The sequence below is a fragment of the Delphinapterus leucas genome, chromosome 2, assembly GCF_059928025.1.
Source record: "Delphinapterus leucas isolate spDelLeu-1000000601 "Yukka" chromosome 2, BTC_Dleu_Yukka2, whole genome shotgun sequence".
Lineage (NCBI taxonomy): Eukaryota > Metazoa > Chordata > Mammalia > Artiodactyla > Monodontidae > Delphinapterus > Delphinapterus leucas.
The window spans coordinates 128,450,335-129,027,050 of record NC_143130.1 but is presented as its reverse complement, the minus strand read 5'-3'; the positions used below and the strand labels follow the sequence as shown (position 1 = coordinate 129,027,050).

Below are 576,716 nucleotides of genomic sequence, written 5' to 3'. Positions count from 1 at the left end.
CCTTTATCCAAGGTCTGCCCCACAGCGTGGTAGGCCCTACAGCTCAAACTTTTCAGTGAACTTGGGAGGCTGACTCACGATGACAAAACCCACAATGATTTTAAGTTTACAAGCAGAATGATTATTTATTTATTTATGCATTCATTTAGAGAATTTCAACTGGTAAGGGTTTCATTCTTTGACTAGAATATTCTTTTCTTGTTAGAAAGCTGTAAGGAAAGCCAAATTTTAATCAAGAGAGTTAGGCTTATGGTTCAACATAAAATAACATTAGGTTTCAAAAATCTGTTCTGTTTGTCTCCATGAGGTGAAGTCCAAGATCCCAAGTCCTGTCAGGGCAAATATTAAAACCTTTGTGTCTTATTTTTCCTGGTCAGTGCTTGAACAGGGACTGCCATCTTTGTCTTTTGACTCTGCTTTATTCAAAACTTCCACATCTTTGTCTGTCTTTGTGTGTGTGTGCTGGGCCTTCGGGAGCCACACTTTATTTTTTTTATTTTTGGCCGTGCTGCACAGCATGTGGGATCTTAGTTCCCCAACCAGAGATGGAACCCACACCCCTTGCATTAGAAGCGTGGAGTCTTAACCACTGGACCACCAGAAAAGTCCCCTATCTTTGTCTTTTGACTCCACTTTATTCAAAATTTCTGTCTTTCAGATTGATGGGCTAGGTGGGGTTATGCAAGCAAATTCATGGAGCAAGGGAGGAAAATATCATTTTTATTTGTGCATATTTTCATTATTTTCTATTTTATATATATTTTATATTGCACATAATATATAATGTGAATATTAAACAGTATATAGTGCAGATTGTGTGTTGGTTGCTGTTCTAAGAGCTTTAAATGCATTAGCTCATTTGATGTTTAAAATAGCCTTGTGAGAAAAATACAGGTGAAGCCCAGATTAATCACATATTTGTCCAGAATAAAGGACCTGAGATTCACACCAGGTTGTCTGGCGCCAGAGTCTGTTCTCTTAACCATTACATCATGCCACTTCCCCAAGGTAATTTCTCAGTATAATTAATAGATGAATGAATCTACATACAATAATGAACAATATTTATTGATAGGGCCATGCAAGTGAATCCATCTGTAAATCTCATCCTGTTCTTTCTGATTTGGGAGAGACTTTCACATGTCTTTGACTATACCATACTACTTATTGTGTGCTTTTGTAGTTGAAATGTCTATGGGTAACTGTTTATACCCACTACCATGTATGGTCACATTTTTGAAGTCATTTCCTGGCATCACCTTTAATAATCTCAAGGTCACTCCAGCAAAATTTACTGTCATGAGTTAATGAGTGTTCTTTACTTAATAACTAATTCAAAGAGCAGAGAATTCTTCACTCTGCTTGTCACAAAAAGTTCTCTGCAAGAGTGTGCAGTATAGCACGTTCCTCCTAGGTTGCCTGTTTAGTTTACTCTGATTTGTCTATATCACACAGGTAGGCTTGTAAGACAAGGGCACCTCATTCAAGGAGAGAGGTTAGTTTCTTTCATCTGAGCATGGCAAGCACCCAGATGCTTAAACATATGCAACAGACCAAGAGTAATTCAGAAAATATCATCAAGTGTAAGGAGGAAAAACCTTTTTTTGCAGTGATATTCTTCCTCAAGGTATATTTGCTGCTGTACTTGGCATCTTGTTAATAAAAATATTACTTTGGCTATTTTAGTTCTAGTACCTGTACTTCTGTGATATAGCACTGTGACTTAGGCCATCTGTTTTAACATCGTATGATATATTGCTCTTTGCTGTTTTTAGCGATGAATCTTTCAAAGGGAAGTTCATGAAACTTGATCCTTTCTTCTTTATTGCATCACCTTTTTCTCTCTTAAAACTGTCTGGATATCTCAGAGCTAACTTTACATTCTACTCTTCACCATGTACTTGAGATGAAACAGGGAGCAGTAAGATCAAGGCCATGTAGTTGTAAAAGATTTTGGCTAAATTGGAATTTGTCCATTCCAATTTAACTTTTTTGTCTTGTTTTGTTTAAATCCTGAACTTGGAATTTTAAAAATCTTGAAGAACGTGATAGGGAGCAGGCATCAATAATGTGCTACAAGTTCTAACAGTTACTGATTGATTTGTCTTTTAAACTATGTTTCTCCAAACCCTCTGAACCCTCTCTTAAGCCTACATGGCTTTCACTGTCATTGCTATGTGATATGACATTGAAGTAATTTGCTTTTTCTCAACTTTATACCATTTTTATCTGTATTATTAACTCAGTGGGCTAGAATGCTAATAACTTTAAATAGCCCATTGGTTGTCATAGTAACTGATATTAAAGCTAAATATAAGTTTCTCTCTTGGATTTCACATTTAAATCATTGCTGGTATTTGCATTCTTTAGGAACTCTAGGGCTGACAGTGGACTTTGTATAAAAAGGGACCTTGAGAATTTAGGTTGATTGAGGAGTTGATTCAGTGGCATCTGTTTTTAGCCCAAGGTTATGATTTGTTCAGACTCAGTCCAATTCCATTAAATGTATGTTCAGAGAACCCAAGAAGGATGCCCATCTAAATATTACAGGGGTTATATGGACAAAGTTTTACTTTTAAAAATTGTGTTTATTCACTGTGGGTATTTTCTATGCTGCTTTTCTCTTTTATTTATCTTTGCAGTGATTCCTCTAATGCTTCTAAACTGTTTTTAAAATTACATTCTGAGGACTGAAATGAGAGAAGGCGCATTCAAGGAAGCTCTCTAAGAGAAGACTCCTAGATACATTCTTTCTGCTGTCTGTCTTGGGTGACTTCTGTTTCTCCTCTCTAGGGGCTCAGCAAAGATTTCACCTCTTGCTTAAAGCCTGACTGTCCCCTTTCATTTCTCTCTTGTCACTCTTTTCCAAAATATGTGCACTGCATTGAGCATGCAAAAATTTTAATTATAGTTCTAGACAGTCTCCAAGAGAAAACAGAATAAATCTCTCTCTCTCTCTCTCATATATGTATATATAAATTCTTCCTTATGTCAGATATTAATTCATGTTGCACTAATTTAAAGAACTCTCACCTGGAGTTTTTAATCTTTCTCTCCAGGTAGTTCAGTTTTCCACATAGCATTATATTTTGGACCATGCTATCCTTTTTATCCTTTTTCCTCCTTAAATCTCCATTTTTCCACGTAGCACCAATTTAAAGCTGAATGAATTTTCTCCCTTGATCCCTGGAGATGGAAAGTTATTTTCTTTCTAGGCTCCCACCCCCAGCCTCCAGAAGAAAGAACAGTCTATTATCAGCAGCAGCTTATTTGTTGAATATGTATGAAGTATCCTAGATGTTAAACAGTCTTGTCAATCTCTTATATAATAATTTGGTGGTGACACTGTGTCCTCTCCCTTCCCCCATATTTCTTGAACTAGTCCCTTTTCTGTTTTGAATATGCAGTATCCTGCTCAGCTCCTGGATCCCTCTCTACTCAGATTCCTTTGTTATCAGAATTCACTTTCCTGTGACATCAAGCCCTTATTTTTCTAAAGCCAGTTTTCTATTAAAAGAAGGAAAGAGGGGCTTCCCTGGTGGCGCAGTGGTTGAGAGTCCGCCTGCCGATGCAGGGCATACGAGTTCGTGCCCCGGTCCGGGAAGATCCCACATGCCACGGAGCACCTGGGCTTGTGAGCCATGGCCGCTGAGCCTGCGCGCCCGGGGCCTGTGCTCCGCAACGGGAGAGGCCACAACGGTGAGAGGCCAGCGTACCGCAAAAAAAAACAGAACGATAGATAGTTAGATAGATAATCTCTCCATGCCTCTCAGTGGCAGCATCTGGTTTTAGTGTTAAACATGTACCAATGGAATATTAGTTTTGTGGGTTGCCAAATAATGAATGTTACAAGGGAAAAAGGTTCTGTGTTCAAATATGATTTAGAAAGTATGAGTTAAATAAGCAAAACAGGTTTCCTCCCCAGAGAACAATGAATATTGTGAATCTCTTCAAAGGGGAAAAACAACGGCAGCATTTCTGAAACAGGTTTACCTTGTAAACGTGTTAAGACCCTCATTTATGGGGACTTATTTTTTTAAAAATTTAAGCAACAACTTTCAAACAAGGGTCAGTGGGTAGAGGGAGAGTGTTAAGGGGATTACCTTAATATTTTCAACCTCCATGTGTTCACTTTCCTAACACTGATGTACTTAATAAAAAGTTGGTGGGATTTAAATTCCTTTTCCCCACCCATGATAATCTCTCTTATCCCTTTCTACAAATAAAAAATATATATAGTTCACAAGCTTGGTCTTATTATTGGTACATTACCTCTGGAGGGTGAAAAAAACCTTCAGGGCACCAAACAAATAGAAATAAGTCTTGGCGTTGAAAAAGTGAGTAACTATGTTTGGGTAAGGGATTCTTCTGCAACTACGGTGGTTTCAAGAAAACTGAAGATGGACCTAATGGAGTTATCAGCTGACAAGTTACTGGAAGTAATTTTCGATGATGTAGCAAAGAACTAATGATATTCTTCCCAAAGCTTGGAAGAATTCCAAAGAATCAAAATTCTCATCTTCTAATTTATATGAACAAGTTTCTCAGTTTTAGGAAAATGAAAAGGAGAAATAAGAATGATGCACAGCCTCATTCTAGCAGTAAATGGTGATCATCCAATATATATGAATTAATTGGGGAAAAAATAGACCCACCCATCTGATTAAGAGATGTGTTTCCAATGAATATTTTTCAAAAAAAGTAACGTGTTTATATTGTTTAGGTCAATTATGTACTAATAGAATTTTAGTGATGACTCAAAGAAGAACTTCAATCTTAGCCTCAAAAAATATACTTATATTTCCCCCACAGATAATATAAAAAATTGATCAGTAAGTGACTTTCAAGTACATAAATGTATATCCTCAAGGTAAAATTCTGTGGAGAAAAAGTGGAATGAAAAGTGATTCAGGGAGAAAAAAATGCTATAAAATTTCTGACTATTAAAAAAGACCATGTTTTCATATTTTTTCAGCAGATGATATGGAGTATGAAATTGTATAACCTATGGATCCATTTAAAAGACTGATGTAATCATTTTATTTTCAAATCTCAGTAGCTACAATGCATCTGTGCAACTAATTAAAAATATGAGAATAATTTTTTTTTTTTTTTCGGTACGCGGGCCTCTCACTGTGGTGGCCTCTCCCGTAGCAGAGCAAAGGCTCTGGACACGCAGGCTCAGCGGCCATGGCTCACGGGCTTAGCTGCTCCGCGGCATGTGGGATCTTCCTGGACCGGGGCTTGAACCCGCGTCCCCTGCATCTGCAGGCAGACTCTCAACCACCGCGCTACCAGGGAAGCCCCAATGAGAATAATTTTAAACATTAACCTAAAAATATGTGAGGGATACCTGGTTTTTCAAAGGTCTTTTAGGAGAAATGTGGGCCAAAAAAATGTGTGAAAGTCACAATTCTACCTAACACTTTATGGGAAGCATTGTTCTAAGACGTAAGGTTCTTGTTCTGGTTCCCAGGTTCCCATGTCCTTCCCCTCTTCTCAGGCTAAGTGGCTCTATCTTGGTAGAGCCCTTGAAGCACTATATGTTTGATTAATTATGCAGTTAGTTTAGATAATTGGTAATATCTTTAGGGTTCAACCATTTCAAAAATTTTAGTGAGCAACATATGTGCCAGACACAGTTCTAGGCACCAGACAAACCAGCAGTGAATGAAATGACACAAACCCCTGTCCTCATGGATATTCTAATAAGGGGACACAGGCAGTGGACAAATATATAACTAAAATATGAGTAGTATATGAGGAGAGCTGGAAGGAGGTAGTCAGGGACAATTTCGAGTTTCAGTAAATTGTTTGAGAAAGCCTCAATGAGAAGCTGATATTTGAGCAAATATCTGAAGGGAAGTACAGGAGTGAAGCAAACATTTCCAGAAGAGGAAACAGCAAGCACAAGATCCCTGAGGTAAGATCACACTAATTATTAGTGAGGAAAAGAAAATATTCTATTTAAAATCACAAATAAGTAAAATCATTTCATCCACTAATGAAGTGCTAGAATATTTTTTTCCAGAGAAATGACCTTTTGTTTGGCATATCTTTTTTAAGATATGTAAGGTAAGCACTTGAGTGTGTGGTTTGGTTGGAAAGAAGGGAGCAAATAGATGAACTGTTCTAGTAGAGAAACGTGCTGAAATTAGATGGTAAGGGGAGCCAGAGAAAGGTAGCAGGGGAGTCAGGTGGTAAGGCAGAAGGAGAGAGAAAACAGAGACAAGCTCACTAATTATCGTGCTTTTGGTAAGTGTCAGCTGCTGATAAACTCCTGATTGGAACGGAGGGAAAGTGGCTGAAAGATTTTTAGAAGCTGCTTAATGGGTATGGAGTTTCAATTTTGCAAGGGGAAAAGTTCTGGAAATCTCTTGTACAGCAATGTGAATATGCTTAACACTACTGAACTGTACAATTAAAAATGGTCGAGATGGTTTAAAAAAAGCCATAGAAAAAAACAGTTGTTTTCTTCTTTTATTGAGACATTACTCTCACTTTTCTTTCACCTTACCCTTTTGCTAATTCCTCCCAATCTCTATTAGCAGTTGCACCATTGTATAATAATAATATTAATTGCCTCTGCACCTGTTTGTCTTTCCTGAGAGAATGTATGCTCCATGAAGGCAGAATCCAGGTCCTAGTCTCCCTTGCATCTCCATAGCTTGGTAATGAATGACCCATAACACATGTCTAACACATGTTGCTGACTGTGTGAGTGAATTAAGAATAAAAGCATCGAGCATTTCCTATATCACCCAGCGATTTCAACCCAGCCTAAAAAAAAAAAAGAAAGAAAGGAAAAAGAAAAAGAAAGAAAGAGCTAAATGGGGAACAAGACGCACCACAATCAAACCACCTCGAGATACTCAGACATCATATTCATTGGACAGCAGAGCCCTACCATTGCCAAAGTGAGTTTTCCATCCATTAATTGTTTGTAAATGGGAGAGACTTTAATTTTCACGAACATTACTCGCAGTTGGCTGAGCTTGAATAGCAAGTTATTTTCTCAATTTCAAAAAGTAAAGAAAGCTGCCAAAGAAGTATTGACTGAGATATTGACCATATGTTAGATTTTTCCTATTTCAGGCATTTCTGTTTTTCATAAGATATTACTGTTAGAAAAGTGTTTTTTTTTTTCTTGGCTTTCTTGCAAACTTAAAATATGTAGCGTGTCACACATAAATGTTATTTTCTTCCTTTGAGACATCACTCTCACCTTGTCCTTCTCCTCACCTTTTTGCTATCTCTGTCTATATTTTAACATGCAGATATGTTTAGCATTTCCATATGTATTGAGCTTTGAATTCAGGTTGTGACTTCCAAACAGTGCTCCTGTTAGCACTCATGTTTTATCACCAAAATGGAATAATAGTGTTATGTCTCAATTTGCAGGAAAAACACAATATGTTAACAGAATAAATTTTCTTAATTCTACATATTTCTTCCATAAATAATTTTAAATCTTTAGTGCTATCACTAGCCCACTAGATTTTGAATGATAACTAGCTAACCCATATTAATAGAAATGTACAAAATTGTGATTAAATATTTTTCTTGTTATTTTTTGAGATGGGATCCGTGTATGTGTATTATCGTTGTATTTTATTTGGAAACATAGATGCCTTCCAGAGTTAAATGTATCACAACCCTATTCTGTTCTGAAAGTGGCCTGCCTGAATAAGGTTGACAATTTATTTGTTGTTTATTATAAGAATAGCTTATTTTTCACAACGTTTCTATGCTTCATGAGATTCTTATATTTAAAAATCTATATTTTCTAAACTTTGTCTCTCCTTTTCATCAAAGTATGTTCCCTCTCCTCTTTACGTGTAAAAGGGCCTCGTAGTATGTAAAAAATGACACCATTTTCCCACCTTACATATTTAGATTAAGAATGAGGTCATGTGAGTCATGGTGGTGAATACCTAAGGAAGGGAACGGAGACAGGGCTAAGGCGTGGCTCTGGATGGGGGCTATCGGTGTTTCTCTTATTTCCAGTAGCCCCCTCACTCTCAACCAACATGGAATAAAATAATAATAATAACAACAACGACAGCAACAAAGGAAACCACTCTGCTCTAGGAGTCAGGTACTGTTATTTTCCCTATTTTTTAGGTGGAACTAACTCAAAGAGAGGTTAAGATGCTTGGTCAAGCACTTCTACTAACAAACGAAGAGAGCTAAAATTAAACCCGTGTAGTTTTTTCTTTATGCTGATTGTAGTTTTTAGCCTGAAGTTTTTTTTTTTTTTCTTAATAAGTAGATGTCCTTTTGTCTTGAGTGATATTGTTTTACTTCCAAACATCTTCAAACTGATTTCTACGCAATTGTGGAAGTCTTAGAGGTTCATGAGGAACCTAGACATCTTGGTGTGCTTTCTGTCTTGGTGTGCAGCAATGAACAAGTGATGTTTACTTGTAGTAACCATACTAAATTTTACTGACGGAAAATAACAATGTAAGACTCATGTGATAGTTTATTCATCTTCAGTAGAACAATGCCCAAGATATGGCATATGCGCTTCAGGGCTAGTGAGTCAGAGTTGGCAAAGTCCTATATTCCTTTCACTCATGTAATAAATATTATTGAGTACCTACATATGTGATGGGAGTGTTCTAACCTTTGGGAATGCAAAAGTGCACGAGACAGAAGCTTATATCTTAGTGGAGGAGACAATGAATAATGAATACAAACAATGGCATAACTTCTAATGGTGGCCAGTGTGGTGGAGTAAAAAAGCAGGGCCAATGAGATAGAGACTGAGTAGGGGACAGCAGTACTGCTCTAGAAGGGCTGGTCAAAGAAGGCTTTCAGGGATAGCAATATCTAGCTGAGGTCAAAATGATGAGAAAGAGCAAAGTGTGTGGTAATCTCAGTGGGTATATGAGGCAAGAGACTGAGGGGAAACTTTCCAGGTGTATAAATATATATATTTATACTTAACTATATAAATATATGAACTCTTCTGAAAGATGGAAATAGTGTCTCCATCTGGAATAACAGGAAGGCATGCTTACTATCCAGAATAAAAAATCTGGGTTCCCTAAGCTCAAGTTTCCCTTCCTGTGACACATGTGCAGGGTTCACCTGGGCCCTGTTTGAATAGAGACTCAGGGAACTGGGGCCAATGCTGGCCCTCTGGTGACTGCTAATGCTGTAATAGCAATATTGTAAAAGAAATTACTTTGTCTCTCACCCAGGAATAGTAAAGCCTTTTGTTTCTAACCCAGGAGGCTCTTGTCCTCTGCCAGCATTCTTTTACCCTGTGGCAGGCTACTAAAGCTTGTTAGTTTGCAAGTAGGGTAACAATCACAGCCCCTTCTGAGATCTTGACAGCCATTAATAATATTGAAAAGTTTTATCTACAAAAGAGAGTAAGGAAACTTAGGTTCAGGAAAGGCACTCTTGAGAGATAGTATTCAGACTGAGACATAAAGGATGAGGATTATAAGAATGATTTTACCAAAAGGATCTTGGTGGCATAGTGGTTTCAGGCAGAATAAAGAGCTCATGGGACAGCATAGAGTACAGAGAGCAAGCTCGGCATAACAGAGGACCTGAAAGCATTCAGTAGGATATATTCTGGACCATTTGTTTTTACTGTCTTACTTCTAAGTTATGTTATTTTATCCTATAATATATTTTTTTATAAATTTATTTATTTATTTTTGGCTGCATTGGATCTTCGTTGCTGCGCTCAGCCTTTCTCTAGTTGTGGTGAACGGGGGCTACTCTTCGTTGCAGTGCATGGGCTTCTCATTGTGGTGGCTTCTCTTGTTGCGGAGCAAGGGCTGTAGGCGTGCAAGTTTCAGTAGCTGTGGCTCACAGGCTCAGTAGTTGTGGCCTGTGGGCTCTAGAGCACAGGCTCAGTAGTTGTGGTGCACGGGCTTAGTTGCTCCGCAGCATGTGGAATCTTCCCGGACCAGGGCTCGAAACCGTGTCCCCTGCATTGGCAGGTGAATTCTTAACCACTGCACCACCAAGGAAGTCCTATCCTATAATATTTTATGTGTCTACATTTAATGTATCTTTTTTGTGTTCCTATTATTTATCATACAACAAACAACCTCAAAATTAGTAGCTTAACATCATTTTATTATAACTTATTTTTTTGTGAGTCAGGAATTTTGTTAGGGCTCAGGTGAATGATTCTTCTGGTTTTTTTAGGTTTTTTTTTTTTTTTTTTTGGTGTGTGTATGTGTGTGATTTTTGACCAAAGTTACTTGGTGGCATTTAGTTAGCAGTTAGGCTGTTTGAGATGATTCAGTAAGGCTTCACTGATATGTGTGTTGCATTGTCAGAAATGGCTGAAAGACTGAGCACAGCTGGTAAGGAAAACCACAGTCCCTACATATGGACTCACAGTGTGATGGCCATAGGGGAGTTGTACATCCTACAGGGTGGCTTGGGCTCCAAGAGTGGTGTTTCAGAAGATAAGGTAGGAGCTGATGGCCTTTTATGACCTCGCCTTGAAGTCACATGTCATCACTTTTGCCCTTTTGCTATTATTCAAAGCAATCACAAGTCTGTCCACATTCAAATGATAAGGACATAGATCCCAACTTTCAATGGGAGGAGGACCAAGGAATTTATGGCTGTGTTTTAAAATTACCACAATATCTTAAATTCTATTTTGTGCAATATACATATATGGTGTGAAGTGTGTATTAATTTAATAAATGATAGATAAGAAGACAAGTAACAAAACTTAAAAATACAGTGCTATCTAGAATTCACCAATGGCAATCCTGCTCCCAGAATTCAGCATGGCCTGCCCCACATCACCTGTTGCAGACTTTGAGTATTCTGCTCCCTAAAAGTCCAGAGAATTGTTCTGGCTTCAGCAATTAAGGATTCCCGTGAAAAGATCCATGTTAGTGTTGTATTCTTTGCCACAGTCTAAGGGTAGGAATACACTGACTCAGTGTTTAATCTAACGTAAAGCATTGTGATACAACAGATAAAACTGTAATGGAGACATTTCCCTTCTACCCCAGAATTTTCCTTCATAGCCCTGTGTCTCTAACACTGCTTCCTGAAGACTTTTTAAAGCATTCCTTAGTTCCTCTGGATATGACCGTAATAGACTGTGGGTGCTCTCTTAGAGCTTCTTCCACAGTGTGAAGGTCCATTTCCTTGCCATAGAAGTACCAGGTTACAGGTGCAAGGCTTCCCATTATGTTCTCTCGTTATCAATTTTTCAGGAATAAGATTTGTTACATAAAGGAAGATACAAAGAACAGACTTTTAAAAGCTTTTTCAGCTCTTGAGCTCATTTCTGTCCTACTTTTTATAGGAGTATCTAAATCTGTTTCTCTTAAAAAAAAAAAAGGTAGCCTATGATTAATCTCTGTCTTTTCTTAACAACAAATTCTGAAGAAGGTAGATTGACCATAAGGATTTTGGTAGAAAAGATGAATTGAAACATAAATTTAACTTCTGGGTTTTAGACAATGGTATTAACATCAAATACACTAATTTTTTCCTAAGTTCTCATAGCAGTGTTGAAATGGTTTTACTAGCGTTAATTGAAATTATTTACTTTGACAAGCCTAATACTGTGTTGCTCTTATACAAACTATTTTGTTTTAGAGCCACTAATAAGATTTATAATTATTCTGATGCTCAGGAATTATATATTTTTCCAAAAAGGAAAGCACAACAAAAATAACAAAACCAAGACACTATAGTTTGCCTGATGCCAACCATCTGCCAATTTTAAGGCTCATTTTATTTCTATAAAACTGTATAACAAGACATTAGGAATTTGTCATATATATTTTTGAATATAATTTTCCTTTTGGCTCTGAATACTATCGTCTGAATCACTTTCTTGTGGCTACTGTCTAGCTATGCTTTTCTGCACATTCATGGAGAAAATTATCTTCTCTCATTATCTTCCTAAACTTTTTTTAACATGAAATTTCCTCTATCACTTCTGTGAAAATTACGTAAGATATGGAAAGGGGTATGCTCTTTATATTACGTTTCATTATTGCTATTATCCATCTTATGATTCTCATGTTTTTTAAGAAGGATTCATCAGTATCTTCTCTCCTACTCTTTGCATAGTACATATTTATTCTTTCATGTACTTATTTATACTTTCTTGTATTTAACAAATTATATTGACTCTATCAATATGACACTATACTAGGCACTATGGAATATACAGGTGTTTAATTCTGTCCCCCCTCCCTTCCTGAGGAGCTCTACATCTGGCTCCTTTGATTAAAAGCTACCCTTGTCCTTCAGGTCTAAGGTATAGGGACTGAGAGCCTCTTGTCCTGCAAGGCTTTCATTTTCTTTGTGACCAAGATGGTTCTGGCACCAACAAACCAGTTAAGATATAGCCTGAAGAACAGTCTCAACATGAGAAATACAAAGTACTTTTAGTTAATAGGAAATGCATCAACAAAAAATCCGTACTGTGTATCTGTTAACTAAGGATCCCACAAAGTAGCAGTAACCTCTGCTAGTATTGCTGTCTGGCATCGGATAGAAGTCCTGTCTCCCAAACCCAGGACTGAGGCCCTGCCCTCTGCCAAGTATTACACTATCAGGGATCTTTGGCTTTTTTTTTTGGTATATTCAAGTGTTTTTTTTCTTTATCATCTACCCCCAGAATTCACGAGTTTCTGATTATTTCCTGTTGCCTTTCTTTTTGTTTCTCTTAGAAACCCTACTACACCTTGAAATTTAAAAAATAAAAGAAAAGGGAGATGTCCTGTTTGTGCATTTTGCTAACCATATTATTAGACCTCGTTCCTGGAGAAAGTGTTGTTCTTTCTAGGGCCACAGATATTGAGTAAGTGACTCATTCTACAATTATTTAGGAGTTATCTAGCTCAACTTTCCATACCTGTCAGCAGTTCCTGATATGTAGGTATATATACCGTATCTGCTCTAACATGTGAGCATCTTGAGTTGCATGAAGGAATTATGGGAAATGGTGGCCTCCTGGAATGTGTTGAGATGGGTTGTCTCTATATTTCTGAGTGGCCTTTGAATGCCTCTATTTTTCTGCTAATGATGATGGTGTTAGAAATAGGTGTGAAATGACTGGATCAGGACCTTGAGGAGGACTGATAAATTTGGGGCTAGCTGTTAAGAGGAGTGGACTGAAAAACTGGACTCATCAATAACTGGAAGCAGAGATTATCAAGCAGTGCTTTGCACATAATTGGTGCTCAGTGTATATTTGTAAAGTAAATGGGCACAAGGTAAATATAAAATCGTATTGCCAGTGAGCATGATCATCAAGTTAGGGTTTTGAATGGGCTGTGGAGGTAAGAGCATGGAGCAGCACAGTGTAGTAGGTGGGCCTGGATAGACCTGGCCTGTGAACCGAAGTGCCCCGGGTTTAAGCCCCACTCGACTGATCACTAGCTCTGTATGACCTTGAGCAAGGCACTTGATCTCTCCTTACCTCAGTTTTATCATCTGCAAAACAGGAGTAATAATGGCAACTACTTCATAGTGTTTTTATGAGTATTAAATGAGTTAATGTTTATAAAGCTCTTTAAAAAACACTCTTGGAGTTAGGCAATATAAATGATTGCTATTATTATTATCTTTAAGCAAATGGTTGCAAATAAGGGCAGGATGTTAAAATATTTGATAAACTTTTAACTAGGTAATGAACTATTTTAATGTTTTATAGAAGTATTTTCTTTTATATTGGAAATAAGAATAAATTTAAAATTTTATATATTTACAAAAAATATGACCACTCTGTACCTAAAGTTTTACAACTTGCTTTTTTCACTTAAAATATATTTTGGACATTTTTCCATGTCAGGATATATATAAAATTTTCTCTGCTTTCATAGTTGTTTAGAGTTAGGAAGGAACTTTGAAATCATTTATTCCACCCTTCTCCTTCCATATTATGGATAGATTGTACTTTTTGGGAGAACTGCAGTTTTTCAGATTCCTTCTTACAATATGCAGTTTGCAATTCTGTACAATGTGTCATATTTAGTATTTGGTTCTTTTGTTGTTGTTGTTTAGAGTGACTTCTCCCTCACCCCCCACAAAGAGAAAATAGCTCTTGCTATTAGTAAGACCTTGAGTTCTTTATAGTGGACAAAGTGTAAACCTGTGTAATCACCTGAAATATTGCACACAGAGCAGTGGCACAAGTAAATGTAGAGTAACATAATCTTTTAAAACCTAGTTAAAAATAATGGATTGAACACATGCTTTAGGACTGTTTTGTTTTAAAGTTGTAAAAATGACAATTAGAATGGAGAAGGAGACTTTAGCAAAAAATCATTGGAATAAAAACAGCAGCTGGTCAGCAGAAAAGGGAAAATAAAGCTGAATCCTAAGCCAGCATTGTTAAAACAGAGAAAAAATGTAATTTACATCACAGGATCCTTCCTTTCCAACATCAAAGCCTTATAAACTTGTAGTATCAGGTACCTGTAGAAGTGGAGGAGATGGCAAGACTGAAAAATTGGGGGAATTGGCTGAAAATCTGTTTGAAAAGCAATTAGACCCTGATCCTCTCTCCTCGACTCTGCATGGTTGAATGGTCCTTCCTCTCACATGCTGACAAAAGATGAAGGTTTTATATACTGGAAAGGGCAAATGAGAGGATCTCTGCTTGGGGAAATGAGAGGGGCACTAAATTATAACAGGGTGAGCAAGTGAGCATTGAGTGATAAAGTTGAGATGCCCAGGCCCTAGCTTCCTGTCACCTCACACCCAGGACTCTGGAAACATGGTGTACATCCTGCAGATATGCAAATGGAAGCTACTTGTACAGGTAATCTGACGTGGGTGGTCAGAGAATCCTGAAAATACCGACTGATATCACAGGTCCCCAAGCAAATGGCCCAGAAGATCATCATATTAAGAAGACCACAGTTAACAGAACCCACCCATGGGCATGGAATTTCCAATCAACTTTTTAATATTCTACTCTTAATGTGAGCAGAGAGCTATGGACCACTATGTATTTATGGAAGACACATGAGACAAAAGATAGAGGTAAAAAAAAAAAAAGGGAAAACCATATGGAAAGAAAGATGCTAACCAGGGAGTGAGGGTATCTTCAAAATTATTTATTAGTAATCTTAGAGTGATAAAACATATTATTACATCCATGAAACAAGAATAGCTTGTTATTTAAAATAGTTATCAAACATAAATGAGCTATTGGAAATTAAAGATCAGAGAGTTGTGAGGGAAATCTCAATAGGAGGTTTGGAAATTAAGAATATCAGAAAGTAAAACACAATGAAGTTGAAATTATGAGACAAAAAAAAAAAAGAGAATTATTCCAGGAGGTCCATCATTTGAATAGATTAGAGCTGCTGGAGAAATTGAGATGGCAACCTATCCAAACTGGAAAGGTAGAAGCTCTTGGCAGGGACTTCTTTAATAAGAGGAAGTGAATGAAATAGTTAATGTATTTGTATATACTGAGATAGATAAGCACTTCATTGAGAGTTGAGAGTGAATTAATAATAACTGTATTAAAAAGGGATGAGACAAACAATTATTTACTTCAAGGAAAACCAAAAGTGGTGTAAGAAAGGAAAAATTACATAGTATCCTCTGTGGTTCAGCAGTGAATAACATTCATACAGTCATGGTACTATACACATTGAGGAATGATTAAACTAAAACTAATGGTAGACTCTATCATACAGAGTGAAGCAAGTCAGAAAGAGAAAAACAAACACCGTATGCTAACACATATATATGGAATCTAAGAAAAAAAAAAAGTGGTTTTGAAGAACCTAGGGGCAGGACAGGAATAAAGACGCAGATGTAGAGAATGGACTTGAGGACATGGGGAGGGGGAAGGGTAAGCTGGGACGAAGTGAGAGAGTGGCATGGACATATATACACTACCAAATGTAAAATAGATAGCTAGTGGGAAGCAGCCACATAGCACAGGGAGATCATCTCGGTGCTTTGTGACCACCTAGAGGAGTGGGATAGAAAGGGTGGGAGGGAGACGCAAGAGGGAAGAGATATGGGGATATATGTATATGTATAGCTGATTCACTTTGTTATACAGCTGAAACTAACACACCATTGTAAAGCAGTTATACTCCAATAAAGATATTTTAAATAAATAAATAAATAAAACTAATGGTATAACTATATTTGGGAATATAGGGGGATAAGAAGTGTGTTGTGTGTCTGTGCATCTGTGTGTCTTTGTGGTGGAGGTAGGTGAGGTGGGCAATGGAGGAGAACTAAATCCCCATTTTCTACAATGGAAAGCCAATACAGAGTGCTCTAATCAGAAAGATAGAAGAAACAATATAAATATGTTTTTTAGATATGTGGAAGTAAATATCATAAAATATGCTAGAAGAGTTGAAAGTTATCCCCTCTGGTGAGCAGGAAATGAGTTCACAGGGTTTTGGGTAGCATTTGTATTTTAAAGACAAATTTCTTAAAATCATTTGATGCTAAATTATATATAGAATTTTGTTAAGTAAAATGATAGGGGGAAATTAGATGATTTTCTACACCTTTATAATACTTGCAGATTCCTCATAACTAGATTTTAAGAACAAAATCATAGGAAGAAAATCCTTCAAAAATCCTTTTTACTTGTGAAAAAAAGGGCCTTTGTTTTCTGCTGTTTTATTCAGGAATTTGAAGAAATGCCACAAGAAAAGTTACAAGAATTCTGTATTATCTCCTTTACCACTGTTTGTCCCAGAACTAATTTCTTTAGGAAGTGAGGGTGAGAAATTCAAATATCGTTTTATAATGAGTAGGAGAAGACCTGGCACCAGTGTGGGAGTAGTTTACCTGTCAACATATCTTTAAATTTGAGACTGCCAACCGCAAATCTCCATGTAAAAGTTAGCTGCAAAATACCTATCCATATCTTGCAGTCATTTTTTTCTCCATTCCCTATCCTTACCTCAGTGATGAGGAAACCATGCTTATTCTGTTTTTATCATTATACAATATTTCTTACAAGAGACTAAGGGAACCAGAGACTATTTTGGGTAGTGTATATAAAAATATACAGATACAAACCCCACATTTCAATTGCCTTTTCACTAGATAGCATCTTCTGTCCCTTTAATCAAGATGTTGTGCCACTGAAAAATGCCGCTTGGTCTGTGTGCTACAAACTAGACAACACGTTTTCCATGAAGGCTTGACTCTATTTTACAGAAGCTTTGAAAAGCAGTGTTGACATAGGTGCAAGAATCACATTGAAAGGATAGAAGGAAGATGATTTTAAGGAATTAAGACAATTATATTTATAAAGGTGTAAATATGATTCCTTTAATGAACATTTATTGAGTATCAGAATATATGTGACAAAAAAATATGTAGACACTGGAGGCCAGGGAGAGGCCTTCAAAGAGCTAAGAAAGTGTAGCAGAAAAGTTTGATATACAAATAAAAAAATTGCAAGAGTATAAAATTGCATACAAAGAGTCTTATTTAATTCTGTAGGGTGCATGACTTCTACTGAAAGTACATTGCTTTAGGGCAAATAGAAGATATATCACATTAAAATTAAGCTTGTATTATCTTTTCTACTTCAATACGTTAGGCATTTGCTGATTCATTAAATTAATTCACTGTAATTCCACGGGTAGTTTTTAAAAGCCTGCTATGTGTCAGGCATTCTGCTAGCTGATGAGGATAAAATAATTAAAGAGAGAGCTAAATTTTTGCCTTCAAAGGCAGGATGTTAGGGGAGATTCAGATAGAAGCAACTATCAAAGTGTGGTAAATGCCATCAAGGGAAAGTCAGCCGGACAGGAATGAGTAGAATTATAAAATTATAAAAGTAGAAAGAACTGCTTGGTCATCTAATTTTCTATAGATCAGTAAATTGAAACTGAGTAAAAATAACAGTGTAACTAGAGACAGAGGCAAAACATACGCATGTTCTGATACCACTGGGACATGGCTTCCAGTTACCACTTGAAATGGCTGGAGTGTTTGGCTCCACAAGGATTTAATATCCTCTATGCAAGGCAATATTTCATCAAGCTATTCAATAATTATGTAATTATTGAAAAATAGAAAATTGCAAGTGTGTGTGGTAGAGGGGGTGTAGTTTAAAATTATTCTAAATGACATATTAGCAATTGTTATAGGTTACTGGAATAAAACATTGGAGTAGGTTTTACTGGGTTTACTGCCAGGGAAGCAGTAAAGATACTAAAGTGAATAAAAACATTCTCTGTCCTCATTTTTCATAACCTGTCTCATTTTTTCTTCACAATGGACCTATGAGTTGAGTATAATTGTTTCTAATATACTGGAGAGGAATGTGAAGTTCTAGAAAAAAAGAGTAACTTTACCAGAGTTGAAGGTAAACAGACTGCCAGTTATTTCTCCAGCAAAAATGGGTTTATTTGGGATCACCAAAGAATTGCAATCCAGGGTCTGCAATCATGGTGAGCCACGTGCAAAAAGGAGAGGAAAACTCCTTTACTGTGGGGAAAAGGAAGTTGGGAGGGCTATAGTAAATAAAGAGTCCATTGGAGGAATTGAGAGTTTGAAGTATAGTGACTTTTCATTGGCTGAGTTGTAACAGCCTCTCATTGGCTGAGCTCTCTCCAGGCAAGAAGGGGAAGTCCTTCTTCTTCCTGTTGAGCTGGACTAACTTCCTAGGGAGTGAGAGCTCTCTTTTCTGGCCTCCTGCCTCTTTTAATTTCTGTTCATTAGTTTTTACACCAAGATCACAAAGCAATTTTGGAGTATAAAAGGGATCTCAATCTAGCATGCTAGATAAGCAACGTTTTACTGTTCCCTTGCCTAAAAAAATTCTTGGTAGGTAAACATCACTTTGTTCATTTGGATATTAAGCATTATTTCTACCCCAATGGAAAAATTTTAGAATGTAATATACTAGAGTTTTATGATACATTGAAATATTCTGGAAAGCAGGACAATTAATCAGATAAAAAGGTTGGAGAATGCAGGAGTTACGGGAATCCGTTATACTCTTTCCCCATAGGAATTCATACAAATATTTTAGGCCACAAGTAATTCACGGGGGACCTTATTCTTTGGTTCAAGGATGATGTTTAATTAAAGGAAACCCCCTTGCTAAGACAAACAACTAAGATCTTCTACATCATTTATCAGTATTAATACTTTAAAAAAAGAAACTTTTTTTTTCCTTTTGACTCCGAAAGGAATTGACATTTTAATGGAGAAGATGTTTCTGGAGCTGGGTGGGAGTGTCCCTGTGAAGACAGACTGAGGCAATATGAGGATGTGTGGATGTGTATCAAAAAGAGATTGGAACCTAAGTGAGACTACTAGTGGTTTCAACATTTTGCCTGTTGTAAGTCCGGCTTTAAAGCAAACACTTGACTTTTGTTATAATTACTTAATACACTATTCCTCCCTCAAGTCATGGTAAGATTCCTACAAGTTGAGTTACACCTGTTTTAGGGAAGCATTAAAGTAGCTTTTTAAATGCTCAACCTTGAAGCATCAAGTGAATCTGAATCCCCATCTCCTGGTTTGGGCATCTAATCATAAGAGTTAGTGAGTAGAATTTGAAAACCCAATAATTTCAGCAAATATATCTATGCCAGACTTCTTCCACATAACCCATTTTCCAAAATCACACACACATAGCCCTTTCATACTCTCTATATGTATAACATTTCCTAAATTCAGCTGAATTAGCTGAATGTTATGAAAAAAAGCATCTGATTAAAGTAATTGCAATAAGTATGAATAATTAACTGAGACCACCCTCCTTAGAGGTGCTTTCAAGAGGATAGGCTAAGTGCTCACTAACTGTTAGATTGGGAGAGCAGCAGCAATGTAGCTTGCTGTTCCCCCTCCACACTTTCCTTTCTGGGTAATGTATTTTTATCTAAAACCTCTCAGTTGTGTATACTCTGAAACATCTGCTACCTCTATAGCAATAATCATTAATTCATTTCTGTCCATTATTTCCATAATTTCTTTATAAATACTTTTTTTTCTCTCTACTACCACACTATGGTCCTTTTCATTTTCAATTTGTACCTTCTCACGTGTGGGATATCCACAGAGACAGGCACATTTGATGGTCCCTTCCTTGACATTGATGATGCACTGTGCTTCTTAAATCCTTCTAATTATCTAGTTACCCTTTATTATTATGATGGTTATTATATATATATATATATATGTAAAACTGAAATCACTCCTACAACCCAATTCAAGAAACAGAACATTGCCAGCACAATATTATTCCTCTTGAAAAATGTTTCTTACCAAGAAGAGTGTCTATCCTCATTATTTTTGATAAAATCACCTTGTTTTATCAGATACTTGAGTGATGAGGTTAGAATAACTTAATGTACCCAAGATGTTTCAAGGAGTGAAATGTTTAGAGAGAAAGATTGCCGCTATACTTCAGTAAAACATATACCTATACCATAGAAAAGGTGATGTAAAATTTTGATATAAAGTTTATTGTTTCAAAAAGTGAGAATGCCATAGCAAATGTGTAAGCAGAGGACAAAAAAACCCCTAATAAAATGTTAATTAAAATAGTGACTTTTTAAACAGGTAATTGAATTTATAGTGATCTCATTTGTCAAGCATTGAAGACATTGTTTCTAAGGAAGATACATTAGTATTTTATTGCAAAGGTAATAATAAAATAACCATTTGACTTACAGCTCCTTTTGGTACATGTTCCCTTGAAATGTTAAAAATTAACAAAAATCCTCCTTAATTAAAATTGAATGTCTCGAATCTTTTTTTTTTTTTTTTTTGCGGTACGCGGGCCTCTTACTGTTGTGGCCTCTCCCGTTGCGGAGCACAGGCTCCGGACACGCAGGCTCAGCGGCCATGGCTCACGGGCCCAGCCGTTCCACGGCATGTGGGATCCTCCCGGACCGGGGCACGAACCCGTGTCCCCTGCATCGGCAGGCGGACCCCCAACCACTGCGCCACCAGGGAAGCCCCTCGAATCTTTTTTATATGGGAGAAGCCTTTTATGTTTCATATTAAATTGATCAAAGCATATTGTTTGCCTTTTTCTATGTAAAAACATCTTTTTGAGGAGGCTGATTTGCTTATCTGTAAGAAAGTTTATAAATCATTTTATATAATGTATAGTAATTTACGTTAGACATGTTAAGGTAGAAGCTTATACTGAAGTATTTATGATTAAAATAATGATACTTTTCCTCAACTCAGTGATACTAGTCCATGAAAATAATGCTATATGGCAGAATTTGTCTATAACTTAATTAAGCACTTACAGCAATTTTCTTATAAATTTGGTTTTCCTCATAGATTGTGGTCTTCAGGATCACACAGAATATGCTTTGTTTCCCCAAGTCAGTGTAAATCTCATATTAGACTTTCAATAAAACTTCAAGTGATGGCAATAGTCAATAGCACTCAAATTTGTGGAAGATAATTCTTTGATAGTATTCCAGGAATAGTCCAACCCTGCTGTATAAATGCTGATTATGGGAATCTTCAGTGTAGAATAAACAGATAATTGAAGAGCTGAGCACAGATTACTTACGTCAATTTAAAAATTCTTTCCTATTTTGGGTTTTCTACCTCTTAGCTCAATTTTACTTTCCATTAATGGAAAAATATTCCTCTGTATTCCTCTGTATTATTTGGGGTCCTCTGGATTAGCCATATTTTACTAAAAAAAATCAGGATTTTTGTTTTTGTTAAGTTTTATTTTGTTTTTACATCGTTAGGTATAGAGAAGTTTCTGAAATATATTTCCTTTTCTGTTACTGAGCTTTCACTTTTTTTCTTCCTAAAACTGCTGAGCTTTAAAGTCTTTTCATAAAAATTCTGTGAATAAAATGTCCTTCTGGGAACACAGTGTTTTCACATTTATTTGGAGAGGTCTATAGTTAACTTAAAGCACAAACATTTTAATTAATAATGTTGATGTTTTTATTATTGCTGAATGGGTAACCTGTGTTTTGTGAGTTTATAAGAAATTGAGTCTCTTAAATAGAGTTCAGTTTTCCCTCAGAATTACATGGGGTGTTAATGAGGTCCTTAATATTTTCTAATGACTACCCAAGGAGTTGTGAAAAAGGCAGCTGGATGCCATATGTTAGGAAGTGAGCAATAAGCACCTACAAAGTGTGAGGCACTCTTTTGGTGGTGGGATACAGACCCCCCAAATCCCAGCCCTCATGGAACTTATATTTTTTAGGGGTAAACAGGTCATAAACAAATAAGCATATATTCTGATTTCTGATATTAAGTGTCCTGAAGAAAACTAAACTAGAAAAGGTGATTGAGAATAACAGAAACCACTATTTTATATAGGATGCTCAGGGAAAGCTACAATGGTGAAATGACATTTACGCAGAGCCTCAAGTGAAGTTAAGAGAAAGGAGGACAACAAAGTCACAGGCCCTGAAGCAGGAAGAATATTGGTGTGTTAGGAGGGAGGTCAGTATGGCTGGAGGCCACTGACTGAGGGATGATTCATAGAGATGAAGAAGGATAGAGGGCCTGATGAAAAGGAGTTGGATTCTATCCTACTTAAAAGGAGAAGCCAAAGGAGGGTTTAAGTAGAAGATGATACAATGTGACTTGTGTTTTAACAGGATGGCTTTGGCTACAACTTGGGGAATAAATTAGAAGGTTTGAGAGAGGAAGCTGGTGCTTTGTTCAGGGAGAGATGATGGTGACATTGGCAAGGGGGTTAATGTTTGGAGGTGGTGAAAAAGAGTAGATCAGATATATTTTGGGTGAAGCTTTTGTTGATGGATTTTTATATGAGGGTGAGAGAAGGAAAGTAGTCAAGGATGATTCAAGAATTTTGGATCTGAGGAACTGGGTGAATGGTGGGTGCCATATACACTGATAAGGAGTTTTGATATACTAATTTTTTAACAGTAAACTTCAAGGACACCTGCATCCTTTATCAACAGAAATATTTGCATAATGAACCTTTTGTTTCTAATATTTTTGTGCTACAGAGTGATAATCTGTGACTCATTCCGGAAAGATTATCTGGATTCTTGTTTCCATTTCATCCCAAATTTTAATGAACAAGGAGAAACATCATTTTTACCTATAAAATCATGTGTGCAAACCCTACTCTTTATCCAGAGTCATTTCTAGTACATCGTTTCATGTGAGTTTGGAGTTTAAGGCAAGGTCTGGGAGACCTGGGTGTAAAATGTAGGTAGTAAGTGTTGCAAGTCCATTGATTATGTCATAAATTAGTATTCATTTTGCTTAATTTGATTTTAATTTTTATCAGGGAACTAAGGTGTTTTAGATAGCACAACCTTACTTTCAGGCTCAAGAAATAAGTGACTTGTTTTTCTTTCTTTCTTTTTTTTTTTTGCAAAGCTCTCCTTTTTATGCACCAGATTCTCTGGCATTCTGAATTAATAATGCCTGTCTAAATTAGATTTAGGTTGTAGGAAAAGGAAAACTTGCCCTACTTGCCCTACTCAATAGCTATTTTTATAGGAACCTGAATATTGTACGTACTGCATATTCAGGGTGTTTGCACTAGTAAGTTATATTAAGAGGTAACTCGATAACAAATTTCTAAGAAGTGGGTCAAAGAGAAATATTAAGTTGGTACCTTGTAAGTTTTTCTAACAACCTGGCTTATTTTGCAAGCAAAGTTAAAGAGTGAATTTTCATGGGGACTCTCCTTTATATTTTATGGTCTGGCTCAGGAAAAAAGGAAAAAGTTTCTTGATTTTTTTTTTTTTCTTAAAGTTGATATTGCCTGTGATCTTGTTTTAAATATTTCAAACAAGTTGATTATTGGGCATTTTAACACTTTGCTAATGTAGAAAAAGTCACCATAAACTTTATCTCCTCCCTGAAGGCATTGAAGAGGTTATTCATTTATTTAACCATCATTGATCGTGTCCTGTAAGGCGCCAATAATCATTGCATCATCAATCCTTACCCAGCATCTAGGGAAGCATTTGGGAAAACATCATTATCCAAGTTAGTATTCATTGTGTTTTTATAAACCTGTGGGAAAGAACATATTGCCTACTTAACATTCCTTCATCCCAGAAATAGTATGTGACTCAGTCTACTTCCATCAATATTATCCATTTATGACTTTCCTCAACCACTATCTGCTCCTAAACATTTCCTACTAATGTTAATTGTATCCTTCAGCTTTGTTCTTTGGAACACTTATCTTGTAATAAAATTGTTGTCTTCCCACAGTGGAGTCTTCTCCTGTAACCCCATTTTCTCTGACATTGATTCACCCTCTTTTTTCTTGACTCTTGAACCCAGGCTTTGGCATTGGTAAAGTCCTTGATTCCCAGGACCATTTCTGGGTGTTCAGATCTAGCTTCTTGAGTAGCCACTGGGACCATGTGGGAGAGTCAGTTCTTGGCATGAAACTAGACAAATAGGAAGCAGGAGACAGGGGGAGATAAGACTGATAAATTCTCTTTCATCCCTCATAGAACTGCAATGAAAATATGTTTCCCATTTGAAAATCTTCTGAATAATCCTGCATGCAGAAACAGGCACATCAGGAGCAACATATCCTTTGAATTGCCCTACCTCTTTCTTTGCCTCAGTCACACCTCTCACTTTTTTTCCTTCTTCATATCCCTAGACTTGCATTTCCCAAAGAAACTGTCAGCACTCTAATTCTTGCTTTGGGCCCTGCTCTTTTTAAAAGATCTGGATTAAGTTAGATGGTATTATTATTCTATTCATTTAGCAAAGATTGTGGAAAATAGAAAGGTTTATAAAATCCTCTTCTGCCTACACTGAGTTGCTATCAGTTGTTCATATTATTCTATTATTAGTTCTGAAACAAAACAAAGCAAAAACTCATCTTTCAGAAGACATAAAACCTCTTTTTCTATGATCATTCCAGGAATTAAAAAAAAATTTATCCCTGGTCAAAACTTCCAAGTAATAAATGCATCATAAATGAATACATTGAATGAGTGAATCAAGGAATGGTGAGATTTCACTGTTAGGCATTTTGGCACATCATAGTATGTAATAATGCAAAAAAATATTCTGTGGCCTGATATGGATACGTAAGATTTATGCCACTGTCTTCTCTTTATTTCCCTCTAATATCTAAAAATAGTTAACTTTGGAAAGTAAGCAATTTGAAAGACAGTATCGTTAAGTGATGCTTGAAACTTTTCTCTTTCAGGTACTTAATAAATATCATTCACTCTTTTAAAACCAATAAGATAATGAAGATTTTGATCATTTCAGTATATCCTGTAATTGTATAATTAGATATCATAATTACATGTTCAAATGATTATACATGTGAACACTAATTTCTTAATTATAGACAATTATGTTAACTATGTAAATATACAGTAATTGACTGAAGTGACAAAAATGAAATAAGTACTTTCATCAAAAAAATGTCAGTGTAAAATAAAAGTACATATTTATTGAAAATATCTTTCAATGGACTCTAGCATTTTCTGTTTATTGGAAGTTTTATGTGAACTGTATTAATTTTACAGTGAGACATAACAAGATTGCATCTTACTTGAAGTAGTGAATGTATAAATTCATTAGAGGAGGCAAATATCCTTTCCAGGAAGTGTTATGATAGCATCTTAGGATGTATGTTGTCTCCAGTCATCTGATAAGTTCAACATACATTTATCTACTTTTGGTTTTGTATGCTCAACATGTGCCATTGCTAAAAAGTATTGACTATTTGAATATATTTGAAATCTTGGGGCTTCTTGGTATCAGGCATAGAAGTAGCATTGGTAGATGTACATTTGGAATAATGAGATCTTAGATACTTATAATTTTCTTTACTTAAGGAATACGTATATGAAAACCACTGATGATAAAACTAATGTGTCCAAACCTTAATTAGTAGTTGAGAAATGGTATCTACACCTCATGTTATTCTGTATCTTTTCACTATTATACTAGATGACTTATGATTGTAATCGTATAATTGCCTATATATAACATAAATGTAAATGTGAATTTATATAAAATATAAACATGTATAAATTGTATATATACTTATATATAAGTATTTATACACATATATATTATTGGGGCATTAGCCAGAATTATGAGAGGTGGGTTATTGTATCTCTGTCACTTGCTATGTGATTTTGGTTTGGGTATCTAAATGTATGCAATAAAGTTAGTAAAAAGAAACCAAGATATTTATATAAGATATTTTATAGTGCTATGTATACTGGTTTTATTATGAACCAACCAGGTAGATAAAAACATTTTAGGGGTTACTCTTTATTAGCTCAGGGGGCAATAAGCTGAACTAGTTACATCTGTTTCACTTATTTTCCTAAAGGACCTGACTTCAAAGTATGGGGCTGTTGGTGAAATCCATTGGTAGGGGCCCTACTTCATGATTTTAAAAAGGTTTAGATTCCCTTCAACTCTAGGGGTGAGAGCGAAATGTTCTCAGAAATTTCTTAATGTGAGTCTCAACTGAAAGTCATGTATTCTGATAAGTCAGTAGTCTGACTTTTAGATAAGGAACATTATATGGCTCTTTTAATGTGCTTTAAAGAAATGTACTTATCCTGTGGTTTGTATAAGATTTTCTAGAGCAGCCTCTCACTGTTTGTACTGTGTAGCCAACAGGCCCTCCTTTGTTTTCTCTGTCTGCCATCCTTGCTTTAATGCCCCACCTCATATCCTACACCTCAGATGAACTCATATCACATATCACATGAAGAGTATTGAAACTGTGAGATAAACTTAACAAATTCAGGACTAAAACTGCAAAGTCTGACTTTTCTCTTTAAAACTAATGACAATACACTGATACAAATTGAATATATTTCCTTACATTTTCTGGCTTGAAAACTAAGTTGGAGGTGGGGGATGAACAAACTTACTGTAATAATTGTATCTTTGACATACATTGTGATATATCCATTTTGTAATAAGTATTTCATTTATTTTTTTACCTGAAATATAGTTTAATTTTTCATATGCAGTTGATTCTAAATATTGTGAAATAAATCTTCATATAGGCCAGGATGAAACTAAATATTCATGACTTTTTGTGTAGATATTGGTGTTAACTTTACATGAATAAATGAACTTGAAACGTAATTTACTATCAGTTGAAGGCACACTAAAGTCTTTATGACTCATGCAGAGTAGCTTGTGCATATTTCATGCAGCTCCTAATAATGTTTCTGTTTAGCAGAATATGACTCTTGATTGTTTACACTCTGTTGAAGGTGCCACTTCTCTCTTTAGTTACCAGTGCTGACCTATTCTCCATCATTCCTTTTCCTCTCATTAAAATTATAAGATTGAAAAACATCATTTAAACTTGCATGTTGATAAACTCTTAGGCAGCCAAGAGTTTCTGTCAATATAGTAATCTCACTGGGCAGTTGGATTTCATGGTGCTCATTTATATTTGTGGAATAAATATTGTAGTCTCCAGAAAATACTAACATAGGTAATTCCAAGGAGATGAGCATGCTTTTGGAGGACGGAGGCCCCTGAGGTGACACAGTAGTGCTGACATGACTCTGCTAGGCCTGGCTTTGAAGGTGAACCTGATTGAGGGCAGGTGAGAGTGAGGAGAAAAAGGGTGTATCAGTCAAGGTTCAGTTGAAGATAAGAGAATCTATTCTAGCTAGTTTAAGCATAAATGGATTAATCGATGTAATTAATTCCTTACAAAAACTAATTTTAAGGGCTGCAAGAGGCCCTAAGGCTGGTTCTACAGGAATGACTTCAGAATAAGACCCCAACATTTGCCCACCATCGAACTGTTTTCTCTATTAGAATCACAAAGTAACTCTCCTAGCCAGTAGATTAAAAAACAAAAAAAATGTACCTTAGTTATGATTGATTCCTCACAAAATACCTTTCTTCCCACTTAATTTATTTCTGAATTGTCATTGATAAATCTGAAATTCTGTCTGCAACCGTAGTGTAAAGGAGTCTGGTAAATGTAGTTTTTAGCTTTCTGGCTTCTGAATTATAAGAAGGCATCCTAGTCAAAAGTTGGAAGAGATGGTAAGCAACAAATGAACTGTATCTTGTGGTCCTAGGGGAGAATTATACTGGATGATTTCCCATTCACCTATCCCCATAAACAATTTGGTCTTCACTATCTTTGGACAAAAGTCAAAATCTCTAACTTGCTATTAAAGCCTTAATTCTTGAAGTTACCAACATGTTGAAGATTATATTCTATCAATTTCCTGTTGTTTGTGGAAACCGCTCTGTCTTAGGACAGGCTTTTCTATAAACCTTTCTCTTTTAACGTTAAAATTCCTCATTTTTCTCTCTTTTTTGTTGGCCGACATACAGATTCAAGTTCCTTTTCTTATTTCTTTCCTGTCCCAGGAATATTCAGTCCCGAGAATCACAGGATAATTTTGTGCTTTATTCTTCATTTCCATTTCAATTGGAAAAAAACAGTCTGGTAGAAATATAAATATGTGCAAGAAATGTTAGAGTGGGTCAGTAAAGGTGAATGATGTGTTCTCTCTTTACTAAGAGTTAAGGTGCCATCCATTTTCATCTGTTCTTGGAGAAAGGTTCTTCGATCTACTTGCATTAAAGCCACTAGAATGAGTTTCCTGTTAGGAAGACCAGAGCAAGACTAAAACCAGACTGATTTCAGATAGAGTGGAACCATCCTAGCTTCCCCATCTACTCATTGTAGGACCTTGGACAATTCATTTTGCTGTCTTCAGCATCAGTTTCTCATCTGTAAAATGGGGCTATAGTACCTAATTGATATGATTGTGAGGATTAAATGACATCATAATAAAGCATTTACCAGAGTAAACCTTTAATAAATTATTGATTTTTTTTTAGTAGAAATTCAGAGTCATACAGATGCTTGTTAAAATTCTGGAACCACTAGTTACTGATTGTATGGTCATTGTATGGGATTGTATGGTCTTGAAAAAGTTAGTTAACCTTTCTGAATCTCAATTTAGTCATCTGCAAATTAAGAATAATAACATTTACTTGTAGGATTTGTATGAAGACTATTATGCAAAAGTGCATAGTATAGAATCTAACACAATATTAGTTCCCATATCTTCCCTTTCTAAGCTTTATCCAAAATTGAAACAAGTTAAATATAAATTCTTGCAATATTTTACCACAACACTAATCTAGTGGGCTGAAGTGTTTCAAATATGTTCGAGATGAACATACCATTAACACTCTCTGATTTGTAACTCCTGAAATTGGGCCATTTGCATGAACATTTAAAATGGTCCTCTTTCATTTATATTATTTTTGATGCTTCAGTTTAGTTTTGTATGTCTTCTTGTGATAGCTTTCAGTCACCTGGGTGTTGCGTCGAGTTTAACTTCCAAGTCAACAGCTGTGAGTAAAGATCATTTGCACCTCTGAGTGTTGCAAGGTGCCCATAAAATGTCTTATTGTTCTTATTCTTGTTTTCCTAAAAGTTGCTCAAATATTTAGGGGAAAAGTATGTGATAAAGATTTTTCCATAGATTGAAAATGTACCCATAGGAATTGGAGATGTTAATTTCTCTTTCTAGTTTCAGGTGCCCAGAAAAGTACAGAGGGACAGATAATTTACTCTCAGATATTTTCTTAGGCCAATTTAATATAACTTTCTTTTGGTATTTCAGATGAATTATTAGAAAACATGGAATAGAATTGTACTTTATTATTTATTTGGCACAATCTGGCTAAATTTATTTATTATGAGAAGATTAGAATACCATAATTACAAACATCTCTGTCAAGCCTACATACCAAAAGACATTCTCATTTTTCTGTAAGTGTGCTGGTGTTTTTTTCAGTATCTCGAATGGCAAAAGTTCATTTGGTTATCTTATGAATAAATTTAAATATGGCTTTAGTAGAATGCTATCTTGGAGTGAGTGAAGCAGAGCAAGTTATTTTTTATTACACTTCTAATACTCTGCAGTGTCTGAAATGCTGTTAATTTAGATTATATTCTATTATAAAAATCATTAAAGAAATTACTGCTTTGCTTTCAACGAGATTAAGAATGATGGTGAAAAAAGTCCCATAAGAAATCCATAGGGGACTTCCCTGGTGTTACAGTGGTTAGGGATCCGCCTGCCAATGCAGGGGACACAGGTTCGAGCCCTGATGTGGAAAGATCCCACATGACGCCGAGCAGCTAAGCCCGTGCGCCACAACTACTGAGCCTGCTCTCTAGAGCCTGCGAGCCACAACTACTGAGCCCTCGTGCCACAACTACTGAAGCCCCCTTGCCTAGAGCCCACGCTCCGCAACAAGAGAAGCCACTGCAATGAGAAGCCCGTGCACTGCAAAGAAGAGTAGCCCCTGCTTGCTGCAACTAGAGAAAGCCCGCGCAGAGCAACAAAGACCCAATGGAGGCAAAAATAAATAATAAAATAAATTAATTAATTAATTTTTTTTAAAAAAGAAGCGCATAGGGAAGAAGATGGAAAGCTCGCTGTTCAGTAGCAACACTTAAAAATCCTTAATTGTTAAAATTTGTGGTTAAATAAATATTGATTGTTAAGTATAAAAGTGCTAAATTTAAATCAGGGAAAACTTTTATTAAAGTTCTGGAAGAAACACTATAGTGAAATTTGACTGCCCTCCTGTATTTATTCTCAAGTTGTCAAAAAAAAAATGTGTTTGGAATACATCGTATGCCATTACAGAACCTTCCCCTTCACAAAAATGACATACCAATGATTAAGTTGTAAAAGCTCAGTTTAATGATTTATTTATTTTTTAACCAATGGTTTATTCTTTCCCTCATGAGCTGGCACTCAGCTCTTTTAGATGCTTTAAATATAGCACTTCCAATGCATACAGTTTATTTCTTTGAGTACTTCTAGTTGCTTCTTCAAGGGTATTATTTTGATTATTTTACATTTGGAAAAACAGAGCAGATCTTTTATTTGTAGGGTCTTCAAATGTTAAAAATGTATTTCTTATTTTTATTTAACTTTTTCACAAGTTGTGTTTGGCTGCTAATTACCAAATGCAGAAATAATAGTAGCTTAAACAAGATAAGTATCGATTCTGTCTAGAAAATAAATCTAGATGTCAAAAATATTGAAGTAGTATGATCCCTTCACAGTGTCATGAGGGATCCAATCTTAGCACATGACTTCTGCCTTGGAGTTGACCCACAATATAAGATGGGTCCTGGAGCCCCAGCTATCACAGTTGAATTTCAGGCAGCAAGGAAGAAAAGGGAAAAAGATAAATGGGTCCATGCCCTTCTCTTTTTTTTTTTCTGTACGTGGGCCTCTCACTGTTGTGGCCTCTCCCGTTGTGGAGCAACAGGCTCTGGACAGGCAGGCTCAGCGGCCATGGCTCACGGGCCAGCCGCTCTGTGACACGTGGGATCTTCCCGGACTGGGGCACGAACCTGTGTCCCCTGCATCGGCAGGCGGACTCTCAACACTGCGCCACCAAGGAAGCCCCCATGCCCTTCTCTTTTAAGGAGTTTCTTCAGAGGGCCCACACAACACTTCTGCTACAAGGTATACGTATGTGCAGAAAGAGTAAACCTAGCAGGCCTGAGAATACCATGCTTAGAAAGGCCTGCTTGATTGGCACCTGGAAATTTGGATTTCAGGAAGGGTCACTCCACTCCCTCTGATTAGATTGGTTCATTTTGCCTAAATTGTTTCTGCAAACCATATGATTGACATGGAACACTTGCTTTACTTTTGCAGAATGAATTTTGGTATATCCAAGGCAGATGGTACCTATGTGACTAGACCCCAGTAAAAGTGGAATCTCTAGTAAACTTCCCTGATAGAACATTTCATAAGTGTTGTCATAATTTAATGCTGGGGGCAATTAAGTACCTCTTTTGTGACAAAATGGGGAGGGGATTCTTGGAAGCTTGTTCCTGTTTTCCTTCAAACATCTTTCCCTTTTGTTAATCTTGCTTTGTATCCTTTCACTAATCACTTTGTATCCTTTCATAGTCATGAGTATGACTATTATCATGAGTCCTGTAAGTCTTCTGTGAGTCATTAAACCTAGATGTGGTCTAGGGGACCACCCCCCAAAAACACGAAAATTCAGTAGATGACTGTGTTACTACTTCTCAAGTTATAAAACACATTTTAAGGTCTAGCACAGATGTGGTATTTTGGGGCGCTAATGTTAATAATATGATTTTGTATTTTATTGGCCTTCCCGTTTCACCAAAGTGACTGCAAAGTTTTGGGTCTGAATGAGTGAAAGGGTGAAGTTGGAAATGGAAATGGAAAAGATGGTGAGAGCTGGTTTGGAGGGGAGATCAAGAGTTCATATCTTAATCAATTTTGGATGTGTTACATTGGAGATGGAGGGTAGATGGTGGTACCAGAAGACTGGGACTAGGTGAGAGGCCTTAACTACAAATACTAAATTAGGAGTTATCATCATGTAAATGGTATTTAAAGTACTTGAGGGGATGACCAAGGAAATGAGTGTAGATGGAAAGGACCAAACTTTAAGGCACTCAGTCATTCAGGGGTCAGGGAGATGAGTAGGAACCACCAAAGACCAGGAAGGACTGGACAGTGAGGAAGCAGCTAAACAAATCTCTTTCCAGTCACCTTGTGGAAAACTTGGAGAATATCTTTTACATTTTTTCCTATTTTTCTTTAGCCTATATGGAATGTTATAATCCTTAAATATTTCAGTTAGGATAAAAAATGAAGTCAACTCTTTACATATCAATCAAATTTGAATATATTTAGCACAGTGTTTGATATTTTTATACCAGCTGTATTGCAATGTTGATTCATTTAGCAGCCTATATTCTAAAACTTGGTTGGTTTTCTGATAAACTAATTCATAACTCACATCACGTATCCTTCTGTTTTTATTTTTATATTATTTTTCTCCGATATTACTAGCTCTTTTGAATGAATTTATCTTTATAAATTTACTTTTTTCCATTTATCAAATTTTATTCTTGTCCTGTGTAATACTTCTAATTGCTAATTCAATAACAATTTAAAATGTGACAGTAGAGAAGTATCATTTGATACTTTCCTCTAACTTCAGCCATCCATATTCAAAGTATAATCTTATGCTTATAAAAATGAATGGGAAAATATTTAGGTATATTAATATAACTTTATAAAAAATTATAGAATTTAAATAAAAATCCCTCTGTGTATATTCCAGAATGAAAGCAGATGAGTAGACTCAGCTTTCATTTGAGGAAATAATTTATTAAAAGATCAACACCTCAATTAACTGAAACTCATTATACTGTGGGTTCCTTGTAGAGTGGATTTTTCTGTAATTTATGTTTCATTGTCAGCAGAATTATACTGCTAGGAATCCATTCAAGCAACAGTGATTTTGTTAATTGCTACTATATCCTAGGCTCAGTGCTTTGGACTGGAGACACCAAGATCAAGAACAGTCCTTGCTGTAGTGACTTATAGTTTATTAAAAGGCAAAAAAGTTATGTCTTAGGTCTGGTTCTTTAGAAGTAGAACTTGAGAATTCAAATCTAAGTCATTTGTCAGGGAAATGCTCTTAGGAGAAACAGCTAATGGAGTAAGAAAGCAGAACAGGAAACGGAAGAAGCCAGGCAAGAGTGATTTTAGGAGATTAGCCTCCACATTATTCTGCAAAGGAGCTCTGGAGTATAAATTATGCTTCAGAATCTGTGCTAAGGGTGGCAAGGGAGCTGGGCTTTCATATCCACTAAAAAGCTGCTGGGTAGAGAGGAAACTTTCAAGCATTTCCCAGACTCTGCCTCCGAGAGCAAAGTGGCTCCACAGCCCCGAGACCTTTTTCCAAGAGAAAGAGGGCATCCTAGGGAGGTACACATGAGAAGCACAAAGGGACTCTGAGAGAATCAGGTGGAATAAATAGCTAATTTATATAGCATGTGATGATACTCTCGCAGAGGGAATTGCAAGGTGCTGTGGCAACAAAGAGGACGGGGTGAGGTAGAGCTTTACGAGAGAGGGAAGCCTTTCTCATATACTTCTGGAGGATCAGAGGGAGTTAACTAGGTAATAAGTGAAGGAAAAAAGGAGAACTTTCAGGTCAGAAGGAGCCCAGTGTACAAAGGCAGAGTCACATGGTCATGGAAGAACTGGAGCTGTAAAATGGGGAGAAAAAAATTCCTACCTTTCAAGCCTGTCATGGGATTAAAATCAGCCAATAAAATAAAAAAGCTTTTTGTGAGCTTTTAAAGAAGTAAAATCCTGTTACTGGTTGTTTGGAGTCCTTGATTAATAAATATCTTGGTTATGCTACAAAAGAAAACCCTTCAACAAGGCAACCTACAGTAACCCCCAACATTTTGTATTTATAAGCATTTGCACCAAGATGTACCCTCTGCTGTCACCTTTGGTTTGAAATAATGCTAGCAGGCCCTATTGTAGTTCTCCATATACGTGTAGGAAGCCTGACGTTCTTAAAGATAAGCACAAAATTTATTTAGATTCTTTCGCTGCTTATTCTCAGATGAATAAAGTCTTCAAAGTTTAAGTTCAAAAGAAAAGCCACAGGGCTTCCCTGGTGGCGCAGTGGTTGAGAGTCCGCCTGCCGATGCAGGGGACACGGGTTCGTGCCCCAGTCCGGGAAGATCCCACATGCCGCGGAGCGGCTGGGCCCGTGAGCCATGGCCGCTGAACCTGCGCGTCCGGATTCTGTGCTCCGCAACGGGAGAGGCCACAACAGTGAGAGGCCCGCGTACCGCAAAAAAAAAAAAAAAAGAAAGAAAAAGAAAAGCCACAGCCAAAACAAAGATGAGAAAACCTAAAGTCTTCTGTGCTTTAAGGCATATGTCATGTTCAGAAATACCCAGGTCCTCACCTCACGATTTTTCCTTCGTTTCCAATGCATTTACCATGATGATTCCCTCTCCTTCACCATTCTGTTTTCTGGCTAGTGAGAAGACCCCTGGTTGATGTTCAGACTCTCTTTTCTTTATTGCGTCCCTGAGCTTCTTATTTGCACTGCATACTCTAAGAAATTCTTCCTTATCACACTGTGGACATATTAACAGATAGTAACTCTAACTTGTAGAAATCTTTTAAAGCTGTAAATTATATTAGTAGTAGTAGTCATCATATTAGTAATAGTAGTAGTAGTGGTCTCCAATATTGGGGGCATACTAGAAAAATATGTTTCACGCACAGAGTATAGAAGTTTTCAGTTTAAAAATTTGTTGCTTTGTCAGACAATTTTTTAAATAAAACTATATTTAGAAGCAAGTGTGACATTTTGCTGTAATTTATGGTAGACTGATACAGTTTATTAGAAATTGGAACCTGTGTGATCTGAAGTCCTGTGCTACTCAATTCTATTTTTTGTATTAAGTAACTCAAAGAAAACATATTTTCTCTGTAATTTTCCCTGATATTAGTGCAGGATAAGAGGATAACCTTTATTTTCAAAACTGTAAAGAGCACTGTTTACTCATTATCATGCCTTTATGCCTTTTCAGGCTATCACTCCAAAAGCGACAAGAGCTGTGACTGGCTTTGTTTAGCTCCCAAAGGCTCTGGTGGCAAATCACCCCAATAATTATAGCAGATCGAATGATGTTTATCTTTCTTTTTCCCTGGCTTTTACAGATAAGGGATCTTCTTTTAGAATATGAACAAGGCTGGGACAAAGCTCAGATTTGTCTCCACAGATTGACCTGAGTATATAAAGCCTAACTCCTTGGCAGCTGATAGAAAGTATCTTTAATTCACAAATCCTCATTAACTAGACATTAATTAAAGGGGAGAACCTAGAAGTCTGAGCATTGTCAAGGGCTTAGTACTTATTGAGTTTGTAACATCTATGCAACATACTGTTTTGGATTCAGCTAGGTCTATCTGTGGTTTGCACTTGAGATTTTTAACATTTTCTTAAGTTATCTCAGTCAACACTGATTTTATTTGACTACATAAAAGCAATGATGTTTCCGAAATATCATTATTTGTAAAAAGCAAAGTAGAAAATTTTCTGTTGGGAGTTGGGTCACTCTAAGCTAAGTGTTATGATCTACAACCTAGGAGTATCTCCAAGTTGTTTTTTTAGATTATATAGTTACAATAAAAAAAAGTATCTCCTAAAGTCTAGTATCTTTCTTTTTTTGTTCATGTTATTTTTTATGGAAATTGTTTAATATTGTAACAGGATTTAAACACAATCATATTTAATAATGCAGCATATCTGAATATTCGATATATTTTATTCCCACTGTGGGACTAGCTGTTGTCCCAAATATCCCCTCTTCTCTTTTTCCTGGGAGGGAGGAGCTGTTTATGGTAAAGAGTAGATTTCCCAGCCTTTCTTGTAGCTAGGGGTGGGACTGTAACTATATGAGGTGAACCAGTGTCCCAAGGCAGTATCCTAGAGCCTTCTGTAAAAGATAACTAGTGGGCACTTTTTGTCTTTTCTTCTTTCCTTCTGCTAGGAATGGGATGCAAAAACTAGATTTGTAGCTGCTGTTTTGGACCTTGAGCTCAAGCAGCACATGGTAGGGAAGGCACCTCCAAAGAGCCTGAGTCCCTGAGCAGTGCCATTAAATTCACACTGGTCTGCCTTACTCCAGATTTTTTTTTTTTTTCACATGAGAGAATCTAACTTTTATATGCTATAAATCACTGTTAATATGCCTATCTTACAGCTGAGTCTAATCCTCACCATTATATCCGCCAACACCTCAAGTTTCAACTCAAGACCTATATTTTCATTCAATAGATACATGTAAATTATCTACTGAACTAATTGCTAGGTTCCAGAGTTGAATTATCCATAAAGTCTTCCTATGGTACTTCTTGTCTATTTTATTGTTTCCCTATGACGTTCTTCATACATATGTCAGGCTAGCCCAGGGTAGTCTCCAGAAGAAATTAAAAATGAAGATGGATTGGTTCTACTTGTATTGCTCATAGTTTAGGGTAGAGACCAGCAACCTACATTTAATTAAAATGAATTAAATAAGTACTTTATTTATTTATTCATTCATTCCTTAATATAGAAGGTATTGATGCTTAGGGTTTGTATTTTCCTCTTTGCACTCCTTTCACTGTATGCATAGATTATATATGAAATGGTTTTCTATTCATTGACTTTTAGATAGTTAGCAATTGTCCTCTTAATTTTCTCTTTGAACAATGTATTTTTCATCTTTTGATTATTTATTTATAACTATATATTGAATTAAAGTCCAGAGATAGCCTGTACTATCTTTGCTTTTTTAGTTAATTGAGGGTTTAAGGGTTGTTGTTGTTGTTTTTTGCTTCTAACTACATGATCATTTTTGTAAATGTTTAAATGGACATAAAAATATCCAGTATTCTGTGGATGGAAGATTTTCTGTATTTTTGTTAGTCATAGACATTAGTTATATTTTTTGATTCCTCCTTGTCTTACTTTTTAACTTAATAGAAAAAAACTGTCTAAAACTGCCTAGTTCTCAGAGATGTATTGGAATTTCCCACTGCAACTGCTGCATGTTTCTCAAATTCTGTTCCTAATTTTTTTTGTTTTATAATTTTAGCTGCTCTGTACTGCATACCAATTCATAACAATATACTTTTGCTATCAGTTGTAACTTTTAACATTACATAAATTAATGACCTTCTTTCCCTCTTGGTGTTGTAAATGGTAAATTTCTTCTCAATAATTTAATTGTATTGTATTTTCACTTCTGATCATTTACATATTCCTGTTATCACTCTGTCCATGCCTCTTTTCCAATCTTAACTTACAATCTTATTGACACCTTGTTTTAATATACATGATATACTATATATATGTGTGTGTATATATATAATATGTAATAAGTTATATATATTTGATAAACAGCACATAAACTTGTTACTTTTAAATGTGGTTACTGTATCCATATACTGTATAATATATAAATTCTATAACATAAATTCTATATCTTTATAACTATATGTTATATTATTATATAACTATATATATGTATAGTTATTTGGTAAACAGCATGTAAACTTGTTGTTACTTTTAAATCCAGTCTAACAGACTCTTGAAATGGGCAAATTCAGTCTATTCCCATTTAGTCTATGACTGATACAACTGGTACCATCTTACTCCGTATAATTTTATTTATTTAAAATTATATATTTCTCTTTTCTCTTTGCTCTATTTTTGCTAATTTTATCAAATTTCTATTCTTTCCACTCTTTACCCTTTATCTCATTTTCCCTCCCATTTTTCTGTTATTTTAAGCGGACTTTTATACTATTGTTATTTGTAAATAAAATACCTACTGTTTCTCCCATAGAGACATACTCTTCACCCTTCCAAGGTGCCAAAGTTGAAGATTTTAGATAACTTACTTCTTTCTTTCCCTTTCCTTTACTGAGCCATTAAGAGTTTTACCTCCTCTTTGTGTCCTACCCCTCCTCCAAACTCCTAGGTTTTGCAATGATATTACAAATCGCCTTATTCTATGTCCTTTCAGTTTTAATAACTTTATTTAGTGATTAAATTCTGTTTTACCCAGGTGAACCATACTTACCCTTAAATGCAAGTATATTAGTATTCACTGCTCACCACCACCTGGTTTCCTGTATCTTCTCCAAATCCAAGGCCTTAGATCTAGTTTATTTTTTGGGTAGTTGGAGTATTATCTCAAGTATTTTTAAAAAATATTTATTTATTTATTTGGTTGCGTGGGGTCTTAGTTGCAGCAGGCAGGCTCCTTAGTTGTAGCATGTGGGCTCCTTAGTTGTGGCAGGCGGGCTCCTTAGTTGAGGCTCCAGGGCTCCTTAGTTGCGGCTTGCCAGCTCCTTAGTTTTGACTCCTTAGTTGTGGCATGTGAACTCTTAGTTACAGCGTGCACGTGGGATCTACTTCCCTGACTAGGGATTGAACCCAGGCCCTCTGCATTGGGAGCATGGAGTCTTATCCACTGCACCACCAGGGAAGTCCCCTATCTCAAGGATTTTTGTCAGGTAGGGTTATGTTACTTGAACCCTGAGGTTACTGAAGTTTTGCATATCATTTTATATATTTTTTCACACTAAGATGAATCAGATCTTGGCTGTTGGGTATTGGGATATAGGCCCTCCTCCCACCTTTTTCAGTAAATGCAGATGCTGTTCTACTGTTTTCAAACTTTCAGGGTTGGAGATGAGAATCCTGAAGACAAGCTGTCCTTCCATACCACCCCAGGCTTATCAATTAGAGTTAAGTTTGGCTGTTAGTCATAGAATACCCCTTGCAAAAGTATGACATAAGATAGAATTTTATTTTTCTCCCGTAAAGAAGCCCAGAAGCTATAAACAGTTCAGGTTAGGGAGGTACAACTCAGTGTCAGAGATTTAGATTCTTCTGTTTTATTGCTTCTCTGTGCTTGACTTTCATTCCATATCAGCTCATGGTCCAAGACAAGAGCCAGAAGAAATGTGCTGAAATGACTGAAATACGGAGTGCTGCTTCCCTATAAGGACATTTCTACTTGAAACACACTTGCAAGAACATAGCTGAATGGATAGCAGGGAAATGTCTTTGTTTTGGGCAGGCTTGTACTGATGAATAATGTGGGATTCAGTTGCTGTGGAAGAAGGAGAGAGTCAACATCAGGGAATGAGCAGGTTCTGACACGTTGTAACAGTTTGTTCCTTCCACCTGGAAGCCTAATACAGTTTTCTTTGTAGACTTTGAGGTCACAACTTCTATCAGAGTATGTCTGGGGTTTCTTTTCTCATCAGTTAGACATATAAGCTCCCTCAGTGAGTAAACTTACGTCTTTCCAAAGCTCAGGAATATTTCCTTTCAGTATTTATTATTTATTTATTTATTTTAAAATTTTATTTCATTTTTAAAATTTATTTTTATACCTCAATGGCCAAAATGTCTTGATATTTCAGCTTATCTTTTTTTGTCTTTCTTTTTAGTATTTATTTTTTAAAAGTAGAGGGCAAAAACCCTTTCCATAAGTGATTATTTTTGCTTCTTTCTATTCTTTTCTAGTTCTTCTATTTCTTATGTTTCACTACTGAATTGTATTTTTTCTTTTAAGTTTATTTATAATAAATACAATATTTGCTCATAGTAAAATAAACTGTAAATAAGAATTTTAAATAAGAAGTTTTTGGGTTTTTGTTTTTTTGGGGGTTTTTTTGCGGTATGCAGGCCCCTCACTGCTGTGGCCTCTCCCGTTGTGGAGCACAGGCTCCAGACGTGCAGGCTCAGTGGCCATGGCTCACGGGCCCAGCCGCTTCGCAGCATGTGGGATCCTCCCGGACTGGGGCACGAACCCGTGTCCCCTGCATCGGCAGGTGGACTCCAAACCACTGCACCACCAGGGAAGCCCTAAATAAGAAGTTTTTAAAAAGTATGTTTTCACTATTCTTTTGCCAGTCCCACTCATAGAATTAATCAATGTTAAATTTCGTGTGTATTCCGTGTATTCCATGTATAAACATATTAACATATAAGAATACACACATGAACACAAACATATACCCTTTTTACACAGATGAGAATATTCTCTTTGGTTTCTTTTTTTTAACTGAATAATACACTTTGTATTTTAATTCTTTCAATGACTGCATTCAATTCAACTTTAGAGTCAATCAGTTTATCACCATTTCCCTATCATTTGACATTGTATTGTTTCCAGTGTTGTACTATCATACATACATTCTTCTGCATTCTTGTGCAGATGTTAGTTATATTAACTAGATAATACAGCCACTATGGAGAACAGTATGGAGGTTCCTTAAAAAACTAAAAATAGAATTACCATATGACCCAGCAGTCCCACTGCTGGGCATATACCCAGAGAAAACCGTAATTCAAAAAGACACATGCACCCCAGTGTTTATTGCAGCACTATTTACAATAGCCAGGTCATGGAAGAAAACTAAATGCCCATTGACAGACGAATGGATAAAGAAGATGTGGTACATATATACAATGGAATATTACTCAGCCATGAAAAGAAACGAAATTGGGTCATTTATAGAGACGTAGATGAATCTAGAGACTGTCATTCAGAGTGAAGTCAGAAAGAGAAAAACAAATATCGCATATTAATGCATATATGTGGAACCTAGAAAAATGGTACATATGAACCAGTTTGCATGGCAGAAATTGAGACACAGATGTAGAGAACAAATGTATGGACACCAAGGGGGGAAAGCAGTGGGGGGTGGGGGTGGGGGTGTGATGGGAGATTGTGATTGACATGTATACGCTGATGTGTGTAAAAAGGATAACTAATAAGAACCTGCTGTATAAAAAAATAAATAAAAGAAAATTCAAAACAAAGTCAGCTTTTTTTTTTTCATTATGGATATATAGTCAGTTGCCCCAACACCACTTACTGCACAATTTTCCTTTCCCCTTTTCATTCATTTAAAATACCTCCTGGATGAAATCCTAAATTATATATATATATGTATATATATACACTATATATATACGTATATATATATACACATATATATATATGTTTTTGTACTCTTAACAGTATTCTCTTGTGTGGTGCATAGATCTCTATGGGGACCCTGTGGTCTTTACAGGGAATTTATGAAGAAAAATGTGGTTTCTCACTGTGCTGCATTTACTGAGATGGTGTAAAGCAGTGGAAAATAAAATAGGAGGTACCATAGCACAGAACAAAGCTGAGGCATCAAATTGTATCAGCAGTCTTTGTATTCTTCACTAATTCACTTCCATGTACTCACAGCAAAAAAAAAAAAAAAAAAAAATCAATGTCACTAAGAATATTTTTGATAAATCAGTAAAAATCAATACTAATTTTTAACATCTTGAAAATTACTCTATTTTTAATATTTTAAGTGACAAAATGGAAAATTCCTATAAAACATTTCTGATGCTTATGAAAGAACGGTGGTTGTCTCAAGGTAAAGGACTTGTATGGTTGAGTTTTGTGGTGTATTTGCCACTTTTTTTTATAACATCTTTATTGGAGTATAATTGCTTTACAATGTTGTGTTAGTTGCTGCTGTATAACAAAGTAAATCAGTTATATGTATACATATATCCCCATATCCCTTCTGTCTTGAGCCTCCCTCCCACCCTCCCTGTCCCACCCCTCTAGGTGGTCACAAAGCATAGAGCTGATCTCCCTGTGCTATGAAGCTGCTTCCCACTAGCTATCTGTTTTACATTTGGTAGTGTATATATGTCAGTGCTGCTCTCTCACTTCATCCCAGCTTGCCCTTCCCCCTCCCATGTCCTCAAGTCCATTCTCTAGGTCTCTGTCTTTATTCCTGTCCTGCCCCTAGGTTCATCAGAACCAGTTTTTTTCTTTTTTAGATTCCATATATATGTGTTAGTATATGGTATTTGTTTTTCTGTTTCTGACTTACTTCACTCTGTGTGACAGACACTAGGTCCATCCACCTCACTACAAATAACTCAATTTCGTTCCTTTTTAGGGCTCAGTAATATTCCATTGTATATATGTGCCACATCTTCTTTATCCATTCATCTGTCAATGGAGACGTAGGTGGCTTCCATGTCCTGGCTATTGTAAATAGTGCTGCAGTGAATATGGTGGTACATGTCTCTTTTTGAATTATGGTTTTCTCAAGGAATATGCCCATTAGTGGGATTGCTGGATCATATGGTAGTTCTATTTTTAGATTCTTAAGGAACCTCCATACTGCTCTTCATAGTGGCTGTATCAATTTACATTCCCACCAACACTGCAAGAGGGTTTCCTTTTCTCCACACCCTCTCAGGCATTTATTATTTGTAGATTTTTTGATGATCGCCATTCTGACTGGTGTGAAGTGATACCAAACTGTGATTTTGATTTGCATATCTATAATAATTAGTGATGTTGACCATCTTTTCATATGCCTCTTGGCCATCTCTATGTCTTCTTTGGAGAAATGTCTATTTAGGTCTTGTTCCAATTTTTTTTTTAACACCTTTTTTAGAGTATAATTGCTTTACAATGGTGTGCTAGTTTCTGCTCTGTAATAAAGTGAATCAGCTATACGTATACATATATCCCCATATCTCCTCCCTCTTGTGTCTCCCTCCAATCCTCCCTATCCCACTCCTCTAGGTGGTCAAAAAACACCAAGCTGATCTCCCTGTGCTATGCGGCTGTTCTCACTAGCAATCTGTTTTACATTTGGTGGTATATATAAGTCCATGCCACTCTTGCACTTTGTCCCAGCTTACCCTTCCCCCCTCCCTGTGTCCTCAAGTCCATTCTCTAGGTCTGGGTCTTTATTCCTGTCCTGCCCCTAGGTTCATCAGAACCAGTTTTCTTTTCAGATTCCATATATATGTGTTAGCATACGGTATTTGTTTTTCTCTTTCTGACTTAGCTCTGTATGACAGACTCTAGGTCCATCCACTTCACTACAAATAACTCAATTGCATTTCTTTTTATGGCTCAGTAATATCCCATTGTATATATATGCCACATCTTCTTTATACATTCATCTGTCGATGGGCACTTAGGTTGATTCCATGTCCTGGCTATTGTAAATAGAGCTGCAATGAACATTGTGGTACATGACTCTTTTTGAATTATGGTTTTCTCAGGGTATATGCCCAGTAGTGGGATTGCTGGGTCATATGGTAGTTCTGTTTGTAGTTTGGAGGAACCTCCATACTCTTCTCCATAGTGGCTGTATCAATTGACATTCCTACCAGCAGTGCAAGAAGGTTCCCTTTTCTCCACACCCTCTCCAGCATTTATTGTTTGGAGAGTTTTTAATAATGGCCATTTTGACTGGTGTGAGGTGATACCTCATTGTAGTTTTGATTTGCATTTCTCTGTGTTTAGTGATGGTGTACATCCTTTCTTGCGTTTGTTGGCAATCTGTATATCTTCATTGGAGAAATGTCTCTTTAGGTCTTCTGTCCATTTTTTGGTTTGGGTAGTTTGTTTTTTTGATATTGAGCTGCATGAGCTGCTTGTAAATTTTGGAGATTAATCCTTTGTCAGTTGCTTCATTTGCAAATATTTTCTCCCATTCTGAGGGTTGTCTTTTCATCTTATTTATGGTTTCCTTTGCTTTGCAAAAGCTTTTAAGTTCCATTTGTTTATTTTTGTTTTTATTTCCATTTCTCTAGTAGGGGCTCAAAAAGGATCTTGCTGTGATTTATGTCATAGAGTGTTATGCCTATGTGTTCCTTTAAGAGTTTTATAGTGTCCAGTCTTACATTTAGGTTTATAATCCATTATGAGTTTATTTTTGTGTATGGTGTTAGAAACTGTTCTACTTTCATTCTTTTACACATAGCTGTCCAGTTTTCCCAGTACCACTTATTGAAGAGGCTGTCTTCTCTCCATTGTATATTCTTGCCTCCTTTATCAAAGATAAGGTGACCATATGTGCATGGGTTTATTTCTGGCCTTTGTATCCTGTACCATTGACCTGTATTTCTGTTTTAGTGCCAGTACCATGCTGTCTTGATTACTGTAGTTTTGTAGTGTACTCTGAAGTCAGGGAGCCTGATTCCTCCAGCTCTGTTTTTCTTTCTCAAGATTGCTCTGGGTATTCAAGGTCTTCTGTGTTTCCATACAAATTGTGAAAATTTTTGTTCTAGTTCTGTGAAAAATGCCATTGGTAGTTTGATAGGGATTGCACTGAATCTGTAGATTACTTTGCATAGTATAATCATTTTCACAATGTTGATTCTTCCAATCCAAGAAGATGGTATATCTCTCTGTGTGTTTATATCATCTTTAATTTCTTTCATCAGTGTCTTATAGTTTTCTTCATACAGGTCTTTTTTCTCCTTTGGTAGGTTTAGTCCTATGTAATTTATTCTTTTTGTTTCATTGGTAAATGAAAATTTTTCCTTAATTTCTCTTTCAGATATTTCATTGTTAGTGTTTAGGAATGCAAGAGATTTCTGTGCATTAATTTTGTATCCTGCTACTTTACCAAATTCATTGATTAGCTCTAGTAGTTTTCTGGTAGCATCTCTATTGTATCATGTCATCTGCAAACAGTGACAGTTTAACTTCTTCTTTTCCAATTTGGATTCCTTTTATTTCTTTTTCTTCTCTGATTTCTGTGGCTGAAACGTCCAAAACTATGTTGAATAATTGTGTTGAGAATGGGCAACCATGTGATGTTCCTGATCTTAGAAGAAATGGTTTCAGTTTTCCACCGTTGAGAAAGATGTTGGCTGTGGGTTTGTCATATATGGCCTTTATTATGTTGAGGTAGGTTCCCTCTATGCCTACTTTCTGGAGAGTTTTTATCATAAATGGGTGTTTAATTTTGTAGAAAGATTTTTCTGCATCTGTTGAGATTATCATATGGCTTTTATCCTTCAGTTTGTTAATATGGTGTATCACATTGATAGATTTGCATATATTGAAGAATCCTTGCATTTGTGGGAAAAAACCCACTTGATCATGGTGTATGTATGATCCTTTTAATGTGCTGTTGGATTCTATTTGCTAGTATTTTGTTGAGGATTTTTGTATTTGTGTTGATCAGTGATATGTCCTGTAATTATCTTTTTTTGTGACATCTTTGTCTGATTTTAGTATCACGGTGGTAGTGGCCTCATAGAATGAGTTTGGGAGTTTTCCTCCCTCTGCTATATTTTAGAAGTGTTTGAGAAGGATAGGTGTTAGCACTTCTCTAAGTGTCTGATAGATTTCACCTGTGAAGCCATCTGGCCCTGGGCTTTTTTGTGTTGGAAGATTTTTAATCACAGTTTCAATTTCAGTGCTTGTGATTGTTCTGTTCATATTTTCTATTGCTTTCTGGCTGGGTCTTGGAAGGTTGTACTTTTCTAAGAATTTGTCCATTTCCTCCAGGTTGTGCATTTTACTGGCATATAGTTGCTTATTATAATCTCTCATGATCCTTTGTATTTCTTCAGTGTCAGTTGTTACTTCTAATTCTATTGATTTGAGTCTTCTCCCTTTTTTTCTTGATGAGTCTGGCAAATGGTTTATCAATTTTTTTTTTTCTTATCAAAGAACCAGCTTTTAGTTTTATTATTGTTTGCTATTGTTTTCTTCATTTTTTTTTCGTTTATTTCTGGCCTGATCTTTATGATTTCTTTCCTTCTGCTCACTATGGGTTTTTTTGTTCTTCTTTGTCTAATTGCTTTATGTGTAAGATTAGGTTGTTTATTTGAGGTTTTTCTTGTTTCTTGAGGTAGCCTTGCATTGGTATAAATTTCCCTTTTAGAACTGCTTTTGCTGACTCCCATATTTTGGATTGTTGTGTTTTCATTGTCATTTGTTTCTAGGTATTTTTTGATTTCCTCTTTGATTTCTTCATTGAGCTCTTGCTTCTTTAGTAACGTATTGTTTAGCCTCCATGTTTTTGTATTTTATACAGTTTTTTTTCCTTTAATTGATATCAAGTCTCATAGTGTTGTGGTCAGAAAAGACACTTGATACGACTTCACTTTTCTTAGATTTACCGAGGTTTGATTAGTGACCCAAGGTATGATATATCCTGGAAAATACTCCATGAGCACTTGAGAAGAAAGTGTATTCTGTTGTTTTTGGATGGGGCATCCTATAAATATCAATTAAGTCCATCTGGAGTAATGTGTCATTCAAAGTTTGTGTTTCTTTATTTATTTTCATCTTGGATGATCTGTCCAGTGGTGAAATTGGGGCGTTAAAGTCCCCTACTATTATTGTGTTACTCGATTTTCCCTTTTATGATTGTTAGAATTTGCCTTGGGTATTGAGGTGCTCCTATGTTGGGTGCATAAATATTTATAATTGTTATATTTTCTTCTTGGATTGATCCCTTGATCATTATGTACTGTCCTTCTTTGTCTCTTGTAACAGTCTTTATTTTAAAGTCTATTTTGTCTGATATGAGTATTGCTACTCCTGCTTTCTTTTGATTTCCATTTGTGTGGAATATTTTTTTCCATCCCCTTACTTTCAGTCTGTATGTGTCCCTAAGTCTGAAGTGGGTCTCTTGTAGACAGCATATACATAAGGTCATTTTTGTATACATTCAGCTAGTCTGTGTCTTTTGATTGAAGCATTTACATTTAAGATAATTATCAATAAATATGTTCCTATTACCATTTTCTTAATTGTTTGGGTTTGTTTTTTAGGTCTTTTTCTTCTTTTGTGGTTGCTGCCTAGAGAAGTTCCTTTAGCATTTATTGTAAATCTGGTTTGGTGGTGCTGAATTCTCTTAGCTTTTGCTTGTAAGTCTTTTTATTTCTCCGTCAAATCTGAATAGATCCTTGCTGGCCAGAGTAATCTCGATTGTAGGTTTTTCCCTTTCATCACTTTAAATATGTCCTGCCACTCTCTTCCGGCTTGCAGTGTTTCTCCTGACAGATCAGCTGTTAACCTTATAGGGATTCCCTTGTATGTTATTTGTTGCTTTTCCCTTGCTGCTTTTAATATTTTTTGTTTGTATTTAATTTTTGCTAGTTTGATTATTATGTGTCTTGACATGTTTCTCTTTGGGTTTATCCTGTATGGGGCTCTCTGTGCCTCTTGGACTTGATTGACTATTTCTTTTCCCATGTTAGGGAAGTTTTCAACTGTAATCCCTTCAAGTATTTCCTCAGACCCTTTCTTTTTCTGTTGTTTTTCTGGGACCCCTATAATTCGAACGTTTGTATGTTTTATTTTGTCCCAGAGCTCTCAGACTGTCCTCAATTCTTTTCATTCTTTTTTCTTTATTCTGCTCTGTGTTAGTTATTTCCACTCTTTTATCTTCCAGATCAGTTATCCATTCTTCTACCTCAGTTTTTCCGTTATTGATTCCTTCTAGAGAATTTTTAATTTCATTTATTGTGGTGTTCTTCATTGTTTGTTTGCTCTTCAGTTCTTCTAGGTCTTTGGTAAACGTTTCTTGTATTTTCTCCATTTTGTTTCCAAGATTTTGGATCATCTTAATACCATTACTGTGAATTCTTTTTCAGGTAGACTGCCTATTTCCTTTTCATTTGTTTTGTCTGGTGGGTTTTTGCTTTTCTCCTTCATCTGCTGCATATTTCTCTGTCTTCTCATTTTGTTTAACTTACTGTGCTTGGGGTCTCCTTTTCGCAGCTTGCAGTTTTGTAGTTCCCATTGTTTTTGGTCTCTGCCCTCAGTGGGTGAGGTTAGTTCAGTGGCTTTTGTAGCCTTCTTGATGGAGGAGACTGGTACCTGTGTTTTCGTGGGTGGGGCTGGATCTTGTCCTTCTGGTGGGCAGGGCCACGTCCGGTGGTGTATTTTGGTGTGTCTGTGAACTTAGTATGAGATTAGGCAGCCTCTCTGCTAATGCAGGGGTGGGGGGGTTGTGTTCCTGTCTTGCTAGTTGTTTGGCATGGGGTGTCCATCACTGGAGTTTGCTGGCCATTAGGTGGAATTGATTCTTAGTGTTGATACGGAGATCTCTGGGAGAGCTCTTGCTGATTGATATTACGTGGGGCCAGGAAATCTCTTGTGGTCCAGTGACCTGGACTTGGCTCTCCCACCTCAGAGGCTCAGGCCTGACACCTGGCCAGAGCATCAAGACCCTGCCAGCCTCATGGCTTGGAAGAAAAGGAAGAAAAAAAAGGGAAAAAAAACCCAAAATAATGAACAGTCAGAGCCATAGGACAAATTGTAAAAGTAAAAATAAACAGGGAAAATCACACAAAGAAACATACACACACTCATAAACGGAAAACGAACAAATAACAAAAACAAACAAGTAAATGAACAGTCAGAACCCTAGGACAAATAGTAAAAGTAAACCTAAACAGTCAAAATCATACAAAGAAACATACACACTCACAAAAAGAGAAAAAAGGAAAAAAAAGTTTAATTAAAAAAATAAAAAATAAAATAAAAAGTAAAAAAAAAAAGAGAGCAACGAAACCAATAAGGAAATCCACCAATCATAACAAGCACTAAAAACTAAACTAAGCTAAACGTGAAAAGCACAAACAAATCAGGTGTGGAAAGCGAACCCCAAGTCTACAGTTGCTCACAAAGTCCACTGCCTCAATTTTGGGAATATTTGTTGTCTATTCAGGTATTCCACAGATGCAGGGTTCATCAAGTTGATTGTGGGGATTTAATCCACTGCCCCTGAGTTTGCATGGAGAAATTTCCCTTTCTCTTCTTTGTTTGCACAGCTCCTGTGGTTCAGCTTTGGTTTTGGCCCTGCCTCTGCATGTAGGCTGCCCTCAGGCATCTCTTCCCTGCCCAGACAGGAGGGGGTTAAAACAGCGACCAATTAGGGCTCTCTTGCTAACTCAGGCCAGGGATAGTGAGGGGTATGGTAGTCATAATTGGAATGCAGGGTGAGCCTGTAGTGACAGAGGCCAGCATGACATTGTAGCAGCCCGAGGCACGCTGTGTGTTCTCCCAAGGAAGTTGTCTCTAGATCTCAGGACCCTGGCAGTGGCGTGCTGAACAGGCTCCTGAGGGGGTGTGGGTAGTGACCTGTGCTTGTACACAGGATTCTTGGTGGCAGCAGTGGCAATGTTAGTGTTTCATGCCCGTCTCTGGGGTCCAAGCTGACTGCTGCGGCTTGCGCCTGTCTCTGGAGCTCGCTTAGGCAGTGCTCTGCCTTCTGTGGGTACACGGAGCAGAAATCACCTCTTCTCGCACATGCAGAAACAATGGTCTCTTGCCTCAGGCAGTTCCAGAGTTTTTCCCGGACTCCCTCCCAACTAGCTGTGGCGCACTAGCTAGACCCCTGCAGGCTGTGTTCACACAGCCAATCCCAGTCCTCTCCCTGGGATCTGACCTCTGAAGCCCGAGCCTCAGCTCCCAGGCCCAACCTGTCCCAGCAGGTGAGCAGAAAGCCTCTTGGGCTGGTGAGTGCCAGTCGGCACTGATCCTCTGTGCGGGAATCTCTCTGCTTTGCCCTCTGCACCTCTGTTGCTGCTCTTCTCTGTGGCTCCAAAGCTTCCCCCCTCCGCCACCCCCTGTCTCCGCCAGTGAAGGGGCTTCCTAGTGTGTGGAAACCTTTCCTCCTTCACAGCTCCCTCCCAGTGGTGCAGGTCCCGTCCCTATTTTTTTGTCTCAGTTTATTCTTTTTTCTTTTGCCCTACCCAGATACATGGGGGAGTTTCTTGCCTTTTGGGAAGTCTGAGGTCTTCTGCCAGCATTCAGTAGCTGTTCTGTAGCAGCTGTTCCACATGTAGTTGTATTTCTGTTGTATTTGTGGGGTGGAAGGTGATCTCCACGTCTTACTTGTTCACCCTCTTGAAGGTCTCCACCACTTATTTTCATAGAATAATGTTTTTACTTAAAAGGATGATTGTTATACAAATAATGGTTATTCAGACTTGGGTATTTGGCAAATATTTTCTCAAAAATGATTGAAGTGAATTTGCCATCCCAAATAAGATACCTTAGCTATATTTATTACTAATGATAAATTTTACCTTTTCAAGAGAAAAATTAGAAGTTTGGAAAATCTGCCAACATAAGTATCGCTGCTTCCCAGCACTTAAAGACTCTTCTGTTTGATGATATTAATATATGTGACTTGTATTATATAATGAAATATGACAACATCTGGAAGATCTGCATAACTCAGTGAATTCTTATTTTCCAGATGACTAATGTATGATGCTACAAAATCATGTATGAGTAAACAATCCATTAAAAGTGCAAGATAGACCAATGGATTTTAGTCTCACAGAGTGCCAGAAGGGCATTTATATGGTTTTTGATTCTACTTTGCCATCAAATGTTAGGAAACTAACACTTGTGGGGTTTTAGTTTAGTATTAAGGAAGGCTATCCACAATTGTTTGAAAAGGCTATTGAAACACTCCTGCCTTTATTACCAGATATCAGTGTGAGGCAAGATTTTCTTCACATATTTCAAACAAAGCAATATGTTGCCACAGATTGCATGCAGAAGGTGATATAATTATCGAGACAGCTCTTTTCCACTAAAGCAGATATTAAAGACATTTGCAAAGCTATAAAGCAATTCCATTCATTTTACTCAATTATTTTTGTTTTGAAAACTATAATTTTGTGATTAAAAATGTTCCTTATGTTAATGTCTTCAGTTTATTAATATGATTTAAAATGAGTTAATACATAATTTAACATTGTCTCAGTTTTAATTTGTACTACAATGATTATGAAAAGATATAATTCCAATAAACAAAAGCTATTTGGGGTCCTTAATAATTTTTAATAGTGTAAAAAGGTGTTCTAAGACCAAAAAGTTTGATAACTGCTAGTCTATATCATAATTTCTTCTCTCAAACTTACTTTTCTCTTTTACACACACACACTCTTGTTCTTTCCCCCACCTCCAATTCCTGGACAATTCCCAATACTGTAACAGTATTCTGTAACTAAATTATTGTATTAATATTATTTTTTAAAATTTTTTATTTTTTTTGCGGTACGCGGGCCTCCCACCGCAGTGGCCCCTCCCACTGCGGAGCACAGGCTCCGGACGTGCAGGCCCAGCGGCCATGGCTCACGGGCCCAGCTGCTCCATGGCACGCAGGATCCTCCCGGACCGGGGCACGAACCCACGTCCCCCGCATCGGCATGTGGACCCCCAACCATTGCGCCACCAGGGAAGCCGTAATATTATATTTTTAATATCTGAAACTGCTAGGCCATTTCCATAACTCTTTTTATCCTGAACTTTTTATGTTCTGAAATATTTATTTTTAAAAATCAATTTTGGTACCATATTGTGATACTCAAAGAAAACTCCGTATTTTACTTGGTAATTGGTATTTATTATATCTTAGGTTATATCTTAGAAATATCTATTACTTTAGAGAGAACATATCTCTATACAAGAACAAAATTATGTAATTTGCTTATTTATTTCAATTTTCTTTATTTGGTTACCTATAAAATTTGAAATTTAAATTAAAATAGAATCCTAGATTTCCCCATGGAAATAGTACTTATCAAACCAGTGCCCATGTTACCCTTCATCTTTTTATGAGCATATTAATAATCAGCTTATAAACTTCTTGAAATCAGGAATCATTCCATTTATTTATTTATTTATTTTTGGCTGTGTTGGGTCTTCGTTTCTGTGGGAGGGCTTTCTCTAGTCGTGGCAAGTGGGGGCCACACTTCATCACGGTGTGCGGGCCTCTCACTATCGTGGCCTTTCTTGTTGTGGAGCACAGGCTCCACAGGCACAGGCTCAGTAGTTGTGGCTCACGGGCCTAGTTCCTCCATGGCATGTGGAATCTTCCCAAACCAGGGCTTTAACCCGTGTCCCCTGCATTGGCAGGCAGCTTCTCAACCACTGCGCCACCAGGGAAGCCCATTCCATTTATTTTTGTGTATATTTTCTGCACAAAGTGTTGGATAAACATTTGAAATTTATTTTTATGAATTACTCAGTTTTTATTAATCTCTAGGTAACATTTTCATTTCATTCACAATTAAGGGCAAGCATGAATATATTTATACTGATATTATAATGATTTGGAGAACTTTTTAAAGATACTTAATGTCATTAGATCATAAATTTTAATTAACATTGTATGAAAATAGCATAAATAATGGCAGTATTAAAGAATTTAAATTTTTTTTTTTTTTTTTTTTTTTTTTTTGCGGTACGTGGGCCTCTCACTGTTGTGGCCTCTCCTGTTGCGGAGCACAGGCTCCGGATGCGCAGGCTCAGCAGCCATGGCTCACGGGCCCAGCCACTCCGCGGCATGTGGGATCTTCCCGGACCAGGGAACGAACCTGTGTCCCCTACATCGGCAGGCGGACTCTCAACCATTGCGACACCAGGGAAGCCCAACGATTTAAATTTTAATGACCCACTCCTTAGTTGCATTTTTCTATGTTTCTTCATTTGTGTTTGACCAGAGGATTTCTATCAGCAGTGTTTCAACCTAAACATAATAATAATAAAATATATATATATATATATATAAAATACAGCAGGGACAAGGAGAGAAATAAACTGAATCATTTTTACATCCTGTTTTATATCACTTTACAGTACTATCATGTGACTTTTATTCATGTTTTATAAGCTAAAATACACAAAATTTGAGTTGAATGCCAGTCTTTATTTCTGATAAAATCTAAAACTGTTGTGCACAGCTGTGTTTAAAAGAATGGTATTGTTTATAATGGAATGTTTTAGATATTCAAAGTGCTTGGCAGTTTAATAGGAATGTTCTCTTTGGAAAAGGTTACACATTTTTTGAAAATAATTATTGATGTAAAGTGAATTCTAATTATCATAACAGACAAGTCATTTGTGGGCTTATTAAAGCAAAAACATAAAAAAAAACATTTTTAACAACCAGGTGTATAAAATTACACATAATTTCAATAAGGTATTATGGTAATATGCTTAAATTATCCAAATCAAATAGAAAATTTTGACTAAAATACTGAAGCATGTCCAGAAAGAAAGTGAGAACCTACCTGTAGTACCTTTACTAAGTAAATAAAAAGTGCCTTACAGGGTTTCGAAAATATGAATGAGAATTTTAGAGTCTCAACAAAAAGAAACTAATCCATATTTTCAGTGTACTACTTATATTTAACTTCCTTTGTATTATATTTATATTGCCCTTTACACTGGTTAAACTTGGATGCACTCTATGCAACTGAATTAGAATTATACACACTATACAATGATGACATTGCATTTTAAACTTTTATAGTTGAATTACGTGTATAAACTTTTCTTCTTAATTTCCAATAACTTGCCAAAAATGGCACTGTAGCAGTTCTGAAAGCCAACTCTTCAAATGAATAATTGCTATTTAATTTTTCAGTGCGAAAACCAACCTGAAGTAACAATCTTTGTTGATGCTTGCTCAGATCAGGTGGACCAAAACAGCAGGAAGTGCCTCTGACAGATTCCAAGACTCAAGTGTCTTCAATGAGACTTTGAGGATTACAAATATTCAGCGGCACCAAGGAGGCCGGTATTACTGTAAAGCAGAGAATGGCCTGGGGTCCCCAGCGATAAAGTCAATCAGAGTGGATGTGTACTGTAAGTAAATTTCCCAGAAATCTATAATTAAGTCTATTACAGGTTTCTTCTGTCTTACAACTTAAGGTCTTTTTTTGTTTTATTATTGTTACATCTATTGAGAAAAACTAGGGTTTGTTCAAAAAAACAGAGTTCTATTTAGTTGAGAATGACAAGTGTATATGGTTGTGATAGCTCATTTAACATATTTCCAGAAGAAAGAATCTCCATTAGAAATTTTCATAGTTTTTATAATTAAATGATACATATTCATTATAGAACATTTAAGAACCAGATTAATAAGACAATAAATATCACTGAAAATCCAACCAATGACTGTTAGTGTTGAATGTATATACTTCTTATATTTATATATAAATATGTAAATGCATATTTATATTTGTATTAAAAAATCATGCTGTACATACTGTAATTGGTTTTGTTAACTTTACCTATGTGTAATTTCTGTTATTCTTATTTTTTAAAATGCACATCATGAGCAAAGCTATTTGAATTGACTTGTGAAAGACCAAAATCTCAGTGTAGAGTCTGTTTTTGATCCAATTCTGTTGAAAGTAATCAGTACGTAGGGCAATGCTGTGCCACCTGGAATTGTTTGTTGATTTATTTTTGTTCTTGGTCTCAGTTTTCTACTTTTTGCTGTTAGCAAATATATTTAAAGTCCTCTTGGTCTCCTTACTTTCTTCCCCACCAAGACAAATTAAGGACCTACATTCAGTTTGGTCTTTTGCATAGGTTTCTATCATTCCATTGTCTTTTTACAAGAACTTGCATTTTTTTGGTTAACTCTCTAGTGTTAGAATAAAAGGATTTTTTTAGTGATTCAGACATAAGTAACAAGTGAGGAGTTCCTGTTTTTCTACCCATCTTTCATTCTTTCCTTTTTTCTTTTCTTTCAATCAGGGTAAGTGTTGCATAGTTGGGAAAGTGATGGGAATTATATGTGATTTCTCAGATTCTGTTCTGTATCTCATGTAATTATTCAGGTGACTGAGAAGTGGGTGACAAGGCTGCGTTTATGATTCACCTTCCATATTCAGGTGCTTGCACCATTCCTGTAAAGGATGAGAGAGAAGAAGCCCATATCCAATCTTTCTAGCATTTCCTAGTCCCTTAGGCATCCCCTGGCATAACTAGGGCGTCTGTAGCCTATGTGCTGCTCTCTCCCTGTCCTTACAGGCCTTCAGGTTAGCCTTACCCCTATGCTTCCCAACAGTATAGCCTCTGGACACCCCTCCCCTGATCAAATATTTATAGTAACATACACTTTAAAAAAATACTATGTTTAGTGTTTTTCACATATAATTTTAAATGACACTAAATTTAATTTAAATGAATTAAACACTTCTATAATATGACTTTTTAAAGTACGCATCTGTGTTTTTTGTTATAGTTTTGGTCATGAAGTTTTAAAATACACAACTTCAATACCTTAGACACAATTCTAAAATCTAAAACATTCTGCAGATTGAATGGGTGTGTTTTGTTTAATTTTATTGGTGGCAACATCTAACCTGAAATGACTTGAATACAAAAATAGAAAAGATTTTCTGGTCTTTATTTACCCTACTTTGTCTGAATAATCATATGTTTTGCTCTGGAAATAATGTATTTGATTACACAGTGTTGCCACAGAGCCTGCTGGCTGTGTTATATTATACATGGTATATGTACTTTATCATCTTCCTAAAATCTGAAATATTCTGAAAAACATTCCCCTAAGGCTTTGAATAAGAGATTGTGACTTGCATTGTCACGCCAATAAGTTTGATAAAAACAATAAAATTGTATTGCTGTGTTAAAAATCTAATACAAGAGGGAAATGACATTTTTAAAGACTTTTAAAAAGAGGCTTCTCTTCTTACTGCAAAACCTTTTCAGTACTATTCTGCATTATACCCACTCTTTTCTGTTTGTTCATATTCCTTGCTGTCCAGACTCAGTTGTGCCTCAGGATCTTAGTTCACATTGCACACTTGGGTGGAACTGACAGCACGACTCCCTCCAGTTTTCCCAAGCCCTGTTAGTCTTTTAAGGCCTGTGTTACCTTCCAAGCAGCCATGCTTGAAGGCACTAGCTCTATTCCCTTCTTCTATGCCTCCTTTGGGATTTTTCCCACACAACCCAAACTTGACAAACATCTTGTTCTATGTAGTTTAAGTTAAATGTCATGGTGATGCATACCATAGTGAAGTACTACTTTCAGTAAGTTTCTGGTGACAAGGATTTATTAGAAAGCTGTCTAAAATTATATTATTTGAGAGAATAACATGTATTCAATTATGGACTGTATAAACAAATGTGACATCTCAATAATATAAATTTTCCTGGGAATACCTTACCTTCAGCTCCAGAGAAGATTTTTTTTTTTTTTGGCCATGGCTGTGCAGCATGTGGCATCTTAGTTCCCTGACCAGGGATAGAACCCACACCCCCTGAAGTTGAAGCGTGGAGTCTTAACCACTGGACCACCAGGGAAGTCCCAGAGAAGATCTTTCTTATGGGGATCTAGACATGCGTTTTAAGTAGTTATGCCTATTTTGAAAGTTTAAATAAATAAATTCCTTCACATAGTAAATTTTCAAACATGTTTTGACTGGTAAGAATACTTTACAATTGAGACAATTAGGCCTTTTTGGGAATCCATGTTGTCCAAATATAACCTTGATTGAAAAACACAGTTTTTAAGCAACACAGTTTTTAGGCTCAAGTATGTTTTCTCTACATGAATATTTATACTTTAAAACCTGTCCTATCATTGTCAGTAGCAACATGACTAGCATATCAGTGCTGAGTTTAAACTTGGCAACCTTGACATCTAGAATTGGATTATAGTCTTAAGATTCATCTGCTACTTGGATTTTGATTTGATGTTGGACTGGTCGATTGAATAGAAATTCATTTTTATAAACCATAAACAAGTGAGCAACTTTATTTCAGGTGCTGTTGCTGTAACTACTTTTTGAAATGCTAAAACAATAGGATTAATTATTATTATTTTTTTTATGCTTGAAGTCATGGTTTTAGAATCATCAACTACACTGTAGACTTCTATTTCTTTTTCTAAACTAATTCATCAACATTGGTAGAACTTGGAGCAGAGTATAGGCATAGAATACAAAATACAAAATAATCTGCAGGTAAGGATTATATTTGCAACAACAAGCTGAGGCAAACTATGGCTTAGATTTAACAAAAATTCTAATAAATGATATTAGAATTTATCCTTGAATCCCTTGTTATAGGTTGTCTTTTAAAAATCTTCCATAAAATATGAAGTTTATAGCCATCCTGGAGAGATTTCATAATAGTAAAAATGTGTATCTCTCATTAAACCCCATGTTCTGATCATAAGTTTCTAGACTTTAGAGCTAATACCTAAAATAAAATTTAGTGCTAACTCCTCATTATTTTGATAAGGAAATTTATTTTCAGAAGAGGAACCTGCTGCAATGCTGATTGATATAAAATGAGGTGATTTTATTAGATAGATATTTTGAAATATTTGTGACACTATATTAATATTTTGATCAATTTGGGAAGATTTATTAACTTAAATTAACAATTTCTTCCCACATAATTTTCTAAAATTTATTATAGTAGAAAAATTGGACCATGTAGGTTTTATAAAGCAACTACCCAAATGTATTTTTTTTGGTTTTCTCTGTGTTACTATTTTGAGAAGATATAGCTGTGTTTCTCAGTTCATCATGACCTATCATTTTGTTTCCTAAGAATTCTAAAAGCATTCCAAAATGAAGTATAATTCCTTTAAAAGTATATTTATAAACAGGCAGATTTCATAACCACATAACTTATTTTTTTGTAAAATCTGACCTAGTGGTTTATACAAATATTTCTGATCAAAAGCTCATCAATTACAATTCTTCTTTTGCTGGGAAATAACTTCTGAGGTTCTGAAAACTAACAGCTATATGTTTAAGAAAAACATGTAGGATTAGTTCTACTTAAACCTGCTGTTTTCAAACATATTCATTCTTCACATCTTCTCCCTAAAACTATGCTAAAACAATAATAAAGGAATAAAACAACAGTAACAACAGCAAAACACATATCAACAGTGATAGAGGGAATGGGAGAGAAGATGACAGGAAAACAATTTTGAAGGAAAAGAATCAGATCAGGGAATGGCCACTGCTCAGCATACTAAAGAAAACTTGAATCAAAGCTGTCAGTATGTAGGAGGACAGAACTAGGCATACTGAAATGTTATAGAATTCTTAAATAACTCAGGAATTGGAGACACCATTTAGCTCTTAGAGTGTAATTCAGTCTAAAAACAGAAGAAGTAGTTGAAGGTCTATATAAGAAGAGTTAAATACTCAGATCTCCTTTCACATTTCACACAATTCAGTGCCCAACTACCTCCCTTCTCCCACCAACTTCCTAGTCAAATCCCTGCAGAAGGCTAGAAATTTATTTTTGTGAGATGTTGAGCCTGAGAAACTTTGAACTAAGAAACATGGAATCATTGAAAACAAAAGGCAACATAGTCTTAAATCAGGGTTATTAAGTGAAAGTTTACATACTCATCACAATCCCTTTTGACACTTGGTTCTGAGAATTCCTTTCTGGTGGAATATTGGAGAATTCCTGTCTAGGAAAATTGATGATCTCTGGAGAAAAGGCTATAGCTCCTGACAAAAGGGTCCTTGTCGAAACAACCTCACTAATACACTCACAGTGAAGCCTACTGTTGATCAACAGAGCTACCAATAAGCTCTTTTATAACTGAGTCTTAGATATGAGTATACCAGATAACCAAACGTTTGAGACAATCTTCTAAAAAATAAAAGAGAGCAACTAAGAAAAATAAATGGGGAAAAGAATTCAGGAAACAAGGATACTTCAGGGAGCCCAACTACAAAATAAAACACAATTATTGATATTTTTAATTAGTATTCTCAGAAAAAAAGGGAAATGTTGCATTCACATAACAAGAATAGGAAAAGAGAAACAAGGAATTTTCAGAGAACATCAATGAACTCTTAGAATACTAAAAATGTTAACATAAAAATCAATAAAAGGGATGGAGATAAAGTTGATGAAATCTTACAGAGAACAAAACAAAATTTAACAATCAACGGGATGGAAGAAGAAGGAGAAGATAAGAAGATTAGAGAAATGGTCCAGCTAATCTAACGTTTGAATAGAATTCCAAAAAGAGAAATAGAGATGAAGAAATTATTTTCTAAAAAATTAATAAAAATTTCTATCATATTTAGACATACGTTTCTAATTAAAAAGCACCCACTAGGTGTCTAGCACATAGAGTAAGCAAGATCCACACCAAAACACATCCACATGCAATTCAAACACTAGGATAAAAATGAAGATCTTAAATGTTTCCAGTGAGATTTTCATTTTTTCCAAAATGATCACATATAAAGAATTAGGAATCAAAATGGCATAATAGAAATTGGAAAGCTAAAAGACAATTGAGTAAAGCTTTTGAAATTCTGAAGGAAAACTATTTTCAAACTAGAATTTTTCTACACAACCAGACATATTTTTTTCAGGTATTGAAGAAGAAAGAAGACATTTTTAGACCTATAAGATTTCCAAATTAGTTCTGCCACGTTCCCTTTCTCAGGACACTACTTTTATGTATGTTCCACCAAAACTGATTTAAAAAATAGGAGATTGTATATAGGAGAATATAGAAGGGAATCCCAAGATGATACCAAGCAAAATACCATGATGATAGCTGTGCCTTGGAAGTCAAGAGCAACCAAGACAGACTGAGTCTGGGAGAAGAGGCTTCATGAAGGATGTCTTCGGGAGAGAGATGCAACTAGCAGGCTATCTGATGGTTTAGAGAAGGATTTTACACTTCTCATGGAAAGCTTAATAATATGGTAATGATGGGTGTATACATGATTGAGGAAACAAAATGTGAGTGTTAATAACAGAACACAAAGAAAAAGTTGTATGAAATGAAATTAATTGAAATATATTACAAGGTTCAACTCTGAAGATATACTTGGATAATGATAACAATAGCAGTTGACTTGACCATAAGTATATAAATATAAGGAATATGGGGAAGGAGGAGAGTTAGTATAAGAGAACTAAAGGCTTCTCTTCAACAGGAAGAAATCAGTAAGACAACGTGAAAATGGGAAAAAAATCTATAAAGAGCAGTTAAACATTTAGAAATATGAAGGCAAAAGCAAGAATGGTTAAGAGATGCATTTGAAAGGTTGCCTCTGGGTATTAGAAATACTTGAGGTTGTGTTTTGTATAATCATTGGCTTTCTAAACTATGTGCATCTATAATTTGATAATTTTTAATTCATAAAATATAGATTTGAAGATTTTGCCTTGGAGGTCCTTGTTATTAAGCTCCTAGAAGTGAAAACTAATGCCATTCCAGATTTTATCAGAAGATTGTTGTCAATTCTAATTATATTTATACTTTTCTTTAATTCTCCATAAGAATTGATGTTCTTTGATATTTGACACCAAATCACCAAATAAAGTTGACTGAAAAGGTATCTTAAAAGAAAAGGACAGACAATAGCATAGGGAACATTGTTGCCACACTGACTAATTTTCCCCCCAACAGATAGAATAAAACTCTTTCACTACCATTTGTTTACTGGTGGTTTAGATGAAACATTTACAAAGTAAATTTTTACCCTTCTTCATGCCACAAATATTTGAGAGGCTATTCAAAATATAGTTGCATTAAATTTTGTGAGGCTAAAAAGGAATTTATTACATAATTTGTACCTTCATTGAGTTTGAACTACTTAAAGAGACAACATGAAATATATAATTTATTTAAATAGGACACAAATGTTAAGCAAGAAAGTAAATAACATAAATGATGCCACACAATATGAATGATGTGTCAGATGGCACAGAAAATGGAAGAGTGAGATGGTACTGTGGCCTCTTATCATTAAAGAAGTAGGATTGACATTGTAGTTTGAAGGATGAGATTTGACATGCATCTGAAAACTTTTGGTAGTTTTTTGTCCTGAACTCTCTTTTTCCAGGATGTTTGTATAGCAAACAGCCTTAGATATTAGAGTAAGTATCTGCCTCCACAGCAGAAGGAAGATTTGCTTCCTGACCAGGATAATAAAGGTAATGTCTCCCTCAGGGACAAAGATTAGGTAGGTTTGCTAGTAGGACCTTTTAAGATCAGAAGTTTCTTAAACTCCGGATTCCTTAGCTGTGTCACAAACTATGTACAACATTCACCTGGACTGCTCCCACATTGCTCCTATGGAAATTGAAGGAGGAGAACCTATGATGACATGAGGCTCATCTGAGACTTGGGTGATAAAGTCCTTTGTTTCTGACCCAGGAGTCTCATGTCTTCTGTGAGCTTCCATGAAGCTGTGGCAGGCTAACTTGTTAGCTAGTAAATAGGGAAAATACCCGACTCTTCAGCGTTCTTACACAGTAGGTTTAAATAAACAGAAGGGAAAGCCAAATGTATTCCATAATGAGTGAGTAGTTTGAAGACACAGAAGAGAGGTTAAGTGAACTGTGTTTGGGGAATAGTGACTCAAATGGTGGGTTTAGAGGAAGAATGAAAGCTTAATTTGAAAAGTGGGCTGTCATATTGTGTTGAGATTTTACTGCTAATGTTTTCAGACCATATGAATGATTATCTGCTATTTATGTGAAATATAAAATGAAGAAATTATAATTTTAGGACTTCAGAATTACTGATGAGAATCAGCATTCTCCTAATACTAATACTGCTTCATTTGACCTACGAAACAATGGCCACTCATAAGGAGCTCCAATATCTGTCTTTGGAGGAAGAGAGTATATTCTACAATATGTAAAAAAAAAAGTAGGTTCATAGAATTTTGAAGTCCTCGTACTAAAATATATTTGTTACCTTGAGATTCTTGAGGGCATATAAACAATTTTTTGAGAATGTGTTTCCATAATTCTTTCACTTATTCTCAGCCATGACTGTATTGCTCACAGGGTGATAGAGGTCATACAACTTTAAAGGTTAGGGTTTGATTAAAACTTATTCTTAATTCAAAAAGAAATTAGATTCAGAGATGTTAGCTTAATAAGTTTTCATCTGTGCAGACACTGTTCACACATGAGACAAATCTTTTCCAATATCCATTAAACATTTTGTAAGCCTTCTTATTTCTGACACATACTCCCCACTTTAATTTCACTTAGGTGGATTGTTGCATTTCATTATATTCAGAACAAGCAGTGAAATTTTTTGTCCTTGTCTGTTAGATTTTTTATTACATTTTCACCTGAGGAATTAATGGGAGATTAGGATGAAATGTTATCAGTTTATTCTCAGATGCAATTTACCTGTGTTAGAATTATAAACGTCACAGTTAAAAAATATTGGCAATGAGTTGTTTGAGTTTATTTTTATTAGACCCATCAACATGACTTCTGGACAACAAAGTTTAGGAAAAATGTCTACAACGACTAATGGAAATTCTGGTAGCAAGACTACTGCCTTAAATCAATCTCATGAAACATAATTTTCTCACCACCACCCCTCCTCCCTTGGGTTGGAAGGTCTTAATGATGCTTGATATGGTAATTACAATGCTTATTAAAAATGGGTTGCTGTCATGGTAATTATCCTGTTAATAAATTTCAAGACAGAATTTTGCAATTTTGTGTATCTGCAGATGAAGAATGCTTGCTTATCAGAGTTATTTACTCACGGGACACATGACCAATCTAATTCCCGAATAGTGTTAGCATTACTAATAAAAGAACTTAGTAACACACAAAAAAACCCTTTAGTGAAAACTACAGTGAGTGTATAGAGACTCCCACCAGGTCAAAGACCATGTTAGCATCATGCTAAGAATGCTTAAATTCCTGTAATCTTAGACATGAATAGGCAGATAAAGATGTATATTACATTCCTTTTAAACCCATCTAATTTCTTCTCCTCAGAGTCTTAGATAAAGTGTACTTAGCTTCTGTAATATATTTTCAGCTTACAAGTTCTTTACTATTCTTTAAGTTCTTGTTCAATATTTTGTGCAACGTTTGTAGATTTTTAAAAATTATGTTGCCTTTCCTAGGACTTTAAGTATGCAAACATATGTCTACTCTTTCTTTCACGTGACCATTTTGTATATATGAACAAAGGCAATCTGACTCCCTGCACCTTTTTTTACTGATTCATTACTCCTATGTAATTTATTGTTGTTTGTATGAGACAGCTTCCAAACATTTTACCTTCTAATGGACTCTCCTACCATGCTTAAGTTTGTCAGTATTTCCCCAAAAAAATTTAGTATAGATATGAGGTGATCCACACAGTCTAAATTGGAAGTATTATCCTTATAATCAAGAAATTTGTATTCTTGCTAATAAAATTATTTATTTTGGATTCTTTAAAAATTAAAGCAATAATATTTTTACTGTGTTGATTTGAATTGGCTTGTGGTAAGAATGTTTTTCACCTAGACATTTGAAAATTTACATTCTGTTAACATTTTTTGTGCAGTTGATTATATTGTAACCTGAAGGCAGAATCTTATATTCCTGGTTAATTTCGTTTTATTTTTATCTGTGCATAAGTATTTTAAGATTTTAAAATATTTTTGTTGTAGAATTATATTTCCTATTTATTCATTTTATATTTTTCTATTTTGTTTAAAATATTATTTGTTTCCTAAATTTCATCAAATTCATTGCTAAAATATATCCTAGGGGCAAGACCAAGATCAACGCACTTTAATATGCTGTACTAAACACACCTCCAATTTTAGGCTATCAGTTATGACCTGTGATAGACACTTTCCATATGTTTACCAAACCAGTGTTAATTTCCTTAATACACAGATGAACTCTATTTCCCAGTCTGTTTGTCTAGTGGGGTCATGAGACAAGTTTGGCAAGTGGAATGTGAGAGGAAGTGACATGTGCCATACTCAGGTTGAGTGTCTGAAACATCTCACACAGTTCTGTAGAGTGTCTTGATTTATCTATCTCTCCATACAGAGGCTCCTGTAAAGTGTCTGACGACCCATTGGTTTTTGGAGCCACACAATGGAAAGATTGTGAATAACAAAAATCATCATTTATTTATTTATTTTTGGCCATGCCATGGAGCGTGCGAGATCTTAGTTCCCTGACCAGGGATCAAACCCATGCCCCCTTCAGTGGAAGTGTGGACTCCTAACTACTGGACTTTCAGTGGATTCCCCAGAGTCACCATGTAGAGGAAAGCTACCCAGGAGACCTATAAGAGTAGGAGAAATTGCATTGCAATTTTCATGAAAGGAAGATTTTTTGTTGTTTTTTAAGCCACTGAGGTTTTAGGGATATCTGTTATACTTATTCTAATCACTATTTTCTTGATTACTACTTCCATCTATTCTCCATTTCTACAGTGTATTTATGAAATTATAGAGAGTCTTCAAAAAAGTATTGGTCATTTTGTTCTTTTTAGCACATTTTAAGGGTCAGAAGTAAATACACTTTAACAAAAACAACCACATGAAAGAAAAGAAATCCATTTATTGATTATGTGTACTAAATGGATAAAGTAGGAAAATTACTAATTTCTCAGATTCCAATTTTACAATCCCTGCCCACAGTGTAGGAAATACTCCTGGTCTAAGACTTCTCTCCCTTGGAACTCTACGTTAATATCTTCTGCAGCTGAACCATTTTCTAGTTTGTCATTTTTCCCATTCTTTCATGAAACAAGGGTAGGACTGTGTCTCAATGGAAGAATATAGTGCCAATTTGTCAACTTCATTCTATGACTTATTTTTAGTTTTTATAATGTCTCAAATTCTATTCATCAGAAAAGAATCCAATTTTTATTTGTCTAAAGTTGCAACAACTGAAGTATGAAGTAGTTGCTATTTACTTAAGCAGACCAGTTTAATAAATTGGGTTAATCCAGTTTTACACTTTGACCTGCAGTATGTTTTAGACGAACAAGATTTAGTTTCTAAACCTAAATATTAGTATAGATTTTTTAACAGGAAAAGAATATTCATCTGTGAAGGATGGTTCCTATAGCAAAACTGAAATCTGATTACCACTTTTATTCTAACCCCATGATTAATCACAGAGATAATATTTATAAAGAGTTCCTGCATGTGTAAAAGTGGAGAATGTAAAAAAAAAAAATATTTCTCTCAGTCATGATGTACCAAAAATACAGAATTTCCCTGATCAACTATTGCAATAGAAAATGTATTGGTGACCTCTGATACCTTCTTCTCATTCTTTATTTCTGGGCACACTGGAGTGACTTCCAAATGCATGTACCTGAAAATTCTTTTCCTAGAGATTTTTTTGGTTTCCAGAGTCTACTCTGCCCATATTCTCAGCAGGTAGAAGTTTTGAGAAATTAATGCTCACCCCTATATCTTTGAAAAAATTATTAGTGGGAGTTGGTGTACAAATACCTCAGCTACCATGGTCCTTGGATGGGATGACTCAGAGAGACTGTTTCACTGTTTCCCAGAGTTCCTCGGGAAAATTAAATTCTAATTCTTCACAATTGTCACCAGTTTAATAATGCATCATTTATATATATATATATTTTTTTTTTTTTCCCACACACACACTTTCCCAATACCTTATGGGTGTTTCTGGGAACACTTTTCAAATGCCCATTTTGCATTTGAGTCTTTGTCATAGAGCTTGCTTCTGGGGGAACTCAAAAAGACACATGTTGATAAAGGGAAGTATGATGATAAATTATTCTAGAATGTTAACAGTTTGATTTTAGCTTCAGGAGCCAGCTACACATCTGACTCATTTGTATTTTCATAACCTTTATCAAAAGTTATTTTGTACATAGTGAGTGTTAAAATATTGATTAGCACGTATTTTGACTCATCTAATTTGCAATATAATTTTCATGTAATTACCCGGTATCTTTTTAAATAATAAGTTCAGGATTTTGTCCAGCATCAATTTCAAGGTATAATTTTTTTTATTTCATCTCTAGAGAAGAGGAAATCTTGAATACTCTTTTATTCTCTTCTATTGGTGAGTTTCATTTACAGTTGTCAAATTTAGTGGAACAGATTCTGAAGCATATCGCTGGGTCTATAGAAGACTTAGCTCTTCTTAATTCCCCATAAACATTGCCTGTTTCATACCTGTTCACTGCTTCTTATTCAGAGAACATAATGGAAGAGTTTCTTTGAAACCAGTTTAGCCCTATCTTTCTCAAGCTGATTGTTTCTCATTCATTACTGATCAAACACACCCTCCTAAGAGCTATTCACAGAGCACGGACTGGAATCCTTTCCTGATTCCACAGGCACAGAACCAGAGTAGCTACCAACAGCTTTCTCTCAGTTGCTCTGCACCTGTTCCTACTGCCTTTAGGTCCTTGTGCTCATTCAACCTGATTCTGAAAATCCCAAGCATTCAGAGCCTTCTGGACTGGAGGTCCCCAAAGCCTACTTCCAGTTATAGTCAGTCAGTTTGCAATGTTATTTGAGGACCCACTATATGTAAAACATTCTAACTAGAAGATATGGTGAGAGATAAAACAAAAACACAAGGCCTTTGCCCTAAAGAAGTTTATAATTAGTTGGAGATTTGAAAAATAGACATAGAAAGGAACGTGTTTGAAAAATAGACTGGTGAGTAAAATGTATATGTGTATTAAAAGTACTAAGGGAAAAGTGATATGAAATATGACATCAATTAGAAAGTCTTTCCACTAGGTATATTAAAGAATTCAAGAAAATAGGTATAATTATTACATCAACATGCACTTAATTGCTAGGTTGTTAGGTAAAAACTATCAATTCTTGAACAAACTTATTTACTGAAAAGTAGCAATGTTTTTCACAAAAGTTGGTGACTATTCTAATGGGCAGCTATGTTGATATTTTTATGTTTATTTTTACCAACAAGTTGAAACAAAATGTTTGTGTCTAAATTCAGTAAATGTTCTTTCTCGTATCTAAAAAATTATTTAAAAGTTTTATCTGTCATTTAAAAATGGTAAATTCATTGATTAAACCAAGTAAAAGGACCTTTAGAAAACAGACCATTGGCTATGTGAGATTCCTTAGCCTAAAGTTAAATGACAGGCAGATGTTCCTGCTGAGTCAACCAGACTCAAGATTGCTATTCAGTGTTCTGATTTCCAGTTCATGGACTCTCTGAGTCTAGTTTTCTCCCTGAGATAAAGTCTACTACTATCAAATCTATATTGCATACATATTTCATTTAAAAAAGTTAGAAGCAATATAATTTGTACAAATAAAGTAGCAAATAAAATGATTTGAATCTGAAAAACATGTATGAGGATGTTAATTAGATTTATTTCACATGTTTTTAAATCTAGCAAATTCTGAGTCTCACCAAGAGGTTAAAGTAAAAGTTTGAGTAGTAAAGTATTACAGTTGAGGCTATTATGTGACTAATACTTTCTCTGAATTTATTCAGAATGTATTACAGTCTCAAATTTATAACAGTTCCAAGAAAACCTAGTAAACTTTGCTCTGCAGCTCTGTCTATACCATGAGTCAGATGAAATAATTTGGAATATTAATTCTTGGCTAGCTTTATAAGACAAGGTAGAAAGATACTCATAGACAGTAAAAAAGCAATTAGATTTTTACAAGATAAGAAGCTCTTTAAAATTAAAATGACTTCTACCTCCAAATTTAAATTAAGGCAAGATTTAAAAAAATTTTTTTTCCTTTGACAATTAAAGAAAATCGTTCTTGTCAGCCTGGCCAAGGATATGACATGTGACCTTGTTTTGATACTTCATATTTTGAAAAACTTAGCTCTCTTCTCTTGATACAGGGAGAAATTAACAGTTTTTAGCATCTGTCCCATACTGGTATGGCTGAACACCACATATTAAAGTATCTGAAAAGTACGCCTACTTTCAAGCTCTTAAATTGAAAATGAAATGAAAGCTTTTAAACTCTGCTAGAGTGCAGCAGTTTTGTTTGTTTGGTTTGGTTTCTGTTTTTAATTCATGGTCACTTGGGTTTGACACTAGACTTAGAATATAAAAATTCATGTTTTTTTATGAGGTAACTATGAGGCATATATGTATTCAAGACATCCAGATGGCTGTGAATGAAGTCAATTTCAGCCATTTTCAAGTGTCCAGCCCTAAGAGTTATATTCAAAATGTGGAGTGAACACATAAAGAAAGGCTTTTAGAAATCTTTTCCAATGTTCAGAATGAGCTAAATTAGAGAAAGGGTAACAGATGCTGTTTTGTAATCCCACCTCCAACTGTTTTATTCCAGTCCCTCAGCGGAACCCCACACCTGCTTCCTGCAGACCTTTCCTACAACTGTAGTACTCCTCTTGAATTTATCTGCATATCATTGCCAGATCCATCTCTCTTAATTCAGGGCTCATCATAATACTTGTCACTAAAAATTCTACATTCATTCTGTACTTTTTTACTAATAAAACTCCAAATTCCTTGTTCTTGTTTTTTTTTCCTACTTTTGACATGTAATCCTTCATCCTCCCAAACCGATGTCCTCCTCACCTCGCCTCTCCTCTTTGTCTTGCTCTCTGTATTCTAGCTGACCGTGGCCCTCTCCTGCTGCTGAAGGGCCTGGGCTTACTTCTGTCTACGCACTGTGTTCCTGTTGTGCCTTCTGCATCCTCATCTCCTCTGTTTTGACCAATTTCCCAACTTGCCTACCCTTCAAGCTTCCTTGCTGACTTCTTGAATTCTTTCTTCATCTCTTCTCCTGGGAATTATAACTTTGTTTTTTTAACTTTATACCTCAAATATTTCATGGAATTACCTGCCTCTTTATGTTACATGTACAATATGCTTTGTGAATCCTCCAGGCCATTTTAAGATTCAGTTTTTAAGATTTTTAGAAAGGTTATGGTGAACATACAGTATTTTTTATAACATCACCTGTGACTCCATGATGAAAAATATTAATATTCTCCAGCCCTCTCTATACCCTGAGTTATATCAAACATGAAGTGGGAGAAATGAACTTTATAAATAGCCTCAAATCATTTGAAGGCAATTTTTGTCATCAAAAGAGCTCAGGCCATGTCAGATTTTGTTTTCAAATGGGTTGTGGAAAATCTCTCCTTTTTGAGAGTTTCTTATTCTTTAGAACTGTGTGGAAGAATTTGTTTAATTGTACATAAGGCACAAGGTCAATCTGTATCAATAGTTATTTTGTATGTTGACAGGTATTATATAATGATTCATGCCTATAAATTTTGTTTTTCTAAAGGCCTTGTAAACTCCTAGAGAGCAAGGATCACCTTATGTCATTATTTAGTATACTCCTGTCCAAATGACCAGCTCAATGCTGAACTTGCAGTAGGGTATAAGAAATGGGTGTTTGTGGAGGGATAGATTAATTTCAGAGATGCACCTAGAAGTAAAATCAAACAACTTGACCTGATCTCTTTCAGAATGTGTATCTGAATGTTTATCTTTCTTTAGACATGTGGCCCCTCTTTTATGACCTCCAAATTCTTAGAAATAGCCTATATAACTTAAATTCTGTGATTCCCCATTTCCTGTCATAAATAACTTGCCAAATAATAGTAATACTATTTAAACTCTTTATGGTTTTCTACTGCTTAAAAATTGGGTTCTGATAAATTTCCTGAGTCAAGATCCAGGCAAAGAAATGATGGCATGTGTCCATCCGTATGTCCATTGGGAACAGATAGCAAATGGCTTGTGATTTTAATGGCAATTCACTGAGAGAAGACAGTATGCTGTAGTTGGAAAACTCAGTTTCTTTCCTTTATTTTCTCTGTGAGTATGAAACAACGTTTCCAATGAGAGGGTGACATCTGGAAAAAAATGCCTTTGAATAGTGTGCTTTGTGAGAGTGAAATCCTACTTCATGTGGTATTATATATAGTGGCCCATTCAGTATTCATTCAACAAACAATTCTTAAATGATGTCTGTGTGGCAGATTCTGTATGACTCTGTGTTGGTGTTTTACAAAGTCAACACAGTTCATATCATCAGAGAGAATATGATCCAGAAGAGATAGTTAAGATACTTGCTGTAGTAGCTGAAATGCTGAGCTAAGATTGAGAAATCATGGTTCCATGTTTTCTTAATGCTGGCTGTGAGACTTGGTAAATTATGAATTCAATAAAGAGACAACTTTCCTGGGTTTCATGATTTTTTTTCTTTCTAAATGAACAGATTGGACTAAAATATCTTTAATCGCCACCAAAATTTTAAATTCCTTCATTCTGAATTTTTTATAGAAAAGATGCTTCAAATTAAACAAAACATCTAGAATGAAGATTTTGAGTGTGTGCTGGGGCATGGAAGAGATTAAAGCTCCAATAAACAAAAATTTACTTTTTTTTTCCTAAGAACAGTTCTGAATAATTATAATGATATTTCAGTAAACATTTTTTTAGGTACCTATTAGCCTTGGGGATATTAAAATGTATAAAGCATACTATCTGCCCACTAATAAGTTACAGCCTCTTTTGAAAGTATGAATAGATGTAAGCTCATAAACACAAAGATGTATTACAGAAGTCAGGGAAAGAAATAGTCACTAAATATTGGCATGATTAAAGGAAAGGCTTGAAAGAAAGTTACAAAGATAAGACTTAGATCAGTTGAGATGGAGAATATTTCTGATTGGGAGAATGGGACTGGCCAAGGGTGGATATGAAATTATGTATGGCATTCTTAGGAGAGCTTGACTGTATTACATTCGTGGGAGAGAATGATTTGGGTAAAGGTTACAGGCCAAATATTTTCTGAATATTTAGGCAGTGGCCTGGAATGTAAACTTAAATAGTTCGTTTATCATCTTGTGGGGAGTGAGGAGCCATATATGAATTGCTGAGCAAGGCCATGTGTATAGTTTGTAATGTGAAAAAAGAATTGCTGGTAGAAGTATGAAGGATGAAGAGAGAAAGCAAGAAAAGCCTCATTTCCTACACCTGTGACTTGGGTCACTCAATTTAAATAGCTTGTTCGAGTCTTCACAGCATGTTGGTGGCAGGAATTAGAAAGTAAATCTTTTAACTATGTGATTGGTATCATGGTGAAATTGTCTTAGAATGAAATAATATCGGTAATAAAGAAACTCTGGTAAGTTTTCCTCTTTATCATGTTATTTTTCACCAACTCAGCAAAACACTGTGAGCCTGAGCTGTTTTAAACTATTGTCAATAAGCTAATTTATTTAGTGAGAACACATTTTTGAGTTTCTACTCTTTATAAAACAATACTAAGTGTGGAGAAGGTGTTACAACTAATAGGAACTTAAAAAAGAATGAGAGAGTGTATTTTTTTAAAGAACTGAAAATATAGTCTCTGTGCTCTAGTTTGGAAGAGAATGGAAAATCTGCCTGAAATGAGGTAACAGATTATTATATGGTTTGTCAATGAGTACATTAGAAGATTTATTTTTTCTTTTGTATTTCATGATTTCCTTTCCCACTGAATTTTATTTTATTTGAAGCACATGTAGACACAGAACACATATCCTCCACATAATTTAATAATTTTATAAGGTCATTTTTAATGGATTGTTGCTACTGAATTTTCTCACTCACCATAGTAAGTTCATAACCATTCAGTTCTGTCTTTCATATAGTCTCTTCTTGCAAGGTAAACATGCAGTGTTGTGCTAAAACAGGAATGAATCACTATAATTGGTCATTTTCACTACACTTGATAGAAAAAAATGAGGTGGAATGAATCCATTCAATATGCATAAAAAGTTATTAATTAGTAAGCCTTTCAGTAAAGATTGTATAGCCTTTTCAAAATGTTCACTATGTATGAGTTCATTTCTAATTGCGGGGTTTTTTTAAGTATATCTTCATACTTTTCTTTTCCAAATATTATACTGTGCCAACTCTAATTTTTCCTGTTGACACCTCTCAGAACTCACCATCCTTCTAACCTTGCCAAAATGCCCCCACGTGTATTCATCTGCTTCCTTGCAACTAGACTGTGTCCTCAGGAAGTGTTGTTGGAGATGCTTCTTTCTTTCTCACAGCCCTGAAGCCACATTGTGCTTCTTATCTCAGGTTATATATCTTGATCTCTTGTGAACCTTTAAAAAAATTACAGATCCTTAGTCAATCTCCGGTTTCAAAAGTAGGTATCTGCCTCAAAGTTATGCCCTTTTCACACTCTGTCAAAATCCAAAGCTCTCCCTAAAGGTTTTTGAAAATTGCCCTAGTTTGTAGAGCTTTCTGCCTCCTGGGCTTCCGAACTTCTCTGTCTCTGTCACCATGCAGTCCTATTTTGCCCAAACAGGAAGCATGGTCCATTTGATTTCACACAAAACTCCACAACCACCAAGCCTCCAATGAACACAGTAAACTTTATTAAAACTTGCAAGCTATGATGGAGGCAGATTTGCATCCCAGCAATACAAACAACTTTACCTGGACCTGGTGGAATTATTGATCTTCTTGTGTTCTCTTGGTGTGTTCAGATGCTCTATGTCTTCCTGGTGCCTTTCTCCTGGTGCCTTTCTCTTTCTTTCAGGAACAGTACAATAATCTTACCCCCATCTGCCACCAACTCCTCCCTCATGAAAAACAATATAGCCTTCTTCTGAAGCCTAATAGGCTGTCCCTCCAGTCCTTCCAGTTTCACTTTCATCTTGAACACATAATTGTATTTTCAAAAGGATGATCTCCTTGGGGGAATTAGTGTGAGATAGTAGATTATAAAATTCCTCCACCTCATTAGAGTTACATAAAGAGTATCTAGAACTCTGTAACTGCACAGTGCCTAGGTAATATCTATGATTGACTCTACTTGCTTATACTTTTTATTAATATGTATAGGTATATGTTAAGACCATAAAGGCAAACCTTTACCTTCAAGTCAAACATGACAATTGATAACTCTTTTCAAGTGTTTTAAGCACCAGAACTGGAAAGAAAAGAGTTATTTTCCAGTATTTCAAAGATTTCTCTTAACATTGTATTTAGTTGATTATTGTTATAATAATTTTGTAGCAAGCATTTGTTCAACAATGCACTGAGAATCAATTATGTGCCACTAATCTGGGCACCACGGTCAGTAAAGTGTCATTCTTTTTTTTTTTTTTTTGCGGTACGCGGGCCTCTCACTGTTGTGGCCTCTCCCGTTGCGGAGCACAGGCTCCAGACGCGCAGACTCAGCCATGGCTCACAGGCCCAGCCGCTCTGCGGTATGTGGGATCTTCCCGGACCGGGTCACGAACCCGTGTCCCCTGCATTGGCAGGCAGACTCTCAACCACTGTGCCACCAGGGAAGCCCAGTAGAGTGTCATTCTTATGAGTACAGACATTGAACAAAGCTGCTGGGTTCCAATCCTGGATCTACCATTGTCAATTCTGTAATTTGTGTAACCATATAATCCATATACTTTCACTCTCTGAACATCATGCTACTAATTCTGCTCATTATTATTATACCAGATATATATGGTTGTTGTAAGGAGAAAATTATTTAGGACATTTAAAGTTCCTAGATCCATGGCTGACACAAAGTCAAAGCTCAGGAAGGTCATCTCTTAGTTGCGATTAACAAGTGACATGCTAGCAGTATAGAAGACTACAGAGTAGTTTCAAGAAGGGTGGTCATCACTGTCTCCATTTTAAACTTAATATGAATTGATGCTTCTAAAGAGGCACTTCAGTAAATTAGTGGACCACTTCCAAGGGTAGGAATTGTTCAGTGAGTTAATCTAATCACAAGAGACCATCTCCACAATTACTAGCTTTATAACCTTGGACAAATTGCTTAACCCCTTATTAAAGGGCAATAATGATATCTAGTCCATATAGCTGTTATTACCTAATTATTACAACTGCATTTACTAACATTAATCAAGTGCCTACTATTTGCTCGGCAAAGTGCTGAGCCCATTTTAAGGATTTTGCCATTTAATTCATACAACTATAATGGTTTAGTATGGTGACTGACATGGTAAGAACTCATTAAAGGACATCTAGAAGAAAAATTGTAGGAATGAAAAGAAGAGGGCTTCCCTGGTGGCAAAGTGGTTGAGAGTCCGCCTGCCGATGCAGGGGACACGGGTTCGTGCCCCAGTCCGGGAAGATCCCACATGCCGCAGAGCAGCGGGGCCTGTGAGCCATGGCCGCTGAGCCTGCACGTCCAGAGCCTGTGCTCCGCAATGGGAGAGGCCACAACAGTGAGAGGCCTGCGTACCGCAAAAAACGCCCCTCCCCCCCCCAAAAAAAGAAGAGGCAGTGGGATGTATCATATTGATATTATTTGTTTATGCATAGGTACAAGAGACTTAAGCATATAAAATCATTATATCACTGTTAATACTATTACTACTCAATAATAACAAAGATAACATTTCATAGCATTTAGTATGAATATACACTCTGTCAAGTTCATCACTTGTCAATTTATTAAATATACACACTTTTCATTTTATAGATAATGAAATTGAGTGTAAAGAAAGATAAATATAAGATATAAGACAGCAGGGGTATTTGATGGGAGTGAGATTCTGGAGGGAATAGAATAGAAAACTCAGATAGGTAACTTGAAGAAAGTCTAACTTTCTTGCTTTGTAATAACAAGGCAGGCAAGAAGGAAATAGAAAAAGTTACAGATAAAGTAGGATGGTAGTGGCTGGGAAGATGAAGTTTTGGTCTACTAAAATAAAAGGTAAGTCATTTGATGAGAATGTGGGCAGAGGCTGCGTTAGAGGTCTGAAGAAAATTCTGCATATTTGGAGCATTTGTGAGGCATGGAAATGCCATTTATTTCGAGGAGGGTGGCTTGTGAAACATCATGAAAGGCTCAGTTAGTTTGGCCTGTAGGTACACCAGGAAAGACAGAGGGAAAGAATAGGGGCCCCGTGTAGGAAAAGGAACAATCTGGGTTTACAATTGCAGGGATAGACTGCCTTTTTGTATATCTCAAAGTCCAGGTAATAATCTTGTTAGAGGGTGGCTAAGGTGGAATGAAAGTTACCATCCTTTTGGTAGAGAGTAGATAAGGAATTTAGAGTTAGTGAGGACTCATGCAGCACTGATGTGGATATTGAAATCACTGAGTTTGATGGCAGGAAACATTGTGGAGGAAGAGGTTGTAAACTAGGTATAAAAGAGTTCCTTAAGAAGTTGATGGAATGGATAGGTTAGCAGATGATGCAATATGAATAGGAAAAGAGAAGCTGCATATATATAGTCCCCTGTGCTACACAGTAGAACCTTGTTGTTTAACCATTGTATATATAACAGTTTACATCTGCTACTCCCAAACTCCCAATCCCTCCCTCCCCGACCCTCCCTGATTTTTCTATTTGTGTAGATTTTAACTTTATTTTAAATGCAATTTTTAATTCATTATATTCCTGTACTAGGCATAGTTTCTGGATGACTGTCTATAGCTGTTTGCTATAGGTCTCTGGCATTTTAGATATCCACAAATTGAAGAGAATATACAATTTACTTATAAGTTCCTTAGCTGTCTTCCTAACTTCCAACTGTCGGTTATGGACTGAAGCAAACTTTGAATCATTGTTACAATAATATTTTAAGGTTCTATCCAAGAACTTTGGAAAACTTTGTAGATATGTCTGTATTAATCATTTTCACGTGGCCCAATAAAACCAGTTCATTAAACACACCCCACAGTGAGATATAGTACAAATTCTGGTCCTTAATGTCTTCATATTTTGATAATAGGTGTTTTCAGAGACTGAAATTTTAAATTAATGTAAGGATTATAAGTGCTTCTAGGGGACATAAGAATATTTCCTCTGTTCCCTAGTTAAATTGCAGTATTATTATCCTTGGACTGTTAAGCCACAATTTTGTTGAAAAGAGGATGCTTCTTGTGGTGGTTCAATAAATGTAAAAACTATTGCCAACATTGATGGAAATTTGAAGAATTAAATACAGTCATCTAATCTCAAAACATAAGTAATGTGTACATGGAAAGAATACAATTTGAAGTTGAAAGAATGACAGTTTTCACCCCACTGGTTTTTTTTTTTTTTTGCGGTACGCGGGCCTCTCACTGCTGTGGCCTCTCCCGTTGTGGAGCACAGGCTCAGGACGTGCAGGCTCAGCGGCCATGGCTCACGGGCCCCACAGCTCTGCGGCATGTGGGATCTTCCCGGACCGGGGCACGAACCCATGTCCCCTGCATCGGCAGGCGGACTCTCAACCACTGCACCACCAGGGAAGCCCCACCCCACTGGTTTTAAATATAATATGTACTACCTTTATTTAACCATTATACTAAGGTTTGTACTAAAATACAGGGATTGTACTTTAATGCACAGGAGAGAAAATGTGAGAGTTTCTGTCTTATATCAAACACATTCATGTCACAGTCATTCCAGAATACATAAAATAAATAAGAAAGTGATAATATAAAGGAAACATGAGCAATGCATTTGGTCCCGTCTCTATTTTAATAGTAAATGGCTATGGGAAGGTCATAAATTGTCTTTAAAGTCAGGTTTTCTGATGCTAGAAAAGGAACAGTGGTAATAACCTTTGCAGAGCTGTTTTGAAAGGGGGAGGGGAGAAGGAGAGAGATTGATTGATTCATCTAATTACCTGATTGCAATACTAGGGTAACTTAAACCATCTTTACCTGTGTGCTATCCCTTTATCTGAATCTTCAGTTCAATACTATAGTTTTGTTGTGGTTTTCTGGTTTCTTATGAGCTGATTGCTTTACTTCATCAGACCCAAGTGTTATTTTGAAACTGTGCTTCCTAGAGAAGGCCAAGGGGCCAGTTGACCTAGTTGAACAAGAACTCTTTAATAATCCCTCTTAGACAAAGGAATGATCTCAAGATAAGTATTTTTAAAAGGAACAAGAACTTCTGTGTCTGAATACTATAAAAGGGTAAAAATACATCAAAACGGACAAATTAACTGAAATTTCATATCAAGAACCAACTGATGGTTAAATTTTTGATGATTAAACTGATGATGCAATAATACATAGAAAGTAAAGCTACTTTGAACACTTTTTGTAAAATTATTGGTTATTCAGCAAAAAAACGGAATATTAATGTTCTACATTCTCCTGAATAAACTTGAGCCTGGATCTTCTGAATCTGTTGTTATTCTATTAAATTAGCATTTCACGTCAGATATTTAAAAACATTGTTATGTGTGGAGATTCTTTCAATTCTTTCAACTCTATTAACAAAATATAATTTTGTTGTCCAGGATACAGTATAGTATAATGCAAATACAAATCTGATATGGGTTAAAAAAATATATTCTGCTCTTTATGTTAGTGGTTAATGAGCAAAATATTGCATCTAAGTCTAATTAAAATGACCAAATGATAAATATACTCTAAGACTAAATTAATGGAAGTCTACTATTTAGAAGTTCATCTTTTTACTATTGTCTTCTATTTTTATAGTATGTTTAAAGTAATTTTAGGCTGAAGGGGGTAAAGAGGTACAAAGTTCCACTTGTAAAATAAATAAGTCGTGGGGATATAATGTACAACATGGTGACTACAGTCAATCATATTGTATTGTGGGAGAGGAGTCAAGATGGCAGACTAGGAGGACGTGGAATTTGTCGCTCCTGACGAGTACATCAAGAATACATCTACAAATAGAACAGTTCTCATAGAGCACCTGCTGAACATTAGCAGAAGACTTTGAACACCTAAAAGGACAAGAAAAATCCCCTCACGACTGGGTAGGATGAAAGAAAGAATAAAAAAAGAACACAGGAATCAAAAAAGGGGCCAGCAACCCTAGCGGGAAGCTGAAGGTGAGGAAAGTCCCTGCACTCAGAAAAACTCCCTCACAGTGGGGAAATCAGGCTGGGACAGAAAAGGACCTTCTTGGGATCAAAGGAAAATGCAGTGGATGGTCTGTGGAAGGCAAGACAAAGTAAAAACTGCACGCATGGTCTACACCGCAGCTCTGCACATTCCAGCCTAGGTCCTGAGTCACCTGTTGCAAAGGGGGGCTGTGTGCCGGAAAGTGGGGTTTGGAGCACAGACCCAGGGAGGGGACAGCTGTTGGCTGTGAAAATACAGCCTGAAGGGACAGGAGTAAGGAGTTCCACAACCGGGAAAGTTTGTGGAAAAAGCCTGGGACACCATAGAAGCAAGGCATCATTGTTGAGTGGTATGCAAGGGGCGGAGCCACCATTACAACCCCTTTCCCACCCATCGGCTTCTTCAACCTCCACGGGCACTGGGAGAGGCTCCCATTGGAGTGGACCCACCTGCCCCTCGGGCCAGGGTCTCCTCAGCCCTCGTGGGCTCCAGAGGTCTGAGCGCTACCCATCCCAAAGCCTACTTGGGAATCAACCCTGGGTGGCCCTGCCTGGGACGAGAGTCCGCTGATGCTGGCTGGGGCTGAGTGCTAAAGCGTGGGAATGGGAGAACATATCCAGGGAGAGGAGCGCTGTTGGCTGCCTGGATACAGCAGAGGGGGCAGGATTGAGGGGATGCATGGCTAGGAATGCCCTAGAGGAAGTGTGGTCTCCCTAGAAAGCAAGGTGCCATTGTTGAGAGGCACGTGGGGGGCAGGGCCACCACCGCCCCCACACGCCAGTTCCTCCCTCTGCAGGCAGTTGGAGGGACTCCCACCAGAGCAAGCGTGCCAGTCTGTTGCAACTGCCTGCAGGTCCCCACCACTGCAGGCAACTTGCACACACCCCCATTTGTAGCCACCGTACCCCTCCCCAGCCTGAGTAAGTGTGCCCCAAGCAGCCACTGCTTTCTCTCCCTCTTGCCTGGGCAAGGAACAGACGCCTGAGGGTGGTGCACACGAAGAGATGAGGTCAAAGCCAACGCTGAGCCCCAGGGGTGGTGCAAATAGGGAAGAGGAATGGAAATCTTTCCATGCAGCTACACAGGCCTCGCATTAAATCCCCAAGATCAGCTCGGTAAATCCTGCATCTGTGGAATACCTGAATAGACAATGAGTATTCCCACAATTGAGACTGGTCTACCCTTCACAGCAGTGGACTTTGGGGGCAAGTACACAGGGGAGTCGGGATAGGTCAGAGTCTGAGCTGGGCCCACAGTACCCACAGCATGTCCAGAGATCTACTTAGAGGTATTGGAAGGCTTCCTGGGGAGGCAGAGATTGGCTCCACTCATTAGACGAGCAAGGACACTGACAGTGGAGGCTCCAGGAAAATATTCTTATTACCATCATTATTTTTTTGTTTCTTTCACTTTGTTCAGTTGTTGGTGTTGTTGCTTTTACTATTTTTTATCTTCTATTTTTAATTTTAATTTAAAAATTTTAAAAATATATATATTTTTATATTTCTATGTTTAGTTTTTGTTGTTTTGTGGGTTTTTCTTGTTTTTTCTTTCTTTTTTTGATTGCTTTTATGTGTATATTTTATATTTTCTTCACTTTTTTGTTCATTTGCTTTTTATTTTTGGTTTTTGTTAGTTTATTCCTTATTGACTGTTCTCATATTTTAATTCTTTGTTCTCTTGTTTTTTTTCTCTCTTCTTTTTTCTGTGTATCTGTTGTTGTTGCTGCTGTTTGTTGTTGTTTTTACTATTTGTCTTGGGTTTTGTTTGTTTTCTTTCTTTTCCTTTCTTTTCTTTCTTTTTTCTCTGGACACACTGTGTGGCTTGTGGGCTCATGGTTCCGTGGCCAGAGGTCAGGCCAGGACTTCTGGGGTGGGAGCACCAAGTCCATGATGCTGGACCTCCAGAGACTTCCCAGTCCCAGGGAATATTAATTGGTGTGTGTGCTCATGGAGGTATGCATAGCATATCAACACCAGGACCTGGCCCCACAAAACTGCCTGCAGGCTCCAGTGCTGGGCACCTCACACCAAACAACCAGAAAAAGAGAGGAACACAGTCCAACCCATCAGCAGACAGGCTGCCTAAAGTCATACTAAGCTCACAGACACCCCAAAACACACCACCTGATGCGTCCCTGCCATTCAGAGGGAAAAGACTCAGCTCCACCCACCAGCAAACATGCACCAGTCCCTCACACCAGGAAACCTACACAAGATCCTAGACCAACCTTACTCACCAGGAAGCAGACAACAGAATCAAGAGGGACTACGACCCTGCAGCCTGTGAAAAGGAGACCATAAACGCAGTGGCTTAGACAGAATGAGAGGCCAGAGAAATATGTTGCAGATGAAGGAATGAGGTAAAATCCCACAAGACAAAATAAATGAAGAAGAAATAGGCAATCTACCTGAAAAAGAATTCAGAGTAATGATAGTAAAGATGATCCAAGATCTTGGAAATAGAATGGAGGCACAGATCGAGAAGATACAAGAAATGTTTAACAAGGACCTAGAAGAACTAAAGACTGAACAATCAGTGATGAACAACACAATAACTGAAATAAAAAGTACACTAGACAGAATCGATAGCAGAATAACGGAGGCAAAAGAACAGATAAGTGAGCTGGAAGACAGAATGGTGGAAATAACTGCTGAGGGCCAGAATAAAGAGAAAAGAATGAAAATAAATGAGGACAGTCAGAGAGACCTCTGGGACAATATTAAACACACCAACATTTGAATTATAGGGGTCCTAGAAGAAGAAGAGAAAGAGAAAGGGCCTGAGAAAATATTTGAAAAGATTATAGTTGAAAACTTCCCTAACATGGTAAAGGAAATAGTCAATCAAGTCCAGGAAGCACAGAGAGTCCCATGCAGGCTAAAGCCAAGGAGAAACATACGGAGACACATATTAATCAAACTAACAAAAATTTAATACAAAGAAAAATGATTAAAAGCAGCAAGGGGGCTTCCCTGGTGGCACAGTGGTTGAGAGTCCACCTGCTGATGCAGGGGACACGGGTTCGTGCCCTGGTCCAGGAGGATCCTACATGCTGCGGAGTGGCTGGGCCCGTGAGCCATGGCCGCTGAGCCTGCGCGTCCGGAGCCTGTGCTCCGCAACGGGAGAGTCCGCGACAGTGAGAGGCCCGCATACCGCAAAAAAAAAAAAAAAAAAAAATGACTAATGAGAATATACTGTATAGCGCAGGGAACTCTACTTAATGCACTGTGGTGACCTAAATGGGAAGGAAATCCAAAAAAGAGGGGATATATGTATATGTTTAGCTGATTCGTTTTGCTGTACAGTAGAAACTAACACAACATTGTAAAGCAACTATACTCCAATAAAAATTAATTTAAAAATATTGTATTGCATTTTTAAAAGTTGCTAAGAAATTAAATCTTAAAAGTTCTAATCACAAGAAAAAAATTGTAACTTTGTATGGTGACAGATGGTAAATAGACTTACTGTGGTGATCATTTCACAGTGTACACAAGTAATGAATAATGTTGTATACCTGAAACTATTATAATGTTATATGTCAATGGTACCTGAATAAAAAAGTGTTTTTAAAAAAATAACAAGTGACAAGATACTACAATGCCATTTTCAGGGCAGGAGCCACCAAGATGCACTCAAAGAAAGACAGGCACAAATTTCTCTTAGTCTGTCTCACACTATGCACTGGAATAGTCACTGCCTCCCATTATTATTAACTACTAATTGCAAAAAGTTCTCAATGTCTGCCTTCTTGCACAGTTCAGATTTTAAATGAAGAGACCTCATTTATTGCACAGCTAAGGTGGTTGCTTTCTCCAATATGCTCAGTAAGATACAGGCAGTTACTCATTATCTGAGATGGCTTTTCATTTACATAAACTGTGGCACTCTGCTCCTTTGATTAACATCTAGGTTTCTCTGCCTCCTACATACTCACTGTGTTCTCCACAGGTGGGTCCATTTTACTGTGTTTTGGCTTTGAGAAGGAAAGCTAAAATGGGTGTGTGACATTATTAAGTATTTTCTGGCTGCAGTGCATTAGATTTACCATTTAACCATGGTGTGTTCATTAATTACAAAGGTTGAGCAGCAGAGGTAAAAACAAGTAGACAATTACCAACAAATCATTAGTGGGAAAATTTGGAAAGCAGTATAATTTTTAGTTTGGTAACCTCGTGTTTTCATGCACATAGAGTCATTTTCTAGTAAAGAGTTTTGGATGCAATTGAAGCAGTTAATTGACACCTTAATCAAATGAAGATGTTAACTATAGATGTGAGAATCCAAACTTTTGAAAAGATAAAATGGCCATAAGATAGCCTTTTCTAATAATGGATACCATAATTAAGAATTGATGGTAAAGTTTCTAGCATTTTCTCAGTTGTTTTTAGGGATCACAAATCAATGGTTTTATTTCATTCTTGAAATGAAATAAGTGGTACTAGTTTATTTAAGGGGAGGTCTGTAAAGGATGCTTTTAAATATTTTCATAAAAGGAAGAATATTATGGCAGGTTTCTAGGGTTTTCATATTATTTCCTAATTTCTGAAGGCTTAATATAAATAGATTTCTAGTCCTTGGGAAATAAAAATACATAAACACACACACAGATAGATATGTGTGTGTGTATATATATAAACACATACACATACATAATGTATATATAATATATATGAAATATAAAATGCATGTGTATATATAAATATATATGTGACACTAGCTAAATTCATACTAAGAATATTTTTTTAACTTTTGAAAATCATTTTTTAACATTTCAGCTGAAAAACTATCCACCTTCCCTAAATCTAATATCACAGATTGTAGGGCAAATCTCAACCTGATGCATTTTGAAACAGTTACCTGAATGAGTGCCTCCTGAAAAATGGGGGAAAAAACTACACTAACTCACCCCTAACTATATTGTTTCAAACAAGGTAGTGTAGTAAGATTGAAAACTCCAGTGTACATAGAAGTCTCCTACATTGGATTTTCTGCTATATTACTCCAGCAAGTCATAAGCTGTATTCTACTGTGGATGTGAAGAGAAAATTGATTTAGATAGTTCTGTACTGAGCCATTTTTTTCCACCACTGGAAAGATTTCTGTTGATAAATTTCATTTGTTTAAGGGGGAAAAGCAAAGAAAAATACTCCATGGTTTATATGCCATCATGATCTTCTGAACATTATGAGACTAAATGTTACATAATGTCATACAGATATGGCAGTCTTGTAGAGATGCATTTATTTTTCTTTCATAACCAAAGATAATATTTTAAGGATTGTGTCATGTCTGAGAACTTTGACCTTACATTCAAGTTGATCTGTGAAGCAGTTTATTGAATTTGCTGATGTTTATATATTTCCACCAGAGATTATGAGAAAAATTCCAAAGGACATCCGCCTTGAAAGCAGATGTGTTAATATAGTACATGTCTTGACTGCCTAATATTTCAGCCCAGAGGACAGGCAGGCCTTCCCACCCACATAATTGATTTTGACCTTGCTTGCTGTCCTGGGAAGCTGTGTATATTGCAGTCAGTGAGACTTGTTACACATTCATGCTATTTTACCACAGCAGCATTGCAAAGGGTCATTAGGTTCCAACTCCTAGGTCAGCAAAGTAGCCATTTCCAGGCGCTACATGGAAACAGAAAGAAGATGCTGTGCATTTCAGTTTGCTCGGGATCAACTCTAGCCTCATTTTGGATGTTATGGCAGGTCAAACTGATTTGAATTTATCATGGCCTGTTTGTTTAGTAAAGCCAGAAGCCTGAGCACTTCTGTAAGATGTTGCCACTACCGTATAGTGAAAGCTACAGATAAATGAGAGAAAGAGTTGGACTTGCTAGACAAGTGAAACTCTGGAGAAGTAATCGAAAGAGTGACATTTTACTAGGGTGTTAGAGCACAACCTCATTATTTCTTTTTATTGCTACACTGAGGTGCTTTTTAGGTGTTAATTATCACCATATCAATGAGAAAGAGCACCAAATATGATTTCAAACCTATTAAATCCATCTCCTACCTGACATGGTGATTGAAGGTTTAAATCCGTCGTCATTGAAAGCAATGTATCTGAGCTGTGCCTCTCAGAATCAGGGTTTAAATATAAACTGAAATTCAGTAGTTATTTTTATGATTTAGGAGACAAATTTGGGCTTAAAATTAAATGATGCTTGTTTGCCTAATGGCACAGGCGTGTTTTCAGACATCATTAAACTTGCAAATCAATGATGACATTTTTGTTTAAGAGGTGATGGGGAAGAGGAAAAGTGGATGAGTTCAGACTATCTCCATGTTATACTAGGAAGAATAGAAATGACAGCTGACTCAGCAGCTGTGGTTGCCAGGAGTAATGTTTTTTACCTATATCTAGTGATTTTGGTGAGTCTTAAAAAGAGGTAGTTGAGTCAACTATATTCCATGGCTCTGAGGCAATAATTCCCATGCTTTCTTGTCAAGTCACTCTGGCAAGAACATTTTTCACAAAGGAGCAACAAGATGGCTTCAAACTGCTCTTGCACCTTGGGGAGTGACAGTAGCAGCAACGGACAATTATTGCTAAGCTTTAGTGTGTATTTGTGAATGTGTGTGTGTGTGTGTGTGTGTGTGTGTGAGAGAGAGAGACAGAGACAAACAGAAAATATGCATGCCACAGGAGGATAGGGTTACAAACTCAGGATATCAGAGCTGTCGGCTCTCCTGTTCACTTGCCTATAAGTGAAAACATCTCAATCAAGTGAGCTATCTTTGGCGGCAGCAGCAGCAGAACTTCTCATTTCTGGGCTTCCCTGGTGGCGCAGTGGTTGAGAGTCAGCCTGCCGATGCAGGGGACGTGGGTTCGTGCCCCGGTCCGGGAGGATTCCACATGCCGCGGAGCGGCTGGGCCCGTGAGCCATGGCCGATGAGCCTGTGCGTCCGGAGCCTGTGCTCCACAACGGGAGAGGCCACAACAACAACAGTGAGAGGCCCGCGTACAGCAAAAAAAAAAAAAAAAAAAAAAAAGAACTTCTCATTTCTAAGGCTTGCTTAGACTACGATGAAGACAGAGCCTGGTTGGGGTAGAGGAGTAGCCACAAGCATAGGTACCACAGATTTGTGCTATTCTTACCTGAAGTTCAGTAATTTTGTGAGTAAATGTTTCTCAGTAGGTTGTATGTCCTAAGTCAATTTCCGGAGTGTTGGAGTGTTTGTTGCCTTCTTTGGGAGAGGATTTGTTGCTCTCCTTGCTCTGTCATGCTAGAAATTAATCTAATTATCTTTTAGAATATATCAAGAATACTTCATTTTTATTCTTTTTAACTTTACTGCTAGAAATATTTTTACATTCCCATGGTCCAGTTTATTTTCCTTTCCCAAGAATAGAGTGTTTATTTATTATTGCATAATAAATTACTCCAAACTTAGTGGCTAAAAGTAACAAACATTTATTATCTCACAGCTTATGTATGTCAGGAATTTGATCATGGCTTAGGTAGGTCTTTGGGCTCAGAGTCTGTCACAAGGCTGTAATCAGGTTGTCAGCCAGGAGGACTGTAGCCATCTCAAGGTTTGACTGGGGGAAGATTCACTTTCAAGCTTAAATCATATGATAGTTGGCAGGCTTCATGTCCCCACCAGCTTTTCCCCAGAGATAAAAGTCCCTTGCCACATGGCAGCTCACAGCATGATAACCAGTTTCCCATAGACCAAGCAAGAAAAAGAGCAGGAGTGGACACCCAAGAAGAAAACCGCTGTCCTTGTAATTTAATCTTTGAGGTAAAATCCTGTTACCTTTGCTATATTCTGTTTATTAGAAGTGACCCACACTCAAAGGGAGAAGCTTACACAGGTCATACATACCAAAAAGAGGGGTCTTCAGGGTTCATTTTAGGAGCTGCTTACCACAAATGGTAACTAGTAACCAGAGGCTTTAGTGAAAAAAATGACAGTTTACTTAGTCATTTTTACAAAATCTCAAATGGGAAATATATTTTACCTTTATATTTTCACCTAAAGGGATTAACTTTTTGTAATTTGATAGAGTATTTGGGAACATAAAAAATGTAGAGATAATAGAACAAACAACTACGTATCTACATCCTACTTTAGTAACAGCAAGGCCAATGTAGCTAAAATCCCCTATGTACCCCTGCTTTCTTAAGGATAATTGCTGGCCTGCCTTCAGTGTTCTTTTCAATATACATTTTTATAATTTTATAATATATATGCATTATTTAACAATATATTATTGTTTCATTTGTTTAAAATCCTCATATAAATGCTCCCCTTATTTTATCTATTCATATACTCCCAAGAATATATGTTAAAGGTTGCTGGAAAGAGCATTAATCATAACAGCAGAACAAGGAAAAAAAAAGGGAGACTACATATTCATTAACAGTAGAATGGGGGTGAAAACTGTGGTATATTTATAAAACTAAATATGATACACAGTGAAAATGAATAAACTGGAATCACATATTAACATGAATTCATCTCACAAGCCTTTAATCAAATATAGAATATCTTAAATAAATATTTTCACTCAACTAATTTTTAAGTGATTTAATGTTATTCTTAGTTACTTGTTTAAAATGTGTATAAAGAACTTTTTTATTAAATAACTAAAGGCATTATGTTATCTAATACTCTGTTGTTCTTCAGGTCACCAACTGGTTATGTGAGGTAATCAAACAGAATATTTCTGAAAATCCCAGGCAAGTGTAAACTTTAAATGACTAGTTTCAAACCTATCTTATGATTATGCTCATTGTATATGTTAGGTGTTGATAGGATCTATATGGGTACATTCGGTTTGAAGTTGGTTGCCCTGGAAACAAATCATTCTTTCTTGGTCTTTTTTCATATATTATTCTGAATGCTTAGACAGTTGATAGATGATGTATTTGTGCCCTCATCTCCTCACCTCATTTTTCTCTCTAATAGTTGGGAAAATTGCAGCAGCTGTGGCTAACTATTTACATTGAAAATAATAACATGCGTAAATAGGATCTTTCTAACTCTTCATTACTGGCAGCAGAAATAAGTGGGAATATTGGCCTTGTCTCATCATAGAAACAGAGCCACATCCAGAATGAGATAAAACAAATGATTATAAACTCAGAGCAAAACAAGAGAACAAATTAACAAAAGAAGGTGGTAATAATGTAATCAACAATACATGATCATCCCAGAAGAATCACAGGGATCCAGTAAATATATTTCTTTAGAGAAGATTGAGCTCCATCTGTTGATTTACAAATTCTAAGTAATTTGAGAAGGATTGAGTGACTGTTGGTCTCAATAACAATCAAAAGTCACCTTGTGTTTAAGGCACATCGAGATTCAGTAGAGTATTTGGTTAATAGCATGAGTTAGACCATACTATTCAAATCCATGTCTGGATTTGAAAATCATCTCAGTCACTTAAAAGTTATGCAATCATGAAAAGTTTCCTAAATGTTCCAGGACTGTTCCCTTACTTGTAATCCTCATAACCCTATAGGATTTCTGTTAGTATTAAGTGGGTTAGTATTTATAAAGCTTGTAGAACAGAAAGTAATCTATAAGCATTATATAAATATTAGCTTTTATTATCGTTAGATATACAGATTGTGTGATTTTCCAATTATTTGAAAATGGTTAATATATTACTTTTAATGAAAATAATTATATTTCTGTAATACTCTATGCTCTACCCATATTGGTTATCTATATATCTATAATATCTAGTAATATTAGAATTAACTTTCTAATTAACTATAATTACTAAACAGTTTCATCAAAATGTATTGCATTGGACTCACAGCACTGCATAGGATATGAAACAAAAATTTGTCATTCTTATCCAAGTTTTGACTGTTTGCATTTGTTACATGTTTTTGTATGCATAAATCATATGTAGTATTTTTTGTGTTTCAGTAGTTACAGAAATATTGTGAAATTATATGCATTCTTTTGCAACTTAATTTTTTTATTCCACATGAATTATTTTGGAGTTATCTAAGTTAATACATGAAGACTTAGCTCACTTATTAAACTATAGTACAATATTCTGAGTGGATAGTGATACTAAAACTTTTCTCTAAGTTTCTGCTAGGAACTAATTGAATATATGTGTAAATGTCTCTGTGTGCACATCTGTAATATTTTTTCAATGTATATATCAAGAAGTGGAATTACTTGGTCTGAGAGTGCATCTTCAACTTTACTCAGAATTGTAAAAATTTGTATCCATAATGTTGGCTGCTGTGAATAAGGCTGCAGTGACTTTGGAGGGCTGATATCTGTTTGATATACTGATTCCAATTCTTTTAGATAAATATCCAGAAGTTGGATTGCTGGATCATACGGTAGTTCTATATTTAATATTTTGAGGAGTCTCCATACTGTTTCCCATAGTGGTTGCACTATTTGGTATTTCCACCGATAGTTTACAAGGGCTTCCATTTCTCTATATCCTCAGGAATACTGTTTTCCTTTGTTGTTTGATAATAACCATCCTAACATGTGTGAGGCGATACCTCATTGTGATTTGCATTTCCCTAATGATTAGTTTTATTGAGCATCTTGTCATATACCTGTTGGCCATTTGTATGTATTCTTTGGACAAAAGTCTATTCAACTTGTTAGTCCATTTCTTAATAGAGTTTAGTTTCTTTGCTATTGAGTTGTATGAGTTGCTTACAACTGTTGGCCATTTTTATGTCTTCTTTGGACAAAAGTCTATTCAACTTGTTCATTTTTTAATAGAGTTTAGTTTCTTTGCTATTGAGTTGTATGAGTTCCTTACATATGTTGGAAATTCACTCCTTATCTAATATATAGTTTGCAAATATTTTCTCCCATTTCATAGGTTGCTTTTTCACTTTGTTCTTTGTTTCCTGTAGTGCAGATTTTTAGTTTGTTATAGTCACACTTGTTTATTTTTCCTTTTGTTGCCTGTGCTTTTGAGTCATATCAATGGAATAATTGCCAAGACCAATATCCAGGAGCATTTTCCCCATGTTTTCTTCCAGGATCTTTATAGTTTCAGGTTTTATATTGAAGGCTTTGATCCATTTTTAATTGATTTTTCTGTATGGTTTAAGTTCAGGATCCAATTTCATTTATTTGCATGTGGCTATACAGTTTTCTCAGCACCATTTGTTTAAGAGACTATCCCTTCCTTGTTGTGTATTCTTGGTACCCTTGTTGATCAATTGATTGTGTGTTCATGGATTGATTTCTGGTCCCTCTATTTTGTTTCATCCATCTATTTGTCTGTCTTTATGGCAGTAAAATACTGTTTTAATTACTATAGCTTTGAAATATATTTTTGAAATCAGGAATGTGATGCTGCCAGCTTTGTTTTTCTTTCTAAAGATTGTTTTGGCTATTCATAGTCTTTTATGATTCCATATTAATTTTAGAATTATTTTTCTGTTTCTGTAAAAAAATGCCATTGAGATATTGATAGGAGTTGTATTGAATGTGTATATCATTTGGGGTTGTATAGATAGTTAACAATATTAATTATTCCAATCTGTGAACATTGGATATTTTTCCATATTTTTGTGTCCTTTAAAATTTCTTCCAGTAATATTTTGTAGTTTTCAGTGTACAGTCTTTCATCTACTTAGTTTATTTCTAAGTATTTTATTCTTCTTTGTACTACTGTGAATGAGAATGTTTTCTTAATTTCCTTTTCAGATAGCTTGTTTTTAGTGTATAGAAATGCAACTGATTTTTGTATGTTGATTTTGTTTCCTGTAGCTTCATTGAATTCTGTTATTGGTTCTAAAAGTTTTTTCAATAAGTCTTTAGGGTTTTCTATATATTATGATCATGTAATCTGTAAAGAGGAACAGTTTTACTCTTTCTTTCTGAATTGTATATCTTTTATTTCTTTTCCTTGCCTAATTGCTCTGCCTGGGACTTCCAGTACTATGCTGAATAAAAGTTTTGAGAGAATGCATCCTTGCCTTGTTCCTGATCTTAGAGGAAAAGCTTCAGTTTTTGACCATTGCATATGATGTTAGCTGTGGGTTTTTAATATATATATATATATATAGAGAGAGAGAGAGAGAGAGAGAGATTTTTTATATTGAACTAGAGTTGATTTCCAATGTTTCAGGTATACAGCAAAGTGATTCAGTCATATATATATGTGTATATGTATACATATACACACACACATATATATACATATATATTCTTTTTCAGATTCTTTTCCGTTATAGATTATTACAAGATATTGAACATAGTTCCTTGTGCTATACGGTAGTTCCTTGTGCTACAGTAGGTTCCTTGTTTATCTGTTTTATATATAGTAGTATGTATCTGTTAATCCCAACTTCCCAGTTTATCCCCCACCCCTTCCCCTTTGGTAACCATAAGTTTGTTTTCTATGAGTCCATTTCTGTTTTGTAAATAAATTCATTTGTATCATTTTTTTAGATTCCACATGTAAGTGATATCATATGATATTTGTCTTTCTCTGTCTGACTTCACTTAGTATGATAATCTCTAGGTCCATCTGTGTTGCTGCAAATGGCATTATTTCATTCATTTTTATGGCTGAGTAATATTCATATATATATATATATATATATATATATATATATCTCACATCTTCTTTATCTGTTCATCTGTTAAGGGACACTTAGGTTGCTTCCATATCTTGGCTATTATAACTAGTGCTGCTATGCACATTTGGATGCATGTATCTTTTCAAATTAGAGTTTTCATCTTTTTTGGTTATATGCCCAAGAGTGGGATTGCTGGATCATATGGTAACTCTATTTTTAGTTTTTTAAGGAACTTCCATACTGTTCTCCATAGTGGCTGTACCAATTTACATTCCCACCAACAGTGTAGGAGGGTTCCCTTTCTTCACACCTGAGAGAGAGTGTTTTGTGGATTAGGATAATACATGTAAAATGTTTAAGAACACTATCTTGCATATAAATCTTTATTGTTTTGTTGAAAAATTATTCATAATTATAAAATAATAACACACTTTATCACTATCAATGATTTTGCCTTACTTTATTCATATTAATAATGCTGCCATAATATTATTCTGGTTAGTATTTGTCTTTTCCCATACACCCTTTATTATTAAAATATTTTATAACATTATGTTAACATTGTGTTTAGGTATGTCTTCTGTAAAGAGCATATCATTAGATTTTTTAAAAGCAAATTCTTGTCTTTTATTATCAACTTACATTAGTATTATTAACATATTTGGCATATTTCTAGGATGTTATTCATTAATTTCATTTTATAGGGTTTTTTGCTTTATTTTATTTCCTTTATACATTTTATTTGACTGTTCAAGTTTTACTTATTCTTTTAATGTATTTTAAAATTGCACATTCTATTTTTATATTTTAATAGATAAACCTAACTTTTGGTATGCATTTTCAACCTTCTAAGTTAAACATTAATCGGTATCTCTGTTCCTTTCATAATGCATGTGTTTTAGGTGTCTTTAACTCTGCAGCTCAGTCTTCTTTGTGCTACAGCTCACAATTTAAACTGTACAGGATGTAGTTTTTAAAACTACATATATAGTGTTGTTAGTACTGAGAATTAAACAATGAATAACATATTCTAGTTTTCATAAAACATGTCTTTTACCTCGAGTATTATCTAATTAATGGTATTTTCAAAGGAGGGGGAGGATAGAATGACATTTATTCTACAATGCTCAAATTGATATTAATTAGGTAAACTTCCTTAGAAAATGCAAATTTTGCTAATTTTATCTGTTTGAAAATATTGCAGCAACTTTGGAAGGAGGGAAAGAGGAAATGATAGAGAAACTGAGAGAGAGACTGAATAGAGAGCTGCATATGGACCACATGGCTATTTAATAAAGTAATCCAAATTTATACCAGTATCAATTTGTAAAATTTGTTGATTTCTAATTAACTACATGGACAAAAAATGTTCTAAAATATCTCAATAGAGGTCTAATTTGCAGCGGTTTGATTGTTTTTTCCCTACTATTATCTGCAAAGCAATTATGCATGAATAAAGACTGCCTGCCTAGCTTTCAAGGAAATATTGACTGCTAATACATTTTAATTAAGGAATATTGAAGTAGAGAATTTAAATCAACAAAATAAACAATGTTAAATGTGGGTGAAACTTCAACAGTAAGCAATTTTAATACCTACGAATAAATGTTTCTGTTTCACATTCAAAATAAGTATATACATAGATAGACCATCTATTTATTTAGATACACACACATATATACATGCACATGTATGTATATGCATATCATTTAAAATTAATTTATATATGATATATAATGAATGTATGAGGAATATAGTGTCTTTGCCCTAAATCAAATAGGGAGATTTAAGCCATTATTTGAGGAGAAGGGTCATTACATAGTAGATGTGTTCATAGAATTGATATCTGACACCTTAAATATCAAATAAGAATTAGAGATACAAAAAGGGGATGGATACCCTGAGAAAACCATAATTGAAAAATATACATGTACCACAGTGTTCATTGACGCACTATTGACAATAGCCAGGACATGGAAGCAACCTAAATGTCCACCAACAGATGAATGGATAAAGATGTGACACATATAGACAATGGAATATTACTCAGCCATAAAAAAGGAACAAAATTCAGTTATTTGTAATGAGGTGGATGGACCTAGGGTTTGTCATACAGAGTGAAGTAAGTCAGAAGGAGAAAAACAAATACCATATGCTAATGCATATATATGGAATCTAAGAAAATGATACTGATGAACCTAGTGGGAGGGTGGGAATAAAGACGCAGACGTAGAAAACAGACTTCAGGACACAGGTGGGGAAAGAGAAGCTGGGACAAAGTGCAAGAGTAGCGTTGACATATATACACTACCAAATGTAAAATGGATGGCTAGTGGGAAGCTGCTGCATAGTACAGGGAGATCAGCTCAATGCTTTGTGACCACCTAGAGGGGTGGGATAGGGAGGGTGGGAGGGAGGCTCAAGAGGGAGGGGATATGGGGATATATGTATACATATAGCTGATTTGCATTGTTGTACAGCAGAAACTAACACAACACTGTAAAGCAATTAGACTCCAATAAAGATGTAAAAAAAAGAAATTTTTTATAAAAGGGAAGGATGGAGATTTCCAGGTAGAGGGAACCATATAAGGCACAGAGGCAAAAGAATGCATGGGAGTCAGCATAGCCTCATACGTTTTGGTTTCTGGAAGACTTGGATTTGAATTCTGATGCTGAGGTATTTTGTAGAGGTCATTTAATTTCTAAAATTCTGGTGAATTTCAATGATAATGTTATTTATATCAAAATTAGGTTTCGGAGGTTTGATATGTTTATGTGTATATGTGTTTTGTGTAGTTATTAGCCCAAAGTAAGTGATCAATAAATATGCTCTATTATTATTATTATCTTTGCTGTAATCATTGTTGCCCATTTAAGACTCTGTAGTTATTTCAGCATAACTTGAGCACATCTAAAAATTTAGTAGCAAGAGTTAGGGTGGCAGAAAGAGGTCATCTAGGGCAAATTATGACCCACTTTATAATCCTCACCAAAACCTATGAACATTATTTTGTGGCATTTGGTAGTTATTGAAGTAGGTGTCTAGTTTGGAATATAGAAAGCTCTCTTTCACTATACTGTGAAGAATGGATGTAGGAGCAGGAGGAGGGAAACCGGAGGGAGAAATACTCATAATGTAAGCTAGAGATGGTGTGTGCCTAAACTGTGGTAGATGCAGTAGAGATTGACATGATAGAATTTAAGATGTACTTTGGGGATGGACCTTACTGGCTTAGAGATTTATTAAATTCAGCAGTTGAATCAAGGTTGATGAAGATATCTTGACCAGGGTAAATTAGGTATATGATGACTCTATTCCCTGGAAGGATAAACACAAAAGGATGTAAAGGGAAGATGATGAGTCCAATTTTACACATGTATAGATAACAAATGTTTAGAGAACAACAAAAAGTATATGTCTAGCAAGTGTTTTGCTAAACTGGATTTTACTTCAGGAGATATGTCAGCTGAAGATAAAGAATTAGAAATTATCAACATTTAGATTAAAGTTAAGTCATACTTGGGCAGCCATAGCACAATACCACAGACTGGGGGGCTTAAACAACAGAAAAATTTTTTTTTGAATTTTATTTTATTTTTTATACAGCAGATTCTTATTAGTTATCTATTTTATACATATTAGTGTATATATGTCAATCCCAATCTTCCAATTCATCCCACCAACACCACTCACCCTGCCACTTTCCCCCCTTGGTGTCCATACGTTTGTTCTCTACCTCTGTGTCTCTTTTTCTGCACTGCAAACCAGTTCATCTGTACCATTTTTCTAAGTTCCACATATATGCATTAATATACGATGTTTGTTTTTCTCTTTCTGACTTACTTCACTCTGTATGACAGTCTCTAGATCCATCCACGTCTCTACAAATGACCCAATTCTGTTCCTTTTTATGGCTGAGTAATATTCCATTGTCTATATGTACCACATCTTCTTTATCCATTCATCTGTCAGTGGGCATTTAGGTTGCTTCCATGTCCTGGCTATTCTAAATAGAGCTGCAATGAACATTTTAGTACATGACTCTTTTTGAATTATGATTTTCTCTGGGTATATGCCCAGCAGTGGCATTGCTGGGTCATATAGTAATTCTATTTTTACTTTTTTAAGGACACTCCATACTCTTCTCCATAGTGGCTGTATCAATTTCCATTCCCACCAACAGTGCAAGAGGGTTCCTTTTTCTCCACACCCTCTCCATCGTTGTTTGTAGATATTCTGAAGATGCCCATTCTAACTGGTGTGAGGTGATACCTCAGTGTAGTTTTGATTTGCATTTCTATAATAATTACTGACGTTGAGCACGTTTTCATGTGCTTCTTGTCCATCTGTATGTTTTCTTTGGAGAAATGTCTATTTAGATCTTCTGCCCATTTTTGGATTAGGTTGTTTGTTTTTTGATATTGAGCTGCATGAGCTGCTCATATATTTTGGAGATTAATCCTTTATCAGTTCCTTCATTTGCAAATATTTTCTCCCATTCTGAGAGTTGTCTTTTCATCTTGTTTATGGTTTCCTTTGCTGTGCAAAAGCTTTGAAGTTTCATTAGGTCCCATTTGTTTACTTTTGTTTTTATTTCCATTTCTCTAGGAGGTAGGTCAAAAAGAATCTTGCTGTGATTTATGTCATAGAGCATTCTGCCTATGTTTTCCTCAAAGGGTTTTATAGTGTCTGGCCTTACATTTAGGTCTTTAATCCATTTTGACTTTATTTTTGTGTATAGTGTTTGGGTGTGTTCTAATTTCATTCTTTTACATGTAGCTGTCCAGTTTTCCCAGCACCACTTATGGAAAAGGCTATCTTCTCTCCATTGTATATTCTTGCCTCCTTGATCAAAAATAAGGTGACCATAAGTGCCTGGGTTTATCTCTGCGCTTTCTATCCTGTTCCATTGATCTATATTTCTGTTTTTGTGCCAGTACCATACTTTCTTGATTACTCTGGCTTTGTTACACAGTCTGAAGTCAGGAAGCCTGCCTGATTCCTCCAGCTCCTTTTTTCTTTCTCAACATTGCTTTGGCTATTTGGGGTCTTTTGTGTCTCCATACAAATTTTAAGATTTTTTTGTTCTAGTTCTGTGAAAAATGCCCCTGATAATTTGATAGGGATTGCACTGAACCTGTAGATTGCTTTGGTTAGTATAGTCATTTTCACAATATTGATTCTTCCAATCCAAGAACATGGTATATCTCTCCATCTGTGTCATCTTTGATTTCTTTCCTCAGTGTCTTATAGTTTTCTGAGTACAAGTCTTTGACCTCTTTAGGTAGCTTTATTCCTAGGTATTTTATTCTTTTTGTTGCAGTGGTGAATGGGATTGTTTCCTTAATTTCTCTTTCTGATCTTTCATTGTTAGTGTATAGTAATACAAGAGATTGCCGGGCATTAATTTTGTATCCTGCAGCTTTACCGGATTCATTGCTTAGGTCTAGTAGTTTTCTGTTGGCATCTTTAGGATTCTTTATGTATAGTATCATGTCATCTGCAAACACTGACAGTTTTACTTCTTCTTTTCCAATTTGGATTCCTTTTATTTCTTTTTCTTCTCCGATAGCCATGGCTAGGATTTCCAAAACTATGTTGAATAAGAGTGGCGAGAGTGGACACCCTTGTCTTGTTCCTGATCTTAGAGGAAATAATTTCAGTTTTCACCGCTGAGAATGATGTTTTCTGTGGGTTTGTCATATATGGCCTTTATTATGTTGAGGTAGGTTCCCTCTATGCCCACTTTCTGGAGAGTTTTTATCATAAACGGTGTTGAATTTTGTCAAAAGCTTTTTCTGCATCTGTTGAGATGATCATATGGTTTTTATCCTTCAATTTGTTAGTATGGTGTATCACATTGATTGATTTGCATATATTGAAGAATCCTTGCATCCCTGAGATGAATCCCACGTGATCATGGTGTATGATCCTTTTAATGTGTTCTTGGATTCTGTTTGCTAGTATTTTGTTGAAGATTTTTTGCATCTCTATTCATCAGTGATATTGGCCTGTAATTTTCTTTTTTGTAGTATCTTTGTCTGGTTTTGGTATCAAGGTGAGGGTGGCCTCATAGAATTTGAGGCCACCAAATTTGGGAGTGTTCCTTCCTCTCCAATTTTTTGGAAGAGCTTGAGAAGGATGGGTTTTAGCTCTTCTGTAAATGTTTGAATTCACCTGTGAAGCCATCTGGTGCTGGACTTTTGTTTGTTGGAAGATTTTTAATCGCAGTTTCAATTTCATTACTTGTGATTGGTCTGTTCATATTTTCTATTTCTTCCTGGTTCAGTCTTTGAAGGTTATACCTTTCTAAGAATTTGTCCATTTCTTCCAGGTTGTCCATTTTTGGCATAGAGTTGCTTGTAGTAGTCTCTTAGGATGCTTTGTATTTCTGCGGTGTCTCTTGTAACTTCTCCTTTTTCATTTCTACTTTTATTGCTTTGAGTCCTCTCCTTTTTCTTGATTAGTCTGGCTAGAGGTTTATCAATTTTGTTTATCTTCTCAAAGAACCAGATTTTAGTTTTATTGATCTTTGCTATTGTTTTCTTTGTTTCTATTTCATTTATATCTGCTCTGATCTTTATGATTTCTTTCCTTCTACTGACTTTGGTTTTTCTTCTTCTTCTTTCTCTAGTTCCTTTAGATGTAAGGGTAGGTTGTTTATTTGAGATAGGCTTGTATTGCTATAAACTTCCCTCTTAGAACTGCTTATGCTGCATCCCATAGGTTTTGGATCATCGTGTTTTCATTGTAATTTCTCTCTAGGTATTTTTTGATTTCCTCTTTGATTTCTTCAGTGATATGTAGGTTATTTAGTAATGTATTGATTAGCCTCCAAGTGTTTTTGTTTTTTATGTTTTTTCCCTGTAATTGATTTCTAATCTCATAACGTTGTGGTCAGAAAAGATACTTGATATGGTTTCAATTTTCTTAACTTTACTGAGGCTTGATTTGTGATCCAAGATGTGATCTATCCTGGAGAATGTTCCGTGTGCACTTGAGAAGAAAGTGTAATCTGCTCTTTTAGGTTGGAATGTCCTGTAAATATCAATTAAATATATCTCATCTATTGTGTCATTTAAAGCTTGTGTTTCCTTATTAATTTTCTGTCTGGATGATCTGTCCATTGGTGTAAGAGAGGCATTAAAATCCCCCACTCTTATTGTATTACTGTCAATTTCCTCTTTAATAGATGTTAGCAGTTGCCTTATGTATTTAGGTGCTCCTATGTTGGGTATATATATTTATAATCGTTGTATTTATATTATATATATATACACATATATAATTATATATAATATATATGTATAATATATACATATATAATTATATATATATTATATAATATATACAATTATATATGTGTATATATATATAATAGTTATATAATTATATATGTATATAATTATATAATATATATAATTATATAATATATATTATATATAAATATATATGTAATTATATATGTATATATGTATATATATTACATATATATTACATATATAGTATATATAAATATATATTATTGTATATATGATTGTATATATGTATAATTATATATATGATTATATATGTATATATTATGTGTATATATAATTATATATATAATATATATATTATATATTGTATATATATAGTATATATAAATATATATTAAAAATAATATATATTTATAATCGCTCCTATGTTGGGCATATATGTTTATAATCGTTATATTTTCTTCTTGGATTGATCCCTTGATCATTATGTAGTGTCCTTCCTTGTCTCTTGTAGCATTCTTTATTTTAAGGTCTATTTTATCTGATATGAGAATTGCTACTCCGGCTTTCTTTTGATTTCCATTTGAATGGAATATATATTTCCATCCCCTCATTTTCAGTGTGTGTGTGTCCCTAGGTCTGAAGTGGGTCTCTTGTTGACAGCATATATTTGGGTCTTGTTTTTGTATCCATTCCACAATCCTGTGTCTTTTTGTTGGAGCATTTAATCCATTCACGTTTAAGGTAATTATCAATATGTATGTTCCTATTACCATTTGCTTAATTGTTATTGGTTTGTTTTTGTAGGTCCTTTTCTTCTGTTGTGTTTCCCACTTAGAGAATTTCCTTTAACATTTGTTGCAGAACTGGTTTGGTGATGCTGAATTCTCTTAGCTCTTGCGTGTCTGTAAAGCTTTTGATTTCTCTGTGAAATCTGAATGAGATCCTTGCTGGGTAGAGTAATCTTGGTTGTAGTTTCCTCCCTTTTATCACTTTAAATATAACATGCCACTGCCTTTTGGCTTGTAGAGTTTCTGCTGAGAAATCAGCTGTTAACCCTTTGGGAGTTCCCTTGTATGTTATTTGTCATTTTTCCCTTGTTGCTTTCCATAATTTTTCTTTTTCTTTCATTTTTGTCTATTTTATTACTGTATGTCTCAGTGTGTTTATCCTTGGGTTTATCCTGCCTGGGACTCTCTGCACTTCCTGGACTTAGGTGGCTATTTCCTTTCCCATGTTAGGGAAATTTTCGACTATAATCTCTTCAGATATTTTCTTGGGTCCTTTCTCTCTCTCTTCTCCTTCTGGGAGCCCTATAATGCGAATGTTGTTGCGTTTAATGTTGTCCCAGAGGTCTCTTAGTCTGTCTTCATTTCTTTTCATTCTTTTTTCTTTATTCTGTTCTGTGGCAATGAATTCCACCATTCTCTCTTCTTGGTCACATACCTGTTCTTTTGCCTCAGTTATTCTGCTGTTGATTCCTTCTAGTGTATTTTTCGTTACAGTTATTGTACTGTTCACCTCTGTTTGTTTGTTCTTTAATTCTTCTAGGTGTTTGTTAAACATTTTTTGCATCTTCTCGATCTTTGCCTCCATTCTTTTTCCGAGGTCCTGGATCATCTTCACTATCATTATTCTGAATTCTTTTTCTGCCAGGTTGCCTATCTCCACTTCATTTAGTTGTTTTTCTTGGGTTTTATCTTTATCCTTCTTCTGGGACAAAGTCCTCTGCCTTTTTATCTTGTCTATCTTTCTGTGAATGTGGTTTTCCTTCCACAGGCTGCAGAACTGTAGTTCTTCTTGCTTCTGCTGTCTGTCCTCTGGTAGATGAGGCTATTTAAGAGGCTTGTGCAAGCTTCCTTATGGGAGGGACTGGTGGTGGCTAGAGCTGGGTGTTGCTCTGGTGGGCAGAGCTCAGTTAAACTTTAATCTGTTTGTCTGCTGATGGGTGGGGCTGGGTTACCTCCCTGTTGGTTGGTTTGGCCTGAGGTGACCCAGCACTGGAGCCTACCTGGCTGTTTGGTGGGGCTTATGGTGTACTCTAAGAGGTCTCACACCAAGGAGTACTTCCCAGAACTTATGCTGCCAGTGTCATTGTCCCCACGGTGAGCCATAACCACCCCCCACCTCTGCAGGAGACCTTCCAACACTAGCAGGTAGGTCTGGTTCAATCTCCTATGGGGTCACTGCTCCTTCCCCTGGGTCCCGATGCGCACGCTACTTTGTGTGTGCCCTCCAAGAGTGGAGTCTCTATTTTCCCCATCCCTGTCAATGTCCTGCAATCAAATCCCTCTATCCTTCAAAGTCTGATTCTCTAGGAATTCCTCCTCTCGTTGCCGGACCCCCAAGTTGGAAAGCCTGACGTGGGGCCCAGGACCTTCACTCTAGTGCGTGGACTTCTGTGGTATAAGTGTTCTCCAGTTTGTGAGTCACCCCCCCCGCCGTTATGGAATTTGTTTTTTTTTTGTGATTGCGCCCCTCCTACCATCTCATTGCAGCTTCTCCTTTGTCTTTGGACAAAGTTTTTGGTGAGTTCCAGTGTCTTCCTGTTGATGATTGTTCAGCAGTTAGTTGTGATTCTGGCGCTCTAGCAAGAGAGAGTGAGTGCACATCCTTTTACTCCACTAATCTGCCAGTCACTTTCTATGCTCATTAATTTGTTTTACTTTTTTTCATTGTGTGTGTGTATAAAATATTATTTATTGTCCATCTTTCTGCACTAGAAAGTAAGCTTTATGAGAGTAGAAACTTCATTCACTACAGTTGTCCGGAGTGCCCCACTATGTGCCGCCTCCTCCCAGCTCTCCAAGAACAGAAATTTGTTATCTCACATTTCTGGAGGCTGGAATTCTAAACCAAGGTGTTGGTTTCTGGGGAGGCTTCTCTTCTTGGCTTGCAGATGGTTGCCTTCTCACTTTGTCCTCAACACAGCCTCTCCTCTACACACGCACTCATGATGTCTCTTCCTCTTTTTATAAGGACACCAGTCCATTTGGATTAGGGCCCCACTCTTATGACTTCATTTAACCTTAGTTAACTCCTTAAAGGTCCTGTCTCCAAATATAGTCACATTGGAGAATTAGGGCTTCAACATACATATTTTCTGGCAAACTAAATTTAGTCCATAATAGTTACAGTATCAAAATGAGGTAAAAATTCTGATAAGTTATGTGATGAAAACTGCCTCAATCAAAAAAAATTAATCATAAGAAAATATCCTTTAAGAGCACTCTATTTGAAGAGATAAAATAATCTGCAATACTATCCTCATGTCACAGTTAAACAAGAATCAAAATATTATGGGGAGTGCCCCCCACCCTGGCCCCAAAATGTACTAGGTACAATTCCTGGCATAGAATAAGATGTTGAATTATTAAGTTTTGAATTAATATTGAATGAAAAAGTGGCTGATTGGTTCAACAAAAAATAAATGTAGACAATTAGAGGTTTATATTAGGGAACTGAAAAATCAGTTACTTTCAACTTCTTAGTATAAATATGATGAAATTAAAATTCAGACAGGGTAAATGCCTTTTACAATGTCACACTTAATTAATAGAAAAAGTGGGTCTGGAATTAGTCCTGATTTTATTTCACCCACACTATTTAATGATATATGATGATGGATGTAATGTCATTTGCAAAGCAAAGTATAAAAATAGAAAATAAGAGAGAAAAGGAAGAGAAAAAGGAAGAAAAGGCAAATGATATTCACTTATTAAATAGGAAAGAAAATTAAATTATTGAAAACAGAAAATTTAAATTGTCTCAACTAAAATGGACTGCTACTTATGAATCTAAAATGATAAGCAGGGCTTTCCTGGTGGTGCAGTGGTTGAGAGTCTGCCTGCCAATGCAGGGGACATGGGTTCGTGCCCCGGTCTGGGAAGATCCCACATGCTGTGGAGCGGCTAGGCCTGTGAGCCATGGCCGCTGAGTCTGCGCGTCCAGAGCCTGTGCTCCGCAACGGGAGAGGCCACAACAGTGAGAGGCCCGCGTACTGAAAAAAAAAAAAGAAAAACAAATGATAAGCAGTAAGCTACAGTTATCTTATTAAGCTCACCAGTGAAGATTATCTTAATACATTTATGATTAAATAGAAAGCAAAATAAATAAATTAAAATAATGAAGAACAGAGTAATACAGTCACATTATGGATGAAAACAGAGGACTAATTCATTAGAATATAGTAAAACATTAATTTAACTGATTAAGGTGTGTCTCTTATTCCCAAGGTAGTCAGTAAGAAGATATTGCCAAATTTAGGAAATATCCAAATTAAATTATTAAAAAAGATGCCCTTCTGGTTAAGATGGAATAAAAATCGAATAATTCATTACCTTGAATTTGTGTGTAGCTACTAGAATATTTTGATAGGAAGAATTTATGAGTTTAAAATATTGATGTTTAACAATTAAGTATTTTTCATAACTGTAAATTTAAACTGCTTCCCCTCCCTTTGTGTTCCCATAGAACCTACAGTGCTGTGCTTTATTTGCTTTTTATATTAAAAATTCTATATATAAACAATAGTCTATTAGAATATATAATAAAAATTTCTGATTTTATAAAGAAAACTCCAAGCCTTTAATGATATGTAAATGGACTTGAATTGATGTGGATCTGTATTATAAACATGGTTTAGGAGTCTGAATAGTATGGAGATGGTCCAATAATTTGTTTGGAATAATAAAAGTTTTAAGTGACTATATAAGCCATAAAATGAAACCGTAAATGAAAATATTGATTTTTTAAAGTAGACATTTAAATTTTATGAGTCTTGTTGATTTGGTTCCTCCACATAACATTGTGTACTTGTAATCATTGCTTACTTATAATTATTTGTTTAATATTCATCTTCACGAGGACAGTCACTGTTCTATGGTCACAATTATTTCTCTATGACCTAGCAAAAAGCCACAGTAGATTCTCAATTAAAATTGCTTATCAAGCAACTTAACGTTCTAATATATAGACTTGTTTTCATCATCTACCAAAAGTGTCTGAAGACCTTCATTGCTTAAAAGAATACTCATATGTACTGCTCTAACAACTTGCAGTTTCTGGAGTATACCATGCTATCTTATACCTCCAAGTGCTTGCTCATTCCTTTTCCAGGAAAAGGTTAGCCTCTATTCACTTTTTTAACCTCAGCTCAAGTGTCCTTCTCTATATTCCCTCTTCTGGCAGAATGTTTTGCTATTTCTGCCTGGATCCCTATATAAATTCGGCTAGGTTGTTTAATCACATATCTGTAATATAGCTGTCTCCAATCATTCCCATATACCTTCCACATGAGTATGTTTATTTTTCTGTATTTTCTGCCTCACTGAGTTGAGAGATCTTCCCAGGTATAAATTTTCTTAGTTATTTTTATACTTCTGTGCTAGCTTAATGCCTGGTACACAAATGGTAGACATGCAACACTTTTATAGAGTAAATGAATTCACTGACCAATGCATTTTGTAAAATTTTCTTAAAGAATAGACTAGGAAGAAGATATTTTAAGTATCTCTAAGATACCAAAGTTAGAAACAAATAAAAGACAGAATAGTCAAAGGTTTACTAGCATAGTACCAGGTTTAAATATCCACTATGTACAGTGAAAAAAAGTCGAAGTCAGCCTGGTGGCTTTTGACCAAGCAGAGATGATTTTGAATGCTCTTTACTTATGAAAGGAAATAATAGCTCTAAAGAAGGCCTGGAATTCAAAGACTTGCCACATGTGCATTTTCTTTGTTAAAGCATAAAATGACAATACGGCAGTTACTTTGAAATGCCATAGTGGTTTTGTAATGAATTTTAATAGTATTTAATGCCTTTTTAAAAGTTTCTGTTAAGGAAAATGGAGCTCTTCTGGACTATGTTTTTGGATTACAGAGTCTTCAACACCTACTCCCCTCAACGTGTGTTTTATAAGTCATGTATCTCTGGGATGCATTCAAAGCGGAATCTTTTTTTTACACTGTTAGCCATAGAGCAGAATTGGTTATGATGAAATTTTAGTATGTGTAGTTATAGTTAATCTGCTAAGCATTTCTATTAACCTTTGTCCTTAAACAATTCACGAATGGAAAATTAGTAAAGAATGTTTTAAAAATATATGCATATATATCATAAATTGACATAAAATTTGACATAGATTCTGAAATGATTACAGCACCTGTCTAAAATGGATATTGTCAGTGATGAAATTATCTCCCTTTGAACAGTAAGAAATCACCTACTTTGCTTAGTATCATTTGTCAATTAGAAACAATAGAGGAAAATTCTAGAAAAGTAGTACCATTTTGCATGTAATCTGACCTTTGCCTCAGGCCAAGAACATAAGAGAAATGCTTAATTTTTCTTCCAGTTAAACATAAGGATTTCCTCAGTTATTTCAATGAAAATAATATGATATTTGATATATTTTATTATTTTCATTTTTTCCCTAGTATATGAAATTAAAAGGATTCATAACATTCATTAAGCTTTGGGCCATAGTATTATTAAAGTAAAGAAAACTGTCAGCCTTTTCAAATACCACTTCTTATTGCTGTTGCTGTCATTTTTCTTCTATCCTACTTTTGGTTAACTGAGAATTTAGTAATTAAACCCGGAAGCAATTTATTATTGTATCTAAAAGCTTGGATTGGAGGCCAAAGAAAAGTGGTGGGCCCTATCAGTAAAGGGCATGGACATCTTTTTGTTCCTTCAGAAGCCCTTTGTGTTTATGTGTAAGTGCTAGGATTGGTTCTGGTGGTTGCTGATATACATAAATTAAGTCAGGATAATTGAACTATTATTCTGTTTATCTACCATTTGATATTTATTTAATAATACACTGTACTGCTTTGGCCTGACTGGAGCAGTGTGAATGTGGAAAAGGGGGGAGGGAGGTTCTGTAACAATACATTTAATTTTTCAATTTCTGGATGACTTATTTAATGTATTTGCAATATAATGATTAATATTTTCTGAAAAACCATCATTCATAAGTTGTATAATCAAGAGAGAATCTACTTAAAGTTGAAGGGCAAAACTATGGAAATTTTTGGTTTTAATAAACTATAGAAAACCTTGACTATTATAATTAATGCCATTTTATCATAACTGTCAAGTAGAAAGACATTATGTTTTATCAGTAAATATAAAATATGTCAGTATTTTTAAAAATTATGTTTACTGTTTTTTCTAATTAGATCCATAGGTTTATATCTTAGTAACAAACTTTTTGTTCATATATTTAAGTAATAGCTTATTATTTGGAAATTCTTAGCAAAAATTGTTGGTTACCAATAAATATGAATCTTTTTATTTGTATTTATAGGTAGTTGAAGGCAGCAGAATAAATTTTAAAAACTGTAGATACATTTTGATTGTAGCTATATAAATATCTGTGGGCATTTTAAGAGCAAACAATGGAAGAAAATATTCTGAAAAGAAACTAGTTGTCATATGTTATTCTTGGTCATATTGTTGAACTCATTAGCTGAATTTCAATATGCTCAGCATGCCTGTTTTGAAATATGCAAATAAAACAAAGTAGCTTTTGAGTTGTTTCTTATCACCCTACTCTGCCCATTTGGAAGGGGAATGTTTTTCTTTTTTTTAACCCAGGCCCTCGGCATTGAGCGAACTGAGTCCTAACCACTGGACCACCAGGGAATTCCCTGGAAGGGGAATTTTAATGCCCAGAGAAGACTGACTAAATAAACACATAACATGAATTAATTAATCTTCCTTTAATGTGACTTTGAATGAGCCAAAATTAGACCAATTAGTTTTATAACTAATGAGACAATAAAAGACTAGTGTTTAAGTCTCATAGAACTTATATCCATAAACATCAGTCAGGTCTAAATGTTGCTAAGGTTTAACAAATTATATACTCTAGGAGAATCAGTTCTCAACCAAAGGGGAACTGTGCTGAGGTACATGTAACTTTCATTGAATTAGTGTCTTGAAGGCAGAATTTCTTCCATTAGCTTTATTAGCATTTTATTACTTTGCTGTGAAATTCCACCTTCTTAGATTTAATGTATAAATATAACTTAAGGTGAATTAATTAGAGTTTGAGGCAGTTCCTTAAAATTGAACTTGGTTGATAGCTTAATATCAGACTATAAAATTCACACACATTTATTAAACTTATCTCCTTTTATAGAACTCAGTTCATGCTGTTTAGTAGCATTATATTCTGAACTATGTAATATGTTACTTTAAAAATACTTTTTTGTATAGTTTCAATTAATATTTAGTATGGAGAGATCCCAGCCCAATTTACTAATTTATCGATCATTTTGATTGACAGCCTCTAGTTCTGCGGAAACAATAAATCTGACCAAAATCAATTATTTGATTCCTTGTGGTCACAAATCTGAGATTCTTTTATCATTCTCAACAGCAGAACACTAGTCCCTGACTTCCTTTTCTTATATTTTCACAGATAAAAGAAGGGAATGGTGTGAGGCATTGTAAATCAGTTCTGCTACCCTTGCCTCCTTTCTGCTCCTTTGGCCTTTGCTACTTTGTCTTGTGAGAAGAGTGCTCACCAATGCTGATTTTCTCCTCTTGGTTAATCTCCAGTGCTTTCTTCCCTCTCTACTCAATCAGAAAGTCCTTTTTGCTTTTCACCATCAGCTGGCTCAGAGGTGCTTCCCTTGGCAGAGCCTATATAAAGAGAAGACATGGGAGCAGAGAGAGGTTAAGTAAATTGCCTTAGATTGCAATATTAGTAAAGACTAGAGCAGAGATCTTGGAGATTACCCAGTTCTCCTTGTAACCAGAAAGTTAAATTCATTCCTATTCAACTTTAATTAGAATTAGTTTCACGTAGTTACTTTTTAAATAGGTATCAACTTCAGTAATAAGGGTGGGTGGATTCTCACAAGTGGAGCATGCCAGTGGTGACTAGTCAGAGTCTACATTGGCAGTACTGCTAATTTCCTCCAATTTTCAGAGAGCTAAATCCAGACCATTAGGAGATGGCAGCTGAAAGCAGAATCCTATGCTCTGCATACTGGGCTAGACTGCCTGGTATATTCTAGCTGACACAAATTGTCTTGTCTGCCTGTGTGGAGTCCCTGTTGATTAGTTTTTAAATTAGAATGAAGAGCATTTGGTAATCAGTAGGAGGTGCAAAGTCAGTTATTTTCTTTGTACCATCAGGCCAGCACTGGAGTCGTATGTAAAACACTCTTTATCTCAGGTGAGGTATTCGTTGAGCTGATACACATTTTTGCTTTTTTTTAATTTTAATTTTTTATTTTAATAATCATTGGTTTCCAGTTTTGTTCCTTCAGGCTTTGTAGTCTAGACCTAAGGTTGTGTCTCATTTTGAGGTATCTTTATTCTAAAGACCCATTCTTACACAATGTGCTATGAAAAATACCTTGCCAAATACCAGAAAGATGCTGAAGCATGTATTATGGATGAGATAACCAATGTTGTTAAAAGCAGGAAGATACATCTTGCATTTCTTTTGAGAAGATAGAAAAAATGATTATATAGAAATACATATTTTTGGACTGATGAAATAGTATATATGTATTAGCTATTATATCTTTTTTCAAAGTTTCTAAGGATGAATTAAAGATTAAAGTAGTAAATGGGGCTACTTATAAAACTGAAGAAATCAAAACTTCAGAAAGTATATATTGACCTACAAAAATTGAACTCTCTTAATAATTAGCCACCAGTGCTACTCTTAGGTATGAAATAAAGTAGGAAGTAGGACAAAAGTGTGTCTTTGTCTTACCTATCAATAAATAAGGGATTAGGTTTAGGAAAAAGGCTTATCAGAAGGCAAAAATGCTCTATGTGTCAGGGCTCATAGTTGCAAGAGTAGCAGAATACTTTGCCTTGAGTCTCTTTGTATACCAGTTTTGGCAGAGACTGGAAGGCTGAGATCAATTTAGAAGTTGCCAAATACCTCTCGCAAAGCGAGCTGCTAGACCATCTATGCTGCCATTGGAGACACACCGCTTCAGTTTTATAAGCAATTTAGATTGGGGCCTGGGGCTAGAAGACAAGGAATTCTTTGTTGAGAGTGCTTCATTGAACACTCTCAGGTGGATTAAGATGGTAATACTTCCTCCAGCCAAGTGAGAGGGATTTCAAGAGTTCTACCTTAAGATCTGCAGACTTTTTCATCTACAAAAGACAGGTCTCCATAGTTCCTACCTCTCCTTCCTCAGTCATCATCTCTACAGTCCTGAAGGGCCTAGCCCCTACGGCTAGTGAGAGGAGGAATGAAGAGTCAAAGAACAAAAATAAGCAAGGGGAGAAAAAGACACTAAGTAAAGGCCCATCACTTTCCATTTGTTCCCCTCAGACTTTCAGGATATCAAGCTTACATTAGTATACAGCTGGAGGCAATGGAGAAAGTCTAAATTAGAAGGTTTATAAGTGTTTTTTTTTTAAATTATTGAACTGGACATTTTAATTACAAAAAGGGGACTGTGCCTGTGACTGACTACAGGGAACTGGGAAAGCTGTGAAATATGCCCCAAATTTAACCAATAGCAGGAAAAGAAATAGCTTATCCAATGACAAGTGACAGAAGGAATAAAGTTAATTTATTCCTTCTGCCACTAATACTAATATTTATTAGTACTTACTGCTAATTCAATAAACCATTGCATACAAGCAGGAGACTTCAACTCTGGCAGATTTAAACTAACTGAATGAATGAACTTAAATTTTGTAGACTGGATTTCAGGCTTCAGAATGAAGTTTAAAAAACAATCAGGGATAAATGAGGCTAAACAGCATGGGGGAGCACACACCCAATCCCTCCACAAACCAGTGAGGTCAGGGCTACCACTTCTGCAGGCACAGTACCCTGAATTTCCCAAAGTGCCCTGCTGTGGCATGTATCAAATGCTGGCTGCTGTCACCAGCACAGTTCTCCCTGCTTCCCAGAAAACTCAATATTATTGCTGTTACCTCCACCACATGCCACTGGAATGGATTCTTCCATTCTGTCAATAGCTCCTTATTCAAAGTTCATGGTGGATGCATCCAGTTGGATGAGCTTGTGTCATGTGCCCACACTCTGGCTACAAAAGGAGGCTGGGAAAGAAAGTATTTATCATCTTCATCTTTTTTGGTGGGAGGTGGGTAATACTCAAAATATAGGGATGGAGTTCAAATGTTAGTCCTCGTACTTGATGAGAGCCAGACATTTACCTATTTTTTCCCCAAATCTTTACAGATCCCAAATATGAGAACCGTAATATAAGAAGTCCAATTTCCAAGACATTCTTTGACTCCTTCAAATTGTGTACTCTTCTAGTTAGCCTCATCTCAGCCCTCTTGACTGTCAGGATTTACATATTTGTCATTTGTAGAGCCTTTCTTTCATATTGATCACCACAAAGAATAAAGTCAAACTGTATTAGACCATATAGTTAAAACAACTGTCTCTTGATTTGATGATTTATATTATGAAATTAACTTCAAAATGTTCTTTGTGCATGGTGAACTCAATGTAATTGCTTCCGCAAAATTTGTGACTTATTTTACAATTTCATTGTGTTTACAATAATACTGTGGGTTATTATATAACCATTTGAAAACAACTACTCCATTTCTATTAGCACCACTCTAGTCTCTTGGACACTTGTAACAGTCATATGAACTGGTCTCCTCATATTCATTGTTGTCGCTTGCTTTTCAGTATCTTCTTGGCATTGCAGCTCAAGCAACTTTTTTTTTTTTAAATTTTTATTGGAGTATAGTTGCTTTACAATGTTGTGTGAATTTCTGCTGTACAGCAAAGTGAATCAGCCATACGTATATATATATCCCCTTCCCATTTAGGTCACCACAGAGCATTGAGTAGAGTTCCCTGTGCTATACGGTAGGTTCTCATTAGTTACCTATTTTATACATAGTAGTATAAAATACATCACACATCTCCCAACTTTTATAAGTCAAATTTGCTTCTGTAACACCTTTCTTAAAACTCTTCAAAAGTTTCCACTGCCTAATATGCTATATGACCTGGTTCCACTGAGCCCTGCCTACCTCTCAAGCTTCACCCCAGGTTTCCTTCCATTTCTCTGCCTTTGCTTCAGCCATGCCACTTTTGTTTCAGTTCCTGGAATTCACAAAGCTGCCCATTCCAGGGGCTCTGAATAATCCACCCTTTGCCTGAAATTCTCCTCAACCAGCTCTTACCGAATCCTCCCCTGATGCTACAGACTAATGTGTTCCCCCTTTACATGTTCTCATAGCATCCTATACCTTCCTCCTAGACCTTATCATAATTTATAATTCAGTGATTTTTACAAATTATTTAAGTAATTATTTAGTGCTTTGGACTTCCTTTCCTTTCCTCCCTCTCTCCCTTCCTCCTTTCTCTCTCTCTCTCTCTCTCTTTCTCTCCCTTCCTTCCTTTCTTCTTTCCTCCCTCCCTCTCTCCCTCCCTCCCTCTCTCTCCCTATTCCTTCCTTCCTTCCTTCCTTTCTTTCTTTCCTTCCTTCTTTTTCTTTTTTTCTTTCTTTCTTTTTCTTTCTTTTCTTTCTTTCTTTCTTTCCCTCCCTCCCTCCCTCCCTCTCTCTCTCTCTGTCTTTCTTTCTTTCTCTCTCTCTCTCTTTCCTATTGAAAACTCAGTACGTAGACTACTGCATGGAAAATGAGAGTAGGAGGGATACAGTGAATGTTTATGAAAAAAATATGATGTCATAATACACATGATATAAGCAAGAAATATAATATTTAAAATGATATTCAATCTGGTTTGGGGACTGAGAGACATACACCCAAATTAAATTTTCATCTAGATTATGGGTTGTTGTTTTTTTTAACATCCTTCCCTGTACTTTCCCGTTTTCCTATTATTTTGCTAGATAGCTGTTAAGGAACAAAAAACATGTTTAAGGGAATAGTTCATAATATCTCATCAGTGTTCATTATTACTTGAAAATAATTTTTTTACCAAAAAGTACACAATTTTGACTTGGATACACCGCCCCCTTTATCTACAATGGGTAAATTGAGACATTTCTTCATTGATACTGCTTATAAATATATATCTCTGGGAACAAGAATGCTATCTGCCCTCTATTTTGTTGTTAATTTATGCAATGTGTGTGGTCATATAGAAGGTACTTTTATGAAGCTTTTACTACATAGTTCACTAAATTATAATTAAAATTTTAATTCATTATTGAAATGTATATTTTCAAACTCAATTCTTGAAGTAACTAAATAATGGAGAAAAAGAGTTACATAATGCTATACATTGTAATTTTGTTTTCTGTAGACATTAGCTAATATTAGGAATAATGATTTTGTTAGCATAGATAATACACCTTGTTGAAAAGCATGCTTAGAACACAAAGCCATATTTATTAAGTAGAGATATTTTCTTATGTTCATGAAATTAAATTAGATATTCACTACAGATGTAAGAATGATGAATACAAGGGAGAATTATACATGAATTTTTATGGCAATGAATATAAAAAATTTAAGTAAAATTTAGCAAATTAATTAACCAATAGAATAAACGTGCAATAAATATTACAAAAAAAACCCTACTCAAGGAATACAATAGATTTCTCACTATATAAAAATGTATACACCCATCACCAATAGGTGTTTAAAAAGCATTTAATACAATTTTGCAGCCATCTTAATTTTAAAACAAACCTGTAAATAAATTAGAAGTAGGAAAAAAAAGTACTTAAATCAAGAATATTCAATTTAGAAATCCTAAATGACAAAAAGAGAAAACTAAAATAATTTCAGGTAAGATTAGGACCCAGATATGAATGCTTGTTTGCACTATTAGTTTTTATATTGTCTTAGGTTTCTAGCAAATGTTTTAAGAAAGGAAAATAAAATTATTGATGTAAATTTTTTAAAAATTAAATTTTGCTGATAAATTATAAGAAAAATTTTATATATAACTATATTTTAAATATATATATATAACATCAATATAAAATACATATTTATGTATAAAAACACAAAAGACTAACAAAAAGTTCTTGGATGTTTGAAGGACTATGAAAGTAATCAAATATGAGTTAAATATACAAAAATTAATAGTCCTATTTTAGTAATGAATAATGGCAATAAAAATATTTTACTCATTATTTCAAAAATTATGAAATATTTAGAAAAATTTTTCAAAACTGACATAGAACCTAAATGAAGAAAGTGTCACTTCATATCTAAGAACGTAATATATGTTCTGAATTACTGAGAAGACATACCATGTTTTTGAATGAGTACAGCTAACATAAGACGTAAAATATTCCAAATTAATAAATGAATTTAATGAAATTCCAAATTATTCCCAGAGTTTTGTGTTTATATAATTTTTAAATTTGAGTGAAATAAAATAATATAGACATTAATTAGAAGACAGAAGCCTAGGAATAACCTAGAAAGGTGAAATAGAATAGCAGTGAGGGGCTGGACAGAATAAAGTTGTCTTAATAGAATTCAGAAGATAAAAACTACTGTATCGTGCTAGTATGATTTTGCACAGGAACAGACAAAGTCATAGATCCTATTACACATGGGAATTTAATATATGATAAAGCTGATGTTCAATTCATTGTGAGGTAATAAAATATTAAATGGTGCTGCTGATACCGTACCTACATCAGAAAGAAAATAAAGCTAGACCTCTAAATTGCATGATATTCAAAATTAATTTCTTGATGGAGTAAAGACTTCATGTGCCATCGAGGAGAAAATGAGGCATACTTTACCATACGTTACCAACCAAAGCTATACAAAAATGATAAATGTACTTCATTACATTCATCTGTTGATGAACACTTAAGTTGCTTCCATATCTTGGCTGTTGTAAATAATGCTGCTATACAGTGGGGCGTATGTATCTTTTCAAATTAATGCTTTCCTTTTCTTTGGATATAAACCCAGGAGTGGAATTGCTGGATAACATGGTAGCTCTAATTTTAGTTTTTTGAGGAACTTCCGTACTGTTTTCCACAATTGCTGTACCAATTTACATTCTCACCTACAGTGTATAAGGACTCCCTTTTCTCCACATCCTCATCAACATTTGTTTGTGGTCTTTTAGATGATAGCCATTCTGACAGATGTGAGGTGATATCTCATTGTGGTTTTGATTTGCATTTCCCCTGATAATTAGCGATGTTGAGCAACTTTTCATGCGCCTATTGGCCATCTGTATGCCTTCTTTGGAAAAATGTCTATTCAGGTCTTCTGCCAATTTTTTAATAGGGTTGTTTGTTTTTTGATATTGTTATGTGAGCTGTTAATATATTTTGGATATTAACCCCATATTGGACATAGCATTTGCACATATTTTCTCCCATTTAGCAGGTTATCTTTTTGTCTTGTCAGTAACTTCCTTTGCTGTTCAAAAGCTTTTAAGTTTAATTTGGCACCATTTAAAACATGGGGTTACATTTTTTTAATTATCAAAGATACGGTGTATTCTACCCAGTGTAAGTACATGAGTAAGGACAAAATTTAAAATAAGAATGAGTCTAAATCTTACAGATAGCTTCACTCTTATAAATGTCCCATGTTAAGAATTTGGCTGTAAGTACTCATTGTGTCTGTTTTCTTTTGTGGGTTATCAAATAAAATTAGTCATTGTTTAAAAATCACTACGCAGGAAAATATATGAAACATTTCTTGTTTCCAAACTTGCACAAAATTTCTCATTGATTTATCTAAAAGCACAGTGCTTTTGTATTGGTATCTGCAGAAAGTACTACACATCATTGACACAGAAGCTTTGTTTACAATAAAGTACCTTATTCTTGGTTACTGATATGTCTAACAATAATTTAATTAGTTTCTCTTGTATAACTTCAAGGCAACTTAATTTTATTCAAGTTAGTTACTCAGCATTATCTATTGTTATGTACATCCATCCCATAGTTAAAATAGTAACATAAATTTTTACCCATAAAATGAAAAAGTAGTATACTTTGCTAATTTAGTGCCTCCAAGTATATAGAGTGGTTATTTTCCTTAAGGAAACACATTTGGATTTCTTTTGCATAGGATTTTTAAGATTTCTGGAACTTCCCAGAGGGAAAGACTACATCCAGTACAGTATTTAGTGTGTCTTTGCTATCTGGGTTTTTAGATTCATTTGGTTTAATTCAAAGATTAAAGAAAGAAAAATTGGACCAAATGGTGGAATAACCCCTGTGGAAAACATGCTTCTGCTGTGGTTATTTTTGAGACTAATTGATTCATTAACTCGTAACTACACCCACGACTTCAGCTGAAGTTAATAACTGATTAACCATAAGCACGTAGATTAATTGTGCCAGTGCATGCTGGGAGATGAGTTAGCTCTTCATGTCACTAGAGTATCCCGGTTTAAGTGCAGAGTAGACTAAACAACTGCTTCCATGACTTAGTGAACCTTTACTCAAACAGGTATCTAATGTATAAGAACTGATTTTGGATTTTTTTTTTTAAGGTGAACTATCTTGCCTAGATAAAAAGATAGGGAAGGATTAAAATAATTCAAAGTTTTCTAGCCTAAAAGACTGGAAGCTTGGAAGAAGACCCCTAAAATAGGGCCATACTACTGATAAAGGAAATCTTAAATAATGTTGAGTTGTAAAAATTCATACCATAATTATACCATTAAAATGATTATTTGTTAAAGTAGCTAGTTCAGGAGGAGCTTCAAGATGGCAGAGGAGTGAGATGTGGAGATCGCCTTCCTTCCCACAGATACATCAGAAATACATCTACATGTGGAACAGCTCCTACAGAACACCAACTGAAACACTGGCAGAAGACCTCAAACTTCCCAAAAGAGTCTTGGTAATCCAGCCAGGTATCAGGCCTGTGCCTCTGAGGTGGGAGAGGTGAGTTCAGGACATTGGTCCAACAGAGACCTCCCAGCTCCACGTAATATCAAACGGCGAAATCTCTCCCAGAGATCTCCATCTCAATGCTAAGACACAGCTCCACTCAACGACCAGCAAGCTACAGTGCTGGACACCCTAGGCCAAACAACTGGTAAGACAGGAACACAAACCCACCAATTAGCAGAGAGCCTACTTAAAATAGGTCACAGACACCCCAAAACACACCACCAGAGGTGGTCCTGCCCACCAGAAAGAGAAGATCCAGCCTCATCCACCAGAACACAGGCACTAGTCCCCTCCACCAGGAAGCCTGTACAACCCACTGAACCAACATTAGCCACTGGGGGAGACACCAGAAACAATGGGAACTACGAACCTGCAGCCTGCAAAAAAGGAGACCCAAACACAGTAAGTTAAGCAAAATGAGAAGACAGAGAAATACACAGCACATGAAGTAGCAAGGTAAAAACCAACCAGACCAAACAAATGAAGAGGAAATAGGCAGTCTAGCTGAAAAATGAATTCACAGTAATGATAGTAAAGGGGATCCAAAATCTTGGAAATAGAATGGAGAAAATACAAGAAACGTTTAACAAGCACCTAGAAGAACTAAAGAGCAAACAAACTGATAAACAACAAAATAAATGAAATTATACATTCTCTAGAAGGAATCAATAGCAAAATAACAGGGACAGAAGTACAGATAAGTGACCTGGAAGATGAAATAGTGGAAATAACTAACACAGAGTGGAATAAAGAAAAAAGAATGAAAAGAATTGAGGACAGTCTCAGAGATCTTGGGAAAACATTAAATGCACCAACATTCGAATTATAGGGCTCCTAGAAGAAGAAGAGAAAAAGAAAGGGACTGAGAAAACATTTGAAGAGATTATAGTTGAAAACTTCCCTAATATGGGAAAGGAAATAGTCAAATCCAAGAACTGCAGAGAGTCCCATACAGGATAAATCCAAGTAGAAACACGCCAAGACACATATTAATCAAACTATCAAAAATTAAATACAAAGAAAAATATTAAAAGCAGCAAGGGAAAAACAACAAATAACATACGAGGGAATTCGCATAAGGTGAACAGCTGAAACTTTGCAAGGCAGAACAGAGTGGCAACACATATTTAAAGTGATGAAAAGGAAAAACCTACAACCAAGATTGCTCTACCCAGCAAGGATCTCATTGACATTCGACGGAGAAGTTAAAACCTTTACAGACAAGCAAAATCTAAGAGAATTCAGCACCACCAAACCATCTTTACAACAAATGCTAAATGAACTTCTCTAGCCAGGAAACACAAGAGAAGGAAAAGACCTACAATAACAAACCCAACACAATTTAAAAAATGGTAATAAGAACATACATATCAATAACTACCTTAAATGTAAATGGATTAAATGCTCCAACCAAAGACATAGACTGGCTCTATGGGTACAAAAACAAGACTCATATATATGCTGTATACAAGAGACCCACTTCACACCTAGGGACACATACAGACTAAAAGTGAGGGGATGGAAAAAGATATTCCATGCAAATAGAAATCGAAAGAAAGCTGGAGTAGCAATTCTCATATCAGACAAAATAGACTTTAAAATAAAGACTATTACAAGAGACAAAGAAGGACACTACATAATGATCAAGGGATCAATGCAAGAAGAAGATATAACAATTGTAAGTATTTATGCACCCAACATAGGAGCACCTCAATACATAAGGCAGATGCTAACAGCCATAAAAGGGGAAATTGACAGTAACACAATCATAGTAGGAGACTTTAACACCCCACTTTCACTAATGCATAGATCACCCAAAATGAAAATAAATAAGGAAACAGAAGCTTTAAATGATACATTAAACAATATGCACTTAATCGATATTTATAGGACATTCCATCCAAAAACAACAGAATACACTTTCTTCTCAAGTGTTCATGGAACATTCTCCAGGGTAGATCATATCTTGGGTCACAAATCAAGCCCTGGTAAACTTAAGAAAATTGAAATCGTATCAAGTATCTTTTCCAACCACAACACTATGAGAGTAGATATCAATTACAAGAAAAAAAATCTGTAAAAAATACAAATACATGGAGACTAAACAATACACTACTTAATAACCAAGAGATCACTGAAGAAATCAAAGAGAAATCAAAAAATACCTAGAAACAAATGACAATGAAAAAACGACAACCCAAAACCTATGGGATGCAGCAGAAGCAGTTCTAAGAGGGAAGTTTATAGCAATACAATCCTACCTCAAGAAACAAGAAACATCTCAAACAACCTAACCTGACACCTAAAGCAATTAGAGAACGAAGAATAAAAAAACCCTAGATTTAGCAGAAGGAAAGAAATCATGAAGATCAGATCAGAAATAAACGAAAAAAAATGAAGGAAACAGGGGAAAAGATGAATAAAACTAAAAACTGTTCCTTGAGAAGATAAATAAAATTGATAAACCACTAGCCTGACTCATCAAGAAAAAAAGGGAGAAGAATCAAATCAATAGAATTAGAAATGAAAAAGGAGAGGTAACAACTGACACTGCAGAAATACAAAGGATCATGAGAGATTGCTACAAGTAACTATAAGCAAATAAAATGGACAACCTGGAAGAAATTGACACATTCTTAGAAAACCACAACTTCCCAGACTGAACAAGGAAGAAATAGAAAATATAAACAGACCAATCACAAGCACTGAAATTGAGACTGTGATTAAAAATCTTCCAACAAACAAAAAGCCCAGGACCAGATGGCTTCACAGGCGAATTCTATCAAACATTTAGAGAAGAGCTAACACCTATCCTTTTCAAACTCTTCCGAAATATAACAGAGGGTGGAACACTCCCAAACTCATTCTACGAGGCCACCATCACCCTGATACCAAAACCAGACAAAGATGTCACAAAGAAAGAAAACTACAGGCCAATATCACTGATGAACTTAGATGCAAAAATCCTCAACAAAATACTAGCAAGCAGAATCCAACAGCACATTAAAAGTATCATACACCATGATGAAGTGGGGTTTATCTCAGGAATGCAAGGATTCTTCAATACAGGAAAATAAATCTATGTGATACACCATATTAAAAAACTGAAGGTTAAAAAGCATATGATCATCTCAATAGATGCAGAAAAAGCTTTTGACAAAATCCAACACTGCTTTATGATAAAAACCCTCCAGAAAGTAGGCATAGAGAGAACTTTCCTCAACATAATAAAGGCCATATATGACAAACCCACAGCCAACATTGTCCTCAATGGTGAAAAACTGAAACCATTTCCATTACAATAAGGAACAAGACAAGGTTGCTGACTATCCCCACTGTTATTCAACATTGTTTTGGAAGTTTTAGCCACAGCAATCAGAGAAGAAAAAGAAATAAAAGGAATCCAAATCGGAATAGAAGAAGTAAAGCTGTCACTGTTTGCAGATGACATGATACTATATATAGAGAATTCTAAAGACGCTACCAGAAAAATACTAGAGCTAATCAATGAATTTGGTAAAGTAGCAGGATACAAAATTAATGCACAGAAATCTCTTGCATTCCTATACACTAATGATGAACAATTGGAAAGAGAAATTAATGAAACACTCCCATTTACCATTGCAATAAAAAGAATAAAATATCTAGGAATAAACCTACCTAAGGGGACAAAAGACCTATATACAGAAAATAATAAGACACTGATGAAAGAAATTAAAGATGATACCAACAGATGGAGAGATATACCATGTTCTTGGATTGGAAGAATCAACATTGTGAAAAATGACTATACTACCCAAAGCAATCTACAGATTCAGTGCAATCCCTATCAAACTACTAATGGCATTTTTCACAGAACTAGAACAAACAATTTCACAATTTGTATGGAAACTCAAAAGACCCCGAATAGCCAAAGCAATCTTGAGAAAGAAAAGCAGAGCTGGAGGAATTACGCTCCCTGACTTCACACTCTGCTACAAAGCTACAGTAATGAAGACAGTATGGTACTGGCACAAAAACAGAAATATATATCAATGGAACAGGATAGAAAGCCTGGAGATAAACCTACACAAATATAATCACCTTCTCATTGATAAAGGAGGCAAGAATATACAATGGAGAAATGGCAGCCTCTTCAATAAGTGGTGCTGGGAAAACTGCACAGCTACATGTAAAAGAATGAAATTAGAACACTCCCTAACACCATACACAAAAATAAACTCAAAATAGATTAAAGACCTAAATGTAAGACCAGGCACTATAAAAGTCTTAGAAGAAAACATAGGCAGAACACTCTACGACATAAATCACAGTAAGATCCTTTTTGACCCACCTCCTAGAGAAATGGAAATAAAAACAAAAATAAACAAATGGGACCTAATGAAACTTAAAAGCTTTTTTACAGCAAAGGAAACCATAAACAAGATGAGAAGACAACCCTCAAAATGGGAGAAAATATGTGCAAATGAAGCAACTGATGAAGGATTAATCTCCAAAATTTACAAGCAGCTCATGCAGCTCAATATCAGAAAAACAAATGACCCAGTCCAAAGATGGACAGAAGACCTAAATAGACATTTTTTCAACAAGATATACAGATAGCCCACAAATACATTAAAGAATGTTCAACATCACTGATCATTAGAGAAATGCAAATCAAAACTACAATGAGGTATCACCTCACACCAGTCAGAATGGCCATCATCAAAAAATCTCCAAACAGTAAATGCTGGAGAGGGTGTGGAGAAAAGTGAACCCTCTTGCACTGTTGGTGGGAATGTATATTGATACAGCCACTATGGAGAACAGAATGGAGCTTCCTTACAAAACTAAAAATATGGCTTCCCTGGTGGCGCTGTGGTTGAGCCTGCCTGCCGACACAGGGGACACAGGTTCGTGCCCCAGTTTGGGAAGATCCCTCATGCCACGGAGTGGCTAGGCCAGTGAGCCATGGCCACTGAGTCTGCGCGTCTGGAGCTTGTGCTCCACAATGGGAGAGGCCACAACAGTGAGAGGCCCGCGTACCGCAAAAAAAAAAAAACAAAACTAAAATTAGAACTACCATACAACCCAGTAATCCCACTACTGGGTGTATACCCTGAGAAAACCATAATTCAAAAAAAGTCATTCATTTACTACAATGTACATTGCAGCTCTCTCTACAATAGCCAGGACATGGAAGCAACCTAGGTGTCCATTGACAGGTGAATGGATAAACAAGATGTGGCACATATATACAATGGAATATTACTCAGCCATAAAAAGAAACAAAATTGAGTTATTTGTAGTGAGGTGGATGGACCTAGAGTCTGTCATACAGAGTGAAGTAAGTCAGAAAGAGAAAAACAAATACTGTATGCTAACTCGTATATATGGAATCTAAAAAAAAAAAAAAAGTTATGAAGAACCTAGGGGCAGGACAGGAATAAAGACGCAGATGTAGAGAATGGACTTGAGGACACGGAGAGGGGGAAGGGTAAGCTGGGGCAAAGTGAGAGAGTGGCATGGACATATATACTACCAAATGTAAAATAGATAGCCAGTGGGAAGCAGCCACATAGCACAGGGATATCATCTCGGTGCTTTTTGACCACCTAGAGGGGTGGGATGTGGAGGGTGGGAGGCAGATGCAAGAGGGAGCAGATATGGGGATATATGTATATATATAGCTGATTCACTTTGTTATAAAGCAGAAACTAACACACCATTGTAAAGCAATTGTACTTCCATAAAGATGTTAAAAAAAATTGGCTGGTTCAAGCATCTGCTGTTCTCCTAGAGCTCCCTATTATTTTATTTTTTTCCTTATAAACTCCTTGGTCTTCCCTATTTGGATTTAAATATGTATCTGTCACGTTAGAGGAAAAGAAAACAGTGAAAACAAAGCAAGACTCCTATGATCACATGTTGTCCTCTAGCTACTTCCCTAACTCTTTCTTGTCAGAACCAAGTCTCTTGAAAGGATTATATCCATTCATTATTCCGTGTTTTCATCTTTTACCTCTTAAGGTGCAGAAAAATGACTACTGTTTCCATGATTCCACTGGCACAGCTCTGATGAAGCTCACCAGTAACTTATTTCTTGCCAAATGTAAAGTCCTTTTCCAGTTCTGTTTTTACCTTGATTTCTTTTCACCATTTATTCTGCTCTCCAACCCCTCCAAGGGCGTGGAATTACTTTTAAAATTCATTTTGTTTCCCACTAATTTGTTTTGTCTCCACTTCTCTCATCACTTTTCCCTCAGTCTTTTTCAGGTATTTCCCTTCTTTTTTGCCTCCACTTGATGTTGACCAGGGCTCTCTCCTTGGTCCTTTCCTCTTTTCATTCTGCATTCCTCTTGAGTGGTTTCATTCCCTCAGAGATACTCATGTCTCCTGATCCACATCTGTAGCCCAGACTTCTCATTCTGGCTCTAGCTTATAAATATTGTGATTAAGAGAGCAACAGGTGCTTGACATTGAGCACGGTCCAAATAAAAATAACTCCTTTCCCTTTCACATTTTCCTTCGCCCACTCCCATGGCCAGGTATAGGTCTCACTCTACATTTCCTATTTCAGTTAGTGCATTGTCTACCTGACTGCCAAACCAGGTCCTTCCTAAACTCCCACCTTTTCCTCAGCCCTATATCTAATCAGTTACCCAGTTCAGTTCCTGTAAGTTTCTAGGGTTAAGAAAGGTAGCTTACATCATTTTATATATATAAATGACTTTAATTTGTCAGTTTATGGCATATTTAATCAACCAAAGAAAAAGTTTACAGAAAATTATTTCAGTTAGAAAGGGGTAGGTAGCTATTGCATTTATGGGGAAAAAATGAATTTTCCTTAGTCTTATTATTGTAGTATGTATAGATAGCCTTGTTGAAAATTGACATTGAACATATTAGTTACAGATTAATCTTCCTTTATATTAATTTATTAGATCATTATTGACTACTTTTGCCCTTTATGTCAGGTTCTAGGAATACAACAAGCCTAAGGTATAGATCTTATCCACGTAGGGGTATATTTTATAGAAAATCATTTTAGTTTCATTATTTAAAAATATATAAAGCAGATATTCAGGTATCAAATAATATATTCAATGATTTACATTATCGTATAAATAGGAGTTTTGGCCTCCATTAAATGATAAAAATCAGTCTCTGTTTCAAATAACATTTTGCATTTGCCAATGAATATCATCTCTAGGTGTTTGAATTTTACATACTTAGCCTATAAAACTGAAAGAAATTTATTTTAAAAGAAGAAATAAATGCAGATAAAATGTCAGCAATAACATAAAATATCCCAGTGTTGTTTTGTAATAGTATCTAAGCCACTTAGTGTGAAAATTGATGATTGAATAAATATAGGAAATTATCTTATGGTCCCTGAACTGTAAATAAAGACTGAAGAAAATTAGAAATGAACTTCAAAGCCCTCAGGTGGAACAGCATAGCAAGTATTCTGTCTATATCCTGGGAGTTTTGGAAGATGTTGACTCTCAAGTGAATCCCTCTCATGAAATTACCTTCAGCTGGAAGGAGCCGCCTAACCCAAGTTCAAGCTGCCTCCTCACCAGGCCTAATCTAGTGACTGATCATTGTCTTTCGTAGGACAACTCTGAAAGACGATCTCCACTCTAGAGCTCCTTCTGGATCACATGGAGACTTTGTAGTGATGCATTACAGTTTAATTCCCCTCACTACCTAATCTTGCCTCCTTTTTTCTTTTTTTTTGTCTGCACACCATCACAAGAATTGATCCTGCGAGCACTCCCCAGTAAATTTCCTGAATGCATCTCTTCATGAGAGAATCATATTTTCAAGGAAACATTCTAGATGGTCTGAGGAAGTAGAGTCTAAAATAGAATGTTAGATCACCCATCAGTGCACTAACTGGCTGGCAATGAGGACCCCGTTGCTGGTGGTAGGTGGACTATGGATAGTCCTTGAATGCTATAGTGGTAAAATTGTTAAAACCTTCACAGATGGTGAACAAGGATAGGTACCAATGGAAGGTAACACTGTGAATTCAATATCTCAGGCTTTTGAGGAATTCAGTGGAAAGTAATAATTATAAGAACAATGGAATCAGTTTCTATTAAGTGCTATTTATACAGTGTAGAGAAAGAATAAAAGACTGAGTGTGATTAATCATGAGTTTAAGGTGATGTGTGAGGATAAGAAAGCCTCTGTAGCAGAATATAAAGAAAGTCTTATCTTCTTTAGCCAGAGGTTATAAAAGCTGATAATAAGGCTTAGAATTTATTTAAAAGTATAGCAGAGTTCCAGAGACTCTTGAATCCTCAGTCCCAGCGTATCAGCCAAGCCAAGATCTGAACCCCAGCTAGGAACAAGTAGAACCCTCACTTGGGGAGGTGGGGTATATCTGGGTTTGTGATCTTAAAAACCTTGAAAACCTATATATTCCTAAACCTTCTGGGCCTACAGAAGTGGACCGTTTCTTCCAATTAGGGGCTATCACTTCTATCTTTCTTAAATATGATGCAGAATCTTCTTCCTTTTGTGGTAGTACATACCCCTCTTAAGATATACCCTCACCTCCATTCCTTGCCACCAGATTAGTATATAGGGTCAATAGATGACATGATTTGACCGTAGAAATGCTTTGTCTCTAAGGGTGGAAATATCCTATGCTATGCTTCAAATGAGCTGCACACCCTAGCCAATATTTATGGGTAGGAGTCAGGAGAGTATGTAGGGAGTAGGATCCTGAGGCTGCTGGACCAGGTGGGATTGACAATAAGATTGAGTAAGATTGGAGATGAAGAATAAGATCAGATGGAGATAAAGAATAAGAGTTTAGGGGCTTCCCTGGTGGCGCAGTGGTTAAGAGTCTGCCTGCCGATGCAGGGGACACGGGTTTGTGCCCCGGTCCGGGAAGATCCCACATGCCGCGGAGCGGCTAGGCCTGTCAGCCATGGCCGCTGGGCCTGCGCGTCCGGAGCCTGTGCTCCACAACGGGAGAGGCCATAGCAGTGAGAGGCCCGCACACCGCAAAAACAAAACAAAAAAAAGAATAAGAGTTTATTGATATGGGAGCATTCTCCCATGATGTACGATCCAGACCCTGGCCAGGATAGCAGGACATAGTTGCTGCTGTTAGGATGGTTCTTAGAAGCTTGAGGAAAGCAGTGGTCCCCATAAAAAGAAGTATACATGCCACAACTGCTGTGCAGATAGTAGAAAAAGGGATCAAAAGGCTCAGATATGTAAGCATGCTAGAGTGAATTTACCAGTTAGAGCCACAAAAGTCATCAACTCAGTATATTCTGTGTAAAGGCTTAGAAGACACCACATTTATTAAAGCAATAGGAATGTGCTGACAACTGAGATACAAGCATTATTGATTCTCAGAGGTGACTGTTCTTTGTAGGCAAATGTTCATAGCAGGAGATGCTATTACAGAATTGGTCTTCCTGATAACGATGGGATGGTAGGATCTCAAAGTAATAGAGGCTAGGTGGCAGTACGTAGTTGTCACAAGCAAGATGGACACAGCTCTCTTAATGAGCAGCTAGTTTAAATGTATCCAGTGCTCTAGACTCACAGAGAGCTATGGAGATGGTTAATAGAACACAGTATCCCTTGAGGCAAAATAAAAGGATAGTCAACAAGTGTATTGCCCCATATACACAATTAAAGAAATCATGGCATAGATGATCTTATTTGCAAAGCAGAAATAGAGACACAGACATAGAGAACAAATGTATGGACACCAAGGGGGGAAAGGGAGTGGGGTGGGATGAACTGGGAGATTGGGACTGACATATATACACTATTGATACTATGTATAAAATAGATAACTAATGAGAACCTACTGTATAGCTTAGGGAACTCTACTCAATGCTCTATGGTGACCTAAATGGGAAGGAAATCCAAAAAAAGGGGATATATGTATACGTACAGCTGATTCACTTTGCTGTACAGTAGAAACTAACACAACATTGTAAAGCAACTACAATAAAAATTAATTAATTTAAAAAAAAGAAATCAGATGGATGATCAGGAGGCTGAATATGGTCATATAATAAAAAGTCAGGACTCCTTGTTAAATTGTTGAGCCTGGTAATTTTCAGACCACATGGCCTGAAGTGCCAATCATGCATTGGGTTTTGTCATATCTACCAACACTCTGTCATAAAATAGGGCAGACCTATCAGGAGTCCATCATAAGATGGAAGTGGTACATCTAAGATGAGGCATGATCAGGGCCAAAGCACCTAGGTAAAATGTACAAGCAAGTGCCCAGACCCCTACGGCATCTATCAGTGTTTTACCAGTGTCTCTATCTGAGTTCATACCTGGCCACATAGACGGTCTCTTTTGAGCTAATGGTGGAGAAAGAAGGCTAAGCTGCTTTAATAATGAGTCAGCCCAGTGCATGTATGCAAGCCCAAAACTGGACTGCTGCTTCACTAAAACCCCACTCTGTGATGTCCTTGATAGACAGGAATAAGGGGAAAATCTTCCCAGTGAACAGAACTTTGACTTGGGTGGTGTACCTGGCCAACCACTTTGTGTGGAAAGGGGAGATCTGTTCAAGTATTTGGATGGACCTATGGGCGTGGCATGAAGTGTGATAATATTTGTATTGCATGTTAATGAGCACCAATAAGTATCTACCACAGAAGCAGCACAAAACATGAAATAGACAGAGTAATGCAGACAGTTGATATCAACCAACTTCTGTCACTGACCACCCATAGCTGGGATAACAGGCTCGTGAAAAGAATAGCTATAATGGTAGGGATAGAGGCTATGCATAAGTTTGAAATATGGGTTATATTCATGAAGGTTAGTCTGTGTACTGCCACTACTGAATATCTAACCTGGCGGCAACAGACACCAACAGTTGCCTCTTTATAAAGCATTATCCTTCAAGAATACCAACCAGTCCCTTGGTAGCAAGTTAATCATATTAGAACTTTTTTACCCTGAAAGTGACAGTGCATCATTTTGATTAAATTTGACATGTATTCTGAATATGGACTTTTCTGCTGACCTCAGCTAGCATCAGCCCTATCCAAAGGCTTTTAGAGTGTTTTATTCTTAATACATGATCCTACCTAATCACTCATGGGACCAGAAGCATATTTTATAGCAGTGAAGATAGAGCAGTGGGAGCATTGCCATGGTAATCTCTAGTCATATCATATTCTATACCACCTAAAAAAATTAACTTACTAGAGTGATAGAGTGGCCTTTGGAGGAGGCAGCTGAGTCTTGGAGAGATAATATCCAGTAAGGAGGGAGTGCCATCTTCTGTGATGCAGGATACATCCTAAATCAATGACCATTATTATATGATGCTTTTGTTCTTTTCTTTCCTTCTTTCTTTTCCTTTTTCTTTCTTTCTTCTTTTCTTTTCTTTTTTTTGGAGAATACATAGGTTCAAGAATCAAGTAGAGACCCTACTTACTACCATCACATTCAGTGATCCACTTGGGGAATCTGTGTTTCCCTCCCCACAACTCAGGTCTCTCTGCCAGTTTAGAAGTTCTAGTTCTCAGAAAGGGAAAAGCTTTTATTAAGTGACACAGCAAGAGTCCCATTAATCTTCAAGACATGGTTGCTACTCTGTTACCTTAGGCTTCCTGTGTCAGAAAATAGCAGAAAAGAGGAGTCACCATCCTAGCAGGAGTAACTGGCCCATATAGTCAGCTTGAAGGTAGTATTGTCGTTACATAGTGAGGCAGCAAGAATATATTCCATACCCAGTTGATCCACTGAGTCATTTCTTGCTATTCTTTTGTCCAGTTTTGGTGGTAAACAGACAAATGCATCAGTAATAGCTTGAGAAGAGCACGGTTACCAGGGGCTCAAAATCCTCAGTGACAAATATCTGGTAGCCTCACTAGGTAAGCTACTTATACCAAAAGATGTACTAGCCCAGGATGAGAGCAATCTAGAATGGTAATAGTAGAAGGAGATGATAACTATCATCCCACCACAGTTTCTTTTGAAAGATTTCCTAGGAAAGGTGACTACCCAAAATCCTGGAATAGCTTTTCTGAGATAGAGTGAATTTTCATACCTCACAGGTGGATCTGAGTGGATGCTGTAATACACCCCCAGACCCCTTCCTCAGGGCTGAAGCACTTATTCCTCCAGCCACTGAAACTTTTAGCAGCTGATGGCTATCAGCTAATTCCTTGTCTAGAAATTGCCATAAGCCAAAGAGAGCTGCCCCTCCCAAGGTCAAGGCCCCTGGTGGGGAGCAGCACACTTGCCAGGACTGGTTGATGGGAGAGAGGGTTGTAGTATAAAGGCTTAGCTTCCTTGTCTTAAGGCAGTACAGCTCTGAGGGGACCTCAGGACTCCAAAACTTCTCTAGAGTTAGAGACCTCAGTTGCAACTGCGCTGTCGTTCGGCTGTCCTTAACAAATCTATTTCCTTCACTCCCCCATGAGTCTTGAAGGTACTTTCCAATACACTTCCTGCACACATCTGTCTTACAGCCTCTTTTCCGAGAAACCTGACCTAAGGCATATATTCAGTAATATATAGAGTATATATTAAACATATCTTTTAAATGATACATTTCTATATATCACTTAAACTGTATATCATGTATGTATATATGTATGTGTACATACACACACAAACATATAATCTCATTTAAAATATATTTTTTAGCCATGCCATTATTTGACTTGTCTAAAAGAAGTCTTGTTTTTGGCTTGTTGGTTTTTTTGTTTCACTTTTAAATGTGTTTTTAATCTTTTAAAATAGTAATAAAAAGACAGAAATATTTTATGCTGTACAGAAAGGTAACCACTAATGGCATATTTGTTTTTAAGTGTGAAAAAAAATCATTTGGGAGTTTTATGAAATGGAAATTCCAAAACATGGGTGAGTCTAACAGATAATTCTGCCAATACAATGTTCAGTAAGCCATTGTCACAGGATTAGATCCTCAGAAGGCCAGTGACCCGAAACTCATCTAAGTCAGGGAAGAGCTTGTATAAAGGATTGTTTGGGTTTGGTCTATTCCTGACTGCGCCTATCAACACCACCACCTAACATGAAAAGAGCTAGGGATACATCAATAAATGGGTTTGAAAAATACCATATTAACTATTTGGAACCCAAAGAATGTCACCATTGTTACAATGTTTCCCATCCAAATCTGTTTTCTTCTGAAAGTTTCTGGCTTGAGAATTTTGTTTTTACAATATAACACAGCTCATATTTCTAAAAAGGAAACTGTGACTAAAAGAAATTATGTTTTGAACAAGAGAAAATAAGTTGTTTATAACTGACTCAGTACCTTTTTTTCAAGCCACTAAGACGGAGTTCAGCTAATCAGTCTCCTGTAGGATTTGATTTATATGTAAAAGCCTAATCATCAAATAAGAGACTATTTGATGGATTTTAAAGACCTTTAAACATTTCATGGTAATAATGCTGGTATCCCTAAGTACTCCAACTTATTAAAACCAGGCATATATCCCTGCACAGCTAATAGAATGAATTTAAACTGAAAGTTCCTACAACTTTACCAAAAAAGCAGCAGTTGTTCTGTAAATTGTCACTACTAAAATTAGAGGCCATTGAGATAGCTGTGAAAAGATTCTAATGTTGGGGGGAAAAAAAAAACTCAGAATGTTGCAAAGCTAGACATCTAAGTAGGACTGTCAAGCAATTCACATTGGAAAAAAGCTTTTTTTAAAACTGGGGAAATTTGGGATTCTGTTCTTTACTTTGATTCCTTAGGGAAGCTATTACTTCACTAATTTAGTTGTCTTTTTATTATTTTAACACATCTTTATAAAATATTTATTTGTATTTATTTTTTTATTGAGGTATAATTGACATAACAGTATATTAGTTTTAGGTATACAACATAATGATTCAATACTTGTATACATTGCAAAATGATCGCCATAATAACTCAAGTTGCCACCAGTCACCATACAAACTTACAAATTTGTTTTTCTTGTAATAAGAACTTTTAAGATTTATTCTCTTAGAAAGTTTCAAATACACAAAACAGTTGTTTTAAAGCAAATATGCTCCTTAATTTCTTTTTCTCTTAAGAGAAGAACCTGGGATATGGTATATAGGGGTTGGCAATCTATGGCAGACAATGTATGGCCCATGAGCCAAATCTGGCTGGGGCACCTGCATTTGTAAATAAAGTTTAATTGGAACTCAGCAACCCTCATCTTTTATTCATTTACCTATTGTCTTTGGATGCTTTCACACTACAATGGTAGAGTTGAGTAGTTGAGACAAAGACTGTGTGAACCACAAAGCCCAAGATATTCATGAATTGTTTCTTTCCAGAAAATGTTTGTTAAGCCCTGTAGTAAATATCCCTTCTTTAGAATGTATGTAAAATGGCAAAAATTTAGTTCCAATATTCAATAATAGAAATATTAATGCCTTTTAATAGTACCTTCTGTTAGCACATTTTTAACTAGCAAATATGATCTGGGATATAAAGTATGAGATGAAAGAAAAATTTAACCCAGTACAAGATCATATTTTCTTACTACAAAGATTATAATAATTTGTAAACATAAGTTATCTTAAAAATACATGTTATAAATAATTGGAAAAAGAAGTATGTTAAAGTTAAGAGCTAGTTGAGCTACTTGATTTTTTTGTCTATGACTGGTTCTTCGTTTTGGCTAACCTCTTAAGTTTTCTGATCTCCCTCATGGACCTCTGTTTTATGTGGCTGTTGATGATGTGTTGGAAATATGTAGTCATTTGTACTATTTCAGCAAATAGAGATCTTAAGAAGTAACTATTATTTGGCTTTACCTTCTATCACTGGAAATTTCTCTGCAAATGAGTTCAATAAACTCAATGAAAAAGAGTCTAGTTAAAAATAATACATTCACGGGGTTCCCTGGTGGCGCAGTGGTTGAGAGTCCACCTGCCGATGCAGGGGACACGGGTTCGTGCCCCGGTCCGGGAAGATCCCACATGCCGCGGAGCGTCTGGGCCCGTGAGCCATGGCCGCTGAGCCTGTGCGTCCGGAGCCTGTGCTCCGCAACGGGAGAGGCCACAACAGTGAGAGGCCCGCGTATCGCAAAAAAAAATAAAAATAAAATAATACATTCAATTAGGAAAATTCATCTTTGGTTAGGTTTTATATGTATAGTACTTTAAAACCCATGTAACTCATAACACTGTTTTTATGTTTTATAGATTTGGATGATCCAGTAGTAACTGTTCATCAAAGTATAGGTGAAGCTAAAGAACAGTTTTACTATGAGAGAACAGTGTTCCTCCGGTGTGTTGCCAATTCCAATCCACCTGTTCGGTACAGCTGGAGACGTGGCCAGGAGGTGTTACTACAAGGATCTGATAAAGGAGTTGAGATTTATGAACCCTTCTTTACCCAGGTAGGAATTGAGGTATAGTATTTCCACCCCACTCTGCTGGATACCTTTCTAATTCAGGCAGCATGCAATACTATATCAATTTGAAAAGATAATTTCTCCCAGTCTGACCTTTGAAAAAATAACATGTGCTTGAAAGATCAGAGGATTCAAATAATGAAGAACAATTTGTTTATTTTTCATGTGGTAGTTAAATTGATAATGTTAACTCTTGAAAACAATTTAATGTATCCTAACATATTTCTTTGTCTATAGGTTTGCCTAGGTTTCACTCTAAAGTACGTAATTATACATTTGCTGCCTGCTTTGATTTTTGTGGGAAATATTTCTTAAAGAAGAGTTTTTGATTTTCCCATTTGCAATGGTAAATACATTTTAAAAGAATGAAGAAATCTACTTGAAATTTATTTGGTTTTGGTTTTAGGGGAAAAGTCTGTCTAATTTTCCTTGTTCATTTTCAGTTTTGACTTAATTTAAGTATAGAACCGTAATTATGTAAAAGCTATAATATCTGAGTCATTAAAAACGTATTTAATAAAAAGAAAATTTGAATTAATTTTATATAGAGTGAATGTAATATGGAACATTCTTCTGTAATGTATTTTTTTAAATTTATTGAAGTATAGTTAATGAATTAATAATTCTTGAGGAGGACATTGAAGTTGTAGGAGTATTTAAATACTGTTATTATAAAGATTTTTTGATGACCAGAAAGGAACACAAACCTAACTAACAAAGAAAAAGTTTTAAATAAGAAAATGTACTTGGAAAAATTTTCAAAATAATTGTGACCATGAATTTTTTTTAAAAAATTATATGGGTAATAAGGTAAACAGGAATTTGACTACATTGTTAAAGTTTGGAACATCATATATCCATAACTAGGGACGTATATAACCAAATTTAAAATGTTGTAAATATTCTACTTCAGAATGTTAAAGATTATTAAAAGTTTCACATCTCAACTCTCTAATAACATAAGATTATCCTGAGTTTGTAAATTTCCCAGCATCCCATATTTTGTCATTAAATACGGCATTAAATAAATATGGCAATTCATTCTTTAATTTTTACTGAAATCCATTTTTTTTTATTTAGCAAAATAACTTAAAAAATTTGTCAACAGTATTTAGTTGCTTGGATGTCTCTAACGTTTAGAAATCCAAATAAATGATCACCTATCATTTATTTGATTCTTTTATTGTCAATTTCTTTTAAAATATAGACATTGTTAAAATTTAGAAAACATAATTTACTGTTTCACATGATGTTTACCATACCAAGGCAATTCTAGACACATATTCACTAGGTACATAATCACTGTAGGCAGTTTCTTACCTGCAGAAGGGTCTTATCACTTAGAAATGAACACATGGCCCTTGTCCAAATTGGGGAAAAACTTCTATACTTTCAAAATAATTAAGAATTTGTTTTAAAGTTATTAAATAAGCACAATCAAATTTTTCATTCATTTTGAATTTGTTGCCGTTTCTGTGTTAGCAACTCTTAAAAAATCTGTCTTATAAGAACTATAAACTAGTAGCTATTGATTCTACCTTTTAAAGGTAACTTTTATTTTCTCTTCCTTCTTTTTCTTCCCCCATTCTTTTGTGAGAAAAATAACTTTTTAATTTGAACATTCCAATACTGATACTTCCTTTGTTATGAATATTAGCTTATACTATGCTGCATAACACACACTTTTTCTTTTGCTATACTCGAAACTCTGCTGCTTGTACCCTCTGAGTTAATTCTCCTAAAAAGTATTTAAGAAACAAACTTTTCTTGAAATTCTGTGCTCTGGATTCACCTGCTGTAGCTGATAATTGCCAATAACATATAGTTATAGCTTCTATTTAAAAATGTCTTTCCTGCCTTTGGTTTCTTGATTATGTTGTTTATCTCTCCTTCTGAAATGGCTATGTATTTGGGGTTTTTTTGTTTTCTATATTTATTTATTTTTAACTTTTTATTTTATACTGGAGTATAGTTGATTAACAATGTTGTGATAGTTTCAGGTGTGCAAGAAAGTGATTCAGTTATACATATATATGTATCTATTCTTTTTCAAAATCTTTTCCCATTTAGGTTGTTACATAAGATTGAGCAGAGTTCCCATACAGTAGGTCCTTGTTGGTTGTCCGGTTTAAATATAGCAGTGTGTACATGTCAATCCCACACTCCCTAATGGTTATATATTTATATCTGTCCTAAAAATTATGTAGAAACAATACTTCAAATCTTTTATGTTATATACGTACTTAATTTGTTAACATTAAACATATTTTGTAGGCTGGATTGATAAAACTCTCAAACAGCAGTACATGGAAAGTTTAGTTCTTATAACCACAGAGAATGTTGGATTTCTCACAGACAAAATGTTGTCAGTGGTTTTTCTTCATACCACGTGTGTTGACATACTGAACATGGGCCTGATATACACAAGTCCAACCATATCACATGACTTCTATTATCTCTCGATGGAATATAGCAATAGGTTCCTAACTGGCTGTCATGTTTTATTACAGAAACCTCTAATCATCTGAGTGATCATTTTAAAATGTAAATATTTTTCCTGCTTTAATCTCTCCAGTGGCTTCCCAATGTTTACAATAAATCCAAATACGTTTCGTGACCTACAAGGCCATGTTTGACCTTGCTCTGTCTTGTTCTCTCTTACCTTCTGTACCTTATTCACTGTTTTGGTCACACCCGCCCTAGACATGTCTAGGGTGTGAATGTTCTCGATTCCTCCAAGTAGAATGTTATTTACCAGATAATATGGCAGGGATCTACTTAAAACCAAGCACTCATCACCTGAGAAAGGCTTTCCCTGACAGATCTATCTGAGGTAACATCTTTTCCCTTCCACAGTTACTCTTTTCTAATACCCAGTTTTTTGTTGTTGTTGTTTGTTTGTTTTTATTTGTTTTGTTTTTCCCTACAGCACTGAAATTATCAAATTATCTTATTTGTGTATTTGGACATAAACTCAATGATTATAGTGACTTTGTCTTTTCGACAGCTCAAATGGTGCCTGACACATGGAAGATTCTCAATAAATATATTGAGCCAATATTCCCATGGAGATGTCTGGATTTGTAACTAAGGAATAGTTAAAATTATTAGTAACTCCTGAATCACTCTCTGTAACTCCATTCCTCTTTACCCACTAAAGAAAGCTTAGTGAAATGTGAATGAGAATGATATTATAGTTAAATCAATTTTAAAGTATTTAATTTCCAAACTGTTGATGATTTTCTTGTTATAATTTTTAATTGATTTCTAGTCTAATGTCACTGGGTCAGAAAGCATACTCTCAACAATTTCAGTCTTTAGAAATTGAGACTTGCATGGTGTACTTGCCTGTGATGTACCTCCATGAATGATCCATGTGCACCCACAAAATGTGCATTCCAAAATTGTTGGGTTTCTGATAGGTCACATTTGTTAATTTTGTTGTTCAGATATTCTGTGTATTTCCTGATTTTTGTGTCTGCTGTCCTTAAAGCTATTGAGAGAAGTTAGTTAATGTCTATGACTATGGCTGTGGATTTGTCCCTTTCTTCTTTATTTTTATCAATTTTTGCTTTATATATTTTGAAGGTATATTATTAGCACATACAGAATTAGGATTTTTATATCTTCCTAGTGGATTATCTGAGCGTATTATCTTCCTGGTAAGTTATCATTCAGAAATATCCTTCTATACCACTGGCACTGTTTCTTGCCTTAAATCTGCATACCATATTTGCTTTAGATTTAAAATTAACTTTGTTTTGTATCCTTGAAATGCTTCCCAAGATAGCTTTTGTTTTGTTTTGTTTTGTTTTGCCTTCGTAATGGCTTTGCCATTTATAATGAGATAGGAATGGTGTTTACTTTTCCTTTTGCTTATCAGGTTAGTGTGTATGTATATGTATTCTTAGGTGTTATTGATTTCTTGGACTAGTTTCCCATCAACTGCCATGTGTACTTTATGAAGAAAAAGCTTTCCATTTTAGCTTTGTTTGTATTGGAGTACTTCAATAATATTTTAATTTATTTTCATAGATCTATCGCCTCTGTGGCTTCATAGTGTAAATAAGATCCAGTTAAAATGGCTGAGATCTGTTTTGTGCAAGATATGGGCAACTCTGTATTAGAGATATAGAGGCTGCTAGGTAAGGCTCCTCCTCTAACTTTGATAAACATGGGTAGAAGTCAAAATAAATAGTGATTATGATACAAAGTGAAAATTATTGTCAAAATAGTGGCACACAATAGCTCTATGGAGAGAACATTCAGGATGGAAAGCAATAGCATGTGTAATATACAGAAGGAAGACAAAATCTTCAGGGACTGGCCTTGTCTCTGGATGGCTGGAATGAGAATTGGTATATGTAGGGAACAGTGGACTGTAAATCTGGGAAGGTATACTGGGACTATATCATTGAAGGATTCAAATGACATATCATAAGTCTGCTTATTTTTAATATTAGAAAATTAAATTTCTTTTAAAGATATTATGTTTTGCTAATCAATAACAATGTCTTGTTTTAAATAAAACAGAATTTCAAAGATAATGAGATATATCTACCCCACGTGCACATTCATACTAAGTTAATATCTACATCAATTTGAAGTGAATATTTATTTCACCGTCCTGTAGAAATACAAAATCTTGATTATGCCTTTTTATAGATCATGTTTCCAGAATGAAATTGGTATGTGTTCCTGAGGCTGATATGAATTAAAAAGCATATACGTCTAAGAGGAATAATTATCCTTTTCATACTTCCACTCATTTAATATGGAAGATGTCAGCTAGCATATACTGTTATTTATTTAGAAGTTTATTATAAATTAGTCATTAGAGCTACAAAAAATGGGTGTAAATTGGAATGTTTGTTTTTTTTTTTCTTTTTACCGATATCTGAAAGTAAATATTAAAAGAAAGTTTCAATTCCTTTTCTAAGTAAAATAGAAATACTGCTTCAGGCTATGGGCATTTTTTCACTAGACAATGTCACCATTGGTAAGGGCCACTGACTAATGAATAGAATGCCTTCCCTTTATTGATTTTATTTAAAAAGTAGTTTGAAAAATTTAAATACAGGATTTTCAGATAATTTTGTTAATGTTAAAGAAATGTGTACTTAAATTTTACAAACTATATGTACTCTTGCTATTTCTCAAGAACTTTTATAAAGATGTTCATGACATCATCTTGTATATTGTAATTACACCATCTAATTACAAGACTGAACATATTTACATCAATTATGTACTTAGTTATAATTAGGCTAATTAGACTAATTATACAATTAGACAATAATCAACTGAAAATTCCTTTTTACAAATCATGGAAATTCACATGAAAAAAGACTTCCAATATCACAGAATATTAAATTTATATGTTCAACAAAATAAATTAATACTATGCAATAAAACAGTTATAAGTAGTAAAGTCTAAATCATTATAAATGTACTCATATGTACATGTACATGCCATTTGATAGCATATATATATGCACACACATGTATTATATATTCTCTATTTTGTTATATATACATTATGATATATTTTTTAAAAATATTCTGAGCTTTGGGAGTTGTTTGTTGAGAGGAAGAGAGTCAGCCTGAATGCTTTCCTCATTTCCTGAATGTGGTGAATTAATTGAGTGGGGTTCAAATTCTTCCTTAACTCTGCCTGTTATTTTCTACCTTCCTTTTACAGATTTTGTCTGTATTAGCCCCTCTCCCTCTTTGACATACTACATAGAGTAGTAATCTTACATATTAACTTAGATGACTGTCTCGTAAGTTCAGACACCTTGGTAACTTGTTTCCTGACTGCAAGATGTAAATCATCTTAGTTCACCCAAAACGATTCTCCAGTCAAATGAGAGCTGAACTTTGGGCAATTGTGGACCTAGAATTCACAGTAAAAGTTATTCCTCCATTTTGTCTGTCCTTCTCATGTGTCTACTTTGTTGCTCTGATCTGCATAAGAATTAACTAGGATATGCTGTGCACAAACCGTTATATTTATTGGACTATACTTTTTGGTCTTTTAAAGAGTGGGAATCATCTCAAAAGTAAGGCTGTTTAAGCCACTATGGAGAACAGTATGGAGGTTCCTTAAAAAACTACAAATAGAACTACCATATGACCCAGCAATCCCACTACTGGGCATATACCCTGAGAAAACCATAATTCAAAAACAGTCATGTACCAAAATGTTCATTGCAGCTCTATTTACAATAGCCCGGAGATGGAAACAACCTAAGTGTCCATCATCGGATGAATGAATAAAGAAGATGTGGCACATATATACAATGGAATATTACTCAGCCATAAAAAGAAACGAAATTGAGCTATTTGTAATGAGGTGGATGGACCTAGAGTCTGTCATACAGAGTGAAGTAAGTCAGAAAGAGAAAGACAAATACCGTATGCTAACACATATTTATGGAATTTAAGAAAAAAAAATGTCATGAAGAACCTAGGGGTAAGACAGGAATAAAGACACAGACCTACTAGAGAATGGACTTGAGGATATGGGGAGGGGGAAGGGTAAGCTGTGACAAAGCGAGAGAGAGGCATGGACATATATACACTACCAAACGTAAGGTAGATAGCTAGTGGGAAGCAGCCACATAGCACAGGGAGATCAGCTCCGTGCTTTGTGACCGCCTGGAGGGGTGGGATAGGGAGGGTGGGAGGGAGGGAGACGCAAGAGGGAAGAGATATGGGAACATATGTATATGTATAACTGATTCACTTTGTTATAAAGCAGAAACTAACACACCATTGTAAAGCAATTATACTCCAATAAAGATGTTAAAAAAAAAAAAAAAAAGGCTGTTTAAGCCTTAAAATCTCAATTACTACCCAATTTGTAGTCTTTACCTTTGGATAACATAAACACTAGCAGCATTCCTAATCATAAGAACTTAGGTATATAAAATATTTCCAGAATGCATCTACTACAAAAATGACCTCTGTATTTTAATGGTCATAGCTTCATTGCTGTTGGTTCAAATGTACTTGATTGTTTTATCAGTCCCTTGGGGCTTACTTTCCATTTACATGCTCTTGCTAATAATTGACTGTTCAGTTCTTCTGTGGGTGGCCCTAGCTCAGCTTCTTAAATCTGTCTTTCAGCTTACCCTAATATAAAGATTTTTTTAATTGTTATTACTACTATTAGAGTCAGTGTGGCTCAAAAAGGTTTACTGAAAACATTATGTGCAGAACAGTGAGTTGGCTCTATTCTTTTCTTGTCAGCAATCTTGACTGAGTTGATAGCATGCAAAGCACAGCACAAATGGCAGGAATGGAATTTAAAGTGGCCTTATCTTATATAATAGAAAAGGCAGTATTAATATAAATATATAATGTAAATGACAAAAAACGTATATAAACATATAAACAAATACAACTGGTATAGACAAAACATATTAACTCAGAAAATAGAAAGAATGTAGGAAAAATACTTTTAGAGACTGTCTCAAGGGTAAGAGCTTTTAGTTTGAAAACTCTTCCTTGAAATAATGGCTGTATGAAAATATTCAAAATAACTGTAGGGGCATTTGTTGTTTAATGGGTAGACAGCTATGGTGGGTGGAAATCATGTTTAAAATATTTTCCAACAAGAGAGGGCAAGTTTTGAAAAGAAATAATCGGGTAGACAAGTGGCATTCAACACAAAATAAGTAGTATTAGAATAAATTAAAACCTACTCTCACAGCCTATCTAGTCTGGCCTCTTCCAGGCTCTAAAATTTAATGTCAATCAATTGTCTTCATTTCTCTACATTCCAGCCACACTGATTTTCTATCTAACCCTCCAACAGGGCAACCTTACTACTGTGTTAGGTCTCCTCAGTTTTGGTTCCTACTATCTTTATTGTACTATTTGTGATAACTCATGTTTCAAACATCCTTCTAGTCATTCAAGTTTCAGTTCAAAAGCCTTAGAGATACCTCTCAGAATGTCCTATCCAGAATAGCTCACCACATCTCCATGTCTCTATCACATACCTTGTTTGATTTACTTGACAGCATTTAATACTTGTAAAAATCATTCTCCGTCTTTGTTTAGATATTTATTGTTTCAAATATGTAAAGTTCAATGTATTTTTCACTGTGTTCCCAGCATTTGGGAAGTACTTAGAGTAAGGCTATAGTTAATTTTGTCTAAACATTTTTTAATTCACATATATAGAAAAGTACCTGAAACATAAGTGTATAGCATGATGCGTTTTTTCACAGAGATCAGATTTCGCTTCGTAGAGTGAAGATCAAGAAACAGAACTTTCGAGCACCTCCTCTATGTTTGTAGTTAATTTAAGTCAAGAAACTGACTATCTCATAAAATTTGATAGACAGGAAGTGTGGCATAACATTTGAAAGGATTGACTTTCTGTGATACAATTTTTATTTTTTTACAAAGAATAGGGAGAAGCAAGAGAGTTGACGGTGTATTCTAGTAGTACAAGTAAAAATATTTAATTGTAGAAAAATTACAGAGAAAGCATCAGACAGTTTCCAATTGATTATTAATGTGGCAAGTACTATAGAAAGGGCAGAGAAATTACAAAGTAATAAGAATGATACAAGAAATATAGCATCATACACAAAGGACAGAATGCATAGTGGGAAAAATGAAGTCTAATTTTTATAGATTTTATATTTTTGTACCTTTTATTTTAAAAAGTCATTATGATTATATATTATAACTACATTACTTCTTATAGAATATTATGAGTGGGAAGACCAATTTTAAGTATATCCTGTCAACCAACAAATATTCCTGTTACTAAAGAAGAAAGCATAGATTTAGAGGAATAGACTTGAAGTCCATTTTTGCATATGTTGAGTTTTAGGTACCTATGAGACATCAGAATGGACATATTGAGGTAAAAAATTGGCATATACATCTAAAACTTGAGGGAGAATTTTGGAATAGGGATAAAGTCTTGAGGGGGGCCAGGAATAAATTCATCAGGCTTGTAGTATAAATTCATCAGCAAGGATAAAATCAGTTAAGGGAATTTTATAAAGTGTTATTAACTGTAGAACAAATAGAATTCCAGAGAATACCAACAGTGAATTAAGTGTTGAGAGGAGAAAGAAAAGTGAAGAAATCTAAGCAACAACAGTCACAGAGGTAGGAGGAGTAAGATGTATTATCTCATTCAAAAAATTATCTGAGTCAACAGGTTCTAGTATAACATTCTTTCAACTATGCTTTGTAACTAAGCACACTTTTATATGCATTGTATATAGTTAATATAAATGAGAACTCTGTAATACTTTGAGAGCATGTTTTAAAATTTTGGGTTGGCCAAAAAGTTCATTCAGATTTTTCCATAAGATGTTATGGAAAAACTCGAATGAACTTTTTGGCCAACCCAATATAAATTCTAGACTCTGACTCTGTGTATATTCCTGTGGGGCGTATTTGCGTCTGTTTATACATAAAAAAGGCAATGTCTTTCCTAAAGAAAAATTGAAAGAAGATTATTATTTATCCCACTGAGGAAAATGCTAAAGGTGTGACTGTTTTAAGACTGAATTTTGACAATGAATGAAAGGAATTATGGCCAAATACCCATGCACACTGAAGGAGAGACTCATTTGACATTTGGAAAACTCTGTGTGCCTGCATATGTGTGGGCAAGCTTTTTTTTCTGCAACTGAACAGGCAATGTCTTTATGTATTAAATCACTAAATATTCTGATTCTTCTGAATAGCGTATCAAAGTATTGCAATTTTTAGGACTTGAATGATGTTACTTAAGTAAAATAAAAGGAACACATGGTTCTGTACAGATGTTATCTGGAAAAAATTAACATTTTAAAAATGGCTCTACCAAATATGATGTCATTGGGAGACTTTTTACCATCTCCATAATTAAGTTACTTGTGAAAGGAACTATTTTGAGAGATGCATTAACAACTTTAGATGGTAAAGAAATCCCAGGAGACCTTATTTGAATTGGGCAGGTTTTTTCCTCTTCTTATTGTTGTTTGTTCTTTTTATCTTTTGAACAATTTCAGTGTTTTTGCATGGTCTTTTTTGGCTCATCAAGAGTGTGTAAGACATTTTTGACCACTTGCCTGATTTGAGTCTATCTGCAGTTTTGCAGATTTACCCAGGAGACTTAAACCTTGAATTCCTGAACATAAAGTAACACGAATAATAATAATATAGAAACACTCATGAATACTTTTTAAATGCAGTTTAAGATTTATCATGTTATTGCTCCATATACACAAAATATTTATGTATATACATTTAATTATCTATCATTAGATTGACCTCATTAACTTTGTTTTACCAACAGTGTTTCATTTATTGACTCTTCAGAATCCTTTTTTTTTCATAACATTTCATGTTGAAGTCTGCATAGGTTACAGTGTTTGTTGAATAAACTCCATTATTAAGTACACTGTTCTGATCTTTGCATAATAATTTGCATGACTACCACCAGAAATAGATTTCCCCCCTTAGGAAGCTAGTTTGCAAAAAAAAAAAACTATGAATTTTCATTGTAGTCAGTTAGTTTTTATCTCCAAGCACATTACAGTTTGATTTTTAAATGCAATAGTTTTTTTTGTTGTTTTTTGTTTTAGTTTAGGGCATTTTCCTTAAAAAATGACAATCTGCCATATTTTGATAATATAATTTTACGTACAATGCCATGATTCATCCATTTATTAATTTTGGTTACCATTGACTTTTTCTAATGACTTTTTCTACATTTTCAGGGTGAAACAAAGATATTAAAACTAAAGAATCTTCGACCTCAGGACTATGCTAATTATAGCTGCATTGCTTCAGTGAGGAATGTGTGTAATATTCCTGATAAGATGGTGTCATTTAGACTTTCCAATAAAACAGGTACGTAACTACCTCTGAATGTTTTATGTCTGTTATCCACAACAAATGTTTAAAAAGTCTCTTTAACTTTTTTATACACCAAATGATTTCTATAATATATGTAAGGAACAAGGCATGTTTTCTTTCCAGAAAATTCTGTAGTATCTAAAAAACTTTTAAGTGGACAGTGTAAAATTTAATTGCAATATGCTCCCATGTAATATGTTTGTTTATACAGCAAGCAAAATTATAGTTCCTTAAATAATGTATTCATAAATGTCACAAGCCAGCCTATATTCTGTTCAGAGAGATTGCTGAGAAGTATTAGATTTTTCATATGAAAATTTGTGCTCTAAATTGCTAAAAGTGTTTTGTGATCCCCAAACTGAGTAAAAGAACCTTTTTTTTACTCTGTTTCATGTCAAGAAAGCTAATTGGTAATTTCAGGTAGGTGCTTTTCTACAAAGTATTTTTGTAGAAAATGTCAAAACATTAGCAAGACTGCAACTTATGTTAGCCTGTGTTTAGTAATATGGACCTCAGATTAATTGCAAACATATTAAGAAGAAATGTCTAAATGAAAGAGCAAAGAGAGCATGTGAATGAACTATCTTTTGTAAGGTTGTATATAAAGAAACAATTAAAACTTAGAATTTGAACAGGTTTTGAGAAATTTTCATTGGCAATTAATATGAATTTTTACTCTTAAATCATTATATTAAAATATAGAGTTTTAAAGGTATTTTTCCCATTAACAAAAACCTTGAAAAGTATGGGCTTTGGTGTTCCTTGGTTTGGGTCCCAGTTCTGTCACTTATTAGCTCTTGGATCTTGTTGAGCAAGTCACTTCACTCTTTTTTGCCTCAGTTTCCTCATAAACTCATAAACTTATAGGAAGGAATTAATGAGTTGATGTATATAAAGCATGTAGAACATACTTTATTCATTCCTCTGACAATGAGCTAGTAGTTAGCAACCCCATCCAGCTCATTTGGTGGAAAGATTAAACCTAGGACTTTCTGCAAAGATGAAAACTTGTGTGCTCATACGTTGATTCATCAACATGTGTTCCACTGAGTTGTTCAAATTTTGAAAGGTCATTCTTTTATTTATTCATTCATTTATTCATGCATTTATTCATCAGAAACTCATTGTGTTCCTATTATGGGTCAGCAATGATAGGCATAGGGCTATTGGCTAAGATTTAAATTGCCTTAAACTAGAGAAATCCTCTATTAAGCACTGGATAAAAGTCATTAGAGGAAATTAAAAGAAGAATGTGGCAGACAAAAAGAAACTTTATCAAGAAAGATGAGAAGGACTTGATGAAAACTGTGTTGCAGGAAAAAACAGAATTATAAAATCTTGTTGGCCCTAAGACTTATAAAAGTTAATAATTTCATTTCACTTAAAAGAACAAATAGGATATTGAGAAATAAAAATCAGATATTAATATAAGAACTTGGTGTGATTACATTATTCTTCTTGGCATGAACTATTTTGTGAATTATTATAACTGATTTTGTTTTTCTTAGTTTCTTTAATGTATTTTTAGAATACACATGATTCAGAGAGAAAAATTAAAAATTAAATGGAAGTAGGCCCTATGGGATGGGTAAAGGCATTGCAGTGTGTCAATGGAGATAATCCATAAACAATCTATAATAGGACTATAGAAGAGTTTTATTTGAGCCAAAATGAGGACTATAGCCCGGGAGACACAGATTCAGGAAGCACCTGAATTGTATTCCACCAGGCTGCAAAATGGGGGATGCTTATAAAGGCAAAATTACGTAAGTTGTTTGTCAAGAATTAGAATTGGAGCTGGCAAGAAGTAAGGGTGCTTGTTAAGCAAATATTGGCTGGGGTCTGAAATGGTTGCACAGTTATAAGGGAAGACCTTGAGACCATAAGGTTGCAGCTGGCTGCTGCTTGCAGATGTCATTTTGAGAACAATTGATTGTGTGCTTGAGTCTGATACAGTTCATAAAATTCAAGTTCCCAATGATGCAGGAATGTGTCTGAAACCGCATCCACAATGGCCACCTGGCTCCATCCTGGATGCCTGAACCACAGTTACTCCATTTTGATTTTTTAATTCATTCTTTTCTTTAGTGGTTAAAGCAGACATACAATGCATGTTTAAACAAGTGTAAATAATTGCTTTGGAAAACAAATGTCTTTGTTATCAGTCATGTTTTCCATGAACCCATTACATTTTGTGAATAGGAATTTTTGTTAATAAAAATCAATTTCCTAGAACTGCTTAAAATAACAATGTCTAGGTGTCATTTTAAAAGTCAGTGTCATCTATAGATTTACCAATAATATGTTTTCTTAACTTTCTTACTCTTAATTGGCATCATAGTAGAGCTTATAACTGTATATCTGTCATGGAGTGTCCAATCATTTGTTGGCCCCTGTTGGTTACTTGCCATGCTATGAAAAATCTTCTGTTACATAAATGTCATTATTTATCATACTAATCTAATGATCTTAGACCTTATCAAGAACAATTCACAGAATTTTATAAAACATAAAATATTATTTTTATTTATTTATTGTCATGCACACCCCCTGACCAATTGGCATAATTTTGTAGCAGGGTCTAAAAGTTGTTTTGATTGTTTTTCTACTCCCATTTGGAAGAAAATGAATATTAGCTCTTAATTGGTAAATTCTTAATATAGTTGTATTTTTCATAGTTTATTAAAATAAACCTATTAAAATTTGTAAATTTAGAAAATTTAAAAATAAAGGTATATTTTAAATTATCATAATTATGGTAACTGTAAACTATTTGAAATTTCTCAGATTATATGTATTTCTAACATGAGGGCACCTACAAATTATGATTTAAAAAATTAATTTATTTTAATATATTTCAAGCAGTTATATGTTGATGACTCATGATTTCAAAGGCAAATAAGAATTAAGTATGTTATTTACATTAGGATGAAATACAAACTTTGTACCTGCTTGAGAGGTTATGATGAATTCGATAAAGAAATGGGGCAGGTGGGGCTAATTTTACTTAATTATATAGGTCCTTTGATTCAATCTGCTGAAATTTAGCATTTATAAAATTATCCAGTTAGGATGCTTTCCATAAATGTGCATTACATCTAGGAACCAAGTCATTGAAAAGTATTACTGGCTATAGAAATACAGAAAACTACACTTCTTTTCCTCCTGCTCTTCCATATTTTGATACTTTGATACTTGATACTCTCTTCCGTCTTCTTTTCCTCCTGCTCTCCTTTCTTTCTTTCTTTCTCTCTTTTTTCCCCTCCAATCTGTCTCAATAAATTTTACCACAGAAAAAGATAGAGGTTAGGAAACATCTCTGTTCCCTTTGTTAGACAACTATTATCTGTTCTTATTATTTTATATAACCTATAGGGAAGTTGTTAATGTAAATGTTCAGCAATTGCTGTGAGACTCAATATAAAACTTTTTGTATGCTGTGATCTATTCATGGTAGTACTCTTCTATGTTTAGAGGTATTTAAATTATATGTGTTATGAAAAATAAAATAATGTTTCAGTTATAGGAATTTCATAGAAATAATTGTCTGTAATAAGAATAGTATGGACATAAACACTTACTCTTGTAAAATAGTATGTCCATTGTCATAGATAGCCAGTTTAAGGGCAAATGGAAACGGCGGTAGAAACTTTGCTGTCATCATACCTGAGTACTAACTTCACGCATCTTTCTTGGCCATGTGGATATTTGAACTTCTTTCCTTTAGGCAAGCTCCACAGCATCTAGACAAACAGTAGCACCATTTATTAGACTCTAGGTGTAATTTTGTCACCAACAATCACAGCTTTAACGAAAGACTATGTTTGTGAGAGAGACTTAGTGTAAATACAATGACTTCCTGTATTAGTCTGCTTGGCTGCCATAACAATACCACAGACTGAGTGGCTTAAACAACAGAAATGTATTTTCTCACAGTCTGGAAGATAGAAGTTCATGATTAAGGTGCAGTCAGGGTTGATTTTTGGTGAGGCCTCCCTTTCCTGGCCTGTAGCTGTCACCTTCTGATTGTGGCCTTTCCTCTGTGGTTCTTGGAGGGAGAGAGTAATGAGCTCTGATGTTTCTTCTGACTCTAACAAGGACACCAGCTCTAGCAGATTAAAGTTCCACCCTTATCACCTCACTTAAATTTACTTAACCGCCCTAAAGGCCCTGTCTTCAAATACAGTCACATTGAAGGTTAGGGCTTCAACATACAAATTTGAGGGGGCCACAATTCAGTTCATAGCACTTTAAAATGACTGAAAATGGCCTCTGCATTTAGGATTCCTTTTCTTTTAAAATTTCAGATATAAGTTCATAATATATGTTACATCAAAGGAAGAAAATGAATCAGCCATTTAAAGAAAAGAGTCTACTCTTCAGTAGAATCTCAACCTAAAGAGGGAACTCTACTGAGAGTATGTGTGGTCCTGTATTCTTAGCTTTGGGGAAAGAGGAAGGAATAAATTGTAAAGGCAGAAGGTAAAATGAAACTTTAGTGAGGAACAAAGATCACTTTTGTAATAGTATCATAATAAAATTTTAAAAGACTGGACAAATATCAAAATATGGATACAAATGATGTGTCAGTGAGTCTGCACATTTTTTATTCTGATCTTCCTTTTTATGATGGAGAAGTTAGTATGTGAAACAGAAGAAACAGGAGGAAGAAAAGGGAAAAGAAGCAGAAAAAATGTTTTATCTTTTCATGTACTAAAATATTGGGAATATGAATGCCTTAGTAGATTTTTTTTATCATAGGTAATGCAGATTTTCTAAACAATAGTATTTATAACTACAGATACCAACAGAATACAAAAAATAGTATTAGAATATTGTTGATAGGCCATATCATTAGAGAATGAGATGTTTCCTATAACTCTCTTGCAAGAATTTTGACATTCAAAAACCTAAGGTTCAAATTTTGTTTTTCTCAAATTGGAGATGTAATTTAGCTTCTCTAAACTTTTCCCCTCCCCAAAATAGGCTTAACACAGAGATCCATATTATTTGGTTTTATAGGCTGTAAATGCTATTAAATGGAAAACTTTTAAAAGAGATTCCAACACATAACAAATACAATAAATAGTAGTCATCATTGAGTTGTTAACCTTGATAATGGAAAGAAAGAATAAAATTGGTATCATCAGTAATCATGGAGAAATGATGACAAGAACCTTAGACTTTTGCTAGGATATGGTGTATAGCTTCAACCATTGATGACTAATCTTAAAATGAGTTCTCCATCATTTTTTAATTATTTTCATCAGTGAGTAAATTAAATATTAATATTTTCCAGAAAAATATATAGAAATGAATACATATTCTGGCATATGTCTGTTTAAACTATGATTGGCAGAAATGTTTACATAAATATAAAATATTATTCTGTGAAATTAATAAGGGTACATAAGGAAAATTAAAGAAATTTGCAATTTTGTTGATATGTAATAGATTCTTCTTCTGAGTGCTCTTTCATTTCCTACAGTAATTGAACGTATATATGCTCTATCCTCACTAATGTAGTTTCATAAATGTGAAAATATAGGTGATGAATACACAGTGAATCTGGTGACAGAAGCAATGGTTATTATGGGGCTTCAGCTTTGGTCTTCCTGATACTATTTTCAGAGAAACAAGTTAGCCCAGATTTTTCAAAATTCTATTACCATAGTAACAGGAAGTATGCATGTTTCTGGGATCTCTCTAGGCCTGTGCATTTCATTGTCCTAGCAATGAATTTTTCAGGTTCACTATATCCAAGTTTATTCTTAGACTATGAGCTCTTATATAAAATATCCCTCATAAACTATTAACTTGCCCAGAAGACACCATAACCCAGATACAGTAGATAGCTAAGCAAAGAAGATTAAGAAAACTGTTAAACAAATGAAAGGCAATGCTATCATATTTATTAAAAAGGGTGTAAATTATTGAAATGCTGTCTCACAACTTAACCAAATACTTTGGAGCATGTCAAATAGTCTGTGTTTTAGCAAACATCTAGAATAATTTATTGATCAGATTTTCCCAGGTTTACGTAGTTATTCTTCAAACACTATTAGGCTATAATTAAAATTAGACAATTTAAAAGTTATTCGTAAGAATAAAGAAGTTCAAATCATGTGATATTCCTTTCAGTGAGTTGAGTGAGAATATGTTAAAATAAAGCAATAGAATTTTTATACACCTTAGAACACTTAATTTTTAATTTTAAACTGCTTCTGATTGAAGATTTGTAGACCTTGGCTTAGTACTTGATAAGGTTCTATTGTTCTAGTGAAACTGCTGAGAATTCTGTTATTATAGACAATTCAGTTACTAGAAATGCATTTTAGACTTCTTGTATGTTTTTTTGAGCTTGCACTTAGAACTTGTGGTTTAGAATATCTTTATGATCATTCACTGACAAATTTGATTTTATACATTACTGGGTCTCATGATGAAGATACAATAATATCCATAAGTGCATGTAGCTAATCCCATAATTTACTTACCCAAACTCCTAGAATAGATTATATCAAGGGATGGTCTTTAGGGTTCCCAACCATCCCAGTGTGTCCTGGACTCAGTGAAAGTCTCACATCCTATAATCTCAGGCAATCCAGTATAATTGGTCACTTAATGATCTAATCCACCATTCAGCCTACCCTCATATAGAATAGTCTTAATGTCAGTTGTTAATGCTGGTACATGTGCAGGCTTAAGCAGCTCTACATAAAGAAGCATTTGTAAGAAAAACCAGGGTGTAAATCCTGACTCTCCCCAGTGGTGGGACCAAGTCCTTCAACTCTTTGAACCTGCTTTTTTTGCTAATTCATGTTGATAATGGGCTCTAGATGGGCCACCGATTGATAGAAAGAGAATATTTACTCTCAGATTTCATTTTTATTTACCAAGTTAACATTAACAACAACAAAAACTTAGATTAAATGAGATGGCTGCAAAGAAGTAGATGCAGCCTCTATGTACACAGCTACTCTTGAGCCCCAGGATTCATGCAAGCAAGTTTCAGGCTTGCAGAATTTGACAAGATTAATACCTCATTGTGCTGTTGTCCTTTTATACGTAAGCCTTACATTACTATCTATTCAGGAAAAAGATTTAGCAAACAAAAACCTCTGGACCTGATGCACCCATTTGAAGAAATCTTTGCACATCTTGGGCTCTCGATATTTCTTTTACAAAAAGTCACTGTCAGGGAGGTTTTCATCTCATTCAAGAGAAGATGCATCACTGGCCGCTGTCCTGCCTCCAGCTATAAGACATTTAAGAGTACAAATTTCCCCACAGAACCTTACCTCATTACACATACTGTGAAGATTAAATGAGATTGTATTTAAATTGCCTGGCAAATGTTGGGCTCTTAGTTTTATGGTATTGTGATTGTTAGATTAAAAAAAAAATTACCTTTGTGAAGACACTAATGAGGATTTCCAAAATCTCATTTAACTCTTTGTCCTTTTTTATTTATTGAAAGTATCAGTGATACAATATACTACTTTGTACTTTTCAGCAGAAATATTAAATCACAGTTAAATTCCAATTTGTTTCAATGGTTAAAGAAATAAGTGAATATCAAATATTGTGTACTCATTAAATGTAAATGATCATATTACTAGTATGTACATTAGTAATGAGTAGATGTTTACATTAGGTCTGCAAGATTTTTGTAAAGCCTTTTTGTAATATACTTACTTCCATAATGAAGAAATAGATACAATTTATGTTCTTACCCTTTCTTAAAATCAAGTATACTAATCAGTACCAGGTAAATGTACATTTAAAATAATTTTTAGGAAAATAGGAATTGATTATTATATCATCAAAGAACGCTTATAGAATACATTTTCTAGTTTAAAGAAGAGGAAAAATGCAAACAGTTTTTTTTGGGGGGAGGGGTGAGCCATAAATAATCTGCTTTTATCTTTGACATTCTAATATGATGAAATGCACGTATTATTGTTAAAACTTCATGCTAAAATATTTGTGTTTTCAAGGAGTCCTCTGACCTTAGCCACACTACTCATAGGATTTAACATCCTGTGTTGTGGCTAAGATTAGCCCTGTGGTCACAGTTAATATAGATTCATAGAGTCATTTGAGTCACAACTAGACATAATTTAAAAGATCCACATTGGTTCATGGTGGCTTCGAATTAAATTTAAAAATTAAGAAAGTCCATGGGCTTTCCTAGTAGCGCAGTGGTTGAGAGTCTGCCTGCCGATGCAGGGGACACGAGTTCGTGTTCCGGTCCGGGAAGATCCCACATGCCACGGAGCGGCTGGGCCCGTGAGCCATGGCCGCTGAGCCTGCGCGTCCGGAGCCTGCGCTCCGCAACGGGAGAGGCCACAGCAGTGAGAGGCCCGCGTACCGCAAAAAAAAACAATTAAGAAAGTCCTTGTAGTAGTCCATATAGTGGGAGTAGGGTATCTCATGTATTCTTACAGGGACTAAAAGGAGAGAGGTGAGAGGTAGACTGGATCATAATGGACAGGCAGAGTATCAGAAATGCATTAACATCAACCTTTTGACTATAAGTCCAGATGCAGCATGTACTTTTGGTTTGCTGTTGTGGCGGTTATTTCCAAAGCATCACAAAGATTTTGGCTTTTCCCTCAATTTTCATTTTCTGCAACATCTGTTCTGAGACTTTTTTTTTCTGATAACAGCATATTCTTCTTGATTTACTTGCTACTGTTCTGTTGCTATAGAAAATAGATTTGCCCAATTGTTTAGTAATACGTTTTAGTTTATTTTTTTATTTTTATTTTTTTTTTAGTTTATGTTTTGAACAGCATTTCTTTCTGTCAGCTCCTTTTAGTCACTCTGCTTTAGTTGCTATATTGTACTACTTGAGCATTTTATTGACTACATCCTTCAATCACATACCATCCAGTGAATGTGCTGTAAAGTCAACAGTATTGATTTCTGATAGACATACTGTGTAATAGAAATTTATTGATGGCAACCTTGTCCTTTTGTTCTATTAATGGTACCTATTTCCCTGCTTTGACAAAAATGGAAATTATCAAGAAACCAGGTATAAAATTTTTGGCATAAATAGATGTGACAATTATACGAAGCTACTCTTTAAGTTTCACTTGGATTTGGCACTGCAACCCTGTGCACAGCCAAGCAAGAGGCAGAATTTTTAGTCAGTCAAGTATAAAACATTACCACGTGGTGTTCTGCCTCTAGCAGCATCTGGCAACGCCAGTTTGCTTTGTTTTACTGAAAAGAGTTTATAGTTCTAAAATGGTAAAATATTGGCAATTTCATATAGTTTGATTTAACAGGTAACAGTAGATAAGAAATTTCTTCAAAATGATTATTATGTATTGAGTGCAAATTAAAATATATATTTTCAAAGTGAAGAGAGAAAAAGACACAACAGGAAATAAATGAACAAAGCTATTGGAAAAACAAGCCGTATAATATGGGTTCTTATAAATTTCCTGGGATTGAATCCACTAAGACAATTGCCTGGGAGGAACAAAATAGGGGAAAAGAAGCAAAACTCCTTCTATTCTTACCATATCTTTCTAATTCTCTTGGTTTTGATCATGAATACTTAATAACTAAAGTCCTGCCTCATTACATTTTGTCTTTCAGCTTTAAAATTAGCTCAATCTGAAAAAATTGTAACGTTTATGTCTTTCTCATTTTGGAACCATAAGCAAAAAGCAATCAGATGTGATGTCCATATAGACTTAGGACACTATGGACTATACAAAAATATGATACTACATTTCAAAGACCCTGAAAATTCAGTGAATATGCAATGGTTTGCATACTAAACATTGTTTTGTGTGTTTAAGTAAAATGTTAAATATGAATACAGGTTTAGAAAAGCATTACTATATGTATACAGATCTACAGTCAAAGAATATGTAATATGGATTTAATTCTTAAGTCACTGGAGAGTTAAATAGGCAATTCAATACATACCAATATTAAAAACTTGAAGAAAAACAAAAAATAATTTCACATTTCAAACAAATGGTATTTGTTTCCTCTGCAAAGATATTTCATCAGTTCATATTAATCATGTAGAATGGGAAATATGGGTTTAACAAAATCTATATGGAAAACATCAGAACTAGAGTAGGAAAGTTATATTTTCAGTAGCTTTGTGAAATAAAATATTGGCAGGACATTTTTTGTGCATGCAGTTTCTCATGTGTAGAGAGGAATTGAATTTGGAGGTGATTCAGTCAGGGTTTTATCTTTCATATTAAAATAGTATTAAAAAGGTTTTATTGACTTTTAATCTTTCCTTAAGCAACATTCCATTTTGCGCAGCTTTTTAGTTCCTTCACATATGTTACACTACAGTATTATCTTACTCAAAAAAGAAACACCTCCCTTATCATATAGCAGCATTGTCCTAGAATATGGCAACAATACATTTAAATGTACTCTGAATGTCTGAAATCCCAAGATAAGAAATGTAGCTAGTTTAATAGTTAGGCTTGAATTGACTTGTGTTAGAATTAGATCTGTAATAACATTCTTAAACAGCAGTTAGTATTTACAGTATGTCAACCTGATACTGTACTGAAACCTACTACAAGGTCTATAGTTTAAAACTGTCGTTTTCTCCGGTGCAAACCACAATTTTATTGTTTTGTAATTTAGTCCAATATATTGGCTCCTAACCACACACAAAACTTGGAATCAAATCCCTCTGCTTTGGCATATTTATTTTTCACAAATTATGCTCTGATTCTGCCTCTCTTTTTCTTTCTTTTTCATTTAATTAGCCATGGGGAAGGAATATCGATGTAAGCCTAAAAGTAAATAATAGTTAATATATCTGTACTTGAAAGGAGAACACCTCCTGAAAACATATTTAGCCCTTTATAAAACAAAGTCTACACATTTCTCGGGTTTCCCAGGGCAGGCCTTAATTTGTTGAGGCACCCCTCAACTCCTAGAAATAGAGTCCTCATTCCAACGTTTTCAGATGCACATGTCAGTTGGAGGCTAGTGCAGAAATCCCGGTTAGGAGGTTGGTAACAGATACTTGGCAAGGGCTGAGGTACTCATGACACTGCACTTGTCTGGGTTGTGACCCAATTCAGCGATCAAGGTATGATATTCTTAATTTTATGAAACTACTTGTAGAGTCCAATGTAAATAATCATTATAATGCTTAAATGTGTTAAGTATGAATGTATGTATGATTTGTATGCTTTGATTTCTTTAATTTGACCTTTGGTCCAGTATTGTATTTAGCAAAATATGACTACTTTTGTCCTTTGCAAAGTAGTATTTTATAGCAAACTTTAGAAGCACCAGCAAAAGTCTCTCTCTCTTTTCCCCCCATCCCATGATTAATACCTAAATATATGGATATATTATTCTTTTCTTGCTTTTTAAAATTGTATCTGCCTAATCTGATATTTTGGGGTTGGCAGTTGAAATGTCAATAAATGAAGACTTGCTTAATAGTTTATGACCATGCTTACTGTTCCATGTAATAATACACTTGTTTTTCTTACTCTTTTCTTAGTGACATATTGTCAACTGCCACTGTTGTTCTCCATTGTTCTGTCTCAGGAAGTCTTTCCTTGTTTAAATTTTTCCTCCTTACCTTGTGAAGTCTGAGAACTTAAATAACTGAGCCCATTATAGTTTTGTATGAGTTAGGAGTGAAAACACTGTGAGCAATGGCCTAAGAGCCTTTTCCACAGTCACTTCAGAATTTAGGCTTTTAAATTATGCCCTAGGGGGTTCACAAGTCCCTTTTGCCTTCTATTCTAAGTGGTAGAGATTTCTGGAAGCCTGACTAGCAAACCATGTTTATTTTTGCCTTCCCTAGGCTTTTATTATAATAGATGATATTAATGTTATCCCTTTTTTCTATTAGAGCAGCAGCATTAATTCTTTCTCTGACATAAATATCATCAGGAATTTAATTAGAGCTTGAAAATTATCAACTTTATTTCACTCTGGAGTTTATCTACAATGCTTTAAATCCATCTCAAGTCAGACTGCCTAGATTAGAATCTCAGCTCCACCATTCACTATGTACGTGACCTTGGGAAAGTTATCTAAAGTCTCTCAGATTGGTAATAAGTAAAAGTTATCTAAACTGTTTCTCAGATTGGTAATAATAGTAGCTATCTCATAAAATTACATGAGAAATATATGAAAAGCTTTCTGAAGTGTGCCTGGAACATATTAAGGGCTATAGTTGTCTCCATCTAATTACAAACACCTCGAGGGCAGGATTTTTGTCTGTTTTGTTCTGTTGTCTCCAATGCCTAGAACAAAGTCTGACACACAGTTGGCACTTAATAAATATATGTTGAATTAACAGTTTTTCTTTAAATAAAACATAGGTTATTCCTTTGTTTGCTGTCAATTTATTTTGTTGCTATCAATGACCTGGCTAATTAAGCTCCTGATCTGATTTCTAATCTTTGCTGTATCTTGGAACCAATTTAGATATTTGAGTAACCTGAGTATAGATATGTGACAAGATTAGGAGACTATATGCCAAGGTGTTTTCCTAATCAAGGTAGACATTTGGCCTGGGCAGTCCTTTGGAAACTAATGGAATTCCCTTGGAGAGGCAAACAGAGGCCCAGCAGAGTTAAATCTGTTCAACATTACTCTTTAAGATTAGCTATGAACCACCTTAGCAATATTACTATAAAATGAAATTGTAGAATCATAAAAAGTTTCAAAATATAACATTATAATACAGTGTCACCAGGATGGGTAATAAAAAGAAAAAAAGAAAAGCACCTAGTTTTTATCAGACCGATAAGACAAGAGTAAGAGAGTAACTAATAAGAGAGTACCTTTTTGCACCATCCCTCTATGTTACAAATACTGGTTTTAGAAATACCAGCTGCCTCCATTTCAGCAGCTCTGATGGCCAGAGCAGAATTATTGTTTTGTTTTTTTTTGCTACTCTAATGAGGCCTCAAGAAGTATAGCTGGGAGATCAACACCAGATGGTCTTGGAGGTGATGTCTTTATCTGTTCTCCTACTGCTGTGTCACTCTTACAGAAGAGCCTTAAATCTTAACTGATCTTTTTAATTCTATATTGAATTACCCACATACTGGTCCTCTTATGACAAAGGCCATATGCCTTTAGTTTTGGTTTCAGGGACATAATTTGGTTTAATCAAATGGTTTACTGATAGTAATGTATGTGCTATAACTGAGCAAAGAATTAAGTACAAAGAAGTGTAAATAATATGCTGTAATTATTTTATGTGAGTGGTGCACTAAATTTTGAAAGAGAAATTCTTTGCTATCACCTTGTTAGTGATATAAAGCATGATTAAGTTTAGATGGGTTGAACAATGAGAGAACAGAAAGGTCTTCATAGCTAGTATTTTTCAATGAATGGTTCATGAAATCCTGAGTTTTTATGTTTTTTTTTTTTTTTGGTTAAGTTTATGACAAATAGGTCTTATGTGGAGTTTCTGTTCTCTAGTCTTTAAATTCAACATTCTTTTATTCAATAAGACTTTATTAAGCACATAATTCTTTGCCAAATCCTTTTATGCGTGCTGTTGGTACGAATATGAAAAACACCACCCTTTTCACAGATAATTCAATTCTTAAATATCGCACAGTGAAAGGCGAAGGTAAATGTTCTAATGGTGGCTAAGGTATGTGGGGAGGGGTGTGTGTGGGAAGCTATAATAAGCCACTATGCTTATACAAAAGAGGAAGGAATTCAATTGCCTTGTACAAAAACTAAGAATTTGGTAGAAAACTGATATTGACACTTGACCGTGGTAAAGTGGTTTACCAGGTGAATAAGCACTGGAAGAGAATCCCAGGCAGCAGGAATAGCAAGTTCATGCCTTGTTGATTTTGTGAGGAGGACATCTTTGCAAACTGGCACTATTCCTAAAAACCTGGTATCTTCCATGAAGAACAGGAAAATTCCACGGACAGCAAGTTTCTTGGTTGGAAGTACTTAGCTTGGATTTTCTCTCCACGAGTGATGACCCTCTGGGATTCTGCTGCAGCTGCAGATAATGCTCAGTTTCTGGTGAACTTGAATGAGACCTTGCTTTGCCAAGATTTCACCTGTTGGAAGGAACATTAAGGGATTGTTGGCCAAGGGAGGGAGATGTAAGTGATAATAAAGTTCTTCTTCATCATGTTTTAACAATATTTATGAAGAGTTTTTAGGCCATTAAGTACTAGTACCCCAACTATTGGCATAACTTATCGACTGAAATAAGCTTTTGACTTTATCTTTTGCTCACCTTGGAACACAAGTTCCAGTTCTAGTTTTTCTGTTTATCTTGTTTAATGACTAGATTCAAATGTAAATAACACTCATTATAACTTGTAAAGTCTGATTTCATTGAAGATATCTTTTGGCAATTTTTTTAAAAATATTTATTTATTTATTTGGCTGCACTGGGTGTGACCAGGGATCAAACCTGGGCCCCCTGCACTGGGAGCATGGAGTCTTAGCTACTGGGCCACAAGGGAGTCCCCAGATTTCTTTACTCATTATGCTGTGATGGCATAAATATTCTGGTCAGGGATCATAAATGCACATGACTTCAGAGAACAGGGAGGTGATGTAAATATGTGAAGTCACCCAAGACAATGGGAGTCATGGGGAGAAGGCTGGTTCTCATCCTATTAGGATGTAAGATTCTGAGTGCAGGAATTCTTGGGCTGTTTTGTTCACCATTATATCCCAAGTGCCTATCACAGGCCTTGATACATAGTAGGTGCTCAATAAATACTTATTAAATGAATATGTTGAAATGTGTTATACTGGGGAGACCAAACAATACCTAAGGACATTTATTCCTAATAATGATAACAACAACAAACAATAAATAATATTGTGCCAATCAAACAAAACCCATCTAGGGAAGCCATTTTTGGAACTCATGGCATTATGCAGTAGGTCTCTTCTAGGAAACTTTTATGCAATTTTCCATGAAGGAACATATTTACTCTGCCTCCTCAATCATTTGCAGAACTATCTGTCCTTTGAACATTAAAAAAATGAAAAATGCTTGTTAGCTTCAGTATCTATAGCAAAGGCTCTCTCTTGCATTAGAGACTATTTATGAATACTATTTCAAATATTGCCATATCCTGGAACATTGTTTTAAATAGAATTTCCTAATATTATATCATTCCTGGGCTTCATGAGAATCAATCAATTTGTCAATAATGATAATATTTGAATAATAACTTCAACTATATGCGTGGATTATTTTGAATTTTCAAATCAACTTCTAATATATTCTCTCATTTTTATCATGTGAAATGTCCATTGCTACCTGTATTTCAGTGAAACATCTGTTGAAAACGAATTCCAGTGAAATGCATGAAAATACAGTGATTCTTGTATCTTAGTGAAATGACTTCTTTTTGCAAGAGAAACTTTTTTCTATTCTTTGAATCTGTAAACATAGCATGTCCCTCCATATAGAAGCTGGACTTGGTTTGTCTATCATGTGTATATTTTAGTTTAAAAAATGTACGGCCATGGAAAAGAAGCAGAAAGTTAATTGTATATATTTTTACTTCCTCTTCCTTTTATTCATGGTGTGCTCTTACTTATTTTATTTTGTGTTTATATCCTGATGGGTAAAGGTGCCCCTACTCACCACTGATTTCTTCCTTATTCTTTCTTTAGCCTTTTCACCTTATCTCCATGTGGCCAACTACTGATCATTGAATTTACATGGAAAGGGTGTCCTAGCAGACACTGTGAGTGCCCTGTTTTCTCCTCTTAGCCTGTTCTGGAGGTTATTGTAGTTTCTTTTGACAGATTCGATTCAATATCCTTCTGTTTGAAAACTTTCGCTGGACTCAACAATGTGTTCAGCCAATGCAGAAGGCTGGTAAGTTAAGACCCATAGAATAATCCTTAACTAATGAAGGACAGGAGTTTGTAGGTAAATACCCCAGCCAGCCTCCTCACTTTTCAGAGGGAGAGTTCTGAGATGTGTTCTATCTAGTTTTCCAAAGGGTCCCCAGCAGCAGGGAGTCAGGTTTCTCACAGTGACAACCGCTCATTAGTGCTCCATTACTGGGTTTTCTCCCTTTGTTTGTCTCTTCCCTTCTCCTTCAGTATTCTTCCTGCGATCTCCACCCAAATGAACTATTTTCTTATATTAGGACCTGCTTTTGGGAGGATTCAAAATAAGACAAATACCATCCTAGCTGAGGATTTTTTATTGGAGTTCATTCTGGTGGGGTTTTTTTTATTGTTGTTTTATTGGTTTGGGTCGGGGTTTTGTTTGTTTTTTCATGTTCTTCCTTCCTTGTGATTTTTCTCTGTGACTCAGTATTCAAGTTCCTTCCAATCAAAGAATCATATGTCTCAGATTATCTCTAACTCAAGGCAACTGGCAGCTTTTACCGTAGTTAACTATTTCATATCAATTTAATCGAAGCGTCGGGGGTGAAAAACTAAGTTCCTTTTTAAAAATTAAAAGGCCCAGATCCATGGAGAGCCAAATCTCTAAAAATATAAAGATGATTAGCACTACATTGTTTTCAATTTTTTTAAACCATATTTATCTTCAGCTAGCTGTTATGTTAGGTAGTAGCCAAAACAAACCCACCAATACAATAGTATTTTCTTCCTACAGAATGTATTCTTAATTAACCCCAAACTAAATCTTCGTATTACATATCCAGAAGACCTCATGAGGAACTGACTTTAAAATTAATGGTCATGAATCCCAGTCTACAAACTCAGGTTTGAAAGAAATATATCTTTATTATTCTATAATTCAACTTCATTTTTATTTCAACTACCTATTCTGCCATAATTTCAGAAATTGTATCTCAGTCAACGTGGAGTTCCCATTTCCATGAGATTTTATTTAAATTCTAGGGGGTGCTATATTATACCAAGGTGTGGGGCATGAGATCTGGATCTTTTGACAGGCACGTATCATCTAAGATCTCCCTCACTCGTATTGTCTTGCCACATTCAGTTCTGGCCCATCTCTCTGCTTCTTCCATTCCATTGTGTGGGGCTGGGGCTGTTCCCCTGAGGCATGGAGCCTTTCCCATGAGACTCACTATGGCCTGTCTGTGTAGCCAGTCATACTTAGTGACCTCAAAGCAGAAAGGGACACACGCATCCCCTCTGCTCTTGAATATGCAGATGTTCAGGATTTGGTGTGGGAGTCAAGAAGCCAGTCCTCTCTGTCTCAGACCAACTGAAGTAACTGTTGCTTAGCCCAAGAAAACTTTCTTTTTGTTGGCCAGGAGGGGAGGAACTGAAGGGAACATGGGAAGAATTCTCTTCCTCAGAGATATTTCCTAAAATATACTTTCCGTGTTGTAGTTATTGAAGGTTTAGGATTTTGGAAAATAAAAACCACAGACTATTTGGTCTCTCCTCTCTTTCATTTCCCTTCCCTTCTTTTCCCTTTCTTTCTCTTTCTTTTTCTGTCATTCTACTTCATCACATCCCTCCCAGGACGAATAATTTATAGATCTATCTATCTCTCGTATTTCCACCACAGAGAACATCAAGCATGCTAGAATGTTGACATACTGATCTTAAAGTAGCCAAGTCTCCAAGATAACTGCTGTGGTGACGCATGCCTTCCATCGTTGAGTGCTGGCAAGATTCTCATTCGGATAGTCTGATGGACACTTTTTTTATGAGCACTGTATACATAGAGAATGTTTATAGCTGGTGGTGTATGTCTGTGCATGTGTCATATTAAAAGCAGAATTAGTTGGAATAATTTTTATGTAATTTGAGCCATGTTTTGGCAATAAGTATAAAACATGTTTACAATAATCTATGATTTTTAAAATATACTGTAGGGCTTCCCTGGTGGCGCAGTGGTTGAGAGTCCGCCTGCCGATGCAGGGGACACGGGTTCATGCTCCAGTCTGGGAAGATCCCACATGCCGCGGAGCGGCTGGGCCCGTGAGCCATGGCCGCTGAGCCTGTGCATCTGGAGCCTGTGCTCCACAACGGGAGAGGCCACAACAGTGAGAGGCCCGTGTACCGCAAAAAAAAATAATAATAATAAATAAATAAAATATACTATAGATGCTTCACTTGATAGATTTACTTTTTTACTTTATGTATTTCACCTTTTTCTACTTTTTACTTTGGTTCGATGAACATCCCAAATAAAAATTAACATACTGTCCACTCAGTGTTTCTCTTGTCCCTTTTCAACTTCTCTGTTTTATTTCATTATTACTTAAAATGAGCTTCAAATAGTAATCTGTCTCTGATATGTTGCTGTGAAGAATGACTGGCTATCTAGATCCTGCAGTATGTTTTAGAACAATGCTCTTGTCTCATGGTTATAAGGAAGCTGATGATCTCGATGGCTTTACATGTTTATTCTTACATAGTGATGGGATAATTCAACCAAAACATGCAATAGATATTTAATGAACACTCAACCACATACATGATTTACTGCAATGAGATTAATCTTTCTTAATTTCCTAATTACCTGTATAAGTGCAGGAAAAGAAACATAATGCATGGACTCAAGGTGGTGTTGGAGAGTTTAAGAGCAGTATAAAAAAACTAGCATTTACTTGCACTTCACTTTTGCCTATGAGCTTTTTTTTTTGTCTCTCTGTGTCTGATTTATCTATTTTTTTTAACACCTTTTTTGGAGTATAATTGCTTTACAATGGTGTGTTAGTTTCTGCTTTATAACAAAGTGAGTCAGCTATACGTATACATATATCCCCATATCTCTTCCCTCTTGCATCTCCCTCCCTCCCTCCCTCCCACCCTCCCTATCCCACCCCTCTAAGTGGTCACAAAGCACCGAGCTGATCTCCCTGTGCTATGCGGCTGCTTCCCACTAGCTATCGATTTTACATTTGGTAGTGTATAGATGTCCATGCCACTCTCTCACTTTGTCCCAGCTTAACCTTCATCTTCCGTGTGTCCTCAAGCCCATTCTCTAGTAGGTCTGCATCTATATTCCTGTCCTGCCCCTAGGTTCCTCATGACCTTTTTTTTTTTTTAGATACCATGTATATTTGTTAGCATACAGTTTTTGTTTTTCTCTTTCTGATTTACTTCACTCTCTATGACAAACTCTAGGTCCAACCACCTCACTATAAATAACTCCATTTCCTTTCTTTTTATGGCTGAGTAATATCCCATTGTATATATGTGCCACATCTTCTTTATCCATTCATCTATTGATGGCCACTTAGGTTGTTTCCATGTCCTGGCTATAATAAATAGAGCTGCAGTGAACATTGTGGTACATGACTCTTTTTGAATTATGGTTTTCTCAGGGTATATGCCCAAGGGTGGGATTGCTGGGTCATATGGTAGTTCTACTTTTAGGTTTTTAATCAATTTACATTCCCACCAACAGTGCAAAAGGGTTCCCTTTTCCCACACCCTCTCCAGCATTTATTGTTTGGAGATTTTTTGATGATGGCCATTCTGACTGGTGTGAGGTGACACCTCATTGTAGTTTTCATTTGCATTTCTCTAATGATAAATGATGTTTAGCATTCCTTCATGTGTTTGTTGGCAATCTGTATATCTTCATTGGAGAAATGTCTATTTAGGTCTTCTGCCCATTTTTGGATTGGGTTGTTTGTTTTTTTGATATTGAGCTGCACGAGCTGCTTGTAAATTTTGGAGATTAATCCTTTGTCAGTTGCTTCATTTGCACATATTTTCTCCCATTCTGAGGGTTGTTTTTTCATCTTGTTTATGGTTTCCTTTGCTGTACAGAAGCTTTTGAGTTTAGCTGGGTCCCATTTTATTTTTGTTTTTATTTCCATTTCTCTAGGAGGTGGGTCAAAAAGGACCTTGTTGTCATTTGTGTCATAGAGTATTCTGCCCATGTTTTCCTCTAAGACTTTTAGAGTGTCTGGCATTACATTTAGGTCTTTAATCGATTTTGAGTTTATTTTTGTGTATAGTGTTCAGGAGTGTTCTAATTTCATTCTTTTACATTTAGCTGTGCAGTTTTCCCAGCACCACTTATTGAAGAGGCTGTCTTTTCTCCATTGTTTATTCTTGCCTCCTTTATCAAAAATAAGGTGACGATATGTGCGTGGGTTTATCTCTGGGCATTCTATCCTGTTCCAGTGATCTATATTTCTGTTTTTGTGTGAGTACCATACTCTGTTAATTACTGTAGTTTTATAGTATAGTCTGAAGTCAGGGAGCCTGATTCCTCCAGCTCCGTGTTTCTTTCTCAAGATTGCTTTGGCTATTCGGGGTCTTTTGTGTTTCCATACAAATTGTGAAATTTTTTGTTCTAGTTCTGTGAAAAATGTCCGTGGTACTTTGATAGGGATTACTTTGACTCTGTAGATTCCTATGAGTAGCATGGTCATTTTCACCATGTTCGTTCTTCCAATCCAAAAACATGGTATATCTCTCCATCTGTTTGTATCATCTTTAATTTCTTTCATCAGTGTCTATAGTTTTCTTCATGCAGTTCTTTTGTCTCCTTAGGTAGGTTTATTCCAAGGTATTTTATTCTTTTTGTTGTAATGGTAAATGGGAGTGTTCCCTTAATTTCTCTTTCAGATTTTTCATTGTTAGTGTATAGGAATGCAAGAGATTTCTGCGCATTAATTTTGTATGCTGCTACTTTATGAAATTCATTGATTAATTCTGGTAGTTTCCTGGTAGCATCTTTGGGATTCTCTATGTATAGTATCATGTCATGTGCAAACAGTGACAGCTTTACTTCTTCTTTTCCAATTTGGATTCCTTTTATTTCTCTTTCTTCTCTGATTTCTGTGGCTAAAACTTCCAAAACAATGTTGAATAATAGTGGGTGACAGTGGGCAACCTTGTCTTGTTCCTGATCTTAGTGGAAATGGTTTCAGTTTTTCACATTGAGGATGATGTTGGCTGTGGGTTTGTCATATATGGCCTCTACTGTGTTGAGGTAAGTTCCCTCTGTGCCTACTTTCTGGAGGGTTTTTATCATAAATCGGTGTTGAATTTTATTGAAAGCTTTTTCTGCACCTATTGAGATAATTATATGGTTTTTCTCCTTCAATTTGTTAATATGGTGTATCACATTGATAAATTTGCATATACTGAAGAATCTTTGCATTCCTGGAATAAATTCCACTTGATCATGATGTATAATCCTTTTAATGTGCTGTTGGATTCTGTTTGCTAGTATTTTGTTGAGGATTTTGCCTCTATGTTCATCATGATATTGGCCTGTAGTTTCCGTTCTTTGTGACATCTTTGTCTGGTTTTGGTAACAGGGTGATTGTGGTCTCATAGAATGAGTTTGGAGGTGTTCCTCCCTCTGCTATATTTTGGAAGAGTTTCAGAAGGATAGGTGTTAGCTATTCTATAAATGTTTGATAGAGTTTGCCTGTGAAGCCATCTGGTCCTGGGCTTTTGTTTGTTGGAAGATTTTTCATCACAGTCTAAATTTCAGTGTTTGTGATTGGTCTGTTTATATTTTCTGTTTCTTCCTGGTTCAGTATTGGCACCTTGTGCTTTTCTAAGAATTAGTCCATTTCTTCCAAGTTGTCCATTTTACGGGCATATAGTTGCTGTAGTAATCTCATGATCCTTTGTATTTCTGCAGTGTCAGTTGTCAACTCTCCTTTTTGATTTCTAATTCTATTGATTTGAGTCTTCCTCCTTTTTTTTGTTGATGAGTCTGGCTAATGTATTATCAATTTTGTTTATCTTCTCAAAGAACCAGCTTTTAGTTTTACTGATCTTTGCTATTGGTTCCTTCATTTCTTTCTGATCTGATCTTTATGATTTTGTTATTTCTGCTAACTTTGGGAGTTTTTTGTTCTTCTTTATCTAATTGCTTTAGGTGTAAGGTTAGGTTGTTTATTTGGTATGTTTCTTGTTTCTTGAGGTAAGATTGTATTGCTATAAACTTCCCTCTTGGAACTGCTTTTGCTGTATCCCATAGGCTTTGGGTTATCATGTTTTCATTGTCATTTGTTTCTAGGTAGTTTTTGATTTCCTCTTTGATTTCTGCAGTGATCTCCTGGTTATTAATAAGTGTATTGTTTAGTCCCCCTGTGTTTGTATTCTTTATAGATTTTTTCCTGTAATTGATATCTAGTCTCAGAGCATTGTGGTCAGAAAAGATACTTGATATGATTTCAATTTTCTTAAATTTACCAAGGCTTGATTTGTGACCCAAGATATGATCTATCCTGGAGAATGTTCCATGGGCACTTGAGAAGAAAGTGTATTCTGTTGTTTGTGGATGGAATGGCCTATAAATATCACTTAAGTCCATCTTGTTTAATATATCATTTAAAGCTTGTGTTTCCTTATTTATTTTCAGTTGGATGATCTTTCCATGGTGAAAGTGGGGTGTTACCGTTCCCTACTATGATTGTGTTCCTGTCAATTTCCCCTTTTATGGCTGTTAGCATTTGCCTTATGTATTAAGGTGCTCTAAGTTGGGTGCATAAATACTTACAATTGTTATATCTTCTTCTTGGATTGATCCCTTGATCATTATGTAGTGCCCTTCTTTGTCTCTTGTAATAGTCTTTGTTTTAAAGTCTATTTTGTCTGATATGAGAATTGCTACTCCAGCTTTCTTTTGATTTCCATTTGCATGGAGTATCTTTTTCCATCCCCTCACTTTCAGTCTGTATACGTCCCTAGGTCTGAAGTGGGTCTCTTGTAGACAGCATATATACGGGTCTTTTGTTTGGATCCATTCAGCCAGTCTGTGTCTTTTGGTTGGAGCATTTAATCCATTTACATTTAAGGTAGTTATTGATATGTATGTTCCTATTCCCATTTTCTTAATTGTTTTGGGTTTGTTATTGTAGGTGTTTTCCTTCTCTTGTGTTTCCTGCCTAGAGAAGCCCCTTTAGCATTTGTTGTAAAGCTGGTTTGGTGGTGCTGAATTCTCTTAGGTTTTGCTTGTCTGTAAAGGTTTTAATTTCTCCATCATATCTGACTGAGATCCTTGTTGGGTAGAGTAATCTTGGTTGTAGATTTTTCTCCTTCATCACTTTAATTATGTCCTACCACTCCCTTCTGGCTTGCAGAGTTTCTGCTGAAAGATCAGCTGTTAAACTTATGGGGAATCCCTAATATGTTATTTGTTGTTTTTCCCTTGCTGCTTTTAATATTTTTTCTTTGTATTTAATTTTTGATAGTTTGATTAATATGTGTCTTGGCATGTTTCTCCTTGGATTTATCCTGTATGCGACTCTCTGCGCTTCCTGGACTTGATTAACTATTTCCTTTCCCATATTAGGGAAGTTTTCAAGTATAATCTCTTCAAATATCTCCTCAGTCCCTTTCTTTTTCTCTTCTTCTTCTGGGACCCTTATAATTTGAATGTTGGTGCATTTAATGTTACCCCAGGGGTCTCTGTGACTGTCCTCAATTCTTTTCATTCTTTTTTCTTTATTGTGCTCTGCAGTAGTTATTTCCACTGTTTTATCTTCCAGGTCACTTATCCGTTCTTCTGCCCAGGTATTCTGCTATTGATTTCTTCTAGAGAATGTTTAATTTCACTTATTGTGTTGTTCATCATTGTTTGTTTGCCCTTTAGTTCTTCTAGGTCCTTGTTAAACGTTTCTTGTATTTTCTCCATTCTATTTCCACAAATTTGGATCATCTTTACTATCATTACTCTGAATTCTTTTTCAGGTAGACTGCCTAGTTCCCCTTCAGTTGTTTGGTCTGGTGGGTTTTTACCTTGCTCCTTCATGTGCTGTGTGCTTCTCTGTCTTCTCATTCTGCTTAACTTACTGTGTTTGGGTCTCCTTTTTGCAGGCTGTGCTTTCATAGTTCCTGTTGTTTTTGGTGTCTGCCCTCAGTGGCTAAGGTTGGTTCAGTTCGTTGTGTAGGTTTCCTGATGGAGGGGACTAGCGCCTGTGTTCTGGTGGATGAGGCTGTATCTTTTCTTTCTGGTGGCCAGGTCCATGTCCAGTGGTTTGTTTTCTTGTGTCTGTGACCTTATTATAATTTTAGGCAGCCTCTCTGCTAATGGGTGAGGTTGTGTTCCTGTCTTGCTAGTGTTTGGCATACGGTGTCCAGCATTGTTGCCTGCTAGTCGTTGAGTGAAGCTGGGTGCTGGTGTTGAGATGGAGATCTCTGGGAGATTTTCGCTGTTTGATATTATGTGGAGCTGGGAGGTCTCTGGTGGACCAATGTCCTGAACTCGGCTGTCCCACCTCAGAGGCACAGGACTGACACCCGGCCAGAGCACCAAGACTCTGTCATCCACACGGCTCAGAAATAAAAGGGAGAAAAAAAGAAACAGAGAAACAAAATAAATAAATAAATAAAATAAAGTTATTAAAATAAAAAATAATTATTAAAAGTCAAAAAATTAAAAAGTAATTTAAACAAAAGAAAGAAAGAAGAGAGCAACCAAACCAAAAATCAAATCCACCAGTGATAACAATCGCTAAAAACTATACTTAAAAAAAAAAAAGGTCAGTCAGAACCCTAGGACAAATGGTAAAAGCAAAGCTATACAGGCAAAATCACACACAGAAGCATACACATACACACTCACAAAAAGAAACAAAGGAAAAAAATATATATATTGTTGCTCCCAGTGTCACTGCCTCAATTTGGGATAATTCGTTGTCTATTCACGTGTTCCACAGATGCAGGGTACATGAAGTTGATTGTGGAGATTTAATCCGCTGCTCCTGAGGCTGCTGGGAGAAATTTCCCTTTCTCTTCTTTGTTGGCACAGCTCCTGGGATTCCGCTTTGGATTTGGACCCGCCTCTGCGCGTAGGTCGCCTGAGGGCGTCTGTTTCTCGCCCAGACAGGAGGGGGTTAAAGGAGCAGCTGATTAGGGGGCTCTGGATCACTCAGGCCGGGTGGGGAGGGAGGGGCACGGAGTGCGGGTCGAGCCTGCAGCAGGCCGGTGTGATGTGGCAACAACCTGAGGTGTGCCGTGTGTTCTCCTGGGGAAGTTGTCCCTGGATCACGGGACCCTGGCAGCGGCGGGCTGCACAGTCTCCCGGGAGGGGAGGTGTGGATAGTGACCTGTGCTGGCACACAGGCTTCTTGGTGGCTGCAGCAGCAGCCTTAGCGTTTCATGCCTGTCTCTGCTGTCTGCACTGATAGCCGCGCTCGCGCCCATCTCTGGACCTCATTTAGTCTGTGCTCTGAATCCCCTCTCCTCGCGCACCCCAAAACAATGGTCCCTTGCCTCTTAGGCAGGTCCAGACGTTTTCCCGAACTCCCTCCCGGCTAGCTGTGGCGCACTAGCCCCGTTCAGGCTGTGTTCACGCAGCCAGCCCCAGTCCTCTCCCTGCGATCTGACCTCCAGAACTCGAGCCTCAGCTCCCAGCCCCAGCCTGTCCTGGCCGGGGTGAGCAGACAAGCCTCTCGGGCTGGTGAGTGCTGGTCGGCACTGATCCTCTGTGCAAGCATCTCTCCGCTTTGCCCTTTGCACCCCTGTTGCTGTGCTCTCCTCCGTGGCTCCAAAGCTTCCCCCCCGCCACCCGCCGTCTCCGCCAGTGGAGGGTCTTCCTACTGTGTGGAAACTTTTCCTTCTTCACAGCTCCCTCCCACTGGTGCAGGTCCCGTCCCTCTTCTCTTGTCTCTGTTTATTCTTTTTTCTTTTGCCCTACCCAGGTATGTGGGGAGCTTCTTCCCTTTTGGGAGGTCTGAGGTCTTTTGCCAGCATTCAGTAGGTGTTCTATAGGAGTTGTTCCACATGTAGATGTATTTCTGATGTATTTGTGGGGAGGAAGATGATCTCCACGTCTTACTCTTGTGCCATCTTGAAGGTTTCCCTGCCTATAAGATTTTAAAGGCACTACTAAAATTAATCTTGAAAAACAATAGTTTCAACTTACAAATTAAAATATATCAATAAAACAAAATTAATAAATGTTTTATTATGTGTCCTTAAAATGTATGGGTATATTTAAATATGTTTTTTGTGATATGGCGTAGGACCTCCAAAAATCAAAATGGTTTTAAAATATCTCTGTCAAATGCATCAGAGTCAAATATAAAAATTATATCGTTTAGTGACTACATTTTTTACACTAGTCATTCATTTATTCATTTGCCCACTTATTGATTTGCCTTACCAATATTTATTAAGCACAGTAACTGTACAAGCACAGGACGAGGCTATGGGGGTGGTAATGAAAATAATGACAAAATAAAATGCTTTTTCTGTGCATGTTTTGTACTAGGTACTATTGTAAGCACTTAATACGTGTTAAAATCATCTCACCTCTGTAAGACAGGTAATTATTTTCCTCCATTTCAACAGTGGAAAACTGAGGCACTCAGGAGTAGAAGAACTAGCCCAAGTGCACACAGTTATTAAATAATAGCAGAATCAAGAAAGCAGGTATTGTTCTCCAGAATTTGTGCTCTTACCATTCAACTATCAGGCCATATTTCAGAGAATGCAGTCATGATGCTTCTGTCTGAAGAGCCATAGTGGAAGCCTGGCTAATGTTATAAGATGTGATATGAAAGGGAAAATAAGGGGGCTATGGAAGCTTATAGCAAGGGACTTAACTAGCCTAGGATGAAATATCTTCTTAAAATATTTTTAATAATACACAAAAATTTTTTTTATGTTTTTCCTACTTCAATTTTTTTTCTCTATGGCATGATTTACACTTAAGCTTGATGAATCCAATGACCCTATGGTTCTTAAACATAGCCTCATAGTTTAAAAAAGCTGATATTTACAGAATCAAACATAAGATGCTAGAACAAAATGACAGTTTCACCTTTATCTCTTTAGAATTTAAAGCTATAAAATTTTGTTACTAAAATATGTATGAGCATTCTTAAAGTCTTGAAAGCATTAGCCCATTTGGGGGGGGTCTTTGTGGGATATTTTTAACATCAGGGATTATCAGAGAAATAATGCCATCTTTAATAAAACTAAGTTGGACAGTGCGCTGTTTTCAATTTAGATTTGGAAAAGAATTTTTAATAAGATTGTGAATACACTTCCGCAATGCACTATAGGTAAAACAGTGGTCTCTTGTTATTTATATATTATTTTATGAGCTTTGAAATTCTCTTGAACCTTTTTCTTTAAATATTGCCTATCTAATAGAAAAACAACTCATCCTTACACAAGTCAATTTCAGGGACAAATATTTCTTAATGTCACCACTGTGTGTTTCCATAATCTAAACATGGACTATTAATGGCCCTTAGGCCTTGGGACTTTTAATTTTACTAAAACATGATGTAAAACAAATGAGTTTTACTAATATAACTGTTGGACTGTCTACAATTCTATTTTAACTAAATAGCTTTGTAAGATTATATTATTTACCTCACACTAAGCTATAGGGATTTCTTTTACTTTTTCATAATGCTATGTCAATAATTAAGTATAATATCTATTTTTAAAATATTTAATTAGTAGTTTCTTTTTTATCAGTTTAACAATATTAAATAACTCTTTGAGATGCTTTCTTTTCTACCAAATTGCAATGCCTTTTGCCTCTTATTTTCATTTTGTGAATTCCCCAACAGGTTTATCATAGATATTCATAATTTCAAGTCAACATCTCACAAGGGCAATTAAGATACTTTGGAAACTTCTGTGTCCCTTAAGATGACGTTAGAAGGGCCAGCATGCAACAATGATGTTTAAAAAGGTCCTCCAGGCATTCCATACGTATTCCACAGAACCATAATTATAATATGGAGTTGTCTTCTTGCTCTCCTCTGGAGTCTTTTCAAATTTATTTTTTATTGAGGCAACATTGACTAATAATATTATATAAGTCTCATGTGTACAACATTATATTTCTACTTCTTTGTACCCTACAGCATGGTCACCGTCAAAAATTTAGTTTTCATCAGTCACCATAAAGTTGATCCCCTTTACTCATTTCACCCTCCCCCTGCTCCTTTCCCTCTGGTAACCACTACTCTGTTCTCTGTATCTACATGTTTGTTTTTGTTTAATTTGGTTTATACATATATTTTGGGTTTTTGTTTGTTTTTTATATTCCAAGTATGAGTGAGATCATATGGTATTTGTCTTTCTGACTTATCTCACTTAGCATCACTTACATAATACTCTCAAGGTCCATCCATGTCCCAAAAGGCAAGTTTTCATCTTTTTTATGGTTGAGTAGTATTCCATTGTATCCAAACAAGGCAGACAATATTGAATCACACAAGGAGTTTACCTTCTATTCTGAGAAAAGCACTCTCCAACTCTAAGCTGAAATTAATATCTAAAAAAAATGCACAGTACAATTGAACACTTTGTGTTCCCAATATGGATAGATTTCAGTTTTAACTTTGACATCAAATATTTCTGAATGTGTGAACTCAAACATTGGCCTAATGCATTCCCCCTGTTTTTATTTAGGAATGCATTATATAGGCTGGCACTGTGGTGTGAGCAGAAAAAAAAGTTCTGTATGTGAACAGAGTTTTTATGCAGTTTCTACTTTGAGTGTTTGATGAAAAGTCTGTAATACAGCATTTTTTATTGAATGGATATTTATCTACAATTTTTTTTACCTGAAAAGTTGCAAACAACTTATTTTCACAGGGGAGATTATTATAACCCAAACATTGGAGTGGTGGCTGTCATAGTTCGGTGACTGTGTTTGAACAGTGGTTTATTTGTTTCTAAGTTTTAAAGCAGTGGTTATGAAAACTCATTGCCTAAACTTTCTGAACAGAGAGGTTAGAGAGGAAATATGGGGGCTGCTTTAAGTTACATGATTTTGTTATTCCTTTCAAGATGAAAAACCAGGCCCACTGCTTAGTAAAAACCTCCATTGATCTTTTATCTTACTTGGTTGTGTTCAGGTTGCAAAATATGTATCATTTCACCTCAGAATGATCCAAAAATTAAATAAATGACAATCTTCACCATGAAAATACAAGGACTAAACAGCTGCAATATTTATACCTGGAAGGACAAAAGAGATTGTCAGCATTAAAAGAGAAAGGGATTTTTGTTTTAAAACTTTAATCCGTCTTGTCATTCTAATGTTGGATCAATAATCCAAGAATACATAAATTTTTTAATTCCCTTCTCCATGTGTAAGATCTTAAAACAATTCCATGGGTTTATAACATGTAATTAAAATGAGTAACCATTCTACATGATTTAAACTTGATTAATACAGTAAGATTTTGGCACAAGAGAACAATGTTTCATTTTAATTGTTTGAGGAAATATAAAGCATACTGTTACTCTAGTTGTAGTAGATCTAAATAGGTGCATGTTCTTTTGTTTATGTCTTTTAGCATCTCCGTCAATTAAACTCTTGGTGGATGACCCTATAGTTGTAAATCCTGGAGAGGCCATAACATTAGTATGTGTTACGACAGGAGGAGAACCTGTACCCTCTCTCACTTGGGTCAGGTCCTTTGGGACTCTGCCTGAAAAGACTGTTTTGACTGGAGGAACTTTAACCATACCTGCCATCACCTCAGAAGATGCTGGTACTTACAGCTGCATTGCCAATAATAATGTGGGAAACCCTGCAAAAAAGTCTACCAACATCATTGTGAGAGGTAAGTTTGCATAGAGAATGTTACAGCATAAATTTCTATATTTTCATTGAATAGTTTTCATAACATATTTTTAGTGATACTATGGAATAGTTTTATAATATGTTCTTAGTAAAACAAATGATTAAAATCCAAATGTGGCATAGGGCATTATGCATTGTTATACAGATTGTGTATTAGTTTAAGGATTTAACAAATGCACCAATTTAATGTTTAATAAATATTTATTGAATCCCTATTACATGCAGAGCTTTAAATTGTGGGATTACATAGAGATCTATAAAACATTATCTTGTACTCAAGGATTCTACTCTCAGATAGTGAAAAAATATATATATCAATTTATAGCCATATGATGCAGTGTTTGGCAAGCATGAGTAAAAGCTATAAACATAAAAATTATAGTAGTTTCTGGCTGAGGTTATTAGGGAATATCTAATGACATTTGCATCAGGTCATGTAGGCTGGGTAGAGTTTTAACAGACTGAGATTAGCTAAGGTCATGGAAAAGTCAGAGTTAGTAAAAGGTAAAGTTTATTTGAGGAATTTATATAAAAGGTGGTTCACTAAGTCAACAGCAGTGATGTTCTAGCTAGTGTGCTGGTGCTGCCTGTGGAAGAGATGCTAACCTTCCATTTCAGAGAAGGTGAAGTCACCGTGCAAGGAAAGCATATGCATCTTCATGTCTCACTTTACTTGGTGTGGTCCTGGGCTGGGGATGGAGGATGGTCACCAAGGCCTCTAAAGTTAAAATAGACATCCATATGCCCAAGAGGACTCTTCCAGTAGGCAAATGAAAATGTATCATTAATGAAGGATTATAATGGAAGCAAAGCATAATTGAGTATATTGAGATAAATGCTTGTGATTTTGTGAACCTAGACTGTGGTGGTTTTAGTGACCATAGTTATCTGTTACCACCCAAACTATCAGAAATATGCTACTTGGCCAAAAATATACTCTAGTCAAAATATTGTAAGATGTTACAGTGTAAATCAAGACACTGTGGATTTCATAGCTACTAATTTCATGTCTACTGCAAAGCTAAGGAGAAGGGGAGGCGAATAGAGTAAGTTAAAATGCCAGAAAGCTTTCTTTTCTTACCTAGTTTTAGCTGTTTTTCTTGAATAAATCCTTCTCGAATTTTATCAAGGCTTTGGTTAATTTCCAGAATTCTGAAAAAGTTGATTTTTGACATTTTTGCCTGTGTTTTTGTTGCTTTTATGGCAGACCAGATTTTCAGAGACCTTTATTATGCCATTCTGGAAGTGCTTCTGTCTGTATTCATTTTTTCACAAAAGGAAGGGATAAACCACGGGCTAATAAAAACATTATTGGGGAGTAATCCACAAACCATTTTGGATATATATTATAGGGTAGAACAAATGCACAAATACATATTGCTTTTATTGAGAACCAGGGTTCTCACTGTGGGAGAAGGAAGATACAAATATAGAAGGACAGAGATCTAGTGGTATGATACTCTAGTAGCAATGAACATATCTGACACCCAGTTCTTGGTTCTAAACACTATGCCCCCTTGGGAAAAAAAAAAAAAAAGAACATTTGGAGAAATAGATGATTCCAGGGCAGGGGCTGGGAAAGTAGAAGGTGAGCCTGGGACGTATTTTGTGCCAGAAAGCAAAGACTAAGAAGGCTAAAAAAAGGGTGGGGGAGGAAAGAAATAAGTGAGAGAGACTAAGAAGTACAAACTTCCAGTTGCAAAGTAAATGAGTCATGGGTGTGAGATGTACAGTGTGGGGAATGTGGTCAATAACTATGAAAAGTAAAAATAAAAATAATAAAGCATCTTGGAAAGCTCAAAGACTAAGGGAAATGTCAAAAGGACATAGGAGACAGCTTAAAGTGACTCCCGTTGGCCAAATTAGTGGCAATTTGAGCATTGAAATGCGTTAACGATGATAATGGTTTGTAATATGTTAAATTAAAATTTCATTAGTCCATAGTAATAGTAAAATGAAAAAGAAAAATAGAAATGAAAAGCTCTTCTTTACAGAAGGATCCCAGCTAAAAATCATAGAAGGAATGGTAGAATAAAAGAAAACAACCATTCTGCAATCCCCAGTGTAATGGTTGGTTCAAGGATTATCAATGGATGCTGAATTATTGGGTAAAATATTTGGAGGCAATAAAATATTCACAAGATCTCCAAGTATCACCCCAAACTACAAGCTACCCCTTTGTAGTTTTTACTAACTACAAAGCAGGAAAGGTAGCTTTTCAGTTGAGAGATTCAGCAGTCTCCACTCTAACCAAATGATCAGACTTAGGGACCACCAAAAGGGACAATTTGACAGGAAGAGCCTCCTGATGAGATTTACTAAAAAGCCACAATATCACCTATGTAGGTTTTCACCAAAAAAATGTCAAACCTGAACCTAATCATAAGTAAACAATCAGATAAATCTGAACCAGGGTTTCTCAACCTTGGCACTACTGACATTTTAGGATGGTAATCCTCTCTTGTGGGAACTGCTCTGTGCATTGTAGGATGTTTAGATGCATCCCTGGCCTCTACCCACCACATTCCAATAGCACCTTGCTATAGATTGAATGTTCCTGTCCCCCGCCGCAAAGTTCATATGTTTATATCCTAATCCCCAAGGTGATAGTATTAGGAGGTTGGACCTTTGGGAGGTGATTAGGTTGTGAGGGTAGAGCCCTCATGAATGGAATTAGTATCCTTAATAAAACAGGCCCAACCCAGGTTCAATCCAGGGAACTAAAATCCCACAAGCCACACAGATTTAAAAAAAAAAAAAAAAAGAAGCCCAAGAAATCTGCCTTTCTCCTTTCACCATTTGAAATTATAGCCAAAAAAAAGTCTATCAACAAGGAAGTGGGTTTTCACCAGACACTGAACCTGCTGGCACCTTGATCTTGGACTTCCCAGCCTCTAGAATTGTGATAAATAAATTGCTGTTGTTTATAAAAATTTTAAAAAAAAGTCGCTGCGGATACTGCACTATCTGCTACAAAATTGTAAGCCATACAATATTTAGTAATTGCAAGATATACCATTATTTTATGTATCATTATAAAATAAAACATCATGCCAATTGAGCTACTACAGTGTTTTCCTATGAGATCAAATGTTATTGAAAGAAGTCTTTCAGATTTGTTATACTTAGGTTTTCTTTTAAACTGTATATCACCCATTAGCATACATAAAAAGGAAAATAAAATAAAAATCAATTGATTAAATTATTCCTAAAACTTCACAATCAGAACCAACCCAACTTCTAAATCAGTTTTCATCCCAGTCTTTGATGACTATGGTTTTCTAAATCTAGTTTGATCGTAGGATCATCTGAAACTATATTGAATCCCGGTATAACTGGCAAAATGTCTAGCATAAAATGTTGGTGTTGCTCAGGTACCCTCCATAAGGAACTAACTCAGTTCACAGCAATAGATGCTCCCAAAATGATTTGCTCCTCCCCATCTCATCTAGAACTTTTCATCTGTGTTCTTACAAAAGGCAGTTTTCAGTTTTGACATGAATGGCCTAAAATAAATAGAGCCTTAAAAATGTACTTCTCCAATTTGTAATTTCTTTTTTATGCCTTAAATGTATCTGAAGTGTACATTTGCATAGTCATATTATATTACCAGTAGAACCTCTCAGCAGTGGCATTTACATAATTCATAAAATTGAGTTTGTATGTAATCTTACTGAATATAGAAGTAGCCTTGGTTAACGGGTCCTAGGTTAAACTGTGGGGAGAAAAACTACTACAATAATATGTGGCATTTGATTTCTGCCACAAAGGCCAAGAAATTCAGTTAAAGAAAAACGGTTTTCTTCTTATTATATCAAAGAAATTATTTTCAAGTCTTCTGAATTTGTAGACCTCTGCAGTGTCTTAGATTAACTGTGTCATGGACACAGCAAAAACAGAGCTCTAGGTTCATTTTCCCCCCATTCCTTTCTGTAATTAGATCAAGATCCACAGACCAGGTTTTCTGAACAAGCACGACAATATCCTGTGCATAGAATTCCCACTGCCATTTGAGAATATCCATGAACAAAATAAGATTGTAGGATGCAGACAGGAATAAAACTCTAGAAACATTTCTGAAGTGTCATTTGACTTTAAAAAAAAAAGAGAACACTAAATAACGTAGATAATCCTCCATGTAGATAACAAGCTCCAAAACTGAAGAAGAATCTCATATGTTTTAAAATTTTGTTAGGCATTCATAAATATAGCAGCAGTGCCTTTTCTTATGATCCTTTAAGAAGTTGCTGTGATTGAGCCACATTTCTCTCAAGTCAGGAGAGAAGCAGTTGCTTAATACATTTGATAAGAAAACTATGTTGATTTCCTAGGTACATGTGGGGTGGCCTGAGGTCAGGGCTTTCCAAACTTTCCCACCTAAAGTTCTCTGTTGTTGTGAGTCACTGTAATTAGAAATGCCCACATTTCTCTTCCGTCATGAATTGAATGAGCCGCTGTCTTGAGCAAACATGGTTCATAACATGACCAAGACATTACTGTATCTTAGTGTCCTGTGGTCTTTAAAAATTTTATTCAGTGGCTTAATCTTCCCCTGCTTCAGAAGAAAAGTTGGCAGACCCCATAACTCTTTTGTTCATTATTAGAAATAGAGTCCTACAGTGCATTCAGGTCACAATCATGCATTTAGTTCAGTGTTTTGGATACACGTTCCAAAATAGTAATGAAACTCCAAACCTGATTTAATGTAAAATTTTCTCCCCTGCCCCGCTTGGGTCCACTTTGGGCTGGAGACTTGCAGTGGGAAAGGGGACAGAGGCTGGTGTGGTTGGCTTCTTCCTGTTTGTCTGTCTATTCTCTACCCTCCTCTCCACCACCCTATCCCTGACCTGATAGCCAGATTCTGACCTTCCTGGCTTGGGGCAGGGTACGAAGGTCTTCTCTATATAAAACATTTTTTTTTCTTCCTTGGCACATTAATGGACTCTTGAGACATTCCTCTACCTAGAAGAGATGCACATCTGTGTGCACCAAGGAGAACTCTCTACTCATGGATTCTCCCAAGACCACTGATGTGCCACATTCCCTGAGCATCTCATGCCCTACCTCTACCACCTTTCTGCTGAGAGCTTCTCTGTCTCCTCCAGGTAGCCAACTCAACAGAGCCCAAGACAAGAAGCCCATACTACCTCTCCTTCTGTGTGTGACTCACAGCTGTAAGCAGAAGCTCTTACCAATAAATTCTGTGAGAGCACACAGATTCCAATGTAGCCACCTCTATCCTGTTTTCACACAGGTTTTGGTTTCCTCAGATATGTCAGGCATCATTTCAGGGAAAATATTTTAGAGCTTTGGCTGGTCCCATGAAAAGCCCCTCACTAGGACTGAGATGAAATAGACAGGCTCTCTTGCTGCCTTGGGCCTGGAAGAAGCTTCATCTCACAGTTTTATCCAAAGATATCCTTCCAAACAAATTTGGTCTCTGCCACTTTTTATGTGCTTAATTTCTATAAAGTCCAAGAATCAAAGAATGGAGTTTCTTTGAAAATTCTGCATAAGAAGGAGATTTGTCTTACACTCATTGTGGAATTCTGTGGATTTTGTTCTCAGTCAAAAGTGAATCAGGAAACGTCTATTCTGTTATCTGGTTTCACAAGAGTATTGAAGGATTATAAGAATTTTCAAAATTTCTAGCTGATATTCTTAAATGTGATCATCAGTAAGTCCTTTTGGTTCTATCTTCAAACTATACTCTGAATCTGACCATATCTTGCCAAGTTCACTGTTACCACCCTTGTGTCAACTATCAGTATATTTCCCCTAGTTGATTAAAATAGTCTTTTCATTAATCTTCTTTCCAGTCCAGCCCCTCTTTTAGAAGGGGCTGCTTAGCCACTGTATTAGGTGAGGTAGACTTGACTGAGTTAACAAATAGACCCATACATGTAATTACTCAAAACAAAATTACTTTAGCTTTTTTTCATGAAAAAGTTAGGGTGTTTCCTAGTTGATGATGCTGGCAGTGGTGTTGTATATGATTGGTTTTGGGGCGGGAGGGGTGGGAGCGGGTGTAGGAGTAAGAGAGTCTATTCCGTGCAGTCATTATGCACCTAGGGTGATGATGTTTCTGCCATCTTCAAACTGTGGCTGCTAAGGTTGTTCTGAGTATTACCTCCATCCCTGTCAGCTGGAAGTGGGAAAGAGCTTGAATGATCACACATGGGAGACTTTTTATGGGCCAGAAGCGTGTTAGTTCCAATCACATTCTGTTGGCTAGACCTTAGGCACATAGTCACACCACTGTGTGCCAGGTATAAGAGGGCATGGATTTTGGTCAACAGCTAGCCACCTCTGTTACATTCATACAAGAGCTAGAGTGATTGAAATCATCTCATTCCCCTGATCAGATTCCTCCCATAGCTTCCCATCTCACCTAAAATGGAATTCACATTTCTCATTGTCATCTCATGTCACTTTCCTCTTTACTCACTCTGCTTTAGACACATTATTCTTCTTGTTCTTTTTCACAACTCAGGACTTAAACATTTGCTGTTCTTTCAGCCTGGGGTGTTAATTTTCAAAAACCGTCTTCTGGGAAATATCTTCCCTGACTACCCTATCTTAGATAATCAACCCCTAATCCCTTGAACGATCTGTTGATCTGTTGTTTCTTCTTATCACATAACTACCTGGAGTTATTTTATATATTTTAAAAATGTATTGCCTGTCTCTTTCATGACACTGTATATAGTGACAAAGAATTTATCAGTTTGTTGTGTTTCTCAGTGACATCCCTGGAATCTAAAAAATTACTCAGCATATAGTAGATTCTCAATAAATATATGTTGAGTGAATGAATCACTTTTTATAAAAGTTTACTGGCTTACATTAGATATTTCTTTTGGACATCTATCATCCTTTGATACCCTGTGTATAATAAATGATATCAAGCAAAATATGGAAATTCTATATACATGTTAAATCATATTAAACATTTGTGTGATGTGACTAGCTCATGTGAAAGGCCACATTGTTCTAATCATTCATTGCTGTGTAACAAGCCACCCCAAAACAGTAGCTTAACATGATAGCATTTATTTATTTATTTATTTTTAATTTTTTTTGCGGTACGCGGGCCTCTCACTGTTGTGGCCTCTCCCGTTGCAGAGCACAGGCTGCAGACGCGCAGGCTCAGCGGCCATGGCTCACGGGCCCAGGCGCTCCGTGGCATGTGGGATCTTCCTGGACTGGGGCACGAACCCATGTCCTCTGCATCGGCAGGCGGACTCTCAACCACTGCGCCACCAGGGAAGCCCAGCATTTATTTATTTTACTCACAAATCTGGGGGTTGAGAGACTCAGCTAAAAAATCCAGGGTCTCATATAATTGCACTCAGAAGATGGCAGGGCTGGAATCATCTTCAAAGCTTTTCCAATCAAATTTCTGTCCTGGACTAAAAAGTTCAAACAGCTGGGCTCCTTAGGTTAGTCTCTCTCTGTCTCTGTCTATCTGCTTCTCATTCTCTCATTCATTCTCAATAGCCTCTTTATATGGTTTCTCTGCATGGCAGCCTCAAGGTAGCCAGACTTGTTACAGGCTCCCAGAACCAGGGTCCCAAGAGCTGCATGAGTTCTAGCCTTTGAAGTCATGCAGTGTCATTACTGCTATTGTCTATTCATCAAAGCAGTGCCAAAGGTTGGCCTAGTTCCAAGAGGAGATCAAGTATCTTCACCTTTTGAAGGGATGAGGGTCAGATAATCTGCAGATGTGTTTTAAAGCCACCACAATACGCAGTGTACTCCACAAGCCATATTCTTCACATCATACTCCCATGCTGCCTCAAGCCTCATTTATGCCCCTGTTTTTTCCCCTTTCCTCCTTAATTTCATCAGCCCCATCTTGAACACACAGCCTCTGCAAAAGTGATGTCCTAAACATATTTCCTCTTTGAATTCTAGAATTTCTCCAGCATATCTTTGTTGGATATGATCTCAGAATACTAATATGGAGAAAAATCACTTGTCAATATTGAAATAGATTTAACCTTTATGGAAGAAGTCAATATGTATTCAGTGAGCCATGAATTTACACTTTCCTAACTGTACAAAAATATATATTCTGTAACCTCCAGGAATATCATAACCCTCTGTTCTGAAAAGTGTTGATTTGCCTAACTCTAGTATATCCACATGAAAGGACTGAGATCTTTAAAAACCTGAATTTTTATATTAAACATATTTGTTCAGAACTCATTTAATGGAAATATATCAAATATTAGCACTGCTAACATTTCAAAATGATCTTTAGACTTATTACCAAAAAAAATCTTGTAATTCAAAAATTCTATGAAAAAAAATTTCGAACCTTTGAGTATGCCAGTTCTGTTTAGGTAATAGTGATAGTTATTATTGATTTGAGCACTTACCATGTACTGGGCTACCTGGCACACCATATACATGAACTTTTTAATCATTCCCAGATATTTATAAGGTAAAAAATATTATTGGTCCTATTTTAAAAATAGTAAAACTGAAGAGGGAGCAAGTTAAGTAACTTCCCCCCAAATATAAGCTTTATTTAAGCAGCAAAGCTGAGATTCAAAACCCACACACTATGGTTCCAGGGCCACTGTCTTAATCAAGCTACAATAGTGCCTTTCAAAATTTAGCCAAGTTTTTAAAAATGTATAACTCCTCCCCCTCTCCAAATTGAACTGACTAATGTCCTTTTCTATTTCCTCTACCCTTGCCTTGCCAAAAACTTACTAAGGATTCTTTCTGGGTTGTAAATTGAATACATTTTTATGTTTATTAAAAGAAAAATCTCCAACACTATACAGTCCTTCCCAATTACACCATTTCCCTCCCAAGTATAAAATCATTTTTGATTAGAGGAAATTCTGTATTTTTGCTAATCAGTACTTTTTTCTCCAGTAATGGTAGGCATACTTTAATTTCAAGTTCTAACCAACATACTCTTTGTAGTTTATGATTTTCTAAATAATATTACATTTGAAGGGTTGAGCATGACTCTGTTACTTTTACTGGTAGTCTTACAGATTATTGGACAAAAATTTTAAAGAATTTCTCTTAACCATAAGAGATCAGGGACTTCCCTGGCGGTCCAGTGGTTGGGACTTTGGCTTCCAATGCAGGGGGTGCAGGTTTGATCCCTGGTTGGGGAGCTAAGATCCCATGTGCCTCTCAGCCAAAAAGAAAAAAACCAAGACAGAAAACAGAAGTAATATTGTAACAAATTCAATAAAGACTTTAACAATGGTCCACATCAAAAAAACTTTTTTTAAAAAGAGATCAATTGAATAACAAACAACAAAGATACAAAATAACTGCACAAATAAGACAACTAGTATAAACAAGGAACAAAACAAGACCTATAAAGTGTGTTCATTGTTTTTGCTGAAAGGTATATACCTTCAAGCTATTGGTCAGAAAGTCAGTCAGAGTTAATTGTCAATTTTCCAGGAAGAATTGATCATATTTATCTTACAATGAATTTCTAAATGTAAATTATTTGTGAATTTCCAACTACAGGGTTGGTGTAGTTCCTCCCAAGCATTTAGATTAATCAAATTAAATTTCCAGTCATCAATAGTTTTCTTCCATGACCTTTCATTAGTAAAAACTATAATGATAATAGCTGAAATTGTAGAAAACTAATCCTTTAACATTCTCCAAGAGCAAAACTGTCTACTGTGTGCAGGTGTCCCTATTACACATGTAGATTAAGTGCTCTATTTCTGTTTTCCCAATTTAATATTCTGTAGTAATTACATCTCCCCAAAACACCAGAGAGAATTTTAGTATATTATGTTTTTTAGCTCTGAAATTGTTTCATTATTATCTTTTTAAAAATTAATCAGGGTGGGCTCCCCTGGTGGCGCAGTGGTTGAGAGTCCGGCTGCCGATGCAGGGGACACGGGTTCGTGCCCCAGTCCGGGAAGATCCCACATGCCGCCAAGCGGCTAGGCCCGTGAGCCATGGCTGATGAGCCTGCGCATCCGGAGCCTGTGCTCCGCAACGGGAGAGGCCAAAAACAGTGAGAGGCCCGTGTACCACCAAAAAAACAAACAAACAAAAAAATTAGGGCTGTACAAAATATAAAAATTACCAATTCAGTAGTTCTCATCTGAATATAGATAACTCACTTTTCTCTTTCAAATGAGATAAATCTAACATCTTTGTTCAGTGAAATAACATATGAGGAATTTTAAGATACAATTTCAAGTTAAAAAGTTTATCTAGATATTGTATAATCTTATAATTACTTTTATATAACTATATACATACAGCTTAGTCATACATTTTATTTTATTAAAGCTTAGGTTGTCCTGCTTGGTAGTTGGAATTTCTGTCATATTTACTCTAGTCAAAAGGAGATGTACCATTTGGTAGTAGGGCTTTAAAAGTCAATACCTGTTAACATCCAGAAAAGAAGAATCTTATTCAGTAACATTATTTTTAAATTTCTTTTGTCAGTTTCTTTGAAGGCATTTTATAGGTTTTTTGGTGGGAGGCAGGAGTGTTGTTTGGTTTTTAGATACCCTACAGTTGTAAAACAGGGCCAAAACAATGATACTAATTTGAAAACTCCTGATTCAGATTTTTTATCCTGTTATGGCAGGTACCTATTTCTCAAGCCTACTGGCTCACCACACTTAGTTTGTGTGGGTTAAGCAGTCTGTAGGCAGTAAGGTATAGGGAAAGAGATCTATGATATGGTTCTGGCTTCCTTTAAATTAGCTACCAGATCACAAGTATGTAAAGAGGCCCCTGCTTACTTTACTCTACACTAAGAAATTGGAGTGCATAATTTCTAAGATACTTTTGCTCTAACCATCTATGATTCTATACTATCAAAACGTACCTTGACCTATGCTCCTTTCTGGACTTAATCACTCTTTATTTTTGCTTACAAATTTACTCACACAAATACATGAGTACAAATACATGGCAGTATAGATATGATTACTAAAAAACACTGAACTTCCAAACAAAATTCTTTTTTAAAAAATTATTGTTTACTTACCTTAAGATATTAAACCAGGAAAGTAAATGTAAATGGTACTTTCAATAGGTATTTAGAAAATTTCTCTTCCATACTAGATCTGTGTCAGTTGCTGTAAGGGACAGAAAAGGAATGAGCACAATCCCTGAGCCCATGGAGTTCTTACACTTACACGGAGAAAATCATCAGGGCAACTCCCTCCGTAGATCGTAAGAAAGGTCATAACTTCACAACAGAAGCATAGACAATGTGCTGTTGGAAGCTCAGATGAAGAAACAATTAATTCTGATTAGGGAGATAGAAGAAAATTCCAAAGAAGTTGGCATTTGAGATGGTCTTTGAAAAATGAGAGTCCTTATATATTTAGAAATGAAGTGTCTCTTTCCTGTGCTGTCCAGAATGGTGGCATTAACTAGCTTTTTGAACTTTCTCCATTTTCTTATTTATTGAAATATTAGAAACTATTGATAGGCTTTAAAAGAAAACCGTATGTTCAACTTCCATATTTTATAGTAAATATTTTCAGAAACTAAGTAATTTATACATTTTATTTTGTGATTTTGAAATAATGCTTAAAGGTTAATATTTTAATATTTTGCAGTCTTGAGTTGCATAAGATCTTATATAAAATTTTTAATTGAATTAGTCAGGCTGCCAAATTTTCTGTTTACTGCGTTTTCTGTTTCCCTTTGAATTCTGTCCAGTATTCTTCCAACATCAGTGCTTTTTCTAAATGCTTCAGGAAATTTCTAGAGACCATCAACCTAATTCTTAAATTATTCCTCATCTAGACTCCGTAAGATGATTTCTTAATTTTAGCATTCAAAGAATCTTTTCTCTTTTTCTCTTTTTTTTTAACCTTATTGTCTCAGCAGATATATTTATCTGAAAATTGTGTGTGCATGGAAATCATCAACCCAGTCATTCAAATCCATCTTAATGAAAATGTACCTGTTAAAATCAATCAAGTATGAATGACTGGTAAGAGAAAATTTATCCATGGAAAGTCCATAAATTCATTCCAAAACTAACTAATTAATTTCCAAAATCCAAAAATTAGGAAAATACTTTTTAAACTTACTAAAAAAAATCAGTTACTTTTTTCTAATTAGAGAAGTTTTTTTTTAGTCATGCAAACATTAGGATTGGTCTTTCCATGGTTCTTTCTATGATTTATGCCCCACATAACCTTATTTAGTTAACATGAACAGGGATAATAAAATTCACATTCAAGTGTCAGCCATCATTGAGTAGATGATGGGAACCCATTGCAAACAAAAGAGATAGAAGAGAGAGGTGGCATTTTATTTATCTGCTTAGGTCAGTGGTCCTCAGTTGGGGGCAGTGTTTTCTTTTAGAGGACATTTGGCAGTGTATTGAGACATTTTTGACTGTCACGACTGGGGGTGCTGGTGTGTCACTGGCATCTAAAGGATAGAGGCCAAGGATGCTGCTAAACACCCTATGATACACTGGACAGCCTGCACACAAAAAATAACCTGGTCCAAAATGTAAATAGTGCTGCTGTTGAGAAACTCTGGCCTAGGTAAAGGTTTCCCTTATAGCCAAATTGAAAGATGGATAAAACTACACACTCATGCACGCACACACACGCACACACACACAATTCCAAAAAGCACTGTACGTTTTGATACAATATTGAGGTAGATTATAATCATTCTTGACATATTTCTTAGAGTTTAAAATGTCAGTAGTTCTTAACCTGACATGCATCTTTCTCTGTATCTTGGGAAAAGTCTATCATCTGGCCCTTCTTGGGAAGTACTTATTAGAAACTTAGAGCAATGCCTCTTTTTTGTGGTCCATATTTATGAGCTCTTGTCTCCTGGGCTGTAATGATCTCTCTCTCTGAATCTCAATTGCTCACCTAGTCAATATCTCAGACTCATTCCTGTGAACCTCCCGTACTCATTTTGCTAACAAAGCTCACTTTGTTTATTAAAGTTTTTCAACGTGCTTCCTAATTTTGAAATGTAATATTTACTCCAATAGTAAGAGCTCTTTTTTAGGCTTCTAAGATGTGCTCCCTTCCCCAAGTCATCGACTGAGCCTATGGAGTCAATGAACACAGTCAAATGAACACAATTTTGTCATGTATGGCCCTCTTGGTTCCTATTCAATCTCCATGTTTCCAGTAGCTCTAGAAGATACCCTGTCAGGTTGTCCAAGACATGAAACCAAGATGATGGAGAATGAAAAAATGGATATTTATGTTGCTGTTATCAGTCTTCCTAAACTTTCTCCTCATTATCCTGTGTGTGTGTGTGGGGGGGGTCTATAGAGCTTATAAAATGTCATATTATAGCTGCTTCTTGCACTATGGATTAAATGCTGACTTTCTTTATAGAAACTTATTTTGAAGGACTGTTTCTAGCATGGCACATTTCATTTCATTTTATACTGACTATTAATTTATTCTGAGAGAAATAGGAAAGCCTAAAAAGGGAGGCATGTAACTGATTGCAGTTGGCCTATTAATTTAGAAGTTTATTTGGTGTGAGAGCTCAGAGAAATAAATGATGTTCACTAGGATACAAAGTTTCTGGTTCAGTAATTTTTTCCTCTCACAATAATGGAAGTCTAGACTTGGTGACCCTGTGCATTTATTATTAGTTTTAATACATTATTGTCATACAGTACCCTTCTGCTTGCTGATTATATAATCTGGGTATATTAAGGCACTATCTTAAAAAATATAATGTAAGATATGACTTTATTTTAACTTACTAAAGTGTAACAGAAATTGTAGACCTTATAAGTATATACCTTAATGAACTTTTACAGAGTGGACACATCTGTGTCAGCAGCACCCAGATTGAGAAGCAGAGAATTAAGAGCTCTCAGGAAGCTTCTCTCTGCCCTTCTTTCACAGCCTCACTAAAATGTGACCTCTATTCTGACTTTAAACATCCTAGATTAGTTTTGGCAGTCACCTCTTCAAGTCTTTGACCTGTTTCCCCCTTTTTGGGTTGTATCTTTTCTTCTTTATGCGTAGAGTTCCTTATATATTTGATATGTCACTTATTGAATATATTTATTAAAAGTATTTTCTTCTGCTTTGTGGCTTGCCTTCTCACAATCTTAATGCCATACTATAATGAATAAAAGTCCTCCATTTTGATCCAGTCTGAACTATCAAAAAATTTTTAAGGAATTTAAGAAATCTTTTTTTATTCTATTTAAGAAATTGAATATTTCTTTTTCTATTTAAGAAAAATTTTCCTAACCCTAGATAATAAAAAATATACTCTTATGTTTTCTGCTAAAGTTTCATTGTGTTACCTAAATATCTGATGGGAATTCATTTGGAATTGACTTTTGTATGTGGCTTGAGGTAGGACTAAAGGTATTTTTTTTTTAATTTGAATATCTGGTTAAATCATTAACACCTATAGAATTGACCATTATTTCTCATTATACTGCCTTGTCACCTTTGTCATAAATCAAAGGATCAAATACATGTGGGTCTGTTTTTCAACCCATTTCTTTTCTATTTGTCTTTGTTTATCCCTATGCTAATACTACTATGTCTTAATTACTATAAAATTGTATTAAATCTGGTAATGCAAGGATTCTGGCTCTTTTCTTTTTCAAGATTGCCTTGCTTAGTCTTGGCCCCATGTGTTTCTATATATATTTTATAAGTAGTTTATCAATTTCTACTTCACCCCTTTCCCCTAAAAAAAAAAAACAAAAAAAAAAACCTGAAATTTTTATTTGGACTGAATTGAATCTGCAAATCTTCCAATTATTGACATTTTTTTATCCCTCCATTTATTTGTCTTCTTTAATTTCTTTCACTACAGTTTGTGTTTTTCAAAGGAGTGATCTTAAACATCTTTTGTTAGATTCATTCTGAGTAGTTGAGAATTTTGTCATTCTTTTTCTTGGCATTGTAAATAGTATCATTTTTAAAGTTTTATTTCCTATTTATTTTGTACTGATGTATGGCAATGCAAATGATTTTGTATACCAACCTTGTATTACTTAACCTTGCTAAATTCACTTATTGATTATAATAATTTGTCTTAGAGTCTTTTGAATTTTCTGTGTACACAATCATGTTGGCTTCAAATAATGAAAGATATACTTCTTTTTTTTACATATTTTATATCTGCTTCTTGATTTGTTTTATTGTCAAAGATGTCCAAATTACATGTTTAATAGATGTAGAATATCATGTATCCTTCTCCTTTTTCCAATCCCAAAGGGAAAGTTTTAAGTATTATACCATTAAATACAATGCTTACTGCTGGCATTTTAATGATACTCTTCTTTCATAACTAGCTAAGAACTGTTAATGAGTGCTAAATGCCATAACATAATGGAATTATGATTAAAAATGCAAGAAAAGAAGAATAGGGGAACAAGGACATGTGGAACATACAGAAATTAGACCTTAAGCAGGAGAAAGAAAATAATAAAAGAGACATGTCAATGAAATATACAAAAACAACAGAGATACTTAAGCCAAAAATGCGTTCTTTGATAACATTAGCAAAGTTGATAAATTCCTAAAAGGACTGATTAAAAAAAGCAATAGATAAAATACAAAATACTAACATCAGGAATGAAAGAACTATCATTACTACAGAATTTACAAACTTAAAAGGACAGTGAAGAGGTTTTATGAGCAACATCATGCAAATATATTTAATGAGTAAAATGGACACATTTATTGAAAAACACAATTCATCAAAACTAACATAAGAAGAAAATTTAAAGATGAATACCTTAATATTCATTAAAGAAATTGAATTCATCATTTCAGAATTTCCAAAAGAGACATGTTCAGATGACTTCACTAGTGAACTCTGTCAAACCTATAGGAATAAACAGTGACAATCCTACACACACAAGCAAAATTCATAAAATCAAAGAGAAGCAGAAACTCCAATTCATATTACTAAGTCACCATAACCTTAGTAGTAAAAGAATATGATAATATATTACAAGAAATGAAAATTTAATACCAATATCCTTCATAATCTTAGACACAAAAATCCTAACAAATGCTATCAGATCAATTCCACTAATATTTAAAGAGGATAATATAAAATTATCAAGTGGACTGTATCCAAAAAATGTGTTGGTTTAACACTCAAATAGCAATTAATGTAATCACTGCATTACCAGATTAAAAGAAAAATAATATTAATATTTCAATCAATACAGAGAAAAAAATAGTTAAAATTTAACATCACTTTTAGAAATAGAAGGGGATAGTCAGTCTGATAAAAACACAACTACAAAAGACCTACAGCTAAGATAATAATAGTAAAATACTGAATGCTTTCCTTCCCAAGACTGGCAATAAGAGAATGATGTCCTTTCTCACCACATCTATTCAGCATTATACCTCCTGCAATTTCCACCAGTGAAATAAGACAGGAAAAAGAAAACCCTGTGGATTATAAAGGAAGAAGTAAAACTCTAATTATTCTCTGATGACATATTCTTAATGAATCTATGAAAAACAAAACTTGCCATAAGATTTATACAGACACTGATAAACGAATGGCTAATAAGCACACAGAAAAATGCTCAACATCATTGTTCATCAGGGAAATGTAAATTAAAACCACAATTAAGTACCACAAGACCCCCACTAGAATGGATTCATGAAAATGATTTACTTCACCAAAAGTTGTAGGGGATGTGGGGCACCCAGCACTCATAAACTGCCAGTGGGAGCATAAAGGAGTCAATCCTTCTTGAATACTGTCTAGCAGTTTTTCACAAGTTAAACATAATTTACCTTATGACCAAGGAATTCTTTTCCTAGGTATTTTTCAAAGAGAAATTTAAATTATATACATAAAAATCCTTGTATAATACTGTATAACATCTTTTTCATATTAGCCAAAACATGGAAGCTGTCCCATCACCTTTAAGATAGATAGATAGATGTGATTGCTTCACATATCTTGCTGCTTGTTTTTTGTTTGTTTTTAGTGTATACACATTTAGAACTGCAATGTCTTTTTGGTGTCTTGACCCATTGTCAATATATAATGTCCCTCTCTGAATCTGGCAGTTTTCAGTTTCTTTGCTGTGAAGTCTATTTTATCTGATATTAATATAGCTCCTCTTTCTTACCTTTGATTGAAGTTTACATGATAAGGTTTTGTTTTTTTCTTTTTACTTTTAATCTACCTATATCATTATATTTGAAGTGACTTTCTTGTAGACAATGTATAGTTGAGTCATGGTTTCTTTTTAATTTCACTCTGTTTTAGTTGATGTTTTAGTTGATGTATTTTTATACCATTTACACTGAATGCAGTGATTGAAATATTAAGAGATTAAGTATGCCACTTATCTTCTGTTTTCTGTTTGTTCTCTGTTTTTTTATTTTTCTGTTTTCTTTCATCTGTCTTCCTGTGGATTATTTGAACATGAGGAACTTCTATGTCCTGGAATATGGAGTAGATGTACTTTTCCCTCTTTGTCCCACTAAATACAACTAAATTTTTAAAGTTTCCATTTTGATTTATCTGTAGTGTTTTTGAGTATGTCTCTTTATGTAGTTCCTCAGACGCACCTCATGGCTGCTTTCTAACAGTCTTTTTTTTTTTTTTAATTTTAGATATTTTAATAGTTTTCCTAATATGTGCTTTGATGGGATTTTCTTTGTGTTTATCCTATTTGAGTTTTTCTGAGATTTTTAAATCTATAGATTTTAGTCTGTTTTATTTGTTCCACTTCTTTTTCCTCTTCTTCATAGATTTCATTTATACTTATGTTAGACTTTTCACTGTTTCATGTGTCTTTTATGCTCTTTCCTATCTTTTCCTCCTTTTTCTCGTCCATCTGTGCTTCAGTATTTCTTATTGCCCCATCTTCTAGTTCACCAATGCTGTATTTTATTTCTTCTAATCTATAGTAAAACACTCTTACTGAATTCTCAATTTCATTTATTGTATTTTTCCATTGTAAAATTTATGTTTGATTTATGGATTCCAGTTATTTGGTGAAACTTGCCATCTTTTCATTTCACTTTCCCCAGTGTTTTATCTTATTTTGTTGAATGTTTCAATCATAACTATTCTAGTGTTTTTATCTGAGAACTCCAGTGTCTTGATCACCTGTGATTTGTTGTTATTCTTCTGTTTTACCTTGTCCTGTCTCTTGACAAGCCTTATTTTCTTATTGAATGCATATTATTCTATATTAAAAATTGGTTCAGGATTATGTTATGTTTCTTCAGAATATTTCTTTCTTTTCTTTTCAATTTTTTTCTAGGCAGAGAGAGTGTAGTTTTATTGTCTCAGTTCAGTCAGAGATTGAGCAGATTCAAAGCTGGGTTGATAATGCTATGTCTCCTATTTGCCCCACTCCTAGGGCATGGCTCTTCACAACTTCCAGCTGAGTATCCTGGGCTATTCACTGGAGATTTTGGCTTGGATCTTCAGCCTCCTGTTACAGGCAAATGACTTGAAAGAAAAGTGGCTGCAGTATGTTAGCTCACCTTTTTGTTTTTCCCTTCTCTGGGATTTTGACCCCTCAAATTCAGGTTGCCTGAACTGATGTTTGATGCTTTCAAAAAGGACTTTTAAGAATTTTTATTGGCTTTTCTAATTTTTCTCCATTGGAGTGACTGTCGGCTGCAAGTGACCCTAGTAAAATCAGAAATAGAAATCTGATTCAGTATACTTTTAACAGTAACATATTTGTAGCAATAGAGACTAAATTTGTATTTGAAGAGCAATGATGACAGAACACAGAAAACTCAAACATCGTGAGCAAGTAAAATAGAAAATAACCAAGTAGTTTAGGTTTGTTCATTTTTCCACCGTAAATGTGATGCTTTTTAAGTTCCTACAGTTAATTGAAGCTTTTGTTACCTCTTCATTTTTGAGGAGCAAAAAATGTAATAGAATATGATAGGATTTGCAATTTGATGTATTTACATGGTAAAGGTGCTAACAGTAGCATAATTTCACAATATAATGATCATCAGCACAGAAACAATAACTGGCAAATGGCTTAATCAGCAAATAATGAAAAATTTAAATTGAGCAATAAATTCACAGTTCTTTCTTCCCTAATTGGAAATGTCTTAAGTGTAGGCACTGTGCAATGAAAATAATATGTTAATGGATATGTATTTTTCCAGTGATAATTTAGGAACTGTTCATAGTTACTAGTCAATACGATATAGCAATTTGCCTAATTCAACCATTTTATTTAAGGAACACATCATTTCCAAAAATAAGCTTGCTATGATATTCCCTTGCCAAATAAACTCTAGTGTCTTTTCTTCAAAAACACTTTGCATCCAAATTTCCTGCCTGATTTTCCTGACCATATAGAAAAAGCCCAAATACACAAATGATATGTAAGCTTAGAGATTGCATTAATGTATGAGTAATATATTCTTTTGTTAACAAAAGTAAAATTGTTTTTGTTAAATAATATTTAAAATATTACTTGACTTAGAAATATTTCATTTTTATAGTTTTGATACTTACATCTTTTCAGTAAGTTCTTCTTTTTCAGTATCTATAGATTAAAGGCAATATAGTACACATGACCTAGACATGAACCTTTGGAAATGTATACATTTAAGGGATACAACAATTTTTAAAAATTGAGAGAGTTGTTTGCAAGGTAAAATGAGAAGCAGAGACTTAACGCTGTTCCAGAGGCAAAAAAAGAAAAGCACATTTCACAAATGAAGGTAGGGTCAACAGCATCTAGGTGTAAAATGCCCAAAAGAGTTAAGGTAGACAAGGACTGAAACTTGAAAATGATGCCACTGGAGTACTGTGACACTAGAAAGATGGATCAGAAGCCAGATATCAGCAGATTATGGGAGTAACTGGGGTTCGAGAAGTATAGATATATATTCAGTAAGGCTGGGAGAAAATAAATAATATAAAAGTAAGCCATATATCTCTCAAGATTTATAGAAAAATTATTTTTAAACCAATAGTCAAAAATTGTTTTCTCATTGAAGTAAAACTCATTCAAAGCCTTTGTGGAAGGAAATTAATCTGATCCTGTGTCCCAAATAAACTGGTAACTATGTAAATAGAACAGACGTCTCTTCAACCAGAAATCACTGAATTAAACATAAGCACAATATAAATTATTTTTACTACTCTTAGTTTCTAGCACATTCAGCTTTGTTTTAGAATCATAACAGGTCCCTCCAATGCCTGACTTATGTAACTGATATGCAGTAAGTATCTGTTTAATTTAATTATACAGAGTGTTAACCTTCACCTACCTATAGCTCCTTCTTTCTATTTTATTCAGTCAGGTGGGTTGCAAATAGAAATTAGGAGAAAAACCACAACTGACCCAAATAACGTAGTATATTGGTAGCATTTTTTTATCAACACTGCCTAAAACTACTTATTATCAGCATTAATACTGACATTTGAATTCAGTAAATATTTTCTATAGTAAAACTAAGGGACAGATAATTTGGCTGTCCTTATCACTAAGCTTTATTATCAAATTTAAAATACTGCTACCATAAATTATCTATATTTTTCATATTTGATTTGCCTGCATTCCAATATTATTTTGTGCCAGTTTCTACCTCAAGTAATGTTCAGAATGAAGGTATACTTAATAAAAACATAATTCCATGCTGAGCTTCTCTGCTTTCTAAAAGGTTGAGGTAATGAAATTTCATAATTGCTTAAATTTTTCTCTATTTAGCAAACAGAAACATTATAATCAAGGTGAGAATTAAATGTGGCTTAGTTCTTTGGAGCAATTAGTAGTTTGTGCATCTCTCAATCTATTAGTGACACATTATCAACACAATTTTTCCGTCACGTATTATCCTAATTAGTACCCTCCTTCAATGGCTAAAAAATCACCCAAACAATGTACAAGTTATAGAGAGTCCTTCATTAAGGAAGATTTATGTCAAGTCAAGATTAAGTTACTGTGTTGAAGTTCGGAAAGGTCTCTTTATGCGTACCAAATGCTGATCAAATATTAGTGACTGCCCGTAGTACAATGTCCTGAATGATTTTGATATGTTATGCAGCCTGGATAGGAAGGACTAATGTATGATAGGAAGGATTAATGTATGATAATGGCTATAGACCTATGAAGAAGTAGGAAAGCAAATGTCACATATTTGACATGCTGAGTAGTCAACATAATTTTTTTCAAAAATTTACTTTTAAAAGATTATTTCCATCATGAAAAATATGTGAGAGAAGTCATCTAAGGTTTTCTCTTAATAATTTCCCCTCAAATTTGTGAAGGAATAAACAGTTGTATAGGTTGGGCTGTACTAACATCTAAATTGGATTTATATTTTAAATATTTGATACAGATGTTTTATTTTATATGTTGTTATTCTAAGGAGTTTATGTCATCAAGACTCTGAGCTAGTTTAGGGTAAGCTTCTACTTAGCAGTGAGTTTTAAGCTCCACAGCTTTTATGGGAGGCTGTCTTGGCTTAGCTGATTGTTGAAACATCTGGCTCTGTAGTTGACTGTCAGTATAGATTGGTTGCCCTGTGGTTACTTGTCAGGGATTATGACCACAAATTTATTGCTGCTCAGTATCTTTCAGAATCTTGATTAAGAATATCAAATATATGGAGGAGTTCAGGTAGGCTGTTTTTCAGCTCTTCCTTTAGGTCAGTAGTTTTCATCTCGATGCCTGAATCAGAATCCGTGGTGTAGCCTACAAATGTAGATCCCCAAACTCTACCCTAACGTAGCTTACTTGGAATCACTGGGGTATGTGACTCAGACATTGTGATTCTGATGCTTACTTTTAGTTAAGAACCCACTGGCTCAGTGCTCTAAAATCAGTCCCTAAATTGACATATCATAGAGTATTGCCTCAACCCACACATACTAGAATCCTCCTTGCTGAATTCCCCTTGGTTTGATGTTTTAAGCCTATACTGAGCAATTTTTTAAAAAGAAGTAGGCTTCCAAAGTTGTTCCCTATTTGTCGTAAGAAACTGTTCAAAGATATTGTTCATTACTCTACCCTGTACTCTTTTTCTGAGGAGCATAGGAATGGTTGTACTTCTCTTGTACAGCTGTTTTGTTTTTATTCTAAAGATACTGTCAGTTTTATAATTGGCTATATTTTCCTCATTATTTTGGCTGCTATAATGTTTAGTATATAATCTCTGTCTTGCCGCGATTGAATAACTACATAGAGGTTTATTGTATTTATTTTTCATATCAACTTCACTCTGGCTCTGTCTCATTTTCCTAACTTGATTTAATCATTGCTTCCTTGTTTCTTGTTGTTTTTACTGCAAGATGCAGTATATTAACAATAAATATTGTAAGTCCCTTAGATCTTTCTTAGAATATGGCAAGGTATAAATAAGTAAGCAGCAACCTCTAAATTATGTTAAGTCCAACTATGTAGAGAGTGCAAAGTGATAATTACACATATACAGCAACCATACCAACTCAAAAGAACACAACTAAGAATTGAGATACAACAAAAGAAAACCCCAAAATAACAGAAAATATAACTATGGAAAGAAAGAGCACAACTGCCTGCGATAAACCTCATGTATATCTTTGGGAAAAGAGATGAAGTAACAAATTAGGAGAGGAATAAAAGTTGTTGCACTAACTCTATGCTGATAGTGGAAATAAGAGTTGATAGTCATCAATAAAGAAGATAACAGAGACCAAAAGGAAACTGACACAGACTAAAAATACATACCTGTCTGTAGCCTTTAGTAAAGAAAAAAAGTAATTCTGTCATAATTAGTAGTACTTAGTGTCTAACTATGAGTTAAGTAAATTGGTGATGATAGCCCTCAAATTTTCAAGAAAATGCAAAACTATGTTTCAACTCCTTTCCCAAAAAAAGCAGGGACGTATGTAATATATTTTAGAGTAAATGCTTTTAAAAAGCTTAATCTTTTAAAGTTGTGGCCCTAAGACGATATATTTTCAACAGAAAAACCTTTTTGTAAATCCAAAATGTTTTCTCTGAGTTTCCAACTGAATGAGTTTTAAATTTGCTGTAAGAAAACGTTTATTTTTAAAAACGGAAAGAAAAAAGAAAGTAGAATTGTGCCAGATGTTCAGGTAAGGAAATATTTTCCAGATCAGCTAAATTCAAATTAATCCTTTATTTTGTTATCATGTAATGAAACAAAACATATGAGGCTAATGTATTGCTCCATCACCTAGGTCAAAGGAGTGGATTCAGGAGAATAAATTTTGAGAGGATCTTTAGAATAACAGCTTCATAAAATTCTCATTGATTTGTTCCCAAATTTCATGTGGACCTCCAAATAAAGGTGCCTGGTCCATATAGTATGATCTCAAATATGTATTTCTTTTAATAGACTATATTTACAGAAAGCAAATAGTGTTAAAAAGGAGAGTCACACAGATATTCCTTAAAGTGGTGATAAAAGAAGTTTTAATTGAGGCCCATGGACTCTGAAGTGCTGCATCACATAGAAAGCTAGCAGGTGTTTGGAAATAAGCAAGTATAACTTAGTGAGGTGGGTGCAGAGGGTTTTACTAAGGTGGCATCTGTGCTGAGACAGAAACTGTGGATGGAAAAGCAAGTTGTGAAGTGATAGTGTAGACAGAGAAGAGAAAAGAGGAGCACAGATTCAGGACAAAGGAAGTGGAAATAGAGTCCGTCTGACAGCTAGAAACAAACGGTCAACCCTTAAAAGTTGTGCTACTGGTGGGAATCAGATCTAATTGGAAGAGATTAAAGGTGAGCGGTTTATATCTTAATGTTTTGACAGTGAGAAAACAAAAGAGAGTGAATAAGAAGTAACTCCCATGAGATAAAGAAGTTGAAGACAGGTTCTCTGCATTATTTAGTTGTTGCTTTGTTTTGTTGTAATTAACGAGGAGATTCTGATCATGTTTATAGATATAAGGGAAGGGCCTCAGGTGAGGGAGAATTTAAGAGAAAAAGAGAGCAGAAAATTGAAGGTGTGCGATATTCCATATAGAGCTGGGGCTGAGATCAGGAGCACAGTTTAAGACATTAGCCCTGAAAGGAGGACCAAACTTGTATCCTCAGAGACCGGAGGAGAATGGATGTGAATGGTTGAAATCACAGAGAAATACAATTTGTAGAATCATGAGGGGATTTGCTAGAGTTTGAGAAAGCTGAACTAGACCCAATTATTGGTACAGTAAAAATCTTTCTGAAATCACCTCTCTGCATCTTCAATCCCCTGTATTCCCTTTCCTCCCTAATTCTCAGGCTTTCCCTGCCTCCTTCATGGTAACTAACTTTTTTTTTTTTAAGTGTTCCCTTCCATAATACCTAGTACAATGAATCTTTGCCTTTTATTGCTCTGTATATAATATTATTTATTTCGATGCTTTTCTCCACCACTAGCCTCTTCATCTTTGCACTTTTTTGGCAGCAAGCAGAGCAATAGATGTGTTGTGAGTGCTCAGGTGACACTGAATAGAAAGCAGCTGACATCTACCATTTGCTTACTCAGTGGCGGTATCAGCATACTCAGAACTTCATGGATTAATTTTATTATCATCTCCATTTTACAGATTTGGGAGACTGAGTAAATTACACAAGGTCACACAGCTAATAAAAGATGAAATCATTTTGAAACCTAGACAGTCTGACCTCAGAATACTTACTCTTCACTGTTAGCTACATTGACTCTCTTTGAAGCCATTGACTCTCAGAAGAAAGTTGGTGGGCTATCAATCTCTCAGTCACAAATTATGAACATAATCATTTTTTAGATATTCCTACATGATATTTGGTTACAATTCAAGAGTTACAATTTCTTAGGTAAAGAAGAGGAAGGTACTTTATATTGGCCACTGTTAACATCTTTGTCATTTTGTGAAGAAACCTAAAAATAATAAGTGCTTTTGTGAACCTTTCCTCAGGCTTTGGCTATGTGGAAAGGACGTAGTTACATGTTAAGCTGTGTGAGGTCAATTTAGACCCTGTTGTTATTGATACTTGCAGGAGCTGTTCCTTAATAATATTTCACATGTTACAATCAGGGTAAACAATTTCTTGAGGGCCTTATAAAGAAAAATTATATGCTGTGGCCACTTTTAGCATGCTCTTTAATAACTCAGTAATCCTCTGGATGAGCTGATGGCCTGTCTCCTTCTCTTCTGGCTCTGCATTTCTGGAGGATGGATGGACAATTGTTTTCTTTGGGCGCACCACGTGTCTTGCAGTATCTTAGTTCTCCGACCAGAGATTGAACCCAGGGCCCTGGCAGTGAAAGTGCCGAGTCCTAACCACTGGACTGTCGGGAACACCCAAGGATAATTGTTTTCTAAGACAGTGGTCCTCAAACTTGAGAGTACATCGGAATCACCCAGTGAACCTTTTAGATATGGATGGCTGGGTCCTACCCCAAGAAGTATAGTTTTGCTGTGGAGGGGCACCCAACAGACCAGCTGCTGCTATTGGTCTAGGATCCACACTTCAAATACTAATGCTCTAAATTACAGATGTCATAATTTTAGTTTCAAATAGTAGGCTTACCTTTAATATATTACTAGCCTTATTATCTATCTAATCATTTCCTTGAAGAATGAGTTAAGAGCAATTCTTCCAACACAGAAGTCATTGTTTCTGGGTAAATGTGTCCTAACACTGAACTGGTTTATATCCAACAATTCTCTAAGTAATGCAAACAGTTGATTTGATCTGGGAGATATATTGTGAAACCATTTTTTTCTTACTCAGCATGTTTTACGTCTTAAAGTTGTATTTTCATTGGATTTCAGCACCATGTGGACCTTTGTCTTGTTCCTGTCCATAGGTATCCCACTATCCATCTCTTTACAGAACTTGCATCCTAGTTTGGCTTTTCTCCTTTCTAAGAGTATGTGAATCTTACATCTATGTCAGTTAATACTTAAAGCAGATATTTCCATATAACCCTCATTATATAATATCTGCAATACCACCCTCCCACCATGACCACCAATGATAACCTCCCTGGGTTATTCTCATAGACTATAAACCTGTATTGGCTACTGCTTAATACTCACTGAAACACTATCTTTCGATTTATCTTTGAATTGAGCCTGAACACCTGTGCACCTAGACCATACTCCTTTGTTCCAGTATAAATTGATGTAATTAACAGTCCTGTAATTGAGGGACAGATTGACAACTAGTTCTGTAAATTACATTGTTATGATCATCATAAGGATGTGGTTAAAATGCTGCTTGTTGTGTGTCTCATTTATGCAGGTTTAGGAGATAAATTCTAGTCAGATCTCTGGACCAAGAATATTTTTTGTCTGTTGTTTGTCTGTTAGGAGTTGGGATATTTTGAACTCACAGATACTATGAGACATGAAATTAGTATTTCCCTCTTTTTTATTCCTATAAAGATCAGAGCCAATTTATGGCCCAGCTACCAATTTTACAGGATATAAAAACATTTCTATACCACCATCATTTTGACCTTATCTCATCTGCTTATTTGCCAGAATTTTCTCATTAAAAAGAGAAAAGGAAAACTATAACATATATTTCTAAAATCTGCTTTAAAGACTTCTAGAGCAAGGGTAGGATGTACTTTTTAAAAGGGAAATATTACACATTCCTCTTTATAATATACATATTAAAGGTATTTAGTTTTAGAGTCAGTCTCTTCACACTGCATTTTAGCAGTCCTGTCATCTTTTGGTTAACCCACAAACCCAGAGTCTTGTCCTGTGGCCTATTATCAGAAATTCTAGACCCGCAGAGCATTAAAGATTAAATAGGGCTTACCACATTGGAGGAAACATAGCTTTATAAAGGGATTAAATTAACCTCCTTAACTCTCAAATACGCTTGTACTCATGTAACATTTCATCTTTGAACAACATGCTACAACGTGTGTGTGTGTTGTGACCGTAAGCGTTATTTTCTTTAGTATTTGAAACTTTGTAGCAGTGAATTTCCTAGAGTTATTCAGTTTTCATCTGTTTCAATAATGCACATTCTATAATGTAAAAGACCATAATGATGTAAAAGAAAAATTATATCAGACACTTTATAAAACAGCAAAGAAGACTGTATTCAAGACTGTTGCAAAAGGAGTCACAACTCTTGCACTAGAGGAGAGAGATTAAATGTAACTCTGCTGAAACAAAAGACGGAGGATTTTTAAATACTAGGATGAGCTAATGGAAAAGTACTGGAAGACATTAGGGGAGGTTGGTGAATGTGATTAAGCCATCTTTGCTTGCTAAGTGGTCTTTTCAAACTTAGGTTCCTACCCTCCTATAGAAACTGGGATTAGAAGTACTAGCTCTTCTGATGATTACAGGCATACCTCATTTTATTGCACTTCACTCTATTTTGCTTCACAGATATTGTGTGGTTTTTTTTACAAATTGAAGATTTGCGGCAATGCCGCCTTAAACGAGTCTATTGGGGCCATTTTTTCAACAGCATTTGCTCACTTTGTGTCTCTGTATCACATTTTTGTAATTCTCGTAATATTTCAAACTTTTTCATTATTGTTGTATTTGTTATGGTTATCCGTGACGTTACCATTGCATGGACTTGCTGAATGTTAGGACTTGCTGAAGGCTGGGGTGATGATTAGCATTTTTTAGCAATAAAGTATTCTTTAATTAAGGTAGTACGTTGCTTTTTTTAGACATAATGCTAAATTGCGCACTTAATAGACTACAGTATAGTGTAAACATAACTTTTATATGCACTGAGAAACTAAAAAATTTGTGTCAGTTTATTTGAATATTTGCTTTATTGTGGTGATGAGAAACTGAACCTGCAGTATCTCTGAGGTATGCCAGTACATTTTAGACGGATGGCTCCTGGGTCCTTAAGAAAACCAGTTCTGGCTTGTAGAAGATTTACATCTCAAAGGAGCAGAGAAGGAATCTACAATTGAAAGTTTTCTAAAGTTAAATGCTCTAAGAAAAGGGAGACCAGGGACCTAGAGCCAGGAAGAAACCTGTCTAATGTTTAGTCACACTGATGGGAATGTTTAGCTGGTTTTTGTCATTGGTATTGACACTTGAGCTCCTCTCAAAATATGATAAGATAGTTAAGATCATTTTTATAAATTCCTAGTGAGTACAGATATTTTTCATTTGGTTTTTCAACATACCTAGGTTATTTTCCTTGGTCTTTAATATTAAAAATGAAATAATATATTCAAATGATTAAATCATTATTTTAATTTAAATTGAATATGTTGCAATCTTTTGGTGTCAAGAAACAAAACAAACAATGACCACATGTCCCCAAACATGCGCAGCAAATTGCAAGGTAGAAGATTAAGTAAAAACTCTGTGATCTGCAATTATGACAAAATAATTTATAAAGATCCTTTCTCAACAAAGACTGACTTTACAACTACTGTTTGAATGATGAAATTCAAATGAAGTAAGGAACTAGGAAGTGTGTCATGACAATTGTGATGCAAATGTGCAAAGTCAAACTAATTTATTTCCTTAAATATTACATTTTCCTAGTCATAGAAGTCTGTAGAAAGAATTTTCAAGAAGGAAGAAAGAATCAGTAATGGAAAGTGATATGAAGTGCAAAATACATGTGATATAAACATGGAGAAGAACTGGAAAATATCTTTGTGTTAACTGAGTAAGAGGTTATTGCTAACCTTTGAGACTTCAGTGTCAGAATAGCACCGGTGAAAACCAAGGTGTGAACTGTCAAATTGAATGAGTGCATAATGACACAAGGAGGCAATTGGTGTTTCACTATTTTTTTTAAGAAAAATGCTGCAAATAATTTGTAGGATTATTAGGGTTAAGGAATGTCTTCTAAGTTTAGATGTGACCTAAACAACTTTCTACTCTGAAATTAAATGGCATATGAAAGAGAAAATATTGAAACTTCAAAAGGAAGTGGATAACCAAAAGAATGCATGTCATCAGGGTACAGGGAGAGAGGTTGCCAGATGGGCAGGATCATTTTGGAGAGGAGAAAGTCCACAGCTTTTGAGACAGAAAATAAGGAAAGCAAAAAAAGTAAAGAACGATTTTTAGTTTGTTAGGCTCGTTATTTTCATCCAGTTTTCACTACTACATGATCAATTCCATAAATATTAAGGATGTACTATTTTCAAAAAGACTTCAGAAGAACTATGTTTAGCACAGGCTTTTCTAAGCTGCAGTTCATGTTATAGCTGTTTCTAGTCCTAAGTCTAAAAACTAATAAAAAATATAACTCATCCTGGACTCGTTCTTCTTCTCATAGTGAAGGGACATATTTAATTTGATAGAAAAGGTGAGCTCAAAATACCTACTGATTTTTAATGACATAGGATACGTAAATTTACTGATTAATATTCTCCTATTCAGGTAACTAGTGCTAAGACATACTATGTTAAATACCATTTACATAGTAGCCATACTATGAAAATGTTTGTTTCTATTTATGACATTATATGGACACTTTGATAATTTATAGCTAATATATATTTACTCCTTAAGATAGGGCTGAAATAAGAATGGCAAAATAATAATGATGATAGTAATAATATGAATTTAGTCTACTTCTTTTTCACCTCTCAAAGAAGGGCTTACATCAAAAAGCAAAATTTATGCCCCCTAAAAGATTTTTTCTTCCTTTCATTTCTACTCAAAATACTTACCTGCGGTTATTCTATTGAGCAAGGACATTAAAAGACAAAAATTCAACCATACTTTGCTTGAACATTTTGAATGATTAACTGCAGTAATTAGCTTTGAGTAAATTCACAAAATAAATAGAGCCTTGATACTTCACAATTAAACAGAACCCCAACTTCTTTTAAGCATTTAATTCTGCATTCAAATTATCAGGGGTGCTATTTTAAACTACTTTTAGGAAATGGGTGTAATGAGTTTTTGGTTCTTGCATTATTAATGAACTTTCATTCAGACTATAGGTTGGCGATTGGTGTTGTTAGATAAAGGGAAGTGAATATAAGAATGCTGAACAGTATATAAGAAAAAACAAGAACTTCCTCCTCATATCCATCTTCTAGAAGTTTTAATACTTCTCATAGTAATACTTTAAATACGTTTTTATAACAATATAAAATATAAATAAATATTATTATTTCCTCAAGCAACTGAGCTAAAGTCTTTCTAGCTTATATCAATAATTGCAAATTATACAGATGCTAATACATTTAATTCCTTTTTCATGCTATTTGCATATTTCAAAATGTGCATTTCCAAGATAGGAACAAACTGTTAATTCAGTTTTAAGAAATCCTTGTTGTTTGGGAAAGGAAGGAGCCACACTGCTGTTAGTGCAGATAGCTTTATTAGATGGCTCTGAAGTATGTTTTATAAATTCATTGTGCCATTAGACATTTCCCCTGTCCTTTAGTTTTTTTAATTATAAATTTTATTTTCACAAGAGAGTTGTATCTTGTCTATCATTTTGTGATGCTCATAATGTAAATGACTAAAACATCAAGAATGGAGTCTAGGGGCTTCCCTGGTGGCACAGTGGTTGAGAATCTGCCTGCCAATGCAGGGGACACGGGTTCGAGCCCTGGTCTGGGAAGATGCCACATGCCGCGGAGCAACTGGGCCCGTGAGCCACAACTACTGAGCCTGCGCGTCTGGAGCCTGTGCTCCACAGCAAGAGAGGCTGCGATGAAGAGTGGCCCCCGCTTGCGGCAACTAGAGAAAACCCTCGCACAGAAACGAAGACCCAACACAGCCAAAAATAAATATAAAAATAAATTAATTAATTAAAAAAATAGTAAAGGTTCAGTGACTTGAATAGGGCTGGTTAAAAAAAAAAACAGCTTTCAATAAAAAAAAAGAATGGAATCTAATTTTAAAGTCATTTCAATGATTTTCATCAACTAATAGATTCTCTTTATTCTGTGAGATACTAGTCCTGAAAGATATTCCACAAATAAAGGGTTTTTTGTTAAGTATTGTTGGCCCCTCTAGGAATGTTACAATGTGCATATGAGCATGTTCAAAGCTCTGAAAAGTTCTGCAGAAAAACAAACTTTTACTTAAATAGTCAATCCTCAAACTCTGTTTGTTCTGCTTTCTTTTACCATGATTCCTATTAACATTTTTCTGAAACAGGTTTTAGCAAATGCTATTTTAGATAATATAACTATGTTTAGATGTCAGTTTTCTTCCTTCTTCCATATTTCCTTAGAAATAATTATCAACTGAGCTCTAAAGCATGCGAACAAGCCCTTTTGCATGAAATTCAGTCTCCTTTACAAAGGGATGAGTAACTGATATCTTGTTTGATAGCTGATGTCCCTGGCACATTATATAACTGGGACACAAAGCTAGCTAGTCAGTAGGTATGATGGAATGATGTCTTCTGAGTTTTTCTGTACAGAATTCCCTTCCTCACATATATCCCAATGTTTATACTGTTAGTTCATCAAATATATTTTGCTCCAAAAACAAAACCCTTAAATCCTTGAAGACATCATTTTTTTTCTTTTTTCTCTATCCTGTTTCCCCCCATGCATCTCAGAACATAAGACTACCAAACAGAAACAGAGTTAACATAGACATATCAGACTGAATGGAAACAATTAGAATCTGTAAAGTTAATGCTTTGTCAAGTTTAATTGATTTTAAAGAAAACCATTGAATACCAACTATAACAAGGAACCAGGTTCAGGATTAGGGACAAAAAAGAGAGTAAGGCATGGGCCCACTCCTCAGGTATTCACAGTCCCCTTGAGGAGAAAGGTAAGCATCTAATTATAATAGGACAGGTTATATCTATATACTATCATTTACTATCTCAGGTTGCTTTGCTGATGTAATATATTTCCAGCTCTTTATTCAGTTGGCGTCCAGTACGACTACCAAATACTTCTTTCACTCAGATATTTTTATTGTCTTTAACAGAGAATACATGAATAGAAAATCAATTTTTATTTTTCTGATTACACTATTAATTATTTCTAGATTCATTCTTCTTAGCAACATTTTGCCAGTGTTTCATGTTGACCAGAATCCTACCGAGATTGTAAGAAGTGATATATTTGGAGATTTTTAACTAATTTATCTACTTGGAATGGTGGTCAGTGGTCAGTTTGTGTCTCATCATCCTTCTGAAACACATTCTTAACAGAGTTTCAGAAGCTGACACCTGATATTTCTTCTCTCCAAAGAGATGCTTTGTCATTAAAATTTAAAACATTTAAAAAATGTCATTTAATTTAATGTTATTTTTGTTCCATCTACAAATTTTATTTTAATACAGACTATTATGTGTTGTATAATTCATGGAACATCTGACAATCAGTGCATTTTATCATTTTAAATCTATAGCTATAGGAAAGACACAATCTCACAGCCTCCTCTTTGTCTTTATCTGCATATTGTATTCCTGGAAGCCATGAGCCTAGACTTCTCCAAAGCCAGTGGTCTTTAGCTCGAGGATAAACTCAAGAAGTAATCTAATTTTAAATAATTGAACTATGCCTTAGAACTTTAGTCATTCATAGGCAAAAATCCACTTTTCTCTCTAGGGAAAGGTCCGTAGCAAGCCCTACCCAGGTCTTTGCAGTGGCCTTACATTTATACACCAGTTTCATTCTATTCGCAGAACACCTTTGTAAATCTCAAAGTAGAGGGACTTTAGTGAGTGCAGTTAGAATGTCCTGGCAAGTAACCTCTCAAAAGTGAATGTGAGCCAATTGCATTCAGTTCTCACAATATTATGAAAGGAGGCTATGGGTTATATTGCAGTGTTCCTAAGCTGATTATCCAGAACAGAGGCTCAGCTTGATGCCAGTTCTTTACATGCATTGCCAGACTAAACAAGTACCTTTTGAGGTTCATCCATCACAATTTATGATACATTAAGCTAAATCTAATGTTATCTCAGGCTGGTGTTACAGGATTTTCTATATTCAGGCTAAGAAATTGCATTTGGGGAAAGGGATTTCTCCTCTCTTTTTCCATAGAATTTCTTTAGTTCTATAAGAGTCTTGTTATGCCTGTTGGACCCCTGTTATACTCTGGTACTAATCGCAGATTGATTTTAAGTATTTGAAATCAACTGGTAGGAGGAAATGATTTTAACATTGCATGAACTACGATAAATTGTTCACTGAAAAGAGTGTTTAATTATAAACGAAGAAACCTGCTTCCCCGTTGATTAACTATATTAAACACTTCATATTTTCAAACCGCTACACTATTGTTAATAAGCTATTTCTCACAATGGGTCTCAGAGGGAGCATAATACAATCACCTCCTATTTTTATAAATGATGCACTTGACCCATAAAAATTAGATTGCCCATATCGGACCACATAAAAATGAAAAACTAGAATTGGCTTTCAAGTTCTTAATGCACCTGTGCCTAGTTAGCAGGGCTATGCTCTTAGTTTTCTGAGCAGCCAAAATAAATTAGAAAATTAAGTAAATTTAACTGTCAGATGGCTACACACACACACACACACACACACACACACACACACACTTTTTTTTTTCCTTAGAACATTTCTGTTCAGTATGCAAAACCAGATATTTTGTTATGGAGTAACATAAAACAAACTCAAAGAGATGGCTCTCCAATTGATCCATGCTACTTATTCTGATATTCCCTATCTTTAGCTCACTTGCCAGACTGACATGTCCCTCTTTTCCTTTTCAGAATATGTCATTTGAAAGACTAATATGATTGACTTTGGCCAAATCATAGAATTGTCTGATACTGAGATCAACAAATATTTGTGGCAATGAGTTCGTTCTTAAAAGCCCACTTGCTTATATTGCTTTCTATCAAAAATATAGTTACATATCATATTTAATTTTATTTCTGAATTGATTATTAGATTTATAATATTTAAAATATTTTTACTTTGGATTTTAAAAGTTATTTCTCATGAATAAAACAGTCCATGATATGTAACATAGATATTGATCTCTTGTTTTTTTATCAGTGGCTTTTGAATTGTTTAGTAGTTTAAATCTAATTTGTCTGATAAATTTGCAGTTCTCTCAACATCAGTATCACTTTAATATGTCACTGTACAGAAAACAAAGCTAGAAAACAAAAGCTGCCTAGCCAATAAATTTTAATCACTGAAACATCAGAGTTTTTTGTCATATTTGTATATGGCAACCAACATAAAACTTAGGAGTGGAATTTATCCTAAATGTACCCCCATATGAAACTATTACACATATATATACAAAATTTTTATCTTTGAGAAGTATGAATCGTCTGTTTAACTTTTTTTAGCTTTATTATTTCTCTATAGAAACAGGATAAGGAAAATACTTACCAAATGAAAGGAAACTTTCATTTAAATGTTATGAATGCTAACAAAAGTAAATGTTCCTTGACATACTGTTTTTTTAGGTCTGTTAAAAAAAAAGTAAAGGACATTCTATGATCTTATAATTTGCTATGTGCTACAGAAATTTAATTGCATTTGAATTATATGTGCACAGTATATTATACTAAATATAGTAGCCAGATATGGACATTTTCAGCACATTTCCTTTTCTAGATATAAAGTCATATATTTCAGCACCCTATTAAAATATAAATATATAACTGTACATAATAGAATGCCATAATTTCTCCTGATTTCATCCTAAAGTCATATACGGATAAAGTTATGGTTGGGAATAAATAAGTTTCATAAGTTGCATTTGGAAGATGTAACAAACAACAATATAAGAATGTGATTTAAATATTTGTCTTTCGGTATTTTCATTAAGACTGAAGCTTTGTGCATTTTCTAAACAATATTTTGGAGGATTCTCCTCTGAGATTCAGAATTCTTCAAACTTATAAAACATTTCATATCTTTTTTTAGACATAGGTGTCATATACATTGGGTAGATAAACTGGACTATAAGTTATGAGTACACAATTTGCCATACATGAGGGTCAAGTTTATGTCTGTTTTGTTCATCTCATGTTATAAGGTCCTTGCCTAGTGCCTAGTCCTGAACAGGAGCCCTATAAATATTTCTTGAATAAAAAGAATGATATAAATGTTGCTTTTGATACTCATTTCTCTCTCCTTATTAAGATGCAAACAAGAAAGCAGATGAAAATATTTGAGACTGAAAAGTAAAGAAAATTAAAATAATTTTTTTAAGATTTAAAAATGTATTAATCTCTAGTGCATTCTTAAATAGTTCTACAGATTTCCATGGTATTTCCTGGCCTTCATTGGACTGAGGAAAATCAAGTTAAATTGAGGAAATTTTACCCAGAATGCAGTTAGAAGGCCTCCAATATCTTCAGGTCTTCTAAGTTCACGTCACTTTTGCCAGTGTCATCATATATTTAGGTTTAATTGTAAAAGCGAATGGTAATTATGTTTCACTGCATATGCTATGTTTCATCATATAGGGATGGTGATGTTAAAGGAGAGGGGCATGAGTAGGATGTTGGAAAAGAGAAAGATGGGTATATGAGTATAACTGCCACAAAAAGGAACAAACTCTATTCCAAATTGAGTACATGGTATCATTCAGAGTTCAGAACTGGAGCCCTTAAGAAGCCAATAGATGCTCCCCCAGCAGTTTCTGGTAGTTATCATTACTGACACAGGTTGTGAGAACATCACTGACCTTAGACTTAGGATACAAACACAGCATGTTTTCCAAGCCATCTGCCAAGAGGTTCTTTTGGCCATCTGCATGAAATAGCCAGCAAACAGTTTCTACTGGAGACATCTATGAATGGTGGAATAGAGCCATCAAAGCAAATTTTTTGAAAAAAGTATTTCTTTCAATTCAGGTTATTTCACTACTATTGAAAATACCTCATGAATATGAACTGACTGAATTTTTACCAAACTAGTTTTGGTCAGCATGTAGATACAATCTTAGAAGAATTTTCTTTAATATGAAATTTGTGCAATATTTGAGTTATTTGGGAAATTGTGCCATAATTAAAGTATGACATGGGTAAGGAATTGGACTTAAGGATCCATATAATTATTTTTAACTCTAATACCTAATGACTTTATATAAACATGTTTTATCATTTGTTCAAAATTCAATGGCAACAATGTTTAAGTATCATATATAGATTTAAAGCATTTTTTATATTATTGGAAAATATTAACCAATTTATAAAAATCAGTTTTAGAGTGTCTAAGTGACTTAGGTCTTTAGATTATTTCTAAATTACCTAAATGAGGTTTATTAATATGCACACTACTTGTAAACTGAAGAAACATATGTACATTTTACTTTATTTTGTTTTACTTTATTTCAGCCCAGAGATGACTACCTAGAGTGAATGCATCCCTAACATTATGAAAGTAACACTAATAACTTACGAAATTTTTATGTTTTAGCATTAAAAAAAGGACGATTTTGGATCACACCAGATCCTTATCACAAAGATGACAACATCCAGATTGGGCGTGAGGTGAAAATATCTTGCCAAGTAGAAGCTGTTCCTTCTGAGGAGTTAACATTTAGTTGGTTTAAAAATGGTCGTCCATTAAGAAGTTCTGAACGGATGGTTATTACGCAGACTGATCCAGATGTCTCCCCGGGAACGACAAACTTGGACATCATTGATTTAAAATTCACGGATTTTGGGACATACACATGTGTAGCATCTCTGAAGGGAGGAGGAATATCTGATATCAGTATTGATGTTAATATATCCAGCAGCACAGGTAAGAAGCATATTTATGATTCAAAAGATGTTCACATTGAGAATAATTTTCTTTTTTTATGTAAAACAAAATAGTCTTCAGCCAAGCTAAGAACATTCTAATTTTCAAAAAGCTTCCTGAAACCAAAGTCCTAACATTCCGAATGCCCAATAAATATCATATTAAGAGACTTTGATTTTGATTAGATTTAGAATTACATTAGGTTTTGATTTAGACTTAGATTTGATTTAGATTTACATGAGGTTTTACAGAAATAGTGCAAATAAAGTTAATAGTGTTGTCTATGATAGGTATAGGCTCCTGGGTTAAATGGTACCAGTTTTTAAATTATTAACTAGGAACTCTCTGTAAAACCTAAAATTATGTTAATTAATAATGTTAAACACCAAATGGCTAAAGAATTAGGACAATTTTCAGAATTGTGAAGCAAGCAGAAGGTATTTAGTCCAAAGAAGAAAATACCGAGAGATAATTTGAGTATTCAAATATAAGGAATATAAGAAATGTATTTTCCACCAACAAAAACCAATGATAAACATGTTAAAATTGTAATCAGATGTGACTCTTTCAAGAACCTTACGATAGAATCTCTTCACAATGAGAATGGCTAAATATAAAAATAGATTGGAGTGAAATTTCTTCTATTAAGGTTAAAACCAAAAATATGTTATCAATTTTCTCTCAATTAAATGAATGTCTATGGATAAGGAAAATTACAGGGTAATTTTGGTATGGGAGGACATATTAACTTAATTCTTAGGATGTTTTAAAGCCCTGTGATTCTATGAACTGCAATCAGTATGCATCTGGAGAACTCCAACGTTGCTTTATTTGTTTTGCCAGCTTGTTACTAGATTGAATTTTAATTTAGGATTTTTATATAATCCTAGGGTGAATAACGTGTGTTGAAAACATAGAGCACAAATGTAGATAGCAGACATACTCTGTTTGTTTGCTTTTTTTAATTGGAGTATATTTGCTTTACAATGTTGTGTTAGTTTCTGCTGTACAATGAAGTGAATCAGCTCTATGTATACATATATCCCCTCCCTCTTGGACTTCCCTCCCACCCCCATCCCACCCATCTAAGTCATCACAGAGCTTTGAGGGAATTTAAATGGTTGGCTTCTCCTTTCCAGTCAGGCAGTATTTTGACTCTTGTATGTTAACAGATTGACCTGAGATTTTGTGTCTTTTCATGATTCCAAATTGCAATGCATGCTGGATTGATTTTACTCCTTAAGGGATATGGTCCATACCTCAGGCTGACCAAATGTGCTTACTTTTCACCGTTCTGCATTATTTCTAAAGGATATTCCATTCTAGGGTGATGAAAGGTACTTGTGTTTGGAAATATGTCCTTTTCTAGGTAACAAACAAACAAAACCACAATAACTATTTTTTATCTAACTTGTGTTAAAAATTAGTGCTATCCCTAGATGGACTCATTTGAGGATATCTAAGGAAAGCTGTTGATATGCTCAGTCAGTCATCATTCATTTATGTATTTATTCAATCAACAGATGTCCATTGAATGCCTCCATCAACATGCTAGGGACACCCATATATGATGTTTCCCATAAGAGTAAGAACAATTTTGTAAAATCCATGATCATTTTTCCTTATTTATGAGAGACAATTTTCCAGATGGTCTACACTGAATTATGACCATTGCTTTGTTTGGTTGTTTGCCTGGTTTTGTTTGCTTGTTTCGTTTTTGAAACCGATGACAAAAACTTATATGTAAAGAATCAGTGCTCCTATCTAAACAGACTTGTCTGATGGGAGTGCAGTTCATATACCATTAAACTTAGACAAAAGAGGGAGCAGAGAATGGAGAGGAGAAAGGAGCATTATATAATTATTCACAAAATGAGTCCTAACATTCATTTTTATATACACTAGTTAGTTACCTATTTGAAACTGTGTTGTAAATGACCAGCATTGATTCATGAAATTTCCAAAAATCTTAAAAGGAAAATTCCAAAAGATGATCAGAAAAGCAGAAAATCCTCAAGAAATGCCTCTTATTAATAAAAGTTTAGTTGTAATAATTAAGGTTTTTTAACCATTATTATTTGTCTGGTTACCAAAGGTGACAGTGCTCGAGATGAAGGAGATACATTAAATCCAAAACACTCCCTTTTTTGTTCCCTATCCACCACAGACAGACCTGGTTGTGGTCTGTCTCCTCCCTAGAGTGGAAGCTCCATGAAGGCTGGGACTTCCTCTGTATTGTTCATTGTTGTAATATCAGCATCTGGAACAATACATGGCACTTAGAAGATACTCAATAAATTATAATTAAATCAAAAAAAAATGAGCTAATTTGTGCATGTAGCTTTCCTTTTAGGTTTCTTTCCTCCTCCTATTATTACCTCTGCAAGGTAGACATTTGGTGTCTCTCTTCTTGATCTTGTAATTCCCTGCAGACTTTAAGAAAATCATTCATAGACCAATTTATACTATTATTTAATATGTTATCACTCTCAGGGGCAGGACTGGCTCCATAATTTGTGGCATACATTGAAAATTTTTAAGAATGTGTCCCTAGTTCAGAACTTGATAAGGATTCCATGATGGCAATATCAGAGCATTAAACCAAGTGTGGGACCCTTTTAAGCATGGCTGCACAGGTGACATGCTTGCAGGACTGGCCTGTACACGGGATTGTATTTTGATAGAGGGGTCTGCAGAAGATGGTGTTTAACCCAAAGGATAAGTCACGAATGTGGTTACATATTCTATTTTCATGCTGAAACTGGGTTTGATGTTTCATTTTGCTTACAGTAGAGTTGAATACCAGAGTGCAATATAAAGATCTGTAGATCAGAGATTGTGTGATTCAGTTGGTATCAATAAAAATTATTTTTATCCCCACAGAGTAGAAGACTACACTTAAAGCAGTGCTTTAATCTGAAATATAGAGATATTACTGGGGATAGAGTTTGAACAAGCTATAGCATGGAGGAAAATCTTAAACTATATTAATTCTATGAACCATATAGGATTCAGAGGAAATTCCCACAAATTCAGCAAAGTCAAAAAGAAGGAAACTACTGTTAAGACATAAGTAAATATATGTGGGGCCCTTTTACATTTTGGGTTTTGCTAGTTAGTACTATTTTAGGGAATTTAGAATTGACCAAGTGGTCAGTGGTTTTCTTATGTGTTAAGCATTGTGATTATGTTAAATGTAAGCAATTTTAGGATGACATTTTAAACTTAAAAAAAAATCTGAGCCTTTTGTTTTTCATACAAAATCTTACATTGAATCTTAGTTGTTACTGTGTTTTAAGAGACATATATGAAACTTACTAAGATGAGAATGAGGTACCATAAGGCACTTCTGCCTAACAGTTTGAAAACTGTTTCTTTAAATGACAGAACTGCATCTCTAGATATGTTTTTGAGGACTTTAAAATTGAAATATAAAATATCTCAGGAAAGTAAATCCTAGTTTACAGAATTATTCATATTTTTAAAAGGCAGTGATTTGATTTAAAAAAAAAACTTTGAAGAGAGAGGCTACATGCATTTTGGAGTTTTCCTCATACATCTGACTGAATAATAAAAACTATGATATATGTGATAGTAGATTATGTCTTCTTTTCACATTAATTCAACATTAGAAACATTTTTTTTCCTCCTGGTTCTGCAAACATGCAAACTGTTTTATTGTGAGTATTTGTTGTTCTGTCAAGTTAAAATCATGTCCCTTGCAGGTTCTTTTACTGTGTTACTGCTCTGTATCTGGCTGTATGTCTCATGGTGACAGGCAGTGGGCCTTGCCCTTAGGGAGCTTACAATCTAAGTTGTCAAATTACTTAGTTGTCAGATCATTTAAAAATAAGGCACGATATATAGTGGAATGGATGCTGTACTTAAAGTTTTATCAGACTTCTGTAGGACTCGTGAATGTTTTTGTCAATGTGAGCACAGGAAAATTCCACAGAAAAACAATATTTAAGTTAAATCTTGCTAGAAGGAGCATTATGACAGTGACAGTGAAGGGAGAAAACATTTGGCAAAATATACAGGATGAAGAAAGTCCCAGAAATATTATGGGATTCTTGCTTTTTACTGTAGAATTAATATTAACTGATATTAAGACAAGCAAGTTGTATTGGTTTATTTCAATTTTATTATTATCCTTAATGAAGCTATATTTTATGTGGCTAGACTGCAGGTAACTTACATTGTAGTAATTGTAAAGTTCTCAATTAAAAAATTAAATATACTGAAATATTAATTGTTGCAGTTAATCTTGTAAAATGAAAATCGTTCACATACTTGCTGGAAAATGCATGTAAATTTTAGCCTAAAATTTTGGCAACAGTTAAAATCAACCCTTAAAATATTGTTTCCTGTTTCTTATTCGGTTACATAAGTATAATTGTTACAGTAGATTTTTAATTTTCAGAGGGTTGCTGAAAAATATCCCATTGCTTCCTCCAGTATTGTTATGCATAAAGTCCTTTGGTGCTCTTCAGCTTGCATGTATTCCTTTGCATGACCTGAAAACTCGTAGGTTTATAGTAAACTCTGAAGCATCTGCATCATGCCTAGAAAATATAAACAGCGAGCCTGGTGATCTGTGGAATTCCATGGTGAGACATCTGGTAGGCACATATAGCAGAAGACTCAATACAAATTTGATGATTTTTTTTTTCTCCCCTGTTTGAGTACAGGGACATTTTATATAGCAGAAAATGGAGCAAGATTTAGAGGATTAAACCAGAGGCAGCAACATAAGCATAGGTACACAGAGAAGGTAACAAATTGAGAAAATTAGTTGGAAATTTTATCTTTGCTGCTGACTACCTGGCTAGTTACTATAATTATGATAGTTAATTGTCTGTACAAGTATTCACACCTGTGAAATAAAAGTTCTTGATAATAGAGGACTATGGTACACAACTAATAAGAATAGTTGATGAGCATGAGAGCAAAAGACAAATGATTGTCTTCTTAATTGGATTTGCTTCTTTGCCCTTTTCAAGTTAAGGAGGAGTAGAAACTCATGAAATTTTGCTGATCAGAACTGATAGAATGACTATAGTGGGTGACAGGTTGTTTTATGTAAGAGGAAGTCATAAGTAAGACTAACACATGTAAGAACTGACAATGAAGCTTCAGAGGAAGCTTCCATGTAGTCAAAAGTTATGTAATTGGTTCCTGAGTTACTGGACAAAGAAAAATTCATTTTCTTTCTTGACTCCAAAATTGTGAGGTTCAACCATCACATCCAAATTAATGATGGAGAACAGAGGTCAGCAATTTTTTTCTGTAAAGAGTCTGATAGTAAATATTTTAGTTTTTCAGGCTATATGGTTTCTGTTGCAACTGTTCTGCTCTGCTAATATAGTAGGAAAGCTGCCACAGACAATAAAATGAATGGGTACCGCTTTGTTCCAGTGAAACTTTATTTACAAAAACAAGTGGTGGACCATATTTTCCCATAGGCCATAGTGTGCTAACCTCTAACCTAGACTTCTGAAACCCTGTTAATTAAGAAATAAAATCATAACAAAGCTGAACTCTGTGAACTTACTAGGAAATTAAGTTAAATCCATGTATAACTTATTTGTTTGTACAAACATCAATATATTTTCTAATAGTTGAGGCAAAAATCTCAGTTATTCCTTATTTCTCATTTATGTGTATACAGTTGACCCTTGGACAGTGTGGGGGTTAGGGGCACTGACACCTGAGCTGTGAAAAATTCGAGTATACTATAGTCAGGCTCTCCATATTCGAGGTTCCACATCCTCATATTCAACCAGCCCGGGATCATGTAATGCTATAGTACATGTTTATTGAAAATCCACACAGTTCAAACCCATGTGGTTTTAGGGTCAACTATATTTTACTGGGCTCCTTGTTAAACATATTGTTCTCTGCTAGGGTGCCCATGTTCTAGAATTATGCTGCAAGGATTCCTGAGATTACTTTGCAATTGCTCATCTCATCCCTAGCATATAAGATTTTCTGCTACTGTCTCTATTCTGTTTGTGAACTCTTTCACCTATTTTTTTATCTGTTTCTATATACATATATTTAAATTTTGAATGGCTGAGGAAACAATGAAAAAAACCACAATTTTAAAACAGTGAGATTTACGCCAAACTTTAGAGTCTTCCTGGATATGGAGACAGTTTCCTTATTTCAGAATGGATGGCTGACTTTCACACTGGCCTTAGGCAGGACTAATTTCATACAGATTGAATTTACTCTTTAGGTGTTGAAAATTCCTCTCTCTCAGTTGACTCTTGTGTTTATTGGAAGGGGTATTATAACTGTCCCTGATAAGGGCCAGAAAGAATAGTGTTTTAATCAGCGTGTCAGTAGGGAAACTATCCCACTAAAAAAAATAGAATTATCTCTTCTGCAGCCTTTCCCACTTTCTTTTCCTAGGCATTGAAAATGCCTCTTCACCTATATAGCATTGGAACTGGAACTAAACGTGGCTAGCTGATATCTTTACTGTGGCTCTTAGACCCTTAAATTGCTATTGTGTTTAATGAACTTATCAGAGAAAAAAGGAACTGCATAATATTGTTTTTATTGACCATGTATACAGAACATTCCTCAGGAAATATTGGGCTTACAGCATGCTTGTAGAGATACCGAATTCCATTTATTTGTGCTTTTTCAGTAAAGGATGGTATTAATGTCAGCCTACATGGCAGGCGTAGTTATAAAATTCATATTTAGGTATATAGAATTTACCAAGAAGAATATTTTATGCTTAACATTGCCTATTAGAAAATAGGTTTTACTCATTATATTAAATGTTTATAAAAATTTATTTAATAATTTGGAATTGTTTCTTCTGCTCATTTATGTTAGCCTTAACATTGTTCTGTGGCTGATGCAGGTTTTCTATATAGGAGACATGCAAACACAACAATCTGGAAGTCTTGGGAGTGGTTAGGGGGCTTGTCTGGAAACTGAGTAATACAGTTGTTTTTTTTAACACCTTTATTGGAGTATAATTGCTTTACAGTGGTGTGTTAGTTTCTGCTTTATAACAAAGTGAATCAGCTATACATATACATATATCCCCGTAACTCCTCCCTCTTATGTCTCCCTCCCACCTTCCCTATCCCACCCCTCTAGGTGGTCACAAAGCACCAAGCTGATCTCTCTGTGCTATGTGGCTGCTTCCCACTAGCTATATATTTTACATTTGGTAGTGTATATATGTCTGTGACACTCTCCCACTTCATCCCAGCTTACCCTTCCCACCCCCCATGTCCTCAAGTCCATTCTCTACATCAGCGTCTTTATTCGTGTCCTGCCCCAGGTTCTTCAGAACCATTTTTTTTTACAGTTTTTATTCAGATTATATATTGAAAATAATGAAAGAAGGAAGGCAGACAGCAGAAGCAAGAAGAACTACAGTCCTGCAGCCTGTGGAACAAAAACCACATTCACAGAAAGGTAGACCAGATGAAAAGGCAGAGGGCTATGTACCAGATGAGTAACAAGATAAAACCCTAGAAAAAAATCGAAATGAAGTGCAGATAGGCAACCTTCCAGAAAAAGAATTCAGAATAATGATAGTGAAGATGATCCAGGACCTCGGAAAAAGAATGGAGTCAAAGATCGAGAAGATGAAAGAAATGTTTAACAAAGACCTAGAAGAATTAAAGAACAAACAAACAGAGATGAACAATACAATAACTGAAATGAAAACTACACTAGAAGGAACCAATAGCAGAATAACTGAGGCAGAAGAACGGATAAGTGACCTGGAAGACAGAATGGTGGAATTCACTGCTGCAGAACAGAATAAAGAAAAAAAATGAAAAGAAATGAAGACAGCCTACAAGACCTCTGGGACAACATTAAACACAACAACATTTGCATTATAGGAGCGCCAGAAGGAGAAGAGAGAGAGAAAGGACCAGAGAAAATATTTGCAGAGATTATAGTCAAAAACTTCCCTGACATGGGAAAGGAAATAGCCACCCAAGTCCAGGAAGCACAGCAAGTCCCATACAGGATAAACCCAAGGAGAAACATGCCAAGACACATAGTAATCAAATTGGCAAAAATTAAAGACAAAGAAAAAGTATTGAAAGCAGCAAGGGAAAAATGACAAATAACATACAAGGGAACTCCCATAAGGTTAACAGCTGATTTCTCAGCAGAAACTCTACAAGCCAGAAGGGAGTGGCATGATATACTTAAAGTGATGAAAAGGAAGAACATACAACCAAGATTACTCTACCCGGCAAGGATCTCATTCAGATTCGATGGAGAAATCAAAAGCTTTACAAACAGGCAAAAGCTAAGAGAATCAGCACCACCAAACCAGCTCTACAACAAATGCTCAAGGAACTTCTCTAAGTGGGAAACACAAGAGAAGAAAAGGACCTGCAAAAACAAACCCAAAACGAATAAGAAAATGGTCATAGGGACATACATATCGATAATTACCTTAAACGTGAATGGATTAAATGCTCCAACCAAAAGACACAGGCTTGCTGAATGGATACAAAAACAAGACCCATATATATGCTGTCTACAAGAGACCCACTTCAGACCTAGGGACACACACACACTGAAAATGAGGGGATGGAAATATATATTCCATTCAAATGGAAATCAAAAGAAAGCTGGAGTAGCTATACTCATATCAGATAAAATAGACTTTAAAGAATGTTACAAGAGACAAGGAAGGACACTACATAATGAACAAGGGATCAATCCAAGAAGAAGACATAACAATTATAAATATATATGCACGCAACATAGGAGTACCTCAATACATAAGGCAACTGCTAACAGCTGTAAAAGAGGAAATTGACAGTAACACAATAATAGTGGGGGACTTTAACACCTCACTTACACCAACGGACAGATCATCCAAAATGAAAATAAATAAGGAAACACAAGCTTTAAATGACACAATAGACCAGATAGATTTCATTGATATTTATAGGACATTCCATCCAAAAAGAGCAGATTACACTTTCTTCTCAAGTGCGCACAGAACATTCTCCAGGATAGATCACATCTTGGCTCACAAATCAAGCCTCAATAAATTTAAGAAAATTGAAATCATATCAAGCATCTTTTCTGAACACAATGCTATGAGATTAGAAGTGAATTACAGGGGAAAAAACATAAAGATCACAAACACATGGAGGCTAAACACTACGTAACTAAATGACCAAGAGATCACTGAAGAAATCAAAGAGGAAATCAAAATATACCTAGAAACAAATGACAATGCAAACATGACAATCCAAAACCTATGGGATGCAGCAAAAGCAATTCTAAGAGGGAACTTTATAGCTATACAAGCCTACCTCAAGAAACAAGAAAAATCTCAAATAAACACTCTACCCTGAAGGAACTAGAGAAACAAGAACAAACAAAACCCAAAGTCAGCAGAAGGAAAGAAATCATAAAGTTCAGGGCAGAAATAAATGAAATAGAAACAAAGAAAACAGTAGCAGAGATTAATAAAACTAAAAGCTGGTTCTTTGAGAAGATAAACAAAATCGATAAACCATTAGCAAGTCTCATCAAGAAAAAGAGGGAGAGGACTCAAATCAATAAAATTAGAAATGAAAAAAGAAGTTACAACAGACATAGCAGAAATACAAAGCATCCTAATAAACTACTACCAGCAACTCTATGCCAAAAATGGACAACCTGGAAGACATGGACAAATTCTTAGAAAGGTGTAACCTTCCAAGACTGAACCAGGAAGAAATAGAAAATATGAACAGACCAATCACAAGTAATGAAATTGAAACTGTGCTTAAAAATCTTCCAACAGGTCTTCCCTGGTGGCACAGTGGTTGAGAGTCCAACTGCCGATGTGGGGGGCATGGGTTCGTGTCCCGGTCCGGGAGGATCCCACGTGCCGTGGAGCAGCTGGGCCCGTGAGTCATGGCCGCTGGGCCTGCGCGACCAGAGCCTGTGCTCCACGGCAGGAGAGGCCACAGCAGTGAGAGGCCCACGTACCGCAAAAAAAAAAAAAAAAAAAAAAATCTTCCAACAAACAAAAGTCCAGGACCAGATGTCTTCACAGGTGAATCCTATCAAACATTTAGAGAAGAGCTAACACCCATCTTTCTCAAACTCTTCCAAAAAATTGCAGAGGGGGCTTCCCTGGTGGCACAGTGGTTGAGAGTCCGCCTGCCGATGCAGGGGACACGGGTTCGTGTCCTGTTCCAGGAAGATCCCACATGCCGCGGAGTGGCTAGGCCCATGAGCCATGGCCGCTGAGCCTGTGCATCTGGAGCCTGTGCTCTGCAACGGGAGAGGCCACAACAGTGAGAGGCCCGCGTACCAAAAAAAAAAAAAAAAAATTGCGGACGAAGGAACACTCCAAAACTCATTCTATGAGGCCACCATCACCCTGATACCAAAACGAGACAAAGATACTACAAAAAAAGAAAATTACAGACCAATATCACTGATGAATATAGATGCAAAAATCTTCAACAAAATACTAGCAAACGTAATTCAACAACATATTAAAAGGATCATACACCATGATCAAGTGGGATTTATCCCAGGGATGCAAGGATTCTTCAGTATATGCAAATCAATCAATGTGATACACCATATTAACAAATTGAAGAATAAAAACCATATGATCATCTCAATAGATGCAGAAAAAGCTTTTGACAAAATTCAGCACCCATTTATGTTAAAAACTCTCCAGAAAGTGGGCATAGAGGGAACCTACCTCAACATAATAAAGGCCATATACAACAAACCCACAGCAAACATCATTCTCAATGGTGAAAAATGGAAAGCATTTCCTCTAAGATCTGGAACAAGACAAGGATGTCCACTCTCACCGCTGTTATTCAACATAGTTTTGGAAGTCCTAGCCACGGCAATCAGAGAAGAAAAAGAAATAAAAGGAGCACAAATTGGAAAAGAAGTAAAACTGTCACTGTTTGCAGATGACATGATACTATACATAGAGATCCTAAAGATGCCACCAGAAAACTACTAGAGCTAATCAGTAAATTTGGTGAAGTAGAAGGATACAAAATTAATGCACAGAAATCTCTTGCATTCCTATACACTAATGATGAAAAATCTGAAAGAGAAATTAAGGAAACACTTCCATTTACCATAGCAACAAAAAGAGTAAAATACCTAGGGATAAACCTTCCAAGGGAGACAAAAGACCTGTATGCAAAAAACTATAAGACACCGATGAAAGAAATTAAAGATGATACAAATAGATGGAGAGATATACCATGTTCTTGGATTTGAAATCAATATTGTGAAAATGACTGTACTACCCAAAGCAATCTACAGATTCAGTGCAATCCCTATCAAATTACCAATGGCATTTTTTACAGAACTAGAACAAAAAATCTTAAAATTTGTATGGCGACACAAAAGACCCCGAATAGCCAAACCAGTCTTGAGGGAAAAAAACAGAGCTGGAGGAATCAGACTCCCTGACTTCAGACTATACTACAAAGCTGCAGTAATCAAGACAATATGGTACTGGCACAAAAACAGAAACCTAGATCAATGGAACGAGATAGAAAGCCCAGAGGTAAACCCACACACATATGGTCAACTAATGTATGACCAAGGAGGCAAGGGTATACAATGGGGAAAGACAGTCTCTTCAACAAGTGTTGCTGGGAAAACTGGACAGCTACATGTAAAAGAATGAAATTAGAACACTTCCTAACGCCATACACAAAAATAAACTCAAAATGGATTAGAGACCTAAATGTAAGACCGGACACTATAAAACTCTTAGAGGAAAACATAGGCAGAACACTCTTTGACATAAATCACAGCAAGATCTTTTTCGATCCACCTCATAGAGTAATGGAAATAAAAACAAAAATAAACAAATGGGACCTAATGAAACTTAAAAGCTTTTACACAGCAAAGGAAACCATAAATAAGACCAAAAGACAACCCTCAGGATGGGAGAAAATATTTGCAAATGAAGCAAGTGACAAAGATTTAATCTCCAAAATTTACAAGCAGCTCATGCAGCTCAATATCAAAAAAACAAACAACCCAATCCAAAACTGGGCAGAAGACCTAAATAGACATTTCTCCAAAGAAGACATACAGATGGCCAAGAAGCACATGAAAAGCTGCTCAACATCACTAATTATTAGAGAAATGTAAATCAAAACTACAATGAGGTATCACCTCACACCAGTTAGAATGGGCTTCATCAGAAAATCTGCAAACAGCAAATGCTGGAGAGGGTGTGGAGGAAAGGGAACCCTCTTGCACTGTTGGTGTGAATGTAAACTGATACAGCCACTTTGGAGAACAGTATGGAGGTTCCTTAAAACTAAAAATAGAATTACCATATGATCCAGCAGTCTCACTACTGGGCATATACCCAGAGAAAACCACAATTCAAAAAGACACATGCACCCCAATGTTCATTGCAGCACTCTTTACAACAGCCAGGTCATGGAAGCAACCTAAATGCCCATCGACAGACGAATGGACAAAGAAGATGTGGTACATATATACAATGGAATATTACTGAGCCATAAAAAGGAACGAAATTGGGTCATTTGTTGAGAGGGGGATGGATCTGTAGCCTGTCATACAGAGTGAAGTAAGTCAGAAAAAGAAAAACAAATATTGTGTATTAATGCATATATGTGGAACCTAGAAAAATAGTACAGATGAACCGGTTTGCAGGGCAGAAATTGAGACACAGATGTAGAGAACAAACATATGGACACCAAGGGGGGGAAGCCGCGGGGTGGTGAGGGGTGGTGGTGTGATGAATTGGGCGATTGGGATTGACATGTATACACTGATGTGTATAAAACTGATCACTAATTAGAACGTGCTGTATAAAAAAATAAAATTCAAAAATTCAAAAAAAAAAAAGGAACAAATGAAAAGCCAAAAAATATATATTATGAACGAAAAGTAGCAGAGTTTTCTAAAAATGGTTATACTCACACTAAATTAAGTTTGAGAAAATGTCAGTTGTCCACATCAGATATTATTGTTTGTATTATTATTGTTTTTATCAGTTAGCCTCAGGTAGCATTGATGAAGACTGTTTGAAGCTAAAGTCTAGTGTCCTATTGATATCAATCATTCAAACAGTCAAAAATCCATGGTTGAATATTTTCAGAATAAAGATACCTCCAGAAGGCTTACCAAATGCCCATTAGAATATGCTAAATGACCTTGGAGTGAAATTGCTAAAATTACACAAAATAGAGGTATGTTAAATCAAATGAGAGCAGTTTACAGAGACTTCCTAAAACGTCTAAGGTTTTCTTAATAAAAATAGGAAACCGGGCTTCCCTGGTGGCGCAGTGGTTGAGTCCGCCTGCCGATGCAGGGGACGTGGGTTCGTGCCTCGGTCCGGGAGGATCCCACGTGCCGCGGAGCGGCTGGGCCCGTGGGCCGTGGCCGCTGGGCCTGCGCGTCCAGAGCCTGTGCTCCGCAACGGGAGAGGCCATAGCACTGAGAGGCCTGCGTACCGCAAAAAAAAAAAAAAAAAAAAGGAAACCTACCACAAGAGATGAACACAGTATTTACAGCTTACGTCACTGGTAATTTTTTCCTTCCATTTGGTATATCTGACCTTTATTTCACAAGCCCTCAGCCTTAAATAATCTGTTCTTAGCGGAGGAAGACTGCGGTTGAAAATTTAAATTTGAGAGGCAAGGGTTAACTGACGATTCAAGTCGGAATAATGCCAAGTGTTCCAATATGGTAAAGAGAAGTTAGGTAGAGCTGTCTTCCACAATTCTGGGATTAACTCATGAAACGTAGTGCACATTCAACCTCCCAAAATATTTATTAAACAACCACTATAGGAAAGGGACTATAGGAAGAAATAAAAATGTATAGGGTCTAGTTCATGGATTTTATATCCCATACACTTGAAAATTTGTATTAACAGATAAAGTCAAGTATTTGCTTTATAAACTATCAGAGTGATATAGAAGCATACAAGATGAAGTTATTGAATCTATTCAGCAAGAGTTCCATAGAGCAGGCGGCATCTGAGCTGGATTAAGAATGGGGATTATTTGGCACTAGATCTTAGGAGGAAATGAATTAATTAGATCTCCTTCACACAGTCAAGGACGACCACGGAATTTTATCAAGGTAGCAGCATAATCAGATTGGTGTCAGGAGGGCCTATTCATTGGGTGAATCTGCAGTGTTCCAAAAAGAGACAGAGGAAAGACCGTGGAGAAATAGAAGAGAGTTTCAGAAGACATTTCAGAAGCTTCGCAATCAATCAGTTGGGCAAAGAAAACTTTTCCTCTGTTTTCCCAACATTGTAGACTACCTTTGCATTGTGAGGAGGTGTTCAGTGAGTCCGTTAGTGATAATGTGAGAGAGGAGGCAGAAAATTTTTATTAGGAAGTAAATTAAGGCCATGGAGATATGTATTACTTTATGGATGTGTCAGGTTAGAGAGGGAAAGATACAGAAGGCCTAGCTGGTAGAAGAAGCATGAGACTCGCTCATAAACTACATCTGAGAAGTCAGGTAACCTCTTTGCATCTTAGTTCCTTTTCTCTCCACCACGGCTTTAGGATACTTTTAAGAAAGAGTTTGAGGATATAGAGTGGAAAAAAAGGAATATAAGAAAAAAAGAGTTTGCCCATTAGAGTGTGTGTGTGGTGGTCAGGTTCGGGGGGAGACTATTTATTCAGCTGAAGAGGTTGATAGGAATCAGATGAAGTGCTGAGGGACCCTCACAACCTCTGTTAAGGGCAGTTAAGTCAGTGACCAATGCTCTCAAGTCAATTGGGAGAGTGCGTGATTGACATCAGGCAGCTTAGTGTGTGCAGAGCCCTGGACTTGGGTCCAGGCCCAAATTTACCACTTAATAGCATTGCAACCTTATGTCTGGCTGGACCCCAAAGCTTTCCGTCTGTAGAATAAAGGGATCAGCTGGGTAACTGATTTCTAAATGGTGTTCCAATCGCAACTAGAGATTTTTTAAAACTATTCTCAGGGTCTACTGAACTGTGCGGGGAAGGGAAGCAACCAGATGAGAATTTTACCCTTTTTTATTTCCCTTGCCATTTCACATAGAACAAAATATATCTCTCTTTTATATATAGAACTTCTATCTACAATTAAATTTGGACAGGGGATTCTGACTTAAGTTCACAAACACATACATGTGCATACGGTATGAAAAACATGTAGTTGAAAGCCATTTGCTTAGATGAGTTCTTCCAGTCCTCCCAAAGTATGTTACACTTCTATGATTCCAAAATGTTATACTTCAGTTCAGAATATGGTAATGCCACATTCTGAGGAATGTTAAGTCTGAATGAGGGACTTAAGGAAAGGTTTGAGAGGACAGATTGGTTTGGGATTAGGTGTACTTGAAAGGTTGGTAAGACATTCTCAAGTTTCTGGTGACCAATTAGAAAGTAGGGTTTGGGCTAAGGCTCAGACTTCCTGGCCTGGTGATGACACGATTTTTGGGAAGATCATTCACAAGGAAATTCCAGCCAGAATCATTTATGTGGATGACCAGTGTCTCGCTTTCCATGACATTTCCCCTCAAGCACCAACACATTTTCTGGTGATACCCAAGAAGCATATATCCCAGATTTCTGCAGCAGAAGATAATGGTGAAAGTCTTCTTGGACATTTAATGATTGTTGGCAAGAAATGTGCTGCTGATCTAGGCCTGAAGAAGGGTTATCAAATGGTGGTGAATGAAGGTTCAGATTGGGGACAGTCTGTCTACCGTGTTCATCTCCATGTTCTTGGAGGTGGGCAGATGAATTGGCCTCCTGGTAAAGCGTGTTGTAGGGATAATTTTCCCTTCTCTATTCAGTGATCAAGTTTGCAAGTTCCAATATGCTAAACAGTACTTTTATTTTTTTGCCTGTGTATGGAGAGATTGCAGAAATAATTTTAAAAACCCATACATAATAAAAGATTGTTGTATGGTCCCCCCCCCAAAAAAAGTAGGGTTTAATAATCGAGAGAAAGGTCAGAAGTAGAACATGGACTTCACAGGTAGTTGCCTTAATTAGAAGTGGATGAGCTTATCCAAGAAGAGAGTATGAAGCAAAAACAAACCAAATGTCCAAGGACATGGTGGAGAAAGCAGAAACCATGAAGAAAATGGAAAAAAAGTGGTCAGTGGAAACCAAATGAAAGAGGGGAATATCCAGTGGAAAACTTCCTGTATTTACAGCATCTTTAGAGCCTTCAATACCTTTTTATCAGCATGTGAAGATTATATTTGTTTCAAGTACTTTAATATTGATGCATGGAATTTGATAGTGGAAGTGAGCGCTTATATTTCTTCAAGTGAAAAGATTGGAAATTGAAGGAGGGAAGGTGGGTGGGAAGGAGAGAGAAAATAAGAGAGAGAGAATGAGAGAAAGAGATTTACAGACAGTAACAATTACACTAATTCTCTTTTCAATTAGATCATTTACAAAAGTGAGAAGAATATTGGAAACATTTTTAGTTGGCCTTGTCAGGAAGTTATAAGTTGTTTTGAGAAGCATAAATTATATCAATATTTCTACTGCTTATTTTTGGGGAGAGCATAAATGCAAAGATTGCCTGCATTAAATTAATTCTCTATTTTCTGTAGTAGTTGAATAAACATTAATCATGTTTTTATATTGCATTTTCTCATAAAACTGAATCTATCTAATTATGAAAATAACATCGGATTTATGATTTTCCTCCAATTATCATCTTAAAATATCCAGCACTTTCTTCCCCAAATATCAGAACCAAGATTTTACCTTACAAGCCATAGTTTAACAGTGGTTAATTAGCTGTTGTCTAATTACTGTGTCATGTGTTGAGGATTTCCTTCACTTGGCAGAATTAAACACTTTTTGAAATTCCCAGATTACATTGAGATAAGAGCAGGTCAATGAGAAATAGGAAAGAATGCCCAATTTATGTTTCCTATACCCTTCATCCACTTATAAATGCAAGCAATGGGGACATAGAAACTATTTGACTTTTAAATGAGATTCTTCTAATCCAGAGGACTGAACACAGTTAGTTCCATAATTTGCACTTAATATTGTAATAGCTAGCAATAACTTACACAAGTTAAAGAAAGAATTATGAAAATTATATTCATTAACTGATGAAGAATAAATGTCTCCATCAAACTCATAGTTGAGAATGGATGTAAATCAAGGTATATTATTTAAAGCTACAATACCAGGACTGACTCTGTGTCTCTTGACTAGAGGAGAAGATAGAGATGTGGGGAGTGGTATTAGATTCACTGCTGATATGATTATGATAACACTTGGAATTTTTATGTCATTTTTAGATGATACTACCAAGCTACCATTATCAATTGAAGAACAGAGAAATAAATAGAAGTAGCCATAGAGACTAGATCCATCGACTAACAGTTTGATCACCGTTTTGGTCTATGTGATAGCAAAAGATCTAGAATCCTAGATTTCTGGCATTAGATGGAACAATTATTATAGTGATATAATTTGTTTGTAGTGACTAGGTTTCATTTTACAGTTTGGAATGTCTTAAAGCTATTTCTTACAATAGCTCCAAAATAGAAGTTAGAACTACCATTAGTGCAAAGGAATTTCCCCTGAAAATCTGCTTACAAATGAATTCATTTTAATACATAAAAAGAACATCATTAGTTTTTACAGTCTTAATTTTTCATCCTTCATTGTGTGATATCAGTGAGCTTAGCAAAGAGATTAAATAAATTTAGAAAATCATTACAATTAGGATTTTGATGGCACAATTTGAGGATATTTATGAATTCTGAATATTTATTTTTAAATAAAAACAAAAGATTATTGGGGCAGGTTCCCATATACCTATTTTGTAAAACATTTTAAAAAGATTTCTAAATGTCTCAGTTATTGGCATCATTTTTAAATACTGAGGACATTTATAGATTACCTAGTGCCTTCCATTTATAGAGAGGAAAATGGGATCCCAAAGCTTAGGTACTTGTTCACTTCCTATAGCCATAACCTGATTCAAGTTTACAATCTCAGATTCCAAATTCAGTATAAGCTTGCAGCATCTTACGTTAAGTGGGTATGTCCCTTTACTATCGCAGGTGATTCTGATATTCAGTTATGGCCTTTGACAAGAGCCTTGCATCAAAAGATCACTGTAGGCAGGTATTAAAACATTCTAAAAGGAATTCAGGTAATATTCTAGTTGGTTCCTGTGACTATGTGTTGGGTTGATAGTGGGGCACAACACTCTCCCTTACTCTGAGAACACCGCTTCAAAGAGTGTTAGGATGTCAGGTCCCGTTTGCTCATCTCATATTCCTCTCACTAAAATGGGGCATGGCCTTACCCTGTTCTAACCTAGGTGCATAGATTGAGCAATATTCATTTCAACAAAGGAGACCACTTTCAGCGTTATGCTAGGTTAAAAATTCTCTAGGGCAACTCAACATGATGATACTTGTCTTGTTCTAGCTTCCTGAGAAGAGTGGACCCAGAGTTTGTGTCTTTAAAATGCTGCCTAACCACATCTAGGGCTGTGTACTCCTGAGTGGCATGAATTACATATTAAAGTAACCCTAGTCTATACGTTAAAACTTGCAGCACGCAAGTGCAGATCACATTGTCTATGGTGAAGTATTTTTGTTAACTTTTACAGCAACGTAACAAAAACATAGAAAAAGCATGAATTGTAAGCATAAAGCTTAAATAGTTTACATACATATATATCCACACCCAGTTTAAGAAGCAAAGTATTAGCATATGCTGAAGCATTTCAAAGTGTTAAACATAGTTCAATTCTGACTGCAAAACCCAGGGTCTTTACACAAAACACACAGCTTCTCAACGGAATAAGCACACATAATGAGATTTCAGACTCCAGGGATAAACTTTGAGAAATGTAAATATTTTTGTTGAGTGAATCCATTTCAGAAAACCCAAATCATGGCATGTCTGCCTTCTTACCTCTCTGACTAAGGAATTGGAGCCTTGGGTGGTCCTGTTGGGTGAAAATCAGCCTAAGAGACAGCCTAGGCTCAAACTGAAAGCTTTAGATAAGGAGACAAGACAATAGTTTGCAGGGGAAGGGAAGAACTGAGGACGCCATATTCCTCTGAGTACATAAATAAATCAGGTAAATACATCAGAATTTCCCAAATTTTAGGGATGTTCTACCATAATAATGATGAGATTAAAAAAGATGTGAAATTAAAAGCATATCATTGCACTTTAAAAAAAGGTTCTATGCACAGTATGAAATATATTGGTAATTTAAATACACGAAGTAGAAATAATAAAATGACAAGGAGTTCAAATGTCTGCACTCTAAAATGCACTTAGTATGAATTACAGTTCACTATAAATGAAACATAAGTAATCCCCTTTCACCAAGACTATATAAATAATACTTGTAAACAAAATGTATTTAGTTGACATTTAAACAGAAATATCCTTGCTTAGGAATAAAATGGAATGTAAAACTATATTAATAAAATGGTACTAAACTCTATTCACACACTTATTAGCTTAGAATGAGTTATATATCATTCCAATCAATGATGTTATATGAGTTTTTCTGTGGTTTTAAAATTAGACCCATATTTTTACTGTAGCATTCTATACTTCTACAGACTGGCAGAATGAATCATAAAATACAATCATGCATTTGTAGAATATTTGTTAATAAAGTGTCCATGTGTTATAAGAAAATGCTTCTCCTATGTTTTAACTGACCAGTTCTCTGCTAATGGATCTGTTAATTAAACCTCATTTGCTCTAAAGAACATGTGGTCCTAATCTGTTGATGGAACATTGTGTTCACTGGTTGTTTCACTTTGCTCTTGACAAAGCATGAAAGAGCCAGCTTCATTTTATGTCAAAATGTTTATTAAAATGGTGATAGTGTCTATTTCCACAGGATAAGGCATATTCAGTAGTACATAATCAGTGATATAATTAGGGAATTTGTAAACCACAGGCATTGTTCAGAGTGATCATGTATAAAAGGCCAAACAATGTCAGATGGATTCTACAAGGAGACAAATGACCTTTTTATTATAGAAGTAAATTGATTTTTCTAGCCATTAGGCACTGAAGAGTTTATCACTGTGAGCAACAGTTGCTCTAGAATAGCGGTCCCCAACATTTTTGGCACCAGGGACAGGTTTCGTGGAAGACAGTTACTCCACAGACTGGGCGTGGTGCGTGGAGGAGGGGGCCAGATGGTTCAGGCGGTAATGTGAGCGATGGGGGGCAGCAGATGAAGCTTCGCTGGCCCGCCCACCGCTCACCTCCTGCTGTGCAGCCCGGTTCCCCAATAGGCCACGGACCAGTACAGGTCCACGACTCAGGGATTGGGGACCCCTGCTCTAGAAAATAAAATAAATTGTGGATTTCTTTAAAGCATCTTTCTTTTGCTGTGCTTTCATTGCACTTTTGATATATAATTTATAGCTTATCCTTTTAATTTAGAATTCCTTCACCCACAGGAAAGCATTCACATAATTAACACGATCAGATAGTTCCTTTTTACTTATTGGTTCCCAGTTTTCATGGCAAGACCCTGACCTTTGTGAAAATGTACAGCAATGACATTTTGTCATCTTCATAAGAGAGAGATAGGTATATGGAGGAATGTCCAAACCTCATTACTTCATAGGAATAGAATGGGCGCTAGGATTTCTGTATTTTTTTTTTAACATCTTTATTGGAGTATAATTGCTTTACAATGGTGTGTTAGTTTCTGCTTTATAACAAAGTGAATCAGTTATACATATACATATACATATGTTCCCATATCTCTTCCCTCTTGCATCTCCCTCCCACCCACCCTCCCTATCCCACCCCTCTAGGTGGTCACAAACCACCAAGCTGATCTCCCTGTGCTATGCGGCTGCTTCCCACTAGCTATCTATTTTACGTTTTGTAGTGTATATATGTCCATGCCACTCTCTCACTTTGTCACAGCTTACCCTTCCCCCTCCCCATATCCTCAAGTCCATTCTCCAGTAGGTCTGTGTCTTTATTCTCGTTTTACCCCTAGGTTCTTCATGACATTTTTTTTTTCTTAGATTCCATATATATGTGTTAGCATACGGTATTTGTCTTTCTCTTTCTGACTTACTTCACTCTGTATGACAGACTCTAGGTCCATCCACCTCACTACAAATAACTCAATTTCTTTTCTTTTTATGGCTGAGTAATATTCCATTGTATATATGTGCCACATCTTCTTTATCCATTCATCCGATGATGGACACTTAGGTTGCTTCCATCTCCTGGCTATTGTAAATACAGTTGCAAGGACAGCCTCTTCAATAAGTGGTGCTGGGAAAACTGGACAGGTACATGTAAAAGTATGAGATTACAATACTCCCTAACACCATACACAAAAATAAGGTCAAAATGGATTAAAGACCTAAAGGTAAGACCAGACACTATCAAACTCTTAGAGGAAAACATAGGCAGAACACTCTATGACATAAATCACAGCAAGATCCTTTTTGACCCACCTCCTAGAGAAATGGAAATAAAAACAAAAATAAGCAAATGGGACCTAATGAAACTTCAAAACTTTTGCACAGCAAAGGAAACCATAAACAAGACCAAAAGACAACCCTCAGAATGGGAGAAAATATTTGCAAATGAAGCAACTGACAAAGGATATCTGTATTATGTGCCATTTTATAATACAGTCCAAACACACAGTTCAAATTATTATATCTAATAGCAGAAATCTGCACCTTCTTTCCTTGGATGGCTTTGGGGGTTGCCTCTGACTACTCAGATTAAGAAGGTTCACTCCTGTCCTCTCCAAAATATTATCTTCTTCAAATAGTGTCCTCATCTGAAATGAATGCATATTTTCAAGACAGCTGACAATGGTAATGATATATATATAAAAATTATAAAATATTTTGTTGACCCTATGTGTACCCATGTTCAGTACTTGAGACATCACAGGTATGAATAAAACAAAATATTTGCCCTCAATATAGAAATATATGCAGAACAATAAAATACAGTCATTGATATCACCATAATAAAAGGCATTGAGGAGAAAATATAATAACTAACTTATATTTACTGTATGAAAGACCTTGTGTTCAAGATTTTATGTGTATTATACTGCTTAATTCTAAAGAAAGAAAATTGAAGTAGGTAATATTATATTCACTTTACTTAAACTGAGAGATACTGGTTAGATAACTTTCCTGAGGTCATGCAGCTAATAGGTGGTAGAGCTAAGATCTGAATCTAGGCTGCCAGACCTGAGACTCGCTCTTTACAAGTATATTACACAACTTGAAATACTTTACACTTCAGAGGATGCTCTAATGTGCATTATGCCATTTTATCTTTAAATTCTCCTTTTCCTCAGCCTTATTTGCTGATGAGAAAACAGATTAAGACAGTCCAAGATTGCGCAGCTAGTAAGTGGTTAGGCCCTGTGTCCAAGTCCAATTTCTAATCTTGTACACTTACAACTCTTCCAGACTATACATGTCAATTAAAAAAGGCCTTCTGATTTAAAAATGATTGTGAGCAGTTATCAGTTACTGAGAATTCTCCCTATTTATCAGCTTCCATAATGCATACTGAAAGTTTTAAATGTAGTTAAAGGTCTAATTTATCTCTCTTGCCCCCAGTCTTAAGCATATTTACCTATTTGAGGGGCTCAAAAATGTGTATTAAGATGAATCGGTAATAGCTCCAGCCTAGGGCATAAGTTTTCATACATGTAGTTCTGCTTTTGTTACTCCCATAATGTTAATTTAAGGGATAGTGCATTTATACACGCATTTAAAAATATTTGGATAAATCATGGCACCATTTTCAAGAGTGAGTAGGCAAGAACACAAATGTGTAATGGAATATCAGAATTCCAGGAATTTGGGAATCTCTGGGCTAACTTTTAAGCTATAGGACTCTTTCCTGTTTGTTACCTTCAGTTTGTATAATACATGTATAGAATGTGGTATTCAACTTTTCAAGTTTAAATTCTTAATCAATTGTTTATACCCAATTAACTATAGTTTTCCACCTTTACTCTGCATTATTGAAAAAAATATATACCAAACATGAAATGGAACTTGATTAACAGTAGAGAGTTAAGTTGAGGAATTGGTCCCCTATTTCCCAGAAATGATTATAGATTGATTAGCTTTTCATCAAATGACCTGGTCATATCTTAGTAATTAAAGATCTTAGCACTTTATTTGAGGTTTTGACTATTATAATATCTCCTTTCTTATTACAGAAAAAAGCAAGTTCTTCTCAGTCTAGTTCAGATTCCTAGCTTGCTAAAATGTTAACATAATTCGAGTCACTAGCAAGCAGAATTATCTTGGTCCTGTTTTCTTATTTAGTTGTCTCAAAGAAAACAAGTTTTTCACATGCGAGACTTTACGTAATTAGTCAGTGACCGTCGTTCACATTTCTGTATTGCAGTACGTGAGAAACACAATAAGTCAGGAAAGGGAGGTTAAACTCAGAAAAAAGATATGCTTTCACGCCCTTTCCCAAAAATGTCAGTAAAAAATTGTCTTGTTGCTATAGATTTATATTAATGATTCTAGAAAATATTTTACTATAAGCTCAAGTTAGCAAACCAAATTATGTGAAGATCATAGCAATTCAAGATACCTGAAAACTAAACTTAAGCGAATACTACATAACCCCTTAAGCAACCCCAGCTTAAGGTTCCCTTCACTTATCTGTTTATGAGGCGGCAAGTATTTATTTGCAACTGGCCTTGTAGCTTGTGTAGCGGAGAAAATATGAATGCCACTCAAAGAATGATTTTCTCTTTTGCTCTTTCATCTTACACTTTGTGTTCCACTGAATCCCTCGGAGGCTATTCTTGTGCCATAGCAACACCTGCTGGGAGAGGGAAGTTGGAACAGCCATAACTGTTGCCTGCCAAACCTGTTTTCCTGATTGAATGACACTGCATGTCCTCCATCTTCTAATACTAAACTCTCCAGAGTTGCTTCGCTTCAGGATTCTGCATCTCCCCATATGTTTCAAATAACTAACAATACCATTGTAATAAGATTTTCTATAACTCTTTAAAAAATAAGCGTTGTGCATGTGTGTATGTATGGGTGTGTGTGTGCATGCACATTTCCCCTAAGAATTTCAAAATGCAAACACCGTGCTATTTTAACCTCATGTTTGTTTTTAATACATGCTTTCTTCTTTATAGCTAGATTTGTAAAACATTGTCAATCCTGTTTTATTAGCATCTCCTCATTTATTATAGGTGAGTCAGTAAAAAAAAGTGTATGTCAGTGCAGAAAAGGCAGTTTTTATTTACAGAGTATGATAAGAGATGTGTTTATGCTTATTCATATTATGGACAAAAACAGTAAGCTTACCATATGGTATGATGGCATGTTGAAAAATAAGTGCCTATTTCATATATGATTTACCCACAAGACTGTAAATAATACAAGTCTTAGAATATGGGTCCAAATGGACATTCTGTTGTAGAGCTAACTAGCCTTTCTTTAAAATTGATGATAGAGGAAAGCCATAGCATGGACAAATTACTCGATACTACCAAATACTTCCAATATTTTACCTCTCTGTTTCATTATTATGCCCAAATTAAAATCTAGTATACGTGCTAACTTTATGAACACCTATGGTTTTTGTGTTTTTTTAAACTAAAAATAGAGTTGATGTGTGAAAATGATCTTGAAATTTATATACTTTATAATTAAGCCTTTGATAATCAAGAGGTGATTATTCATCAATAGCTTTCTTACTTTGATTGCTTAGTAATCTTGATTGGTGCTCCATCAATTAATCATGAATTTATTAAGCACCTCTAAAATACTTTAAAATATCACATGGTGTGGGAGCTATTTTCTGAGGAACTAGATAAAGCCTAGCACTGACCTCAGAATGTTTTGGCTACATATGTAAAAGAGTAGACATTTTGTCGTGACATAGATAGAATAAATCAGATACACTATAATTCAGAGACATGGAGGATGAATAAAAGATACAGAAATCAGGAGACTTAAGAGAACAGGAAGTTTCAGTTGGGTCTTAGAAGAATGGGAAATCATTGGATGGGTATTATGACGGGAAAGTCATTCCTGGAGTGAAGGAAGGAAGGCAAGGAGTAGGAAATGAGCCAAGTGTTAAACAGACCAAGAGACCTATCAAAATTGAATAGCGAGCTTTTCACAGAAGCACTATGGCTTAATAAGGGTTGGCAGGTAAAATGGAAAATAAGCAATGGGCTTTAGACCTTCTAGAAAATGGGGAGCTACTAAAGCTATTTGAATGGTAGAATAATAGGATTTTTAAGAGAGATTAATTCAGAAATGGTAAGATTTTTTTAGGAGGAGGAAGAAGCATTTGTCAATTAGATTTTAGTGATCCATTTATATGGGGGAAGATAATTCAGAAGGAAGTGCAGCAATGCAATATATTATTATATTAACCTTTGGCTCAGGGAAGTTCTGCATATTTTAAAACGACAACAATTGCAAAAATACTCTATGTGCTGCATATCATATAAATCACCATATTGTCTTTGTGTTTTTACAAAACAGGAAGTATCCATTGGCAACCTTTATTTCTTTCATGAGAAATGAGCTCTAGAGTGTCTCTGTCTTTCATCAAATATTGTTACTCGTCATGGTCTCTAAAAGAAAGCAAATATGAGCAAATCCATTAGTAAATGAGGAGTCTTTAGCATGTTGGATTTCTTTTGTCACCTTGAATATTTTTCAAGCACATCTTACTATACATTTTAATTGACATATAATTATTAAGAAAATGGGTCAAGCTTATTAGTTTAAAAAGTATTTTGGGGATTTGGATTAGAATTATTTTTAAGTTGAAGGGAATTCTCAAATTTACCTTATATCATCATATGAATATTTCTTAATGACCACTTATTCTTAAAAATTCCATGTATTAAGGCAGTTATTCCAAATCTTAGTGTGTGCTCATCAAATCAGCTATGAGGTGCATGAGAATCAGAATAGTTCCACTATTAGTGTATGGAGGTTTTAAAATACAGATTACAGTATTGATATTATTCTCACTTACATTGAAGATACTTAATTGAATGGAAAAGAATTGAGTGGAGTTACAAGATGCTGACAATTTCACTTAACCAAAGGCTTATCTTACTTATCCCATAGTCCATTATGAGAAGGTATTACTGATGTGCCATTGATAGTGGTTGCAGTTGCAAACTATTCAGTTCTTTGCTTCCATGTAAAATTATTTTGTGATTTTTCAAAACCTCAAAATCTGACTATATCCATGTACAAGTCTCATGCTTACAAAGCTAATCTGTAATGTGTTGGAAAAAACAATTGAGAACTGCTGACTCGGACACTGAGAAAGCACTCAAGTGTGATAGAGGTATCTTTCCTTTAAAACTATGTGGTGTGCAATAAGGATATAGCTAAGCTTGGAGTTTCAATCAGTAGATCACCAAGGATGAAACTCACATCAAGTCTATAATAAATTTTTTTACCTCACCTGTTGTTTTTGAAGATTAAATAATACAATAAATTTGGTTCATTTGGATTAGTTGAGTCTATAAATTCACTATTTACTACTTTTTTACATGTGTGTATATATACATAGTCAGCATGAGAATTCTTGAATTCTGACTTCTGGGGTTCACTGTCATAAACACAATATTTTTGGTCTTATTTACTTATGCTTTAAATGTAGATTATATATTCTACTCTAGAACATACATATGTGCTATAAACTACTTCTCCCCCTAAATTCAAATATGATTGAATCAGTGCCATACTTATTTTAAGATTCTTGAAAATATGAGTCTAGTTGTCCTTCTGGAGACAATTCTACTTATTACTTAGTTTATTATAAAAAATTATAATGTATTAAAAGAAGTATATCTTTTGTTTAAACATCTACTATTAAAGTGCACTATGCGTATTTACATATTTAAACCAATAAGTTCATAATAAGCATATTCTTATGTCTTTGTTTCAAACAGCATGATATTTTCTCATGTAGTTGAGATGAACTAACCTTCCCCTGTATTCTTTTGAGTAGGAAAAATAAGCCAGCCATTTTCTGAGTAAAAACTGAAGATTAAATTTCCTCACCTTCCTTCCCAATGAAGAAATGGAAGCATTTTTATTTTCTATACTTACTTTATTTTACAGTCTGTGATACAGTGGAAAAGTTGACAGAGAACCAGTTTGTTCATATTACTTGTCTATTTTTTTTATGTTTGGAATGAGAAGTTTTGGTGCCATACCATGTTTTTTAAGTTTCTCCGATTATAGCATCTCCTACAGTAGCATTTCAGGTAAGAAAAATCAAAGCAAGGACAGTGTATAGACTATATGTCAAAGAATGTATCTTTGTGTTTTTATTAGGAGGGACTTTTTTCTAGCAAATGCATTATGAATAAATCTCACAAGTTGCAGACATTTCAAATTTTTCTACTTAATTTAACATTTTCAATGTGAGACAATATTTTAAGAAAAAATAATTTAGTTGATTAGAGAAAGAGCATAAAAACATCATGACAAAATTAAATGTCATGTCCTCAAATTGGCTCTTTTGTTTGTTTTCTGTTCGTTTGTTTTTTAAATTTACAACTTACCTATCCAAATCTTAAATGAAAGGAGAAAGAAAAGGAAAACTATACGAATCCTTTTTTTACTCTCTTATCTCTCACACACCTTCACAAATTTGAAGATCTACTGCATCTGAAATCTATACTAACAATATATTTTAGAGGAGATTCTGCTAGTTGTATGGATTACTAATTATATAGAATTATTACTTTACATTGTTATTTAATACTTTTTTAAAATGTTCATGATTTTTATCTATTACATTTATTTCTTTTATATTCACAGATTTTAATCTTTTTCCCTTCTTACCCTCTTGCCCTCTCTCCCCCTCTTCCTTCCTCAATTATTTCATGACTTCCTGGTCTGTGCCATCCAGGAAAGCAGGGCATCAGGCTTTAGAGATAGAGTTAGACACTCTGTGCCTTCAAGGAGCTATCTGGTCAGGGATATAGACATGGAAGAAGATACAGGGTGAAGCTTCGAGTACAGGTTAAATGGGTATACAACATAATATGTGGTCAAGAAGAGTGAGCAACAAACTCAGCCTAGGAGTAGGCAAAGTATCATCACATAAGTGGTAACTTTGAACTGAATCTCAACACACGGGGCAGGTAGGGGGTGCTAGAAGACAAGGGCCTGACTTGCCAAATACAGGAAAGAACTGCAAGGGCACTGAGGTTCACTAGTCAGTGAAATTGTAAGTGATGAGTGTTGTAGGAGTGAGTTATTCTAGAGAAGCACTTCTAAGACTATGTTTCTAGAATACCATGTCTAGAGTGATATACTTGTTGTTATTAAAAAGTGGAGTTTTCATCAAATGAGCTTTGGATAATAGATTGCATTAACATTTTAATTTTCTCTGGGCTTCTTGAAGACTATAATATGCTAATATGCATAGCACATATTATAGAAGAATGAAAAATGAACAATATACAAAAAAATTACCAATAATCCCACACTCAGGGAGAACCACTGTTAGTGTTTTGGTATAGTTCCTTCCGGGCTTTCTTTTCCTCTACATTTTTCCCCATGTAAATCTTGCTCTCTTCCATAAATCAGTGCTCAACTGCCTCACTGTCTTAATTTGTACATATGGTATAAACATTTTTACTGAGTTCCTATCATGTGTAAAATAGAGTGTGGGATGCTGCAAGTATAAAGATGAATTATGTATATTCTCCGTTTAAGAAACTCTGTTATCAGTCATTAGCATATGTCTTTTTTATATTAAAATGTGATACTGTACATACTTCTCAGTAACATGTTTTACTCACTTTTTAATAGTAGTTGTAGCTATTCATGCTATTCACTAGCATGTTTTTCTTGCTTAGCAATATAAATATCTTTGTCAATAAATGTGGGTCTGTTAAATCATCATTTAAAAAGGCTGCATCATAATCTGTTATGTGACTGTACCACGATTTTTTTTAGTTAATCTGTCAGGCTGTTTTCAGTTATTATTTTTTTTAATTAAAGCAGTATTATGATGAGCACACTCATTGAGGATTGAAGTTTTTCATAGTTACAGGAACATGATTTTATTTATGTTGATAAAGTTTATGACATAGAAGCAGGAGGCCTGGAAGAATTAAACTGGCGGCAGAAAGACCACTTAGGACACTGTCACAAGAAGAGATAAGGATGACTTATACTAAGAAAGCTACCTATAGCCATAAAAAGAAATAGGCTGATATGAGAGATATTTTTGATAGAGAAACCAAAGCTGCTGATTGGAAGTGGTGAGTTAGAAGATGGTGAAACAAAGAAAAGTCTATTGTTTTTAATTAACAGATCAAGTGTCCTGATAATTAACTAACAACTAAGTCAAGAAATAAATAGTGCTTAGGTTTGGGGATTTGCAAGACTTTTGGAAAATAGTAGTAGGCTGCAATCATCGACTGGAAGAACCTTGGGGTAAAGTTACAGTTCACATTATAAACATGCAAAACAGAGAGATATTCATGAGAACAAAATCTCCTGATGGAAAAATTATGATAATAATTTAGAGCATTCTAGAGAATGGAAAATTTAATGTGGAGAGAGAGAGAAGTCTATAAAAACTATGACAAGTTTTAAGACCTTCTTGTCCAAGAAAGTTGCAAAGAAAGGGTTAACTCTGAAATCAAGATTTAAAAAGCCTCATGGAAGAGATGGAAAATAAACTTCATTTTAATTAGGCTTCGGTGTTTATTTTAAAATGAGCAAATTTATTAAAAAATCAACTTGTAACTTACCTAGATTGAAACTGAGGTTTATATTTCTATAATTTTGATTACATCGGGAGAAAAGTTTATCTAACAAATGAATAACATACATTAACAAGGGAGTTTTTGAACTATCTAGCATGATAAACTTAAAAAAAATATAGCTAGTCAAGGATCTGTTTTTGTTAGACTGGCCTAATGTAATAAGACCTTTGAATATTCATCTTATTAAGTTAGAAAATAGATACTTATTATTAGCCCCACTCCTATCTTTAACTTTTTACTGTTTGTTCCTATAGTCAGAACATTAATAACCTTGGAGCTGGTAAAGTATAAATTCTTAGTTTCAAAAACGAAGAAATTCATACTCAGAGTGCTTAAGCTTGGCCAAGGTCATGTGGTTTGTTTTTGGAAGAGATGAAATCTTCCAATTTCAAATAATAACATTCTATTAAATAATCTTTTAATGTATAATTTCTTTTCATTTATTTCACATAAATGTATCATAATTTGGATATTTATTTAGAGTGGTATATCTTATAAGAAGTTTTGACTTGTATACAGGAATTATACAGGTAGATACAGATATTTAAAATAGACATATAAGATGTAAGACAGATAGATAAGGTAATTTGCAACATATGTGTTATTTACTCCCTCGCATTTCTACCTTGACTCTTTTTTATTGACCCTGAGACAGTAACCAAGAGATGGGCAGGTAAAACTGGTCCAGTTTGTCCATAAGAACAGACTAATTATGAGCAAGAGTCCAGTACTAACTCAAGTTATTCATTCCAGACACCATACATTACTGGAGCCTGCTTCAGGGTTCATATCTCTACATTGGCCACCTGCTATAAATTGGCCTCAATTTGAGTTCTGTTCAAAGTATTTATCCTCTCATTCTCAGTGTTCTCATTTGTTAAATTTTAATATTAAATATTTGATCCTATGATTGTCATGAGAATTAATGAAAATGTAAAATCCCTAACTATGCCTGGCACACAATAGGAGCATAATTAATGTTAAATGCTGAGGTTATTGCTGTTATTCTGTGTCCTTTCTAATGGACGGTGAATAAATACTGCAGCTTCTTTCAATCCTATTGTTACTAGATGATGCTTATTTAGAATTGCATCATTCCCTGCTGGTTCACTTCAAAAAGAACAAATTATTTAACTAAATTATTTAGTTGTTTATATTTGCAAGAGTAAATTATCTAATCATGGAGGTTTTAAAAATGCAGCCATTTTTAAACATGTTTTTCGTTAATGCCAGTTCCTAGAATATATATATATCTACTTCAAGAAGGTAGTGGTTAGTGTTTCATATTTTCTGATTTCTAAGATGCTAGCATTATTTACTTTGTCTTTTTTAATTAGAAGTAAATGAAGGAATTAAATGAAAAAGACATGAAGATATTTAAATAGCAAGATAACTAATTCTCATATCACTTTGTACTTAAATTTATTTTTCTCTATGTGTAATAAAGAGGAACAACATTTCAATATTAGTTGAAAAATACTTTAAAAATTAATTATATTTGTTTTTGTTCCTGGGCACTGGAGCACAGTAATGCTAGAAGGGAGAATAAAACCTTTGCCTTTTTTGTCCATATTCTGTATTAACTCCAAAGAGGGGAAGCATATGACATTTATCACAATGATAGAATTATTCATATATTTCTGGTTATTCTTATTCTGCCCTTCTAGTTTAGCCCATGCTTTTTTGATAGATGTCCTATTGCCTAAATACTTTTGAATTCATACACATTTGTATGAGAAGTAAAAGTCTTCCAGTGGAACAGGTGATATGGTTTGTAGGAAAACTCATTTAGTAGTACTCGCCTCTTATTAGTTCATTTTTCACCAAACCCTAACATAAATATATTCCAGCACAGTAAGGTAAGTTCCTGTAAAATCAATCTAATTTTCTCATAAATATCTTCAGTAAAATCAGAAATTAGCTTTACTTGAGAAAATTAAATTCTTAGATTATTGAAATATATTTTTGAAAACTCACTTAAAATTAATTTTACAGAAATAGTGGCAGCATCATGACAAACTATGTATAGTGATCTCAAAATCTTAAAGTGAAATCATTTGAAATTAAAATGTCAAAAACTATTAAAAGTCAAAAAGAACAATACACTGGATTGTCAGAGTGTGGCATTGTAGTCAGTTGTTCCATTTCATTTCCTCGAGGGAGAGAACGAATCCTAAACCTTAGCAGTTTGGCAACAGTTTCTAAACCAAATTTAGAACTTCTGGTTTTATATCAGAGGTTCTTCTTTTTCTCTTTCCTATTGCATTTACTGTGCCTGCTAAGTCTATAAAGTCTCTTATCCCTTTCTTATACCATCCTTGGATAAGAGATAACAGCATAGGAAGCAGAAGACTGAAAAGCTAAATCTTACCTCAGCAAGTAGGATCACTCTTCTGTGAAATGCAGATCTTAAAGACCCAGTTAATGGCTGATAATGACAAGTCATTGAGTAGATCGTTCTTATGTTGACCATTCACGTTCCAATGTAATGCTTTATTTTGCTAATGTTTGAAGACCTCATTTGAGAAAGTTCTACGAAAACAATTTAGAATTATTTTAAGTGAGGGTAAGTGCCACCCATCCCCAAGGTCTCTGTAATTTTTGTCATCTGAATTGTCACACATCTTCAACCAGCAGAAGTTGTTTCCTTATGATTTTCTGTGTTTGAATATGCTTTACCAGTACATACTAACCTTGAAAAATTTTCTTTTTCCCATTTCAAGTTCCACCCAATCTGACTGTTCCACAGGAAAAATCACCTTTGGTCACCAGAGAAGGAGACACAATAGAACTGCAGTGTCAAGTAACTGGAAAACCTAAACCCATCATCCTTTGGTCTAGAGCGGATAAAGAAGTTGCAATGCCTGATGGGTCAATGCAAATGGAGAGTTATGATGGAACACTGAGGATTGTGAATGTATCTAGGGAGATGTCAGGAATGTACCGATGTCAGACCAGCCAGTACAATGGATTTAATGTGAAACCAAGAGAAGCCTTGGTGCAGCTCATCGTGCAGTGTAAGTACATTTTTTTCTATGTATTTTGAGATTGGGGGGACAAGGGAAGAAAATGAGGTGATTTTTGGAATTGGATTAGTAAACAATATTTCTACATTATTGCTACCCAATTTAAACTATAATTTCCCTAAATCTGCCTATTATTTGAACTAATACACACTAATGGAAAAGAATTGTATTAGTATGTGTGTGATGATTATGATGGTGTTATATCATTGGTTAATGCCAAAGAATCAACAAGCCTAATGGTTAAATACTGGCCATGTGCAATGAAGCAAAATGGAGATTGGAAGTAATTGCTAATTCAGATTATAATACTCTTTTGTTTTCATAGTTTATGTTTCTGCTTCAGCAGTTGCGTGCCCTTTGCCCAAATTATCCACCTATTTCAAGGCATCCCTTTGCTTAAATTGTGGAGACATAATCATTGCAATGCTGTGTGCAATCTGAAGTTGTAAGAGTAGATTACATAATTATCTAGTAATATATAGATAATTCAGGCAGGTATTAGGAGCTAAAGTTTTGCTTGACTTTCTCCACAGATAATTGTTTAACTGTGAGAGCTGAATATGATAGATTTTTAACTATTTTCGATGAAATCACTGTTAGAGTTCTAATAAAAAAAATGCAGACATACTGCGCTTTGTATTTGCTTTGAGTATTAAAAATACCTAAATTCATGATATTAAGAAGTTTAACAATGTCACTGGTGTTGGGTTATTAGAGGATGATGCCCTGGTATTTTGGATAGCAGGTAGTGTGGATATTGTTAAAGAGAAGAAGCAAACTAAACACAATCTGTTCAAACTCCAGGAGTGTTGCTGAACAGTTTAGTTGATGTATTATTTGTTAACTACATGGTGGCAAAGCCTTCAAGAAAAAGAATGAAGTAGATGAAACTATACACTTCAATAAGCAATGATGTTGTTTTCTTTCTGTGGTTCTTCTGTAACTTGGAAAATAGCAATTAGTCCAAAATGTCTATTTTTATCTAAGACTTAAGGATGCTGGCAGATTAGAAGATCTGACTTTAAATTTGGAAGGATAATTGAGATATGGAAGGATTATGTTTGGGGCAGGTAACAACACATGGGCTTATGTATGAGGAATATGAGTGGTGAGAGGAGCAGTGTTCTGGGTGCTGCTTAACCATTCCCTGTCCCTGTTCTTTAGAAACTCAGATTTCAGTCTGCTATTTATCCTATAAATATGCAAACTTCTATTTGTCAAATATCTTGGCTGATTTCCAACTGATTACTAGTTTTATCTCTAAAGAATGCAGCTTTTAGGTGGCAAGTTCCATTCCACAGTTTAACATTACATTTTTTCCTCACTGGCCTTTATACTCATGATAATAAGCTCATGGGTAGGAGGTTCACGTGAAAACAGGTTTCAGAAAGAAAAAAACAATTTTTTTTTAACGAAACCTCTCCTTAATTCTCCAGAAAATAAGAGACATGCTCAGGTAACCACAGAGGAAATTGATACAGTTTGGAGCACCTCATTCGTATTGGTAATCACAGGATTGTGTGCTTCCTCCAGAGTTATGCACCAAGCTTCAGTGTTCCTAAAGCCACAGGGCAATTCATTTTCACCCTGCTCACACTCTCTGGGGAAGCTGTGAAACCCACTGGCTCTAGGGAATTTTAAATTGAAGGTTCAAGAACCAGGATCTCTTATCTCCATAGAATATACTAACTTCCAGGATTCTATTGACAACCTAAATTTCCTTTTTTTTTTTCTTCCTAATAAATTTCATAGATAATAAGTTCAGCACAAGATCTTAAAATTCAGTCCTATAATAGCACATGAAGATAAATAGACACAGTTGTCTCTAGTGTCACAAGGATGTAATTGACTGAAAGCCATCAACAGACATAGGCAAAGCCGAGTTCATTTAATGTAGAGAAAAAGATCTGCACCCCAAGGTGACTTTGCAGAGCAGCGGGTATAATCTAACAGCACTTCGTCTCAGAGGCAACTTCCCTGGCCTACCCAGAAAGGTGGCTGGATGCCAGCAGTCTTGACAGTTTCAGATAAGGATGCCATCATGTCTTTCAAAAAGCTTAATTTCATGTATTCCCAACTCTTCTGAAGAATCTAGTTATGTGTCTGAGCATTTGCCAGGTACAAAAACTGGTAAGAACTCCAGAATATTTCTGAGTCAAGCATTCATTTTCCAGGCCCTGCTAGCAGGTCCAGCTTGCAAGCCTACCTAAGACTTATTCCTGCAAAACTAGCCATGTTGGAATCCTGATACATTTTTAAAATCATAAATATTTTAACTTTTATGGTGACTTCTTAAAAGTATGAAAATAATATGGTATTTGTGCTTAACTGGGGTAGCCATGCTACAAGTGAGGATTCATATAGAATATAAAATACTAAGTTATTTTCATACACACATGCACACAAATATACATGTATATGTGCATGTGTTTATGTCATCCTCAGCAATTAGTTACATCGTTGCATAACAAGCTATGCTTTATGTATTTTGTATTCCCAGCATAATATATTTTACATTATAGCTATTCAGAAAATGTGTTGAGTAAATATGTTATGATAACAAATGTAATAAGAATATATATATATACACACACACATGCATCTTGCTTCTTGCATAACTAGTTCTCATTATTTAGGTTTCAAGAGTACCTGAGGACTTGTTGCATAACAGTTGTTTTTCTTTTTTTTTAATCTTTCCTGGAGTATAATCACTTTAAAATGGTGTGTTAGTTTCTGCTTTATAATAAAGTGTCAGCTATACATATACATATACACCCATATCTCCTCCCTCTTGAGTCTCCCTCCCACCCTCCCTATCCCACCCCTCTAGGTGGTCGCAAAGCACTGAGCTGATCTCCCTATACTATGAGGCTGCTTCCCACTAGCTATCTATTTTATATTTGGTAGTATATAATAAAGTCCATGCCACACTCTCACTTCGTCGCAGCTTACCCTTCCCCCTCCCCATGTCTTCAAGTCCATTCTTTACGTCTGCGTCTTTATTCCAGTCCAGCCCCTAGATTCTTCAGAACCTTTTTTTTTTTTTTAGATTCCACATATATGTGTTAGCATACAGTATTTGTTTTTCTCTTTCTAATTTACTTCCCTCTGTATGACAGACTCTAGGTCCATCCACCTCATTACATATAACTCAATTTTGTTTCATTTTATGTCTGAGTAATATTCCATTGTATATATGTGCCACATCTTCTTTACCCATTCATCTGTCAATGGACACTTAGGTTGCTTCCATGTCCTGGCTATTGTAAATAGAGCTGCAATGAACATTGTGGTACATGACTCTTTTTGAATTATAATTTTCCCAGGGTATATGCACAGTAGTGAGATTGCTGGGTTGCAAGATAGTTCTGTTCTTAGTTTTTTAAGGAAACTCCATACTGTTCTCTATAGTGGCTGTATCCATTTACATTACCACCAACAGTGAATGAGCGTTCCCTTTTCTACACACACTCTCCAGCATTTATTGTTTCTAGATTTTTTTGATGATGGCTCTTCTGACTGGTGTGAGATGATATCTCATTGTATTTTGATTTGCATTTCTCTAATGATTAGTGATGCTGAGCATTCTTTCACCTGTTTGTGGGCAATCTGTTTTTCTTCTTTAGAGAAATATATATGTAGGTCTTCTGCCCATTTTTGGATACTTTTTTTTTTTTGATATTGTGCTGCATGAGCTGCTTATAAGTTTTGGAGATTAAGCCTTTGTCAGTTGCTTCATTTGCAAATATTTTCTCCCATTCTGAGGGTTGTCTTTTCATCTTGTTATGTGCATCTTGTTGCTGTGCGAAAGCTTTTAAGTTTCATTAGGTCCCATTTGTTTATTTTTGTTTTTATTTCCATTTCTCTAGGAGGTGGGTCAAAAAGGCTCTGGCTGTGATTTATGTCATAGAGTGTTCTGCCTATGTTTTCCTCTAAGAGTTTATAGCATCTGGCCTTATATTTAGCTCTTTAATCCATTTTGAGTTTATTTTTGTGTATGGTGTTAGGGAGTGTTCTAATTTCATTCTTTACATGTAGCTGTGCAAAATCCCCAGCACCACTTATTGAAGAGGCTGTCTTTTCTCCATTGTATATTCTCGCCTCCTTTATCAAAAATAAGGTGACCATATGTCTGTGGGTTTATCTGTGGGCTTTCTGTCCTGTTCCATTGATCTGATCTATATTTCAGTTTTTGTGCCAGTACCATACTGTCTTGATTACTGTAGCTTTGTAGTATAGTCTGAAGTCAGGGAGCCTGATTCCTCCAGCTCGTTTTTCTTTCTCAAGATTGCTTTGCCTATTCGGAGCCTTTTGTGTTTCCATACAAATTGTGAAATTTTTGTTCTAGTTCTATGAAAAATGCCATTGGTACTTTGATAGGGATTGCACTGAATGTGTAGATTGCTTTGGGTAGTATAGTCATTTTCACAATGTTGATTCTTCCAATCCAAGAACATAGCATATCTCTCCATCTGTTTGTATCATCTTTAATTTCTTTCATCAGTGTCGTATAGTTTTCTGCATACAGTTCTTTTGTCTCCCTAGGAAGGTTTATTCCTAGGTATTTTATTCTTTTTGTTGCTATGGTAAATGGGAGTGTTTCCTTAATTTCTCTTACAGATTTTTTCATCATTAATGTATAGGAATGCAAGAGATTTCTGTGCATTAATTTTGTGTCCTGCAACTTTACCAAATTCATTGATTAGCTCTAGTAGTTTTCTGGTGGCATCTTTAGGATTCTCTATGTATAGTATGTCATCTGCAGACAGTGACAGTTTTACTTCTCCTTTTCTAATTTGTATTCCTTTTATTTCTTTTTCTTCTCTGATTGCCATGGCTAGGATTTCCAAAGCTGTGTTGAATAACAGCGGTGAGAGTGGACATCCTTGTCTTGTTCCTGATCTTAGAGGCAGTGCTTTCTCTTTTTCACCATTGAGAATGATATTTGCTGTGGGTTTGCTGTATATGGCCTTTATTATGTTGAGGTAGGTTCCCTCTATGCCCACTTTCTGGAGAGTTTTTATCATAAATGGGTGTTGAATTTTGTCAAAAGCTTTTTCTGCATCTATTGAGATGATCATATGGTTTTTATTCTTCAATTTGTTAATATGGTGTATGACATTGATTTGCGTATATTGAAGAATCCTCGCATCCCTGGGTTAAATCCCACTTGATCATGGTGTATGATCCTTTTAATATGTTGTTGGATTCTGTTTGCTAGTATTTTGTTGAGGATTCTTGCATCTATATTCATCAGTGATATTGGTCTGTAATTTTCTTTTTTTGTAGTATCTTTGTCTGGTTTTGGTATCAGGGTGTTGGTGGCCTCATAGAATGAGATTGGGAGTGTTCCTTCCTCTGCAATTTTTTGGAAGAGTTTGAGAAGGATAGGTGTTAGCTCTTCTCTAAATGTTTGACAGAATTTGCCTATGAAGCCATCTGGTCCTGGGCTTTTGTTTGTTGGATGATTTTTAATCACAGTTTCAATTTCAGTGCTTGTGATTGGTCTGTTTATATTTTCTATTTCTTCCTGGTTCAGTCTTGGAAGGTTGTGGTTTTCTAAGAATTTGTCCATTTCTTCCAGGTTGTCTATTTTATTGGCATAGACTTGCTTGTAGTAATCTCTCATGATCCTTTGTATTTCTGCAGTGTCAGTTGTTACTTCTCTTTTTTCATTTCTAATTGTTGATTTGAGTCTTCTCCCTTTTTTTCTTGATGAGTCTGGCTAATGGTTTATCAATATTCTTTATCTTATCAAAGAACCAGCCTTTGGTTTTATTGATCTTTGCTATTGTTTCCTTCATTTCTTTTTCATTTATTTCTGATCTGATTTTTATGATTTCTTTCCTTCTGCTAACTTTGGGGGTTTTTTGTTCTTTCTCTAATTGCTTTAGGTGTAAGGTTAGGTTGTTTATTTGAGATGTTTCTTGTTTCTTAAGGTAGGATTGTATTGCTATAAACTTCCCTCTTAGAACTGCTTTTGCTGCATCTCATAGGTTTTGGGTTGTCATTTTTTTATTGTCATTTGTTTCTAAGTATTTTTTGATTTCCTCTTTGATTTCTTCAGTGATCTCTTGGTTATTAAGTAATGTATTGTTTAGCCTCCATGTGTTTGTCTTTTTTACAGTTTTTTTCCTGTAATTGTTATCTAATGTCATAGCATGGTGGTCAGAAAAGATACTTGATACAATTTCCATTTTCTTACATTTACCAAAGCTTGATCTGTGACCCAAGATAGGATCTATCTTGGAGAATGTACCATGAGCACCTGAGAAGAAAGTGTATTCTGTTGTTTTTGGATGGAATGTCCTATAAATATCAATCAAGTCCATCTTGTTTAATGTATCATTTAAAGCTTGTGTTTCCTTACTTATTTTCATTTTGGATGACCTGTCCATGGGGAAAGTGGGGTGTTAACATCCCCTAATATGTTTGTGTTACTGTCGATTTCCCCTTTTATGGCTGTTAGCATTTGCCTTATGTACTGAGGTGCTCCTATGTGGGTGCATAAATATTTACAGTTCTTATATCTTCTTCTTGGATTGATCCCTTGATCATTAGGTACTTTCCTTCTTTGTCTCTTTGTAATAGTCTTTATTTTAAAGTCTATTTTGTTTGATATGAGAATTGCTACTCCAGCTCTCTTTTGATATCCATTTGCATGGAATATCTTTTTCCATCCCCTCACTTTCAGTCTGTATGTGTCCCTAGGTCTGAGGTGGGTCTCTTGCAGACAGCATATATATAGGTCTTGTTTTTGTATCCATTCAGCCAGTCTGTGTATTTGGAGCATTTAATCCATTCACATTTAAGGTAATTATCAATATGTATGTTCCTATTACCATTTTCTTAATTGTTTTGGGTTTGCTATTGTAGGTCTTTTCCTTCTCTTGTGTTTCCTGCCTAGAGAAGTTTCGTTAGCATTTGTTGTAAAGCTGGTTTTATGGTGCTGAATTCTCTTAGCTTTTGCTTGTCTGTAAAGGTTTTAATTTCTGTGTCAAATCTGAATGAGATCCTTGCTGGGTAGAGTAATCTTGGTTGTAGGTTTTTCCCTTTCATCACTTTAAATATGTCCTGCCACTCCCTTCTGGCTTGCAGAGTTTGTGCTGAACGAACAGCTGTTAACTTTATGGGGATTCGTATGTATGTTATTTGTTATTTTTCCCTTGCTGCTTTTAATATTTTTTCTTTGTGTTTAATTTTTGATAGTTTGATTAATATGAGTCTTGTCATGTTTTCCTTGGATTTATCCTGTATGGGACTCTCTGTGCTTCCTGGACTTAACTGTTTCCTTTCCCATATTAGGGAAGTTTTCAACTATAATCTCTTCAAATATTTTCTCAGTCCCTTTCTTTTTCTCTTCTTCTTCTGGGGCCCCTATAATTTGAATGTTGGTGCATTTAATATTGCCCCAGATGCCTCTGAGACTGTCCTCAACTCTTTTCATTCTTTTTATTCTGCTCTGCAGTAGTTATTTCCACTGTTTTATCTTCCAGGTCACTTATCCGTTCTTTTGCTTCAGTTATTCTGCTATTGATTTCTTCCAGAAAAGTTTTAATTTCATTTATTGTGCTGTTCATCATTGTTTGTTTGTTCTTCAGTTCTTCTAGGTCCTTGTTAAATGTTTCTTGTATATTCTCCATTCTGTTTCCAAGATTTTGGATCATCTTTACTATCATTAGTCTGAATTCTTTTTCAGATAGATTGCCTATTTCCTCTTCTTTTGTTTGGTCTGGTGGGTTTTTACCTTGCTCCTTCATCTGCTGTGTGTTTTTCTGTCTTCTCATTTTGCTTAACTTACTGTGTTTGGGGTCTCCTTTTCACAGGCTGCAGGTTCGTAGCTCCCATTGTTTTTGGTGTCTGCCCCCAGTCGCTAAGCTTGGTTCAGTGGGTTGTGTAGGCTTACTGGTGGAGGTTGCCTGTGTTCTGGATGATGAGGTTGGATCTTTTATTTCTGGTGTGAAGGACCACATCCGGTGTTGTGTTTTCTGGTGTTTCTGTGACCTTATTATGATTTTAGGCAGCCTCTCTGCTAATGGGTGGGGTTGTGTTTCTGTCTTGCTAGTTGTTTGGCATGGAGTGTCCAGCACTGTAGCTTGCTGGTCGTTGAGTGGAGCTGGGTCTTAGCATTGAGTTGGAGATCTCTTTGAGAGCTTTTGCTTTTTGATATTACGTGGAGCCGGGAGGTCTCTGGTGGACCAATGTCCTGAACTCGGATCTCCCACCTCAGAGGCACAGGCCTGACACCTGGCCGAAGCACCAATAATACCCTGTCAGCCACATGGCTTTGAAGAAAAGTGAGAAAGAGAAAGAAAGAAAGAAGAGAGCAACCAAACCAAAAAACAAATCCACCAAGGATAACAAGTGCTAAAAACTATACTTAGAAAAATAATAATAAAATAAAAATAATGGACAGACAGAACCCTAGGATAAATGGTAAAAGCAAAGCTATACAGACAAACTCACACACAGAAGTACACACATACACACTCACAAAAAGAGAAAAAGTAAAAAAATACATATATTGTTGCTCCCAGAGTCCAGCGCCTCAATTTTGGGATGATTCATTTTCTATTCAGGTATTCAATAGATACAGGGTACATCAAGTTGATTGTGGAGATTTAATCCGCTGCTCCTGAGGATGCTGGGAGAGATTTCCCTTATCTTCTTTGTTTGCACAGCTCCTGGGGTTCAGCTTTGGATTTGCCACACCTCTGCGTGTAGGTTGCCTGAGGGCATCTGTTCCGCACCCAGACAGGACAGGGTTAAAGGAGCAGCTGATTAGGGAGCTCCAGCCCACTCAGGCTGGGGGTAGGGAGCTTTGAGGAATGTGGGGTGAGCCTGCAGTGGCAGAGGCCAGCATGACGTTGCAACAGCCTGAGGCCTGGGGTGTTCTCCCAGGGAAGTTGTCCCTGGATCACGGTACCCTGGCAGTGGCAGGCTGCACAGGCTCCCAGAAGGGGAGGTGTGGATAGCGACCTGTGCTTGCACACGGGCTTCTTGGTGGCGGCAGCAGCAGTCTTAGCGTTTCATGCCTGTCTCTGGGGTCCACGCTGATAGCCGCGGCTTTTGCCTATCTCTGGAGCTGGTTTAGGTGGCGCTCTGAATCCCCTGTCCTAGCGCACCCTGAAACAATGTTCTCTTGCCTCTTAGGCAGTTCCAGACCTTTTCCTGGACTGCCTCCCAGCTAGCTGTGGCACACTAGCCCCCTTCAGGCTGTGTTCACGCAGCCAACCCCAGCCCTCTCCATGGGATCTGACTGCCGAAGCCCGAGCCTCAGCTCCCAGCCCCCACCTGTCCTGGCCGGGGTGAGCAGACAAGCCTCTTGGGCTGATAAATGCTGGTCGGCACTGATCCTCTGTGCAGGAATCTCTCCGCTTTACCCTCTGCACCCCTGTTGCTACACTGTCCTCTGTGGCTCTGAAGCTTACCCCCCACCACCCACTGTCTCCGCCAGTGAAGGGGCTTTCTAGTGTGTGGAATCTTTTCCTCCTTCACAGCTCCCTCCCAGTGGTGCAGGTCTCGTCCCTATTCTTTTGTCTTTTTCTTTTGCCCTACCCAGGTTCGTGAGGCGTTTCTTGCCTTTTGGAAAGTCTGAGGTCTTCTGCCAGCGTTCAGTAGGTGTTCTGTAGGAGTTGTCTCACACGTAGATGTATTTCTGATGTATTTGTGGGGAGGAATGTGATCTCCACGTCTTACTCTTCTGCCATCTTGAAGTTCTCTCACATAATAGTTTGATAGCTGAAAACATCCAAGTGTATGAAGGGAGAAGATGTCAGTTATTCTAACCCTTACAAGACACTTTTCAGCACTTGAACTCTACACTTTAGTTTATTAAGGTCTCCTTTCTTAAAATGGTTATTACACTGGTAAATTGTAGGACAGTCTATTCTAGGACAAAATATGTATATATATGCACACATAATATGCATACATAAACAGATATATATTTATATATAATTAATCAATTTTGAAATATAAAAGAATGAAACAGAGATGGTCATAATAAATAAGAAACAAAAACAAATGTGTCTCTAAGGCATTTTTTTTCTCATTAAGTTTTAGTTGTGTCCAATTAAACAATAACCAATCAAAAGAATTAAAGGACCAAAGAAGAAATTGTATTAGGCCTTTGATGAGCATAGGTTTAAGGACCTAAATATAAATAGTATAAATGCTTTCATATTACATAAAAAGGTTGAACAGTACATTTAATTTAATGTTCTGAATCTTCAAATGAGATTTATTCTTAGCCCATGTGTTAAAATAATAGAGCAATTCTTTTATTAAAACTTTTTCAATTATTTACTATCTCCAATTAATTTTCTTCTTAAAATGTGTGGATAAAGATTTAACAAGTGACAGAAGCCTAGAGGTATTTTACAGAATTTTATATCTTATTAAGGGTAGCTTAATCACCGTAATGAAATGGTTTAAATTATTAAATTTTTGTGCACATTGCTCGTTCCTTGAAAGCTGAAGGTTTATTTTATAATATTTTTAATTTCTACGATTGCCAATTACTACAAATGATATAGACCAGAATAGGAAGTTGCAAATATAAGATTTTGAAAAATAGTGGTTTAAAATTCATCTAAATTTTTTTAAATGCTAGATGAAATTGCAATGTATATTGTAGAGTTTTTAACAGACCTTTAAATATTCAGCCACTATTTAATTTAATTTCATTTACATGTTTTTGAAAATGTATAACAGTTCTTTTAACTTTCTTGCTTATATTTATGTGAAGCAGTATTAGGATAGAATCATTGAAAATAAAAATGTTGGATAGGTTAATTGATTAATATCATTTAAAAATTATAGTATGTATAGAGCTTATTGAACAAAACTAGAACAATTTCCTAAACAAAATAGCAGTAGTAAAAGTTATTTTTAAATTCATCAGTAGAGTACTGATCATTTGAATACTGATTAAGTAAAAATGCCATTGGAAGATTATATTCAAATATTAAATGAAGAAACTAAGATATGCCTATTGTCTTCCTAAAAGAAATTATTGCTCTTATATTTGTGTTATAGGTGTATACATATTACATACTGTGATTTTAATTTCATAAACTGTAACATTTTATTTTTAATAAAAGCTATACTTTAAATGATTTTATCTCAAAGCACTAGTAAAATCTTTTAGAGAAGTGAGTGTGTTTTGAAGTACATTTCCTTGAAAATCAGGTGAAGAAGATAAATACTGTATTGGTTGTTAGTTTTATATTAAAAGCTTTATTATCGATAGACACATTTATTGTACCTACAAGTAAAGATAAGATATTTCTGTTATAAAATACCCACTAAAAACCAAAAACTGACCATAATGTTAAAATGTATTAAGTAACCATCTTTCAGCTGCCTTCAAATGAGATTTCATGCACCCTTTACTTACAATTTCTATTTACCAAATGAAGAAAAATTATGAAAGAAAATAATCAGAGCTATTGAAAGACCCCATGTTCCTCATCTATTTCCAAAGCAAGACTGAATTTTGTAAAGAGGAGGGAGCCAGAGATCAGAGCTTTATCACTTATTGTTTTTCTCAAGTAATTTAGTGAAGTGTGTATGATTATTACTTTCAGTCAAAATGAATATTCAACCAAAGCAGAACACCATGGACCTTATAAAGAAAAAGAAAATTAAAGATAGATTGGAATGTAATGTAACAGATATGCTTACTATTGTTAGATGAATTACTGAGTAATTTTCTGTAGTGTTGAGATATACAGAATGACTGTGTTGAGCAAGTATAACTACTTTTTGGATTTTTTCAAAAGAAAAATTGCTCTACAAATATTGACTAGAGATTGACCTAAAGCTAATATAAGAGACTAATATAAGCTAATAATATAAGAGGTAAATATTGATTAAAGAGGAAACAAGGAAGCAGTTTGCCGTATTCACACAGGAAGATGTTAAAGGCTATCCAAAGGAATTTATAAGTGAATGGATAAGAATTTTAACTTAAAAGAACAATAAAATGCCTTCTAGCATAGCCTAGAATGCTCTACTTATTCAGATGTGTTCCTTTTTTTTTTTTGTATTAATTCAGCCCATCTCTTCTTAGCCTCATAGACATGGTAATTTGGTGTTGCCTCTGTAGTAGATTCCTATTCCTCCCTTCTCCTGTTCCCACCAACTCTTCAATTCTTTTTCACCACTTAAGTCTTGCCTCGGTCCTCCCTCTTTAGGAAGCCCCTTGGTGACTGAGAAGAGGGCCCTCCTTGATAGCCCTGTGGACACTGGCATTTAGTCTGCACAAGTTAGAACTTCAAAGCAAAACTTCATTTTGAACATACATATTAGATGATAAACTTCTTTCAAAATCATTGGTTATTATTTCACTGTTGGCCTTCATCAAAACTCTCCTTACTATTGCTTATAGAATTAGTTTGTTAATTTGATACTATATATGTGGCCCTTGTCCAATATCTTAATTTCTCTGAGCTTTAGTTTTCTATTTCCAAGAAAAGAAAAATGTTTTCCATTTTCAATTAACATTTATTTGAAATAATTTTGCAAAGCAACTAGAACATTGCTCACCATGCAGCACAAAGTGGAAATTATGATTATCATTTTAATATATCATTTCTGGTATATTTTAATGTAAAGAATCCATTTTCTTGTAAATTATTGCTCCTATACCCCATTTTACTGTTTACTATTTTCTTTTTTTTTTCTTTTTCTAAAGACTGTTGATCCATTCCTACTATAACTTAAATGCTTTGTGGGCCTAAGAAACTCTTACATTTCTAGCACCACAGCAGTTGTAAAATTGGTAGATTCTTGATTAACTGATCCATTTCCAGGGCCTCTGTACTTGGGAAAAGTTTAAAGCTAAACCTCTGCTAATAAGAAATTTAAAATTTTATCTTCTCAACTGAATGTAGGTTGGGGTAAGCTTTTACGTTTACTAAGAAAATACTTAATATTTTAAGCATTCATTTTTCATGTTTTAACATTAATGATTATTAAATAGAATTCAGCATTTATTACACACTGTTCCTTCATTTGAATTAAGTGGTCATATTTGTTCTTCTGATGTTTGCAGCAGTTATTAGAAACATTAATTAACTGAACCTTGAGGCAGTGTTAATATTTTGAAAACATTAACATCTGTGCTATTTTCTCCCATCCTACCTTCCCCACCCCAAGATAGTTAAGATCTTTTCTTTAAAAAGAAGAAACAATAGCTGTATACGATGGTGTATAATTTAAACTGTATAAAATAAACTCTAAAATTTTTATTTCAAGTCAATATGTCATATAAATATACTTCACCTCATTTCCCAGCAGATTTAATGAGAAATTATAATGGAGCTGCATTGAAAGCAGATTTGTTTAAACTTTTTATTTTTATGTTCCTCTTGAATATTTGAAATTTGAACTTCCCAAGTGAACATGATATTTTGCAGAGTCTTTATGATGAATATACTTTAGCTGAACTGCTCCTGCCTTCCTGGGCTATCCCCTTTCTCCCTGTTTCTCACTCTTTCAGAGAATACAGCAGGGTATTTAATCTAAGGAAATTGTCAAAGACAACAGAAACTCTCCCATTCTAAAGAACTTCTCAATGTAGAGCACAGACAAGATGTCTTTACTGAGCCATGGATCACAGATTACCTGGAAAGAGGATCAGTTAAGTATATGCACCTTGTAAAGAAAATACATGCATAATTTTTCCCGTGGTTCCATCTCTGCTTCTATCTTAATGTAGATACAACCATAGTTTAATATTTAGAAAAAAACCCTTTCATTAATAGTTTTATTTTCAGCATCTATGCAAAGAAGTGAGATAGGGACCAGCCAGCTTAAACAGAATGATTAAAAGTATTGACAACTTAACTCAGACAAGTTTTTGTTCATTGAGGTTTTCAGCTAAGTACTTCTGCCCGCCCCTGTTGTGCAGAAATGAATTTAAGATGATTGTAGTATTTCCATGATACTGAAAAGATCATTTTCTCCCTTGAAAGCCTTCAGATATGTGATTAGATTAAACGTATTTTGAATGAAGAAGGTTTACATTGCCTCTTTCCCTGGGTCTCCTCTCCTTCCCCCTTCCTCACTTTATGGAAATATATTCTCTAAGAGAGGTGAACATGAACACGTTTGTAAATATATATGTGTAACTACAAAAACCTGTGCCTTTTTAATCTTTCTTAGTTATGAAAGGATTTATCTCTCATCCAAAAATAAATGTATTCTTTCCAAATACAGAATTTATTGTCTATAAATTGTCTAAACACTGCTTTTCTCCCATGAAAATAAAAAGGTAATAATAATAAACCATTAAAATAAATCACACACAGAGGTTTACAATAATATATCCCATGAATGTGCTTATGACTTGATCAATTTATTTTATAAATATACCCTCCTATGAAATGTTTAGTGCAGAGGAAAACATAAGGTATGCAAAAGACATGACTCTCTGGTTAGGAAAAAAAGCACAAGCACTTCAGAAGTTAGGTAACAATGTAAGAAATTGAATGGCAAAAAGGCAGTCAGTCAGTGCATGATAAAATCATCGGGAAGTGAGAAATCAAAGGCCAGTATTGTGAAAGGAAGACATGACTTCCTGTCTCTCCAGCAAGAGAGACACAGTTACCAAAGTTTAATCCATTTACAAACATTGTTCATATAGAATTTTAGCTTACATGTTGTTGTTAGCAATTTTATCTTTATTTATTATCAATTGTTTGATCCAATATCATATTTTAATATTTAATACCAGCCAAAGATTTTTGCATATATTATATTATTTGGGGTTATATTATATTATACTATATTATATTATGTTAATAACTTTTAACCTAGTAGTGAACTCCTCTATTATATAACCTACCAGAGGGTCTTCTTGGTTCAACTATATTCAAACTCATGGGGTTACTGTAGACACATATGGAATCAAATTCACTTTGCAGATATAAGACAAGAACCACAGCTTGCCAGCATGTCCTCCCATCCCTACTTCTGGGGACACTTGAAAATTCTGAAAACATTTTTGATTGTCATAATTGGGGAAGGAGGGATACCACTGCTAAATGTCTCAAACGCATAGAACTCCCAACAGGGAATTATTCTGCCCAAAATGGAATTTTCTGTTGTGTGTGGGGGCTATCTTGTTAATGTTAGGATCTTTGGAGGTGTCCCTGGCCTCTAATCTTGAGATGCCAGTAGCACGCCCCTCCCTCATGTCATGACAATAAAAAATATCTCCAGACGTTGCTAAGAGTTTCTGATGGGCAAAATTATCCCAAGTTGGGAACCTCTGCCTAGATGATGGCTCATATATAAGGAGACAAGATCTATGTAATTTGGGGATTGGAACTCTGGCAAAATCCTCTTCCCCACAGGAACCAACGTCTCTATGTCTCTTGTAACAAACCTGTAGGTATAACTTCCAGAGTCCCTGAAGCTACAAGAGTCACTAACTACACTAAGCTTGAAGTTAATGTCTTCCTATCCAATATTAACATTCCTCTCGATCCAGAATCAATTTAATACAGAAATGTTGCCTGAAATCATAGCTGACATTCTTCCCTTTTCACGGAGAGCACAGCTAGAACCTTAAAAGGCCAGATTCTCATGCAGGAGGGAATTTTTTTTTTTCATTTTTTCAAATTCATCTACTCTCTTCATCTGCCATGTTAAATTTTCTTAGTAGTTCTTTCGCTCTAGTATTTTTCTTCATTTGGTTGTAATAATTACAGTTGTGTATATTACACAAGTATGTTTCTAGTATACCTTACTTTTTTTCTCTTAACTTGCTTTTTGACTCATTTTCTGTGTACTGCTGTGCTTATGTTCTCTCTTTGCTGGTCTTACAGCTTTGTATCTGGGTTTGGGAGGAAGTAGCTGTATTTTATTCATGGATCATTTTGATCATCTTTTGAATTCCTTTCTTCTGGCAAACGCGTATTTCCTTGAAGCCCTAAAGATTCTAGTAGGCAAAAGCAAAAGTTCTTCAAAAGGAAACTTTGAAACTTAGGCTGACCATGCACTGTGAATTTGAAAGAAATTCTCCATTGATTTCACTCTTATTAGACTTATTTTAAATGTGGAAATTACTTTCTTCTTAATTACAAACTATTTCCAAAGAGAAAAACGTCAAATAATGTTCTTGAAAATTAGTGTATACGTGGACTTTGTTCTTAATATTGTTTCTCAGTGAATTAAAATTATTGTTTTTCTTGACAAGAAAATTAGGTAGCTTGAGTACCTTTCTTAAATTTAAGAGGGATTTAAACATACAAAATTAATAAGGGGAAGAAAATGTTCAAAATTAAGCAGGAAGTTGAAAAATATTTAAGAAAAACGAGACACAATTTCTTAGCATTTAAATTATTTGCATTGAAATGTATGGATGAAATGGCAGAAGTAATCTGACATTTCTTCAATTGTTCTTAGTTTCTTTCTGCTTGTCAGTGTCAGTATTTTCCCTGGTGATCCTAGTGTTCAAATTATATGTTCTTAAACATAAACTAACTGCTTTGTGTACAATATAAGATGATAAATATAGTACTTTTTTATTCAGTTAAAAACATAAGTAATCTGAGTATATGAAGTTTTTGCTTTAAGTGCTGACTTCAAACCCTAAGGTACAAATGTATCAATCAATCACACGTATAAATAGATATAGATGCATATTATGCAAATATGTAGAGAGAGATAAATACATATGATGCATATCTATCTAACTCAATGTTGGCTCCATGAAGAGGGCATGTTTATGGAGTGAACACTCATTACTGTTAATGCATTCTTCTTCTTTGTCTTTTATGTTGCCGTGTGCTAGTTTTGTTTTTACCTTCCAGTCATGTCTTTATTGCTGTTTATCCTTCCTTTCTCCAAATCAGGCTTTGTTCCTATTGTTCTCTTACTCTGCACTTTCTCACTTGGCAATATAATGACTTAAGCCATCACTTAAACCATCTGTTGTGCAGATCTTCCCCACATTTATATGAGATATTCAGCCAGCTTCTGTGAAATTCCCACTTAGTTTCCTGATGAATTCTAAAATCTAATGTGACTGAAATTAAACTTTATAATTATTCCCCTTAATTATTTTTCTCCTCTTGAATTCCCGGTCCCACCTTAAAGGATCTCTCTCCTCTCTGTTACCAATATTAGAGTCACTATTCTATCTTCCCTTTTTCCTCATATGCATTTAAAAATTAGAATATTGGATTCTGAAATTAGACATGTGGTTTAAATTCCAGCTTGGCTGCTTTAACCATAATTTCTCTCAATGTTTGTTTTTTATATCTGTCATAATGGAGATTTATTTTCATTGTATCATAGATTTATCCGAGGATTAAATTAGATGATGCCTGAGACGTCTTTAGCCCAGTGTTTGACACATAGATAGTACTTCCTAAATATTAGCTGTTATTTCTCAAAACATTCTCTGAATTCATTCCTGCCTCTCTAGTCGAACTGTCATTTTCAAAGGGAGGCCCTTTTATCTCCTGCAAGAAATTCCTACTATTTTTCCCCACCTCTGATCTTCCCTTTCCTCTCAGAACATTGATGTTCGATGAATGTTTCTTTCTGAGCAGGAACACTGTCAGATGAACGTGACTGAAAATTCTTGTTTTTTATGGGCAAAAGTATAGTGGGTTTCAGGGGCTTAAATGTTGCCTTCTTCTCAACCATTAGCTCCATTCTCTGTTTGCTTTATTTAGTGGTTCTCATTATTTCCAGCTACACCTGAAACAAACAAACAAACAAACAAACAAACAAACTTGTCCTCTTTTACCTCTCATCAAGGATTAACTCCAATGGGACATGATTTACTTGGCTTGGATAACCAAGCCAAATTCATGAAAAGGCATGAATGCAAGCATTGATTGTTCTCTCTCTGTTCAAAGACTCTATATCTGTGATTCAGTGTTCAGACTCCTAAACTGGAGAACAAGATCCTTCACCCTTCTCTGAGATCATATACCATATTCCAGTCAAGGTGAACAGTTCATTATCCTGTGCACTTTTAAACTTGGTGCTTTTTGTAATTTCATTTCCTCTGTCATAAATATCCTTAGAGTCACCTCTATGAGCTCACTCTTTACCACCTTCAAAGCAACAGTCAAATGACTTTTCTCTAATGGTATCCTCCAAAACCTCCAGCTATGTGTAATCTTTTTATCCTGTAAATCTGACCCTTTTTTTGTTCTTAGTAATGTCAACCTTCCAACTACTAATTGATACAGGTATAAATATAGATATAGGTTTTATCTGTATCTATCATATCTATACATGCATGTCTCTGTTCTCTCTCCCTTTTTTTCTGTCTCTTTCTCATTAGAGTATAAGCTCTTCCCTTTATGAATCGTAATTACTTCTTCCAAAAGAGCCTAGATCAGTAAATGCATTAGTTAATGAATATTTGAAATACGTACTCCTGACTTTGGCCATGTTTTTCAGTTACAGTTTTGTTAATGAAAATATTACACTACACATAGTTTTTACCATAACTATGAATATGGGTACACTCTGGAATAGGGGAGAAATAGGAGACTATAAATTGTAGCATAGATTCTAAATCTGGCACTGGGTTCTAATTCTAGCAGTGACATTTTTAATTGTGTGACTTTTAATTGTCTCAGTCTCTACCACCAGTTTCTTTATGCAATTGAAGAACTTAGTAAGATGATCTCTTAGTATTCTTGAAGTTTCAAATTGTTACCAACAAACCATTACAGTTAATGCATATATCACAGAAAACACATATTCTAGTAACCATTTCAGGAATCTCCTAGAAACTACATACTTGAATTAAAAAGATACATGGATTAAAACATTTCATCACATAAATACCCAGGGTTAAAATAATTTGGATGTCTATTCTAAGTGAAAAACGAGAGTAAAAAATTTAAATAAAAGATAACTTGGAGACTAGAGGCACCTATAATTATATGTGCTTGGCCGTTTTGCATCTCTTGCATCTAGAGAGTACAGTGTGTTTGAAATCTTACTTAAAAAGCATTCTTGGTACATATAATTACAAGATTTCAGTGTCTGATAAATTAAAATTTAAAAAGTTTATTAAAGAAGTTGCCTTGTGAATTTTACCTGAACCTTTCCCCTTTTTTTAATAAATTATGATTAACTTCATTTTATAATAACAATGGTCACTAGGTACAGTACTGGATGCATATACTAGTCCAAACATCATGCATACAAATATGTGTTATTTTACAATTACTTATGTTTACAGACTTTGGATCTACTGTCTGGCTCCTTCTTGAAAAAAATAACACCAGAATACTTGGTAAATCAAATTAAATCATTTTATTTTTGTGTGTATGTCTGTTTCTATGTAGATATCCTTTGCTGCTTATCTGTAAAGAAGATAAATTTTACAAAGCAATGAAAAGGTATGGTAGCTTGAAAATTAGTACTTCTCTCTCAAAAGTGATTTTATGTCAAGTGCCTGATTTTAAAATTAGATTACCTGTTGGCTTTAGCAAGTGTATTTTTTTTTAAGAAGTTCCCAAGTCTTTTTTAATAGAACAATCTGTTAACAAGAAGTTCTGCTTCCAGTATTTTAAATATATGACTTCATTTGGGTTAAAAAAAAGAAAAAGAAAAACCAAATTTCTTCAGCATACACATTGTATTTTTCTGTATTTGAAAAATATTTTAATTGAAATAGTCATTTTGACCTTGGGCTACACCCAAAGTAGCATGTGATAAATCATGTGACAACACTACAAGAGGCATGTTAAGTTTCCTCCAATAGTCTTGGGAAAACACGATTATTTTCTTAGGTAGCTTTGGAAGAGTCTTACCTTCAGAAAGTCTGTCTGTTTGTCTGTCTTTTCCTCCCCCACCCCTTGTCATCTTCTCTCCCCTCCCCATATGTATATACACACACATACATACATACATACATATTTACTTTTAGGTGATTATAATTTGAGCCTATTGCTCCTTGTTTGAAGATGGAACATATCTTGCCACTCTCTGTTTTAAATAATCAGACTGGTTTTCTCTAGAATTCTACATGAAAAATTCTTGATCTTTTCCTTTCTTCATACTCCTGAAGATGAGCACCAAGCCATCCCATGTTATGGAATACACATGGTCCCAATTTGTAGCTTGGCCATAATTCTTGGGTTTTCACATTGATGACTAAATAAACCAGTGTTTCTTAAGAATCATATTTGATCTTATAACCCTCAACTATAGGCTCCAATAATTTAACATTTCATATTTTAATTAGTTCATCTACAAAATTACTTAACACTGATGTGTTTATTCATGTGATTGTTAGATAGATTCTCCTAAATGAAAAAAAAAATAGATTTGATTATCTGAATATGCATACTGTTTGTTGATACTTGATATCAAAATATCAGTGCCTTGAATTTTCAGCTTTAATGTTGAATGTGAGCCCGAAAAGTTGGGGTTAATATGTCTATAAAATTCAAATAAAGATTCTGTATTCACCTGAATATACTAAAACTAATAGGAATAGAAGTGTATGTTCTCTCCCTTTTAGCAATAGTAATGCTACATAAATTCAGTGTAGATAAGATGCTAGTTTTTGGAAGTGTTTCATCTCTTTTGCCAAATAAATAATTTGACTTTATTTCTCCATATAAAATATTCATTGTTCCAAATCCCTTTATACATTGTTAAAGCAAAAATTAAAAGATAACAATAACAAACAATGAACTGACATAAAAAAATAAAGCCAAATTACAGAAGAACATTTACTTGTAGTGTATCTTTTATGCCTCACCATGACTGTTTTGTATACTTCCTTTTTCCTGTGTTTTGCTCAAAACAATGACTGTTCTTCCTACATTATAAACTCAAACATTGGCATTGTTTTGACTCCTGGCTTATATATGTTTATTACTAAATGCTTCATTCTTTTCCAAGGTAATGAAACTGTTTCTCTTTTCCTTGTTTTCACTTTAATCAGTATTCAAATGGAGAAGCTTTAATCCAATTCAGTCAATAAATATTTACTGATAACCTATGAATTTTTGTGCTAGACTAAGGGAAGTTTTCAAATAAGAAAGAAAAGTAGTCTGTATGCCAACTAAGATAATAATGTAATGTAGAACCAGACAAAAACGTTTAATGTAAGTTATATAACAGGTACCATATGAGCACAGAAGAGGGGGTGGTTTTAGCTAATTATGCTTTGTCCTGACAGCTGTATGTTCAGTATATATTTTTACATTTGAATTCACCAATATTGATAGATATAAATATGAATGTATAAAAGTTTTAGTTCAATTCTCTCACTTCATTTTTATTCTCTCAACATAAACTTTATAAAGTGATTTGAGCCCTACAATTAATTATGGGATGTTTCCTAGCCTGCCTCCCTAATATTTCTAAGAATTTTGGGGGTTCTTAATTCTGTGAATCTCTCACTCTGACTTCCTCCTGTGTTCTCAGCATTCCCCTCACCATCATCCCTCCCTTAGCAAATCATAATTTTCCCCTCACATAATTTAATTTACTGGACATAATCCCTCTTCCTAATTTCCCTCAAACAGTATTAATCTAACGTTGAGAGGCAGAACAGATTACTGAAGCTTTCCAGGACTGGGGGACAGAGTAGAATGAATTATCAGAGTTCCCAGGTAATCATCATCAGCATTTCCCTCTGTAAGCAGTCACTCTCTGGTTGGTGTTTCCTTAATTCCCTCCTAGGTGACATCTTTACTTCCTACCCGTGAGCCACTAATAAAAGGCATAATTCATCTATATCTTACTTATAATGTATAGAAATTTAGTTTTTTTCATGGTGGTGCCCTCCTATTTAGACTGTTCTGTTTAGACTAGTAAAGATATTTCTTTAAAAAAGAAAAGAGAGACAATTACCCCAGAAAAAAAAAAAAGACATTTCCACGGAGTATAGTCATCTGGGGCTTTAAAGCAGTACATTTTTTACTTTCCTTCTCTGTGTGGTGTGTGACTATATGTTTCTGTGTGTACTGGTGTGTTTGCATATGTGTGTGCATGTGTGTGTGTGTGTGTGTGAGTGTGAGTCTGTATCTGCAGAGCACATATCAAAGATAGAGCAGGTAGTGTACACTGGGAAAAGAACAGAGAGTAATAAGTACCACAAGAATTGAAATGAAAATTCAACAAAGTGACAAAAAGGGATAATACCAAAGCAAATGTCCACATTTTGCTTGGGGGTCCTCTCTAACAGCTTGACAGAATATATGTCCTACTTCATGCATTTTGTCTTAAAAATCATTATGAACAATATTGAAATTTAAAGGAACACAAGATGGTAGTGTTAATCCATTTATGTATAATCTTTCCCTTAAAATTTGAGAACATGTATTTCCCACATATCAGAACATGAAAGCAGGGTTTGTCTCTCTAATAAATGAAAATAAAAGAAAAAAAATTAGTAATTATATTTTTCAGCTTCATATGGAATTTTAAAACTATTTTCTTAAGAAATCATGTTAGGGTTTTCTTGTCCCTTCTTTTGTCAAGATTCACCATTTCATATCCTCTGATTCCATTTTAGATTGAAATCCTTTTACACTTTTTTCCCCCTAAATGTTGAAGATTGCATGTATGCTAGAGCTCTCAATTTAGGGTTTGGTTAAATCCTGAGACTCTGTCACATTTCTTTCTCTGGTCTTTTCAAGTTCTCTCTTTTTGTGTTTGTATCTCTTTCACAGCTGGACATAATATAGAATTAGAATGCATTTTACTTCTTATTATATATTTTCCTACTTGATTTAAAATATTGATTAATGGAGTATTTTATATTTATCACTCAAAAACTTTGCAAAATATAAAAACTAGATTTGAATTTTATTTCTTTTCTTTATATGAGCCTAGATTAATTCTTTTTGACCCTTTGGGTGGTGGCTTTTAATGGAACTAGGTTTTCCTAACGCAGTCTAAGATAAAACCTGTCTCTATGGGCAGCAAGGGAACATGAAATCAGGAAAATGTTTTCCTTGATAAGCTTGAAAAGTCAATTTCAAGGATAAAGTACCTTGATAAAAGTGAATCAGACTAGATAAACACAAATGGAAAGGAGAAATAGAGACATAAATAGGTACATAATATCTCGTTTTCCTAAGTAAGAAAGGTGGTAAGACATAAAATGCTGGTACTTTGCAACATGGAAGCATTTTGTAAAAAAAGAAAATAGAAAAAAGGATAGAATATGGAAGAAAATAATAAAAACTACCAAGAATGAGAGATATGAAAATATTTTAAGCAAGTGTTTTAGAAGCATTTCTCTGTGAGTTATGTAAAATTTAAATAATTTCCTATTAATTTTGAACTTATCCTAGATGCATTAACAAATATATCAGAAATTTAGATTCATACGTTCATATTTACAAAAAAATAATGATAAAGCTACGTTTAAAAAGTACTCATGTTAGCTATATTCACTATGAATTTGTTTGGTAAGACAGTTTTCCCAGCTCCAAGGTGCATCATTGCAGATTCCAAATTAATGGAGTAGTAATGAGAGTTTCAGGCTCTTTTCCTTTTCCCAATGGAAATTTTAAAATATATTCAGGGTAGTCATTGAAATATATATACTGACATCTCCAGTATGTTTATTTTCTAATTTCATGTAAACTGATAAATCTATGTTCACTATGCAAAGTGAAATGTAAAGAATACATTTTGAATAACAGAGAAATTATCTAGCCTAGTGTGCTATGTAAACCTTGAAAATCTAACAGATTTAAGGAAGTTATAGAATGATGATTATTTGAGAAAATAATATTTTAGGTATTATTAATAATATACTTTGGATTGTATAAATAATTAATTGTAATTACTCACCGGATTAAATTGTCATAATTAAAACTAGTAATTGTTATTATCTATGTTTGGTTTTATTTTTTTCTTGTTTTCCTTAACAAAAATAAGAGTTATATACATGTTTATACTCCTTGCTCTTCTTCAGAGCTCACAATGTAGGTTGTTATAGTTGTTATACAGCATTAGAACTTTCAGTCCCACCGCAGTCCTCTGGGGAGGGGAGAGAAGCTGGAGATGGAGGTTTAGTCACCAATGGTCAATGATTTAATCAATCATACCCATATAATGAAGCTTCCACAAAAACCCAAAAGGATGGGGTTCAGAGCACTTTCATGTTGGTGAATCTGTGGAGGTGCTGGGAGAATGGCTCACCTGGAAGGGGCATGGCAGCTCCCTGCCCTTTCGCCATACCATACATTGTCCTATACATCTCTTCCATCTGATAGCTCTATTCCCAGAACAGGCCTTTTATCTAAATTCTTTTAAACAGTTAAGGGAGAGGTAACAAGAAAAACTTCCTGAACCTTCTTTTTCCAAAAAAAATAATCAGCCTGTATTAATCCTCATGTCAAAAAGAGATATTTTGTGGTGGTAAATTTCACTCCCCTAGAAGTGGTATGTATATTCTTAAGGCAGACCACAGATACATGTAATGTTCATTTCAAGACACCACGCTTAATTAACACAATATTTAGTTGGTTAACAAAAGGAAGTTGGACATTCTAAGCACTGAGTGAATTAAGTGAAGACATTTCTATGCAGTCTTTATATTAAATGACTAGAATCATTGACTGCTCATCCCCAGCTAATATTACAAGTACTGTAGGAGGCAAAACGGGGTTTTGAAGATATGAATTGAGGTAATCAGTTCCATAATATGCAGATTTTTAAAAAATTGATTTATTTATTGAGATATGTCAGAAAGGTGAATTCTACCCTTATTTTAAACAAGTAGGTGCCTCGATATTCAACCTCAGAGTGTATACATTCAGCTTTAATGTCCTGGAAATTTTGATTTTTTTATATCTAATTTACATTTCTTTTTAAGAAGATCTCAAAAGCTTCTCTGATTATCTCTAAACTATTTTTTCAGATAAGTTCAAAGAGCATATATTGAGCATCTGCATGTCAGCAATTGGACTAAGTACTGAGAGTACAAGAGTTATTAAGGTCTAATTCCTATCCTTAAGAATTTCCAGTGTGGCTGACTAGTCAGAATAGCCATGGATCATTTCTGTGCTAGTCATAAAGGGAAAGATTCTTCGGGGACTTGATAGTCAATGGAGAACATCAATAAATGGAGATTCAGTGTTGTCTAGTAGAAGCGGGAATCAGAAATCTTTCTTACGGTGATGTCTAAGCTAGGATTTGAAGGATGATCAGGACTTGGTTGGGAAGAGTGTACGGAGCACAGAAACCAGCATGAACAAAGGCTCAGAGGGCTAGAAATAGCATGTTGTTTATGGGTGACAAGAGGAAGTCAGTATTGCTAGAGTGAAAATTGAAGACAAAAAAAGGCACAGCTTTGGCTAGAGAGGTGTGAGGGGGTGGAGTCATGGTATGCTCCCTCTTGTGGCTGGCTGCAGAGTTGACTGTCTCTTACTACTGCTGTCCTCTTTCCCTGAGAGACTGAGTTCAAAATTCTTACCTACACTTAATAGGATTTAGTAAGTATGTCCAACAGGGGAAATTAAATGCACTATCTTACCAGGAAAGATGGAATCACAATTTAATGTACAAATAATGCTCACTCATTATATCACATTGATCATAGCAAATAATTCTGAAGTCCTAGTCACTGTAAGTCTGATTTTTTTTTTCTTTAACTTTGTATTTCTGACAGAACTTAAAACATTTGCTCTGTGCTAAAGAAAAGTGGATATTGATCAGGTTTTAAAGATTGGGAAGCAGAGGGCCAGAGAGGCCAGTTAACATGTCAAGATCCCATAATTTTCAAAGGAGGTAGAAAAGGGTCAGGTGATCTGATCCATAAGGCACACGTTTAAAGAGTAGTCAAATTGAAGTCACCTGTATTTACGATTATTTTCCCTCAGATAGTGACCTTAAGAAAAACCACAGTATATTAAAATAGCCAGCTTCATTAGGACATCTAATCATTTTATTTGAACATTTCCATAGTACAGTGTTCCCCCGTGCTTATTCCAGAAAAAGAATATTCCTATACATAAGTAAAAAAAATTGTTATGTGTCAACTTGATTAATGTGGGTAATGCAAACTAATTTGTAGGACTGTTTGAGTGCCATACTCTACTATTTTATTGTTCTATGAAATAAATATTGCATTAAATTGTATTGCCTGATTAAACACAGTTAACCTGGTGATATTTGCTAGGAAGTTTAATTTTGTGTTGGGTAATGGAAATATTTTCATGTAGTTCCATGTTATTAGCTTAAAAATAGAAATAGACATTAGCTTTATTTGCTGAATAACATTTAATGATTAAACAGCTAAGATGTGCTCAGGGAGAAATAAACATTTGAATGAATTCTTAATAAGGATCTTAGATATTTTTAAATAACAGGAATATTATTACAAAAAGAATAAAGACACTTTATTGAAGGGACTGTGAGATCTGATAGAATGATGTACAATTATAATTATGCAATGTTTTAATGTGTAAAAACTCCTTTAAGAATATTTTATTTCATCTTTACTTCCAGAGAAGATATTTTATAGATAATGACATTGTAACTTAAGAGGTTAAGTGACTTAACTAACTCATACACTGGATTAGTGGCAGATCTGGGGCCAGAATTTGTAGTCCAGTGTTATTTTTCACTTCATTACTGCCAAATTCTGTAAAATATTTAAATATTTAAGTCTGTGCTGGGCAGAAACATAAAATACACCATGCTTTTTAACTGTAGAGCTCAAAGGATATGATAGAAATAGTACACTCAGATCAGTCCTAGGAATTGGAGACTGATTAGCAAGGTGGCCCAGGGAATATTTGTATTCAAAGACTTACTTCCACATTCCAGATACAGATGGCAGTTATCACTTTAGCTGCTTGCATGAGCCAACTACAAGAACAATAACAATTAGACATTAGCTAATTTCTCCAACACTGTCTGTTAGGAATCTTTTGATCTACCTTTAGCTTTGAAATTTTTATTTAAGCTTTATGTTTTTGTTTTTTTCATAATCCTTCATTTTTATCCAGAGGACCTCTGAATTGTTTTTGTTCCTCTAATGCACATATGTCCAAAACTTACATCCTGCCCTAATAAAGTACATATAGAATGATACTTCAGTACATATATACATTATGGAATATTTAAAGGTGTGATTATCCAGTACTTGTTTCACATTTGCCATTTTATAATAAATAAACTTGAAATTTGAATTGTAGACACAAATAAAGGTCCCAAATAAAACACATTTGGAAATTGGATGTTTTCCAAAATAATTTTCATCATGGTAAAATTCACCCTGTGCTTATTTTATTTCCCTAAATCATAACTGGAAATGAATATAATTGAATATTTTAAAAATTTGCTTCACCTAAACTTAATTCCAGCAGAGAAAGCAACCCACAGCATGAAAATGAGCATGATTTACACAATAGACAAAACAATCTAGTACTTATATATACATATATATATATATCAGTAAAAGTTCTACCCAATCAGCATAATTGGGGAACAAGAGTAAAGATCTAGAGATCATTGAAAAATATCAGTGCTTTTAAACTGTATTACATTTCCCTACTTGTCTTCTTTCATTTTCTAATCATAGAGGAGAAACAGACTTTCTACCGTCAAGATGGTAACATTCTGAACAGTCTATGTAAAGTTCCTTAATTCTAAGAGTAGCTGTGTTGTTCACTGTAAATATCTCTAGTAAGTGGTCCACAGTGCCCTCACAACTAACAGGATACCATGTAATTCTAATGTTGACTAAAATAGCCTTTATGTTTATGTGTAAGTATATGATAAGCTCTTTCCAACTACCAAATTAATTTCTCTCACCTTCACTCACCAAACTCATCAAATCCTATAGCAAATACATCATAACATAGAGGAAATACAACATAAAATCTCAACCTTCGATTAATTAATTACAGTTCATCAGAAAAATTATAGGGCAGCAATAATTTTGACTGGAATTTTTTCCTAAGGCATCTGTGTTAGATGTGTATAATTCTGCTTGATGAATATATGTTGCTCTGCATCATCAGACACCTCTGTGCATTACTCCATCCTCTTTATAAATGTCTTGACTCAGGAGTTGAGTTTCACTCACAAGACCAGAATTTCTACTTTCATATGATACAAATCCTATAGGAACTCCTCACTGGTCTTTCATCCTGTTTTCTTTAATAAACTATCAGTTATCCAAAATGCTGAACTTTGTATAGAAAATGTTCCTTCCTGAAAATTTCTTGTATCTATATAAATTTGAAGAAAAATGGTTGCATTGAGAAAGAACATTGCCTAAATTACCCCCCAGAAAGCTTATCTAAGTCTCCAGCCTACTCCAGGCCAAATAACAGTCTGTTAGGCTATTCTCCCAGAATAATGCATACTTTCCTCCTTTACATCTACATAGCTGAAAGGAGCCACCCAGGTGATTATTTTCAGACATAGGAACTCTGCTTAAAGATGAGTTTGCATCTCCCTTTTTAAAGAAAGAAAAAAAATGGCAAATTTTAGATGGCAGTCTTCTAGCTTAAAAAAATAACAGAAAGGGCTTCCCTGGTGGTGCAGTGGTTGAGAGTCCGCCTGCCGATGCAGGGGACACAGGTTCCTTTCCCGGTCCGGGAAGATCCCACATGCCGTGGAGCGGCTAGGCCCATGAGCCATGGCCGCTGAGCCTGCGCGTCCGGAGCCTGTGCTCCGCAACGGGAGAGGCCACAACAGTGAGAGGCCCGCGTACCGCAAAAATATAAAATAAAAAAAAATAACAGAAAATAAAAAGTTCCATTCCCAGGTCATCATTAGGTGATACCCCAAGCAAGTCATTTCTGGGAAGGAGCAAAATATTAGACATCATCAGCTTCCCTGACAATGGAATAATAAAAACATTTCATTTTCCTTTTCTAAAGGAAAAAGTCTTTTTTTATAAAATATTATTTAAATTTTCTCATATGATAAACAGTTGATTGAGTACTCACAAATTCACATTTTATATTCAAACTGATATTCTATATTTTAAGCACATATATCATTATCTTTTATATATCAATATTATAATAAACCATTCTTACACTATCATTCTATTTTTTATAAAATGGGGATTGGAGATTATTTCATGTTTAGTTATTGTAAATTTATTAAAAATCTTGAAAATGGCTTGGAATGAATTGTCTCCTGATAGCTGAAACAAACCTGAGGTTTACTGACCAGAATAGTCCTTGCATTGCATGCTCAACCCTTAGGAATATAATGGTTATTAATAAAATAATATTTTTTGAAAACAGTTACTAATCTACATTTCAACTTGGGAAACATAAATGAAAATTTTGAATTTACTGTTAATCCCCAGAAACAATCATACTTGCTGATGACCATTTTAAAGGACTCAGAATAATTCGGTGATTCTCAGAAAACATGTTGAAAAACATGGTTCCCTAGTAATCAATGTAAAGTGCTGACAATATCCATTTATTTAATTACAGAATATAATTTTATAGATCTTTTAAGTCCCTCATAGCGTTTATAAAACACAATCGATGCATAAACATGTGAAAAATAGAAACAAATCACCTGAATTCCTAATACCCATCAATTAGTATCAATATCTTTAGATTGATATGTATTGAGAGATGAAAAGAGATAAATATATGTTCATAAATATTTAAATCAAAATTAGATCATATTTGCAAATATTTTCTCCCTTTCAGTAGGTTGTCTTTTTGTTTTTTCAGTGGTTTCTTTTGTGGTTTTTCCTGTGCAAAAACTTTTTTTTTTTTTTTTGCGGTACGTGGGCCTCTTACTGTTGTGGCCTCTCCCGTTGCGGAGCACAGGCTCTGGACGCGCAGGCTCAGCCGCCATGGCTCATGGGCCCAGCCGCTCCATGGCATGTGGGATCTTCCTGGACCGGGGCACAAACCCGTGTCCCCTGCATCGGCAGGCGGACTCTCAACCACTGGGCCACCAGGGAAGCCCCACAAAAACTTTTAAGTTTAATTAAGTCCCACTTGTTTATTTTTGCTTTTGTTTCCTTTGCCTTAGGAGACGAGTCCAAAAAAATGTTGCTAGATTTGTCAAACAGTGTTCTGCCTATGTTCTCTTCTAGGAGTTTTATGGTTTTGGTCTTATATTTAGGTTTTTAATCCACATTGAGTTTATTTTTGTATATGGTTTTAGAGAATTTCATTCTTTTACCTGTAGCTCTCCAGTTTTCCCAGAACCCCTTACTGAAGAGACTGTCTTTTCCCCAATGAGTATTCTTGCCTCCTTTGTCATAGATTAATTGACCATAAGGTGTGGGTTTATTTCTGGGCTCTCTATTCTGTTCCATTGATCTATGTGTCTGTTTTTGTGCCAGTACCATCCTGTTTTGATTACTTAGCTTTGTAGTATATTCTTAAGTCAGGGAGCATGTTACCTCCAGCTTTGTTCTTTTTTCTCAAGATTGCTTTGACAATTCAGGGTCTTTTGTGTTTCCATACTAATTTTAGAGATATTTGTTCTAGTTCTGTGAAAAATGCAATTGATATTTTGATAGGGATTGCATTGAATCTGTGGGATGCCTTGGGTACTGTGATTATTTTAACAATATTAATTCTTCCAATCCATAAACATGATGTATCTTTCCATCTGTTTGTGTTGTTTTCAATTCCTTTCATCACTGTCTAATAGTTTTCCTAGTACAGGTCTTTTATTTCCTTAGTTAGATTTATTCCTAGGTGTTTTATTATTTTTGATGTGATGGTAAATATTATTTTAATTTCTCTTTCTGTTAATTTGTTGTTAGTATATAGAAATGAAACAGATTTCTGTAAGACACATAAGGGATAATATCCAAAATATATAAACAGCTCATATAACTTAAACAACCCAATTAAAAAATGGGCAGAAGACCTGAATAGACATTTTTCCAAAAAAGACATACAGATGGCCAACAGGCACATGAAAAGTTGCTCAGTATTTCTAATCATCAGAGATATGCAGACCAAAACCACAATGAACTGTCACCTCACATCTGTCAGAATGGCTATCATCAAAAAGACCACAAAAAACAAATACTGGTGAGGATGTGGAGAACAAGGAACCTTTGTATACTGTTGGTGGGAATCTAAATTGGTGCAACCACTGTGGAAAGCAGTATGAAGGTTTCTCAAAAAACTAAAAATAGAACTATAATACCATATAGTCCAGCAAGTCCACTTGTGGATATATATCCAAAGAAAACAAAAATACTAATTAGAAAAGACAAACGCACCCTAGTGTTCATAGCAACATTATTTACAATTGTCAAGATATGAAAGCAACCTGTATCTATCCACTGATGAATGGATAAAGAAGATGTGGTGTATATATGTCTGTGTGTGTGTGTGTGTATATATATATATACATATATACACACACACATACATATATTGTATATATACACACACACATACACAATGGAATACTAATCAGCCATAAAAAGGATAAAATTTTGCCATTTGCAACAACATGCAAAGACCTGGAGGGTATTATGCTTGGTTAAATAAGTAAGACAGAGAAAGACAAATGCTGTATGTTTTCAGTTATATATGGAATCTAAGATATAAAACAAACAAATGAATATAACAAAACAAAAACAGAAACAGATATAGAGAACAAACTAGTGGTTATCAGTGGGAGAGGGAAGTGGGGAGGGGCATGATAGGGGTAGATAATTAAGAGGTACAAACTACTATGTATAAATTAAATAAGCTACAAGGATACATTGTACAGCACAGGGAATATAGCCAATATTTTATAGAACTTTAAATGGAGTATAATCTATAAAAATTTCGAATCACTAACTTGTACATCTGAAACTAATATAATATTGTAAATCAACTAAACCTCAGTAAAAAATTAGATCATGTTATACACAAGTTCTTTCAGAAAAATTAAAAGTAAGGGAATTATTTCCAAGTCATTGTACAATACCAGTATTACTCTGATACAGAAAACAGACTATATTTATTGTTTGTAGATTTTTTTTTTTTTTTTTTTTTTGCTGTACGCGGGCCTCTCACCGCTGTGGCCTCACCGCTGCAGAGCACAGGCTCTGGATGCGCAGGCCCAGCGGCCACGGCCCACAGGCCCAGCCGCTCCATGGCACATGGGATCCTCCCGGACCGGGGCATGAACCCGTGCCCCCTGCATCGGCAGGTGGACTCCCAACCACTGCGCCACCAGGGAACCCCTGTTTGTAGATTTTTTGATGATGGACATTCTGACCGGTGTGAGGTGATACCTCACTGTAGTTTTGATTTGCATTTCTCTAATAAGTAGTGATGTTGAGCACCTTTTCATGTGCCTCTTAGCTATCTGTATGTCTTCTTTGAAATGTCTATTTAGGTCTTCTGCCCATTTTTTAACAAGGTTGTTTTTTGTTTTTGATATTGAGCTCCATGAACTGTTTATATATTTTTGAGATTAATCCTTTGTCCATTGCTTCATTTGCAAATATTTTCTCCCACTCTGAGGGTTGTCTTTTCATCTTGTTTATGGTTTCCTTTGCTGTACAAAAACTTTTAAGTTTCATTAGGTCCCGTTTGTCTTTTTCTTTTTCTTTCCATTACTCTAGGAGGTGGGTCAAAAAAGATCTTGCTATGGTTTATGTCAAAGAGTGTTTTTCCTGTTTTCCTCTAAGAGTTTTATAGTGTCTGGTCTTACATTTAGGTCTTTAATCCATTTTGAGTTTATTTTTGTGTATGATGTTAGGTAGTGTTCTAATTTCATTGTTTTACATGTAGCTGTCAAGTTTTCCGAGCACCACTTACTGAAGAGGCTGTGTTTTCTCCATTGTATGTTCTTGCCTCCTTTGTCATAAATTAGGTGACCATATGTGCACGGGTTTATCTCTGGGCTTTCTATCCTGTCTCATTGATCTATATTTCTGTTTTTGTGCCAGTACCATACTGTCTTGATTACTGTAGCTTTGTAGTATAGTTTGAAGTCAGGGAGCCTGATTCCTTCAGTTCTGTTTTGATTGCTTTGGCTACTCAGGGTCTTTTGTGTTTCCATAAAAATTGTGAAATTTTTTATTCTAATTCTGTGAAGAATGCCATTGGTAGTTTGATAGGGATTGCATTGAATCTGTAGATTGCTTTGGGTAGTGTAGTCATTTTCACAATATTGATTCTTCCAGTCCAAGAACATGGTATATTTCTCCGTCTGTTTATGTCATCTTTAATTTCTTTCATCAGTTTTTATAGTTTTCTGAGTACAAATCTTTTGCCTCCTTAGGTAAGTTTATTCTTTTTATTGTGGTGGTAAATGGATTGTTTCCTTAATTTCCCTTCCTGATTGTTTGTTGTTAGTATATAGGAATGCAAGAGATTTCTGTGTATTTATTTGTATCCTGCACCCTTACTGAATTCATTGATGAGCTCTAGTAGTTTTCTGGTAGCATCTTTAGGATTTTCTATGTATAGTATCATGTCATCTGCAAACAGTGACAGTTTTTCATCTTCTTTTTCAATTTGGATTCCTTTTATTTCTTTTTCTTCTCTCATTGCCATGGCAAGGACTTCCAAAACTATGTTGAATAAGAGTGGTGAGAGTGGACATCCTTGTCTTGTTCCTGATCTTAATGGAAACGCTTTCAGTTTTTCACCATTGAGAATGATGTTTGCTGTGGTGATGTTTTTCACCATTGAGAAAGGTCACATATGGCCTTCATTATGTTGAGGTAGGTTCCCTGTATACCCATTTTCTGGAGAGTTTTTTATCATAAGTGAGTGTTGAATTTTGTCAAAAGCTTTTTCTGCATCTATTGAGATGATCGTATGGTTTTTATTCCTTAATTTTTTAATATGGTGTATCACATTGATTGATTTGCATATATTGAAGAATCCTTGCATTCCTGGGATAAATCCCATTTGATCATGGTGTATGATCCTTTTAATATGTTGTTAGATTTTGTTTGCTGGAGAGGGTGTGGAGAAAAGGGAACCCTCTTGCACTGTTGGTGGGAATGTAAATTGATACAGCCACTATGGAGAACGGTATGGAGGTTCCTTAAAAAGCTAAAAATAGAACTACCATATGACCCAGCAATCCCACTACTGGGCATATACCCTGAGAAAACCATAATTCAAAAGGACACATGTACACCAGTGTTCACTGCAACACTATTTAGAATAGCCAGGACATGAAAAAAACCTAAATGTCGAACAACTGATGAATGGATAAAGATGATGTGGTACATATATACAATGGAATATTACTCAGCCATAAAAAGGAACAAAACTGGGTCATTTGTAGAGATGTGGATGGACCTAGAGTCTGTCATACAGAGAGAAGTAAGCCAGAAAGAGAAAAACATATCATATATTAATGCACATATGTGGAATCTAGAAAAATCATACAGATCAACTAACTCATTTGCAGGGCAGGAATAGAGATATAGACATAGAGAACAGACACGTGGACACAGTGGGGGAATAGGAGGGTGGGACGAATTGGGAGATTAGACTTAACATAAATACACTACCATGTGTAAAATAGATAGCTAGTAGAAACCTGGGGTGCTCAGCTCAGTGCTCTGTGACAACCTAGATGGGTGGGATGGGGGACGGTTGGAGGGACATCCAAGAGGAAGGGGATATAGGTATGCATATAGTTGTTTCACTTCATTGTACAGCTGAAACTTACACAACATTGTAAAGCAATTATACTCCAATAAAAAAATTAAAAACTGAGGGAAAAAAGAAAAAAATGTAAAAACAAAAAACCCCCACAAAAAACAGACTATAATAGTACAAGAAAATAAAAACTACAGGCTGATATCCCTTGTGAACATGAACACAAATTCTAAAAAAAATTTTAGTAATTGAATCCAGCAATATATAAAAATCATATTACATTATGATGATGTGTGGCTTATCCTGAGAAGGCAAAGTTAGTTTCACACTCAAAAATCAATCAATATATTTACCATCTTAACAAATTAAAGAAGAAAAATCATATGCTTCTTTCAATAAATGCAGAAAAAGTATTTGTTGAAATCCAACAACTTTTCCTGAAAAAAAAAAAAGTAACAATAGAAGGGAACTTCCTATTCCTGGTAAAATAAAACTGAGTTAATGTCCTACTTAATGGGAAGAATGTCATAATTAATTGGAAAAAACTGTGCGATTTCTTTCTTAAGAAAGAGGCAAGGATGTCTTTTCTTGCAGGTCTGTTCATCATCATACTGGTGATTCTAGCTAATACAACAAGGCAAGGCAAAGAAGTAAATGGCATCTATGTTGGAAAGAAAGAAATCTAACGGCTTTATTCACAGATGATGTGATTGTCTATGTAAAGAATCTAACGGAGTCTGCTAATTGTACTAGAATAATTGAGTTTAGCAAGGTTGCAGGATAAAATGTCAATATACAAAATTAATTGTAACTCTATGTATGATCAACAAATACACAGAAGATGAAATTAGAAAAGAATCCCATTTACAATAGCATTTTAAAATGTGATGCTACTGTATGATATAGACGAAAATTTCACAAAAGAAGAGAAGGAACTACACAGCAAAAGTATAAAATATTGCTGAGAGAAATTAAAGATCTAAATAAATGGAAAGAGAAATGTGTTCATGAATTATGAGATTAAACATTGCTAAGATTTCAGTTGTCACCAATTGGATCTATAGATTCAAGTAAGTTCATTTGAAATTCTAGGTTTATTTTTGGTAAACAACAAGCTGATTCTAAAGTTTATATGGAAATACGAAGGAACTACAGTAGCCAGAACAACTTTGAAAAGGAAGAACAAAATTGGATGACTTAACAGTACCTGATCTCAAGGCTTATTGTAATGACAGGTATTCATGTAAAAATAGACTAATAGATTAGTGGAACAGAATATAGATAAATCCACATATATATGGGACAACTCATTATTGGCAAATGTGTAAAGGCAATTTAGTGGAGAAAGAATAATTTTTTCAATAAAATGTATCATAATAAGTGGATTTCCATTACCTAAGAAATGAACTTCAATGCATCCTTTGCTCCACAAACAAAAAATAACACAAAATTTATCATGAATTTGCATTTTTATTTTCCTTATGAGTAATAATGTTTAGTATCATTTCATATGATTGCTTGCTATGCATATATCTTTTTTGGTGAAGTGTTTATTCAAATCTTATGAAGTTCTTATTAGGTCATTTTCTTATTATTGGGGTTTTTTTTTGTTTTTTTTTTTTGCGGTACGCGGGCCTCTCACTGTTGTGGCCTCTCCCGTTGCGGAGCGCAGGCTCAGCAGCCATGGCTCACGGGCCCAGCTGCTCTGCGGCATGTGGGATCTTCCCGGACCGGGGCACGAACCCGTGTCCCCTGCCTCAACAGGCGGACTCTCAACCACTGCGCCACCAGGGAAACCCTTATTATTGGGTTTTGAAAATTCTTTACATATTCTGGATACACATCTTTTATCAAATATATGACTTGCAAATGTTTTGTCTCAGTCTTTGACTTGTCATTCTTTTATGTCTTTCAGCAGATTTTTAAAAAAATTTTGATAATGTCTATTTATTCTTTCTTTTTTTATGAGTTGTGTTTTGGGTGTTATGTTTAAGAAATTTTTGCCTAATCAATGGTTACAAAGATTTTCCTCTACAAGTTTTATAGTTTTATGATTTATTAGATTCAGCAACCAAAACACGATCCATTAATAAAAGATAAATTGGACATTATATTAAAAAAAATACACTTCTCTTCTTTAAAAGACACTGTTAAGGGGCTTCCCTGGTGGCCCAGTGGTTGGGGGTCCACCTGCCGGTGCGGGGGACATGGGTTTGTGCCCCGGTCTGGGGGGATCCCACGTGCCACGGAGCGGCTGGACCCATGGGCCGTGGCCGCTGGGCCTGTGCTTCCAGGGCCTTTGCTCCGTGGGGGGAGAGGCCACAGCAGTGAGAGGCCCGCATACCGCAAAAAAAAAAAAAAAGACACTGTTAAGAGAATGAAAAGACAAGCCACAGACTGGAAGAAAGTATTTGCAAATCCAGGGTGTGTGAAGAATTCTCAACTCAACAATGAGAAAACAACCTAATAAAATATGAGCACGATTTGAGTAGACACTTTCACCAGAGAAGATATATGGATGGCAAATAATCACATGAAAGTTTACTCAACATTATTACTCACCAGGGTAATACAAATTAAACCACAATGATATACCACTACACACTTGTTATCAGTGACTACTATTAAAATGACTGACCACACCAAGTGCTGGCAAATGTAAATAGGAGACGGAACTCTCATACTATGCTGTTGGGGATGTAAAAGGGTACAACATCTGTGGCTAACAGCTTGGTGGATTTTTTAAGCATTTAAAATTCACATATCATTATGATCCCATCATTCCACTCCTAGATGTTTACTAATGAGAAATGAAGCCTTTAGTCTATTCAAAGACTAATATACACATTCGCAGCACCTTTGGTTATTGTAGCCCAGAACTAGAAACAAGGCAAATGTCCACAAATAGGTGAATAGAGAAACACTATGGTATTCCGTAAAAGGAATGAACTATAGGCTAACAATAACATGTTTGAACGTCAAAATAATTATTCTTAGAGAGAGAAGCCAGACAGAGAAAAGAATGCATGATGCTTGATTTCATTTACACTGAGTTCTAGAAAATACAAGCTAATATATATTGACAGAGAGCAGATCACCTGAGGATGAGGAGCGTTGGGAGGAAGGAATCACCAAGCAGTGTGGAGAAACATAGGGTGATGGACATGTTCTCTATTTTGGTTCTGGTGATGGTTTTACAGGTTTGTCAAAATATATATTAACATATATCAAATAATACACTTTAAATATGTGCAGCTTATTTTTTATCAGTTAAACCTCAATAAAATTGGTAAGATAGGTTAACTGAAATAATACATATATTCATTTAAAAAAAGGTCTTATTAAATATGCTACATCAGATTTATTAAATTAAAATTTGATTAAATTAAAAATTTTAACGTAAAAATAAAAGTTAATGAATTGGTTTTCTTGACCACAATAGATATTTTTTCTCATAAAAGATTTCTCTGTTTAATAAAAAGAAATTGGGCTTCCCTGGTGGTGCAGTGGTTGAGAGTCCACCTGCCGATGCAGGGGACACAGGTTCGTGCCCTGGTCTGGGAAGATCCCACGTGCCGCAGAGCGGCTGGGCCCATGAGCCACGGCCGCTGAGCCTGCGCGTCCAGAGCCTGTGCTCTGCAACAGGAGAGGCCACAGCAGTGAGAGGCCCACGTACCGCAAAAAAAAAAAAGAAAAAAAAGGAAATTAATTAGTGCAATTAATGATATGGAAAATTAAAAGGCTGGAGACCTGTATTTTTTAACAATATATAAAAACTTCAGACATATTCAGGAATTTAAGCCTTCTTAATTTAAAATCTCCTTTCATTAACCTCATTTTTATAAGCATTATTATTATTATATATATATATTTTTTTGCGGTACGCAGGCTTCTCACTGTTGTGGCCTCTCCCATTGCGGAGCACAGGCTCCAGACACGCAGGCTCAGCGGCCATGGCTCACGAGCCTAGCTGCTCCACAGCATGCGGGATCCTCCCCGACCAGGGCACAAACCCATGTCCCCTGCATCGGCAGGCAGACTCTCAACCACTGCGCCACCAGGGAAGCCCAGCATTATTATTTTTACATTATGAAAGTCTATGTATTTTACATTCTGATTTATAATCATTATTTTTATATGTTTGTATCACATCAACTCTGTGCCCACCACCAATCCTTTTTCCTTAGCTTCTCTATTCCCAGTGTCTTCATTTTGATCCCTAAGTTGACTGAATTTTCTCATCAATTGCCACCACCCCACAATATAGAGATAATAGGTATTATATATCTTGATTTAAAACATATATATTTGGGAATCTTTTACTCTTGCTTTTATAGTCTAATGACATTTTGACTGGATATATTTCTCCATATATAGATATTACTCCATTGATTGTTACTGTGAAAATGTCTGGAATATATTTACCAGCACTGTTGCCGCCAACATGTTCCCCAGAAGCTGTATTCAGTCTTCCTGGTTTCCTGAAGAACTACATCTTTATCCTTGAAGTTCAATGACCTAACTGGGACGTGTACCAGTGATTGAGCATTCTACGTAACTTTTTTTTTTCTTGGAATATGGTGGGTTCTTTACATTAAGAAAAAAAATCTTTTAGTTTGGGTAATCTTCAATTTCATTTGTTCAGATTATTACTTCAGGAATGCTTTATTCATATATTGGATAGTGTTTGACCTCCCTATTTATTACTTCCTTTCTAATTTGTAAAGTCTCTTTCTTTTTCTATATACATGTACCTTAGTTATTTCTTTCCACTATGTTAGTAACTCAACTTTCAGCCACATATATTTTATTCCGTCTTGTTTCTGATTTTATTTATTTCTTTATTGGTTGTTTTGGGTCTCATTTTGTGTCTGTAGGTACAGTTTCTCTTTTCATCCTGTTTTGTTGTTTAGCTTCTCATCTAAAAACACTGATTTTTCAGAATTCAATTTCTTAATAAGCAATCTTATTTCATAGGGCACATATAAATTTTTCTCTTCCTGAGATTATGCTTTCTTACTCAGCTGAGATTTTTGTTCATGTTTACATATCACATTACTTTCATTTTTAAGTGTTCGATTGAGATTTTGTACTCCATTATAGTTGCATAACTGGATTGAAATTTTTTCCATTTTGTTCTGGATTTGACAGCTCACAATAAGCAATTTATTCTGGTATAGAGTGATTGACGTTTAGAGTATATATCCACTGTCTCCTCCCCTATGCTAGTGTTTGAAATCTGAGTATTTAATGTTCTGTCCACACCTTTAACAGCTGGGCTGATAAGATGATACTTTGTTCTCACTTAAACTACTTTGAGAAACTAACTTATTTTCTTTAGATGTCACATTGAAATAAAGTGTAGTATGCTTAGTTTAGAATCATCCGTATTTAGTTTAATAATAAAAGGATTCTTTAGGATTTAAATGTTGTTATTTTCTTCCCTCTGTGTATACTTGAAGGAAGATTATCAATGAAAAGTCAGATATCCAAAGTGCAGCATTCTTGGGGATGTTAAAAAACCATGAAATTAGGAATCTAAGAAATTCAGTTCACTTCCCTGATCTGCAGCTACCAACTGCATGATGTCAAACAATTCATGTAATGACCTTGCATTTATTATTTTTTTAACATCTTTATTGGAGTATAATTGCTTTACAATGGTGTGTTAGTTTCTGCTTTATAACAAAGTGAATCAGTTATACATATACATATGTTCCCATATCTCTTCCCTCTTGCATCTTCCTCCCTCCCACCCTCCCTATCCCACCCCTCTAGGCGGTCACAAACCACCAAGCTGATCTCCCTGTGCTATGCGGGTGCTTCCCACTAGCTATCATCTATTTTACGTTTGGTAGTGTATACATATCCATGCCACTCTCTCACTTTGTCACAGCTTACCCTTCCCCCTCCCCATACCCTCAAGTCCATTCCCCAGTAGGTCTCTGTCTTTATTCCCATCTTACCCCTAGGTTCTTCATGACATTTTTTTTCTTAAATTACATATATATGTGTTAGCATACGGTATTTGTCTTTCTCTTTCTGACTTACTTCACTCTGTATGACAGACTCTATGTCCATCCACCTCATTACAAATAGCTCAATTTCGTTTCTTTTTATGGCGGAGTAATATTCCATTGTATATATGTGCCACATCTTCTTTATCCATTCATCCGATGATGGACACTTAGGTTGTTTCCATCTCAGGGCTATTGTAAATAGAGCTTCAATGAATATTTTGGTACATGACTCTTTTTGAATTATGATTTTCTCAGGATATATGCCCAGTAGTGGGATTCCTGGGTCATATGGTAGTTCTATTTGTAGTTTTTTAAGGAACCTCCATATTGTTCTCCATAGTGGCTGTATCAATTTACATTCCCACCAATGCAAGAGGGTTCCCTTTTCTCCACACCCTCTCCAGCATTTGTTTGTAGATTTTTTGATGATGGCCATTCTGACCGGTGTGAGATGATATCTCATTGTAGTTTTGATTTGCATTCCTCTAATGATTAATGGTGTTGAGCATTCTTTCATGTATTTGTTGACAGTCTGTATATCTTCTTTGGAGAAATGTCTATTTATGTCTTCTGCCCATATTTGCATTGTGTTTTTTGTTTTTATGTTATTGAGCTGCTTATAAATTTCAGAGATTAATCCTTTGTCAGTTTCTTCATTTACAAATATTTTCTCCCATTCTGAGGGCTGTCTTTTGGTCTTGTTTATGGTTTCCTTTGCTGTGCAAAAGCTTTTAAGTTTCATTAGGTCCCATTTGTTTATTTTTTGTTTTTATTTCCATTCCTCTAGGAGGTGGGTCAAAAAGGAGCTTGCTGTGATTTATGTCCTAGAGGGTTCTGCCTATGTTTTCCTCTAAGAGTTTGATAGTTTCTGGCCTTACATTTAGGTCTTTAATCCACTTTGAGCTTATTTTTGTGTATGGTGTTAGGGAGTGATCCAGTCTCATACTTTTACATGTACCTGTCCAGTTTTCCCAGCACCACTTATTGAAGAGGCTGTCCTTTCTCCACTGTACATTCCTGCCTCCTTTATCAAAGATAAGGTGACCATATGTGCGTGGGTTTTCTGTGGGCTTTCTATCCTGTTCCATTGATCTATCTTTCTGTTTTTGTGCCAGTACCGTACTGTCTTGATTACTGTAGCTTTGTAGTATAGTCTGAAGTCAGGAAACCTGATTCCTCCAGCTCCGTTTATCGTTCTCAAGATTGCGTTGGCTATTCGGGGTCTTTTGTGTTTCCCTACAAATTGTGAAATTTTATGTTCTACTTCTGTGAAAAATGCCAGTGGTAGTTTGATAGGGATTGCATTGAACCTGTAGATTGCTTTGGGTAGTAGAGTCATTTTCACAATATGTATTCTTCCAATCCAAGAACATGGTATATCTCTCCATCTATTTGTATCATCTTTAATTTCTTTCATCAGTGTCTTATAATTTTCTGCATACAGGTCTTTTGTCTCCTTAGGTAGGTTTATTCTTAGATATTTTATTCTCTTTGTTGCAGTGGTAAAGGGGAGTGTTTTCTTGATTTCACTTTCAGATTTTTCATCATTAGTGTACAGGAATGCCAGAGATTTCTGTGCATTAATTTTGTATCCTGCAACTTTACCAAATTCATTGATTACCTCTAGTAGTTTTCTGGTAGCATCTTTAGGATTCTCTATGTATATTATCATGTCATCTGGAAACAGTGACAGCTTTACTTCTTCTTTTCCAATTTGGATTCCTTTTATTTCCTTTTCTTCTCTGATTGCTGTGCCTAAAACTTCCAAAACTATGTTGAATAACAGTGGGGATAGTGGGCAACCTTTTCTTGTTCTTGATCTTAGTGGAAATGCTTTCAGTTTTTCACCATTGAGGGCGATGTTGGCTGTGGGTTTGTCATATATGGCCTTTATTATGTTGAGGAAAGTTCCCTCTATGCCTACTTTCTGCAGGGTTTTTATCATAAATGGGTGTTGAATTTTGTCAAAAGCTTTCTCTGTATCTGTTGAGATGATCATATGGTTTTTCTCCTTCAATTTGTTAATATGGTTTATCACATTGATTGATTTGCGTATATTGAAGAATCCTTGCATTCCTGGAATAAACCCCACTTGATCATGGTGTATGATCCTTTTAATGTGTTGTTGGATTCTGTTTGCTAATACTTTGTTGAGGATTTTTGCATCTATGTTCATCAGTGATATTGGCCTGTAGTTTACTTTCTTTGTGACATCCTTGTCTGGTTTTGGTATCAAGGTGATGGTGGCCTTGTAGAATGAATTTGGGAGTGTTCCTCCCTCTGCTATATTTTGGAAGAGTTTGAGAAGTATTGGTGTTAGCTCTTCTCTAAATGTTTGATAGAATGTGCTTGTGAAGCCATCTGGTCCTGGGCTTTTGTTTGTTGGAAGATTTTTAATCACAGTTTCAATTTCAGTGCTTGTGATTGGTCTGTTCATATTTTCTATTTCTTCCTGATTCAGACTTGGCAGGTTGTGCATTTCTAAGAATTTGTCCATTTCTTCCAGGTTGTCCATTTTATTGGCGTAGAGTTCCTTGTAGTAATCTCTCATGATCTTTTGTATTTCTGCAGTTTCAGTTGTTACTTCTTTTTCATTTCTCGTTCTATTGATTTGAGTCTTCTCCCTTTTTTTCTTGATGAGTCTGGCTAATGGTTTATCTATTTTGTTTATCTTCTCAAAGAACCAGCTTTTAGTTTTATTGATCTTTGCTGTTGTTTCCTTCATTTCTTTTTCATTTATTTCTGATCTGATCTTTATGATTTCTTTCCTTCTGCTAACTTTGGGTTTTTTTTGTTCTTCTTTCTCTAATTGCTTTAGGTTCAAGGTTAGGTTATTTATTCGAGATGTTTCCTGTTTCTTAAGGTGGGCTTGTATTGCTATAAATTTCCCTCTTAGAATTGCTTTTGCTGCATCGTATAGGTTTGGGTTGTCGTGTCTCCATTGTCATTTGTTTCTAGGTATTTTTTAAATTTTCTCTTAGATTTCTTCAGTGATCACTTCGTTATTAAGTAGTGTATTGTTTAGCCTCCATGTGTTTGTATTTTTTACAGATCTTTTCGCATAATTAATATCTGGTCTCATGGCGTTGTGGTCATAAAAGATACTTGATACAATTTCAATTTTCTTAAATTTACCAAGGCTTGATTTGTGACCCAAGTAATGATCTATCCTGGAGAATGTTCCATGAGCACTTGAGAAAAATGTGTAGTCTCTTGTTTTTCGATGGAGTGTCCTATAAATATCAATTAAGTCCATCTTGTTTAATGTATCATTTAAAGCTTGTGTTTCCTTATTTATTTTCATTTTGGATGATCTTTCCATTGGTGAAAGTGAGGTGTTAAAGTCCCCTACTATGAATGTGTTACTGTCAATTTCCCCTTTTATGGCTGTTAGTATTTGCCTTATGTATTGAGGTGCTCCTATGTTGGGTGCATAAATATTTACAGTTGTTATATCTTCTTCTTGGATCGATCCCTTGATCATTATGTAGTGTCCTTCTTTGTCTCTTGTAATAGTCTTTATTTTAAAGTCTATTTTGTCTGATATGAGAATTGCTACTCCAGCTTTCTTTTGGTTTCCATTTGCATGGAATATTTTCTTCCATCCCCTTACTTTCAGTCTGTATGTGTCTCTAGGTTTGAAGTGGGCCTGTTGTAGACAGCATATATATGGGTCTTGTGTTTGTATCCATTCAGCCAATCTGTGTCTTTTGGTGGGACCATTTAGTCCATTTACATTTAAGGTATTTATCGATATGTATGTTCCTAATCCCATTTTCTTAATTGTTTTGGGTTCATTATTGTAGGTCTTTTCCTTCTCTTGTGTTTCTTGCCTGGAGAAGTTCCTTTAGCATTTGTTGTGAAGCTGGTTTGGTGGTGCTGAACTCTCTCAGCTTTTGCTTGTCTGTAAAGGTTTTAATTTCTCCATCAAATCTGAATGAGATCCTTGCTGGGTAGAGTAACCTTGGTTGCAGGTTTTTCTCCTTCATCACTTTAAATATGTCCTGCCAGTCCCTTCTGGCTTGCAGAGTTTCTGCTGAAAGATCAGCTTTTGACCTTATGGGGATTCCCTTGTGTGTTATTTGTTGTTTTTCCCTTGCTGCTTTTAATATGTTTTCTTTGTATTTAATTTTTGACAGTTTGATTAATATGTGTCTTGGCATATCCTGTATGGGACTCTCTGTGCTTCTTGGACTTGATGAACTATTTCCTTTCCCATATTAGGGAAGTTTTCAAGTATAATCTCTTCAAATATTTTCTCAGTCCCTTTCTTTTTCTCTTCTTCTTCTGGAACCCCTATAATTCGAATGTTGCTGCATTTAATCTTGTCCCAGAGGTCTTTGAGACTGTCCTCAGTTCTTTTAATTCTTTTTTCTTTATTCTGCTCTGCAGTAGTTGTTTCCACTATTTTATCTTCCAGGTCACTTATCTGTTCTTCTGCCTCCGTTATTCTGCTATTGATCCTATCTAGAGTATTTTTAATTTCATTTGTTGTGTTGTTCATTGTTGCTTGTTTCATCTTTAGTTCTTCTAGGTCCTTGTTAAATGTTTCTTGCATTTTGTCTATTCTATTTCCAAGATTTTGGATCATCTTTACTATCATTACTCTGAATTCTTTTTCAGGTAGACTGCCTATTTCCTCTTCATTTGTTAGGTCTGGTGGGTTTTTATCTTGCTCCTTCATCTGCTGTGTGTTTTTCTGTCTTCTCATTTTGCCTATCTTACTGTGTTTTGGGTCTCCTTTCTGCAGGCTGCAGGTTCATAGTTCCCAGTGTTTTTGGTGTCTGTCTCCAGTGGCTAAAGTTGGTTCAGTAGGTTGTGTAGGCTTCCTGTTGGAGGGGACTAGTGCCTGTGTTCTGGTAGATGAGGCTGGATCTTGTCTTTCTGGTGGGCAGGTCCACATCTGGTGGTGTGTTTTGAGGTGTGTGTGGACTTATTATGATTTTAGGCAACCTCTCTGCTAATGGGTGGGGTTGTGTTCCTGTCTTGCTAGTTGTTTGGCATAGGGTGTCAGCACTGTAGCTTGCTGGTCGTTGAGTGAAGCTGGGTGCTGGTGTTGAGATGGAGATCTCTGGGAGATTTTCGCTGTTTGTTATTATGTGGAGCTGGGAGGTCTCTTGTGGACCAGTGTCCTGAAGTTGGCTCTCCCACCTCAGAGGCATGGCACTGACCCCCGGCTGCAGCACCAAGAGCCTTTCATCCACACGGCTCAGAATAAAAGGGAGAAAAAGTAGAAAGAAAGGAAGGAAGGAAGGAGGGAGGGAGGGAGGGAGGGAGGAAGGAGGGAAGGAAGGAAAGAAAGAAAAAGATAAAATAAAGTAAGAAAAAATAAAATAAAGTTATTAAAATACAAAATAATTGTAAAGAAAAAAAAAAACAGAAAAGAAAATGGACAGATAGAACCCTAGGACAAATGGTGGAAGCAAAGCTATACAGGCAAAATCTCACACAGAAGCATACATATACACACTCACAAAAAGAGGAAAAGGGGAAAAAGTCATGAACCTTGCTCTCAAAGTCCACCTCCTCAATTTGGGATGATTCGTTGTCTATTAATGTATTCCACAGATGCAGGGTACATCAAGTTGATTGTGGAGCTTTAATCCGCTGCTTCTGAGGCTGCTGGAAGAGATTTCCCTTTCTCTTCTTTGTTCTCACATATCCTGGGGCTCAGGTTTGGATTTGGCCCTGCCTCTTCGTGTAGGTCCCTGGAGGGCGTCTGTTCTTCGCTCAGACAGGACGGGGTTAAAGGAGCAGCTGATTAGGGGGCTCTGGATCACTCAGGCCGGGGGGAGGGAGGGGTACAGAGTGTGGGGCGAGCCTGCTGCGGCAGAGGCCGGTGTGACGTTGAACCAGCCTGAGGCGCGCCGTGGAGGCCTTTCACTGTTGTGGCCTCTCCCGTTGCGGAGCACAGGCTCCGGACGTGCAGGCTCAGCGGCCATGGCTCACGGGCCCAGCTGCTCCGCAGCATGTGGGATCTTCCCGGACCAGGGTATGAACCCGTTTCCCCTGCATCGGCAGGCGGACTCTCAACCACTGCGCCACCAGGGAAGCCCTATTTTCTATTCTTATACAAATAATTGTAGTTATATTTAAGCAGTAAAACTAAACGTTGTAAAGAACAAATGACTTGTAAAGTTTGTGCTGCTAACAAAGGGCAATGCTAGAGTTTCCACCCAGATGTTTCACTTTAAATGTCACCATAATTAAATCCTATTCATTATATCTGATGAGCATATATCATTCTTATGAAACCCAACTACCTAGAAATGTGTGCAGGTAGATCGTGTAGATGATCTAGCATGTCCTAATTTGTTAGGTATTTGTGCCCTGCTAGGCTATGTCTTCATGAATTTAAATACACGTCATGGTGATTCAAAATTTCAGAAGTAGGAGGAGATGAATAAGGAGAGAGAGAATGAGAGATATTGCCATTTTTGTGGTTTCCAAGCTGGCAGAAGAGGAAATATATGTTTTCCCTTATTTCCTTCACATCCTTATTCCTTCTTACATAGTCAATATTTTAAATATTTAATGTTGGATTTATTGTTATTCAGTCATTCTTATGAGTACAAGTTTACCTCATTGTAAATATGTCTATCAATAGATTACAAAGTGTAATAGCAAAAAAACACATTTTTTAGACTTCAGTATACTGAAAAAACATACTTTTTGAGATGTTGCACCAGCTTTAGAATCAAGTAATTTTACGCCTATTTGTGCTATTTATGGCAAATCTGTAATTTTGAAAAAACTTTTTATTTTATTTTATTTTATTTTTTTGTGGTACACGGGCCTCTCACTGCTGTGGCCTCTCCCATCGCGGAGCACAGGCTGCGGACGCGCAGGCCCAGCGGCCATGGCTCACGAGCCCAGCCGCTCCGCGGCACGTGGGATCCTCCCGGACCGGGGCACGAACCCACGTCCCCTGCATCGGCAGACGGACCCCCAACCACTGTGCCACCAGGGAAGCCCTGAAAAACCTTTTAAACACTTGACCTTAATGATTTTTTTAAAAAATCAAACCACTTGTTATAACTACTGGTAAGTAGTGGTGTTCCACTAATGCTTATGATTTCAAATATCAAAAAATTTTTTATATTAAAGATATTGGCTATTACCTTTATTAGCACTATAGTGCAAAATAGTTGGACTGCTTTGCAGCTATATATATATATATATATTTTTTTTTTTTTGCTGAGATAATAATAGGATTTTGTCCCTCTGATTCTGCAATTTATACTTAAATCATATTTCAGGTTGCCATTATTTTAATTTGACAAAAAATTCAAGAGTTTGAGTTGGGGAATGAAAAGAGTAATGATAATTAGCTTATGCCTGAGATAGTATTTTTCATCTTCTACAATCCATTCTGCATTTCTATTCGACTTTATTATTTTACTGACAGATAACTTAATAAACAGTAGACTGTTTCCTACTGGGAGGGTTAGATTCCTGTAATTTTCCATTGTAGAACAATTTATAGTTGAACAAACTTAAAATTGCATGGGAAAAGTAGGACAAGGGAGATCAGGGTTATGAATGAAGGCATTAAACCTTTTCTCTGTTTTAAAAGCCTTGAAGTAATAAAAAATCAGTCCGCTAGTTAAAATCATATAAATGATATTACAGACATATTTAATTAGTAGTCATGGGTAGCGTATAATTAGTGCCCATTTATTATTCACAATTGATAAAATAAATTTCAAACTCTTTTCTGGGAACTTTGCAAAATTATTTTAATTATTTTTATTTTGCAGAAGATACCTATTTTTAAAGGAATTTTGAATGAGTATCTGATCTTCCATGAGGTTTTCTCATTTTATGACTTGCTGTTAATAGTTTCCAGCTTATGGTCTTATTGGGTTCAGAAATGAAGAAGAGCTTGGTCTTGCAGTTTTAAGACTGAACAAAGTTTAAGTAACCTTTATTTAGCCTACTCAGCTTTATTAAACTTGTTGAGCAATGTATTTGTAAACTTTTCTCCAATACATATGTTTATATAACCCCAGGTTTCCCAAGATAGCTTCATGAGTTTCACCCTTCTTACAAGTGGCTTAGTTTCCTCACTCCTCATCGAAACAGAGAAGTTGTTTTCTAAGCCTCATAATGCTTCACTTCATTTCCCTTTTTTTCCCAAAAGCTCTTTTAAAACAACTCTTTTCCTTCTTTGCCGTTCATTTCTCTTTGTCTAAATTTCTCACTCTTGGTTCTTATTTTTTCTGATGATATTTAATATAGATTATTAATAACCTTCAAATAACAAAACCATCATTCTCCTGATAAAGAAGAGATATACACAAAATATTTGCATTCATAGATCTTTGAATTTGGAGTATTCACAGCAAGATTGATTTTTTTATGATATTGATACTTGTCACACGTAGAACTTTTCCACCCTAATTCCTTCCCATTATTATGGAATTCCACAAGTCATACTTGTGAGCAAAACAAATATTTTAAATTCCCTTTGCATTTTGAATATGAATAATGTTGAGCCCACAGAGATTTAAAACAATAATTCAATAATGAAATAATTTTCTATAAGCAGAAATTTGGTGATTTTTGAAAGTAATGGTAAAACTTAGAGAATAAAAAGCTTTTCCTAAAACCTATAAAAATAATACTACTCTCACTCTCAGGATACCACTTAAATACTTCACAAAATTATTCACATATTCTATTTTCCTACTCCTATGACTAATGGTGCATATGGTTAAGACACTGACCACTGGTTTAAAAGTGAATAGATATTGGCTGTAGACCAGTCTTTTAATGTGAAAAAATGAAATGGCATTTCCAGTTTTTTCCAACCATGTTAAACACTTTACTTTTATAAGAAACGTGTTAGAAGAAAATTGCTCTTTAACTTGTTCTAATCTCAAATTCTTATTTCAAATTCTTATTATCCTATCATATGAATAATATAAGGGATAGTTTTATATTAATCAAATAAATATAAACTCATTGTTACATTAAAACCGTTTTATGACAGTTTCATTATACTTATCCTTGCATTATTTTAAAATATTTGAAGAAATAAATTTTCACATTCATACAATTATATTAAAGATGTTTCTGCTGAAAAAACATCTAATTTAAATATTGTCAAAAGAAACTTTAAAACATTCAGAACAACTAGCGAGAGCTTTTTCTGATAATGAATTCAGCAAAAGATACTGTCAAACAAAGCAATTGTCATAGAAATAAACACATATATTACCTGACAAAAATCACAAAAATTATGTAAACAATCATAGTTAATTAAATGGTACAATGCTGAAAATTTTAACTCCTAGAATACAATTAAATTCCATAAACGTTTATTTAGGGCAAAGCAATGTGCTAGGTCCAGTCTTCAAGAAACTTTATTTAGTTGATCAGTAAAGTAGTCCTTCAATTTTGATATTCAAGAGAATCATTTATAGAGCTTGTTAAAATATAAAAACTCGGGATCCTACCCAATCTGCCAATTCAGAATATCTTGGGTTAGGATCTGGGAACCAAAAACTCACCAGTGGTTGTAATGGACACTGATTTGATCAAAGTCACTGCGGTAGATGGTAATGCAAGAGAATATCAATGGAAACAGAGTAAATAGAATTTTTTTTGTTTTACTTTACTTTAAACTTCCAATTTTAATTCATCTGTTTTAATGCTGTCTCATACTTTTCATAAAATGACATTCATAACCATTTAATGGTGTACTTTCTCTTTCTGATTAGAGAAATATCATTCTACTCTGATCAGGTTTCAGAAATATTGCTTTATTCTGCACTATATGAGTTAAATTTGGAAATAAGAATTACAAATACTTCATTTTAATGTTGGTGTTGACAAATGTGGATGCATCTACAAGAATAATATTGTAATGAGGCAAGGTCTGAAAATGATGTCTTCAGAGAACTGATTAAAGAAACTATCCTTTGTGTTTTAAAAACATGAAAAGATTATAAGGAGTTACATTTAATTGCATTTTCTACACCTGCTATGTATTATTTCCTTTGCATCAGGACATGAAATTGATGGCTTAATACTTTCCATTATAGAGGCTTTATATTTAAGGGTTTTGCTGTTATATTTAAGATTGTTTTGCATGAACACTTGAATTAGCTATTAAAATCTATTTATAGTGTAAGAGGCTTGAGATCAAACACACATGGCACTGACAGTACGTTACTGAAATATATTTGTTGATCTGTAGTTTGTTATGATGTTCATTTTTATGTTGAGACTGAGTTTCTGTGTGGTCTTTTCCAGTGGGGTGTGTGTGTGTGTGTGTTTGCCTTTTAGTTAAGGTGTCATCTAAATACTTCTTCCTGGGAGTTAACCAAACTGCAAAGTTTGAGGACATAGTTCTCGGCAGACTGCCCTTACTTCTGACATCGACTGCAAGGATTAGTTCAGGTGGTCTCCTAAACCACCCATAGATTCCATAGTTTGCTGGAAGGATTTATAGAATTCATTGAAAGCTGTGTATTCAAAGTAACAGTTTATTACAAGCAAAGGAGACATTAAATAGGAAGACAGAGGAAGACACACAGAGGGTTCCAAATGTGAAGCTTCCTCTGACTTCCCCAAGAAGCCAGTATGTGTTACCCTCCCAGCACTGACGTGACAATATGCACGGAGTATTGCCAACCAGTGAAATTTATCCAGGCTTCAGTGTTTACAGATTTTATGTACCAAGCATGATTGATTGATTGATTGCCCACATGGTTGAACTCAGTCTCCAGGTCACCTAATACTGCATGATCCAAAGCTCCCACCCTAAATTACATGGCCTTTCTGGTGTGACAAACCCAAGACTGTCTGGTGTGGCCAGCTGCCGCCCTGAACAAAGACATCTCTGTCAGTTATGATATAGATATGTCCCAGAAACTGAGAGTGAAAGTCAGACCACTCTTTGGGCAAGGCTAAATTCTTTCCTTTTACTACACAGCTTCTTAAAGCAGAAAGATAAAAGGCTTGAATGAGTAAAATAGAGATAGTCAAATGGACCCTGGTATCAAAGAACAACATAGGAAAAAAAGTGATAATTGTATGAAATTCATTATAAATACTATTTATTAACAGTGATTTAAATGCACAGGATTTGGAATTGATGACTCAGTATGAAGTATTTTAGGATGAGAACCTAACTAGGTAGTGAAGGAACCTTCTGGAAATAAAATGTTGATAGAGGGAATAAATAGTTTTTAGGGTTTTTTTGAATAATTTATATCAATTTATGGTTAACTGGGATACAATTTGAAAAATATGCTTAATAAACTGCTATTTTATTAAAAACTGCTTCACGTCATCATATTGCCAGGAAAATAATTTTTAAAATTTTTTCCTAATAACCTGTTAACATCTTTTTCATCAGGGGTGACTGTTTCCTAGTGTATGAGAAATTGTGTGTGTGTGTATGTATAGATAGATACGTATATTTATATTATATATGTATTTCCACACTAAATAACTAAAGTGACAAGTAAAGCTCAAGGTATAGTAATTCAGTTTTGGGGGAAAGAGGTATACAATTTTGGGACATTTGGTTGAAAACATTTTCATATCACTCATTTTCTCTTGTCATTATTAAATATGTAAGTGATTAGGTTAGTCAAGGCATATTGCTGTGTCATTAATCAACTCCATGCATGGCTCAGGAATCATCGGGACAATTCTGGAAACTATTTTTGTCTCATAATTCATTTCTTAGAGCTGAGATCAAAATTTAATTCCTCTGACACATCAGAAGTGGCACAATTTACATAGGTATGCTTATTACATAGAAGCTTTTAGCAAAGTACAAATAAGTATATGGTTGCTGGAAAATTCAGGTGTCTGTCTAGCTACTATGAAAAATGTATCAGTAAATGTTAAGAATGATATGCCAGAATATTCTCTTCTAGAGTGAAAACTTGTACAAATGAAAATAACTGCACTGTAACATTTGTAGTGTGTAATAAATTTGAGCATTAATTTTTGTCACAAGCTACTGTAGTATATAAATTTTTAGTAAATTGTTCTGTAGCACTTAATTATAACAAACATGGAATTGTAAGCAGTTATCCCCTCATAGGAAGAAAACAACTGTAAGATTTTTAAAATATTATTTAAAATTCAAAGCTAATTGCTTAAATTTTGTAGAATTTGTCTATCATTTATCTATTTCTTTTGAATAAAAGTACGGATTTAGCTTCACAGTAGATATTTTAACTCAAATTACTTCCAAATATGAAATTTCAAGTTAGAGTTACCATTAAACTATTCTCCTTTCCTTTCTTTGCTTATGCCCACACCAAGGATTTGAACTGTGCAAGAATTTCTTAATCATTGTTACTGGAAGTAGTTTTGTTGTCAAGGTGTATACCTCAACTGCTGATAGCAACTGTTAGTTCTACTCTTTGACAAAAAGATTATAGTTAAAACTAGCTGTTCTCACCAAATCATGGAATAAGGGTTGAAGCAATTATTTTCCTCCTATTGAGATCACACAATTATGCGTTTTTCTGAGTCCATGACAAAAAGCCAACATACAACAAGGCTCTTTTTGTATTTCAACCTTTGAATGGGATCCAAGAGAGTCTTATACTAAACTCTATGGTATGATGGATCGTGATCTAGCAAAGTTCCAGGATTTTGAATGAACAAAGATATTAGAAAGTTTACTTTTAATTTTAGGAATTTATTATGAAACAGAGTTGCATTAACTCTTTCTTCTTGCAGTCATAGGGGGAAATAACTGCCTTTTAGTTTCAGTGGATGAATATTCTCTTAGAAACATTCAAGCCTGAGAGGATAAAAACTGATTAACTGTTGATAGGAGTTATATGTTTGGAAATGTCCTCACAGGCATCATTAGTTTTTTCATGAAAAGTATTGTATTTTCATTTAGTGGATATAAAATTGCCAAATAATTTAAATATTAAAGCCATCGATGACTAAACTTTCCTGCTTCAAATCTTAGGACATAAATTAAAAAAGAAAGGAGGCATTAGGAACTATTAAGGTAAATTATTGAGTGATGGCTAGTATTGCTGTTTGACAAGTGTTCTGTGTGATCAATAGTCTGGACAACTCAATACTTAAGAAAATAATTGTGTTCTAAGTACTGAGATGAGGATACTGTTTCTTTTCTTTCTGAAACCTATAAGATTTCCTTTATATTTCATGAAGGATTTAAATAATCCTCAGGAGATGACCTTTCTAAAGAAGAGGATGTCTTCCTTATTATTCTGTATCCTGAAGTTTCTTTTAAGTGTATGACATTTCCACAGAACTTTAAATAGAAATATTAAAGGACAGAACAGGAAGTACATTCATTATAATAAAAAGTATCTGGCTATATGACCCCAATAAGACAAGTTAAATATATTAACACTACTTATTCCATATTGAAGGGCCAGATAGTAGCCAGAAAAAAGTCACTGAACATAAAGCCTAATTCAATGTGCACTCTGACACTTACAGCCATTATCCCATAATCCTTTACAGAAGTGATCAACAACCGCTTGCTCCTGTATTTGCTGGCTCTGTCTTATGCATGTGCATAATTGATTCCATATATGAAGAGAAGTCAATAACTAGAAGCTTGATTTTTATACCTTTTCTAGCACTTAAATTATTAAGCATATTACTATATATAACAATGTAAAATTTGATATATTTTACAAATAAAATTTATATTTTATTACATATCCATATCTAGTATCCTTACTAGAAATTATTTTAAATCTTTGATCTTATTTTTTTTTAAATACAATATTTCAAAGACACCATTTTCCAATGTGCATTGCATACAACTCTAAATGTTAGCAGAAACTCAAAAATAAAAAGAGTAGTTAACATTTTTGGAAACTACTTAACAAATGTCAGCAGGTTTTGTTACCTGTACCTGTTTATAGTACTCCTCAACACCTTTTATTTGTTAAAGTATATCATGGATTCCCAAGAGAAGAATAGAACCTGCAGCATTTTCCAAACTAATTTTACTTTAAAACTTTGTATCTTTTAATTTATTCAGGAGATGTTTGATGACTATGTGAATCACCATAGTAAACAAACCTGAACAAGTCCCTACTCTCATGGAGCTTATGTTCTAATAAACTAGTCTCATAGGACTAGTGCGCTACAGAGCCTTTACAGTAGCTATCAGACTGGGAGCAAGGAACTACATTAAATGCTTCATATATATTATCTTATTTAATCTTCAGAACAAACCTGTAAGTTAAGCACTATTATCATTCTCATTTTACAGATGTGAAAACTGAAGCCTAAGAGAAATTTAGTTCACATATTTCAAGGTCATATGTCTAGCAAATGATAAAGTCTGGATTCAAACCTGAGCGCTCTTAACTACCCTATGTTATATAAAAGACTGATCCTTTATAATAGTCTGCCCTGCATAAGACATGACAAGGCAAATATTTTGTCATATATATTAAATTTGATGCTGTAATTTTAGTTTCATAGGATGAATAAACTGAATGGTAGAAGGTAGTAGCAGGAATTCGGGCACTAATGGGCTGTTGAACTTCTGACTTTTAATGTTTCTTCCAATGCTGAGAATTCTGTGATTTTATGAAATATTCATAATCCGCGTGATGAGTCACTCTTTGTGATTCCTGCCACCTTTCTCCTCTGCCAACTGGTGTGGTCCTACGTAGCTAATCATATAAAGCATGTATAGGTGCTTGTATGTAGTTCTATCTCTTATAAAATGCAATCTAAATGGAACCTATCTTGAAAGAAAAAGCAATCCATTATTTATATTATCTCTATCTTTTGCTCTCCCATTGGTACAGTCACTCAGGAGTTAACTGGATGTGTTTTGTGTAGCTCTTGCCAATAGACTGTTTAAGTTGATATTATATTTAGTCTCTCCCCTCATAGTACTAATATTATGTAATTCAGGCGATTTTGAAGAAGATTACTCACGTACTGTCAACTGCTAAGATTAAAAAGTGTAAGCTTGCCACCTTGTGTTTTTATTTACCTTTAGTTCATTTTCCAGTAAGAATTTTCTCCAGACATGTCTATTTTATTGTCTTTACATGTGTGCTTTTATTTCATTGTCCCAATATTTTAGGGAAGTTCCATTTCCCCATCACTTTCCTGTAAATATTTCTAACCCATACAGATGTAAAAGACCACTAAGAGCTGCTAGTGAAATTAGGGCAAACAGAACACAGAAGACACATAACACAGAAGTTTGTAATGACATTGGAATTTGGAGAATTTATTGCACAGATATGAAGAAAAGTGAACTGGGCAGAGAATTATAGGTGCATGTGATGAGTAATTCCCTATTAGTATAAGGAGCTAAAATTTGTGACTTGCTTTTTAAATATAAATTAAAAGAAATTAGAGCAAATCTCAGGTTATGCCTTGGATATGTTTTCTTTAAAATGAAGGGTGGAAGTAATGCTAGCATTCTAGGAATTGAATATATCATTTTAGTGTTTTAGCAATCCTTGCCCCTAATCTGAGGATACGTGGGATCGTATTGTGCCTGACAACACATTATCCAGGTGTCATGGTAGAGAAACAGTTGAAAATCACTCTTCTAAAGGGATCTGTTTTGCAATGCGTCTCATTCCCACTGGCAAATTCATAGAACGTGAACTTCAATTCTACTGAGAAGAGACAGGTAAATCAGATCTTCCTGAGATTTCTTTCTTAAAGCTCTTCTCCGTACATCCCTCTTTCCAGCTTACATATGGCATCCTTGATAGCATATATAAAGGCTGTACCTGTTCATTCTCTTTATTAGCATTTACTTTTCTATGAGTGCTTCTGCCACTCTTTAGCTTCTTCCTGTCCATAATATTCTTATCCTGGTATCAAACTGCTACACTGGGTCTTTTGAGAGCTGAGACACTGCTATCACCACACACAGCATCAGCAGCCTTTCTGTCAGCCAACAAGTCAGAATCTAACCTTTGCTTCCCTGGTGTCTCAGTTTCTATTAAGTTGTTTATGTCCAAATTTGACTTTGTGGCAGAAGCTGTCTGAGTTGTGGACTCAGAATTATGCTAATTTACTTGATTTTTTCCATCAACTCCTCCTTCCTAGACACTCCATAAGGTATATATAAATCCTCAATTATTCTGTGTATTTTTTTATTTGACCCTACTTTTTTATTCCTATTCTTTATAATTTATGGAATACTCAGCACAATTCTCCATTGTGAATCTGAGGACACAATAATCAACCCTATGGAAGGAGGACAAAAGACAACCCTTCTCCCTTATTCCTATATGGCATTGCTAACTAGTACCATCTTAAAAAGCTATCTTCACTATAATAGTAGTGAGAATATGTCCTAAAAACCTGAAATGTACTCTTTCTTGAAGAGAGTTAGTAAATATCATTTAGGACCACAGTTCTTACTGAGAGCGACCTCTTTAGATGGTCCTTCTGCGTATTCCTCCCTGTCCTTCTGTTTTCATGATTATGTTCAGAGGAAGGGAGAGGAAAGAGAAAACCAGTGTTTAGAGTAAGTGATGCCAAAGACAGGAGAATGGGAGTGTTCAAATGAATGAGCTTATTGATTGGAGGTATTGGGATACTCAACTTGCATCCTTATATCCCTTTGATGCCAATTTATGCTATAATTCCTATTTTAGAACTTTGAATATTCTATTTTTCCTTTCAAAATTAGTTTTGGACAAATATAATTTGTCTTTGTGGTTATCATAACCTCTTCACTTTTGTATTTTTAACTCTTGATAATTATCTTCTTATTGGCTATAATGTTGTGTTGATGATATTTTGCTTTTCTCTGAAGGGCTATGAAATGTATTCTTGGATAGACTTTTCCAGAGAGCTGATTGGAATGTTATGAAATGGCTTATTGGACAGATTCAGTCAGATTTCTACTTTTAAAGTAGAAACCTTCATCTTAGGCTTCTTCTCTTATCGATCTCCATCTCCGTGACTTACCCTCAGCTCCCACATAACATCAGAATTAAAACTTTCCAGTTTCTCTCTACTCTGGTCTCTACTTTGTTCTTTTTCAATGATGGATTCTACTCTCTATGACTTTTTAATATATATAAAATAATATTATGTTAATGATATTCATTTCAGCACTATTATTTATATTTCCTATCACCATCACATACTATAATCTCCACCCTAAATAACTGTAGCATACTTCTACAGTAAATTATTACACACACACACACACCCCCCAGAGTATTCTATATCAACATCCTTTTCCATACATATTTCCCTTACCTTATAAGACATAATAATTTATCAGTAAAGAAGTCCTTTTTTGAGGCCCTAATGGTCTATACTATATTTTGACTTCATTTAATCCAGGTTAAAACGCCTAGCATGTAGTAGGAACTTGGTAAATGTCACTAGCATTCATTTGCCTTGATTATCAAAGCAATATTCTAATATTTTTGTGAATCTTATGCATATTTAGGAGATTAATTAAACAAAAATTTTTATATACAGTAGTGTTGCTCCTTAAGGTGATTTTCTGTTTTCAACTCATCAAGGTAAGTTTCTTCTCAATTTATCAATATGGTGAGTATCATGTTGCTTCTGTGCGCTGGAACACTCAGAACATAGGCCTTATGCCCATCTGCATAGAAGAGAGAATCTCTTAAACTGCTCCATGGTTCCTGAGAAAGAATAGGTCTTGTGGATATTATGAATAAGTGGTAGATAATGACATTTTTTTTCTTGGACATTTTAATGTCAAGTTCTCTTGGCAGGGCAGATCACAAAAATATTTTGTGACATTGTCTCAGTATTAATGAGGAGGGTGACTCATCACATGGACTAACATATTAGCAATGAGAAATTCAGCCCTGTTTGCTCAGCCAGGCTTTTATCCAGAATTCACTTTGATCATATTAGTACTTTAATCATTTACTTGAGAGAACTGTCATTTTGAGAATGATAGTTCAGATAATGTTTCTGTGAATAAATTTCTTAAAATAAGTTGAGGGAAATGCAGATTCTGTCAGTTATCTTAGTGTTTTACTATCATGAATTACTAAAAGATAGATGACAGACTAGATAAATAGATAGGTAGGTAGGTAGGTAGATAGATAGGTAGATACATAGGTAGGTAGATAGGTAGATGACAGACAGACTGGGACAGAGTTGTAAGCATCACTGTAATAGCTTGAAATCAAACCAAGGCCACTTTGGGTAAATGGGAGAAGTTGCATTTAAGAGTCACAAAGTTCTTCCCCCAGAATGGTCCTGAAAATCAATATGCATTCTTAACCAAGGTTTCTAAGTAATTTCTGATAGAAAATCAGACACTCTCGACAGGCTATGCTAAGAAGTGTAGAACAAGTTAGTTCTACTGACTTCAATAATTAAGTCAGTCCTAGGCAATCAAATATAGCTCACTGCCAATGCTTAGGGACAAACAATGTGCCAGTGTGTTGGTAAGAAAACTAGGCATGGTAAACAGTTAGCTGTGCCTTTTGGGTAGATGATTTCTGTTAAACCTTTAATTTTCTTAGGAAGTTTCTCTTTTGGATATTTCCTCAATAGCCTGTTTCCTCAATAGTATCCCACAAAGTTAATCCTGAATTTAATCAGCCTGTAGATGAGAATCAGAAAGAAAATCTCACATCAGTATTTTCAGGGAAGGTGGTTGGGATATTCTGGGATCAGTGTTGGCAGATACTCAGGTTGTCCGCCTTCAATATTGTTCTTCCATTTTATGTGGTCATTAGTGTTGAGCAAAGCACCCCAGGGTTTTATAATTAAAGGGAGTAGCTTACCTCAGAAAGAATCCCTGAAGAGGTTTTGTTGGTACAAATAATAAAGGCACAGATGTAGAGGTAGCTGATAAAACTTTTTGTACAAAGGGCTTCTGTATCCATTTGTGCATAATTGAGTTCTGTCTATGACACTGCTCTTGAATGGAAAACAATTGATATCTCTGTGCCATCTGTTATCTTGTGTCTGTGCCAAGTGCTAGCACCACAAGGTAAAAACAGTGGTTTGTGAGCACTGCAGTGTTCTAATACTCACTTGGAACCTGATATTCCAGGAAGGGTTCCTCAGCCTGTCAAACTAATAAAATACAGTGATGCTTCTAAGTAGGCAAAGTTATTACTCAGAATGTTACCTTTTGGTGAATCACATTTATGGAGCAATCAGTAAAACCCGAGAAAGCTTAATTCTTTTTTTTTCCTGGAAAGATGTCTCAGTTGCAGATAGCTAATGGTGATTTGATAAGGTGGATGACACCAGTGTTGACGCTGTAGGATATGTTGATGAGATCTGTGATTCTTCTGTCAAATGTCTCCCTTTTCACTTGAATACCTGATTATTGAAATAATGTAGGATTTATGAAGATGTTCCTTGACTCTGTTATTTCATGATCAATCTATGATACCATCCCAGATCCACTGTTGGCCAACTCTTTGTTAGCTTCAGGGTAAAACATTCAAGTAAAGGTTTGCTTAGTTGTAGGAGAGATGCCATATTTCACTGCTTGACATTGAGAGTGGATTTTCCCACTGTGGTCTGATTTTCTTTATAAGTGCATAGTATGTTGTTGCCAGTGCATGCTATTTTGAGTAGCAGAACATCAGGGAGGGGATAAGTGTGCCTTCAAGAAAACTGACCTTTCTCTAAAACATTATCTGTCCTAACCATACTATAAATCACCAGAATTACAAAGAAGTGAAACATTAGCAGGAACTTTAATAGGATAAAGCAAGGTACTGACTTATCAATTTAGCATCCCGTGACATCTAAATACTTACATGTATAATAACATATAAATGCATACTCCTCTAAGGTCAGTTCAATTTTTGTCAACGTTTTCTCTAAGAGAAACACTTGTTTTCAAGAAACTGTACTGGCTTTCTCAAACAAATCAAATAAATTAGTAGAAAATAATGTTAATAAATAAATTACTGCCTGCCACTGTATTATCTTACATTTTTTTTTCAGTTTTCAAATAAAAATTTATTCTTTATTAAAACAGCTAAATTTGAATAATACAACTGAATTAACAGGAAAAAGTAAACTTTTATTGAACTACTACTATACGCATGGACATGAGGTAGATGCTCACTGCAATTTATTTATTTTTTAAATTTTTAAAATGTTTTATTGGAGTATAGTTGATTTACAATGTTGTGTTAGTTTCAGATGCACAGCAAAGTGAATCTGTTATAAATATACATATATCCACTCTTTTTTAGATTATTTTCTCATATAGGCCGTTACAGAGCATGGAGTAGAGTTCCCTGTGCTATGCAGTAGGTCCTTATTAGTTATCTGTTTTATATATAGTAATGTGTATATGTCAATCCCAATCTTCCAATTTATCCCTTCCTGCTTACCCATGGGTAACCATAAGTTTATTTTCTACTTCTGTAACCCTATTTCTGTTTTGTAGATAAGTTCATTTGTACCCTATTTTTTAGATTACACGTATAAGCGATACCATATGATATTTGTCTTTCTCTGTTTCCCTGCAATTTAAAGATAAACTAATAATAGCCTTTTTGGGTTAATATTGAATGATAACTATTACTAAACAAGGAAGAGAATGTGGTAAATACTAATTTTGCACAGTAACAATGGTCATCATTTGTTGAACATTTATTATGTCAACAATATCTAAGGTCAGAAAATAGCTAAATATTGGCTCTAATGCTTCCAACCAGTGATCTCTGTAGTTTTTCATTGAGTGTTTCTATCTATAAAATGTTTCTGAGTATGCATCTCCCATATGTGCTCATCTGTAGAGTATGTATATACTTTTATTTTTTATTACTTCTTTTTAACCACTTTCACATCTGTTTCATTCAGTCTTCACGAGAACTCATCGACAAAGATGAGTCTATACTTAAAATTCACAAAATAAAGACTAGAACATTGAATCCGATCAAAAGTATGTGGCTGGGTCCCAGTCACCTAGACCATCAGCTTCAGTAACAGGAAGGGACTTCTGGGTCCTTGTCTATAGCTCTTTGTACTTTATTCTCCCCTTATTCCTTTGTAATAATCTTCAGAAGGCCCTAAAGGAGAAAATGAATGAAAAAAGAAAGAAAATACACTACTGAATATTGAAGAACAATTCCTATTTAAAATAAAATTGGTGAGGGAAATTCAGCAAATGCCTACTTAGAGATTTCAGTACTAACTATAATTTAGGATGACTGTTACTATGTTTATTGCTAAAGTTTTCCTGGTGACTTGGATATTGGAGATGAAAGAGCAAAACAGAAACTTCAGTTGTATATACATGTTGGATTTTTGTTAACAGAAAATTAGAACACGAAAATAACTTCTAGTTCTTTTGCATGTTGGCAATTGCAACCATTTCTCTATTGCAGTATTTTGATATGGCTGCCAGAGCAGGTCCAGTTCAATAGTTAAGGAGAAACTATAGTGTCGTAAATCAGCTGTATAAGATTTTAACTGGTGAATGGATGGACTGTGTAAATATTCTTGACAAATGTGATGGAGATGACTGGATACAAGTATCCACTGGAAATCATTGTCCTGATTTGGACATAGTGGAACTGATCTGCTGATTATAGATGTGTGAGCAGGAATCATTTATTTTCTATGATGGAATTTTATGATTTTATTGATTATATTTTGCATATTTGTATAGTAAATAAACTTTTACTCAACATTCTTAAAGAATAGAATACATGTGGAAAAGGGAGAAAAATTAGTAGAAGGTATATCTCATGTTGCATCTACAAACCTTCATTGAGTCCTTTCCTTGTAGGATAATCCAAAACCCAGGGCAAAGTTATTTTTGGAAGATTATAGTTAGATAAAGGTGAGCAAAGGATCTTAAGGATACCATATAAAGTTATTTATAAAAATTCATTAAAAATAGAAAATACTTATACATTAAAAACGGAAATAGTATCATTAACTTCCCTAGAGACTACAATTCCTGATTAATTTCCCTACTACAGTTTGACGAATCAGAAATGCATGTCAAGTACTCTTTTGAAATACCAGGAAAATTAAGTAGTGGGTATAGTTTGTTGTTTTGGTAAGATAAATAAAGAAACAAGGCTCAGGATGTAAATGCTAGTAGCTGTGTCTGGAAGTTTAGAAGTCAAGGATCTAAGTTAAGATGTTCATTAGAACCATGCAAAATATTTTTGTGTATCCTTATTAGAATAATATATCTATATTGTTAGTATTATACTTATAGTCATATTTATACTAATGTTAGTGATTTATTAATTCTACATTAATAAATTAATAATCAAACTAATTTCATTGAGCACACAGTAGGTATTATGAGGTCGCATTTTGTTGGATGAAGAAGAGAATTAGTCAAAACTCTCCTCTGTGTTTTTTCAACTTTTATTGAAATATAATTGATTTCTCACAGTGCTTGACAAACTGATTTGCATTTGGTAGTATTATAAAGTATATGTAACTTATAATTTTTATTTCTTATCTACTAGTTCAGACTCAGAGTTTCTTAAAGGTAGAAAAAATGTCTTGCGTGGTGTTTCACATGACTCCTTATCTCAGTATATTTATTTACTGACTTTAGTGTGTACTATTTTCCAAGGAAAAATAATAAAGATACTTTAAAATCAGGGATGGTCAGAACTTTTCAAATTTTAAACATAGACATTTTTATGACGCGGAATACTAACCCAACTGTGTTTATGTTTCAGTCAATGCATCTATATAGAGAAAGTCTAGGAAAAGGGCCTATTTTGCAAACTCAGTATTTAATATAAATGTACAGTTTCCAAAATACATCCTAAAATGTGTGAATGGAGATACAAATATCATCTTGCATCTCTGAATCACTCTTCAGGAAAGATATAGCACTTTTTAATAGGGCTTCTGTAATATTTTCCCAGTGTTTGCAAATGTAGCAACTATGATTTGGCAGAGGTAATGAAAGCATTTCTTCCTCTGTTACCAACAATGACTCCCAGAAGCTGCAATTTCAGATTTATAGTTACATGATATACAAGGATTTGCAGCAGATTAAAAAGTGCTTTGCTTCGTCTGTCATTACCACTAAGTGAAACAATAGTGAAATGATACGTGGGTTTTTTTTCATAGTTGTTGGCTGCTTTGAAGTATATCCTGAAAGCTCCAATATAGGGCCCTATAATTAATGTAAATAGCATAACACATGGCTATCTAAATCACTACCTATATCCCTCGTTTCTACACAAATGTATTTAATGTACTTCTTGACTACTAGCATGTATGCTAAATGTTTTTGTTAAATTATGATAAATGGAGAAGCCATTTTTGATACCTAAATTAGCATAATATGTTAATTGAAATATTTTCTCCATATGAGTGGTTCCTAACAGTCTCTTCATCAGACTGTTTATCTTTGTTATAAGTCAAACAAGTAAAATAAAAGAATGTGATCACTATATTTGATGATACAATTTTGCAGCCACTGGTATTATAATCATTTCGGTGTTGTTTTCCTCTTTTTTTTCAGTTTTGTTTTCTTGCTTTGTTTTATTTGTTGTTTTTGTTGAAAATATCTTATGTATAAATAAATAGTACATGAAGAGTCTTTAACTTTTAAAGAAAATAAGATAACTAAAGCATCCACTAAATACAAAAAAAAAAATACTTTGAAGGAAATCATAAGCCAGGAGCAAAAACTAAAAAAACCATACAACTTCTACTTTGTAATATTTTTGGTGATGGAGTTCATTTTTTATAGCTGCTTGCTGCCAAGACTAAAGCAACACATCATCTACTACGATTGACATAAGATTAGGCTTCACAATTTCATAGAAAGATTTTCAAGGATAATACTTTTGCTGAGTTCCCCTCTATACTTCTGAAAATTTCTACACCTACTAAGTTTACTATTGTGTCAGTGATCCATAGTATCTAGATATACGAGTTGTAAAAGATGAATGAATTAATATTTCATTTGTCAAAGTAGGAATCTATTTTCTTAAATATATTCCTTTGACTTAGAGCAAACATGGCTATATATAACAGGCTTCTATATATAAAATGCAACATTTAAAATATATTTTTGGCAGATCTACATGGTTTCATGTTTTACCTAATTGGGGCTATTATCAAATAACCATTTCATATTTTGATGTAGAAGTATGGGCTGAGATAAAATAAATGGATTTTCTAATTATGATTTTTTACTTTGAACATAGAAAATGAGCAGTCTCTCTGTTTTTTATTATTAATATTTGTCTATCCATGTGAAAGGAAGAAAGTATTAAAAATTTAACTCATTCTCATTTCAAACACTTTCATTTAACGTTTTCAAAGCTACTTTACATTATCCTTAAAGAAAAAAGTGAGGGTCTTGGACTCTAAGCTGACTACTAAAAGTAAGCCATAAAAAGGATTTCTGAGGATGGAATTTGAAAATTGACATTCTTTTCTAATATAAAAGTTCTAGAGTTAATTTTTACTCTTTTTGAGCTTGATGATAAACATGGCATGGGGTCATGTTAATCCTAATATTCTACTTTATTAAATATAACTTATATAACACAGAATTGAGAATTTGGTCCCCTTGTCCTTAGTAGCATAATTTGGATTGAATTTGTCTCATCTTCTATCCTAAATTCCAAGGAAATTATGAAGTTTGAAAGATATAAAGCAATAGTTTGTGCATATTCTAAGACCTAAATTTATTAAAATTACAAACAATCTCGAACTAGCTATGCATTGTCTTCAGTAATGATGCATATAATCTTAAAGAGCAGATGAGTAAGAAAAGTATATTTACTTCCTAACTGTGAAGTTATTTGCCAGCATCTGCCATTGTAGAGACTTTTGGGGACCAACCTTGCTTATATTTTCAAAGGATTATTTGTAAATTTGTTTACATGTATTGCAGATTATATACATAAAGCAAACTTCTGCCTGGCCCTCTAACTAAATGTTAAGCTGCTTTTCTTACTCTCTGATTCAAATTATAAAGACACACCAAATGGAACCATTGGTTCCAGAGGAGCCAATTAAGTGACTGTTCTGTATTCGTGGGTGAAAAAAAACTTCGATGTAATCTTTGTTCAATTTCCACAGTGGTGGTACATTGATATTCTTAATAGACCCTATTCTCTTTTTTCCATACTCAAGGAAAATATTAGTCTCTCTTTACTGTGCCACATACCTTTCCTTCCTTAAAAATGCAGGATGTCTACTCTACTGAATACCTTAATTTTCCTGTTACCTTTATCTTTGCCAAAATACATTTTCATAAAACTTGTTCTCTTACTTTGCGTTTTGCTTACTTCACATTCCTGTTTCCAATGTCTCATCTTTTTTTCTAAACATCTCCAATAGGAATTGCATTTGCTAGAGGAATCCCTGAGTCACACCTATAAATTCATGTTTCTTATTCCTATATCTTATTTGCATATTGGAACCACAATATTCAACAATCCTTTTTTAACTTATTCAAAATTGAATTTTCTATGTCAAAACCACATTTTTATAGACCTCTCAATTCCTCTTTAATTCCATCAGAAACTAAATTTTCTTGGGAAACCTTTTTCATGAAACAATTAAGTTATCACTTCCTAAACTTAAAACAATATAAAATGTAACATTTCTTGTCCCAGATTTTCAAGAACTGGTTCTATGGTCATTGGTAAGCTACTGCATCTTCTAAATGCAGATTCTTCTGTGTTATAGATTCGTCTTTCATTATATAAAAGGGTGAACTAGATGATTACCACAGTTTGTTAAGTCCTAAACGTATTCTAAGGTGATAGGTTAATGAGTCAATTCTATTTATTTTCAGTTTTATTTTAAATTGAACTAATTTTTAAACTGGAATTTTATAGCATGTATCAATTTCCAACACTCAAGGACAGTTACACGACATTATAGTCTATAGACCAAATTCAAAATTTACTATAAAATCTAGTATCTTGTTTTTCATTTACTTGTGTTGTAAAATCAAACATGAGCACAAATTCAGGCTATTGAAATTTCATTTTCTGAGAAGGTTATTCTGCTTAATTGAACTTCTTGGTTGACTTACAGTTAAGTAAAAGGCCAGTTTATTGAAATGATCCTTACTGCTTATGATTCTGAAATATTCCTTGCATTGATGAATACAAAGGATAGAAAAGGTTGAGGTTTTGAAGATTTAGTTTCTTCTGGTTCTTCTTCTTCTTCACTAAAGACTCCATCTCAGATATCGTTTGACTTTGTTGCTAACAAGTCAGTGTTCCAGCTTTCATCTAAGCCTTTATTTTAGCTTTGATACCAGCTTGTTGAGTTATATGGACACACAAGTAAGCTCTAAGAGGCTTTAAAGGGACTGGATTTTTTTAGCTGATTTCATCAATAAAAATATATTGCATAACTGCTCTTACCAACCTCCTAAATTTCCCATTCAGATCATCAGCTGACTTTAATAGTGTGCTGTGATGTAATTAGTTTACATTTTGGTACAACCTCCTTATCTTGTCACAGACATGTAACAGTTTTTGAACCAGACCTGGACGTTAGACTATACATTAAATTGTGCAATACTAGATAATTGACCTTAAAATATTTTCTGAATAATAATATTGTGAATACATTTTCTTTCTTTTCATGTTGCCCTTTTTTCTCATAAAATGAAGGAAGGATCTAGTTAGTTGAAGATTTCTATAATGTCCATGTTAAATGTACACTTCCCCAAAATTAACAAAGAACTAAAGCATAAAAAGTTACCCAGAAAGAATAGGTATTATATTACTTATAGTAAAAATTCCTTTTACATTGAAATTATTACCAAATCTATGTTGCCAGGAGTTCCTTGGCATTATTTTATATATTTTTTAATTAATATATAAATGACGTATAACATTTTATTAGTTTCAGGTATACAGCATAATGATTAGATATTTGTATATATTGTGAGATGATCACAATAATAAGTCTAGTTAACATCCATCACCACACATAGTTACAATTTTTTAATAAAAATGTAAAACTATTTCAAAGTAATCATCTACCATTTCAAATGTAGGCACATATGTAAATAATTTTGAAGTAGAAATAGCTATTTTAAATACTCAGTCCTATGTTTCATTGCCTAATATTAGAAAAAAGCACAAAGACTCTTTCTTTGGATACACTATTGTAGTCTAGTTAGGCTTGTGCCCACTTTTAAAGAGTGATATTACAGTAGAATTTTCTTTTTTGTATTTGCCTTTTTGACTAAAAGAGCTGTATGTTTAATTTAAAAATCAGGTAAACAATCCAATATAGTGTTCTCTTCTGACTCAACATTTTTTTCTTGTGTGTTCAAGAAAGAACACACAAGCAAGAGAATTTTATTAACTAAAACTTGAGGTAGTATTGGGGACAGTGAAACAGTTGCACTGATTCTCCTGAGCAAAGCAATGGAAAGGGTAAAGAATGCTGCTTCCCAGGGAAGCTATACATAAAGAAAATGTTATATGTTGGGGACATTTGGTCACAATAAGAAGAATGTAGAGAATAGAATAGCAGAAGCTAATGTGTAAAATATTGATGGAAGAGAGAAAAAGAGGTTTTTATAGATTGAGGAAATTTAGAAGAGAAACATAAGGTTTTGACAAGATCAGCTGCTTAAGATGCAACTCCTCCTCAATTTTTTTTTTGTTGTTCAGTTTGTTTCTATAAGTCATTACTTAGTAAAGATTTAGCGAATTCTTTAGACAGATGACTGAATGTGAAATCATGATGCTACTGACCCTATGGGTGATTTAATTATGTATGAATTGTATTCATTTATACTGTTTCACCCTCATTAGATTTTTAAACAAAAGATCAAGTCTGAAACTCTGCAAACTCATGAACAGATATAAATTTTTGTCATTTACGAATCTTTAGGAGAAAGCTTCAGAGATTTGCTGTGATGAATGCTCAAAACAGAGGTGTTCCAGTCAAATCAGTGATTATAATCATAACTCTTGATCACTAGTGTAACAAGTTTAATATTTTGCAATTTTATCATACTACTCCACTAAAATATCTCTTACACATACCCATGTGCATGTATGTAAACTAAATAACTACAAGAGACTGTTTTTTTTTTTTTGGAATGTCTTTTTTTTTGTTAGTAAGACATATTGCTCATACATTTAAAAAAAATGTATAACTGTTAGCAACCTTTTTTCCCAAGCATATAATATATAACAACTTAATTGCACCACCTTGCACAAAGTTGACAATTATAACCATTTAAACAACAAGAAAAATGTAAATAAGACAATGAGGATGTAACAGGAGCAAAGGACAGGAAATATATTTTTTCAACTTTATTTGGGTATCATTGACAAATAAAAGTATGATATTTAAGGTATAACATGATGATTTGATATATGTATACATTGTGAAAAGATTCTCCCCATCGAGAATTAACACATCCATCACTTCAGATATTTGCCTTCTTTGTGTGTGTGTGTGTGTGAAAACATTTAAGTTGTTCTTTCTTAGGAAATTTCAATTATACAGTACAGCATCACCTACTATAGCCACGATGTTAATTATTAGTTCCTCACACCTTATTCATCTTATAGCTGAAAGTTTGTACCCTTTTACCAACTTCTTCTTATTTCCTCTGTACCCCAGGCCCTGGCAACCACTTTTCTGCTCTGTTTTTATGAGTTTGACCTTTTAACTTATAGATACAGATATAGATATAGGTATACTCCATCTATAAGTGATTCCATGCAATATTTGTCTTTCTCTTTCTGACTTATTTCCCTTAGCATAATGCCCTCAAGATCCACCCATGTTGTTGAAAATGGCAGGATTTCCTTTTCTCTCATGGCTGAATAATATAGCTCATATGTTTTGAATATTAACCTCTTATCAGATATGTGGTTTGCGAATATTTTCTCCCATTCCACAGATTGCCTTTTCAGTTTGTTGGTGGTATTTTCTGTTTGTTTGGGGTTTTTTTTATTTGTTGTTTTTTTGCTGTGCAGGTTTTTTAGTTCGATGTAATTCCACTTGTTTATTGTTGCTTTTGGTGTCTTTGCTTTTGTGTCAAATCCAAAAATAGCATTGCCAAAACCAGGTCAAGGAGCTTACCCCCTAAGTTTTCTTCTAAGAGTTTTATGGTTTCAGATCTTATGTTTAAGTCTTTAATCCATTTTGAGTTGATTTTTCTTCTATCAAGTAAAGTTGTGGGACACAAAATCAATATATAAAAATAGTTGTGTTTCTATACACTAATGATGAACTATCAGAAAAAAAAAAGAAATTAAGAAAACAATCCAATTTACAGTAGCATTAAAAAGAATAAAATACTTGGGAATAAATTTATCCAAGGAGTTGAAAGATCTATATACTGAAAACTATGAGACATTGATGAAAGAAATCAAAGAAGACACAAATAAACAGAAAGACATTTCTTGCTTGTGGATCTGAAGAACAAATATCGTTAAAATATCTGTATTGCCCAAAACAATCTACAGATTTAATGAAGTCCTGATCAAACTTTCAGTGGCATTTTTTACAGAAATAGGTAAAACAGTCCTAAAATTTTATGGAACCAAAAAGACTCCAAATAGCCAAAGCAATCTTGAGAAAGAAGAACAAAGCTGAGGTCATTATGCTTCCTGATTTCAAACTATATTACAAAGCTATAGTAATCAAAAAGATATGGTATTAACATAAAAACAGACACATAGTGTTACCAAACCAAACTGGACTACTCACTGGACATGTGTCAAAGCCAATCTACTGACACTGGGTTGTGGTGAAGGAAAGTACAGTGTTTACTGCAGAGCACCAAGCAAAGAGAGTGGGTAGCCAGGGCTCAAAAGACCCGAACTCCCCAATAGCTTTTAGGGAAGGGTTTTTAAAGACATGTGTGAGGGAGAGGGTTGCTGGGCATCTGATAAGCTCATGTACAATTCTCTAATTGGTTGATGGTGAGGTAACGGGGTGGTATTTTAGGAATCTCAGTTATCAGTTATCTGGCTCCAACCAGTCTGCAGTCTACTTGCTGGTGGTCAGCATGCAGTTAACTTCTTTTACCTGGTGGAGGTTTTAGTATCTTCAAAACAGCTCAAAGATACAGCTCAGCATATTATCTATAGCCCTTGAGGAGGAACTAAAGGTCTTTGACTTTGTTTTATGGATAAACTGTTATTATTTTGTCTTGCTTGACTGCTTTCCTTTGTTTCTGTATTTTATTTTAAAAACCATTTTTTTTCTGATTTAAAATATGACTTCTTTGATTGAATTTGCTCTTTGGAACTTGGGGAAGGCCTAGGAGGCTAAAGTTTTTCTACAAAAAAGAGGCAGGGGACTCAGTTTCAGTAGTCCAGTGGAACAGAATAGAAAGTCCAGAAATAAACCCAAGCTAATATGGTCAACTAATCTTTGATAAGGGCACCAAGAATATGCAATGGAGAAAGGATAGTCTTTTCAATAATGGTGTTGGGAAAACTGGACAGCCCCATGCAAAACAATGAAACTGGGACTTTATACCATACATAAAAATAAACTCAAAATGGAAATATATTTCTGTACTGGTTCAGGATACCTTTATCATCATAGTGAGTACTGATGTTTCTAGATCTATTTATATATATATCAAGAATCTAGTTGAGTGAGTTAGAAGCAAAACATTTTAAGTTCCATTTAGATTCTCTCTATGGATACTGCCTATAATGGAGAGGTGCTAATTAAAACAATTTTATTCATATTAATAGCCTAGAAAAATTTAAATAATTAAATCAATTGTTTTATTATAAACACCTTGAAATTTTTAGAGTTGTTTTATTCTTCACTTTCTTTTAGACCTAGGAACAGTATAACTAAGTAATAAATAGTATCTAATAATCATACAAAGCAAAGCTTCTATAAACAGACTAAGAGTACTGAGAATACTATCATTTTTGTTATGAGGAAGAAATTGCAATGGTTCTATACATTATCCATCATGTGCCTAACTTGAACAATACAAATGTACCAATATTTTCAGTCACATAGCAATGATTCTACACTGTAACTCCAAAATTTTGTCCTGTTGAGAAAAGTATTGGAGATATAAAGTAACAATTATTAACAATCTCAGAATGTTTGTGGAGAGCGGTAAATACTAATTTTGTAAAGTGTACCACCAGATCTTTGGGGTTGCTTTCCTGCTAATTATTTACAAATGCTATAGACTATTTTATTTTTAAACTACATTTCCCAAAATTGCCAGTTTCCAAGTTAGACTAACATTATGTTAGGGACTAATTTACAATTTGCTTTTGGTGCTGCTTCCTCAATCTGTTGTGCTGGAAAGAACATGGACTTTGAAGTCATGTTGTTTTAGGTCTGAAGTCTGTCACCTGGGCTGTGTGGGATGCTTGAGAATGTAACTTCTCAGATTTTGTTTCTTTATGTGTAAAATGGAAATACACACTTTACAAGGTTGTTGTAGAATTAAATGACGTAATAAGTATGTAAAATGTGCTAGCACAGTTATACAGAGTATATTAATCCTAAAAATGTTAGCTGTTTCAATCCCTGTCTCTTCTAGATACATTAGCCAGACCCTACAAACTTCTCAGTATCTTTTTCCAAGTCCATCCTTTTTCGTATCTTTCCCTATTGAATAAATTAGGCTTATTTTAAGACTTGATTAGCAATTATATTGTTCGTTCTGACACCAAGTAAGTGGTGTGTCTTCCAACACCCGTTCTCTGATTCTCTGACATCATCTGGATGTCCAAAATTCAATTCACTTCTGACACTAACTGCCTGGCGTCAGTGCAGATCCTACAAGTTAAAGAGCTCAGTGCCACGAGACCACCTCCACTTCAGACATCAGTCACAATTCCCAGTTGCCATCCATACTTCTAACAAACCAACTATAAATTTGGGGGTTCCCATGACTTGGTAGTTTCTCCCCTACCAAGTTTGGTAATTTGCTAAAATGACTCATAGAACTTAGGAAAACACTTTTTCTGGAGTTTACCAGTTTATTATAAAGGATACAACTCAGAAACAGCTAAATAAAAGAGATGCATAGGGCAAGGTATGGGGTGGAGGAGGGATGCTGTGTCAAGATTTCATACCTTCCTCAAGTGCATCACCCTCCTAGCACTTCAGTGTGTTCACCAACCTGGAAGCTCCCCAAACCCCATCACTGAGGTGTTTTTATGGAGGTTTCATTACATAGGCAAAATTGATTAAATCACTGGCATTGGCGTTTGAACTCATTTTTCAACCTCCAGCCTCTCTCTCCTCCCTGAAAGTCAGGGGGTGGGACTAAAAGTTCCAAGAATTTTAGGAGATCTATTCCAGGAATGAAAAACACAGATCATATATATATATAACAAATAATTTATATATATATGTATTTCCTATCATACTACAGCAATTAATTAATTATTGCCTTCTAAGAATTCATATATTGTTTGTATTAAATTGTGCATACTCACATCTGTTAAGATGTTATCTTTACACTGATACTGTAAATGATATGTTAATAGGAGCCTTTTTATTCATTTTTGTTTAATCTCTTAATATATCATCGTGTACCTAACAGTATCTAAGAATTTTCTGAGTATTTATGTGCTTGATTGATACTAATAAAATAGGGATATTTTGAACCTATATCTGTATGGTAACAAAATGCTTCAAGATATCACATGGTCAAATCTAAATGGCTAACACCTTGAAGATAAATTAGCCTAGGTTCAAATATGTTTAGTGTCCCTCGATGGCCATAAACAGGTTACTCTCACTCATCTCTTTGAAGTTCAGTTTCTTTACCACTGAGATAGATATAATTATAAGACCATGAAAAGCTCTGAGAGAAAGACACACACACACAGAAACAGAGGAATAGAGGTTGTCATACACTAAAGGTAATAATTTCACTATTTTTGTTGGACAAAGGAAGGATTTAATTTGCTGACTTAACACTCCAACTCCTCGATTTTCTCATCTCAGTACTAGACTTTTTTATTTTTAAGGGCACAATTTTTCTAGATCTCCTTAAACAAAAAAAACAGCAAAGAGCAGACAAGTGTTATATTAGACAGGCATTTGACTTGAGAAGAAATGACCCTATTGTGTGCATGTTTATCAGTCCCCTCTAAGGGTTCAATAATTAAGATCATTCTTACCCTGAAGTTCTTCAAACAGGTGAGCATTCTCCTCTTTTAAACTGTAACTAATTTTTCATCTATAGTCTCACACTCCCTTAAAGACTTAAAAATGGGTTTTATTAATATTCTTTAAGATAGCTTTGGAAGGTTTTTACTTATTCAAATGTATTTTTTTTTAAATCAGAGGTATTGATTTGCTCACAGTCCTGGTTGTCATTAGAATCTGGCTATTTTTTTTAAGAAATAGAGGCAAATTTTTATTCATACACAATGTTAAAAGAACTCATGAACTTGCCTCTGATCCCCTTATTGAGAAACAAACATTAATCACATTTCTCTATAGTCTGGTGTTTTCATTCATTACTCTTTCCAGATAAGTTAGACATTTGTATGTGAATTTAAACATTAGAACCATTCCCCATTTGTAATACTTGGAACCAGTAGGTACAAGAACAGAAAATGCTTAAATCTTAATTAATTTTGTACACTTTTTACTTAATTCCTATCAAAATCCTTAATAACTTTAAAAGATTACACGTTTGCCTCCAGATAGCTAATCTGCAGGCACTCATCATGTATATTAATACATGGATAATACAGAAATTCATTTACATGAAGTACATTGCTATATAAACTGCAATTTGAGTCTGGTTTGAAATCCATCGTTAACATTTTTCTTTAACATAGCAATTTTGTTGCAATACTTCTTTGCTTTCCACAAAACGTGTTTCGCATTTTGACTTATGAAAGTTTGTGAATTCTAAATGCTGGTGTGAATAGGCCAACATCTACTTCAATCGATAGCTTTAATAGGGCAAAATTCTCAAAATCCTCTGAGGAAAAGAGTGAAATCATGAAACATTGGTAATATTTGTAATTAGAAAGAATGAAGCATAGGTTGTTGCTAAGAGTGTATATTCTGAATCAGATTACCTTGTTTGAATCCTTATTCTGCTACTTTTTAATGTTTGGCTTTCCTTAACTGCTTTGTGCCTCAGTGTCTTCTATAAAATGACTTATTATTATAAAAAGATAAACTTTTATTTATTTTATTTATTTATTATAAAAAGATAAAGACAGGAATAAAGACACAGACCTACTAGAGAATGGACTTGACGATATGGGGAGGGGGAAGGGTAAGCTGTGACAAAGCGAGAGAGAGGCATGGACATATATACACTACCAAACGTAAGGTAGATAGCTAGTGGGAAGCAACCGCATAGCACAGGGAGATCAGCTCAGTGCTTTGTGACCGCCTGGAGAGGTGGGATAGGGAGGGTGGGAGGGAGGGAGACGCAAGAGGGAAGAGATATGGGAACATATGTATATGTATAACTGATTCACTTTGTTATAAAGCAGAAACTAACACACCATTGTAAAGCAATTATACTCCAATAAAGATGTAAAAAAAAAAAAAGGTAAACTGTGTGAAGATTTTAACACAATACCTAGCACTTAGTAAATATTCAGTATCAACCAATATAATTATTATTTTTATTACCATCATCCTCCAATATATTTGTAGGGAGATATTTTGACAAACTTTTCAACCAGAGATTTTTAACGTACGTGAATCCATTCAGTAAAATGTAATGATGTATTTTTAGAATCATTTTATGTAATTGAACAAAACTCAGGCACCTATTTATTCTCCTAAGCAGTCCTACTTTTAAGTATTTCATGTCTAAGTGGACTTTTTTCTCACGATATTTTATTTATTTTAGTTTCTTAAGATTATTTCATAATAGAACGTACTGATTAACTCTTACACCATGAAAAACTTGTTCTGTCAGAATAGTGAACTTTAACTTTTTTGACACCTGAAGCTTTCTTTCATCATATTCAAAGACTTCATACTGCACCATTTAATCATAACTGCACAGGTTATCCTCACTGGATATTCCAAAGAATGAGATGCTGAGCTCATTAATAGTCAGTGAGCTTAAAGTAAACCTTATTATCACAGAAGTTTTCCATAGGCAGACCTGATTGAACTATAATGAATATTCTCAGTTTTACATTCTCTTGCTTTTTTGAGGTTAAGGAACCACCTTGGAATCCAAGTAGTTTGGGCAGTATTTTAAATTGCAGTAATGATTACCTTCATTTAGGGATGCTTTCCAATTCAGATTGTTTTGAATGTATGAAAACACACTGTGCTTGAAAAGTTTTAACCCAGCACTGTCAGATGTCTTTACAGGGCTAAATCTTCTAGGTTTGGATGAATGACACATTCATATATAATGAGGGTCTAAAAAATCCATTACTTGAAATAACCTAATAGGTGAGATACATTCAAAGAATTCTCATAGAAAATCATTCATAGAAAAAGTAAATATGTATTTTAAGATATATCCCTGTTAGGTATAATTAATTACATTTATATTCTTTGCCATTTAAAAAGAAGTTAATAAGAAGGAAGATAAGTAGTTGCAAATACTTTGTTTTGCTAGACAGATGCAAATATAATTTGAAAGTAATTGTATATTCTCTTAATTTATTTTCATTTGACTCTAGTATCATTAATCTCTACTCCACTTTAGCATTTTGTTTCAATGGCCATATCTCTGATCTTGTAATCACTCTAAATTTCTCTATCACTGAAGTATTAAATTGTGACAAAATTCTATTTATTGACTACAAGGTTTTTGCTTCCTGACTCCGTTGTTTTCAGTGTATTTGCTTTTCAAGTTTTCTAGTTGTCCTAGTAATCCAACCCATTGATTATCTTCCCCCATTAGTTTCCTTCTGAGCTAATTCCTTTCCAGAGCCAGTTTGGATCCCATGGTCTGTTGCTTACACTGTGTCTCCTCAACTACCCTGTCTCCTTGTCCTTATGCCTCACTCTGCTAAGTCTTCACATAGAATATCAAACTGCTGGATTTTCAAGGCTAAAAAGCATCTGTGTAAGTTATCTATTACTGTGTTAAAAACTGCTATATTACCTAGGAGCTCAAAAAATATCACATCTTACTAAATCTAGTTATCTAATCTCTAGTGAATCAATAACTTGAGGAGGCTATTCTTTTGCTTCATATGGATTGTGGTATTCTGGATCACTTGGTGGTACTTTGTGGGTGGCTGGGCTGGTCTGGAAGGTCCAAGATAGCTTCGCATCCCCTGAAACCTGGGGATGGCTGGAAGGCTGGGCTTAACTCTGCCCTCTCCATTATGTAATCGCAGGGCCCCTTCACCTCATCTCTTTAGCAAAGTAGTTGGACTTATTACATGGGTCAGGACTCTCAGAGTGAGTATTTCAAAAAATAGGAAGTGAAATTCCCTGTCTTCTGTGGCCTGGGCCCAGAAATCAGCACAGCATCATTTCTGCTATATGCTATTGGTCAAAGTAATCACAGAGCCCATCCATATTTAACAAAGTGAACATAGAATCCAGGTCTTGATGTGGAGAATATTGAAGATACTATGGACATATTTGCTCTTTTACATCATTCATTCATTCATTTCAGCATTCATTTATTCAATCAATAATGATTTGTCATTAATTATAATACTAGGTACTTGATGGATACAGAGGGTGATTCAATGGCTAGGAAGTTGTAAGTTTCTTTATAATGGAACTTACACAGGAGACAAATACAATGGTAACTAACATTATATTATTAACAGTAGGAGAGATACTTCACTTACTGGTAGTCAAGGATGGGCTTTCTGAAGGTAAAATCTAAAAGATGAGAGTTACAGAGCCATGGATAAAGTAAAGGAAAGACAAAACAAAATCAGAGGTCCATTGTCCGGAAAGGGTTTATCATACAGAAGCTGGAAGAAAACCTATGTTTCTGAAACATAATGTTCAAGATGAGAATAGCTGGATATATGACTAGAGCCAGAACTTTCAGGACCTTGTAGGCCTGGTTAACAAGCAGGGGTGAGTCAATAAAGTATTCTAAACAGGAGAATAAAAGGGCTGATTCTCTGGTAAAAGGACGTCTGGCCAGTCTCAGAAGGTTGAGAGAAGGTCAAAAGAGGAAGCATGTTGGCCTGCTAGAAGGCTATCACAGGACATTTGTAATAGTCCATGTGAGAGGTAATAGTGGTGATGGTGGAGACTGAGAGAAATGTATAAACTCCCAATATATTTTGAAGGTAGAATCAATAGAAATAACCATCTTTTCTAATCACAGGCAATATTGTTGAACAAACAGTTTTCATTACTGATCTCTACTATTTAACCATCCTTTCATATGCCAAAAATCTGTAACCCAGGTTATAAATACTTCACAGAAAATGCTTTCACTATAATCATTAATAATATTAAACTTGTCAAAAACAGTAGATATTTTAAGTATTAATTTCTGCCTTGCTAACATTTGGCACATTGTATTACTTCCTGTTCTTTGAAGCATACAACTCCTTCAATTTTTGTAACACAACTTTCTGGATCCACACATCTCTCTGCTAATTTATGTTTATTTTCCTTTAGGAGCTTTTATTTTCCTCCAACCCCGTAAGTGATTATATTCAAGAGTAAATTCAAATTTGACATTTTATATGGCTTTGTTTATACTTTCTCTGAGATATCTCAACAGAACTATAGCCTGCAGTCAGCCTTCCATTCTGAGCTTTAGATCCATATTTCTGCTTGGCAATCAGAGACATGCATTTCTGGGCATAAAATAGATAAAATATTCCACAAAACCCTTTCAATGCAAACAACTGAAAATGCTAGAAAATATTCTTAAAATATTATGAAAGCATTAAAATATTTATTTAAAAATTCCAGGCCAAATTTATACAAAAATAGTACAGTGAGCCTACTTTTGCCCTTGGGAGCATTTGCTGACATGGGCAAATTTGAGCTTCAGTTTTCTGATGGCATCTCTGGGCAAGGGATGCAGAACTCCAAACCTAGGGTGTTCCCTGGGAAAGTGTCTACCAATAGAAGTTGGAACTCAAAGGACTGTACCCACAGGGTAAGAGTAGAGCAGAAGTAAACCCAGTCTACACATTCCTACTCTCAAGGGAGTGCAAAGAGCCTTGCCTTTGACATGAGAAGGATGGAGATGACGTAGGAACCATTCTTGAAGTTATAATCACAAACCAGCTCTTATATATATGGATTTTGAACTCAATTTCATGTGACCCACATGATTAAAATAAAACCTCAAGCAGTGAACTTGGATTAATGTGATCCTAGACATTGATGCCAAGAGTTGCCTATGGACACAAATCTCTAGAGGAGGAAGCCATCATCTGAGGCATGAAGTATCCTCATAAATATTTTTTAAAGGACAATGAGTAGCACAGAGTTAAAATTAACCAAGAATACACAGGAACAAGGTACTCTGAGAGCAAACCAACAGAAAAGCCCTGTCAATACTATAATTGGGGGCTTCCCTGGTGGCACAGTGGTTGAGAGTCCGCCTGCTGATGCAGGGGACATGGGTTTGTGCCCCAGTCCGGGAAGATCCCACGTGCCACAGAGCGGCTGGGCCCGTGAGCCATGGCTGTTGAGCCTGCGCGTCCGGAGCCTGTGCTCCACAACGGGAAAGGCCACAAGAGTGAGAGGCCCACATACCGAAAAAAAAAAAAATACTATAATTGGAAATATCAGATGGTATAAAACAATTACTTTGTTTAAAGACAAGCGTTACTACCTTTGCAGGTAATGGGAAAGTATTAAAACAGTGGTATAAAAGGTATACCAAAGGACTACACACATTTAGAAATGAAAACTACATTATTGTAAATAACACAATGAAGATTAAGCAGAGATAAAGAAGAATTAGCTCAGAGAATTTATTCATGCAAAAACCTCAAGAAATGGTTGGAAGAGAGATTAAAAGACATGGAAAACAGAATAAAAAGGATTCTCAATTGAGAATAGAAAGAGAACAATACAGGTTCATTTGAAGAGCTAATGATGAGAATTTTCCAAAAATTTCCTAGATGACAGACACCAAAGTTTAATCAAGAGATTTAAGAAGCCCAGCAAATTCCAAACTATAAGTAAAAAGAAATCTATACCTAGAAACATTATATTGAAGCTGCAGAACATCAAAGCAAAAAGATTCTGAAAGCAGCTGGAGGAAAAAAAGATGTTCACTTCAAAGTATGAGACTTTGAGCTTACTTTTCTACAGCAATAATGGCCATCTGAAGACAATGGAATTATATCCTGTTGTGCTGAAAGAAAATAACTGCTCACCTATAATCCTGTGTACAAGGAAAATATCTTTTAAGAATGAGGTTAAAAGCCCAGAGATAAACCCATGCACATATGGTCACCTTGTCTTTGATAAAGGAGGCAAGAATATACAGTGGAGAAAATACAGCCTCTTCAATAAGTGGTGCTGGGGAAACTGCACAGCTACATATAAAAGAATGAAATTAGAACACTCCCTAACACCATACACAAAAATAAACTCAAAATGGATTAAAGACCTAAATGTAAGGCCATACGCTATAAAACTCTTAGAGGAAAACATAGGCAGAATGCTCTATGACATAAATCACAGCAAGATCCTTTTTGACCCACCTACTAGAGAAATGGAAATAAAAACAAAAATAAACAAATGGGACCTAACTAAACTCAAAAGCTTCTGCACAGCAAAGGAAACCATAAATAAGACGAAAAGAGAACCCTCAGAATGGGAGAAAATATGTGCAAATGAAGCAACTGACAAAGGATTAATCTCCAAAATTTACAAGCAGCTCATGCAGCTCAATAACAAAAAACCAAACAACCCAATCCAAAAATGGGCAGAAGACCTAATTAGACATTTCTCCAAAGAAGATATACAGATAGCCAACAAACACATGAAAGAATGTTCAACATCACTAATCATTAGAGAAATGCAAATCAAAACTACAATGAGGTATCACATCACACCAGTCAGTTTGGCCATTATCAAAAAAGCTCCAAACAATAAATGCTGGAGAGAGTGTGGAGAAAAGGGAACACTCTTGCACTGCTGGTGGGAATGTAAATTGATACAGCCACTATGGAGAACAGTATGGAGTTTCCTTAAAAAACTAAAATTAGAACTACCATACAACCCAGCAATCCCACCACTGGGCATATACCCTGAGAAAACCATAATTCAAACAGAGTCATGTACCACAATGTTCATTGCAGTTCTATTTACAATAGCCAGGACATGGAAGCAACCGAAGTGTCCATCAACAGATGAATGGATAAAGAAGATGTGGCACATACATGCAATGGAATATTACTCAGCCATAAAAAGGAACGAAGTTGAGTTATTTGTAGTGAGGTGGATGGACCTAGAGTCTGTCATACTGGGTGAAGTCACTCAGAAAGGGAAAAAGAAATACCGTATGCTAACCTATATATATATGGAATCTAAAAAAAAAAAAAATGGTCATGAAGAATCTACGGGCAAGACGGGAGTAACACACAGACCTACTAGGGAATGGACTTGAGGACACGGGGAGGGGGAAGGGTAAGCTGGGACAAAGTTAGAGAGTGGCATGGACATATATACAGTACCAAACGTAAAATAGATAGCTAATGGGAAGCAGCCGCATAGCACAGGGAGATCAGTTCGGTGCTTTGTGACCACCTAGAGGGGTGGGATAGGAAGGGTGAGAGGGAGGGAGACGCAAGAGGGAAGAGATATGGGGACATATGTATCTGTATAACTGATTAACTTTGTTATAAAGCAGAAACTAACACACCATTGTAAAGCAATTATACTCCACTGAAGATGTTAAAAAAAAAAAAAGAATGAGGTAAAATATATATTTTTTGAAAATCAACATCATAAAGTGTACTAAATATAATTCAATATGATATACTTTAGGCGAAAGGAAAGTGTTCACAGATTTGGTAGGTCTGTGATGAAAGAAGGAATTAAGGGCAAATAAGCTAACATATATCTGGGTAATTTAAAAAATAGTGCAAGTATAAAGTATGATAATGTCCAATAAATTTTTTTAAAATGAGGGAATTAAAGTTCATGACTCAATAACATATGTCAGAACAGGAATAAAAGAAACAAAGTGTTCTAAGATTCTTATTTTGTCTAAGAGGATGGTAAAGGTATTAATTGATGTTTTGGGATAACTTAAGTAGGCATGTTGCATGCTTTAAGACAATCAATAAAATAATAGAAACAGAGCAGTTAAGTTCCCAACTAGTAGCAGGAAAAGGGTTAGAATAATGATATAATCCATTAATACAAAGAAAACAAAGAAAGAAAGATCACAAAACAAACAGAAAGAATAAAATAACAGGAAACACTTGTACCCAAATATATCAGTATATTAAACTGAAATGATTAAAGTGCTAAGTACTCTGGGTAAAAGAAAAAGATTGTCTGACTTTTTTGAAAAAATAGAATATAACAATGTGCTGTTTAAAAGAGGTGCTAGTAAAATATAAGGTTACTGAAAGTATAAAGGGATGGAAAAGACATAACATGTAAATATTAACTAAATGAAAGCCAAGGTAACTATATTAATATGAGACAAGATAGAGTTTTAAATATTAAAACGTTAATAGAGATAAAGGAGATAATTCACAAAGATAAAAGTTTCAAATCATCAATAGCATAAAGCCGATTTAAATTTGTATGTAATGAATAGAATTGCCTCAATATATGTAGAGCAAAAAGGAGACAGGACTACAAGAAGAAAATTTTTAAAAGCTACTACCCTTTTAGAAGAATTCAACACTTTCTTCTAAGTTAATCCAAGTAGAATAAATGGGGCAAAAAAAACCCCCTAACAACTATATAAATGATATGGACAACACAGTTATCAGACTTAACCCAATAGATCCACATCACATCCCCAAACTACAGACTACTCCTTCTTTGCAAGCACAAACAGGATAAAAATCGATCATACTCGGGGAGATAAAACAAGTTTTAACAAATTTCAGTTGATTTAATATATATGAATTGTTTTCTCTGAATATGATTCAGTTAAGCACAAAATCAGAACAAAGAAAAAATAAAACATAACCATATGTTTGGAAATAAAGAAGTACTTGGGTGCACAAATTCAACATGTCCACCAAACTCCAAACTACCCCTCCTTTCTTCCCTGTCTTCATCACTCATCCCCCTCTTGTCTAAGGCATCATTTATGGTCCCATGACATTGCCTTAGTTCAGGCCTTCTCTTTGAGTTTCCTCTCTTTGAGGTTCATGCTCCTCCTATCTGCCACAGTATGCCTTCTAAAAGATTGGTTTAATCATATAAAGGCTTTATTTAAAAATTTTTTAAAGACCCTCAACAGGATAAAATTCAAACTCCATAACATGACATTCAAGGATCCTTGATAGAGCCTCTGCTTTTCTTTTCATCTTTATTTCTTCCCAAGCCTTCATGCACCTTTTATGCATCAGTTATGCTATTCATTTATACTTCCCTAAACACCCTGTTCTCCCTGTCTCCTCCTTACCTTTGCACCTACTTACCCCTCTACCTGGGATGTCCTCTCTTACTATTCACCCGCCTGACCATTTCCTATATATCCTGGGAGATACAATTCAAGTATCACATTCCTTGCCTGGTCAATCCTCATAGTGTTATTCACTTCTTCACTTTCTACCCTAGAATTGTTTTTTGTACTTCAGTTTTTTAAATTAGCTATTTAAATGTCTGCCTATTGCGTTAGACCATAAACTACATGCAGATAGGATTTTTTTCTTGTTCATTTCTTTTTCTATTAGCACTTGTATAAGGAGGGCTCAAAAATTGAATTTATGAATAAAATTAAAATTCCTATGGTAGCTTAAACATATTTGTTGAAAGAAGCAAGAAGGGTCAGTCAATATGTTGGCTATGAGAAAGGAGAGCAATATTATAAAAAGTAGATGGAATGACATGTAAAGAATATCAGATGGCACATTTGGTGTGGTAGTCCTAAAACCTTTTAGCATCCTGAAGGAAGGCCTTCCAGGTAGGGTTGTATAGCTTTTATACTGCACAACTCAAGAGGGTGCCATACACATCTAGTCAAGGATGTGATATTGTTGCCCAGAGCAATCCTGAGCGCAAAAAAATCCTGAGGGGTCCCACACAATTTCCTTGATCAAATGAACCATGTCATTAGAGCCCAGGAAATAATTGTTATTTATTATAATAGTTGGGAGTCATCATTAAGAAAAGGCCTGTATTTTGCATACCCTAATGAGAGAAATGTGTAACACCTTTTGGAAATCTTCCCATCAAAAACAAAAAGATTAGGTACCTAACGTAGCAAGTTTTGATTGTATGGGAAAAAAACTTACAATTAAGACAAATAAATGAGCCATTGCAGTGGGTTGAAATCCATATCCACCTGTGGTATAATTTGCAAAGTTTGTTTAAGGTTTACGCATGAATATTATGACTTGCAGTCAAATTCTTTCTGACTGAATAATTTAGAAAATAAATTTATATACTTGTGTTACCCATTTTATTAAATAATTGATATCCAGAAGCCCAAGGACTGAGCCTCATATGGAATAATTAGAATTCACTGACTTGAACCAATGGCTTCGTCTGCTTCAGAACATCATTTGCTTGCTAACAGTATAAACCAAACATACTTACGACATTTTTTTCTGGGAAGCAACTAGAAAGAAAAAATAAACTCTGCTTAGTTTCACCTGCAAATGCTTTTTTTAAAGCAATGAGTCTTATTCATTGCCCACACTCAGGAATCACGTTTCCCTACCCAAGCTAAAATTCCCAGGTCTAAATATGTTCTCCACCCACCTCTTAATATTCCTTCCCTGTTGCTAGATGTATTCTTGAAAATAGCTTCTCACAGTAAGAGTAGCCCCTGGCTTATTGCAAACCACATATTTTATCTGTTTTAATATCTCTTTTCTACAGATCCTCCTGCTGTGGAACCAGCATTTCTGGAAATCCGGCAAGGACAAGACCGCAGTGTCACTATGAGCTGCAGGGTCCTGAGAGCCTATCCAATACGGGTGCTGACCTATGAGTGGCGCTTGGGAAACAAATTATTACGGACGGGTCAATTTGACTCTCAAGAATACACAGAGTACCCGGTGAAGAGTCTTTCCAACGAAAACTATGGGGTTTATAATTGTAGCATCATAAATGAAGCTGGAGCAGGGAGATGCAGCTTTCTTGTTACAGGTAAGATGCTGAATATTTTGCATTTTTTTTTTTTTTTTTTTTTTTTTTTTAGATCTTGGGAGCTTAGGCTCATGTCAATATAAGAATGAAAGCATTTTGCAGATCCATGGAGCATACCATGAACAGCTTGACTGTTCATATTTAGAGCTTCTACTCATTTATTTTCAAGGAAAGTCTATTTTAGTAGTTAAGATAGTTAATGTGCCTATAAAATTAGAAGTTTATGTGAATTCAAATAGAGTTGGTGATGAGGTTGGTTATGTTGAGTGTTTCAGTAATAAAGTGACAAACCTTAACTAGCTTTATTTAGATCAAATTGCAAATATTAATACATGTTTTCTTTTGCAAGTTTAAAATCCCTTGCAATCCAATACCTGTTCTGATTTTAATAGTAGAGAGTGATTTCTTTCTTTTTCTTGTTTATTTATTTATTACCTCTTAATGTATGGTGAATCTTCATTTTGTCCCTGGCTTACCATAGGACCACAGATATTCAAAGGGAAATCAATATAGTTGTATCTGGTATATAATGAATTAGAGAGAATTATCATTTTTGATATCATTATCTTTTAATGTATTTAAGGAAATATTAAATCTGTATTAAATTATACATGTTTATTTAAATTATTTTGGTAATCTAAAGTAAATCTGTGTAATTTTTGAGCTAGGGTTTAGGCATACATTAAAAGGATATACTCCTTTTCATTATTATTTTGTTCTAGATAAAATTAGTTGAAACGGTTATAGTGTTTATGCTACTAAAAGAAGAAACTGGACATTGTATGTTATCTGGAAAGCAATCATAAAAATCATGATTAAAATGTTTCAGAATTAATTAAATCTTGTTCATTGGTAATATAAATTCTTATTAATAAGTTCTTACTCATAAGAGAACTCTCTAATATGGGTTGCCTTGAGACATTTTTGCTTCCTGAAATGGGATATTAGGTGGATAAAATACAATTGACTAACCAAAGAATATGAAGACATCCTCTCTGCTGTATCTTGCCACCTCTTGGTTTTGCAATCCCTTTTATTAACATTCAGTTGAACTTAAGATTTTTCTACTTTGATACTTAAAATGAACTATTAAAATGAAATAAAAAACCCCTAGGACAATTACTTACATGGTGATTTAATTTCTCTTCCTAGGAATATTTACAAGGGTAAGAGAATGTACTCTATTACTCTATGGGATAATTTAAATGGCATGATATACTTTCATTCCTTATTTATATGTTATTATCCCAAGCAATAAGAATCCTTCAAAGGCAATTGTTTTTCACATATTGGTACAAATGTAGCACTTTACTTTCTTTCATTAACCCTCCAAAATAAAAATACTCCATAAAATTAACTAAACCTCTTTCTTCAATCTTTTTGGCTTTATACACATTCTGATTTTCTCTGGTGACACTGTTTTCTAACTTTGACTGGTTTAGACCATGCTGCCTCTGCAAGATTTTCATTTGTTCTCTATTATATGATCCAAATCCTATTTTTTGAACTAGAAGACAAGCTGAGACCAGAATAAACACTAGCTCCATTCTCCCATTCCAGATCCATGGGGTGCAGTAAGTAGATTTCAGTAGTTGCAGGAAGGAATAAACCTGTTGTGGTTGCCCCATAGGGGGAGAGGAAACAGCCCCGTGCATTAATTTGTTTCCAGTGTGCATTTTTCAATCTCCAGGTCAACCTCATTGTTTCAAGATCTCCACATAAAAGCTAATAAAGTTTTTTTTTTTTTTTTTTTTTTTTTGCGGTACGCGGGCCTCTCACTGTTGTGACCTCTCCCGTTGTGGAGCACAGGCTCCGGACGCGCAGGCCCAGTGGCCATGGCTCACGGGCCCAGCCGCTCCGCGGCCCATGGGATCCTCCCGGACGGGGGCACGAACCCGTGTCCCCTGCATGGGCAGGCGGATTCTCAACCACTGCGCCACCAGGGAAGCCCCTAATAAAGTTTTGAAGAAGAGAAAAAGAAATGATTGAATTCCAAATACAGTATAATTCAGGAAAATATATAAGGAAATCAATGATTCCATAGAATCAGACATCTGGAAGAAGCTTTGAAAGGCTATTTACTTTTCTACTAAAACATACCAGAATTAGTAGTAATCCTTATCAATTTCCCATAATTCAAAACTCTTTGAAACTATGCAGAAGAGAACTAGAGAATATAATATATGCAAGGATTCATATATTTATTATGCATATGTTCTTTACCCACAAAGCAGATCTTTGAAGACAATTCTTTTCCCTTGAGGCCCAAATTAACTAACATTTAAATTTTCAAAGTTATGACTATTGTACCAAATTTAAGAATTTAAACTCTTCCACTTGCTTGTCCTAAATGTCCTGCAAGTGGACTTGATCTGACTGCACATCAAAACGTACAGAATTGAACTAAAAGGCAATGGCAGCCCTCAAGTCTGTATGTATTATAGCTCCCAGGAAAGCTCAAAAGTTCGGACATGTTTTCTTCATTTATATCATGAGTATACAATGTGTGTGGGTGTTTGGGGGTAGGCGAGTGGGGTTGTGTTTACCAAGAAGTCAGAGGGGCTGTGAGAATATTTTCCTGGAAAGGAAAAGAAGATAGTAAGCAAAGGTATTTTGGGAAGAGTGACCAACCTAGCTTGTTGTGCACTGTCCGTATTAGAGAATATTAGCTATAATACTACAAAATACTGTGTACTTTCATTTATCTTATTTACTAGTATTGTTATAGTGAAGTTAAGCCTAGTTTTTTTGTGTTTTAAACCTTTGTGAACTATGGCAGGAACCCGAACACCATTTATCATATTTTTCTGTGGGAGAGAATTTTTACAAGTTCTATAAATAAATGTGACATATTAATTTATTATAAGTCCACTTGTAAATGTGCAATTCCAAGTATATATGTATAAATACATAGAAAGAAGTATTTCTATATTAATAAATACTTTTGTACTGTTTAACAGATTACTCAACTGGAGCATGGATTTCAGTTTATCACAGGTTCAAATGTTCCAAATTAACATTTGGAAAAAATGTTTTTAAAGACTTCAAAACATCTAGGCGCATTCATTACATTACAGATACAAGTGAATAACATGCTAGGTTAGATCCTAGCACACAGCTTGATCCAGAAAAGAAAACCAGTAAATCTGGGATGATGGAATAGATAGAGGATGGCCAAGAGTGAATGATTAAATGGAAGTAATCTTACTGAAAATTATTTTTTAATGGGAAAAGAATGAGGGTGAAAGAGTAGTTCAAGTTGAAAATATGTAGTGGGCTGAATAGTATCCCCCAAGAAGGTAAATCCATGTCCTAATCCCCAAACCCTGTGAATATCACTTTATGTGGCAATACATGATTAAGTTAAGGATTTTGAGAGAAGGAGCTTATCCTGGATCATGTAAGGTTAGTGAAAGATTTAATGTCCTTATGGTTGCATGATAGAGGGCCCTAGCATTTTGCTGGTTTTGGGCTGAAGGCCACTCTCATGTCTTAGAATATTTCTGCAGGTCCTAGAGATCACCTGTAATTCCTTGTCACATGTGGTTTTCCAACGTGGCTGCTTAATTCATCAAGCCATGAGGAAGAATCTCTAGCTCTAGTCTGTTAAGATGGAATCTTATATAACATAACCTAATTACTGAAGGAACATCTCATCACAGTTTTTTCCCACCCTCCATGGGAGAGAATTATACACAAAGACATTAATAACAGAGGTAGAAATCACTGGAGTCACCTTAGGTTCCATCTGCCACATGTATCAACATTACCTGCTGCTAGGAGTACATTTAAATACAACCTACATATGAAACTGTTTTATCTATGGCAATAGTTAAAGAAATTCCTCTTTTAATCCCTTTCAATAAACATGGCAAATAGGGTTTTACAAACAAAAATTTGCCTGTGACTGTTGCTTTCACCTCTAATTTGGAAGTATTTGTACTGGGATTGTGCATCCTCTACTTTTCTTTTGATATATTACAACATTCAGATTGACATTTTGGAACTACTCTTTTCTCCATATTCCGCACCAGCAGATCAGACACATAACCAAAATTAGACAGATCCTAGAGAACAAATAAAGCAAGAGTGAGACATTTTTATGAAAGGGAGTACATGCTATCACTCAGTGAATGTAAAGAAATTGAGGATGACTGAGAACTGTGATATGCCTAAGACAGGCTGTTGGATTACTCTAGCATTACTTAGTTTTAAAGAATGAAAAGGATGAAATAATAACCAAGTCAAATTTGACTCCAAATCACAATGTTTTATTCTTGTTTTCTAAAGTCAGATTGAGTTATGTAGTAACAAGATAGAAAGTGTATTTTATTCTCTGGCAATGCATATGTTTGTGCTATTCAGCTGGATACTTGTTTGTTATGAATGTCTAAACATGAACAGCATAACACTGTAGAAAAATCATTAGAACTATCAGATGTAAGAGCAAATGAACTACTGGAAAAATATCTAATAAAATTCCCTGTGATAGGGCTTCCCTGGTGGCACGGTGGTTGGGAGTCCGCCTGCCGATGCAGGGGACAGGGGTTCGTGCCCCAGTCTGGGAAGATCCCACATGCCGCGGAGCGACTAGGCCCGTGAGCCATGGCCGCTGAGCCTGTGCATCCGGAGCCTGTGCACCGCAACGGGAGAGGCCACAACAGTGAGAGGCCTGCGTACCGCAAAAAAAAAAAATTCCCGGCAAAAAATTTCAATGTCAAATATTTTTCAGAGCCAAAATTCTGTTAAATTTATTAGAATTTTACTTATGATGATAACAGGTAGACTAATGGATCCCAGTGTTTCAGCCAGCGTAATGAATTACAGTTATGTTAAAACTATAGAGCAGAAAATGCATTATATGTCCTAACAACTCTTGATGTATTCTATGGTGTACGAAGTGATTCCACTTGTATTCTTTTCATTCAAACAATTCTGCTATGTGTGTAAAAGAAGCAATATCACCCTTGTATGAAAGATAAGCTAATAGAGGCTAAGGAAACCAAAAGTAAAATGTGTATCTTCTGACTGTAAATTCAAGCTCTTTTTGACACACCTCAGTAACTCGTTTATTAGTGGTTCTAAAGGAATTTTTGGATAATTAAGCTAGATAAAATGTAGATGAGTCCATGCTGAACCTAAAAAAGTAGAAATAAAAATGTAAATATTAATTAAGGAAGTTAATACTATCACTTAGCAAAAATTTTACCAAAATATTTACTTTAATATTGAATCTAATTTATACAATATTTTAGAGATGGAACAGAAAGGGCTGATTAGAGGAAGGCTTATAGGAATTTGTGTTGATTCCATCCTAGTCCTTACCTGAAGATTGGGATGCATAGATAAGGTGAAACTGTTGAGGCTTAGCGCACTCTTCTATATCAGGTTCAGAGCAGAAAAGTGACAGTAGAGTTCAAGCAGTGATGGAGAAAGCTAGAATTTTCAGCTTAGCAAAGTAGGATATACCTTCTTAAAATTCCAAACATCCTGCTGAGATATCAGAATGATTAAGCCTTAGGAGTCAGGGCCTTGCTTGAAAATAAAGACTTATTCTAGATACTCCCAAACAAAGGCTAACACCAAGCCCCGATAAGATTCATGGGGAGGTAGAATTTGGAAGTAGAGTTCCACCAATTTGTAAGAGCAAGTCTCTATGTTCTCCCTACATCTCACCCTGATAAAATGTAAAAAGGCAGAATACAAAAATTTGTGGTGATTAGCAGGTAGCTGAATTACCTACTAGAATAAACATCGACACTCTTTGGAGGAAGAGAGCATAGTCCAGTTATCTATAATATATTATATAATATGTATTATACATTACAGTGTAATAATGTAGTGATAATTACTAACAGTGCTCAATAAATAATAAAAATTACCTGACATGCAAGGAAAATAGGAAAGTGTTACCCTTAGTCAAGAATAACAGTGGTCATGGGACTTCCCTGGTGGTGCAGTGGTTAAGAATCCTCCTGCCAGTGCAGGGGACATGGGTTCAAGCCCTGGTCTGGGAAGATCCCACGTGCCGCAGAGCAGCTAAGCCCATGCACCACAACTACTGATCCTGCGCTCTAGAGCCCGAGAGCCACAATTACTGAGCTCGTGTGCCACAACTACTGAAGCCCATAAGCCTAGAGCCCATGTTCCGCAACAAGAGAAGCCACCGAAATGAGAAGCCCATGCACCGCAACAAAGAGTAGCCCCTGCTCGCTGCAACTAGAGAAAGCCCATGTGCAACAAAAAATACCTAATGCAGGCAAAAATAAATAATATAAATTAAAAAAATAAACTAAAAAAAAGAGAGAATAACAGTGGTCTTTTAAAAACTAACCCTGAGATGGCCCAGATGTTGGATATAGCACAGCCTAGCTATTATAATAATTTCAAAGTATTAAAGGAAAATATGTTCAAAGATTTAAAGATAAATGCAGTATTTATGAGCAAATGCATAAGAAATTTCAGCAGCGGGAAAAAATCCTTTAAAAAATAACCAAATGGGGCTTCCCTGGTGGCGCAGTGGTTGAGAGTCCGCCCGCCGATGCAGGGGACGCAGGTTCGTACCCCGGTCCGGGAAGATCCCACATGCCGCGGAGCGGCTGGGCCCGTGAGCCATGGCCAGTGAGCCTGCGCGTCCGGAGCCTGTGCTCCGCAACGGGAGAGGCCACAACAGTGAGAGGCCCGCGTGCCGCAAAAAAAAAAAAAATAATAACCAAATGCAAATACTATAACTAAAACGGTATAATAACTGGAATGAAAAAATTACCTAGATGGAATGAACAACATATTGGAAAAGGTAGAAGGGTCAGTGAAATTGAAGACAAATTGAAAGAGCTGAGACAATCTGCTAGATAGAAAAAAGATTGAAGACTAAAGAAAAGAGACCTAAGGACCTGGAGGATAATGAAAAATGGCCTAAAATAATTGCAATTGAATTTCCAGACGTTCTAGAAAAGAATGAGAATGGGACCAAAAAAGAAAAAAAAGTTTTTCAAACCCACAGATCCAATCATAAAATGGAACACAAACCAAGAAAAAATACAAATAAAACCACACCTAGGCACATCATAATCCAATTGCAGAAAACCAAAGACAGAAAGTTTTCAAAGCAGCCAGAATAAAAATGATATTGTGATGATATGCATGACAGTTACCTTCTCATTAGAAGCAATGTGAGCTAGAAGACAATGACACATCTTTAAATCTTTAAACATCTTTAAAATACTGTCAGGTAATAATTTTACTTCCAGTGAAAATGTGCTTTAAAATAGGGTCAAACAAATATATTTTTCTGGAAAATGAAAGCTGGAGAATTAGTAGTCAGTAAAACTGTACTACAAAATATGCCAAAACATATTCTTCATATTAAAGGGAAAAATTATCAGTGGAAACCAGGATCTACATAAAGAAATAAAGAATTTTTCTCCTATGTTTTCTTCTGTGAGTTTTATGTTTTCAGCTCTTATATTCAAATCTTTAACCCATTATGAGTTAAATTTTGTGTATGTCGAATTTCATTGTCTTAAATGTGGATATCTAGTTTTTTCAACATCATTTTTTAAACAGACTATCCTTTCTCCGTTGTATATTCTCGGTACCTTTGAAGAAGATCAGTTGACCATATATGAGTGAGTTTATTTCTGGGCTCTTAACATACACACCTACACACCCACACATGAACACAAGGAAACTTTTGGAGGTGATGGATATATTTATTACCTAGATTGTGGTGATAGTAACAGGAGGTATACGTATGTCTAAATTTACCAAATTGTATTATATTAATTATATTCACTTTTTTTGTATACCAATTATACCTCAATAAACATGGGGAAAAAATGGAATGAAGATGATCAGATCCAGTAAATAGGTGGGTAAAGATAAATTTTTTTATAATTTCCCTAATAAACAGCTGTACAAACAATGGTCAGCAAATTACAGCTTGGGGACAAGCCAACAGTTTTTATAGATAAAGGTTAATTGCAACAGAGCTTTCTTCACTTGCTTATGTATTGTCTATGGCTCCATTCATGCTACAACAGGAGAGGTGAGTAGTTGTAACAGCAACCATATGGCTCATAAACCTAAAATATTGGGTTGGCCCAAAAGTTCATTCAGATTTTTCCATAAGATGTTACTGAAAAACCCAAACAGACTTTTGGGCCAACCCAATATTTACATCTAGCCCTCTGAGGAAAAGTCTCTCAATCCTTGGTTTGAAGCAAAAATAATAACATTATATGTTAGGGTTTATAACATATCATGAACCAAAATGTTACAGCAATAACACAAATGATGGGATTAATTTGAGTTGTATTTTTCTAAATTTATAACATTTGTGAAGTAGGAACTGAGAAGCAAATAGGGACCTCAGAGAAGCATGAAATGTGAAGTGTGATCTATTAAGTGATACAATATTGACTCTAAATAAAATAAGTTAAAGTTGCATAGTTTTTGCCATACAGAAACTTCTAAAAAGTTTTTTTAAAAAGTGGTGCATTGCTGCAATGAACATTGTGGTACATGTCTCCTTTTGAATTATGGTTTCCTGAGGGTATATGCCCAGTAGTGGGATTGCTGGGTCGTATGGTAGTTCTATTTTTAGTTTTTTAAGGAACCTCCATACTGTTCTCCATAGTGGCTGTATCAATTTACATTCCCACCAACAGTGCAAGAGGATTCCCTCTTCTCCACACCCTCTCCAGCATTTATTGTTTGTGGATTTTTGGATGATGGCAGCACTATTTACAATCGCCAGGACATGGAAACAACCTAAGTGTCCATTGACAGATGAATGGATAAAGAAGATGTGGCACATATATACAATGGAATATTACTCAGCCATAAAAAGAAACAAAATTGAGTTATTTGTAGTGAGGTGGATGGACCTAGAGTCTGTCATACACAGTGAAGTAAGTCAGAAAGAGAAAAACAAATACCGTATCCTAACACATGTATATGGAATCTAAAAAAAAAAAAAAATGGTTATGAAGAGCCTAGGGACAGGACGGGAATAATGACACAGACCTACTAGAGAATGGACTTGAGGACATGGGGAGCAGGAAGGGTAAGCTGGGACAAAGTGAGAGAGTGGCATGGACTTATATATACTACCAAATGTAAAATAGATAGCTAGTGGGAAGCAGCCACATAGCACAGGGAGATCAGCTCAGTGCTTTGTGACTGCCTAGAGGGGTGGGATATGGAGGGTGGGAGAGAGGAAGACACAAGAGGGAAGAGATCTGGGGATATCTATATTTGTATAGCTGATTCACTTTGTTATAAAGCAGAAACTAACACACCACTCTAAAGCAAGTATACTCCAATAAAGATGTTTAAATAAATATCAAAAAGAAAAAGTGGTGCATTGAAGAAACTAAAATACATTCGAATTTACTCGAAATATCAGAGGAAAAGATAACAAGTGAACAACAACAAAAACACTGAAGGGACAATGAAAACAATGAGCAAGATGATAGACTTTAACCCAATTATATTAATAATGACATGAAATGTAAATGAACTTAACACTTCAGTTGTCAGAAATCATTGGACTGGATTTTTTTTTTTTTTTTTTTTTTTGCGGTACGTGGGCCTCTCACTGTTGTGGCCCTCTGCCGTTGCTGAGCACAGGCTCCGGACGTGCAGGCTCAGCGGCCATGGTTCATGGGCCTAGCCGCTCTGCTGCATGTGGGTTCTTCCTGGACCGGGGCACGAACCCATGTCCCCTGTATTGGCAGGCAGACTCTCAACCACTGCGCCACCAGGGAAGCCCTGGACTGGATTTTTAGAAAAACAACAAAAAGCAAGCTATCTACAAGATAGACACTGCTATCTACAAGAAACACATGTTAAATACAAAGACACAAAGAAGCTGAAAGGACAGGATGGAGCAATACATAACATGCAAAGAGCACATAAGAAAGCTGACATGACTATATTATTGCTAGACAAAATAGACTTCAAGACAAAATTGTAAGAGTTAAAGAGGGACGTTTAATAATAGTAAAAGAGGAATTTACAGGGAAGGTTATACAGATATAAATATGTGTGCACCTAATAATAGAGCTTCAAAATTCATAAAGAAGTGCCAGGAGGAATAATCTACTCATAATTACACTAAAGGTTTTAACATCCATCTATGAATAATTTATAGAATATGTACCCAGAAAATCACTAATGTTTTAGAAGGTCTGAACCATACTACAAGCAAACTAAATTAATTGATATTTGTAGATTATCATACCCAAAGTTGTAAACTACATATTGTTACATGTGCACATGGAATACTCACCAAGATAATATGCTGATCAAACATTTTCCTTCTAAACTTGGGAGCAAAACAAAAATACCCACTCTCATTTGTCACAAATATTGTACTGCAGGTCCTTACCACTACAATAACACAAGGAAAGTAAATAACATGCATAAAAATCAGAAAGGAAGAAACAAAATTATTTCTAGTCACAGATTATGTCGTTGTTTTTGAAGACAATGCTAAAGTATCTATGAGAAAATATACTTGAATTAAGATAATTTAGCAAGAGCATAGGGTATGAAATTAGTATGTAAAATCAATCATATTTCTGTATAATAGCTACAAAAATTTGAAACTGAAGGGTAAAAAATACCATTTCCAGATCAAAGTGTAAATAAATTTAATAAAATATGCACAAGACGTACACTGAAAAATATTTAAAAATTGCTGAGGGATATGAACCAAAATAAATAGAGAAATATACCAAGTTCATATTTTGGAAGAATCAGTATTGGTTTCATACTTATTGTCTCCGAATTGATCTACAGATTCACTGCAATCCCAACAAAATACCCAGCATGGTTGTTTTTGGTTTTGTTTCTATAGAAATTGAAGATCTGACTCTAGATTTTATTTGGAAAGCTAAGGCTTAACAATAGCTAGACCTCTGTGCAAGGGGAAAAAGAACAAAGTTGGAGGACTCACACTACCCTGTTCCAAGTCTTACTGTAAAGTCACAGTAATCAAGATAGTGTGGTTTTTGTATAAATATAAACACATGGTTCATTGAAACAGGATAAAAGATCCAGGAATAGACCTCTAAGGTCACAGAGATGATACACATATGGTCAAATGAGTTTTTCAAAGTCACCAGCATAATCCATTAAGAAATGATAGTCTTCTGAATAAATTGTGCTAGAACAACTGGATATTCATATTAAAAAAATAAACCTTAAATAATACCTCACATTACGCACGAGATTAATTTAAAATTGATTGTAGATGTAAGTATAAAAAACTAAAATTGTAAAATTCTAGGAGAAAACTCAGGAGAAAATCTAGGCAAATTTGGAATAGAAAGTAAACCCCAAAAATCACCAGTCATTTAAAACTAATACAAATAATAATAATACAAGCATAATTAAAACTGCAGTCTTCCTGCTCCTCAAAAGACCTCATTAAAAAAGGAAAAAGCTTCCACATATAAGCAATATCATATGACATTTGTCTTTCTCTATCTGACTTACTTCACTCAGTATGACAATCTCTAGGTCTATCCATGTTGCTGCAAATAGCATTATTTTGTCCTTTTGTATGGCTGAGTAATATTCTACTGTATATATGTACTACTGTATAGCACAGGGAACTCTACTCAATACTCTTTAATGACCTATGTGGGAAAAAAATCTTAAACAGAGTGGATATATGTATGTGTATCACTGATTCACTTTGCTGTACACCTGAAACTAATACAACATTGTAAATCAACTACACTCCAGTAACATTTTTTTTAAAAAAATTATTGGTCTTAAGAAACAAAAAAAAAAAAGGGAAAAAGGAAAAAGCAAGCCACAGGCTGGAAAAAGAATTTGAAATACATGTTTGTGACAAAGTGTTTGTATCCAGAGTATATAATTCTTAAAATTCAATAATAAGACAAACAGTCCAAATAAAATTGGCAAGAGACTAGAATATACATTGCACAAAATAGCATACAATTGACCAGTATTTGTATTAAAACTGGTAGCCGTCATTTGTTATCAGAGAAATGAAATTTAAAACACAACGAGTTAGAACTACACACACATTATAATGACAAAAGTTAAAAAGGCTGACAACAGCAAATGTAGGTGAGGATATATAGTCACTGAAATTATCACACATTCTTGCTGGGAGTGTAGAATGGGATTTCTGTTTTGAAAATGGCTTGTAAGTCTCTCAAAAACTTAAATATTTACTTACCAAGTGATCCAGCAATTCTACTCCTAGATGATTATTCAACAGAAATGAAAATGTATGTCTATACAGAGATTTATACACAAACTTTAATAGCAGCTTTATTTGTAATAGTGTCTGACTAGAAACAACCCAAATATTCATCAACAGGTGGCTGAATAAACAACTTGTGATCTAATCTACTCATGCAGTGGAATTTTACTCAGTCATAGAAGTGGAGAGAACTACTGATACAATACATGAATGGATGGATTTCAAAAACAATTATATTGAATAAACACAACTAGCCACAGAAAGTGCATACTTTATGATTCCATTTATATGAATTTCCTGAACACACAAAGCTAATCTTTAGTAATAGAAATTATATTCTTTGGCTGGGGCTGAAGGTGGAGTTGATTGATTACAAAGGAGTAGCAGGTAACTTTCTGCAGTGATGGAAATCTCCTATATCTTGATTGGTGATTACATAGTAATATATATTTTTCTAGACTAAGTGAAATCTGCACTTAAAATGTGTGCATTTTATTGTATGTAAATTATACCTCAAGTATTATTGAAGAGTGGATGATATTTGCCAAATAAGATAGGGTTGGGAATAGGAGGTGTTTCATAATATGAATGGTATTGTTCGATTTACTATTGTCATGTATATACTTTTTCTAATCCATATTGTGTTAATTTTTTAAACATTTGGTTGTTCCTCGAGAATCGTTTGTTCCTTTTTCCTCCCCTAACCTCTAAATTACTTTCCTTTAGGAAGAGACAGTAAACTGGTTATCTTCACAGTAGTTCCCCTCCCCAAGATAACCACTTTGCCCAACTGTATCTCTTACTTTAAGAGATAGTGACGGTTACATTAAGAATATTGAATGACCCAATATATTGGTAACAAAGGTCATGTATACAAGTGAAATCAGAAGGATATGAATCAGGTTTTGGAGAATTACCATTTTGTAAGCAAGACCATCACTGCTGGGTAGAATAAAGGGAAGACAGAGATATCAGCATAACAGGGTAGGACACAGTATTCCAAAACTGTTGCTCACAGCTTCCTTATATTATTTTGGGCAAGCATTAGATCCAGTTTTTAGAGGATAAGAAATGGTTCGAAATCACAGTTTCTCCTGAGAGAAAAGAATTTTTATAATATTCTCTGACATCAGAAAAGAATAAAGCAAAGAAACCCAAATGTAGAAGTCCACACATATGTATGTGAATATTATATGTTTAGTATTTCTATTCTTAAGAGTCTGTTTAGCACTTAGTACAGTTGGATTTTTTCAGTAGATATTGGGTGGTAATAAAATCAATCTGTGAAAGAATCAAAGGACTTTTTAGTTCAGTGGAATCAAAGCCGTATCCCAAACCTCCAAGTGTCTATTTAAGTACTTGGCCTTTGTCCATCACCCTGAAGGGATGATTAATGGATGAGAACAGTGCAAAATTTGTTCCAAAGACGTGCCAGAAACCAGACTTAAGATGGTCAGATGAGACATTCCACAGATAATTGCCCACAACCTGATACGTTGTCTTTTCTCAAGGGATATTTTGTGACATAGCAGTAAGTTGAGAAAGTTGATAGAGGTTTTCTTTTTATAAATTCTTTTTGAATTTCAGACCAGAGGATATAACCAAAGTTTTATAATTTTGCATTACTTATGTAAGCATTACTTAAGAAATCACTTTCTTTCATCGTTCTAATGAACTTTGTCTATTTCTAAAGCACTGATCAAAATGACAGTTGCTAGTAGCCTCAGCATCTAACTGCAGACAGATACTTGCTTTGCAATCAGATCCAGACCAGTGCTTCTTAGCAATACTATAAGAACAGTTATTTGTGCTTTAATCTTTTTCTTGCTCTAGGAATCGTATTCACAGATCTTTTGGTTATTCTTAGAGAGTCACAGTTATTCAGTTTCAATGACTGGTTTCCTTTATTCACATCTAAATCCACTTTATTAATTCAAGTTATATGTTTTGGGGAAAATAAATGTTCCTAGAAGATAAACAGCATACCTTCTGGGCTCCTCTCCAACTCACTTGAACACCTCTTACTCCCTGCCTCAATGATATTCCACACATTCATATTCAGCAGTGGACCACCCACATGTGTGGCAGCGGTGCTTGCCAGGAAGTTAATGTGCTTCCTAAGTACACCATTGAACAGTCAGTCCTCTCGGCCTGAGCGCTGCTGGGTCAGTTCATCCAGCCATTCCCCCTCCGTGCACACCCCCCAACCAGAGGTCCTTCAAAGGAACCCAAGGCTTTTAGACACTTTGGAACTTTTCAGTTTTTAGGGAATGTAAAGCTTTAGGAAAGACTGAATTATTTGCAGCTTATTATATATTCATTATTTCTGAGTTAAATGCTTAACAAGTACATGTAGTTCTCATTCTAGAGATTTAGTCAATCCTTATCTTTATAAATTCCTGACTTGATAATATTTTCAGATAACGATATAATATGGCAAATCTGGTTGAGACCCAAGGGTAAATTGTAGTTTAAGTTTCCATACTCACAATGGGCAGAGTAGGGAAGCAGGGATCCTTGTTAGATTACTGGGAGTAGCATCTTATCAGGAAATCCACCAGCCTATACAGTCTTTGTGTGCGAATTAGGAAAAAGGTGCCCCTTTCTTCAAGCAGTTGTAACTCCCATACCAGGGCACAAGTGGTTGCAACAGAAACAGAGCCTGGATTTCAGCCCTTTTCACCCCTTTAGCCAGTCACGCGTGGTAGAGAGCAACCCTATCCAAAGACGTTGGGTGTTAGAATAAAAAGGGCTTCTGATGTGGATTCAGAATGCAGCTTTGTTACTCCACAGTTGCTTACTATAGGGCAATTTGTTTAAGATTGCTAATCTTCACTTTCATCTTTCACAAAAGGAAAATGGTAAGAATATTCTCATCCTGCAGGGGATTGTGAATATTAAGAAACACAATGTATGCAAGTGGTTAGCATGGTGCCGGGAAAATAACAAAAATTAACCACATAAGTGCCTTTAATAATCTTATTTTTGTCTAGGAGAGATCAAGCATCAATTCTTCTTTAAGCCAAAAAGAACTGTTTTATTCCCTAGATTAAGCTTTCTCCTAATGTCACAATTAGAATATTTTCTGTGTACAGGTAAAACACTGCAAGCAGGCTTACAAAGAGGAAGACCCCAGAGGAAAGCATTTCATGAGAATTTTATGAGAAGTTGTATATCTACAGACATATACATGCTATATGAAAAGAAAAATCCAAACTGAACAAAAATAAATTGAAACTCTAATATTGCATTGTCTGTGGGGTTTTTCCCTTGTTTGGGCATATTCTATTTCAAATTTGAACACTGGTATGTTTTTCATATACTGTTTCTGTTACATAATTCAGATTTACATAAAATTTCCCCACACTGTACACAACCTCAAGGGAGAATTTCTCTGACTGTCCCTTTGATGGAAGCTGGAATAAGAAAGAAAGGGCAGGAAAGCCTAAAGTGACTGGCTTTTGAATTATATGTGAGACGTCTTTTGAGGATTCCTAGAAAAAGGAAAGGAAAAGTTTTGAAGTCTTATAAAAATGTGGGCCCTAGTAAATAAGCAGAGATTTTGGTTATTCCATATCTTGACTCATAAGTATCCATGTATATTTGAGGGGAATGCATATAGCATTTCTGGGCCATATAAGAATTAGCAATTGAGTTTATGAATAAATGGTTGCTAGTTACTTCAGTGATTTGATTTTCTAGCAGCATTTCTTAGGCATGGGATGTATAGGACAGGCGAGGGGAAATGGTCAGAGAACAGGGATGTACTCACTATTTTTATAAAACAGTGCACTTGCTACAAAATAGATTTGTGCTTAGCCCAGGAACTGGACACCATGTATATCTAATCATTTTCTGTTTCTGAATCTGCTTCTGTTTTGTGAAATTTAATGATCTATAGAATTTCTTCTGCAACCTCAATTGTCTGTGCTTCCCATGCCAGCACATACATACATATTATAGAGTTGGCTCATTAACAAGCATAGTTGTGATATATGAAAGAAATGGCATAACTCTTGAAAGGATAGCAAAAGAGCATCACAAAATCAGCCCAGAGCCATGATTGTGACATAGCCAAATGTGATACTCCAGATAGCTACTCCAACCTTGTCTTCCCTCACCAATGACAGGAAAGTTTGGTGTGTGCTTGCCTCACCCACTGACAATTGACCTGTACCATGTATTAATGAAATGTTTTTCTAAAATATAAAATGAAGCAAAATAGTTTTGTATTCTTCTGCCTTGGGAGTATTTGCTGCAATATTTCTGAAAAGAGGGATTTCTAATAATTTCATTTTATCCTAACATTCCTGAAATAAAATACATTGAGGAAGGTAGGGATGATCAGACCCTCTCAGTCTGACAGCCAACTTCCTTTGCATATTTAGGTAAATGGTGTAACCTCTCTTCCTTCTCACAAAATATTCATTTGGATCTTTTTGAGGGATGATCTGCAGACCAGACAAGGACAGTAGTCTGCATTATTTCATTAATTATGATATTCATATTAACTTTCCAGATTTGCAGCTCAAGCCAAGTAATATCCCTCTGCATTTTTGCCCTTCCAACTTCTGTGAAGACTAAAAGAAGTTAATATTTGTGGAAGTACTTTTTAACTGTAAATTCCTATATAAATTTGAGATACAGTTTTCATCTCTCAAGATTTTTCTTGCTTCATGAGTCCATGGTTGTAGTGGTAAATTATAATAGAATAACTTTTAACAGCAATCCTAGACATACAATTCTGGTAGGTGTCTCAAATACTTGACAGAATAGTAGTGAGCAAAGGCCCTTGGGCCAACTCTATTTTGTACAAGGGGATAATTGAAGTACAGAATTTAACAGCTGTCTTTTCTTCTTTCTCTCAAGTCAACCATCTTTATTCCCAGAGGAGCTCTCCAGATTATTTTACTTTAGAACATGTGGTTTTTAATACACATAACACTGACTTAGATATTTCCAAGTAAAATATCAATGGATTTATAATTTTTATCTAAACTTTCTCTAAACCCTTAGCAGTTTCCTATTTACATGCCTAATGTGAAAGCTAATTGTTTCATCAAATCCAAATCATCTTTTAAATTTTTTGGACCAGATCCTAATCTAAGCCTATTTTGGAAAAAAAACACCTCATATTATTCATATTTAACATCATTTTTGGCAAAGTACATTCAGGGTTTTAGAGTAAAAGTGTTATTCATTTAAGTTAAAATGTTATCTGGTAAGTGCATGCATTTATTTTATATTACCCAAGGCAACCATATATATTTGGTGCGTAAGCCAGTAACTACTTTGTATAAATATTTTGTTCTAGGCTGATGCCAAAAAGGGGTCAGAGGTGACTCAATTGTGTTGAAATAGTGCTTCATTGAAGTTTTAAAAAAATAAATAGGAACTCATTTAAATTTGTCTAGTTTAGTTTTTAAATTGCTTCAAGTTCCTGTGCTTTTAAACAGTAACAGTGGAACCAAACTATGGAACTCTTCCTAGAGAATTTTATTTTATATATATATTTTTTCTTTATGGGAGAGGGTACGGTGTAAGATTAATGTTTATTAAATACTTATTATTTCCCCATTGCTATCATAAGTATTTTATATAGACTATGTTAAATAATTTAAATAGAATAAATTTTATATTTTCATCCATTGGGATCTCCAGAGATATCTTTTTAACCTAACTACTTCATAAAATAATTATTATTTTTGAGAGCCAAAAAACCTAACCTTACCAGGAACAAATGAATCTGACTATATTATTATTTGCTGACTATACTATATTCATTAATTCTTTATTCTATTAAATAAAGAATCTTGACTTTATATGTTAGATCCCTACTCAAATAAAATCATGCACCCTTCTGAGAAGTATCTTAAATTGGGGGAGAATTTTTACAGTGGGAAACATATCACATTAGCCCAACTGAGATGGATATATGTGGCTTGAGCATTTAGTGATTTGTTAAAATGAACCCTTTTCTTACAAGAATTACCAAGCCATATTACTTCTGAAAATCCTACCTGATTGCCTACCTATTGCAGTCTGAGTGATTTGTTTCCTAATAACCAAGGGCAGGATTCTTGGTAAGTTATACAGTCTTTGCACCTGACCATCATTTTCAGTTTCTACTTCCTAGCAAATACGCCTGGAGACCATATTCTTTGGTCTTATTTTAATGGCCTCTGCCTTCCTAGAGATTAAGGAAAAGGCTAAATTATTAATATATGAAGATGATTTTAGGAGAGTGTATAAAATTGGATCTTGTGCTCATTCCACGTTTCAAGAAATGAGGTAAAAACGATATTTTAATTTAGACAATTTGAACTTATTATAGTTAAATAATTTTCTGAGTAGGTATTTCTATAAACATATTTACTCTAAATATCTAATCATTTAGGAAGTATCTGTAAAGGAAAATTGAATTATATGATAGGATATTATATTCAAGTGAACTTATTGAAGCAAACTGTGAAAAGACTAAGTTAGTTTTGCACACAAGTCTTAAGTATCTTCTTTTAATGTTTTTTTGTTAATTAGGAAAAAAGCATTGGTATCTATGTAATTTTAATTACTTAATAACTCTTACACTTCATGCTAACACATTTTAATAAATAGTATGAACTTTATGAAGATGTTTCATGAGAATCTTGCTATATGGCATTTTCTCTGAATGCATTTTATAAGGTTATGTTAATAATAACTAATCAACTTCTCACCTATGTGAATCAAGCAAGAATAACTGAGATTTGTCAACTTCTAAGTAACATACAAACACATTATTCCATTTTGCTCTACATCAGTTTTTGTTATTCCAATAATATACTTTATTGATCTATTGATTATTCCAGCAAATTTTGTTTATTTAAATAAAACTTTAAAGGAAATTTGTGTAAAGGCTTTCACTGCAACAAAACTGACAACATCATCTTATTTATCCTAAAAAAGACGCTAAAAATAAATTGAAAGGAATTGGGCTAAAATACTCCTTTCTACATTACAACTGGAAAATGATGAAATAGTCTTTCAAGGTCCTACTGAAATTGGTTATACATATTTGAGTGTTCTGTTCTGGGGAGATATTTTCATTAATAATATTAACAAGTTTAAAAATCTTTTCCCAATCAACAAAATTTTAGTTAATGTACTTGTGATGACAACTCTGTAAGCAGTAAGTACCTGAATTACTCCTCACTCCACCCCAAAAAATACAGATGCAAATGACCATTTACATGAAAAATTTTAGTAGAGATATTTTTTGAGTTCAACTGGTTTTCTTCATATCCTCAACTGAGGGGACAGTATATAAAAAATGAGGTATCTGCCATCAAAGTGTTTATAATCTATTAAATAAAAGATAATTTAACATAACCATAGAAAGGGGGCAAATATTATAATTTGGGCGGTGCATGGAGTTAGTACAGCATATTAACAGCCACCACTGTATCAAAATGATGCAAGATGTAATAAGAAGGATTTTATGAATAATTCTGAATCCTATTTTTTATTTGTCGTTAAACAGGGTCTTATATAGAATAATTTAAGCATGAGAAATGAGTGCTTCATTTTAGTCAACATTTTCTTTTAAAGGTTTTAAAATTTGTGTTGTTTTAAATACTTCATTAAATCTCTGAATATTTTTATTTACAATTTTTTTTTTGTTTAATGATGTTGATATATCAGAGAATAACACATTGAATACCAAAAGGCTATGATATAGTAGTTGACCATTTTGGGGGGTGAATACACTAATGATATAGTAAATCTATTTCAATTTGCTCTAGAGAATTTTTTTAAAGTATTGCTTGTATACATCTGCAAACTATAATTGGTTGTTTTAATCAAATGTCTGTGAGAGATAAACTAAATTCTCTTAAAATTTATTAAAGTCTTTGTCAACATGTAGCTACTACATGTGAGAATATTGAACTTCTAAGTCTTTTCATTTGGGGCACTTTTTTAATTCCTTGGGTTGTTTGAATACTTATGAAAGATATAGATTTTCAGCTGTGAGTACGTACAATTGGAGAGACCTGGCCAATTCTGAAAATCATAAAATTTGGAATATTATTAACATGTCAACTCATTGGATAAGTAGAAGAATTTTGAATTTGTATTATATTACCTCTCAAATTATATCATCTTGAACTACATGAATTAGTAGTATCTATAATATCATAGTTGAATAGTTGTGACAGATATCTTATGATCACAATTTAAAGCCTTAGAATACTTACTATCTGACCCTTTACACAAAAAGTTTGCTGAAGCCTGGTTTAGAAGGTGGTCTGGTAGAGTCACAATTACCTTAGATATCCTTGAGGAGAAAGGGAGCAAGTTACAGAGTTTCTTAACTTTTTCTTCCCTGGCATATCAATATTTATGTTAACATATCCTTATCAAAGCTCTCAAAATAATATTTTAAACTACAATCAGAAATAAAAACATGTAAATGCTATATCAATTTTACAGTAATTATCCCATTTTATTTTCTCTTTGCAAAAATCATCCTAAATATCATATTGATGGATTAATATTAAAAACATAAGCATGCCTAGGGAAGGTTGTTCTTGGTCAGTAGCAGTAAATTTATTTAATGTCTATAATTAAATTAAAACTGGCTTTATTTAGAGATATTATCTATTATACCACAATTCTGATTTTTTTAAAAAAATGTATGTTTGTGAAAATTGAAACATCAATATTATTCTAAAACAACAAGGCGGTAGTTGCTTTACATTGTTCAGTCCACTCTATTGGCCCCAATTACATTATGTCTAAATCTGGGAAAGGGCCTCTAATCAGAAAAATAAAAATGATCATACAGAAAATATTTTCAGGAGTACTTATATATTGGTGTAGTATTACAATGTGTTTTCCTAATTGAATGTTAAGTATGGTAGTATAAATATTTATCATTGAAGAAAGAGTAATTAAAGGAAGGATAGTTGTGATTTGGGTACCAAAAGGTAAGAATTGATAAGCAGGTAGAAATTACACCAGGAAAGCATTTCAGTTTAAGGAGTCAAAATGTGTGAGGATAAAACTAGAGTTTTAGGAACTTTCTGTCACTGGCAAGCTGAGTCACTAGAATGTAGGCAAGCGAAACGCAATATAGAGAAAAGTTTACTGACTCATTTATACAGTACTGAGATTGCTGTTTTTACTGATCTTGCTGTTATGTGGTACCTCATTTCTAACATCTCATCTTAATTGGCCCATTAACCTCATCTCCTATTGCCTTAAAATTCCAGCTCCCAAGGATACAAACACCAGCAACACTCCTTTTCTCCCTAAGCTCCTGTTCAGTGTCTGATTTTCAATTCTTTGTTTTTTGACCCCTAAGAAACAATTCCCTTTCTGCTTGCAAGCTTAGGAATGCATGTAAGAAAGATTTTTGTTATACTTTTTTTTTTTTTTTTTTTTTTTTTTTTTTTGCGGTACGCAGGTCTCTCACTGCTGTGGCCTCTCCCGTTGCGGAGCACAGGCCCCGGACGCGCAGGCTCAGCGGCCATGACTCACGGGCCCAGCCGCTCCGCGGCATATGGGATTTTCCCAGACCGGGGCACGAGTCCGCGTCCCCTGCATCAGCAGGCGGACTCTCAACCACTGCGCCACCAGGGAAGCCCGGATTTTTGTTATACTTTAATCTAACATTTTTAGACTAGGAAAGTGACATGTCATATATTCTTAATATATCTTTTACTTTGAGGTTTATGCATAAAATAATATTTTGAAAACTCAATTTACTCACTTTTGAGAAGCTATTTGCAAAATAGAAAAAATGTACTTTTATATAAATTTTTAAAAATTTGAACAATTAAATTTTTCTCTATATATATTTTAAGAATATTTTAAAATCCAAAATCTGTAGGTAATCATACATATCTAAAACTTATCTGCTAATTTAGATAATGAATATAGTTCTAGCTCAGTTAGTTTTAAATGATTTAAACTCGAACAATGTTGCATAAAAATAAAAGTAGACTATAAAAGAGAATGAAAAATAATTTTGGTGTGCTTGCTAGAAGGACAAAAAAAATGCCTGAAGGATAAAAAAGAAGAAAAATTATGAATTATTTCCCTGTTGAACCAGCAGATGTCATGTTTCATTGTTACAGCCTAAGATTATTATAAGGGCATTTCCTTAGTATTACTATGTATACTATGTGCTTCTTACAAAACAAGTGTATAAATATTAAATATGATTGGCTCTGAAATCAGAGAACAAATTTGTGGGTTTTTTTTTTTTTTTTACTTTTAAGATAGATTTCTCAAACAAAGTCAGAAAGCATTTTTCCTTTATCAAGTTTATCCAAAAGAGGTTTAGTACAAAGTATGCTCTGAGACGTAGCAAGCATATTTATATTTAACTATAACTACACAAAATCATTTCTTATCAGTAGTTATTTGTTGCTAATCAATATTATTTATGCACCAGCTAAAAAAGCTTTTCTCATCTTTAATTCTAAGGTGGTAACAATTATTCAACTAAATTAAAACTATATCAACATCCATATATCATCACCATATCTATTCTGTCCCAAAATTTATCTGTCATATGAGACACTGGAACTGGTCATCTCTATTTCCTTTTCCAATCTAATATTTCATGAAAAAATATTACATATGATGTCACTCATATGTAATGCGGAATGTCAATGCAAATAAACTTAAGTATTTTCAAAAATACATTGAAAAGCCTTCGTAACAATCTAATTAAAAATAAAGTTGAAGATAGAATTTTATAGTAAAATTGGACCTATTTAGAATATTCAAATGAGGGTTAAATTGTAGCTTAATTTTTCACAACCCTGAAAATAGATTTTGATAAACAAATTCATGTTTTCACAATGTCATGAGAATTTTTTTTAACTTCAGTGTCAAAGTGCTTCAATAACCTGGAAAGTACTTATTTAGATAAACAATCAGTTCTAGTATTATGACAATTTGCATTTACGACATGCAGCTAGTTTACCCTTCTGGCAGTCAACAAAAAGCAGGATTAGAATACAGATAATAGAAACATTAAATGGAATTTATAAATAAGTGTGCTTAAAACAATTGAAATAATACAAGAAACAGTAGGCAAATGTTTCATAGCACCCTAGAGATTTGAGACTGTGCCTTACCTTGATGGCCATTTTGTGGACAGTCACTCACCCATATCGACCCTTCTAAATGGCAGGTAGGTATTGACTAAATACCTCTAGTGAAGGGAAAATCATCCGTATTCAGAGAGGATTGCTAGAACATTTCTAAGTCAAAATATGTATCCTTTAATACCCACTCACTGGCATTCATCTTATTTCATAGATCTGTTAAAATTTAGCCTGTGATGGAGTTTCAACTCTCAGAAAATTTCATTTGCCAGTTTTTGAGAGATTTTTTTTTCCTTTTCCATGCTAAATAGACTTTATTCTCTTCTCATTTCTATTTGAATGTATCATTCCTTTTATGAAAAACGTGATACTTAGAACTAAATCTAATACCCCTTGTATTTCCCTCTTGGCTAAAAAACAAAAGCAAGCCCCTCTTCTCCCTGTGCCCCTCAAAAAAATAAAAATAAAAACAATAAGCAAAATGAAAAACAAACCATTGAGACTCTTTATCTCCTCAATTCAATCTAGACACTAATGTCTAATGAAAACACTCTAAGTTGACATTTCTCACTTAAAAAGCTCATTAGTTCATTTATAGGTTTTGGATGCTTTTTTTTTTTTTTTTTTTTTTTTTTTTGCGGTACGCAGGCCTCTCACTGTTGTGGCCTCTCCCGTTGCGGAGCACAGGCTCCGGACGCGCAGGCTCAGCGGCCATGGCTCATGGGCCCAGCCGCTCCGCGGCATGTGGGATCTTCCCGGACAGGGGCACGAACCCGCATCCCCTGCATCGGCAGGCGGACTCTCAACCACTGCGCCACCAGGGAAGCCCCTTGGATGCTTATTTTTAATCAAAACCCCTGGCTCTTTATTTAGGCTACTACTAAATGTACCTCCTCAATAACAGTTTGGGAAATTTGGTCTCAAATACAGGTTGTCAGTGATGTTTTGGATATTGATTCCTTCATTCAGTATATTGTGTTCCTCTCATCTAGATTTTGCTAAGTGTTGTGAACATGAATTTGTGCTATCATTTAGTTAGTAATAATAAAAATATCATACAACATATAGAAGAAATAAAATGAATGTGATGGCTCTTTTCCAGAGACCTCCTTCTATGCAAGATTGTTTGTATAGAGTTGATAATCCATTTTCAATAAAACTGAATGAATATTCATAGAACATTTTTTAATGCACACAGTGTTGATATAGGAGACTTTTCCAAATGTTACTAAAATTCAGATATGTAATTCAATGTATTTAATTTTACTAGTAAATTTGCCAAAATTTCAATTCAGTTCATCTGACGTTTTTTTCCTGGTGAACCTCACCAGGGTAATAGAGACCATCACTTTCATTCTTAGTGTTCAACATTCATACTTTAACTATATGTTATAAATTCTTATGAATCAACTCTTCTGCAATCCCTAGATGATAGATGACTAATGATGGAGAAAAAGAAAAAACCAGGTAAGATATATTCCTGCATACAGGAACCCAGGAGGAAAACCAAAGGAGGACATTTAATATTTAATCTAATTTCAAAAAAAAAAATCTGTTGAATAATGTACAACTTATTAAATCATAATCCAGTAAAAATTGCAAAGCTATTTGAAATGTTGGAGAAAATGTAAGCAATTTCCAGGAAGACAGAGGCCATACCTCCTCGTTCATTGCCTAGAACACTACTTGGCATTCAATAGGCTCTAACTAAATACTGATTTAATAAATAAATGTATTATTGGTAAAAAGTAGATGGTGTGAAAAAAACTATATTTCAGAATATCAAAAAGTTGGGATACTTTCCTGGTGGCACAGTGGTTAAGAATCTGCCTGCCAGTGCAGGGGACACAGGATCAATTTCCTGGTCCAGGAAGATCCCACATGCTTGGGAGCAACTAAGCCTGTGCGCCACAACTACTGAGCCAACGCACCACAACTACTGAAGCCTGCACACCTAGAGCCTATGATCGGCAACAAGTGAGGCCACCACAATGAGAAGCCTGCACACCACCACGAATAGTAGCCCCTGCTCACCTCAACTAGAGAAAGCCCGCACGCAACCATGAAGACCCAATGCAGCCAAAAATAAATAAATTAATTAATTAATTTTTTTAAAAGTTGGACATATAATTCCCATGGTCTGTGCATTTTCTATTTGGCAATTAAAAGACAAAAACTGAGATGGTTTATGTATGTTACATATACTATGTATACCTCACATATCCTTAAAATCTAAATAAAAGCCTTTTTTGTTATTGACCAAAGTTCTTGTGTTGTTAAGTTTTTGTTTGGTTAATTTCAGTTTAGTGACCAAAGACATGGATAATATAAACACAAATTGTCATCTTCACTGATTTTTTTTTTTGACAGAGTTGATCATTTACTTGCTGACATACTTCTTTTTTTATTATTTATTTATTTTTTCTGGAAGTATAGTTGATTTACAATACTATATTAGCCTCAGGTGTACAGCATAATGATTCAATATTTTTATAGATTATATTCCATTTAAAGTTAGTATAAAATGATGGTATATTTCCCTGTGCTGTACAGTATATCCTTGTTGCTTATTTTATATAGTAGTTTGTGTCTCTTAATCCCATACCCCATCTCACTGATGTACTTCTTTTGATTTCTAGGATGCCACATTTTAAATTTTCCTCCTGTTCACTGGTTGTTCTGTCTCAGGCCTTTGTGGGGTTTGTTATCTCCTCCCATATCTCTTAACCTTGGATTTCCCCAGTGGTCAGACCTTAGCCTTTATCCACACACACTCCCTTGGTGATCTCATCAGTCTCATGGCTTAAATTTAAACTCTTATCTATATGCCTGTGGTTAGCAAGATTATGTCTCCAACCCTGGCCTCTCCTGAATTCTAGTCAAGTGTATCCCACTTAATGGCTCCATTTAGATCATTCAAACTGTTCAAAAATAATTTCCTGATCTTCTCCCCCCAAATTTGATCCTCCCATAACTTTACATATCAGTTGATGGAAACTTCATTCTTCTGGTTGCTTAGACCAAAAAACTTGCAGTCATCCTTGATTCTTCTCTTCCTCTTACACTGCTTATACAACCAACCAGTAAATCTTCTTACATCTCTTCTCAAATTCTCCAGAAATTGATTAGATTTTAATCACATGACTTTTTAAATACAAGAATTACTTATGGAACACGAAGTAGAAAGTAATAAAAGGGCATAAAGAATAAGTATGTTTAACTGTAACATGTCATTTAAATTTAAGGACTTTTTCTGTTTTTAGGAAAGGCCTATGCTCCAGAATTCTATTACGATACCTACAATCCTGTGTGGCAGAACAGACACCGTGTTTACTCCTACAGTCTACAGTGGACTCAAATGAATCCTGATGCAGTAGATCGGATCGTTGCATACCGGTTGGGTATTAGGCAGGTGAGGAATTTAATTGTCTTCTTTTGTGTGTGTGTGATCCTCTGTGAAGACCTTGTTACTAAGATGTGTTGCTATAAAGTTTTAATCAATTTGCATGAATTCCAGAATATATTTTTCTATATCAAAGATAATATTACCTTACCCAGAACTGTTCCAAATTATTTACAAATCTTTGAAATTAATTTATGCATTTTTCACTATGACAGGAGACATATTAAAGTGAGCTTTCTGAAATCCTTCATCATTACATGTGCTATAGAAATTACATGATATAATTTCTGTGAAAGAAACTAAGATGTTCTCACACTTACTTATACTGCATAATTCTTTGTCTTGTTTCCTAAGCTAGAGATTCTACATATTTTTATTCTAAGAGGTTCAAACTATATATAGGATTTTTAAAAGCTAATTTAATGTGTCTGTAGAATAGAAATGTTTTGGTAAAATGAGAAGAAACAATGAAATATGATGTTTTCCTAAGGTAGCTGAAGATTATAGATTGTGTAAAAATATCATAGCTTTTTCAAATGAACCACTGTTAAACTCAGTTATCCTTCGTTGGTATAAATGATATTTTTGAAATTTAAATGTAGGTCTTTACATTATTTCCTTTACATTATTATGTACATTATTATGTACATAATACATAATACTATGTATTATTTACATAGTAGGTTATCTGGAGTGACTATTTCAGCATAACAAAACGTTTTTGAAGATTTATTTGATTACCACATAAGCTATTAGCTCTCTTTCACATCTTTGTATTATCATAGATTTGTAAAATGTATTTTCCACTTCCTTAGCTAAATCACACAATAGCATTTTGAGTTTGGATAGTAGAAAGGAGAGAATATGCTTGGAGAAAGATTGGTCGACCATCAGCAATCCACTCAGTGTTACTATCATAAGACCAATGTTTTTTTAAATCTTGTTAACAAAGTTATAATAAAAGACTGTGTAAGATACATCATTAAAATTAAGATACATTGTAAGCTGAACATTCTTATCCTTCTTGTCTAAGTATTCACAGGTCACAGACATGGTAGACAGGAGTGGATCATTTGGAAACTTTTTCTATTACCCTCATTTACTTTAGTCCCTAAGTAAATCTGAGTAAATCCCAAATCCATATCAGAATTGTTTGTTGTACTCATTCTAATTTAATGATAATTTTTCTTGATAGAGAAGATAGAAAAAAGAAAGAGCAGCAGTCTCCCTCGGTTTATGGGTTTATCCCTTTCTTTTTCTTTTCTCAACACAGCTAATATTTTTAGATCTTTTATATTTGGAGCATCTTAGCACATTCTTGACTTTAGACACCTCACATTCATTTCCAAGTCCTTACTACATGATTTGGTCATTCACATTCATCTTTTATTACCCTATGTTTTCAAAAAACTAAGAACCTAATACCAAATTGCTATTTGTAAAATTGAGTTATTTTATTTAGGTGTCTTTTCCTTTTTTCTGGTTATAGGTTTTTTTGCAACAATAGAGTCAGAATTTCATCTTTAGTTTCTCACCTTCTTCCTCAGCTATATTTTTTTGGAGTGTCTGGGTAACAGCTCTTTGCTTCCTGTATGCTGAAGGGCTGCCTGTTTTAATCTGCGGAATTAATTTACCCAACCCTACTCATCATTCCTTTCTTTTATGCTAACAGTCTTCTAAACCTTTGTTCCCAAAGTCTCCATTATGTATGCAAGTCACCTTCTCCATGAGTCAAGTTTAACAGAATGATTACTATCTCTGTCCTCCCTCTCAACTGGAGCGATTTTAGGAGAATTAGACTTCCTCCTAAGAGGGATCCACCTAATTAAAACCCTTCCTTCTCATCCATATCTTGTACTAGTTATTAATACACTACCTTCTATAATTTTTTTGGCTAGGATTGCTATGCTATTTTCCAATGACAGTTTCTCTTCTTAGATTTTCGTTTCCTGATATGAACATCTCCGCTAAATTCCTGTCTTTATGTTTCCTGATCATAAAACTAGTATATAACTCCCTGATATGCAGTGACACACATTTCCCGGTCTGTGTTCATCCTTGTGAACAAATTAGTTAGGTAATTTCCCCCTACTCTGCTACTTTACAATACATTATATATGCATGCATATATGTGTATAAATTTCCCCTTACTGTGTTTTGTGAAAATTATGAGCTCCTGACACATCTGGCTTCCGATTCTAGCCAATCTAGCCTTATCATTTTTAGCTATATAACCTTGAACAGGTTTCTGAACATACCAAACCTAGGCTCCTACTTGGGAAGTTGAAGATAATGATAACTGTCAGGCATTCGAAGTGTGGAGTGGAATACATCCCCCATTTATCCCACAGGCCAGGTTCCCTTGTGCAAGGCACTCTCTGCACAAACATCTGTGGCAATTCTTGCACTCATCTGCCTGGGTTGTGTAACAGTTTTTTTAAGTGCATCTTAAGAGCTTAACATATCTACCATTTTTATTTCAGTTTTATTTAGTACACTGTATAACCTGGGCCTAAGTATTATTCCAAGCCATGATTTTCACAAAATAATTTCTAGACATTTTTTTCACTATGTCTTATTTTTATTTCAAACCTGCTGTCCTCCATAATATCCATTTTACTGATTCACATTTTTCTCTTCCACTTTGAGTCTTATTTTAAAGCCTTCCTGATCAGATTGATGTCTGCTGCTAACACTATTCTTCCCAAGTTTGTGAGATTCATGCTATGCACTAGAGGAAAGCATATTTCTAGTGTTATAAACCATGGTCCAGAAAACAATCCTTTCTCTTACACAATTTCTGAAGCTAATTCTTTACTTGCCTTAGCATTATTTATTTTACTAGAATTTTCTTTTATATTTAGAAACAAGTATTATTTTTTCCTGGAGTGCTTTTTTTGTAATACTCTATTTATTGATAATTTTACTAAGATACTACATCTTGCCATGGAAGAGAAACTTTAATATATCTTTTGTGGGTGTCTCAATAAAGAGTAATGGCCTTCTGCTGTTCTGCCAATATGAATGGAAAGGAAATGTTCGTAGATATGGTGTAGGAACAGAAAGACCAAGTATAAATACTACTCTTTTCCCCACTCCCATATTCTCTACACTTAACCCTTACATGAAACATCTTAACATGCAAAAGGGCCTCAATAGACATCATTTCTTTTGAAGATCCCCTTGCATACCAAAATTGAGGATGATAGGGCAGATGCATTTTAGATACAGTGAAATTGATATAATTCTTTAAGAATATCCCCTGTTTAATAATAGGACACAAAGTCATTAAGTAAAATAAGGTTATATTATCTTAGAAAATTTAGATTACTTCTTCCTCATGTACGTACATTTGGTTATCAACATTGTTTTAACACACAGACACCAGCATTTAAAATAATCACTCTTGAATTCTGATCTGATGATCATTTGTGTTACGTATTCTATGATTTTAAAATCGTCATTTTACCCTATATTTTTATTTTGAGCCTATATATGTAATTTCTTCTATCCATAAATTATCTAGATTATCTAATGAAAAGTACTTCCACTTTTAATATCAAACATGACCTAAAGTGTACAACACACTTCTGATTCGATAAAGTCTGAGAAGCAAATTTGATCCTTTAAGATTCATGGCAAATTCAGTTGTAAAGCGTCCGACTTTGTAGTTTTTCTTTTTTTTTTTTTTTTGTGATATGCGGGCGTCTCACTGTTGTGGCCTCTCCCGTTGCGGAGCACAGGCACCGGACGCGCAGGCTCAGCGGCCATGGCTCACGGGCCCAGCCACTCCGCGGCATGTGGGATCTTCCCGGACCGGGGCACGAACCGGTATCCCCTGCATCGGCAGGCGGACTCTCAATCACTGCGCCACCAGGGTAGCCCAGACTTTGTTTTTCATCCACAAACTGTTAGAAACTTTATTACTTACTCTTAAATTAAGTAAGATTATAAAATCACTAGTATATTATTAAATCCCTGACTGGATGGGGTTGGTAAACTGAACCCAGCATTCCCCCACCTTTCTGGTAAAATTAGCTGAGCCTTTTGGTTAAACTGTAGGGTCTTTATTTAAATATAATGAGGAAAATTGTCTCAGAATTTGAGTATTGGCTTATACCCTTTTCTTAAAAGTTGCTGCAGTCGATCTATAAAAAAGCAATGGAATTCTGGAATCAATGCTTTAAAAAGCTTAAAAAGGGAACAAATATTTCATGTGAAGTTAAAAAATTAGTGTGGAAAAAAAAGTTTTCTCAAAATCTTAATGTCCTTAAGTTGTACTTTTTAGGCTCAGCTAAGCAATTGTTTAATCTCCTTAGACAGCTACTAGCCTCCCAATTGTTTGCTTCATTTGTTGCTTAACAGGAAAGAGAAAAAGGTTATTTGAATGTCTGCTTTCCTTAGTATCTAAGGAATTAAGAAACAAGCAAAACTATTTCTAAATTATCTGAATATACCAAACAACACAAATATCATTTGACTCCATTTAACATACACACTATAGGTTCTGATAATAAAGGATTTTAGACTTTTATACAGTTTCCTTTTTATACTCCGCCTAAGACATGCACAATGAATGTGACTTTTTGACTGTCATCTTTGGAAAGTGGGATATTTTATTGAATAAAATATTTTAATTCACCATGTTCCTGTCTTCTTAAATCTTGATATATTAAAATGCTTAGAATTATCATACCCACATGCTTACCCAGTCAGTCAACAAAACTTTTAGTAAATTAATCATCTAGTGAATACCAGGATTTTAAAAAAGTATTGTCCTCGATGTCCTGTTAACAAAAGTGCTATAATAGGAGCATGTCCAAAATTCCATAGTAACATGAATGGGAGCAGTTAGTACTGTTACATAGTGGTTAAGTGACATGATCAGCAAGCAAAGTAGAGACTTGTTAGTTTCTATAGGTTTATCTTCATAAATAGTTATTGTTAATAATGACTAATTAAGAAATCACTAATCACAAATACACTTTTTGGTAAAATTGATTACTGGATGAATTTATTATAAATTTTATTTTGGTCTTCATACGTGCTACTATAATGATTGAGCTAGAGTTTATTTCTCCTTCCATTTAAAGCATATTTTTTATTTTATTAAATAATTCATTGCTTATTATTGTTTATTAAAGGGCTAATGTTTTAATAGATCATAGTAATTAAAATTTTATAAATTTATTGTATACATAGATGACCATATGAATGCATATGGTTATTATATGGTTAATAACTATGGTTATTAATACAGCTAATACCTAATTTAATGCATTGATCAAAGAAGCAGAAAAATTTGAAGAGATGGCTTTTTATGCTTTAGCATCTTGTATGAAGTATTAGTTTCTATGGCACAGTCTACAGATGCTGAAGGAAAATGGTAGAATAAGATAGAAGTGAATAGAATAGAATATTCTATTATTATGAATAATAATAATTATATTATTAGATAATATAATAATATTAGAATATAAAAATAATATTAGAATTATGTACATTAGAATAATGTACATAATTGACTTAAGGCCATTGGACAGATTTTATTGAGAGAGGTGTTTGGTGGAACCATTTGACAAAGAGCATTTAATGCCAAGTCCAGGGAAATCTGTGGCGAATTGACAGATCATCTGAATTGATTTTATAGTCTTAAGTCATGAGTAAAATGACATCTTCTATAGATAGATTAATCTGATATCATACATAGTACATTGAATGATATTACAATAGAGGCAAGGCCACAGTTAGGCATGTTTGAAGTAAGTTTTAATAAGATTTAAATTAGAATAGAGAAGGGGGAGAGAAAGAAAAAATGAATTAAGAAAATTTTGAAATGGACAGAACTTGAATATTGATTAAATTTTGAGAAACAGTTTTTAAGAGTATAGTGACCTTATGTTCTCTGCTGTTTACTTCAATTTCTTTAGTGAATGCTCAAGAAATTATCAAATATATAGATGAAGAAGAGAGTAAGGGATATAGAGAAATGTAGAGAAGCCATTTTGTAAATGGTCTTTTTGGCTCCAGAAAAGAAATAAGCCGGGGGCTTCCCTGGTGGCGCAGTGGTTGAGAGTCCGCCTGCCGATGCAGGGGACACGTGTTCGTGTCCCGGTTCGGGAAGATCCCACATGCCGCGGAGAGGCTGGGCCCGTGAGCCATGGCCGCTGAGCCTGCGCGTCCGGAGCCTGTACTCCGCAACGGGAGAGGCCACAACAGTGAGAGGCCCGCGTATCGCAAAAAAAAAGAAAAAAAAAGAAATAAGCCATAAGCCAGTTGGTAAAAAATGACATCGTCTCAATATTCCAAGTGAAGGGCACTGCACATATTCCCTTTATTCCTATAAATACTAACATCACAATGTATCTGCTAGGAAGAATAAGCACAGTAAATTTAAAAACCTGGATGACCTACAGACCTTTGATATAGAAGGCTTTGTGAAATAAGGGTATTTTGTCTTGGAAAATTCCAAGTACTTTCTGAGGAGTTTTTCTGAGTCTGTGGCCTTTTGTACAGATTTCATTTTGTGTAGCAATACTGCTAAGGAAAATTAATTAGAATTTTCCTTTTCATTGACCCTGAATGTAGTGGAAAATGAGCAACCTCAAAGAGACTTTTGGAGTGAAAAAGTATTAAATTATTGCCAGAAATAAGATATTGAATCAAAGTTTGCAAATATACTCATGTCTTCAAATTGGTCTTGTTAAATTTGAGTTGATAGAGGAACATCAAGCAAAAGTTACCGTAGTTAGAAACATGTTACTAGAATTTGAGTGAACACTTCTCCTTGAATGTGTAAATTTATAGGTCAGAAGGATTAGACATGAGACCAAAGCTAGCAGAAATGTAGACGTAAATGTACTGTATGAAGACAGTAATGATAGAAGGTCCAGTGAAAAAGAAAGAACTGAGAGGTAGAAAAATCTGCCAATGTCATGGAAACTAAGGGAAGAATATGTGAGTGTGTGTGTGTGTGTGTGTGTGTGTGGTGGTATTTGTACTTGTAAACAAAATTTTTAAAGATTAAAAAACCCTAAATTTTTAAAATACCAGATACTGACAAATCAGTGTTGCTTTTTTAAGAGGGAAATAGGAAGAAAAAAAAGATTGTATATAGGTTTAATATTATTCCAAGGTCAACTGATTACAAATTTAATTAAATTTACCTAAGCCTATCCTGGCTGTCCACTTGAATCAATATTTTATAAAGAAGAGAAGACTGACTGATATATTTCCTTAGATGAAAGAACAATTTTTAAATGTCTAAATTGTTTCTTTTACAACCTATAAACCTATAAATACATGGTTATTATGGATTCCAAGACTTTATCCAGTCAAAGAAACTACCCAACAGAACAATATATATATTCAGCGTCTTAAATGACTGGGAGTGTAGAGTTCAATGGAAAACAGTCACTTATTTTGTTTGTTTGTTTTTTGGCTGCGTTGGGTCTTCGTTGCTGTGGGCTTTCTCTAGTTGCGGCGAGCGGGGTCTACTCTTCGTTGCGGTGCACGCGCTTCTCATTGCAGTGGCTTCTCTTGATGTGGAGCAGAGGACTTAGGCGCGCAGGCTTCAGTAGCTGTGGCTCGCGGGCTCTAGAGCGCAGGCTCAGTAGTTGTGGCGCACAGGCTTAGTTGCTCCATGGAATGTGGGATCTTCCCAGACCAGGGCTCGAACCCGTGTCCCCTGCGTTGGTAGGCGGATTCTTAACCACTGCACCACCAGGGAAGTCCCGCAAGTTTTTTGTTTTTTGGGGTTTTTTTGCGGTACGCGGGCCTCTCACTGTTGTGGCCTCTCCTGTTGTGGAGCACAGGCTCCGGACGTGCAGGCTCAGCGGCCATGGCTCACGGGCCCAGCCGCTCCGCGGCATGTGGGATCGTCCCAGACTGGGGCACGAACCCATGTCCCCTGCATCGGCAGGCGGACTCAACCACTGCATCATCAGGGAAGCCCGAAAATAGTCACTCTTTCAGCTACTTTTCAGGAAAAAAATGATCAAATCTTGAAATGAAAAATGGAGTTGGGATTAACAGTCATTTTCTTTTTTTAGGCTTTAACACCATGCAAGTTGCTTGTTTGAGTACAAATTTGTATATGGATTTATAATCTATTTATGTACTGTATCAATTAATAAACAACACAGTTTTCTTTGTCTTATATCAGTGGTTCTCAAATTTGAGTGAGCATCAGAATCATCCATAGGGCCTGTTAAAACAGTTGCTGTGACCGACCCCCAGAGTCTGGTATAGTGGGTCTGGGGTGTGGCCCAAGAATTTGTATTTTTAACAACTTCCTGTGTGATGTTGGTTTGGGGCCACACTTTGAGAACCACTGTTTTATATTTTCAGACTATAATAAAGAGACTAAGATCAGATTCCATTTTCATCTTTTGGCTTTTCCTTATACTAACATTCCTATGTGATCTCAATATGAAAAGCAGTATTATAAATACTGATTTAAGAACAGAGCTTGGCATATGGTGCTCAATACCATTTGTGGAATGAATGGATTTGAAATTTACGTGTTATAATAGGTAACCATTAAGTTCCAACTGGAGGTGCATCCTCTAGTTATGCCTGGATTGATGCATTTCCAAAACGAGTGATTATTAAAATATTGTTCTCAGTCCACTGTTGAGTTTCAAGATTTATACCATGGACTGAGAAATAACCCAACTGCAAATATTTTCTTTAGTTCTTCTGGGCAAGATATACACAGCTCCTTAGGCTTACATTTGTATATATTTCTAAGGGCTTTTTTAAAATAAGAAACCTATTAATGAGATATTAAAAGTTACTTAATTGTGGTATGTGTAAACTAAAACTTGCATTTGGTAATCCTGATGGCTAATTCAATGCTTTTCAAAGGAGCATGACTACCTTAAAACACAACTCCTCAGTGAACGTTCCCTCAGATTTCAAGACTGAATGTCAGAGTTGTCTTGAATTGATAACTATTTCCTATTACTTCTTTTCATTTCTAAATATAAATTACTATTTGTTTAGCTTTATCATTTTCAGTTGTATTTCTTTAAGTTTCTTAAGTTGTTTTAAAATCTGGAGTCATACTTATTTTTACACTATTTCTATACCAAAAACCTGACTATTTTTCAGCAGTTAAAATATTTTAACTAAAATAGCTGGAACAATATTTACCTTTGAATAATAAATGTTGAACATAACAGATTTCAATAAAATGTTAATAAGGTTACATACAGTAACTAGTGCTGTATGATAGCTTGATTATAGATTGCTGGCTTTTCCAAGTTTCTATTCTGTTTTAAAAAGTTCAAACAAGAAATGCAAAATATCACAAAGTGCTTAAGTTGCTTTAGTGTACTTCAAATTAAGGAAACCATTTCTGAAAAGATGGAAGCAAGAAGTTGAGTAGAAATTTGAAGGTAATAGTTTGAATATCATAGGCGTTACCTATTTTTAATAGCTGACCTGTCCTTGATGTGTGTGTGTGTGTGTATATATATATATCTCAATACCATAAAGTCTGACACTATTCTAGGTGCTTTACATATATCACCATGTTTAACTCTTAAAACAACACAGTGAGGTAGATACTATTGTTATTTCTACCTTAAGGCTAAAGAAACCATGGGGTTTAGTAACTCATCCAAGATCATAGAATTAAATGAAAGACTAAGCTGGATTTGAACTCAGTCATCTGGCTTAGAGTCTGGCAAGTGTAATTCAGCTGAATACCATCTGAGCCATGTGCCTTTATCTTTATATTTTTCTTCTGTTTCCTCTTTCTCCCCCTCCTCCTCCTCCTCCTTCTTCTGATAGACTCTACCTTTTTTCCTAATTTCTCTTGTAGTAATTTTCTGTTGAAATTTTCTGTCTCTATTTGTATTAACTTCAGTTACCATTCATAATTTAATTAAATTATACACTTCTATATTTATAAACTTGTGTCAACATATTTGAATATTATATTTTTATTCCTTTAATCTCTTCTATATTTGGGAATATATCTGCTTTTCCACCAACAATGCATATATATATTTTATACAAGGCTTTTCTGTTTCTGGATATCTTTTCTCAACTTTTAATTTTATAAATTAAAGTTAAAATTTTAAATCTCTATAAACTTTTAACTTTAAAATTTAATTTTATAAATTTTATAAATTGTTCAATTATGATATGATATCTTTTAAAAAAAATTTAATGATAAATGAAAAAATAAAATAATTGGTTTCAGAAAAAATGTAAATTATGAAAATATTCAAGTATAATATTAAATAACAAAAATTCTGTAAAATTGGTATTATCACTGTTGTTTAGATGCAGAAATAATCTTACAGAATTTAAGCTGTATAACCATGCTCTACAGAGAGAGGTCACTGGGGAGCTAGCTTATTAACCTTTTTTGTTTAATTCTAAAAGCTCCCTTCTTAACTTTTATACTTTACTGCTATAAAACTAGATGTAATTCTATGAATTATTAGAATATAAAGAGAGGTGGGGTTATTTTGGAGATGAGATTGGATAGGCGGCACAAGGCTCTATCATGAAGGGCTGTAATGTCTACTCACCTCTTGCTGCTCCCTCTCCAGGCAAATAAAATAAGTTTATAAATTAAAAATGCCAATACAAGAATAGGGATTTGCTTTGCCTTAAATAAATGAGATGAGACAAAATGGGATTAGGCTTTATTTTAAAACAATACTTAAATCTGTATTCTATATTTCATGTCAATTTATAAATAAGTCATTAATAAGAAAGAAGAATTATTTCATGCAATCAACAAAATATGTACAAAGTTCAGATTAAAGATGAAAGGCTCTGTCAAGCATTTGAGTTGCCAAAGGAGTGAGGATGGGAGGGTGAGAGGATAGTTCTTGTCTTCAGAGAGTTTAAAACAAACAAGGAGATAGGCAACCAAGCAGATATCAAACTACAATATAGTTTGATAAGTATTATAGTAAGTGTGGATATAAGGTATTATGGGAAAACATTGGAGGGGAACCTAAGATGACTTTGGGAAGTGAGGAATGCTGATGGAAGAAGTACTAGCAAACTGATACCAGAGGGGTGAAGAGAAGTTACCCAGATCAAGAGACTTGGATGAAATTAACAAGTGCCTGGATACAAAGCCAGCTTGATAACATTTGGAGAACTGAAATTAATGCAGTATATCCGGACCTCTCCTGAATCATAGTTCAGGAGAGAAGGAAGAGATCAAAGTGGAGATACGAGGGACTGAGATCATGAAGGGCCATGTGAACTAGTCCAAAGAAATTGGACTTTACCTTGAGAGAAGTGGGAAGACACAGAGAGAGACAAAACAGAGGAGTCAAATAATCACTATCGTGGTACAAAATAAGGGACAGCATAGAGTAAAAGCTGTTGTTTTATTTCAAGTGAAATATAATGACCTGAATCAGTGCTGCTACACTGGTAATTGGAGAGAAATTTATGTGGCAAAATCAGAAGGATTTGATGATTAAGTGTAGGTTTGGGAATAAAGGGAGCAAGAAAGCAGAGATGAAGAAACTGTTCACTGCTTAAGTGCTTGTTGGCTTTACAAGATCTTATGACGAAAATGTTAATATTGGTTTTCTCATTTTTATATGTTAATAAAATATTCTTGAATGTTATTGTTTATATTGAGAGAAAAATGAATTGTTACTGAAATGAATATTAGGCACATATATAATGGAATGTTTTCAAAGAAATGTAAAATGATGAAATTTTTTTTTTTTTTAGTTCATTTCTTGTTACAGCCTTTTTTTTTTTTTAACATCTTTATTGGAGTATAATTGCTTTACAATGGTGTGTTAGTTTCTGCTTTATAACGAAGTGAATCAGTTATACATATACATATGTTCCCATATCTCTTCCCTCTTGTGTCTCCCTCCCTCCCACCCTCCCTATCCCACCCCTCTAGGTGGTCACAAAGCACTGAGCTGATTTCCCTGTGCTATGCGGCTGCTTCCCACTAGCTATGTATTTTACGTTTGGGAGTGTATATATGTCCATGCCACTCTCTCACTTTCTCACAGCTTACCCTTCCCCCTCCCCATATCCTAAAGTCCATTCTCTAGTAGGTCTGTGTCTTTATTCCTGTCTTACCCCTAGGTTCTTCATGACCTTTTTTTTTTTTTTCCTTAGATTCCATATATATGTGTTAGCATACAGTATTTGTTTCTTTCCTTCTGACTTACTTCACTCTGTATGACAGACTCTAGGTCCATCCACCTCACTACAAATAACTCAATTTCGTTTCTTTTTATGGCTGAGTAATATTCCATTGTATATATGTGTCACATCTTCTTTATCCATTCATCTGCTGATGGACACTTAGGTTGCTTCCATGTCCTGACTATTGTAAATAGAGCTGAAATGAACATTTTGGTACATGACTCTTTGAATTATGGTTTTCTCAGGGTATATGCCCAGTAGTGGGATTGCTGGGTCATACGGTAGTTTTATTTTTAGTTTTTTAAGGAACTTCCATACTGTTCTCCATAGTGGCTGTATCAATTTACATTCCCACCAACAGTGCAAGAGGGTTCCCTGTTCTCCACACCCTCACCAGCATTTATTGTTTGTAGATTTTTTTGATGATGGCCATTCTGACTGGTGTGAGATGATATCTCATTGTAGTTTTGACTTGCATTTCTCTAATGATTAATGATGTTGAGCATTCTTTCATGTGTTTGTTGGCAATCTGTATGTCTTCTTTGGAGAAATGTCTATTTAGGTCTTCTGCCCATTTTTGGATTGGGTTGTTTGTTTTTTTGTTATTGAGCTGCATGAGCTGCTTGTAAATTTTGGAGATTAATCCATTGTCAGTTGCTTCATTTGCAAATATTTTCTCCCATTCTGAGGGTTGTCTTTTGGTCTTGTTTATGGTTTCCTTTGCTGTGCAAAAGCTTTTAAGTTTCATTAGGTGCCATTTGTTTATTTTTGTTTTTATTTCCATTTCTCTAGGAGGTGGGTCAAAAAGGATCTTGCTGTGATTTATGTCATAGAGTGTTCTGCCTATGTTTTCCTCTAAGAGTTTGATAGTTTCTGGCCTTACATTTAGGTCTTTAATCCATTTTGAGCTTATTTTTGTGTATGGTGTTAGGGAGTGTTGTAATCTCATACTTTTACATGTACCTGTCCAGTTTTTCCAGCACCACTTATTGAAGAGGCTGTCTTTTCTCCACTGTATATTCTTGCCTTCTTTATCAAACATAAGGTGACCATATGTGCATGGGTTTATCTCTGGGCTTTCTATCCTGTTCCATTTATCTGTATTTCTAAAATAATGAAATTTTAAAACATAAAATGTGAAGGAAGCTTCATGTTATAATGTAAAGTACATTTAATGTATCAATATATCTGTGCAACATTTTTTAATGTTCTAAAGACACTAAGCTGAAATGTATTCTCAAAGATCCATGTCTTAAGAAAATGACACAATAAAAAATTCATAGGAAGTCTTCTTATATTTAATTAGCAGCTTCTTTTCTTAAGAATCTAATTCAAACATATATTTTTTTATAAGGTGCTGCAATAAAAGGTCCTAAATGTAACAAACAAACTCTAGAAGAATCTTTGGTAAGAATAGTTTCACTTAACATATAATTTTTTTTCCTTTACACTGTCTCCTCTGTATTTTTTGTATTATCCTTTCCTTAAGTGTCCGAGTGTCCCACAAATATTGGTGTACTAGGTTAAGTACTACTGTATATTGATACAAAACAATCGTTACAATATCAATTGTTTTTTGGAAGGGACCATGTTGAAACATGCACCAGCTTTTAAAATCCTCCTCCTGGAAGGAGGACATGTCACTTCTGTTCATATTTCCTTGTACAAAGTAAGCCCTATGACATGACCTGAGGTTAAACAGGGCAAACAAGTGTTATCCTTATGTACTGCAAGAAATAAAAGAACCAAATATTTATGAAGAGCTCAAATTACCACCCAGATCTGCCTTTCTGGCCAGCAGTATTTGATTGAATATATTAATAATGCCATTTGATTTTATACTGAAAATATAACCTCAGAAAGATCTCCTTCTTAAGTTTACTTATAAAAATACTAAAAAAAAAGTAAAGATTTATTTATGAAATTGTGCCATTTATTTCAATGAAAGTGTAAAGAACTCAAAGGGACTTGTGTGTTTTGAGTGCCTGAGTCAATAAATAATGAAATAAACGCCCTTGCATACATATGATCTATGTAAAAGAACACTAAAATCTGACACATGCTCCTTTAAATAATTCATCAAAGCCTTAACGTTAATTCTTATTTTGTAATTAAATGTTACATACTGTTATATGTACATGGAATATGAAGTAAACGAGACAGAAAAAGGCCATGATCTCATGGACCTTGTATTCTGGTAGAGAGCAGACCAAAAAATAAAAATAAAATAAGATAAAATAATAATAAAATAAATGAATAGAATATTATCAGAAATGATTAATGCTATGCAACATATAAAGCAGAGATAAAGGAAAACTGGTGTCTTTAAAATTCATTCTGTGCTCAGAGAATCTCATGAAAACTTGAGAAGTAACAGAGGCTTATCTACTTTTTCCACATGTTCATCATTTTGAGACAGTTATCAAACCATGTTCATAAGAAGTGGACTTATAGTTCAGTCTGGGGGAAAGAAGGAATAAAATTTTGAATAATCAAGTACATTAGCTAAAATAAAAAAATAATAAACTTCTCCTGCATTCAGTTGCCATTTTAGTTATTCTTAAAAACTAAATGAAATAAAGTAAATGACCCAAAAATTCAGTGACTACATTCATAATCCTTAATTATGTTCAGGAATAAGAGAATAAATCTGAGTTGTAATACAGTTTAAACCTATATATTTTGAGAACATATTTTGACTGGTCAGTGTGTAAACACCCATTGACAATTTGCAAGACAGATCACCTGCATAGGAACAAATTGACAACTAAGAGAAACATAATGAGGTTATAAGAGGCATTACTGTGGGGACAAGAAGTCCTACTTTCAAATGGGTTGAGACCCCTAATGCTTTAATCATAACTGTATTTCCTTACTTCTTTAAATAATTAGGTTGTATTTGGTATTCCAAAAATCACAGTTATTTAATTGGTATAAAATGAGCCTAAATACCTCCGCCACCAAAAAAAAAAAAAAAAAAAAAAATCCAGGGTTAGAATATCAAGATACTAAGAGACAGGTGACAAAAGATAAAATTGAGAAGGAAAGAGCTGCCAAAGGCAGCACACATGATACCAAGAAATCAAGAACTAGAATCTTAGCTATTCCCCCCTTCAAGACAGCTCTATCCATGGCAAATGGAATATATTTTGGTAATCTTTAGTTTCTGAAATTCTGGATGAGGTTTATGTACTCTGAATTTTTACCTTATATTTTATAATAAGCACCAGGAATAGAAATGTTAAGGATCATTTTGGTTTTATCACCAATAAATGGTTAGATGATATGTGTGGCTTTATTAGTATCTGGTTTTATTGCTAACAGTGGTATGATGATATGTGTGGGGGTTGTTTGTAGGACATTATATCAAGGATGTTGTCTGAAACTCTTCCTGTTGCCTTTCAATTGGGACCACAGCTGAGGACAGAGATTTGCCTCCCACGCTGAGCTAATGAGAAGACAGAAACATCCCTAACAATATACTCAGGAAAAACTCCTTACCTTATGAAACTTTCCTTTTGATTTAGGAAGAAATCCTGTCTGCAAATAAACAGCTATTATGATTTTGGATAGTAAAAATATGTTTTGGGGATAAAATGTAGCAAGATCATGGAGTAAAGAATGAAATTGATACTATATGAAATAGTGTGGTCAGGGACACCTTTCTTAGGAGTCAGTGTTGAGTAGAAACATGAATGAAGTCAAGAAATATGAGCCAGGGACTTCCCTGGTGGTGCAGTGGTTAAGAATCTGCCTTCCAATGCAGGGGACACAGGTTCAGTCCCTGTTCTGGGAAGATCCCACATTCAGTGGAGCAACTAAGCCCATGCGCCACAACTATTGAGCCTGCACTCTAGAGCCTGCGAGCCACAATTGCTGAGCCTGTGTGCCACATCTACTGAAGCCTGCACACCTAGAGCCCATGCTCTGCAACAAGAAGAGCCACCTCAGTTAGAAGCCCGTACACAAAAACGAAGAGTAGCCCCTGCTTGCTGCAACTAGAGAAAGCCCACGTGCAACAAAGACCCAACTCAGCCAAAAATAATTAATTAATTAATTAATTTTTTAAAAAAAGAAATATGAGCCAGAAAATTATTGAGCATAGAGATAAAAGCAACACATATGTATATCAGAGGAAAATAAATGCATATGTAAAGTGTATATTTTTTATATTTAGTTTTGCAGGCATTATATATTCAAATGTCTATTGGAAAAATAGAGTAGTTCTATTACAAGAAATAGTGGACTCAATACATAAGGCAAATGCTAACAGCCATAAAAGGGAAAATCAACAATAACACAATCATAGTAGGGGACTTTAACACCCCACTTTCACCATTGGACAGATCATCCAAAATGAACATAAATAAAGAAACACAAGCTTTAAATGATACATTAAACAAGATGGACTTAATTGATATTTATAGGACATTCCATCCAAAAACAACAGAATACACTTCCTTCTCAAGTGCTCATGGAACATTCTCCAGGATAGATCATATCTTGGGTCACAAATCAAGCTTTGGTAAATTTAAGAAAATTGAAATATCAAGTATCTTTTCCGACCACAATGCTCTGAGACTACATATCAATTACAGGAAAAATTCTATAACAAATACAAACACATGGAGGCTAAACAATACACTACTTAATGACCAAGATATCACTGAAGAAATCAAAGAGGAAATCAAAAAATACCTAGAAAGAAATGACAATGAAAACACGATGACACAAAACCTACAGGATGCAGCAAAAGCAGTTCTAAGAGGGAAGTTTATAGCAATACATTCCTACCTCAAGAAACAAGAAACATCTCAAATGAACAACCTAAACTTATAGCTAAAGCAATTAGAGAAAAAAAAAAAAACCAAAGTTAGCAGAAGGAAAGAAATCATAAAGACCAGATAAGAAATAAATGAAAAAGAAAGGAAACAGCAGCAAAGATCAATAAAATGAAGATTTATTTGAGAAGATTGAGATTTATCTTTGAGAAGATAAAATTGGTAAAAATTGGTAAAAAATTGGTAAACCATTAGCCAGATTCATCAAGAAAAGGAGACTCAAATCAATGCAATTAGAAATGAAAAAGGAGAAGTAACAACTGACATTGCAGAAACACAAAGTATCATGAGAGATAACTAGAAGCAACTATATGCCAATAAAATGGACAACCTGGAAGAAATGGACAAATCCTTAGAAAAGCACAACTTTCCGAGACTGACCCAGGAAGAAATAGAAAATATAAACAGACCAATCACAAGCACTGAAATTGAAACTGTGATTAAAAATATTCCAAAAAACAAAAGCCCAGAACCAGATGGCTTCACAGGCAAATTCTATCAAACATTTAGAGAAGAGCTAACACTGATCCTTCTCAGACTCTTCCAAAATATAGCAGAGGGAGGAACACTCCCAAACTCATTCTACAAGGCCATCATCACCATGATACCAAAACCAGACAAAGATGTCACAAAGAAAGAAAACTACAGGCCAATATCCCTGATGAACATAGATGCAAAAATCCTCAACAAAATACTAGCAAACAGAATCCAACAGCACATTAAAAGGATCATACACCATGAACAAGTGGGATTTATCCCAGGGTTGCAAGGTTTCTTCAATATACGTAAATCAATGTGATACACCATATTAACAAACTGAAGGATAAAAACCATATGATCATCTCAATAGATGCAGAAAAATCTTTTGACAAAATTCAACACCCGGGCTTCGCTGGTGGTGCAGTGGTTGAGAGTCCACCTGCCAATGCAGGGGACACGGGTTCGTGCCCCGGTCTGGGAGGATCCCACATGCCGCAGAGCGGCTGGGCCCATGACCCTTGGCCACTTAGCCTGTGCATCCGGAGCCTGTGCTCCACAATGGGAAAGGCCACAACAGTGAGAGGCCAACGTACCGCGAAAAAAAAAAACAAAAACTTCAACACCCATTTATGATAAAAATCCTCCAGAAGGTAGGCATAGAGGGAACTTACCTCAACATAATAAAGGCCATATACGCAAACCCACAGCCAACATCATTCTCAATGGTGAAAAACTGAAAGCATTTCCACTAAGATCACGAACAAGACAAGGTTGCCCACTCTCACCACTCTTATTCAACATAGTTTTGGAAATTTTAGCCACAGCAATCAGAGAAGAAACGGAAATAAAAGGAATCCAAGTCGGAAAAGAAGAAGTAAAGCTGTCACTGTTTGCAGATGACATGATACTATACATAGAGAATCGTAAAGATGCTAACAGAAAACTACTAGAGCTAATCAATGAATTTGGTAAAGTAGCAGGATACAAAATTAATGCACAGAAATCTCTGGCATTCCTATACACTAATGATGAAAAATCTGAAAGTGAAATGAAGAAAACACTCCCATTTACCATTGCAACAAAAAGAATAGAATATCTAGGAATAAACCTACTTAAGGAGACAAAAGACCTGTATGCAGAAAACTATGACACTGATGAAAGAAATTAAAGATGATACAGACAGATGGAGTGATATACCATGTTCTTGGATTGGAAGGACCAACACTGTGAAAATGACTATACTACTCAAAGCAATCTACAGATTCAATGCAATCCCTATCAAAGTACCAATGGCATTTTTCACAGAACTAGAACAAAAAATTTCACAATTTTTATGGAAATACAAAAGACCCTGAGTAGCCAAAGCAATCTTGAGAAAGAAAAACCGGAGGTGGAGTAATCAGGCTTCCTGACTTCAGACTATATTACAAAGCTACAATAATACAGGCAGTATGGTACTGACACAAAAACAGAAATGTAAATCAATGGAACAGGATAGAAAGCCCAGAGATAAACCCAGGCACATATGGTCACCTAATCTTTGATAAAGGAGGCAAGAATATACAATGGAGAAAAGACAACCTCTGTAATAAGTGGTGCTGGGGAAACTGGACAGCTACATGTAAAAGAATGAAATTAGAACACTCCCTAACACTATACACAAAAATAAACTCAAAATGGATTAAAGACTTAAATATAAGGCCAGGCACTATAAAACTGTTATAGGAAAACATAGGAAGAACACTCTTTGACATAAATCACAGCAAGATCTTTTTTGACCCATCTTCTAGAGAAATGGAAATAAAAACAAAAATAAACAAGTGGGACCTAATTAAACTTAAAAGCTTTTGCACAGCAAAGGAAGCCATAAACAAGACCAAAAGACAACCCTCAGAATGGGAGAAAATATGTGCAAATGAAGCAACTGACAATGGATTAATCTCCAAAATTTACAAGCAGCTCATGCAACTCAATAACAAAAAAACAAACAACCCAATCCAAAAATGGGCAGAAGACCTAAATAGACATTTTTCCAAAGAAGATATACAGATAGCCAACAAACACATGAAAGAATGCTCTGCATCACTAATCATTAGAGAAATGCAAATCAAAACTACAATGTGGTATCACCTCATACCAGTCAGAATGGCCATCATCAAAAAATCTACAAGCAATAAATGCTGGAGAGGGTGTAGAGAAAAGGGAACCCTCTTGCACTGTTGGTGGGAATGTAAATTGATACAGCCACTATGGAGAACAGTATGGAGGTTCCTTAAAAACTAAAAACAGAACTACCATACGACCCAGCAATCCCACTACTGGGCATATACCCTGAGAAAACCATAATTCAAAAAGAGTCATGTACCACAATGTTCATTGCAGCTCTATTTACAATAGCCAGGACATGGAAGCAACCTAAGTGTCCACTGACAGCTGAATGGATAAAGAAGATGTGGCACATATATACAATGGAATATTACTCAGCCATAAAAAGAAATGAAATTGAGTTATTTGTAATGAGGTGGATGGACCTAGAGTCTCTGGTACAGAATGAAATAAGTCAGAAAGAGAAAAACAAATACCGTATGCTAACACATATATATGGAATCTAAAAAAAAACATTGTTCTGAAGAACCTAGGGGCAAGACAGGAATAAAGACACAGATGCAGACAATGGACCTGAGGACATGGGGAGGGGTAAGGGTAAGCTGGGCTGAAGTGAGAGAGTGGCATGGACTTATATATACTACCAAATGTAAAATAGATAGCTAGTGGGAAGCAGCTGCATAGCACAGGGAGATCAGCTCTGTGCTTTGTGACCACCTAGAGAGGTGGGATAGGGAGGGTGGGAGGGAGATGCAAGAGGGAGGAGATATGGGGATAAATGTATATGTATATCTGATTCACTTTGTTATAAAGCAGAAAGTAACACACCATTGTAAAGCAATTACACTCCAACAAAGATGTTAAAGAAAAAAAGAAAGAAATATTGGAAGTCCAAATAAAAAATTTTAGTGTGAATCTGATTTTTATAATAATAAAAAGGCCAGCAGAAGAGAATAAGGCATTTTGCTGATTAGAAATGTGATTAGCAGATGTTTTCATAGTGTTAGGATGAGAGGACTGATAGGACACTGATTATATGGGAGATGAAAATGCAGAGTCCACAGTTGATTTGCTAGAAATTAAGACAAGCAAAGAATGAAACTTTGTTTTAATTGTGATTGCTCAATGAGAGACAGTTGATAATTAATTTTGGTGTTTGCCTTGATTTTTTATTAGCTCTCTGTCAGTAAATGTAAGTAGTGGCACAACATTTTGTTAGGATGGGCAAAATGCCTTTCTTGCTGATCCTGAAAGTAAGATACATCTTTCTACTGAGTAACTGACTCAATAATGCTTATACATCAATTCAACAAATACTAGTCTAGACTGTGGGAACGTTACAGTGACCACCCCCCCAAAAAAAATTCCTTCACTTTGTGGAGCTGCATTATAGAGGATAAATTAACCCATTGTCAGACAGTTATAAAGGGCAATGGGTTCTAGCAATAAATCAAACTTCATGCTTATGAGTGCTTCATTTTTGTCTGTCACTAGCTGATCAGTCATATTGCTGTTAAAAGCAACTGGCTGACATGTACACGCTGCTATATTTAAAATAGATAACCAACAAGGAGCTACTGTGTAGCACAGGGAACTCTGCTCAATATTCTGTAACAACCTAAGGGGCAAAGAATTTGAGAAAGAATAGATACATGTATATGTATAACTGAATCGCTTTGCTATACACCTGAAATTAACACATTGTTAATCAACTATACTCCAATATAAAATTTTTAAAATTGAAAAAAAATTTTTAAAATATTCTGTGATAAACCATAATGGAAAAGAATATGAAAAATAATGTGTGTATGTATAACTGAATCACTTTGCTATACAGCAGAATTAACACAACACTGTAAATCAACTATACTTGGATAAAATAAATTAGAAAAAAAGCAACTGGCAATAAAGTAGTTGTAGTTTACTATATTTTAGTACCATTTTGTATAACCAGATAATAACTTGATAAATTTTAATGTTTCAGAAGTACTGTGCACTCCTCTGCTTTGATTTCCTTACATTTGCTTCCGTTTCCAGTTTGTGTGTGGTTTAGTGTGCCTATGCATAATGACGCAGACTGGTATCAGTAATTACATATGAGATAGTTTGCATGCAATCTCAAAAGAATATAAATAAAAGTGTAAAATGGAATTTGAAAGATAATGAGTAGTTTTGCCAAGTGAGAAAATGAGACATGGTTTTATATGTGTTCATGCAAAGGTTACTACTTAGTATTTTGACAAAGATTTCAAGAAGTCCCACATGCTCAAAAATAGCTTTCCCAATCTTGAGACTGCACCACTGGGAATTGCTTTGAACATCTGAAATCTTTTCTATCTTTATTTGTCTTCTTGTGTGAAGTGAGTACTCCAGATGAGATGAAATCCTGGACTTTTCATCTAGTTAGCAACTTATCGCAGAATAACTTAATAGATAATGGTCTTGTGAGAATGAAATGAGATGAAAGATAATCATCTAGGCATAGAGAAGAGTCTTCTGGGAGATTGAAATTTTTTTCTGATTATCTGTTTTGCATAGGGTTGTCCCCGCATGTTCCATTAAGAGCTGTGACTTCTCCATGGCTTCTCGCAGCTGCAGAAATTCACATTTACTTCCAGTGATCCTACATAGTCTACCCTGGTAGTACCACTTAAGAGACTAGGATATAGACTTCTAAGAATGAAGTGTGAATTGTCTAAAAAGCAAGGATGTTGAGACCCTGAAGTTGGATGTATTGAAAGAGAACTCACTTGAGTGCAGGTTTTAGTCAAGTTTCATCTTATGAGTTTATGGATTTTTTAAGAATGATATATGCTATTCATTATTTGTGGACCCCTAATTATTTAAAAGAAAACTTGCTAATGTGAACACTGAACCATATTAACTTGCATATTAGAGACATCAAAAAAGATTTGATAAAAATAAATAGCTCAAGTATGAATTTTCTCAACTATTCTTAATATGTTTGAACACTCAGTAATAATTCTATTTTGGGTAGCTCATCTGAGAATTGTATTAGGCTCAGAAAAGTACTTAGTCTGCCTCACTGACATGCTTTGGATGTCTGTATATTATTTTATGGATTATAATGTTTAAAATTATCAATTTTATTATCGTCAGTATTAATAATAGCAATGCTGTGATATGTAACAAAATATTTCAAAGAAAATTTCAAACCTCTTATAAATTTTTCTTTTTATAAAACTTTTTATGTTTCTCTTTTTTTAAGAAATGTATATTTTGAAACCACCTTTGTTTACAAAGTGATTCTAATTGACTCAAAATCGTCTAAAATCTTATTATTTTTAGTTAATATAAAATTATTTTATAATGTGTTCTAGATTGACAGTTCTAATTAGATGAATGCAAAACAACAGTAGTCAAAAAATTGCTATATACAAAGGTATTTAATATCATTTCAACTTCAAAAAACTGTTCCTTGTAAACCGAACTATCATAATAAATAATTAAATAATGCTTAATTAGCAAAACCACAACCCAAGATAGAGTAGGAACTTTTAGTGGTAGAGTGGGAAGAGCATTTCATTATGCCATATAGTACAAATAACATGACAGGCACATATATTAAACTAACAATAAGTTCAACTAGATCTCCTTGGAAAGTAAGTAAATTATATTGGCTCTCTGACACAGTGGCTCTATAATGGAAGTGAAGAAGGAAAATACTTTCTTGGACTGGAAACATAATAAAGTTCCCCCAAGTCAACTATAGAATTGGACATTTTGGTCAAGATTAGAAAATAAAACTTTTGAAGCATCAAAATAAAATTTATTGTTTTGAGATAGTAAAAAATCAAAGCACATAATGAACCATCAATTTTATCTATAAATGCTACACTAGGCTAACTCTCCCCTAACACTAGCATTAAATGAATATATTTCTTGACATTAAAAAAAAACGTAATTTTATTTTCTGGTGAAATCTATTAAAAATGGGAAATTAGGTTATACTGAAAAGAGAAGCACTGATTAATCTGTGTATTTAACTAAATCTGTGGATTCTCAGTGCCTTAGAGAACGCAGCAAATGAAGTATTGCCATACATAATAGTGTAAATCTTCAGAATATGCATGTTTTCTCCACTTTAAAATGCTACCTTCAACATAAAGCAGATTCTTAGTCATTATTAGTTGATAGCATGAGGATATTATGCCCATGTATGAAGCAATAAAGATAGACAAATAGTGGGAAGAAACTCTTGTTGTAATTCTTGTATTATACACATTCTACATCAACACGATGCCAGGCCCACTTAGGTGCAATTGCTTAGAGAAAAAAAAAAAAACTCAGTTGTATAAAAATTATTTTTAACATAGAAAAACAGTTGGTATTTTAGAAGAAGACAGTTTTTTCTTTTTCAAGCAGCATAACTTCTATGTATTCAAATATACGTTGAAAAAGTATGAAACCATATTTAGGAAAAGATCAAAAAGCACATCCTATGTATAGTCCCTCCCTGCGATGAGGGAAAAGGAAATGTATCAGGAAAGAGGTAGATTGTGGGGTTCCATTAATCTGTAAAATTTTATCTCTTTTTAAAAGACATCTAAGCAAAATATTGAGTTCATTTTATTAATAAATACAACATGGTTGTTTATATATTCTCTGTATGTTTCTGCATTTTAACCTTTTTCATAGCTTCAAAATTGTTTTAAAGGGCTTCCCTGGTTGCACAGTGGTTGAGAGTCCGCCTGCCGATGCAGGGGACACGGGTTCGTGCCCCGGTCCGGGAAAGATCCCACATGCGGCAGAGCGGCTAGGCCCGTGAGCCATGGCCGCTGAGCCTACGCGTCCAGAGCCTGTGCTCCGCAACGGGAGAGGCCACAACAGTGAGAGACCCACGTACCGCAAAAAAAAAAAAAAAAATTGTTTTAAAATTAAAATGCTTCCATAGTTCAGATGGTTAGTTTTTTTGGTCACACAGTCTAATAATCTTCAAGCACTTATAGCAAATATTCAGCCAGCTCATTATTATTTATTAGTAGAAAGGAAAAATAGTGGATTATGATATAGTGTTAATAGTGCATCTCATCTACAGAATTGGATATTACATAATGTTCAAATATTCATCAATTTCAGTGCTACAGTAGATTTTAAAGACCACCTTATATTACTACTGAGGAAACTGCAGCTCTCAGATTTCTTGATGGGCCCAAATATAAACAGCTAATAGTTATGAAAATGAAATAAAAACCAAGTAACCAGACTTACGTATTCCATCCTTAATCATCCTGGACCCTTTTGCTTTTAAGACATTTCAACTAAATTATATGCCTTTTCTCTTCTAAATCTGTTTAATGAATCTTGTTAGGTAGTGTCCTTGTGTTTTTATAATAAAATTTTAGTAATACGCAAGCCACATTATAGCTATCATTTTTAAATAAAGATATAAAAGGACAAATACAATATAAAGTCCCAGTTGAAATAGAAGAATAACCATAAAAAAGCACTTCATATCCCCACAAGCCTGGGAAGGTTCATATGGAGTCATAAGTATACTCTAATATTGCAAAATCCAGATTAGGGCCTAAGGAATTGTATTTTAATAATGTGGAATTTTTCTTTTCACCATAATTTTTGTGAGATCCTTTGTTCATTATCCAACCTTCCTGATTTGTCTCATCACACTTATTACTCTCTGACATATTATGTATTTAATTTTTATTATTGTTTAGTGTTGTTTCCCACAACTGGAATACTAGTTTTGAGAAAGCTGGGTATTTTTCTTTTATTATGATTATTATCATTATTGTTGTTAATTTTTTTTACTATGAATTCCTAGTATGTAGATAATGGAATACTGTATATCTCTTAGTCTGGTTAAATGCCTGACATATAGAAGGCACTCATTAAATCTTTTTTGGTATATTAATGATGGTATATTAAAAAAATCTACTAATTATCATTTATGTGGATAATGAGAAGTACAAAAAATAGTAAGAACAATTCAAATGTTAAAACTTTTTCAAGATCGAGATCTTGGTTACACTGTTGAAAAAATGAACTAATTTAAAAAATAGAAATATTTATTTAACTGAAGACATACTATTTCTACACTTGTATATGGTTTACATAAAACCCTTTCTTGTAAAACAAGGAAGGGAAAAGTGAGAGCAAATAATAAGTCGTGCTTATGTGTCCCATAATGAGAGGAAGTAGAAAGAAGAAGGCTCATCAGTGACTCTGGATTTAGACCATAGTAACATCTGTATACTTGCCTTATGAAGTTACTGCTGAAACTCCTCCACAAGCCCAAGCAACATTGTCTGTGGTGGTGAATGATTACGTTCCCAACACAAGCCACAGTTATCTCTTTTTAGGTTTACTCCCAGGGTTAGCCATAGTTCTTTAGTTAAGATTGCCATGCCAAGATGGTCCAGAGAAAGCTCCAGCCTTGGCCACCTGCTCGGCTAACCATTTTTAAGCTGTAGCAATGAGCCTAGGACAGTAGGGAAAGGAAAGGTGTAAGCATGGCTTTCCAAACTGGTTGGGAAAACTAGAGACAATCACAGGTTGGTGAAACAACATATACAATGGCATAGAGGCATGGAATAAGATATTTGGGTCTGTTTAATTCATTGTGTTATTCATTGCGTTTGGCACATAGCTGCAGTGCAGTAAATATTTGCTGAATAAATGAATGAGTATACGTGCGATAATTTAGCTGGACATTAGTACTAGGTTTGATTTTCTTTCCTTTACAGTTTGAAAATATTGCTCCATTGTCTTTTTTATGCACTGATGCTATTGAGAAGCATATTGTCAATCTGATTTTCCAGCTTCCAATATTTTCTTTTTTATATATTCTTAAATTTTACTATCACAAGTTAAAGTGTGTTTGTGTGTATGTCTTTTCTTATATATTCTTTAATTTTTTTTATATATTCTTAAATTTTACTATAACAAGTTAAAGTGTGTTTGTGTGTATGTCTTTTCCTCACCATTATGTATATCTTTTAGTGCTTTAAATAACTTTTCATTATGAAGTCATTTAAAAATTTTTTAAAACTTTTATTTTGAAATAATTATAGATTCATGAGAGGTTACAAAGAATTGTACAGGGCAGTTCCATGAACCCCTCCTCCAGCCCATTTCCAAGCCAAAATCCCACACAGAGTATATTATCAAAAGCAAGAAATTGATATTCATATATTCCGTAGAGTTTAATGAGAATTCTCTAGTTGTACAGGCACTCATTTGCCTCTCAGGGAAACTTCTTTTTCTCCTGTGCTGGAAATGCTGTGTCTTGTAGTCATTTCCTCCAGGAAAAATTTCTTTGCTCCCACTTTTCTCCAGGAAAGAAGAGTGAGGAGGAAAGAAAATACTCAGGTTATTAATCTGTCTACAACTAATATATCCACTTCCCAGCCTTTTATCTGGTATGATTAAATTTTGGCTTCTCAGCAGGAAAAGCCTGAGCAAAGATCAACTCATAACAATGATGTGGGGCGGGTGAGAAAAAAATTATGTGCCAACCTGTCTCCTCTTTGTGACATGGCCTTTTCCCATTAGGGTTGCAATTTACCCCTCTCCCCAGGTTCATTAATCTCCCTGTTGCTTTCATGGTGTCTCCAGGGTTAGGTCCTGTTAATTTCCTTTTTATTGAGAACTTCACTGACTATTAAATACTACCTTTACTTAATCTGTGCTAAAATTTTTATTGTTTTCCAATATTTTTGTTGATGTTATCTGTCTAATTAAAGTGATTGACACCCTTTGTCTTAATTTCTTGACTGACCTTAATATATTATTTCCTTCCTGAAGTATTTGCTTTTAACTTTTCAAACTTTCATTTTCTTTTTCTTTAAAGGAGCCACTGAACAATATGTGATTGCCATTAACTTACATTATTTGTCAAGTACCAAAGACCATGTCCATGAATTATGTCCTCAAAGTTTTAGTGCTACCTCCCTAGACCTACCCACTTGATAAATCTGTACTTGGATGCCTCATTGCCTCTCAAACGTAAACATGTCTAACTGCTAACTTATTCTGTTTCAAGCCCAGTCTTCCTCCAGTGTCCCCATGACACTGAATAGTCCTATCATCCATCCCATTGTTCAAGCCAGACATAAACTGGAAATAATTCTTGACACTTCTGTTCATTCCTCCTCTCCAGTTCATCACCAATTTCTGCCAATTTTTTTTCTTGAATATCCTCAAATCTTTTCACATTTATCCATCTCTACCACCATCACCAAATCCAGTTTCTTGCCAGAGAAATTACCGGAGCCTCATGCTGAATACTCTTGTCTCCTTCAAATTGTTTTCCATAGTTATCCAGTTTATTTTTAATTGCTAATATTTTTATTTTTGATTATACAAGCTCTTCTGTATATATTAAGAATTCTGTCATAAAGTTTGGAAATATTCTTTCATGCACTTATCCTTCATTTATGTTATTTTTATTGTGCATATTTTTAAAAATTTTTATACAATTGAATTTTTCCATCTTACGGTTTCTGAATTTTAAGTCTTCTTGGAAAAGCCTAGCACACTCAAAGATCTAAACAAAATCACAAACATTTACTTCTAAAAATTTTATGGATTCATTTATTTACTTTAAAATTAGAATCTAGCCGTAATTTATTTCAATAAATTTTCCTTTTTTAAAAAATTAATTTATTTTTTAGCTTCGTTGAGCCTTCGTTGCTGAGCACGGGCTTTTTTCTAGTTGGGGCGAGTGGGGGCTACTCTTCATTGCAGTGCGTGGTCTTCTCATTGTGGTGACTTCTCTTTGTTGCAGAGCATGGGCTCTAGGCACTTGGGCTTCAGTAGCTGTGGCATGCAGGCTCAGTAGTTGTGGCTCACAGGCTCAGTAGTTATGGCACACAAGCTTAGTCGCTCTGTGGCATCTTCCCGGACCAGGGCTCAAACCCGTGTCCCCTGCATTGGCAGGCGGATTCTTAACCACTGAACCACCAAGGAACTCCTAAATTTTCTAATTAAAGAAAATGGGTAAAAATGATTATAATCCCCCAAACTAGGTCAGATCCCCATGTTAATCATGTTATAATTCCCAGCTTATGATTATATATTTTTGAGTGATAATTAAGTTAATCTCTTTCTAACTGCACTCTTTTTACTTACATACCAATTGCCTATCAGAAATAATAATACTAGTCTTAGGACTAGCAGATGTAATTATTGTCATATTAGCTAACACTTATGTAATGCTTGCTTTGTGTTACACATTGTTTTGAGTGTTTTACATGTATTAAGTCTTTTAATTCTCACAGTATCTCAGAGGCAGTTACTAGGTTAGATTTTTAAGCTCTATGAAGAACAAAGATTCTGTTTAATTTTTTTAAGTAATAGGCTGTCAGTATATGGCTTTGAATGAATTAATCAACCAATGATATTGTGCAACATTTTCCATTAAAATAAGGTATAATTGACTTTTGTTATTGAAAATGCAAATGACTGTAGTATATACCTTTGCATAACATTGCTTGCTTCTCTGATCATTTTCAAAAGCAATATTCTAAGAATACTTGGATGATTAAGACATTTTTCTGGAAAATGACAGGAATACAGGATATAGGTATGAGGATAATATCAAGTTAAAATAATATTTAAGCATAGGCATACTTCATTAGAGTGATGTTAGATTATATGCTTAATAATACATGTAAATATATTAATAAAGAGTAATGACCTAAATATGGGTTTCACATATGGATATATATAGATATCACATTATGAGTTTTCTAAAAAACATTTAGTTATTCTATAATAAGACATTGATTGCTTCAATTATCAATTTATTTTTTGCCATTTTGGGGGAAGGGGCTCACATATATCATTTTTTTAAACAAAAGACTGTTGATATATAACTGTTTCAGTATTTACTAATGAAAATTTGTAGAATGATTTCAGTAATTACCTCTTCCCTAAAACTGGAATTAGTTTCGTGTTATAGAAAAGAGCTATAACTAGCTAAGCATCTATAGTTGATGACATTTTTTAGATAAGGTAAATATTAGCTTCTAAAAATATTGCTTTTAATTGCCATATATGAAAAGGACTATGAAAATGCAATTATATGACAGTATGATATATCTTGGAGCTTAAAGCTCCAAGAACTTATATATTTAAAATTTTCCCTTTAATAAGAAAACTTTGCTGTTGGAAATGTGTGATACACTCAAAGTTCTAATACCACATTATAGAATATTAGATTGTTGTTCATCTAAAATTTATTTCTGCCAATTCTGATCTTCATGGAAAGAATGTATCCTGTACCCACAGATATTGAGCTTGGGCATGTGATTTCCTTTTGTCATTATGGAGTATGCACAGAAATGTTAGACAAATGTTAGTTGTAAGCCTAGGCATTAAGAAGCCTTGCATGATTTCTGCTCACCCTCAAGGACCATCTGACCTCATCAATGAGACAAATGGTAGCTTGGTGGTCCAAGAAGAATAAGAGACATAGAATTGACTTGAATTTGATCCATGACTAGTGACAAGTAGAATCAAGTGTAGCTTAAATAAGCCGAAACTGAACCAACCTGCAGATGCACAAGCAAGAAACAGATGCTTATTGTTTTATGCCATTAAGATTTTCTGGTTATTTGTAAAACAGCATTGTTATGCAACAGCTAAATGAAACAAGCATACTATTATTTTTTCCTTGATATCTTATATTTCAATTTTGCAAAGTGAGTCTTTGATAGAAGACAACATTAATGCAACCATAATCCGATCTGTTAAAAATGTCTGGAAAAATTTATTTTACAATTTTACATTGAGTAAACTCAACAGTCTGTTTTTTTTAAAGATATATAGGAAAAGAAACAAATTATTAGTATCTATAATAATTAAGATTGTGGGGGGCTTCCCTGGTGGCACAGTGGTTGAGAGTCCGCCTGCCGATGCAAGGTACACGGGTTCATGCCCCAATCCGGGAGGATCCCACATGCTGCGGAGCGGCTAGGCCCGTGAGCCATGGCCGCTGAGCCTGCGCGTCCGGAGCCTATGCTCCGCAATGGGAGAGGCCACAGCAGTGAGAGGCCCACGTACCGCAAAAAAAAAAAAAAAAAAAAAGATTGTGTATAGTTTCATATAACTGAAAAGAGCAAAATAATAAGGGCTTAAATGAGATAGATGTTTATTTCTCTTTCACATAGAATCACTTCAGACATCAGCAATCCAGAGTTGACATGCGCTCCATAGTATCGTCAGAGACCAAAGGTTATAGCTTTCTTTTTCACTGTCGGTAGGCATGTCTTTCATGCCAAGGTTACCTGAGGATCTAAGATAGCTGCTAGAACTTGAGCCATCACAAATTAATCACAGGCCAGAATCAAAAGTAAAGGCAAAGCATTAAAAAAATAAAATCCTTAAAAAACGAAAAACGAATAAAAACCCTTACTGGCTGATTAGACTGTCTGCCCCAGCCTTCCCAGAATCACCATGCAGCAACTCTACTCACCTCTCATTGGCCAGAATTAAATCACATGACCACATCTTGTTTAAAGGGAGACTCAGAAATGTAGCACAGCTAAAAATTGGGTTTTCTTACTAAAGAGCAAGGGGACTGGGAATGAGTTAGGAAGCAGTAGCTTTAGTGACAGTGCTCTATTTATTTACTAAGAAAAGTTATTGTATCTTATTTGCAGTAAACTCACTAAAAAATAAAGCCTTTATACCTCAGGAAACTTTTAAATCTAAATTTCCTAAGACTGTAAAAAAATGTCCACAGAGTTTGAAATTATCTTTGAAACGTGTTTGAATATGTTTTATATAACATTCCCATTATCTTGTTCTCTCACCCTTCCATTTTCAGTTTAGCAGATGTAAAAAGAGCTTACTCTGCATGGTTTCTCCTTTTTTTTTGTTTTTTAATGCCAATCTAGTTAGGTGATTTTTTAATAAATGAATAAATGTATCAGTCAATGTTTCTGTACAGTGTTTATTATGAAAAGAGAATATCGTTGATTTTCTTCCCCAAATGCAGTAAGAGATTCTAATCTCTATTTACACATTTGGGTAAGCGTTGTTTTTTCTTCTAAGCCTATAATTTGAAAGCAGTTGGATGATTAAGACTTTTTATCATTGTCAATAATTGATAGTATCAGTATATCAATACATTTAAATTGTTATATGATTAGTTTCTATTATATAAAGTTTATGAAAATATATTAACCTGAGGCTTCTCCATATGAGTGTCAAATTGATTGCCCAAATGGATAACTATTTAAGTGGTATCAACATATTCTAATGAAACACAGAAAATATTCATGGTGATATTGTAGATTTCAACTAAGTTTAATTGAATAATTCATCAAAGTACCTAGTGAGTGTTCAGTAATGTTAGCTATTATTATAAATAATACTACAAAAGCATTATACTCAGGTAATTGGAGCAGGAAAATAAGATTAACTTACTTTGGTGGCAATATATAAGTTGGGTAGGAATGAAAATTCACTAGTAGTAAAGAGTTCAATTAAAAGATTAGAGGAGGGCTTCCCTGGTGGCGCAGTGGTTGAGAGTCCGCCTGCCGATGCAGGGGACACGGGTTCGTGCCCTGGTCCGGGAAGATCCCACATGCCGCGGAGCGGCTGGGCCCGGGAGCCTGCGCGTCCAGAGCCTGTGCTCCGCAACGGGAGAGGCCACAACAGTGAGAGGCCCACGTACCGCAAAAAAAAAAAGATTAGAGGAAGTTATTGATGAGACATGGAGGGGTCAGGTGGCATTTGTAGTATAAAAATACAAAGCTATTAGTAATAAATCCAGAACATAGCTGTAGTAAAATATCTTAGAGATGTAAAGCAGTACACTGGGTTGTTCATAAAAGGAAAGATGTGATTATGATCCCCTTTATATCAGAGAAATATCAAGATGAAATGCCAAAATCAAAACCCTAAAAACTGATCTATCTAACATCCTGAAAAAACTAACTTATGAAAAACGATGCAGCCTGAACTGCTTAATTCCAATTTATTAAGGTTGAAATCTGTAATGAATTAATCTTTAGGCTGAGGTGTCTTTTCACCTGCTGATCCAAGCATGGCAAGAAAATAATTAGACTGTTATTTCCAAACTTGATAGGAAACCAGTTTTTCTTCTATAGTGATTTATCACTACCTGCTAAAGAATGATTATTTTTACTGTTTTACATGGTCTCTTGAATGGTTTCAGTGTTGTTGTTTTAACAGATGAGAGTAATAAATACACGGTTGAGGGGATACACCAGTAACACAGGCGAGTTCTTTCCTGAGGCAATATAAAATACCATGTCATTTAATGATTTATGTAACAGTTATGAGCACAGAACTTAACACAACCAGAGCATACATTCACTGGAGTCCCAGAGTAAACTTCAAAAGCAGAATCTGAATTCTCTTAAACTGTCTGGACTCACAGAGTCAAAAGCTTTTTGTATGACTGACCCTCATCCAAAAGATAGATCCATTAGCTTAGTCTATCATCCATTGCTGTGTAATTCAGTTCCACATAATTAGGCCTTCCCGAGTGTAAAAATTCTTTATCACTTTTCTAAGGGGATGTGAATAAAGTGCACATAGGTTTGAAAAACTTGTGAAGGCAACACATTTAATATAAATAATAGGAAATAAAGAATAGTGATTAAGAGGGTAGCCTTGAAATTGGATAATATTGGGTTCCTATATCATCTCTTGCTTCTTATCAACCATGTGACCTAGAAAAGTTTATCAGTTCTTTAAGTCTCAGATTCCATGACTGGGGAAATAAATATAATAATTCTAACCTCATTGGAGTTTTATAAAAAGTAAATGAAAAATAGTATATAAAATCCTTAGTACAAAGCTTGGCAACCTCAAAAAGTTGGTAGCTATTATTTTTTACTTCTCTTAGTAGACAAAAATACTTAAATAATTTAGTTGAGTATTACCAGCTGTCATCCCAAACTGCAGTTCCATAAACTGTGGAAGATGAGCCAAACATACTTTTAAAGGATCAGCCTTTCTTGTGTCTGGTGGTTGAATTAAAAGGCATACTATACAGGAGTCATCATTTATGCAGCCTGTTCCCTGCTGTCACAATGGATTGAAGGGATCCTGATTTACTACTATTTATGCTCAAAGAGAATATATACTTAAAGAGAATCTTTCAGTAAGCTCAGTCTTTTTGATTAATTTCTTAATTCCTATGTAAAGAACACTGGAGTTGTCAAATTTGTTCCTAGAAATTTAAATGTAGCATTGAAATATGAATGTACTCTATCTACATTTTTGTATTTAAAAATGAGTGTTATATTGTATTCCTTAAAAGAAACTTATACTTCACTTTTAACAGAGTTGTCATTTGTATCTTTAGAATTCATGTTTCTCATAATGGGACCATATCCCCACAGGTAGAGAGAGATATGTTAGCCTGACCATGACCAAAATGACAGTTTTTCTGAGCTAGAACCACCCATATTCACTTCTACTACACATTAACACATGTTTAAGTTTAGATAGGAGCTTTTTCATATGTTCAAATTTTGTTTTATTTTTAAATCTTAAAATGTTTTATTATAATCATAGTATGAAATGAATCGTTATCAAAAATGTCCATAATCAGGGAGTGCTTGGGGTGATGAATTGTAGTTATTAGAATTTTATATTCTAACCTTTAGACAAAAATAAACTATTCTTTATAAACTGAGAAAAAGATCATTTTAGGATCAAATCAAAAGATTTCCTTATGCTCTGCTAAATACTAGATCTTTTAAATTCTACCAAATTTTGAGTTTAAACTATATTTTTCAATATAGTTTACAATTATGCCTACAATTACCATTAAAGTTATTATTAAGTAACTTCATAAAACAGGAAAAAAAGTCTCATACTTATATAACAAGATAAACGTGTTCTACAGAGTTAAAAGAAAAAAGTTTCCTGGAGCATTCCGTAAGCTAAGTGTTAGCAGCTACCTTTCAAATGCCATGTATGTTACAAAGGATCTAAAATGTTCATGCAAGGGGCAGGAAAAGAAGATTAGCAAGATTCATTTGAATGCTCAATTTGTTCTGTATGTCTTCTGAGGTACCATATTTACTCTTTTTCTCTTTACTTTTATTATTTTACTTTTATCAGATGTTTTTATCTTTGGAAACAATTGTACACATTATAATAGAATAGGTGGAAATACCCCCTATTCTACCACATTGAATTGTTTGTGCTTAAATTAAATAATAACTAAAATACTTAGAACATCCTAGTATATATTGAATTGGCCAAAAAGGTCCTTCAGTTTTTTTCTAAAAGATGGCTCTAGTAGCTCTTAGTTGTCTTTAACTTCATTCGAAACAATTTTGTTAGACTGTGTTGTGACAGCTGTCATATCAGAGTGCATTTTAAAAAAGACTTATAAAAATTGGTGAATTTTTGTGTAGCCATTTTAATATTGAAGATGGAAGATAAAAGCAACATTTTCAGCATATTATGCTTTATTATTTCAAGAAAGGTAAAAATGCAACTGAAACGCAAAAAAAGATTTGTGCAGTGTATGGAGAAGGTGCTGTGACTGGCCAAACGTGTCAGAAATGGTTTGCGAAGTTTCATGCTGGAGATTCCTCTCTGGACAATGCTCCACGGCATTGTCTTCAAGACCACTTGAAGTTGATAACGATCAAATCAAGACATTAATTGAGAACAATCAATTGTTATACCTACATACAAGAGATAGCTGACATACTCAAAATATCCAAATCAAGCATTGAAAATCATTTGCACCTGCAACCAAAAGTGGGATCCGGCTGCTCACCGTTCAAGAGCCAATAAAGAGGCCAGGGTGGTAGAAAGGAAAATTTGTTTTATTTTGGATGCTGGCAACCAGTGGGGAGGGTGGATACCTGTCCAAAGGCTGACTGCACCCACTGACAGTCAGTGGGCAAGAGCTTTTATAGACAGAGGGTTGGTGCTACATGCAGAAACAGCACAGTCAGCTCTGACAGTCATCTTGAAATTGGTCATCCGTGGTCTGACCAGCATCATCTTGATTGTTTTAAGTACAGTTAATCTTCAGTTCCAGGGTCAGTTTATTCCCATTTCCTTGAGGCCAATTCTTGGAATTGTGGCAGCTTATGTCATGGCTACAGTCTGGTCATCATGTAGTTAACTTCTTCCACGTGGTGGGGGTTTCAGTATCTGTAGGGCAGCTCACAGGATAAGACTCAGAATATTATCTATAGTCCTTGAGGAGGAACTAAACGTCCTTGATTATGCTTAATGACTAAACTATTATTATTCGGTCTCCTTTGACTGTTTTCCTTTCTGTCTGCATATTCTCACTTCTCTGATTAAACTTATTCTTTGGCTAAAGTTATTCTACAGACAAAAGGCAGGCAGAGATGAAAATACAACCCTCAGAATGGGAGAAAATATTTGCAAATGAAGCAACTGACAAAGGATTAATCTCCAAAATTTACAAGCAGCTCATGCAGCTTGATATCAAAAAATCAAACGACCCAATCCAAAAATGGGCAGAAGACCTAAATAGACATTTCTCCAAAGAAGATATACAGATTGCCAACAAACACATGAAAGAATGCTCAACGTCATTAATCATTAGAGAAATGCAAATCAAAACTACAATGAGATATCATCTCACACCGGTCAGAATGGCCATCATCAAAAAATCTACAAACAAATGCTGGAGAGGGTGTGGAGAAAAGGGAACCCTCTTGCATTGGTGGGAATGTAAATTGATACAGCCACTATGGAGAACAATATGGAGGTTCCTTAAAAAACTAAAAATAGAACTACCATACGACCCAGCAATCCCACTACTGGGCATATACCCTGAGAAAACCATAATTCAAAAAGAGTCATGTACCACAATGTTCATTGCAGCTCTATTTACAATAGCCAGGACATGGAAGCAACCTAAGTGTTCATCGACAGATGAATGGATAAAGAAGATGTGGCACATATATACAATGGAATATTACTCAGCCATAAAAAGAAACAAAATTGAGTTATTTGTAGTGAGGTGGAGGGACCTAGAGTCTGTCATACAGAGTGAAGTAAGTCAGAAAGAGAAAAACAAATACTGTATGCTAACACATATATATGGAATATATTTTTTAAAATGGTCATGAAGAACCTAGGGGCAAGATGGGAATAAAGACACAGACCTACTAGAGAATGGACTTGAGGACAGGGAGAGGGGGAAGGGTAAGCTGGGACAAAGTGAGAGAGTGGCATGGACATATATACACTACCAAGCATAAAATAGATAGCTAGTGGGAAGCAGCCGCATAGCACAGGGAGATCAGCTCAGTGCTTTGTGACCGCCTGGATGGGTGGGATAGGGAGGGTGGGAGGGAGGAAGATGCAAGAGGGAAGACATATGGGAACATATGTATATGTATAACTGATTCATTTTGTTATAAAGCAGAAACTAACACATCATTGTAAAGCAATTATACTCCAATAAAGATGTTAAAAAAAAAAAAAGGCAGGCAGAGGACATGGTGGGGAAGGACCATAGGGTCCTGCTCCATTTCACACCAGCTTGGTTACGTTAATTGCTTTGATGTTTGGGTCCCACATAAGTTAAGCGAAAAAAACCTTCTTGACCGTATTTCCACCTGCAATTCTCTACTTAAATGTAACAAAAACGTTCCATTTTTAAAACAAATTGTGATCGGCGATGAAAAGTGAATACTGTACAATCATGTGGAATGGAAGAGATAGTGAGGCAAGCGAAATGAACCACCACCAACCACACCAAAGGCCAGTGTTCATTCAAAGAAGGTGATACTGTGTATATGGTGGGATTCGAAGGGAGTCCTCTATTATGAGCTTCTTCTGGAAAACCAAATGATTAATTCCAACCAGTTGGCCCAATTAGGCCAACTGAAAGCAGCACTTGACCAAAAGTATCCAGAATTAGTCAACAGAAAACACATAATCTTCCATCAAGATAACGCAAAACCGCACATTTCTTTGATGGCCAGGCAAAAACTGTTACAGCTTGGTTGGGAAGTTCTGATTCATCCACTGTATTCACCAGACATTGCACCTTCGGCTTTCCATTTATTTCAGTCTTTACAAAATTCTCTTAATGGAAAAAATTTCAATTCCCTGGAAGACTGTAAAAGGCATCTGGAACAGTTCTTTGCTCAAAAAGATAAAAAGTTTTAGGAAGATGGAATTATGAAGTTGCCTGAAAAATCGAGGAAGGTAGTGGAACAAAAGGGTGAATACATAGTTCAGTAAAGTTCTAGGTGAAAATGAAAAATATGTCTTTTATTTTTACTGAAGGCACTTTTTGGCCAACCCAATAGTAGTCACTCAATAAACATTAACTATAAAACTATAAAACTATTTAAAATATTCTCATGTAACTCTTCCAATTTATTTTAAACAGTCCCATTGGGAATGTAAAGTTAAGTCACATTAAAAAATACAAACTAAACACTTAAGACTATATAAAATGCTAGTCTTTACTAAATGTTTAGCTACTGCAGAAACATTAATTTTTTTAGGGTACTAAAGGACCTCGTTTCATCCAAAGTTCTGTTCTAATATTTGTCTTCGTTTTTCTGGAACTGCATTTTTAACTTTAAGCCACGGCACACAATATATTTAGGAAGTTTTATGCTCTTAATTTTCTTCTACTTCTTGTATTTCTTCCATTTCTATGATCACTGAGCAAGCATATTTCATTTGGTTGTCACTGAAGACTGTTCTATGTGCCTAATGTTTAGTTCTCACTTTTTAAATCCTTGAAATGTATTTGCAAGGTCTTTCATTTATATACCAGTGATGTTTACCAGAGACTCTGCCTGCATATCCACTTTGCATCCCTCCAGACAGCAGTGGCCCACCAAGGTAGGCAAGGATGGAAAACATCAAAACTGCATGAAAGACTGAGAGATTCACTGAATCTGTGGACCCACTCGATGCTGTCTTTACCTGAGGGTTGTTGTATTCTTTTGTTTTTTAATCAGGTAACTATTATGATAAGGAACATAAATTAGAAAAACTATAGGGAATGACAATCAAGACATTCAAAGCTAAATGCAGATTGACATTCATATACTATGTAAGTTAAAATGTTGATTACAAAGGACAGTTGGGAATTTGAAATATTAACAAATGCATATTTTTATCCTTGTAATTCTCTTTTATCAGCTACTTTCTCATTATTTAAAATCACAACACAGGAAGCTGAGGTTTATGGTCCAAGAATATGAATACAAACCCACACACACTGGTACAGAATTAAAAAGATAACAAATGAGCTTTGAACAGACTTTATAAAACCTAAGGACAAACGATAGCCTTGAAAGCCTAGACTTTAAAACAAACAAGGGTTCATAGAAGTGGGCAGGAGGTCATTAAAGGAGAAAAGGTTTTGAGTTTCAGAATAAAAATATAGAAAGATATTCCAATGCAAATACACAGAGTCCCCAGGTATCAGGGGATATTTTAGTAAAAGTGAAAGAAGAACAGTAGAGTAAGTCCTAGAAATTCCTTGAGAAAGGTACCTACCATCCACTTGAGTAGGAAAGAAATGGCCCACTTCCCCACCGGTAGATCAGGAAGACTACAGAACTTACCTTGAAGCTCTGGGTCCTGCCTGAGGGGGCCCTTGAGTATCACAATATCATAGATTGAGTCTGATTTTCAGGGACTGGGGCCTGGCAAGTCTTGCTTCACTGTGTTGCAGGAGAAACAGGATTCTTCAAACCTCTAAAAAAGGGCAGAGATGGAGCTTTTAGACCAAAATAACCTGTGATTTGCCTGAGAAAGATGCAGATTGAATAGAAATATTGACCATTGGCCAAGGCAGTTCCAAAAACAATGCAAAAGATGCTAGTACAGGACAAGAAAGACCCGATGAAGTTGACTAAATCCAAGAGAATATCAGTAGGAAACAGGATAAACCAAGCAACAGTTATCCCCAGGAGCACTTAGGCTGGGGAATGGGCTTCCTCTGCCCCTGCCCCACCTAAGTACTTCCCTAGGTGGTACCCAGTACAAAAAGTGATTGGGTTAAGTTTATCAAGTTCAAATCTTAAACGTATTAAGTTTAACCTAGATTGGCAAGAATTAGTATTTCATCAGCAGAAATGAGGTAAGTAGAATTCAGTTTTAGAAGAATAAAGAATATCCGATTTTTAAGAGAAGCACATTGGTGCTTATAAAATCCATACTTTCTCCAATTGCTATTGAATATAGCTTTCTAATACTCCTCCATGTCATGCTGTAAAACTGTTCTGAGCCTCACTTTCTAGAAGTCAGGATTTCCAGATACTGTGTTTCAAGTTACAGATCTTAGCATTCAGAAAAATTATGGCTCATTTCTTCTTCAAATAGTGAAAATAGTCTTCTAAATTATATGAAAGGAACATATCTCCTAGGAACAGAAAAAGTTACATGGAAATTTTTTACAAATAGAAATGATAAGAAATACTTTACACATTGTTTTCATATCACCATGCTTACCAGGTATGTTCTGGAACTATCATCTGTAGTTATGCTTTAGGTCCACTTTCTCTGAGGGTTTTGTGGTATTACCTCCAAACAGTGGACTAATATTGTATTTTCTTTTGTGTATTTGCAAACATTGTATTTAGTTTTCCATTTTTACATTTGCACAGCTCACTGAGATACAATATGAAGTGTTTAATTGCTTTTTCCTCAACTACTGAAGTATATACTTTCGTTATAGCTTTAAATTAAATATTTAGAATCAAAGTTATTGCTTTTTTAATACACATATGAAGTTATCTACTCCATAGTTTGTAATAAGTAACAACATCAATGTACATGCCAACTAAAATTACTTGAGTAAAGCATTTCATTATAACAACAGAATACCAGTCTCTCCTTGGGATGTACTATAAATATTGAGTGGTATTAAACTTATATTTAACATCCAGAAAAGTATACCTTGATTAAACTTGTATGTCTTTAGTTAATAGTATAATGTCAAATTATTATGTATATATTCCTGTGGGTTTAAACTACTTTTGTCTTCTGAAATAACAGTACTTTGCCTTTAGTTCATATATAATAATTTAAAAATCTAAAGACCTTGAAAGAGTTGACATTTGTATTATATTATTTTATAGAATTTTTAGTCTCCAAAACTGATAGAAACTTTGTAGTGTCTGGTGTCAGCTATGCATGAGTAAAGTACTTTCTGTCAATTTAGGTTTTAGGTCCATTTTCACTAGTGTTTGTAAATTCAGTGACTGTATGCAGTTATCACTAAGTTAGATTTTCTGCTGCACTCATTGGGTCAGTTAAATATACACTGTGTGCTGGAATTTAATCTTGTCACATCTTTACCTAGTTAATGATCAGACACTATAGGTAAAAACATTAATAAGAAATTGTTCCTGATTTATAATCTATGTGCCAAAAAAGTACTTTTAAGTGTATTATAACTAAATATATAAAGACACTGGTTAAAACAAGGGAGCAATTAATTCTGGGGAAGCAAAGGAGGAAATGATGCCAGATAGAGTCATTTTGGGTGTAACCAAATTTTGCAGCTGCTACTCTCTAGACAACCTTAGGAGAGATACCATAACTTGCTTCTTCCTCAGTTTCCTCAGTTTGTATAATAGGGCTAGTATTAGTTCCTACCTACTAAGGGTTGTGGTAGATTAAATATAGTAGATATAATACAGTTAACATGGTGCCTGACTGACACATAGTAAGGACTAATAGATGTAGCAGGAGTAATCAGCGTAGAGGTATAGAAGAAACCACTAGTATTAATGCTGTGGAACTAGCAAGGCTGAGCTGTGCCTCAACAAATACAGACCCTGGGTCACCTGCTTCCAAATTACCCTGTAAAGGAGGAGGTGCTTATTTTTAAAAAAAATGTATTTCTAAGCTCACTGAAAAATTATATCTGTAGACTTCATTGAAGAAGAAATACTGGCGGTTAAGAGTTGGAATTTTGGGTTTTAACAAGATTGTCCTGTGACCTTCATTCTGCCTAAAAGTGAGAACCACTAACACAGTGTATTAAAAACACCAAATATAAAACTCCAGAGACTATCAACACTTAGAACTCAGGAAAATGAAAAGCAGCCCAGCAAGCAGATGAGTTGCCACAGATGTAGATGGAGGAAGCAATCAACACAAGAGTGCAATCTTAACATTCAAGGGAGAAAGAGTTTTAAGAAAACTCACGGTTGCCTGTCTCTTATTCTTCAACTCTCTCTTTGAAAAACAAAGAGAAATATTTCAGGCATAGCCAAAAATAATATAAGTATTTTTATATACCTGCTACCAATCTAAAAACTAAAAATCACCAGAGTTAAGTCCTTTGTTATCTCCTCGCAATTGCATCTTCTCCTCTTGACGCTCTTCTAATCCATGTGACCAGTATGTTAAACATAGCATTTACTATTTTCTGCATTTCTTTATACTTTAATACATATCTATGCATCCCTTATCAAAATGCATATTTTGAACTTAAATTTTATAATATGTCTGCTTTAAAATTAATTTTCACTCAATATTTTGTGAAATCCATCCATGGTGATGTATTTTGGATTAGGTTCATTTTTTATGCTATATTTTAAATTATATTTTATGAAGAGTATACAATTTGATAATTCAATCTCTTACTGATGTTTAGATAATTCTCTGTGTTTTCTATACCATGAATATTCCTGTTTCCTGTGTACACGAGTTTATCTGTTCTCATCGTAATATTGTTTTTATTGCCAAATGCTTTCTGTACTTACACCAATTTACATACTCATAAAGACTATATTTTTAGAAGACAGTTTTCTGTAGGTCTCTTGCTTTTTTGCATAACATATGTGCAGAGGCACTGTCTTTTTTACTCCAGCCTATCTTTTCAAGGTTATTTGCATAGCAAACATCCTTAGAATATAGAGACCTCCCCCTGGAACAGAGGTAAAGCCCATTTAATATCTAGTATAATAAATATAATGCCTCCTTCTTGGGCAATGGTTAGACAGGCTTGGGTACTGTCAGTTATAAAACACTAAGGTCTCTTAAGCTCAGGGTCCTACAGATGTGATACAAACAGAAGGCATGTGCAAAATCCAGTTGGACACTTCTGCATCACCCTGTGGGAATTGGGAGGCAAAAGGAACCAGTTTGAAAGTAAAGCTTGTACTGTCTGCTGTGTCATGAATCCTTTTCTCTGACTCAGTAGTCTGGATTCTTCTGCTTGTGCCCATGATACTGTTGCAGGCTAACTTGTTAGCTTGTAAGTAGACTAAAATCTTACCCATCCACCCTCTGCTGCTCCAGGTTCTTGACAGGTATAAAGATTCTCATTGTTTTATATTTGCAACAAACCTTAATGTTGTTATCTTTATAAGCTTTTATCTGGGAAATAATATTGTGGCTTTAATTTTCACTTCCTTGATTCACCGTGAGGCTGAGACTTTTCTCTAATTAGTTATTTGGGCTTGCTCATTTACAAAATACCTGTTCCTATTAGGCTCATTTTGCTATTGAATTCTTTTTCTTATTTAGTTATAGGAGTTTTTAATATATTCTGATTAACTGTATTTGTTCTAAATATCTTTTTTCAAGCCTCTGCCTTTATTTTACCTGTTTAATGAGGAGCACTGATGAGAAGAAATTTTTATGCTAAAATTTTAAATTTAATATTAATTTCAAATTTAAGATTGGCTAATTTATCAATCTTTTCCTTTACTAATTGTGCTTTTCTATTCTAAGAAAGTAACACCTTACCTGAGGTCATAACGACATTCTTCTGTGTTTTTTCTAAATGATTTAACTTTTGCCTTTTAAATTTAAGTATTTGATCCTCCTGAGTCTGCCTTTTCTTTTTTTTTTCTTTTCGTTATAAGATATGTGATAGGGATTACATTTATGTTTTTTTTAATATACATAACCAATTGAGTGGTTTATATTTTCATGTCTTCTGTGTGAACAACCCCACAAATCTATATATGGGCTTTCTGTTCCATTTCATTATTTTATTTGTCATATTTGTCTAATGCTGTGCTAATAGCACATACTTGAGATTTTCATTTCCAGAAGTATAGCAGGCTAAGCTATATAATTAGGATTAACCCGCCCTCAGAAAACAAGCAAATATATAAATATATGACTATGTATATATATATATATATACACATTAACATATATAGTGTGTGTATGTATGTATGTATATATATATATATATAAAATGCAGGCGTGCGCACACACACACACACACACACACACACACACACATCGCTTAGGTAAAAATCTAAGGGACAATGGAAAATCAAAGTAATAAATGGGATTTCCCACCCAAATTACTTTTGTCCTCAGCTATTAACCAACCCAGACAAACTTGAACTTTCTTATTGTTTGGCAGTGGTGAGGCAGACAGGATTGAAAACCCAAGGCCTGCCCAAAGCAAGGGATCATCTCCACTTTAATCTGTGACACCAAAGGGCTTCATATTCAAAGTAAAAGTGAACCATACTATTGATGCCCCTAGGAGCATATCAGAAACAAAGGTACATCTCTAATGGAATATAACTTTGTCCTAGGCCCCAAAGAATCCCCAGCAGTAGTATTTTTAGCCACATGACCAGCACACAGTTAAAAATACCAGGAACATTATTATATAATTCTTTTAATTTCAGGCTGGACAGCAGCGATGGTGGGAACAGGAGATTAAAATAAATGGGAATATTCAAAAGGGAGAATTAATTACATATAACTTGACTGAGCTAATTAAACCAGAGGCTTATGAAGTCCGACTGACTCCTCTCACCAAATTTGGAGAAGGAGATTCAACAATTCGTGTCATCAAATATAGTGGTAAGTAGCTTTTCATTTAAAAGTATTTATTTGCATACTAAACTCTCTAGAAGGTTGTAACTATCTACCAAATTTAGCCACAAAATAAAACTTAACATATTGACTTTCTGGGTCATTAGCCAAGTGAAAAAAAAAATCCCACAATACTTAATCATCATAAATTGTAATATTTGGTTATAAATAGAGATATAGAAAAATGTTTAATTAACATTGAACCTAGCTGATAATGTCACAATGTCTTTTTATTTTCTATCGCATAGTTGTGAAGCAGTATGTATACATTTTTTTTCAAATTCTTGATGATTTTAAAATTAATATCATTAAGAAATTAGGAAATGTGATTGAATTTTAAGTTTTTTTCATTTTTTAGAGCAGTTTTAAGTTTACAGAAAATTGAGTAGGAACTGCAGGGTGTTCCCATATATGCCTTCTCCCCCGTCACAGTTTCCTGTATTATTAACATCCTGCATTAATGTGGCACACTTCTTACAACTGTTTAACAAATATTGATACATTATTAAAGTCAGTAGTTTACAATGGGGGGTCATTATTTGTGTTGTACATTTATATGAATTTTAACAACTGTGTAATGTTATTTATCCACCATCACAGTATCATACAGAATATTTTCACTGCTCTAAAATTCCTCTGTGCTCCACCTATTTATCCTTCCATCCCTCCTCCAACCCTGACAACCACAGATCTTATATCTATAGTTTTGCCTTTTCCAGAACGCTGGGTATTTGGAATCATACAACATATGACCTTTAGAAACTGGTTTACTGTACTTAGCAATACACATTTAAAGTTTTTCCATATCTTTTTGTGGCTAGGTAGCTCATTTCTTTCTATTGTTGAATAATATCCCATTGTGTAGATGTACCACAGTTCGTTTATCCATTCACCTATTGAATGACATCTTAGTTGATTTTTTTTGGTCATTTTTTTCTTTTAGATCACTAATGTTAATGTGTATATGTTAGTGATAGTTTGCATTTATAAACAATATGCATTTAATATTTCTTTACTATTTAAATGTCCTACTTAAAAGTAGAAAATAGTATAAACCTGTGAAACAAAGTTGGTCAAAAACTTTCTAATAGTTCAAATAGAAATCATGGTGATTAGATATGATATTATTTTTAACATATACCTGACAGATTAATATTTTATCAGTTGAAATTTATGTACATTTTTTTGGTTGAAATTTATAATATTCAAAGACTAGCTCTAAAATTATCAATGTATTTCTCAAGGTTGAATAAGTCACTGGCAAAATATTTCATATGTGTTTCATTACTTCAGTGGAATATTATTCTTTTTATTATTGATTGTTAAGGTTTGAGTTAAAAAAAGATAATAGAATGAGGTTTTTTGCAGCTGAAGTTCTCCATTCTGTTTAGCATTAAGTAGTTTTTCCTACTTAAGAGGGTAACAGTGAATACTGTCAGAAGGAAAAAAATAAAGTGAAATTATTAAAAACTCATTAGAGTTGTGAAGTCACTTTTCTTCACTCTCATTAGAGTACACATTGGGCATTATATATTCAATTTTCATTAAAAAATTGAAATATATAATGTATAGTGGAATATTCATACAGGATCAAGGAATGTAAAAGCATTAGAATCACTGTGTATATTTTCTTGAATATGATTCTTTTAAAAATGTACATTTTCTTGTTAGTGATATAACTATTATTGCAGAAGAGCAATTGTTATTCTGTAATCACCTTCATGATTCCATCGAGCAGACAACTAGATAACATCCCAGTATATTTTTCTAAATTTTTAGTGTCATACGTTTTTATAAAATATGAATTATCTCCTCCTAACTAGTATTTATGCTCCCTGCCCCTAAGTTGTAAAACTGTAAACTATGTAATATGGAGGGGCATTGGAAACCATGCATTACTATCCATTCCTTTAAAAGATGAAGATATTAAGACCCAGAAAGTTTGTGTCCTGTAGAGTTAAACAACTATGAAATGACTAACTCTGACTAAAACTAGGACTCACTCCTCCATGACAGAAATCTTTACTTATTTGCTAAGTTTAGAAATTATTAGAACTTGTCTTACAGAGATATAGAAAAAAATCTTCATAAACTCAGTAGTTCTTATTGAAAACGCTGAGGTAACAAATGAAATGAAAAATAAATCTGGAAAATAGATATTATGTTTAGTTCCAACTTTCTTTAATTATCTTTATATCTTAGGCATGCTTATTAAAATCTTAAACATTTTAATTAAAAATAACTTCTATATACTATGGACTTAGGTAAAGTATACTTTAGTGTATATAAGCATATAATGTGTATAGGCATCTATAAGAAATTTGACATGCTAGTTTGAAAAAAGAAAAATAGACTCACTGCAATATTTCAAATTTAGAATGGCAAATTTTCACAAGGTTAATTGCGATATTTATAGTAAATTTGGTGATGAAAATATTGTAGAAGTCTCAAAATTCAGCCTGGTCACAGGTTACATGTAGCTGTGACATTTCTTAGAACTAAATTATAATTTAAAGATGCTTACTTCTTTCAAAGACAATATATAAAAATTGTAACTTCATATTATTCTAATTATGAAATAATTTTAATTTTTAACAATTAATTTTCAAATTAAAATATACCGATACTTTGCAAGAAAGAGAATTATTTTTTCTCCCCTTCAGTGGAACTAATAAATGTATAGTCCCTTCTCTGTGTTATTCATTTCATAATTTACAATGGGGAATGAACAATTGGAACAACTAAAATAATGGGAATAGTCTGTCTTCTCAATGTAGAAATAGTAAACAGTAATTTATTGAGAAACTAATCACTTGGTTAAAATTGATCTCAGTGTACTAAATTTAACAATTATATATGAACTTATTTCATGCATGTGTGTGTATTTTTGGCTATCATACTTTACTAGTATGTCCAAGTTTAACAAAAGTGGTTAATGGCAAATACTAGGAATTAACAACAAAGTAGACAACCTTCTGGAGGTTAGATTAACTGTCCATTGTAATCTTGGGAGACCGCAATAATGCTTTCTTTTATCCAGAATGGAATTTTCTCTCAGAGTGATAAATGCCTAATCGATATATACAGCTACCATTTTGTCTCTTAGGTTAGACATATTTTTGTTGCTGTTTCAGTAATATTTAAAGTATTCATTCCTCTTCAGGTAGAAGTCAATTGGCACTTATATTGCAAACACAATTAGTTTTTTGAGATAAGTATTTATTCTGGTACACGAAAATACAAATGCATTGCTTAGCATTTGAAGACTGTGTGTGTTGTGTGTGTGTGTGTGTGTGTGTGTGTGTGTAAATGTAATTAAAGCAGCATCATAGTAGCTATTTGTTTTGGGACACACATAATGACATGATATGAGGATTGCTTTAGTTTCACCAGAAGTAGATAACAGCAAAAAAAACCTAAAGTGTAATCTCTGTTGGATAATTGCATTCATTGTTAAACATCTAGATTATAGGTTGTCAGCCTCAGTTTTGATTTCTCGGTCTTGTTTAGCACTGGTTAAGATATAAAAGATCAGCAACTCCATTCCTTGGAAAATGAACAAATCCCACAGCTATTTAGCATTGATCTTTTGGGTACTTTGAGGTTGTTACTGCTGAGCTACAAAGTAGATTCTATTCAATCCTCTAGAACAAAATGGATTGCAGATATAATTCTCCATGGCCACAGTGGGCAAGATCATTAAGTTTTGGTTAGGCACTATGAGACACTGATTAGACTTTGATTTATAAAAGACATTCAAGCCATGCTAACATTATTTTTTGCTTTTCTTGTAGCTCCTGTTAATCCTCATTTGAGTAAGTATATTTTCACTTTAAAAATGACACTGTATTTGACAATTAAGAAAAATAGAAAATGCATAAACATACAAAGTTTATTTAGCAACTGTTCATATTTGGTTTAAAATAGAATGGCTTGGAAACAGTAAAACTGACATAATTGTGAATTTTAAATTTCAAAAGATATGGGTGTAAAGACAAATAATTTAATGTTGATAATTGACTTTTCCTAAATATGGAGCCATTTCCCCAACATGCTTAACATTTGTTATTTGTGTAACTGTAGTTTACACAGTTAACAAATGTTATTTGTGTAAACTACAAATAATAAACTGTTGTTTCTTTTGTGGCATTGCATATTATTTGTATTGCTATTATTTGTTTCTTTAATTTTCATTCTTTGATTTCTACATTCCACTCATGAAATATTATATTTACTTAGAAAGTTAGTATTTGAATGGTTTAAGCAAGAATTTTCATGGATCATTATTGTATATCCCAATCTTCTATGAAGAAGAAGATAATCTGAGCACCATCCTCTTGATAATATTTCATTTTAAAATTAAGAATTGATTTTTTTGTCTTCTATTTTGTGTCTAGCAATATATTGTTCTTGTCTAACAAGAGAATAGCCACCTTTATACTCTTACACATATCCATTCAACATTCTCAATTTCCTATACTTAGTGAAGAAAATGTCCAAATCTTTTTTCTCATTTTACTGTATTCTCTTTTCTGCAATGGCCTTTAACTGATTATATAACAAAGACCAAATTCTGTAACCCCTGTTCTTGCTGTATTTCTTACCAAAGATCCTCTTTTACTCCACTTTTGCATGTCCAAATACTAATACTGAATATTTTTATAGATCTTTATTGTTCACATCTTGTTTCAGTGCATAAAAGTTCATTTAGTCATCACAATGACCCTTTAATGTGGATATTATTACCAACTCTTTGAGGTTCATTTTTCTTATAATGTTTAGCACAAATACTTCTTCCTCCATTAATTATTCCCTCGTTTTGATTTTCCATAACAATTTATCTTCATCTATGTGGAAGCTATTTTTGATTTTCTCATATCCTCCAGTAGACTGTAAGATACTTAAGAACTAAATCTGTTTCTAATTTCTCTCTACATCTCACTATCTTTGTGTCTATCACAGCATCTCATATTTAGCAGGTGTTCAATGATCATTTGCTAAAAGAACAAATACATGACAGCTTCAAGATGAACTAATGGCATAAATCAGGTTCTCCCTGGCTTCTACCCAGGGTACTATTGCTAATTAGTTACTATATTGATTATAATTCTTTTGAAGGTAAGTACTCTGACTGCACTTCCAGTAGAAATGTTTAAAAACAGTTGTCATGAGAAGATTAAAAGTAAATACAGTCCATTAATGGACACTTAGGTTGTTTCTATTTCTCATATATTGCAAATAATACTGCAGTGAACATGTGAATGCACATACCTCTTTGAGGTACTCATTTCATTTCCTTTGGTTATATATTCTTAAGAGGTATTGCTGGATAATATGGTAGTTCTGTATTTAGGTTTTTTTAGGAACCTTCATACTGTTTTCCATAATAGCTGTACCAATTTACATTGCCACCAATAGCATAAAACTACTATACTCTTTTGATTACTGTAGCTTTGCAATATATTTTAAAATCAGTAAGTGTGATGTTTCCAGCATTGTTCTTCCTCCTCCTAATTGTGTTGGCAATTTGGGGTCTTTTGTGGTTCAATAAGAATTTTAGGAATATTTTCTATTTCTATTAAAAAAAAAAACACGCCACTGGCATTGTCATAGGGATTGCATTGAATATATAGATCACTTTGTGTAGTATAGAAATTTTAACAATATTAATTCTTCCAATCCAAGAACACGAGACATCTTTCCATTTATTTTTGTCTTCTTTAATTTCTTTCATCAATGTTTCATAGTTTTCAATGTACAAGTCTTTCATCTCTTTAGCTAAGTTTATTCCTAAGTATTTCATTCTTTTTGATGCTACTGAAAATGAGATTGTTTTCTTAATTCCCCTTTCTGATAGTTCATTGTTAGTGTATAGAAACACACAGATTAATTCAAAGGCATGATCCCAACTTCAAGGGCTCCACTCCCAGGAATATCTGATAAATGTAAACCATTGCAGGGGGAAAAAAATGGGAGTTTTTATTATTTAGGTGTTTATATCTTTATGAGTTGCAGGGAATCTGTACTCAGTTTTGACTTCATTATTTACTATCTGGAATTAGCCATAGCTTTCTCCTACATGAGCCTCATGAGTTAGCATTTCTGTATTTTCATAGAGTTCTTATAAGTTTGAATGAAATAATATAAACTACGTGGTTTTTTTTTTTCAGTTAAGGATAATTTTAATTTTGTATCTGGTGGAGATTATAAACTCCATTATTTACCCCCCTGTTTCAAGCAGGGTCCATCCCAGTAAGAAAACCTTTTGATACCTAGAAATATTACTACCACCCTCATTTCAGGGACACTTAAGGAAAGCTCTCAGTGAACTTGTTGTTGGGCCTTAACTCAGCATGTGGCTGGCATCCAAGAAATCCCAGTCCTTCCACAGGGTCTTCATAAAGTTCTCTTCATTACTTTATTTCTAGTGAATTTCAAGCACCTGGCAAATCTACATTCAAATAAAGCATGAAAGATAACTACTTTTAAAAATAATTTGCCATTATCTTCCCCTAAGTAAACTTCCATTTGTGCAAATGGGTATACGTGAAAGCATCTCGAGACATGGAGTGAAAAATTGTAACCTCAAGGTATACAGCTTTAAAGTGCTGTTGGGTAAATTAATAAAGATCTTTTTCTAATTGACAGTTTTGTTTGGATTGTACCTATACGTGAACAGTGAAAGTTGGGGAAATTCTTCAGCCATAATACAAGCATGCATTGTATTCTTTAATTTCATTTACCTGGATATTTCAGAGGAAAATGGTTTGGGTTTAAATTATTAAATAAGAGACTGCTTTACATATCAAGATTATTTTTCATTTTCATTAAAATTGAAATAGTTTTAAGTTTAGTCATCATCTTGTGCATTATTTTGGCTATGGTGCCATTGCAATCTTGCATTATTATTGCTGTATAATGTTTTAAATTTTTCTTATAAGAATATTGCAATATTTGTATTCATTTAATTTATCTTAATTATTTTAATTAAAATTCGTCAACAGGAGAATTTCACTGTGGATTTGAAGATGGTAACATTTGTTTGTTTACCCAAGATGATACAGACAATTTTGACTGGACAAAGCAAAGTACTGCAACAAGAAATACAAAATATACTCCAAACACTGGACCTAACGCTGATCGTAGTGGCTCCAAAGAAGGTATGAGGGTATGAAATGTTGTGTTCGTAACAATCATACTCCAGCCTTGGACTTTTTAGAAATGCTGTTAATACGAAATGCAAGATAATGTTTAGCAATAGATTTGAAGATTTTGGAATAAAACATGAAATTTTTATGTACCATACAAATAATTCAGATATTTCCGAAGTCTGTAATCATTAATTTTCACTCAGAACTCACTGACATATATAGAGTTTAGGAATTTTTTTTTGATAATTCAAGTCTAAAATTCCAATTTTGTCTCAAGTTTTTATACATTTTAAACAATTTTATCTTTATATAGATTATTTATTCTTTATATTATGTTTGTATATATACATTTTATAAATGAGATGCAGACTCTCCTATCAATCTTTACTTTGTATGAAAACTCTAAAACTTCTCAGTGATTTTAAATTTCATGTTGCCTAATAATAATTTGCTTAAACACTTTATTTTGTCTTTTTTAAGGTTTTTATATGTACATTGAGACATCTAGACCCAGATTGGAAGGAGAAAAGGCTCGACTTCTCAGCCCTGTTTTCAGCGTAGCTCCCAAAAACCCTTATGGACCCACGAACACTGCATATTGTCTCAGCTTCTTTTATCACATGTATGGACAACATATAGGTGAGATGGAAAGAATTACTATGTTTATTTAAAAGTAAATCATAACTCAGAAGAAAAAGGTTCACAAACACATAGCATGAAATCAATTTTAGTCAAAGAGTATCATCCTTGACTTTTAAACGGCTTACCAGCAAATTGCAAAATAAGATGCTAAGAATGTTCCCCCATCATGTCCTAATTTCCCAAATTTATATTAAAATTTGAAATTTGGGTGCATTACCTACCTCCTCTAGAATCTTAATTCAGGCAGACCATCAATAGGTTAAGTTCTTTATGAGATCTTCTTGGAAATTAATACCAGTATAATTTACTCTGTTTCTTTCCAAAGAAATTTGCTTGAATAATGCCTCAGTGTATATTAATGACAGTGAAAAGGAGCATTGCCATACTTGGAAGACAAGTGCTTTTAGCACTATCTACACATTTGGAATATTGGTGATAGTTTCTTGTTTATAAAGTATGCCTAACACACCTAGTAGGATTTGAGAACATCCTTGATCCTGAAAAACATACAAATATGAAGACACACTTCCTGCCCTTAGAGACCTTAAGAATAACAAAGGCTAAGATGAGTAAATACGCAATCATGCTAGACAGAATACCACATAACCTCGAGAAGGAACCTAACAAACCTGGTAAGGGCGGTGGGTGGAAGGAATTCATGCAGATCTACAATTCTTTATGTGCAATTCTAAAATCAAAACAACTGAACTCAAAATTGTTTTAAACGTGATTATCTGACAACACATGCTAACCTGATCTACATGTGTTAGAATATCTGGCCTGAACTGATATGAACATATGTATAGTCTTTATTTATCCAAATGAGTGTGAACATATGTACTATTTACAGCAAAACTATTACTATGTTTAATTATGGGATTCTGTTTCAGTTCTTTCCTGGGGATGTTACATAATATACAAGACATACCCTCTTTTAACTTTCTAAAGTAAGACAAAATTCTGAATGGTGAAGCATATCTAGCTCCACAGAGATTGGCAAGGGATTGTGGATCTCTGTCTATTTGGAGGATAAGGCAATGCTTTGGGACAAAGGGAAATGTTTCTCTATGAAAGAAGTGTACATTTTCAATAGACAGAGATAAGCATAGGGAAGATTAAAGCACTGGTAATGAGGAAGTAAAATGCAAGATATGAGGATAATATGGTCTTAAGATAAATTTAACAAAATAAAAGTGTAAATATTTTCATATAAAGTAACAAAATTGTGCACATGATATATACCAGCTACTATACTTATGTAAGTGAAGTAATCCTTTTAATAAATTTATAAAAATGAGCATCATTATCCATGTTTCACAGTCGAGAAAACTGAACCTCAGTGAGTTTGTATGAATTACAAGTAACTGGTTATGCTGGTGTTCAAATTCATAGCCAACATTATTACTCCATATTCTTCACAGTGGAGCAGTAGGTGACAAGCCCAGAAAGGAAAACTCTTATGCAGCAAAAAATGCCCTCAACATGTAGTTAGGAAACCTGGGTGGGAATTTGGTTGTAGCAGTCAGTCACTGTAAGAATTTACAGAAGTCACTTAAAATGTCTATATCTTGCTCTCCTCATCTGTAAAATAGGAATAATAATTCCTAATTCAGAAATATGTAGTTCAAGTTAAATGAGATAACATATATAAAATCTTCTATCAGATGGTAGACACACATAATCTTAGGTTACTTTGAATTTCAAAGAGCAGCAATATTATCAATAATAAAGTAATAGCTAATATTTATGAAGTAATCATAATGGACCAGGCCACTATTCCTAACACATGATGGATTATTTCTCTTAATGTTCACAATAAATATTTGCACTCATTAAAATTGTTATCCTGTTTTTTATAGATAAGGAAACTAAAATATAGAGAATTTTAATTACCATGCCCATCATATCATAACTGATAAGTAGTGAAGCCAAAATACTAACCTGGGAAGCTGGACACGTAGTTTGCCTGCTTCGCCACTCTGCAGGGAGACCTTTGCAATGTTGTGAAAGCTTAGCTATTTAGTAGTCAGGGCGGAATTATTACGGATTTTGTGCAGACAACAAGCATAGTGAGATATATGATTTGGAAAAATAAATCTTATAAGTGTGGGTAAAATTATTGAGAAACAGAATATGGACTGGAAAAGCAATTAGAAAGCTGTGAGAATAGTCATGGGTTCACTACGGCCTAAACTATGAAGGAAATAAATCTCCACACAATTGCCAAACCATCTTACTTATTGTGAGATTACTCTCATTACAAAGAGAATTAGCTCAACTCTAATTCTTCCCTTTAGTTGATGAGGTATGATTTTACTTACTCTCTATTTCAAATATATTTCATGGACTTTTTTTTCTCCTGATTTACCTTGGAACAGGCATATTTAAAATAGTTTTTAAATAAATAATTCCAAGATCAATATATTGAATTACTTTAATGAGTAAACTATGTATTTACCTTATTTTTGAGGCTGGCTACCTTAGAGCTCCCTCTCAAACTTTCTGCATATTTATGCTGAATCCCAAGATAATTTCAATATACTTTTAACTTCACAGTTGTTATTCTTATGCTCTTTATTGTCAGTGAATGCCTACTTGTTCTGCTAGTTTTGTTCTGCTTATTTCAAAGAAAAGGCAGTTCTCCATTTCTTCCATGTTCTCAAATATTTACCACTTTGATACCTGTGCCATTTCTCTGCTTCCTCAGATGGTTGAAGGTTGCAGGTATTAGGTCTGTCACTTGGGTCCCCTCTCAGCAGGACACAATCATGCTGCTTACTAAAATCTAGGCAAAAATATCTGTTCCAGACATGACTAATTAGTGATGGCTAGGTGAACTACCTCATTAGAGAGTTGCTGCCTGTATCTAAAACCCTTCCTCTTTGCAAATATTATTCTAAGACACTCATTCATCTGTTAAACTGGGGTGCATTTATAGTCACTGTTTTTTACAAATTACAGTCTTAGTTTTATTCCTTCTTTTGGAAATCCAGATTCAAAAATGATTTGTCCTGGATTTCTAATAGCCTACTTGCAGTTATTACTTCCTGGTCAACCATAAATAATCATTGCTCTTTTAACTGGGACTAACGGACAATATATCACTGAGAAGAGTCACAATTTTTTTAATAATACAAAAAAGGGTGATCAGTTATTCATTATTTAGAAAAGAGGTTCCTCTTTGAAATAAAGTCAGATATGTTATATTACTTATCTATTGCTGCATGATAAATTTCTCCCACATTTTGTACTTTAAAACTAAAAACATTTTGTACTTTAAATCATTTATGATCTCATATTTTCTGTGGGTCACGAGTATGAGTATGGCTTATCTGAGTGTCTGTAGCTCTAGGTCTCTCATGAGGTTGCAGAAAAGCTATCAGGTAGGACTGCTGTCTAATTTGAAGACCTCATTTGGGGACAATACCCTTCTAAGCCCACTCACTAGGTTTTTGGCAGGTCTCACTCCCTCACAGGTGTTGGACTAAGGATACTGATTTCTTGCTGGCTGTTGGCCAGAGGCTTTTCTCAGTTTTTTGCCATGTGATGTCTCTATAGGACTGTCTCATGGCAGCAGGCCTCCTCCAGAGCAAGCAATCTATGAAGAGAGAGCAAATACATGCCCAAGAATTTTTAACAACTTGATGACTGGAGTGATATCCCATAACTTATTCTATTTATTATAACTGATTGATCGTTCCAACTCACATTCAGGGAGAGGAAATGACAAAAGAGTGTTAATTCTAGGAGGCTGATATCATTGGGTAGCATCTTAGAGGTTATCTGCCACAGTGGTACAATTTCTTGTTAAGTTTCCATCAAAATTGACTTAATAAAATATAAATGAAAGCTCTAATGTGTCACCCTTTAACTGTTGATTCATATGTACATGATATAATACAATGTACATGATCTGGCTATTGACAATAATATAAGACTATTTCAGCAATCCTATGACCACTAGGAGGCATTTTGATTGATTAATCAGCTAAATTTCTAATTTTCTTACAAAGAAATTGAACCTCCATATGAGGTCACTGGATATGACAAGAGCTTATTAAAAATCAGTAAAATATGTACTTCATTTATTTCTAGAAATGAGAATTTGAAATATAAGCATCATAACATACAGGAAATTAAATATAAAAATACAAAAGACACTTATGAATACATTCATTGAACTTGATAACAATGGTTCAAATACAGTTGTGCCTCTAGAAAGCTAATTTCACTGTGGAACAAATGGGAAGCAAGGAAAAGGAGTTCATTAATGACATCTATTGTCATGAATCTTGAGGGTGAGGAAGAAGTGATGAAGTAGAGAGACGTGGGATTGTAGAAGGACTTAAATAAGAGAAAAAAGAGTTAAAAGAAAGGGTAAGTTTAGAGATACACAAATCAGAGGGAAGCAAGTTTCTTGAAGAGATGAGAATTTAGAGGGCTGGTGGGGGATTAGCCTTGAAGAGGATACTAATGTCTCTTCTACTGAGATGGGATGAAAACAATTAAGAATGTGGCTTTTGATTCATTCTTAGATGCAAGAACAGCAAACAGATGTGAAATTTGTCTTCTTAACAGTTTCTATTTTCTGTTTAAAATAAATGCAAAGGTTTCATTTTCAAAGAGTAAACCATTTTAGGAAAGTGGTAAAAGGAAATCGATACTGATCAGGGATATAGAGAGAGTTGGAGAGGCTGGCGATCAGGACATCAATCCTCAGCGTTTTGAAATGTATTTTAGGATATAATGCTCAGTTTGACTCTCCATCCCTTCTTGTGTATTGTACTGAATTAGTCTGCTAACTGCCTTCCTTGCTGTCTCTTTGGCCCCTAGTTTCTGGGGATAAAGATCATTCTCTAAAACTAGTAATGTAAGGGCCTCAAGGATACATGCTTTTCTGGCATCTCCTTGGGGCAGCTCCATGGTTTATTCCAGTTATACCTGAAGTTCTCCAAATCAATCTGTGTTGTATCTGGGGCTTCTTTACAGACACTGTTTTTTGTCCTGCTTGAACTGTATACTTTGGAAGAGTAGAAACAATGATTCTTCTCATCACATGGTACCCTGCAAATGTAAATGTTTATTTGACCATCCATAAATATTTGTTAAGTAAATGAATATTTTTTAAAACATATGGTAAAAGTAGTACTTCTTCACCTCTTTAATCATCTAGTTTACTCATATTCTTCCTTCAAAATCCAACTCAAAGACATCTGCTCAAGTTCCTCCCCATCCTCCCTGCTCCTTCTGTTCTCCTAACACCTGGTGCACATCTTTATCATAATGTTTGTCACCCTGACCCCTGTTAGACTGTAAGCTCCTTGAGAGCAATAGCATGATTTATTTATATTTGATCCTCTGGAAAAAACAAATGCTCAATAGATTTTTAAAAAATCATCCAAAAATAGATACTTTAGCTTCTGAGTGTGGTAGAAGAATGACAACACGAGGGAAATGAAAGTATGAGTTTAGATTGAAACCAGAAGGTAGTTTCACCAAGACCTTATAGGATAGGTTGGAAAAAAAATAGAAGTTAATCACTGACTTAACTTGAATTTGAATTTAAGTTATCTGGCAGCTAAAGTGTAGAGGAAAACAAAAGTGTCACATATTTCTTAATAATTAAAGGGAAATTTATCTTTATGAAAGTACTTAGTATTTTGTAAAAGTACTCAGTATCTATAAGCAATATAGATATTGCTATACTATATAGATATTGCTATACTCTTAGCAATATCTTCGTGTAGTATTTTTAGAAAAAACATGAAACATGTACAAATAAAAATTGTATATACTGAAAGGCCATAATAACATTAAAGAATAAAATTTGGGTTTTCAGCTGAAATATTATGATCCATGTTACCTTATGATGATCTAACAAAATGTAGAAATAAAATTTAATGAATCTGAAATTAACCTCAATTAAGTTTCTCAGGTTATCTCAGGTTATCCTTTAGCAAGAGCTGGATTAAAGCTTTCTCAGTGCTGACATTCAAAGATTTTTAAAAGGGGACTTAAATGTTTTTATACAAGGTGTAGAGAAAGCAAATGTGACAATCTTTTGCATGATTTTAGGAGTCTGATTTTTATTCTTATTTTAGTCAAAGATCATATTTCTTCTGATTAGTATTTTTTTAAATCAACATTTTTGCTTATATCTCAGATATATTTGTAAAACAGAAAATCTACTCACATATTTTTTTCCCTTGGCATTAAATACCATGTGAGAGTCGATTTGAGCCTGAAAAAAAAAATATTAAGGTGCCATTATTTTAGAGTCTTAATTACATTGACTGTAGAAGAATCTCAGCAAAATAAATATGTAATTTTGAGATACCTACATCTTGATAATTTCTCAGAATTAAGGTCCTTGTAAAAGACAATTCCCTGGTGGCTGAGAGAATAGATAAAGTTATTTAGTATTTTACATTTAAATGTTAGAGAATAGCTACCTACAGTGGGCTGTTAGTTAATAATTGATATTAAGCCACTCTTTCTGTTAAGAATTTTAAAATGCTTTCAGTGAAGTCTTGTTTGTAGTTAATACTGATAATGCCAATGTCATCAGTGTGAAAACAATGCAATAGAAAGAAGACATTCATTCAGTAAACTGCTTTGTTAAATTAAGATGTATTTTTTAAGAGGGTGGTAGATAGACTTTAACCATGATTTATTACCACGTATAATCAAAATATTATTACAGATCCTTGTCACAGACTCTCTAATAAGACCATATGTAATATGTAGTACATTTACCTTTTAAGTCTCTGGTTATGAACCACCAACTGTCCCTAAATTTATTTTCTTCCTATTTAATTACTCATTGATGATGGTCCTGTTGAGGAAGAAGTTTTCCTCTACTTTTCTGGGTTCTGCTGGTCTAAGAATTAAATTGACATGAGATAAATTAACAGGAGAAAATCAAACAAAGTTTAGTAACGTGTATACATGGGAGAGACCCAGAAAAACTGAGTAACTCATCAAAATGGCCAAAGTCCTCACCTTGAATACCCTCCTCAGCTAAAGATAAAAGAGGTTGTTGAGGGTAAGGAGAGTCAGCTATGGGAGGTTACCAGGAAAAGTGCAGTAACTGGGTGATTGTGATGCAGATTTAAGTCATTGCCTTCTCTATTGATAAGAGTTTCTAGAGACCTGGTTGTCCTCATGTATACATGTGTCCAGGTATAAGAGGGAGACACATTACAAATGGAGATTTCCCTTATAAATGTACATGTTTCTTACAAAGGGGCAACTCCTACTTGGTTTTCAGAGTCTTTCCCACTTCTGCTGTTTCTCAGAAAATAACAAGCTTAAAACAATTAATATGCCAAAGAGACATATTTTAGGGTGGCAAATTCTGATCCCCTACATTGCCTCAGACAATGTATAGTAGAAGCTAGGATGTTTAAACAAAATTAATAATGTGACTGAGAAAGTCTTACGTTTCAAATATACATCTCATTTTCAGTGTAATTAATAAACAGTATTATTTCATCAATCAAATTAATGGTAAGCAAATAAGTTAAATGCTTTTGTTTCTCATCCAGTGTACCAGCCTTTTTAAACTAACTTCATTGGAAGTGTAGGTTTATTATGATGAGTACTTTTACCCTTAGGTCTTAGATTCACTCATTTCTGTTCAATAGGATGAATTGCACATGCTATGTGCCTAGTGGTGTTTAGGGAACTGTAAAGGATAAAAGAGAATTAAGATAAAAGGTTCTTATCCATCAAATAGTTTATAATTTATTTAGGGTAATAAATTACTGAATAAAAGCCAAAAAGTAATATACACCAAAAATGCATGATAGGCCCATGCCATGGGTGAACAAGGAGAGAACACCTAGAACAGCAGAGTTAAAATAAAGTTTCTAAAGAAGAAAAGAAATGTAAAGCATCCTCTAAAAAAGGTAAGTGTTGCTGAATGCAAGTTAGTGTGCCCTATGCACAGTGAGGCCAAACAAACCCAAGTGTCAGAGTTTGTATCAGGGAAAGGTTTATTGCAAAAGCCAAGCAAGGAGAACACACAGGTCAAGCTACAAAGCCCAAACTCCCTGATGGTTTTTGGGGAAGCGTTTTTATAAGCAAACTTTGGGGTGAACGATGCAGGGTATGAGACTTTCTTCTGATTGGTTGGTGCTGAGGTAACAGGGCAGTGCTCCAGGAATCTTGTGCTAGCCATATGTTACCATCCTCCACCTAGGTGGGGGCCTTAGTTCCTGCAGAAGAATTCGAAGATGTTGTTATGTATACTTCTTCAGGAGGAACCAGGACCCTGCACCATCACTGCACTATTGTTTCTTGACTGTTCCTCCTTTGTTTCTGCATTCCTTCACTTTTCTGGTTAGCAACTGTTTGAATTTGCCCTTTGGTAGTCCTGAAAGGTCTAGAAAACTGAAGCCTTGTTCCTATAAGCAAGAAATGGAGGGCTTGGAAAGAATTTGTACCTGGGAGGGCCCCACAGGGTCCTGCTTGGCTTTAGAACCAAATAATGACAAGATCTATATAAGGTCTCTGCATATATCAGAGAAATAGAAAGCCTGATGAAAGCTATGTTTTACTAAATTTATTGGACACTAATGTAGAGATTCAACTGGATACAAGAAGGCATGGTAATGACTGGAGAAAGTGAACTGACACTTTTTATTTAAAATATCATTGCAATTATATATTTTAAAAAATAATAACAATGAATGCTGCAGCTATTTCTATTCAAGCAGAAAATAATGATTTTATAATTTCCCATTTTGTCTGTGTGTATAATACAAATGATGTTACCAATTACCTATCAATAGACAGCTCTTCCCTGGAGCTAGGTGATTTTGGCACATCTTGAAACTCAAATTAATGAGCCTGTATTAATGATTAGAATAAAAATGTGATTTATATTCAAGTGATTCCCCAGGCTTTGGAGTAAAGCAAATTACAGATTAATTTATATGAACTTGGTAATTTCAAGTATCTATTAAAAAAAGAAGTATACACATTTTAGGACATATATTTAAATTATTTATCTAAAACATATAAAACACATATTTATAGTAAAATAATTAAAAGTAAGTTTATGCTAAGGACTTAAAGAAAGAAGAGAACTTGGTAACAGTAATTATAAATAATATTTAAGCAAGTTATATTTTATACTGCAATTTATATGAAATAATATTAAAATAAGAAGTGTGTTATTGAATAACACCATGAATAACCCCAAACCTTAGGTCACTGCTCATGAGATAATACAGCATTTAGTTCATTTAGCCTTTCTGACTGTAATCCCTAAGCATGAGATGAACAAAGTTATCTCTAACTCTGGCACCTAACTCTTAAAGACTGGTGACCAAAAGATAAGAATTAGGAAACCCAGAAGAAAAATAGTTAAGTTTTGCTTACCAACTTCAAACTTGTGTCATGGCACTACATAACATTTGAAAATCCTTGGGGATGATTATATTCATACCTATTGATATCTGGTGCTTACCAAAGCATAAATACACTGCTTCTGAGGATTTAAAGTTACTTTTAAAGGGTATTAACACAATCCATCATATTCACTTTGGAATTTTCTTACTGTAATACTATAATAATGTGCTGAATCAGCTTTGCTGAATCTAACTTCTCTTGAATAGCTTTATTCTGTTTTGTAAGTTTTAATTTTGTTGACCAAGACGACCTGGACATAAGTTTAAGTAAATTTTGGTACTGAATTCTCTTTTATACCTTAAAAGCTGTAAACATGCTTTAAAAAAAGTTCCAAAATCAGTTGTCTGTTAATAGCATTTTTGTCATCAGCTCTAAAATAGACCAGTGAATCAATAATTTGTATTCATTGATTTGGAAAATGGAATATAATTAATATTATGTACATAAGAATAAGACACTTAAATTATAATATATTTGAAAGAACTTATTTCAGTTATATTTCTAGTGTCTTTTTGTTATAAAAAAAAGTAATACTTGCCTTTTTAAGTAAAATCTAGCTATATAATCTATTCAAAAACCAATTCAAAATCTGGGATAATTTAGACCTGGCCTCTTTAGACCTAAGAAAAATATTTTTCACATAGTACACATTCAATAAATATAAACAGTAATAATTCAACTTTGAAATTATATTATATATGTAAAAAGAAAATGTTATTTAAGAAAAAGTAAACATGATCACAGCAAAGCATATTCTCTGAGATAAAATACATTCAATATAGATACAGTAATCTATCATTATTGATATAGTAATGGTAAGTCATATATATTAATATATGTTTTATTTCAAAAGTATGCATTTATTACTTTAAGTAAATTCTGAAAGACAGATAGTAAACACTGCTTTGTTAGCCTAATTAAAATGAATAAGTCTAAAAAGTGTATAATCATTTTATTAACATTTAAAAGAAATTTCCATGTACTGATTTGATGACAGGATTGATTCCTGTCACTTTAATCAAAATAACAGGCCATGCTACCCAAGAGAAATAAGACTTCCATATAAAATGGTAATTCATTCACTGCCACCTGTTTACATTAGCACCTCACATTTACTTAAGTATCCATTGATAATTTTTTAATGTATGGAACAACTTGAACTGCATTGGTAGCTTAGAGGGAGCAGGCTTCATTTTTTTACATGCAAGCTATTGAAGGACTTCTACTAGGTTAAGAAGCTAAGGGGATACATTTAAGAAATACAAAAAATAAAGTAAAATAAAAATTAAAAGATAACTGTTACTTTCCTTTCTGAAAAAACAATACAGTTTAAATAGAAATCAGTAGAAATTATTACAGCTCAACTCAATCAGTTACCACTGATACAGCTAGAAGCTATAGTAGAGGTAGGCCATGGAATAGGCAAGCAGTCCTTTCCTAATTAATTCGCACACAGGCTATTTCTTCAAATAATTTCTGAAAGGTATATGCTACATAATGCTTTGTTCATCCAATGACAACAGGTTCAAAAAAGTACTACCACTTTATTTAATGTTTAATGCAATTTAATTATTTATTTATATTTTTTACATCTTTATTGGAGTATAATTGCTTTACAATGGTGTGTTAGTTTCTGCTTTATAACAAAGTGAATCAGTTATACATATACATATGTTCCCATATCTCTTCCCTCTTGCGTCTCCCTCCCTCCCACCCTCCCTGTCCCACCCCTCTACGTGGTCGCAAAGCACCAAGCTGATCTCCCTGTGCTATGCGGCTGCTTCCCACTAGCTATCTATTTTACGTTTGGTAGTGTGTATATGTCCATGCCACTGTCTCACTTTATCACTTACCCTTCCCCCTTCCCATATCCTCAAGTCCATTCTCTAGTAGATCTCTGTCTTTATTCCTGTCTTACCCCTAGGTTCATAACTTTTTTTTTTTCTTAGATTCCATATATATGTGTTAGCATACAGTATTTGTCTTTCTCTTTCTGACTTACTTCACTCTGTATGACAGACTCTAGGTCCATCCACCTCACTACAAATAACTCAATTTCGTTTCTTTTTATGGCTGAGTAATATTCCATTGTATATATGTGCCACATCTTCTTTATCCATTCATCCGATGATGGACACTTAGGTTGCTTCCATCTCCTGGCTATTGTAGATAGAGCTCCAGTGAATATTTTGGTACATCACTCTTTGTGAATTATGGTTTTCTCAGGGTATATACTCAGTAGTGGGATTGCTGGGTCATATGGTAGTTCTATTTTTAGTTTTTTAAGGAACCTCCATACTGTTCTCCATAATGGCTGTACCAATTCACATTCCCACCAGCAGTGCAAGAGTGTTCCCTTTTCTCCACACCCTCTCCAGCATTTATTGTTTCTAGATTTTTTGATGATGGCCATTCTGACTGGTGTGAGATGATATCTCATTGTAGTTTTGATTTGCATTTCTCTAATGATTAATGATGTTGAGCATTCTTTCATGTGTTTGTTGGCACTCTGTATATCTTATTTGGAAAAATGTCTATTTAGGTCTTCTTCCCATTTTTGGATTGTGTTGTTTGGTTTTTTGTTATTGAGCTGCATGAGCTGCTTATAAATTTTGGAGATTAATCCTTTGTCAGTTGCTTCTTTTGAAAATATTTTCTCCCATTCAGAGGGTTTTTTTTTAGTCTTGTTTACGGTTTCCTTTGCTGTGCAAAAGCTTTGAAGTTTCATTAGGTCCCATTTGTTTATTTTTGTTTTTATTTCCATTTCTCTAGGAGGTGGGTCAAAAAGGATCTTGCTGTGATTTATGTCATAGAGTGCTCTGCCTATGTTTTCCTCTAAGAGTTTGATACTTTCTGGCCCTTACATTTAGGTCTTTAATCCATTTTGAGCTTTTTTTTGTGTATGATGTTAGGGAGTGATCTAATCTCATACTTTTACATGTACCTGTCCAGTTTTCCCAGCACCACTTATTGAAGAGGCTGTCCTTTCTCTACTGTACATTCCTGCCTCCTTTATCAAAGATAAGGTGACCATATGTGTATGGGTTTACCTCTGGGCTTTCTATCCTGTTCTATTGATCTATCTTTCTGGTTTTGTGCCAGTACCATACTGTCTCGATTACTATAGCTTTATAGTATAGTCTGAAGTCAGGGAGCCTGATTCCTCCAGCTCCGTTTTTCGTTCTCAAGATTGCGTTGGCTATTTGGGGTCTTCTGTGTTTCCATACAAATTGTGAAATATTTTGTTCTAGTTCTGTGAAAAATGCCAGTGGTAGTTTGATAGGGATTGCATTGAATCTGTAGATTGCTTTGGGTAGTAGAGTCATTTTCACAATGTTGATTCTTCCAATCCAAGAACATGGTATATCTCTCCATCTATTTGTATCATCTTTAATTTCTTTCATCAGTGTCTTATAATTTTCTGCATACAGGTCTTTTGTCTCCTTAGGTAGGTTTATGCCTAGATATTTTATTCTTTTTGTTGCAGTGGTAAATGGGGGTGTTTTCTTGATTTCACTTTCAGATTTTTCATCATTATTGTATAGGAATGCCAGAGGTTTCTGTGCATTAATTTTGTATCCTGCTACTTTACCAAATTCATTGATTAGCTCTAGTAGTTTTCTGGTAGCATCTTTAGGATTCTCTATGTGTAGTATCATGTCATCTGCAAACAGTGACAGCTTTACTACTTCTTTTCCAATTTGGATTCCTTTTATTTCCTTTTCTTCTCTGATTGCTGTGCCTAAAACTTCCAAAACTATGTTGAATAACAGTGGAGATAGTGGGCAACCTTGTCTTGTTTGTGATCTTAGTGGAAATGCTTTCAGTTTTTCACCATTGAGGACGATGTTGCTGTGTGTTTGTCATATATGGCCTTTATTATGTTGAGGAAAGTTCCCTCTATGCCTACTTTCTGCAGGGTTTTTATCATAAATGGGTGGTGAATTTTGTTGTAAGCTTTCTCTGCATCTATTGAGATGATCATATGGTTTTTCTCCTTCAATTTGTTAATATGGTGTATCACGTTGATTGATTTGCATATATTGAAGAATCCTTGCATTCCTGGAATAAACCCCACTTGATCATGGTGTATGACGCTTTTAATGTGCTGTTGGATTCTTTGTGCTAGTATTTTGTTGAGGATTTTTGCATCTATGTTCATCAGTGATATTGGCCTGTAATTTTCTTTTTTTGTAGTATCTTTGTCTGGTTTTGGTATCAGGGTGTTGGTGGCCTCATAGAATGAGTTTGGGAGTGTTCCTCCCTCTGCTATATTTTGGAAGGGTTTGAGAGGTATTGGTGTTAGGTCTTCTCTAAAAGTTTGATAGAATTCGCCTGTGAGGCCATTTGGTCCTGGGCTTTTGTTTGTTGGAAGATTTTTAATCACAGCTTCACTTTCAGTGCTTGTGATTCGTCTGTTCATATTTTCTATTTCTTCCTGACTCAGTCTTGGCAGGTTGTGCATTTCTAAGAATTTGTCCATTTCTTCCAGGTTGTCTATTTTATTGGCATAGAGTTGCTTGTAGTAATCTCTCATGATCTTTTGTATTTCTGGAGTGTCAGTTGTTACTTCTCCTTTTTCATTTCTCATTCTATTGATTTGAGTCTTCTCCCTTTTTTTCTTGATGAGTCTGGCCAATGGTTCATCAATTTTGTTTATCTTCTCAGAGAACCAGCTTTTAGTTTTATTGATCTTTGCTATCGTTTCCTTCATTTCTATTTCGTTTATTTCTGATTTGATCTTTATGATTTCTTTCCTTCTGCTAACTTTGGGGGGTTTTTGTTCTTCTTTCTCTAATTGCTTTAGGTGCAAGATTAGGTTGTTTATTCGAGATGTTTCCTGTTTCTTAAGGTAGGATTGTATTGCTATAAACTTCCCTCTTAGAACTGCTTTTGCTGTATCCCATAGGTTTTGGGTTGTCGTTTTTTCATTATCATTTGTTTCTAGGTATTTTTTGATTTCCTCTTTGATTTCTGCAGTGATCACTTCGTTATTAAGTAGTGTATTGTTTAGCCTCCATGTGTTTGTATTTTTACAGATATTTTCCTGTAATTGATATCTAGTCTCAAAACGTTGTTGTCGGAAAAGATACTTGATACAATTTCAATTTTCTTAAATTTACCGAGGCTTGATTTGTGACCCAAGATATGATCTACCCTGGAGAATGGTCCATGAGCACTTGAGAAATATGTGTATTCTGTTGTTTTTGGATGGAATATCCTATAAATATCAATTAAATCCATCTTGTTTAATGTATCATTTAAAACTTGTGTTTCCTTATTTACTTTCATTTTGGATGATCTGTTCTTTGGTGAAAGTGGAGTGTTAAAGTCCCCTACTATGAATGTGTTACTGTCGATTTCCCCTTTTATGGCTGTTAGTATTTGCCTTATGTATTGAGGTGCTCCTATGTTGGGTGCATAAATATTTACAATTGTTATATCTTCTTCTTGGATCGATCCCTTGATCATTATGTAGTGTCCTTCTTTGTCTCTTGTAATAGTCTTTATTTTAAAGTCTATTTTGTATGATATGAGAATTGCTATGCCAGCTTTCTTTTGATTTCCATTTGCATGGAATATCTTTTTCCATCCCCTCACTTTCAGTTTGTATGTGTCCCTAGGTCTGAAGTGGGTCTCTTGTAAACAGCATATATATGGGTCTTGTTTTTGTATCCATTCAGCCAATCTGTCTCTTTTGGTGGGAGCATTTAATCCATTTACATTTAAGGTAATTATCGATATGTATGTTCCTATTCCCATTTTCTTAATTGTTTTGGGTTTGTTATTGTAGGTCTTTTCCTTCTCTTGTGTTTCTTGCCTAGAGAAGTTCCTTTAGCATTTGTTGTAAATCTGGTTTGGTGGTGCTGAACTCCCTCAGCTTTTGCATGTCTGTAAAGGTTTTAATTTCTCCATCAAATCTGAATGAGATCCTTGCTGGGTAGAGTAATCTTGGTTGTAGGTTTTTCTCCTTCATCACTTTAAATATGTCCTGCCAGTCCCTTCTGGCTTGCACAGTTTCTGCTGAACAATCAGCTGTTAACTTTATGGAGATTCCCTTGTGTGTTATTTGTTGTTTTCCCCTTGCTGTTTTTAATATGTTTTCTTTGTATTTAATTTTTGATAGTTTGATTAATATGTGTCTTGGCATGTTTCTCCTTGGATTTATCCTGTATGGGACTCTCTGTGCTTCCTGGACTTGATTAACTGTTTCTTTTCCCATATTAGGGAAATTTTCAACTATAATCTCTTCAAATATCTTCTCAGTCCCTTTCCTTTTCTCTTCTTCTTCTGAAACCCCTAGAATTCAAATGTTGGTGTGTTTAATGTTGTCCCAGAGGTCTCTGAGACTGTCCTCAGTTCTTTTCATTCTTTTTTCTTTATTCTGCTCTGCAGTAGTTATTTCCACTATTTTATCTTCCAGGTCACTTATCTGTTCTTCTGCCTCAGTTATTCTGCTATTGATCCCTTCTAGAATATTTTTAATTTCATTTATTGTGTTGTCCATCATTGCTTGTTTCCTCTTCAGTTCTTCTATGTCCTTGTTAAATGTTTCTTGTATTTTCTCTATTCTATTTCCATGATTTTGGATCATCTTTACTATCATTTTCTGAATTCTTTTTCAGGTAGACTGACTATTTCCTCTTCATTTGTTACGTCTGGTGGGTTTTTATCCTGCTCCTTCATCTGCTGTGTGTTTTTCTGTCTTCTCATTTTGCTTATCTTACTGTGTTTGGGGTCTCCTTTTTGCAGGCTGCAGGTTCGTAGTTCCCATTGTTTTTGGTCTCTGTCCCCAGTGGCTAAAGTTGGTTCGGTGGGTTGTGTAGGCTTCCTGGTGGAGAGGACTAGTGCCTGTGTTCTGGTGGTTGAGGTTGGATCTTGTCTTTCTGGTGGGCAGGTCAATGTCTGGTGGTGTGTTTTGGGGTGTCTGTGGCCTTATAATGATTTTAGGCAGTCTCTCTGCTAATGGGTGGGGTTTTGTTCCTGTCTTGCTAGTTGTTTGCCATAGGGTGTCAGCACTGTAGCTTGCAGGTCGTTGAGTGAAGCTGGGTGTTGGTGTTCAGATGGAGATCTCTAGGAGATTTTCGCCGTTTGTTATTATGTGGAGCTGGGAGGTCTCTTGTGGACCAGTGTCCTGAAGTTGGCTCTCCCACGTCAGAGGGACAGCACTGACTCCTGGCTGCAGCACCAAGGGCCTTTCATACCCAGGGCTCAGAATAAAAGGGAGAAAAAGAGGAAGGATGGAAGGGAGGAAGGAAGAAGATAAAATAAAATAAAGTAAGATAAAATAAAGTTATTAAAATAAAAAGTAATTATTAAGAAAAAAAAAAAAAACGGACGGACAGAACCCGAGGACAAATGGTGAAAGCAAAGCTATACAGAGAAAATCTCACACAGAAGCATACACATACACACTCACACAAAGAGGAAAAGGGGAAAAAATAATATATCTTGCTCTCAAAGTCCACCTCCTCAATTTGGGATGATTCGTTGTCTATTCAGGTATTCCACCTATGCAGGGTACATCAAGTTGACTGTGGAGATTTAATCCTCTGCTCCTGAGGCTGCTGGGAGAGATTTCCCTTTCTCTTCTTTGTTCGCACAGCTCCTGGGGTTCAGCTTTGGATTTGGCCCCGCCTCTGCGTGTAGGTGGCTGGAGGGCGTCTGTTGTTCGCTCAGACAGGACGGGGTTAAAGGAGCAGCTACTTCGGGGACTGTGGCTCACTTAGGCCGGGGGGAGGGAGGGGCACGGAGTGCGAGGCGAGCCTGCAGCGGCAGAAGCCAGCAGGGCGTTGCACCAGCCTGAGGCGCGCCGTGCGTTCTCCCGGGGAAGTTGTCCCTGTATCCCGCGACCCTGGCAGTGGTGGGCTGCACAGGCTCCCGGGAGGGGCGATGTGAATAGTGACCTGTGCTCGCACACAGGCTTCTTGGTGGCTGCAGCAGCAGCAGCCTTAGCGTCTCATGCCCATCTCTGGGATCTGCGCTTTTAGCAGCACCTCGCGCCCGTCTCTGGAGCTCCTTTAAGCAGCGCTCTTAATCCCCTCTCCTCGCACACCAGGAAACAAAGAGGGAAGAAAAAGTCTCTTGCCTCTTCGGCAGGTCCAGACCTTTTCCTGGACTCCCTCCCGGCTAGTCGTGGTGTACTAACCCCCTGCAGGCTGTGTTCACGCTGCCAGTCCTCTCCCTGCCATCCGACAGAAGCCTGAGCCTCAGCTCCAAGCACCCCCTTGCCCCAGCGGGTGAGCAGACAAGCCTCTCGGGCTGGTGAGTGCTGGTCGGCACCGATCCTCTGTACAGGAATCTCTCCACTTTGCCCTCCGCACCCCTGTTTCTGTGCTCTCCTCCGCAGCTCCGAAGCTTCCCCCTCTGCCACCCGCAGTCTCTGCCCGCGAAAGGGTTTCTAGTTTGTGGAAACCTTTCCTCCTTCACGGCTCTCTCCCACTGGTGCAGGTCCCGTCCCTATTCTTTTGTGTCTGTTTTTTCTTTTTTCTTTTGCCCTACCCAGGTACGTGGGGAGTTTCTTGCCTTTTGGGAGGTCTGAGGTCTTCTGCCAGCGTTCAGTGGGTGTTCTATAGGAGTTGTTCCTCGTGTAGATGTATTTCTGATGTATCTGTGGGGAGGAAGGTGATCTGCGCGTCTTACTCTTCCACCATCTTCCCCCCTGCCTTCACAATTTATTTTTATTTGAGCTTGATTTCCTTGGGATCCCTCCCTATTGTGGATTAATGTTTTAAAATATAATGTAATGACATCACACAGAAATATGTGCTATGGTGACTTTTCCTTCTGGCACAAAATTGCCTTTCTGAAGTACAAGAGACCAGCACCAGCAAGCAAGAAAAACTGAGCCCCATTGAGTGTCCAAAATAGAAAATAGAAAGATGGATTCAGAAAGCTACTCCCTGCCACAATGACTCACTGAGCACAGAGGCAAAACCCCAGAAAGTTCAACTCTTAAAAGGCTCAAGGTACAAATGCTTTTCCACTATTCTCAGATTGTTAAATCTTTATCTAGTAGTGAAACCTCACATTCACCTGGCCTCCAGCTTTAGATCTTAGAGGAGGAGCTAACAAAATGCACACCCATCCTGTGCATATAAAAGAAGCCCCATTAGTAGTTTTGGGGAAAATGCCACAAGATTACTAAGTACTATTTAAGATGAATAAAGAGGAAGAAAATAAAAGAGAGAGAGAGAAAATCAGGCTCGATTAAAGATTCCACAGTATAAAAAGAGGCTAACATGCACACAGTAAAAAAGCACATATTGTTGAAGAAGAATTACTGACAGTTCAGGGGAAGGCAAATTTGTACAGTATATGCTTTAGATTTTCAATAAAATTGGAATATGAACTTTATGAGACAAAAAAAGATACGAATGTTAAAACAGTGGACCAAGAAAAGAAGGAACTGGATAAAAGACTAAAATAAAGGGGAGCTTGATGAGATCAGAGAAGAATGTAACATCATAAACAATACAGCTGGTTAAAGATGACATTAGAAACAGAAGAACAGAATCTACACTATGGAAAATAAATCAGTACCAAGGAGGTACTGATTTTATTTCTTACACTGAAGGGGAAAAAGATAGATGATAATAGATTCTGAAGCAAAAAGTGATCTTGCAAAGTGGAAAGATAAGAAAACAAAGCTGGATAAAGTTATATATACATGCATTATTTCTAAATACAATATATATGCATTATTTCTAAATATAATACTAGCAAATTAAATCAACCATAATAAGAAAATAGTAGTCCTATACCAAGTAAAATTATTCCTGTAATATAGTCGTAGTTCAACATCATGAAATGTACTAATGTAATCTATTGCACTGAGAGAGAAAAATTATTTGAATCTTGATAGATAATAAAATATAGTGAAGATAGTGTTTGAGACATAATTTATGGTTTACATACTTTAACTCATTTTAATTTTCCCCAAAAAACTTATGCTAGTTACTATTATCATCATCACTTACCTGATGAGGAAATTGAGGCAGAGAGATTAAGAGATCAAGACAAGGTCATCCAGCTAGAAAGTGACAGCTATTATGTGAAGAATGCAGATTTTTTTGTTGTTTAAAAATTGGGTATTCATATTTATACATTTGTGTATAATATGAATACACGTGGTGTTATGTATAAAGAATTAGACAAAATTGCTCTAAAAATCTGAAGAATAAACTACTTTACACCATACAATATTACATATGCAGATATACATTAAAAAAAAACTGAAGCAACATACAGCAAAATACTAAGGAGGCTACCTCTGACTGATCAATTTAATGATGATTTTGATATTGTCTTTTCCGCTTTTCAGTATTTATGTGCAATATTCGCATAAACAAAAACATAAATGACAAATGTACAGCAAACATTCTCAATGGTGAAAAACGGAAAGCATTTCCTCTAAGATCAGGAAGAAGACAAGGGTGTCACCTCTCGCCACTATTATTCAGTATAGTTTTGGAAGTCTTAGGCATGGCAATCAGAGAAGAAAAAGGAATAAAAGGAATCCAAACTGGAAAAGAAGAAGTAAAACTGTCACTGTTTGCAGATGACATGATACCATACATAGAGAATCCCAAAGATGCTACCAGAAAACTACTAAAACTAATCAGTGAATTTGGTAAGGTTGCAGGATATGAAATTAATGCACAAAAATCTCTTTCATTCCTATACTAACAATGAAAGATCAGAAAGAGAAATTAAGGAAACAGTCCCATTTACCATTGCAACAAAAAGAATAAAATATCTAGGAATAAACCTACCTAGAGGAGGTAAAAGACCTGTACACAGAAAACTATAAGATACTGATGAAAGAAATCAAAGATGACACAAACAAATGGAGAAATATACCATGTTCTTGGATTGGAAGAATCAATATTGTGAAAATGACTCTACTACCCAAAGCAATCTATAGATTCAATGCAATCCCTATCAAACTGCCACTGGCATTTTTCACAGAACTAGAACAAAGAATTTTACAATTTGTATGGAAACACAAAAGACCCCAAATAGCCAAAGCAGTCTTGAGAAAGAAAAATAAAACTTGAGGAATCGGGCTCCCTGACTTTATACTATACTACAAAGCTACAGTAATCAAGATAGTATGACATTGGCACAAAAACAGAAATATAGATCAATGGTACAGGATAGAAAGCCCAGAGATAAACCCACACACATATGATCACCTTATTTTTAATAAAGGAGGCAAGAATATACAAAAAGACAGCCTCTTCAATAAGTGGTTCTGGGAAAACTGGACAGCTACATGTAAAAGAATGAAATTAGAACAGTCCCTAATACCATACACAAAAATAAACTCAAAATGGATTAAAGACCTAAATGTAAGGCCAAACACTATAAAACTCTTAGAGGAAAACATAGGCAGAACGCTCTATGACATAAATCACAGCAGTATCCTTTTTGGCTCACCTCCTAGAGAAATGGAAATAAAAACAAAAATAAACAAATGGGACCTAATGAAACTTAAAAGCTTTTGCACAGCAAAGGAAACCATAAATGAGATGAAAAGACAACCCCCAGAATGGGAGATCTTCTGCCCATTTTTGGATTGGGCTGTTTGTTTTTTTGATATTGAGCTGCATGAGCCGCTTGCAAATTTTGGAGATTAATCCTTTGTCAGTTGCTTCGTTTGCAAATACTTTCTCCCATTCTGAGGGTTGAGTACTCAGAAGACTTTTGCCTCAGTCTTCTGAGGGAACCCTCATGCACTGTTGGTGGGAATGTAACTTGATATAGCCACTATGGAAATCAGTATGGAGGTTCCTTAAGAATCTAAAAATAGAAATACCATATGACCCAGCAATCCCACTCCTTGGAATATACCCAGAGAAAACCATAATTCAAAAAGACACATGCACCCCAGTGTTCATAGCAGCACTATTTACAATAGCCAGGACATGCAAGCAACCTAAATGTCTATTGACAGAGGAATGGATAAAGAAGATGTGGTACATATATACAATGGAATATTCCTGAGCCATAAGAAGAAACAAAATTGTGTCATTTGTAGAGATGTGGATGGACCTATAGAGTGTCATACAGAGTGAAGTAAGTCAGAAAGAGAAAAACAAATATATATTAACTCATATATGTGGAATCTGGAAATATGGTATAGATGATCTTATTTGCAAAGCAGAAATAGAGAACAGATGAATGTATATACCAAGGGGGAAATGGGGGTGGGTGGGAGGAATTGGTAGATTGACATTGACATATATACACCATTGATACTATGTATAAAATAGATAACTAATGAGCTCCTACTGTATAGCACAGGGAACTCTAGTTAGTGTACTGTGGTGACCTAAATGGGAAGGAAATCCATAAAAAAGGGAATATGTGTATGCGTATAGCTGATTCATTTTGCTGTACAGTAGAAACTAACACAACATTATAAAGCAACTATACTCCAATAAAAATTAATTAAAAACCAAAGATGTCAGCAGAGCTGCTCCCTTATGAAGCCTCTAGGGGAGAATCTGTCTACTTGTCTTTTCTAGCTCCTAGAGACTAACTGTATTCAGCTTGTGGTTCCTCACTTCATTTTCAAAACCAGCAGTGTTGCATCTTATCTGTCTTTCACATGACCTTCTCTCCTGTATCAAATCTCCTTCTCCCTCCACTTAGAAAGAAAGATATATGTGATAATATTTAGGACCCACTCAGGTTATTTGGAATAATCTTCCCATCTCAAAATTCTTAATTTAATCACATCTGTTAAGTCTCTTTTGTCATATAAGATAACATTCACAGGTTCTAGGGATTAAGATGTGATCATTTCTGGAGACCTGCCACATATGCCAAGCGTCCTAAGAGCAAGATTGGAAATGAGAGGGGAAGAGAAGAGGAGACACTGGAGTGTTCTGTGAAATTTCATTTTTAATAATTTACAAGTGTTCAGTCAAGAAGAAACAAACATGAAGCCAAAGCAAATATACAAAATAAAATTTCATTGTTATTTTTAGGTGTTTTAAATGTTTATCTACGTTTGAAAGGGCAGACAACGATAGAGAATCCACTGTGGTCTTCAAGTGGGAATAAAGGACAACGATGGAATGAGGCACATGTTAATATATATCCAATTACTTCATTTCAGGTAAGAAAAGAACAATCATGTCTGCAGATATATTTTTGCACTTGAGCATAATGTTAAAGGCAGATCTTGAGCAAAATTAGAATGAGTATGCAAAAATTCTGACATGAGCATCACAAATATCACATGATTACGTTTTCCTTTAGTTCTAAAAGTTGTTTTATAAAGAGAAAATGTCCTTTTCTCTTATTAATTAACATCTATCAAGTAATATGTTTGAATAATTGTCTATCTGAATTCAAGTGATTTGCCTGGAGAAAACATAATTTGTTTCTATAAAATCGTATGTGTGTATTTTTTTCCTTGAAGACAAACAACATAGATTTTTATAATAAAGGAAGCTGGATGATGAATTCTCAATTAATCTGTTTGAATTTTACTTGATGGAATTTTGTATACTTTAGCAAAATGTGTCTCTTTGAGGTAATGTCATTTTAGTAATTTATTACTTTGATTATCAAAGTTAGAGAACTTTAAACAAGTTACTTTTATTTGTTTTTATATAGAAAAGAAGACAGGCTTAGATAGGATTAAGAGAATTAGCTGCAAATATATAATAAAAATTTTAATGATTATAGCAATGGTCATCATGGCTAGAAAAAGTTTTTCATAAACTATTTTAGTGGAGAAAATAATGTAGTTTTAGTGATTTTAGTAACTTTATATATGTATTTTATATACTCAGGCTGAGTATGTTTTTCTACTGGGGATTTCTTAATTGCATTTCATGGCATTTAGTAAGGGTATAGAAATTCAGAGAGCTTCAATTATGCCAATTTTCAATTGGTGGAATGCTGTCTTCTTGTAACTTAATCTATAAAATTCTAATGACTGATTTAGAAATTACACTTCTAAAACTAACCAGGATGATAAAAATGCACTCATTTTTTCACTCTGTTAAAGAATAATGGAGTAAATCCTAGCTGATTTTCTACAAACACATAAAAGCAACTCAATTCATAGATCCTAGTAATTATTTTGTTTCTATGAAGAATAAAATAATTGAGTAAAAATGAATAAAATAAGTTGAATAGAAAAAAAAAAGAATAAGAAGAGAGAATTAAAAAGTTGAATGTAAAGCAACATATCATTAAACCAAATTAAACTGGGACGACAGAACTCCAAAGCATTACTGATAAAAGTAACCTTAATATTAAAACGTACATACCTCTATAGGCATCAAAGAACCTTTCTTTCTAAAAAATGATGTTCTTCTAGACATATTTTTGCTTCCTATGTCACTGCCTTACCAACACAAAATTATTAAGTCAAATACATATAAAGTAAGTATTTAAGGGACTAGTTATATTGTTTCCTTCAGGATAATCCTTTATTGCCATAGACATCAACTTAGTAAATATTTATTGAGTACCTTCAAGACAATCATTTATTGTCACAGACAACAGTACAATAAATACTTATTGAGCTACTACTGTGTGCCAGGCACATTGTTAGCCATGAAGATTTCATAGTGATTGTTTACCTCAGATTGGTGGAAATACACATCTAAACACATACATCACATACTGTAATAATTGCAGTAATAGAAATATGCACAAGTTTCTATGACCACACCTAATCAACAAGAAGAGTATGGAGGAGAGTCAAGAAAAGCCTGTTATATGGGGTGAAACCTGAAGAGAGGGATTGCAAAGTAGAAAAAGGTCTAATACTAATATTGCAGCAGAGTTCAGAGTAAACCAAGACATGGAGGTCATACATCACAGGATTTGTCAGAGAAACAGAGAGACGTTTATCTGGAATTTGGTACACAAAAATAAATCGAAGACTGACGTGAAATGAGGTTAAGGAACCTCAAGAGCATAGACACTGGGGAGTTATGGAAAGATTCTACTCAGGGGATGACATGGTGCATCACTTAGGTTGTTGTATGGAAGATGATTCAAGGAGATAAAATCGGGCCAGCAAACCAGTTAGAACACTGTCGTAAAATCCACATAACGGATATTGAAAGGACAAACTAGGGAAGTGGTATGAAGAAAAGAGGATGGTTTCAAGATATACTTAGGCATAAAAACTAGCAGAACATTTTTATGTTGGGAATTTGGGAAGTAGCCATGAATGACCAAGAAGCTTCTAACTGGGGTGTCTTGAGTAATGTCTGTTACTTTATCCATTACCTTAAATAACAAAAAGAGGAAAAGAGACAAGCTTCAGGGATGATTATGGTTACTTCTATTTTGGACATGTTAATATAAAATGCCTGTGGAATATCCTCTTAAAGATGTGAAGAAGGTAGGGCTTCCCTGGTGGCGCAGTGGTTGGGGATCCTCCTGCCGGTGCAGGGGACGCGGGTTTGTGCCCCGGTCCGGGAGGATCCCGCGTGTGAGCCAAGGCCGCTGGACCTGCGCGTCCGGGGCCTGTGCTCCGCGGTGGGAGAGGCCACAACGGTGAGAGGCGCGCGTACCGAAAAAAAAAAAAAAAAAAAAAAAAAGATGTGCAGAACGTTATTGCGTATGTTTTTCTGAAGCTTTGGGGACAAACATTTTTGTAGGTCATTAGGCTGTATGTGCTGCCTAAAACTCTGGGAGTGGTTGATATTTCCAAGGAAAAGTGTACATATGTGAACAGTGATTAAAGACAGTGGAACCACACAGAACACTAATCAATCATTAACATGAACTGTGGAAGAGGAGCTTGATCCTAAGTAGTGTTTTTTAGAGTTATAAGGAAGGAGATCCAGGAAAGTTTGGTGCTCGCAGAATTTAAAGACTGTGATTCTCAAATTGGAAAGGAGGTCAAGTCCAGTAGACTGGTCATTACAGAGAGTGCCCACTCTTAAGAAATTTGCATAAGGTAGTAAGGAAATTGGGAAAACCACCATCTTATCTAAAATTATTTCACTATTCACAATTTATAGAATAACCTACTGTCTTCACATTCACTAATCATTTCTTTTGCAATGTCTAATGTGCTTTCAGTCCTACTCAGTGTATTTTTCATCTCAGCCATTATACTTTCCATCTCTGTAAGTTCAATTTGAGTCTTTTTTAAAAATACATTTCATGTCTTAAGTTAATGTTTTGAACCTATTAAATCCAATTATAATAACTGTCTAATGTCATTGTCTGCTAACGATATCATCTATGCCAGTTCTTGGTTGGTTTTGATTAATTGATGTTTTCTCATCTTTACAAGTCATTATTTTCATGCTCCTTTACATGTCTGGTAGTCTGACTGGGTGTCAGACATTGTAAATTTTACCTTCGTAGTTGCTGGGTATTTTTGTGTTTCTTTATTCTTGAGCTTATTTGTGATGTAGTTTAGTTACTTGGAAACAGCTTGATAATTTTTGTTTCTGCTTTTAAGATTTGTTACATGAGACTAGAACAGTGTTTGATATCAGGCTGATTATTTCTCAATACTGAGGCAAAAGTCTCTGAGTACTCTACCCAATGCCTCATGAATTAGGTTTCCCAAGTTCTGTGTTAGCTGGGCACTGTTATATTAAATGCATCCCCCTGGGTCTTTCCCAGGTCTTAGGCAGTTTCCTCACATTCAAGTCCTGATCAGGACTTTGCTGAATACTTGAGGGGTACCCTCTGCAGATGTCTCTTTCTCTGCAATTCTTTCTTGGCCTGTATTCTACCCTGCATACTCTAGCTGCCTTGGATTCCTTGGACTCTCAGCTCTATCGCCTCAACCCAGATTATCTACCAGGCTCTACCTTTGTTCTGCTTTCACCATAGTCTATAAATTCTGTATAGGGCAGTCATAAGGTAAACCTTGTTTGATTTCTATCACTCAGGGGTTCACTGTTCTTCATTACCTGATGGCTAGTGTCCTGAATACCATTCTTTCATATGCTTTGTCCGGTTATTTGGTTATTTCAGTTGGGAAGATAAATCTGGTTTCTGTTACTCTATCCTGGCTGGAAGCCAATCCAAAAATGAAGATTTTGAATCAATGAATTTAAATTACCAATGGGAAATGAAGATAAATAAAACCATATTTTTATATTGGATCTCTAGGTCCTTATTTCTCTGAGATATTTCTAGGTCCATTGGCTAAGGACTTTCATTTCATAAATCTTGATTGTTCAAGGAAATGCAACTGCACCATCCTACCCCATTTTTTAAATTTAATTTTGTTTTCAATTTCTTGTTGTTTTCAACTTTTTTCATACAAAGTATATTTTTCTTCAAAAGTCATTTATAGGGCTTCCCTGGTGGCGAAGTGGTTGAGAGTCTGCCTGCCGATGCAGGGGACACGGGTTCGTGCCCTGGTCTGGGAGAATCCCACATGCCGCGGAGCGGGTGGGCCTGTGAGCCATAGCCACTAAGCCTGCGCGTCCGGAGCCTGTGCTCCGCAACGGGAGAGGCCACAACAGTGAGAGGCCCGCGTACAGCAAAACAAACAAACAAACAAACAAGTCATTTATAAACTATCAAGCTTTTCAAAAATCTTGCTTTGGTATATGATGCCTACCAGAAAAGCATGGCAAAGAAAAGTATAGAATATATTACTGTACAGAATAAGTTGTGAGAAGTTTTAACGTTATTCAAATGTAGATTTGTGGCATTCTAGGATGTCTTTAATTCAAGTGGAAAGGTTATCTCTTACCTCTCAGAATTTTAAATGAAATATAAGTGATTTTGAGACTGTTACATTGACACATTTTATGTTTTGTTTGGAGTTGTATGCCTTCAAATTAGTTTGATCCATAAACCCTTTAAAAAAACAACCACTTGCCAAGTTCTTTGTCTCAGTGTGTCCAATTAGTTTGCTTAGCTGAAAATCAAATTATTGTGTAGTACTTTTCCAGGCAAATAGAAGTTTTCTCCTACTGAAATTTCTTTTGGGGCTCTTTTTCTAGAATTAATTTAGCATGATCGGTACTTGTGAGGAAAATATATTTAGCTGGATTCAGAAGGATTAGGGAAAAAATTTCCAAAAAAGTAAAATTAATATGGTGTTAGTCTTAGAATGTCACTTTTATTTTATATCCTACACCAAGGAAAATATTTAACTATCCTTTTAAATGCTTTACTTCTTTCACAGTACATTCCAAATGTTTTGTGAGGGAAAAGTATAGAGACATTATAATACTGTCTTTACATTTTCTTAGGTATAGGCAAAAAGAATTCTGGAGATCTTCTTATATCCTCATTTAAAGATTTGAAAGTATGTTTTGAGACAATTTATCTTAAATCACACAAATCCTTAACATTAAATATGGATTGGAAAAGAGATTATAATGCTTTCATTACATCATGCTGCCTTTATATATTTCTATGAATAATAATAATCCAGAAAATATCATCCTCCTTAGTAGACATTACATGCTCACATAGATACATATCTGACATTCTAAGCCAAATTCCGGAGCAATTATAGACATGATGATGGCTCCTGAAGTAACTATTGAAAACATTTTCTAATTGCAATTCACAATGAGATCTAGTTCTTTTTGTTTTTGCCAACAGTCAAAATCTCATGTTATTATTTCAGATTAGAAGCTTTAACAACCAACTGACATTTATCCAGCAAGTTGGACTGCCAGAGTCTTGTGAAGTTAAACTCAGTGTTAATATTTATATAGTTTCTCCAGAGAAAAAGCTTAGGCTACTCACCTGGTTTATTATGTTACCTCTCTTCAAATCTCTTCTGTACTGGTTAAGGATAGTTCTGCTCTTTGCAGGTAAGAGGGAAAAAATAAAAATAAAGGATAGTTTAATTATTTGCTGAACCAGTAATAAAATAAAGGTAAAATTATTAATGTTAATAGCTATTTTCAAATTTATTCACATCCTAAAGTTTTTCCAAGTGATGTACACTGTCAGGTTTCAAACTGCATTCCAAGACTTTGGCTTTGCCTTAGCAGTAATGATCAGAAGCGATGTCTCTTGTCAGAAAGAAAACATTTGCAGAGGCACTATTAATGTTGAGTCATCATCAGAAGTGCGTTGTAGTCTTTGACTCCCCATTTACTTTTACTCATTAGTGCTACATGTAGCTCTTCCTCCCTTTCTGAGAAATTATATTTGAACATAAACTTTTACAGCATCATCTGTATCTCCCTATATATTGACATCTATATCTACATGCTTTAAAGCATTATAAATAAATGTAAGAAACTGTCAATTGAAGAATTGAAATAATTTTGTGTAGTGTAATTCTAATACAGAAATTCACATACATTTTTTAAACTCCCACTTGCATTTACTCACCAGGAATTAATTTTCTGATCATGCAGTATTTCTTGCATATTAAATTTGCTGAATTGCAGGCACACACTGTGAAAACATTACAATTTTAAACTTGTTTCAGTTAAGGGAAACCATTTTAAGTAAGATCAGTGTGATTATGTGTGAAGAACAGGTTTTGCACAATTTGAACACTCTTTTTAGGAGACCTAAACGTCAACATTTTCTCCCTGAGAATCTAGATGCCATTAATTTGGTCTTCAAGGCAATTAAGCCAAATGCATTTCAGAAGTATTGAAGAGGAAAATAACATAGTCTTATCCTTGTAATGTAATAGTAGTCAGAATCATGATGGTACTTCATTAAAATATGACATATTTAATCTATTAAACTAGAGAGCGTTTCTTCTCTGAGTGAATGTAATTCAGACTTTTTTCATTGCATACAGATCACATCTTCCAAGTTGAGATACATCATATTATAATGGACTGTTATAGTCTCTCATCTTTGTATTTGAGAAAAAAGATGTTTGTCACCAAGGATTTATTTTTAAAAGCACTTGAAAGTTTGGCCAAGGTACATTATTTAAATTTAATACCTATGCATTTTATTTCTGTTATCTATCTCATAGTCAAAAACAATATAAGGAGAAAATATCCCTCTAGGTCTTCATCTCAAAGCCGTTTATAAGTCTATTAGAATCCATAAAATCGTGTTTTAATAATTCTAGTTGGAGTTAAGAGCATAAACAGAACAATGCAATAAATATTTCTTTGTAAGAGTCAAATGAGTTAAAAAACAATCTATATCTTCCCAATAACAAAGCTTCTGTGGAAATTAAAAGGAAACAAGCCAACAACTACGCAGTACCTTTTTCTTTCTTCATGTTCAAATAGGACCCTGAGGAAGACTACGGTATTTCTCTAGCCTATTGGATTGGATTCCCTATCATCACAAGATTTCAAATATATATTAAAAGTACCAATTATATAACTGTGCCAAGAGTTTGATTGTCAAAAGTTATTTTTATCATCCCAGTAATAACTACTACTAATTCTCTGATTTATTTCCACACAATAACTAAAACACTGCTATGCTTGGAAAGTAATCAAATTGCTTTATTCAGAGACAAACTGTATTATCTATAATTGTGCAGATAAATGTAAATAATAGATTTACAAATCAATCAGCTTTTATTACTGTAACACTTCATCAGGATCACTGAGGGATGAAGTATTCATATAAAAGAATGTTCTAGATAGAGGCAGCCCTCTGTACATAAGACAATTCAACTTTTGTTGATTTGTATTTCTGCTGTTCAGCCAACTACACATTTGCGGTCAACATGTTGCCAGTAGCCAGGCAGCACACATATTAAATTCCATCAGTCAGTCTACTCTCTGATGTTTACCACCAAAGTCTCCCCAACACTCCCTCTCAATCTGACCACAAAAGAAGGGTGGCAGCATCCTTCACAACCTCGCTGCTTCAAGACTTTTGTTTTTAGCACAAGCCTAGGTTCAACCTTGGGTTTTTGATCAAGCTGCACAGCAAGGCAGAAAGAAGGAAAGAAAAAGAAAATTAATAGGAAAAGTAGGAATGTTTAATACTTTAAAGTCAGTAACAGAAGTTTTGAAATGCTTTGAGCAATGGCAAGATCATTCCAGGGAAAGAAGCTTTGAAAAGTTCAGGAGTGATTTTGATGATTTCGACATTTTAATTTTGATTTTTAAAATAATGCCATTATTTTATATTGACACTTATCTCCAGGTAACAGCAACTTATTAAGTGAAAATAATTGTGTACTTTAAATAAGAAAAACTGTGGATAATTTTATTGTCTACTCACCTCTACATACCTAAGATGGAAAAATCCATGTCTCTCAAGCGTGTTCCTCCAGCATCCTTCCCAATGCAAGGATTATGACTTCAGCTTCATCTCTTTAGATTTCAAGTGTGAGCAGGTGCAGAACATTCTAACCTACCCGTATTAGCCTTTTCACCAACATCTCACTTCGCACACAAATCATACTGGAATGCAATCCTCTTATCTTTGCCATGGCCACATTACAAACCCTGTATTCTGTTCTACAAGCAGTGTTTACTCCCTTTCTCTTTCTACTCCACCTCTTAAAATTAAAACTCTTGGTGCTTGAAGAGGTTTCCTCTTCACCATACCAAATTTTTATGACTAACACATTCTTATTCCTGCTTCCCTCCAGAATTAAACTTGACTGGGAGGGAGAAATCTACATTTTCTTCCATTCAGTCCTTTAAAAGAACTGCGTAAAAGAAAAATTTGTGATGACAGCCCTCCACTTTCATTAAGTAAAGTATTAGTCTTGGGGGCATGGTGGAAAATATTTGATTTTGTGGAATCAGACTCTTACAGCATGAATCTTTGAGTTCTGACTTTCTCCAAGATAACATTCCATTCATGTTGTTATCTTCAGGAGAGAAGACTCAGCATCACATGACTGAAACTAAGAAGGGGGTGGGAATACTATTGATTTACTCTTAACATTGATTCTCTACCAGGTAAGCAGCAAAAAAAGGAAAAAAATACCCAAATACTTAAAAACCCATGGTTAGGAAAAAGGCGATGCCTTCTCACAGATAGACTGCTGATAGGGGCAATTTATAATGACCCTAAAGAACCATATAATAATTGTGTGTAATAATCATATGAAATTCAGCCTTGTTCATCTCAGCCTTGTTCAGAATAACTGAAAATAATTTTAATGTCTAACAATAACAATACATGCTGGTTAAATAAATTTTGTTGCATCCATGACATGGACTATTCTGCAGCCATTAAAATGACTTCTCCTTTTCCAAATTCAGTGCTCTTGAATTTTTATACCATTCATTTTTTTTTTTAATCTTCTCTCTTGCAATTTAAATAGTCCTCTGAGGGCTGTGTAGCCACTACCCAGATACCTTCCAAAACACCACCCTAAGTCAAATGCAAGTTATCATTTCCAGGCAGCCAAATTAATGCTTCATTCCTGATTCCATCTGAGGATGGAGAATTCATATACTGCCAATTTAGTTCTAAATATTTTAACTCTGGTTTGCCATTTTATTTTGGCTTCAGTGACAAGACAAATTGGATGCCTTTCAAAGAAATGGTTTTGAAAAAAAAAAAAAGAAATGGTTTTGGACACTCTTTATTAACATACTTATCTCAACAGAGGTAAGCAGGAAACCCTCTCTACACAAGTTAAATATAATAATAATATAATAGTAAAAACTTCCCAAATCTTTTTCTCTTATCAAATTTTTTCCTATCATGAAAATTATTCTTATAGACCATATTTAAGTGGGGGAAAGGACTCAATACAAAAGGTGGTAACTAATGCCTCTACTCTCCTACTTAGAGATTTCGATTGATAAAATTATGATAGCATATCAGAGAACAATGGTAGCCTTCACAAAAGTAGTGTAAGTTCTCTTAAATTCATCACAAATTTGCCTTTAAGGAGTCATATTAAGATACTTTGAAAAACAAAAATTTTGGCATTGATAAAAACAGACTTTTACTCCAATTTGTTGCAATGAAATAGACTAGAAATTGTATGAAAATGCACACATTAGTTTGATGTTGAAAACAGTTATTAGGCTAATTTTTCTTCGGAAAAAACAAAGTAAGTATTTCATTTTGGTATGTAGAAATTTTTCTGGGAATATAATCACTACATGCATAGGTTATTTTTTAGTATCAAAAGAATTAAAAGGTTTTACTGGAAGCAAGGAGTAATTGTGAGATAAGACAAAATTTTAGAAGACTCTTATTTCTATAAAAATGAAATAAAAATTTGCTAATTGGGGCTTCCTTGGTGGCGCAGTGGTTGAGAATCTGCCTGCTAATGCAGGGGACACGGGTTCAAGCCCTGGTCTGGGAGGGTCCCACATGCCGCGGAGCAACTAGGCCCGTGAGCCACAACTACTGAGCTTGCGCGTCTGGAGCCTGTGCTTTGCAACAACAGAGGTCGCGATAGTGAGAGGCCCGCGCACCGCGATGAAGAGTGGCCCCCGCTTGCCACAACTAGAGAAAGCCCTCGCACAGAAACGAAGACCCAACACAGCAAAAATAAATTAATTAATTAATAAATTCCTACCCCCAACATCTTCTTTAAAAAAAAAAAAAAAACTTGCTAATTGTCCTTATATTGACCTTGTATCTAGAATTTAGTAATAAATGGAGACTTACTTCATTCATCTATTCTTTCAACACTAATGTCTTACCTCAGTGCCAACCACTGTTCTAGATACTGGAAATTCAAAGGTCTGCCGCTAAACACTCAACATAAGTAAACCCATAAATATCTTCAAGGGTTTAGAAACAAAGCATATGGGGAATATGATGAATTTATTCACTGTATTTGCAAGAGATCAAACAGTTTTACAGAGATGGTAAACCCTTGCTCTGTGCTTCATTAAACATAATACTGTCACAGTGAACCCGGAACTCATTCATCCATAAAATATTTCTAGAAAACCAGTGTTATGGGATATGTTTAGAAAACATTGGAGGGAATCTATTTCAGAGAAATATTTCAGAGAAAAACTTTTCTTTACCTCTGAAAACAAAAAGTGATACGATTTGTAATAGTAGCTGCTTTTATTCTGTTATTCAATTAAGTTTAGTTTTGTTTTAAAATTGACACAGAGCTTGTCATATGGAAAACTATGCTATACAAGGAAAATCCTATTGGTTTTATTGAGAAAGTTTATGTTTTTTGCAAGTAAGAATTCTGAAGACCATCAATAATAAATGATGCCAGGATTGTCAGTTTTAGGTTTGTCTCCTCGATTTCTCAATAAAAATTCATCTGCACATCAAAGCCCTACATTTAGGTTTGTTTTATTCATATTTGTAGCTCATTTTTGAAGGTATTCGAGGTCCTGGCATAGAAGGTGACATTGCCATTGATGATGTATCAATTGCAGAAGGAGAATGTGCAAAACAAGACTTAACGACTAAGAGTAAGTGTCTCTTCTTGGATCAGTTGGTGTGATGTTAAAGTAATGTAATGACAAACTAATGAGGTCTAATTGTTAAAACTAATTTATTTTTAGTTTATTTAAAAATTTCCTATGCATGAAACCCTAAAATTTTAATTATATTTTAAAATCAAAGTATTAAATCTGATGGTAGGCATTTGAACTCAGTTATTTGACCTAAAATAAAAGTAATTTTGATTTAGGTCTATGTAAGGCAAGCACACTTTGGTTTTTAATTAAGATTTTAAAATATTCTTAATTTATATTATTAATTTCAGAGGATTTTTTTCACTTTTATTAAAATATTTGGCTAATCTATATACTCAGCACACATTTATATAGCCATGGCTGTTTTTATTCCTCCGAGTTTATGAATGTATTTTGTAGGTCTAACTTTTGCCAACCATTTTAACAGATTCAATATTGTGAAGAGCCTTAGTATATATATTAAGTAATGGAGCAGCCTAATTCTTTGCTGGTATAATTAATCTCCTTATACCTGCATCACAATCTTGTTTAGTAATTTGGTTTCACTTTTTATTCTGGTTTGAATATTATGGTATAATGATATCTTCAAATTGTATGTTTTTCACCAAAAATCCATTTTTAGTAAAAGAGCTATAAATAAAAAATTATAAATAATGCAAAAAAGCATCAGAATTATGTGTTGGGCTGTTTCTTAAAATCCTCATTGTACTATTCATGTGAAGGTAAGAAATCTAAAATTATACTTATGAAAAATTCTTCTTAGTTGAAGGATTTTCATAGGGCCACCTAGAATCTTTAATTTTGTGGTCATTTAAAGAGGTTTCAATCAAACTAAATACATACAAATAACTCAATTATTTAGCACTTACAAAAAGAGCATGAAAATCCACTTTGTATAAGTCTATAGCAAATCAGGGTCTTTGTTAATTGAGTATAGTTAGTGAGAAATTATATCAGTCTGGATGTTGAAAGTAATTTGTACAACTACCCAGTGATTGCTCATACGAACTGACATTTTTAAACATTGTTAGGAGACAAAAACTAAGATTGTACATAACAATGAGCCATTTTGCTCATAGTTTTCACCTTCTTGTCATTACACTTAGCATTTCAAGTAACAATTTTAGTAAAAGTTTCTCCCTGTGTCTGGCTAATTTTTCTTTAGAAAACCAGCAGCTATATCCAAATGAAGTAGGTTTGTCAAATGCACAGAAAAGCAAGCATTCTTCTCAGAGGAAAAAGGGATTTCTTTTGAATTTCACAACATGAATCAGTGATAGTAACATACACTATATTAACTGAAGATAGTTACCATCTGATAAAGAAATCTTACATTTTGATAATTAAATCACTGAAAATTAGTATAAATAGAATTAAACTTTCCAAATGAGGAAAGCAAGAGAACATAATTTACTCTCCAAAAAGGAGAAAGCAGAAATGTAGCCACAGTGAAATGACTATGAAAACCCATAGGCACTTTATTGTTATACAATAGAACATTTTCATAATCAGTTTTCTTCTCTTAAACCACTAAATCCAGGAAAAAGTGTGACTATTTCAAGTAAGATATATCTATACTTATTGGAGGTATTTTTATTTAGCCTCTGTAAATCAGAGGAAACAATTCTAATTGAACAAAGATATTTTCTTTGGTATGAGAAAATACTCTGCTACATTTGTATCTCTTTAACTATACCTTATTAAGTTCATTTTGATGAATAGTGTTTGTGGAATATTAAATTAATGTTAAATTCTAAGTACAAACCAGCTTGGAGGCCAAAGGCCTCTTCCTAAACTGCTCAGGCTTCCAACCCCTCTCCAGTAGTAAATGTAGTACTATGGCCACACTATCAAAAGCTGAGATTGTTTGTCTCCTATTTTCAAAACCCAGCTCACTCCTAGGTGAGAGCCATTTTGTAACTTAAGGTAGGTTAATGAATTATTGGGCTTGCCTATGTTAGTCCTCCTAGGTAAGCTATACATTCTAAGAGGTATCATCTGTACATGAATTTTACTCGAAATACCAGCTACAGTAGGAATCTCAAGGCAGATTGGTGAAAGAGATTTTTTAGTTAGAATGGACTTCATAGCACTTTTAAAAATTACACTAAGGAGAAAATTATTTACCCAATTTATAGATAATAGACTGATCCTGATATGTATAATCCACTGTTTGCAGTAGTTAATTTCTCTACCCATAACAATCCCTACCAGGTTTTCATAAAGGGTAGTTTTTCTTTCAGTGGTCTTTAAGCTTAAACATTCCTGAAAGCTTAAAAAGAAAAAAAATGAAGCTGAACTTTTAGATTTTTGAGAATTTTCTATGTATGCATGCCTTCATGTGGCTAGCAGAACTCTGAGGTTGAGCTCAGCCATAGACTCACATAAATATCTTCTGAACAGGTTTAGTAGCATAGCATATCAATTTAAAATTTGAAAATATTTTAATTTTATCAAATGCCTCACCGTATATTCAAGTTATTTTCCTTTTCACTTGTCTTGGAAGTGAAGCTGATAAATAAAACAAACCAAAAAACAAGTGTTTTCCAAAAATATCTTCCATATACTAAAATTGTTTTATTTGTTCACCGAAGTTGTATTGGTAGCTACATGGAATACTTACTCTCCTTTTAATGATTTCTTGGCATTTACTTCCCTTGTCTTTAGATTCCGTTGATGGTGCTGTTGGAATTTTAGTACATATATGGCTTTTTCCGGTTATCGTCCTCATCTCTATCTTAAGTCCTCGAAGGTGACCTTACCCTGGCAGAGGCTATAAAAGATTCACCAGGCACTGGCATGAAGAAAGAGTCTTTGTAAATGGACATTGAAAAAACAAACTACCAAAGATTCCTCCACTGACTACTGACTCAAAATAAAATAATAAAAACAAATTTTTTAAGCACTGGGGATAAAAAGACATCATGGAAATATAACTTATTCCGCACTACAAATAAAAGAAAATCTTGACCTGAGTAGAGAAGAGACCTTCAGGTGCTTTTGTGGCTAAAAAGATTACAGCGTCATCTGATCATCTGGTTGAACTCGGGGAAAAAAAAAAAAAAAAAAGCTATAGAAATCCTTGTCAAAGCACAAAGTCATGGCTGGTTTTGTTTCAAATGAATAGTTTGCTTGTTACCATGGAAACCTAATGGCCTGCCAACAAAAACCTCACTGTAAACAGGGTACGTGAAGAGCTGGCATTTATTTTCCTTTTTAGAAGGTTTTGCATAGAGAATTAAATAAATGTAGGCCCTTTTACCTTTGGTTGTTACCATTCCTTGAAAATAACCTGAACTCAGAATTATTTACAACATTCTTCTTCCTCCCCACCTTATCCCCATCCCACCTTTATTATTATTATTTGTTTTCCTCCCATGGCTAAGCTAGATAACTGTATGCTGTCTCTTTTTGCATGCACTACTATCCAGGATGGTAAACCTGGGCTTACATATTACACAGGCTTATCGGAGTTTGCTTGCGGCCACTTGAACACCCAAACTAAGTCATCTGTTCCAACGAAGAAACCAAACCATCATCTTTTATAAATTGCCATGGAAACCAAGTGCCTTCAATGAAACAAGCCTGAATAATTTTCAACTCAGAAGTCTGCACTGCTAAGAGTGGTTTGTGTAAAACTGTTTTATAAACAAACTACAGAGCCTAAATGTGCAAATTACAGGCAAGACAACAAAGCCGCTTCTGAAGAAGAAAGGACCGAAGCTGCTGCGTAAGCCCATGCAGACAAGATATTTGTTGTTTGACCTCCTAGACAGCCATGGCCTTTCGGCTTATTGTCCATTAGAAAATAACTTCCATTGAGACCAGACATGGGAGCAACACTTTTTTCTTCCAGGTTATTAAATGGGTCAACCAGAGCAAAAGGTTGTTAAGATAATACTTAGCGCAGAAGGTGGTAAAACAGGAGTGATTTTTTACTCTAACCTCCATTTGAAATGAAATTGGCCCTAGCTTTAGAGGGAACAAGAAAATGTTTGTGATTGCAGTACATACAAACTCTACAGTGGAACTGGGCCTGAAAAAATCTGGCTTTATTCTAGACACTGAGGGTAATATGCCTCTGCCCGTTAGTCAGACTCTGTGAAAATTGTGAAATATTATTTTATTATTTTACCAAGATTAAAAAACACTTTTACAAAAAAACAAAAACCTGTAAAAATGATTTTGAGCTACCTGAGGACAAATCATACCTTTAACCAGCCAGTTTTCCAATGCATTGTAAATTTCACTTAAACCTGTTGGTTATGAAAATTTGAAGATCTTTTTCCTTAAATTATCTCAGCTTTTAACTTCATTTAAAAAGACTTTTGTCTAAAGAAGAATATTATTATTATTATATGTTCTTTCAACACCCCAGGATTAAAAAAAAACTGATTATGCAAGTAATTGGGATATAAGTATTAAATTATAACATTTGCAAATATTAATATAAAAAGCACAACAAAATGTAGTGGAAAAATGACAAAGCTTGATTTTTTTAAAAAAATAATTCTGTAGAAATGTTTGTGCAAATTCAGTAATCCAACTTAAAAGATAATTTTACAGCTATGTTCAATAAAGCCTCTTTCCAGGTAAGGTATGAAAAGCAGTATGTGTGTTTGTTGAACGATGTTCACTTATCACGAAAATGAGACTAGTTATACAATTTATTGGTTATGTCTCCATGGGATAAATCTTCAGTGCTTCATATACTTTAATGTCTGCAGGAAGAAATTTTGATAGGAAATCTCTGATGCACTCTCCCTTATTTGTAATAGTTGTAAAAAAAAGTCAAACTTTTGAAAGTAAAATATGAAACAAATATGAACTTGGAATTTAATGTGTATTTTCATAGTTAAAGAGGGAACCAGTCTGAATATCCAGGTAATGGTAGAATTGAGCTAAGCCATGTTCTTTAAATTAAGCAGAATAAAGAAATGAATTTTATAACATACTGGAACAAATCAGGCATATTGAAAGAATTTCAAAATTATAGTCACCCATCTATTTTATCAAACCAAAGAGATTAAAGTAAAAATATTCAAGGCACTTAGCTTAACATTTACTAAATCTCCCTTCACCTTGACTTCCATTTTATGTGGCAACTAACCACTTCTCTTCACTATCCCATATTAGCGGATCATATTTTGAAATTGATTTTCTGCGTACTCATTTCTGATAATATCAATGAAGATGTTCTAGATCAAAAGAGAGGCTTAACTCATTGCCGCCTTCTTTCCCTGATCTTTGAGTGAGGCTTTTGCAAAAAACAAAAAAAAATCTACATTCAGCATATTTGGATATACATGTGTCCTTTCCAGGAAAATAATCAAGTCTTTTCTCCTAAGTAACCCTGCACAAAGAAACTGCTGTAAGCAAAAGATTCAGTTCTACTACTAAACATTCATAAAATACTAAAGTCTTTCCATAACCTTTCACACAGTAAGAATACACAAGGCTTCAGAAGTTCATGAGAACCGGCTGGTACTTCAAAAAGTAATTTTGATTAAATGTTTGAGAAATTGCAGATGAGTACCAAGAACAAAGGGGTAAATCAGAAGAACTGCAAAGCAATCAACTTTATTGATATGGTAACAAGTTAAAATATATAACTTTAAATGGGTTCTGGATAACTTATATAAACGAACAAACTTAGAATCAATGTTTTTCACTCCAGAGCAAATGTTTAGTTGCTGTAATTGAAAGGCAATGGATAAAAATGCAAAAATTTTCTAACGGTCAGCATATGTGAAATGTAAATTAAGTATTCCCTTCTTTAATATTAGTTATAATAATGACAACTTTAAAGCGCTTACATGTTTACCAACTGCCTTCCTTTTCCTAATACTTTTTTGTTTATGAGTTGAAATCTCCAATGTATTCCTCCTTTTCCTTTTTGATAACACATTTTAAGTGTAATTGATGGCAATATTTTGTTGTTGTTGTTCTTTCGTAGGAAGGCATTAGGCAATGGAGCTTTTAATTTCCTGGGAGAAAGATTATATCATGTAATCTCCTACTGCCAGTAGTTGATCCCAATTAATTAGAAGCATTACTTTTTTTCATCAGTTCAGAGACGATTGTTTCTCCACATTTTAACATCTCTGCAATCAGGCTATTTTAATTATAATTAGCAGCATTTCTGTGTAGTGATATATAAAATAATAGTGCATCCTAAAAACATGGCATCTTATGTACTGAAATTCACCAATGTTACCATAAGTGTCAAATCATGCCCAATGTTATTACTTTTCAGTAGTAATAATAGCCCCTTCGTATTTGTAGGATTATATTAAATACTCATTGAATACACATTATTTAAAAATAACATAACTTTTATTTTGTGCTTTTTAAAAATCTGAGTCTTCTCTTACATGCATTATATACATACCTAGCCCTGCTTTCTTTTTCTTTTTTTCCTGCTACCTATTTTTTAGTTCTATTATGAATTACAGTATGCCATGTATCCCTGGATTAAAATTTTTTCTGGTTTTATGTGATTCATAGCACTTAGTAGGTTAGAAGTTTGGCCTGCCATTAAATTTTCTTTAAGAGATTTGAAAAATGCATGGTGCATTACAATGTCATGTAATAGGCTAAACTAATGGTACTTCATTTCATCTACATCACAGCATCAACTTTGACATAGCAATGAATTGTGATAATTATAATAATGAGAATTACAAACCAGCTGGTCAGTTACATCATGTTACAAATGGTAAAAAATAATGCCATTCTTTACTTTTATATTGTAAAATATGACAAAATATGAATGACAGCTATACTAACTTTTCACCAAACATGCATTTTTATTTTAAAGACTTTATAATAAACGTATCTGTCAAAATGTGTAATTTGAAGAACAATTAATTTAGTTCTATCCTTAAGACTGTATGAAACTGGCTGTGGTGTTTTTCATGATCTATTTTTGTTTGTTTTGATTAGTGATTTGAGATACTGATAGACTACATAACCTGAGTTTGATAGAATGCCTTCAAAGGATTCTATTGAATGCATGTTCTTTATCAAAAAACTTTTTTTTAAATGTGCCTTTCAAAGATAAGAGCCTCTCAACAGACATTTAAACTGGAAAAATTTTATTCCGAATTCATTTTCCTCTTGGGTGATGACGACTTCTTACTAATTGCTTCGTCTGCGTCTCAACAAAGCAGAAGGTATACTCTTCTTGCAACTGGGTAGTTGATGTCAATGAGGAGTTATTGCATTTTCTGTGAAAACAATAAAATCATAGGGTTCAATCCCAAGCTATTTCCTTTCCGACAATGTTCCCTTTGTGGTTAACTAGCTTACTTAGTTTTCTTAGTGCTTATTTTTAAAAAGCAATGTCTCTGACATTTTCTACTTCTACTTAGAAAAGCTACCACAGAATGATCAGAACTTCTTTTCAAATCCGGTATAAAAAGTTCTCTGCTGAGTATCCATAATATTTATAAGTAAATATATATGTTATTACATAGAAAAAGTAAGACTTAAAAACTTGACATTTTAATGTGAAATATGCCAGTTCAGAATCCATCTATCATAAGTTTATGTCTGTTTGGAAACAGAAGTGAAAGTTAGGGAGAGATAAATATTCCATATATTTGTATATGGACTACTTTATTGACATTATTAATATAAAGCTTAATAAATTATGATTGGTGATTTCATTACCATGAACCTACATTGAGTATATTGGAATTAAGGAATTGGAATTCAAAATTTCAATAGGGCAGGGGTTAAACTCTGGGTAGAAACTGAAATAGTTTTCTTAAAGGAATATTTACAACTGATTGAATTTCATTTCAATTGTACTAATTTTCCATAAGATGAGCTAAAATGTATTCTTATTTTTCAATAAAATTATGGGAAATTTTATGAAATGGGGATTAGCATATTAGTTTCAGTTTGTTTTCGTATGGCTTTTAATTGTTGTCCTGGATTTCCAGGATATCATTTTTATTTCTTGAGACATCAGTATATTTAAATGTATACGTTTAATCAAATATACATTGTGTTAAATTCATATCGAATATTAGTTACATTTTAGATCTCAAAGTTTAGATTTAACTTACTTTTCCTTTTGATATTTTCCTTCTGCAGATAGCTGTATGTTATTTTCCCTTGGATTTTCTTTCAATAAATGAAATAATGTTAAATACTCTGTTAGCGTTTTGGGGAAATTTCTGCTGTCAATAAGCACTGAAGTTAGAAACAAAAAAATATTTAGAATAGCAATTATATTTTCAAATTAAGATGAAAATGCCATCATTTCTCTCACTATTAAAAAGCTTTTATAGACTTAACACTGCAGTGGAGCACAATTAGCCCGTTAAAGATATGTGTTGATTTTCACATCCTTTGTGAGGGATCATTTATAAGATTGTGTTAAACAAGTAGCCACTAAAATCTTCCTGAATGAACTGTGATTTAAGAATGATGGTTCAATTTGGTAACTGTGGGCTTCTGTATGGTATGTGAATAACTGACTGCAGATCAACAGTACTGCTGTTTTCCAGGATGAAAGTTTTAATCACATATTTCACAGCGGCACTGTAGGCTAAATGTGGGCCTTCCGAGAGAAATAAATAATACTGCTTGACAACGATTTGACTGAACCAAAGTATAAATGGAATCCTAAACCTTGCTTATTATTGTTTCCCTACTGCCTATTTAGCTTAGTTTTTTCTTCATCTTTGTTATTATATCTCTAAATATATCCATGAAATTTTGGAAATACAGATGCAATTAACATTAACAGACCTAGTAACCATCTTTAGAAATCAACTCCCTAACTGCTCCCTAAGTGCATATTAAAGTACTGTTTATTCTTCATAAGCTGTTTTGTTTAATAGTCAAATTAAGGACTTTGTCCATATTTGATTCCTATAGTACTTATATTCCATTAAATTATTATTTAGTAGTCTGCATATCTGCTTCCCAGCTGAAGTTGTAACCTCCTCCATGGCAAGGACTATGTCTTTTCACAAATTTAAGAGCTTCCAACTTACATAGGTTCTATAGAGATTATTGAATTAATGATTACTGAATTAATCCATGATTTAGACCTGCATTTAGAATGGAACTTATTCAATGAATGTAGGAAATAAGCAGTAATATCATCTTTCAGTTATAAAATCAATGACATTTCACGGACAGAAGACATCTATGTGCTGAGAAAAATGAGGAGTCGAGGAAAATGAAACATCAGTTTAAGCATTTCCAACACAATTTTCTGGCACTTCTTAGTTTAACAGAAAATGATTGTATTTCTTAATAAAAGGGCAAAGGTTGTTAATGTTTCTGCAAACAAAATCATTATATGGTTAAACTAAGGAAAAGGAGGCTAATTCTGCATTCTGTTTTGTGTTAGATGCCATCCTTATACGTGAGAATAATATGACATAGAATCTCTTCTTTTAACCAAAATGTATTAATTATAGAATATTATGCTTAATTTTACATTAGGGAGATCACGTGAGCTAAATTCAGTCTTAGCTCCTTTGTAGAGTTTGTTGTAGTATATATGTTTTGGGATCCAGTCATCCACTAAACATGATACGAAGTATATTTTAATATGCAAATATTTTAAAGGGTTGTATAATAATTTGAATTATAAAACACAATTATAAAAAAAGATATTTATTTAGTTCTGGGTAATATTTTAGGTGCAAAAACTAGACTTGTACACATGGGACAAAATAATGAGAAAGAAATTTATTTTCAAAATTGGTAACAGTGTTGAACAGAGACGACTATAATTTTATTATTTTGTTTCAGCTTTGAATTATATGTCTCAATTTCCAAAATTGACACAATTCAGCAGGCTAATGAGCCCAAAATAAAAGATGGTACAGTGCTAGTATGTGGCAAATAGACAATAATTAATAGTTAATTTACAAAAATAAGTAGTACACTGTTATAATTTTTTAATGAAACAAACATGCATCTTTTATTTTTCATTTAGTTTTTGACAATATCATATACAAAAGTGGGATTTTATGTGTGCTCAAAAGGCCTTTACAGTGCAGGAGTATCTGAGGGCACTGGAAGGGTATCCATTCTGAATCAACATCCCACACCAGGAGTGAGATTCCTCACTCAGCAGTCCATTCCTTCATGCCTGGTGTTGCTTTCTCCATTTAGTCTTCTTTCAAACTATAAATATTCCCATCAGGAAAACATATTAGTCCCTAATATTTGGGGGTAACATTTTATCAGCTCACAGTCTTCAAATATCTAGCAAAATTGACTGAGTAAACCCTGGACCTACTGGAAGGGGCTAAGGAACACGAAGGAGATGCATGCAGAGACGAGAGGTACAGGATTTCAAAGACTACATTCATTTCACAGTTTTTCTGAGGACAGGTCCAGATTACATATCCAGTATATAAAATAGAGATAGAATGAGAGGAATGTCAGGCTGTCCGACACAGGCAAAGGTTCAAAGAACAGAGTGAGAGAGCTTCTAGGACAGAAACATAAACAATGAAGTCACAGAGAGGGGACAGTGTGAATAGATGTGGATGATGCATTTAAAAATGAAACTGATCAAACTAGATTGTTCACACCAGTAGAAAGGAGAGAAAAGGAAAATTACATAACAAGATGCATTCTGTTGAGGGTCATAATCTAAAAAATGAAAATAAAATGTTTAGATCAAGTAAGTTTGAAAAGGAACTACAATAAATATATATACAAATATTCACCACATGCTCCTCCTGCTTTCTCTTCTTTCCTTTGCAGTGACTATGGTTACAACATGGCTTCTCTGTCCACTTTCTCCTTCCTGGTTATGTGGACTCACAGTACGTAGGTTACTTCTCTGTAAATTTTCCTTTGAGATGTACTTCAGCAGGCGAGTTCCTGTTTCAGACTGCCTCTGTTCATACTCTTTCTGCACCACTTTTTCATTATACAATTTTAGTTTTAGTTAACTTATTCAATGTCCCTAACAACTCAGTTTCCTCCCCTGTAAAATAGGAATAATATCATCGGTAATAATATAGTATTTCATAGGATTGCAAGGAGGCTCAAATGACATAAACTACATAAGACACTTAATTTCCTAGAACACAGTAAGAATTAATGAACAGTTTTTACTGATATGCATGCTATTCTTAGAGAAGGAAGAAGAGAAAGTTGAGAATCATGACATCTGTTACCTTCCACATATGCCAAGTTTGGAAATGAGCATTTTCAAATTGTTTTCACTCTCTCTAATAATCTTACTTCGAGCCCATGCATATGCACACATTCATACATACATGTCATTAATATGATTTATCATTTTCCAAGTGTTTTCACACACATTGTTTCATCTGTTCTAACCCAAAATGTTTGGTGACTTCCCCGCGGTGGGTGTGAATTGAGGTATGATGGATGTCGTCCTGTCCTCTTTCCATCACCTTGCCTCTCACAGCATGTATATGGGCACCTGTTCACAGTGACCCAGGACTGAAAAGAACAGTGTTTAATAAGCAATGTCTTTTGTTTTTTATTATCCAGGGAGCCTCCATACTATATGAAATCTAAAACAACATTATTTTGTGTACCACTAAGAAGAAAAAGAACCACATTTTTACTGTGATTGTAAGACACCATAAGTTATAACAGGCAGTCCTATTTCAGAGATGTCAAACTGTGAAAAAATTGAATCTTAAGATTAATGAAATATGACATCATTTTTAATGTACTAGATATTTCATTTGAAACTTACAGAAACCTGCTTTGTGTATTATAATGCAGTTGGACTCTGTCTTTAATGTGATTCAAAAGCTTCTAGAATGGTTGTTGAAAATACAGATTCCAGAGTCTTGGCACCAGATGTTTTGAGCTAGAGGGAGAAGACGGGGGTTTTTTAACAAGCCACTTAAATAATTCTGACATTTGTGATTAAAAGAGCCACAATCTGATAAAGATTGGTGTAGTGGAAAGAATATAAGTTCAAATCCTGATTTTTACCACTAGTAGCTGTGTGACCTTGAGCAGATGTTTTAAAAGCCTTGAGCCTTAGTGCTCTCGGAGACACCATAGAGCGGTCTGGAGTCAGACTGCCAGGTTCTTCATTATGTAATCTCCCTCAGTTCCCTTATCTATAGCGTGGGGTTATCTAATTAATGAGCTAATATGTGTAAAACATGTAGAACATTGCTGGTCTATAACAAGCACCACATAATATCTTGCTCATCTGCAAAATTGGGATAGTAATAACAGTACTCGCCTCAATGCCATGATGAGTAAATGAGGCAATGCATCTCAAGTATTTGGTAAAGAGAAAAGTGTTTTGTTTTGTTTTGTTAGATATTGGCTTAACAAAGTAAGATCTTTCAAAATAAATTCTTTAAAACTTCTTTTCATGGCTAATCCTTATTTCCTTTTCCTTGTTTTCTTGAAGATGGACATCTTGAAGACGGACAAGGAAAAATTTTCTATAGTATTTGAATGTTCTTATTTATCTGGCATGAAGTATATTAGCCCTCCAAATGACATAGGCCCTATGGCATTACTTTATAATGTAAATGATTTTTTGAATAATCACGCTTATTTTAGGATATAAAAAATTGTTAGAAAAAGTAGACAATTGTTAGTAAATAAGAACAAGTTTGACATTCTTCAAAAGTTACCATTGATATTTACATATGTGTTGATGTTCTAGACAGAAATGCTGCTCAATTTTTAAAATAAACTTTTATTTTGAGATAATTATAGATTCATTGTAGTTGTAAGAGTTCATATAGAGAGATCCTGTTTCCCGAGTGATAACATCATGTATGTGTATGTGTGTGTGTGTGTGTGTGTGTGTATTTAGTTCTGTGTATTTTAAAAAATTAATTAATTTATTTATTTTTTGGCTGTATTGGATCTTCATTGCTGTGCGCAGGCTTTCTCTAGTTGCGGCGAGCGAGGGCTACTCTTCCTTGCAGTGCGCGGGCTTCTCATTGCGGTGGTTTCTCTTTGTTGCGGAACACAGGCTCTAGGCACGCGGACTGCAGTAGCTGTGGCACACGGGCTCAGTAGTTGTGGCTCATGGGCTCTTAGAGCTCAGGCTCAGTAGTTGTGGCACACGGGTTTAGTTGCTCCATGGCATGTAGGATCTTCCTGGATCTGGGCTCGAACCTGTGTCCCCTGAATTGGCAGGCGGATTCTTAACCAATGCACCACCAGGGAAGTCCCTAGTTCTGTGTATTTTTATCACATCTGTAGGTTCATGTATTCACCACCACATACAAGGTGCACAGTTCAGTCACCACAGGAACCCCTGTAGTGTTGCCATTTTATAACCACATCCACTTCCCTTCTGCCTCCCCTCCTCCAACGCATCCCATAATCATGGCAACAACTAATCTGTTCTTCATTTCTACAATTTTGTCCTTTCAAGAATGTTATATAAATGCTATCAAACACTATATAAATTGGGAGGATTGGCTTTTTGCATTCAGCATAATTCCCTGGAGAATTATCCATGTTGTGGCATGTATCATTAGCTTGTGCCTTTATATTGCAGAGTAGTATTGCAAAGTATGAATGTACCAGTTTGTGTAACCATTCACCCATTGAAGGGCATCTGTGTTGTTTCCAGTGTTCAGTTATTACAAATAAAGCTGCTATGAACATTCACGTACACATTGTTTTGTGAACATAAGTTTCCATTCCCAAGAAAAATGTTCAGGAGTGCAACTGCTGGCTGGTATGGTAATTGTATGTTTAGCTTTATAAGAAACTACCAAATTGTTTTCCAGAGTGGGTGCACCATTTTCCATTCCCATTGGCAATGTATGAGTAATCCGATTTCTATGCATTCTCACCAAATTTGGTGTTGTCACCACGTTTTCTACTTCAATATTCTGATGGGGGTGTCATGATATCACATTGAGGTTTTGCATTTTCTTAACAGCTAATGAAGTTGAACACCATTTCATTTGCCATCTGAATATCCTCTTCTGTGAAATGTTTAGCTACGTCCTTTGTCTTTTTTCTAATTAGATTTTATTTTAATTGTTGAGTTTTGAGAGCTCTTTTTATATTCTACATGTAAGTCATTTGTGGGGTATGTGGTTTTTAAGTAGTTCCTCCCAATTTATACCTTGTCTTGTCATTCTCTTCACATGGTATTTTGCAGAGCAAAAGTTTTTAGTATTGATGAGGTCTAATTTATTTTTTCCTTTTTTGGATTATGCTTGTGGTGTCATCTAAGAACTCTTTGCCTAGCCCTAGATACTAAATATTTTCTCTCTGTTGTTCTTTTAAAAACAATGGTGTCTTTATCCCAAGATGGAAAACTGGACAAATTTTAAGTCCTGTTTTAATGTTAGGTACATTTATTTTAGTTTAACTATATAATATTTTCTCATAGCAATGATGGAAGATGTTTAAACAGAGCAATAAATGAGGTTAACAAATTTAGGTATTTTAGATATTAAATCAAAATTTTGAATGTTACATTTAAAGTTATATGATATGATAATACAACCATATAAAGAGAAGAAAGTTGCATCTCTTCATCTCAAAACATACCAAAAGATTACTGCTTTTATTTTTTTCAAATTCTCCCTAATTTCACTTATAGAAACTGTGTAATTAAAATCAGACAGCCATGCAAATAATCATGTATTAGGTATTGTGGCCACTTATAATAGTGAGAGAACTAGAAACAATATAAATGTCCATCAGTAAGGGCATGATTAAATAAAGCATGGTTGTCCACTCCCATATGGACTCTAGCTTTCACACAGCAGTACAGCCTGAAGACTGCCAATTTTGTGAGAGATTTCTTCAGTGCCTACACGTGCACTATAGTTCAAAAGTGCCAGGAATTAACATCACCACAACCAGCCCTTCCATCACTCAGCACCAGCAGTCCTCATGCCATGCATAATGCCCTAGCTTTCTAGCCCTGAGGGAGAATAACTCCAAAATGCCCATTCTACAGACTCCCAGAGTTCCCCATGGGACCAAGTTCATTATCCTTGGATTAAGAGAAATTTTTTTTTGGTTGCCTTTCCTTCCCTTTATCACTTCCTCATATCCCTATTAGAATTTCCTTGAATCATCTTCCAGAAAAAATATTGCACTGAAGCCTTGTCTTGAAGACTGCTTCTGAGACAACCAAACTAAGACAATTATCTATAGGAGAGAGAAGCAGGCATCTCTTTTTAAAAATGGGCTTGAACTTCATATAACACATAAATATGTTTACTATATATTGTTGGGTTAAAAACATACCTAACATTACATGTAGTCTGATATATTTATAAAAATACATATGCCTCAAACTCGTAACATTCTTCCTGTCTGGTTGGTTTTGTTTAGCAAAGTTTGATTTTCTATTTCATTCCTGGATTCTTAATTTTTTGGACATTAAACGTATGTTAATTTTATAGTCTCAAAAAACATAACAAAAAATCCTAGGGAGAGGAAAGGAAGAAAATGGCTCCGTGTAGGGAAAGATTTTGGGGTTTATTTTCCTTGTTCAAAAGTGGATCTTTTCTAGATTTAGGTGGCCTAGAAAATATAGCTTTATGCATTCTACATGGAGGCATAAGACAGTAAGGAGAAACGCCATGTCCACCTAGTGAGGTCTTAGGGATGTGCTGGCATAGTGAAAACAGAATAATTACAAGGGCAAAATATCATTGAATGTTGCTGCACGCTGGCAGAGGAAATTGGGTAACATTGTAGAGTCAAAATATGCTCTGCTTAATGCAGCATACTTAATTCAAAGTTTAAATTGGGAAATGTTAATTGAAAAAAAGTGAAAATCTTGTTTGTAAGTCAATGAAAACAATAATGTGTATTAGTTATGAATAACAATAAAGAGTTTGCATGCCAGAAGAAATATGCAAAATTCCTGTTTTAGAATATAATATACATGTTCCTCAAGACTATTTTTCTACTTTTATCGCTTCCCTCCTGTACACTAATTATTTGTTGATCTCAGTTATAGTCTCTCAACTGTATTTATTTGTTCTGGAAAATAGTACACTGCACATGAAAGTAATATTTGTCACAAAGAGTGCATTTCTTTTTACCTTTCTGGCCTGGTTAGCTCTGTTGTTTGGGGCATGTGCTAATGAGGCCAGTCCTGTATTTTCAAAAACCCCATCCTAATTAGCTGTGCATAGAGAGATGAACTCTGTGGATGCTCGCTGACAGTCTCAGTCAAACCAGTACTTTTTATTGGTCAGAAATAGGACTATGATTGTGTGGCTAAATTGATGGTTTTCATTATCACAATAGAATAAAAATTTCAAAACCTTGTTTTATCTTGGTGTATTAATAGCCACCACTTCTCCAGTATTCCTCATGCCTAGTATAGCACTAACAGTCATTATAATGTGAGCCAGAAACCTGGGAATCATCCTTGATGCCTCCTTATTCTTCATCCCTATATCCAATCCATCAACATGTCTTGATTTTGCCTCCTAAATATATTTTGAATCTGTCTTCTTGCCACCATTTCTGCTGTCTCTGCCCCAGACAAAGTTACTATGAACTCTCGCTAGGATACTGCATTAGCCTCTCATCGTAGATTTCTGCATCTTACACTGGCACCCTCACTCATTCTTCACCTTGTAGCTTAGGTATATATACATCTTAAAATATAATACAAATATAAGTTCATTCTCCTTCTTGAAACCTTTGAATGGATTCCCATTTCTTGCCAAATAAAAACTGAATTCCTTAAAGCAGCGTAAGAAAACCTGCACGATCTGGCTTCTTTTCACCAATCTAGCCTCATCTTAAACTGGGTACTGGTGCTTCCCAGTACCGATCATATTATGCAGTCTATCACTGGCACTCATCAAATTAAGATGAAGGAATGAATGATTAACCTACCATTCTCATGCTTGCTCATGTTGCTGAAGACACAGATTTTCTTCAGTTTCACCAATGCTGCTTCCATACTCAGGGCCTTTTTCCTGCTTTTCCTATGTTTCAGATACTCTAAGCCCTCTTTCCCCTTTGCCCAGTTTGTTCTTCATCTCAGCTTATACAAGAGTTCTTCTGGGAATCCTTTCTTCATCATTTAGACCAAATCAGTTTCTTCTATTATATATTCCCACTATCTTGTCTTAAAACATTTCTCAAATGTTTAATTGAATATTTGTGTATTGATTATTATGAATTCCCTTACTTTACTGTGAGCTCTATGAAGCCAGAGGAAACATGCTTATTTTGCTTACCATCTTTTTAAAATTCAGAATAAGATATCAAATATTTTGTAAAGCAATGATGAATGACTATATTCCCCCGCTCCGCAACTTTGATCTTTCAGAAGCCAAGTCCAAAGACTTACCCCCTAATTCATTCTGTTTAGTTACTTTTTGATAAAATATTTTTGATAAATGTTCATCACACTTTTTTGAAATAACCAACTTTTTAAAATTATCAACATTGGTATATGTTATAGTATTTGCTGGCTTTTCCTGATTGTTTTGGATAATATCTATTGCCTGCATGCCACATATTCCTTCTTCCATCTTTAACTGTAAATATTTTCCAATGGTCTAAATTTTTTTTTTGGTCCCATCCCATCCACTACCAAAAAGCCCTTCAATGGATGATGTTCAAATTGACCTTACTCTCCAAGCCTGCATCTTTTATATAGATTCAAGATTTATGCTGAATTCTACTCTCTATAGTCCAAATCAGTAATCCCTAAAAGCATTTTGATCCCTAAAAAACAAATTTTTCTCCTGAATTTTCAAATTCTTCTTCTGAATTCTCTGTCTCATTAATTTGACCACCATTGGTGGTCAAATGCTACCATTTTCCAGTGAACTATGTTTAACTATTCTCAAAACCTGTAGAATCACCTTTGCCTCCATTTCCCTTGTATCCTAAATTTAATCAGCAGTGCTTCCTCATTTCTGTCATCTTTAACTCTTTTTAAATTCCATTCTGCTTTTCACCAAAAATGACTGTCCGGACAGTGTAAGAGCATCCTAACTCACGTCATTGCCTTTATGTCCCCTGTTCCTAAATTCATCATCATAACTGTGTCAAATTGGTCTTCCTAAATAGAGTCCCACTGCTTTACAAGAATGTGGAGTCTCAACATATTGGTCCCCTTCTCAGGAATTCTTAGTGTCTACCTTTTATATACTGACTAAGGTACAAATGCCTAAGTGTATACCCACAAACTTTCTTAAATGTTTCTGATACATCTTGCCAGATCACTATACACTGAAATTTTACCAGAAAGCATACATTTCCTAGAACATATTCACCCTTTCTAAATTCTTTGAGTTTTATCTTACTATTCCACTTGACTGAAGTGACTTCTAGCTTATGGTCTTGGGAGTTGGGAGTGGGGAGGTGGGGGGAGGGGAAAGTCCTACCCATTCTTGGACATTCATGTCAAATGCTACTTTTTTACCTGATACCCTTCTCGAAATTCATAACATCTTTTGGCATCTCTTTTATGGAATAGATATTTTGCTTTATATTATAACTTTTGGGCCCTTGTCTTATTTCCTTAATAGAGACTGTAAGCTCCTTAAGAGCAGGAATTATTTTTTATTCATTTTATGTTCCCTGCAATGCCAGTTTCACAAATTGGCATATACTAAGTGCTCAATTAATATATATTCATTGAATTAAACTAAATATGTAGGAAAACAAACTAACAAAAATGTATATATATAGAGAGAGAGAGAAAAAATATTCAAGAAATGACTGAAATTTGTACCTCAGAATGTATATAATAATTTATTGTTCCTTCTGTATCATTTGTTTTATTACAGAATTTAATAATATTATTTTATAGGATTTAATTGTCTTCAATTTTTCTAACAAAACATTAATGTGATGTTCCCAAACTTTCTGTGAGATAGAACAAATAATAGCATGCCCAGTCTATAGACAAGGAAACCATAGCACAGGGATTTTATAACTAATCTACTTAAAGTAGCATGACTGATAACAAAGCCAGAACTAAAATCAGGGTCTTTTGACATTTGTCACCATAACATACTCTCTCCTAATCTCAGTATGATTTGTTTGCAGATTAAACAAATATTAAAGTGAATTAATATTTAAATGGAATGTAATGGTTTAAGTTCTGTTTTCTTTAAGTTTATAATATATGTAGAATATATTCTGCTGGACATTCTGAAAGATGATAGGAATATTGGAAAAACTTTATTATAAAGAGAATGCCAATAATTAGAATGTATCAGTTATTCACAGTTATGTATACATGCACACACAATTGGTTGTGTATATATGTGTATATCAGCATGTATACATATATAACATCTGACTGAAAATTCTAGTCACATAATTATCTTTCCCAACCTTTTTGTGATTTTAGAAGAAGGGTTTTAGTGACTCTCTCAGAGGCCATACTCATCTCTTGATAATAAATCATTAATCCCTATATCATATAGTACCTCAAAGGAGACAAATGGAGAAAGATTTACATTCTCATCAAAATATAATCATGTTCATTTTAGTTTGAAATTATCTGTAGCATATCAGCATAAAATAAGGCTCATATAACTGCAACCAGTTCAATTATTCTAGTGTTGTTTGTATACAGCTGCCTGCACATGAATAAACCAGATTCAGATTCTTTGTGACACTTTGCAATTTGGACCTAGAGTCACATTGGAAATTATACAAGGAAGATATGGTGTTTAAACTTCAATAGTCATCTTCATTCATCCTTAGCATTGAATGCAAGCTCAAAAGAAGAATTGAAAATGCCATGGAGGTAACATGAAATGTTCTGATACTAAAAAGTATACAAAAGATTTTTTTCTGACACACTCACACTGAGAGCCTGGTGTGACTAAGGTTTAAATGCATACAAGTGAACTGATGTTGCCAGAGCAATGGCATGATTTAGCTGGAAAGAAAATTTATTTTTCTAATTTCTCCAGAAAAGATTTTGTTGAGAAGTACTATGACTACTTCCATCTGGCTATAAATATCAAAAGGTATTTCTACAATGTGAATTATGTGTTGAAATTGATAGAGGTAAGTTTTATGAGGTAGGGGAGATTGTTTATAATGTTTATATTTATAATGACTAAGAAGAATGTCACGCTTCTTTATAAAAGATTTCCTAATATTGCTACAACTATTTCTTTAAACGAATTTATTTTCTATCTTTTAGATTAGAAAAGTATTGATTTTGAAACTTGATAGGATAAGATCAGTGCTTTATATGAAATGTAATCTCTTCGGTTAGAAGCGAAAGTTCTATTCTAAAAATTGTTTGCTGACAAGGGAAACATTTCAGTCTTTTAAAATAGTTTGAATAGTACAATTTGGTTTGTCAAATGTCTAAGAATTTTTTTTTTAACCTTTGGATTCATTTTCTTTATAATTGTGATTTGATTCAGTCTATAGTGTTGAGGGGAAGGCAGGTGGATTGCCTATAGTAGAGTGTAGGCTTTATAACTCAATGTCGTTGAATTTATAACTGTTCTTCTGCTTCCTTTTCACTTCTGGATTCATTCCTTCAAGTATGCATTATTTTAACAGGTCTATGTAACATGCTATTATGAGCCAGAAAAGGTGCTAAGAACCAGGAATGCATTGTGAATAAGATGGAAAACACTGCCTATTCTCATTAATATCATCAATTTAAATGGACTTTTGCTTTTTTATTTTTAAGGTAATCTAGTCTCAATCTTCTGGGTGGAAAACAGACAGTAATAAACCTTGGGTAAAAATTTATGTGCATGCCTTGCAGAAACTCTATTCAATCTTCAGTAAATATACTTTAAATATACCCCACCCTAGTGTTTCTTCATGTTGATTCCACTCTTGTTTTGCATGACAAAACTTATGAGGATCGTATTGAAAATAGGGTAACACTCTATTTCCACAGATCATTCTTAGAAAGTCTCAGAGGACTTAGCTCATTAACCCAGCATGCTTTATCATGTGAAGCTGTTGTGGTAGCCAAAATGGAGTGATCACAAGTGGAAGGAAGGAATCTTCAGATCACAAATCTAAAGAAAGGATGCTGAAAGGCTCTGTGAAAGTCACATGCTCAAAAAGTCCTCTCTTCTCTTAGCCCTGATATTTTGCATATTTATTAATAAAACTTATAAAACAAATGTATTAAAAATTCTGAAGATGTAACATAAGCAAACTATCTTTTTGTGAGGTTAGCTCTGAACTGCAACTTAAATTTATTTTTAAAAAAGTAATATACTTACCAGGAGCTTAATGAAATCTATGATGCTGTGCAGTCAATTGAGAAAGAAGCTATATTGAAAGAGTCTTCGGTTAAATATGCCTGTTTCTGAAGAAGCTATTACTAGCCTGACTTTCCGTATCCTTAAGTAAAGTGATACCTATCTGATTAGATATTGCAATCAAACCTTCCAGAACTGAGCTGTAACTATAAAGGAAGAGTAACTTAGAAATAAAATCATGGGATTAGGAGGACAACCTATATTTTACTTCAACTCTATTCTGTCCCCAAACTGTAAAAACTGCTGTCAGATTCAATAACTTTGTGAGTGACAACTCTCATAGTGACATTATAGTCAAAGTTGTTTAACTTTTATTTAATCAGTTACTCACTTGTAATAAAATGTTTCTATTTACACCTAATGTGAGAGGCATATTTAAGTTGATGGATGCATGCATCCATCTGTCCATCTACCCATCTATCCATCCATTCACTTAACAACACAAATGAGTGATTTCTATGAGCTTGACACTGGTCCATGTACTAATAACAATGTAAACAAACAAAAATACCTACTCCTATAGAGCTTATATTCTAGTGGAAGTAGAAATACAAGCATCACCACTGCCAACACAAACAGCAAGGAACATAACAACAATAAAATAATTAAATTGCATTATGTGTTAAACAGTGGCAGTGCTATGGAAAAAAAAAAAAACAGCATGAGAGAAAGAAGTGTTGGAATTGTATGATGTTGTGATATCATTTGCCCTTAATAAGTTGGAGAATAATTTAGGAAGTAAATTGATAACAATTCATGATAAAGCACTAAAGAGAAAAAAGCATTCATTATCAAATTACCAAACAATAAAAATTACCTGAAAATTCATCTTTTCTCTTTTACCCATAATGGGGAGATGAGGCAGAAAATAATGAAAACCAAGAACTACACATTATCTAGAACTTATTAGAAACTAAAAAGCTCTCAAATGATTAAAGCTAGTATTTTTATTAAATAGAAAATATAAAATCTTGATATTAAAATTCATGTTTCAAATATAAAATATTGATATTGAAAATCATATGTGCACCCATGATTATTGTACATATCTTCCTTCTGCCATGTCACAAATTTTTTTTTTAGAGGATAGATGAAAATGGCCATTTTTAGATAAGCTCTCACTTTTTGGCCATAGAAAATTGAGAGTTACATTTAAGCCATCTAAAACTTCCAATGTGTCAAATACATTCAGAAAGAAGAAAATCTGAAAGATAAAAATCAAATTACTGCTTACTTATGAAAATTGTTTAAACATTGAATTTAATATTTATATTGTTAGCTTACATTTAGAATGTCTGGATCGTGACAAACCTGCATTGGTTACCTGCAAATATATCTCAATTATTTGCCTTATCTACGTATTGTATACCAAATAACAGCTGGGTGTCTAATGACCTTAAACTGTCCTATACTCAGCAGGACACATATCACAATTTGGCATATGGGTAGAAATGAAATATATATTTAAGTATGTGATACTTTTTACAATCTGTATGCAAATATGTGTAAACCTTTAAATATAGTAATCATGTTTAAAATTAGGCTTCATTCAGGACAATCTTTTGTGCAGAAGGTAATTTAACAAATATTTTTGATAAATAAGAACATGTATTAAAGGAACATCTTGCAAGCAATGAATATTTTGTGTACTTTACCTTATTTGATATGCAGAATAACACTATGAATTTAGTATTACTACTATGCACTATTTAAAATAAATTTGTTATGTTAAGTAAGGTCAAATAGCCTGGGTATGAGTCTTACCTCCACTATTTACTAGCTATTGATCCTATCTATTTACTCTTCTATATGCCTCAATTCCCCCATCTGTAAAATGGGGATAATTATAGTATGTGTCTCACAGACTAATATGAGAATTAAATGAATTAAGACATGTACATTTCTCAGAACAATGTGTTCACATACTTATCACCTAGTATTTGTTAACTACTATGATGGTAGTAGTGTCATAGATAAAGATCTAAAGCTTAAAGAAGCTAATATAGTGTAACTACAAATCAGTTGAGCAAAAGCACAAAATCAAGTCTCTTACCTTCAAATCTTCTATCTTTCCAAAATTCTAGGTGACCTATTACAGCTTGGATGGCTGAAAAGTTGAGTTTCTTCAGATGTAGGAAAAAAAAGAATCATAGGTGTGGGTATATCATCAGGAATCTCTGTCTAAATTAAAACTCTATTTCAAAATGTAATTTTACTTGAATTTTTTTCACTTTTGATTTTTAAATTTTGAAATGATTATTTGAAACTTCATCAGTTTTAGATATCTCTGCCTTTATTATATTATTGTGCAATTGCCTTTAAGAGAATGGATTCAAGGATGTAATATTTTGATAGAAAAAATTAACAAATTAAAAAGAGCACTATATGTATTGAATTAGTCTTATATATTTTTTTCATTTGTATAAATTAGAAATGAACCTTGAGTCCTAGAACTGGCTTGACATTAGTATAATATATACTTTCTTTTGCTACTTCTCTTTGATATCATTTCTGGTGCTAGTCTGTGGTAGGGCATATACAAAAAGAAGCCATTAGCAAGGACTCATCATTACTGACAGGCTTTCCTACCTTCAAAGAGTGTGACTGCAGTAAAGAAATAGAAGAACAACACATAACTCTATTTCCACTTTTCCATCATTCTCTTCCACAGACTTACAACCTGACAATCAGCTCAGACTCTTTCTTAGTTCATCTTCCTGATCATTTTTATTGATTTTGACTTTACTGAGTTCCGGTTCACAAAAGTAAATGACATATAATAATTCTGGGAAAACAGTGGTCTAAATGTATAGGGTCCATCCTAGGAACGTAGGTGAACTTCTGAAGACTTTTGTATTTCTTAATGTATAACTCTTCTCTGTTGATACCTGAAAGATGCCTAACTGGAGCAGTCAGGTAAGGCTATTCCAGATTCTTACAAATTTATTTGATAGGTAACAAAGGCTTCTACCTGCGTCCTCTTAAATGTGTAAAGTTTCAGCTCTCTTAGTCCCTTGCTCTCATGAGTCTGATTTTTATTATACAGAAGAAATAGCATTCCATTAAAATTTGGATTGTGAACTGTGATTTAAAAGCCATCATTTCAAGATTTTATTGACATCTTCAAATATAAATTAGACCATATTATTTATTTAGTTTGATCAGTTTCTTTTTTTTTTTTAAATCTTGCCTCTCTCTCAGAGTTACAAGGATGTGAGAAAGAAGGGTCATAACTTTGATTATTTGACTTCTAAATATATATATCTTGCCTTTATATTTAAACTTTTCTCCAATCTATATCTCCAAGTAAAACATTCAAAATTTTGGATAAATTTCAACTCTTTTCTTTGCCTCATTGTATTTCTAGAATCTAATCAGTCAGCAGATTCTACCAACTTGTTCTTCTCACCTGTTTTGTATTACTGATCTTCTTTTCTTTGCGGTACGCGGACCTCTCACTGTTGTGGCTTCTCCCGTTGCGGAGCACAGGCTCCGGGTGCGCAGGTTCAGCGGCCATGGCTCACGGGCCCAACCGCTCCGCGGCATGTGGGATCCTCCCAGACCCGGGCACGAACCCGCGTTCCCTGCATCGGCAGGCGGACTCTCAACCACTGCGCCACCAGGGAAGCCCAGTAGTGCATATCTTAAAGATGCTTTTTCTCAGATTGTTACATTGACAAAGGTGAGTCACACTGTATTGAGAGATAATGGGTGGCCTTAAATGAGCCATAAAGCCAGTCTATTGACTGAAACTAATTACTTGGCACCAGTGGTTGCCTATGATAATAGAGCACTCATTTAGTACAACATAGAAAATTAGAATTATGTGATTATGCCTTCAGTGTAGGTAAAAAACTATTGTTTTTCTATTAAAAAATTTGATATCTACTTGGACATTGTGGATTGAATAATAACTCATTAGCCCCTTGCCAACCAAAATTATTAAATTCTTTACTGTGCCATTGCTGGAGGAGACTACAGGATGTTTTTAAAATGGTAATTTGGTTAAATATGAGAAGAAAATAAAGTAAAGCACTGAAATACTAGAGTATATGTATGTGGTTTTTCTTATTGCAGGGAGGAATAAACTTTGCATTTTGAGAAGAAACAAAATCTTTGGCCACATCTTGTGAAATATCTTTTATTTAGTATTGGATGACAAAGGGGTTTATCATAAATTTAAGAGCGTCTATATAATTCTAACAGCTAACCATGTAATACTTTGGGCACAAATTCTTTTGTCATAATTATTACTGTGAGAATCTGAAAGCAAATGTACCACCATCACTGGCAATTACCAGTGCCAAATTATTAAGTGCATTAATGATTTTAAGCTATTGGAGTTCCACTTAATGCACTGGAGTAGCAATTTACTAAATAGACTCAAGTGGCCAGAAAGGTCTAATGCACCCCACAAAGATATGCGCTCAGTCACTTTATTTCCATTTGGATCATCTGTATATTTAAGAAGAGCAGAATTAGGGGAGTTAAAAATGATCGTTGAGAAACAAAAAAGACAAAAATATCAGCAATTTGGGAATTGCATTTTCTTGAAAAGTCAGAGATTTTAAAAGGCATATTTTTAGAATATTAAATTCATTAAGTCTGATGTGACAAATTATAGTCAACGAAGTCAGGCTTTTTAGAAAAATAAAGATTCCAAGGTAGAACTATATTGATAAACAGTGGAATGTGAAGCTCCTCAAAAGAAACAGAAAAAGAAAAAGAAAGAAGCCACTCATGAATAGAGAGCTAAACATTCAAGGTCATTCAATTAACAAGCAAAAAATACATTTGACCTTATAAACCTAATGTTAACTTATGTAAGGATACACAGAATGCAAGAGTATATAGTATATGCATTGAATATTTAAAAGCACTTGGATTAACTTGGTTTATTTTAATATCGTATTTCAACTCAGGCTTCAAAGAGAACACCACATATAATCTCGCCTGAGCTTGCCTTTCTAACTGAAAATAAGTTTATCCTAAGAATTATTGATACAGATTCTTGCAACTAGCTATTTTATGCAAATCTATTTTGAAATGTGGTTATAATTTATGAATATCAATGAATATATTTAATAAAGTCTTTTGCATGAATATTCCTCAGTTATAGTTTTATAAGTTCATCATATATTAAGTGTGATCCAAAATTCTTTTGAATTAGATTTTATAAATACTTCATTTCATAGTCTAGGAAATTTCCTTATGTTTTTGCTAAATAAAGTTGATCACAGGAAATAAAGACCCACACAGGATATTTCTGGTAATGAAGACTATTATTAAGGACACACATGGGTATGAGAGACACTGAATGTCACATCCATGTAAGAGGAATTTTATGTGGCTGGGGACTAGAATTCTTTCTGGATCCAAGGCTTTGGTAAGCATCTGGGCAGCAGGCCTTCAAAGATGTGCATGACAGTGGCTCGACTGTTCTCTGTGTGTCTATCTTTATCTGCACAGCGGTGACTGTGACGTTTCCTCCAGACCACTAAACATGATAGGGACACCTTTTAATTATGTTTAACTACTGTACTATATCCTAGTAGAATCTATCTTCTACTCTGAACCATCTCAAATTATATTTGATAATGTTATCAAACCAAGTTCTTTAGAAAGGACTACAGAATGTACTAAACAATAGAAAACTGGAAATGTAAACTGCTCCCCAATTGACCCTTGAACAACATAAGTGTTAGGGGTGCCAACACCCTGTGCAGTCAAAAATCCATGTATAACTTTTGACTCCCCCAAAATGTAACTAAAACTTGTAATAAATGTAACTACTGTTGACCACCTTACCAATAACATAAATAATTAACACATATTTTGTATGTTATATTCTTTCACTAAGGTAAGCTGGAGATCTTACCTTAGTGTAATGTGGGATCTTCCCAGACCAGGGCACGAACCCATGTCCCCTGCATCAGTAGGCGGACTCTCAACCACTGCGCCACCAGGGAAGCCCTACATTATCTGTTTATAAGATAAATTGTCTGGGTATTGTAATTCTTCAATGTTTTCTAACAGTGTTATAAAACAGTAAGAAAACCAACACATTAATTTTATGTTAAATATCACTCACCTTATGCTTATGTAATGATAGGCTATGTACTTATACAAGCCTTGCATACAATGTTCTACCCAATGAATGCTTAGAAGATAATGATAATGATGACACGAAGACGTCTCATACCATACAGTTCTTACCATAGTTATTAGATTTTTCACACGAAGACACACACAGCAGATAAGTTGATTAACTGTCCATCATGATGATTATTTACTATACATTAAGTGGAAGTGGATCATCATAAAAGTCTTCACCCTCATCATCTTCACGTTGAGTCGGCTGAGGAGGAGGAGGGGGGGGGATAGCCGTGATGTTTTAAGGGTGGCAGAGGCAGAAGAGGTGGAAGGCAAGAAGGCAGGCACACTTGGTGTAACTTTATAGAAATACACTAATTTCTGTCTGATGTTTTGCTTTTTTTTTTTTTTTTTTTGCGTTACGCGGGTCTCTCACTGTTGTGGCCTCTCCCGTTGCAGAGCACAGGCTCCGGACGCGCGAAGGCTCAGCGGCCATGGCTCATGGGCCTAGCCGCTCCGCGGCACGTGGGATCTTCCCAGACCGGGGCACGAACCTGTGTCCCCTGCATCGGCAGGTGCACTCTCAACCACTGCGCCACCAGGGAAGCCCTGCTTTTTCATTTTTGTAAAACCATTTCTATATAATACAAACCCTCCCACCTTTTGCTTTAGTTTCAGTGCCCATATCATAGGAGTGTCCATGTTGCAAAAGAAGTCAAAAGCATTTCTGAATAATGGGAACTATTCTGCTAGACTGTTGAATGTCAATTCGGTTTTTGGCACTACTTCATCTATGTCTTCTTCCTCATCGTCTGGCCCTGGTTTGGAAGTGTTCATCTCCATCAAGTCATCTTCTGTTCATTCCTCTGATGTGATGTCTATTAGCTCTTGAATTTCTCCAAGATCTATATCTTCAAACCCTTCATCCCTCCACCTTTTTTTTTTTTTTTTTTTTGCCAATATTCACAATCTCTTTCATGATTTCCTGGATTAAATTTGTTGTAAATCCTATCAAGTCATGCACAACATCTGAACACAGTTTTGTCGAGCAGGAATTTATTGTTTTGGGCTTGATGGCTTCATGAAGCTTTCTATAACAATGGTTTCTTCAAGGGTGCCAGACTTTCATAATATTCTTTCTAATGGGGTTCTCTTCGATAGAGTTGACAACCCTTTCAATAAAGTACTGCATGTAATGGGCCTTACAGGTCCTTCATGACCCCCTGATCCAGAGGCTGAATTAGAGACATTGTGTTTGGGTGCAGGTAGACCCTCCAAAGCTTTTGGCATTGAACTTATGGGGTTCTGGGTGGCCAGGGGCATCATCAATATCAAAAGAACTTGAAAAGGCAGTCCCTTACTGTCAAGGTACTTCCAGACTTCAGGGACAAAGCATTGATGGAACTAATCCAGACAAAGGATTTCTGTTGTCTAAAAGACTGGCAGCGGGTGTCTATCTTTTTCTTTCAAGTCTCAAGGGTTAATAGCTTTATATTACATAAGGGCAGTCCTGATCACAAACCCAACCGCATTTGCACAGAAGAGTAGAGTTAGCTATGCCATCCTGCCTTAAATCCTGGTGCTTGCTTCTCTTCCCTTGTGGCATTTTCTTCCAGAACTTTCATCTGCATTAAAAACCTGTTCAGGCAGATATCCTTTCTCCTCAATGATTTTCTTAATGGCCTCTGGGAACTCACCTGCTCCCTCTTAGTCAGCAGAAGCTGCTTCTCCTGTTATCTTGACATTTTTTAAGCCAAACCTCTTTCTAAAATTATCAAACCATCATTTGCTGGCATTAAATTCTCTAGCTTTAGGTCCTTCACCTTCCTTTTGCTTTAATTTGTTATATAACAACTTTGCTTTTTCTCAAATCATATTATGCAGACCTCAATCTACAGTACATATCAAGCAATTCAACTTCTTCTTGTAATGCCACGACTTGGCTTCTTGCAAGCACTTCCAGCATCACTAGTGGCACTTTGTATGGGTCCCCTGGTGTTATTCATGTGTGTTTGTGTGCACTAAACACAATGGAAAATACACAAGAGCCATGAGAGATCATTTTTACTGCAATATGCAATTTAGACCAACTGCTCAGACAGAGATGATTATGATCACATGATGTTTTAAGCAGATACAGGTATCACTTGAGCTCACCTCAATAGCAACAGGAGGTGGCTGAAAATTATTACAGTAGTACAGTATGTATTACAGTTAATTTTATGCAGTTATGATTTAATACAGCATCTCTATATTTGCTTACATTTCTCACAGCTGTGAATGGTGCCATGTACGGTCTATAAGTGTGTGCATAAGTTTTGATAAATTTTAACTTTTTATAATAGATTTGTGTATATTTTATGGTAGGAAATGATAAAATAGACTAGGATCTACATATATTTTATGCATTCATGACATCCTTAGGCTTTTCTTAATTTTTTGATATTCCTAGGCTACACCGTTTGTGAGTTTTTTCAAATTGTCACAAATCTCCAAAAATTTTTCTAGTATATTTATTGAAAAAAATCTGCTTATAAGTGGACCCACAGAGTTCAGACCCATGTTCAAGGGTCAATTGTATATGCCTTTCTTTTAAAAGCTATTAACATTTCAACACCTTGCTTGGAAAGAAATATTATCATTACTAGGCATTTGTAAAGTCATTTTCGTTTGTCTGTTTTCTTCTCAATCCTCTGAAATAGCAGACAAGAAGAATGGAATTTCACAGATGCCTAGTTAGAACCTAAGTTTTGTTGTTTGTTATCTTTTCCCCAGTGGCTGAAGAATGAGACAACTTTCTTGAAAACTGATGTCCCTTTAACATCTCCCAAGCTAGAACTATCTAATCTTAAATTATCTGATGCATTTCAACATTTCAGATTTCCAATGAGAAAACAGGACACGTAAGAATATTTTAAAAATCTAGCATTTGCAACTTTAAAACATCACAATGAAATATGCAACAGTCCATACCACTTATCACTTTACAATAATATGCAAATGTAATTATCTCACTACTAATAGTAATTTTATTATTAATAGTAAATATCTAATTAATTATTAGTTATCTGGAAAATGGAAAAAAAGAAACTCTTCCAAAAGACTCAAACTAGCAAAAAAAAGTTAAACTAAGCAAACTAAAGTCATATGTAATTTAAAATACCACTATAGAATAATTTTGGAAGTTCACCTGTTCCATATGTATGAATAAAATAGTCAACACACATTTGAGGAATTGAGTCAGCTCTGTTTTAGGAAACACTGGATTTTTTTCTTTCTTTTTTGCCTCCGAAAATTGATAGGACTTCAATCTGTAAAGACAAGCACATTATTCAAACTTTTTCTAATTTATGACACTATAATATAATAAAAACTTCTTTCCTAGTAATTATCATATATAATAAACAACTTTAACCACATTTTTTTATCCATGCCTGAGGTACAATAAAAAATACATGTTTGGTCTTTGTCCCTGGCACAAAACCTCTGTAATCTCTTGAAAGACAACAGTGTTTTTGGTGCGCTAATAAGATGACTCTTGGCTGGGGAACTCCTAGACAGTTTCAGGATGGACCCTGTTTATCAGAAAGATCAAGCCTTGATTAAAAGCTTGGAAGTTCAGTCTCATCCCCAACCACCAGGGAGGGGACAAAGGCTAGAGATTGAGGCAATCACCAGTGTTCATCGATTTAATCAATCATGCCTACATAATGCAATCCCCATAAAAATGTCCCTAACCAAAGGGGTTCAGAGCACTACAGAGGTAGTGAACGCTTCCATACACCGGGAGGGTAGTGCATCCCAACTCCATGGAGATAGAAGCTCCTGTGTTTGGGACTCTTCCAGATATCACTCTATGTACCTCTTCATTTGTACCCTTTATAATAAACCAGTGATAGTAAGTAAAGTGTTTCCCTGAGTTCTGAAGCCATTCTAGCCAATTATCAAATCTAAAAGGGTTGGGGACTGTGAGTGGGAACTTGCAGCCAAATTAGACAAAAGAGTATATGCCTTGGAACTCAATTCCATGGATAGTCTTTTGGGACTGAATCCTTACACTTGTAAAGTCTGGACAATAACTTCTTGTAGTTGGTGCCAGAATTGAACTGAATTGTAGGACACCCAGTTTGGTGACTAGGAGTTGGAGAGTTGGCTGTAGGTGTGGAAGGAGTCCACATATTTGGTTCAGAAGTGTTATGATAAAAAACAGATCATAACACCACAGAATATGGTGTAAAAATTAATAATTTTATTATTGTCAATCATATATAATTACATTAAATATAGTTGTATTAATATTAATGCAAATCATAATTTTTATTCAGTGTGTTCATTGAAGATTTACTATGTTCCAGCCTTAATATAAGTACTGTGTAAAAAATGGAAAACATTCTGTGGGAATATATTTATCAAATGAGAAAAAACCAAATATATATATACATATATATTGTCTTTTGGAAAGTCTGAGAATTTTCAGAATTTTCAGAATTTTACCTCTTTCTTCTCACATTTTACTCTAAGCAGCACGGTATCACCCAGGCTGCATGCATCACTTAGGCTGGAAATATTCTTAGCTAGATCATTAGGTATATCTTCCATTTGTATATTGTTCTTTCCCATTAAATTACAAGTATCCACTTTCCTCTGATTTTCGATAGAATTTTTCTCTTTCCTTTAAGCCTTCACCCATGGCCTCCTCAAATGGTACATCTACAAACAGCTTCTTCTAGGCTTTTCCAGCTTTTCCAAACACTCTCAAATTTTCCTAGTTTCTTCCCACTGCCCAGTTTTAAAGCCACTCCTACCTTATAGGATTATTTTATGCTAGCTCCTCGCTTTCAGGTACCAAAATATGTATTAGTCATACCATATTACTACTAAAATCAAGTAGCTTAAAACAATAAATATTATATTATAGTTTCTGTGGGACAGGAATTCAGACGATGCTTATTGTTTTGAATCAGGATGTTTCATGTGATTATAGTCATTTGCTGGCTAGGGCTGCTGTCACCTGAAAGCTTGACTGGGTTAAAGAATTTGCTTCAAGGATGACTCACTCCTCTGATTGATGACAGGAGGCCTCAGTTTCTTGATTCTTGTTGGCAGAAGGCTTTAGTTTCTCTCCACAGCAGTTCTCTTGCAGCAGTTAACTTCCCTGAGAAAGTGACTGAACAGGAGGCTACAGGACCTTTATGAACTGATCTCCAGAGACATTCCATTGTTGCCATTTAATTCTATCCATTAGAAGCAAGTCCATCCCACGTTCAACTGGATGGAGATTAGGCTACATCTCTTATAGGAGGAATAGCAAAGAATTTATGGGCATATTTTAAAATCACTCCTCCTTTGGGAATTTCAATTACTTCAATTACATACATGTTTGGTGCTTGAAATTGTCCCTTAGCTAAATGATAATTTGTTCATTTGTTTTCCTATCATTTTTTTTCTGTATGTTTTATTTTGGATAGCTTCTATCGCTATACCTTTAAATTCATTACTCTTTTTTTTCTGTAATATTTAATCTTCTATTGATCCTATCAAGTGTAATTTCATCTCAGACATTGTAGTTTCATTTCTAGAAATTAAATTGTCTTTTTGATTCCTCTATATTTCTACTTAATATGTTCAATCGTCCTCTATATTCTTGAATATATGGGATGCAGTGAGAGACATTAAGCTAATGTCCTTTTCTATTCAATTGATCATCATTTTATTCATTTGTCATTTCAGAATCAGTACATTTGATCAATATTTTTCTTAATTATGTATAGTATTTTCTTGCTTCTTTTCATGCCTAGTAATGTCTTATTGAACTCCAGGTATTGTGAATTTTCCTCTGTTCTTTGCCTGGATTTAGTTAAGACACTTGGAAACATTTTGAAACTTGCAGATTAAGTTTTAACCTGTATTGTGTGGGACCAGAGCAATGGAATTACGGGGACAATTTGCACAACTCCTGAGACAAAATACTTCTGAGCACTTTACTCAGCACCCTGGGCTGATGATGGCTGGTGGGAATAGGCACTTAGATTCACCCTGTGGGAGCACTGGGGATTGTTCCTCTAATTCTTTCAAGAGTTCCTTCCCTTGCCTCAAGTTCCCTCACATGTAAATGCTAATTATTACTTAGCTGAATTCTGGAGGTATACTGTCTGCAAATGACCAGAGCTCATCCCATGAATAGCTCTCTTCTTTCTATTATTCTGCCCTAAGCACTTTACTTTCTTTACCTTCCTGAACACAGAGCTCTATCTCGACAACTCATTTAGTCTGTTGATGTTTCCCTTGGCCTCGCCAGTTGCTCTTTGGCCTGAAATATTTCTACAGGTAGTAAGCTAGGGTTACCCTAGTGTTCACCTTATTTGACTCCCATATCCCAAGAATCACTGTCCTTGGTTGCCTGATGTCCAATGTCTTGAGAAACATTATTTCCTATATTCTGCCAATGTTTCACTCGTTTGAAGAAAAAGGGTAAATTCTGTCATCGTTGGCCAGAAGTAGATATCCTCAGAAGACTATTTCATAGAATGTATCTTGAATTTCAAAATTTTATTTTGTAAGTGTTTTAGCAATTATATATGGGTCAGTCTTAATAGCCAAATAAATCCTATTGCTAATAAAAATGGTTAACATGGGCTTCCCTGGTGGTGCAGTGGTTAAGAATCCACCTGCCAATGCAGAAGACATGGGTTCAAGCCCTGGTCCGGGAAGATCCCACATGCCGCAGAGCAACTAAGCCCATGTGCCATGACTACTGAGCCTGCATGCCACAACTACTGAAGCCCGTGAGCCTAGAGCCCGTGCTCTGCAACAAAAGAAGCCACCACAATAAGCATGCGCACTGCAACAAAGAGCAGCCCCCACTCTCTGCAACTAGGGAAGGCCTGCGCGCACCAACGAAGACTCAACACAGCCAAAAATAAATAAAATAAATAAATTATTTAAAAAATGGTTAACATATGTTTGCCTATTAACATAATTTGTTGTCACATAATAAGATATATATTTCTTTACTTCTCATATAGATATATGTATATAATTTTATTTGGAATTTTTAGTAAAGTATACCAAACAAAGCTTTAATTTTTAGTGAAAACATTCAATCAAGCAATAATTTGCTAACATACATTCTAAAAGAAAAATATAATTTTTTTCATATTTTATAGACACATCAAATATAAGGCCCAGCCCCACTTAAAAAAAAGAAAGAAAGAAAAACATGCATCTGGCCCTATATTTATAAGATCAAGCCTCTAGTTTCTCTTTTATTAATTCCAAGTAGCAAATTTGATTTTATCTTTGTGTAGGACAAGCTCAAAATATCTTTCAGTCATGTAGTACTAACTAATCCCTATGAATTGCTTTCTGAGTTGTTTTTATAAATTATTTCCTTTCGGAGCATATTGATTGCTGTGGAAATGAATTAAAACTGTCAGCACTGGTTTATTTAGCTGACTTCACACGTTTGAATAAATTGAAGTCATAAATTTTTTTTTTTTTTTTTTGCAGTACGCGGGCCTCTCACTGCTGTGGCCTCTCCCGTTGCGGAGCACAGGCTCTGGATGTGCAGGCTCAGCGGCCATGGCTCACGGGCCCAGCTGCTCCACGGCATGTGGGATCTTCCTGGACTGGGGCACGAACCTGTGTCCCCTGCATCGGCAGGCGGACTCTCAACCACTGCGCCACCAGGGAAGCCCATAAATTTAGATGCTATGAAAGTAAAAAATTTAATTTTAATACAAAATTGAGGAAAATGACCAAAAAAACAATGATTTCTCAGAAGATGAAATGATGGAATTATTCTCTTCCATACTGGGAGCATTCCAAAAATAATAATGGTTTGTAAAATGGTCCTCTCTGTATTGCTCATGAGAAAGTGCTGATGAAAGTGAGCACTACATTAGTGTTCTTCACTATCCTTCTATCCAAATTGTCATTCATGCACAATAGGACAAATGGAACTCAGCACAGACCAAACCTGCTGACTCTATGACACCATATCTTAACAAACCATGAAGGAATATTTTTTCCTTAGCAGTAAATTAGAGCTAAAGAAAGAAAAACAAAAGGGTTTTTGAAAGAAGATTCAGCTTGAAGTAACTACAAATTAAAACTATACTTTGGAAATAAGGCTACTATAACTGGAAAATGGCTTGAATGTCCCTAGAAAGCCTGAAACAGAGTCTTAAGACAGTCATTCTAATTATCATTTTATTAACAGCCTTCCAGAAAGAAGGCTAGCATCCTTTAAAGGAAAGAAATTAATTCCAGACCCTAAGCAACATAGGATTGACAATGTCTAGCATATAATTTAAAAATCACAGAAAATGTGAAGATACAGAAAAATGTGACCCATAACCAAGAGAACCTCCCAACCCCTCCTCAAAAAAAAAAAAGAGAGAAAGCAGAAAGAAAAGAAACAAAAGAATAGATTCAGAGTTATTATATAGTTTGAAATTAGTTGACAAGGAATTTAAAACCACAACTGTAAATGAGGTCAGTGATATAAAGGAAACAATGGATATAATAAGTAAAAAGATGGAAAATGAAAGAATATAAAAAAGAAGAAAATGAAAATCATTCAATGAAAAATACTGTATATGAAATGAAAAATGTATTGAATGTGCTTAAAAACAGATTGAATGTGCTTAAAACAGATTGAATGTGCTTAAAAACAGAAAAGATAAGTAAAAAATATCATAATTAAAACAGAGAGAGTCTGTGTGTAGAAATTTACTTAGTCATGTTAAATTATCCTAAACTTACTTAGGTTTCATGTTTAATTTATTTTTTTCATGATTCATTGTTTGCTCATATACAATGAGAACAAAAACTGTTGCCTGTCATATCAGTAAATAAAGGATGTTGCAGCCACAAAACCATCACATTACAGCTCCTCCCCCCACCCCCAATGGTGAGCCATGAGAGAACTCAGGATGGAAGCAGGAGGCCTGCCATCAAGCCATCAGCCACTGCAGCCATCCCCCAACAGTGCACCCTGAGGAGACTCAGGATGGGAAAACACAGGATACTGGCCCCAGATAGCTGAGGTACTTATCAAATGAATGTTTTCAATGAGCCCAGATTTTTGTATCTTCCCTTACATAGAAGAGCTAAGTTTGTTAACTTGAGATGTCTGGTTTTCTTTAATTAACAATAATCTTTTGATCTTCCTCCTGATGTTTGCTGCAAAAACTCCTACATATCCTGGCTCCTCCCTTACTTCTTCAGAGCAGTCCATTAGAGCTATCTAAGAGGTTGTCTCCCAAGCTTGAAGTCTCAGAATGTCTGCTGAATAAAATATAATTCTCAACTTTTAGGTTGTGCAATATCTTTTCAGTCGACAATATGTATAGGACAAAGGCTTAGGGAAACAAGAGATTATATTAAAGAGTCCAAGAGATCTTTAATGGAAGATAAGAACATTAAAGAAGATAAAAATTGAGGTGGAAAAAATATTTGAAGAAATAATATACTGATATAAATTTTTACAAAACTTTTAACTCATAAATCCAAGGATCCCAGAAAACTTCAAACATGATAAACCTCCCCCAAATTACACCTAGATACTTAATAGTCAAATGTTGAAAATCAAAATAAAGGAAAAAATCTTTAAATCAGCCAAAGAAGAGACATCATAAATAAAAATGGACAAAAACTCAAATTTTTTTTTATCATCAGCAATGATAAAATCCAGATTAATATGAAAAGATCTCTGTCAGATGTTGAAAACAAAAAGATCTGTCAACATAAAATTCTGTATCCAGAGGGGGACCTTGAAGATGGCGGAAGAGTAAGACGCAGAGATCGCCTTCCTCCCCACGGATACACCAGAAATACATCTACACGTGGAACGACTCCTACAGAACACCTACTGAAGGCTGGCAGAGGACCTCAGACCTCCCAAAAGGCAAGAAACTCCCCACGTACCTGGGTAGAGCAAAAAAAAAAAGAAAAAACAGAGACAAAAGAATAAGGACGGAACCTGCACCAGTGGGAGGGAGCTGTGAAGGAGGAAAAGTTTCCGCACACTAGGAAGACCCTCCGCGGGCGGAGACTGCGGGAGGCGGAGGGGGGAGCTTCGGCACCGCGGAGTAGTGCACAGCGACGGCTGCGTAGGGCAAAGCGGGAGATTCCCGCACAGAGGATCGGTGCCGACCGGCACTCACCAGCCCGAGAGGCTTGTCTGCTCACCCGCCGGGGCGGGCGGGGCTGTGAGCAGAGGCTCGGGTTTCGGTTTTGGACGGAGCGCAGGGAGAGGACTGGGGTTGGCGGCTTGAACATAGCCTGAAGGGGTTAGTGCACCACGACTAGACGGGAGGGAGTTCGGGGAAAACCCTGCACCTGCCGAAGAGGCAAGAGACTTTTTCTTCCCTCTTTGTTTCCTGGTGCGCGAGGAGAGGGGTTTAAGAGCGCTGCTTAAAGGAACTCCAGAGACGGGCGCGAGCCGCGGCTAAAAGCGCGAACCCCAGAGACGGGCGCGAGCCGCGGCTAAAAGCGCGAACCCCAGAGACGGGCGCGAGCCGCGGCTAAAAGCGCGGACCCCAGAAACGGGCGGGAGACGCTAAGGCTGCTGCTGCCGCCACCAAGGGGCCTGTGTGCGAGCACAGGTCACTCTCCACACCCCTCTTCTGCGGAGCCTGTGCAGCCCGCCACTGCCAGGTTCCCGGGAACCAGGGACAACCTCCCCGGGAGAACGCACGGCGGGCCTCAGGCTGGTGCAACGTCACGCCGGCCTCTGCCGCAACGTCACGCCGCCTCTGACGCCGCAGGCCCGCCCCGCACGCAGTGCCCCTCCTTCCCCCCCCCCCCCCCCCCCGGCCTGAGTGAGCCAGAGCCCCCGAATCAGCGGCGCCTTTAACCCTGTCCTGTCTGAGCAAAAAACAGACGCCCTCCAGCGACCTACACGCAGAGGCAGGGCCAAATCCAAAGCTGAGCTCCTGTAAGCTGTGAGAACAAAGAAGAGAAAGGGAAATCTCTCCCAGCAGCCTCAGAAGCAGCGGATTAAAGCTCCACAATCAACTTGATATACCCTGCATCTGTGGAATACCTGAATAGACAAGGAATGATCCCAAATTGAAGAGGTGGACTTTAGGAGCGAGATCTATGATTTTTTTCCCTTTTCCTCTTTTTGTGAATGTGTACGTGTATGCTTCTGTGTGAGACCTTGCCTGTATACTCTTGCTTCCACCATTTGTCCTAGGGCTCTATCTGTCCATGGTTTTTTAAAAAAATTTTTTTTCTCAATAATTAATTTTAATTGTAATAACTTTATTATACTTTACCTTCGTTCTTTCTTTCTTTCTTTCCTTCCTTCCTTCCCCCCTTTAGACAACGAATCACCCCAAATTGAGGAGGTGGTCTCTGAGAGCAAGATTTATGATTTTTCCCCCTTTACCTCTTTTTGTGAAGGTGTATGTGTATGCTTCTGTGTAAGATTTTCTCTGTATAGCTTTGCTTCCAACATTTGTCCTAAGGTTCTATCCGTCCCTTTTTTTTTTTCCTAAATATTTTTTAATTCAATAACTATATTATACTTTATTTTATTTTTACTTATCTTCTTTCTTTCTGTCTTTTTTCCTTCTTTCCCTCCTTCCTTCCTTCCTTCCTTCCTCCCTCCCTCCCTCCCTCCTTTCTTTCCTTCTTTGCTTCTTTCTTCCTTCCTTCCTTTCCTCCTTTCCTTCTTTCTTTCCTCATACTTCTACTAATTCTCTCTACTTTTTCTCCCTTTTATTCTGAGCCGTGTGGACGAAAGGCTCTTGGTGCTCCAGCCGGGAGTCAGGGCTCTGCCTCTGAGGTAGGAGAGCCAACTTCAGGACACTGGTCAACAAGAGACCTCCCAGCTCCACATAATATTAAACGGCGGAAATCTCCCAGAGACCTCCATCTTAACACCAGCACCCAGCTTCACTCAACGACCAGCAAGCCACAGTGCTGGACAACCTATGCCAAACAACTAGCAAAACAGGAACACAACCCCACCCATTAGCAGAGAGGCTGCCTAAAATCATAATAAGGCCACAGACACCCCAAAACACACCACCAGACGTGAACCTGCCCACTAAAGAGACAAGATCCAGCCTCATCCACCACAACACAGGCACTAGTCGCCTCCACCAGGAAGCCTACACAACCCACTGAAACAACCTTAGCCACTGGAGACAGACATCAAAAACAACGGGAACTACGAACGTGCAGCCTGCAAAAAGGAGACCCCAAACACAGTAAGATAAGCAAAATGAGAAGACAGAAAAACACACAGCAGATGAAGGAGCAAGATAAAAATGCACCAGACCTAACAAATGAAGAGGAAATAGGCAGTCTACCTGAAAAAGAATTCAGAATAATGATAGTAAGGATGATCCGAAATCTTGGAAGTAGAATGGACAAAATGCAAGAAACAGTTAACAAGGACCTAGAAGAAATAAAGATGAAACAAGCAATGATGAACAACGCAATAAATGAAATTAAAAGTACTCTAGATGGGATCAATAACAGAATAACTGAGGCAGAAGAACGGATAAGTGACCTGGAAGATAAAATAGTAGAAATAACTACTGCAGAGCAGAATAAAGAAAAAAGAACGAAAAGAACTGAGGACAGTCTCAGAGACCTCTGGGACAACATTAAACGCACCAACATTCGAATTATAGGGGTTCCAGAAGAAGAAGAGAAAAAGAAAGGGACTGAGAAAATATTTGAAGAGATTATAGTTGAAAACTTCCCTAATATGGGAAAGGAAATAGTTAATCAAGTCCAGGAAGCACAGAGAGTCCCATACAGGATAAATACAAGGAGAAATACGCCAAGACACATACTAATCAAACTGTCAAAAATTAAATACAAAGAAAGCATATTAAAAGCAGCAAGGGAAAAACAACAAATAACACACAAGGGAATCCCCATAAGGTTAACAGCTGATCTCTCAGCAGAAACCCTACAAGCCAGAAGGGAGTGGCAGGACATACTGAAAGTGATGAAGGAGAAAAACCTGCAACCAAGACTACTCTACCCAGCAAGGATCTCATTCAGATTTGATGGAGAAATTAAAACCTTTACAGACAAGCAAAAGCTGAGAGAGTTCAGCACCACCAAACCAGCTTTACAACAAATGCTAAAGGAACTTCTCTAGACAAGGAACACAAGAGAAGGAAAAGACCTATAATAACGAACCCAAAACAATATAGAAAATGGGAATAGGAACATACATATCGATAATTACCTTAAATGTAAATGGACTAAATGCTCCCACCAAAAGACACAGATTGGCTGAATGGATACAAAAACAAGACCCTTATATATGCTGTCTACAAGAGACCCACTTCAGACCTAGAGACACATACAGACTGAAAATAAGGGGATGGAAAAAGATATTCCATGCAAATGGAAACCAAAAGAAAGCTGGAGTAGCAATTCTCATATCAGACAAAATAGACTTTAAAATAAGGACTATTACAAGAGACAAAGAAGGACACTACATAATGATCAAGGGATCGATCCAAGAAGAAGATATAACAATTGTAAATATTTATGCACCCAACATAGGAGCACCTCAATACATAAGGCAAATACTAACAGCCATAAAAGGGGAGATCGACAGTAACACATTCATAGTAGGGGACTTTAACACCCCACTTTCACCCATGGACAGATCATCCAAAATGAAAATAAATAAGGAAACACAAGCTTTAAATGATACATTAAACACGATGGACTTAATTGATATTTATAGGACACTCCATCCAAAAACAACAGAATACACATTTTTCTCAAGTGCTCATGGAACATTCTCCAGGATAGATCATATCCTGGGTCACAAATCAAGCCTTGGTAAATTTAAGAAAATTGAAATTGTATCAAGTATCTTTTCTGACCACAACGCCATGAGACTAGATATCAATTACAGGAAAAGATCTGTAAAAAATACAAACACATGGAGACTAAACAATACACTACTTAATAATGAAGTGATCACTGAAGAAATCAAAGAGGAAATAAAAAAATACCTAGAAACAAATGACAATGGAGACACAACGACCCAAAACCTATGGGATGCAGCAAAAGCAGTTCTAAGGGGGAAGTTTATAGCAATACAAGCCCACCTTAAGAAGCAGGAAACATCTCGAATAAACAACCTAACCTTGCACCTCAAGCAATTAGAGAAAGAAGAACAGAAAAACCCCAAAGCTAGCAGAAGGAAAGAATTCATAAAATTCAGATCAGAAATAAATGAAAAAGAAATGAAGGAAACAATAGCAAAGATCAATAAAACTAAAAGCTGGTTCTTTGAGAAGATAAACAAAATAGATAAACCACTAGCCAGACTCATCAAGAAAAAAAGGGAGAAGACTCAAATCAATAGAATTAGAAATGAAAAAGGGGAAGTAACAACTGACACTGCAGAAATAAAAAAAATCATGAGAGATTACTACAAGCAACTCTATGCCAATAAAATGGACAATCTGGAAGAAATGGACAAATTCTTAGAAATGCACAACCTGCCAAGACTGAATCAGGAAGAAATAGAAAATATGAACAGACCAATCACAAGCACTGAAATTGAAACTGTGATTAAAAATCTTCCAACAAACAAAAGCCCAGGACCAGATGGCTTCACAGGTGAATTCTATCAAACGTTTAGAGAAGAGCTAACACCTATCCTTCTCAAACTCTTCCAAAATATAGCAGAGGGAGGAACACTCCCAAATTCCTTCTACGAGGCCACCATCACCTTGATACCAAAACCAGACAAGGATGTCACAAAGAAAGAAAACTACAGGCCAATATCACTGATGAACAGAGATGCAAAAATCCTCAACAAAATACTAGCAAACAGAATCCAACAGCACATTAAAAGGATCATACACCATGATCAAGTGGGGTTTATTCCAGGAATGCAAGGATTCTTCAATATACGCAAATCTATCAATGTGATAAACCATATTAACAAATTGAAGGAGAAAAACCATATGATCATCTCAATAGATGCAGAGAAAGCTTTCGACAAAATTCAACACCCATTTATGATAAAAACCCTGCAGAAAGTAGGCATAGAGGGAACTTTCCTCAACATAATAAAGGCCATATATGACAAGCCCACAGCAAACATCATCCTCAATGGTGAAAAACTGAAAGCATTTCCACTAAGATCAGGAACAAGACAAGGTTGCCCACTCTCACCACTCTTATTCAACATAGTTTTGGAAGTTTTAGCCACAGCAATCAGAGAAGAAAACGAAATAAAAGGAATCCAAATCGGAAAAGAAGAAGTAAAGCTGTCACTGTTTGCAGATGACATGATACTATACATAGAGAATCCTAAAGATGCTACCAGAAAACTACTAGAGCTAATCAATGAATTTGGTAAAGTAGCAGGATACAAAGTTAATGCACAGAAATCTCTGGCATTCCTATATACTAATGATGAAAAATCTGAAAGTGAAATCAAGAAAACACTCCCATTTACCATTGCAACAAAAAGAATAAAATATCTAGGAATAAACCTACCTAAGGAGACGAAAGACCTGTATGCAGAAAATTATAAGACACTGATGAAAGAAATTAAAGATGATACAAATAGATGGAGAGATATACCATGTTCTTGGATGGGAAGAATCAACATTGTGAAAATGACTCTACTACCCAAAGCAATCTACAGATTCAATGCAATCCCTATCAAACTACCACTGGCATTTTTCACAGAACTAGAACAAAAAATTTTGCAATTTGTATGGAAACACAAAAGACCCCGAATAGCCAAAGCAATCTTGAGAACGAAAAAAGGAGCTGGAGGAATCAGGCTCCCTGACTTCAGACTATACTACAAAGCTACAGTAATCAAGACAGTATGGTACTGGCACAAAAACAGAAAGATAGATCAATGGAACAGGATAGAAAGCCCAGAGATAAACCCACGCACATATGGACACCTTATCTTTGATAAAGGTGGCAGGAATGTACAGTGGAGAAAGGACAGCCTCTTCAATAAATGGTGCTGGGAAAACTGGACAGGTACATGTAAAAGTATGAGATTAGATCACTCCCTAACACCATACACAAAAATAAGCTCAAAATGGATTAAAGACCTAAATGTAAGGCCAGAAACTATCAAACTCTTAGAGGAAAACATAGGCAGAACACTCTATGACATAAATCACAGCAAGATCCTTTCTGACCCACCTCCTAGAGTAATGGAAATAAAAACAAAAATAAACAAATGGGACCTAATGAAACTTCAAAGCTTTTGCACAGCAAAGGAAACCATAATCAAGACCAAAAGACAACCCTCAGAATGGGAGAAAATATTTGCAAATGAAGCAAATGACAAAGGATTAATTTCCAAAATTTACAAGCAGCTCATGCAGCTCAATAACAAAAAAACAAACAACCCAATCCAAAAATGGGCAGAAGACCTAAACAGACATTTCTCCAAAGAAGATATACAGAATGCCAACAAACACATGAAAGAATGCTCAACATCATTAATCATTAGAGAAATGCAAATCAAAACTACAATGAGATATCATCTCACACCAGTCAGAATGGCCATCACCAAAAAATCTACAAACAATAAATGCTGGAGAGGGTGCGGAGAAAAGGGAACCCTCTTGCACTGCTGGTGGGAATGTGAATTGGTTCAGCCACTATGGAGAACAGTATGGAGGTTCCTTAAAAAACTACAAATAGAATTACCATATGACCCAGCAATCCCACTACTGGGCATATACCCTGAGAAAACCAAAATTCAAAAAGAGTCATGTACCAAAATGTTCATTGCAGCTCTATTTACAATAGCCCAGAGATGGAAACAACCTAAGCGCCCATCATCGGATGAATGGATAAAGAAGATGTGGCACATATATACAATGGAATATTACTCAGCATTAAAAAGAAATGAAATTGAGCTATTTGTAATGAGATGGATAGACCTAGAGTCTGTCATACAGAGTGAAGTAAGTCAGAAAGAGAAAGACAAATACCGTATGCTAACACATATATATGGAATTTAAGGGGAAAAAAAAATGTCATGAAGAACCTAGGGGTAAGACAGGAATAAAGACGCAGACCTACTGGAGAATGGACTTGAGGATATGGGGAGGGGGAAGGGTGAGCTTTGACAGGGCGAGAGAGAGTCATGGACATATACACACTAACAAACGTAGTAAGGTAGATAGCTAGGGGGAAGCAGCCGCAAGGCACAGGGATATTAGCTCGGTGCTTTGTGACAGCCTGGAGGGGTGGGATAGGGAGAGTGGGAGGGAGGGAGACGCAAGAGGGAAGACATATGGGAACATATGTATATGTATAACTGATTCACTTTGTTATAAAGCAGAAACTAACACACCATTGTAAAGCAATTATATCCCAATAAAGATGTTTAAAAAAAAAAAAAAAAAAAATTCTGTATCCAGCAAAAATATCTATCAGTAGTGAAGCTGATTATTCCATTTCTGTTTAGGATGTTGAAAACCCCAAGAAAATGTCATTACTTCACTAACAATGAGAAAAGAGCTGAACAATATGCAAAATTGTGTTATCTATTTTAAGTTCATTAGAGATATGAGGTCACACAGCAATAAGTATTCTGAATTCCAAAGAGGGACAAGTTTCCCTGGGAAGAGATGAAACACAGGAACTGTTTTACTTTGGACAAAGCACTAGAAGAAAAAGTGGATATCGTAAAAGCAGGTAAGAGAAAAACCAGCTAAAATTTTAAAACATTCTTAAAGAGTAAACAGAAGATAGCAAGACAGTTTAGATAACTATGAGTTCCCTGAAACTCTGTGATTTCATATAGACTATCAAGATCTCTTCCATTGGTCATCACCAGGTGTTTTTAAGAAAGACCAGGAGCAGAGCAAGAGTCAGAAGAGGGACTCCACACAGTTTCCCAGACCCTTCTCTCCCATGAAGCAAAATATAAGCGACTGGAAGAGAGGCAGAAAGCTCTCATAATCCTAGGGCCATGCAAAATCCATCACCCAAGAAAATTCCTTTAACTTTTCTTATAGTGTAGATCTACTTGTGGTAAATTCTCTCAGTATTTACTTAAAAAGACTTTTCTTGGGGGCTTCCCTGGTGGCACAGTGGTTGAGAGTCCGCCTGCTGATGCAGGGGACACGGGTTCGTGCCTTGGTTTGGGAGGATCCCACGTGCCGCGGAGCGTCTGGGCCCATGAGCCATGGCCACTGAGCCTGTGTGTCCGGAGCCTGTGGTCTGCAACGGGAGAGGCCACAACAGTGAGAGGCCCGCGTACAAAAAAAAAAGACTTTTCTTGGGCTTCCCTGGTGGTGCAGTGGTTAAGAATCCACCTGCCAATACAGGGGACATGGGTTCGAGCCCTGGTCCAGGAAGATCCCACATGCCGCAGAGCAGCTAAGCCCGAGCGCCACAACTACTGAGCCTGCGCTCTAGAGCCCGTGAGCCACAACTATTGAGCCCATGTGCCACAACTACTGAAGCCCACGTGCCTAGAGCCCGTGCTCCACAACAAGAAAAGCCACCTCAGTGAGAAGCCCGCTCACCACAACAGAGCAGCCTCCACTCACCACAAGTAGAGGAAGCCCACACGCAGCAACAAAGACCCAACGCAGCCAAAAATAAACAAATAAATAAATTATTTTTTTTAAAAAAGGCTTTTCTTAAAAACATTGTTTAAAAAAATTTTCAAATGTGGAACAAAATTGAAAGAATTATACAGTAACCACCTGTATACTTACTATCCATATTCTATCAGTAACATTTTATCATATGTGCTTAAGCACACAGGTATCCATACATCCACCTCTCAAGATTCTATTTTGAAGGTAGAGCCAATAGGATTTTTCTTGCTTGATAATTTTTACAAATGATGGTTTAAAGTAAAATCTTAACAATATCTTATTTAGTTTATAACACAGAGAAAAAATGTTACAATAATAGCACAAAGTATAAGAGGGGGTAAAAGGAGGTATATTACTGTAAAGTTCTTACATTATATTTAAAGTGGTATATTAATTCAAGGGGGGTTATGAGACATTAATGATACATATTGTGGTTACTAAAACAATATTTTCAAAAAATAGTTATAACTAATAAACCAAATCCTAAGACTCTAGAAAAAGAAAAAAAAAAACCCCAAATAAGTAGAAGGAATAGAATAATATACATGTGTGAATAAATCAAAGGAATAGGAAAAAGGAACTAGAGAACTGAAACAAAGTTGAATTTTTGAAGAGTTAAATAAAATTGAAAAATTCAGATCATGGAAAAAAGAGAGAAAACACTCTTACTAAATCAGAAATGAGAGGACACGTCTGCACATTTTATGAACATTAGAAAACTAACAAGTCAATGAAAGTCTATGTCAATAAATTTGACAAGTTATATGAGATGTAAACATATTTAGAAAGAAAAAAAATAAAGCAGACAAAAGGTAGAAAAATATGAACAGCATTTTGTTTTAAAAAAAGGATTTTATGGGGCTTCCCTGGTGGCGCAGTGGTTGAGAGTCTGCCTGCCAATGCAGGGGGCACGGGTTCGTGCCCCGGTCTGGGAAGATCCCACATGCCGTGGAGTGGCTGAGCCCGTGAGCCATGGCCGCTGAGCCTGTGCTCCACAACAGGAGAGGCCACAACAGTGAGAGGCCCGCATAGCGAAAAAGAAAAAAAAAAAGGATTTTATGATTAAAAACTTTCTCAGAAACTAAACCCCAAGCACAGAAGTCTTCATTGCTAAATCTTGCCACACATTATCAAGAAATAATACCAAACTCACACATACTCTTGCACAGAATAAAAGAAGAGGGAACACTGTCCAACCCCACACAAAGAAATTACAAGAAATAAAATTACTAAGCAGTATCTTTCACAACCACAGATACAAAAATCCTAAACAAAATATTAGCAAATTGCATCTAGTTATAGATTCAATAAAAAGGATAATCATGACTGTGATGGTTTTTAAACATATCCACAAATATTTTCACTGTCTCACAACAAGGCTACTTACTTTTCCCTTGAATATGGGCTGACTTAGTTACTTGCTTTTAATGTGTAGGAGGCAGTACAGTTGATGCTTCATGCCAGATTTTTTTTTTTTTAACTTGGGGTATAGTTGCTTTACAATGTTGTGTTAATTTCTGCTGTTCATCAAAGTGAATTAGCTATATGTATACATATATCCCCTCTTCTTTGGATTTCCTTCCCTTTTAGGTCACCACAGAGCACTGCGTAGAGTTCCCTGTGCTATACAGCAGGTTCTCACTAGTTATCTGTTTTATACATAGTAGTGGATATATGTCAATCCCAATCTCCCAATTCACCCCACCCCCCCTTTCCCCCTTTGGTGTCCATACTTCTGTTCTCTACCTCTGTGCCTCTATTTCTGCATTGCAAATAGGTTCATCTGTACCATTTTTCTAGACTCCCAGATTATAAAGAGCAAAGCAGCTCCTGTCCAGTTCTCTCTCAGGACTAGTGTCCTTGGAATCCAGTCATTAGAGTGGGGAAGCCCAGACCACATGCAGAAATTTCCAGTAGGTATTCCAGTTTGCAGCCTCTGGTAAAGTCACACCCTACACCTAGCATCAACCACCTTACATGTTGATGAGGAAGACTGAGGGGACTCCAGCTCGACTGCAACCCTATGAGAGGCTGTGAGCAAAAAACATCCACCTGCACTGTCAAATATAAATAAATAATTTTTGCTATTACAGCAACCCTAAGTTTAGGACAGTTGGCTATGCAATAGATAACTGGAAAACTAACCTAATGTGGTTTATTCCAGGAATGTATGTTGGTTTAATGTTTTGAAATCAATTAATTCTATTCACCACATTAATAGAATAAAGGAATAAACTCATAAGATCATTTGAATAAACAAAGTAGTCCAGAATACAAACTTGTAACTAAAGCCAGAGAAAGAAGCTTATTTCCATGGTTTTTGTTCAGTGGTGTCTGGGAGAAAAGAGATCTTTTATCACTGATCATAAAGTTGTGAGCACATGATCCTAGAGTTAGAAAAGTAAATGCTAGTTATTTTGAGAAATACAGTTAGAGAGAATAAAGCCAGAATACAGAGAATGTAGAAACAAGAGTTGGAGAGAGATCCCTGAATGCATTTTAATCGGAAGTCATGCTCTCCAATGTATTTCCCTTAATGCTCTTATGCATGCCAATAAATTATCTCCTTAACATTTTTTCATCAAAGATAGCTCAGGTTAAGCCTTTGCACTTGCAAAGAAACTTCATTCTTTCCTATAATCCTCTTCTAAATTAAATCTCCTGTTTTAATAACAAATATATTGAAAATAAAAACAGAGTAAGAGACTGGAAAAAATGACTACAAGTGATTGTGATAATGTAAATTAATATTACAGAAGAAAAAGGTAATATTAGAGGCTTGTATAAATTTTACACAGAGCAAAAGACATAAAACCTGAAGCTATTCTCCTTTTCTTTTGTTTTTGTTTTTTTGTTTCTGACTTGAAGAAGTGAAGAAAGCAAGCTAGAGAAAATGCTGGGCCCTGAAAAGATAAAATATTTTAAATTGCATGATTGCTCTTCTTGAAGCTAAAAAACAAACAAAAATACCTATGTAAGAATTTTATTTATATTAGGGCAAATTCCTAGAATAAGCATAACCTTTTTCCCCACAGATCAGCAAACACAGATTAAAGAATAATAATTTTGTAAAAACAATAAAGAAGAAAAAGGGATGATGCAGGAAACACACAAGAAACCGAGGAAGAAATGGTGCCAAGGCTTTAAGATACCCACAAACATGCTCTAGTGAAAGATCATAAAAGGTACAAAACAGGTGCAGAAGCCAGAGACCTCAAATGGGCACAGAATTTATAGTCTAGAAGCAGGAAGACTTGAGGAAGGCAATCATAAGTCTGAGAGTCACTTGTGTATTGAAACATGGATTTCATATTTGTTTTTGCTCCTTGCAGGTTTTCTGAAATTTCAGTTGTCTGAGTACTGCCTTCCCTACTTTTGTTACATGATGCTTGATGTTTTTCTTTTTTTTTAACTTCAGTGAATCTATTTTTTAAACAACGTTTTAAAATAACACCCCCAATGAAAAGTTGAACAGTTTTTTTTACTTACTCACACATTTATCTTTTACTTGTCATATTGCCTTGTGTCTCATTCTACTCTGACTGTGAGCTGCTTATGAACCAGAACTTTACCTCCTTCTCTCTCTCTTTTAAAAATATCTTTGCAACTTCAGAACCTGTTGCTACTAGAACTTGATACGTGCTTAATAACTATCAAAGAGTACCTCAGAAACTATTAAAAGGCTGAAGATTCAACTTACTCTGTCAGAAAACGGGCAAAGGCGATGGCCTGGTCTTCTGACAATGGAGTGTCAGGTGTTGTATTGCAGACCTTTCTGGTGATTATCTGACAATAAGAATGTGAATCTTTCACTTTTTAAAATTGAAGTATAATTGACATACAGTATTATATTCTTTCATTATTTTTGACTAGTGTATTTCATTTCTGGGGGGTAAAACAACTTAGGTTGTAGGAAAGTGATGGCAATGCAAAAGCTTATTGTATATAATAATGCAGACATATCATGTCCAGTAGAGAATACATATATATAAGTATATATGTGACATATATATGTCAAATTTTAATTTGAATTCATATGGTTCCCTCAATAATTAAGAAAACAAAATATTTGAAATGCATTAATTTTTAGAGTCATGCTTTTATCTTTTTGAAAATTATACTTTATCAACTCATATACATAAGGGGGGACATCCTTCTTAAAGGACATACCTTCTTAAAGGTTGTAACTCTAAATAAAAGCAAGGTGAATTTTATCAAGGGAAAGCTCAAAATATTTCACAAGAAAAAGTGATTGCTCTTTTTAGTCAAGTTTATGGTTGACAGAATTGCTGGCTGCAGGTGAATGCTATGTTGGCTGATTGGTGACCTATCAAGTTTCACAGGGTGATTTATCAGTACCTACTTTGTAGCAAAATCAAACCAGAAGAGTGAGCCAAACCAAGATGGAGAACAGTAGCATGGTCAAATACCTTCCTCTTAACTTTTTCTAACATGAGTTCTCATAATGTAACTCTCCTGTCATCATGGAAAACTGTTGTGGGAGCAAAGATTGTAGTTAGAACAACTGAAATTTTGAAATTTCAGCATAAACAATATAGAAAGATATAAGGACTTATCCTTTTGCATTAATTATAAGGAGCTTGGAAATCAGAGGATAGTCAGCATTTGTATTTTCAGGCAGATTTCATGCAAAAGATAGAGCTTAATTGAATCTACAAAAATGGGATAGGCAAAAGACAGGAGGTGGCATTTTATGAAAAGAAACATTAGCAGGGGTACAACAACAAAGGATGAAGTTGGTCTGGAATAGCAGAGGGTGAAGCTCAGAACCTGAGTATTCTTATCAGACTTTTCGCGGGCCTCTCACTGCTGTGGCCCCTCCCGCCGCGGAGCACAGGCTCCGGACGCGCAGGCCCAGCGGCCACGGGCCACGGGCCCAGCCGCTCCGCGGCACGTGGGATCGTCCCCGACCGGGGCACGAACCTACGTCCCCCGTATCGGCAGGCGGAGTCCCAACCACTGCGCCACCAGGGAAGCCCTCTTATCAGACTTTTGGGGATGAAGGAAAAACCCCGAGGGGTTGAAAATAGGTAGTTGCATGTATAAAGAAATGGAAAGTAGCTAAGAATGTGGGTATCAGGCAAGAAGAAGAAGAAATAGTGGGGAAAACAGCCTGGCTGATGGCTGGAAGGATAGGAGTTAGAAAGCCCAGGGTTCCCTGTTGGGAGCAAAGTAGAGATTTGTGTGTGTGTGTGAAAAATCTCTGAGGACAGATAAAAGTAGAAAAATAAAATGTCTGATACACATAGTTAGAAGGGAATGAGAAACAGTTTGCTAAAAATGATCTGAGAACAAGAAGTTATTTTTTTCTTATTATTTGAAATACAGAATGAGCTTTTGAGAACAGGAATAATATTTCGTTAACAGGCTAAGGGCTTTGAATCTCATAGCACTTATTATTCAGAGAGATGGTAATATCTGTGAATAAAATTTCAAGTTTAAATTAAATCCAGTTTCTTTAAAAAAATTTCAAGATGATTATAAAGGTGGCATGTTACTTTTTAATTGAATTGCATTATTCATGTTGATGCAATTGTTTCTATTAAATTCTTTACTTTGTGAAGTGTTTGTATATGATTCTTTCTCATTGAAACATCAGAATAATATTGTATATTTATCTTATGTTTTGACATGTATACATGTATCTAGAGTAATAGAATGTATTTATCTGAAACGAAATAGTCCAAGAAACAGGCAGGAAAAGAAAATATTTCTTAAATTAATATCTGGGTGAGAAAATGCTGGCTTTAAAGGTTTCTTTGGGGCTTCCCTGGTGGCGCAGTGGCTGAGAGTCCGCCTGCCGATGCAGGGGACACGGGTTCGTGTCCCGGTCCGGGAGGATCCCACATGCCGCGGAGTGGCTGGGCCCGTGAGCCATGGCCGCTAGGCCTGCGCATCCGGAGCCTGTGCTCCGCAACGGGAGAGGCCACAACAGTGAGAGGCCCGGGTACCGAAAAAAACAAAAACAAAAACAAAGGTTTCTTTGATGTCCAAATATTATGTTTACATCAATGAACACAAGCCAGGGCTTCCACAAGTTGTTAGCTGAGTCCCCCTGCTTGTGATTGCTTCTATTTCTCATTAAAATACCCATGAAAGTGTCATAAAACATAAATAACAAATAGATGAACAAACTGTGGCCTTTTTCTCAAATAAAGACACCTGTTAAGATATAATTCTACAAATGTGCACTGAAAGAAAGCACTTGAAGAGCCATGTCACTTGTCCTGCAGGTCTGCTCTCTAGATGAGATAACTCTTCCTTTAGGTGAGCTGATAAAAGGCATCATTAGTACCAGAACAAAATGGATACCATCGGTTATTAATTGAACGATAATGTAAATTGCATGAATGAATGGTTGAAGATCACAAAATATGGAGTTAAAGAATCAGGATTTAAAATTAAGGTCTTCCATTGGCTAAAACACCAGCCTGGGAAATTTACTTAAAATATATAATCCTCAGTTTCAACTGAAAGGTGGGTATCATGATACCAATTTTATAGAGTTCTTTTGACATTGTAATAAAATAATGTATGTAGATTACTCAGCACTGGTACTCAATGTTTTACTACATTTAATTTCCAGTGATTAGCAAGGTAATTGCAAGCTAACATTAGCAAGGTGAGAAAAATAAATTTATGGACCCTGATGAAAATACCTACAATATTTTTAAAAACTAAAGAAAAAATGCAGAAAAATCTCAGCCGTTGAACAAAACTCCCACAGGAAATGCATGAATATTTTTTTAAAAAAGAACTTTTGTTTATTCACTTGCAAATATAGGAAAATATCAATCATGATTTTTTTAAATGTTAAATTTTGCTGTAAAGCAATTAGAATAATCAGTGAAACAAATAAATACAATAACTGAAGCTGCATAAAATTTGATTTATGAAACAGCCGATTTTCAGAATGTGGAAGGCATTAGCAAAGTGATGAAAATCAGTTAGAATATGACACATTGAAAGCATGTAAGACAAAGTGAGGAGGTATACGTAGTGAACAATAGAAGTGCTTTAAAGAAATATCTAAACAAACAATACAGAATGCTCAGTCAGGGAATAACTGACGTGTCTATAGACACTAAGGAACTGAGACTAGAATTAGAAAGGGCTAATTATCTTGAGTAAAGCTATTATGAGAAAATAATACTGAGATACCATCTAGATAAAATTCAATTCAAGTTAGCAAATATCTATTAAGCACTAACTACATGGAAGATATTGTCAATCTTTCTTCTGCCCAGGACATCAGAAATAAGGGCAGTTTCAAATGGGTCGGTTTTGTGCTCCAATCATATATGCACTTATGGATGGTTTTTTTTTCAAGTTATAAGCAGTTTTATTGCAAAGGTCCCCATATACATTTATAGCAATTCTAAGACATTCATGGTCACCCCACAAGTCACTTCCTTATAGAAGCAGGCGTAACAAAAGAAACTTCACTACTCCTGTGTGTTAGCAACTTTCAGTTCCCCCAAAACACTACATCTGTTAAAATCACTCTTTTAAATTCATCCTGAATAAAAGATGGAATTATTAAGTAAAAAATGCTATATATTATAAAAACCATTCCTTACAAAATAGTCCGAGTTAAAAATCAATTTTTTTTTTATAAGATTGACTGCAAAACACCACTAGGACCACGTCCTGTTATGGATAGCTTTGTTCCTATAAAAGAGCTTCTATTTAAAACCCTGCATGTTGAGTACTTGCTCTAATTGTCCTCATACTTCTTTGGGTGAGTAAATTAGAAATCAGAATCAGTGCTAAAAACAAAAACTATGCTTTATGTATACATTATCTGTGGCCATTCTAGGGACAAGTTTCAATAACATTTGCAAAATTTTGTTTAATCATGAATGTTTAAAAATATGCTATTTATCTCAAAATAATTCTAAAGCATAAAAGTAAACTGTGTATTTCCTATAGCAAAAGTCAATATACAAAATAGACAAAAGAAAAAGGTTAAATGGTGGATCTTTGAATTGTCCTTGTAGGGGCTTTATACCTTGAACATAAGATTGCAAAAAAAAAAAAAAGATACATGTTGATAACTAAATTTGTAAGAAGATTTTCTTAATGAGAGAAAGGGAATTAGTTTACAAATAGATTAGATAAGTCCCATTTTCTGGATTTAGATGTCTACAAAGTAAGGGCAAGGCAAAAGAAGAAATAGCCCACATTATTCTTATTCTTACTGTGGCAAATTCCCTCCAGGTGTAGAAACCTCTGAGGTGGCAAAATGATTGGGTGACAGATCTTTTTTCAAGTGTGGTAGTTGCTCAATCTTTGCTTTTAGCAATATTGAGTAACCAATATTGTTGGCAAATCAACCACTATTAATAATTTAATAATAAATGAAATTTATTAATTTTATGAGCATAATAATAGGTTGATATAATAGTTTACATGTGATATTTGACAACGCTGAAAGAGTTAAAAACAGAAACTGTTAAAACAAATCTTTTTCTAATGTTAATGTGTTTTTCTCAGTTCTTACATCTATAAAAATAAATACAATTGATGATATTTTCTCATTTGCTCAATTACAATTTTTAAAACATAAAATCATGACTCTCATATACAAAATGAAGACCTGTCAAGGATTTTTCTAACTCACTAATTAATGAGGACCTCGGTAACACAGTTCATGTGAGAATTTGACTTAAGATTTACATTCTTTACCAGATAAAAGTCTTTTTTATTGCTATGAATGGGAATTGTTTGGATTGCAATGTCTTCTATAATTTTTACTTTTGACACTACAAGTTAGTTATAAAATAGCCTAGTTAATAGAAAGCTCTGCAAATCTGCCCACCACTATAGAATCAGATGATCTGTGGATTTCCACTGAAATTACACCTGGTAATCTGTTTTGCTCAGTTACAAGTCTTGAGAAATTTCTAATAATGGTACTAGCAACAAGTAATATTAGGTCAACATAATGAATTATTTGAGAAAAAAAACAGTCTAATTCATTTTATTAAAACATGCATTTCAAGTAACATTGCACTTTTTTATGTTTAATAATTATTTTTCAAACAATTTAATATGCTTATGTTATTTGGATCATTATTTATGTAACTGCAATGCTAAAATAATCCAGAAAAAAAATCTGTGACTCCTAGAGCCATACCGTCATAAGGAATACATTTTTTTCAAAATTTATGGCAGAGATATGTAATAAAATAAACAGTTAAAGACATTCAGGCATAAAAATATATTTAAGTAAAGTACTATGGGGAAATGAAATACAAGTTCAAGTACAAAAAGAAAATCATGTAAAATTCCAATTATTAAAAGTACCTTTTCGGACTTCCCTGGTGGCGCAGTGGTTGAGAGTCCGCCTGATGATGCAGGGGACACGGGTTCGTGCCCTGGTCCGGGAAGATCCCACATGCCGCGGAGCGGCTAGGCCCGTGAGACATGGTCGCTGAGCCTGCGCGTCCGGAGCCTGTGCTCCGCAATGGGAGAGGCCGCAACAGTGAGAGGCCCACGTACCGCAAAAAAAAAAAAAAAAAAAAAAAGGAAAAAAAGGAAAAATTCCCTGTCCACAGGAGCTGACACTTTAGTGGGAGAAGATGGAGATTAAAGATGTTAAATAAATAAATTATATAGTAGCTTATACGGCTATAAGCTCTCCAGAAAAAAAAAAAGAATAAAGAATTCTTATGGGAGATGGAACAGTGGTAGGGTTGCAATTTTAAGTTGCAAAGGTGAGGGAAGTACTAAGAATAATTTTCTAGCAAAACGTGAAGGAAGTACATTATAGGATACATTTACCAAGTAGCAGTTCTGTTTGTTAATCTACCTGTCTGGGTCTTTGTTATCTCTTGGTGTTTAAGTGGGAGACAGATGTGTTTCTGTCTAATAAACGTTGTCTGATGTGACAACACTTATCAAGTTTGTTTTTTTCTTTCAAACTCTGCAGTACAATACCTTTTAAATTCTCTAAGATTTACAGATGGACAAAACAAATATATAACTATGGATAATATGCTATAAAAATGGTGTAATTATAATAAAAACTCCAAAACTTTCCCATCTATTTTAAGATACAAAATTTATAGAACAAGTATTTTTTCCCCTGTTTCAGTGAAAACTTTTGTTTTCTGTGAAACTCCGTTACGGAAATATCAGTGGAAATCTGTTTTTTGTTTAAAATGTGTTCATGGTAACATTCTAAGAAGAAATCTGTTATGAATTCCCCTTTTCAAACTGAGCAATAGTGAGTACTACTAGCAAATGCATCATGCTCCATTACATACATTAAACTACTTAGCAAGCTCAAGTGGTAATTTTAAAGGAAATATATATTATTAAAAACATTCCACTATTTGTCCAGCATTTTAGAAACTCTGTAACAATAGTGCATTTTTTTCCTTCTGTGTTTGTGGTTTTAGTTATTAAAGGTAATTAAAAATAAAACTTGAAGAGGCATTCAAATTTTTGCATGAAGTTTTACTCCTTTGGAGTTCTGCTAATGAAAATTGGCATTAAAAATCTAGTTGGAATGAAACACTATTCTCACGTGTGCATCTCTGTAAAATTCTATGGGCTCATTTATAATACACTGAGTATTCTGAAATAAAATACTACATAATTTCAGTACACTTGAAAAGAGAGTTACTGACTGTAATTTTGCTTGAAACTACAAATTGAAATTAGTTTACATAAATGCAACATGCTGTTTGTTTTTCTCATGCTACTGTGCTTAAAGGAATGACAATTCCTTTGAAAAGGTAGCCTTTGCAAGGTTTCTTAGACAATTAAAGATGTGGAAAATAACTCATCCTCCATTCCCCAAAGTTAGGAAGCTTTCAAATAACTGAATATTAATTACATTTTTCACTTTATTCAAGTAAAAACACAAATTTGATTCAACATGACATCATGTGCTACTTGATAGAAGAACACAAACACTGCCTGTGAAGTAATCTTGCCAAAACACCAATTTATAGAAAATATAGAGACAGGGAAATCTATTGAATAATGCCACAGGGGATGCAATCAACAGAATACACACTGTGAAAAAGACCCTGGACAAAAACTGGGTTTCGTTATCAAATAATTTGCAAGAAAAAAAGAAAGAGATGGGGGAAATTATAGATTAAAGAAAGATTCTGTGTGCTTTATATTGATCAAGATTCAAATGAGCACACTGTAAATAAGATGACATTTGTGAGATATTTGGAAATTTGAACACTAGCAGGATATTTGATGAAATTATTAACCTTGGTAGCTGTGAGAAAGTTATTAAGATCATGTCATTTTTTTAGAATTTAGAAATACATATTAAAATATTTACAGGTGCAATGGCATGAAGTCTGAGGAAATAGATCAGGATATGCAATAAATCAGACTGGCATGAATTAATTGCTGAAGCTAGGTGATTTGTTCATGGAATTTATTGTTATTATTTTTCTTTGTTATATGTTTAATTTTTTAAATAATTTTAATGTGAATTAATTAATGGCTTCATATGAACAAATAACACCATGTGGTTAAAATTTGATGAACTCACACAAGAATTGTGACTCTGTGTCATACATCCCATTAACAAAAAAACAACGAAAGTCATTCAGGAGTAAATGCATATTTAATATATACTTATTGAACATTATTGGTCAAATGGAATTTCTCTTTGGGAGATTATCTGTAGGAAACTGCATCTTAGAAACCACTATTATTGTATAATAAACTTTCTAACAAATTATTTTTGAATGTAATTTTGGATTGGTTAGAAGCAGTTGTTTACAACAATATACTGTTAAGTGTTACAGGATGAAAACAATTTTTATTCATTACTTATGTGGTTTGTATGCCATGTTTCATTCTCTAATTATTAACAGAATACAAAAAAGGGTTCAGTTCTATGGGTACAGTATGATTATAATTATATCAAAATAACTGGATTAGTTATCTGTTGATGTGTAACAATATAACCATAAACGTCATGGTTTAAAACAACACATATTTGTTAGTTCACAATTTCTGGGCCCTGTTTAGTTGGTTTGTCTGCAAGACTGAAGTCAAAGATGTCAGCCTGGGCCACAGTATCATCTGATGCTTGACTAGAGAAGAATCTGTTTCCTTATTCATGTGTTTATTTGCAGTCTTTAGCAACTTGCAAATTGTCAGACTTGAGTTCTACCTACACTTAAGAGGAGAGGATTATCCTAGGGTGTAAATGCCAGGAGGTGGTGGTCATGGGGGCCATCTACTAACCAAATCAGTAATATTTATAAAATAGAACAATTTATAAAATAGAACATCAGTAATATTTATAAAATACTTATAAAATCAGTAATATTTATAAAATAATATTTATTATTATATAATAATCAGAGTATAGAACTCTTTTTTTTTGCTTATTAGATTCAGTTACCCAAACTTTTCATGTGAAACTGATTTTTAAAATAATTTCATATTTTCATATGTCACTCAAACGTTTTGGGGAGCATTCTTTAGTCTTTTTCTCTTTGATTTTATTTATTAATAGTGGAGATGGTTTCTACATAACTTGCTTCTTGTTTGCCAACAAAATTATTATATTTTTAAAAGTAAATAATTTTTATTTAGATTTTTTGTCTACCTGCAATCATGACCATGAATTCTCAGTTATATTCAGAGACTACTACTCAGTATTAATCCTAGATCTTTAAGGATGATCTTTAATATTCTTATTCACTATATCTAAAAATAGTTGTAAAGCTCTATGGAAAACACATATAGCATTTAAAAACACATATAGTCTTTAAAAAATTAAAACAGGGCTTCCCTGGTGGCGCAGTGGTTGGGAGTCTGCCTGCCGATGCAGGGGACGCAGGTTCGTGCCCCGGTCCGGGAGGATCCCACATGCCGCAAAGCGGCTAGGCCCGTGAGCCATGGCCGCTGAGCCTGCGCGTCCGGAGCCTGTGATCCGCGACGCGAGAGGCCACAACAGTGAGAGGCCCGCATACCGCAAAATAAATAAAAATAAAAATACATATATAGTATTTAAAAGAGAATAGCCATCAAATACAGTCAAATTTCCTTGGAGGGCCTGAAATAACCTATCCAATGTTTCATTTCTTTCTTTTTGTGAGATGAAAAATGTCACTCTATTGTGCATTGATATAAAGCCTCAAGTCATTTTCCTATGAGAGAAATTTGGGATAACATGGGCCTATCCTGAAAAGTTAAACAATGGGAAAAAGATATCAAAATACAACAGGACCTTTGAATTTTTAACAAGTCAACAAAATCAACAAATCCAGTCTAGCTAGTTTTATCAAAAAGTATGTAGTATGGGGCTTCCCTGGTGGCGCAGTGGTTGAGAGTCTGCCTGCTGATGCAGGGGACACGGGTTCATGCCCTGGTCCGGGAAGATCCCGCATGTCATGGAGCGGCTGGGCTCGTGAGCCATGGCCGCTGAGCCTGCGCGTCCGGAGCCTGTGCTCCGCAACAGGAGAGGCCACAACAGTGAGAGGCCCACGTACCGCAAAAAAAAAAAAAAAAAAAAAAAAAAGTATGTAGTATGGAAAAATAGGTGCTTAAACCATCGTTTAAAGACCTGGAGAAGTCTCTAGACTAAGCCCCCAAGAATCACTACCAGCAGTAAGAACCACTTTGCCTCTGCCACAGTTGGGGAAGTTACAAAAGCTGATGAATGGGAAGCTAATTGCTGAAAAGGAAATCGTTGCTATAGCCTCTGGTTCCAGAACATCACCACCTCACTTGGAAATTTGCCCTATAATCTACTTTTTTCCCCCATCTGACTCAGTTCTATATCAAAATCTCTCACAGATGCACCTAATTTTCAGGCTAGGACCGCAACTGTAAAAGGGCATGGAGGAAATGTAATTTCTTAGTTTTCCAGGTAACAGGGTCTCCACTCTAGAATGGAATATTGAGTAAGCCAATTTATATAACAATGTATAGCAATATCTATGTCTATATCTATATATCTATGGACTAATTCAATAGTAAGAAAATAAACACTAGGTATATCTTGCATTCTAATTTCAAATAACCTCACTATCTTCAATGACAAAATCTTGAAAGAATGAATTTAAGGGGTTAGTCTTGTTGAAAACTTTTGGGCATTATTTCAAAATAACAATAATTATTTGTATCATAATATCTTATATGTTACTTTATCATTTTAAAGTGACTTTACATAATTATAACCTGTGTGCATCACTATACATTTATAAAAGTTGGAATAGTCACTATAAAATCTATGTATGGGGACAGAGAGTCATCAAAACACTTAAAGTAACTTGCCTAATCTATCTGTAACCTAGTAGATCTAGGATACAAAACCACTAACACAGTACTCTTTGTCCTAAAATGTATTCACTGTTATATGGGGGAAGAGCATTTTTACTGAAATCTTATTGTCCAAGCTGGCTTTTTTTCAAACAGGATTTCAGAATATGAAGTTGAGCCCATACGGGCAAACTAATTTGAAAAATAAAGACTGAAATAAATAAAAGGAAAGCAAGCAAACAATGCCACTTTGAAAAATCTTTATAAATGAAGCAAACATGAGTATAATATGATTATAGTTGTATATAATTACAGTGAGTATAAAGTTTACAATACAAATCTGAGTAGAGCAGGTGTAACTTTCTTAATTTGTCTATAACTGAGCTCCCTTTGCTCATGAGGCCCTATTTCTGCCAGTTGAAAGAAAACTGAATTTTGGACTTTAAGTAAGCTCAGCAATTTGAAGTTATAATTTAGTCAATTTTCATTAAATATTCAGTTAAAAGTTTCTTGCCCTTCCCCTCTCATTACCCAAGCACGAGTGCAACGACATTATTTTCCACCACGTTCCTGTGAGCCAAGACATTGTTCCTTATATCCTCACTGACCTACGCTCTGGGGTTGCTCTATCTCAGCTTGCTGGTATCAATACATGCGTTATGATGGAAGAGCAAATAAGAGGGGCAAGTAATTCTCAGACTCAGCTAACCATTAACAGGAATTTGCCAGATCTTTTGATATTTCAAGAGAGCAGAAACAATGTATTTCTTTCTAATATTATTATTTTCAAATGTTGGTTCACTATTTTTTTAAAATAAGGATGCAAACAGAACATGTAAAACCATCACAGAGATTGCTGTTGGTGTACAGGATACTTGTTCATCACATTGGACATTTTATTGCATTTCCAGATATTTGTTTCTTATTTTTAAAGTTAATAAAGTGCTGCAGTATTTTTCAAATTTAACACTGAAAGATTAGTGTCTTTATGATAATGCTAATATTATAATTCTTCTTACAAGCTGTGGAGTATGTTCCTTGAATTTTAGTCATTGGTCTCACTAGCAGTCTTCTGTTACAGTTATCTTAATAGATTTAAATCCACGGGCATATCTCTGTTCCTTCTAAAAATCATTACAGGAACAGCAAAAGGATAATTTCTTTTAAAGTTATTAATCTACAACCACAAAGAGAACAGAATAGTAGACAAGAACAAGAGATTTCAACATATTTTTTGGAAAATGGAAAGCAGTGGGAAGACATAACGATTGACACAGCAGAGCAAAAGAACAGTGAAGGGACAATGAATAACTAGCTTCTCTTACAGAGAAGAAGCCAATGAATAGCCAGCTGCCTCATCCCATAGAAACTTTGACTCAGAAATTGTTGCATAAGGAGTGAAAGTAAGTGGGTGTGAGCATGGACCTAAAAATGGATGATGGTTTAAGACATTATAAGAAACAGTTAAACTTCCAGTTTGTCTGCAGCTCTGGGCAGAGGGAAACCACCAATCTCCCACGTCTACAGGAGAAATTGAGGCTGAGACTCAACAGCATGAGATGTTGAGGTACTTTGCTGCAAATAATTGTAGCAAATGAAAGGCAATATATACTGAATGTTGACATCCTCTCTCTCTCTCTCTCTCACACACACACACACACACACAGACTCTCACACACACACTCATCTATTTCGATCTTTTTCAGAATCTCACTCTAAATATGAAAGTCAAGTAATATACAGATATTAAAAGAAAGCACCAATACAGAAGACAGATTAAAGAAAATGAGAAGAGACAAACAACAATGAAAGAAGCAGACAAAAATCTCAATACTATCATCAGTATTTTTAGGGAGATAAAATAATGCCTGCTATGAGAAAAGAAAACATTCAAAGACTAGGAATCAGCCTTTGAGAGTTAAATGCATAAAAGTCAGAAAACAGACCATAGAAAGGTAAGAGACAGTCAATAAAATTTCTTCCAAAATAAAATTAAAAAAAAAACACAAAAAATTAAACATTGAAAAGAAAAGGGAATTAGAGACCCATCTAGGAGGCCAGCTATCCAATGATAGGGTTCCCAGAAGTGGGAAACAAAGGAAACACCACGCTGAATAGTGTTCCATTTTATGGACATACCACATTTTCTTTATCCATTTGCCAGTTGTGAACATTTGGCTATTATGAATAATGTGTCTATGAAATCCACATACATCTCTTTGTATGGAAATGTGTTTTCATTTCTCTCAGGTACATTCCCAGGAGTGGAACTGCTGAATTGTATGCTCTATTTATGCTTAACTTCATAAGAATTTGACAATTACTTTAAAGTGGCTGTAACATTTTACATCCCTCAGCAACGTATGACAGTTCCAGTTTCTACATGTTCTTGCCATCACTTGGTATTCCTGCTGTTTTGATTATAACCATTCTACTGGATGTATAGTGGTATCTTGTTGAGATTTTAATTTGTATTTCCTTAGTGTTAAGTATCTTTATACAGGCTTATTAGCCATTCACACATCTTCTTTGGTGGAATATCTTTTCTGATATTTGCCTACATTTTAATGGTTGTTTGTCCTCACATAATTTGCAAAAAAATTCTCTCAAGTGTTTTCGTAATGCAATTTAAGTTTTCAAGTGCAATTTGAAAACTGGTGAAGTCCAATTTGTAATTTTTTCTCTCTTATGGGTTGGGCTTTTTTTGTCATATGTAAGAACTCTTTTCCTAACCCAAAGTAATGGAGACTTCCTCCTATGTTTTCCTCCGGAAATCTTATATTTTAGCTATTGCATTTAGGGCTTATTATCCATTTTTAATTTCTGCTAGAATTTTTATACGAATTTCAAGAATGTAGAGGTAAATTGGGGGAGAATTGCTATTTTGACAATATATATTATTTCTTAATTCTTTTTTTTAAACATCTTTATTGGAGTATAATTGCTTTACACTGGTGTGTTAGTTTCTGCTTTCTAACAAAGTGAATCAGCTATACATATATCCCCATATTACCTCCCTCTTGCGTCTCCCTCCCACCCTTGCTATCTCACCCCTCTAGGTGGTCGGTCACAAAGCACGGAACTTATCTCCTTGTGTTATGCGGCTGCTCCACACTAGCTGTCTATTTTACATTGGTAGTGTATATATGTCCATGCCACACTCTCACCTCCTCCCAGCGTACCCTTCCCCCTCCCTGTGTCCTCAGTCCATTCTCTACGTCTGCATCTTTATTCCTGTACTGCCCCTAGGTTTTTCAGAACGCTTTTTTTTTTAGATTCCATATATATGTTTTAGCATATGGTATTTGATTTTCTGTTTCTGACTTACTTCACTCTGAATGATAGATAGATAGTGAGGTCAAGCCACCTCACTACAAAATAACTCAATTTCGTTTCTTTATACAGCTGAGTAATATTCCATTGTATATATGTGCCACATCTTCTTTATCCATTCATCTGTTGATGGACACTTTGGTTGCTTCCATGTCCTGGCTACTGTAAATAGAGCTGCAGTGAGCACTGTGGTACATGACTCTTTTTGAATTATGGTTTTCTCAGGGTATATGCCCAGTAGTGGGATTGCTGGGTCATATGGTGGTCCTATTATTGGTATTTTAAGGAACCTCCATACTGTTCTCTATAGTGGCTGTATCAGTTTACAATCCCACCAACAGTGAAAGAGGGTTCCCTTTTCTCCACACCCTCTCTAGCATTTATTATTTGTAGATTTTTTGATGATGGCCATTCTGATTGGTGTGAGATGATACCTCATTGTAGTTTTGACTTTCATCCCTCTAATGATTAGTGATGTTGAGCATCCTTTCATGTGTTTGTTGGAAATCTGTATATCTTCTTTGGAGAAATGTCTATTAAGGTCTTCTGACCATTTTTGGATTGGGTTGTTTGTTTTTTTGATATTGAGCTTCATGACCTGCTTGTATATTTTAGAGATTAATCCTTTGTCAGTTGCTTCATTTGCAAATATTTTCTCCCATTCTGAGGGTTGTATTTTGGTCTTCTTTATGGTTTCCTTTGTTGTGCAAAAGCTTTTAAGTTTCATTAGGTCCCATTTGTTTATTTTTGTTTTTATTTCCATTTCTCTAGGAGGTGGATCAAAAAGGATCTTGCTGTGATTTATGTCATAGAGTGTACTGCCTATGTTTTCCTCTAAGAGTTTGATAGTGTCTGGCCTTACATTTAGGTCTTTAATCCATTTTGAGTTTATTCTTGTGTGTGGTGTTAGGGAGTGTTCTAATTTCATTCTTTTACATGTAGCTGTCCAGTTTTCCCAGCACCACTTATTGAAGAGGCTATCTTTTCTCCACTGTATATTCTTGTCCCTTTATCAAAAATAAGGTGACCATATGTGCGTGGGTTTACCTCTGTGCTTTCTATCCTGTTCCATTGATCTATATTTCTGTTTTTGTGCCAGTACCATACTGTCTTGATTACTGTAGCTTTGTAGTACAGTCTGAAGTCCAGGAGCCTGATTCCTCCAGCTCCATTTTTCTTTCTTAAGATTGCTTTGGCTATTCGGGATCTTTTGTGTTTCCATACAAATTGTGAACTTTTTTCTAGTTTGGAGAAAAAAGCCATTGGTAGTTTGATAGGGATTGCACTGAATCTGTGCATTGCTTTGTGTAGTATAGTCATTTTCACAATGTTGATTCTTCCAATCCAAGAACATGGTATATCTCTCCATCTGTTTGTGTCATCTTTAAATTCTTTCATAAGTGTCTTATAGCTTTCTGCATACAGGTCTTTTGCTCCATGAGTAGATTCATTCCTAGGTAGTTTGTTCTTTTTGATGCAATGGTAAATGGAAGTGTTTCCTTAATTTCTCTTTCAGAATTTTCATCATTAGTGTACAGGTATGCAAGAGATTTCTGTGCATTAATTTTGTATCCTGCTACTTTACCAAATTCATTGATTAGCTCTAGTAGTTTTCTGGAACAGTCTTTAGGATTCTCTATGTATAGTATCATGTCATGTCAACATGTGACAGCTTTACTTCTTCTTTTCTGATTTGGATTCCTTTTATTTCTTTTTCTTCCCTGATTGCTGTGGCTGAAACTTCCAAAACTATGTTGAATAGTGGTGGTGAGAGAGGACAACCTTGTCTTGTTCCTGATCTTAGAGGAAATGATTTCAGTTTTTCACTGCTGAGAACGGTGTTGGCTGTGGGTTTGTCATATATGGCCTTTATTATATTGAGGTAAGTTCCCTTTATGCCTGCTTTCTGGAGGGTTTTTATCATAAATTGCTGTTGAATTTTGTCAAAAGCTTTTTCTGCATCTATTGAGATGATCATATGGTTTTTATCCTTCAATTTGTTAATATGGTGTATCACATTGATTGATTTGTGTATATTGAGGAATCCTTGCATTCCTAGGATAAACCCCACTTGATCATGGTGTATGATCCTTTTAATGTGTTGTTGGATTCTGTTGGCTAGTATTTTGTTGAGGATGTTTGCCTCTATGTTCATCAGTGATATTGGCCTGTAGTTTTTGTTCTTTGTGACATCTTTGTCTGGTTTTGGTATCAGGATGATGATGGCCTTGTAAAATGAGTTTGGGAGTGTTCCTCCTTCTGTTATATTTTGGAATAGCTTGAGAAGGATAGGCGTTAACTCTTATCTAAATGTTTGAGAATGTTCCATGAGCACTTGAGAAGAAAGTATATTCTGTTGTTTTTGGATGGAATGTCCTATAAATATCAATTAAGTCCATCTTGTTTAATGTATCATTTAAAGCTTGTGTTTCCTTATTTATTTTCATTTTGGATGATCTGTCCATGGGTGAAAGTGGGGTGTTAAAGTCCCCTACTATGAATGTGTCACTGTCAATTTCCCCTTTTATGGCTGTTAGTATTTGCCTTATGTATTGAGGTGCTCCTATGTTGGGTGCATAAATATTTACAATTGTTATATGTTCTTCTTGGATAGATCCCTTGATCATTATGTAGTGTCCTTCATTGTCTCTTGTAATAGTCTTTATTTTAAAGTCTATTTTGTATGATATGAGAATTGCTACTCCAGCTTTCTTTTGATTTCCATTTGCGTGGAATATCTTTTTCCATCTCTCCTCACTTTCAGTTTGTATGTGTAGCTAGGTCTGAAGTGGGTCTCTTGTAGACAGCTTATATACAGGTCTTCTTTCTGTATCCATTCAGCCCGTCTATGTATTTTAGTTGGAGCATTTAATCCATTTACTTTTAAGGTAATTATCAATATGTATTTTCCTATTACCATTTTCTTAATTATTTTGAGTTTGTTATTGTAGGTCTTTTCCTTCTTTTGTGTTTCCTGCCTAGATAAGTTCCTTTAGAATTTGTTGTAAAGCTGGCTTTGTGGTGCTGAATTCTCCTAGCTTTTGCTTGTCTGTAAAGGTTTTAATTCTCCATCAAATCTGCATGAGATCCTTGCTGGGTAGAGTAATCTTGGTTGTAGGTTTTTCCCTTTCATCACTTTAAATATGTCCTGCCACTCCCTTCTGGCTTCCCTTCTCAGCTGTTAACCTTATGGGGATTCCCTTGTATGTCATTTGTTGTTTTTCCCTTGCTGCTTTTAATATGCTTTCTTTCTATTTAATTTTTGATACTTTGATTAATATGTCTTGGTGTGTTTCTCCCTGGATTTATCCTGTATGAGACTCTGTGCACTTCCTGTACTTGATTGACTATTTCCTTTCCCATGTTAAGGAAGTTTTCAACTATAATCTCTTCAAATATTTTCTCAGTCCCTTTCTTTTTCTCTTCTTCTCCTGGGACCCCTATAATTCGAATGTTGGTGTGTTTAAAGTGGTTCCAGAGATCTCTGAGACTGTCCTCAATTCTTTTCATTCATTTTTCTTTATTCTGCTCTGTGGTAATTATTTCTACGATTTTACCTTTCAGGTCACTTATCCGTTCTTCTGCCTCAGTTATTCTGCTATTGATTCCTTCTAGAGAATTTTTAATTTATGTTGATGTTCATCATTGTTAGTTTGCTCTTTAGTTCTTCTAGGTCCTTGTTAAACGTTTCTTGTATTTTCTTCATTCTATTTCTAAGATTTTGGAAAATCTTTACTATCATTACACTGAATTCTTTTTCAGGTAGACTGCCTATTTCCTCTTCACTTGTTTGGTGTGGTGCGTTTTTACCTTGCTCCTTCATCCACTGTGTGTTTGTCTGTCTTCTCATTTTGCTTAACGTACTGTGTTTGGGAGTCCCCTTTTTGCGGGTTGCAGGTTCGTAGTTTCCATTGTTTTTGGTGTCTGCTCCCAGTGGTTAAGATTGGTGCAGTGGTTGTGTCGGCTTCCTGGTGGAGGGGACTTGTTCCTTTGTTCTGGTGGATGAGGCTGGATCTTGTCTTTCTGGTGGGCAGGACCGTGTCCAGTGGGTTTTTAGGTGTCTGTGACCTTATTATGATTTTAGGCAGCCTCTCTGCTAATGGGTGGGTTTGCCTTCCTGTCTTGCTAGTTGTTTGACCTAGGGTATCCAGCACTGTAGCTTGGTGGTTGTTGAATGGAGCTGTGCCTTAGCCTTGAGATCTAGCTCTCTGAGAGAACTTTTTCCGTTTGACATTATGAGGAGCCAGGAGGTCTCTGTAGACCAGTGTCCTGAGCTTGGCTCTCCCACCTCAGAGGCACAAGCCTGACACCCGGCCAGAGCACCAAGACCATGTCAGCCACATGGCTCAGAAGAAAAGGGAGAAAAAAAAAATAAAGTTATTAAAATAAATTTTTTTAATTATTAAAAATAAAAAAATTAATAATAAAAAAAGGAAAGAAAGAAAGATCAACCAAACCATAAAATGTATCCACCAATGATAACTTGCACTAAAAACTATACTAACAAAAAAAAGGGGACAGACAGGACCCTAGGACAAATGGTAAAAGCAAAGCTATACGGACAAAGTCTCACAGAGAAGCATACACATGCACACTCACAAAAAGAGAAAAAGGAAAACATCTATATATATATATATACAAAAGAGAAAAAAATAAAAGAGAGCAACCAAATCAATAAACAAATCTACCAATGATAATAAACTCTAAATACTAAACTAAGATAAACATAAAACCAGAAACAAATTAGATGCAGAAAGCAAACCCCAAGTCTGCAGTTGCTCCCAAGGTCCACTGCCTCAATGTTGGGATGATTCGTTGTCTATTCAGGTATTCCAGAAATGCAGGGTACATCAAGTTGATTGTGGAGATTTAATCCGCTGCTCCTGAGGCTGCTGGGAGAAATTTCCTTTCTCTTCTTTGTTCGTACAGCTTCTGGGGTTCAGCTTTGGATTTGGCCCTGACTCTGCGTGTAGGTCACCTGAGGGTGACTGTTCTTTGCTCAGACAAGACAGGGTTAAAGTAGCAGCTGATACGGGGGCTCTGGCTCACTCAGGCCGGGGGGAGGGAGGGGTACGGAATGCAGGACGAGCCTGTGGCAGGCTCGTTTACTAAGAATTTTTATCATGAATTGGTGTGAGATTTTTTTCAAGTGCTTTTTGTGAATTAATTGAGCTAATACTCTGTGCTATTTATGAAAGTGATATTGTATCAGAATACATAATTTTTAATGATATTTTACTAATAGCATATTTTGGTTTACCTACATGTTATAAAATCTTAGAGGGAAGGAATAATGTCTCAATGCTTTTCTATCTTCCTAATTGTAATCAAAGTGTTATTCATGAGGTAATGATCAGCTGTAAGAAAAGAAAATTATAGACCAATGTGCTTGATGAAAATAGATGAAAATTTCAACACGATATTTGCAAACTGAATTCAATACATTAAAAGGATCTAACAACCATGATCAAGTGGGATTTATTGTTGAGAAGCAAGAATGGTTCAACATACGCAAATCAATAAATGTGATATACAACATTAACAGAATAAAGTATCAATATAAAAATCATATGATCATTTCAGCAAATACAGAAAAAGCATTTAACAAAATTCAACATCCTTTCATTAGGAAAATTAGGTATAGAGAGAATGTACCTCAACATAATAAAGATAATATATGACAAGCCCACAGCTAACATCATACTTAAAAGCAAAAAGCTGAATCTTTTCTTCTAAGATCAGGAGCAAGAAATTAGGCAAGAATTAGGCAAGAAAAAGAAATAAAAAGCATACATATCAGAAAGGAGGCAGTAAAATTTTCTCTATTTGCAGATGACCTAATCTTATATATTGAAAACCCTCAATACTCCACCAAAAAAATGTTAGAACTAATCAACAAATTCAGGAAAGTTGTAAGATATAAAATCAATGTAGAAAATGTAGTTGCATTTCTATATACTAACAATGAACTATGAGAAAGAGAAATTAAAAGAACAATCCCATTTACAATATCATTAAAAAGAATAAAATAGGGCTTCCCTGGTGGCACAGTGGTTGGGAGTCCGCCTGCCGATGCAGAGGACACGGGTTCATGCCCTGGTCTGGGAGGATCCCACATGCTGCAGAGCAGCTGGGCCTGTGAGCCATGGACGCTGAGCCTGTGTGTCCAGAGCCTATTGCTCCGCAACGGGAGAGGCCACAGCAGTGAGAGGCCCGTGTACCGCAAAAAAAAAAAAAAAAAAGAATAAAATACTTAGGAATAAATTTAACCAAGGAGGTGGAAAATCTGTACACTGAAAACTATATGATATTGATGAAAGAAATTGAAGAAGACACACAGAAATCAAAGATATTCTGTGTTCAGATTGGAAAAAATATTTTAAAATATCCGTATTATCCAAAGTGATTTATAGATTCAGTGTAATCCCTATAGAAATAAGGATTACTGTGGAATTACTATGGAATCAAGAGTTTAGATTTGAAGGAGAATTTAAAGATCACCTGGTTCAAGGCCATAAGTATCTTAAGGCAATTAAAGTACAATATTTTACAACTTTTTAATCTTAAAGTTACTATGAGAACTCAGATCTCATTGATTAATATCCATTAATATTTCTACTCCCAAGTAGCTCAAATTGGGGCTGTGAGGTTGCAGTAAGATATCTCAATGGACTTAATTTAGAATATTTAGATTAGGTCCTAAAAGTTCGCTAGCAAATAATGTAATACTGGTTCACCTGAAAGCAGAATTAAGTGGCATATTTTTCATTTTTCTTTTTATGCATTTCAGCCTTGTTTGAATTTGATACAAAGAACCTGAAATATTTTTGGAGTTTGAATAAGCATGTATTTTTTTAAGGGAGTTGAGAAAAAGATGAGGTGCTATATTTACTTAGTTGTGTTTTGTTTTGAAAAGCTATTGCATTGTGATTCAAAGACCTTCTCATTGGTTTGAACTCAAAGAATTTGGAAGTCTGGCTCTGAGTATAAAAACTGGTCAAACCAATAAATAGGCTTTAATGTTGCTTGATACTGACTCTTCAGATAACTTGACCTTTCTTTTCCCCCAAGTGTTTTGAAGTGAACGTGTAGATTCAGTTTGGATAAGTAACACATATATAAAATATTAGCATATTTCTTTCATTAATTTTTGTATGTTAGGAAAAAATGTTTTAAGAAATTATGTTTTATAAATATCAATTAAATCTATCTGGTCTACTGTGTCATTTAAAGCTTGTGTTTCCTTATTTATTTTCTGTTTGGATGATCTGTCCACTAGTGTAAGTGGGGTGTTAAAGTCCCCTACTATTATTGTGTTACTGTAAATTTCCCCTTTTATGGTTGTTAGCATTTGCCTTATCTACTGAGGTCCTCCTATGCTGGGTGCATAAGTTTTTATAATTGCTATGTTTTCTTCTTGGATTGATCCCTTGATCATTATGTAGTGTCCTTCCTTATCTCTTGTAACAGTCTTTATTTTAAAGTCTATTTTATCTGATATGAGTATCGCTACTCCAGCTTTCTTTTGATTTCCATTTGCATGGAATATCTTCTTCCATCCCTTCACTTCCAGTCTGTATGTTTCCCTAGGTCTGAAGTGGGTCTCTTGTGGACAGCAGATATCTGGGTTTTGTTTTTGTATCCATTCGGCCAGTCTGTGCCTTTTGGTTGGGGCATTTAATCCATTTGCATTCAAGGTGATCATTGATATGTATGTTCTTATTACCATTTTCTTAACTGTTTTGGGTTTGTCTTTGTGGGTCTTTTTCTTCTCTTGTGTTTCCCACCTAGAGAAGTTTCTTTAGCATTTGTTGTAAAGCTGGTTTGGTGGTGCTGAGTTCTCTTATCTTTTGCTTGTCTGAAAAGCTTTTGATTTCTCCATTGAATCTGAATGAGACCCTTGCTGGGTAGAGTAATCTTGGTTGTAGGTTTTTCTCTTTCATCACTTTAAGTATCGCCTGCCACTCCAAAATATACAAACAGCTCATGGAGCTCAATATCAAAAAAACAAAAATTCAATTAAAAAAGACATTTCACCAAAGAAGACATACAGATGGCCAAGAGGCACATGAAAAGATGCTCAACATCACTAATTATTAGAGAAATGCAAATCAAAACTACAATGAGGTATCACCTCACACGGGTCAGAATGGCCATTATCAAAAAATCTAGAAACAACAAATGCTGGAAAGGGTGTGGTGAAAAGGGAACCCTCCTGCACTGTTGGTGGGAGTGTAAACTGATACAACCACTATGGAGAACAGTATGGAGGTTCCTTAAAAAACTAAAAATATAACTACCATATGACCCAGCAATCCCACTACTCAGCATATACCCTGAGAAAACCATAATTCAAAAAGACATATGTACCCCAGTGTTCGTTACAGCACTATTTACAGTAGCCAGGACACGGAACCAACCTAAATGTCCATCGACAGGTGAATGGATAAAGAAGATGTGGCACATATATACAATGGAATATTACTCAGCCATAAAAAGAAACAAAATTGAGTTATTTGTAGTCAGTGGATGGACCTAGAATCTGTCATACAGAGTGAAATAAGTCAGAAAGAGAAAAACAAATACCATATGCTAGCACATATATATGAAATCTAAATTTAAAAAAAGGTAGTGATGAACCTAATGGCAGCATAGGAATAAAGACAAAGACATAGAGAATGGACTTGAAGACATGGAGTGGGGAGGGGGAAGCTGTGGCGAAGTGAGAGTAGCATCAACATATATACACTACTGAATGTAAAATAGCTAGTGGGAAGCAGCAGCATAGCACAGGGAGATCAGCTCAGTGCTTTGCGATGACCTGGAGAGGTGGGCTAGGGAGGCTGGGAGGGAAGCTCAAGAGGGAGGGAATATGGGGATATATATAAGCATATGGCTGATTCACTTTGCTGTACAAGAGAAACTAACACAGTATTGTGAAGCAATTATACTCCAATAAGGATCTATTTAAAAAAGAAATTATGTTTGTTTCATTTATTATTTGTGTATTTATGAATGCATTAGTGGATAACATTGACAGATCTCCAATTCTTTTTTTTTTTTTAACATCTTTATTGGGGTAAAATTGCTTTACAATGATGTGTTAGTTTCTGCTTTACAACAAAGTGAATCAGTTATACATATACATATGTTCCCATATCTCTTCCCTCTTGCATCTTCCTCCCTCCCACCCTTTCTATCCCACCCCTCCAGGCGGTCACAAAGCACCGAGCTGATATCCCTCTGCTATGCGGCTGCTTCCCACTAGCTATCTACCTTACGTTTGGTAGTGTATATATGTCCATGCCTCTCTCTCGCTTTGTCACAGCTCAGCCTTCCCCCTCCCCATATCCTCAAGTCCGTTCTCCAGTAGGTCTGTGTCTTTATTCCTGTAGATCTCCAATTCTTAATGGTTTTATCAATTAGCACCCATCAACTTATTTAGTAAAAATATGTCATCCAAAGAATATCTAGAAATAACACAATGGTAAGTAAGTTATCATCACTGTCCCCTATATTTTCTTATCTGTACCCGAGTCTAATCTATTGGTTTCAGAACTGATTTGGAACCCAGGTGTATAGCAAAGTTGAAGGAAATTTTTCATTGGGACTTGAAATAACATGGTGCTGTCTGGAATTGTTTCTGTTGTATGAGGGAAAATATTTGAGATAGTGGTTATATTTAAACATAATTACTACCAGTTTTTAAAAATGTAGGGAATCAGAATGATAAAGTAGCTCATTCATTGCAAAGGCCCATACAGGCTTGCGAAGAGCAGGAATGCTGAAAGCAGGAGTTTCTAACAGATTAATAACTGACATGTATCTGACATGATTTTGTTTCTTTGCACACAAAATAGGGGGACCTATCTTCAATTTAAAGGGGAAAATCATGTACATTTAAATCCACCTAAATTTTCTGTATTTTCCTGAGCAAACTTTTATTGTGTAGAATTATTTAGATAATTATTGAACCTCTTCATCCTCATGTAGCAATTGAAATGATCAGGCCTTTCCAAAAGTATTACAAATATAACAAAGTTTTCAATTCCTGCCATTGATTCCAGATTGGTCATTTTTTCAAGGTGCATTTTGATAGTTTTAGATCAGCATGAACATGTTAAAATATTTAACACAATGGTTTTCATGTAATGCAATTATGAGGTAGTACATTGGCTGCTGAATGAATCAATAATCTTATTTTGTGTGAATACTTACATTTGAATTCTTTTTTTTCCCAAGAGACGTGACACATATTCAAAAGAGACACTGTAGCATAAAAATAGTTAAAATTGTACTGTAGCTCTTAAAGTAGTTGACTCTGTATATAAATCTCAGAAAATCCATTAGTCTTTTCTACACTGGTTAGATAGATGGTAATAAAATCCCAAGGGATATAAATATAATACTAACAGTGTTTTTTGATGATTTTGGCTGATATCCTAGAAAAGAGTGACATTTTAAACTGAAAGTGGTTTTATTTCCTAAAGGAATGAAAATAGAATTTCTATTCTGTATTCAATTTGATCTATGCTAAATAAGAATCATTTAGTAGATGCCAGATAGGGCGTTAACTTGTAGTGATAAGAGAAAATATGTACAGTCCCCACGGACACTTCTTAAACTACAACTTCTCATACCATGCAAATATGGCACTTTTAAGTTTTAACGCATTTATAAAACTAACACACATGTTCAGCAGAAATACAATATGAGGAGGGCACATACCCTAACTCCATGGGGACAGAAGCTACAGAAATTGAGACCCTTCTGGACCTTGCCTTATGTACCTCTTCACCTGGCTGTTCATTTGTATTCTTTATAATATCTGCTACAATAAACCAATAAACAAAAGGGATGTGTTTCCCTGAGTTCTGTGAGCTGTTATAACAAATTATTGAGCCTGAGGAATGGAATATGGAAACTCTCAATTCATAACTGGTTGGTCAGAAATACAGATGACAACCTGAGACTTGTAACTTGCATCTGAAGTGGGAGCAAGCTTGTCCAGCTAAGCCCTTAACCTGTGGGGTTGGTGTTAACTCTGGGTAATTACTGTCAGAATTAAATTGTAGGATACCCATTTGGTGTCAGGAAACTTGGAGAATTCGTTGTTAGTATGAAAAAAACCCACACACATTTGGTGCCAGATGTGTTGTGTGTGTAGAGAAACAGTTTTCCTTTAATGTGTAAAAATATGCATTTGGAGTCAGTGGACTTTTGAGCTAACGGGCCTCAGCCTGCTTTGAAGAAATAAACAAACTAAGGGCCAAAACGCAGTGACCATCTTTGGTTCATTCATAGAACAGGTTGTATGACCTGTGAGGGCAGGTACCATTTCTGTTTTTACTCACTCTTTTCCTCCTTTTGGTGGTATATGGTGGATGCACAATAATATATAGAATGGTTGAATTATGTAAGATCACTTTTTAAAAAGTATTAGAATGTTCCAGGTTATGTTACCATCTGCTTTTATCAATTTGTGACCATTTTGGCTGATTTGAAACTTGTATTATTTTCTTCAAGGGCAAGATACAACAAGGCCTGCTCTGTTCTGAATGTTTGTGTGCCCCACAATTATTTGGAAAACTTAAGGCTAAACACCTAATGATGGCATTAGGAAGTAGGGCCAATGGGAGATCATTAGTTCATACAGAATGAATGGGATTGTACCCTTATAAAAGAGACCCCAGAGAGCTAGCTCCTCCCTTCTACCATGTGAGAATACAAACAAATATGCAGCTGGGAAGAGGGTTGTCATCTGACCATACTGGCACCTGGATCTTAGACTTCCAGCCTCCAGACCGTAAGAAATAAATTGCTTTTTTTTTTGCGGTACGCGGGCCTCTCACTGTTGTGGCCTCTCCCGTTGCGGAGCACAGGCTCCGGACGCGCAGGCTCAGCGGCCACGGCTCACGGGCCCAGCCGCTCCGCGGCATGTGTGATCTTCCCGGACCGGGGCACAAACCCGTGTCCCCTGCATCGGCAGGCGGATTCTCAACCACTGCGCCACGAGGGAAGCCCTAAATTTCTGTTTTTAAGCCACCTAGTCCGAGGTATTTTGGTATGGCGGCCCAAATCGACTAAGAGAGAAGATTGGTGCTGCAGTAACAAATAAAAATGTGAAAGCAGTTTGGGAACTGGGTAATAGGTAGAGGTTGGAAGAGTTTGGCGGTGCATGCTAGAAAACAGCCTACATTGCTGTGAACAGATCATTAAAAGCATTTTGTTGTAGGCTCAGAAGGAGAAGAGGAGGGCTGTAGTGAAAGCCTTAATCTTAGAGAATACCTAAGTTGTTGTGAACAGAATGTTGGCAGAAATGTGGAGGGTAAAGGCCATTCTGATGAAGTCTCAGACAGAAATGGGAAATATATTGTTGGAAATGGGAGGAAAGGCGATTCTTGGTATAAAGTGGCAAAGAGCTTGACTGAACTGTGTTCACGTTCAAGCATTTTGTAGAAAGAACTTCTGAACAATGAAATTGGATATTTGGCTGAGGAAATATCTAAGCAAAGTGTTGAAGGGGCAGCCCATTTCCTCCTTCCTTCCTTCCTCCTGATGTTATAGTAAGATTTGAGAAGAGAGAAATAAAGACAGAATTATTAATTAAAAAGGAAGCAGAACTTTAAATTTTGAAAAATTCTCCTACTACCCATATTGAAAGAAATGAAAAAGCTTGTTTGGGAGAGAATGTGAAGAGTGCGGCCAAATCTGATATGAATATTAGTATGGATTAGCCGTTTCAACAAGAAGCTAGGAGCTATTCATCAAGAAAATGGAAAAATGACCCCAAAGGCATTCTGGAGACCTTCAGAGCTGCCCTTCCCATCACAGGCAGAGAGTGCAAGGGCGTACAGAGCCTGGCCACCTCACACTGTGGGCTCCAATCCGAATTCCAGTGCTGGGCTCCTGGACCATCCCAGTGGGCTCTGGTGCAGCTTCTGTGGCATCCAGCAAAGCACCAGCAGCCTAGCTGCCTCCACCTGGATTTTGAAGGATGGGGCAACCTGGAGCCATGGGCATGCAACCTGGGCAGAAGACCACTCCAGGGGCGGCCACCATAGAGTTCTCACCAGGGCAATATCCAGCAGAACCGTGGGAGCGGGGCCTTTCCTGCAACCCATACAGGTAGTCCCACCTGAATGCAACAGAGTGCAATTCTATCTGGGAAGACGAAGCATGGGCTGTGCCCAGCAAAGCCATGCAGGTGGGGCACCTAGAGCTTTGGGGGCCCAACCCTTGCCTCAGTGTGTCCAGAAGGTGTGAATGCAGATGGGTGGGTCTGGAAGATGGGACATACAGCTAATAAAGACTGTTCTCAAGCCTTGGGGTTTAGTGCTGTTTGCCCCAAAAGTTGTTGAACATACCTTGGACCTGTTACTCCTTTTTTCTTTTCTATTTATCCCTTTTGGAATGAAAATACCTATCCTATGCCTGTCCCACCATTATGTTTTGGAAGCACATGACATGTTTTATTTCATAGGTTCACAACTAGAGTCTCATCTGTATCTGATTTAGATGATATTTAGATGAGACATTCAACCTAGATTTTTTTTTAATTGGAGTATAATTGCTTTACAATGTTGTGTTAGTTTCTGCTGTACAGTGAAGTGAATCAGCTATATGTATACATATATTCCCTCCCTCTTGGACCTCCCTCCCAGCCCCATCCCACCCATCTAGGCCATCACAGAGCACCGAGCTGAGCTCCCTGTGCTATACAGCAGGTTCCCACTAGCTATCTATTTTACACATAGTAGTATATTTATGTCAAACCTAATCTCCCAATTCATCCTACTCTCCCTTTCCCCCTCTCTGTCCACATGTCCATTCTCTACATCTGCCTTTCTATTCCTGCCCTGCAATTAGGTTCATCTGTAACATTTTTCTAGATTCCACATATATGCATTAATAAACGATATTTATTTTTCTCTTTCTGACTTACTTCACTCTGTATGACAGAATCTAAGTCCACCCACCTCTCTACAAATAACTCAATTTTGTTTCTTTTTATGGCTGAGTAATATTCCATTATATATATGTACCATATCTTCTTTACCCATTCATCTGTTGACGGACATTTAGGTTGTTTCCATGTCCTAGCTATTGTAAATAGTGCTGCAATGAACATTGGGGAACATGTGTCTCTGAATTCTGGTTTTCTCAGGGTATATGCACTGTAGTGTGATTGCTGGGTCATATGGTAGTTCTATTTTTAGTTTTTTAAGGAACCTCCATACTGTTCTCCACAGTGGCTGCATCAATTTACATTCCCACCAACAGTGCAAGAGGGTTCCCTTTTCTCCCACCCTCTCCAGCATTTATTGTTTGTAGAGTTTCTGATGATGGCTGTTCTGACCAGTGTGAGGTGATACCTCATTGTAGTTTTGATTTGAATTTCTCTAATAATTAGTGCTGTTGATCATCTTTTCATGTGCCTCTTGGCCATCTGTGTGTCTTCCTTGCTGAAATGTCTATTTAGGTCTTCTGCCCAGTTTTGGATTGGGTTGTTTGTTTTTTTGATATTGAGCTGCATGAGCGGCTTGTAAATTTGGAGATTAATCCTTTGTCAGTTGCTTCATTTGCAAATATTTTCTCTCATTCTGTGAGTTGTCTTTTCGTCTTGTTTATGGTTTCCTTTGCTGTGCAAATGCTTTTAAGTTTCATTAGGTCCCATTTGTTTATTTTTGGTTTTATTTCCACTTCTTTAGGAGGTGGGTCAAAAAGGATCTTGCTGTGATTTATGTCATAGAGTGTTCTGCCTATGTTTTCCTCTAAGAGTTTGATGATGTCTGGCCTTATATTTAATCCATTTTGAGTTTATTTTTGTGTATGGTGTTAGGGAGTGTTCTAATTTCATTCTTTTACATGTAGCTGTCCAGTTTTCCCAGCACCACTTATTGAAGAGGCTGTCTTTTCTCCATTGTATATTCTTGCCTCCTTTTTAGTGATGTTGAGCATACTTTCATGTTTTTGTTGGCAATCTGTATATCTTCTTTGGAGAAATGTCTATTTAGGTCTTCTGCCCATTTTTTAATTGGGTTGTTTGGTTTTTGATATTGAGCTGCATGAGCTGTTTGCATATTTTGGAGATTAATCCTTTGTTCATTACTTCATTTGCAAATATTATCTCCCATTCTGTGGGTTGTTTTTATATCTTGTTTATGGTTTTCTTTGTTGTGCAAAACTTTTAAGTTTAATTAGGTCCCATACTCTTATTTTGTTTTTATTTTCAATACTCTAGGAGGTGGGTCATAAAAGATCTTGCTGTGATTTATGTAATAGAGTGTTTTTCATATGTTTTCCTCTAAGAATTTTATAGTGTCTGGTCTTAGATTTAGGTCTTTAATCCATTTTGAGTTTATTTTTGCATACGGCATTAGGTAGTGTTCTAATTTCATTCTTTTACATGTAGTTGTCCAGTTTTCCCAGCACCATTTATTGAAGATGATGTCTTGTCTCCATTGTATATTCTTACCTCCTTTGTCATAGATTAGGTGACCACAGATACGTGGGTTTACCTCTGGCCTTTCTATCCTGTACCATTGATCTATATTTCTGTTTTTGTGCCAGTATCATACTGTCTTGATTACTGTAGCTTTGTAGTATAGTCTGAAGTTGGGGAGCCTGATTCCTCCAGCTCTGTTTTTCTTTCTCAAGATGCTTTGGCCATTCGGAGTCTTTTGTGCTTCCAGACAAATTGTATAATTTTTTGTTCTAATTCTGTGAAAAATGACATTGGCAATTTGATGGGTGTTGCACTGAACCCATAGATTGCTTTGGGTAGTATAGTCATTTTCACAGTATTGATTCTTCCAAGGAGCATGGTATATTTCTCCTTCTGTTTGTGTCATCTCTGATTTCTTTCATCAGTGTTTTATAGTTTTCTGAGTACAGATCTTTTGCCTCCTTAGGTAGGTTAATTCCTAGGTATTTTATTCTTTTTGTTGTGATGGTAAATAGGAGTGTTTCCTTAATTTCTCTTCCTGTTCTTGTGTTGTTAGTGTATAGGAATGCAAGAGATTTCTGTGCATTAATTTCATATCTGCAACCTTACCAAATTCATTGATTAGTTTCAGTAGTTTTCTGGTGGCATCTTTAGGATTTTCTCTGTATAGTATCATGTCATCTGCAAACAGTGACACTTTTACTTCTTCTTTTCCAATTTTATTCCTTTTATTTCTTTTTCTTCTCTGATTGCCATGGCTAGGACTTCCAACACTATGTTGAATAATAGTGGCAAGAGTGGACATCCTTGTCTTGTTCCTGATCTTACAGGAAATGCTTTCAGTTTCTTACCATTGGGAATGATGTTTGCTGTGGGTTTGTTGTATATGGCCTTTATTATGTTGAGGTAGGTTCCCTCTATGCCCACTTTCTGAAGAGTTTTTATCATAAATGGGTGTTGAATTTTGTCAAAAGCTCTTTCTGCATCTATTGAGATGATCATATGGTTTTTATTCTTTAATTTGTTAATATGGTGTATCACATTGATTGATTTGCGTATATTGAAGAATCCTTGCATCTCTGGGATAAATCCCACCTGATCACAGTGTATGATCCTTACAATGTGTTGTTGGATTCTGTTTGCTAGTATTTTTGTGTGTGTGTGTGTGTGGTATGCAGGCCTCTCACTGTTGTGGCCTCTCCCATTGCGGAGCACAGGCTCCGGACATGCAGGCTCAGTGGCCATGGCTCACGGGCCCAGCCACTCCGTGGCATGTGGGATCTTTCCGGACTGGGGCACGATCCCGTGTCCCCTGCATTGGCAGGCGGACTCTCAACCACTGCGCCAACAGGGAAGCCCCTGTTTGCTAGTATTTTGTTGAGGATTTTTGCGTCTATGTTCATCAGTGATATTGGTCTGTAATTTTCTTTTCTTGTGATATCTTTGTCTGGTTTTGGTATCAGTGTGATGGTGCCCTTGTAGAACGAGTTTGGGAGTGTTCCTTCCTCTGTAATCTTTTGGAAGAATTTGAGAAGGATAGGTATTAAATCTTTGCTAAATGTTTGATAGAATTCGCCTGTGAGGCCATCTGATCCTGGACTTTTACTTGCTGGAAGATTTTTAATTATAGTTTCCATTTCATTACTTGTGATTGGTCTGTTTATATTTTCTAATTCTTCCTTTTCCAGTCTTGGAAAGTTGTACCTTTCCATGAATTTGTCCATTTCTTCCAGGTTGTCCATTTTATTGGCATATAGTTGCTTGGAATAGTCTCTTATGATCCTTTGAATTTCTGTGGTGTCAGTTGTAATCTCTCCTTTTTTATTTTTAATTTTATTAATTTGAGTCCTCTCCCTTTTTTTCTTGATGAGTCTAATGAAAGGCTTATCAATTTTGTTTATCTTCTCAAAGAACCAACTTTTAGTTTTATTGATCTTTGTTATTGTTTTCTTTGATTCTATTTCATTTATTTCTGCTCTGATCTTTATGATTTCTTTCCTTCTACTAACTTTGGGTTTTCTTTGTTCTTCTTTTTCTAGTTGCTTTAGGTGTAAGGTTAGATTGTTTGAGATTTTTCTTGTTTCTTGATGTGAGCTTGAATTGCTATAAACTTCCCTCTTAGAACTGTTTTTGCTGTGCCCCAGAGGTTTTGGATCATCGTGTTTTCATTGTCTTTTGTTTCTAGGTATTTTTAAATTTCTTCTTTGGTATCTTCAATGATCTCTTGGTTACTTAGCAATGCACTATTTAGCCTCCATGTATTTATAATTTTTACAGTTTTATTCCTGTAATTGATTTCTAATCTCATAGCATTGTGGTTGGAAAAGATGCTTGATGTGATTTCAGTTTCCTTAAATTTTCCAAGGTTTGATTTGTGACCTATTCTGGAGAACGTTCTGTGTATACTGAAGAAGAAAGTGTATTCTTCCACTTTCAGGTGGAAAGTCCTATAGATATCAATTAAGTCTATCTGGTCTTTTGTGTCATTTAAAGCTTGTGTTTCCTTATTTATTTTCTATCTGGATGATCTGTCTATTGGTTTAAGTGGAGTGTTAAAGTCCCCCACTTTTATTGTGTTACTGCCTATTTTTCCTTTTATGGCTGTTAGCATCTGCCTTACGTATTGAGGTGCTCCTATGCTGGGTGCGTAAATATTTACAATTGTTATGATTTCTTCTTGGATTGATCCCTTGATCATTATGTAGTGCCCTTCCTTAACTCTTGTAACAGTCTTTAAAGTCTATTTTATCTGATATGAGTATTGTTACTCCAGCTTTCTTGTGTTTTCCATTTGCATGGAATATCATTTTCCATCCCCTCACTTTCAGTCTCTATGTGTCCCTAGGTCTGAAATGGGTATCTTGTAGGCAGCTTATATATGGGTCTTATTTTTGTATCCATTCAGCCAGTCTGTGTCTTTTGGTTGGAGCATTTAATCCACTTACATTCAAGGTGATTATTGATATGCATATTCCTATTACCATTTTCTTAATTGATTTGGGTTTGTTTTTGTGGGTCTTTTTCTTCTCTTGTGTTTCCCACTTAGAGAAGTTCCTTTAGCATTTTTTGTAAAGCTGGTCTGGTGGCGCTAAATTCTCTTAGCTTTTGCTTGTCTGAGAAGGTTTTGATTTCTCCATTGAATCTGAATGAGATCCTTTTTGGGTAGAGTAATCTTGGTTGTAGGTTTTTCCCCTTCATGAGTTTAAATATATCCTGCCACTCCCTTTTGGCTTGCAGAGTTTCTGCTGAGAAATCAGCTGATAACCTTATGGGGATTCCATTGTATGTTATTTGTTGCTTTTCCCTTGCTGATTTTTATACTTTTTCTTTGAATTTAATTTTTGTTAGTTTGATTAATATGTATCTTGGTGTGTTTCTCCCAGGGTTTATCCTGTATGGGACTCTCTGTGCTTCCTGGACTTGGGTGGCTATTTCCTTTCCCATGTTAGGGAAGTTTTTGACTATAATCTCTTCAAATATTTTCTCAGACCTTTTCTCTTTCTCTTCTTTTTCTGGGATCCCTTTAATTAGAATGTTGATGCATTTAATGTTGTCCCAGAGGTTTCTGAGACTGTCCTCAATTCTTTTCATTCTTTTTCTTTATTCTGCTCCTTGGCAGTTATTTCCACCATTCTATCTTCCAGCTCACTTATTCACTCTTCTGCCTCAGTTATTCTACTATTAATTCCTTCTAGTGTATTTTTCTTTTCAGTTATTTGTGGTTCATCACTGTTTGTTTGTTCTTTAGGTCTTCTAGGTCTTTGTTAAACATTTCTTGTATTTTTTCTATCAGTGCCTCCATTCTGAGATTTTGCATCATCTTTACTATCATTACTCTGAATTCTTTTTAAGGTAGGTTGCCTATTTCCTCTTCATTTATTTGGTCTTGCAGGTTTTTACCTTGCTTCTTCTTCTGTAACATACTCTTTTGTCATCTCATTTTTTTTGATGAGTGGGACTGTATTTCTGTCTTACTGGTTGTTTGGCCTGAGGTGTCCAGCACTGGAGTTTGCAGGCAGTTTGGTAGTTCTGGGTCTTGGTGCTGAGATGAGGACCTCCAGAAGGCCTCACTCTGATTAACATTCCCTGGGGTCTGAGGTTCTCTGTTAGTCCAGTGGTTTGCACTTGGCACTCCCACAACAGGAGCTCAGGCCCAACCCCCTGCCTGGGAACAAAGATTCCACAAGCCACATAGTGTGGCAAAAGAAAGGAAGAAAAAAGGAGCAGTACAATAACAAAGAATAAAAAATAAAATACAAGTAGAAAGATAAAAAATATATTAGTTAAAATAAAAATATAATTGAAACAACTACAACAAGGTAAAACAGAACCACAACAGAAAAAAGAATTTAAAAAAGGGAACAAGCCAAAAGGAGCAGAACAATAACAAAGTATAAAATAAAATTAAAATAACAAATTTATTAGAAAAAATAAAAGCATAAATGAATTAACAACAACTAGGTAAAACAGAACTGCAACCTAAAAGAAAAAAAAAGGCTGGAAAAGGTCTTAGCTCTGTGGGGTGGAGGTTAGGCGGGGGTGGAACTTAGGCTGGGGTGGGGTTTAGGGTTGGAGGCAGGGCCTAGGTCCGGGTGACTTTTAAGCATGGGGCAGGGCCTAGGCTTAGGACCTGTGGTGGGGAGAGGTAGCACAGACTGAGGGGAGCCTCCGAGTGTAGAGTTCTGGAGTTTGGAGATAAGGCCCCAGGGTGAGGGTATGTGGTTGGGGTTTATGCCCAGTGGGGTTGGAGGGGGTCTCAGAGGGGGTCTTGTTTTGGAGTGCCCTGTGTAGAGGTAGGGCCCTGGCTGCGGGTGTATGCGTGGGGCTTAAGCTCTGCATGGCTGGAGGGAGCCTCTGTGGGTGGAGGATTAGGCCCGGGAGCCCAACAGGTTCCCTGGTGCCCAACTGGGCAGGAGAAGTGTTGGCCATGCTCCCTTCTGTTCCTCCACTCTTCCGAGCATCTCCCCTGTTGCTGCTGAACCCCTAACCGTGGGTAGACCTCCCACTGGGTGTGGGAACTCCTCCCCTCCCCCAGCTGCCCCCCAGGGGCACTTGTCCTGTCCGTCCAGCCTTTACTTTTGCTCCGCCTCCTCTCCCTCCCACTCCCTCAGGACCCATGCAGATGGAGGGGGCCTCAGTGGGCAGAGGATCAAGCCTGGGATTTCAGCAGGCTCCCTGGGGCCCAAATGGGCAGGTGAAACGCTGGCCACACTCCCTTCTGGTCCTCCGCCCTCCCAACGATTCCCCCCTTCCCCCCTATGGGCGTGGGAACCCTTCCCCTCCCCTAGCCTCTCCTCCAGGGCTCTGGTGCTGTCCCACCTCCACTTTTCCTCCCCCTTCAATTCCCCCAACTTCCTACCCGGTTGCTGGGGGTTCCTTCCATCCCCTTAGGTGTCTGTGGTCCCCCGCCAGTACTTTGTAGGTGCCCTAGTCGTGCAGGGACGCGAACTCCACATCCTCCTGGTCTGCCATCTTGACTCTGCCCCCCTTGACCTATATTTTTGAGTTGATGACATAAGAAGGACATGAATTTGGGGGGCCAGGGGCAGAATCCTGTGGTCTGAGTTTGTGTCCCCCCCAATTCATATACTGAAGATCTATTGTCTGAGGTGACAATGCATTACCTAATACTGAGTAAGCAGTAGATCAGAGACTCCCACTTGTTCTGTGAGGAGAAAAGGTCTTTCTTTTCCCAAAGGCACTATCTTCAGGAAGAGCAATGCTGTCATTTCCACCAGTATGGATGAAGAAATGTTGCTGCTACTGGCAGCCCCCTCTGCTGGACAAGATAAAAGAAAGCATGTCACCTTGGCAGCTAGCCTTGTACATGACCTCCTCCTTTTGAGGTGTGCCAACTTAATTTTCTTAATGATACTCTATGTACTAGTTTTCAGTTATTTGTTTACATCTATCCTTTCTCCTAGACAATAAGCTACTTGAGATGAGGACATGTCTTAGTCATTTCTGCATACCTGGCATCCAGTTTCCTGATATGTTTCTGAATGAATGAATAAATGAATGAATGAAGTCTACCAGTTGAGGCTTCAAGATTAACTGATCAGTTTCTCTAGGATAAGATAAATGTTTGTAGCATTACTTAGTGACCCTTGACCATAGAATAAATAACATAGGTTAATATCTCATATATATCGATGGTAAGAGATAAAATTTCTAGCCTAAAAGCATTATGATGTAGTATAAGACTGGCAACAACTCTGCAGTCATCAATCGCATTTGAATTATGCCCTTGCCAGAATTCCTTCCCTCATCCTGCTACGCTTCAATGCCATAGCTACTACAAATGCATAGCAGTTTCTTCTAGGATAAGAATTTATTTCTCACCTGTAGTCATATAAAGGTTACTAAGGTTGAATGAGACTTGAGCTTTAGTTCAGATTATCAGTAGTTTATTTCAAGCTAAGACAGTAGCTTCATCTGTAAAAATGAGTGGCTCAAATGCACTGTGTATAAATTTACAGCTCAATGATTATATAATTCTAGGTAGATATCTTTCATTCATACAAAATCTACTTACCTGACTATGCTTCTTAGAGAATGAAACTTAGAAATATTCTCATCTATAGTGCATGTACAATAATATAATGTATTTAAAATTGTTCTTACAACAAAATACTAATGACATGGGCATGACTCTTAGAAATTCACATATATATGATAAATTTTGTGCCTGACCAGAAAAAAAAAAGAATGAAAGAAAAAAGTAGTACTTTTACTGCTTAATAAAATCATCTGAAGTTTAAAAAATGATATGAAATGGTAAATTAACAGCACATTAGCACATGAAAATTAACAGGAAAAGTCACAGATTTTCTTGGTGATGCATTGCTGTTTTTATTACTGGTTAAATTTTCTTATACTTCTCAGGAGACAGTGGAAACGTTTATACAATAAGATACATAATCAATGAGCTGCATTCTTAAGCAATTTTATATTTCTGACAAGGTGACAGCTATGTTAAAAATTTCAGCAAGTGTTAAGCATATGGACTGCATGTCTCAAAAAATCACTTTTTTCATTAGAGTATTTATTATTTATTTCAAATTTAAACATTTGGGTATTCAGATATCATTGAAACATTATTTAAAACCATATCCTATGGCTGATAGACACACATATTTCTGTGTCACCAAGATGATAAGAATATGCATTGTAGCAAAATAAGGGTATAAATTTGAATTGGAAAATGAAAGAATTCTTGATATCATTGTAGTTCAAAAAGTATATGTCACTGAGTTTTGCAAAACCATTCCATTTAAAATGGATGTTTTAAGATTGACAAGAAGAACCCCACCTTAAGTGAAAGCACATACTGGTAGAACCTTGTCTAAAACAGATTATCTCCTAACTTTTCCCAAAGAATTTTATTTTCATAATTTTACATTATCTCTTGATATCTAAAATATTTTGACTCAGTACCATGTTTCCATTTGTTTAATATCAATCTAGATAATGTTTGAATTCCCAGCTTCTAGTCTCCAGTTAGGAAGCTATCCCCAAAACTTTTTTGCTATTTCTTTGTTTTGATGCATTGGGAAAACTACATCCACTAAAATGACCTCTGTGAGGTCAATGGTTTTGAATATTTGTTTACTGCTCTATAACCAGCACGAGGAACACAGTCTTACACATAATAATTATTCAATAAATATTTGGTAAATATATTTTCTGAATGAATTTTTTTCTGATGAAGCAAAGATTTGGAACTCTTTCCATTGCTGTAGCACTAGCCCAAATTAACTTAAGCTAATAAGACACAGGAATGTGAAGATATATATTATTGGGAAGTCCGAAGATGGAGCAACTTTTAAGCACAGTTGGAACCAGTTGAAACAAGATTATCTAGTTTGCTTTCAGTCTCTGTGGTTCTTCTTCCCTGGATACATTAGCAAGTCCATGTGGCCCCCTAGGATGTGCACTGCCTAGTTCTAGAAGATACAGTTCACATGGGCTATGATGTGAATGTTCATCCCTAAAGTTGTGAAGTACACAACCTGCAAAAGTATACAAGGTCGTCTAGGATTCTAGACTCATTCTTTCTTTCATTTAGCCAGGGAAAATGACTGCTATTATTGCTGTTAAATAACATTAGTCAATAACCGTAGAAAACATTTTTTTTTCTGTGTGTATACGTACTCACACATGCGTTTGCATGTCTACATGTGTGGTGTATCTCAAGATAAGATTCTGATTATTCTTTGACAATACCCTGTGCTGTCTCCAGAGGAATGGAATAACAAGTTATTTTTTCACTCCTGTGGATGGTGGATAGAGTGTACTTCCAAAATAAGGGGAATGGGAGAAAAGTGAGAGACAATCACAGATGATTGCTGAAACCAGGGGGAAAGTACTGTCTCGTTTTACAAAAGATATCTGCTTCTGACTTTTAGGGATTGAAAACACTGACTTTTAGGGATTGAAAACAATCAGCAAGAGCCCTCCAGTGCAGATCCTTAGGAATGAAACTGCCAAATAAATAGACTGAGTCTACCTATAGACTGAGTCTAACATATCCTAGGCTGCTAGAAATATCATGCTAAATACAAAGTCAATACAATTGACTGTCTATATAGAATTGATGAATAACATATTTGCAGTATATATATGTGTGTGTGTGTATTTTCGTTGAGTACAATTCTAGTTATCAAAAAGGTATAGTGATCATAAGTATTATTGTCATCTTAATTACAAATAACTGGTGGGGTAATAAGACAAATTATGGATCTAAAGAGAAGGACTAATATAAACTTTCTCTCTACTGTTTTCTTGCTATTTCCTCCAATTTTTCTCTCTCTTGTGTTGCTTTTGATTCCTTTTCTTCTCTAACACAATAAATATTCTCTATTCTATTCTATTCCATTCTTTCTATTCTCAACTCTTAAAGCCTATCCTATATCCTTTCCTCACACTAAATGTTCTTCCTTATCCTATGAACTTATGTTTATTTAACTACACCATGTATGCTGAGAATCCCCAAACATATATGAACTTAAGTCCAACTCCTATCTGATTCTACCTCCAATAGGTTGATAAGATCTTTCTCATACCATTAGTTGTATTCTAGATCCTCATCATTTCTTGCTTTGAATATTGAAATGGTTTTTAAATAATTATTGCTTTGTTCCCTGCCTTCAAATTCACATTTCTCCTATCTCTGTTTTCACAGATCAGTTCATGTTATTCCTTGCTCACTAGGCTGGTTCCCTAATGCCTGAAGAGTCCATACCCAATTCTTAAATGTGGAATTTGAGGATTTTTGCAGTTTAGGTTCAACCGGCCTATTTAAATTCTCCTTCCACCTTTCATTTGTCCTCTACTCTGGCACACTAGATTACTAGTCATTCCCTGAGTACACCATGCCCCCAGCCCACCCCCAGCAGCCCCTTTGATGAGACTTGAAATGACCCAGTGCTAGCATATGGCACAATTTGTGTTCATAGGAAACACTCTGGAGATGCAGACTACACTTGGTTTGTTCTCAAAGCAGCTATAAAGTCTGCCTATCTCCCTTTAAGTTGGAATCAGACCTTCGTTCTATGAGTCTGCTAAGCTCAAAGAAAGCATAGAAGGCTATTCAATGGTCTCTTTAAAGTCACTTTCTCAGGACTTCCCTGGCAGTCCAGTGGTTAAGACACAGTGCTTCCACTGCAGGGGGTATGGGGCCAATCCCTGGTCGGGAAGCAGGGAACTAAGATCTTGCATGCCACGTGGCCAAATAAATAAATAAATGAAGTCCCTCTCTCAAAAGAGGTGAAAAGAAAACTGACACTCTCCTCTGAGTAGCTGGGAGTGGAGGGAATGGGGTAGGGTGGTTGCAACCAGGCAAATCTGCCTAACTGTTCTCTTCACACGTCCTGCATTACCATATATCATTGACTCTGAGAAGCTGTAAGATTCTCTAGTCATTTATATTCTGCTAATGAAGACAGGCTGCAAAAAAAGTATGATGTGCTATTGATTTTAAGATAATTCTTGATTTCAGAGACGTCAAAAAAAACAAACAAACACCCACTCTTCTTCTTTGAGACATGGAAGTTAAGGGTAAGACTCACAGCCCGCTTTTCTGGAATTCACTTCCATAGCTTTCATTTAATTTTGACTTATCATACCCTGGATGGAGCTACAGTCACCTAATGGCCTTTTCTGGCCACCTATTTTTGCTTTAGCCAAAATTTAATTATAACATTATGCAACATGTGTCATTTTATACAATAATTCCTTCTTCATCTTTAAAGACTCAGATAAAATATAACATTTTCTAAAAAGTTTTCTCTGATTCCTATCTACTAAACTTCTCACTCTCAGGAAGAATGAATCACTTTTTCTTCTTTTAATTTCACTGTTTTTTATTAATACTATTTATGATTCTTTTTTGACAAGGGAGTCAAGAACTCGCAATGGGAAAAGGATAGCCTCTTCAACAAATGGTGTTAGGAAAACTGGATAACCACAGGTAGCAAAATGAAATTGGATCCCTATCTTACACTACTCACAAAAATTAACTAGAAATGAATTAAAAACTTAAACATAATACCTGATATCATAAAACACTTAGAAGTGAACGTAGGAAGAAGAACCTTAAGATTTGTCTTGGCAATAATTTTTTTAGATGTGACACAGAGCACAAGCAACAAAAGCAAAAATCAACAAGTGGGACTACATAAAATGAAAGCTTTGCTTTTCTCCACAGCAAAAGAAACCATCAACAAAATGAAAAGACAACCTGTGGAATGGGAGAAAATATTTGCAAAACATATATCTGATAAAGGGTTAACATCCAAAATAGAAAAGAATTCATACAACTCAATACCAAAATACAAATAATCCAATTAAAGAATGGGAAGAGGAACTAAATAGACATTTTTGCCAAGAAGACATAGAAATAGCCAACAGGTACTGGAAGAGATGCTCAATGTCATTAATTATCAAGAGAATGCAAATCAAAACCATAATATCACTTCATACCTGTTAAAATGGTTGTCATCAAGAAGACCAGAGATGACCAGTGTTGGCAAGGATGTGTAGAAAAGGGAACTTCTGTTCATTGATGGTGAAATATAAATTGGTACAGCCACTGTGGAAAACAGCATGGAGGTTCCTCAAAAAATTAAAAGTAGAACTACCATATAATCCAGCAATCGCACTTCTGGGTATATGTACAAAGGAAATGAAAAAAAGTATGTCAAAGAGATATCTGCACTCCCATGTTTATCCAAAATAGCTAAGATATGGAAACAACCTAAGTATCTGTCAACAGATGAATGGATAAAGATGTGGTAGATATATAAATATGAATATTATTCAGCCATGAGAAAGAAAGAAATCCTGCCATTTGCAACAACATGAAATGACCTTGATGGCATTATGCTAAGTGAGATGAGACAAAAAAGACATGTAGATATCACAAAAAAGATATCACTTATATGTAGAGTCTAAAAAAACAAACTTCTGGAAACAGAGACTAGAATGGTGGTTACCAGGGGTTCGTGGGTGGGAAAATTGGGGACAAATTCAAGGGTACAAAATTGCAGCTAGTAGATAAATAAGTCTTGGAGATCTAATGTACAGCATAATGATTATAGTAAAAAATACTGTATTATAAACTACAAAGTTGCTTAGAGACTAGATCTTAATTGTTCTCACCACAAAAAAGAAACAATAATTATGTGATGTGATAGAACTGTTATGTAATGCTATGGTGGTAATCATTTTGCAATATATAAGTGTATCAAATCAAAACATTATACACCTTAAACTTACACAATGTAGACTTACATAATGTTATATGTCAACTATGTTCCAATTAAAACAAATATCTATTATCAAACACTTCACTAACTGTGGTTGTGTTCATATCTGCTAGTCTGCTTTTGTGTTTTTAGTGTCTAGACTACCATGTGGAACATAGCTCTATAGTTGCTGAAGGAATGAATGCATCAAAAGTTATCAAATAGAAAGTCATTTTGGTATTTCAGACATGATATAACAAGGTTTTAGTACTTTCATGTGATCCTTACGCATCTAATATCTAGTCTTTAAACATTCATATTGATTTTATTAATTCATCTTGAAGTAACTGGGCTTTGTGACAACAGACATGCTAAATTAAATCCTGAAAGACTGATTTTCATTCTAAAAATATGTTAGTTTACCCTGGTGAGTATAACTGTCAAATGTACAAAAACTTTAAATAACGTTGTCAGATTACTCCTTCACTCTTATGGGTCTTTATAAAGGAGATAAAATTATGACCCACAGTTGTTTGCCAAGCATGAGTATCATAAAGAATTATAACCAAGGTTTTAATGATAGGTTATCATATTAGAAGCCTGATAAACTCTCTGGGTAAATTTACCAAAAGGATAAAAATCTTTGTAAGTTGGATAAGGTGTTTTCTACCTCGAATTTTGCTGGAGAAATAATAACACCTCTAACTAACTAGATTTTTCTTATGAAGATTAGTAGTCCTTTGCTTTGTGAAAATAACAATTACCTAATTTATGTGGTCAACAGTTCTATTGGTTACAGTGTTTTCAGAAACCCCCAGATTCAACAGAAGTGACAAAACTCTCTCATTAAGAATCAATTTCAAGTCTGTCTCTTAGAATATAATAATGCTGCAGATCTTGAGTATACTTCTTTATGTGTTGATTTTTATAGTTTTCAGATTTAGAGGGCAAACTATACCTTGATATTTTTAATCCCAATTGGAAGTCTACCTAAGAGTTGCAATGCATGGTTACTTAAAATTATGCTATATAAAGAGGAAAGAAAATGATTTACACTGTTAAAACCGGGTAGCAATATAATTAAGTACTATGGGATAAAATGACTAAGCAATATTGAGTACATACTTCTATTTCACTAATAGAATATATTTCTTCACTAAGAAATGTATTGGATCATAGAATAATTTCTATTGGGAATTTCTATGGAAAAAAATAAGTGTATTTGTAGTACTGATTTTCTCTCCACCTAAGCAAGTGACTCATTGAATTCTACGTTACGAAAGAAGTAATCCAAGAAAAGCTGTGATAAATCTAAAATTTGATTGCATCTATTTTAAGAGTAAAATGATTCACTAGGTAAACTATAATAAAAATGTTTGGCCTACTTTAGTTACATATATTCCAGTTTTTACCCAACAACCAACCAGATAGCCATTTCTATACCAAGGTAGTTAGTTTCGCATTTGTTTTCTTATGAATATATTCATTCTGATTTCAAAAGAATATGCCTCAAGCATAAATTTTACCAATAGACTTCCTCAGATGTTTGAGTTGGAATAATTATGTTGTTGTTGTTGGTTTGTTTTGATATTTTAATACATAAGCCAAATCATCAAATTAAGTTGTGATATTCTCACCAAAAGACAGCTACAGTGTAACACATGACCTCTTCTCTCCCAGATAAAAAGGAAGCAATTTTCTTTTAGTTTTATAATATATGTGTTACTCTATATTTTAGATACACATTACTTATAAAAACTAGTCTGAAAATAAAATGAGATTACTGCTGAGGTTTTAGAGAGGGCAGCTATTTTATGTATGTTCTGGTTACAACTAATCATCTGCTTCCAGCTAGAAAAATCCTGTGGCCACAGCTAGACCTAATCCATTGGGTTGTTCGCCATGTGGAAAGTGAAATATCTATTGATATCCTCTGCATGAAAACCCTCTACTATTCTCATATGAGATTTTTTTTTCTTAACTGACACTAAATAAATAGAATTTTTTTAAAAAGCAAGTTTCTGCCATTTCGCTTTAAATGAAATTTCAGGAGAAAAGATAGCATTGAAAAATGGTAGACTGTATATGAACAAACTGCCATAGCCTTAACATCCCTTTTTTTCCCCCCGAATGTTTTCATTTTAAAATATCACTGTTCTTACTCCACAGTGAAAAAGTAATTTCTTCCACAAATATTGTTTTTGTTTTCCAAACATGTATTATTTTTAAAGATAAAAGGAATAAATGATGAAAGATTCTCTCTGTAATCTTCTTGGTGGAAATATGTATATATATTGATGGGATTCAGAAAAAGTCTCCTCAGAATGTGTCACACTGGCATGCAGACTATTCTGAGCTGTCGATGATCGAGGCCTAAAAGACTCAGGTAGAGCCTTTACATCCCCCTTAACTGCCTAAAAGATTTAGATAGAGGACCTGGTCCAGGAAGAGAGTTATCACCAGAGAACTGCAAAGAGTGTGGGCTAGATGTGGTAAACTGGGGAGGGGCAGAGGTGGAGGCGTGGGGGAGCTCAGCAGGGCCTGTTTCAAATTTCTCTTGGTCTTCCATTGTCTCTGCATGGCATGGCAATCATTTATTTACCAAACATTTTTTCTTTCTATCTTCCTCTCCTTTGCAGTACTAGATCCCTATCCCCTTCTTAGCTCTGAATGACATGTAAGGCTCAATTGCCTGACTGCCTAGGGGTTTCATATTCTATGGGACCCCCATATGTACTTAATTAAATGTGTTTTTCTCCTGTTAATCTGTCTCATGCCAATTTAATTATTAGATCACCCAGAAGAACCCAGAAGGGTAGAGGAAAAAATTTTCCACCTCTAAAATTATATATACATTTCTCTCATATAGGTTCCATTACTGAGTTTGGGTGTTTGGGTTTTTTTGTGTGTGTGTGTGATTCAAATATTTTTAAACCAATTTTTTTCTTTCCATCTCTAGAATCACTATTTATAAAGAAAACGGCCATTAGCCACTACGTTTTACTATGACTACATGGGCTTTTTTTCTTCATAAAGTTCACATCTTCTTGGAGGTCAACAACTGATCTAACACAATATACCACTGACATTCTTGGTCAGTTCAAAAGAAATATATCCAATCCCCAAATGTGACACCATGTTAAAATAGATAGATTTTAGTGTATTTAAACATCTGTCTCTGCTCTATAAATAAAACTATTTAGTGGTCAGATTTATAGTATAGAAAAATAATTGTAAGGCTACTTTTAGTTTTAAGAGATCTCAGTTAATTTAGTTCATTTTTGTATTTTTATTCTCCTACTTTAAAAACACCTTTTGCCCATATTGTTGTTACAAGAGGTAGAAAACTCTCAATTATAGACTTCTAAAATATGCAAGAAAATGTTGATTAAAAAGCATTGGGATTTCTCAAATTTCTATTATGTTAGACAGCTGTTGCTGAGATTAAAACAAAGCATAGACCTCAAAACCTAAAGTTGTTATTTAAAAGTGTTTCATGCGTAAAGATTTTAAAATAAGGTGCAGGAAGAAAAGGTTAAGTAGAACATTTGGAAATCATGAATAAGAAAAAAAAGTTGAGTTCAACTTTTTTTGTGTGTGTGTGGTATGCGGGCCTCTCACTGTTGTGGCCTCTCCCGTTGCAGAGCACAGGCTCCAGACGTGCAGGCTCAGCGGCCATGGCTCACGGGCCCAGCTGCTCCGTGGCATGTGGGATTTTTCCAGGCCGGGGCACGAACCTGTGTCCCCTGCATCGGCAGGCGGACTCTCAACCACTGCGCCACCAGGGAAGACCAAGTTCAGCTTTTAAAACATAAATATACATTTGGTCAAAGATCTTATGTATATTGACACATAAAGTTACCTCTCAAGTTTGTTAATCATAAGCCTGAGTAGGTTTAGATTTAGCATCAAAAAGATCACTGTTATTACTTTGATCCTAAAGCATATACACTTGTTTCCTAATATTTGTTTCAGTACTTGGAGAAATTTCTTTAAAAGATAAATGCTATGCCCCAAATCTCACGCTCTGTGTCATTCTGAGAAGTAATGCTATTGGTAGACAGTGGCATCTTATTCAAACACTTGAATTTTCTGTTTTACATTGTTTGATTATTTGGGACAGCAATGTAGGATAATGGTAAAATAAAACAAGGAAGTTTTATGTCTACTTGAAAATAACTTTTAACTTCATTATAATAGCTAAACTATAGGTTTTGAAAATTGTTTAATTTTTAAGATTATTTTCTAAACACACCAAATGGCTATCTTACAGAGGGCAGTCAAAACTGTTTGAATGAATGAGTAAAAATTCTACCTATGATTTTATAACACTAGTGTATGGTATTATGTTGGGGATCTGCAAGACCACCTCCAAGTTCAGTGATTCACTCAGAGGACTCATAGGACTTGGCATGGAGTGGTACTCATGGCTATGATTTATCACAGTGAAAGCATTCAAAGGTAAATCAGCAAAGGGAAAAGGTGCATGGGGTGAAGTCCAGAGGAAACCACGCAAAACCTTATAAGAGTCTTTTTCCAGTGGAGTCACACAGGATGAGCTTAATTCCTCCAGTAGTCAATTGTAACAGCACATGTGAAATGGTCTATACGGGAAGCTCCTTTTTTTTTTTTTAAGGGAAGCTCTTTTGACCCTAGCCATCCAGGAATTTTATTCGGGGTGGTCACATGATTGACTATAAACACTGAAATTCCACACTTTCAAAGGAAAGCAGATGCTCATCATAAACCGCATTATACAGGTTAGGCATGAAGAACCACTCTTACCATTAAGCAAAGTTTTATATCACTGTGAGAATGTTTCCCAGCCAAGTTTCCGGACTACAGCCAAGGGCCAAACGGACAAGCAGGCCTTTCTAAGGATAGCAGTCTCAGGCTTGCTATATTGTTTTCTGCACTTGGATGAATACGAAAAAGCCGATGTCAGCATCTATATTAAACATTTTATAAGAAATATTGGTAGATTTTCTTATCAAGAAAGAAAATTGAAAGTCAAATACTGTGTTTAGTGCTTAGATAGTAGGTATACTAGATGTCTTCCACTTTCTTCTCCAGATTTATCCTCCACTTTGTGTCTCAGAGGCATTGATGAACTGCATCAACTGGCTCTCTACTACCTGATTTCCACTTGGGTTTGGCAATTGGGAGGCACAGCAGAAGACTGAATGGTAGGAGGAGAGTGAGTTCTTGAAATTTATTAATACTGCATCAAATCCACAGGATTTCTGCCAGGGCCCTGACGGATACAGAAGAAGATTTTGGAGGGTTCTTTAAGAAGCACATTGATAGCCTCCTTTCAGATGGGTAATGGTCTGTTTGTGAGCTCATTATTACTCAGATTATCACTGGTGGTGCATGAGATGGCGTACAGATAGAGGCAAAAGTATTGAGAGATAAAGTAGCTATGGCAGTTAGTCACTATGGTGACAAACATGACTGTACATATTATATCTTTCTCTGATGGCCCTAAGAACATATAGAGGGAGAAAGAGATATTAAAAGTTGTAAATACCCAACACAGAACACAAACGGAAAATCAGAAAACTGAAAAGTAGCTTTAAAGAAGTACCCATCTCCTATTGCAATAGGGCATATATGACTGAAGACTGCACCCATGCCTTGACTGTGAGAGTTGCAGAGTTGCAGCACTAATTAAATGCTCAACTCTCCCAGGATTTTAAGCTAAGGTAGGGGAACTAGAAGTAAAGAGCAGGGCCTTATGATACATGTTTGATTGGGAACATGCTCTGGAGGCATGAATGAGGTTGGAAACTTTGTATTCTCAAACCGCCCTGAATCTCTCCAGCTAGTAGAAGCAGCTGCTATCCATACCAGCCTTCTTCATATAAGCCTTTGCGTAACTGCACGTGTGTAATCTACCACATATGGAGATCTACACTCACCGTTGAACAATGTCTTCTGTTCCTTTCAGTGGACAGGCATGACTAATCATGTTATCTCATTCCATCCTGTTTGCAGGAAATAGTCCTTTTATCAAACTCAAATTTCAGAATAAGATTTTTCTATAACCAGACACAAAAAAGGAGCCATTAGAGATTTTTTTTTTCTTTTGGCAGAGGAATGGGTATAAACACAAGGCCTTTGTTGACTGCATCTCTTGAGCTTCACTTGATTATGCTTTTAGTTTCATAGAATTCATGCAGGAGGTAGCTTTCTCTTCCCAGGCACTCTGAAAATGACTTCTCTCAGTGACGTATTTCCTGGAAATGTTGTGTAGTAGGCTAGCATTTGGGGGTTCTGTTCTCTGTCTCTCTGAGACATGTTTGTGCCCCTGGCCAGCTTCTTGTGTGTTCAGACGGAGCTGCATTATATCTCAATTCCTTTTGAGAGAAAGATTAAATTCCACATTGGGTCCAACCTCTACAGAATCCTCCCATGGTACAGAAGCATGAATGCCATGTTATTTTCTGTGTAACACCATTAAACATCCCTTGAATTGTAGCAACCTGCGATTTGACCCTTTAATCACTGTCTTATTTATTTATTTATTTTTTATGTTGGGTAAATGTTTCCTTTTTAGAATTCACAACTCCCTGAAGGTATCAGAGTATAAAAGAATATCTACTTGTCTCTTCCCTTACTCTGACATGGGTTGAAGTTAGTTTATTCTAGGTATAAGGGGGCCATCTTCCCTTTAGAATAGTGCTTATAAAATTTTAACATGTATCAGAATCACCTGGGGGGTGCTTATTAAAACACAGATTTCTAGGCCTGCTCCCAGAGATTCTGGTTTCTGGTTCAGTAAGTGTGTGTTAGGGCCTGAGAATTTGGGCTTCTAACAAGTTCTCTGATGATGCTTATGTTTCTGGTTGTGGGTCTCACTTAGAGAACGATGTCTCACTTTGGTTTGAATAGTATTATCAGAATCCATTCTGCCTGGTAAAAGTGAGTTTTAAAATTAAAAGAGGGCTCTGCCATCTTGACACAGAGATATAGCTCACATTGTGGTCAATCATATTTAAATTCTGAAAATTGGTCATGGGGGTGCTATCGTGCTATCAATGCTCTCATGAGGGATACTAGTTATGAGGATAAAATGTCTCTGATATATTGAAGAATTTTTATTCTCAGTAATCATTCAGGGACTCCTGTTTCTCAGTGAGAAATAGTCTCAAAGTGATTCAAGTGCTTTTTCAATTCAATAGAAGCTTGTAAAAAGCATATTCAAGGTTAGATATGGTGGCCATTGTGACACAAGCTGTTGAAAGTTCAGCAGTGTAATGCTTAGAGCAAGAAAGAAAAGAACATTTGCCTTTTGTTGATGTGGTTGTTTTGAGTGGGAAAAAAATTATAGCTTCAAATAATATATGAGAACGGAGACTATAGATATATTCAGGATATATAACCATGGGTATTTGGAAATGGCGGGATGCAAAGATCTCTCTCTCTCTTCCTCTGTCTCTCAAGAAGAGGTTGAAAAAAATAGTCAAGAAAATATAGACAGAATCAGACATTGCATTAGGTTTAAAACAACCTTTACCTGGACCATTCTTTCTGTAAAACCGTGTTTTTATATATTTTATTCCATGGAATCTGAAGCAAAGAAAACATCTTTTTTTTTCACCTGAAAGTGAGAGAAGATAAGATATTCTGAGGTGTTAATGGGATATTATGAATCATTGATTAGACAAGTGGTTCTCAAACTGCTGTGGGCTAAAGTAAAGGGGAATAGTTAGGAAAAGAAAATGCCCAGGATGCACCTCAGATCAATCAAATCTGAATCTCCATGGATGGGACCCAGATATGTAATTTTTTAATTAATCTCCCCAGGTGATTCTACTTTACAGCCAAGATTAAGAACAATTGGAAGAGAACCTTAGCATAACTGACTGAATTTGCAGAAATTAGTCTGTGCCAAAGGGAGGAACAACACTTGCATGGTCTATTTTTTCATGGAATTTGCTTTCAAGTAGTTGGGATATTCATAGTAAAATAAAGAACTTAAAGAAGCAAAGGTATTTATATAGCAATCCATTCTTAAGTAGGAAAGTTAAAGATAGGGCAAAAATGATTCATTCTGGGACTTCTATTCAAATATTCCTTCCCTCACTTTTTCTTGAAGTATTTGCTCAAATCAGCTTTTAATCCCTCAATAAAATGATCTAGTTCTATCAGCCTGGAGTTGGTATCTTTATTTTGGATATAATTGGCTTTTCAAGTGATTGAAAGCTGACATTTGAAAACACTTAACTGGCCAATTGGTCCTAAGTACCAGGTGCCTACATAACTCTTTTACAAGCAATTTCTAGCATCGTATTTTTTTCCTTAATGTATTTTTACAATGAAAAATCCCAGTTCAATAATTGAAAAATATATGTATTTTTCAGCGAATCATATATGTACATTCAATCTTTTTTCAACCATTTGTAAAAGTTACTTTGTTCTTCTGGTAATGATGAGGAAGTGACACATGTTGATAAGTGCTTTTGGAAATAATTGAAGCTGACTATCTAACCCCAAAATATTTTTTCTGCTACTACAAACCATGGAATGGGTCGTTTCTTTTATATACTGTGTAACAAATATTTATTGAATATCTACTCCGTGTAAGGCATCATGCCAAGCATTATAAAATATTAAAAAATGGGCCAGACACATTGTCTGTTCAGTTAGAGAAAGATGTACAGGAAAATCGTTTTTAACTACAAAACTCTAGAATTGAAAGAAATTATTTTCTACTTGGCTCTGAGCAGTCATTTACCAGGGATATTAAAAACTGTTTTTGCTGACCATTTATTAGGAACAAGACTGGAATTCAGAATGTATATTTAAAAGTAATTATAGTTTTAAAAACATTGTACAAGAAGATTGATATTTATCTACCTAGGCAAAATCATCTCCAAATAACTAGTAGCATTCTCCCTGGCTCAAAAATTCTGAGTAAACAATCCATTTTTATAAGGACTTATAAAACTCACAACATAACATGCCTTTAAAGATATGAATGGTAAACGGAATGGGAATAGGACAATAGGGAGTGGTGGGGACTGTGGCAACTAAAGCCACATGTTGCTATGTGAGAACATATATCCTATGTGTCTTCTAATTTTTATAAATAAGTAATAATATGGACATCCCACAGGAAATTTACTTATTTTAAGAACACTTTATAGCCCAAACAACAGTCATTAAAGGGCCACATTTAATGAGTCCCTTTAAGAAAATAAGGGTTATTTAATTATTATTTCTTTACAAATAAGAAAACTAGCAGGTTAATACAGGCTTCTGAGGTGACTCTAGTTTTATAACTAATCTGTATATAGCTAACATTTGCCTAGTCTTTGAAGCATCCTAGGCACTAAGTATTCATTAAGTGATTGATTGATTGATTTAACAAATATATGTTTTCCTCTAATGGAGAAAAAAATAAACTCCACTTTGTAAACTTTATGTACCAGAGCATCAGTGTTCTGGCAGTGCACTGATTGCTTCCCTTGAAGAAAGAGACATAACACTGACCTTCTACTATCCTTCCACTTTGTCCCTCCTCACTGTAGGAGGATAGAGAGACATTTTCATTGAAAGGACTATGTCAACTTCCACAGTAGCCTCAAATACCTATAATAAGCAGTGAGTCCTTCGGTTCAAATGTCAGCATTTGGGAAAATCTCTTTGTAAACTAAGAATACAATAAAAACAGTTTTAGCATAACAAAAAAAGTTATCTGAAGCAAACGGCCAACTTTAAACTTCATGTTGAAACTTTAGAGTCATTTCTGTAAAAGTTAAGACAACAGAAAATAATGCTCACTAATGGTATTTAATATTGTTCTGGAAATATTAGCCTAACAGTGACACAATAAAAAGAAATCAGAGTAGTCAATATCAGAAAAATGATCCAAATTCTTAAAATGTACTTACGATACAATTATGTACCTGTAAAACCCATGAAAATGAAGTACAAAACTGTTCAAATTAATAAGAATTTATTATACCAGCAATAACTAGTTGAGAAATTTAACAAAAAACTCTTTCATTTCTAAAATAATAAGTAGCACATGATATACTTCACAAGAAAGAAAAATGCTAAATTTTAGTGTGAAGCCTAAAACAAATCTCATAAAAATGCATCCCACTTTTATAAATGGAAAATCATAAATTCAATATTGAATCAATATCAAAAGTCATATATTCTTCTCAAATGAATCCATATATTTAATATCATCCCAGGCAAAATTGCAATGAGTTGGGAGGGGTGCTTAACAAATTATTCAGAAATTTGAGGGAAAATATGTAAAATACCTTATAAAATTTTGAAAGGAAGACTTAAAGAGTCTTTCCCTCTCAGATATCAATGTTTGATGAGTACATTTTTATGACTAATCTGCCTCAAGCATGGGCAGAGTACACACTATAGACACAGCTCCTAGCCCCATAGAGTTTAAAATCTAAAATGACTATAAGGGAGTAGGAAAATACAAAGTTACAATGCAGTGGGGGTAGGTAATATGATAGAATGAATAGAATGCTGCATGAGAGCACATTGGAAGAACTACATTAGAAAAAACAATACTGGATTTGATGCAGAAGCAAACCAGTGAAACAGAGAGCCCAGAATACGTATGAACAATTTAACTCAAGATAAATTGGCATTTTATACTCCCGCCAACAGTGTAGAAAACAGTATGGTGTTTCTTCAAAAAATTAAAAATAGAACTACCGTTCGAAGCCACAATCGTACTACTGGGTATGTATTTGAAGGAAATGAAATCAGTATCTCTAAGAGATAGCAGCACCCCCATGTTCACTGCAGCTTTATTCACATTAGCCAAGGTATGGAAACAAGCTAAGTGTCCACAGGATAGATGGATAAAGAAAATATCAAATATCTATCTATCTATCTATCCATCTTCTATCTATATCTTTTAGAATTTTTTTCTCATTACATCTCCATGAAAGAATAAATCATAAAATAGATGAGTATGCTAAATCATGAGAGCAGAATCATCAGTTAAGAAGTAGCATGATTTAAGAGATGGAAATGGAAAAGTGGCACTAGTGATGCTGTTTATAACCATAAATAATATGTAATTTATGTTTCTAAGTGTTTGATGTTCATCTTCAAGGAACAATGGCACAGAGTTTGAATTTAATATTCAACGGGTCTCTTTTAGTAAGATTATAGCCTTTTCAGCATGCCTTACCATTTATTTCAAAAGAATATAAATCAGTTAATTTTTTGTGCCATAGAAGCCACTGAAAAATTAACTGTATAACCAATCATCTCACATCTAAATAAATTAATTTTTATAAATGCTTTGTTTCTATTTCTCTTATTAATATGAACTTAAACCACTCATATTTTGAGATCTTACACTTAGAAATATATGTTCTTATTTGTTATTCTCTTGTATTACTCAAGAATATACATAAATTAAATATTTATATTATGTAATATCTCAGATACTAACAATGCATTAATAGTATTTATGACTTTCAGGTACAGGGTCTGATTATATCAAATGAAGTAAGGAATATTCTACTAGGTTTTTTGTTTTTTTTTTTTTTTTTTTTTTTTTTTGCAGTGCACGGGCCTCTCACTGCCGTGGCCTCTCCCGCTGCGGAGCACAGGCTCCAGACGCGCAGGCCCAGGGCTATGGCTCACGGGCCCAGCTGCTCCGTGGCATGTGGGATCTTCCTGGACTGCGGCACGAACCCGCGTCCCCTGCATCGGCAGGCGGACTCTCAACCGCTGCACCACCAGGGAAGCCCAGGAATATTCTACTAGGTTTTAAATTGAATGTGTGATACATGGTTTTAGAAAATAAAGAACTACAAGGTATCCTTTTTCTCATTTACTTCCTAAACTATTATGCTTAGTAAGCTGTATCACACAGTGTGCATGTGTGTGAACTACAAATAATATTATTAACAACTATTCCAGGAAGTAGGAAATTGTCTATGCCTCATCTTAGGCATCCAGTTTTAGGAATCTGTCATGTTCAGTAACTGGTCATATGGTAATAGAAAAAGTGAAAATATTGGCAGATGTTGTTTGAGGCATCAAATTGATGTTGCCTAAATTTCTCTAGAGTTTGGATGAATTATTCTCCACATAATTTCTAAAACTATTCACCATAAACAAGAGGCCAAATTTGATATTTCCAATTTTAATCTCATCTTCAGCCTCTGCTATTGCTAGTTGATACTTTGGTTATACTCATTCTAGCATCAAGCTGACCTGTTTTAACAAGATCATTTTGGTCACTATGACTTTTCTTTCGAGTACCTTAAAAAAAAATTTTTTTTCAATGCAAAAATTTAGTTTTACATTTGTGGCCATGCCTTGTACAAGAGATATACAATGTTTATCTAAACTTCATAAAACAAAACAAAACAAAACAAAACATACTTTTAAGTATGTTCAGCATTCTTTCACTTATAAAAAAACTACTGGTTTAACAAATAGCTATATTTGAGTATATACACATTAGGAATATAAAATTGTGTTCTGCAAACTCATTAATAAAATATGAAACCTGCATCTCTGGGATACTAAAATCCCCCATATGTTATTTAGAACACTGTTATAGATTATTGGGACTAAAATTTGTTTAACTTTTAAGGAGCAATTTGATATCATTTTATAGATATTTTTAGCTAATTGATGTCATAATGATTTATACTGAATTTAGTATCAATATATTTACTATTATAAAATGACATTTAAAAAATATTAAGTGCTCTTAAATGTGACTTTTTAAAATATCAATTTGCATATCCACACAGAAATCTTGTTGGAAATAAATGTGTAATATTGTGCTGTGTTATTAAATACTGTAAGTCACCATAATTGTGGGAAATATACAAATTGGGTAGTTATTCCATAATTTCGATTTATAAAGTACTATATATCTCACTGCTTATTTGCAAACCACTCTGTTGACCCCAAAGCATTTTAGCATTAAATAAACTACCAAAATAATGAATATTTGGGGGACCTCAAGAACTTCAAATAGTAATATAATACATTCATATGTGTATTTAACTTGCTTTGATTTTATTTCCTTCTCTAGGCTTTTACAAGCATTACAAACTTTTCTCCACTGTTCACATTTTTAAAGTCATGCAACTTTGTATCAAAAGAGTGGACAACTTTATATTTTTAAGGTAAAAATATTAACCAGTTGGTGAAATGTTGCTAAAAAAACACAAGCTATATGCAGAAGATAGGAAGAATGGACTGCCCTGGGTGCAGGCCAGGAAATCTAAATAATAGTGCATAAGATTAAAAGGTATTTCAGATCCAGATTTTGTGGTCTTTAAAGCCCCAGTGAGGGGCCCATACTTTATTTAGCCTATAAAGGTTGAGTTAAAAACAGTTGTGTTTGTTGTGTATATACGTGTGTGTGCATGTGCGTGTGCATGTGTGTGTGTGTGTGTGTGTGTGTATTTGGATGAGAGTGACTTCATCAAAACATTTATTATAGCAAAAGTGTTGAGACTTGATAATATCAGTGTGTGGGGAGAGGTTGTTAATGACTAAACAAGTAAGAACATTACTGAAGGAGTTTAAATGTGTGGTGAAAAGTTTCTGAGCTGAAATAGTTACAAGAAGTATTAAGAAGCAGTAACAGAGAGAAATAACAAAATGGAGATTTTAAAGAACTGAGTGAAAAAATTCATAGGGGGAATTAAAAAGGAAGAATTGAAATACGTTTGACATGTACATAATAAAATCTTAAAAATTCGTTGAATGATTGAATACATTAATAGATGTCATAAGTGAAGGATAAAGATTTTTTTAATGAATTTTTATTTTGAACCAAAGGCTCTTTTCATTCATTTTTTTGGTTACCAAAACATTATTTAACATTTTATCTTGAACAATTTTAAATTTACAGAAATTACAAAGATAGTAGAGTCCTGTATACCCTTCTCCCAGCTTCACTTACATTAACATTTTACATGACCATTATATATTTATCAAATCTAAGGAATAAATATTGTTACAATATTATTAACTAAACTTCTGTCTTTATTTAGATTTCATCTGTTTTCCTACTAATGTCCTTTATTCCAGGATCCAATGTAGGAGACCACATTGCATTTAGCCATAGGTTTCCTTAGGCAACTCCAATTTTTACTGTTTCCACTACCATTTTTTTTTCTTTTGTCTTTTATGAACTTGTCATTTTGAATACTATTGGTCAGGTGATTTGTAGAATATCCCTCCATGTGGGTTTGTCTAATGTATTTTTTAATGACCAGACCAAAATTATGGATTTGAGGGATGAATACCACAAAGATGAAGCGACCTCATCAAAGCATTATATAAAGGGTAAATAACACAAAACATAATTACTGATGATGTCAATCTTGGTCACTTGGTTAAGGTGGTGTCTGCCAGGTTTCTCCACATAAAGTTACCATTTTTCCTTTTCCTTAAGTTTTGGTTAGAATTGAGTCCAGCTCAAAATCAAAGAAACGGGAATTAAGCTCCCCTTTCTATTAGGGATAGTATCTACATACATTATTTGGAATTCTTTAAAATGGATAATCCTGTCTCCCTCACTTATTAATTTGCCCAATCATTGATTTTTGTCAGCATGGGCTCACAGATATTTATTTTATATTTGGGGTTATAATTCAACACTACCATTATTTTGTTCCTGATTTGACCATTAGGAGCTCTTATTTTTGATACTTTTAAAAAGTGTATTTTAAAATAAAGCCAAATTGAAAAAACATGCTTAGAAACCACATGGCTTTATGAAGTAGCATAAGGTAAACATCCTTGTAAACATCACTGAGAACATAAAATAGAATGTGATCAGCTGCTCCAGAACTCCCTCCTTGATCCCTGTCCCAAACACAGCTCCTTGTTTCCCTCTGAACTTCGACAGCAATCCCTTCTCTGAATTTTTTAATAGTCTATCACCAAAATATGTATCTCTAGACACTATAGTTTAGTCTTTCCCATGGTTTTCCATTTAACTTGGTATGTCCTTTAAATCTCTTTCTGTAGGCCCCCACGAACTTTCCCTTTCATTTAATTTTACCTATTAAAGAGCCCAGGACATTAACCTACAGAGTTTCTCAAAATCTGGGCTTTGCTGATGTCATACTCATGGTGTAGCTCTGCATGTTTGTTGGTCCTCTGTATTTTCCCTAAGTTGGCAACAGGATTTGGAGGCTTCATTAGACTCATAATCATTCCCTTTTGCAACAATATAAACTGTTATGCTTTTCTATCATTGTACACATAATGTCTGACTTCTCTCTTTTTGTAATGTTACCAGTCTTTAATGTTCATTGCCCAGATCCATTAATTCACTGGGGCTTGTAAGACTTTGATATTCTAATCCTTTCATATTATTTTCACTTATTATCTGGAATAATTTTATAAGGAAAGATTTAAAATGTGGTTGATTCCTTCATTTTATTTAAACAGTTTTTAAGATAGTAAATTGGTTTTCTGTCATCCACAGAAGTTAACCTATTTGAGGGTTTTAAATATCAATATGAACTGAAAATTATATTTGATAGATATCAATCCATTGTACTTCATATACCAACTGAACTGCAAATTGTCCCATCTTTGACCATTAGGAGGCTCTTCAAGTTGGCTTCGGAGTCCTATTAACATAAACATAGTGATCTTCTGTTAACTTCCTTGACATCTTGTTTGTCAGATCTTGTAAAATTCCTACCCCCTATTATACAATTCCTGCTCCAGGCCAGATATTAGCATTATCCCAAGAAGCCTTTGTTTCTTTTATAAGAAGTTATATTTTAAGATTGCAATCTGGGTGCTTGGAATATTGGGCCAGTCATGTTTCTAGACCTTTAAGTTATGTGTAAAAATATATGTGTGAATAACATATATGTATAAAGATAAAATACCTGTGAATTCATACTAATATTTCCAACTCAAATCCAAGGCTACAGGATTTTACCTAGCTTCTTCATCATATTTGTACCTCCTTTATTCCACACCAAGAATTCTAATTCTTAAGGACACAGATTTTGGTAGAATTAAAATAGCCCATAATTAATTATCTGCTTTATCTTATTTTATATATAAGATAATTTTATTTTAGTTTTGCTAACTAGATGCTACTTTTAAAATTTATTTTTAACGTGGAGACTTGAGAAGATTCAAGACCCTATATTGTAACTCAGAAAGAGGAGTTATCTTAGTGTTGAAGAGGTGCTCTTCACTTATCACTTGTATGACCTTGTGGGAGTCAGTCTGCCTCCATCGTGGCTCATTTTCCCCATCTATAAAGTGGGAATTATGTTGGTATCTAGATCAGGGCATGGTTGTGAAGATTTAATGTTAATAAAGGTAAAGCTCATAGAATACTAAATAAGAGTGATGACGATGATGTGTACTGCACTAGGTCCCAGAGAGACTACAGAGAAAAAGATAGAGAAAAGGACAGATACAGTTTCTTTTTTCATATACTGGTCTAGTAAAAAATCAAGTCCTATATATTATAGAGAAAGTACTTAATATTGAAGATGCACCAGATAAATAAGATGACTTTATTGAGGCTGTTGCAGTAGGGAGAGTGTTCATGACTGAGAAGCAAAGAAAAGAAAGAGGGTGTGAAGTTTTAACAGAGGCAAGCAAAAAAGGAAATAATTGAAGAAGGGTGGCGGTAGGACTTATCTCAGAATATGGCAGGGTGTATTCTTTGCAGATAGACATTTCTCTGAATGTAAAGAGCTGGGGGATTTCTCACCCATCTCTGCATTCTGTGATTATAGAGTTCATGTAAATTTCAACATTGTCCATAATGTCACAATACCAAATGCAGTGATTGATTTAATTTAAATTTAGGAGTCAGGAAAAGCTCTTCAGAAGACATGATATGTGAAATTTTAAGGGTGAGTAGTAACTGACCAGATGAAGGAGGTGGAGGTGGAGGGAACTTTTAAAATTCTGGAGGCTAGAGATCATGGAGAGTTGGACAAATTACATGTTAGTATAGCTAGAGTGTGGTGGAGGTAGGAAGGATGAGGTAGATGATCCTGGAGTGATAAACATAAGTGAGAATGTTTAGGGATTTATTGGACATTTTAAGAAAGATAAAATTTATTTGTAAGGCAGTAAGTCACTTCTCAAATATTTAGAATAATTAAATATGTGGTTCATATTCCCCAATCCCTGGGAAAAGCAGCCAACTTTTCTCTCTTCACAGAGCCAGCTGAATTTTTCCAGGGAAAATCCAATATTTAATTAGACTTTCAAGCATTACCAGGGTGTCTAGATTTCACATTCTGAGTTGACCGTTGAGATGGTTTTGTCTGATATGACTGTTCTCTCTAATTGCTATGAGATAGTGATATTGATTAAAAATGTTCCTCTGCACATTTCAGCTAGTCATCTTCCCAAGCTCTTACAGAAAAATGCTTATGACTCCATATCCAGATACCTCAATGTCAGTGACTTCACTGTGATGGAGGGTCTACAAACATGTGTGGACCCTCTCCAGTTGGGGATTTGCCCAATTTCATCAGGATCTGGGATAAAAATCTAATCGGGAGTGAAACCTGATGTAACCACTTGGGTGGTATATGATGGTGGAGTTTTTCTTGGACCAATATTTGGAGACATGTTTGTTACTGTCAGCCAAAACACTCAGGTGGTTGTTGTGTGAAGGGATGACATACCAGCTCATTGCTCAGGTTCCTGTTCTTTCCAGTACCTCCAAGGGTGAACTCTCCAAGTCTATTCTGTGTGGTATTTCCTTGATGGTGACATTGACCTACTGGTTTATATTTGCAGAACTAGTTTGTTTGGTGACTCTTAAGTCTTGCAGGTTACAGTTAACAAAACGAGTTGCAAAGTTATTTTCTAAAACCAAACAAATGTGATCTGTCAGACCTGCTCCTGGCTGAAGTGCATTGGACCTTGATGTTGGTGAGGCCCTCTGGTCTTGCCATCAGTGACAGTGGAGAAGGTCTCTTCCTTAGCATGCAACCCAGACTGGATGCTGTGGAGCCTCTCAAAACTGCATAAACAGGTAATTTGGGGAGGACCCCACACTGTATCTGACCCTTTGAAGATAGCATTCTTGCTGATATACAGGAATCTAGTCCAGCTGTGTAATAAATTCCACGTTCACTATGAAGAAAGGAAGAAGGTGGAGGGAGGATCATTCTGGTGGCAAGATGGGGAATGAATTGAATGACTAAAATTAGAGACTTAGACCAGAGAGAATATTGCTGTACATTCATATGAGAAATGATGAGAAACATAAAAGAGAAACAGGTTTCAGTTCTAAGTTTAATTTTGAATTTTTTGGTTTTGAATGTCTTAAATAGTCACATGAAGAAAATCAGTAAGTAAGTGAGTACATAGATATGAACCTAAGAAGAGAAATCTAGACTGGATATAAAGATTTGGTCACTGTCAGCAAATGAAGGAAGGCTGTGTCTTCCTTCATTTTCAGTCTCTTCCAAACACATGCACACACACTCACTCACATCTACAACCTTCTCTAGGGCTTCTCACCTACTCACCTAGTCAAGACTCATTGAGAAAAACCTCTTACAGCTTCTTTCTCCTTGGCATCCAAATCCAGAAGATGAGTCATAAAAACTAGTATAACTTGTCTATTTGCCATAAGTACTCATTTAATATTGATGTTAATACAAAAGAGTATAATCAGATGCATATGCCATGTTAACATGTTCTTAAAACTGTGTAAAAAGAAAAAAAAATGTAGGATTTTAATTTCATCTTTGCTTTTCTTAGCTGTCTTCTAGGTACTGAGATTTTTGGTGTGTTTACTTCTTATGTTACAGAGAATATGATTATAGTCTTATGTGCTTATAAATTCATTTTATCTTTGTCTTGTAGTTAAACTGCATAAACCCTAAGAAAAGCTATTTCCATTATTAAAAAATATAGATTTAGTATTAAATGGTACTCAGGACTCTGGGAGGAAATTCCTGGAATAAATGAACCAGAGTTGAAAGAAAGGCACACAGGATGATAGATAGCAAGAAAAGGATGGAAAAGGGGGAGGGAAAGGTGGGGAAAAAAATAAAACTAAAATCGTTAAGACATTTTTGTTTCTGCTCCTCAATGTGTACTCTATCACTAAAGAAGACATGGGGTTTGTTGGCAAAAGGGGAAGAGGCTGTGGATATGAACTTATCTTCCTCAAAAAAGAAAGGAGAAAATTATAATTTCCAATAGGTATAGCTGAATAGTAAGCTGGTAGAATTTAAGGAGGATAAAAGTTAAGTGAAGGAGAGAATAAGAATATACGGGTCTGAATTGTGAGGAGAGTGTCTAAAGAAGACATACCTTCATGTAACCACCACCTAAGTCAAGAAATAGAACATTGCCAGAACCCTAGATACCCACCATGTGCCCCTCCTCAGTTGCAATGTCCTCATTTGCCCCTGGAATTGTTATTCTGAATGTTATAATTTCCTTGCTTGTCTTTGTAGTTTTAATATCTTTGTATACATCTCTAGAAAATATAGTTTAGTTTTGTCTTTTTGTATATATATTTTTTATAAACTGAAACATACTAGGTTTATTTTCAGTGCCTTGCTTCATTAACATTTTTGAGAGTCATCCAGGTTATTTGAATGTAACTATGGTTTGTTCCTTTCCACTGCTATTTATCTACCGTTGAAGACATTGGGTTGTTTACTGGATTAACATTTGGTAAAATATTCTGTGTATATTTTTTATGTGTAAGCTCTAAAAATACTTTAAAAGTCTCAATAATTCCAAAACATCGAGGGAGGCAGCAAGAACTATCCTTTTGATTCAGATAAGAACAAAATAAGAAAGATAATCTAAGCAGTGTTATTAACACCTTACAAGTTGCCCAAAGCATTACATTTAACAGTTACAAATCAATATTTCTCTAACCTCATCACTACTGGTATTTGAAAGGGCCTAATAAATAGCTCTTCTTCCTATCTTAAATGTGGAAGCAATTGAGAAGCCGTATGGGAGCTCAAAATATATTTTTATTACTGATAAAGCTGATACTGAAGAAACTGGCTTTTAGACGCATGGAAACAAGAAGCTTCTTAGTACTGAACCCCAGAATCAAGAACTACTCAGCCTGACAACAGCAGTGCCAGTAGACCATGGGCCTCCTCTTGTAGGGACTGTCTTTGTGAAACATTTGGTGTGAAGGACAGAACTGAATATCTGACTTTTAAAGGAGATAGATTACAAATAGAAGGGGATGGAAAGAAGAGACTGGGCTTCCTTTCTTTGTTTAACTGTTCATCTACTTCACTAATAGAATTCATTCTCCTCCACTCCCCTACCCCACCCCCTTCACCTATATCCTATGAATGCCTAGGCAGGATGAGGTGAAAGGTAAAGAAAGGCCAAATATGTCATTAATTGATGTTCCTCACACAGAAATGTAGAACAAGGGGAAAGGAAATTTCTCCTCCTCAAACCTCTATAGGAACAGTAGAGCCCCTTAGATTATTGTGAAACAAACCTAAGAGGAGTAGCTGAAGGAATCATTTATGTCTGTTTTTCTAATTGTCTTAGTTACCTCAGAGAATCCGTATTTTTATTCCCTCTCTACGAGATTTCTTGGTCTCTCAGGTGAATAAACAATAGACTCTTAGCTGACTTAGGCCAGTAATTCTTCACACATCCTCGGACATGCCTAAACACTACAGTGCATGCACCTTCACCTCAAGCTGGGTGCTCTGACAGGAGAATTTATAGAGCAAACTCACCTTCCTGGCTCTGTTTTGGCTCATGCTTTTCATTCAATTTGATGTATCCTCTCCTAAGCTAAAGATTTCTATATCCTACTTGTCCTTCCATATGAATCACACAACTAACTTCCTCTAAGATTTTTTTTAATCACACAGCTGAAGATCTTACAAAATAACAACCCAGGGTCATCTAGTTCAAACAAATTGAACTAGATGTTCAATTGTTTGTTTGAACTAGAAGTTCAAAGCTTCCTTATAATATGACCAAATAGTTATCCTGTTTCTTTTCAAAATAATTCCCTTCTTCTTGAAGAAGTCCATTTGTCTTTTGGATGGTTTTAGAAAGTAATTCCTTATTTTGAGTTAAAGTATGTGCTGAGATCTGAATGTTTGTGTCCCCCCAAAAGTCATATGTTGAAATCCTAATGCCCAATTTGATGGTATTAGGATATGAAGTTTTGGAGAGGTGTTTAGGTCACGAAGGTGGAGCCTTTTTCTTTCTTTCTTTCTTTCTTTTTTTAACATCTTTATTGGAGTATAATTGCTTTACAATGGTATGTTAGTTTCTGCTTTATAACAAAGTGAATCAGTTATACATATACATATGTTCCCAGATCTCTTCCCTCTTGCGTCTCCCTCCCTCCTACCCTCCCTATCCCACCCCTCTAGGTGGTCACAAAGCACCGAGCTGATCTCCCTGTGCTATGCGGCTCCTTCCCATTAGCTATCTATTTTACGTTTGGTAGTGTATATATGTCCATGCCACTCTCTCACTTTGTCACAGCTTACCCTTCTCCCTCCCCATATCCTCAAGTCCATTCTCTAGTAGGTCTGTGTCTTTATTCCCATCTTACCCCTAGGTTCTTCATGACCTTTTCTTTTTTTCTTAGATTCCATATATATGTGTTAGCACACGGTATTTGTCTTTCTCTTTCTGACTTACTTCACTCTGTATGACAGACTCTAGGTCCATCCACCTCACTACAAATAACTCAATTTCGTTTCTTTATATGGCTGAGTAATATTCCATTGTATATATGTGCCTTTTTGAATGGGATTACTGTTCTTACCAAAGAAACCCCACAGAACTCCCTTCCACCATGAGAGGATACAACAAGAAGTCTGTGATCTGGAAGAGGGCCCTCACCCAACCATGCTGGTACCCGGACCCTCCAGCACTGTAAGAAATAAATTTCTGTTGTTTATAAACTACCCAGTCTGTGGTATTTTGTTATAGCAGCCTAAATGGACCAAGACAGTATGACTTCCTATAATTTACATGTATTGGTTCTAATTGTCTTTGAAATTAAAGAGAACAATTTACTGCAACTTCCAAATGACATTTCCTCAAACGTTTAAATATAGTTACCATAGCTCCCTTTATGAATTAAATATTCTTAGTTCCTTTCTTTTTTGCCTCATTTGATTTTTTTTTTATTTCTATAAGAATTCTAATTTCTTTTAGCTGAATATGGTACTCTTTATAACTGAATGTGATTCCTAGGACTAAGGTGTAAACACTCTGGTTGTGAGATGACAAGTGCAAGGCAATTCTTTTGAACTTCCATAATATTTCTCCTGTACCTGTAATAATGCTTAATAAGGTCTGAATTATCTCTCCTTTCTATTCCATAAACTTCTTAATATAAAATCCAGGTCCTTTTCAACTTTGTATCACCTAAAACATCAGTGCATTTAGAAAAACTGAAGCTTAATAGATGTCAGAAAACAAAGGTATGGTAGGTTGCATAACATTCCCCAAAGATGTTCACATCCTGATCCTTGGAACTCATGAAATGTTACCTTCCTTTGCAAAAGGGACATTTTAGATGCGAGTAAGTTAAGCATCTTGAAATGAACAGATTATTCTGGATTATCTGGGCAGGCCCAGTATAATGACAAAAGAGAGAAGGCAGTATGAAAATCGAAGCAGAGGCCAGAGTTACTCAGGGCCACAAGCCAAAAAGTGCAGGCAGCCTCTAGAAACTAGAAAAGCTAAGGAAATGGTTTCTCCCCTGAAGAAACACAGCCCTGTGACCTATTTCAGACTTCTGACCTCCAGAACTATAAAATTATAAATGTTTTGTTTTAAGCATTAAATTTGTGGTAATTTGTTACAATAGCAATAGGAAACTAAAACAGAATGGATGATAAATAATTTACTTAAATCTACCAAGTTGAATATTGTTCCAAAATAATATTTTTAGAAAGCAGATATTCCTTCTGTGGGTTAATAAAATACAAATTAAGATGACCTTTAGAATACACACATGTTATTTGTGTATGTAATTTTGTTTATGTAACATTAAACTGGAAACAAAGCTTTTAAAATAACCAAGATTATTTAAATGTCCCCTTAGGTGGCATTTTCTTTTCTGTTTTTAGAGGACCATTTTACCAGGAATATTTTCAATTTGTGGTAAGAAATATAAAGAGTAGTACTGAAACTCTAGGGTTCATCATTCCAATCTGTTAATTGAAAAATAACTGCAATCAAACTGAAAGTAAAATCACCAAGATTTTATCTTTAAAATAATTACAATAACAGATTATTATAATTCCAGCAAGCTTTTCACTAATTACTTTCTCTGGAGAGACAGGCAGAAAGTGTTGTGTGATGTTCTGAAAACTCATCAAGTTGCTCCTGGAGTAATAATTTCTCATTTGTAGTCTGAGTGCTTCATTCAGTGCACCATTTGTCAAATCTGACATAAGGGTACAAAATCTAACAGCTTTCCGAAAGGAGCTGAAAGGCAAGAGGAAACTTCATTCGCCAACAGTCTGTTATGGAGCCAAAGTCTATAAAATTCCTTTAATTTGCTCATATTCATACTTGAATTACAATGGAAAATCGATTAAGATTTTATTTTCTAATTTATAGTTTGAATTTTTTGCCATATGTTATTTAACCAGTTCCTTACTCTATGAGACAATATTCACAAAATATTTTTATAGTAATACAAAGAATCAATTTCAAAGTATGTAATATGTAAACAGTGAAAGGCAAGAATTTACCAGTGATTATCAATGTGTATGTTTATGCCTCGTTGTGCTTTAACTTAGCAATCAGTTCTAGACTTTCATCATACATTAAGCAGAAAGGGAAAATGAAGAAATTATCTGGATAATCCATAATATATAAAATTGTATTGGTGATTAGTAAGTCAAAACATATTCTCAATTCTTAAAAGATTTCTGTGGCCTGAATTATACTTTGTGACTGAAATGGATCAAGTTCACATGAGAAATATTTGTACCAAATATTACAGTGGAGTAAAGTTAAAGACTGGAACTATACAATGGACCATGTGATCACATCCAAATAATAAGTGAGGCAAATTTTAGATAAGTAAAGAGCAGTATTTAATTTAATTTGAAATGTTCAGATATCTAAAATTACCAAGAGCTTCAGAGTCAAAGAGATGTGGGTTTAACCATTTTGTAATTGTGTGAGTCTGGGTAAATTATTTAGCCTCGTGGCTATCATTTAATCATTTGTAGTATACAGAGTAATAACAACTACTTCATCTTGTATGATGTCTAGATAAAACATAGACCTCATAAAAGCAGGCTTTTGTCTATGTTGTTCATATCTCCACCACAGGGCCTAGCACAGCACAAATAGTAATCCTCATTTTAATAGTGTTGAATAAATGAGTGACTAGCATATAGAACACTCAATGAATGTAGATGTTAATATTAGGTATATAAATTCACTTCTCTACTTCGTTAAGTTTTATTCTGCAATCAGAGGCATCAAATATCAGGCAAAAGCACTTAAATCACCATATTTGCTGCTATTTCCTATATTGCTTTGCATGTGATTATAAGGATGCGTATATGCTAATGTGTATTAATTAAAGTAACACTAAGTGCTGCAATCTGTTAACCCTGAAATCTCAGAGTTGTAACACAATGAAAATTCAATTTGTTCTCTCGTAAAGTCTAATCAGAGTGTGTGTGGGGAGGTATTGGGGGAGATTCTGGGGGGAGTCTGGGTGGTGGTAGAAGAAAGCTGTCCTTCACAGTCATCTAAGACCCAGGTTCCTTCCCCCTTGTGAGTCAGCCCTTTCACACTCCCTCACAGTCTTCTCTATTTGCCTAGTGGTTGGAGCAGTGATATATGTCAGTTCTATCTATTTTCCATGTTTATAATTTAGTTTACGGTGACACCAAATTCCCAGAGAAGACAGGAAAAGGAGCATGCCTCTGTACCAGAAGGAAGAGGAGCCAGGTTTGGTGAACAACTTGAATGACCAGCTGTTCTCTATCACAGTCTGCCCTTGGGATCACCAATTATCTGTTCATTTCTCCTCCCACACAAACAGACACAAAATTCACTTCTTCCCCAAGTAAAACAATCCCAAGCCCCATCCAGTCACTGTATCAAGCAAAAGTCCAGGATCTATCCCTGGAAGATATGCTATTCTATCTGGCCGTGAGATCTGAATGTACTTCTTTAAGGCCTAATGATTTATTAACTATAAGATATGTTGTCCCTCTCCCCAGTGCCTGATATGGAATGGTGGAACAGGAATAGGAAAGTTGAAATAAAAACTTGCACTTGGAAAGGAGATGAAGGGGAAAAGGAAAATAGTCACTGTTCCCCATCAATTCTGATATTCTGCTGGGCAGGCATTTGACAGGTCCCCTTCCCTGGGACTAGTGCATGTTCCTTGATTATACTCCAAATCTATCTCCGGGAGGCTCTTCCTGGCCCATTATCTTCCATGGACATATAAGAAGTCAGTATTGGGGAACATAGCTCCCTGAGAGTACCCCAGGATTCACAGATGGTTTCCTATTAAATGATTTTGGGGGATTGAGAGTTATAGTGAATTTCAAACAATCCAAGATGTCTTATCTGGGTTTGTGTGCTATGGTCCGAATGTTTGTGTTACCCCTAATCCATATGTTGAAATCTTAATACCCAATGTGATGGTATTAGGAGGTAGAGCCTTTGGAAAGTGCTTAAGTCATGAGGGTAGAGTCCTAATGATGAGATTAGTGCTCTTGTGAAAGAAACCCCAGAGAACTCCCTAGCACCTTCTGCCATGTGGAGATACAATAAGAAGTCCGCAAGCTGGAATAGGGCCCTCACCCTGATCTCAGACTTCCAGCCTCCAGAGCCATGAGAAATACATTTCTGTTGTTTATAAGCTACCCATTCTGTGAACTTCTGTTGTAGCAGCCCGAATGGGTTAAGATAGATAATTGGTACTGAGAAGTGGGAGTGCTGCTCTAAGAAATACCTGTCCCAGTGTGTCTGGAAGGTGGGATACCCCACCCCACTCGGTTTTAAGGTTTTGGACTTGCTTGGGACCTGTTACCCTTTTCTTCTTTCGTATTTCTCCCGTTTGGAATGGCAGTGTTTATCCTATGCATTGTATTTTGGAAGCACATAACATGTTGGATTTCTCAGATTCACAGCTGGAGAACAATTTGCCTCAGGATGAACCATCTACCCATATTTGATTTAGGTGATTAGATGAGACTTTGGACTAAGACTTTTAAGTTGGTGGTGGAATGAATTAAGACATTTGGGGTTGTTGGGATGGAATGAATGTATTCTGCATGTGAGAAGTACATGAATTTTGAGGGTTCAAGGGCAGAATACTATGGTCTAAATGATTATGTCTCCCTAAACTTAATATGTTGAAGTCCTAATGCCCAATGTGATGATACTAGGAGGTAGAACCTTTGGGAGGTGCTTAGGTCATAAGCGTGGAGTCCTCATGAATAGGATTAGTGCTATTATAAAAGAGACCCCGCAATAAAGAAGATACGGTGTATGTATATATATATACACACACAAAATGGATATTACTCAGCCATAAAAAGAATGAAGTAATTCCATTTGCAGCTATGTGGATGGACCTAAAGATTATCATCCTAAGCAAAGTCAGAAAGAGAAAGACAAATACCAAATGATATCACTTATATGTGGGATCTAAAATACAACACAAATGAACCTATCTACAAAACAGAAGCAGACTCACAGACATAGAGAACAGACTTGTGGTTGCCAAGGGGAAGGCAACGCAGGGGAGGGATGGATTGGGAGTTTGGGATTAGCAGATGCAAACTATTATATATAGGACGGATAAACAACAAGGTACTATTGCATAGCACAGGGAAGTATATTCAATATCCTGTAATAAACCACAATGGAAAAGAAAAAAGATAAAATGTAATAGTTCATTTGGGGGAAAAAGAGACCTCACAGAGCTCCCTAGCCCCTTCCACCATGTTACAATATGGAATTCCAGGCTTCTGAACTATGAGAAATACATTTTTATCATTTACAAGCTACCTAGTCTGTGGTATTTTTCACCCACTTTTTCCTTGGCATAATTGTCTTTGCTTTCTTTCTTTGATTCCTTACTTAGACATCTTCTCTTTCAACTTAATGAGTTAATTTGAGGTCATCTGGAGTAGTACTTGAGGGAAATGTAATACCCGTAAGCTGATCTTTGCTTTGTTGCAGAATCTCTTTGTTCTGTTGAAAAGTCTTACTGTAACATTGTGGCTGAAACCTTTTTTCATCTTATATTTTTACTACTTAGGTTCCCAGTGGCAGCTGGCTTCTCCAAGCCTGCAAGGCCCATGTTCTCTCAACTCTTACTAATATCTTTGTTCTCTGAAAACAGGCAATTTTTACCTAAGCTTATCCCTTTCATGAAATGTATTGCTAAAAGTAGAAAGTAAAAGCCACACGTGATACTCCTTGAGTATTTCCAACCACTGTCCCTAGAGTTACAGGGTCAGTATGCTAGGTTTAGCCAACTAAATGTCTGGCACCGCCTAATGTGGGTCTCCCTCTTTACAATCTACAGCAGTTTCTTTTTTTTTTTTTTTGCAGTACGCGGGCCTCTCACTGTTGTGGCCTCTCCCGTTGCGGAGCACAGGCTCCGGATAAACAGGCCCAGCGGCCATGGCTCACGGGCCCAGCCGCTCCACGGCATGTGGGATCTTCCCGGACCAGGGCACGAACCCGTGTCCCCTGCATCGGCAGGTGGACTCTCAACCACTGTGCCACCAGGGAAGCCCTACAGCAGTTTCTTTATGGCTTGAATTTATAAATCTGTATTAATCAAGGTAGTACAAGATAACTAGAAAATCTCAGTGACTTAACACAACAGAAGTTTATTTCTTGATCATATGAAGTCTAATCAGTAGGAGGGGGTGTGAGCAGTGCTCCACTCAGAGACTTTGACTTCTTTCCTACTATAAAGCTGTCCCCTTTTATATTTTTGGAGTTCTCTAGAGCCAGCAAAATAAGGGTGGGAGGAGAGAGAAGGGAGGTAATCATGAGTCAACCAGGAAATACACAACCTGCTCCCACATTCCAGTGTTCAAAGACCACCTAGATACAGTTAACTGCAAAGTAAGCTGGGCTATTTGTCCATATGTGTGTTCAAAAGAAAATAGAAACTGGATTGATGAACAATTAGCTATTCTCCGCCACCACAGTGTGTATGTAACATGCATTTCTTAACTACTTAAGCTATTTAAAGTCTGACAAGAAGGGGCATTGTGATAAGTTGTGAGCATAGGACTCTCAGTCTAAACAACTTTTCTAAGTCTGTAGAATGAAAAGACAGCCATTATGAGAGTAAAGAAAAACTGTTAAGTGATAAAATTTCAATTCTAAATCCTAACCAGCAAATGGAATAGAAAAAATTTAGCATATTCTTACCTTGTTTTAAATTTCACTCTGAAATAATTTATTACTGTTATTCTAGTAATTGAATGAATACCAATCTATAAAAGTAAAGGAGAAGAAAAGTATCCACTGTTGTACTGTTGGCTTAACTTGTGTTAAATTGATCCAGGCACTTCTTTATGAAACATTTGGTATGTTGGCTAATTTTGGCAAGGAAGAATACCTTTGCATCAGTGACACTGACATTTTCCAACGTCAGATAGAAAGTGTGCCTGCCACCCAGTAAATCAATTTATTCTGCAATGTCACAGTGTGGTTATCCAGTTCCAATTCATGCTGAAAGCTCTTTAATATCATTTCTATTGAAATTCAAAAAGTCAACAGTGTCTTAGAGATTTTCTTCTTTGAACAACATGTACTTTGGTAAAATCAAATCTTAAAATTTCTTAAAATTTCCAATTCATGCTGAAAGCTCTTTAATATCATTTCTATTGAAATTCAAACAGTCAACAGTGTCTTAGAGATTTTCTTCTTTGAACAACATGTACTTTGGTAAAATCAAATCTTAAAATTTCTTAAGCCCCAACGCATAAGTTCCACAATGTGGGATTCAAACAACTGATTTCACATACTAGTTCATGTATCTGAAAGGATAATCCTGTGTTTGAAATAAAGATTAAGGACACCTTTACTGGTATGGATGTCAGATAGTATTAGGTGTGGAGGAAAAAACAAGTAAGATTTCTTATTTTCAAAACAAAGATGTCAAATCTCCAATATGCCTGACAAAAATTTAGGTTTCTTATATGCAATTACAAAAATGGTTTCCTGCTTTCACTTATTAAGGAGCAAGGAGGGGCTATACTTTTTCTCTCACCGCAAACAATTATAGAAGTAAAGAAACATGAAAAAACAGGTTTTGCATATTGGACAACAGTGTACAACTATGATCCATGAGAGAAGGGAACACATAAGAGAAATACTACCAAGATGAAATATCTTATCCTGATAGGGAGGGAGATGAAATATCTTATTCTGGTAGGGAGGGAGGATCCAAAGAGCCTGGAAGTCTTGATGAGGTGAAGATATAGATCAGAGTTTAGGGAGGCAAAGGAAGCCAGAATTTGCAAGGCAGAGTATGAGACAGGGAACTATACTGAGAAAAAGCTTCAGAAATTTGCAAGAGACCCCTTTTGAGTCTTCCATTAAATACTAATCTGTACATAAATAGGGGAAAATTCCACGAGGCCAAGAAAATAACAATTGTCAGGAAGCTATAAATTAAACAATTGTCTGAGCTTACAGCCTAGGAACAGTTCAGATATTCACCAAAAAGAGTTACGCTGGATACTTCGGGTAATCAGTAAAAACCCAAGTATATCATGCATTAGGAGAAGGCATGAATTAGACCTAAAGTAAAAGCAATTTTGACCCATCCAAACAAGCTTATCCACAAGTAACTACCTGCAAAACAAAGTTCAACACTCTTTAAAAGAAACAGATAATGTGACCTATAGCCAACCAATAAAAATAGACAGAGACATGACAGAGATGATGGCCAGGAAACTTTTTTAAATGGTTATACCTAAGTTTAAGGAGTATTTGTGTTGGTTCATTTGCTAGAAATGCTTCATATAACTATCTTTCTCATTTCAGTTTTAATTGGTAATTGGCTCTTATAAAATTTAATATTTTATGTTATAATAAACCAAATTAAATCAGTTTTAATGTTTAAGGTATATACTATAATAAAATATAAAATAAGATTTTATCCAGATACACGTCTCAGAAGATAATTAAGTGTGAAAATAATGTTCTTACAAAATCTTTTTTCTTATCAATAGGGTGACACTGGGCTCTGGCATAGGAATCCTGAGTTTCATCTTTCATAATCACAAATTTAAGTCTGATTAGAAAATACATATAAACATTAATTTCCTCTGAGAAAAAGGCTAAAATTTTTAAGTCATGTGAAAAAATTCTCTTAACAACAAAAAAAATAAAAATAATGTAAAATTCTCCCTACTGTCATTTAAAAAATATTGACTTTTAAGTTCTGAATGTTTTAAATTTAATTTCAGTTAATTAATAAATTTTAATGGAGGTGATTTTCCATTATTGAAAATGAGTATTGTGGGTAGCAGAACATACTTACTTCAGATAGCTATAGAGTATTGCTACTCATTTATCATTTGAAGAAATGGGTATAAATTAGCTAATAATCCATACAAGTTCTACTATTTACAATAATATACTAGATATCAGTGAACTTATCTAAGGGATTAGTTTCTTAATATCAGCATTTCCATCACTGTTAAGAAGGGTCTTTTAGACAGTGAACTATAATTTCCATATGTAGTCTTGTATCAGTGTAATTATATATGCTGTTTTGACAATTGGCTTATGTCCATGCATTAATGTTACTAAGTTACTTCATTTTTATAAATGCAAATTTAGGAATAATTGCTCCTAAACAATTATTGCTCCTGATAAATGCATAAACAACCCACTGATGTATTTGCTAAGACTGATGACTATATTCAGGTTTACTTCTCAACTCATGATGAATTAAAAATATGATACTGAAAAGGAACAGGATCAGTTGAAAAATTATTACTAGGATTTCATGTAAAGTTTTCACTTATCAGAAAAGCACAGAGTACTGGAACATTGCTGTAATTTGTACACAGTAGACGCCATTCATAGACACACACCCTCTCTACGTACTAGGAGAGATACCAGAATCAACTCTTGCTTTACAATTGGATTTCACATTAATTCAAGTATCACTTATCACTTTCCAGATGAAATCAGGTAATTTTATGCCACGTGTAATAGGGTATATAATTTTCTTGAAAGGACTATTTTCAAGAGCTTTATTAACACATTTTTTTCTTAACAACATTTTAAAGTATTATAGGTCAAAATCTATTTCAAAAAGCAACACTCTACCAAAACTATCTAGGTGAAAATGTTTTTAAGCCTTAATAATGGTCTACTTTCCAAGGAACATAACAGCAAGCAGGAGGAGAAAATTTTTAAAACCTTAAACTTTGTTGCAGTAGGATTTAATTTTCACTATTTGTTACTAATAATAAGACCGCATTTGCAGTTGTCCAGGCGCTTTCCAGTTCTAGAGGAATGTGAAAAAAAATCACCAAAAAAAAGTCTTGTGAAAGACTAGACTTTCTTCGTTTACGAGTTGTTTCCTACTTTATGTTGCTGACCTTATTATTTATTGACAAGACCATGATAATAGATAGTAATTTTTTAATAACCTTTTTAGGAAAATATAAACGTTAATCTTATAAAAACTTTAATCCTCACCCCTTTTAAAATACTTTATTGATTCACAGTATCACAGAGAGCTGGTATACAATGAAGACAGAAGATATGGATTGGAATAGGGAGAATAACGTCAGGAAGATAATTTATACAAAAGTTTTAAAAGGCTAACTCTAAGGTAGCCATGGTAAAATTGTAGAGGAAGAGATATGTGAGGCATATGAAGTTTAATTTAGTGGAGAATTCAAACTATAAAGAGAATGGCTGATTAATCACAGAACTGATTTACTTTAGAACTAGATGATACCATGGAGTTCACTTTATCCAACCTCTTACATATTCACAGATGAGAAAAATGAGAAACAACTTAGCTAGAGAAACTTGCACAATATGACTTAGCTCCTTAGAATCAGAAGTGAAGTACTAATGAAGACAAATGGCTGGTGAGAGTTCTAGACCTGGCCTCCTTGGGAATCTCAATATCAAAGTTAAGTTTTTGTTTATTTGAAAATTTACTCACTTGAAAACATATTTTTCAGTTTTATCCATAATGTTTTTAGACAGCACAGAGCATTACAGGAAAAATGCAAGACTAATAAGGATTTTTGGTTCCTACTCAGCTGTTAGCCAATTGAGTGACCTTAACACAACCTAGTAAGAGTCCATCTTTTTTCATATGAAAAATGAATTTAATGGACTTAAAAGTCCATAAATTACATGGAAGTCTAAAATTCAATGCACATATTTAAAAAAATTGTACAAATAAAAGCATCTGTTATATAAACGCCCACTGTGCACTTTCTTCACAAGAACATAACTTTCCAGAAGGCAGTTTATTTTTCTAATAATCAATGCTCTCCCAAGTGTTAGTACCAGTAAATGATACCTCTGAGATAATGAATTGTATTATGATAAAAATGACCTACAATAGAAAAATCAATATTTGTGTCATAATCTTTACATATAAGTAAATATTTTACCTTCTTTAAAGAAACTAAATTGTTTTACAAAAACAAGCAAATTGTTTTCTGAAAACTAAACAAAAGCAGAATAATCTTCATCTGATAAATGTTGAAATGACATGGCAATGAAGAAATAAAACAAACTTTTATATTTTCTTTATTGCTCAAGGTAAAATGACAGAGATAATTTCAATCATTATTTTGAAAGTATCAAACTGGCATGCATTTTCCAATATTTGGAGTTTACGACTTTACCATTCCTTGAAAGATTAATATGCAACTGCTATATGAGTCCTATAAAAGCAACCAAAGACAACAACTGCTTAAAGTAAGAAGGAGGAAAACTTAAAACATAGAAATTATTTCCTTTTTCCTGTAGAGTTTGATTCAGTCACATGATATGTACCCTTAGAAGAGGTAAAAACTCCCTTTGGATATGGTGGAATTGCTTATTCAAAAATGCTAATGATAAAACCTAAGCTATGGCATCCTTTACAGCCAGAAGAAAAATGCCATTTTCTGCATGCAATTTTATTCCTAATATTTTAATAATTTCCAGGAAAACAAATAAACATAAAAGGTGAAAAGGATAAGGCAACACATCATCATGTTGACAACAATGGCATGCATTTTATTTTATTCATTTTTTACTGGAGAAGCTAAATGTCTGTTCTACTCTCCTCCAAAATCATATGCGAAATCAAAAAGAATCTGCTTTAAGAAATGGAGGTCACATGGTCTAGTGAGAGGCAGTAACCTGCGATCTGAGTTCGGTGTTTGGAGCTCAGGCTTTGGTATCAGATGGGCCTACGTTCAAAAAACAGTTCCTTCATTTACTACTGTGTGACTTTAAGGAATTAATTTATCTATAAATATCCTCATGTACAAAATGAGAAAACTGCTGCTGGGAAGACTAAGTGAGATAATGTAGAGAGCTTTGCACAGCATATGTGCTTAATAAGTCCTTGATATTATTATTATTATTATTAAGAATAATATTGACACAAGTACCCATCCAGTAAGGAAAATCATCTTGAGGCTGGGAAGGCAGGTGCAAATAAGGTTAAAATTTATGCCTTTGTGTAAGGAGTACCATTGTTTCTCTGTTTATTCAGGTATAACTTTCACAAGAGAAACCTAAAATCAAACTGAAAGAATAAAAATAGCTGACAAACTTCGTCATTTTTACATGCAGGAACTATCTGGTATTATCAGAATTTGTATGTGATGGGGGAAATGCCATGATGGGGAAATAAAAAATCCTTTGATCAATACACCATCATTTGAATGTAGCACTGATATGTCCAAAAACTTTTTACAAATAGCTTCAGAGGCACTGGACTTAGGCTGTGCCACCACTGCGTGGTTTGCAGCTTGGCAGCAATATTTAAAACTGTAGTCTTTCTGGAAGGCTTGGTGCTAAAAGGAAAGGGCAGGCCTGGTTGTGTGTCAAAATTTAAGGTTCTGTGGCACACAAGGGAACCAGTGACTTGGGAATCTGGGAGGCTGGTTATCTGAGGTGGTATTAGATATGAATAGGGAAGAGGATGTCTGAGGCACATAACAGTTCTAAGATTTGACTGCTCAATAACTGAACACCAGTCTCCTTACCCTGGCCTGTATTCAGGGTTCCCTGTAATCCTGGTCTTTCATATCCTTTCAGTGTTTGCTTTGTCTACTTTACTTATATTCCAGCCAACTGAGCTAATTTTATTCTCTAAACACGCATCTTTGCTTATGCCCTCTCTGCCGCCAGAAATTGCCTTCTCCCAATGCTGTATGTTCAGATCCTACCTAAGATTGTAGACCCATGATCTTTATTGCTTCCTACTGTCTTTCTCCTTGTCCCCACAGTGACCCAGAACTTATCTGGCAGGAGAAATTTATGCCTTCCTTTAATTCCATGGCATTTCACCTACTTTTCCTGAGGTATTTAACACCTTTTTTTTCTGTTCTCTCCTTGAAGTTCATTTTTGATACAGATAAATTAATCAGTTGATAGATGAGAAAGGAGCAGTGATTCTACTTCAGGAAATCATAAAAGCTCCATGGAGGAGTGGTGTTTTGACCTAGGCCTTGAAGAATGAGTACAATTTGGACTAATGGAAATGAGGGAGAAGCTCGGTTCAGGTTAATGAACAGAGTAAGCAAAGCAAATAGGAAAGGCCAATTGGTTAAAATAACATGGAGTATTAACTGGAAAGCCATGAGATATACACTGAAATAAAAATTTAGGGCTAGATTTTGCTTTTAATAACAGCTATATATTTCGTCTAACCTTGGTTGCCCAGTACTCTGCAGACTGTTATCTAGTGTCTCTTTTCTACTCTCTCAGCATACATTTTCCTGTAGTTCTTCCCGTTTTTGGTCCATCCATGATCCATCTGAGAATGAGTGATTTTCTGAAACACAAATCTGATTATACCTTTCTCCTAAATAAAACTGTTTATTCTTTGTTTATAGTTTCATTGTACAATTTAAATCCAAACTCCTAAGCAAGACTTACATTAAAATATTAGTTTATGTATAATTTTCCAGTTTACTCAAAGGAGCACCTGGGAACATCTTCTTGTCAATTCCAGTCACCTTTCAAATCTGGAAGGGATTTCTTCTGATGGGTATCTACATGTCCTTCTTTAATGCACCCCTCAGATTATGTAGTGATTTCCACAGGGCCACGCCCCATATGGGATTATCTTTATTAGGTCAGGTTTCCATTGCCCTTCTGCCTGATCAGGTAGATGGCCAGGCTACTGGCTACTTCCCATGAGTCAGTAAAAACCCAAACATAGGGGCTTTTACCCCTGTTCAACTCTCATTACTGCTAGGAAAACTGAAGGAAGTTCAGCACACCCTGCTGATCTGTTTTTACCTTCTTTGATCAGAGTGGCAGGCTTTCAAAGAGGATCTTGTCCACTCATTTTGGAATAGCCATCCATAAACCAGCTCATTGATGTTCAGTCGGGAGCTGTTCACGGGGCACTGTTCACATGGCAATCAGTTCCAGCAGCTCCTCAGGCAGCTCCAAAGTCAGTCCTAGTGGAAAAGAGTCTCCCTGCTTGTGAGTACTCTCCTTGCATTCTCCAGGCATAAGGATCCTATATAAATCATTTCCATTTTATTATGAAACTCTTCCAGCACTGCCATCTGCAGTAGAGTGAAATTCTGACATCAAGATCACTTTATGCCCTTCAGTCACTGGGGGAGCTTCAATTAATATCCAATAGCAATGTAGTAAATACTCCTCAAATGGAAATTCTCTGGTTCAAAGTACCAGTAGTTGTCACTGGGAGGTGCTCACAGGCTCTTAACATAAGCCTGTCTCTGCTCCACACAGGACTATTGCACAGAGTATTCGTCTCTACCAGGAGTCCAGCTTCTATTGTACATTGTTCAGACTCAAGCAATCTTACTGGTTCCCATTTAGAAGGTCTGATTAATATTGCTTGAAGGGCACATTTACACGCCTTCTGTTTTACAGTACTAGGTAAGGGACATGTTCCTCACTCAGACACAGTGTCCATTCCCAAAATACAATCAGGTAGAAGAGATGCAACTTTTTTACATCATATCTGCGTAAACATTCCCAATTTCATGATCCTATTCATAACCCATTACCAAACATTTCCTTTTCCATCACTGTGTGAATTGCCTTCCTTTCCTTTCAAGTCCCAAACACCACCCTCAACATCCTCTTTTGTCTTCAGCTGAAGATGATATTTAAGGTGAAGATTTTAGTCATTTTGGTGAATGACTCAGTTTTCCTGAGTCTCTACCATGTATGCATGTTATTAAACTTTTGTTTGACTTTCTCTTATTGATTTGTCTTACATCAATTTCATTCTTAGACCAACCGGAAGAACCTAGAAGGGTAAAGGAAAATTTCTCCCTTCCGACACTTGGGTAATGGGCATTTTCACAGGTGAACATCCAGTCGTCGATCATCATAAAGCCAATCCCACTTGGCTTGCATAGGAAGCATATCTGCTGCTTCATCTGGGGTGTTTTATTTGGCATTTATAGGGGGATTTGGGAAGTTCCCCTTCTCAGGATAAACATACTTTGTATGGCTTTCATCCAGTCCACCAGGCTGCCTGTTCCCTTGGGAATAACCTCCTGTGTTTCTGGATCATGTATAGCCACCTGCGATTGTTCCATAGTGAGCTATGGGTTCTGTATCAACCCAAATATGCTCTTCCACTCTGCAGCATTTAAAACCAAAAACACAGCTCCCCCACAAGTTATTGCATGTATATTCCAGCCTGATGTTCAAATGAAATATAGGCTTCATGACAGATCCAAAAACTGGCTTTTGAATTGGGTATAGCCAAGGTAGCAACTGATAACATTACCACAGTCTGTTCACTGAGTCAATACAGAATATTTGAAAACACATCACTGCTATTTTCCCAGACATTTAAGAGGATTTTCTAAGTGTGAACTAGAAGGATGTTGGACAATGTGCTATTTGCTCTCACTCAAATGGGGTTTAATTGGCCAAACATACCTCCATTGGGATTTTGGAATAGCTACTACCAGAAAATGGTGCATTACTGGTTTTTATAGCTCACTTTAATTCAGTAAACTAGTATCTTCTAAAATTGATGATGGGGATAAAACAATAAATGAAACACGTTCTATGGGAGTTTAAATTTGAGAGAACATAATGTTGGTATAATACAGTAAACAAAAAATGCAGCTAATTTTCTGGTTTAATCAGCTAAAGCATAAAATGGATTTCCATGGAGACTATTAAAATAAGGCTTTTTAAAATTATACTTACACTTTATTTAAAACAATGGACCACTGAAAGAGATAAAGGATATATCTTTAGAAATATCAAGAAAAAAATCAAAATCAAGTAGGCTTTTTGTGTGTGCTTTTTCAAGACTCAGAGCATTACATCTGATTGCTATTTGACTACATTTAGGATTGAGTGAAAGGAAAATCACAATGGAGTTGGTATTGCTAAGACAGAGCTCTCTAAAATGAAGCCTGGAGGTCATTAAGGAAGTGGGACCTATGCACATCTCAGTCCAGATGCAATCTGAGCCTTTGCCACTAAATAAATCGTGACAGCCTGTCCCTCAAGGGCAAATATTTCCTTTTTGCAACAGAGTCAATTGTTATTCTTGCAAAACGACTTTAACAACCTTGTTGCTTTTGCCTTAGTAAGTCCCTGACTGTTTCTCTTCCCTGGAACACTCTTTCAGTTTTACCCAAATCTGTGTTTCCTGAATTGCAATTCCTAGGACCTCAAATAAAGCTCTTTGTTCTTTGCAGCCTCAATACTAATTATTATTCAACAATTGTAATAATGATCATCATCAGAATAATAGAAAAGGAAACAAAAAAATTTAAAAACTTGGGCTCATGTAGAGAGGTTCACAATTGAGTGTTATAATGTAAACACTTATTCTGTGTGGACAGCCCATAATATTTTCTTTTTCTCCTAGTCCCAGTGGATTACTATGAATCTCAAACGAAATGTATGGAGGAAAAAAAAAAACAAGCATTGAATTATTTTTGTCCTTATGGTTGTTCCATGATTCCTGCACTTTCAAGGATTCCTTTAAAATTTATCAGTTACTTTACCCATGCCCATTCTTCCTTGCTCTGCCATGAGCTCAGGGAAGGAACTCTTCTTCAGCCTTAGAAAACGAGCCTTGATTAATCACTAATCATGCTTATCTCACTTCCATTTTTAAAATCATTGGTTGTCTCACTCCCATTGTTAAATCACTGGTTTAGTTATGTTATGTCACATAATTCTGGCCAACAAGCTATTAAGGTAGGACTGTTAGAGAGCTTCTTGTAGGTTTTCCTTGCACTTAAAAGGGATTCAATATAAGACAATTCCTTTCTAACTCTGGACATTGTGATAAGGTGATGTTTGGAATTATGGAAGCCGTCTATGAAGGGGCCAATTGAAGAGGAAAAGTCCATTCACTGTGGCAGGTAAGAAGAAATGATAGGCATCACCTGGTTTGACAAAAATCACTGTTCTACTGAATGCTTTAACTGAGCTTCTTCCAGATTCCTTGTTATGAAAAATAATAAATCCCTGTGTCTAAGCCGATTTTAATGAATCTCTGTTGTTTGCAGTTGAAAGCATCCTAAATCATACTGAAGGATAATTTTTCTAATCATTGATAAACTACTCCCGACATCTAGGTCTCTCATCTTTCTAGTTCTGAAATTAACTCTGCATCAGCCTGTTTTTTTGCATTAACTTTTTTGATTAGTCATGCACTTTATATTTGAGAAAACTTGATACAGAATATAACTAAACTGTTTTTATATAGTATGGAAATTCTTTCATGAATATCAGCATTACTATCACTTATAACATCACCTGAGTCATTGCAGAATTATACTCCCTTAATTTTAGAACAGATCTATATTTAAATAAACCACATCTTATCCATGTAGCTATCTGTAGTAACTGAACTTTAGAAATGCGATTGTTAAAATTTGATAATCTACTCCCATCATTAATAAGACATGCTGTAAGACAAACAAAAGCCCCCCCAAAATCATTTTTTTATATTTAACAAAAGTCCCTTAACTTTAACACGCACTTATTTTTTCTTGTTATAATTTCAGAGTAGGTGCATATCTGACCATCATATTATAAATAGATTTGAATATTGAAAATTATAATTTAATTACTTTTCTGTTTAAATTACTGAGTTATAAGCCAGTACAAAATAAATTATTACTATGATTCCCTGTGTATGACTGGTACTTTAAAAAATTGAGTTCCAAATATGTACAGAATATATCAAAATTTCTATAGAATCAAAAGCTAGGAAATCACTCTCCTGAATGCCTATGTACCCTCAATACACAGATATTATCACCCCTACTTTATTAAAATATCAACAGAAGAAGGGGGAAATCCTTTTAATTTGGAAATTTTTGCTGTGAAATTTCTGATAAATGGATACTTATAAACTCATTATAATTTGCATTGCCTTGTATTTTATCCCTATATTAAAAATACATCACAAAAGATATTATTCAACAACTGAAAAATATCTCTAAGCAAAAATTCTAATATCACTAGGTCATCAGTACTTTATTATTATTACATTTACTGTAAGGGAACAATTATATTGATCATTATAAAACAATCCAAAAAAAAAATCATTGTCTCACAACCAGTTTCATTACAGTTCCTATGGAGAAATGCAATTTTATTTTATTTTTTTATCAATTTATTTATTTATTTTATTTATTTATGTGGCTGTGTTGGGTCTTCATTGTTGCATACGGGCTTTTTCTAGTTGCAGTGAGCGGGGGCTACTCTTCGTTGCGGTGCGTGGGCTTCTCATCGTGGTGGCTTCTCTTGTTGCAGAGCACAGGCTCTAGGCGCACAAGTTTTAGTAGTTGTGGCACGCAGGCTCAGTAGTTGCGGCTCGCAGGCTCTAAAGCACAGGCTCAGTAGTTGTGGCGCACAGGCTCAGTAGTTGTGGCTTGTGGGCTATAGAGCGCAGGCTCAGTAGTTGTGGCCCACGGGCTTAGTTTCTCCGCGGCATGTGGGATCTTCCTGGACCAGGGCTCGAACCCATGTCCCCTGCACTGGCAGGTGGATTCTTAACCACTGCGCCACCAGGGAAGTCCAAGAAATGCAATTTTAATTCAGACTTTTAATCAAAATTTATGTTTACTGACTAACCTTACACATTTTTCTACTTTTAATTTACACTTTAAAAACTCAATTTGTCTGAATTAGAGTTTTTTGGGCTAACTATTCAATTACAATTTTTTATTTAATTTGCCACTTTAGATTTAAAATTTGGAGGATGATTATGCTTTATTACACAGAATATAATATACTATTTCTTAGTAAAAAACTATTTTCTTAATAAAAATCCATGCTCCCATCTTGTTGAATTTTCTTGCAAAAGTAATTTTCTGTCTTTAGTCACATAGTACTCTCTGATGTGCATAAATGTCTTTATATTTTCAAGGAGAAAATTATTTTCAAAAACCTACATAATTCAAATTTTGTTAAATAGTTTCTCTGCTGCTGAAGTACCAGAGAAGTTACTAAAATTCCCAATCATTATTTTTTTCTAGTACCTTTAAAGTAAATATACTGAAAATGTATTATGATATGGCACTTGCTTTTAGTTTGGTGAGTAAATTAACATTTAGAAAAAAAATACTCAGCAGTAAAAGGCTGAGATGCAAGACTTTGCTTCAAGATAAAAATTGTGAGGTTTATGGAGAACTTTTATAGATAAGTTAGACGAAAATTAAGACAGATAGGGAATCATATTTTAGATACGAAATATAATTATTTAGATTTTATATGGGTGACTAAATTCCAGTGAGTATGTTTTTAGTTACAAAATGATTGCGAAGTGGCCTAAAGTGCACCTATTACATAATTGGAATATGTATGACTGGTGCTATCCAAATGTACAGTCTATGACTGAGGTCTCTACAAAACATCTAGGTTAGAAATAAATGAGTGAACTGGGTCTCCTTTCTGTTTTATTTAAATAATTACTGTGATATAAAAAAAAAGAGATGTTGTCTATGTCCTGAAAGTTGATTTTTTCAACTTTGATCATATATTGTTCAACCTGTGGCTCTTTGTCCTTGCTTATTTCATTTCCTCCCTGGATAGACCCCTAGGAGATCAGAATTGATCTGAAAGTAGAGGGAATTCCATCAAAATATTATAACTTCTCCACATTACTGAGGAACCTTGAATAACTGAGAACAATCAAATGGGTTAAACTATCTTGATCTCCCAGGGAATTTGCTGTTCAGATAAAACATAAAACATTAAATTCGTGGTTAAAATAGTACATCTTCATTCAAAAGCACTAACTAATGTTTTGGAAGAACATAAAAGCCTCTAAAATTTTTGAGTAGCATGATAACACAGTTAAAATAGAATTCAGTTGTTAATATTGATGAATGGTTTTATAATTTTTCTTTTATTCAAGAGAGGCATTAAGACTAATTCAAATGGCACCTATATTTTTAAAGATAGAATAAATAAATATACTTCCTTGCTAACTTCATGCCAACTGCATCGACTTTAATTATGGTTATAACATCTATTTTCTTTATCTAGAAAACATGTATTTTCTGTATCTGGACCCAGTTGAATTTTGAATATCATTTCTCTATTTAAAAATTCTTAATAGTTCTGTGTATGCAAAATGAACTTTGGATACAGTTATCCAAATACGTGAAATCTTCCTGACACTTTCTTTCAATTATGTTCATGTATCAGAGACTCATTCTTGGAGGCTTAATCTGGGAACTTCAAATCCACACTTCCCTGTGAGTAGATGTTCATTCATTCAGTAAGTAATTATTGATCTCCTGCTCTGTCCCAGGGGATGAAATAGGCACTATTATAGTGGGGAAAAAAATGCCCTCTGCTCAGAATTACCTCCCAGTCAAAAAGGCATACATGTTAGCAGATAAGTCACAAGAGAATGAAGTAAGTTTTTTGAACAGTAAACAATAAAGTGCACAAGATCTGCCTGGAGGAATCATAGATTCCTTTACTCAAGAGGTAACATTTGATGTGATAGATGTAAAGGAATTTGCCAGGTGGAGAGAGTCAGAGCCTGCTAGACTGAAGAAATAGGATCTTGTAATGACAAAGTGTAGATCCTCTATGGCAGGCTCCAGGCCTCTGTATATTTGCACAAGATGTGCCTTTCTTCAGCTAACCTGCCTGTCATTTTTCTCCTACTATTTTAAAGCCTGCCTCTATGAAATCATTCTTGTGCTGCTACCTCACCCTCCACGACTTCAGCTGCATCATAAAACTTGTTTGATAGCCTTATTACAGCTCTTATCACATTATGCTGTAACTGGTGTTTGGGTATATCCCCACACTGTAATACTTGTCTCTATTACTCAAGCGCCTAAGTTAGAGCCTGAGTCTAGCAGAAACTCAGTTTCTATGTGTAAATGGAGGAATGAATGAATGATATTAGACCCTAGAGAAAGCAGGGGAAATGCGGTCACCTGGGTAGACACAGGGTAAACTTGTAAGAGAAAGATCTTTCTCTAAAGCAAGCTTGAAAAATTCAGTAACCACTCATTTTAAATAAGAAAGAAAATAGTATCAAAAGTGTCACACACATGGCTTTTTTGTTAATTAGAAGGCATATTCATTGCCTTAATGTAAAAGGGGTAGAAGCTGAGGCAGTTGAATAATGAATGGCAAAGTGAGAATTGCTGAGCAGAAACTCATCTTTCACTCAAGTTGGAAACATCAATTAGCTGTAGTACTATTCTTCATGGTTGGATATTTTATTCCATTAATGCTTGATAATCAGTTCATTCAAATATGTTAATGAAGCTTATCAAGTTAACAAAATATTTTATAGAGTATATTAGTTACATATTACATAAATATTAAACAAAATCTTGTTGCCTTAAAACAACAAACACTCAATGTTCCACAGTTTCTGTGGGGTCGGGAAGTGGGACTGGCCTAGTTGAGTGATCCTGGCTCAGGCTCCCTCATGTTTGGACTGGACAAATGATTTCCAAGATGGCTCACCTATATGGCTTTGCCAAGAGGCCTCAGGTCCTCACCACCTGTGCCTCTCTCTACAGGCAGACTGAGTATTCTCATGACGTGGCAACTCATTACCTCAAAGTGGACTATGAGAGAGACAGAAAGAGAGAATGAGAGAGACAGGCAGAGACAGAGAGAGAGAAAGCAGGAAGCTTCAGTTCCTTTTATGATCTGACCTAATACGTCACACACAATCATTTCCACTTTAAAAAAAATTGTTAGAACCAAGTTATTAAATCCAGTTCACACTCAAAAGGGAATTAGCTCCACTTTTGGAAGCAATGTGACAATTTTGTGGGCATATTTTTAATCACTACATGGAATTATAATGGTGAGCAAAGCAGATAAAGCTTTGCCCTTATAGAGATCATATTCTACTTCAGTAAGGTGAAAAATCAACAAATAAAATCTATAAACAAGATAATTTCAGATTGTTTTAAGTCTTGGGAAAGCAATGAATAGGAGTCTATGTTATTGGGGACCTAGGAGCCAAGAGTATTAAACAGACTGAACCTAAGGCCTCCTAAAGCCAAGTTCCTCTGCAGAGTTTATGATTAAGCTCTCTAGCAAAAACGTTATTCCCTTTCTTGTCCAACAGCTGTTCTCCTCCACTTGGCCCTGCAATAAACCTTTCTCTGCTGTAAACTCTGATGTTTCGGTTTGTTTGGCCTCACCGTGGGTCAGGCACACGAACTTGCATTTGGTAACAAAACTAGTCAGGGGAGACTGCTCTGTGAAGGTTAAGTATGACGAAGAGCTGAGGAGAGAGAGAAGCTATATGAAGAGCCTGTGAAAGAACTTTAAAGGGAGAGGAACCTATCCAAGGAAATAGCAAGGGCCTGTGGCAGAAATGAGCTAGGTAGTTTGAGGAACAGAACAAAAGCCATACTAAATGGGTAAGTGATTCCAGTTGGAGCAGAAGAGGTAGGAAAAGACAAGATAATACAGATCTTTCTTTGCTGCCCTAGGAAGGGAATCTCGATTTGATTATGCAATGGGAAGACACTGAAGAATCTGTATAGGAGCATAAAATGATTGGCTAATATTTTAAAATCCAAAGTAGGAGTAACAATCATATAAACATATAAAACTCCATTTAGAATAAAATGAAAATATTTCCATAGAATTACATGCAAAATACAGAGTATGCATCATCTCAGTCTTCCTTCATCTCCATCACAAACAATGACAAGGTGTGTTTTAGCTTGAGAAAAAGAAGAGTGGTCAAGGAGGATACAACAATACTTGCAAATATATTGAATAATCAAAAAGCATTGGGTGGTTATTTGTCATGCATGCACTTTTAATGTGAATCGTATTTAAATCAAATTGTTCAATAAAACTCTCACATTTATCTTCTTGGACACTTAATCATGTATCTAACTCTGTAACTTTCTAATTTGATACATTATGTTCACATCCAATAAGCATATCTTAAAATTATACCAGCCATAACAATTGTCCTCTTCTTACATGTACAGAATAACATACTGAGTCTTAGAAACACTTAAAAACGCACATACCCACATCCTGAAAAATCTCAGAAAGCACTTTCCAAGGATAAATTTGACACCTTTAGAAATATCAAGTGTTATGTGTTAATTCTGGAATTCACAGCTGCATGAAGATGATAAAAGCAAACACACGAAAAAACATTTAAAGTGTAAAAACACAACATACATAAGCAACTTAAAAAAATTATTTTGAAATAGCAATTGAGCCATGGCTCACTATCAACTTGGAAATGCTTTCCTTTTTTTTCCTTCTTTCTTTTCTTTCTCCCTCTTTCCCTCCCTCCCTTTCTTCTTTCCCTTTTCATCTTCTTCTTTTCTTGCTCATTTTCTCACCCTTTCATTCTTTCTTTTGCTGTTTCTTCTCCATCTAATTCCAAAATGCATTTAAGGTGGATTTAAAAAATTCACTTAAAATATTTCAAAAGAAGTAATTTACATACTCAACAAATATTTATTTGGGGTCTATCTTATTCTAGGTATTTTGCTAGTTCATTGGTGCTAATATAGTGAACAGAATCAAATGGATTCCTTATGACCACTGCAGGCTAGAGAGAGAAAAAAAGTTAGTTAATCTATTTTACATTTGGTAGATTAACTAACTTTTGTTCTCTCTCTAGCCTGCAGTGTTCACAGGGAGATCAGCTCAGTGCGTTGTGACCACCTAGAGGGGTGGGATAGGGAGGGTGGGAGGGAGATGCAAGAGGGAAGAGATATAGGGAGCTATGTATATGTATAGGTGTTATAAAGCAGAAACTAACACACCATTGTAAAGCAATTATACTCCAATAAAGATGTTTAAAAAGAAAGTTAATCATTCTAATTAATGTCTAATATCACATAGATATAATGGTTCTTAAGGCAAGGTAACTTGTGTGTGAGAGTATGTAAGAAAGGAATCTGACCAGACTCATAGGTTACTGACTTTATTTCAGAAGAAATACTTAAGCTGAAGATTTGTAAAAGAGTAGGATTTAAGTAGGTGAAGAGAGGGCTTCCTTGGTGGCGCAGTGGTTGAGAGTCCGCCTGCCGATGCAGGGGACACGGGTTTGTGCCCCGGTCCGGGAAGATCCCACATGCCACGGAGCGGCTGGGCCCGTGAGCCATGGCCGCTGAGCCTGCGTGTCCGGAGCCTGTGCCCCGCAACGGGAGAGGCCACAACAGTGAGAGGCCCGTGTACCTCAAAAAAAAAAAAAAAAAAAAGTAATAAGTAGGTGAAGAGAGATAGGAACAGTATCCTGATCACTGATATAGGCCCTGTGCTGCTGGAGATGATGAGTAGGGAGTTGAGGGAAGGATTGCAAGGGAGAAACAAAATGCATTTGAGGAATTAAAGAATATTGCAGGCAGATTAGAGAGAAAGATATAGCATTTTATGGGACCCTTCTGCAGTGGCTAACACCAAACACAACTTTTGGGATCCTTTTGAGGTTCCTGCCAATATGCTCATCATACTCCTTTATTCAAAAATGCTAAAACAATTTAGAAACGTGCACACAAGTATATTAAAGCTTCACTTTGTTGCTAAATGAGCAATTAGAGAATACAGCTTGTATTCTCTGTATTTGACCCAGCTTTCTACTTGTTACAAGTTAAATTGTGCTATCTGAAAAGATCTGCTGAAGTCCTAACCCTGGTACCTCAGAATATGAATCTATTTGGAAATAGGATTATTGCAGATGGAGTTTGTTAAAATGAGGTCATACAGGAGTAGGGTGGGCCCTAATCCAATATGACTGGAATCCTTATTAAAAAAAAAAACAGAGACACAGAGAAGAAAATGCCATATGAAGAAACAGAGACACAGAGATAATATCATGTGAGTATAGAGACAAAGATGTAGCTGCAAACCACAGAACTCCAAGGATCAATGACCATTAACAGAAGTTAGAAAGAAGCAAGGAAAAATTCTCCTCTACAGGAGCATCGCTTTGCCAACACCTTGATTCCAGACTTCTAACCTCCAGAACTTTGAGGCAATACATTTCTGTTGTTTTAAGCTACACATATTGTGGTACTTTGTTACAGCAGCCTTGAGAAACTAATATACTACTCTTGCCTATCAAAACCTTTGGATTTATCAGTGAAAAAAAAATGTTGCCTGCCATTTCAGTAAACTAAGGATGTTGTAGCCATCAAGCCATCACATGACAGCCACCCTGAGGGAACACAGTATGGACGCAGAATGCCCACCATCTAGCAGTCAGCCACTGAAGCCACCTGCCCCCGCCATGGTGCACCCTGAGCAGACTCAGGATGAGAAAGCACAGGATACTACTGTCCCCAGATAGCTGAGGTGTATATTAAAGGAACGATTTCAATAAGCCCTGATTTTTGCAACTTCCCATACATAGAAAAGTGCTAAATTCCTTAACTTGAGATATCTGGTTTTCTTCAATTGACAGTAATCTTTTGATGTTCTGACTCCCTGTTCTTTGTTGCAGAAACTCCTACATATCCTGGCTCCTCCCTTACCTCTTCAGAGCAGCCTCTCAGAGTTATCTGAGATGCTGTGTCCCAGGCTTATGTCCTCAGTTTTGTTTGCCGAATAAAACATAATTCTCAACTTTTAGGTTGTTCATTTTTTTCAGTCGACAGATTCCCCTTGAGGGGAGACTTACATTTATTTGTGAGATGAAGAAAGAGTGCAGAAGATATGAAATATGTATTCTCAGTCTCTTTTCCCATCTCCCCAACCAGATAAATATGTCCTTGGGGAAGAGCAAGGAAGGAGATTGAAGGAAGGGTAGAAACCACCTTCTCATCTTCTAAGAGGTTGGAAGTTTCTCTTTCAGGATCTTAGCTAGTAATGAAGAGAGGCTGGAAATAGTTTCCCTTTGGCCTTGTAATCCTGAAGGATTTGGTGGTATTTTACAGGGCAATTAGAAAAATTTGAAGATTTCTGTGTGTGTTTCATTTTGCTTTGACAGAAGTTATGGTGCAGAAGTACACAATTAAATTTTTATTTTGAAAAGATTATTTGCCTGCAGTGAGCAGAATGGATTAGACAGGACCCAGAGGGAACATGGATAACTCTCATAGCTTTAAAAAGAGATGCTAGGAACCTGTCCTAAGATGATTTACTGGAAATGAAATAGTTTAAGAGAGATTTAAATGTAAAAACCTTCACAATTTGATGACAGATTGAATATGAGAGCAGGGTGGAGGTGTGAGACATGATAAATTAGTGAGGAAATTTCAGCAAAAGAAGTGTGGTTAAAAACAAGAAAAAACAATAAAAATGGGAAACAGAGTGAGATTAATTACACATACATTGCATGGTCCATGACTTTTGCTAGGTTTGGGCTATATTGCTACCTCTGAGGTTTCTAGAAAACTACACAAAGAAGGAACCACATAATTTCTTATAGGTTAAAGTGAATCATTTGTTTAAGATAAGCATAAAAATTCCTGATACCAAGACCCAAGTGACATTATCCCCATGATTTTCTATAAAAAGAATGCTTTATATTTCAGTGAATAACATCCTCACCAAAACCTTAGCAATAACTATATCAGCAAGAAGTTTATGCCCAGTTCAAACAAAGGGTAAAATATTCAACTATTTCAAAGTGTAAATTTTTTGGTAGTGTTTTGTCAGTCCTACGTAAGCATTTACTCTCTCAGTGAAGTGTTAAGTTACTGTGGGTTGGTGAAAGTTCTCACAAGAGAATGGAATATAACTCTCCTGTGTGGTTAAGTGACTCACCAGACAGCTGAGCTGCACGTAACACTGGCATTTGCTTATGAAAACTGTGATGTGTAATGAGAGCATGCACTGAGATGTATAATAAGAACAGTGTTTAGATAGAAGGATGTCCTATCACTGCTCAGAGTTTCTAAGATAACATCCTTGTCTAGGGGATAGACGCTTACTTAAATAAAATTTTTTTAAAAAAGGTGATTCTTCCAGACATAAATAAACAGAAAATGATAATGATGGAGACCCTCTGGTTCTGTGTATGATAAAACTTGTAGCCCAAAAATAAAGGCAACTTTTGTATAAAAGAAAACGAAAGTAATTATCAGGGTAAGTAGCTGACAATGTAGTCACAACTTCCTTGAAAAAGTAAACACTTAGACAAATATGACCAATATTTTTGATAGTTTGAATTATTAACCAAATCTAGATCTATAATTATTTTCAAAGAAGTATCTGATTTTCTGGTAAGGGAAATGAGCAACTGAATAATTTGCTGTACATACAGATGACTCCTATTTCATATAGTAATCAGATGAATGGATGTGGTTTGTTTTATTCTAATGTTTACTATAAGTTTACAACATTGTAATATTTATTATAAGTAGACAAATATATTTTCAAAACTACCTGTATAAGAAATTTGAATGTGTCACATAGGTTTCTTTCAGTCGTAACTGAAGACCCAAGTAAAAGTAGGTTAAATAATAGCCCTTTGTTTTTACATAATGAAGTCCAGAGAAAAGGTCATTCCAGGGTAAGTTAATTCAGGGCTCAACGGTGTCCCAGCACTTTCTCATCTTTCTTTCTTGCCATACTCAGCCAGTGATGCCAGTGATGTCTCACTTTATTAATGCATGATGATTTCCACAATTCCAGGCATCACATGTGAAACAACA

General features: G+C 35.2%; 1 protein-coding gene and 1 pseudogene across 1 annotated transcript; both read left to right on the top strand.

The window, feature by feature from the left end:
• The first annotated feature begins 169,520 nt into the window (after positions 1-169,520).
• Positions 169,521-443,118, top strand: MDGA2 (MAM domain containing glycosylphosphatidylinositol anchor 2). The gene is made up of 12 exons (XM_022570646.3): positions 169,521-169,938; positions 206,213-206,542; positions 239,080-239,373; positions 323,801-324,070; positions 350,680-350,828; positions 395,017-395,194; positions 399,001-399,021; positions 402,211-402,366; positions 402,838-402,996; positions 425,415-425,545; positions 436,592-436,697; positions 439,371-443,118. The coding sequence occupies exons 1-12, from the start codon at positions 169,644-169,646 to the stop codon at positions 439,457-439,459; spliced, it is 2,178 nt and encodes a 725-aa protein (XP_022426354.2). The 5' UTR covers positions 169,521-169,643; the 3' UTR covers positions 439,460-443,118.
• Positions 220,580-226,095, top strand: LOC111173193 (adenosine 5'-monophosphoramidase HINT1 pseudogene; annotated as a pseudogene).
• Positions 443,119-576,716: the final 133,598 nt, after the last annotated feature.

Bases quoted from the DNA above. Each gene is read 5' to 3' on its own strand.
- MDGA2 (XM_022570646.3), top strand. From the start codon at position 169,644: ATGTTCTTTTGTTTATGTCTTTTAGCATCTCCGTCAATTAAACTCTTG. The intron at 402,997-425,414 runs GTGAGATGGAAA...TGTTATTTTTAG, and splicing joins CATGTATGGACAACATATAG to GTGTTTTAAATGTTTATCTA. The intron at 436,698-439,370 runs GTAAGTGTCTCT...CCTTGTCTTTAG, and splicing joins ACAAGACTTAACGACTAAGA to ATTCCGTTGATGGTGCTGTT.